Source organism: Microcaecilia unicolor, chromosome 9, assembly GCF_901765095.1.
Source record: "Microcaecilia unicolor chromosome 9, aMicUni1.1, whole genome shotgun sequence".
NCBI lineage: Eukaryota > Metazoa > Chordata > Amphibia > Gymnophiona > Siphonopidae > Microcaecilia > Microcaecilia unicolor.
Window position 1 is genome coordinate 174,204,956 of NC_044039.1, and position 476,706 is coordinate 174,681,661.

At 42.9% G+C, this 476,706-nt stretch overlaps 1 protein-coding gene across 4 annotated transcripts; it reads left to right on the top strand.

The window, feature by feature from the left end:
* Nucleotides 1–103,010: 103,010 nt before the first annotated feature.
* Nucleotides 103,011–451,922, top strand: DAAM1 (dishevelled associated activator of morphogenesis 1). Of its 4 annotated transcripts, none has more exons than XM_030214350.1 (26): nucleotides 103,011–103,208; nucleotides 250,580–250,804; nucleotides 277,069–277,158; nucleotides 317,828–317,899; nucleotides 344,588–344,682; nucleotides 348,204–348,537; nucleotides 352,336–352,446; nucleotides 353,134–353,237; nucleotides 355,593–355,659; nucleotides 357,769–357,886; nucleotides 358,846–358,984; nucleotides 360,681–360,739; nucleotides 364,571–364,758; nucleotides 370,154–370,447; nucleotides 370,848–370,955; nucleotides 374,170–374,199; nucleotides 385,511–385,617; nucleotides 395,084–395,168; nucleotides 408,617–408,723; nucleotides 414,972–415,060; nucleotides 419,706–419,874; nucleotides 421,919–422,026; nucleotides 430,937–430,997; nucleotides 435,332–435,463; nucleotides 446,592–446,762; nucleotides 450,462–451,922. In XM_030214350.1, the coding sequence occupies exons 2-26, from the start codon at nucleotides 250,622–250,624 to the stop codon at nucleotides 450,669–450,671; spliced, it is 3,231 nt and encodes a 1,076-aa protein (XP_030070210.1). In that variant the 5' UTR covers nucleotides 103,011–103,208; nucleotides 250,580–250,621; the 3' UTR covers nucleotides 450,672–451,922. The 4 variants fall into 4 exon arrangements, with proteins under 4 accessions (XP_030070210.1, XP_030070209.1, XP_030070206.1 ...); XM_030214349.1 differs by having other exon boundaries at nucleotides 103,011–103,166; XM_030214346.1 differs by lacking the exon at nucleotides 103,011–103,208 and adding an exon at nucleotides 181,457–181,720.
* Nucleotides 451,923–476,706: the final 24,784 nt, after the last annotated feature.

Sequence of the window (476,706 nt, forward strand, 5' to 3'; positions counted from 1 at the left end):
TAGGAAAATATTCAATATTTTCATTGATACTGCCCTGAAAACGGTATTTACATCTTGGAGAAACTTAAACTCCGTTAATTATGAAACTTGGTGGACTTTATTGTCCTTTATATACAAATATGAGCAATATAGCACTAGGAAATCTAAATCTTTCATTCACGTTAATAAGTGGTCTGCTTTTTCACAGTATATGCATTCTACAAATCACTTTTCTTGAAACATAATTGTGATATAACCTTGTATCTACGGATATTACTCTGCTGTATTGTCCCTCATATGTGTTCATTTTTGCTTTGTTTCATATTTTCCCTTACTTCTACTGTTTGTATTTCTATATGGTAGTTTAAGAAACAAACTCAGACTAAAATAAAATTAAGGAAGACCCATGGGTCAAGTGACTTGCTGTAATCATTGCTCATGGAAAGAACCTTCGGGGTCCTTTTACTAAGCTGAAGTAAAAAAAATGGCCATGTGCTAAGACCCTTTTCACCTTGGCCAGAAAATGGCCGCGTTTCTATTTTTTCTATTAATGGCCATGCACTAGTGTTGCCATTAGGATGTGAATATTGAAAAACATTACCAATCAGGGCCGCCGAGAGACTGAGGCGGGCCCAGGGCAAGGCCGCCCCCAGGGCCCGCCCCTGCTACCCCCCCCCCCCGAGGTCGTCGTCATCGCCGCCCCCCTCCGTCTACCACCGGGCCAGCCCCCCCTGAATTAAAATCATAGCGTCTCACCTCGACCTCGCTCCATGTGAAAGCGCAGCAGTGGCAGTCTGCAGATCGCCTCCCTTCGGGCCTTCCCTCCCCAGAGGGCGGGACATAGGGAGGGAAGGCCCGAAGGGAGGCGATCTGCAGACTGCTGCTGCTGCGCTTCTTTCACACAGAGCGAGGTTGAGGTAAGGCGCTATGATTTTAATTCACAGGGGGCCCAGCCCGGTGGTGGACAGGGGTGGGGGGAGGGGACTGCTGTGCCGGGCCCCCCTTGGAGGCCCAGGCCCGGGGGATTTTGTCTCTTCTGCCCCCCCCCCCTCGGCAGCCCTGTTACCAATGGAGCACTTACCCACACTGAGGCCCTTTTACTAAGCCAAGTAGGCACCTACACATGCCGAATGTGCATCAATTTGGAATTACCGCCTGGCTACTGCTTGGCACAGGTGGTAATTTCATTTTTTACATGCGTCCACTACGCGTGCTGGAAAATCATTTTTATTTTCCCAGAGTGCGGCGCTAAGCAGGCGGTAAAAGGCATTGTATGTGCATAGACCATTACCGCCCAGTTAATGTGTGAGACTTTACTGCTAAGTCAATGGGGGTGGTAAGGGCTCAGACCCAAAATGGACACGCACCAATTTTCATTTTGCCGCACGTCCATTTTCGTCCAAAATTTTAAAAGGCATTTTTTTACAGGTGCGCTGAAAAATGGATCTGTGCATGTCCAAAACACGCGTCTACGCTAGTGCAGGCCATTTTTCAGTGCACCTTAGTAAAAGGACCCCTATTTTGTAAGGGAAAGGGGACTTGATGTACCACCTTTCTGAGGTTTTTGCAACTACATTCAAAGCAGTTTACATTTATTCAGGTACTTATTTTGTACCAGGGGCAATGGAGGGTTAAGTGACTTGCCCACAGTCACAAGGAGCTGCAGTGGGAATCGAACCCAGTTCCCCAGGATCAAAGTCCACTGCACTAACCACTAAGCTACTCCTCCACAAACAACATTCCATGTAGAAACCTGCCCTTGCAGATCACCAATGCGGCCGTGCAGGCTTCTGTTTCTGTGAGTCTGAAGTCCTGCACGTGTCTGACGTCTTGCACATATGTGCAGGACGTCAGACTCACAGAAACAGAAGCCTGCGCGGCCGCGTTGCTGATCTACAAGGGCAGGCTTCTACATGGAATGTTGCTAGAGAATAGCAACAGAATCTCAAATAGTAGCAACATTCCACATAGAATCTGAAATAGGGAAAGGGAAATGGGACTTGATATACCACCTTTCTGAGGTTTTTGCAACTACATTCAAAGCAGTTTACACACACACATATATATATATATTCACGTACTTATTTTGTACCAAGGGCAATGGAGGGTTAAGTAACTTGCCCAGAGTCACAAGGAGCTGCAGTGGGAATCAAACTCAGTTCCCCAGGATCAAAGTCTGCTTCACTAACCACTAGGCTACTCCTCTAAGCAGTAAGAACTCACTTGGTAATCCTGTGCTAACCAGTTAGTGTACAGTAATGTAGATGTGCTGATTAGCACAGGTATGCCTAAACTCCACCCCCAGATGTGCCCCCTCCAACAAAAATGTAAAAAATATTTTTGGCAGGCAATTAATTTGCACTGATTTGGAACTTACCGCTGGATGCCTGAGCATGTCCCGCAATAAGCCTTTTTAAGGTATGCTACAGTGCACACTAGCAGTTAAAGGCAGTGACATAGCCACGGGGTCCTTAGGGGCCTGGGACCCCCATTTGGGTTCAGGTCCCCCAAAATCTGCTGGTTTCCTGCAGTGAAATTCGCCACCGCACTGCCTGCCCTGCTCCCCCCTCCCTCCTAAACTTGTGCCTTCTTTTTGCCCTAACTGTTGAACTGTTCCACTAGCTTCTGTTGACTGTTTTTGTATGGACTCCCGGTCACAGCATATACCAGTTTTGTGTAACTCCCGGGGTGGCCTCAGGCTACGCCTTCCTTGTTTTCGTTATTTGATTAATTGCTTAACATCTTGTACGTCTTCACCCCATTCAAGCTTTCTGGTGATGGTTCTTCTGAACTGTTGCACTTCATGCACTTAATCTACTTTGCTTCACAATCTGCTAAAAGGAACTTTGACCCAACTCTTTGGTTTAACTGAAGCATGGCTAAAAACAGGTGAGGAACCTTATCTTTACCAAAGTCTTTCTACTGGCTTTGGGTGGTGAATTAGCATTTATCCTCCCTTCTACTTTTTCTTCTAGAGATTTCCCTTCCCCTCATTCTCTTACTCTGAGATCCTGATTATTCATATCTCCTGTCCTATTTCTCTCCATCTCCTACTTGTTCTTTGCCCCCCCTACTGCTAACACCGAGCTTTGGGATTCTTTACTCCACACCCTAGTGAATGCACCCATTCACTTTTACAATCTGCTTATTATAGACAATTTCAGTATCCACGTTGACATCCAGTCTAATCCTCCTTCAGCATTCTTTACTTCTTTCCTTCACGATCTAGATTTGGTTCAGCATGTTCGATACTACCGAAAAAAACAGGCCACATGCTGGACTTGATTATTGAAAAAACTTCTCTGGATTTTACTCTCGACAATTTTTCTTTTATGCCATTGTCCTGGTCTGACCACTTTTTTGTATAACATTTCATTACCTCTTAACAAAATTGTCCTGAAACATAAATCTATAAAAACAAAATAAACATTTATTTATTTGTTGCATTTGTATCCCACATTTTCCCACCTTTTTGCAGGCTCAATGTGGCTTACATAATGCCGTAATGGTGATCGCCATTCTGGAATGAGAAATACAAATTTATAAAAACAAAATGAAAAAAACTACAAATGACACAGGAATGTTTTTTACCTGCACACCCCTAACGCATATGTTTTACTGAGTTACCACAACTCAACGCTGTGCATAACAAATTATAGTCCTCACATGTAACCTCAAAATAATATCATAAGTGTAATATCTTCAACCTCATTGGTGACTCTATGAAATTTGCAAACGTGAAGTCATGCTCTCACAGGACCAGCCCTGGAAGCAGCGAAAGCGAAACATGGCCCACCTTGGCTATGTGGTCCTAAGTGTTTGATCAATGAGCTTCAACAAAGATAAGCGTCTTAAATTCATATATCACAAGATTGAAATCATAAAAGAATTTATTATTTGGTGGAAGAATGGGATTACAATACAAATAAAAATACTATAGAAATAATTTAAAAATACTTAAAAGATGTCTGACCTGTGAAGAGAAAGGTGAGTCATGGGCGTATTTTGTTCATGTGAAATGAGTCACTAGCTTTGAATGCTAGTAAAAGTATTTTATATTAAATTCGGTAGGAGACAGGGAACCAATGAAGTTTCCGAAAAAGAGGTGATATGGAGTCATATTTTCTGGCATGGCAAATAATGCATGCAGCGGTATTTTGTAAGTTTTAGAGCTTTTTTAGAGAAATTTGGTGGAGTCCTGCAAAGACAGTATTGCAGTAGTCTATCTTTGAGAGGGAACTAGAGTATGAAACGAATCATGATCCAGAAATTTTCTTACACAACTACCACTGAGGTTGAAAATATTGCACATATGATATTTTCTGGAGGTTACTGAGTTTTACTGCACTGCCTTGGCAGAACCAGGAGTTACCCAGTGAGTAGACTGAAAATCACCACTAAATACACAGCTAAAAGTAGGACAGCAGAAAAGTTGTCCTGACTTTATCCATGTACTTATCCATACATTGGTCTGAATATCACCTGAATATTGAGTGTGGCCCAGCACTGAATAATCATGAGCTAAATATTGACCCCTAAGAAGTTCTCTCAGTCCCAATCACTTGGATGCATATCATGAGTGTTAACTCTGAATATACACATCTAGCTTTTTAACATTAATTTCTTAAAGCAAATGGGTTCATTACTTATACTGAAATTCTCAGTTGCATTCAGAATCAGCTGTTTAAGGATGTCACAGCAGCTGAAAAATTCAGCAAGAGATAAATTTCTTGTTACAGTTTACAGAAATGCTTACACTGGGTGATTACTTCCAGCTCTGTGCTGTAAACAAAAGGAAGTAGAGGTTGTCTTGAATAAGTCAAATGTCCTTTAATACAGAAACATGCTGTTTGGATGTTGGTTCCCTATTCCAAGACATAAGCAAACCTCCCTCCAGGCCATTCTGCTCTCTCTTGCACATTTCTTTTGAGCCAGCAGTTTCCTTCGACCAGTAGCCAGGAGTTTCTTTTCCCTAGTTTTTATTCGCTCCCATCTTACTATACTACAGTCGTTATGATCTGGGCCCTCAGCTGGGGGCCAAGTACCAGGGCTCCTTCTAGTGAGGTGATTAACTTTGCAGATGGAATTCGTTGCGGGAGAACATGGTGAAGGCAGTTAGCTTAGCAGAGTTTTAAAAGGGGTTAGACGGTTTCCTAAAGAACAAGTCCATAAACCACTACTAAATGGACTTGGGAAAAATCCACAATCCATCTATAGTCTGCTAATGAGACAGACATGAGGGAAGCCACTGCTTGCAGGGCGGTGCAAGGCAGGGGGGCGCCTGCCTTCGAGGGGCGCTGCTGCCCTGCGGTCCCTGCCTTCTACTCACTTGCAAAATCTTTTACCTGAAGTTGCGATCACCCCTGCCCTCCTCCTTTTCATAGCAACCTGGAAGTGAAAGCAACAGCAGTATTCACTGAGGCAGGTAGGCTCTTTAAGTTACTTTAAAGAATGCAACCAAATTGCTATATATGCTGTGGTTTGGAGCTAACTCCTCATTCAGGGTGAGCTTCAGAGCTTGACCAGCATTCAAATTAAAGAGAACCTGAAATTTTAAAAGTGCTAAAATAAGTTTTAAAAGTATTTGTATTAAATCTAATTGCAGAATTCAGGTGCTGGGAGTCTGTACTTGGTTGTCATATGCTCAGATTTGTTTAAATCATATGCAAATTAGTCCGTTTTGGGAGGTTCTCATTTGCATATTTATGAATAAAAAATGATGGAAGTGTTTACAGCCTTAATATTAGGGCATGGCTCTGATGAAAAGTGTGAAGTTTGGTCCAAAAACGAAGGGTTTATCTAGTGTTTTTCACTAAAAATTCCCATTACAGTGTCTGTATGTTAATCTGCATTCAAATAGAGCTCTCTGATTGGATGATCAGCTTCTGTTAGCAATCTGCCAGGAAGGGAACAGAGTGAGACAGCAACTGACTGTCGGTTTGGCCAAGAGAGACCTGCAGCTGTGAGTTCCTGTGTGTGTTGACTGAAATTATAAAAGACTGCCAGATTATGTGGTAAATGAGAAAATATGAATGAAAAGAGGTTGGTGGAGATTGAAGTTTGAGGTTTCTCTAGTGAAAAAGGATCTGAATATTTCAGGATTACTTGAAGTTTATGAAGAATAGAAAAGGGTGAATTTCAGTTTAAGAGTGTTTAAATCCTATAAGGTATATAAAGGCTAGGTAGATTTAAGTGATTGTAAGCAAGGAAACCTTAATATTTGATCTGAAATAAATATTTGATCTGAGATAGTTGATCAGAGACAAATGTTTGATCTGAATTATATCCTTTGGTGCAAAGGAGATTATAAAAAGAATCTTTGGAAACTAAGAGGACTTTGCTCACATTTTGAATTAGCATTCCTATTTTGAGTTGGAAATCTTTGAAGTGTTATGAAAATACATTTTGCTTTAATGAAATTGCTAAACTTTAGAGTCACAGACTTATCAATGAGGGATACATACAGTGCTATTTTTTTCCTGAGGTCCGGCTTACTTGCCTGCTCCCTTCTGTTCCTGCTCTGCTAGACGGAGGGGGGGGGGTGCCAACTGATAGTCTGCAGGGGGGCACCAGAGACCCTAGGCACGGCCCTCTGCTTGCCCTGGGATTGGTAGCATGAAATGCTGCTACTATTTCAGTTTCTTCCAGGTACTTGTGACCAAAGCTAAGAAACAGGAAAAGAACTACAATGTAAGATAGGATAGGAGGGGCAAAGAAGACAACACTCACAATCACGCATGTATATCAATAAAGGAAAAAACCAAAAGGGTAATGAAGTGATAGAGAGGGGAGAAGAGGGTAAAAAGGGAAAGTAAAGAAAACTCATGGACTCAGTTTTCACTGTCTAAACGCCTGCTTAAATAACCGGGTTTGTATTGCAGTTTTGAATTTGGGGAGAGATAGCTTTGCACGAATATCCAAAGGAAGATTTTTCCAAGACGCTGGGGCCAGAAAATAGAAAGCGCTGTGATGTGTTTGTTCATACATTGCAGCTTTAGGGCTAGGGAGTATCATGTGGTGGTCATTGATGGAGCAAAGTAAATGCAGAAAGGATCATTAAAGCAGAGAGATAAGGTAGAGATCCCAGACGGAAAGCTTTGAATGCTAGCGAAAGTATTTTATATTGAACTCGGTAGGAGACAGGGAGACAATGAAGTTTTTGAAAAAGAGGTGATATGGAGTCATATTTTCTGGCATGGCAAATAAGGCATGCAGCGGTATTTTGTAAGTTGGGATATTTTAAGAAAAATTTGGGGGAGTCCTTCAAAGACAGTATTGCAAAAGTCTATCTTTGAGATCAATAAAGTGAGAACTAGAGTATGAAATGAATCATGATCCAGGAATTTTCTTACACAACGCAGTTGTCTAAGCACGAGGAAACCAGAATGGACCAGAGAAGAAATATAAGAGGCGAAAGACAGTTGGAAATCTAGGGTTACCCCTAAGTAATGGAATGAGTGAACTGGTGAAATTGAGGTACCTAGGAAGGCGAGATCTTGGGCTAGGGCAGAAGAATAACCAGTGATAAAGCATGCAACAGTTTTTTTTTGGGGGGGGGGGGAAGGGGGATTAAGGACCATCTGATGTGACAGTAGCCAATGGGCCACTGCATCAAGGCAGGATTGAAGTGTAGAAATGCTGGAATTTACTGAATCAGTGTAATACAGAAGAAGAATATCATCTGTTTCTATGTAAGTGGAGATCAAAAAGCTTTGAATGAGGGTCGCTAATGGGCTAAATGGAGACTGGGCTAGATGGACTATTGGTCTGACCCAGTATGGCTATTCTTATGTTCTTAATCCAGCCACTTGGAGGGCAGTTCTACAAAGAGGGCCCTAGGTTTAGATACCTATTAGGAGCCTATTCAATAAAGAAAAGTAGACACATGCAGTTGTTTGCTTTATAAAATACTAGTATAACCAGATATATATACCAGTACGCAGTGGCTGCCAGCACTTACACCAGCCAAAGAGCTGGTATAAACTTTCACAACTAGATTCCAGAGATATGCACGTATCTTATAATATTCTATAAATTATTAGTGCAACAAAGCCCGTTTCATCAAAAATTAAACGGGCCCTAGGAAGGCACTCGTCTAAGTGATTTCTCCTCTCTCCCCTGCCCTCCCCTCCATGTCCCACGATTCTGACCTCCCCTCCATGTGTAGCGATTATCCTCTGCTCTGCCGTCCCCTCCATGTGCCGTGATTCTGGCCTCCCCTCCATGTCCAGCGATTCTTCTCTGCCCTGCCATCCCCTCCATGTCCAGCGATTCTCCTCTTCCCTGCCCTCCCCTCTGTATCCCAGGATTCTGGCCTCCCCTCCATGTCCAGCGATTGTCCTCTGCCTTGCCCTCCCCTCCATTTCCCGGGATTCTGGCCTCCCCTCTATGTCCAGTGATTCTCTTCTGCCCTGCCCTCCCATCGGTGTCCCGCGATTCTCCCCTCGCCTCCCATACCCTCCATGTCCAGTGCAACAAAGCCCGTTTCATCAAAAATGAAGTGGGCCTTAGGAAGGCTCTCATCTAAGCGATTTCTCCTCTCTCCCCTGCCCTCCCCTCCATGTCCCGCGATTCTTCCCTCCCCTCCCTTCCATGTTCCGTTATTCTGACCTCCCCTCCATGTGCAGCGATTCTCCTCTGCCCTGCCGTCCCCTCCGTGTGCCGCGATTCTGGCCTCCCCTTCATTTCCAGCAATTCTCCTCTGCCCTCCATCCCCTCCATGTCCCGCGATTCTGACCTCCCCTCCATGTGCAGCAATTCTCCTCTGCCCTGCCATCCCCTCCGTGTCCCGTGATTCTGCCCCCCCCTCCATGTCCAGCGATTGCCTCTGCCTTGCCCTCCCCTCCGTGTCCCGCGATTCTCCCCTCACCTCCCATCCCCTCCATGTCCAACAATTCTCCTCTGCCTTGCCCTCCCATCCGTGTCCCGCGATTCTCTCCTTTCCTCCTATCCCATCCATGTCCATCGATTCTCCTCTGCCCTGCCCTCCCCTCCCCTCAATGTCCCACAATTCTGTCCTCCCCTCCATGTCCAGCGATTGTCCTGTGCCCTGCCATACCCTCCCATCCGTGTCCTGCAATTCTCGCCTCCCATCCCCTCCAAGTCCAGTGATTCTCCTCTGCCCTGTCCTCCCATCTATGTCCCACAATTCTCTCGTCTCCTCCCATCCCATCCATGTCCATCGGTTCTCCTCTGCCCTGCCTTCCCCTCCCCTTGATGTCCCGCGATTCTGTCCTCCCCTCCATGTCCAGTGATTGTCCTGTGCCCTGCCCTCCCATCTGTGTCCCGTGATTCTCCTCTACGTCACTTCCAGCGTTCCGTTGCCTTCACTTGGGTTTGTAAAATCCTGACGTCAGCTCGCCTCCAGCGTTCCCTTCCCTCTTAGTGTCCTGCCCACTTCTGACATAATTTCATCTTTACGCGAGGGCGGGACAGTGAGAGGGAAGGGAACGCTGGAGGCGAGCTGACGTCAGGATGTTACGAACCTAGCCAGCCAGAGAACCTTGAGGTACAAATTATTATATTTGATGTGCATAAAGTGTGAGTCCCTGCCCACATTCTGCCCAGAGTATTTATGTTATTGTATGGCCATTAAATTGTAACCTACTCTGGGAATCCAGTAAGGATGGGATAAATACCCAAATAAATAAACTAAAATCAGAAGTCCTAAATAATTACGTTTCCACAAAATCTGTGAATACTTTCTCTATAGTATCCTTGCCTCTATGAAAGGAAGAAGACCTGAACAGGGAGTCAGATCTAGGTCCCTCTGAATGAACAGCTTTTTTCACAGTATCAACCTTGTGCCTGTTTATGACTCTTTTAGCTTAGAACAAGAATTCTTAATCCAGTCCTCAGGACACACCAAGCCAGTCTGGTTATCAAGATATCCACAATGAGGGAGCAGAACTTGGAGCCTGAGGGGGTGGAGCATGAAGCCTGATGTGAACAGTTGAATGAAAGCTCCTCAGCCTGATCAATGAGTTTAATTATTGTAGCCAAAATATATCTTCTTACCCCTTGTTACTCTCACTCACCACTTTCTGGATATGGCAGAGAACAAAACTCCAAAATCTGATCAACAATTCTCATTGTCCTCCAGTTTGAAAAGACCAAAGACTAATCCTCCGACTCCAGTCAAGATGGCAGACAGAGACAAATCCAAACCACCGGATCCTATTCATGCATTAAAAGACATGCACAAAATGCTACTGGAACTGACCAAAAATCTTCAACATGAACTGGTTAGTGTAGCTGAATATTGCCACTAATCGGTCACCTCCTAACTGGTGTTTTAAATTTAGGGGTTCAGAGACCCCCAAGAAGGCTGGAGTGACCTTAAATCTGACTCCATCTCTAAATAGCACTAGTACTGGGGTAATCAAGGAGTTGTGAAGTTCTAAAAGGAATTGCCACTGAGAGAGACATCAAGTCTAAGGAAAAGATACCAGCCTTATGACAAACTGGATTTATGTCACAGGTTATACAATGCAGCGAAAGATAGCCTGATACAGCAAAAGCATTTATACTTACAGCCTCTGATCATAAAGTTAAGTCCACAGAACATCATTTGGGATGAGGAGTTTATTTGCCAAGATACAAGTCAAATCAGTGATTGATAACAGGCACGTACAATCAAGTAATTATAGGAATATAATAATCCAGCTGCAAACAGGTGTTAATTAGTTCCTAATTTTTTATAATTTCTTTTACCAATTAAAGGTTTTACAAGGGAAAGCAATTAGGTAATTTGTCAATTCTGCTGGACATATTGGTTTCCCTTGGAGAGAGAGAGTGCCAACCCTTCTCTCTAGCTTAAACCAGGAAATACTCTGAGTTTTATAGGTGCCCTCAGGATATGGATAATATGACAGTAGATATACCTGATTGGATCTATGCTAATGTCATGGTTGTCACTGATTGGCTCATGCTAATGAGTAGCTTTTATCTTGCTAACATGGTTTTGTCTCTAGCTCGCTTGACCATAAATCTTAAGCAAGACCCTGCATCCAGCTACACCTTTCCTTTCTCACACCATGGCTGACCACAATCCTGCTCACAGGAAAGTCTCCCTCCCCTCTTGGACAGCTAGTTCCCTATTTTCTTTGCACCTGGCATGACTCACTCATTTCTCAACTTGTTTTTCTAACTTACATTAGAGAAAATTCCACTTTGTAACAGATACGGCTTCCATTTTGTGCTGAAATCCTCCATTTTGTTTCCATATCTATTGACCTAACTTTTCCTAATTTAGCTTATTTAGGCCTCAATCCGGGCTACAAACTAGGCCATACTTTTCCAGTAAGCTCCCAGTTATGTCAGCCATCAGATTTCTGACTCAGCCAAGGTCTGTAATGGCCTGAGCTCTATGACTGGGCCCACCACCATTCCAGTGGGGGGGGGGGGGGGTCTCTGGCTGTACCATAATTATACATTTCCCACTTGTCACCCCATCTGGGGGGGGGGGGGTGACACAAAGCTCGTCAAGCTTGTCATCATCCATTCCAGAAGGTGGCAAGCTATCAAACGAGAGGGCGAGTTTTGGTCTTACAAATTGCTAGAAGGTATGGTGCAAGATAGGAAATTTCATTCTCAGGTGATATATTTTGGGGCATATGAAATTCCCTTTATCTTACCCAACCCCTTGGGCCTTAATCCTGATGTCACCTTTCTTGAGACTTACTCAAACCTGTAGTGAGAAAGGTTTTATGAATGGGACAGACCTATGGGTTCATCTACAAAATCCATCAGGCTTATCCTATTGATTTTGCAAGCATAGTTCCATGAAATAAGTGTAGGTATCAATGTGAGCAGATTGTTAGCATTGATGAGCCTGTTCAATATTCATTTGTTGATAGTAGCAATCCTAGGTGTATCATACTACTATATAGTTGCAGGTCTTTCTATGGTTTCCATTGTATCTGTTGCATAGTGCATGGGGAGATAATCTAATGTATCTATCTCAGTGGTCTTGGGAAGGAATAGTGATTTTGATTATGGGATCAACAAATACATGATTAGTACTCTGATTGTAGGCTGTCTTAGGTTACAGGTATCCAGAATCCCTAAGCAGGTTGGAATTCTTGGGCCTAACTTTGCCGTCATAGCCATGCAATTATGAGCACTAAGAAGCAAATAGTAGTCATAAGGTTGCATTATACAACAAGGTGGTAGCAACAATTCTATGGGTCAATCCCATGTGTATTTATAATTATGAAACTGTACAGGAGAAGAACTTTGGAAAATTATACTAAGGGCATAACGATGGGGGAGCATGGGGTTTCCCCATCCCAGGGTACGTATATATCCCTTACTATAACCCCACTTGGAGCTTGGTCAAACCTACAGAAAGACATGCAACTGTCTATAAATATCTACTCTGTTATGCCATAGTATTATAGGTTTTGGTGTTATCCTGATTGAAGCAATATCAATTTGAATTACATAAACAGAAATAACGGGGAAACTCTTAGAAAAACAATAAGAAAAATAAAGGAAATAATAGGAAAATAAAAATAAAACCTTTTCAATATATAGACAGGATTACTGCTAAACTGAAAATAAAACAAGATATGAATCTATAATGTCCATAAACAGCAACAGTAAATCTCAAATTAAGTATCAGTTGGTTCTGAATTCTCTTTCATCGATCATGGTTGAGGTGGTGGAAGCACTGAAGAATCTGGATGGAGATCTGGAAGACCTAACAGGGCTGGATTTTCACAGCGACTTGAGCAAGGAATCAGTAGGAGTGACAGTTGCTGCTGACCAGCTGAAGGAAGTGGTTGGTCTTGAGATGGTTGGGCCGGTAACATTATTGCCACAACCTTGGGAGATCTAACATCATCAAAATTTATTGTCTTAATACTAGGAATTGGGATTTGCAGAATATATCCCCACTTCTGGCTTGCATAATGTGCAAGACAGATTGGTAATTACTACTAAGAGATGATCAAATAACAATAGTTAAGTATATGGAACAAAAGAAAAGGGTACCAAAAAAACCAATAAAAATTAAAATTTTGAGATGATGTTGATTGTTCGTTATTGACGTATGGAGGGTCAGGAATATGGTGCACAAAAATAGTCAAAAGGCACGGGCAATGCGTTGCAATCTATCGCCAGTAGGTATGGAATCTTCACCTGCGATGACTACCATTCACCAAGGGTTGGGCCTTCAGCTGCAGGGGGCCAGCAGGACTTACAAGTTAGATGATTCAGAAAGAAGGGTAGCTTAGGAAATAGTCATAGTCAAAGCAGAAGACTAATGTGCAGAAATTTAAAACTCATAACTAGTCCAGGTGATGGAAGTATCTTCTGAAATCATGGTCACTGTCTGTTGTAATAGAGAGCTCAAATGTGAAGCGCCATGCAGGTTCTGGAAAAGATGCGCAGCCTGCAAAAATATTTAATACAATAGAATATTTAAGAGCATAACCAAGAAGGTCTAAATTAATGACATCATTTGGACAAAAAAAATTCTCATTGGAGGAGGTGGCGCTTCTTTTTCTTGCCAGAGGTCAGTGGTAACAGAAGTACCAAACTGGAATGGAGGCGGTAGATCAGGAATTGGATTAGCAGTCTTCACTCAACCTACAGGACTTAATAAATAGAGCTGATATACAAGTAATGCCTAGTAGTTAAATCTTAGCACAGGATCAGTAGAAAGAAAAGTCAAAGAATGCACTGTGAGTTCCTTGGGGCACCAGTAGGTGGAGCACAGTCTCAATATATAAAATCACAAGTTACAAGTAGAAAACAATTTTTTCTCTGTAGATAAGATTTTGCTGGCACAGGAAGTCAGCAGAGTCTGAGGAAACATTGTGGTCAGAGACTGCTCCAGGAAAATACAGCTTTTAATATGATATTTAGAGAGATAGAGAAAAGCCAATATCAGAAATGTAAAACTATATATTTCTATGAGGCCTCCTATACACCGGGGGTGGGGGGCAGGCCGGGGGTGAAGCATGGGTGGAGCACTGAATATCCAGGATCAATTCAGCCCTCAGACACTGCTTACCACCGTGGGCTGAATATCAGATTGAATATTTTTTTTGACATGCTTTCAAAGGCAGAGTCCTCCTCTCCAAGTCAGAAGAGGACTCTGCCTTTGAAAGCTTACCAAAAAATGCATTAAGTTAATCCAGGTATCATCTTATTTTCTTTTGTTTTTTTATTTCTATTTATTACCTTAAAGTGGACTAACAGAGCAACAACAAGTTAAGGAAGCAGGGCAGCTTTTCTTGTTCCTTCTCTTTTCCTAGTTGTACCATTACAATTTGTTAAAAGTGTTAATCTGATCGTGAGCCCTTGTGCCTAGGCCGAGGCTTAGGAAGGACCTTGGGCAAGGCCTAGGGTAGACCAAACAGGCGCTAAGCAATACCATGGGCCACAAAGCCCCGCACACTGAAGACAATCAACAAGCACCACCAGAAAAGGGAGATAGACCACTCAGGCCCGTAAGGCCGATCCAGAACCCACTCGTACAGAGTCCAAGTGTACGGGCCTCATGGCTGAACTGGAACCGAATCATACACTAGGGAAGGGAAAAGAACAACGAGGGGTCCCCGAAGGGACTGGAGCTCAAGCAACACACACAGCGCCAGCCAGTGACACAAAGGGAAGGACGACAGACAAAACTGGCAGATACAGCCTACGACCAGAGGGAGAGAATACAAACAAAGGCTACACAGAAACTTAGCTAGCGGAGGGCAAAAGCCCACAGGGAAAAAGGGAAAGCCGGGGACAGAATGGGACACTATATACACGGAATCTACAAGAGTGAAGCTCCAAAGGAATGGCTAAACAGGGAAAAACAGATTGAAGGAAAAGGCTGCTTTCAAATAAGGACAGGAAAGAAGCAGGCACACAAGAGTACAGAGAAGGATAAGGCAGACACCAGAGAGAGGCTGCCTAACAAAGGCAGCGCTCACAGAAGGCAAACCACCAAGCACTGCACATAAAGGGTTAACACTGAGTAAAGGGAAACTTAAACAAAACAAAGCAGGAACGAGCTTACCACGGACAGAAAGACTGCCTCACAGAAGCAGGGAGAAACGAGGCAGAAGACAGAACCAGCTGCACTGCAGAGAAGCAATCAAGGACACACTGGTTACAACCAGCACACACACACACACACACACACGGAGACCACAAAGAAAAGGAGAGCAAGCAAAACTCCTCAAAATACACACTGTGCCATGAGCACAGACAGAATAAGAGAACCAGAGCTCAGCTGACAGGAATTAACGCTAGAGCATCGGCTGTAGGGAGAGGTACGTTTAAATAGGTTGTTTTTTAAAAAGAAAGGCTGCTTGTATCACCTCCGAAATTAGTACTCACCAACCACCCACAATTTAGAGCGAGATAAAAGACTATGAGGGCCAGCGTATGAGAAAGGCAATTCTTTAATTTCTTAGCAAGATAAAGTTACAAATACAAATGCTAGTTTCTCATGGGAGGATAGAACTGCTGCATATCCATGCTCTCTGTATCTATCACTCCAAAGTACAGAACTGAGACAGCTATTTTTATACACTTGTGTTTCACATTACTTCAGCACTTATTTTTCCTGAGAGATCATTCTGTTTTCTGTTCACACCATATATTTTCCTTAAGTCGCTAAATCACACTCTTCTGTTCATCCATAATTGCACCTTTCCCACGCCAGCTTGCACGTAGGAATGTCTTATCAGATCATAAGTTCTTGGGCCTCAAGATTTATGGCCTTTGCCCTTTGACTCCAGGGCCACTGAGAGGGAGGGACGGGGGGGACAAAATTCCCCAGGCCCGGGCCTCCAGGGGGGCCCGGCACTGCCACCGCAGTCCGGCCCGCCCGCCCTCTGTCGCTCCCCGGCATTGAATTTAAGCACCTCACCTTCAAAGGCGCAGCAAGCAGTGGCAGACCACTCCTTCCTTCCGTGTCCCGCCTTCGCCTGATGTAACTTCTGCGAGGGCAGGACACAGAAGGAAGGAGTGGTCTGCCGCTGCTTGCTGCACTTTCGAAGGTGAGGCACTTAAGGTCAGTGCAGAGGGCCTGGGGGTGGAGAGAGGGCCCTGTAGCGGGTGGAGGGGGGCCCGGTAACCTCGGGTGGGGGGGTGGCCTTGTTCCAGGCCTGGCCCAGTCTCTCGGCGGCCCTGTTTGACTCTGCTCTAGGTTGCACAACTAAGTTTATTATCTACAGTGTTTACTTAGGTCCCAGCAGATTATGAGCTCTGATTCAGTAAAGAGGTCAACTAAGAGACACTCAAGCACTTAGGCCTATCAGAAAGGAAAAGCACAATTCCTAGTAGAGTCTAGGCGGACGGCAGAGACTGATGGAAGAGCAAGACAACAATCGGTTGACGAATGCAAGAAGTATGGAGTAGAAATGGGAAAAAGGAGAGAGGCTAAATACAGTGGGCAACCCTGATATAGAGCATTGTGCACAAAGAAACAAGCTTTAAACTGAACACAATAGGAGAGCTTAAGCCAATGATATTGAATGAGGTGTATGTGTGTGTGTGTGCGTAACGTACAAAAGAGACAGACTAGGAGAGCAGAGAAATGAGGAGAGGCAGTCAGTAATCTAATTTGATCCTTTCATTTTGGTATTGATATCTTGATATAGGACCCAAATGAGTTTTGGTTCATACTTTAATGTGCAAAGATATGGGATTACATAGTTAATAAGTCCATGTCTACCACATTTTGCATGGCTGGTCTATCATGCTGGTTGCAGCGTACACCTCCACATTCTCCTGTGGGCCTGTAAGAACTCGTTTCTCTGATATGGGGCACTCTTTATGTGTGAGTCTGGTGTGTTCAGAGCCTGAGATGTTATTTTAATACCTGGAGACCATGGATCAATCTTAGCAGGCAATAGAGAAGATGCCAGTACTCACTGTACAACTGAGTATACTACAAAAAAAAAAGCTCTGAAATCAATGATCAGTCAAGGAAGGAGAAGACTATGTGATGAATATGATTTGGTATTAGATTAAATCCTGGTGTGAGCAGGGCCCCTGGTGTGCAGAATGAGAGAGAAGACCCAAACTTAGCTCTGGAATTCATCGATGGAGGAAAAGCTGTGTTTAAAAAAGGTTTGGACCAGTGGCGTAGCCAGACTGCCAATTTTGGATGGGCCTGAACCCAAAGTGGGTGGGCACAAAATTTTCTCTCTACCCCCCTCCCCCAGCAAAATTTAGTCACGCTAATCAGATGCATTTGTCACACAGGGTAAAGTGCTGCTTTTCAGTGCATCAGATTTCAGAAAATTTATTTAATAGCCTAACACCCTTTTCAATGAGCTTTCAGAGGCCAAAACCTCCTGCCTCAGGTCAGTATAATGCTGTTACGGTATCCTCGCCTGACCTAAGGAAGGAAGTATTGGTCTCTGAAACTTCATTAACACAGGTACCATATTACTTTATCCTAAATTAAAAATAAAATTATTTTCTTTACCTTTCTTGTATGGCCATTTACTTTTTCTCATTGTGTCGCTCCCAGTCTCTAGATTCTGCTTTCCTTCGTTTTTGCTTAACTCTTCTTCCACGGTTTCCTGGCCATTTCTCATTTTTCTCTCCTTTTTCTTTGCTTTCTTCAATATTTTTCTGCCTCTCTCTCTCTGTCCTGATTTAATTCATTCTTACTATCCATTCTTTAATTTCCTTCATCTACTTATGGCTTTTTCTTCTTTTTCTCACCCTTGTTCTCCCCATGCCCCTTCCTCTTATTCTCCAGTCTTTCACTACTCTCCTTTTCCATCCAGCAGCTCTCTTCTTTCTCTCCCCATCCTTCCAGTCTCCCCTCTCTCTCCCCATCCTTCCAGTAGTCTCCCCTCTTTCTTTCTGCATCTTCCGTCCAGTGTCACCTCTTTCTCCCTACCCTTCCATCCAGCGTCTTCCCTCTTTCTCTCCCCATCCTTCCATCCATCTATCCTCTCTCCTGATCCTTCCATCTAATGTCTCTCTCCCTCTTTCTAACCAGTGTCTCTGTATCACTCTACCCTTTTCTGTTCAGTGTCTCTTCTCTCTCCATATCCTTCCAGTCTCTCACCTTTCTCTGCATCCTTCCAGTTTCTCCCCTTTCTCTCCCCATCCTTCCATCCAGAGTCTCTCTCCCCATCCATCCATTTTCCCTCTTTCTCTCCCCATCCTTCCATCTGTTTTCTATCTTTTCTCCCCATCCTTCCATGTTTTCCCTCTTTCTCCCCATCCTTCCATGTTTTCCCTCATTCTCTGCCATCCTTCCATCTGTTTTCCCTCTTTTCTCCCCATCCTTCCAAGTTTTCCCTCTTTCTCCCCATCCTTCCATGTTTTCCCTCATTCTCTGCCATCCTTCCATCTGTTTTCCCTCTTTTCTCCCCATCCTTCCAAGTTTTCCCTCTTTCTCCCCATCCTTCCATGTTTTCCTTCATTCTCCCCATCCTTCCATGTTTCCCTCTTTCTCCCCATCCTTCCATGTTTTCCCTCATTCTCTGCCATCCTTCCATCTGTTTTCCCTCTTTCCTCCCCATCCTTCCAAGTTTTCCCTCTTTCTCCCCATCCTTCCATGTTTCCCTCTTTCTCCCCATCCTTCCAAGTTTTCCCTCTTTTCTCCCCATCCTTCCATGTTTTCCCTCTTTCTCCCCATCCTTCCATCTGTTTTCCCTCTTTTTCTCCCCATCCTTCCATTTTTTCCCTCTTTTCTTTGACGAGGCCCGCCCTGCATGCCAGCGCCAGCCCCCATTGCCGGCCACTGCTGCTTTTCCTGTTGAGCAGCAGGGCCGGCGCTACAAAAAAGAAGAAGCGCTAACGGCGCTAAGGACCGTAGGACGAGAAATGTTTAAAAAAAAAAAGTGCGGCACCGGCAGGCCCTGTCTCGGCAGCCTTGAGGCATTGGCTGCTGAGGCATTGGCTGCTGGCTCGCAGGCAATGCCTCAGCAGCCAATGCCTCAAGGCTGCCGAGACAGGGCCTGCCGGTGCCGCGCTTTTTTTAAAAAAAACATTTCTCGTCCTACGGTCCTTAGCGCTGTTAGCGCTTCTTCTTTTTTTGTAGCGCCGGCCCTGCTGCTCAACAGGAAAAGCAGCAGTGGCCGGCAATGGGTGCTGACGCTGGCGCTGGGCGGGCCTGGGCTGAAATTGGGTGGGCCTGGGCCCACCCAGGCCCACCCGTAGCTACGCCCCTGGTTTGGACACATTCCATGAAGAAAAGTCCATATACTGTTATTAAGGTAGACTTGGGGGCAAGCAGCATAGAATCTAACTAATTTCTGGGATTCTGCCATATACTTGTGACTTGGATTGGCCACTATTGGAAACAGGATAGTGTGCTTGATGGACCTTCGGTGTGACTCAGTATGGAAATTCTGCCTATATGTAGTTAGCATGGTGGAAAATTGCCGACTGCTCAGTTCGTGATACTAGTGTTTAATCATGAAGGAGTGTAAGCTGCACAGAGTGGGAGGGGTGCAGCTCTAGCCTCCTTGTTGGGCAGACTGGATGGAATATGGGTGCAGGTTTTTATCTGCTTGTTGGGCAGACTGAATAGACTGCATAGGTCTTTATCTGCTGCCATTTACTATAGTACAATGCTATGTTATTCATTTGCAAAGTATATTATTATTATTAGCATTTGTATAGCGCTACCAGACGCACGCAGCGCTGAACACCTAATACAGAGAGACAGTCCCTGCTCAATAGAGCTTATAATCTAAAAAATACAGACAGACAAGACAATTAAGGGCGAGGGAAGTACTGGGTGAGAAGGAACAAGGGGAGGGCAATTGAGTAGTGGCTAGGAGCCAAAAGCAGTATATGAGGATTTGCTCATGGCTAGATTGCTAAAAATATCAACAGAAATTATAACTAGGCATTTTCATCTTGCTTTCAGTTCATTTGCATTCTTCTTCTGAGTTTTGGTTATTTTTCTTTTTCCTATTTATTTCACATCTTTTCAATAATTTCATTTTAACACATTTTGAACTTCTTAATGCATGCTGATCAATTGTGCATGGATTAACAAGTGTAAAATCAATTTTGTGTGCACCAAAATCTTTAGGGTATGTCAATGAACTGAATGTGAGCTAACAATTGCACATCCCTACTGATCAGAGGGTTCTCAGCCCAGTCATCTGGACACAACAGGCCAATCAAGTTTTTAGGATATCCACAATAAATATACAATATTGGGATTTGTAAAGCTGACTTGGCTAATTATAGTAAATATACCCCTTGTAATATTGCAATAAATATGCATGAAATAAATTTACATGCACTACCTTCATTGTATGTAAATATATCTCATGCATATTCATTGTGAGTATCCTGAAACCCTGATTGGCGGAAGAAAAATCAGTAAGCAAGGATGCTGTTCTTCTATAGAACACAAGGTGGCAGTGTTGTTTTAAAGGTATAGCAACATTTGCAATATTATCCAAAGTACCACCATAAATAGAACATAGAAGTGTCTATGTAAATCTAGCATTACAATCTCAGCAGTTAATTAGGTCTGAGTGCAGTAATTAGTGTTTTGCATATCAAAGAGATTCTTTATAGTACTTTCCCTCAGCAGGGAAACATACAAAAAAGATGTAGCTGCTTTAATATAGCTTCTGGAAATTCTTTTTTTTCTTACAGCCCAGGGAGTTTCCTCATTTTTACCAGGGATATGCTTTTACTGGACCTGAAACAGAAAATGTGAACAAATTTTTTTGTTTTGTTTCCTTTTGTTTTAAAAAGAAATGGAAAAAAAGGAAAATAAATGTCCATTTGCTTTCGTTTCATTATAAAATTCCTTCAAAAAGGCGGTAAATAAATCCTAATAAATAAATAAATAAAAATTAAATCCCACCCTCACCACAAAAACAATGAAAAAATCCTACTGAGCCATCTGACAGGGAGGGGAGCTGGGGCATCCATAGTGCTCCATGAAGGCTTCACACAGCAGGATCAATCCATGGTCGCTCCTTCCCCACAGATGCAGTGCTAGAAAATAGCATAGCCAGCCATTGTGTTGTATGGCAAATATTCAAAACTTATGCCAATTTCAGGTTGGACAATGACCTTTTCTGTTATGCATCTGCAGGACAAGAGCAAGTGGGGATCAATCCTATACCCAGGTCACCAAGAAGACATACCATGCCAATGACATGATGAGATTACTGGCAAACATTGAATATAAACTGTGCCCCCCTATGGCTGAAATCAATCATGGAGAGCCCCTTTTACAAAGCTTTGACCATCGCCTTTTCTACCTGTTTGGCCACCTTAAGGTCATCAGACCTAACCTCCCCCTAATCCCGCTCTTCTTTTATACACAGAAGCACTTCACCCCCTATATTGTACCGTTTCCTTGGATTCTTGTAACCCAAGTGCATGACCCTGCATTTCTTAGCATTAAAGGTTGCCAATTATTGAACCATTCTTCAAGCTTCACTAGATCCTTCTTCATGTCACCACACCCTCTGAGGTGTCCACCCTATCACAAAGTTTGGTATCCCCTGCAAAGATTCAAACCTTACCAGACAGCCCTTCCGCAAAGAAGAAAAGATTCTGGCAGGGAAGAGATGACCACTCCTCTTGCCTTCCATCCCTTACCCTCTCCCATTCTCTCCTTCTCATAGAGCCTATGTGGGCCCATCATGGAACTCTGGCCCCTAGGAACTACCTATCACAAGTGCAGCAAACTATGCATGCATTGTGGAGCACAAAGTGGGAAATTCAAAAAATGGTGCTTCCATTTAGGTGTCCTAAAGGCTTATACTGGGATCCTATACTATAAAGGAACCTAGGGGCCTTCATAGAATATTCGCGTGACCTGGTATATACATTTGTAAATGCAGCAGGGACACATGTACCTTACAGTATTCTGTAAGTTATGCACATAAGTGAGAGCCCTATCCCTGTGTATACCCACCTTGCAAAAAACAAGGCAAGCGATCTGCAAAATCCAATATGGAAAAAGAAGCCAGCAGATCAATATAACATCAGAAAGATTTTATTGAAGATACCGCATGTAAACAAATTGCCCGACACAGGTCGTGTTTCGCCCACCAAGGGCTGCGTCAGGGGCTAATTTGAAACCTTCTGAAAGGAGCAACTCTAAAAACGGAAAACTTGTGGTGTATAATAGATTGGAAAAAACCAGCGCATACAGCAGATGCCTAAAATGATGTGACTCTTAACACAACGCAAGCAGATGCACTGCTGTCAAACCTGGTTTTTCCACAAGTTTTCCATTTTTAGAATTGCTCCTTTCAGAAGGTTTCAAATTAGCCCCTGACGCAGCCCTTGGTGGGCGAAACATGACCTGTGTCGGGCAATTTGTTTACATGCGGTATCTTCAATAAAATCTTTCTGATGTTATATTGATCTGCTGGCTTCTTTTTCCATACCCACCTTGCAAATACACAACACATAAATTAAGAAGGTGTTTGAAGAATAGTACTATGTATGTACATGGCTAATGCATTTGATATTACCACCTTCCTGTGATACGACCAAAGCAGTTTACATATTACAGGCAGGTACTTTCTCTGTTCCTAGTGGGCTCACAATGTAAGCATTTTGTACCTGGGGCAAAAGAGGGTTAGGTGATTTGCCCAGGGTCACAAGGAGCCACAGTGAGAATCAAACCCAGTTCCTCCTGCTCTCAATCCAGTGCACTGTCCATTAATCTACTCCTCCATGCTATCATACATTTGCACACATTATCATGTGTAGATGTGAGCACCTAATTTATAGAGCTGTTCTCCATGGGGGTTTTTTTAGCTGCAATTAGGGAGATTAGTTTTCAGATAGCCAATTTACCTATGTAAGTCTGATCTAACTGTATTTTGAAAATTGCACTCAATCAGGGGTGGACTAACAGGGATCTGGGTCCCTGGGCAATAAGGGTCAACCCCCCCCCCTCCCCCAAACCACCCATCTGATAGATTACTGGCTCTGCATCTGTTGTAATATTTCTAACATAGGGCACATCAAAGTTTGTGCTCCAGAGAGTTCAAGCATTCATGTTTTTCCCATCAGAAGCGAGCAACAAGGTATTAGACATCATGTGTATTTTATAGAGGCTAGCTAAGAATCCTATATATCCAATAGAAGACTCCTAAGGAAGGCCTCTTGTGGCCAAAACACGACTCATGTCGAGTCTCGGATGGTGTAATAAAGCTACAATATTTTGTACATCATCTGATGTTCAATCATTTGTCACCCTTACTGTGTTTGACTTATAATATTTCTAAAACACACATTAGACAAAAACCTGATGTAGAAATATACAAAATCATTAAATCCTGCTCATGGTGCATCCAGGGTATACAATTGTAATGATCTGCATGTTGTTTTGCTTTCTAAATGCTGCTGAGGCTCAATCTTTTTTTCATTTGGACACATCTGAAGGACAATGCTCACATATGACACCCAGTGCATGCATGACCATCACAGACCTTTGGTCTGACACAGTATAGCAGTTCTTATGAGTTAAATGTACATATGTTCTGCATCCACAAAAATCCAACCTCTCCCCAACAACAGATACAGATCAGAACTAGGAAATTTCCCAGTGGAAATCACCATACGAAAACCATTCTGATTCTCATTCATCTGAGGAGTAGCAACATAAATTTCTCCACTTCCAGGCACATTGTGAATTATAAAACCTGAAAATATCCTAACTTAACATAAATGTTCCAAACATGTCATATGACAATAGCACTAATTCTATGAGTCAAGTAGCAAGAACCCTACCTATGAATAAGCAGCACTACAACTATTACACTGGGCCCTAAAACACGAATACACCAACTATAGGCAAAACAGAACAAGTGGAACTGCTATTGAGTTCTACACAGAAACTACACACAGAATACCACACCTTAGTCATATCCAAAACACAGACAGACCCTCATCAAATACAGAACAAGGGATCACAAATTACAAATAGAAATATGAAGACAAAAATTGAGCTAGGAACCCCAAGAAGTCAAACTCAGCATGTATCACAACACTGAAGAAATATAAACAAATTAATGAACGTAATACAAAGCTATTTGCAATGCACATTTCCCAAAGCTAACATATTCCAGTTAATAAATTCAAAATAAAACTTATTTTCTACTTTTGTTGTCTGGACATTTTATTTTTTCCATCATGCTGGTCCCAGTTTCTCTTTTCTATTTCCTGCCTTCTGCTCTATCAGTTGTCCATCCGCCATTTCTCCCCTCTCCTCCTGTCTTGTTCCTTTCCTTCACTACACCTTTTTTCTTTTCTGCATCTGTCCACTTAAGCTTCACCCTCATTCTCAACTTCCAGTTCTCCATCTCCTGTTTCCTTTTACCTACCTATCAACTTTCCATCTGCTTCTCTCACCCCATAGCTCTCCCATTTCTGGTCTCATCCCTTAACCACTACTACTACTACTATTTATCATTTCTATAGTGCTACCAGACGTATGCAGCGCTGTACACTTGAACATGAAGAGGCAGTCCCTGCTCGACAGAGCTTACAATCTAATTAGGACAGACAAACAAGAGATAAGGGACTATTAAAGTGAGGATGATACAATAAGGGTTCTGAACAAGTGAATAAGGGTTAGGAGTTAAAAGCAGCATCTTATTCCATTGTATCTTTCATCTGTTCCCAAATACCACATTTCTATCCTCTCTACTCACTATCCTCCTCCTACTCATCATCTTGAAAACCCCCAATAGCCTCTCCCGTATAGTTCTATCATTCCCAGTATTGCCCCTCCCCCTGCAACCTTGTAGTCTGATTGATATCACTTCCACTCCAACACTGTCTCCACCCATGATCCAACACCTCTCTCTTCTGCTCCTAGGTTCAACATCTCTCCCTCTTTTTCGCTCCCTACCTACCTTCCATGAGATCCAGCATCTCTCCCTCCCTCCCTTCCCTCCACCCCACCCCCACATCCAACAACTCTCCTTGTTCCCTCCCTCCCTGTTTCCTCCTTCCTAATGCCTCTGTGTCCATCTCTCCATCTGTTTTCCTTCTCTTACTCCTTATCCTCTGCTCCCCCAGGTCCAAACTATTTCCAGTTCCTTCCCTTCCAACCCCAAGTTCAACATCTCTATTCTGTCCATTCCTCCCTTCGTATAACATCTCTCCCTCTCTGTTCCCTCTTCGCCACTGCTCCCTGGTCCAATGTTTATCCATCTCTCTTCCTTCCTTTACCCCACCCCACATGTAACAGCTATCTCCCTCCTCCACCGGATTAAAAATGTCTCCATCATTCTTCCATCCCTTCTTCCCTCCCTGCATTTAACATCTCTGTTTCATCCTTTCCTACTGCACCTGGGTCCAAAATCATCTGTCTTCCTTCTGTTTTCCCCTTCCCATCCCACTTGTCCATCATTTCTCACTCTACTTCTCCTCTGCCCCTGGGTTCAACAACACTACTCATTTCTCTCAACTCCTCTCCCTCCCACCCACCTGCGGCTGGGTATCTCCTCCTGTATCTTGACCCCCCCTCCTTTAAAACCTGCGTTTCTGTGGCAGAATGGCAGAAGCAGTGATTCCCTTCAGCTGTCTGCCACCAAGCTCGTGAACTGCTGTCTGCTGCATCCCGCTCTTGCATAAATAGGAAGTTGCATCAGAAGAGGGCGGAATGAGTGCAGGCCGTGAGCTCGGCAGAAAACAACTAAATGGAATTGCTGCTGCTACTCTTCTGCCACAAAAATGCAGGCTTTTAAGGGGGGGGGGGGTCAGACACAGGAAGAGATACCAGGCCATGGGCCGGGGAGGGAGAAGTTGAGAGAGAGATGAATAGTGCTGGACCCGGAGGGGGAGCAGAGTGAGAAATGGACATGTGGGGTGGGAAGCGCTGGATTCCCCAACTGCTCTGGGCCCTCAGACACTGCCCGGCTACCCAAATGTTCAGTCCGCCCCTGCTCTCAAAGCTTGAAGGTGAAAGCATGAGTGTCAAAAAATGTAGACATATTACAGTTCTAAATGTATATTTATTTTAAACTGGGGTGTTATACAACAAATTACATACAAGCACATTGAATCTGTATCTTTTGGCTGGAAAATTGAGGCTCAGTCCCTGCCCATGATCAGAGTGAGTATCTGTAACAGAAGCAGAACTTGGCTGTATGTTTATAGCTTCCAGATCATTTCTCTAACCACTAGACCTCTCCTTCTGATGCAAACATTTCTTGATATATATTGGGTTGATGCAAAGCATATGAGTTTTGATGCTTTGATGTTGTGTTGAACCCGCATCCATTCAGTCATAGACTCCCTCCTTTACTCCACCCAAGCTGTCAGCAAGATTTGAATGCTCTGTTTGTCAACCTACTCTGTTATTACTCTGCTGAGGAAAACCACACTGTAGTTGTAATTACATTGACTGAATAATTATGCAGTAGTTTAAAGCATTTCTGATTGTGCTTCAGACCTAGGCTTCTCATCAGGCCACCAGAGGCCTTCACAGCCAGCCAGGTTTTTGGAAAATTCTCAAAGAAAACGCAGAAGATAAATTTGAATATGCTGCACCTTCAGGGTCTGCAAATTCTTTCCTGGATATGCTTTGTACACATACTAAAATCCTGACAGGCTGTGAGGTCACCAGGACAAGTTTGGGAAGTGCTATTGTAGAAGCAGTGTTCACAGACCCCAGCGGGATGTTCAACCACTGCATAACAGCTATACCTATTTATGCAACTGAGGCTGCGCATGTACCAGGTTCCAAAGGGAATCACATCTTGTGGTGACAAGTCACAAATCATCCAGCCAAAGGATGAAGACAGAACAAAGCTGAGAATGAATCTCAAGTCAGGATTAAGCCAACTCATAGAGATGCAGTCAACGTTTCAGGCAACTAAGAAGGGTAGTTACTAAACTGTGATGACATCTGCAACTTTACTGCAGCCAAAATTAGCACATGTCACCAACCTACAGTACCTCAGAATCACAGGTTAGTGGCTCAGGCAGTAGACTCAATTTTGCATTACTGCAGCTGGGCTCCTGGTAACAGTATCACAAGAATACCACTAGCACACTTTGATCACCACTTTGAAACAGGGAGACCCACATTAGGTAACAGGTGGGATCGGGTGGATGGCGGATGGGAAGATTGCTAGATTGGAGGTTTGGGGTGGGGGTGGGGTTCATGGATTATGGACTGGCCCCTTTAACTTGCTTTCAAACAGCATCAGGATGTGTTTTAGCAGCTTGGTATTCCTGGGGAGGAAAGATAACGTGGCATTATCTTTCCATGAACAATGCAACTTGTAAGATCAAATACAAACCATTGCTCCAGGTACAAAATAAGTACTTGTATATAATATGTAAACCACTTTGATTGTAACCACAGAAAGGCGGCATATCATATCCCATCCCTTTTCAGAATAAGCCTGTCATTCTCTTAAAGGTGCAATAGTTTGAGGGCCACAAGCATTTGAATCGTAGCCAGTCTTCAATCTCCAGTTTCGTTAAGGGATTAATCTGAATGGGAAGCACCACTGCCCTTAGGCTACATATGCTATTAACTTTGCATAATAATAAGCTATTTCCATGCATTTGCATACTTTATATCATTATTACTTTGTTGTAGTAAAAAAAATGTGTGTACAGAGACACTCAGTATCTGCTTTCTAAAAATGCACAACAAAATCCCAATGTCTAGACAAAACCAAAAATAAATCATCAAAAACAATAGGTTCTATATAAATACCACCAAAGTAAATTGTAACAAAATATATATATAGTGATATAAGGTACCCTTAAACCCACCCAGCAGCAAAAGGGTGCTAGCCAGTCTTTTACATTGAGTGTCACACGTATGATTATCTCCAAGTTGGCGAGAGGTTGTATGTGTGTGCTCGATGCAAAGAGCTCCAAGCTCTCAGAGAATTACTCTGTTCTGTTGAGGCTAGAGTAGCAGACGGAGACAGAGAAATACATAAAGAAGACCTACAGGGATATTGTAGAGAAGCTTCACCTCCAGTCTGGCAGCCCCTGTGCTGCCTTGGGGGAGGGGGGTCTACTAAAAGAGCATCACCCTGGTGAAGTAGGAAGTAATCCTGTAGCCAGGACCTGCCCACCTGGGGATGCAATATCTTCCAGCACCAAGGATGTGTTTCCAGGAGCTTCTGCCCAGGAAGGAATGGTTAGGACAGCTGTTCTAGTTTGATCACTAGGTATGTAGATAGCTGAGTGGCTGGTGGATGTGAGGAATGCCTGGTCATTTGCTTGCCTGGTGCGAAGGTGGCAGACCACACACATCACCTAGATAGGATTTTAGTTAGTGCTAGGGAAAATCCAGCTGTCTTGGTATATGTGGGTGCCAATGACATAGGAAAATGTGGGAGGGAGGTTATGAAATCCAAATTTAGGCTCTTAGGTAGAAAGCTGAAATCCAAATCCTCATGGATAGCATTTTTGGAAATGTTCCCCATTCCACATGCAGGACCCAAGAGGCAGGTAAAGCTCCGAAGTCTCAATGTGTGGTTGAGACAATGATGCAGGGGTGAGGGATTTAGATTTGTTGGGAACTGGGCAGCATTCTGGGAAAGGGAGAGTATATTCCATATGGATGGACTCCACCTTAACTACTACTACTACTACTATTTAGCATTTCTATAGCGCTACAAGGCGTATGCAGCGCTGCACAAACATAGAAGAAAGACAGTCCCTGCTCAAAGAGCTTACAATCTAATAGACAAAAAAATAAAGTAAGCAAATCAAATCAATTAATGTGTACAGGAAGGAGGAGAGGAGGGTAGGTGGAGGCGAGTGGTTACAAGTGGTTACGAGTCAAAAGCAATGTTAAAGAGGTGGGCTTTCAGTCTAGATTTAAAGGTGGCCAAGGATGGGGCAAGACGTAGGGGCTCAAGAAGTTTATTCCATGCGTAGGGTGCAGCGAGACAGAAGGCGCAAAATCTGGAGTTGTCAGTATTGCAGAAGGGAACAGATAAGAAGGATTTATCCATGGAGCAGAGTGCACGGGAAGGGGTGTAGGGAAGGATGAGTGTGGAGAGATACTGGGGAGCAGCAGAGTGAGTACATTTATAGGTTAGTAGAAGAAGTTTGAACAGGATGCGAAAACGGATAGGGAAACCAGGATGGAACCAGGTTGCTGGCACTAACATTTAAAAAGAGGATAGAGGAGTGTTTAAATTAAATTGGGGGGGGGGGAGGGGAGCCAACACCCAGGAGCACATGGTTTGGTGTGGAGTATCCTTGAAGGATACTATTGAAACAGGACATTTAGGGAATCCCAATAGAGATCATTCAACAATGGTGAAAGAAAGCCAGGAATGTTTAAGGGGAGAGCAGAGTAAAGGATGCAAATTATCCCCCATCATCTTCTAAGCAACTTGTGGATGCAAGGAAAAAAAACACAATTTGCAGTTTCTGTATACAAATGCTAGAAGCCTAAAAATAAGATGGGAGAATTAGAGTATATAGCAATAAATGAAGAGGTAGATATAATAAGCATCTCAGAGACCTGGTGGAAAGAGGACAATCGATGAGGCACTGTGTTAACAGGGCACAAATTATATCACAATAACAGAGTGGATTAAATTTGAGGAGGGGGTTGCGCTATATGTTAAAAAAGAAATTGAGTCAAACAAAATAAACATTCTACGTGTAACAGATGTCTGATAGCAGCGTGGAATCCTTATGAATAGAAATTCCATGTGTGAAGGGAAACAATATACTGGTAGGGTTTGTACTACTCTCCTCCAGGACAGAACAAACAGACAAATGAAGAAATATTTACAGAAATTAGGAAAGCTGGTAAATTATGGGTGATTTCAATTATCCTAATATTGACTGAATAAATGTTATATCAGGAAGCACTAGGGTGGTAAAATTCCTAGATATAATACACGACTGCTTCTTAGAGCAAATGATTCAAGAAGGAGGAGCTATTTTACGTCAAACCATGTGCTCCTGGGTGACTGTCAGCTTCCCCCCACATTTTCATTTAAAATCTGCTCTATCTCCTTTTTTAAAGTTAATGCCAGCAGCCTGGGCCCCCCACCCCCACCCCAAAAGGCTGGCCCTGTGTATATTTTACAGCAAGCTGATCTGCATTCATTCCATCTACTGGTGGTCCAGGAGCATCCACTAGGCTGAAGGAAGTTTGCCATCTAAATCTACAGGTTTCCTGAGGATCCAAGTACACCTCATCCGATCCTGATTTCAATGACCTACATCTGAGCCTCAGAGCTCCTGCATCTCACCGCAGCTAATATAAGAACTATATGTGGAACTGAATTGCTCTTCGACCCATAGTAGTTGCCTTAAATGAGAGAAGAGTTTGGACTTATTTTTAACTCCCAAAGCCCAGAGAACCAAGCACCAGAGACACAGTAAATAATTGTTGTTGCCACTTGCCTTGCATTTGCCTCTGTCACATTGTGTGTGTTTGACTGATGAGACTTGATTTAAGCAAACAGTTGGTTTGGAACAACAGCACTGACAGCCTGAGTCACCGTGAGAATGGAGAAAAAGAGTTTGTATGAGAACTGCTTACAGCCTCTTGGAGGATTCCAGTCCTGGCCCTGGTCCCAATCAAATAAATATTGTTTGTGGACAGGGATTACGGAAGATCCGGGTACACACTAGGCAACCATCTACCAAATATAACAGTCACCCCTACAATTGCCAGGGAACGCCTGTTGCAATACAAATTAAAGAAAGCCTCAATGAGAGTCAGGATACTAAGAGGAAATTTAGAAACCACCCAGGAATGGAAGAACTTTGAAGTTAATATGATACAATATTGACATCAATGAGGTAAGACTTAGATATCTGGGTTTCCTATTACATTATAAACCATAAACTTATACTGCTTTGTCACTTTCTGATCACCCATCCATCCGTGTTTCTCACCCCATCTTACCCCTACCTGTCTCTTAAAAAAAAAGTAACCAATAAACAAATAAAACACAAAAAAGGATGATATGTACAGTATTTATTTATTAATATTTATTAACCAGCATTATGAAGAAATTCACCCAAGGAGGGATATAACAGGTATAGATTGACAACTTATTATACTAATAGCATAACAATATTAAAATAACCAAATGACCGAGTGGTCCTTTTACTAAGGTGCGCTGAAAAATGGCCTGCGGTAGTGTAGGCACAGGTTTTGGGCGTGCGCAGAATCATTTTTCAGCGCACCTACAAAAAATGCCTTTTTTTATTTTTGGGTCTGAGACCTTACCACCAGCCATTGACCTAGCGGTAAAGTCTCACGCAGTAACCAGGTGATAATGAACTACACACGCCAAATGCCACTTGGCGCGCATCCGATACGCACGGCAGAAAATAATCGGACAGGCTGCAAAAATGAAATTACCACAAGAGCCATGCGGTATCTCCATTTTGGCGCACTTTGGGCACGTGTAGACGCTTACGCAGCTTAGTAAAAGGGCCCCCAAATGTTTGTGTAATACACAATTAGAACAGTGAGATAAACTTGGAAATATCAACATTAAATCAAAGTAATAGCAATAATAACAGTTAATGTGTAAGTAATGTACACATGAAAACAGCACAGTAGAACATTCATTTAGTGGAAACAGGTTGCAATGTCAGCAGAATAGAGATGAAACACCTTAATAGGCAGCACAGAAAAACATTTGTATAACATAGATATGATACTTACAGTGTCAGCATAACAGAATGAAACATCTTAATACAGATGAGTAAAACAAAGGCATTTGGATGAATACAAATAGGTGGCTACACTGAAGGAAAATTATATGCAGAGTTGTCTGAGCTCCTTGGGACTGGTGTCAGTTAAAGAGTGTGCAGCAAGATAGCACCGATGCAGTATATAAGTACATAAGTATTGCCACACTGAGAGAGATCAAAGGTCCATCAAGCCCAGCATCCTGTTTCCAACAGTGGCCAATCCAGGTCACAAATACCCGGAAAGATCCCAAAAAAGTTCAATTCATTTTATGCTGCTTATCCCAGAAATAAGCAGTGGATTTTCCCCAAGTTATTTTAATAATGGTCTATGGACTTTTTCTTTAGGAAGTCGTCCAAATCTTTTTAAAACCCTGCTAATCTAACCACAGCCATTAAAGACTTGCTGTACTTCCTGAAGTTGAGTGTCTTGAGATGGGGGGAGGGGGGCTACTGCTGATAAGTCTCACTCTCACATTGTGGGATTTCCTTTGATGAAGGTACAGTTAGAGAGTTAGGGGTATTCCTTGAAAGGATCTTAGAGGCCTGAGTGGTTTGTAGAGTGTTAATTTATTCTTTAGGTACTCTGACTTATTTTTTCTAAGGGTCTTTAAAATCAGAGAGAGTTTTTAATTTGGTCCTGTAGGTGTCACGATGGTGACTATTTTCCTTGGCTGTGCTCACCTCGCCCTCTGGTGGCCAGAACCGGTGGCTGCCATAGACTGTCTTGCTGTCTCCCTACACATTCCAGACTTTCATTCCAGTCCGGTCCAGATATCCTAGCCCTCCAGACTTGGTTGGAAGTTTGGCAGCTAGCCTCACCCTTAGCTGCCTTGAGATTCCTGCAGCTGAGCCTCAGCTGCTGATTGCCTTTATTAGGCACCTGGCCCTTTCAGCAGGGCCTTTGCATTGCCAAGGATCTCGAGGTAACCGGTGTGCAGTTGCACTCTTGCCTTGTTCTGTGCTTATTTCTTGGTGCCTGTGTGTATTTTAGCCTTGTCCTATTCTGTGTTTAGATCTTGGTGCCTGTGTGTACTTTAGCCTTTGTGTTCTCTGTTTGTTTGGCTGCTAGGTTCTGCCTTCAGTCTAGCTTTATTGCTTGTATGCATGTCTTTCTTAGTGGCTGTTTGGCAGCTTTCAGTCATTGCCCTAGTTCTTGTCTGTGTAGCCTAGTTTGGTGTCCTTTCTAGTCTGTCTTGTTTGGTTCCCTGTTCACCTTGGGCTTCTGCCCTACCCTGGTTAGTCAAGCTTGTCTTAAAGTCCTTTACCCTGTATAGTATCCGTTCTTCCTCTGTTTGTGGCTGGTTGTCTTCAGCTTCAGTTCCCCTCCTGCTTGTGTCTGCCCTGCTTGCTTTCAGTTTCCTTCCAGCCAAGCCTGTTTGGAAATCCTGAATCCTGATTCCTATCCTGAACCCTGTTTTGCCAAGCTTGTTTAAAAATCTTTTCTAGTGTGAGTTTCTTGGTGTTCCAGCCTGCTTGCTCCAGTACCAGTTTTCCTCTAAGTCCTGCCGGCTGCCTGCACCCAGGGGCTCAACCCCTGGGGAACTGCAGTCAAGTGTGTTCTGGCTTGCTTATCTGCGTCTGCAGGCCCTGCCTTGCTGGAGTGCTAGCCCAGTGCTGGTTGGGGGGTTTTGCCTGCCGCTGCCACTCCTCGGCAGTAGTCCGAGGGCTCACGAATCCAGGTTTAGCATTGAGAGTCCTGACAGTAAGGTACTACTATCCAGTGCAGGAATATTTTAAATAACAGGGGTGTGCAAGGCCAAAACAATTTTAGTTAGCCTTTGTTTTTCTGAAATATGGGTGTTTTTTTGTGGGTTTCCCCCCACACACTTGTGTGTTTTTGTGCACATTGTGGGGGTAATACTCTACAGGTCACCTAAAGTTAGGTGCCGGGATGATGCACGCTAAGCGTGAATTCTATATCAGCAATGACTTTATGAGTGAGCACTTACGCTAGCTCAATGGCTGCTGTAAATGCTGTTGTGCCTAACTGCTGTCAGGCGTGTAACTGATACTATTCTGCAACCTTGCCTATAAGTGCTGGACACACCCCTGACCTACCCATGCCACTCCCACATCCACGCCCCTTGTAGCTGTGCAATGTGGATACTCATTTTATAGAATACCAACTAAATGCAGTTAAAGTGCATAACTGCAAATTAGTGCCAATTAACAGCAATTCTAGCCAGTTATTGTTTGTTAATGCCAATTAGTAGCCAATTTAACAATCAAGATATCTGTGTAACTGATAGTATTCTATGCAGGGCTGCCGAGAGGGGGGGATAGGGGGGACAAAATTCCCCAGGCCCAGGCCTCCGGGGGGGGGGCCCGGCGCCGCCGCAGTCCGGCCCGCCTACCCTCAGTCACTCCTTGGCATTGAACTTAAGCACCTCACCTTCGAAAGCGCAGCAAGCAGCGGCAGACCACTCCTTCTTTCCGTGTCCCGCCCTCGCCTGACGTAACTTCCACGAGGGCGGGACACGGAAGGAAGGAGTGGTCTGCCGCTGCTTGCTGCGCTTTTGAAGGTGAGGCACTTAAGGTCAGTGCAGAGGGCCCGGGGGTGGAGAAAGGGCCCAGCGACCTCGGGTGGGGGGGCCCCGGGGGCGGCCTTGTCCCGGGCCTGGCCCAGTCTCTCGGCAGCCCTGATTCTATGGCTTGCATGCACCACTTTGCATGCTAAGTATCACATTGCATATGCAAGTTTATAGAATTAGGGGAGATATGTGTGCAAGAACATTTTGCATGCACAAATCAGTGTTGTGTGCACAAATGATTTACACACACTTTAAGTTTGTAGGTCACTATACAAACCACATGTGCACTCACTAAAGCACATCCCTATTAAATAATATCTGTGCTACAGTTGTTTATGTTAATAAAAAATTATTCAGATGTTTAATTGGCAAGACCCATGTTGAATGCACAGGACTAGCAGGTCCACTGAGAGGAGGGCAGGGGCAAGATTCCCCAGGTCCTGGCCTCCAAGGGGGGGTCCATCTGGCGCCAGCATGGCTGAGATTGGTCTCCTGCTCCTGTGTGCTGCAGTGCCAGGTTATCGCGTTAACTCTGCTCAGCTGGCCACAGGTCCTTCTTCCTGCCTTGTCCGGCCTCCTGTGTGAAATACTTCCTGTTTTCACAAACATGGGAGGGGACAAGGCAGGAAGAAAAACCTGTACAACAGAACAGAGTTAACATGGTTCTGGAAACACGGGAGCAGGGGACAAGCAAGTAAACAGGCCTGCGCATGGGGGCATGGGAGGGCAGGGGGTGTTTGCCTCTCGGCAGACCTGTGGACCAGTGATCAACAGACATTGAAAACTATGTAGCCAGAGCATACAAATACAGTAAGGGGCCCCTTTATTAAGCAGCTAGCATGGGTTTTACCCTGCATTATACATTAGTGCACATCTATGTTAACATCTCTAACACATGTTAAAACAGCCAGCATGGCAAAAATCTGTACTAAGTGCTTCCCATGATTAGTGGATGTGGCAGCAGCAGAACAGAGGTGTGGCTGTTAGTGACAGCTGTGCATCAGTTGGTACCACGTGCTATTGTCACAACTGCCAAAAGCATGGCAGCACTTTCTGCCACCTCAAAAGCAGGTAGTAAGTGTATCCACACTACTGGCAGTCCAATAGCACAGCCCAGCCCTTTCAATAATGTCTCCTGACCCCCCCCCCCCCCCCCCCCCCCCCCACCATCCTATTCCCACCCCCCTAACATTCAGTTTCCAACCCCTATGCACTCCTGATCCAATTCCTTGACCCCACCAACCCCTTGATCACATTCCTTAACCACCCTGATGGCATACTCCTCCAATCCTCCTATCTCCCCTCAATAGCAAAATTCGATAGGCCCTCCTTGACCCAAATCCCCACCCACATATATTCACTGAACCTAACCCCACCTTCTCCAGCCTCCCCATCACCTGGAGCCTTATCCAGTGGTGATCATTGGTGATAAAGTGGGCCTGAGTGGGAGTAGTCCCCTTCTGGCTGCACTTCTCAAAATTGCCATCATGACCCCTTGCAGTGGTACTGCAAGATTACTACTAGAGGTCATGGCAGCCATTTTGAGAGGCACAGCTAGAAGAGTGAGAGCAGTGTGGGACCACTCCTGTCCCAGACCACTTTATCACCTCCACGTAAGGTCCAAGGTCGTGGGGGGAGGGGCCAAGGGGAATCAGAGAAGGTAAAATGAGGTATCAGATTGAGGGAATGTGATTATAGGGAGCACCACCACAGCATTTGGCTGTGTTATTATTTAATATTATATGTAGTGCCACATAGCATGGGCTAAGTGGCACTGCATATAGCATGGTGCCATGTGGTATGGCACTGCCCTTTTTCCTGTTTACACATCTGCAAAACCTTACTGCACTTTAGTAAAAGGGCTTTTAACTTTACAAATAATTTAATCACAATGCAAAAGCGGCGTAAGCAGACCCAGTATTTTGGATGGGCCCAGAGTTAACTTGGATGGGCCCTTCCACGCCCCCCCTATCTTCCCAGAGATATTAAAAAATGTACAGGTTGTTTTCACCTACACCACATCCAGCATCTCTCCACTCTCTCCTGACATCTGCCCTCCTGTCTCTGAACCCTGTCCCTCCCCAGTGTACCTTACAGTCTTCCCCGGCACTGGCAGCAATTTACTTTTGCTGCCTGTGCCGGCCCCACAGGCTTCCATCTGCCACGTCCTGCCAGACAGGAAACAGGCAATAATGTCAGCGAAGCAGGACGTGGCAGATGGAAGCCTGTGAGGCCGGCGCAGCATCGAACATGAATCCCTGCAGGCACCGGGGATGCCTGTAAGGTACACCGAGGAAGAACAGGGTTCAGAGGAGGGCAGATGCCAGGATGCCGAAGAGGAGAGAGAGAGGAGAAAGGAATGCGATGCCACCACTGGGTGGGCCTGAGCCAAGAATGGATAGGCCTGTGCCCATCCCGGCCCACCCATAGCTATGCCATGTCAACACAGACAAAACTGACAATAAAAACTTAAACATTAAGAAAAGAATTGTGTGCCTAGATGGGGAAGGAGCAAGGTGGTGGCTGTGCTTCATTGACTTCAATTTGAAATGGATAAGAGGGAAGGACACTCCCAAATTGTGATAGGATCCACTCCTACTTTACCCCTTGTCAACCCACTGGATGAATTTGTCTGCTGTGGTGCTGGCTCAACTTCTCTTCCGGAAGGAAAGCATTACCCCGGGCTTCTGATGTTACTCTGAGCCTAAGAATGTAGACACCCCCACAACCCCTCCCCCCCCTTCCTAGTGCTTTCACAACATAGGTTCAAGGGGTGATGGAGAAGGAGCTCCAGCAGAGTGTTGGCCTGGGTGCCACAGAACAGATTGAAAATTCCCTGGTGGTAGTAGCTGTGAATGCTGGAAGACTGACGCCTTCGGCACTGGGGAATCTCGCCCCTGGTGAACAGGGCTGGCCCTAGGGTTTCTAGCGCCCTCCTGCAGTCTATTAGTCGGCGCCCCTACCCATCCAGAGGCGGAATCACTATGGCTCCGCCCCCCACAGTAGACACACCCCTTTTACCAGCCATGGCATCATTGAAAATATTACACCAGTATAGAAGAAAAATAACTTAGCACACAGACCAGGAATTAGGAGAACAGACAGTCTTGCCAACTCTGAAAAACAATGTGTTATCAAAATTTCAGAATCTAACAAACAGATCCCTATTCAGACACTTGGCCTTGCAGACACACATGTAGAACAGAGATAGCCCCCCTTCAAATTCTTCAAAAATTAACCTGAAATCCTAAGAAGTTAGACTCTGCATGCAGCACAATAGCCTTCCCATCGAGCACAGTTTAGGATCTAGCTAGGACAGACTTAATCAGCATAAACTAACATATTCTACAATCTGAGTTGGACAGACTAACAGGAGTTACTGAAGTGGGAATGAGAGATAGGTGATGGTTAGGAATTGAAAGCAGGCATCTAGCCCTCCTGTCCTGTGAGTTGCTGTATTGGGGATGGGGGTGGAAAAGGGTGGGTCAGGTGCAGCACTAAACAGCAGTCTCTGACAAAACAAGGGTCCAGGCTCTGCTGTGCTGTCTCTGTCTGAGCCCTTTCTGGGCAGAGGACAGAGGTTAGCTGAGCTCCCACAAGTTATTTCAGAGCCAGTGATGACCTCTGACAAACACAAGGAGGGTATTTCTCTGCTTGGGAGGGGGGAGGGGCTGGGACAGAGAGCTGACAGCTTTGGAGCCAGACTGAGATGAGCAGCAGAGATTAGATACTCAGCAGAGGTTGATTGCTTGCAAAGTGACGCCCTTGAAGGCATGCGCCCTCCTGCAGTGCTTACCCTGCTTACTGGGTTTGACCGGCCCTGCTGGTGGAGCAGAATGAAGAAGAACAATTGTTCAATATCGTCATTTCTGTTAGAAAAACTGCAAGTAGTGACTTTGGATTTATTGTGGTTGGCTATTGGTATGTTGGGTAAAGCTTTACCAGAACAGTTTAAAATTTGTGCAACTCAAATGACTAAGCTTTCTACATTAACACAGAGCGTACAAGTGGAAAAACAAGGTAACGTGGAGGGGCATAATCAAACGCAAATGCCTATCTCCATGGGCGTTTATCTCCGACAATGGGTCCGTGAAGGGGCGGGCCAAACCGTATTTTCAAAAAAATGGATGTTTTTGAGCTGGGCGTTTGTTTTTTTTAGCGATAATGGAAACTAAAAACGCCCAGCTCAAAAACGTCCTAATCTGAGCCATTTGGTCGTGGGAGGGGCCAGGATTGGTAGTACACTGGCCCCCCTGATATGCCAGGACACCAACTGGGCACCCTAGAGGTCAGTGCGGTGGACTCCAGAAAAAGCTCCCACATGCATAGCTCCCTTACCACGGGTGCTGAGCTCCCAACCCCCCTCCCCTAAAACCCACTACTCACAAATGTACAACACTACCATAGCTCTTAGGGGTGAAGGGGGCACCTACATGTGTGTACAGTGGGGTTTGGAGGCCTCCCATTTACCAGCACAAGTGTTACAGGTAGGGGGGGATGGGCCTGGGTCCACCTGGCTGAAGTGCACTGCGGTACCCACTAAACGTGCTCCAGGGACCTGCATACACGCAGGCCTCTAGGACTTGTTGCTGCTGTATAACATTGGCACACCAGTTGACACCTGAAGACTAACCCTTCCGAAAACGTCCTTCATTGGAATAAGCACGTTTACTCACAGTTAACTGCAGATCAGAGGTTGTGCCCCACTGGCAACAAGTCTCCCTGGTACTGAGATTAGCAGTAGGTCAGAGCTGGCAGAATGCTGTACAATGCCCTCTTTCAGCCACATTCAAGGTAAGAACTAAATTGTCTAACGTGGCTAACACAGGAAAGGGAACTAAAACTGGCTTACAAAAATGGCCACTACCGCATGGACTACAACAAGAAACACAACAGGGCACACTCTGACCCAGTAGGTAGGGGGAAAAGCACCATGGGTGAAGAGCCTACCAACTACCAACATCGTGAGACTGTAACACAAGCTAATGAAATCATGGAGCCCAATACCCTACACCCACCACAATGCAATGCTGATGTGACCCTGTAGTGCAGCCGCGAGCCACATCTGACCCAGGGAAAGGCTGTGAGAGGATCGAACACATTCTGCTGTCATGGAGGTGGGTATGGCATTTGAGGCTGGCATACAGGCTGGAAAAAACGTTTTTAAAGTGGGGGGTTTTTTGGTGGGAGGGGGTTAGTGACCACTGGGGGAGTCCGGGGACGTCATCCCCGATTCCCTCCAGTGGTCATCTGGGCAGTTGGGGCACTTTCTTGGGACTTGTTCATGAAAAAAAGGGTAAAAAAAAAGTGACCCAAAATTGCGGTAAAAATGCCTTTTTTTTCGATTATCAGCTACAGACGCCCATCTCTCCTCGGCTGATAACCACGCCCCAGTCCCGCCTCCGACACGCCCCCATCAACTTTATTCGTTTCCGCAACGGAGTGCAGTTGGAAACGCCCAAAATTGGCTTTCGATTATACCGATTTGGGCGCCTTTGCGAGAAAAACGCCCATCTCCCGATTTGGGTCAAAATATTGGTGTTTTTCTCTATCGATTAAAAGCTGGATATTAACATAGTAGATGACGGCAGAAAAGACCTGCATGGTCCATCCAGTCTGCCCAACAAGATAAACTCATGTGTGCTACTTTTTGTGTATACCTTACCTTGATTTGTATCTGTCATTTTCAGGGCACAGACCATATAAGTCTGCCCAGCAATATCCTCGCCTCCCAATCACCAGCCCTGCCTCCCACCACCGGCTCTGCCACCTAAAAAATGGAGCACAGTTCTCAGACTTTCTAAGAATAAACAGAACCTGTCTTGATTAAAGATAACTTGATTATAACTTTCTGAGACAGTCCAGTGTTTCTCCAAAGGAAATATTGGTAAATATATCTGACAGGGAGATTAGAGTTACTAAAGATCATTTACTGATGGTTTCAAGGGCATATATTACATACCATCATCCCATTTGCACTTTTGGACAGTTTAATTTATTTTATTTATAAGGATTTATTTACCACCTTTTTGAAAGAATTCACTGAAGGCAGTGCACAGCAAGAATAACTCATAATATAGGTAATTATCGCAACAAAATTTCTGTTACAAGAGAGAAGCTCAGCAACTCACATATTAGTCCTGAGCCTCCAGAGTTCAGGGTTGGCATTGGGTGGGGGGGGGGGGAACAGGACAGCTGCCCTGGGCTCCACAGCTCCAGGGGGACCCACAGTCCTCGCATCTCTTCCCCTTAGGTAAATACTGAGAGGCTGGACTGGATGCCACGAGAGTTGTGTTTAAGTTCAGTTTTCGGTTCTCTATGTCCACCTGCTGGTTGATGGACATATCTATCCCACAGGTTATGGAATAGTGGGAAGGACTAATGGAAAGAAAATGATCAGGTAAGACCTAATTTCTCCTTTTTTCTCTTTGCCCCTTATCCATTTTTTTGGGGCCTTTCCTGTTTTTCTATCCAGGTCCTTCTGCAATGCAGGTCCCACTGTGTACGAAACTTCTTTTAAATCAATTATTCTGTGTTATGCTGCCATCACCTGTTGACTCTGCTTCACTTTCACCACTAAGAGTGCAAAAAAAAAAAAAAAAAAACAGGCTCTCCACTCCTGTTTCTCTGCCGATAGACTAGAATTCTTCTTTTTTTTTTTTGTATCTTAGTAAGGATGTAAAAAAAAAATTGAAGCGGTGCAAAGAAAAGCTATAAAAATGGTATGGGATTTGCATTACAAAATGTATGAGGAGAGACTTGCTGACCTGAACATATATACCCTGGAGGAAAGGAGAAACAGGATGATATGATACAGACATTCAAATATTTGAAAGGTATTAATCTGCAAACGAACCTGTTCCGGAGATGGGAAGGTGGTAGAACCAGAGGACATGAAATAAAGTTGAAGAGGGGCAGACTCAAGAAAAATATTAGGAAGTATTTTTTCACGGAGAGAGTGGTGGATACTTGGAATGCCCTCCCGCGGGAGGTAGTGGAGATGAAAATGGTAACGGAATTCAAACATGCGTGGGATAAACATAAAGGAATCCTGTTCAGAAGGAATGGATCCTAAGGAGCTTAGCGGAGATTGGGTGGCAGCACCGGTGGTTGGGAGGTGGGGCTAGTGGTTGGGAGGCGGGGCTAGTACTGGGCAGACTTCTACGGTCTGTGCCCTGAAAATGGTAGATACAAATCAAGGTCAGGTATATATATAAAGTAGCACATATGAGTTTATCAGGTTGGGGAGGCTGGATGGACCGTACAGGTCTTTTTCTGCCGTCACCTACTATGTATGTTTACTATGTTTCTCCCCAACACAGTCCATGTCCTCCTCCCTTCCCGATCTTCTTTAAAAATGTATTTCCCTTTTCAGAGGGACCCCAGAGCTTTCCCTCTCTGCTGTGATCCACCCCCCTCTGATGCAATTTCCCATTTCCACCTGAGCGGTTTGCAGGAGAGAGGGAAAGCTTCAGGACAGCCCGAGGCAGCTTGTGAGGATGGCTGCCATGCCAGAGGGGGGGGGGGGGCTCTCTGAGAAGGGAAATAAAAATGTTAAAGAACACTGCAAGGTGAGGGGAAGGGAGGGAGATGGACTGTGGTGGGGAGAAGGGAAGAGATTCCCAGACCGTGTAGTAGCAATGCAGGTGGGGAGATCGGGGGCCCCCACCATGTCTAAAACCGGCCTTGCTAGAGTTAGATAGAGATTCTGTATGCGGCCACTCTGCTGCATTTGTGTTCATATCTAATAGCAATTTGAATTTGTTTTTGTAATAGGTATTTCTGGATGTAGGATCAGATGACGGAGGGGCTGAAGGGAATATAGAGAGAGGAGCGGAAAGAGGACACAGAGCAAGAAAAATGAAATAGTAAGATTAAAGGGGGAAAAAAACTAGAAATACCAGTTAAAATTGAAAAGGAGCAACACTATGAAGATAGGAAGGTGAAGGAGAGGAAGGAATTAAGGGAAAAAATAGGAAGAGCTGTAGACTGCAGAAAGGAAGTTAAAGATCTGACAGCTGACAGGGTAAGTTTTGATCACAGGTGGTAGAAAACAATATTTAGGAGAGAATGTGGAAGTGACTGCACAAGTGCTAAAAAGGAAACAAAATCTCCAGCAGGAAAAGATCAGCACCTTGTTTCCTTTTGCCAGTAGTACAGACATTCACCCTGAAGCAGTCAGTCTTCCTAATTTCAGGTGCATCACAGACTAATGGAGACTAACGGAGGAGCCTGGTCTGTATCAAAGCAACAGAATAACTTTATAGCTAGAAGAATATTTAAGCTAAGGCATACAATATATTTGTGACTAACTTATACCCTATTCTGTATGTTAAGATGTTTTGATGTGTATTATGTTGATATTGTTCATATTGTAAGCAGTGAGTTTGCTGCATACTTTGCCAACAAAATTAAAAGTCTCCACCAGGATTTACAGGCAATCCCACCCAGTCCCCAACCAGTCAACCAGGGGTGCACAAACTCGCCCCCTCCTGACAGAGACAGATGGGCCACTTTTGACCCAATGACAGAGGAGAGCCTTAACAAAATCCTAAGAGACCTTTGACCAACCACCTGCCCCCTCGACCCCTGCCCATCAAGGAAAGTGCAGCAGGCACGTATGGTCCTCATAGAAGGTGCCACTAAAATTGTGAACTGCTCTCTTTCTAATGGGCAACCAACAGCATTAAAAAGGGCAGTGGTTTACCCTTTGCTTAAGAAAAACTAACGACCAGAACAAACTTGAAAGTTACTGGCCAGTATCCAACATCCCATATCTAGTAAAACTTATAGAACAGTCTGTGAAATTGTACAGCGCTGCGTAACCCTAGTAGCGCTCTAGAAATGTTAAGTAGTAGTAGTAGTAGTAACTCAATGATTGGCTAGAAGAGAGAAACTGGCTAGATCCATGTCAATCTGGATTCAGACCCAGTTACAGTATGGAACAGAAATGATCCTCATATCCCTACTAGGTGATCTTCACAGAAATCGAGACAGGGGATTCACCTCAGTATTAGTACTGCTAGATTTCTCAGCAGCTTTTGACACTGTGGATCATGATATCATGCTAGCACAACTGACAGAAACAGGTATCAGTGGAACAGTACTTGCTTGGTTCAGATCCTGTCTATCAGACAGGCAACAATCCATAATGTTTGGCAGCAACTCATTGCCACCATGGGCACTGGCCTGTGGGGTACCACAAGGATCGATACTGTCACCTATTCTGTTCAATATCTACCTCAACCCACTAGCCAAGCTGATTAGGTCAATGGACACTCAGTTCTACATCTACACGGATGATGTGCAGCTACTCATATCCATTGAACCTGACTTACTTACAGCCCTATCTAACATCATTTCAAGAATGGGCTAAACACAACAAACTTTGCCTGAACCCAAGTAAAACCAAGCTTCTCTGGGTCCCTAACACAAGTGGTTACACACCAGGGGCGTAGCTGCTGGTGGGCCTGGGTGGGCCTAGGCCCACCCAATCTTGGCTCAGGCCCGCCCAAACAATGACGACTGGAACGGCGACTTTTACCCGAAGTCGCAACGACGAACGGGCAGGCAGCGCTGCGGTAGTAAAAGCAACAAGGAGACTGGTTCGACTCTCCGTCCTTCACTTCCCTCCCTCTTCATCCCGCCCAAAAGGAAATGACGTCAGAGGAAGGCGGGACGCAGAGGGAGGGAAGTGAAGGACGGAGAGTCGAACCAGTCGACTTGTTGCTTTTACTACCGCAGCGCTGCCTGCCCGTTCATCGCTGCGACTTCGGGAGTAGAATGGAACGGAAGTTGGCTGGGAGATGCTATGAAGGGGGAGGGGGGAGACGCTGGATAGAAGGGGGAAGGGGATGGACAGAAACAGGATGGGCAGGGGAGAGAGGAGAATTGCTGGACAACAGGGATGGATGGAGGGGAAAGGGAAGAGAGGAAATTTGCTGGAGATGGATGGAGGAGAGGGCAGGGGAGAATGGAGAGTTGCTGGACGGAGCGGAGGGCAGGGGAAAGAGGAGAATTGCTGGACATGGATGGATGGAAGGCAAAGGGGAGAGAGGAAATTTGCTGGAGATGGATGGATGGAGGAGAGGGCAGGGGAGAATGGAGAGTTGCTGGACATGGAGCGGAGGGCAGGGGAAAGAACAAAATTGATGGACATGAATGGATGGAGCGGAAAGGGGAGAGAGGAAATTTGCTGGAGATGGATGGATGGAGGAGAGGGCAGGGGAGAATGGAGAGTTGCTGGACTTGGAGCGGAGGGCAGGGGAAAGAAGAAAATTGCTGGACATGAATGGATGGAGTGGAAAGGGGAGAGAGGAAATTTGCTGGAGATGGATGGCTGGAGGAGAGGGCAGGGAAGAATGGAGAGTTGCTGGACATGGATGGATGGAGGGGAGGTCAGGGGAGACAGGAGAATTGCTGAACATGGATGGATGAATGGAGGGGGCAGGGGACAGAGGACATTTGCTGGATAGGGGAGAATGGAGAGTTGCTGGACGAATGGATGGAGGGAGGGGAGAGAAGTCAGGAAGGAGGTGCACATGGATAGAGGGGATGGAAGAGAGGAGAAATGGTGGACATGGATGGAGTGGAGGGCAGGGAAGAGAGGAGAAATGTTGGACAAGGATGGAGGTAAGGAAAGACAAAGGAAGGAGATGCACATGGATGGAGGGGAAGGGAGAGAGGAGAAATGCTGGACATGGATGGAGGGGAGGGAAGACAGTGGAAGTAGATGCACATGGATGGAGGGGAGTGAGGAGAAATGCTGGATATGGCTGGAGGGAAAACTGCTGAGTTTAAGGGCTGGTTTGGAACACGTTGAGGGCAGATACTGAAACTCAAGGAAGGATAGGGGCAGGGCTACAGATGGTAGACAGGACGCATAAGGACACAGGAGGATGGTGGACATGGTGAGTGAAAAAATATCAAATGGAAAGAAGACACTGCGTAAAACAGAAGACACTGGGACCAAAGCGAATAGATCAGACAACAAAGGTAGAAAAAAGTATTTTATTCAGAATTTATTAATTTGAATATGTCATCTTTTGGAAATGTGCATCTGTGATATTTTGCATGTAAGTTTAAATTTTTCTGGTATTGCTGCATGCTGAGTCTGGCTTCTTGAGTTAACTTTCCAGTTCAGTATTTTGCCTTCATATTTTTTGATTTCTAGTTCCTTGTGTCATTTCTGTTGTGTCATGTGTTTTTCAAGTGTGATCAAGGTGCAGTATTCTGCTAGCATGTAGTATTCGCAGCCCTTTTTGTTTTGCTTTTTTTCACGAGGTAGTGTATTGGTGTTTTAGAGCCTAGTGTAATTACAGTTCTGCCTTTTCAAGCATAAGGTTGTAGTTCATCCTGTCCTTGGAATTAGTGCTGTTATGGTTTTAAAGATATGAGTGTGTTTTTGCACAAGTTTGTGTATAGCATTTTGCAGTGGAGAGATTGTGGGATAATGTAATTATATTTAAAAATATCAATTTTTCCATTAAGTATGTATGTGGTTATACTGATGCAGGGCAGCTGTTGGCAGACTACTTAGAAATCCATCATCAAGTGAATTCTTAGGCATTATTTTGTAGGATCCCAAGAGACACTACTCATACTTATATAGACAGTGCATGCCCACCCATATTAGCTCTGGGCCCACCCAAAATCTCAGGTCTGGCTATGCCACTGTTACACACCTGTCATCAAAGTCTCTTTTGGGAAGTAGGAACTTCACCTCAAATCACAAGTCAGGAACCTTAGAATACAGTTAGATTCAACACTTACTCAGATTCCCCAAATCCAGGCAACCTACAAGAGCTGCTTCTACTATTTCCAAAAGCTATGCTGCCTCTCTCCTTACATCAAGAAATAAATCTTATCCCAGTTGTGCATGCCATGATAACATCAAGACTGAATTACTGTATTGCACTCTACAACAGTCTGACTACAAAGGGCCTGCACCAGCTCCAACTGATTCAGAATGCTGCAGCAAGACTAATAGAAGGTTCTTCTAATTTTTCCAAAATCTCCATTTTCACTGTATCTAATTCTTTTACTGTCTTGTCTTTTTGTTCAGAAATTGATTTTTTAACCCATGAAAATCTACTGCAAACAAATTTCACAGGTAGTAAAATTAGGTTTTTATTGGCTTTGTTGTCTTCGTGCTGCAAGTTATTTTCTGGATTTCTCGTCATTGCATACATTGGTACATGCCTTCATAATCTCCTGTCTTGTTTATTGTAGCACAATTTACTGTGGTATTTCTTCTTGCCAAACCTGGCGCTTGCAAACCCTTCAAAACTCTAAAGCCCATTTTTTACGTAAGGCTGGAAGACATGATCATGTCTGTCTCTGTTACTTAGGCAGCTTCATTGGCTACTTTTAAAATTCCATAAGTACATAAGTATTGCCACCCTGGGACAGACCAAAGGTCCATCAAGCCCAGCATCCTGTTTCCGGCAGTGGCCAATCAAGGTAACAAATACCTGGCTGGCAAGATCCTAAAAAAATTCAATACATTTTATTCTGCTTATCCCAGAAATAAGCAGTGGATTTTCCCTGTCTATTTCAACAACAGTCTATGGACTTTTCCTTTAGGAAGCCATCCAAACCTTTTTTAAACCCCCACTAAGCTAGCCGCCTTTACCACATTATCTGGCAACGAATTCCAGAGTTTAATTACATGCAAAGTGAAGAAATATTTTCTCCGATTCGTTTTAATACTTTGTAGCTTCATCGCATGCCCCTTAGTCCTAGTATTTTTGGAAAGAGTAAGCAAACAATTCACGTCTACCCGTTCCACTCCATTCATTATTTTGTAGACCTCAATCATATCTCCCCTCAGCTGTCTTTTCTCCAAGCTGAAGAGCCGTGGCTGCTTCAGCCTTTCCTCATAGGGAAGTCGTCCCATCCCCTTTGTCATTTTCGTCACCCTTCTCTGTACCTTTTCTAATTCCACTATATCTTTTTTGAGATACGGTGACCAGAATTGAACACAATATTCAAGGTGCAGTCGCACCATGGAGTGATACAAAGGCATTATAACATCCTCATTTTTGTTTTCTCTTCCTTTCCTAATAATGCCTAATATTCTATTTGCTTTCTTAGCCACCACAGATCACTGTATCAATGACCACGCCTAGATCCATTTCTTGCTTGGTGACTCCTAACGTGGAACCTTGCATTACTTAGCTATAATTTGGGTTCCTCTTTCCCACATGCATCACTTTGCACTTGCTCACATTAAACTTCTGCCCTTGGTTTAAATTTCTATTTATTACACATAAGGGGCCAAGTTCTATTTTTTTATTTTTTGTTACATTTGTACCCCGCGCTTTCCCACTCATGGCAGGCTCAATGCGGCTTACATGGGGCAATGGAGGGTTAAGTGACTTGCCCAGAGTCACAAGGAGCTGCCTGTGCCTGAAGTGGGAATCGAACTCAGTTCCTCAGTTCCCCAGGACCAAAGTCCACCACCCTAACCACTAGGCCACTCCTCCACTCTATAGAAGGTGCCTAAAAAATCCACGCAGTAAACATTTCCGACTAAGCATATTCTATAAGTGGCACCTAGATTTAGGTGTGATATATAGAATACGCTTAGTTGATATCCCGCTGCCTAAAACTAAACACCTCCATTTATACCAACAATTATGTGGCGTAAATCCCTGCACATAAATTTATGCGTACTGAGCCATATTCTATAACTACACACATAAATATTTGAAAGCCCACAAAATGCCCATTTCTCCGCCCTTAACCATGCCCCTTTTGAACTGTGCACCTTAGAATTTAGGGGCAGTTCATTACAGAATACGCTTAGGGCCCTGTTTACTAAGATGCACTAGCGTTTTTAGTGCCTGCTAACCGTGTAGACTCCTAAAAGAATATTATGGGCATCTACACAGTTAGCATGCGCTAATGCTTAGCATGCGCTAAAAATGCTAGGGTGTCTCTAACACGGATTAGTAAACAGGGACCTTAGGTGTCCTTTTACTAAGGTGCATAGGCACCTATGCGGGTCCAATGCACATCAAATTGACACTACTACCGGCTACCACATGCCTCAGGCGGTAATTCTATTTTTGGTATGCACCCAAAATGTGCAAGTGTGTCTTTAGATATCACTCTATAAAATATGTGGTTTTTTGAACCTGTTCACCTTACTACATTCTTGGCTTCCAAACGACCTATAGGCACTCCACAGGAACTGGCTAAGGGTATCTCTGCCAATGAATACATAAGTACATAAGTAATGCCACACTGGGAAAAGACCAAGGGTCCATCGAGCCCAGCATCCTGTCCCCGACAGCGGCCAATCCAGGCCAAGGGCACCTGGCGAGCTTCCCAAATGTACAAACATTCTATAAATGTTATTCCTGGAATTGTGGATTTTTCCCAAGTCCATTTAGTAGTGGTTTATGGACCTGTCCTTTAGGAAACCATCTAACCCTTTTTTAAACTCTGCCAAGCTAACCGCCTTCACCACGTTCTCTGACAACGAATTCCAGAGTTTAATTATGCGTTGGGTGAAGAAAATATTTCTCCGATTTGTTTTAAATTTACTACACTGTAGTTTCATCACATGCCCCCTAGTCCTAGTATTTTTGGAAAGCGTGAACAGACGCTTCACATCCACCTGTTCCACTCCACTCATTATTTTATATGCCTTGTTAAGAAATGAATCCTGTTCTATGTCAGTATTACTGCTTTTTGTTGGATATATATTAATTTTCCTTTAAATTCTCCTTTTGTAATCTTGGTCCTATATTTTGAGGACTTGAGTGATAATTTCTTAATAGCCTATAATGGGATAAATATTTTCCTTATGGATTGATTAAATTTGAATTCACTTTCTGTAAAAGTTCAATTGCTTGGCTATTGTAATGCAAAATTATAAAAAAAAAAAAAAAGAAAGAAATTGACCTAAATTAGTATCCTATTCCGCTCTTGGTAAAAAGCCAGATCTTCAACTTCTTTCTAAAATTCAAGTAGAGAAGAATCCTAGTGGTTTGTGTGTTTGGTCTGTAAGTGCTTTCTGGGAAATTTGGGACCACTGGGAGTGTGGCCTCCAGTAACCTAGAAATTATCATGGGGGATAATTTGAGAGCAGGAGACTCACCCAGAGATAGTTGAGACCCAGTCAGTGGAAGGACAGTGCTAGTGTCGAGCACAGGCAGCAGGTGCAGGTGGACCTGAGCTGTGCTGGGGATAGACCCTCTAAGTGGCCGTGGGGTAACCCCAGGCGGGTGGCTAAGGGTTTCATGACAGCTTAATATTATCTAATAAGTAAAGAGAGGTCTAGATTGTTTGATGTACTTATGGCTATAGCAATTCAGGTCATATTGTCTGAGTGGAAGAATAATATTGCTTTGTCCATTAATGCTTACTGCGATGTTGTATGTTTCAATAGGAAGTATGAGAAGACTGTTGCAGAGCTTCTCAATTTTTAAAAAAGTTTGGGCTCCTTTAGATTTCTATTGTCAAAATGTCTAGGTATGATTCTGAAAGAAATCTCAGCTTACTTGTAATATGGGACAATGTAACCCCAGCTGTTGGGGGATTGTATTGTTTATAATTTCTTTGTTAATAAAGAGAGTGAACTAAAGTTAGGTGCCGGGATGATGCGCACTAAGTGCAATTGCCTATCCAATTGCCATTATAGGAAAAGTCCACAGTTATGCACTCAGGGAGTCTTTTACAAAGGCACGCTAGCGTTTTTAGTGTGCACTAAGTTTTAGCTTGCGCTAAATGCTAGAGACACCCATATATTCATTTGAGTCCCTCTAGCATTTAGCACATGCTTATTTTTAGCATATGCTAAAAATGCTAGCGCATCTTTAAAAAAGGACCCCTTAATTTAAGCACAAACACTGACTTAGGAAAAATGGAATGCAGGAGAGGGGGGAAGGGTGAGGGAGGGGAGGGGGGTAGAGAGGGGGGCAATGTTGATCCTACCACCTGTGGTAGGGAAGGAGTAAAAACAAAGGTGGGAATAATATAGAGTGGAACATGGAAGGTGGGAAAAACAATAAGAGAATGAAGTGAAAATAATAAGATCCTATATAATAAAACGCACCTCCAACATTCTGAAGCTGACTGCATGGCTGAGGCATTCCTGCTCTCTGTATCCATCTCCTGAATTGACATCACGTACTTCCGGGTTCATCACAAGCAGAAGTGACCAACCACATGAGGTTTCTCGGCTTCAGAATGTTGGAGGTGCATTCTATTAAATAGGATTGGTCAGTTCCTTGAAGCACAGCCAGAGCTCAGCGTCCTGCACAGTAACGCTCAGACACCAGAGAGATAGGGGAGGGGGCCTGACACCAGAGAGAGGGGGGGGGAGGTATCTCTGTCACACACACACTCTCTCTCAGTCAATGTCTTTCTTTCTCTCACTCTCACACACTGTGTCTCACACTGTATCACATTCACTCTCTATGTGTCACACAGTCACTCACACACTCTCTTGGTCTCATACACTCAGCCTCAAAGAGAGTCTGTGTCTCATACACACACTCTCTCTCGCACACACTGTATCTGTGTGAAACACACTCTCTCTCACACTGTGTCTCACATACGCACTTGCACACACTCTCATTCTCACACACACTCTCTCTCACAGACACACTCTCACATACACTCTCTCATACATACACACTCCGAGGAAAACCTTGCTAGCGCCCGTTTCATTTGTGTCAGAAACGGGCCTTTTTTACTAGTATGTTAATGTTGGTAAAAGAAGTCATTATGACAGCCAATGTACTGGACAGATGTAAAGAAATGGAACTATATAGTGGCGAATACTAGAGGGACTGTCTACTCAATTATTTCAAAATGTTTTCAAAGGTTGTAAAATATTTCAAACATTCAATAAAAATTTAGTTAAAAAAAATTTAGGCACAAACACCTATGTCAGCTCAATGGCTGGTGTAGATGCTTGTGCATGCAAGTGCTAGGCACGACCCTGACCCCCAGGTCCCCGCCCCTTACAGCTTACGCTAGGGATTTTGAGCACACAATTTGCAGAATCCTGACTATGCACAGTTATACAAATAACTGCTAATTAGTGTAAATTAGCACCAATTATAGCCAACAATTTGTTGTCAATGCCAATTAGCAGCCCAATGTTTACATGAAGTTATATGCATAACTGACAGTATTCTATAACTTGTGCATGCAACTTTGCCCTCTAAGGGTTGAATTCTATATATGATGTCCAAGAAAATCAGTGCTGAAAAAAAGCACTATTCTATAAGCCATGATTAAAGTTAGGCGGTTTATAGAATAGCACTTACGTCTGGGAATCACACCTAACTTTAGGCACAGCCACTGAAACATGGGGCAAATCTTTGCGCCTAAATTAGGCACATATCCCCATTATTCTATAACTACCCATGTAAATTTTAGGAGCACCCCTATTCCGCCCATGACACTCCCATTTCCGCACCCCCTTTTTGAACTCGTGCCTAAATTTACATGCGTATATTTTAATTAAATCTAATTAGTGCCAATAATTGCTTGTTAAAAAGCCAATGGTTGCCATTAATTAGCTCATTATTTAATTAAACTGTGTGTGCAAATTGGGCACATGCCAAATTGATACATGCAATTTTAAGTGATGTTTATAGAATTTGGGGGTAAGCATGAATTTGAGCATGCAAGTTAATAGAACGGGGGGGCGGGGGGACATAGGGAAATGAAATCACCTAACCAATGAAACAAAGTATGAAAATAAAGCCCTGCATATCCCTAGTACTGATTGCCACTTTTCAAGTTTAAACTTACACTGCTTCTGTAACTATTTATGTCTATATTTATGCATTTATATTATGCCTATAAATAAGTGGAGTACAATAAAAACCTAGATAATAAACACAGATATAAACAGTATAAAATTATAATTCATATAATAAACAACAGAAACCAGGCAAGGCAAACAAAGCAGGGATACTACAAACACAACAAAAGCTAATGTGAGAAAACACAAATAGACAATACTTAAAAAGAAAAGGCATCCTGCATACTGGTTTTATAAATTGGCAATCATAGCTAAGTCAAACGCAAATAGGACAGAAATGTCCTAAACTGCTTCATAAATCTTATTGTGTTACGGTAACAATCTCCCGAAGGATCTGTGCGACAACTAAAGTGCAGTCCAGAATAAATTATTCAAAAGCCTTCACAAATGAAAAAGCCTTCAGTTGCTTCTTAAATCCCATCCTGTTGGTCATTAATCTGAGAGGCAGAGGAAGTCTGTTCCACTCCTCTGGCCCCACTGTTGAAAATGACCAGGATCATGTTTCTGAAAAATGGATTTTAGTGAAGGACGGAATAGAGAGAGATGCTAAGTACCCTCAGAATGCAAACATAGGTTTGGTCTATAAATTTTCAAGATGGTTGATAAGTAATGTGGTGCATCATATTGTAAAGCTTGGTGAATAAGGACTAGAAATTTTAAATTTATTTATTTTATTTATTTATTGCATTTGTATCCCACATTTTCCCACCGTATGACAGGTTCAATATGGCTTACATATTGCTTAAAAGGTGGTTACAAAATTTAAATTTGTAGAAGTCTAGTACATAATACAGAAGGACAATAAACACTTAGGTTGATATATTAGCACATTGTGAGAGAGGTTAATATTATTATTTTCCATTTCTGAACTTTTCGTGATGTATGGTGGTGTGGGATTAGGCAGATCCAGGGGGGAAAGACTTCTTGAAAAGATGTGTTTTCAGTTTTTTTCTGAATTGTAGGTAGTTTTCTGTGAGTTTCAGGTCTTTGGGTAGCGAGTTTCAAAGTTGTGTGCCTATAAAGGAGAGGCTGATGGTATGTGAAGATTTGTATTTTATACCTTTGCAATTGGGGTAGTGAAGGTTCAGGTAGGTTCTTGCTTTTCTCGTCACGTTTCTTAATGGTAGATCGATAAGTTTCGTCATGTAATCTGGTACAAGTCCATAGATGATTCTGTGGATTATTGTGCATATTTTGAATATTATACGAGTGTTAATAGAGTATTAATAGGAAGCCAGTGTAAGCTTCTTAGGAGGGGTTTTGCGCTTTCAAAGCGTGTTTTTCCGAAGATGAGTCTGGCAGCCATGTTTTGTGCTGTCTGTAGTTTTCTTATGATTTGATCTTTGCAGCCTACGTAAATACTATTGCAGTAGTCTACATGGGTTAACACCATGGTTTGGATCATGTTGCGGAATGAATCCCTGGGAAAGTAAGGTTTTGTACGTTTGGGCTTCCATGTAGTGTGGAACATTTTCTTGGTCGTGTTCTTAGCTTGGCTTTCTAGTGTCAGATTGCAGGCAATTGTTATGCCTAAGATTTTCAAGTGGTCTGAGATTGGGAGGGATGAACCCTGTGCGTTAATTGCCGATTAATTAATTTAATTATGAAATATATGGGTAGCCAATGCAAAGGCTTCAAAAAGAGTGAGAATGCTGCAAAGCTCTGTCAAAGGGCCTAACGTGGGCCTACTGTGTACTAAAAGGGCACTACCGTGGGGTGGGACACAGTAGTTTCCTGCTCAACATGTGCAAATCCTGCACTGGAAAATATGTTTTTATTTTCCAGCGCAGGAGGTGCACCCGTGCCCGTGGCTGGAGAGTAAGGGCTCCTGCGGTAATAGCCACGCGCCAATGGGGAAATTGATGCATAGCCATTGCAGAAAAATATGGCAAGGTGGCCATTTTACTGCCACATTAAAAATGGCCGCAGCACATGGAAAACCCACATGCTGACACCAGCACTGGACACTTTTTACTGCTGCTTGGTAACAACATTGTCGTTTCAAGCCATTAATAATAATTCAGAAACTGCAAGTCAAATAGTGGAAGAAGATACACACTTGTATGTCTCAACAATAACACACATTCACCAGCTATACGGCAGGAGGAAAAGACCTCAGAAATTGCAAAGAGTTTTATACCACTTGATCAAATATGGTTTAAAATAACTACTTTTAGCGATAAATCAATCACTGGGCAAAACATCGCCCGACGAAGTACTCTGTTTCAGAAAATCCTTCCTAAGGGATGAAATAATCTTGTCAACAACTTCTGGATAAGGCCCCCAAAGTTGTAAACCTAATTCCATTGCTGCGTATGTGCCAATTCCGTAATCTACCCCTGCCCACAGCAACAAATATTACTTGGCAGTGCACATGCAGACAATAACCCACACTCTGGTAGTTGCAGCACACGGAGAGGTAGAGGAAGCTAAACCATGAAGTAAGAAGAAGGTTTCATAAGAGTAGAGGGGGAGGAAGGTGGGGGGAAGGGGGGCATAGCTTTGGAAAGGGCAATAGTCTTCGCATATAGGAGGGACTTGTGTATTATTAGCTAGGAGTGTAATCCTCTGGAAGAAGACATTAAGAGGACTCATCTGCAAATACTGTTGGGATATAGACAGGGCAATATTACACAGAGTAAAGCACGAGACATAATTATTGGAGTTTAATATATAAGTTTATTGTTAATCATTAAGCATTTGACCTGTAATTGTACATGCATACGTTCACAAATATATAAGAAGAAAGGAGGGAAGGGATAGGGGAGAAAAGATTGATAAAAACTTTGATGATAGAAGTTTCAGGTTCATTAGTATAAGATAGCATTGTTTGTTACCAGATCTATACTGTTTGATATGGAAATGTGTAACTTGTGAATTCATCAATAAAAATCGTTGAAATATACTTGGCAGTGCACATAGCAGTCAATAAAAAAGCAGTATAATTCAGTAGGTACGTTTCACAGTAGAAATAACAATAAAGAAAATTATATATATATATATATACATACATACACACATATATATATTTGAATTCTGCTCACACCTTTTTCAGTAGTAGCTCAAGGTGAGTTGTATTCAGGCACATGGGGTATTTCCCTGTCATTGGAGGGCTCACAATCTAATGGGCTCTTTTACTAAGTCGCGTAGGCACCTAAGCACTCCCAAACCGTGCCAAATTGGAGCTATCGCCCGGTTACCGCATGGCCCTTGCGGTAATTTCAATTTTGGCATGCATCCAGTATGCGCATATGAAAAATATTTTTTATTTTCTGGCCCAGTTACCGTGTGAGACCTTACCACTAGGTCAATAGCTTGCGGTAAAGTCTCAGACCCAAAATGGATGCGTGGCAATTTTCATTTTGTCGCACGTCCGTTTTTGGCCAAAAAAAGGGCATTTTATTGTAGGTGCACTAAAAAAAATGATTCTGCGTGAGCCCAAAACACGCGTCTACACTACCGCAGGCCATTTTTCAGCACATCTTAGTAAAAGGACCCCTAAGTTTGTACCTGAGGCAATGGTACAAATGCTCACTGAGGTTTTAAGGCTTTAACCATGTTCACTCCATGCAAGTGACCCCAGTGCCTTCTAGGAAATCGATGCAGCCACAGCACTGCTATTGCGGCCCTAATTTGCTACTTCCTGCAAGTTACACCAATGATTTTTAATCAGCAGAAAAGTCTTCTGTTTCACCCCTCTCCCCTTAGATAGCCTGCAGATAAGAGGAGGAGAATGGTTGAGGATGAGGATGAGGATGGTGCAGACAGAGTACAGAAGAGCTGCTAAATTCATAATCCAATCCCTCATCTCCTATCACACAAGGAACAGGAGAGGAGGAGGAGAGGCTGAGAGTGGAAGAGAAAGAAAAGAAGAATCTTTCTGCTCCCTAATCCAAACTGTTTTCTCATATTTCTTCGGCATCCCACCCCCCTCATCGTTCAGGGAAGAAGAGGAGGAGGCAGTCAAATTGGAGTGGACTGGATGGCGCAGATCAGAGATAAGAAGAGTTACTCTGCTCCATAATCCAGGCCCTTTCATCCAGTGGTTCCACTTGCCCTTCTATCAAGGAAGGGATAGGAGGAGGTAGTGAGATTGGAGTGGACAGAGCAGAAAGGAGATGAGAACACCCATGGCCCCTGAGAGACAAAGCCAGGCCCAGGGCTATCAATCTTGAAGGCCATGTCATATCATCATTCGAAATTAAAGTGATTGGGTGGCAGGCAGCAGTGATAGAGAGAGACTGCTCTACCAGCCATGGGTCCTTCTTCCTACTGTTTCCCGCCTCCTCTGAAGTAACTTCCTGTTTCCTCATAGGTGGGATGCGGCAGAAAGAAGGACCTGTGGCTGGCAGAGGAGTCTTTCTTGATTACTGCTGCCTGCCAGCCAATGATTCCGAGGCAAGTGGAGGACTGTGGGGGGAAGGGTCGGAAGGGAGTGAAAGACTTTGGATCTGACTGAGCGAGGCTGTGAAGCTGGCTGTAGCATCAGTGAAAAAAAGCAGCTTTTGAATGGCTGGCGCCAAGCAGGGCCTTCTTTGGAGGCCAGGCCTAGAGGAATCTTACCCTCCTGCTTTTGGCCCTGAGAATACCTACTCTCTTCCCTAACCCAGCCACTCCCCTCCTATTGTTTCCTCCCTTTCCTGGCTGAGCATGCAAGGAACAGGTGGGAAGGGGTTGGCACCCCCAAATTTCCCAACTATCTCTAGATCAAAAATAAGCTGGAAAGTAGCACATATGAGTTTAAATTGTTGGGCAGACTAGATGGACTGTGCAGGTCTTTTTCTGCCGCCATCTACTATATTACTATGTTACCTGAAGATTCCATTTAAAATCCGAGTCTCTGGGTCAAATCCAAAGACTTCTCAAGTTAAATGTCTGCAACATATCATCCCTTCTCTACTGTTCTCTAGGATATGCATCTCTAAATCCTGGAATCTCATCTCTCAGATTTATTTGAAGATAATTTTAAAAGGATGTGCATGAGTAATTAAGCAATCATTTGAGAAAGCTGGCCCCTCCCCTTCTACACCCCTTGTAAGCAGTTGAAAGTGCACAGAATGCACAATAGATAAGGAATCAAGTTTTGAAGAGCAGGACGAGGACAGAGAGCAGAATCAAGAGGATCCCCATAATAACCAAGGTAAGAGGTAAACCAACTTGTAAACGAGAGTATCTAGTGTCACATGGAATGAAAATATCAATTTAACAATTTTTTTTGCATATTGTACAATTTGTTTTTCCCTAAGTTACCATCTTGAGAAGTTGAGTGAGAAGCAGAGAGCCAGGTTTAAAATAACCAGACTCTTAGCAGAGTCTGAAGACGATAGTGTAATAAATTCCACAGGAGGACAGTGAAGGTGGGAGTTAGGGGAGGAACTTTACCTTAGTTTTGGAAGCATTCAGTAAAAGGAAGTGTGAATGCATCCCAGAAGAATCCCAGGAGAGACAGGAAGACAGATAAGAAGATGATGAAAACATGTATCATGAGCAAAGCAGGGATATGAACATTCGTAAGCAGTAATGAGAGGCTCAGACTGTGAAAGCAGACAGAAAAAAAAACAAGGACCCCAAAACAGTGCCCTGGAGGATACAGATATACAAAGCAAAGGAGCATATGAAGAATGATTTATGTAACTGGTTTCTCAGTAGAGACCAGAGTTATCCTGGTAACAACAATCTTCAGTGCCTCTACCTAGATTACTATCCAATAACTTAGCCCAACAAAAAGGCTGCCCTAAATCTATTCAGACTGGATCAGGGAGAGCACTAGATGCAATGTACTTGGATTTTAACAAAGCCTTTGACACGGTTCCACGTAGACGACTTAGAAATAAACTGAGTGCCCTCGGTATGGGCCCTAAAGTGACTGGGTTAGGAACTGGCTGAGTGGAAGGTGACAGAAGGTAGTGGTAAATGGAGCTCGCTCTGAGGAAAGAGATGTTACAAGTGGTGCACACAAAGATCAGTTCTTTTTAACATTTTTGCAAGCAAATTGTGGAAGGGTGAGTGGTAAGGTTTGCCTCTTTGCAGATGATACCAAAATCAGCAGTAGGGTAGACACCCCTGATAACATGTGGATAATGAGGCAGGACCTAGCAAAGCTTGAAGAATGATTCAGAATTTGGCAGCTAAAGATTTAATGCTAAAAAATTCAGGGCCATTCATATGGGCTACAAAAACCTGAGGGAGCAATACGGTTTAGGGGGTGAAGTACTTTTGTGCATGAAAAAGGAGCAAGACTTCAGTGTGATCATATGTGATGGTCTTAAAGTAACCAAACAGGTAAAAAAAAGGTGACATCTGAAGCTGCCAGTGTGTCTCCCAGACTGAGGTGGTACAATTTGTCTCTTCATTGCAATCTGGAAAATGTGCACCAATTCCATTTTGTGGAATATTAAAAAATAAATAAATAAATAAAATGGTGCACTTGTGCAATAGTAGCCGCCCTTGAGATTGAATTAAATATTAGCCTCAGACAGATGAACCTCAGTGCTTTCCCAACAGCATTCCTGAGAACTGGGAGTGGTGATAGGGTTGGTATGGTGTTAGTAGGCAGTGGGAGAGGTCATGATATACTGAAAGCACTTAGCAGTAAAAGCCCTTTCTAATTCGAGTCTACTGTTCTTCCAAGGAGCAGAGAAGTAGCCTGATGGATTACAGTAGAGGGCTGAGACCCAGGGAAGTCCCGTTTAAATCCCACTGGCTCTCCTTGTGACCTTGGGCAAGTCACTTAACCCTCCATTGCTTCAGGTGCAAATTCAGACTGAGATCTCTCTGTGGACAGAGAAATTCCTGCTGCAATTCACTTCAGCTACAAGAGGCAAAGGTGTGAGCATGTCATATAAATGTAAAATAACATGAAATAAAAGCGACACGGCATGTCAGAAAGAAAGCAGCCGATCACAGGTAGTAAGGAGTGGAGGAGTGGCCTAGTGGTTAGAGCACCGGTCTTGCAATCCAGAGGTGGCCAGTTCAAATCCCACTGCTGCTCCTTATGATCTTGGGCAAGTCACTTAACCCTCCATTGCCTCAGGTACAAACTTAGATTGTGAGCCCTCCTGGAACAGAGAAATATCCAATGTACCTGAATGTAACTCACCTTGAGCTACTACTGAAAAAGGTGTGAGCAAAATCTAAATAAATAAAATAAACTTTGGGACCTGGGACTAATTCCCACTCCCTTACACTCCCCTCTTCCCATCCTTCTTCGTTCCCACCCTGCTGCTTCCTTCAACCCTTACACAATAAAGAGACTTAGGCAAAGTAGTGGTACAAACCATAGATGCAGCTTGTATATTAACAGAACATTTAGTCATAACCAGACTTAAACCCAAGCTACAATACAGTCATAAAGATCATAAACATTTCTTATTCCCCAATTCTACTGCCCCACCATTTCAACTAGGGCAGTACCTGTGGCATGGACCGCCACGCCTACCTGCACCAGGTCTCCTGACCCACCAACCTGTCGGCTCATAGAGCCTCCAGTAAGCTCATCTCCCAATGAGCTGCCGCCCGTAGCTCAGGTACCTACTCACTGCAACTTCCCAGCCACTACCTTCATCAACCCCGGAAGCAACCCATTTTGCACTCCACAGCACTCCTGAGTAGGTGGGTGAGTAAGCCGCCTCCAAGGAGCAGAAAGAAGCCTCTGCACCTCAGAGGCACCAGCTTTTTACACCTTCCCTGCCCTCCCATTCCCCCCCCCCCCCCCCCCGCCTCTTTCCAATCAGGTCATGGAGCCTCGGTGGGAAAGCCAACTTATCCTTAAACTGACCAGTCCCCCCAGAGGCTCCAGCTCCCCACCCCCTTTCCACACCGGTAACTACCAGATCCCTTCCCAGCCCCAGCGGTGCCATGAAGTCTGCTGGAGTGGGATGCTTAGCCCCAAATTAATCTCGCTCCTGCAAGACTGGGCTCTTGGGCTCGCATATCTGCAACAATTGATTCAGACTGGTGATTTGGTACTTTCCAGGGTCATCGAAGGGGGGGGGCAAAATTCCCCAGGCCCGGGCCTCCAGGAGCAGGAGAGAGAAAACTCCAGCACCACAGCCAGGCCCTTCTTGGCGGCTGGGGAGGACCCAGAGGAGCAACTCCAGCGCTGCTGTTCTGCCCAACTGAGCTGCGGCTTTTCCTCTCAGGGTGCATGCTCGGTTTTGAAACCGAGTATTCCCTGAGAGAAAAAGCAGCTGCAGGGGCAGGCAATCAGCAGAAGAGCAGCGCTGGAGCAGTGGCGTTCCTAGGGGGGGGCGGTGGGTGCGGTCCCCCCCCGGGTGCACGCCACCGGGGGGGGTGCCACGTGCGCCTGTCCTCCGTTGTTCCATGCTTCTTCTCTGCCCCGGAACAGGTTACTTCCTGTTCCGGGGCAGAGAAGAAGCATGGAACAATGGAGGACAGGTGCGCACGGCACCCCCCCCGGCGGCGTGCACCCGGCGGGGGGGTTTCCTTCACAGGGGTGTCCTTTCGATGGGAGGGGTCCGCGCTGCATCGGGGGGGGGCAATGCGCCCCGCCCCCCGGGTGCAGCGCCCCCCCCCGATGCAGCGCAGACCCCCCCTGGCGAAAGGACACCCCCGCCACTGCGCTGGAGGAAGATGTCGTCTGCTGGCAGAGCCTTGGGATCCCTGCCAGCCAACAAGGTATTTCAGCAGCAATCTGGGAGGGCAGCAGCGACGATTGTGGGGGGGGGGGGGGGGGCGGCCCTGTTCAGTCTCTCGGTGGCCCTGATACTTTCCATAAATATTCTATGATAGAAAAATGTAATTGGTCTTTTGTATATTAATTCAAAGATAATATATTTATGATACATTATGATTTTAATTTCTATTCAAAGCAAATATCATTTAATCTACCCTTTCCAACAGTGACTGCATGCCTGTAGCTAGAGCATTTCTGTTCTGAAAAGAGGCTTTTGAAAGAGTGTTTTGCAATTTTAAAAGTCTGCCAACAGATCAGTTCCATTAGCTTTCATGCATCACTCTTCTGTAGTCCCAGTTCACTAACCACATGCCAAATTACAATTAATTACCAGCGGCCTGATTCAGTTATGTTTTCCTCCCTTACTAGCCCTCCAAAAACAATCCTTAAGGGTTTGGTATTTCTTAATTTTTTTTTTTTTTTTGCAGCTAATTTAAGTGTACCTTGATTACATTCTATGGGATGGGCCGCCAGAATTTTATCGCATTACTTTGTAAAGAAGCAGTAATAGCTAAATTCCTTCCAAAATCAAGTTATTCCTTTCCAAGCTGTGTCTCTCTTCTCTCTGTATATTATTGTTGTATAATACATTTCCATCAGAAGCACTATGCTGCTGGCAGAGTCTGTAAGTGAAAATGTGTCAGTTCTGTAATAGCTTGTTAGTGCAAATGGGTGTGAAGAAATGTTAATACAGTGCAATCCGCTTAAGTACAAGGGTCTGGGACCAAAGAAATGCATGCAGTTAACCGGAGCGTGCACTTAACCGTTGTGACCCAAAGACGTTTGACATCTGATAAACATATGTACAGTACTGTTTATTATTATACGTACAGTATACAGTCTCCGTTAACTGATGTTAGGCTTACTTGAAGTAATTAGTTATAGTCCTCTTTACACTATTGGGTCTGTGAGTTCCATAGACTATGTCTGCCAGACGGTAAAAACTGTCATAGCACTGACATCCAGTGGCCTCCAGATAGGCCCGCACGGTGTTGAGACTCTCCAGCGCTCTTGCAAAAGTGACAGCAGGAGGTTGTTGAATTTTGTCAGCATGTGCCTCGCTGCTCATTTCTTCATCTGTTTCATTATCAGCCGTTGTTGCCTGCTTGTAGGGGCATATCTCGACATCAGTGCTGTCGTCAGCTGTTTGTAGATCGTAATCAACAGCTATGTAGCGATGAAACTCCTCTTTAGTAACACCGGCTGGGATGTCAATAACCTGTTCATCTGACGCATTTGCAACAGCTGCATCTGTTTCATCCCTCTCCACATCCTTAACAAAGCTTGCCCGCTTGTAGCAGTTCACAATGGTTGCCTGTGTAACATGATTCCAAGCTTCTTTCTGCATATGTAGGGAATCCAACAGTGATAGATTACGAGCCAGTTCAACCGCACGCTTATCCTTGCCAGTCTGGTCATCCATAACGCTCATCAGACGACGTAGCACAAGAGCCCAATAATGTTGTTTGAAATTGGCTATTATGCCCTGACTCGAGAAAACCACCGAAGAAGAGCATCTTCTACCGCCTCAGCTTTTCCCGCCCGTTTTCGTTTCCATTGTAGATTTGTATTGTTTTGCCAGTCTTCCAGAAGCTGGTCTTTCTGCTTCAAGACACGTGAAATTTGACTGGGATTGACACCATATCGTTTAGCAATAGATGCTTGACTTTGTTTGTTTTCTAATTTTTTAAGAACTTCTATTCGTTCAGCCAATGTTAAAGTCTTACAGTTCCGCCGCGACGACAACGACCCCAGTGTACACTCTAACAACATTCTTTCACTTATTCTGTCTGTGGAAGTTAAAGGGGCGGTAAATATGAAATCTCGTTGGTTGTCACGCACCAATCGGCTTTCATATTCCGTGCGCGCACTTATCGGAGTCTTCCCTGCAGAAGAGCGGTCTTAAACTATGCATATAAGCGAATCTTGCACTTATCAGTGGTGCGCTAAACTGAAGTTTGTCCCCATAGAAATTGATGGTACCAAAAACAGGACTGAAGTACAGCATGCAGTTAAACAGAGCATGCGCTTATCCGGCATGCACTTAAATGGAGTGCACTGTATTTCCCTATCACTTATCTCAAAGTTTGCTTTAGAAAGTAACCATTCTGTAGATAAATATCTCTTATCCGTCCCCTTCTCCTCTACTGCTAATTCTAGACTCCGTTCCTTTTGTCTTGCTGCACCTCACACCTGGAATAGACTTCCCGAACCTGTGCATCTAGCCCCGTCTTTGGCCGTTTTCAAGTCCAAACTTAAAGCCCACCTCTTTACCACTGCTTTTGACTCCTAACCATTACTCACTTGCCCTGTCCTTATCCTTACCTATTTATTCCCTTACCCTTATTTGTTCTGTCTGTTTACCTGTCTTATCTAGATTGTAAGCTCTTTGAGCAGGGACTGTCTTTTTGTGTAACGTGGAGGGGCATAATTGAACGGAAACGCCTATCTCCATGGGCGTTTATCTCCGAGAACGGGTCCGTGAAGGGGCGGTCCGAAACGTATTTTCGAAAAAATGGACGTTTTTGAGCTGGGCGTTTGTTTTTTTAGCGATAATGGAAACTAAAAACGCCCAGCTCAAAAACGTCCTAATCCAAGCCATTTGGTTGTGGGAGGGGCCACGATTCATAGTACACTCTCCCCCCTGATATGCCAGGACACCAATTGGGCACCCTAGAGGTCAGTGCGGTGGACTTCAGACAATGCTCCCACATGCATAGCTCCCTTACCACGGGTGCTGAGCACCCAACCCCCTCCCCCAAAACCCACTACCCACAAATGTACAACACTACCATAGCTCTTATGGGTGAAGGGGGCACCTACATGTGGGTACAGTGGGTTTTGGAGGCCTCCCATTTACCAGCACAAGTGTTACAGGTGGGGGGGGGGATGGACCTGGGGCCACCTGGCTGAAGTGCACTGCGGTACCCACTAAAAGTGCTCCAGGGACCTGCATACACGCAGGCCTCTAGGACTTGTTGCTGCTGTATAACATTGGCACACCAGTTGACACCTGAAGACTAATCTCTCCGAAAACGTCCTTTATTGGAATAACCGCGTTTACTCACAGTTAACTGCAGATCAGAGGTTGTGCCCCACTGGCAACAGGTCTCCCTGGTACTGAGATTAGCAGTAGGTCAGAGCTGGCAGAATGCTGTACAATACCCTCTTTCAGCCACATTCAAGGTAAGAACTAAGTTGTCTAACGTGGCTAACACAGGAAAGGGAACTAAAACTGGCTTACAAAAATGGCCACTACCGCATGGACTACAACAGGAAACACAACAGGGTACAATCTGACCCAGTAGGCAGGGGGAAAAGCACCATGGGAGAAAAGCCTACCAACTACCAACATCGTGAGACTGTAACACAAGCTAATGAAATCACGGAGCCCAATACCCTACACCCACCACAATGCAATGCTGATGTGACCCTGTAGTGCACCCGAGAGCCACATCTGACCCAGGGAAAGGCTGTGATAGGATCGAACACATTCTGCTGTCATGGAGGTGGGTACGGCATTTGAGGCTGGCATAGAGGCTGGAAAAAAAGTTTGTAAAGTGGGGTTTTTTTGGTGGGAGGGGGTTAGTGACCACTGGGGAAGTCCAGAGAGGTCATCCCCGATTCCCTCCAGTGGTCATCTGGGCAGTTGGGGCACTTTTTTGGGACTTGTTCGTGAAAAAATGGGTCCAAAAAAAGTGACCCAAAATTGCGGTAAAACGCCTTTTTTTTCGATTATCAGCTAAAGACGCCCATCTCTCCTCGGCCGATAACCATGCCCCAGTTCCGCCTCCACCACGCCTCCGACACACCCCCGTCAACTTTATTCGTTTCCGTGACGGAGTACAGTTGGAAACGCCCAAAATCAGCTTTCGATTATACCGATTTGGGCGCCTTTGCGAGATAAACGTCTATCTCCCGATTTAGGTTGCACTATAGGCGTTTTTCTCTTTTGAAAATAAGCAGGATAGTAACATAGTAACATAGTAGATGACGGCAGAAAAAGACCTGCATGGTCCATTCAGCCTGCCCAACAAGATAAACTCATATGTGTATACCTTACCTTGATTTGTACCTGCCTTTTTCAGGGCACAGACCGTACAAGTCTGCCCAGCAGTATTTCCCGCCTCCCAACCACCAACCTCTCTTCCCCCACCTGCTCCACCACCCAATTTCGGCTAAGCTTCTGAGGATCCATTCCTACTGTATGGTGTACAGTGCTGCGTATGCCTTGTAGCGCCATAGAAATGATAAATAGTAGTAGTAGTAGTAGTAGCAGCAGATTTTCCATTCTGCTTTCTAGTCTAAATTAAACTTAGTACTTTCAGTGTTATAATCTTCAGTTTCATAGTATATCAATATAATTCTATTTATACTATGTATATGTACAAGCCGTTCCCACAATAATGTTTCCACAAAGAATTCCATAACTAACGCTTATGACTGTACTATTACTAACTATAACTACTGCTGTTGAATTGGAACATAATAGTGTCTTAGACCAAAGCTTATCAATCTTTTTTCAGCCGCAACCACATGAATGCGGCTGCAGCGTTTTTGGAGACCCCGCCAAAGTGCGTCAGAATGATACGTCTATGTCCTACCAACCAGGGTCAAGACTCACAGTTTGGGAAGCTGTGTCTTGTCTGACCGATCAAGTCTGGTTGATATTATAGTCAACTGTCTTCACGATGATTGAAATATCTTACGCAAATGTTAGATATCTAACAAATGAGATGAAAGAATGTATAGCACTGAATGAAGAGGTAGATGTAATTGGTATGTCAGAGATGTGGTGGAAAGAGGATAGCTAATGGAGACACAGTGATAATAGGGTACAAATTATATCCCAATGATAATGGTGGAATGAATTGGTAGAAATGTGGTGCTATGTTAAAGGAGGAATTCAGTCAAGTAGGATCAGAGTTCTCCAGAAAAGAACAATACCAACAATTAAAAACATCTATTCAGCTACAAACTTTAAAAAAAAAAAAAAAAAAGCTCAGTGTGGATAGCAATATAAGACAGCTAGCCACTCCTAGTGAAGAACAAATATTTCATACATGACAAGATACACTGTGCAATGTTTGTGGATAGAAATTCCATGTACAATGAAGAGAATAGTAGTGAGGGCGTACTTCATGAAGCAGCTGATCTAGGAACTGACAAGAGGGGAAGCTACTTTGGACCTAGTCCTTAAAGGAATGCAAAATTTGGTGTGAGATGAATCATAACGTGAACAAGTTTGACAATAAGTGGAAGAAAGACGCTAAAGAAAGCTACTGTACTAGTATTTAACTTTCAAACTGTGAGATTGGTTCGGGAAAATAAACAACCTAAAAAGGAAAAGCCAGTTAAAAGTACTATCTTGGAAGCCCAGACTAGATGTATTCCATGCAGTAAAAAAGGTAGGGGCACTCGTGAGCAGTCAAGCAAGACGGCTGCAGAGTCTTGGCCCTCCACTTACCCACCCCCATGTACAGAGTAATCCTAAAGAGTGGGAACTAACACGTACCTGCCAGCTCCATGTGTAAATGTTTAGAATACTAGTGTGTATGCAGATGTCTGAAGACACACACACACATGCCGAATATGAACCTAAGCACTATTTTATAACTATGCACACATGTCCAATAGTGCATAGTTTGTAGGTTGGCATACACATGGACAGAGTTTGTGCAGAGTGTGGACAGGGTGCAAACTTAGACACGTTACTTATAGAACACTATCTGGTCAATATTCAGTGCACTGCTGTCAACGCTTTTATAAACTGACTGCCATGAGCAAAATTAGCCCCAGATGTTCAATGTTGGGCCAAATCCGGGCACTGGCACTGAATATCATGGTTAATTCAAAATGTACTGGCCACCAGAGATTATACGGGAAAGAAAGAAAGCAGATGCCCTTGTGCCTTAAACATACCCTGAGAGAGAGTTAGAGGAAGGGACCTTTGCTCTAGCCTGTCTGGAAGTTTCCCTAAGAAGAGATGGAATGGGAGGAGGTTAGCAGTAGTAAAGGATCTGCATGGAAAAGGTAATTTGACTCTTGAGTCAGGCGGATGTGGCGCCAAAATGCAGGACTGCGTTGTCACTCTTCGCTGTTTTGATGAACAATTAATAAATATCCCTGTGCTGGAACTATATTGGTCTACACCCCTTTTTTGTTTGTTTGTTTGTTGTTACCTAGATATTATTGTCAGATTCCAATAGATTTAGAACAGATAGATATTTAGTTCTTAATTATCCCTGCCCCAGAAAAGTGGTCTACAAATCAGTTTTCACTTCAACATTCCAATATCAAGCAGCTAAGCGTTGGAACTCATTACCTAGTAAGCTTAGGGGCCCTTTTACTAAGCCGCGTAAGTGTCTACGCCCGCCCAACGCATGCCAAAATGGACCTACTGCGTGACCCTTGCAGTAATTTTTGGCATGCATCTGCTATGTGTGCCTGAAAAATATTTTTTATTTTCTGGCGCATGTCAGCTACGTTTCCAAGTGGCATTTGGCGAGCGTAGGTCGTTACCTCCTGGTTACCGCATGAGACTTTACCGCTAGATCAATGGCTGTCAGTATGGTCTCAGACCCAAAATGGACGCATGGCAATTTTCATTTTCTCACGTCCATTTGTGGCAAAAATTTAAAAAGGGGCTTTTTTTACAGGTGCACTGAAAAATGGATTGGCACATGCCCAAAGCCCGCACCTACACTACCACAAGCCATTTTTCAGCGCACCTTAGTAAAAGGACCCCTTAGAGTGCTAGATCAATATGTCCTCTTCCGCAAATCTTTGAAATCATTTTTATTTGAAGAATATGTTTTATTTAGATTATGAGAAATATATTAATGAATGTATTTGTAGTGGATCCTGGATATGCCCAGCTCTTGATTTGTTAAACCACACCGAGCTCCGTTGAGGATATTGGCGATATGTAAGAACTGCAATGTAATGTAATGCAATGTAAAATGATGTCAGTGCACTCTGCGGGTATTGAAGGTACTTGTCTTTAGCCCCCAGGCCTCAGAATTCTAGGGACATCTGTCCAAATCCTTTAGTAAGCACACTCTCGTGTACTGTTCCCTACATAAACCAAGTATCAGAACCCATGCAGTAAAAAGGAAGACTGTGTCTGCATCTGAACCTGTCTTTTCATTAGGCCACACAGCTGTGGAAGGTGGCACCCTGCTACACTGTAAACACACATCTTTGCTTTGAAAATGCTTTAGCTTATTGAGTTATGGATCTGTTTGTATATCAACTTATCACCTTCTATTCATTCTCCTTCAGCCAGCTGCTATTATTTTTTTCTTATTTTGTATACAGGACAAAATTTCACTTTAATCCAGTGCTGAGAGCTGCAACTTGGAGTATTTGAAAAGTTCAGGACCTGTGTTTGACAGCCACAAAGCACAGCAAGTCGTTCTGGTGTCCTGTGAACAAGGAAGGAAGGAAGGAAACTGACTTAGTCCTTTTCAAGGAGGACTGCCAAGATGATTACTGGAAATGAAACCTAAACTCATTGAACAAATGAAGCAGGCAGTTTGGAAATAACAGCTGTTTATGACATAAATGGTCCTTTCCTTATTTTTATGTTTGGGAGGGGGGGTCACGAAGAGTCAGACTAAAGATAACATAAATGTGGAAAAAAAGGTTTATTGTTTGATACCCTGCTCATTGGTGGGACCTTCTAAGCGGCTTACATAAAACTAAAATAGATATAGACAAGTAGAAAGAAAAGTTATCATTAAAGAAGAAAATAGAACATTTTATAGCATTCAACCCTTTCCTTTCACCATCAGGTCTGGGCTGCAAGGCAATTCAGTTGAAAGCTTCATTGTTCTGGTAGGGAGAAGGCATCACGGAACAGATATGCCTTATGTTGGGACTTGAACCTGCCAAATGAAGCTTCCAATCGTAAAGAGATACGGAGCAAATACCAAAGCGTAGGTTCACTAACACTAAAGATAGTACTTATAATGGAATCAAATACAAAGTAGATACAGCAAGCTGATTCTGACATGAAGGTCTTCAGGTATGTGAAGGAGCATAAGGTATCATTTTTTTTTTCATAAATTTTATTGAAAATTTTGCAATTATATCAATATAACAAATATGGAAACAATAAACCATAACAACAAAGAGCATCCAACAAATGTATTAGAATTGCTGATAGGCTGCATACATGGAGGTGTGAAATAAGCATTAATTGCTATATGTGCACATAGGACTGGGATTTCTTGATATTTTTGTTACTATTAGTAGTGCAATAAGAGGCCCTTTTACTAAGCTGTGATAAAAGGGACCTTGTGCTAGCGGCGGCAGCCATTTTTGCCCTGTGCTAGGGCCCCTTTTACGGAAGCGGGTGAAAATAATCAAAATGAAATGGCCATGCGGTAAGTTCGCTCTTGCCGCGCAGCCATTTCGGGGGTGGGGAAGCACTTACCGCCACCCACCGAGGTGGCAGTAAGGGCTCCTGCACTAACCCAGTGATAACCAGACAGCAAGTGACACTGCCCGATTACCGCCAGCGTACTGGGGGTGGAACTACCACCAGCACCAGCATTGGGTTGGTAGTAGTTCCAGATTTGCCATTCGGCAACCCTTTAGTAAAAGGGCCCCTACAGGCTTTCCGGCCTGTAGTTTCCCACTTCTTCCCCGTCTCGGCTTTTGTGAACAGGAACCATATTCGCTCGTCTCCAATCTCGCAGAATCTCTCCTGTCTCTAAAGATCTATTAAATAAATCCTTAAAAGGTCCCGCCAGGACTTCTCTGAGCTCCCTCAGTATCCTGGGATGTATCCCATCCAGCCCCATAGCTTTGTCTACTTCTCAAGCTGTTTATAAATGCTTTCTTCCATGAACGGCACAATATCCACTCCATTCCCATGGCAGCAGACCATGGTCCTTCTCCTGGATTTTCTTTCATGAACACTGTCAGCAGGTCTCCCTTCCGCTCTTTGGCCCAGGTCAACCCTGCTTAGCAGATATGCTTCAATGCTGATCTTTCTCCCTTGCAGCACCGGTTAATTCCAGTTCTCTGCCCCTTCAGCCACAGCTTCCATGAGTGACTGCTCCTTTAGCATGCCATTTAATGATAACCCCAACAAACGGACAGAAACTCCAGCAGTCTTATAATAAAGGGGTTCACTTTTATTTACATCAGTTCAGTTGTAGTGACTTCAGCAACACAGTACAACGATCTCACTTTAAAGTCTTTGACAATTTTCATGTTCACAATGCCAGACAGAGATTTCCTGTTAATTTGCTGAGCATAGTCCAATGACTTCTAACACCATCTTCTTCTTCTTCTCAGTTAGTCACTAATTATCAGGTTAAACATCAGTCCCTTACAACACACAGTTTTTAACTTCTCGTACTCTTAACCTTCTTAATCACTTGCTGCCACAGGTTTCTTCCCAGCTGCATCAATTCTGTCTTCCCCCTTCCAGACAGTTGAGGAAATACCTTAGCCAAGAAACTCCTCACCTTAGCACCAGCAGTCTGTGCAAATGCAGCCACCTCCATACTCTCCTCCTCCTTCTCCTCCCTTTTATCCCATTCCATCTCTTCTACCTCCTCACAGGGCTCCCTCAGCTGCTCTTCATCACCCTGATTAGAGTCCATCTCCCAATCATGCTCCTCCCCCTCCACTTCCTGTGAGTCCTGTATTGGGTCAGGTGCATTGTGGGAATAGTGGTTCCTAGGCTCATCCCTTATTCTAATCGGTCTCTTGACCACCAGAGGGCGCGTTCCTCGTCTATAAGAGATTTGCAAATGTCTTTTAATCTCCCTCCGGGGCTGCTCTCGCTTTCCTTGAGGCCGTCTTCTCAGTAACCCCTTACAACACTGAAGAGAAGTTTTTGTTTAGCATGTTTGCTTTAACCTCATCACTCTCCACATAGCCGTTCTCAGCATGTTTCAGTCTACCAATTCCATTCTTATCTTTTCTCCTTTCCCCAATATATCTGAAAAAGGTCTTGTCACCTCTCTTAACATCTTTAGCCATTTTTCTTTCACCTGCGCTTTCGCAAGTCATATTTCCCTCTTTGCTTCTTTGAGTTTAATTCAATAATCTTTTATAAGATACAATAATAACAGATAAAATAAAGAAAGCAACAGAAATGAAATCCATTATTTAGAATAAGAACAGGCACAGCTGTTTTTATGTGTCCCATTTCTTCAACTGATCCCACCATATCCTGTTGCAGCCATACTGTAATTAGGTCTCAAAGGCATCTCTAAATAGGAAAGCCTTAAGACCTTTCCTGAATGTTTGATAAAATGGTTCCATTCATAAAAATTGTGGCAGATTATTCCAGAGGGAAGGCGCTGCTACACTAAAAATAGAATTACATATGTTATTCAAATGCACATGTTAAAAAGAAAGAACAATATCAGGCTTATTTTTGAAAGAGAAGGGCGCCCATCTTTCAACACAAATCACAAGATGGGTGTCCTTCTCACAGGGTTGCCCAAATCGGCATAATGGAAAGCCGATTTTGGGCGTCCTCAACTGCTTTCCATTGCGGGGATGACCAAAGTTCACGGGGGCGTGTCGGAGGCGTAGCGAAGGTGGGACTGGGGCGTGCCTAACACATGGGCGTCCTCGACTGATAATGGAAAAAAGAAGGGCGTCCCTGACGAACACTCGGACAACTGTACCTGGTTCTTTTTTTCTTACGACCAAGCCACAAAATGTGCCCTAAATGACCAGATGACCACCGGAGGGAATCAGGGATGACCTCCCCTTACTCCCCCAGTGGTCACTAGCCCCCATCCACCCTCAAAACAAATTTAAAAAATATTTTTTCCAGCCTCCATGCCAGTCTCAAATATCATACCCAGCTCCATGCCAGCAGTATGCAGGTCCCTGGAGCAGTTTTAGTGGGTGCAATGCACTTCAGGCAGGTGGACCCAGGCCCATCCCCCCCCACCTGTTACACTTGTGGTGGTAAATGTGAGCCCTTCAAAACCCACCAGAAACCCACTGTACCCACATGTAGGTGCCCCCCTTCACCCCTAAGGGCTATGGTAGTGGTGTACAGTTGTGAGGAGTGGGGTTGGGGGGGTTGGGGGGCTCAGCACACAAGGTAAGGTATTATCGAAACGAAAGATGGATGCCCATCTTGTTTTGATAATATGGGTTTCCACGCCCCTTCGCTGGGACGTCCTCAGGAAAACTTGGGCACCCGTTTCGATTATGCCCCTCTAAGAGATTCTGCTGAGAAGAATGCAAGACTCTTGATGACTATCTTTTTGCACTTTTAATCAATTTCACTGCTGCATTTTGAATAACTTAAAAGGTGCTTAGGCTCAGTCAGCCAAATCCCTTTAAGCAAAGAGTTGTGGTTGTCAATACTGCTCATAATTGTAGAATGAATTAGTATTGTTAACACCTTTTTGGAACATAAAGATTTCACTGAATGGATCATATGCAATTAAAAAAATTCTAAGATATATATCTTAGATTTATGCAATTTAAAAGAATTCTTTATCATCCAGTATAACGCCCAACATTTTTAAAGGTGATATCCAGGTGATTGAAGAACCAGACATAAATATAGGTGAAACTGGGGTACATAATTTTCAAACCAAACTCAGGATCTGCTCAGTTAGTTGAATGCCAACCAATCATTATTATTATTGTTAAAGAAGGAAAAAGACCTCAGAATCAATCATGATATGACTGTTAATACTGTCTTTTCGACACAGGTTCCTCTTTCAATCATCAGTCTTATAAAACCTCTGTAAAACTTTTATGTGATGCTAGGTGCAAAAATCTGAAATTCACAACATTAATATGTTTCCTTCTGGAAAGTGTATACAATAATTACATTAACTGTAAGCTGTTTTCTGGAAGTACTATGAGCAAACAGTCAAATTTAATCAACATTTGTCCTGTAACAATAAGCTATTTTCTTCAAAAACTTTGAGACCAGTAGTATAGCCAGCCCTGCAATTTTGTGTGTGCCCAGGGATAGACTAGGGGAGGGGAAACACATTCCCCCCTCCCCCCTCCCCCCCCCCCCCCCCCCCCCGCATGCTAACCATACCTTTGCTGGTGGGGATGCCAAGGCCCCACCAGCCAATAAATATCAAGTAAGTTTTATGACTGGAGAAGGCATGAACCAATCTAGCCCATTCTGTGGGCTGAAGCCAGTGGGCGGAGCTTGCCATTATATCAAGGAACCCCAAACATTTGCATATGCTATTAAAAACAATAGCAAACTTGTGAGGTTTATGACTGCCTATGGGTGGGTTGTTTTTTTTTTTTTTTAATTTCAAAGCTTCCCATACATAACCCAAGGGGGATGGTGAGCCGCTGTACAGGGGTATGGGCACTCTGGAGCAGCAGACTTGTTTTTGGAGCAACAGAAGGCTCAATTTTGTAGGGGGCAGCTTTAAGAAAGGCCCTGACTCTGGCTGAGCCTCAGGGCCGAGATGTGGGGACCCCCCCCCCCCCCCCCCCAGGAAAAAGAAAACAAACCTCTGGTTACATATGGGAAGCTTTCAAATAAATAAAAAAGCTGCCACATAAAAATACACGTTAACATCCCAAAAATAAATTGGAGCCCTTATATCTTGTATGAGAAGAGAAGTCAGTCGGACTCAAGATTTTTTCTCTTAAGAACGCAGCATGCAACTCAGCTTCCTTAAACACAGGATGCAATTGTACAATGTCCCAAAATTATCATACTGGCCATTACTGATCCTTTGGAAGAAAAATCTCAGCACACAAGTTTGTATGTTCTTCTTTGCTTCTTTCTGGTGATCCATGGATAGCTGACGGTTGTTGTATCTTGCTCTCTTGTAAGCTCCTTTTAACACCTTCTCTGGATAACTCTTCTTTAGCTTCCTTATTCATTTCTTTGTTTGTACTTCGACACCTTCCATATAGGTGCAATTTTTACTCTCAACATCTGGGAAAAAGGTAAACTATCTTTTAATGTTTTGAGATGACAACTATCATATTGAAGAAATGTATTCCTATCAGTAGATTTTTTTTTTTTTTTAATCTTGGTGCAGAAATAACCTACTTCCTGAGAAATTTCAACATCCAAGAAACTAATCTTACTAGAGGACACTTGCACTGTAAGATGAAGATGAGTATTACAGAAATTCAATCAATGAATAAAACTGGATAATTCTTTCAATGTACCTTTCCAAAGCAATAAACCCCTTCATTGTAAGCACCCTTGGTTCCATCATGGACTCTATGTTCTCCATCACCAGGTCCGTAAAGTTGAATGCCTTTGTGTCGTGATCATTACACCAGTCATGAAGAAATTAATAAAGCTAAGAACTCCTCCTATCTCACCCGTTTGATCACTTCCTCCAGATGCCCTTCTAGGAAACTTTCAGATTGTCTTGCACCTGACTCAACTGACCCTGCACCAACTTTTCCCTCTGCTGTTTCTCTTGCCTCTTATTTCTCCACAAACATTTCTCACCTCCAGGATTCTTTTCCCCCTTCTTCGGTTCTATCTACCCCACAACCTTCTTCCAGACAGCCCAATCCTAACCCTACCCATTGTGCTACCCAGGGGCGTAGCCAGACAACAGATTTTGGGTGGGCCTAGGCAAGAAGTGGGTGGGCACCAAGTGTTCTCCCCCCCTCCCCCACCACAAAAAAAATATATCTCAGCTGATGGGATAACACTTCTTTCCACCTTGGCAGTCTGTAGCAAGCATGCGCTAAAAAACTGAGAATGTGCAGGTGCCAGTATCATGGAGAGTAGTGTTTTCGTTACCATCAGGGGGAAGTCATCAGCTGGCAGAGCTTGGGATCCCCACCAGCTACCGCTAAACATGTGCTACTGTTGGGTGGGCCTGAGTCCTAAGTGGGTGGGCCCAGCCCACCTGTGGCTACGCCACTGGTGCTACCTGGGATTCTTTTTCATTTCCTTCCCTGACACAATTTTCTAAAACAGGAGAAAGCATTTCAGATGTAACTCTGGGAAGATGATATTTGTAAAATGATCATTTAAAAGAATACATTAAGGGGCCCTTTTACCAAACTGCGGCAAAATGGGTCCAGTGTTGGCATCAGTGCATGTTTTACACGTGCACCGAGGCCCCTTTTTACCGTAGCTAGTAAAAGGGAAGGTCTAGCTTTCTTGCAGGAAATGGCCGGGCAGCAAGTAAAGCACTTGCCACACGACCATTTTGGGGGGGGGGGGGGAGCCCTTACTGCCACCCATTGAGGTGGCGGTAAGGGCTCCCGCATTAACCTGGCAGTAACCGGGCAACGCACGGCACTGCCCGATTACCACCAGGTGCGTTCTGGCACTACAAAAATAAATATATTTTAGTAGCGCCAGAAATGACAGCGAGGTAGGGGTGGGAATTACTGCTGGGCTGCTGTGGTAGCCTGGCAGTACTTGCATTATAGCAAGCAGTAAGCTTACGTTGGGCTTACCGCGGCTTAGTAAAAGGAGCCCTAAAACCATCTTATGAGAAAATTAATTAGAGGTACTTGTGTGTCAATGAAGCAGCACTATAATACTATGTTATTTCATAAAACATGCTGAATAGCCTTATAAATAAATCCAGCAAGATCTAATTCATTATTGAGACCTGCAATTCATCAAAATATATGAACTCTCTTTTGGAACTCTATCACCAAGAGGCCCTTTTACAAAGCTGCAGCAAAATGTCGCCTGCAGAAGTGTGGGCACGTGAATATTGCCGCGCATGGAAGCCACTTTTATTGCAGCAGGAATTTCCATTATTTTAAATGCAAATCATAAATGGCCATGTGCTAATTAAAATATGCCTGAGCCCTTACTGCCTCCTATTTAGTAGGCGGTAAGGGCTCATGCGCTAACCCGGTGGTAATCAGACAGTGCACGCCAATGGCCGATTATCGCCAGGCACGCCTACTCCCCGCCTCCCACACTAGAAAATAGAAAAATATTTTCTGGCGCTGGAAACACCATATGGCAAACACAGAACTACCGCAGTGCACAGTGGTGCATTGCAAGGTAGTGCTCTTTTGCCACATACTACCCACACGGTAGCCCTACCACATCTTTGTAAAAGGGCCCCCTAGATCACAAAGTATATTTTTAAAATCATTAGAACCCTGAGGTATTAACACTTGTCTATAGTCGCAACATATAAGTACATAAGTATTGCCACATGGGACAGACCAAAGGTCCATCAAACCCAGCATCCAGTTTGCAACAGTGGCCAATCCAGGTCACAAATACCTGGCAAGTTCCCAGAAAAAATTTCAATACATTTCATGCTGCTTATCTTAGAAAAATAAGCAGTGGATTTTTCCCAAGTCATGTTAATAATGGTCTATGGACTTTTCCTTTAGGAAGCCATCCAAACCTTTTTTTAAACCCCGCTAAGTTAAGCGCCTTTACCACATTCTCTGGCAACGAATTCCAGAGTTTAATTACACGTTTTTCTCCGATTCGTTTTAAATTTCCTACTTTGTAGCTTCATCACATGCCCCCTAGTCCTAGTATTTTTGGAAAGAGTAAACAAACGATTCACGTCTACCCGTTCCACTCCACTCATTTATTTTATAGACCTCTATAGATGTTATCTTTATGAGATTTCCCACTGATCTCTTTCCCTTGTCTCTGGATTGATGAAATTTGGGTAATAGACCGTTAGGGATGGGGTGGGGTGGGGTGGGGTGGAGGGATAATTTTGATGAATGTGTTGCTGGCTAGGTAACTCATTGGTAATGTCTGGTGACCATTATTATTTCTGTTAGTATTATTGAAAATGTAATACAAATGTTTTTTTCCATAAAATGTCACTTAATAAATATAAACATAAGAATGCAAAATAGAGACCATAAGCATGAGGAGATACTACATCATCTGATCTCATTTAAAACTGTTGCCGATCCTAAAGCCTTTAATGTTGTAAGGAAAATGTTGCCATGCGTTAGGAGAAAACAGTCTAATATCATCAAGCTAAATCCTGATTTAATTGAGTCAAACATCTATGCATGAAGAATTGATTAGACACATTAAAATATATAAAAAAAGGAAACATCCTAAAATCTACTGTGGAAATCTGTCTTCATTTTTCCAATATTGTACTGTCCTGTAATGCGCTGTTCTGTACTCCTGGAACACTTTGTTGCTTTCTTATTTATAATAAAAATGCAAATACCACACTGTAAATGTCATAACCAGTTCAAAAAGGCAAAGGTAGTAACTAGTACCGGGTGAACTGTTGTAGCTGTTTTGCTTAGTCTGGGGAGAAGTGCAAACCGCTGGAACTCTGGCTCGCTTACAAACCACACCACTCATTTCTGATTTTATGTTTCAGTGCTGACTGCCCATCAGTATCCAATGCACTTTGCAAATCAGAAACATGCCAGAAAACTAGCTGCTCATGAGTTATTTCAGAGAGGAGTTCTAGAAGCTTAAAACGTTTGTTGAGTTTTAGCAAGAGTTCTTTGAGGTCAGCTTTCTTTTTGTTGCTGAGTCCACTGATTATTGACAGCACTAAAGATGTGACGCAAGGCTTCTGAAATGTATTTAGTTTCTGACTTGTTACTGACAGTACTCTCCACATTTTTAAAGCTTTTTCAGGGGACTTTTTACAAAGGCGTGCTGAAAAATGGCTTGCGGTAGTGTAGGCGCGGGTTGTGGGCGTGTGCCGATCCATTTTTTTTAGCATGCCTGTAAAAAAAGGACTTTTTTTGCCAAAAATGGATGTGCGGCAAAATCAAAATTGCCGCACGTCCATTTTGGGTCTGAGACCTTACCGCCAGCCATTGACCTAGTGGTAAAGACTCAAGAGGTAACCGAAAATAAAAAATACTTTTCAGACACACATATCGGACGTGCGCCAAAAATGAAATTATCACAAGAGGCACGCGGTAGTCGGGTGGTAACTCCGTTTTGGCGTGCATTGGGCGTGTGTAGATGCTTACGTGGCTTAGTAAAAGGGCCCCTCAACAAGTTATACTGTAAGGGCTGTTCCAAACCTCGCTCCCATCAATCCACTTAAGGCCCCAATACTCAAAGCTTACTATGCTTGCAACATTTGATTTAGACGGATTGTGGCCGGTCTAGCATGCACGTTATTCAGCGTCTAGCGCACAAAGGGGTTGTTCATCACTTTTACCATTCGTGGTAGCAGCTATCAATAATCCTATGCAAATGTATTACAAATTGCTCATTAGTGTTCAAATGAGCATTTTGTGCAATGCAAAGAAAGGAGCACCTATCTTTAACGTTCAAAATGTTCCAGCAGGTCTGGAGTGCGACTTCTCAGTGGAGCAGTCTGCTTGTATTTTTTAAATAGTGTGTTATGTACCATGTGTGTGTATTATATGCGTGTGTTCCACATATAACAGTAGTATGAAAAAATTGTTGTGGAACATTTGTAATAGAATATTCATATGTGTGTGTAAAATGTGCTATGTGTATGTACTATATGTGTAAGATTGTGTGTCCCGCATGTAAATGAGTGTGTGTGTGTTGGGGGGGGGGTCCTGCATATTGTCACCAGGGAGAGCGCTCCCGGTACAATCAAGAAACAAATGTCCCCCAGCAACTTCACTCTTAAGGCTTTTATTCCATGCAGGTTTCTAGAAGACCTGATACACGGTTCCAACAGCAGCATTCACCTTCAATCTTAATCACATGTAAGCCACCTGAACGTGTGTAGCAAATAGTCCCCTTTAAGCAGTAGGCTGCCAGCACCTACCAGGATTCAATACAGGCTCACAGTCAGCTCCAGTCTGGGCTCTTTATCCAGTGCACAGTAAACAGTAGTTCAATTCCCAAGACAAACAGTTCATTCAGTTCATCATCCCAGTTAAATCACAAAGCAGCCTTTACCTTCAAGAGGTTTCAATACTTTAGGGACTTCTCACACCCAAGGGATTTTCCCTGCAACTGCTTCTCTCTCACTTCTTCTCGCCTTCTGAACTAAACGCCCCTGGGACTCCTTCCCACCTGCCTAATCAATCCCTGGCTTCTGCTCTCACAACCAATCATTCTCCTTCCACTAGCTTCCCCCACACCCCTACCAGCTGAGTTAAGCATTAAACTAATGAGGAGCTCCTGCACACAGGGTTTCCTATCTCTCTTTCCCCCTAGTAGTAGCCTATCTACACATCCTGTCAGTTTACACCCATGTCTTCCCCTATTGCAGCTCGGAGTCCAGTCCGGGTTCCTCATCTCACCCTCTGGCTCCTTGCCTGCAATGCCTTCTGGGACTTGTATTTCAAACTGACACTGCCTTAACCCAACTATCCTGGATGTGACTTTATCACAATATAAATGTGCTATGCACGTTCATTGTATGTGTTTGTGTACATAACAGCAGTGCTACAGTCATGGAACCCTAGGACGCGGTTGTCACCTTTTTACCTGGGCATGTGTATAACATCAACCCTTACCGTGAAACTGTTCTACGCATGAGCTAGGTGCTTTCCTACTGTGCCGCTTGCAGAATTTCCATGCATCTCATTTGCATCTGATTTCCTTTGTGCATCAATCACTGTTTCAAAATCGGTAAGTTCAAACGCGGACATGGATGCACAAGGTATTTAACCGCAACTTTTGAGCAGCAGGCCCTATGTCCTGGTGCTGTTTCTACTTTAGTACATAGAGAAGTGATGGAAAGGGATGGAGGGAGGCTGAGAGCCAGAACAGATTCGATTGCTTCTTAAATGGTGATAATCCTTATCAAAAGCTTTAAACATTTATAGGACATTTGATTTGGAGGAACTAGTTTGGTAACAAACCCAAAATATGCGAACGGATAAAAAAAACGGCCCTCCATTCTACCCCTCCTCATTTCCTCCCCCCAGTAATCAGTTTTCCAGCCACATTTTGTAGAACCTGTGGGCAGGACATGGCACAGGGAACATCCTGGTGCTGACCGGAGGCTGCTGTTTTCCCATTGCTGCTGCTGGCAAGATTGCCTAACCGTTGCATGCATTAAAGGCCTTTTTCCTATGAAGCAAGCAGCTAATGAAAACGGAATGCAAAGGAGAAACTACCATTGAAATGTGGACAATTCAGAATGCACTAACCATACCGATGATTGCAACGAATCATTTACCGTCAGAAATTTTACGTGTGCTCAGACCTGTCGTTAAGGCCCCCTGCACCATAAAAATCCAAACCAGCATGTTTAAAAAGAAAAGTGAGATACAAACACAAACACGTGGCTCTCCGCTTTCCCCTGCATCATTACAAAACAAAACATACTGCTTCTCCCTGCAGCTTAAAAATCCTGTCTCTCCCCTTCTCCAACAGCTTTGAAAATTAACATATCCCCTAAAGCCAATTTTCCCAGTACTGTAAACAAACTGCAAAGAGGTCTTTTGTTACAAAAGGGGATTTACGAGGGAGGGTCGTTCTTTTTAGAGTTATCTTCAACTGCACTCTTCTGCTAGATCAGTCAGCTAAAACGCTTGCAGGTCGGGATCCCCCCTCGCACGCCCCAGTCTGACGTAAGCAACCTACGTAGGTTTAATACGTTTGTGGCTGCTCTGCGCATGCTTAAGGAGCAAATTAACGACGGGGATAATGTACGCTTGATACATTGTACTTTTCAATACCGCACCGAACATTTCTGAGCTGTTTTTTTTGTGCATTCTTCGTTGTTTCAAATTCGTTAAGCACTTTTACGATTTAGATTTTTTAATGTTTGGTTGATGCATCTAGCCCTGACTCCCTATCCATTTCTGCATACAGTTCACACTCCTCTTATTGACTTACAAGTGCATTCACTTTGCAGTTCCTCAGGACCTCTCCACTCTTATCTCTCCCTACACTCCACCCCAGGAACTCTGTTTACTGGGTAAATCTCTCTTATCTGCACCCTTCTCCTCCACTGCTAACTCCAGACTCCGTTCCTTTTATCTTGCTGCACCAAATGCCTGGAGTAGACTTCCTGAGCCAGTACGTCAAGCTCCATCTCTGGCTGTCTTCAAATCTAGGCTAAAAGCCCACCTTTTTGATGCTGCTTTTAACTCCTAACCCTTACTCACTTGCTCAGTACCCATGTTTTATCATTCCCACCTTAGTAATTCCCTTATCTCTTATTTGTCCTGTTTGTTTGTCCTAATTAGATTGCAAGCTCTGTTGAGCAGGGACTGTCTCTTTATGTCCAGTGTATAGTGCTGCATACGTCTAGTAGCGCTATAGAAATGATAAGTAGTAGTAGTAGTAGTAGTACCACGGGAGGGCAGGGAGAAAGAGAGAGCAGTGCAAGGCCTATGGGGGAGAGAGAGATGCCAGATGATGTTGAGGGGTGGGATGGGGGGACAGATACTGAACCATATAGATGGGGCATCAATGTGGGTGGAAGGAGATAGGGCCACCACCAATGTGGGAGTGGGGCACTGATGGCTCAGGATGCCATGATCCCTGCCAAAGACAATGGAGGAGTGGCCTAGTGGTTAGGGTGGTGGACTCTGGTCCTGGGGAACTGAGTTCGATTCCCACTTCAGGCACAGGCAGCTCCTTGTGACTCTGGGCAAGTCACTTAATCCTCCATTGCCCCAGGTACAAATAAGTACCTGTATATGTAAGCCACATTGAGCCTGCCATGAGTGGGAAAGCGCGGGGTACAAATATAACAAAAGAAAAAAAGATGTACTGTGATAGTGACTTTTTTTCAGATGGTGTGTCTAGGATATACAATTTAGAAAAATCTAAGTGTTGTATTGCTCTGAAAATGAGAAAAAATCAGCATAAAATTGTGTTTGTTTTTCTTTGGTGCCTTTGAAAGGGCAGAATGGAGGCAATATGATACATTTTCAAATAAAATTCTCTGGTCTTAAAATTGCCTTCTGCTTAGTGTGCTAAGATATGCCTCTTTTCCGGAGCAGCTTTTCTCAAGTCATTATTTGGCGATCTGTCCTTTTCCTGCCAAAAGAAAGCATTTTATATACGACTCTACTATACTAGTCTGTATACTGGCTTTCATCTCTTGCACACGATTTTCTCCTTTTCATCCAAGACGTCTCTGAGAGATTTTATAGACTCCTGTCGAAACACAGCCGTTTCGAGTCCTTACAGTGACACAATAAACTTGGATTTACCAAGCATTGTCAAGAGACTTATTTTTGAGTCGTCACTGTTTCCAGTGTACTTATGCAGGAAACACACCTTTCTAAATTAAATTAGAACACCAGAAGCTTAAGAGAAGCTGAGTGGGAGAAGTGGTGGCAGCAGCTTATAATGGTCACCAGAGGGGGGTGACTGTGCTATTTAGGAAAGGCTCGGTATTATTCATAAAGCAGTGACCAACCTCCAAGGGCGCCTTGTAATGGTGCTTAGTGTGGTGCGTGGTAAGTGTTTACTGCTCAGTATGATTTATGAGCCTAATGTCTTTGAGCACCCTGTTTTCACGGATCTAATAACTCAAGTTGGTCAATTTGGGGATTATACTCTTATTTTAGGAGGTGACTTTAATATAACATCTAACCTGGACTTGGGTTGCAATCCGCTTGAGCCCATTTCTAAAGGCCATGAAGGGAAAGGTGTAATTTTTTAAATTCAACAGCTGGGTTTGATAGACGCTAGGTGGGTTTTACATCTATTAGCATCAGATTGCACATATTATTCTCATGTTCATGGGGTCCATACACAATTGGATTATGTACACTTAGCTCATTCCCTGTTTCCACAGTTAGGTGATGTAATCCTAGAACCGCAGGCAGGCACCGATCGTGCACTGCTGCTTACAGAACTACGCATGGAGGAAACTCTTAGGCATTTTGTACTGAGACTGAACCCTGTTTTGTGTCAAAATCTCCAGTTTCAGGGCATCTTAAGGAAGATATGGAAGGATTATTTGGAGCATAATGATGATGGTTCTGTGGGGGGGCCATTTCACTGTGGGAAGCAGCTAAGGTAGTCCTGAGGGGCCAAGTAACTGGCTATGTTAGCGGGCAGCGGAAACAGTAGGATGCAGAACTCTTATCGTTAGTAGAGAAACTTAGACACACACGATATAGACATGTGAGGGGCATGTCAGATGTTCAGCGAAAGGAGTTTCCTAACGCCAAGGCTCAACTTAATGAACTTTTAGACTCAAGGGCAAACATGGACATTTTTCTTTATAAGTATAAATTACACAAATGGGGCAATTGTACTGGGCGTTTATTGGCTAATTTGGTTCACCCCCAGAGAGGTTCTAAATATATTAGTAAGCTTAAAACATCAGGGGGGATAATATCCCAGCATGAGGATATCATTCAGGCCTTCACTTCCTATTACGAACGGCTGTACGCTGGACGGGAGAGTGACTTGGATCAGAGAGCTGATTTTTTTCAGGATATTTGCCTCCCCACGCTCACAGATGAATACTTGCATATACATATGTATTCCTGGGGACACAGCTTAGGCAGTGTCTCTAGGTAAAGGTAAAAGTAGTCCCCTGAGTGCAAGATGTGAATAACATGGGGGCTGCCACTTGCCTAATGGTTTCTTGGCAGACCATTAGTGGGGTTTTTTGCCATTGACTTCCTCAGTCATCTTTACCTCTAGGCTAAGGCTGAATATTCACTTACTGAGCAAAGAGTTTAATGGTTGAGCTGGCCAAAGGCCAGCTACCTGACAGAAATCCCAGTGTGGGATCTGAACACAGGTTATGGGTACAGTAGGCAAGTGACCTATCAACTAAACCATGAGATCTTGTAAATTATTTATTATAATTTCTTATATGCTGCCTGCAAGCTATTGAAGTGATATATGTTCAGGTACAGTACTTATTTTGTTCTCCCTGGAGATTTCTAGGATTTGAACCAGGCTCCCCTGGTTCTCAGACCATTATTCTAATCATTAGGCTACTCCTTCTGCTCAATCTTACGATCAATTTACTACTTTCCTTTGGCCTTGCAGCCCCATGTACTACTTGAAAGTGAAGATGAGCAAGCGAATTTAAGCTTTTGATGAAGAAGATAATGATGGCTGCAGAGCAAAACCTTTAAGTGAAACCAGGTATTAAGGAAATTCAACAGGAGGTATCTGTAGTAACTCTGCAAATGAATTCCACTTTGATGAAAGACAACGTCAATTTGTAGCAAAGAACAAAGCCATGATGAATAAAACAAGAGGGAAAATGTAAGGATCTAAGGATTGGCATTGAACAGCAATTTCCTAGTAGCATCAGAGAAAAATACACGGCTCTAGCTGTAATAATTTTAAATGTGAAATTCCCTTAAGGGCGCTTTATTTATTTATTTATTACATTTGTATCCCACATTTTCCCATCTATTTGCAGACTCAATGTGGCTTACATAGTGCCGGAGGTGCGAATGCAGACTCTGGTGTAAACAAATACAGAGTGATATAGAGATAAGATAAGGTTCATGTGGCATAGCCACATAGGGCCGTCGTTCACGGAAGAGCTGTGTTGTGTCCATGCTGTATTTTGGTTCTGTTGTGTCCATACTGTATTATGGTTTTGTTGTGTTGCAGTGGTCAGGCTTTTATGTTGGATTGGTAGGGTATGCCTTTTAGAACAAATACGCTTTTGCGAAGCTGCAGCAAAAGGTGGTCATAGTGTGCCCTTACATGGGTCTTTCATGGGCACTAAGGCCACTTTTTGCCGTTGCCGGAAAATGGCCAATTTTCCATTTTCCAATGTAATGGCCATATGCTAATGTTCAGATAATACCCAAACATAATTTCCACTTAATGAAAATGATTAAATGATTAAAGTCTCAAAAGATAATACCGTTCCATAGGCCTTTTTCCTTCTAAACTATAGAATGGTATTATATTTTGAGACTTTAATCATTTAATCATTTTCATTAAGTGGAAATTATTGTGTTTGGGTATTACCTGACGATTTTGTATTTCCACATCCTAACCAGTACGTACAAGTTTAGTGGATATATGCTAATGTTACCATTAGTGTATGACCATTAACAAAAATTAGCTTGTGAGTCCTTACCACCATCTATTTTGTAGGCAGGGAGGGGTCAAGTGCTCATCACACGCTAATCAGTTAGCATGAGGCAATCTGGCTGCACTAACTGATTAGTACAGACATGCCCACTTGGTAAAAAAATAAATTATAGCGCACCAGTAGCACGTATGTCAAAAGTACTGCAGAACATTTAAGCACATCCCTTAGTATGCCATTTTAAGCTGTGGCAGGCACGCGTTAGTAAAAGGACCCCTTAATTTTGTATGATAGATCAAATATTTAAGATACACCATGTCAGAACAAGATCTTTAGTAGACATTTCTGTAGGTTTGGGTAATACACCTTTTCAACCTATGGATAGTGGAGGAATAGCCTAATGGCGAGAGCTGAGAACCACAGATGTCTGGATCAAATGCCACTGCTACTCCTGATAATCTGGGGCTAGTTATATATTGCCTCAGGTCAAGTTAGATCGTAAGCCCTCCAAGGTCAGGAAAATGCCTACTGTACCTGAATATAAACTTGCCTTGAGCTACTTGTGATAAGGCAGGAGTCAAATCCCCTTCCTTTCCCTAAATCACTCCAGTCTCTGTACAAGTTTACATTTCTTTCTGCATTGAAGAGGATGAAAACATGCTGTCAGTTTTATTAGAGAGAGACTATGTTTGAGAGTTTTTGTATGTATGTTTTCCCATGATATTACACATGTGACCCAGTGAAGAAGCTTTTCATCATTGTGTGAAGACTTTTGTAGAATGAAAGCAGTGGTGGCCATTTTATATCCTGTGATGTTTCATGCTGTGTTGGATGGGATGAGATATCATTTATGATCATGACAATATGAAGTTTCTACCTGATAAATGATTGGCAACGAAAACAATTCTTCATAATAGTTCTGATTTGATGAATGAGTCCATTGAGAAATATCTCTGACTAACACTTCCTAGATTTAATTGCTTCTATGAAGATCATTATAGCTGAATGGTGTTAATTTAATTTGATTAAAGAGTTATACATGTCACTAAGGAGAAGAGAGAGGAAAAAGTTCTGAATTAAATGCTTGGTTCACAATACTCATAGGGACAGATGAATTAAAGGGGTTTTCCTATTTTGGACTAGATTCTATAAATCACGCCTGAAAATTGGAACTAAAACAAAATATGCCTAGGCGTATTCTATAAAATATGCCTATATTTAGGCGTATTTTATAGAATACGCCTAAGTTTCAGTGCGGTTTATAGAATACGCTGAGCACCCATCCACACAACTAAATTTAGTCACAGGTAGTTTACCAAGTAAAACTTGAGTGTACATGCCAATGCCTACATTAGGCATGGATCGGGTGTATTCTATAATGCGCATAGATTTCAGAAATGCCCATGACCCACCCATGTGACCTGTGGCCACACCCCCTTTTCAACTATGGGAATTTAGAATTTATATGCATCGCATTATAGAATGCGCTTAAACAGTTGTGCACGTACATTCTAGTTAATGCCAAATAGTGTCGATAATTGCTTGTTAATTGTCAATGATCAGCACTGATTGACATGTTAACTAAGTTACGCATGACTGGATTTGCATGTGCAACAAGTCATGTTATATAGACTCTAGGGGTTTGTATCTATGTCTATGTTCTCCATCCAGTACCATAACTAATATTTAGAACAGTGCTCTGAAATGATGGAACATCAAGTTATTACTATTGTGAATTTATTTTCCCTTCTGCTGGATAAAACTGCATTCTTTCCTTCCAGGCAAAAATGAAGCGTGGACATTTTTCTCACTTATAAACTGCACTGCTCACCCACCACCATAGACTTGCTCCTCTACTGGATAGACAATGGATTTATCTCACACCTTTTTCCCCCAACAACAATTCAAGGTGAGTAACATTTAGGTACAGTAGATATTTCCCTCTTCTCTGAAGACTTACAATCTAAGGGATCCTTTTACTAAGCTGTGGTAAAAATAGGCCTTAGCGTGCTTTACATGAGTTGCAGTAAGGCCATTTTTACCATGGCACCAAAAACCCCAATATTCTATTCTTTGCATTAATGGCCATGTACTAATGTTGCACAATCAGTACATGGGGTTTTCTTAACTCGAAAAGACAACAATGTTGCAGTATCGACTAGAGTCTAAAGGCTCGTAATGTGATACAAAATATACAGTGACTCTAGGAAGCAAAGCTTCAAATAACGTGCTTAGAGGTGGAGAAAAACCCTCAGAAACCTGGGACAAACAGTCGCAGGTTTAGAGCGAGGTTACTGATAACAGAAGTAACACGCGCCCAGATTCTATCATTGGGTATAAAAACTCCACTGCTTGCTTATTAGAATTTTTTCAAGATTTTTTCAAACATTTGCTCTATCTAGAGATATGATTCTTAGTTGCTGAACTATTAAACTTCCAGCATTACTTCACTTAATAGTGAAAATAAAGCACTCTTATCTTTGTGTTCGACGGGGGCCACCTCCGTTTCACCCCAACGTCAAGGCTTCATCAGGAACAGAGCGCTAGATCATGATGCTGTAGATTTTCAGCATCACGATCTAGCGCCTTTTTTTGCTGCAGTAAGTGTGTGTTAGTGCTTACTACAGTTCTAGTTGGGGTTATTGAAATCAAGCCTGACTTAAAGATTGAAATATTCAAAGCTATTGCAATTTATCCTTAGTGACATCATAATATAAATATGGAACACAAACAAATCCTAAATTCCTTATATTCATTACACCATCTTTTTATTTTCTTTTGGAAAGAAACAATGCTCTGAGAATACCTCCTCAAAATCCAGTTAAAGGATGCATGTTCTGCGTCACATATATAGTAAATGACGGCAGATAAAGACCTGTACAGTCCATCCAGTCTTCCCAACAAGAGAAACTCATTTTACATGGTATGTGATACTATATGTATACCCGAGTTTGATTTGTCCTTGCCTTTCTCAGGGCACAGACCGTAGAAGTCTGCCCGGTACTGTTCTTGTACTAAGTTTATTTATTTATTTATTTATTTATTTGTTACTTATATCCCACATTTTCCCACACATGCAGGCGCAATGTGGCTTACAGAGAATTACATAAGAGTACAAACTTAACAGCTTAGGCAAGCATAAAGAAGTAAACATGGGGGAAGAAACTAACAAAGTGAACTAAGTAGGGTAAGGGACAAGGGATGTTTTAATCAACATGGTAAATTGAGGGATAAGTCTTAGCAAAGAGGAATGTCTTTAACAACTTCTTAAAAAGGGCATGGTCCACTTGAGTTTTAAGGTGGCGAGGTAACGTGTTCCAGTATTTGGGACTCCAGTAACGGAAAGACGAGGCGAAGATTTTCTTATACTTGACTCCCTTACAATTCGGGAAATGGAGGTGAAGATAGGACCGAGCAGCAGGGTTGGCATTTCTGAAGCTAACATCGAAGCCCCTTAAAATTTACACTCCAGACCATCCCTATCTATTCAGTCATGATCAGGGCGTAGACCGTAGAAGTCTGCCCAGCTCCCGTTTTGTTTCCAATTACAGGCGTCACCACCCAATCTCCGTACTTGCAAGTTGGAAGCACCACTATCTGCACACTGGCAGGAAAGCCATCATGACATTTCAGATGTGCGTTATACTGTTCTTTTACAGATTTCATTAATAAGAGGGGGATCCTTGAGTGATTTACTTATTCAGAAGGAACAACGGTTCATCTTTTCCTGGGATACTGTACACCCTCGGGGATTAAATCGTGAGGTGAAGTGGTTGTAACACAAGAAATACAGTTTATATTATCCAATGTCCCTGCAATAAAGTTTATGTAGGGCAAAGTAGTAGACCGGTGAAAGTTCGGTTAACTGAACATAAATCTAAGATCACTACGCAAGCGGATGAAGCACCATTAGTCCAACATTGGTCACAAATGAATCATACCACAGCCGACCTTCGTTGGAGAATTATTGATACAGTCATTAAAAATGCACAGGGAGGTAATGTTGAACAGATTTCGAATAAGGAGCAAAACTGGATCTATAAACTGAATGCAGTTGAGCTATACGGTCTCAATAGAGAAATTGAACGGCAATCCTTAATCTGACGGATCCTGGTATTTGCTGGGATGGTCATGTGATCATACCTTTAAATAGTAATGAATAAATGCTGCGGCCATGTTGTTGGTCGGGGCTTTTGAACAGTGGATACTCGTGTTTTGAGACATAAAGGTAACAGACCAATAAGATATTGTCTAAAGACAGAGGATATTTATTTTCTAAATTAAGACCTGTATGATTTGCTTTTTTATAGGGACATACCTTGAAAAAGCCTTGCTGGCGAAACACGTGTCGGTATGCTGCCCCACCTTGCATCTTTAAAAGCTAAGTAAAAGAAATTGATTCCATTCTCTTGTGGATATATATATATTTAAAGACTTTGAAAGATTGGAAAATATAAAAACTTTTTGAGAAAAAAAAATGAATACTATGAACATATGAATATTTGAGACCTATGACGAAAAAGGTTAGAACTCTGTTACCATAGAAGAATAATGTTATGGTGATTTACAAGTGATTTTGAGTCTACCTCTGATGGTCTGAAAAAAACAATATATAGAAAAAACATTATACAGTAATTATATAAGCTGTGCACTTCATAATTAGCACATGGCCATTATTGCTGCAAAGGAAACATCAACCGTTTCCCAGCCGCACTAAAAGTGGCCTTAGCGCACATTGAGGATAGCGCAGGCCACTTTTTAGCACTGCTTAGTAAAGGGGCCCCAATGTTAGGAGCATAAATCCTTTAAATATTGGTCCCTTTACTCCCTTGCTGTACACATTCAGTTAATTTTCTGTATGCAGTATCTGATACCCCCAGTTTCTCATAATATTTTATCCATTATAAAACCTCATATGTTTTGGAATTCTTTGCAAGTATCCTAATGTAACACCTAGGATCTGTGATTCCTACACAAAGCTGTGGATTACAGTCAGAATCCACATGGTCCATTGATTCCCTCACATTTACTGCACAAGCCTCCCTTTTGTTCTGCCTTCAGAAGGGCTTCTTTCATTCTTGAGCCTTGACAGAAATCTTTAAAACAAACAAGGTCCCTTGTATTTATTTAGAATTTGCAACAGTTCACGGCCCAGTGGCTCAGCCTTAGCACTGCTACTAGGTACAGACGTCTGTGCCAAACATAGATGTCGATATGAATTACAGCAATTTTTGCAGATACTCCTACGGAATCATGCTTTTGTATGGTTGATTTTAAGAAAAGGAGAGCTGAGAGCGACACGCCTTGAAATAACAGCTTCTGTAGACAGCGGGCTAAGACTTAGGCCCAATATATATATATTTTTTTTAAATCTAGTATTTGTCCTTGCTGTTCTAGCTTATCATTTAGCACATGCAGGAGTTTTGTGGTTTAAAAAAAAAAGAAAATGAATAATCTCAGAAGCTCACAAGTACATGACTGTAAGCCTTACAGGGGCAAGGAAATACCTAGTGTACTTCAATGTAACGAACTACATATATTATATACAGATGTAACCTGGCCTATGATGAGCTTCTATATGTATTTAACTGCCAGTTGTTGGTTGTAAATATTAACTGTAAAATTATGCTGCTACATATTGAATTGTCTTGTAGATGAAGTGAGATAATCTTGTAGGTGGCACAACATGACAGCCTTGTGTGAGATCACAGACTTGTATGTTAGTGGACAGTAGCAGAGTCACATCTGCTGCTCTCACTCATCTGCACAAGAGGCTGAGAGGGAGGGGTGGCCCTCAGAGCTCCATTCTGGGAGCAGGTTTCCCCTCACTCAGAATACCAGTCAGGGGGGTTATCCCAAGAAAAGGAACACGCATACTCCCAGGTTGCATAATTTTTAATTGCCAATACAAACCAGGATACCATCTCTGTGGGACAGCAGTTTACAAAACCAGAACACTGTACCAATGATTTTATGGTGAGAATAGTAAAATGGAACTTAAAAACAATACAGGAACGTAAGACCTTTGAAGTCAGAATAATCAAATATTTTGACACCCACCAGACAGGACTTAACAAAGATCTGGGTTTTCTAGCCCATTATAAACCATAAAATTGTACTGCTTTGTCACTCTCTTATCACCATGCATCTCTCCCTGTCCCTCATCCACTCGGCCCTCCCTGTCTCTCACCTAACCCACCCCATCCTCACCCTGTTAGACTGTCACTGAAATGCTTTGATGTTTCACTTATATGTACTGTCATCTGTCAACATTTGCTTATTTCTGATCTGGCGAAGAAGGGCTACCTTTGAAAGCTAATCATAAAATGTATTGTTAGTCCAATAAAAAAGGTATCATCTTATTTTCTTTTCTATAATTTATAAAAAATCGAAGTCTTTGTAATGCTTGTTATACCCATGGAAATTCCAACAGTTCAAATAGCCTTGGAATATAATATAAAAATAAAGACTATAGTACTCTCCCCATCCAGACCCTAGCAAATCCAAACTCTCTCCAGAATCTAGCATGGCATTGTCCTGCCTCTAAGGCTTCCTCCCTGCCAACCCAATCAAGTACCTTAGGACTCTTCCTAGGGGCTGCAGCTGGCTGCCCCCTTTCCCTACTACCATGGGGGTGCAGTTGGCTCCCCTTCCTCTCCTACTGCCACAGGGCTGATGCTGCTCCCCCCCCTTCTCTGTGCTGTGGAACTATAGCTGACTCTCCCTCCTTCTGCTGTGTACAGCAGCCAGCTAACTCTTCTTCTGCCACGTAGCAGCATCTGATCCCTTCATCCTCCGTATTCCAGGGGGCTGTAGCTGACTCCCCTTCTCCTGCATAAGGCAGTGGCTGGCTTTCCTTCCTCTTTCTGCTGCATGGTACATGGCTGGCTCTTCTGCTATGAGTTAGCTTTTGGCTCCTCCTCCTCCCATGTCAGGGGCTGCAGCAGGCTCCCCATCCTCACCTACTTTACAAGGAGGCTGCTAGATCCTCTCTGTTATGCCTGTGGCAACAGCTGTCTCCTTATGCCCCATGGGGAAAACAAGGAAACCATAGCTTGACTGCCATCCCTGTCTTTGATGATGGTATTGATAGAAAACAGCATCAGAGCTACAGGACAGTGAGGTAGTAGCCTTTTTTTTTTTTTTTTCCAAATACATGATTTTAAGTATGAATGGCTGTAGTGTGAGCTGTAGATTGTCCAACCCTGCTATAAGGACTTATGTGAGTATACCAACATGTATGATTGTGTGTGGGTAGATATATTTGCATATGAGTATGCTGGCTATGACCGGTGTATAGGCTTGTGTCAGCCATGTGAGTATACATGATTCTGTAAGGATGAAGATCTTTCTTGATGGCTTCCAAAGAACTACAGAAAACGAAAAAGGCTACCAAAGGGATTGGATTTTGGATATAATGACTCACCTTTCCAAATACAATATGTACATTCAAGGCAAATTACCAGCCATGTGCAGTAGGCAGGTCCTTGCTCCAGGGAGCATGTACAGTCCAAGAGGCCTATTTTTTTAAGCTACAATAATTAATGCTGGAAGCATGGTTTTTATCATGGGCATGGGAATGTTTCCTCACATTGCTGCATCTGGAAAGTTATGCATTCCTGGCTGTGGCAATGGCTCCAGCCCACTATATTTAAAGGGCTATGCAACCCCTGGTGCCCCAGCCCCTGTCACCAAATCTTACAAGACTATATTTTAAGAAACAGTCTCTTTCTGTCTTTCCCCAACCTGAAATATGACATATATCATAACTCCCATTCTCCACCAGTTCCCCTAACATAGCAAGAATTAAAACCCACCTCACCCACTTCCCCCCACAATACCACCTAAATACTACAAGTATTTGAGATAGAAGCAGAAGTATAGCCAGGTTGTGATGCCAGGGGGAGCAGAGAGGCACATAAGCTCACTGCATAGGTGCATGAGTGCACTGCTTAGATGCGTCAGACCACCTGAAAAATAGGCACCGTCGCAGACCAAAGTCCGTTTGGAGGAGCGGTCATTCCCCTGGTGCCCCACCTACCTACACCAATGGGTAGAAGTGATGCCCAATCACTACTGTTCCACTGGTGTCAAAATTCAAAATGGCACCAGCTGACTTACAGCTTGCCTTTGCCCCACATGTTAGCCTACCAATATTCCTGATGAAAAGTCAGCTACACCTCTTGAGATGTAGCTCACTTTCCTATGGCCCTGTTGCACCTTTGCTTGCCAACAATAGTGAGCTTGCTATTCAAAAGCATTATCTGGATAGGTGCAGCCACCATCCAGATAACTGCCCTATCTAGGCCCTACCTATGAATTTTCAGCGGCACTATATGGAAAATAGAAGCCAACCAAATTTTGATTTTGGTTTTGGCACCAAAACCAGCCTGAAATCCAGATTCAGCTATTTCAGTTTTGGCCAAAAATGCCAGTGCATTTTGAGCGGAAACGTAAACTCCTCCCCCCGACCTGAAGTATGACCACTATCTGCCCCCGACTAAATGATCTGCAAGGCTTTGTTCTGTTTCTGTGAGTCTGACGTCCTGCACATACAACGTGCAAGACGTCAGACTCAGAAACAGAACGAAGGAAGAAGAGGACCTCGGCTGGCGGGGGTTGGGGGTCCTCTGCCAGCAAATGTAGGCAACAGCGAGGGTGGGTTGGCAGCAGGAGGGGGGTTCGAGAGGGTCATCAGCAGGGGGGTCCAGGACCAAATCTATGGGGGCCCAGGCCCCCGTGGCCCCACATAGCTACGCCACTGCCATGGACACTGACCTGCGGGGTACCACAAGGATCGATACTCTCACCTATTCTGTTCAATATCTACCTCAAGCCATTAGCTGACTCCGTCAATGGACACTCAGTTCTACATCTATGTGGATGATGTGCAGCTACTCATACCCACTGAACCTGACTTACCTACAGCCTTGAATAAACTGATTACTTGTCTAACATCAATTCAAGAATGGGCTAAACACAACAAACATTGCCTGAACCCAAGTAAAACCAAGCTTCTCTGGGTCCCTAACACAAGTAGATACATACCTGACATCAAAATCCCTTTTGGGAAGTATGAACTCCCCCTCAAATCACAAGTCAGGAACCTTGGAATACAGTTAGATTCAACACTTACTCTGATTCCCCAAATCCAAGCAACCTTCAAGAGCTGCTTCTACTATTTGTGACAACTACGCTGCCTCTCTCCTTACATCAAGAAGGTAAATCTTATCCCAGTTGTGCATGCCATGGTAATATCAAGACTGGATTACTGCAATGCACTATACAATGGTCCGACTACAAAGGGCCTGCACTAGCTCCAGTTGATTCAGAATGCAGCAGCAAGACTCATAGAAGGTTGCAAGCGACGTAATCACATCACACCATTTTTGCAAAAACTTCATTGGCTACCAGTACAATACAGGGCTAAATTTAAAACTCTATGTCTGATCTTCAAGGCCCTGAAAGGAAATGCCCCTGAGTATCTGAGGAATAGGATGATCCTCCACACATTGCCAAGGACACTAAGGTCCTCTCAAGGGACTTTCACTAACTACACCCTCTCCAAAAGACATTACACGATGTGATACCCGCAAGCGAGCCTTCTCTGGAGTAGCCCCCACACTGTGGAATGCATTGCCTGAAAGGCTCTGCTTAACACAAGACTATCTCTACTTCAGGAAGCAGGTGAAAGCTTGGCTCTTCAACCAAGCCTTTAATGGAAGAAGTAACTAACGTTAGTCTCACTTACACACACAAGGATTGACTCGGGCTGAACATACTGCAGCGGGACATTTTTATCCACTCCTAGCCTAACTGAGATAATATTTAACCATCTCTCTGACCTCATGTGCAACTTTCTTCAAATCAGTCACCTTACTTTCAAATTCTTCCTACTTTCTTACTGATCTATATGTTACAACTTTGCCTTACCCTTCACTACCAATTATCTTGTTCTATTACGTATTGTGTGTCATTGCAAGTAGTATACCATGCCATATTTTGACTTGTTACTTGAATATTTTTACTGCTGTAATTGCCTATTGCTCATGTTTGATCTATTACTGTACACTGCCTTGAGTGAATTCCTTCAAAAAGGCGGTAAATAAATCCTAATAAATAAATAAATAAATAAATGGTGCAACCACACCTAGAATATTTTGTGTAATTCTGCTCACCGCATCTCCAAAAAGATATAGCGGAATTAGAAAAAAGTACAGAGGAGGGAGATAAAAATGATAAAGGGAATGAGATGACTTCCCTATGAGGAAAGGCTTGGAGAAGAGATATGATAGAATTCTATAAAGTACTGAGTGGAACGGGTAGACGTGAATTACTTGTTTACTCTTTCCAAAAGTACTAGGACTAGGGGACATGCAATGAACTACTAAGCTGTAAATTTAAAACAAACTATAGAAAATATTTCTTCACTCACAATGTAATTAAACCCTGGAATTCATTGCCAGAGAATTTGGTAAAAGCAGTTAGCTTAGCTGGGTTTAAAAAAGATTTGGATAATTTCCTAAAAGTCCATAATCTATTATTAAGATGGACTTCGAAAAATCCTCTGCTTAGTTATTTCCAGGATAAGCAGCATAAAATCTGTTTTACTCTTTTGGGATCTTGTCAGGTACTTGTGACCTGGATGGCCACTATTGGAAACAGGATACTGGGCTTGATTGACCTTCGGTCTGTCCCAGTATGGCAATGCTTATATTCCTATGTTCTCCCAGCTCACATTTAATCCGGTCACTGAAGTGGCAGACCATATCTGGGGGCCATGCAATAAGGCACCTTCTGGAACTCTGCAATCTTGGGCCCTAAATCTGATCACTAGCTGAGATAATATTTAACCATCTCTCTGACCTCATTCATGTCCACCTTTCTTTAAATTAGTCACCTTACTTTCTAACTCCTCTTACTCTCTTACCTATCTATATGTTCCATCCTTGCTTATACCCTACACTCTCAATTAAAATGGTCTATTACATATTGTGTTGACATTGTAACTAGTATACTATGCCGTACTTTGTATTGTTATTTGAATATTTTTACTGCTGTAATTGTCTATTGCTCATGTTTGGTTTATTCTTACTGTACACTGCCTTGAGTGAATTCCTTCAAAAAGGCAGTAAATAAATCCTAATAAATAATAAATAAATTGTACAATGGGTATTATTCCCTCTCTCCAAAGGCTGTAAATGCTCACTCCAACCCCAACTGACCCAAGAAGCAGAATTAGTTTCTGTGATGCTAGATGACAAGGTACAGCCTCCCTGATCAATTTAAAAAATATTTTATCAGAAAGATTTGAAAAAAATCAAAAGGAGTAGTGTATGAAAACGGTAATGGAATTCAAACATGCGTGGGATAAACATAAAGGAATCCTATTCAGAAGGAATGGATCCTCAAGAGCTTAGCCGAGATTGGGTGGCAGAGCTGGTAGTGGGAGGCGGGGATAGTGCTGGGCAGCTTTATACGGTCTGTGCCAGAGCCAGTGGTGGGAGGCGGGGCTGGTGGTTGGGAGGCGAGGATAGTGCTGGGCAGACTTATACGGTCTGTAACCTGAAGAAGACAGGTACAAATCAAGGTAAGGTATACACAAAAAGTGGCACATATGAGTTTATCTTGTTAAGCAGACTGGATGGACCGTGCAGGTCTTTTTCTGCCGTCATCTACTATGTTACTATAGACGTAAAAGATTCAACACATGCAAGTACACTGTACACTCATGCATGCAACTGGTGCTTAAATGTGGGTGCCCACACACTGGACTGTTTGTCTTTTTCTTCCAGAAGTGCACCACAGTCTTTCTAAAGACTCCTGCACTTTTACCTTATACTGTTTTGCTTACATACCATTTAGCAATATTTATTATGACTCCTGAAGCAGACACTTGGCCGAAACACGGTGCTGTGTCAACTCTTTTACTTCAATAAAATAAAGATTATCTCCTGTTGTGAACAGCCTGACTAAACTGTCGTTCTTCATTACGTGTTCAAGTGTCCTGTTGCATACGCTACTCCTTTTGACTTTTTCCTCACGATCGTAGTGATTTTGTTTTCCCACTTCGGTGGGTGTTTCCCCAGGATCAGAGAGATTTGCACATTTTCTACATGAGAAAAACATTCTCCAGAAAAAAATAAAGACACAATCACCCTCATTCTATAACATGAATGCCTAAATGTATATGCCATTTGCACGCTCAGATTATTGAATACTAGCACATTTGTGTGAATGTTATAGATTTGTGTGTAAGTGCTAGCTGGGCGCTAAGTGCTATCCTGTAATCTTAGAATGCAACTTGCATAGTGTGCAAAAGCAAAAGGGCATTCATGTAGGAGGAACATATCTTCCTTAGGGGAAGGAATGCTGGCTTTGGCCTAAGCCCTGGTAAGCCTTTTCTTGGCTGGGAGGTGCGTGGTGGAGGTACCCAGTGCTCCCACCAGCTGACTTCCAGGTGCTGTGGAGGACTTGCAGCCCATCTGCGTATCCTCACAGCCTTCTCCGGAGTGACTCCCAGGTCCACCCCGATCCTCCCAGGGCTTTTGCTCCAGGTGCTGTGTGCCAAAGCATTTTCTCTATACACTTTGTATTTTCTTCCAGTTACTTCTTATGGCTTCAGTACACTTTCTTTTCTTGGTACTGTCCCTTCCCAATCTCTTTCTCCATCTGAAACCACTGTATACTGCAGGAACACATTGCCCACCTTCATCATCTCACCATCTTTGACTTCTCCCTTCAAAGCTCTCAACCTTCAACATTTCCTTCCTTCCATTCAACTATCTCCATTCTGAGTACAACTCACCTTTGTTGCTGTCATCATAGCTCTCCTACTCTTCTCCATACTCTCTTGCTCCTTCTCTTGCTCTCCGATGGGGATATCAATCCCAGTCCTGGTCCTCCACATCAGCTCTCATCCTATTCATGCAGATCACACCATGATGTCACCGATCTGTTCCTCTCCCCTTCTTCCCTGCCTTTCTCATATGCTCTGTGGAATACCTGCTCTGCTTGCAACAAACTTTCCTACATCCACAACCTCTCTATCTCTCATACTCTCCATCTGCTTGCCCTGAGACTGGGCTTTGCCCTGAAGACTCTGCTTCAGCCGTGGCCCTGTGTCATTCAGGTTACCTTTTCTCCCATACTGGCGATGGAGGTGGTGTCAGGCTTCTACTTTCACCCTCCTGTTGATTTCAGCCTCTTCTTCCACCTCAGTCTCACTGCTTTTCTTCCTTCAAACTCCACTTCTTCTGTCTATTCACTCCTCTGCCTGAGTAGCAGTCATTTATCAACCCCATGATAAGTCCCTTTCTTCCTGACTTTGATGCCTGGCTTTCTTTCTTTCTTGAACCTTCATCTCCCTCCCTCATTCTTGGGGATTTTAACATTCATGCTAATGATCCCTCTGACTCATATGCTTCTCAGTTTCTTGCTTTAACATCCTCTTTCAATCTTTAACTGTGCTCCACTAACCCCACTCACTGGAATAGCCACTGTCTTGATCTTATCTTCTTCTCCAGCTGCTCAATCTCCAGTTTCTGTGCCTCAGCCTCCCCTCTCTGACCATCATCTGATAACTTTCACACTTAAACACCCTCCCCCCACCTAGTCTCCTCCAATCTTAACCAATACATTTAGGAATCTTCAGACTATTGACCCTTCTACTCTGTCCTCCAGTGTTTCAAAAATCTTCTCAACCACTATGTTATCCAATGTCTCTTCCTATAATACTATTCTCTCCTCTGGATACGCTCACTCCTCCCATTCCCTGTTCTGTAAGGCGTACCAAACCCAAACCTTGGTTGACCTCTAGAATCCGCTACCTACGTTCCTATGCCTGTTCTGCTGAATGCCTTTGGCTGAAATCCCATGCCTGTGCTGACTTCATACATTTCAAATTCTTGCTGACCTCCTTCCAGTCTGCTCTTTCATTTGCCAAACAGGACTACTACATCCAGTTGACAAATTCTCTTGGCTCAAACCTTTAACATCTGTTTGCCACACTGAACTCTCTCCTTAAAGTGCTTTCACCTCTAACTCCCCCTTCACTTTCTCCCCAGACTCTGAGTACTTTCATGATAAGGTTCACAAGATTAAACTTGAATTCTCAACCAAATCATGTCCACCTCTCCTTCTCTTAGTCCATTTGCTCAACCTTCCTCCTTTTCTTCCTTTTCTGAAATCACTGAAGAGGAAACTGCACATTTTCTTTCCTCCTTGAAACTAACTACCTGTTCCTCTGATCCTATTCTCACCCATTTACTTAGCACTATCTCTCCTACTGTCATCCGTTTTATCTGTTATATCCTCAGTCTTTCACTTTCCACTGTGACTGTTCCTAATGCCTTCAAACATGCCGTAGTCACACCACTCCTCAAAAAACCTTCATTGGACCTTACCTGTCCTTCCAACTATCACCCCATCTCCCTCCTCCCTTTCCTATCCAAGATACTTGAGCGTGCTGTTCACAGCCATTGTCTTGACTTTCTTTCATCTCAAGCTATTCTTGATCCACTTCAGTCTGGCTTTCACCCTCTTCATTCAACTGAAACAGAGCTTGCTAAAGTCTCCAATTACTTGATCCTGGCTAGATCCAAAGGTCTCTATTCTATCATCATCTTTCTCGATCTATCTGCTGCTTTTGACACTGTTGATCACCGCCTACTCTTTGATACGCTGTCCTCACTTGGATTTCAGGCTCTGTTCTTTCCTGGTTTTCTTCTTATCTCTCCCATCGTACTTTTAGTGTATACTCTGGTGGATCCTCCTCCACTTCTATCCCACTATCAGTTGATGTACCTCAGGGATCTGTCCTGGGACCTCTTCTTTTCTTCATCTATACTTCTTCCTTTGGCAAGGCTGGTCTTAGCAATTGCAGGGCCCTGTGTAGACCAGTTAGGTGGGGCCCCTGCCCCACCTAGCCTCACCCCTTGTTGACAAAATGCATTTAAAACATTTTTTTTTAATTTCAAATAAATCAAATCAAGCAAAACTTGTACAGAAAAACTCATTCAAATATGCACAATGCTATCATAGGCAACCTTTGGGTTTAAAAAGCAAAAGCATGTGCATGTAAGAACTAGATACATTAATTAAAACAAATTCACTTAATATGTAATACTTGGTAGCAATAATGAAACAGTAATTGAATATTCACATGGCTGCCTGAGCCAACAGTCTCGACAGCCATTTTTAAAGAGCAATACGGCAACAAGGCATCAGCGCCGGCAGGAAAGACTGGGGATCTTTCCTGCCCTGAAGACTCCACTACACCACCAGGGCAGCCTCAGGTATGAGCCGGGAGGGCACCCTGCGGCTCGGGGAAGGGGAAGCAAGGAGTCAGATCATGGCAGTGGTGGGGAGCAGGAGGGAGTGCCACTGGGCCCCTGGAGGCGCAGGGTCCTGTGCGACCGCTCCTGTCGCCCATGCCTAAGACTGGCCCTGTCCTTTGGTACTCTGATCTCATCCCATGGTCTTCAGTATCACCTTTATGCTGATGACTCCCAAATCTACCTCTCCACACCACAAATTTCATCACGAATCCAGGCCAAAGTATCATCCTGCCTGCCTGACATTGCTGCTTGGATGTCTCACTGCCATCTGAAACTAAACAAGACCAAGAATGAGCTTCGTATCTTTCCACCTAAACCAGCCTCTCCTCTTCCCCTATTCTCTATCTCTGTGGATAACATTCTCATCCTCCCTGTCTTATCAGCTTGTAATCTTGGGGTCATCTTCAACTCCTCTCTCTCCTTCTCTGCACATATTCAACAGACTGCTAAAACTTGTCGTTTCTTTCTCTATAATATCACCAAAATTCATCTTTTCCTTTCTGAGCACACTACCAGAACCCTTATCCACACTCTTATCACCTCAAGCCTATTGCAACTTGCTTTTCACAGGTCTCCCATTAAGCCATCACTCTCCCCTTCAATCTGTTCAAAATTCTGCTGCACGACTTATATTCTACCAATGTTGCTATGCTCATATTAGTCCTCTCCTCAAGTCACTTCATTGGCTCCCCATCCATTTCCGCATAGAGTTCAAACTCCTCTTATTGACTTCAAAGCGCACTCTGCAGCTCTTCAGTACCTCTCCACTCTTATCTCTCCCTACACTCCTCCTTGGGTAAATCTCTCTGCACCCTTCTTCTCCACAGCTGACTCCGGAGTCTGTTCCTTTTATTTTGCTGCACCATATGCCTGGAATGGACTTCCTGAGCTGGTATGTCAAGCGCCATCTCTAGTCGTCTTCAAATCTAGCCTAAATGCCCACCTTTTTGATGCTGCTTTTAACTCTTAACCCTTAGTCACTTGTTCAGTATCCTTGTTTTTATCATTACCACCTTAGTAATTCCCTTATCCCTTATTTGTCCTGTTTGTCTGTCCTAATTAGATTATAAGCTCTGTCGCGCAGGGACTGTCTCTTCATGTCCAGTGTATAGCGCTGTGTACATCCAGTAGCGCTACAGAAATGATGAATAGTAGTAGTAGTATTTCGACACACACATTTATGCTTACCATAGACATGGCGTATGTGGGTGCGCCTAAATGCTGGTGAATAAAAGCTGACTTTAACAGAATCTGAGTGCACACCTTTTAGGTGCCTGGATGCTATGTGGTGAGAGCCACTGCTATAAAAGCATCCGAGTGCCTGGATTTGATTATAGAATACTAGTGCAACCTGGTATTTGGGGTGCCTACATGGGGCAAGGGCATGTGCAATTTACAGTATTCTGCAAGTTGTGTGTGTGTCAGGAGAAGCACTGCCCATACCCTCCTATGCTCCACCTATATTAACGCCCCCTTGGATGTATGCACTATGCTGCTGAGATGCTCCCTTACAAAACAGTGATTATCTGCTTTACAGCCACTTATGTGCATAAGTGTATGCTTTTCCGGGAAAGTGCAAGTACACTGTACATTCACGCATGCAACTGGTGCTTAAATGTGGGTGCCCAGTTGTAAAATTGCCCCCTATATCTCACTGAAGGGTCCTTTTACTAAGCTGCAGTAAAAGGGGGCCTGTACTAGCATCAGCACGTGTTTTTGATGCGCGCTGAGGCCCCGTTTTATTGCAGCGGGTAAAAGGCTGACATCTTTTTTCAAAATGAAATGGCCATGCAGTAAGTGAACCACTTACCACGCGGTCATTTTTTGAGGGAAGCACTTACCGCCACCCATTGAGGTGGCAGTAAGGGTTCCCATATTAACCCGGCGGTATCCGGACAGCTGTGATTACCGCCAGGTAAGCACCGGTGCTACAAAAGTATAAAATATTTTTGTAGCACTGGGAATGGCAAGCGATGGGGGTGGGAACTACCGCCGGGTGCCTGCAGTAGCCCAGCAGTAGTTCCAGACTGGCGTGCGGCAAGCCTGTTTCCATAAGCCAACCCTTTAGTAAAAGGGCCCCCTAAGTGTTTTGTGGCAAGGTCCGTTGCAGGGAGCTTAGATCAAAAGGTTAAAAAGTCAATTGTATAACGTGCACCTACACTTAAACACCAATAGTGTGCACAAATTTATAGAATATTAGTACTTTTGTGCGCAGACACGCAATTGGCACCAATAATCGGTAGTTACACATGTGCTATTCTATAAACAGTGCATCAAAATCACATAGCATGCAAGCTCATGGGAGTGTTAACATTGAAGGATGGGTGTTTCACCTAGCAATGCACATAACTTACAGAATACTATCAGTTGTGCGTGTTGCATGGTGCATTTAGGTGCACCCACTTATGCCTGCTACTGAGATGCCATATACAGCCTCACTGAAATTTTGGTGCGCCATGTGGCTTTTCACTAATATTCTATAATGGCTTAGTCAAGCCTTTAAGCCGTTATAAAATTGGAACTAAGCACACCCCTTTGTAGTTCCTAAAACTTTTGCAACAATTTATAAAATTGTCCCCCAAAGTTATTAGGCAGCACAAAGGACGATAAATAACGCAATTAAATGTCAACATTTCATTTCACACAGGTATATAGGCCCCCTATGCCAAAGAGCTGACGGCAACTGGGGCTTAAAACACAAAAACACTACAAGTATTTGGCTGTAAAATGAATAAAGGATGGCAATTGGTCAAATTGGAATGAAAGATGCAAAAGACAACCTAAATAGCAATAAAAGTAAAAGGAGGCCTAAGGTGGAAAAAAGCGCTGGCAGACAAATGGAAGACACAATACACATGGCAACGTCAGTTGAAAATCTTAGACAATTTTGTAGTTCTATGTAGATTGGAATGGGAAAGTAGCCAGACCAATGCCAAATGTATTGTTTTTGAGCTTGTCGGGTGACGCAAAAATAATGAAACACAGCCGCTGGAACACACAGGGGGGCAGACACGTCCCATTCCTCAATGCGCGTGCCGAGCTGAACTGACACAGCAGCAGCGCCGCAAAACCCCTCGTGCTTACAACTCCTGACTCCGTCTCCGACCCGGGCTCTGCCTCTGCCCCAGGGAAGGGGAACGAGGAGGAGGGGAGAAGGCAGGAAGTGACGCTCGGCCTCCGCGGGGAGGGGCCGCGATGCGCCTCGCACGATCGGCTTCTTCTGGGGGCTGCGGTAGCAGCGGCAAATTGCTCCCTGGCTCGTGAGAGAGCGGCGTGAGGGAAACCAGCTGCACGGTGACGCAGGCGTGGGACTATGGCGCGCGGCTCAGGCTCAGCAGCAAGGTGCGTTCTCCCTCGCGACCTGTGTCCTGGCCGGTGCTTCAGGTACACGGGGAAAGCAGTGGGAGGGGTGTCGGCGGCTTGCCTTTTGCTTGCCGGTGAGGAACTAGTGAAGGAGACGCGGCTGGGACCGGGTTCTTTCCTTTGCTGTTCAGGCGTGTACATGCAGGTTTGCAGTGTGCTCAGTACGTTTAGGCTTCAGTTCTGCTGAGCTACAGCTGTGGATCAGCAACCAGAGATGCTACCATAACAAAGGGACTCAGGAATCGAGGACGTAATGTAATGGAAAACGATACTTCATAGGTTGACCTTTCACAATGTATTATCATTAAATCATTGAAAACAAATATATTTTTTTTGTTGGGGGGGGGGGGGGGTGAGGAGGATATATTATGATACATCGTGAACAAATGCTTTTTCTTACGTTTAGGAAATAGTTTTATTAATGATTAAGGAAAATACATGTGAAGAAGGTACTTGACAAGTTAGTATTTGAAATAAACATATTGGGACGCCAGAACAGATTATTGGAAGTTCTAAGGGGAACAGATCACTTCTCGAGTACTAGTGTGCTCTGTTGCCCCAGTGCTCATATTTCTTTGGTACACTGCGTAGCGTGTAAGGTGAACATACAAACAATAGCTATGTATGTAGTAGGCGCCTTCTGAGCTTCAGTAGCCTTAAGGTAAACTGTTGGTGAACTTCAGTTTTTTGGCTTATGGTTACATATGTAATACCAATGGAAAAATAGAGATTAAAGTATGGCAATTAAGTTAACATTATTTCTTTCTTAATAATTATATAAGTACTGTGAGTTGCTGAGCTGCTCTTTCATAACAGAAATTTTGTTGCAATAATTACCTATGTTTTGACTTATTTTTTGCTGTACACTGCCTTGAGTGAATTCCTTCAAAAAGTCAGTAAATAAATCCAAATAAATATGTTTACACAACTGGGTATAGACTTCATACATATGCCACATGTATGATCTCTGTGGTACATCAGTGTATAAGGGAGTAGTAGTGTAGATATTCATAAATTGTACCTGTCATGAGGGCATTAATATTCATACCTGCTGTTTATACCAGTCTGATTTTATCCGCAAACGAACCTTTTCCGGAGAGGGGAAGGCGGTAGAACTAGAGGACACGAAATGAGATTGAAGGGGGGCAGACTCAAGAAAAATGTCAGGAAGTATTTCTGCACGGAGAGAGTAGTGGATGCTTGGAATGCCCTCCTGCGGGAGGTGGTGGAAATGAAAACGGTAACGGAATTCAAACATGCGTGGGATAAACATAAAGGAATCTTGTTCAGAAGGAATGGATCCTCAAGAGCTTAGCCGAGATTGGGTGGCAGAGCCGGTGGTGGGAGGTGGGGCTGGTGGTTGGGAGGCGGGGATAGTACTGGGCAGACTTATACGGTCTGTGCCCTGAAGAGGACAGGTACAAATCAAGGTAGGGTATACACAAAAAGTAGCACATATGAGTTATCTTGTTGGGCAGATTGGATGGACCGTGCAGGTCTTTTTTGCCATCATCTACTATGTTACTGTGTTTAGCATAGCTTAAGCAAAGAAAATTGTGGTCTATGCCAGGCATCAGATATGGTGCTACAAAGAGTGCACATGTATATTCATATTACTGGAAGCAAGCAACAACAACAAAAAAAAGCCATGTAGAATTTCCAGATAACCAAGCTGATATTTTCCAGACCCTTGAGACTGAGAGAGAAGTTATCTGTTTCTCAGTCCCTTTTCTTATTCAGCTTGCAGAAGTCTGAGCCACGATTTAGCTCCTGAAATATTTGCCCACAGTAATCTCCAAGATGTGAAAGGGTGGAAGTGATTGAGAGAGAGGCTATGGAAAAAAAAATACAAGGCTTGTAAAACAAACCCTACAAAGAGAGGCTTAAGTCAGGCAAAAGGGAGGATGTGATAGCATCATTCAGACATTTATCAGGCATCAATAAGGTACATGAAGGCACACTTCTCTTTGGAGAGAGAGATTGCAATGAGAAGGGCTGATGAAGCTGGAGAGAGAGAGAGAGGAGATATGAGGACTTCTTTATGCACAGAGTGGTAGTTGCTTGGAATACTCTACCAGCAGAAGAAGTGGAAGTTAAAACTAGAGAGCTGCAAGGGGACCGGGTTAGCGGGAATCCCGCAGGGATCCCCTCCAGGTCTGCAGGAATCCCACGGGGATGGACGCAGTTCCTGCGGGGTTCCCATGGAAGTGTAGTACTAGGCCAGTCTACCTATTCTAACAGGTCCCGGGAGGATTCCTTTCCATGTGCCCCAGCCACCTCCTACTTGCTGATCGTGCACACGCATGGGCCTGCAGGTGCATGCGGGTGGTGACTGGCAACTGGTGAGTGTGACCTCCCAGTCCCACCCCCTGATGCAGCACCATCTTCTGTTCCTTTTCTTGCAGCCATCTTCCATTTCCTCTCCAGTGTCTCCATGTGCACAGTTGGTTATTCAGCAGTACTAATCTTTCTTGGCATGTCTCAAACAGTTGATTCTAAACGCAGCTCCTCAGTCAATACTGATAGATTTTGAATCGGCTGCAATTAATGCAGTGTTCTGTGCTTACCCAAATGCGAATTAGCAAGGTTGCTTCTTTCATTTTGCATTTGTATGTATTGAAACCTTCAGTCGAATGGTCTCCAACAAAGATATTCGAGCGATGCACACTTTGCACTGATAATGCAATATTTACCTGCTGTAACATTTGTTCCACCTGCTGATATAATGAAGGCATTCGGTTTGCTATCTGAGAGTGGCCTATTCCCACCCCTGAGCTACAGTTGGTTCTTGATGATTTTGAGGACACTTGGATCAGTCGACCAATTTGTTGTAATAGACGAAGACTTCCGCGATTCCCACACACAATGTGGAATTGTCATAGATCTGTTATTGATGGGTTGCCTAAAACAAAAACAAAAAAATCATGCGAGAGTTGGCATTGTAGCTTTGCAGAAATGCTAGGAAGTTGCCATTCTTCTATATGGACATTCATAAATGGGCTGAAACGTGAACGGGCAATGAATGATGTAAGCATTGAATATTATTTAACTGGGCGACAAGCTTCTGTTCAAATCATGAAATACCGCAACACAACTTGCCAGTGTTGTTGGTTGTTATGGCAACATCGATGTATTGGACTGTTTACTTGGCGTATTGTACAATTACAATTTCTAATTGACCAAATTCTTGATTGCTTATGGGTAGCCTTGTTTTTCTTATTAGCGCTTTACATATGTATTTAGTATTTTGTATTATGTATGTAGTTAAACATTATATAAACTGCACTGCTACGTAATGTGGCTTAAACATATTTCATTTTGAAGTTGTGTTCGTGATTAATTGACCAGATGAGCAAAAGTCCAGGCAATCAAATGACTGCCGATCAATTGTCTGTAAACCCCGTAATTTAGGCCAAATGCAATGCACAGTCCCCTTTATCCCCCCTAACATGCATTGCATATCAGAGATGCTATTTCTAGGTCAATTTGGGAGTGTGAATGGTTCCATTTTAGACTAAATGAAGGAGTAGTTGAATAGAAGAGGTGATCGGGAAATTATAGACCAGTAATCCTGACTTCAGGGCTGGGGAATATAGTGGAACATACAGACAAACATGGTTTAATGGGACAGTAGTCAGCATGGGTTCAGCCAAGGGAAGTCTTGCCTCACCCATTTGCTTCATCTCTTTGAAGGTGTAAATAAACACGTGGATAAAGGTGATCCAGGGGAAGTCCTGCCTCACCCATTTGCTTCATCTCTTTGAAGGTGTAAATAAACACGTGGATAAAGGTGATCCAGGGGAAGTCCTGCCTCACCCATTTGCTTCATCTCTTTGAAGGTGTAAATAAACACGTCGATAAAGGTGATCCAGGGGAAGTCCTGCCTCACCCATTTGCTTCATCTCTTTGAAGGTGTAAATAAACACGTGGATAAAGGTGATCCAGGGGAAGTCCTGCCTCACCCATTTGCTTCATCTCTTTGAAGGCGTAAATAAACACGTGGATAAAGGTGATCCAGGGGAAGTCCTGCCTCACCCATTTGCTTCATCTCTTTGAAGGCGTAAATAAACACGTGGATAAAGGTGATCCAGGGGAAGTCCTGCCTCACCCATTTGCTTCATCTCTTTGAAGGCGTAAATAAACGTGGATACAGATGAGCCTGTTGATGTAGTTTTATCTAGATTTTCAGAAAGCTTTTGGCAAAGTTCCTCATGAGAGACTCCTGAGAAAATTAAAAAGTCATGGGTTAGGAGGCAATGTCTTTCTGTGGATTAGGAATTGATTATTGGCTAGAAAACAGAGGGTAAGGTTAAATGGCCATTTTCCTCAATGGAGGAGGGTGAACAGTCTAGTGCTGCAGGGATCTGTACTGGAACTGATGCTATTTAACATTTTTATAAATTACCTGGAGAAGGGAACAATGAGTGAGGTAATTAAATTTGCAGATGACACAAAATTAACTATTCAAAGTTGTCAAACATTCGGATTGTGGAAAATTGCAGGAAGACCTTAGGAAACTAAGGCATTCAAATGGCAGATGACATTTAATGTGGACAAATGCAGAGAGATGCACATTATCATTAAATCAGTGAAAACAAATGGGTTTGGGTAGGTAAGGAGGATATATTATGATACGTCGTGAACAAATGCTTTTATTGCGTTTAGGAAATAATTTTATTAATGATTAAGGAAAGTACATGTAAAGGTGCTTGACATAAAGTTAGTATTTGAAATAAACATATTGGAATGTCAGAACAGATGCTAGGGTCCACCTTAGGAGTTAGTACTCAACAAAAAAAATCTATTTGTCACTGTAGTCAGTACGCTGAAATCATCTGACAAGTGTATGTGGCAGTGGCCATAAAAAGCAAACAGGTTGCTAGGAATTATTAGGAAAGGGATGCAAAATAAGACCAAGAATATTATAATGTCCCTGAATTGCTCCATGGTGCAACCACACCTTGAGTACTGTGTTCAATTGTGGTTGCTATATTTTAAAAAAGATGTAATAGAATTGGAAAGAAGAGCGACCGAAATAATAAAAGGGATGGAACTTCTCCCATATGAGGAAAGGCTAAAGAGGTTAGGACTCTTCAGTATGGAAAAGAGATGGCTGAGCGGGGTATATGATTGAGGTCTATATAATCCTGAGTGGTGTAGAAAGGGTAGAAGTGAATTGATTTTTTTTCACTCTTTCAAAAAGTACAAAGACTAGGGGACACTCAATGAAATTACATGGAAATACTTAAAAAAATAGGATGAAATATTTTTTTCACTCAGAAAAGAAGTTCTGGAACTTACTGCCAGAGGGTGTAGTAATAGTGGTTAGCGTATCTGGGTTTAAAAAAGGTTTGGAAAAGTTCATAGTCTGTTATTGAGATGGTCATGGGGGAAGCCACTGCTTGCCTCGGGATTGGTATCATGCAATGTTGCTACTAATTGGGTTTCTGCCAGTTACTTATGACCTGGATTGGCCACTGTTGGAAGCAGGATACTGGGCTAGATGGACCATTGGTCTGACCCAGTATGGCTATTCTTATGTGAAGGAATCAAACAGGAGAGCTTTCAAGAAGAGTGATCTCTTGCATTACAAAGCTCTCAGAAGAGGAACAAGCATACTCCAAGTAATCAGAACAATGGGCAAAGGCATAAGCTTGCACTGGGTCAGGTTAAAAGCTTATCTTCATTCCTCAGTATCTCCAGATGAGCATTATGGGTCTGGAGGCAAAATTATTTTCTTTAGTTGCCTGTTCCATTTGCAGTGTTATGTTTTGTTTCATACAGGTGCTGCCCAAACAACAACAAAACACTTGTGGCAAACCACCTCAACACTTCCTGATGACCGGGGGGGGGGGGGGGGGGGGGGGAGCAGAAGAGGGGGAAATCTACAAAGTTCCAAAATATGTTATATATGTTGTTTACTGAAGAATGTTGTAACACTTTGTTGTTGGTGTTGAGTTTGCAAATTGCAGTGAAAGGCAAGTGATTATTATACCAGTTTAACGGGACACTTAAGCTCAAAGTGGAGGTCAGTCAGTGTTGTTAAAATGAAAAGCTTTGAAACTGTCTTCAGTAACTGTCTCCTGACGAGTGGTCCTGATGGGAACGTGCATGTGGACTGGGTAATGCTGATTGGCCAGATTTACGGTCTCTGCAGCGAGCCTCTACTTCATGCTCTTCCCGGCCTCAAACACCGTGGGGTCCCTACCTGAGCTTGCTGCCAGCCTCCAGAAGCTCCAGGGTTATGTTCAGAAAGTAATGCACGGGAAGCGCTTGCAGCAGTAACCTCGTTAGGAGAGAGAGAGAGTAAGGATTAGGAAGCAGGGGCTGTGCAGTGTGTTGTAGCTGCTACTAGGGCAACTCTAGCTTGAAGACCCATTCCCAGTCCTCCCAAACCAGCCCCGATCCCTCCTTTAGCTACTAAAGACTAATTTGTTCAAAGAGACTTACCTAAAGGATCCTTCATAAATGACCAGACATCAAAACTTTATCTAAACAAGTTAATATTGAACTCTTTTTATTTGTTTACTTTATTACTATTGAATCTTCTACATTTACTTAGAAGATATTTTTTGGAAGTGTTACAAATTCCCCAAGAAAATTTTACCACCTTTAACCAAGTATATTATGTGCCGCAAAAAGAAATTCCTCAGCAAGAACAAAATATCTCATTAAATGTTTCAGCGTTATTAGAGATTTCTGAAAGTGAACAAGGTAGGCCAGCGACTTTGATAGCCACCTTAGCATTATCACCAGATAAAGCTTGGTTATTTAGAATGTTTAAAAAAAAAAAAAAAAAAAAAGGACAAATTATTTCTTGGACTTAAAGTGAATTTGTTCCCAGATGTGTCAAAGGAAACTCAAAAGAGAAGAAAACAATTTCTTTTGTTAAAATCAGCAGTTCTTCAGTTGGGAGCTGTATTTTATTTGAGGTTCCCATGTAAATGTGTGATTCGGTATAATTCGATGAAATATGTATTTACAGAACCCTCACAGTTAACATCCTTCCTAGCCTCTAAGAATACAATAGGAGTGAAATAAGAAATTTTTTCTGTTGTTCTAGGTATTATTTGAAGTTGTTTAATATAATTTTCTTCTAGTTACCTCCTGATATTGAATCTTGGACCTTCACTACGGTGGACTTGAGTTATATATTTCATAACTTTTTTTTTTTTTCCTTTCTATATTTCTGCATGTATAGAGTTCTTGAAATATTTACTTTTCTTATTCAAGGTTTATATCTTGAAATATTTTGTAAAATGAATAAATAATAATAGAATCTTCTACATTTACCCGTGATCTTTAATGCCTGAACTGAACTGTATATCTACTCCTTTAACTTGTACTTTAAATGTAATAATCTACTATAATAAAACTCACCCTCAACGTTCTGAGGACACTGACGTCAGTGAAGCCAAGCCACTGACTTCAGTTCCTTCAGGTTCGAAGGTTGGTGGTGGTGAAGCCACTGGGCCCCGCCCTCGCGTCAAACGTCATGACATCGAGGGCGGAGCAAACATTGAGGGTGAGTTTTATTACTGTACCTGTGCTCCACCCTCGCGTCAAAACACGATGACGTCGAGGGTGGCCCAGGAAAATCGCCACCCACACAGAGCTATGACAACACTAACAACAGCGGCGGCGCATGAACCAGCTACAACGGTGATGAGCCACGGGGCGGCCCAGGGAAATCGCCCCCCCCCACCCAAAAAAAAAAGCTAGCGCCCGTTTCATTGCTCTGAGAAACGGGCCTTCTTTCCTAGTATTCTATATTTCTCATTCCGGAATGGCGATTACCATTACGGCATAATGTAAGCCTCATTGAGCCTGCAAATAGGTGGGAAAATGTGGGATACAAATGCTACAAATTAAATAAATAAATCCACTGCACTTAGTACACTATCCCTTCCCCTTACACAGAAGATCTCAACCCCTCCTTATGTACTGAATGTATGTGCTTCTCTCTCTCTCTCGCGTCTCTCTTTTTATATACACTGAAGATTTGTTCAACTACGATCCCCCCCCCCCCCCATCTCTGTTTATTCAGAAAAAGATTTGCTGCACTTCTGCAACCCCCTTCCTCAACCGGCCACTGTTGTAGATACTGTAATCATATATATTAGTGTGAAATGTATGGCTGTGTTAATCTGCTGGTCTGGTGCAGGACAGAATTACTATAAATTAGACATTGCACTGCTTTAACAGGTTGAATGTCTAAAGAAAATATACTGATGCGTTTGTAAAACTTCGACATTTGTGCGCATATTTTTTTTTTCTGTTCATGATTACAAATACCTGACAACTTGTATACTGTTAAATCTAACAGTTGGTTTCTAGTAGAAAATTCTTGTGTGTAACGTGTATTTAAAAAAACCCACCCCATGCATTTTAAATAAATTCAGATTATTCAGTGTGTTTTATCTGCCAACTGAATTATGTTCCATTTCCCCTCCATGGCCTAGGTAGTTCCATCAATCTAAGTTTTGTAGTAGTGAGAAATACAAATCCCATGATGAACTGCATACTCGGCTGCATTTCTTTTTTTCAAGATGGTGTTTATATATAATCCCCTATTGTGTTATGTGGGACAAGAGAGGGATGATGTCATTTGCAGGCTTCAGTTTACTATAGCTGGCAAGGAAACTGGTAAACTAGATGCTATTGTGGCCAGAAGTCTAGAGCAGATTAAAACCATGCATGATTTACTCAGGTAAGAAAAACAGTTTTGTGTCTGCTGCTGCATCTCTGTGTTTGTATTTGAGAAAGGAGATATCAGTGTTTAATCAGTTGGTAGGCTGCAAGGCTTCAGTGGACTGATGTACAATGGCAATGAGAGAGTAGGTAAACACTAAACCAGTCATTCAGGTTGTGGGTGGGACAGGAACAGGACAGCTCCCACGATCCTGTGTGTAAGGGCATTTAATTTTTAATTACTAGTGAAAAATGTGCAAAGAAATTTTGCTGAAAATCAGAAGTTGTAGCTCCTAATCCTACCCCCCCTTTACATATCCTTAATGCTACATTTTTAGGAAGGGGTGTGCATATTGATTCTCCCATCTGTTCAGCTGCTGGGATCAATGTATTCAAATCCATTTCATAGAACTGCAGCTGCATGGCTGATCTAGTTAGTGTCTGCCTGTTCTTCTGCATAAGCAGCCTGATCCTTTTGCTTAACAAAGAGTCTGCCGGTGCATAGTTTTTCTGATGTGAAAGTTTCACCAGTAAACAATACAATGGAAATACTTATCCTTTCTGAGCATCCTGTTAAGATACCAGATCTAGTTCATTAATGGTGTTTCTGTAATGTCGGTTAATAAGGAGACCATTTTCTTTTACTGAAATAGGTATATGAATAATATGAGGGGACATTTGATATGAAATCCATCATATCTTCACATTAAGAAGTCAGTAGAGATTTTTCCTGGAAGTTGTAGAGACAGTATAGCAGCACCAGTTCACACGGAAATGCCGACTAGTTCTAAATGGTTATGATTTTGGAACACAACATCATTCTTTTGGTCTGGGTGTAGAGTTTGCTGCTGTGTCTTTCCAGTAACTGGTTGAGAGAGGTGATAATCAATTACCAAATATGCAGAATATTTCAGTTACCAAAGTCACTTTGGAAGAGTAGACAGGATATTCCGGTTTTTGCAGTGATCTGTTTTTAGTACATCTGTGTGTGTTGGTCTCCACCTGAGGTTTTGCAGCCTTGGGCTGTTACGATTTGACTAGCTGTGTTGCCTCTTCTGCCTACACCTTCATGCATTTTTACCAGCTTGATTAGTAAATTTACATGAATTATATAACCATGATGATAAATCACTTAGGTAAAAGAGCAGTAACTTCGTTTCATCTGCTGATGAAAGTTTTTTTGTGTGTTTCATTTGTAAATGGACGTTATTTTATGGGCACCTGTTACAGATGCTGTAGTTCATGAGTTTCCAAAGCTTCATAGGCCATTTTTTTAGATACATCTATGCTCTTCTGAACCAATGCAGCTTTAGGAATTCTGTATGTAACACGGGTCTTGCCTGCACAACCAGTAGCTCAGTTCCAACCGGCCCCCAAACCTATAAGGTTTACCTCACACTGTTATACTCTCTCACTCCACACTCCCCATGCTGCAGTCTCTTCTGTTGAAGCTTGGGTGAGGGTCAAGGTCCGGAATAGAGATCTGGTGGCAATGGGAAAGGGGTTCTCTGCCAGTCCAGGGAGCAAGCGTCCTCGCTTCTGTTCCAAAGAACCACACAGCACTGTCTTTTTGTAACTTTCTGCAACCGGCAGATAAACCACTTCATAACTTCATCTGTACAGTCAATTATTTGTTTCAGCAGCTGTCCTGCTCACTCAAGATTGTGGCTTACGACCTCGGTCACTTTCCACTTTCCTTTTGCAAAACCCAAAATATTTACATATATGGGTGAATCTCTAATAAATCCCAATAAATATATACAGCTTCCCCCTGTCCTTTACCCGGCCTTTTGGGCTGGCAATAATCCAAGACTGCTCCAGTTTTTTTTCCTGATTACAGTCTAACTCCTTCAGGCACAGACCCTTTTGGCTGTCCTCCTTCCAGGGGTGCACATCTTGCGCTACATCCTGGCTTTGAACAGGTTTTTCCCTGCTTCTGGGCTGGGCTCCCCTTGCCCACCCAGAGCTCCTCACATCTTTTCAGTTGCCACTCTTAGGAGCAGCAACTCTCCTTAAATCAGCCTTAGTTTATTCTGCAACTCCAGGACCCTCCTCCAAGGGAAGGGGGTTCAGACAACCAGTGTTCCCCTCTGCAATCCCTTTTATTAACTGTAACTCCTCCCCAACTATCAATCACTACTCGGCAGCCCTTTCTGCAGATTATTCCAGAACCTACCCCTTGGGCTGGATCCCCAGTCCTCCCCCCCCCCCCCCTGTGATTCTGGAGAGTTCTACTTGTACACTCTCTCAGTAATCACCAGTATAATGGGGGATTACATGTATTACAATTTTTTTACACCTGTATAACAGAAACTCCTCCTAGGTCAGGGTAAGTGGATGTATTAAATGCGGTTGTTAGGGTTACTCTTGCCGCTGTGTCGTTGGCAGCTCTTGAGGGTGTGTCCGGAGACCACACACTAGATGAAACTGTGCTCGAAATCTTTGATGCCGAGCTGGCTGCCAGGCACTCGGCCAAGCAGTGTCTCCTAAATGATTTACTTTGGCTTCACCTGAACTGACACACAGAAAGCAAGTAATGTCTCACAGATTATATGTAGGCTTTCTTTTGCTGATTCCACTCTCAACTATATATTTTTCATTTTCTGCAGAATAAGTGGAAGAGTTGGATAAGCAATCTGATATTTATGCAGATATTGCATCCCAAAATTATGATACAGATGTTCAAATATTTGGAAGGTATTAATCTGCAAACGAACCTTTTCCGGAGACGGGAAGGCGGTAGAACTAGAGGACATGAATTGAGGTTGAAGGGGGGCAGACTCAGGACTAATGTCAGGAAGCATTTTTTCACGGAGAGGGTGGTGGATATGTGGAATGTCCTCCCGCGGGAGATGGTGGAGATGAAAACGGTAATGGAATTCAAACATGCGTGGGATAAACACAAAGGAATCCTGTTTAGAAGGAACGGTTCTGTGGAATCTTAGCGGAGATTGGGTGGCGACGCCGGTAGTTGGAAACAAAACGGGAGTTAGGCAGACTTCTACGGTCTGCACCCTGATCATGACTGAATAGATAAGGGATGAGCTGGAGTGTAAATTTAAGAGGCTTCGATGTTAGCTTCAGAACTTAGTACAAGAACAGTACTGGGCAGACTTCTACGGTATGTGCCCTGAGAAAGGCAAGGACAAATCGAACTCGGGTATGCATATAAAGTATCACATACCATGTAAAATGAGTTTATCTTGTTGGGCAGACTGGATGGACTGAGCAGGCCTTTATCTGCCGTCATTTACAATGTTACTGTGTTCTTTTTAGCTCCTAGTCTGTGCAACAGTCTGCCTTTTGATATCAGATCTGAATATTCATTAGTCAGATTTAAGATGAAATTCACACCCCATTATTTTCAGATGGCTTTCGGAAATACAGTATTTCTAAGTAAGGGGCCTGTTTACAAAGATGTGGTAGGCTCTACGCATGTGCAGCATGCACCAAAACGAGACTACTGCCAGGCTAGCACACCCCTGGCAATAATTTTAGATTTGGCGCATGCCCATACTGCCGGGACAAATAATTTTTTCATTTCCTACTGCACGCGACATTTCTGGCATTAATCGGCAGTTGGTGCGCGCCGACTGGTCACTGCATGTGTAGTGCGTGAACTCTTACTACTACTAGATCAGTGGGTGGCGTTAAGGGCTCAGGCCGTAAGGTGCGCACTGGTTTCAATTTTACTGCAGGCCCTTTTCCCAGCCCATTGAAAAAAAGCTCTTTTTCCCAGACATGGTAAAAACTGGCCCGGTGCACGCCAAAAACACGCCCACACTACTGCAGGCCACTTTTTGCTGCGGCTTAGTAAGAGGACCCCAAAGTGCAGATCCTGAGAGTGATCATTTGATGTTTTCCTTTGCCCGACTCCCCTAGGACGTTTCCCCTTGCCCGACTCCCCAAGGAATATATGAATGTTACTTTCTTGTTTTAATCTGAGTTCCTTTCTTTTATGTGTTTATGTAAATTTTATATATTGTTAAGCTCTTTGACTTTTTTCAAGCTAAGGTGGTATATCAAGTCAAAAATAAACCTAAACCAATGGTTTGCCAGTTCTTTTTAATGCTTTTGTAAGTAATATTGTGGAAGGGCTGTCTGGTAAGGTTTGCCTGTTTGCGGATGATACCAAAATCTGCAATAGGATAGATGCCCCTGATGGTATAGACAACATGAGAAAGGACCTAATGAAGCTTGAAGAATGGTCCAGAATTTGCCAGCTAAGATTTAATGCTAAAAAATGCAGGATCATACATTTGGGTTGTAAAAACCCTAGGGAACAGTACAGTCTGGGGGGTGGTGTTGGGGGGGGGGGGTGGGTAGAAGAACTTTTGTACACGAAAGAGGAGTGGAACTTGGATGTGATCATACGTGATGATCTTAAGGTGGCCAAAGAGGTAGAGAAGGCAATGGTGAAAGCTAGAAGGATGTTTGGATGCATAGGGAGAGGAATGGCTGGTAGGATAAAGGTGGTGGTGAGACCTCATTTAGAATATTGTGTAGAAGTCTGGAGACTGCACCTTAAAAACATATAAACTGGATGGAGTCGGTCCAGCAGGCAGCCACTAAAATGGTCAGTGGTCTTTGTACGGGGACGTATTTAAAGATCTCAATATACTGTACACTGTGGAAGAAAGGTGGGAGACAGGGGATATGATAGAAACATTTAAATATATCTGTGGCATAAATGCATAGGAAGTGAGCCTTTCAATTGAAAGGAAACTCTCTGGAATGAGGGGGGGTGGGGGTGATTGGATGGAGGTAAAAGAGGACAGACTCTGAAGTAACCTGAGAAAATACCTCTCCATGGAACGGCCTCCCAATGGAGACGAAAACTGAATTCAAGAAAGCTTGGGATGAGTACATAGGATCTCTAAGGGAGAGGACATGGATGGGCAAGTGGGATAGGCGATATGGTCTTTTATCTGCTTTCGTTTTCTATGTTTTCTATAGTTCTATGAATGTATATAAAGCTTTTAATGGTCATTACTGTACTTTGCATTTTTTTTTCATCTTGGATTTTTTTTTTCTTTCTGGATGCACATGTGAAATTCTATTTATTTTTTTTTTTAAATAGTAATAAGGAGCTTTTATATATCATCTAGTGGCTAAAACAAGAGGATTGATAGGATGAAGAGTCTTTTTTTTTTTTTTTTTTTCTCCCCAGGATGTTTAAACCTGCTTAGGCACTGGTTGCCACCCAACCTTATTGTGGGAGTGTTTGCTCCTGTCCTGATTGCACAGGTATTAAATCTCTGACAAAAGACCCAGAAGGAGATCATTGTATTTTACTAGCTCACACCCTGCGCTTGGATCTTGGGTTTAAAAAAAAAAAAAAGACTGAGGATGACAGTCCAGTTTTGCCCTTCTTTTAGTTGAGTTCAGGAAAGGTGTTCTAGAGCAAGTGTTCACATCTAGGTCTCCTTTTTCATTGCTTTTCTGCTATGTTCTGGGGTCCCCCCCCCCACCTAAGCTCTGCAAATTGTATTGGGCTTACAGTACTTGTTAAGAGAGCATCTGGAATGTCAACATTGTTAAATCCTTTGTAAAAGAGCCCTAAATCCATCCAAGGTTAGGAGAATGTTGGTAATTGCCTTAGTAAATTTGTTTCCAATAATTATTCAGAGATAACAAGTTTGTGCAACTTAGATCAGATGTATAGCCGGCACAATAGATGGATCTGTAAGGTATCCTATAGTGGATTTTCCCGACTGCCTCTCTTGCTCTCTCTCTCTTTTCACTTGACTTCTCAATCTCGGTGTTATTTTGGGGTAAATTTGTGGGAACTTCACATTTTAGGGGTTTTCCCTGATCATTTGTGGGGGCACAGCTTGAGTCTACCAACTTCAGCTCATCTGACTCCTCTCAGGAAATGCCCTTTCACTATAAACAGAAAAAGTAATTATTACTAGCTGTCCCCCCCCCCCCCCCCCCCAAAAAAAGCGTAAACAGTTTACAGCGAATCATATGGCAAACATCTGAGCGATTTACAAAGAAATAAGTTAAAAATTAGGGGGTATAACAAACTATAATGGAAAGACAAACGGTATACAAAAGAGAAGTATAAAAGGATGGGTCTTAATTTATAATCTTCAATTAGGGGATGGGGACAAAAATGGCATGGAAGGGCAGGAGGGGAGGATCTATTTGGATTAATGTTGTGGGAATGCCTGGGTAAAAAAAGTGCTTTTTTTTAACTTTGCATGTGAGGATTCTTACCCTAGAGTAAGAGGCAGGCTATTCCAAACGGATGGCGTCACAACGCTAAAGCAGGAATTACAAATTTGTGGTTCTTAAAGCAGAATAATTATAAGGTGTAGATTAAAAATAAATCTCAAAGTATTCTAGGATCAAACTTTGGATAGTGATAAATAGTTTACTATGGGGCTCATTTTTAAAACAGAAAAACTTCCCAAAGTTGGCACCAAGTATCAGATGGATGTTTTTTTTTTTCTGCCAAAATGTCCAAATCTCTATTTTCGAAACCCATTTCCAAGATGATTTTCTATGCAGTTTGTCAAGAGGGCGTGTTGGAGGTGTGTTTTGGGTGGGACTAGGGTGGGCTAATGATTTAGATGTTTATCAGCAATAATGGAACATTGTAAAAAGATCCAGGGCAAAAAAAAAAGATGGTTTAGGTTGGACCTGTTTCAATAATGACTGCCAAAAGGTGCCCAAACTGACCAGATGACGAGGGACAAAGGCATGACCCCCCCCCCCCCCCCCCCCACTCCCCTAAGAGGTGAAAGTGACAGTACATACCAGGCTCTATGACAGCTTCACATTTAATGGCCATTCCTCTTACAGCAGCATGCAGGTCTGTGGAGTAGCCTAGTGGTCAGTGCTCCACATTTTGTCTTTCCTTAGGGAGTGACTTTATAAAACAGTCTTCATATTTGGAATGTGTCAATCTAGAATTCAGCACATTGCTTGCTATTTCTAACCAAGGAATCCTCGGAACTATGGAAATCTACAGGAAGGGAAAAGGGGAATTCCCTCTTCAACTATCAGGTTGGATTAAGTTGCACAGTCTGGTTGTTTCTGTGGACAGATTTTTACTTCTAAGAGCGATGGAGTTACATGATCAATGTGTGTCTATAAAGCCAAGATATGTATTTTCTTTGACTCTTTCATCAGAGTTCATTTGTTTCCAACTTACTAGATTTTAATGGTATCGTAGCCTGCTGTATAGTTGTGATTATTTTCTGGTAGACTTTTCCTTGGCCACAAACACATTTACAAAGTAAAGATGAATAATTATTTCTTGCTCTTTGGTTTGATTTTTGGCTGGAGCTCTTATTTAACAACACTTATTTAGCTTTGGCTTGGTTTACTCACAATCAAAGTTTAGAAAAATGTACATCCAAAGGAATTTTCAGTGAGTTTGGCAAATAAAAATAACTACATCATATGTTTTTAAAAAAAAATTATGCCTCGGAGGTCCACCATATTTTTAACAGCAGCATGCAGTGGTCAATTTTCAAACTGTGTGCATTGGTAAAGTTGGTATTTATCTATTTGAAACATTTCTAAACTGCACTATCCATTAGTCCTAGGCGGTGTACATCAGGAACATACACAACAAAAGACAGAAAAAGCATAGCAGAATACACAGAATCTACAACAGTCACCAAATGGAACTCCCTTTACCAAGATGAGAAACTTGTGGCAGCAAGCCTAATACTCAAGCTAATCTCAAAAAGCTTGGCAAAAAGAAATCATTTAAACTGTTTCCAAAATTGAAGGATCAGTGTTATAATACATATGTTCACAGGCAAAGAATTCCAAAGAGACATGTCCACATGCTGAAGCATTGCTTAAACGATTAGCTTCAAGATCCAATAAAAGTTTATCTGCAGGACGCAAAGTACGAGACGGCTGATACAGTCATAAAGATGAAGGTAATGCCACGAGTGCATCATTGCTTGATGGCTTAAAAATCAAGGGCAGCACCTTAAACCTAATCCCCCAAAGCACAGGAAGCCAGTGCAAATCCTTCAAAGCTGATGTAATATGATCAGATTTTGACAATCCTGTCAGAAGCCTAGCAGCAGAATTTTGCACATTTTGAAGAGAATGAATCATCGATTTAGAGAGGCCCAAGTACAATGAGTTACAGTAATCCAGAACAGATAATACCAAAGTTTGCAAAACTGTCTGGAAATTTACATCGGGTAACAAATTCTTCAAACGTCTTTAATAATCTTAACCTGAAGAAGGCTTTCCGAATAACATTCCTTATTTGAAATTTGCTAGTTAGCTTAGAGTCTAATAGAACTCCAAGGTATTTTTTATGTAGTACCTTTCACCTTAACACTTGCCACAGTTATGAAGTACCCATGGACGTTTACATCTACTTTTCCAGTGGGCAATGTAGTGCTACGAGATGATGAATTATTGATTCATTTGGGCTTTTGAAATCACAACCCTATGAGTTGCAAATAGTGAATTAAAACATAAATGCTATTTTTTTTCAAGTTTATGGATACTCACGTTTTCAAACCCAACCTCATGGTGAGTTACAAATTCAGTTATTATGGTTTGTAAATCCTCTTAGGAAGGCACCTACCATCTTTAAATCTATGTCTAAAGCAAAGGAAGGTTAAATGACTTACCTAAGATCGTAATGAGCATCTGTAGGAGAAGAGAGAGATGAGCCTTGGGCTCTCTGCTTGCTGCTGTAAGCACAGGGTCTGCACCAGATGCTATACGAGACTACATTTAAAGGTTGATATATGTAGTGGAGGAGTAGCCTAGTGGTTAGTGCAGTGGACTTGGATCCTGGGGAACTGAGTTCGATTGCCACTGCAGTTCCTTGTGACTCTGGACAAGTCACTTAACCCTCCATTGCCCCTGGTACAAAATAAGTACCTGAATATGTGTAAACCACTTTGAATGTAGTTGCAAAAACCTCAGAAAGGCAGTATATCAAGTCCCATTTCCCTTTCCCTATATTGTATTTTATTACATTATTCCATGCCTTGAGCAGGTGGTCCATGTTGTACATTAAATTTCTATTGATTTCAGCGATGTATACTGTAAAGTTGAGGAAAGATGGGGATATAATAAAGACATTCAGATACTTCCAAAGTATAAATCAGGTACAGGAAGTAGATAATTTTTGGAAGGATGTTGTAAAATCGGGGTTCCAGATTCCAGCAGGGTACAAAATTTAATGAACCTGTAATCTCATCACCTTGTATACATAGGGTACAGACTGTCATCTGTACCCTATGTCATCTTGATTCATAGCCTCGTTGAATTCTGCCCTATTTTCACATCTTGTTTTATCACTGAAAAGGGGGTAGCCGAATCCAGTCTTCCCAATCGGGCTTAACAATTAGAGTAAGGGTGGGCAACTGGGAGACCTGAGTTCAGATGTTCCTTCTGTCACTCTCTGCATCCCCGTGCAAGTCATTGATCTTCCATTGCCTTATATTCACACTTAGAAAGTAAGCTCTTCAAGAGGGGTTTAAATGTTGTATAGTGTTCAGATTTATGATACCATAGTCATTGTGATTATTCCAAGTACACAAGAATGAAAACTGAAGGCTCATAGAAGCTTGAGAATCTTACTTTAAGCATGGGGTAATATAGTAATGAAACTTTTTTTTTTTTTTTTTTTTCTTCAGAACCAAGTATTGCAAGCACCTCACCACTCACTATTTTTGCTCTTGATTCCCAGCTAGGGCTTTGGCTCTTCCCTCCAGATTGCCCCAGGTCCCAACTCTGCCCCTAGACAAGATCATGTGTTATGTCTGGCACATCTGTTGCTTAATCACTTATCTATTTCATGATCATAGAGCAGACCTGTTTAAATATCTGCAAGAGCCTGAGGCTCATAAAAGCCTCTGAAATCATCTTAGAGGGAGGCACTCGGGATTATTTAAAAATAATACCAAACTCATAAGCAAAACAATCCAGGTACTAAAGGTGAAAAACTGCTAACTCATTTCCAGGAATAAAACCCGTAGTGCAGCAGGATTAAATTATTAAAGGGATATTATCCATAGAACGTTTTAGGTTATTATTACCAGACTTCTGTGGAGAAAGTTGGGTTTTTTGTTTTGCCTAAAAAAAAAACCACTATCCTGGAAGCCCAGGCCAAATATATTCCGCGTATTAAAAAATGAGGACGGAAGCCGGCAAGGTTAAAAAGTGAGGTGAAGGAAGCTATTAGAGCTAAAAGCAAATCCTTCTTCAGAAAATGGAAGAAGGAACCGACTGAAAATAAGAAACAGCATAATGAATGTCAAGTCAAATGCAAAGTGCTGATAAGGAAGGCTAAGAGGAACTTTGAAAAAAAAGATTGCGTTGGAGGCCACAACACATAGTAAATTTTTAAAAAGGTATATTAAAAGCAGGAAGCCAGCAAAAGAATCGGTTGGACCGCTAGATGATCGAGGAGTAAAAGGGGCGATCAGGGAAGACAAAGCCGTAGTGGAGAGATTAAATGAATTCTTTGCTTCGGTCTTCACCGAGGAAGATTTGGGTGGGATACCGGTGCCAGAAATGGTATTCGAAGCTGACGACTTGGAGAAACTTAATGAATTATCCGTAAACCTGGAGGATGTAATGGGGCAGTGCTATAAACTGAAGAGTAGCAAATCTCCTGTACCGGATGGTATTCATCCCAGAGTACTGATAGAACTGAAAAATGAACTTGCGGAACTTTTGTTAGTAATATGTAATTTATCCTTAAAATTGAGCATGGTACCGGAAGATTGGAGGGTGGCCAATGTAACGCCAATTTTTAAAAAAGGTTCCAGAGGAGATCCGGGAAATTATAGACTAGTGAGTCTGATGTCGGTGCTGGGAAAAATGGTAGAGACTATTATTAAGAACAAAATTACAGAGCATATTCAAAAGCATGGATTATTGAGACAAAGTCAACATGGATTTAGTGAAGGGAAATCTTGCCTCATCAATCTACTACATTTCTTTGAAGGGGTGAACAAACATGTGGATGAGCCGGTTGATATTGTGTATCTGGATTTTCAGAAGGTGTTTGACAAAGTACCTCATAAAAGACTCCAGAGGAAATTGGAGAGTCATGGGATAGGACGTAGTGTTCTATTGTGGATTAAAAACTGGTTAAAAGATAGAAAACAGAGAGTAGGATTAAATGGTCAGTATTCTCAATGGAGAAGTGGGGTTCCCCAGGGGTCTGTGCTGGGACTGCTGCTTTTTAACATATTTATAAATGACCTAGAGATGGGTATAACTAGTGAGGTAATTAAATTTGCTGATGACACAAAGTTATTCAAAGTCGTTAAATCGCGGGAGGATTGTGAAAAATTACAAGAGGACCTTACGAGACTGTGAGACTGGGCATTTAAATGGCAGATGACGTTTAATGTGAGCAAGTGCAAAGTGATGCATGTGGGAAAGAGGAACCCGAATTATAGCTACGTCATGCAAGGTTCCACGTTAGGAGTCACGGACCAAGAAAGGGATCTAAGTGTCATCGTTGATGATACGTTGAAACCTTCTGCTCAGTGTGCTGCTGCGGCTAAGAAAGCAAATAGAATGTTAGGTATTATTAGGAAAGGAATGGAAAACAAAAATGAGGATGTTATAATGCCTTTGTATCGCACCATGGTGCGACCGCACCTCGAATATTGTGATCAATTCTGGTCGCCGTATCTCAAAAAAGATATAGTGGAATTAGAAAAGGTGCAGAGAAGGGCGATGAAAATGAAGGGGATGGGACGACTTCCCTATGAGGAAAGGCTAAAGCGGCTAGGGCAGCTTGGAGAAAAGGTGGCTGAGGGGAGATATGATAGAGATCTATAAAATAATGAGTGGAGTGGAATGAGGAGATGTGAAGTGTTTGTTTATGTTTTTCAAAAATACTAAGACTAGGGGGCATGCGATGAAGCTACAATGTAGTAAATTTAAAACTAATCGGAGAAAATATTTCTTCACTCAACGTGTAATTAAACTCTGGAATTCGTTGCCAGAGAATGTGGTAAAAGCAGTTAGCTTAGCAGAGTTTAAAAAATGTTTGGACAGCTTCCTAAAGGAAAAGTCCGTAGACCATTATTAAATGGACTTGGGGAAAATCCACTATTTCTGGGATAAGCAGTATAGAATGTTTTGTACTTTTTTGGGATCTTGTCAGGTATTTGTAACCTGGATTGGCCACTGTTGGAAACAGGATGCTGGGCTTGATGGACCTTTGGTCTTTCCCAGTATGGCAATACTTATGCACGTATGAGTATGTGAAAATGAGATGCAAGTTTAACTACTATTGACTGGAAAGTCTGAAGCAGTTAGCTAGATTTGCTAGGATACATATCTTTATGTTTTGGAGATACATATATTTTGTTTTTTGAGGTAGGGCATGGTGGTGGTAGGGGTTTGTGAATCCTGAAAACTGTTGTCCATCAGAATGCAAGGTGGTAAGTAGGCAGCACTGAGATCTTGCAGTGGAGATAATAAATGAAGTTGAGTAGCCTAGCTATTTAATTCTCCATTGCTTCAGGCGCAAACTTAGACTGCGAGTTCTCCAAGGACAGGGAAATACCTCCTACAATAGAAAAAGATATGAGACAGAACCCAAATAAATAAGAAGTGCCTGACCTTTATCCTCGTTCTTGCCCAGGCTTGGAGATACAGTAGAGGGAGATCAAACAGCAGAGACAGTGTAGGAGCATGAGATGAGTACATGATCGCTATGTCAATGTTAGTAATGACTTATTAATTCGGGCTAGTAAATTAATCAATAATACTGATTCACCAGTATTGATTTGTAATAATTCCATGCACAAGACCATTCAGTTTCTTTCCTAGCCAAAAGAGGTGCATTGAAAAAGTGTATTTTGTTTTGTTGCATTTATACCCCGCTCTTTCCCGCTCGGTAGCAGGCTCAGTGCGGCTTACATAGTATGGAATTACATAGTATCACAGAAAGAACACAGCTGTAGCAATAGTAGAGGTATGATGTGGTTGTTAAGAAATAGGTTGAGATAGGTGAAGTGGGCAGGGGATGTAGGGGTAGGAGTGATATATTTAAACAAATGCTTAATACTGTATTACTAGTAAAAAAGGCCCGTTTCCGTGAGAAATGAAACGGGCGCTAGCAAGGTTTTCCTCGGAGTGTATGTTTCAAAAAGACTGTGTGCGAGAGATGGAGTGTGTGTGTGTGAGAGAGAAAGAGTGTGTCAGTGTGTGTGTAATGAAACAGGTGCTAGCAAGTGTGTGTGTTTGTGACAGAGAGAGAGAGAGAGTGTGTGTGCCAGGTGGCCCCCTTCTCTCCCTCTTGCCTGCGTGCCAGATGCAAGTGTGTATTTGTGACAGACAGAGAGAGAGTTAGTGTGGGTGTGTGTGTGTGTGGCAGCGACTGCGTGCCTGCCTGGCTGCCTGCCAAGGGGCTTCTATCCCTCTGGCTCTCTCCCCACCTCGTAGTTCTCCTGCAGCCCTCCCTGGCACTTGAGGCGTTATTCGGTACTCCTCCCCCTGGCTGCTAGTGTTGACATGTTTTCCAGCGTGCCTGCCTGCCAAGGGGCCTCCCCCCCTCTGCCTCTCTTCCCCACCTCGTACTCCTCCTGCACCCCTGCCTGCCACTTGATCGGCGTTATTCCAAACTCCTCCCCCTGCCTGCTAGCAGTGACAGGTTTTACCTCCTGCTCCTCCGGGCTTCCGTGCCTCTTGATCTGCGATTGTGGTTATTCGTTCCCCTGCCTGCTACACACCCACCTTCTCCTCCTCCGGACCTTCCAGTCTGTTGAGTGTCGAGCCTTGTTACTCCTCCCCCTGCCTGCTACACACTGACGTTTTGCTCCAGGCGGTTCGTTTGTTTTTGGAGGGTGGCAGCTTCGGGATCGCGGCATTGTGGTGAGCTGTTTGCACGGCAGAGTTGGGAGGGCGCAGGAGGGCAGCGTCGGGAGGGTGGAGGTGCCTCGTTTTTTGGAGGGCGTGAGCTTTGGGGTCCCGGCGGATCAGCTTTTCGGATGGCACTCCACCCCCTGCGTTGGTCGCTGTTTGTCACTGTGCGTCGGGGGGGGGGTGGAGGCCCTGCGTAGGTCGCTGTTTGTCATGCGTCGGGGGGGGGGGGGGAGCGTCGGAGGCCGGTGGAACTGGCGATTCGCTGAGTGTCATAGCCCCGCCTGCAACGTCATCACATCGTGACGCGAGGGCGGGGCAGACACTCATGGGATCTTGCAACTACAAATTTACATTTAGAATGTTGGGGTTGTGAATTATGTGTGGATGGGGCGTGGCTGAGGGCGGGTCTAAGAGTGAGAGTGAGTGGTGCTGACAGCCTGGAACACTACAGGGCTTCAGTGTTTCCCTGGCACACAGTGAGCTTCAGAACGTTGGAGGTGAGAATTATTTATATAGATAGTATTTGCTTTAAAATAGACATTTTACTGCTGTGCAAGATTTAACTGAGAAAATACTGTTGATGTATTGATAATAAGCCCAGAGCTTCTCTGTCCCTAACCATTGTGGATTGATCTTTAGTGGCATAGTACAAACATTATCCCTTCCTTTTTTTTTTTAACTGCTTCTAAGTGAAAGCTTTATGACGATGTTAAATCATAGCAAAACTAGCTTCTCTGTCAAACAAGGTTGTAAATAGATAAATATAAAACATTTTTTTCTGTCTGGAGGTAAAGAGGGTCTGTCCAGGGCCCCTCTTCATTAAAGCACCAGAGAGCAGGAGAGACAGGAGCAGAGCTCAGAAGGAAGAAGCAGCATATCATTGACTGGTTAGTCAAGAAAAAGGTCCCAGTATTAGGTCAGCAGCAAGCAAGAGGGTGAAAGCCCGGAGAGCAAAGAGTCAGCAGCCGTACCTGTTTGTAGGAAGAAGCCAGTGAGAGAGCAAGGCTGCTGCAGGGGGAGAGAGAGAGAGGCTGCTAGGTACAAATAGGAGAAACTGCTGCAGCACCAGCAATGAACAGCAACAATAGCACAGACCATGCCTGGAGCCCTGAGCTCAGCAAGATGGACATTATAGGAAGTGACATAGAGGAGTGATTGCCCCCCCCCCCCCAGCAGACGGGGGAAGGAAGGCCAAATAAGAGTAAGCAAAGAAGTTGAGTGACAGGCATACAGAGCAATGTGGTGGTAGGTGCTAAAGGGAAAACATGTGTCTGAAGATCAGAAGCCCATAGAGTTGGGAGGAGCAAGGCAGCAGGGAGATAAAACCCATCACCTACCCTCCTCCAGGGAAGCTGAGATTGAAAGAGAAAGGAGGAGAGCTGATGGCTGTGCTTCCACCCTAGGAAGGTAATAAATAGAAATAAAACATAGAAAAGAAAATAAGAGATCACCGTTTTTATTGGACTAACTTAATACATTTATCAGGGGTGGACCGACTGACCATTAAGACTGCAGGGGGCCCAGATATATCAGTCCACCCCTGATGTTTATTAAGTTAGTCCAATAAAAAGATATCCTCTTATTTTCTTTTCCTTTTCTTTTATTTTAAAAAGTGGATTAACATGGCTACCACACACCACTTTACCCTGAAAAGGGGCAGCCTGAGTCTAGCAGAAAAGGAGAACCCATTGCTGAAGTGCCTGCAAAGTCCAGCTCCCAGATGGTGACAAAAACAGTCTTCTATGAGTGAGAGGCTGTTCTGGAGGACGGTGGCAAGGGCTGCAGGAGACTCCAGGGATAGCCAGGGTATACAGATACGGTGAGAAAGTTGGAGGGTAGGGGAGTTGGAAGAATTACTAGGATCACAGCATATGAGCCAGCCGAGAGGACTCGGAGCAGATGAGAGAGGAACCTAACCAAAGACACTACTGCAGAAGACAGAGAGAGAAAAGGACTGGAGCCAGTCAGTATAGGAAAGGGACACTGTGGAGACAGCTGTAGAAAGCAGCACAGGAAAGAAACTCTGAATAGACTAAAAAGCTTAGTGAAGCTAACTGAGGGACCAATGCTCAAAGCATCACTGTGCCTTTAACCCAGTTTTACTGGTTGAAAATGCTGAAATAGTTTCAGTTCTGTTATGCTGAAAAAAAAAAGTTTCTCTTGCACATTGTGCATATGATACTTTTCACCAGGTCCAGGGCAGCATAGAAAGGTTGGGTGAGAGGAGTGGGTGTCTAGTGGCACCCCTTCTCTCCCTTCAACCCATTTACCCTGCCCCACTTGAATATTAAAAAAAAAAAATTCCTAAGTTGTCTGCTGCCCCCCCCCCCCCGTCCTGCCCCCTCCCTTTTTCCTAATATTAAAAAAAAATGCCCTGGTGGTCTAGTGGCCCCTGGCCCCCTACCTCATACACAAATTCCTTGGTGGTGTAGTAGTCTTTTCACTGCCCCCCCCCCCATATCCTCCCAAAAATCTTGTAGGCCTCCCATCCACCCTGTGACCCCAAGCTGAGGCCCTCAAACCCATACCTTGACCAAAGCAAGGGTAATGCCCACTTGCTTTTGCCTCAGTATCCATCATCTTCAAAATGGCAGTGCCGTGTCCTATGCAGTACATCCTGGGATGCACCAGACAGGGCCAGTTTACCTTCTAGGAGAATTTCTCCATTGTGGCAGTCGAGAGAGTCTGTGTTGCAGACCTGTGCCTGTAGTATACACAGATGGGGATACCGAATGTGGTTTTATATTCCGGTTGGATAATGTTAGAGTGCACCAAGGCTCAAGTGTGAGGTAGGTAACACTTAGACACAGATTATAGTAAGAAATTGAGGGTAATTTAGGGTTTTCTCTCTCGTTTGGTGAAAGGCAAAATGCTTGAACAGCTGCGAGGGAGCCAATAACATGTGAACTCATACTTTTTTTTCCAGGGGACACTTACACACATGGAGGTACCTCAGTACACATTCATTCTAGAAGTAAGGATAGGATAGAGTCCCTGTGTTAGTGCACTCAAGAACATACTCGATGAATTATGACTTTCATAGAAGATAATGTTCACTTAAGATTGCAGTTCTGCACTTTATTGATGATCATGGAGCAAGGGATAGTGCGGTTACAGCTGCAAAGTTTGATCTTACTAAGTTTGTCAAGGTATTGCATTTTTTTTGTGAATGTGTGTTTTATTTCTGTTCTTTAATCTTTCCTTTATTGTATTCTTACCCATTGACTTCTAATAAATCAATACTTTTAAGGGATGAGGAGAGGAAGATAACCAGAAGGGATTGTCATTTAAAAAAAAAATGTATTTTGCTAACATTACAGTACCAACCCCTCTCTCCTCCTTCTGGGGAAAGCATTCATGGAAGCTTCTAGCTATACCACAGAGAGATGGTCTCTTGTGCCCCACCTTAGGGGAGGATTGGTACCCAGAGGTCCTGGCTGAGCACTGGTGATGCACAGGAGGTCTGAGTGACTGACCCTACCTGCAGAGACACGTGGATTACAATGTTAGAACATAAGAGTAGCCAAACAGGGTCAGACCAGTGGTCCATCTAGCCTAGTTTCCTGTTTTCTAAACAGTGGCCAAGCCAGGTCACAAGTACCTAGTAGAAACCCAAATTGTGTCAGCACTCCATACTACAAATCCCAGGGCAAGCAGTTGCTTCCCATGTCTGTCTCAAGAGCAGACTATGGACTTTTTCTCCAGGAATTTGTCCAAACCTTTTTTAAACCTAGACACGCTAACTGCTGAGTTCCAGAGTTCCAGAGCTTAACTATTTGTTGAGTGAAAAAATATTTCCTCCTATTTGTTCTAAAAGTATTTCCATGTAACTTCCTCGAGTGTCCCCTACTCTTCTGTGCCCTAGTCTTTGTTGTTTTGGAACGAGTTTTCTCCCCACATGGCATGATAGGCTCGCACAGCTGCTCCATCCCTGCTCGCTGGTCTGTTGGTTGCAGTGGCACACAGGAGCAGCAGAGGTCCAGCTCAACAACCTAATGCCAGCTCCGAGTTGGCATAAGGTTTACTGCAGTAAGAGCGCCCTTAAGGGGCGTTCTTTGAGCGTCCGGGTGCATCGCAGATTACCTCATTTGCATGCAATTTAAACGGTAACCGCACTAGTCTTTGCCGTACTCGTTGATCCCGTGCTGGGGCTCTCCGATCATCTAGCAATAGGAAATGTTAAACAGAAGGGGCTAGAAAGAGGTGCTGTCTCTTGTCTATACACAGTTCCTTTTCTCTCTTATAGACAACCCAAGGGATCCAGTTGAATAGCATCGTTGACTAGATGAAAAATATGGCTGGCATATTCAGATCAGTTCTGCTTATCCCATTCAGTTGTATCTGAACAATTGAACAACAGAACAGTTCCATTTCTTTCTTTTTTTATGTTTGTTTTTGTGATTATGTAGAGTTTGCTGAGATCTTTGGACTTATGGAAAAAAATTTAAATACTAGCATGTATTGTTGGAGATTTGACATGGAAGGTTTGATTTGGCATAGTCACATGAGCTCTTGTACTCTACTATCTCAAATTTCAAAAATAAAAGCAAACAAGAGAAGTCCTGCTTATACATTTTCAGTGCATTCTGTCTAGTTTGTTCATCTCCCTTGAAAACCACATCAAGGTGCATCCAGCTCTGCATGATGCCTCCTTTGAGGTTGAAATTAACACCATTCGAGTATCCCTCTGCTTTCTTCTGCAGGATCTCTGCTGTGAAGCCACAGCCACCTTTTTTGGTCTGTGATTCTATAGCATGGATAGTACTGGCAGCTGTTTCCCTTTTTAGTCTGCTAGTGGCATAAATATTTGACAAAAATGCTAGAGATTGCACTCTTAAAATCTGCTGACGTAGTATGAAGGGAAGAGGAAGGGATGTTGTATTAAGCTCGCACCTTTTTCAGTTGTAGCTCAAGACAAGTTAACATAGTAACATAGTAGATGACGGCAGAAAAAGACCTGCACGGTCCATCCAGTCTGCCCAAGATAAACTCATGTGTATACCTTACCTTGATTTGTACCTGTCTTTCTCAGGGCACAGACCGTATAAGTCTGCCCAGCAGTATTTCCTGCCTCCCAACCACCTGTCCCGCCTTCCATCACCGGCTCTGGCACAGACTGTATAAAAGTCTGCCCTCCCCTATCCTCGCCTCCCAACCACCAACCCCTCTTCCCCCCACCTGCTCTACATTCAGGTACAGTGTTGTGAAGAGTTAAGTGACTTCCCAAACTCATAAGGAGCCCTGGTTCTCAGCCTACTGTGCTAACCATTATTTATTTGCAATTTCTTGTTATACTTCCTGTAAGCCTGAAGCGATAAAAGCGATTTAAATACTGATACAGTAGATATTTTTTTCTGTCCTTGGAGGGCTTACAGCACAAGTTTTGTGCCCGAGGCAGCGGAAGGTTCAATGACTTGCCCAAGATCGCAAGGAACCAAAGTGCCAGGATTTGAACTGGATTTCTCTAGTTGGCAGCCCAGTGCTCTAACCATTAAGCCATATGGTCTGTGCCCTGAAGAGGACAGGTACAAATCAAGGTAGGGTATACACAAAAAGTAGCACATATGAGTTTATCTTGTTTGGCAGACTGGATGGACCGTGCAGGTCTTTTTCTGCCGTCATCTACTATGTTACTATGTCTCTTCTCCTGAACAGTCTTATTTTTCAATGCCTTTCTTTCCATTTTATCTAAGCATTCACAGTGGTATTCACTTTTTACTATTGGATACTTCCATCTTTAAATTCCGTCGCCATTTGTTATAAGATAATGGTGACATCTGTCTTTGTTGCCTGTTTCTTACCTTGGCCTTTGATATTCAAATGCAAGTTTATTTCATTAATCTGTCAATCCAGAAATTGTGATTTGATGCCAGTCATTATGGTGGTAAAAATAAAAAATTCTGTCTGAAAATGCTGTTTTTGTTTTTTTTTTTAATTTATTTCCCTTATGAGGGAGATTCATATTAAAGGGCTGAGGTATTAAGAGTTTGCCTGGAAAATACAGAGTGAAAATAAACAAAAACTTGTACTGTATTCTATATTTCACTGGCAGCCTGTGCAGCTGTTTCAAGATTGGGGTTATATGAGCAAACTTGGATGCACCCAATCTAGTAATTGCAAATGATTTGAAAAAAAAAGTTCTATCCTCTTATTACATATGGATGCCAGGTACCAGACAGCTTAGTGTATTGCTTCTGAAAACGAGCTGAGAGGTGGCACCTTGGTTTTTCAGGGTTAGTTGAAAAATACCAAGAGAGGCTTCTTTCATTTTCGTCTTCACACTCTGAAGTGAGCCAGCTTACTTGGAAACGGATTTCCTGCATCCAGTAAGAACTACAGTAATCTTCCACACAAAGGGAGTTTCCTTAACCAGATTTGAGGGGAGTTGTTTGCTGGTGCGTAAGAATGAATTTTAGTTTTCTTGTTTTGGATTTTCATCTTGTTTCTGTATCATTGAATTTTTTTTGTATAGTATTTAATTCACACCTCTCTGTGGGATGAATTCATTCCATATTTCCCTTCAATTAGAAGGCACTTTGGCTGATGTATGTTCTTTTAAAGGTGTGGTTTTCATGTAATTATAGCTTCTGTCATGAAAATTCTTGTCTCCAATTAAGCATAATTCTCTGCTTGTGACTGACTGGTTGACTTAACACAGTGCTGCCTTCTAATTTTGTGACTTTGACTGAAGCTGTAAAATTAAGGTCTTGACACTATTTACTAATTTGTTTTTTTATTCTTGTTAGAGTATTTGCTCCTACTTTGTAGTTCTAGTATGCTCTGAAGGAATGTTATAGTTGCAGGTGTATTTTCTAGTCATTGTTTATTCATTATGTAAACAATACAGGCTACCTACTTGATACTACTATTCCACTTTAATTTTAAAGTCCTTTTTAACACTCTATGCTAAATACTTCCCTAGACTTTAAATGTAGTTCCACAGGCATTAAAGACTTCCCCAACTTTACTATTATTGAACAAATCCTTAGTGGACCTAGTGAGACTGGAGACTTACAGACTGGTATTGAATCTCCCATATTTGTCTACTCTTTTAGAAAGTATTTTTATGCACTTATATGAATTTGTGGAGGATTGTGGTATTCTGAATTAAAGGCTGACTGAATTTCTGTTTTGGCTTTGGCCCTGATACTGGCCCAAAGTTGATATTTTCAACCGAAACTTGTGTTGTTCTGCTCCCCCCATCCATCTGCCATTTCGTTGGTAGTATAATGGCTAGCCAGGACAGGAGAATGATTGTTCCTGCCCACACCGGTCCCCAATCGCAAAATGGCTGCTGCGACCTATGGTGGCAGTCTTGCATTTTGACCCAGTGTGGACAGGAGCGACTGGAGATTGCTCTTGCCCCAGCTAGCCACCACACCACCGATGATATAATAGGCCTTAGGGAGCTTACGTGTGGGTCCAGGAAGGGGAGGGCTCCTTCTCTTCCAGGGGGATGGAAGGTAGGCTGCTGCTTCTGTTCAAGGTGGCCCAAGGGGTGAGTCTGAAGGGGGGGGGCGAGGATTGGGGGCTGTTCTCATTCAGGGGCTGCGGCAGGACCAGTTTTGCATTGGGCTGAAACTAGGGCTCCGATTCTGAATGCAGCTTAGTCTGGGTTCAGGCAATGTCACAGGAGCAAATGTGTTTTGTCAGTTTTGTAGGCGACTTACGGAAGTGCTTAGATGGGAAGTGAACTTGCTGCTAGTATTTTTTTTATTTTTATTTTTGTTACATTTGTACCCCGCGCTTTCCCACTTATGGCAGGCTCAATGCGGCTTACATGGGGTAATGGAGGGTTAAGTGACTTGCCCAGAGTCACAAGGAGCTGCCTGCCTGAGCCTGAAGTGGAAATTGAACTCCGTTCCTCAGTTCCCCAGGACCAAAGTCCACCACCCTAACCACTAGGCCACTCCTCCACTCCATTGCTAGATCATGTGATATATGTATATGTATATATATATATATATATATATATATATATATATATATATATATATATATATATAATGTTTTCTCAAGCTGTTCTAGAGTACCCCTTAGCCAGTCTGGTTTTCACAATATCCACAACGAATATTTATTTAATTCCATTTATCAACACCTCTTTCAACCAGACCTAATAAAGTTGGGGGCAGCCTCTGGGGGATGCGGAAGGGTGCAGGGCAGTGTACAGAGAGTTGCTGCTTAAATAGCTTACAGAATACTTGGTTTCAACATAAAACAGCCCTACCAATATGAGAGATTTGTATGCAACAGACAAATATGTGTTTTCTGTTAGAATAATGTACTTTTAAGTCGGCGTGGCTTCACATTGGCCTGGCTTACTACTTTCTTGAGGACAGTTTTTGGAAGTGTGGAATGATACATCTCGAATTGGTGTTGCCATTTGGAGTCTCTAGGAGGTTCTTGTTTTTGCTTAATTTTGGGGTGTCCTACCAGTTTGTTGCAGATGACATCCAATTATACCTCCTTCTAGTTGAATATAGAGAGGAACAGTTAGCTAAAGTTCTTTGGCATCCGTTAAGTGTTTGCAAACATGCTGAATGTGTAGAAGATGGAGATGCTTTGGGTGCATAGTGAGAAAACTCAACTCTTAACAGCCCTTAATAACAAGGGAGAGTGAAGGTATCTGAATAGCAGACCATGTATGGAGTTTGGGTTGTACTTGATGTGAACCTGACTCTGACTGTGGCTTTCAAAAGTGATGAAAGTGACCTGATTAATATTTAAGGCAAGAGAAAAATAACATCCTTTTTTAAATCCCCTGGACTTTGCTAAGGTTGCGTAGGCCACTTGAATGACACATTTGACTTCTTGCAGTCTATGTTGTGGGATTGCCAATCAAAAGCAAAAAATTAGAAAGCTGCATAAAACAGATGCCGAATATTGCAGAAATGTCTGCTAATTCAGGCAAGACCATAAGATATTAAAAAAAAAATTTGTAGCAAGCCTGTAGACGGATTTGGAGGATAAAGTAAACATAATTGAGTGTTTAAATGACTGTACTCAGGATCTTTTATGCCTTAAACATTACCTTCATCATGATACTTCTGTTTGAATTTATATTCTCTTCCCATCAGTGGTGAATTTTATGGACTATTCCTGCCTCTAGGTTATGTTTCATTATACACAGATGAAACAAATGACTGCTACCCTATAACGACAAAGGAGAAAATTATACTTTAGCTTTCTGCTGATGGAGAGCGAGATGGTTAACCCAAGCAACATTACTTGCAGAGCAAAAATGCAAAAGCAGGCAGGCTCCTGAGGTTATTGGCCTTGGTACAGTAGTGGGCAACTGTCAATAGTGTACCTGGTTTGACTGAAGTGCTGTGTGGGTTAGGAACCCTGGAAATGTGGCAGTTGTAGGTATCTAGTTAATATGCTCATGTGATTTTGTGGGTATGTTGTCATTTTACTGTTGTTTTTTTTTTTTTTTTTTTTGCATAATGCTCTCCCCCCCACCAAAAAAATGTTCTGCCTTTGCAGTTAGAGACTGCTTCCAAATGCTCCATCTGGATTGTACACCGAATGTAGCTTAGCTTTGATAGAGTATGTTTATGACACATTTATATCATGACAAGGGCTATATGTCAGATCTTTGCTAGAGGTGATACTGACTTTTTCAGAGGGGTCGCATGTGGTTGTACTTTCATGAATGAGTGTATTTGATATGCTGTCTTTGACGTGGCTTTGGATAGATTTAGCAAACACACCTCGAGAAACCAGCTAAACTGAAGTTTGGGGTTATGGTTTTTATTTTGGGATTGGTTTGCATCCCTGGTCAGGTTTAATTTTCTTATTTTGTATTCTTTATATTTGTCATTTCTTTAATAATTTTCTGTCCACTATATATTTTACTTTTCTTCCCTACTCCCTCCCCCCCCCCGACACTTTGCGACCAACGGAATATATTGAGATCTGTTTATTGAGAAAGCAACAAGACAGAACCAGAAAGTAAAAAGTCAAAAATCGTAGAGCTCAGTGTCTTGTAGCCCTCTGCCAGAAGTACACAAAATGCAACCATGTAACTGAATCCCTCCACCCCCCCCCCCCCACCAAAGATTACAACATTCCGATTAAGTAGAAACAAGAAAGCAACCCCAAAATCTCCTAATCTCTGGTAGGAGAATTGTTGATTCAGAATCAAACTCCTTGCTACCTGTGTGAGAGACTGTAAATAGGGATCCTAAATAGATAGATGATGATTTTTTTTTTTTTTTTTTTTTTAGCAAAAAGGGCTGCATCACTCTCCTCCCACAATGCCAGTCGGTGGACACCTGGGCACCATGTCCAAAAAGATAGAGGGTCTAGATTCACCCAGGAATATAAGATACACTTTTCCCTGACTTTTATAAACTTTCTAAGAGGTGCCTTCTGTGTCTTGCCCAATATGCCAACCCCTCCCCCCCCCATTAGATCATATACATGCTTTTTATCGTCCGCCTTGCACACAGACCTGTAATTTGATTTTTCTCTAACTGCGCTGTATCTGATCCTGTAATACTGAGTGTGAACAGTTGCTTATCTCTTTAGTTCAAGTATTTCAACGTGGAAATAGTTTATGTAACCTTCCATTTTCTATTAATCAATTTCCAAAATATATTTTCTTATTAAGCATCCTTAAAAACATTATACGGTCAGATGGATATGCAGGGAGTGCTCTGGGATGACATGGTAGGACTTGAAAATGGAAAAGCTTATTTGAGGATGGGAACATTCTGGTGTATGCCCTTATTATACATGCTTTCTGTGCCAGATGAGTAGGTGTGTGGTGATTAGAAATGGAAATCATGTACTTGCTGTTTGCCAAGTAAAATTCTTGCTTTGCATTCTGTTCATCTGGTTTCTTGTCTTTTTATTTTTTTCCCTCTTAGATGGCTGGGTCTTTGGGCTCTAATAAGGCCCGTTTCAGAGACAAATGAAACATAGTAACATAGTAGATGATAGCACAAAAAGACCTGCATGGTCCATCCAGTCTGCCCAACAAGATAAACTCATATGTGCTACTTTTTGTGTATACCCTACCTTGATTTGTACCTGTCCTGTTCAGGGCACAGACCGTATAAGTCTGCCCAGCACTATCCCCGCCTCCCAACCACCAGCCCCTCAAACGGGCGCTAGCAAGGTTTTCCTGGGAGTGTGTTTGTTTGAGAGAGTGTGTGTGAGAGTGACTTTGTGAGTGAGTGAGAGAGAGAGAGTGAATGAATGTGCGAATGTGTGTGAGTGACAGAGAGAGAGTGGGTCTGTGAGGTCTGTGTGTGAGAGAGAGTGTGCGAGAGTATGTGTGCAATACATAGCCTCTCTGTGAGTCCAAGAGAGTGTATTTGAGGGAGTGTGTGAGACCGACTGTGTGACACACAGAGAGTGAATGTGATTCAGTGTAAGACATAGTGTGAGAGACTGTGTGAGAGACACTGACTGCGAGTGTGTGTGTGTGTGTGACAGAGATACCTTCCCCCCTCCCTCTGTGGTCTCAGGACCCCCTCCCCCTTCCCCCCCTCCTGTGTTTTCAGGTCTCCCTGCCTCTCCCCCACTCTGCGTGGTTTGCAGCACCATGCGAGTGTGTGTGTGACAGAGAGAGAGAGAGAGTGTGTCTGTGAGACAGAGAGTGTGTGCGATTCGGCTGTCTCCCCCTGCCCCCCTGCAGCTACCCAGCGTTTCTGCTCTCTCTCCTGCCCCCCCCCCCCAGTCACCCAGCGAATCTGTTCTCTTCCCTGCCCCCCCCCCCCCCCCCTACAGCCACCCAGCGATTCTGGTCTGTCCCCTGGTCCCCCCATCTTCCTCCTCTGCATCCATCCATCATTGTGCTCTTTCCCCTGCCCCCCCCCCCTTCAGCCACCTGTCGGTTTTCCTAATCTCTCTTCTCTCTATTTTAAACGCACCTCCAGCGTTCTTTTGAAGCCTCCAAAAGTTCCAACGTTTGTGTAGTGGTGTAGATCGATGTCTGCCCCGCCCTCGCGTCAAACGTGATGTCGAGGGCGTAGCGATGCGATTGGTTGAGTGCCATTGCTCCGCCCTTGATGTCATCACGTTTGACGCGAGAGTGGGGCAAACACTCATGGGCGAATTTTGATCTACACCACCATGGATTTAGAACTTTGGGACTTATGGAGGCTTCATTAGAACGTTGGAGGTGTGTTTTTATATAGAGAGATTTGTCTCTGGTGTTATCTTGGCTATTTAACTCTCATGTCTTTCCACACTCCCTGCTTAAGAACAATGGTTCACATGCAGATGACACTTTACAAGTAATAATAATCAAGCCCACAGGACTGAAGAGCTGGATACTTCACAGCAATAGCTATTTTTGTATTGTAAAGCTAAACATGCAGAAATGGCTGAATGTGTCTTGTTTTCAGTGGATTAAACAAATGTAAATTAGGAGCTTGATCTGACTGCTCTGCAGAGACTCAGCTGCATGTGCAGCTTTGCAGGTTTGTCACTTGCCTAGTGTCAGTTTAAAACCAAGAACAGCTATTGGGTCTAGGCAAAGATTTCATTTTCCACAAGGAAGTCAAAACAAGTTCAAACGTGTTCTGGGTCGATGACCTGACAGAAATTAATCGCTGACCATTACCATACTGGGCTGTTCTAAATAAAAGTGGCCTTTACCATATTGTGCTGGATTGTGTGTTAATTTCTGGGGTGTAAAAAACAGTTGGATAAATCAGTGGCCAAAAAGCTTATCTCCATGACCCTGGCAGCAGGCAGCTGTATTTATTGGGGTGCCCTGCTGATGCTAATTAGTGGTTATCTTCTCTTGATCTGGAGGCCACAGTCAGTTCTAATATGCAAGTTATCCACAGTGAATATTCATCAAATATATTTTGCATATGGTAGAGCTAAGAACCAGCTTAACTAAAATAGTATAATTGACAAACAGACTTTTTTGTGACCCTCTAGAGCAAGAACCCTGGTTATCAAACATGCTGCCTTATTTTAATAGGAGCAGTTCATGATGTTGTCTTCCGAACAAAATTTGTTTACTGGAATTAGGCATATTAATTATTAACCATTTAAATTTTTTTTTTTTTGGTTACATTTGTACCCCGCGCTTTCCCACTCATGGCAGGCTCAATGCGGCTTACATGGGGCAACGGAGGATTAAGTGACTTGCCCAGAGTCACAAGGAGCTGCCTGTGCCTGAAGTGGGAATCGAACTCAGTTCCTCAGTTCCCCAGGACCAGAGTCCACCACCCTAACCACTAGGACACTCCTCCACTCCACTAAATAAGTAAAGGCTTACTGTTTAGTCAATTAAACATTAATATTTCTGTCAGAACTGGGGGACCTGCTTTCTAAGTCTGTGGCTGATTTTCTAGGTTTTTCTGTCTGTGCATGATGTTAGATTCTGCAGAGTACACTGGCATGCTGGGGCATGGGTGAGAAGTGCTCTAATGTTGAGGAAGGGGGGGAGGGAGCATGTGAGAACATCAGCAGTGGTGAGCGGTGCTCAATGGTGCATCAGGTCACACTGTCCCTGTCCCCAACAGGTACAGGCAGGTCTTCTGGCTTGGTATTATTTAACTATTAAACTTTCAGTAGTTTTGAAACGGTTAATTTTTCTAATTATATTTAACACTCTTAACTAGAATACATTATTAGAATCCATTGGTCTACACTATTTTCTCTCTTGCATGGTTTTGAAACAAGTTAACTTTGTGTTATTAGGATAGAAGACCCCCATGAACCGCATATTCACTTCAATATAGCTACTTCTTCTATATTGGCAGTATAAAAAGTACCGTTCATAGTTAAGTACCACACCGGACTTTGAAGACCGTGCAAGATTTTGGATACTGTGCAATGTAGTAAGCCTCTGCAGAAGATGAGGGTGGGATTAACAGATGGAGAAGAACTAGTTTGGAGTGGGTCAGGTGAAGACATGATGGTGAAGGTCTACTTAAGAGAAGCAGGTGGGCCTTGACACTGTCTGGGATGGAACTGCGGTAGAATGTATGGGGAATAAAATAAAGTTGGGGAGAGGAAGAAAGATGGTGTGAAGGAACTGATCTTGTTTGAGTTGATCTGGGGATTCCTGAACAGCCAGGATGAACACAGAGGGGAGCTTCTCTATAGATAGGCTTCGTCTTTGGAGGGAGGCACCCATCTTTTCAAGCCCAACTATATCTGTGTTAATAGAAATACTGTATGGTGCACTTGGGGCCAGGTTAAGGTAAATAGAGAGAAATGGGACTGCTCTCCCTCCCTCTCTTCCTTCACTGATCTAATGTACACAGGGGCTTGTCAGTCAATGAAGTTCACAAGCCCTGCTCTCGCGTCCTGTTCTATACCAAGATTGTTTGTGACTTTAAATGTCAAGCACTGAAGAACTTTATCAGTACTTGGTGATATGGTCAATATTGGTATGTCTTTTTATTGTACAAATTTTTGTCTTTTTTCAATAAAGATAAGTATAAAAAAAAATAAGACAAGGAACCCAAGCAGAGTACTGGGGTCTGTGCCAAGGAGGTTAGATAACAGGAGACGGGATGACAAAGTTGAAGCCAATTAGGTTGGTCTCCCTTTCTCTCTCCTCCACACAGCCAACATCCCCATTCACCCAAAAGAAAGCACGCAAATCTATGAGCTACTGTATCCACGTCGTTCTTTATTGTTGGTGGCATTTTTATTTAATCTAGTTTATATTTTTAAACATGTTGGCTTGTGCAGCATATGGATGTGCACAGAGGAAGTATTGATTTAATCGGTTAGAATAGTAATTAGTTCTGAATTTTAAATCATTGTGTCATTTGGAGGGGATGGTTATACGGACTCCCTGTGTTCGTGCAGAGATGTTTTCACCTAGTAAAAGGCCACCAAAACAGACATCAGAATCAGGTGCTTAACAATCAGATTTACTATTTATAAGTACAATAAAAAAAACCCCCAATTAGGTTGAAACCTGGGAGTATTTAACATCTATTTTTTTTTTCCTTGTGCCTACATCAAAAGAAAAAAGATGATGTGGGAATTAGCTCCTTTTTTGTGGAATGCTTTGATATAAAAATGCACTTGCCTTTTTTATTACTACTGTTTCACACATTGAATAATGAGGAAAGGGCTTCCTTCATACAGAAGTTCTGTCCAGATTCATTCTAAATGTGCCAACATTGTCCAGTTCAGCACACCAATAGCCGCCAAGTTCATATAAAGTTAATTATGTTCAATGGAAAATAAATCTGCTGGCTCAGGCAGCTTTCTATGTGAATATTCCATCTCTGTTTCATTATTGCTACCTAAATCTTACATATTTAAGGGCATTTGCTTTAAACTTTTCATTTTAATTCATGTATCCATTCCTTAAATGCACATGGTTTTGCTTTTTAAACCCAAAGGTGAATCCTAAGGATGGTTGAACAATTAGGTGTAAACTGTGTTTCTGACTTTACTTGTTTTGGACTGTTTTGGGTCCTGCTGATCTGCACATCTTTGAAAATAAAAAATTAAGGGCCCTGTTCACTAAGCTGCATTTTAGGCGCATTAGTATTTTTAACACACGTTAACCATGTAAGCACGTTAACCGTGTATGTGCCTACAATATCCCTGTAGGTGCCTACACAGCGTGCGTGCTAATTGTAGGCTCTTTAAATGCTAACACGCCTTAGTAAACAGGGCCCCAAGTTTTGGGAGTACTCTGTAGAATTTGTTCTCTACTTTTTGTAGTGTGTGTGTAGATGCATGTGATAATATTTGAATAACTCTATACTTACGTCTATGATTTCTGAACATGTGGCATCATTAAAGGACAAACCTTTAAATGCCCAGTTGGGTATGTATGCTAATCTCAACTTTGTTAAATGTTTCAGACATATCCAACTATTTGTTCCCATGATACAACTGAATTCTATTATTCTGTCTTTCTGTATTTTCAAATGTAAGACATTGAACCTGAGTTTGCTTGAAATAATGTGTGATTATAAATGTTAAAAAAAATATATATCCTTTATCCTCTAGCTTTTAAGATACTGTTTATCCAGCTGGATGGTGATAGCACAAGGAAAGCAAGTTTGGACCAGTGAAGACTAACACGAAATAACCTGTTCCTTAGCAGGGCTCTAATATTACCGTATTGAAAATGCAACCATACCATGCCCCTGTGGTTATGTTCCACTAATAAGTTAAATGATTAACTGACTTTCTTGAAAGGATTATTTAACCTTTTGTATGCATGTCTAGGAACAAAAACATATACTTATGTATTCAATATTACAATTCCTCATGTACAGCCACAAAACAACCTTTTAGGGTGAATTGTGTTCTCAATGAGCTCCTTGTATTATCAACCAGTTAGAGATAAGTGTTTTCAGTTTTGGCACAGTATAAGTCATCACAAGAACAAAATATAAGAAAACCAATGGACTGCATTAGGGGCTTATAGCCCATTTAGTTATGTTTAAAAAAAGAGATCTGCATGAAACAAAATATTTAATTTGATTTTGATTTATAAAACCACTTGTCCCTGAAACATGTTCTAAAACAGAACAATCCATTTGTGTATCTAAAATGCACACTTCTACAAAACTGGTGAAGATGTGATTCCATGTGCCCAAATGAAAGGCGAGTTTAATTTTGCTTCCATTTCAATATATTCCACCTTTATAACACCAGGCTTCCCAAGGCAGATTACAACAACAGTTAAGATGACCCCATCGGAAAACAGGATATCTTCACTGAAATTTGGCTGTCTGTATTGTGTAGAAAAATGAGCACAAGATACTGAGTTTATAACTGCTGTTTCTACTAGCTACAATCATTTTTAAGCTGTTTTAGTGATATTCAATTTTTGTTTAATGATGTTTATATATGGGAAGCTTTCAAATAAATTAAAAAGCTATCAAATAAAAAAAAAAAAGAAAGAAAGAAAAAAAAAACCTTTTGCCCTCCACCTGATAAGGCATTGCCTATCCAACTGGAACAGCATTTGACTTTTTACAGATGGACCTCGCATAGGCAGTCCCTTATTTCTAATAATGTTTTGCTTTTCAAATCAATTCTTGTATACCACTAATAGCCCCTTTCTAGGGTTCAGTGTGGTTACATTGTAGGTGAGACAAAAGCAAATAGTGTTAGTGTGAGGTTTGAGAAACATTATAGACTATTGGATTAATGCACGAGACTAAAAACATTAAGGAAAGGATAATGGATGATACTAGGAGGTAGAAGCCAGGATGGATTGTTATGAAGCAGTCTTTGGGAAAAGAGAGGTTTTTAGCCTCTTCCTGAAGTTGAGGTAGCTGTTTTCTTTTCTGATGGGACTAGATAGAGTTCCATATTTTGACTCCAAGAATCTTTTGATTTTCTCATTGTCTTTTGGAATGGTGATGCTAGCATCAGTTGTTGTTTGACTGCTAGACTGGACCAGACATAGCGAAGTGGTCTTAGCAGTTCAGAGGTGAGGCCCTGTAGGATTTGAAAAACTAAACAAGCAGCTTTGAGCCAAGTCTTGCTGCTATGGGAAGCCAGTGCAGTTTGTTTAGATGAGTTGAAACAATAGTATATCTATTCAGTCTGTAAATTAGTCTAGCAGCTGTATTCTGTATGATTTGCATTTTTTTTTCTGATATTGACACTTAATATCAAGGAGTAGAATGTTACAGTAATCCATGTGAGGTAGGACTAATGTTTGGACTAGTAGTGAGAGGGCTTTTTGGTCAAAGGATGATCTGACTATTTATTTATTTATTTATTGCATTTGTATCCCACATTTTCCCACCCATTTGCGGGCTCAGTGTGGCTTACAATAAGATATGAATAGTAGAAATACATTGGTTACAACTAGGTTATGGATTACATTGAACAGGGTTGTGCGAGACATTCGAATATCATTGGGAATATAACAATGGGACATCCACTTAGAAACATTGGAAAGAGACAACGGGAATAAACATTCATTGTTGGACACCAAGACATATGGTGTATATAGTTCCGTGAATAAATATATGATTGGCTGGATAACGGGATGAGGGATAACGTAGCAGTCTCATTTTGAATAGTGTTTTCTTTCATAGCTGGTTAATATGGCAAGCGAAGGTGAGTGAAGAGTCAAGCAAGTCCCCTACTACTCTGGGTTCAGATTTGACTCTAAAGATTTGACCATTGGTCAAGGATATTGATGACCTCAACTCCCTGATTTTGGAACCACAGGACCTTGGTTTTTTATGCATTCAGTTTCAGTTTATTGGTCAGGGTCCAGGTGCCGACAGCAGTCATACCATTTGCTACAGACTGAGTTGGATCTAGGTTTTGATGCTGTCATCCGCATAGGATAATAGTAGTTCATTAAGTCCCAGGTGTATTGAGGCAAGGGATGACATAAAGAGATTGAACAGGATAGGTGAGAGGGGAGATCCCTGTGGAACCCCACAGGTAGGAGACCAGAAGTTGGAAAGTTGGTTGTTTGACAGAATAACTTAGATTTGAAAGGAATTCGCTGAACCATTTGAACACAGTCCCTGTTGTTCTTATCTGAACCAGGCGTGGGAGTAGCAATGTGTGGTCAACCGCATCGAACGCCACCAATATATCGAATTGGAGAAGACTTACTTGGTCGCCTTTGCATAGATGTTGTCATATGTAGTTAGCATGGAGACATTGCCACTAATTCTATGTGACAATCTGAAGCCAATGTAAAGTAGATATCTCTTTATATCTGGAAAAATTGTTTACTAATGTAGGTTTCTAATACTTTACAACTACTACTACTTATCATTTCTATAGTGCTACTAGACGTACACAGCGCTGTACACTTGAACATGAAGAGACAGTTCCTGCTCGACAGAGCTTACAATCTAATTAGGACAGACAAACAGGACAAACAAGAGATAAGGGAATGTTAAAGTGAGGGTGATAAAATAAGGGTTCTGAACCACTTTGGGGTCAGGCCCACCCAAAATCAGTGCTCCTTAGGCATAGCTGTTGGGGATCTGCAAGCTACGCCGGTTGAAGACCTCCTCCCAGAAGAAAGAACACTTGCACCCTGTCCAGCCAGCAGTGTCTGTTCCAGGACACTACCTCCAGCTGCGCACGGTGTAAGGGTTCTTGCTGCCAGGAGGAGTTTTTTTGGCTGGCAGGCCTTGCGGAACCCCTACCAGCTCAGGTATTTCTTTTGGTTCGATTTGAGGATGGGGGAAAGAGCACCAGAGGGGGGGGGCAAGGAGAGTAGGGAGAGCACCGGAGGGGGGCTGAGAAGGGTGGGGAAAAGATGAGTTTTCAGGCCCATCCTCTTTGGGCTTGGGCAGGGGTTGGAAGCTGCCTAAGTTTGTGTGTGTGTGTGGGGGGGGGGGGGTAATGGCTCTGTCCCTGGTCTGACTCTGTGTCTCAGTGGCCGTGGAGGTCACTTGTGTGTATGTGACCACTTATGTACATAAATGACTAGAATACTGGTATTTTATATGTGTTCTTAGCATCGACCCTCATTGCCTGTAAATTTCACTTTTTGAGGCAGGCTAACCTTGCATCTCTGGTTTTGTCAAAGGCAATGGAGGATAAGAACAGTCCTGGTTTAACCATTAAGCAAAATAAGTATGTGCTTAGGGCACCAAGGGAATGAAGATGGGGGGGGGGGGGGGGGGGGCACCAAAAGAGTATTTTTTTTCCCTCCACGTCTTTTTTTTTTTCCCCCTCTTAACTATCATTTACTCAACTCTTTCACTGCTGTCTGCCACACCCATTATCCAACATGAATTTCAGTTTTTAAAATCATAAATATATATGATGTTTTGTTTCATACTATAATGATATTTCTCCTCATTTATTGAGTCTTAATGTCTTGCTAGTTAAGTAATGGAAGGGCCAAGGGGCATCAGTTGGCCTTAACCCAGCCCTGGATGAGAATGATTTGCCCAGCTTCCCTGGTTCTCTAATCCACTGCTCTACTAGGCCACTCTATTCAAAGCCTGTGCTTGCACAGTCCTCGTGCTCACTTGCAGCCTGCTAATGCTGCAACACCTAGCGCTAGGCCCTGTATTTTTTCCCAGGCTTCTTCTGGAAAGGTAAAGTGTGATGGTCTGAAGTAGTTTGGGGAGAGAGAGAGAACAGATAAAAAGAAATAAATAAATGGGGAGCCCACACATATGTGTGTCAGGTTTTCAAGGCAGAAATTAGGTTCGTGAGCCCTTGGGCCACTGCCGTGGAGCAGCAGTGGCAGGCAAAACCACCCCACAACAGAGACAAGGCAGAACTCTGACAGGGACAGCTGACTTCACCTGCACTTGACCGCCGTTCCTCAGGAGTTGAGTCCCTGGGTGCAGGCAGCCGGCAGGACTTACCGGACAGGGCAGGAATGAATACCAGCTAGGCTGAACAGAGACTGAGGGTCAGAGGGGAAAGGAATATACATGGGCAGCAAGGTAGGAAACTGGGTTAGGACTCACAGACAGACAATACTACACAAAGTAGAAAATGGACAAGCTAAAGGACAAGGACTGAAAGCTGCCAAGCAGCCACTGAAACGGTACAAATACTGACAGAAAAGAGTCAGGACTGAAAGCTGCAGAGCAGCCACTAAGCAAGAACACAAACAGAAACTAGACCAGGAAGACAGACCAGAAACAAGACTAGGAAAATAAACAGTAAGCCTAAGCTAACTACACACAGACTAACTAGAACTGGACAAGAAACTCTAACAAGAAACCAGACTAGGCAGAAGTGCCACAAAGCACCAACACACCAGAGACCTTAGACGATGCAAAGCCAAACACAGAAGTTTCCAGCAGGTTAATAAAGCCCATCAGCTGCTGAAGTTCAGCTGCAGGAATCACAAGGCAGTTAAGGGTGCTGTTCAGGCACAAACAAGAGAAGCAAGTCTGGCAGCCTGGAAGATCTGGACTGGGCTGAAGTCTGGAACATGTGACAGTTCATAGCAGCCACTGATTCTGGCCACCAGAGGGTGAGGTGAGCATAGCCAAGGAAACATTCACATACGTGACTATATGTTTGCCTGGGGCTTAATATGGGTTGATCAAGCCCTGGGCATGCTAACCTTCATGGAACAGGCAGTGCAGATGTGATAAGGACTCCTATTGCCAAAGGATGTGGGAGTAAAAGGGGAAAGGAAGTGGGACTTGATATACCGCCTTTCTGTGTTTTGTTTTGGTGTTTTTTTGTTTGTTTTTAACTACATTCAAAGCTGTTTACATAGTATGTACTTATTTGTACCTGAGGCAGTGGAGGGTTAAGTGACTTGCCCAGAGTCGCAAGGAGCTGCAATGGGAATCGAACCCAGTTCCCCAGGATCAAAGTCCGCCGCACTAACTAAAAGAGGCTAGAACTAAGGACTCCAATGAGGTGGTGCTGTGTATAATATGGGTGCCGCATAGGCTGGGGCCCAACCCTTTCTCCTTCCTGTTAATTCTCATACTCCAGTGCTCATGCTGTGTCTATGAAGGAGAGGCATGTGTGATTATGTGAGCTGTCAGAAGGGAGCTCCTGTTGAAGAACCACTACACTTGCTGTTGTGTGGTAGTACAAAATGTTTATGGTTGGGATCTGACCTTTCTACTTCCCACTTGTTAATAGATACCACATCTTTAACATTAGAATCTTCATTGAAAATATTAGTGATTATTATAGATTCTAACATTAGAAATCCAACAAAATAAAACATGGAAAAGAAAATAAGATGATACCTTTTTTATTAGACATAACTTAATACATTTCTTGATTTAGCTTTCGAAGGTTGCCCTTCTTCGTCAGATCGGAAATAAGCAAATGTGTTAGTTGATAGTATATATAAGTGAAGCTTCAAAGCATTTCAATGACTTTGATGTACCCATACATACCTCCTACCCACCCCCACCGTGCTAGACTGTCATTGAAATGCTTTGAAGCTTCACTTATATATACTATCAACTAACACATTTGCTTATTTCCGATCTGACGAAGAAGGGCAACCTTCGAAAGCTAAATCAAGAAATGTATTAAGTTATGTCTAATAAAAAAGGTATCATCTTATTTTCTTTTCCATGTTTTATTTTGTTGGATTTCTATTGATAACCTTTAAGAGTGGACTAACAAGGCTACCACACCTCTCTACTTAACATATCAATGAAAGTCCAGGTTAAAAAGGTTCATTAAGAAGACTTTGATGGAATTTTCTAAGGTTGAACAATTACAGCACTACTTTTCTGTTTGATCACTTTAAAATAGTGGTACAAACAGTCGTAATAACAGAAATAGACTATTGTAATGCCTTCTACCTGGGGCAAACCCTTCAGAATACGGCTGCCCGAGTGATCTGTAGAGCTCGTAAATATGAGAGAGCCATTCCACTTTTGGTTAAACTCCACTAGCTTCCAGTGAAAACCAAATTTGTTTTTAAGCAGTGCACTTTTTATTTTTCGAATACTTCATGGTTTGGTTCCAGTTTATATGCTGGCTTTATTAAATTTCCCACTCTTGAGAAGGAACTTACGAAGCTTAGATCAGCTGTTACTTTCCTCTTACCAAGGGTGTAAGATTAAAAAAAATAAGTAATCAGTCTCTTTCTCCTATCGAGCAACTTTACTACTACTACTTAACATTTCTAGAGCGCTACTGGGGTTACGCAGCGCTGTACAAATTAACAAAGAAGGACGATCCCTGCTCAAAGGACTTTGAGGAGGAATTTCTTGCCTCCGATTATAAGGCAAGAACCTAATTATATGAGATTTTGTGGAAAGCTGAAGTCGTTTTCTTTTTAAGAAGTCTCTCTTAGTTAAAAACTCATTGTTACTGATGTTTCTCCTAGTGTTGTACTAGTTTTTTGAAGTATGCAACCCACATCGAACCAAGCTGCTGGATGGGCATGGTATATAAGATTTGTATTGTATACCAAGAGCAGAGCCCAAGTCCTGGCATGGACCTGAATATCAGGTAATGATGGCTTTTCATGTCCTATCTGATTAGGTGTGAAGTTATACTAGTGTGCCATGGCACATTGGCTACTTTTGTTTGGCAGTTCCCCTGGCTCTCACAACACAGATTCCCCCTCCCCCCCACACACACACACCGAGGTAGAAAGTAGCTCCCACTTGCAAGTGATGTTTGCCCTTTTTCTGGGATGCAAGAGTTCAGGCCTTGAAGGCCATAAATAGGCCAGGATTTCAGGATATCCCTAATGAATATGCATCAATTATCAAGTAACTACCTTATGCTTTATTGAAAATTCCAACAACTACTTTATTAAAAACTTTCAATTATAAAACTATATAAAACCTTATCAAGCACCTAAATAATATTAAAACTATATAAAACCTTATCAAGCACCTAAATAATATTAACCCAACACTGTCTCATTCCCACTAAAATTATTATTAATCATGTGGATTATCAATTATTATCAAACAACCATAGGACTGTTTAAACATCTAATATTCCTGTTCTTCACTACACATAAAATATATCGCCATTCAAATACAAAATATTCACTTTTTTCATAGAAATTCCCCCATACATAATTCCGTAGTAAGTGTCTATCGTTTCTTAGATACTTTAACCTTAATGTCCACTTATCTCTGTTGTTTCTATTTCAATGATTGCAGTTCCCACACTGTCACTTTTTAATTGAGCATTATTTTGGAATGCCTGTTTAGTGTTGGGGTGTATAAGAAAAAATTTATGGAGAAAAGAATACCCATGAAGGGTATAGGTTCTAGTGTTAACACGGTGGGGGGTGGGGAGAGAAGCAAGGAGAGGAACTTTTAGCACAGGGCTTCCCAAACCTGTAGGGACTCCATCTACTTTGCACAGAGAATTCTGTATATGCAGGCTTATGTCATGCTATTCATGGTGGATATCCTGAAATCCTGACTGGCCATGGAGTCCCCTGGAGAGGTGTGGAAAGCTCTGCTTTAGCAGAGCACATAAAAGCATTCCGGAGTCACATGCAAAAACCAAAGAGAGCGTGTAGTGAATTTGCTCTGTGCCAGTGTCAGACGGGTGCAGTAAGGAAGAAATGTAAAGCAGAAGACTGTGCGACTTAGAAAGAAACAAACAAATTTACTAAAACCACTTCTGATACATAAAGTGATCATGCCTGTAAGCCACAGCTAAATTCATAATGCAAAGTTTTTCATGACTTTTTACTCGGCTCCAATTGTACAAGTCTGAATAATGCAGACATTGCTCTGGACAGTTTAATTTTCATAATGTAGCTTTTCTAGTCATTTACTGAATCTCCCACAAAGCATATTACATGAACCAGACATTCAAGCTTTCCATCTTTTATTTTAAAGAGGGCTTGTGTTACAACTAGACCAAAACATGTAGCTAGTCATTCAGCAGCAACAAAAGAAATCTGAGACTAGCATAAAGGAAGACTTTTTTTCATTAAGTTCAGAAAAGACCCTTATATGGTAATGAAGCTAGTGTGGTATCTTGATATTAAACATGATAGGGCTGTGTTGATGCTTATGGTCTGAATTCAGCTTTTAAGATGTAATGCTACAGCAGTCAAAAATTGCATTAAAGCTGAAATTTTAGTGAAACATTTCTCGAACGTAACTGAGCCAGAAGTCCTCTACTATGAACTACTACTACTACGAACCAGTTTTGTTAATCGGTGAAAAAGGTTAGATTTAAAAAGGGAGTACACCTTTATATCTGTATCATTATACCTCGGGTATACTTGTCCCCTCGGTTACCCATTAAAATGTTTTCATTATATTTTATGTTGTTTGAATGTTCTATTGCATAATAAAGTGTTTCATTTGTATTGTGCTGATATGTCGCATGTCAAATTTGTGTTTATATGAATGTTCTTCCATGCTGCCTATAATGGTGTCATTCATATTCTGTTATATGATTGTTTTACAGTGCTGTTAAATGTTTATATGTGTTACTAAATCATGTTAGCTGTATTATTTAGATTCAATTTGACATCTCCAAGTTTACCTCTTGATTGTATTTATGGTTATATTTGATTATTTTACATATTGTTATGCTGTTAACAAAATTGTAAGTTTTTTTTTTTTTTTTTTTGTTTGTTTTTTAATGTCAAGCTGTACCTTCAGTACACTGCCTTGGATGAATCTCTTCATAAAGGTGGTCAATAAATAAATAAATAAATTCTGGGACTAATACGCAGCAATAGGCTTTTCCTACTCCTGCCTGTCCAGAGGCATCAAACTGTTAAAAAACCTGCATGATAAGATTAACACCGAAATTGTAGAGGTGAGAAGTTTTTTAAACGAAGGCATCGCCTGTCTTGGGCATAGAATTAACTAGGAACTAAGAGAACATTCCATAGGATCTCATGTTGCCCCCCTCCTCCTTTTTGTTGTTTTGCATCTGATCCCGAGTGGGGCACAGTTCATGAAGTATCTAGTTGCTGCTCAGGTGTGTGAGGAGAGGGGTGGGGGAGCTGAAATGCCCTTGAAACATTTCCTGGTTTCACATTTAAATTTCAGCCACCTGCCTTTGCAGGGGCTCATCTTTACGTTGGCACAGTCCATCTTTCGACTTGCAACAGATGTTCGTGTTATGAATACTGCTCTAGCACAGAACGCAGCTGGCAGAAAGTAATTTTTGTGCACCGGTGGGTGCATACAATGTTTCACAGCACAGAATGCCCAGTGTGACAGCCAGGGCTGAGGAGTCAGTACACCAGACCTTCAACTCTTAACTCCTCTATTTTTCCAAAAGAGGTAATGGGCCACACTTTGAGTTTAAGTGGCTGTGGTTACATTCTTCGCATATTATGAAGACGGTTTGCATTTCTGTGTCATTACTATGTGCTATTTATTTTTTTAGTTTTTATTTAGTATGTGCATAGAAATGCGCTTCGGTTCATTGGGGACTATCTATTTTTAAAGAAAACAAAAGTTCTTCACAAAAAATGGAGAAGTTGTACATAGTGAACAATCAAGTGTCATCTTTTAGTCTCTGGAAAAATGAATCAATAATCCAATTGGTCAGTATGGGCAAATTCTCCACTTTTGTGGAGAACTTTCTTTCTTTTTCTCCTGTTTTTTATAAATGGACCCTGTCTGTAAGTCTCATTGTTAATTTTTACTTGGGGCCCGATGCACAAAGGCAACTGTAAAATACGGCTGCCTCAGTAAAATTTAGCGACTTGCTAACAGCAAGCGATGCACAAAGGGGATTACATGCAAATGAGCTGCACATTTCCCCCTTTGTGCATTGCTCACTGTTTGCGAGTCCAAGCTATCAAATGCATTTCACAGCTCTGACGCACTGGACTCCTCCATCCCCACACTTTTTAAAAGAACAGTTAAGTTCTGGAACAAAACACACATTTGGGGTCACAATAGGTGTGTTCTTATTCTGCACCTCAGGGGAGGGGGTGTTACACAGTTTTATTTGCGTGCTATTATGGGGGTCACAGCCTAGCACTGCTTTGTCAGCTACCTGATCATGAACCCTCCTCACTTTCATATGAAAGTAGTTGGCTAAGACTGAAGCCTTTGGGCCATCAGAACACCTATTTGAATTATTAAATCTAAATGGGCCACTGATAAATAGATTCTGAGATCCATCCCTTAACTTTACAACCTTCACGTAAAACTCCTTTTTTGCTAGAGAAATCTGTATGTACTGCCTAATATACTCCATCCACGTCCTCTTGTCTTCCAGGTGGCCAAAATGTAGCTATATCCTTTAACCCTTCTATTGAACAGCTATTAAGCATTGAACACCCAACCAAGACATATGAAATCCCCACCCCCACCCCATATCATTCCTAGAAGCCTAAAAAAAACCCCAATACCTTTTAAGAACTTCTAACAGTAAGGAATTTAAGGTTATAGGGAACCTGTACTCACCCTAACCCAGGAAGTACAAATACCTTTTACCAAAAGCACCAATAAAAGTGTTTTCTAAGCCTAGTATAGTGGTGTCTCCAAAGCATTTATTACAAGATACTCTGGAGTGACCTGATGAGGCATTTGAAAATTAAATAAATGATCTCACTCTGTTCCCAAACTGGTGTGGCTCTCAAACTGGTCTGACTTCTATTTACAAGAAAACTTTGAACAGGAAGCAGTGAGTTTAATTAGGTTTTATTTTCTGTTTAATGTAATGAAGTATAGAATACAGTACATTCCAGAGTAGCTGCCTTGGGCTTAGCTGTATTAGTGTAGACTTGCTCCCTTGGAACTGACAATAAACAAATCATACACAAATAATGTGCATGCAAAAATGTGTGCAAACACATGAGAATACACCCATCACAGTGGAAACGTATACATTCTAGTGCTTTGTGTTCAGATTGTACCAGGCCTGGAGAGGTGTTGCACGTGCCTGTTCCACAGTATGTGAATATCAAGTAATGGGGCCCATTTTCCAAAAGAGAAAAATGTCTAAAAAATGACAAAAAGTGGCATCTATCTATCTATCTCTATCTATCTATCTATCTCTCTCTCTCGATCTCTCTCTCTCTCTCTCTCTCGACTTCTTCATTAATCTTTGAATGCTTCAATGGTGTGTATATGTTAAACAGTACTTGAGGAATATCGGCAATGGAGGGCTATATAGTCCGACAAGTCATGTTTCTCCGTCTAGGAGCTGTACCAAGGATCAATCCCCCAATCATATATATATATATATATATATATATATATAATCAGATGCAAGCTTCTTTTGTTTATTAGGAGGTCAATATACCAGTGGAGCATTCCAGATACTGACATTTTAATCTACCTTTCCACCAATGTTGCCTTCTTGTATGGATGATAACTCTTTCCTTTTTTAATCGAGTTATTGTAGTTCTTTTCCGATGTCATTGTAATTTTAAACCGCCTTGGTCTGCTAGTTAGTGAAGACGGTTATAGCAAGTATACAGAAATAAACAAAATAAAAATAGTACACGTGAAAGGGCATTTTCAATAGGACATCTAATCCAATTTTGGACTAAATTCTATATATATGGCGCCAAAATGTATATTCAGAAAAAAGCCTGTTCAGCACTATTGTATAAACCATTCCTAAAGTTAGGCGTGGTTTATAGAATTGCGTTTACATCCTGGCACCGAGTCTACATTTAGGCATGGCCACTTACACAAATGGAAACATGGTACATATGCTCAGGTCTAAATTAGGTACAGATCCCACCCATGACCCTTCCATTTCCACGCCCCTTTTTTTACTCACGCCTAAATTTATGTGCGTACATTTTAATTCTAATTAGTGCCAATAATTGCTTGTTAAGCTAATTTACTGCTAATTAGCTATTCAATTAAACTGCATGTACAAGTCAAGCAAGTGCCCAAATTTGTGCACATTTTTTAGCGCTTTTTATAGAATTAGGCCATTTGAGAAAAATGTCTAAAAATCCAGTAGCAAATATGGCCATTTTAAAACCAGAAAAGCATCCAACTTTTATTTTCAAATCTCTCTCTCTCTCTCTCTCTCTCTCTCTCTCTCTATCTATCTCTCTATCTCTCTATCTATCTATCTATCTATCTATCTATCTATCTATCTATCTATCTATCTATCTATCTATCTATCTATCTATCTATCTATATATCCAGACTTCTCCATTAATCTTTGAATGCTTCAATGGTGTGTGTATATGTTAAACAGTACTTGAGGAATATCGGCAGTGGAGGGCTATATAGTCCGACAAGTCATGTTTCTCCGTCTAGGAGCTGTATCAAGGATCAATCCCCCAATCATATGGCCAAACCAAACATGCCGACTGTATATAGCTTTCTTGAAAGAGCAGACTTTGAAATCACTTTGTGTCAAGGTTGTCCTACCATTTAGTTCTTGCAATTGATGCCCAACATATTTCATCAATAGAACGCCTGCATCAGGGGCACATTTAAATATTGCTGTTGTATCATACCTTTAAAAGAGATCTTGATGACAAGAACACAATCGGCATGTTTGGTTTGGCCTTGTGATTGTGGGGTTGATCCTTGATACAGCCGCTAGACGGCGAAACATGACTCATGTCGGACTACATAGCCCTCCAATGCAGACATGAAGTACTATGAAGAAGTTTGTATGTATATGTGTATATAATATACACAGTGCAATCCGCTTAAGTGCAAGGGTCTGGGACCAAAGAAATAACATGCAGTTAACCAGAGCATGCACTTAACCGTTGTGACCCAAAAAACTACTACTACTAATCACTTCTATAGTGTTACAAGGCATACGCAGCGCTGTACACCATACATGAAAAGACAGTCCTTGCTCAAAGAGCTCACAATCTAAATAGGACAGACAAACAGACAGAACAACTTAGAGGTAAGGGAATTAAAGAGGTGGGGATAAAAGGGGTACAGGGCAAGTGAGTAGTGGTTAGGAGTCAAAAGCAGCGTTAAAGAGGTGGGCTTTTAGCCTGGATTTGAAAACGGCCAAAGACGGGGCTAGACGTACAATCTCGGGAAGTCTATTCCAGGCGTGAGGTGCAGCAAGATAAAAGGAATGGAGTCTGGAATTAGCAGTAGAGGAGAAGGGCACAGAGGAGAGATTTGTCCACAGAACGGAGTACCCGAGGGGGGGGGGCGTAGGGAGAGACAAGAGTGGAGAAGTACTGGGGAGCAGTAGAGTGAATGTACTTATAGGTCAGTAAGAGAAGTTTGAATTGAATGCAGAAATGGATAGGGAGCCAGTGAAGTGACTTAAGGAGAGGGCTAATGTGAGCATAGCGACTCTGGCGGAAATTGAGTCGCGCAGCAGAGTTTTGGACTGATTGAAGAGGAGAGAGATGGCTAAGTGGGAAGCTGGTGAGAAGCAGGTTGCAATACTTTAGGCGAGAGGTGATAAGAGTGTGGATAAGTGTTCTGGTAGAGTGCTCAGAGAGGAAGGGACAGATTTTGCTGATGTTATAGAGAAAGAAACGACAGGTTTTGGCAATCTGCTGAATGTGAGCAGAGAAGGAGAGAGAGAGACAGAGGAGTCGACGATGACCCCAAGGTTACGAGCTGATGAGACAGGGAGAATGAGAGTGCCATCCACAGAAATAGAGAAAGAGGGGAGAGGAGAGGTGGGTTTAGGGGGAAGATGAGAAGCTCAGTTTTGGCCATGTTAAGTTTCAGATGATGTTGAGACATCCAGGCAGCGATATCAGATAAGCAGGCTGATACATTGGTCTGGATGCTGGTTGAGATTTTGGGGGTAGAGAGGTAGATCTGGGAGTCATCAGCATAGAGATGGTATTGAAAGCCATGGGATGATATCAGAGAGCCAAGGGAAGAAGTGTAGATGGAGAACAGGAGAGGACCGAGAACAGAACCCTGAGGTACACCGATTGGTAGTGGGATAGAAGTGGAAGAGGATCCACCAGAGTGAACACTAAAGGTGCGAAGCGAGAGGTAGGAGAAGAACCAGGAAAGAACAGAGCCCTGGAATCCAAGTGAAGACAACGTGTCAAGGAGTAAGCTGTGATCAACAGTGTCAAAAGCGGCGGATAGATCGAGAAGGATGAGGATAGAATAGAGACCTTTGGATTTGGCCAGTAACAGGTCGCTGAAAACGTTTGTAAGTGCAGATTCAGTTGAATGAAGAGGGCGAAAGCCAGATTGGAGTGGGTCAAGAACAGTTTGAGATGAAAGAAAGTCAAGACAGCGGCGGTGAATGGCACGTTCAAGTATCTTGGAGAGGAAGGGGAGGAGGGAGATGGGTCAATAGTTGGAAGGACAGGTAGGGTCAAGTGAAGGCTTCTTTAGGAGTGGTGTGACCACGGCATGTTTGAAGGCATCAGGAACAGTCGCAGTGGAAAGTGAAAGATTGAGGATATGACAGATAAAAGGGGTGAGAGTAGGAGAGATGATGTTAAGAAGGTGGGTAGGAATGGGATCAGAGGAACAGGTAGTTCGTTTTGAGGAGGAGAGAAGATGTGTTGTTACCTCATTTTCAGCACCAAAGTCATCAGCATCTTGTTTCTCACCATGCTGTTTCTTGAATTTTATGCTGTTCCTCTCCTTCCATCTTTCCAACCATCCAACAGTGGCTTTGAATTCAGTTAGTCCAAGGCTTTCAGCTAGCTGGTTAGCTTTCTCCATAAGCAGTGGACCACTGACAGGAAACTGTCTGCTCCGGACTTGAGAAAACCACCGAAGATGAGCATCTTCTACCTCCTCAGCTTTTCCCGCCCATTTTCATTTCCGTTGTGGATTTGTATTGTTTTGAAAGTCTTCCAGAAGCTGGTCTTTCTGCTTCAAGACACGTGAAATTTGACTGGGATTGACACCATAGTCTTTAGCAATAGATGCTTGACTTTGTTTTCTAATTTTTTAAGAACTTCTGTTCGTTCAGCCAGTGTTAGTCTTACAGTTCCGCCATGACTACGACCCCGATGTACGCTCTAACAACATTCTTTCGCTTATTCTGCCTGAGGCAGTAAATCTGCAATCTCGTTGGTTGTCACGTGCCAATCGGCTTCCATATTCCATGTGCGCGCTTATGCAAAGTCTTTCTTGCAGAGGAGTGGTCTTGAACCATTCATATAAGCGAATCTTGCACTTATCAGTGGTGCACTAAACCGAAGTTTATCCCCATAGAAATTGATGGTGCCAAAAATGGGACCGAAGTACGGCATGCAGTTAAATAGGGCATTCGCTTATCCGACGTGCACTTAAATGGAGTGCACTGTGTGTGTGTGTGTGTGTGTGTATATATATATTTTTTTTTTCCAACTATATGGAAATCTATTTCATAGATGTTGATCAGGGACCATTTGCAGTCCCTGAAGACTAAAAGTAAGTATCACTAGCTTAGATGACTGTATGAGGAGTTATTGATAGGCATTCATGGTGTTAATAGACAACACAACCTAAAGAAAATCCAGTTTCATTTTTTAAAAGTGATTTAAATCGAAGGGAAAAAAAAATCTTGTTTAAGTTGTAAATCATTGATTTTTATTCCCCTGCATAGGATAGTTGTATGCATCCACAGGTTTCCTTTGAGTAAGTACAGTACTTGGAAAGCTTGAAGACCACATGATTTCCTAGAACAAGTACCTTTACTAAACTTACTTGGTCTCTGCCCACATCCTTTCTGCCTTTTCCTGGGTCTTTCTGTTGCTGTCTGACTCAGCGATGGAAATTTCTTATTTAGCCTTGGCAGACTAATGTAAGCTCTTTTTCTAAAAGATGTACATACATGGTCACTTTGTATTCAGACCATGCTGACTTTTTCCTTTGCAAAAGGGATGATGTGTGAACCTCAAAATGTTGGGCATGGCTAACAGTAATCTCCATAAGCTTGGTGCTGCTTTTTTGGACCCCCCAACTCACTGTGTTGGCTTTATCCTGATAGAGGCAAAATGGGAACATGGTATGACTAATGAGAGAGCATGAATGAAGGTTTTAAGAGTTTAGTCATTGCCAAAGTTCATGCCATTCTTTCCAAAGAAGTCTGAAAGCAAAACATACAGGCTGATATTTAGAAGCACTTATGAGCTTGGCTTGGCAGCACCAACTGTGTAAGTGATTTTGAGAATGCCTATCTGGGGACAAAATACTTCTACAAAAATATAACAGAATGGGATCAATTTGGCATAGGCAGAAAAGCCATGAAAAGATATATTGAATTTGTAAATGGGCCATAATGGACTGAGATGTCATAGGATGAAGGTGAAAGACTGTAGACAAGTAATCTAAGCAAATATTTCTTTATGGAAAACATTGTGGATCCATGAAACAGCTTCTCGTATAAGCTGACAGTAGAATTCTGACAGTATCAGAATTCAAGAAAGCATGGGACAAGTGGATCTCTGAGGAAAAAGAAGTGATCATGGAGCTTAGTAGTTGGCATAGGTGAGCAGACTGGATGGGCTGTGTGGTCTTGATCTTCCATGATTTTCTCTGTTTCTCTATTGCCTTCCCTCCAGGGAAAAGAATCTCTCTGAGAAGCTGGAAAGAATTCTTCCAGGAATGCTCTGCATGCTTCCCCCACTTGAGTATTCAACAGTTCCAACTAATGATTTGGAACCATCTAAGTTAAAACAGTCTCAAATTATATATTCTCTATACAACTGAATGTCAACCTCAGAATGTGTTAGAGCAAAGTAAAAAGACTCGGTTTAAGAAATAGATGATAATATAATCTCTGTATAGTTATAGGCATCCAGCTCAGTCAGACCATCCTCTATAAGAGACTACTGTTGCATGAGACTTTGTAGCTCTCCCCTCCCCCTTGATAAAACATGCTTGTGTATTCCGCCATTGTACTAACATTTCTATGGCTAGGGGCTGCAGATTCTCTCTCTCTCTCGGCTGCTCTTTTGGAATGTAGTCAGTAGGTATCACTGTTGGCCAATAACTGGGATATTTGTTCCCCTGATGATTATGAATGCTGCCACTGTGGCATCAGCAGCTAACAATAAAATAATAAGCCATTCTATGGTCAGAGATAACTCAATGGTAGTATAAGCAGAGATCTATCAGGGTGACCCTTGAGTGGTATCTTAAGGCAGGGTTTGACAAATCCTGGGTGCCAGGTCACCATGATGCCTAGAAATTACATCCTGGCACCTGGGATTGCATACCCCTGAAAATCTTTTTCCTCTATTCACAGTGCTTCCTTTGAAACTGCTTCCCTGGCCTCTGCACAGTGATCATGCTCTCTATATACTTGAGCCGCACTGTGCAGGAAGTTCGGAAAGTCTCACGGTTTCAAGTCCCACAAGACTTCCCAACCTTCCTGCACAATATGTCTCAAAGTATATGGAGATCACTGTGCAGAGCCAGGAAAGCAGTTTCAGAGGCAGTACTGCAAAAAGGGAGGCAAAAGCTGGTGACCTATGAGAGGGGGAAGGGGGGGCATGAGAGAGTGGCCGAAGGCTGTGGGGGGGAGGTTGAGACATTGGCTGAAGGGGGGCATGAGAGAATGACTGGCTGAAGGCTGTGGAGGGGATTGAGAGATTGGCTGGAGGTGCAGCATGAGAGAGACTGTATCAGGTTCTCAGGTTCAGAGCCCGCGGGGCCGGGCTCTGGAGCAAACCTGAGCCCTTGGGCTGCTGACAAGGAGCGACAGCAGCAGGCAAAACCCACCAACCAACGCTGGGCAAGCACACCAACACCGGCAGGGACTGCAGGCACCACTCAGCAAGCCGGAACACATGGACTGGAACACGGGACTGGAATTCCCCGAACTGGAGGACACAGGACTGGAACCCTGGACTGGAACACTGGACTGGAATCCCCCGGACTGGAACACTGGACTGGAATCCCCCGGACAGGAGGACACAGGACTGGAGCACACCGGACTGGTTCACACAGCTTCACCTGCACTTAGCTACTAAGCCCCCCAGGAGTTGAGCTCCTGGGTTTGAGTAGCCGGCAGGACTTACTGGACGACACAGGGACCAGGACTAGAACAGGCTGTAGCTGAAGTGCGCCTAACTCCTAAACTGACCAAAAGTGTTCCTAAGCCCGGCACCAACCAAAGAGCTCCTAAGCCCTCCACTAACAGCAGTGCTCTTAACAGAAACTAACAGGGGTGCCCCTACGCCCTACTTTAACAGAAGTGCAGGGAAGCCACAAGGGAAAAGGAAGGGAAGACAAACGCCAGACCTAACCCTGGTGCTTCCTAAGCACCAAGCTGCAGCAGCTAAACATGGGTTCTCACCCTGGTGCTTCCTAAGCATCCAGCTACAGCAGCTAAACACAGGTCACGAGGAAAAGCGGGGAAAGCACAAGGAAACAAGCAGGAAAGCCAAATACCCAAACAACAAAAGGTGCTTCCTAAACACTTACTAACAAGGGTGCTCCCAGCACCAAACTCCAGCACTGCACTAACAGCAGTGCTACACACCGTAGCAAAAGGGAAAGCAAGGAAGACAAACACACAAGTCACAAGTGCACACTGCACTAAACTAACCTGGACCTAAAGCAAGTAGCCAGAAGCAAACGCCACTGTTGCAAATGCTCTGAAGGAAACAACACCACTTCCTTATCAAGGCCCTCCCTGATGATGTCACACTCCCTAGACCTAGGCAAAAGCACACTGACCCAGAGAGGCCCAACCCACACCAATGCAACACCGTGAAGCACTTGAAGCCAGTACACCCAAAGACAGGTAGAGCTAACTCAGTCCACCCACACAGCTGTAGTAAAGTAAAACAATTAACCCCATGCTGCTGGAAGCTGCCAGCACAGAGAGACAGAGCCAGCAGCTCAGAAAGGACAGACAAAAGAAACAGAAGCCAGCTAAGCTGACCACCAGGAAAAAGGTAAGTTTGAGAGGGGTTCTGACCCCAATCATAACAGCCTGACTGGGGTAAGGCTGGGGGGGGGGGGCGTGGCCTGAGAGATTGATGGTGGAACTAGGCCATGAAACAGAAAGGCAATTGCCTCTTTTTGCTTCATCTATCAAGGCAATGCTTTCATATAGCTGACAGCATGCTTTGGGAAGGGAGACTGCTGGTGACTTACAAAGGCACCTTGAACTGATCTTCTAAAATTTCTTTGCCCAGGGACACAGAATAGGAAAAGAGCCCTAGTAAATCAGTTTCTGAAAGAGCTACTGCTGATGTAGCACGAGATTCCAGTCTCTCTTCTCTGCCTCTCATAACCCCCAAGAAAAAAAAATTCACTGTTGACAATTTTGGAGGGGTGGGACGGAAAGGCGAGGGAGGTCTCAGCAGCTGGCTCCTAGAATTAACAAAAATTTGTTGAGGCCTGTCTTAAAGAATGCTCTTGGTGTATCTGCTTTCTGACAAATCTCTATATAACTTGCTATGGGCCCTGTTTACTAAGGTGCACTAGCGTTTTTAGCACGTGCTAACGCTAGAGACATTCATATATTCCTTCCTATGGGGGTCTCTAATATTCCTATGGGGGTCTCTAGTGTTAGCGTGCGCTAAAAGCATTAGCATACCTACAGCTTAGTAAACAGGGCCCTATGTTTTTGTGGTGGTATTTCTGTCAAAAAGCATAGCTGGCTGCCTTTTTGGGACATCTAATTATTTTTGCTTCCTTAGATTGTACTTTGTGTTGCACCAAAAATTGTGCATTAGTAACTTTTAAATTAAAGGCAAAATACAATAATGATTTATTTACAGGGTGTAAAAATGGCAGTTTTCTAGATTTGCTGTGGGTGAGCACCTGTCTACATGCATCAAATGCATTTTGGATCATTGTGCTGAAATAGATAGCACATATACACAGATGGAAGAAAGGATACTCAGTGCGCAAGAGAAGGCTGAATTTGCCTGTAGGCATATATACCTTATTTTATTTATGGTTTATAGTATACATTTATTAACTGCTATTACCTTGAAAGTCACAGCATTTTACAGGTGCAATAATTAAAAAAAATCACAACCATTAACATAAATGGAAATTTAAAACATATATATCAACAAAAAATTAAAAATTATTAAAAGCCCAGAAATATTAATAAGCTACTCATTAATAAAGTAAGCCAAAGATAATTAAAAAACCTCCCCATGTCATTTTAAATTGCTCTGTATTTGGAAATTAACTTTAATCCTATTAATGATTCTTCAAGCTTCATATGTCATTGCCAGGGCTTGAAGAACTGTGTAGGGCTTATTGTTTTATGGCACAGTGATGACTATTAATCCTTGATGTGGTACTGGGTTCTATCACAAGATCACACTAGCACCCTGATGTAACTTTTCATCTGTCAATTATAAAGAAAATAAATGTTTTTGGTGATCATCAAAATGATCTTATCATAAGTAATGTTGGTAGTCACCACTCTGGTTTCCCTTATTGTAACTTGAATCTAGGCCCCTGTTTTTAATTATTTTTTTCTCATTTATATACAAACAAGTGGAACCAAGCCCGTTTCCTCAACAATGAAACGGGCCCTAGGAAGGCTGTCTTGTAAGTGATTTTTTTTCTCTTTCCCCTGCCCTCCCCTCCATGTCCAGAGATTCTTCCCTGCCCTCCCATCCATGTGCCACGATTCTCTCCTCTCCTCCCATCCCATCCCATCAGTTCTTCTCTCCTCTGCTCTGCCCTCCCCTCCCCGTCCTCTATGTCCCGCGATTCTGTTCTTCTTTGTACCTGAACGTTCTCTGGCTGGCTGGCTTTGTTCCATCCCCTGACGTCAGCTTGCCTCCAGCGTTCCCTTCCCTCTCACTGTTCCGCCCTCCTCTGACGTCATTACGTTTTGACACGAGGGCGGGACAGTGAGAGGGAAGGGAACGCTGGAGGCTGGCTGACGTCAGGAGATGTTACGAACCCAGCCAGCCAGCCATGGAACGTTGGAGATACAAATTATTATATGGGATAAATAGTGGGTGCTTGTTTCCTCATCTATCCAGGATGGTAGAGAACCAGAGACAAAGATGTCCAAAAACAATTTGGATAAAGAATGATATCCTCAGTCGATAACACCCTCATCCTCCCCGTCTCATCTGCCTGCAACCTCGGAGTCATCTTCGACTCTCTCTCTCCTTCTCTGCCCATATCCAGCAGATAGCCAAGACCTGTCGTTTATTTCTCTTTAACATCAGCAAAATTCGCCCTTTCCTCTCTGAGCACACCACCCGAACTCTCGTCCACTCTCTCATTACCTCTTGTCTTGACTACTGCAACCTACTCCTCACTGGCCTCCCACTTAGCCATCTATCCCCCCTTCAATCCGTTCAGAACTCTGTGGCACGTCTTATATTCCGCCTGGACCGATATGCTCATATCACCCCTCTCCTCAAGACACTTCACTGGCTTCCGATCAGGTACCGCATACAGTTCAAGCTTCTCCTTCTAACCTACAAATGCACTCAGTCTGCAGCCCCTCATTACCTCTCTACCCTCATCTCCCCTTACGTTCCCACCCTTAACCTCGCCTCACAGGACAAATCCCTCCTCTCAGTACCCTTCTCCACCACCGCCAACTCCAGGCTCCGCCCTTTCTGGCTCGCCTCACCCTATGCTTGGAATAAACTTCCTTACGCCAAGCCCCCTCCCTGCCCACCTCTTCAATGTCGCCTTCAGCACCTAACCTATTCAGGAAATCTAGACTGCCCCAATTTGATTGCCCCTATTTGACTGACTGTACATTTGTCCTTTAGATTGTAAGCTCCTTGAGCAGGGACTGTCCTTCTATGTTAAACTGTACAGCGCTGCATAACCCTAGTAGCGCTTTAGAAATGTCAAGTAGTAGTAGTATATCCTACAAGAGGTCAAACTTCTGCATGTAGATTCTTAAGAGGTAGTCCAGACACTTGGGCACATTAAATAGGCCATTTAGCCTTGACTTGCTGTCATCTACTACGCCAGTGCTTCCCAATCTTCTTCTGGAGGCACACCTTGCCAATCAGGTTTTTAGGATTACCACATTGATTTTGCATAAGATAAATATGCAGCATCTATCCAGTATATCTCGTGTATATTCATTGTGAGTAATCCTGAAAACCTGACTAGGTGTGCCTTCGGGAGAGGGTTAAGAAGCACTGCAGTATGTTAACTTGAAAATAAATTTTGTTAGAGGATTGATAAGGGAACACAAATGGCATGAAGGCCAAAAGGAGGTTGTATACATGAAATGCATTAAAGAAGATTCCCTCTTGTTGTAATTAGCTGGTCTCAGCAAATTAGTAGGTATGGGCTGTCATTTGCAATGATACGGGAAATGTCAACAACATACCCCATGCGGTTGTATGTCATTAGCAAATGGAAATGAAAAAACATTTGTGTGTTTTGTTTTTTTCATTGCCAATAATTGCACACACTCTTAACAACATTGCTCCTGTAACATCAAAATGGCCATGGAAACCTGAATAAAATCAAAATTCCCATAAACACACAAAAAAGTTTTTTTTTAGCTGCCTACCCCCTACAAATTAGCAGCAAATGCTTTCATATTTTCTGTTGACTTTTAAAATGGGTATGTTATGTGGAATGTGATGATGAATCCCTTAAACTTAATAGGAAAATATTTCTCTTGGGTTCCAAAGATGCATAATTATGTAACAAATTGACTTAGCTAAGAATCATTCTTTGAGGTTGCTTCCCACTGCAGGGGTGTGTAGCTTCAGAAGGAGGACTGACGGTGATTAAACATGTTACATTGTTTTGTTGCTGTCTGAGCTGCCAGAATATGTTAAAACCTGCCTTTCTGCTGTAAGTCATCCAAGGAATTGACCTTGAAGAGGTGATAATTTACAAAGTTGAGGAGATAGGTTTATTATTAAATCATGTATGTGCTCGGTGTGGAGAATGACAAGAACACAATAGTGCATAATTTTAAGTTTGAAGTGGAGGAGTAGCTTAGAGGAATGGGGTGAGTATTAGAAAAGCCAGGATTCAAATCCCACTTTCCTGCTGATGAGCTTTGGAGCAAGTCACTTCACCCTCCATTTCCTCGAGTATGGCTTAAGTTTGTAAGCCCTCTAGGACAGTGAAGTAACTGTAGTACCTGAACTGTAGCTTGCCTTGAGCTTGGATCTGGAAAGGCGAGTAATGTGTGTATTGTTGTATAAAGACAGAAGACAACCGAAATCAAACCTGCAACTGAATTTTGTCATTCGGTTTCGACTGAAACAGAAACAAAACCGGCCACCTCTAATCAGCGCTGCACCTCCTCGCTTCCTCCCCCCCCCCCCAGGTGCAACAACTTCCATCACTGGCCCCCTCTTCCTGGACCCTTACCACAATTTGACAAGGGAGCTGGTAGAGGAAGGAACAAGCGGAGATTGCTCCTGCCCCAACTGTACTACTGGACCACCCAGTGCTTGTAGGTCTTAGGGGGGGGGGGTCTACAGGTGGTGGTGGGAGTCTGGGGGGCTGATCCTGTTTGGGGGGCCCTGGAGGACAGCTGATACTGTGGGGGGGGGGGGGAATGAGGGAGCGGTGGCTGAAAAACTTTCAGGGATACCGTGCTGTTTCATGTTCAGCTGAAAACACACTTGTATTTTCAGTAGAAACAAGCTCAAATTTGGATTTCAGATAAGTTTAGGCATCGAAACAAATTTGGTCGGTCTGTTAGTGAAAACCCCATTGTTCAGCCCTTTACTCCCAGGGAAGAATGTCAGTTACTTGAGCATTCTGAACAGTTCCTTCTGTAGGAGGAATTGGATTAAGACCTCCAATTGGAACATTCTTATACTACATTCTGGGCTGCATTGAAAACTTATTTCTTTGAAGTAACTTTTGCAGGTTTATAAGTTCCCATCCTGAGAAGGGAGATCACAACAGCGCTCAGTAGTGAGCCCACAGTTAATGAATGAATGTATGTGTTTTACGTATCCCTTGGTTGGTTGGTCTTATAAGATGGAGTAATGCTTTTAATTTTCCTGGTTTTATTGTATACTGCTCTGACTTGTCCTTCAAAAAGGGCGGTATATTAAATTCCAATAAACTATAAATGATGGGTTCAAACATATGGCCCATGGGCTGTTTCCAGTCCGCTGAGCCCCTTCATTCAGCCCACAGCAGATTCACGCATCCATTTTGACTGGTAGCTTGTGCTGGCTAAAGTTCCCATTAAAGAAAGCAGGATGTGACGCAGTCTCCGAGGCAGTTTTTATTTTGTGGCTCTCATCGAGAGAACGACAGAATTGGGACATTTCAGCAGGCCAGAGATCATGTGCTGTACTTACATTTCAGTAAAGCCTTGACATGGCTACTACTACTACTACTACTTAACATTTCTAGAGCACTACTAGGGTTATGCAGCGCTGTACAAATTAATAACTAAGGACAGTCCCTGCTCAGAAGAGCTTACAATCTAAAGGACGAAATGTCAAGTTGGGGTAGTCTAGATTTCCTGAGTAGAAGTGTTGTGATTAGGTGCCGAAAGCGACGTTGAAGAGGCTCCACATAGGTATGGTATAGTCCCTAAAGTAACTGGCTGAGTGAGAGGAAATGAAAGATAGTAGTAAATCTAGCTCACGTTCAGGATAAGGGTGTCACCCAAGAAGTCCCACAGGCATTGGTTCTTGGCCTGCTTATTTTTTAAAAACATTTTGTAAGTGATATTGCAGAAGGGATATTGGATAAGGTTTGCTTCTGTGTAGATAACCAGAATCTGCAATAGGGTAGACACCCTGAAAAGTATAGATAACATCATGAGGGATCTAGGAAAACCTGATGAATGGCCTACAACTTGGCAGCTAACATTTAATGCTAAAAAAAATGCAGGGTCATGCATTTGAGCTGCAAAAACCCAAGGGAATGGTACAGTATAGGGCGTGAAGTATTTCATGTACAAAAGAAGGGCAGGACCTATGGGTGATTTTGTATCTGATGGTCTTATAGTGGCCAAACAGGTAGAAAAGGTGACAGCAAAAGCCAGAAGGATGCCTGGGCGCAAAAGGAGAGGAATGGCCAGCAGGAAAAAAAGGATTTCAATGTCTCTGTATAAGTCTCTGATGACAGCTTATTTGGAGTATTGTGTACAATTCTGGAGACCACACTTTCTAAAAGATATGAAAAGAATGGAGCTGATCCAGAGGATGACTATTAAAATGAGCAGTGGTCTTCATCATAAAGCAGATAGGGGCAAACTTAAAGATCTCCATACATAGTGGTCTAAGGATGGTGAATGGTGACTAGACTCGGGAGTAAACAAAGGAAATAATTATTTAAGGGAAGGGTTTTGAATGCTTGCAACAGACTCCCAGCAGAAGTAGTGGAGATGAAGACTGTAACTGAATTTAAGAAAGCATGGGGCATGTGTAAGTGTATTGTGTTGACATTGTAATGTTTGAATATTTTTACTGTTGTGTCACCTGTGTTTTATTTTTGCTGTACACCACCTTGACTGAATTCCCTTAATAAAGTGGTAAACAAACCCTAAGAAAATAAAGAAAGGATCTGTAAGGATGAGGAAGGGATTGTAGAGCTGCTTGGTTGGTAAGGATGGGTAGACTTGAAGGGCCATATGATCTCTTTCAACCATCATTTGCTGTTTCTATGATAGAGCAGCAGAAGTGGTGGTTTTTTCCCTCTTCCTCCTGCGCCTACCCATCTAAGCATGTTGGTAAGAGGAGGAGGGAGATGTCCAATTCTTCTTTTCAGGCTTGTTCCATGCTTTGAATTGCACAACACTACACTGTCCCAGAGGTCTAAAGCGTGGCACGATGGGTCAAGCGAGTTGGGCTAGGAAAGAGGAAGAGGAGAAGAGCCACCACTTTAGTCCCCAGTGTGCTGCCTGTGCCCTGATTCTGCCATTACTGTTCTCTCCACTGCTGCAATCGGGGCCAGAAATGGGACCATGAGGAGATTTGGTGGATAGGCAAGAGAGTGCTGGAATCAGAGAGGCTGTGGGTTGTGTGGGGGGAAGGGAGCAACAGTGACTCAGGTGAATACAGTAGGGATAGGAGTCTTTGGGGGAGGACTATACAGAGTGGAAAGGCTTTAGGGCAGAGCAAGAGTGATGGAATTTGAGGTGCTGCAGGTAGGTGAGTGAGTGAGTAGGTTGGGAGGGGAATGAAGAACTTGTGAAGGGATCAAAAAGGTGTGAGGGGTGGAGAGAGAGAACTAATGGGATTGATGTACAGTGGGGTGTGACATTTTTTTTCCTTTCCCTGATCCAGGATGCACTTTTTTCCTCTACTCCTTTTTCCATCCCTCTGTTGCCTAATTACCCCTTTGCTCCTCCATCACTTTTCTAGCCCTCCTACCTTGATCCCCTTGTCCTCTATCCCTCCTAAAAAAAAAAAAAAAAAATTTCAAATTAACTGAACACACAATGTTAGAAAATGACTTTTTAAATAAAGTATAATAAATTTAATATGCAAATATATAGAACATAATGCAAATCCTTCTCCCCATAAATGTTGTTCCAGTTCTGCTTGACAATTAAATGACTTTGACACCCCTGCATTAGGGAGCAGAGTAGCTGTTGTGTACTCTGCTCTGGCCACTCCACATCATCCCCTCATCTCCTAATCCTTAGAAGAAACAGGAAGGGAAGGGCTGGATTAAAGAGGAGTAGCTTTGATTTAATTTGCTCTGTGTACTCCAATGTCATCCCCTCCCCTCCTGTTCCCTGCATACCTGGAAGAGTAAGAGCAGGCAACACAAGGGTCTGAAGATAACTCAACCCCCCAACCCCCCAACCCCCCATGGCCAATGTTAACAAAAACAAATTATTACAAGCAGAAACAACTTGTTTTAGCAAAAGAGTAGGTCAAGAGTGATGCTCAAAAATAAAGGACCACGTTTACAATTAGCAGGGAGTTCGGACAGTTTCTACTAGTTGTGAAATGGAGGGGAATCCAATTCATAGTTCTGAAGAAACATTCATCAAGGGGGGAAAAACTACATACGAAGTGATGGGATATACTTAGTGAATAACTGGTCTCCTGTGAGCAGAGGCATATCTGGACATTGGCAGGAGGGGGGACCAGAGCCAGAGTGAGGGGGCACATTTTAGACCCCCCCCCGCCATTGCCGGACCCCCCCCCCCGCCGCCAACCCTCCCCTGCCGCCGTCGCCTACCTTTGCTGGCGGGGGACCCCAACCCCCGCCAGCCGAGGTCCTCTCTTCTGTTGAAAAGCTGGGGGGGGGGGGGACCCCAACCCCCGCCAACCGGTCCTCTCTTCCGTTGCAGCAAAGCTTCCTTCAGTTTCAAATTCTGAGTCTGACGTCCTGCAACGGAAGAAGAGAGGACCTCGGCTGGCAGGGGTTGGGGTCCCCCACCAGCTTTGCAACGGAAGGACCTCGGCTGGCGGGGATTGGGGTCCCCCATCAGCAAAGATAGGTGATGGCGACGGCGGGTTGGCGGCGGGAGGGGGGTGGAGAGGTTTGTCGGCAGGGGGGTCCAGGGCCAAATCTACGGGGGCCCAGTCCCCCGTGGCCCCACGCAGATATGCCCCTGCCTGTGAAAGAGAGAAGTAGGTCAGTTAGGAGAGCAGCACTTGAGGGAGAAGGCTGTAGTTCAGCTAGCTTAGCACTGAGAAACACCAATAACTGCTGTGGTTCAGATAAAAAGTAAAAGCCCTTGCTAGATACAATCAAATAATTGAATGTACAAAAAGAATTTACAAGAGTTATTTGAGAGAGATTACATTGAATATGCAGGCATGTACACATGATTATGAGAAGTTCGCTGGCATTTATAAATATATATCAGAACATACTTTAAGATAACCCTTTTGCAAAACCAACATTGGATTTTTTTTTCAATTTAGTATAAGTAAAAGGTTTAACGCTGCAGGCTGGAGGATCTGCTGAAGTTGGAGCTGTAAGTTTGAGGCCTAGTAGGGTAAACACCTTTGAAAAAGTTATAATAAGCTAACTCTTGTTTAAAAATAAACATTTTACAGTTGAATTCACATTTTTGGCTAGGTCTAAACGAAATGGACCATTTCACATTGAATTTTCTCAAGGAGTAATTGATGCGTTTCTAATTGTTGGGTTCTTTTGACCCTGCAGTTTCCAGCAGTTTCTTTGAGCTGCTAGTTCTGTAAGGACCATGATTAGGAACTGGCATCATGAACTCAGTCACAACTATCTGGGAATTTTTTCCTCTAATGTATATACCCTCCCTCCACCCAAAGTTCCCATTTTGGTTATTGAAGCTATGTCCTGTTATAGAAATGGTGCCTTTCTGAAGTTTTCTGAGGTGTGTGGTCTGGTGTAGAAACAGGTCCATATGTGGTCAAGTGATTTGTTCTTGTAACCTATTGATGTTTTTAATTGCATTTCACTTTGATCATATACTGGAAAGGCAATTTAAGAAATAAACTAACTTGCAATTGCAGCTGTGTGCCAGGGATCTTGTACCAGGAGTCATAGGTCCTGAATCTGGCCATTGGGTAATGTCTATGACACTTTCCCTCTCCCTCTCCCACCCAGATATCAAATTACGACCTTCCATGTCTGTGACCAGTCTGATCAGCTTTTAAGATTTTGTTGGCGTGGCATGCATATATGCTTTGTGTTTTATAAAATGAAATTTAATATAACATTTGTTTGCTGGAACATCTAAGACATTTCAGTAAGCTCAAACGGAAGAGTACTTGTGTAATGTTGGAACATGTTCGCACAGACAGAAAGAAATGGTTTAATTAACCATTATTCAGTATATAGTATATAGCACTTAACCTTTTGACTCGTATCTCTGTATGTAGTAAGTTTCACAATAACGGAGCTTCAGGATTATGTATGTATCCACTTCTGATATGGACAAGTATGCATTCTTGCATGACTGCCTTTAAAGGGAGGAGTCAAGAAAAATCATTAGTGTACAAAAATGATTGGGTGTGCTGAGATGCAATAATTATAGTCATGTGGCATTATACATTCACACATCCACAATTGAGTTAGTGTCCGAGCTGGGAATACACTCCATGAATCAAAGGGATTCTGAGTCCTGCTCCTATTAATCCACCCCCCCCCCCCTTTTTTTTAACAAGGTCTTTATAAGAATAGATTTTATGTATAAACTAGGAAAAAAGGCCCGTTTCTCAGTGCAATGAAACGGGCGCTAGCAAGGTTTTATAATGGTAGGGGCCCCCTCCCTCCGTCCCTCCGAGCTGCTTGCCTGCCTCCGTGTGACCGTCAGACATTGTTCGTGGTTCGCTCTGTGTGGGGAGGGTTGTTTTTTTGTTTTTGTTTTTGCTGCGCCTCTGTGCCTGTGCCGTTTCCGTTTCGGCCCTCGAGTGTCATTGCTCCGCCCTCGACGTCATCACGTTTTGATGCGAGGGCGGTGCAGACACTCAGGGGCACACAGGATATCTTGGGCGCCTCAACTTCCGTGGAGGCTTCATTAGAACTTTGGGGTTGCCTTTTATATAGAGAGATTGGAGATGCATTTGTTTGATACAGGAGAGAGTCTGTAGTATTTTTTTCTATTTTCCAGTTGTATTTTGATTTGTATTATGTGCTCAGTTCTTTGTGGGGCGATGCTCAGAACCTAACACCGGCGCTAATCCGCGCAGAATGTTCAGAGGGCTCTAGCACGGGAAACAATGTGTGTACCAAAGATTAGCTCAAATAGTGTTTAAATGTAGTCAAACAGATGTTAATGAGGTAATTTTCTATTCTCTTCCCAAAGCCGCCCTTACCGCTAGAAACCTAACACTAGCTCAGAGCTGGCATTAGGGTGTTTGAATAGAGGATTTCCCATGATTTTCTTCTTAAAATCTGCTGGTTTTGATTGAATTTGGAAGTGAAGGGAAGCCCCTGGAAGCCGAGGGAGTGATTGGCGTTCCACCTTTCAGATTGACACCACATGGCAGGAGCAGTGCCCCAAATTAAGTTCTCCAGAAGAAGCCACAAATAGAGAAACACAAGTTGTGTTGAGAACAAAGGATGAGGATCTGAAAACAGGACAGAATAAGAGGCGCACAGCCGAACATTGTGGATTATTGAGCCAGGAAGTTTTTACTTTTTTCACATTTTTTTTACTCATAGAGCTCCGGAGGTCTATTGCCAACTACACGACAACTACCAGAAGATCGTATGAAACCAGCCCCAAGCTAAGTACTCATTTAGAAAGGCGTTGTTATGTTGAATGTCTGTGGGTGTTATATCCCCGGAATACATTATATTGATTTAAGGAGAGAGGGAGGGCTGAAGTGCGACGATGTTTTCCATCACATATTATGAGTTGACCAGCCGGAGTGATATGTGTTTTACTGAGCACTTTAAAGATTTAGCCATAATAGATTTTGAGTTATTTACACTATAGCAAATTAAAAATAATAAAAAAATAAGATAACAAACAATAGTTAAAATTTAATGCCAAAAAGTGCAGAGTGATACATTTCGGGTGTAGAAACCCAAAAGAGAGATACTGAATGGGAGGGGAGAGATTAGCAAACTCAACTCAGGAGAGAGACCTTGGGGTGTTGGTGTTGGAGGATATGAAGGTGAAGAAACAATGTGACAAGGCGACGGCCATGGTAGAAGGATGCTAGGCAGCATAGAGAGGGGTATAACCAGCAGAAGAAAGGAGGTGTTGATACCCCTCTACAAGTTGTTGGTGAGGCCCCACTTGGAGTATTATGTTCAGTTTTGGAGGCCGTATCTGGCTAAAGATGTAAAAAGACTGGAAGTGGTGCAAAGAAAAGCTACAAAAATGGTATGGGATTGCGTTGCAAACCGTACGAGGAGAGACTTGCCAACCTGAACCAGGGGTGTAGCCAGAAAACAAATTTTGGGTGGGCCTAGGCAAGAAGTGGGTGGGCACCAAGTGTTCTCCCCCCTCCCAGCCACCACCAAAAAAAATATTTCAGCTGGCGGGGAAAATGCTTCTTTCCACCTTGGCAGTATGCAGCAGGCATGCGCTGAAAACTGAGCGTGTGCAGGTGCCAGCATTGTGGAGAGTAGCATTTTTGTTACCATCAGGGGGATGTCTTCAGCTGGCCGAGCTTGAGATCCCCATCAGCTACCACTAAATGTGTGCTACTGTTGGGTGGGCCTGAGCACTAAATGGGTGGGCCCCGGCCCACCTAGGCCCACCTGTGGCTACGCCACTGACCTGAACATGTATACCTTGGAGGAAAGGAAAAACAGGGGTGGCATGATACAGAAGTTCAAATATTTGAAAGGTATTAATCCGCATACGAACCTTTTCCGGAGACAGGAAGGTGGTAGAACCAGAGGACATGAATTGAGGTTGCGGGGGGGGGCAGACTCAGGACTAATGTCAGGAAGTATTTTTTCACGGAGAGGGTGGTGGATACGTAGAATGCCCTCCTGCGGGAGGTGGTGGAGATGAAAACGGTAATAGAATTCAAACATGTGGTCTAAACACAAAGGAATCCTGTTTAGAAGGAATGGATCTATGGAATCTTAGCGGACATTGAGTGGCGACACCGGTATTTGGAGAATACAACCAGTGCAGGACGGACTTCTACGGTCTGTGCCCTGAGAAAGGCAGGGACAAATCAAACTCTGATATACATATAAAGTATTACATACCATGTAAAATGAGTTTATCTTGTTGGGTAGGCTGGATGGACTGTACAGGTCTTTATCTGCCCTCATTTACTATGTTACTATATTACTATCTAAGGAAAATGATGTTACTAGTGGTGTGCTACAAGGTTTGGCTCTTGGGCTGGTACTTTTTAACATTTTTGTAAGTGATATTGCTGAAGGGCTGTTCGGTAAGGTTTGCCTCTTTGCAGATGATACCAAAATCTGCAATAGGGTAGACTCCCCCTGATGGTGTGGATAACATGAGGAAGGACTTAGCGAAGCTAGATAAATGGTCTGGAATTTGACAGCTTAGATTTAATGCTAAAAAATGTAGGATCATGCATTTGGGCTGCAAAAATCTGAGGGAACAGTACAGTTTAGGGGGTGAAGAACTTTTGTGCACAAAAGAGGTGCGGGATTTGGGGGAGATTGTATGTGATTATCTTAAGGTGACCAAACTGATAGAAATGGTGACAGTGAAAGCCAAAAATGATGCTTGAGTGCATGGGGAGAGGAATGGCCAGTAGGAAAAAGGAGGTGGTGATGCCCCTGTATAAGATTCTGGTGGGACCTCATTTTAAATATTGTGTTCAATTCTGGAGTCCACATCTTCAAAAGATATAAACAAGATGTAGTCTGTCCAGAGGGCGGCTACTAAAATGGTCAGTGTGATCTTCATCTTAGTGTATGGGGTCAGACAGACATACTTTGGAAGAAAGGTAGGAGATATGATAGAGTGTTGAAATACCTCCATGACATAAATGTGCAGGAAGCAAGTCTCATTTGATAGGAAGCTCTGGAATGAGGGGGCATAGGATGAAGATGAAAGGGGACAGACTCAGGAGGAGGAAATACCTGAGGAAATACTTCTTCACAGAAAGGATGGTGAATTCATGGAAGTGGTAGAGATGAAAACAGTATCTGAATTCAAGAGAGCTTGAGACAAGTACATAGGATCTCTAAGAGAGTGATAGGGAGAATAGATAGCATGGATGGGCATACTGGATAGGCCATATGGTTTTAATCTGCCTACATTTTTCTGTGTTCCTATGGAATGGTACCAGTGTGTGCTTCACTTCTGGGTTTGCCTGCCGCTTACCATGAAACTTGTGTGCATGCATGAGGCACATTCCTCCTCTTTACTTTAGTCTCACAGAGCACATATTTGCATGCAATTAGTGTTGATCATTGGGAAACATTTTTTTTTTTTGCACTGTTCCTGTGCTGTTCCAGGGCGCTGTTCACCCATGGTGAGAGAGACTTTGAGAAGTCTTTTTTGTTTGTTTGTTTGTTTTTCTATATTTGAGTTTTATTTACTACTTTCTATTAAGAATCATTATTTTAGAAAAGATATTTGTTTTGATTATGTATTTTAATGATGTATTTGTTTTGCTTTGTTGTAAATTGCTATTGGGTAATTCTTTGCAGAAGAAAGGTAGTTTATAACCTTCAGATTAGATATTAATATTGTAATATTGTTATTTACTTACAGGTGTGCATATCAGTTTTCAGCCTAGCCCACTTTCAGGTGTCTGTTAAAATGCTGCTTTGAATAAGGTCAATTAAGTAAATTGGAGTACCATGTAATAAAACCTTTGTAAGCAAGCGAACAATTGCTCCAATGAGACAGGAGTTTGTAGGCGTCAGAAATACATACATTGTTGCATGGCTAAAATAAATAATGAATGGTTTATCTGGAAGCAAAAGGCTCTGGTTTCTCTTGTGGTTGTATCTACATTGTGCAGATAAATGAACTTTCACAGATGCCCTTTTTCTTTTGGCACCTCCTTCATTTTCAGTTGTTGTTAAGTGAAAGGTTGAAATGCGGAGCATTGATCCCACTCGCAATTTCCTTCTACCATTGCTTTAACACCAATCCCTCTGCAGATCTTCTCTCCCCGTTTCCTCATCATGCAACAAGGTCTCGGTGCCTATGTTCTTTCCTGTGCTTCTGAGAGATCTTTGGATTATATTTCCAGGTCTCCTTTGTTAGTCATTGTGAGGGTAAAGTTATAGTGGGTAGCCTAACGCAGTGGTTCCCAAACCTGGTCCTGAAGACCCCAAAGCCAGTCAGGTTTTCAGGATATCCACAATGAGTATTCATGAGAGAGATTTACATGCAGTGGAGGCAGTGCATGCAAATCTCTCTCATGAATATGTTTTGTGGATTTCCTGAAAGCCTGACTGGCTGGGGTGCCTCCAGGACCAGGTTTGGTAACCACTGGCCTAATGTGTTGCAGGTGGTAGCACTAATTACACCATCAGTTTTCTAAGGAAGAGCATATCCATCCTTTCCCTTTGAAAATTACCCCATGGATAGCGAATAGACATATTTATACCTGTTCTCTGGTATACACAAATATCCTGGCTTATTTTATAAGAATATTTAATAAACTATATAGGCAAGTCCAAACCATAGCCCCAGGAAATGTTTTTGCAGGAAATGCAGGCAGTATTTGAATATGTTTAGATGCTATACTCCGGGCAACTTTTTTTTTATATATATAAAAGACTGTTCTTGAATGTAAAAACTTTTTTTTTTTAACCTACAGAAATGTCATTTTAAAATTGTCATCTCTATCTAGTACTTTGTATTTTTATTATTTTTGTGCTCTTTTTCTGAAATAAAAAGTATACACATCTCCTCAGATTGTGCGTGGCTTTAGGGCCACTGCTGAATAGCTCTGCTTGGTCTAGGGATACTGCTGATGGCAGCATTTGCAGCACACTGGAAGGATAAAGTCCCGCCCACTGCACAATAGTAACACTAACTGGCCTGGCTTAGGATGCACTTGTATCAACTTCTGGAGCAAGTTGTTCTCAGATGTTTCCCTCCGCACCCCCCTCCTCCTAGCCAAGGACTGCTATTGCAAAGCTGGGTTGGAGGAGAGGGGAGCATAGGATTAAAAAAGGGAATATATGCTGTGCAGTAAAGCACGTTGGAACTGGTCCCGAGTGGGCCAGTATTGTTGAGTTGGTGGGCACTATTACTTGTGGCCTTGTTTAGAGGGTGCCCTATGAGAATCCTCCCATTTCAAAAACATAGCACTTAATTTTCCTTGTTTTGCTCCGAAAAACATCTTGTCTATCAGCTCTCTCCTGCCTGCCTCCTAACCTCCTGGTGTTCCCTAAAATACAGGATAGATCACTCCCCATCTTGACAATGAAGGTCTCGCTGGGCAGGGTTTTATCTGAACACTACACCTCCCAGATTAAAAGAGAAAGTGAGCAAATAATGGTCTGCTGTGGGTGTATTGTGGATATTAGGAAGGCAGTCCATGTTAACTAGTCAATTTTCTAATTGAGTCACAACTCCCAGTAAAGGTGTATCAAATCATCCTGTCGGAAATGAGTGCTAAATTTAGGAAATAAAGTTGTTGTAAAAACTCTTGCCTGAACTGAGGTTGCTTTCCATTAGCGTCTTACCGATTTTCCAGGCACTGTCTACAGTTTGTTGCAAATGGTTGGGTTTACAGTTCAGACTTACAGAGAATCACAAAAGAATGTGTCCCCATCAGCTGCTTGTCATAGCAGAAACTTGTGATATTTCTCACATTGCAGTAGGCAGAGAGCTATTTAAGGATCATTTCCCATCTATCAGTTGGTGTGCCTTAGGGCTCTCTCTCTCTCTCTCTAGGTCCTCTTCCTTGGTAATTTGATCTCCTTTCATGGTTTCCAGTATTACAGTATCTTTTTGCAGACTATTCCCAGATCTACCCCTCTGTTTCAAAGCTCTCACCGATTTTCCAATCTCAGCTGCTTGGGTGTTTCAGCATTTCCTAAAATTCAGCATAGCCAAAACAGAGTCCTTATTGTCCCCCTCCAAAAAAAAAAAGTCACTTCCCCCATCTCCCCTTTCTCAATTACTGTGAATGACACTACTGCTACCCTGTTCACTCCGCCCACAATCTTTGGATCTCCTGTGATTCCTCTCTCTCCTATGTGCCCATCCACAACACTGCCAGTGCATGGCTTTCTCTACAACCTCTCCAAAATCCATTTCCTCCTCTCTAAACACAACACAATAAAAACAAACTTTAAACACTGCCTTTCGCATAAGCTAACAATGTGGCATAGAATCTATATAATAATTGGTCACTCTGCTTCCCTGGATGGCTGGCTGGCTGGCTGGCTTTGTAACAGCATGCAAATGAGCTGACGTTAGCTCGCCTCCAGCATTCCCTTCCCTCTGTGTCCCACCCTCGCGGAAAGATGAAATGACATTGGAGGGCGGGACACTGAGAGGGAAGGCTGGAGGCGACGTGAGCCGAGCCTGCCGCCGCTGTGAACTGAGGTAACATGAACGGCTTAAAGGCAGGGTGGCAGGAAGGAGAAGAGGGCAGGGGAGAGGAGGGGAAAATTGCTGGACATGGATGGGATGGCAGGGCAGAGGAGAATAGCTGGACATGGATGGGAGGGGAGAGGAGGGGAGAATCGCTGGACATGGATGGGAGGGGAGGGGAGAATCACAAAACGGATGGGAGGGCAGGGCAGAGGAGAATCACGAAACGGATGGGAGGGCAGGGCAGAGGAGAATCACTGGATTTGGATGGGAGGGGAGAATCGCGGGACACGGATGGGAGGGCAGGGCAGAGGAGAATCGCTGGACATGGATTGAAGGGGAGGGCAGAGAAGAATCGCTGGACATGGATTGAAGGGGAGGGGATGGCAGGGCAGAGGAGAATCACTGGACATGGAGGGAAGGGCAGGGGGAAGAGAGGAGAAATCGCTTACACGAGAGCCTTCCTAGGGCCCGTTTCATTTTTCACAAAACGGGCTTTGTTGCTTCTTTAAAAATCAATAAAAAAGGAAAAACATAAAAGTAACAGATGTGCTTTTCATCACCTTCCACTTGGACTACTGCAACCTGCTCCTCACAGATCTGCTGCTGAATTACCTATTCTTGGGGGAATTCTGTACAGGCAGAGACAGTGGTGGCTCACATGGTTTGCACCTCCCCTCAACCAGTGCACAATATCTGTTCACTATGTCTCACCGGAGAGGCCTTTGCAGGCTCCAGTGTGAACAAATACAGGGTGGTGGTGTGGTAAGATCAAGTTCACATGGCACAGCCACATTAGGGAATCGGAGAACGGAAGAGTTGTGTTATGTCCATTACGTGCTTTAGTTTGGTTGTGTTGCAAAGATTAGGCATTTAAGTTGGATCGGTAGGGTATGCCGTTTTAAACAGGTTGTTTTTTTTAGTGATTTCCGGAAGTTTAGGTGGTTGTATGTCGTTTTCAAGGCTTTTGGTAATGCATTCCACAGTTGTGTGCTTATGTAGGAAAAACTAGATGCGTAAGTTGTTTTGTATTTAAGTCCTTTGCAGCTTGGGTAGTGCAGATTTAGATAAGATCGTGTTGATTCGGATGTGTTTCTAATTGGTAAGTCGATCAAGTCTGTCATGTAACTTGGGGCTTCTCCGTAGATGATTTTGTGAACCAGGGTGTAGATTTTGAAGGCGATGCGTTCTTTGATTGGGAGCCAGTGTAGTTTTTCACGGAGGGGTTTTGCGCTTTCAAATCGTGTTTTACCAAATATAAGCCTAGCTGCCGTGTTTTGAGCGGTCTGAAGTTTCTTTAAGGTTTGTTCTTTACATCCCGCATAAATTCCATTGCAGTAATCTAGTGGCTTAGTACCATTGATTGTATCAGGTTGCGAAATGTTTCCCTCGGGAAGAATTGGTTCACGCGTTTGAGTTTCCACATTGAGTGGTACACATTGAGTGTACCTCTATCCATGAAATCTAGACTGCCCCCAATTTGATTGACTGGACTTTTTTGTCCTTTAGATTGTAAGCTCCTTAGAGCAGGGACTGTCCTTCTTTGTTAAATTGTACAGCGCTGCTTAACCCTGGTAGCACTTTAGAAATGTTAAATAGTAGTAGTAACATTTTCTTTGTTGTGGATGCCACTTGGCTCTCTAGTGTTAAGTTACGGTCCATTGTAACGCTGAGGATTTTCCAGCTGTCTGAGATAGGAAGGGTGTGATCTGGGGTGTTGATACTTGTGGGGATGTCCTCGCTGTGTTGGGATGAGAGGATGAGACAATGAGTTTTTTTCTTTATTGAGTTTTAGTTGAAATGCATTTGCCCATGAATCCATGATGTTTTCTCGTGGGTTCCGTCACCATTTGTCTGAGCAAGGCACTTTGACAGGCATGCACAATCTCCCTACTTCTTTCCGATTCCACAGATGGAACGTTACAATCCACGTCATACAAATTGAAATCTCAACAGTAGCACACCTCCTCTTTCATACCAATCTTTTGAATATCTTCTATCAGATCCTTGTCTAACTTCTCTGTTTGCGCAGGAGGTCTGTAGATATCTCCCGTGTGGATACAGGTTCCGTCTTCTCTTTCCAGGACGATCCATAAAGCTTCTTCTTTTCCCCATGTTCCCTGCATTTCAGCTGCTCTGATATTCTCTGTCACATACAGAGCTACTCCTCTACCTCTTAATTCCTCTCTATCCTTCCTAAAAAGATTATAGCCCGGTACGGCCACATCCCATTCATGAGAATCGTTGAACCACGTCTCCGTAATAGCAACAATATCCAAGTTTTCTTCAAACATCAGGGCTTGCAAGTCTTGAACCGTTTTACTTAGACTACGAGCATTTGTGCACATAGCTTTCCATGTGCTTAGTGAGTTTGGGTGTTTTTTTTTATATTTACATTATCTTTTCCTCTGCCATCATGTTTATTCTGGGGATGACTTTCCGAAATCCCATGTTTCCTTTTGTCACCCCTTTTGTCACAATGTAGTATACATTGGAATCTTGAAAAAAGTGTGTATGTTTACCTTTGGTGTGAGGGAGAGGGGCGGAGGAGGCAGTGTTTGCCTCACAACATTTAAAGGTAATCAGTAGAAAGAAAACAAAAGAAAATAAGATACCTTTTTTTATTGGACATAACTTAATACATTTCTTGATTAGCTTTCGAAGGTTGCTCTTCTTCTTCGTCAGATCAGAAATAAGCAAAAGTTGGTAGATGACAGTATATATGAGTGAAACATCAAAGCATTTCAGTGACAGTCTAACAGGATGGGGTGGATAGGTGAGAATCAGAGAGACAGGAGAGCAATACAATTTACAAGGCAATACAATTTTTTGCTTTGTAATGGGCTATTGTATATATATTGTTTATATTGTATATATATTGTAATAGGCTATTGATTACCTTTAAAAGTGAACTAACACGGCTATCACACTATTGTATGTATATTGTATATTTTTTTTATTTATTGCACTTGTATCCCACATTTTCCCACCTATTTGCAGGCTCAATGTGGCTTACAAAGATCTGTTATGTAATGGGCTATTGATTACCTTTAAAAGTGGACTAATGGCTACCACACCTCTCTTCTCACAACATTTGAAAGAAGATGCTTTCACTGAAAATTAAAGGTTTTAAGATAAAAACCATAAAACACTAGCATTCATTTGAATTATAGTTGCCTTTTTAAAATATATTCCATCACTCCTTTTTATAATGGGTACATTCCCCCCTCCCCCATTTTTTTTAATGCTACAGTTGGCAGTCGAGGATTAAGACTTTACATTTATTTGCATATATACAAACAGATTTTACTTGTTCTCTTCACGGCAGCTATGTAAATGAGAAAATGCGAAGCGTAGTACTTAAAATCTTCCTGCTTTGGTTGCTGTTGGTTCGAAGGTAAAGGTTTTCCCGGTAAATATCGTACCGGCTCTCATTCAACAAACAAATAATGTGGGCCGCCCTCCTCCAGTCAGAGTTTAGCCCTCGCACTTGATCTTGGCCAAAAGGGGGGGCGGGGTCCTGTGCTGGGTTCAAACGCTGCTGGATATCCGCAGTGGCAGCTTTTGCCTGCTGTTCACGGACCTGGTTTTTACAACCGAGGGCGGGTTTAAACGTGACTCCAGCCAATCCAAACTCCAGCTGTTTGAGAAAGGCGGAGAGGACGTGACTGCCCGACACCTAGTATTGAATTTAGCTGCACTCGACTGTGGCAATCCCGTTGGCGGCGGCTAAGTAAAGGATCTGAAAACTGGTTGCGTAATTTTATTACAATATATTATGACAGCTGCAAGACAGGAATCGGTTTTCTGAGTTTTAGAGAATTGGTGCTGTGGGAAGCACCTAGAGATCGAAAGGAGATGGTATCTAGGGAGCTGTCTTTAGGCATATGGTCGGGGTTTCTTTCTGTCACGTGTGTTCATTACTAGATACACTTAAACGATTCCAAGGCAATGCACAACCTAAATCACAGGCTTCGGTAGAGGTACGTAAACAAATGTTTATCTTGCGTTTGTGAAGTGTTTCTTTTCTTTGTAGGAGTTTGATATGGTAGCCACTTGTTTAAATATTTCACATATTCTGAAACGTGTAGAATGGACAATGTTTTCATTTTTTTCTTTGTAGGTTTACTGTTGTCTGATCTGTTTGCGCGAATTTAGTCTGCCCCTTGGGTAACACGATACAGCATATTATCACTACTGAACCGCTCAGATACCGAATATGAGGTTTTATATCTATATCAGTCTCATTTTAATGCATGCTAGGATCACTTGATAGGGAAAGATATGTCGTATTCCAAATATAGCACTAAAAGTGTACCATGATAGGGACATTGGTTTTGAAGGTCAATAAAGAAAATAGCAAATTACCATTTTTTTTTTTTTGCAAATTTGCAAGCTAGCAGGGAGATGGGAGGCTGAGTAGCAATAATTAAACCTGAGGCATATCACTTGAAGAGCACACTCTACCACACAATGTAGCATTACAATTTCTTAGTCTGATTATTTTATGAGTGAGACTAAACCCAAGTGAAGAACCATGAGGCTTGTTGTCATGGTGACCGGTAGTGGCTGGTCCCAGTATACAGTTCCTGTTTGGTATTCCATGATTTTAAAAAAAGGGGAAAAAATACATTCTGCCGTTTTCAGTGAGAGATTAATCAGGCCATACTGGGTAAACTCATTCACACTAGTCTCTTTACAACTGAGCCCATTGTCCCTGTGGATTAACAATAAAAACGGGGAGCACTGAAATGGAAAGCCTAGCAACCAGTGTCCCACATTCAATAAATCAAAGTCAAAAGTGCTAAAATTCATTGAGGGAGGAATAAAGTCCTTTTAGCAAGAGAAAAGAGAATTAAACTAGAGTGTATGGACTAGACTTGTTGAAGAAAAGCTTAATAGGCAATACTGAACTATCATCACTGAGCACAGGTAACATCTTTCCAAGCATTCTTGGAAATCTTTAGAAATATCATTAAATAAAGGTTTAGGAGTGCACTTTCCATCATCAGAAAAAGCTATTCTTGAGGTTCCATTCTTAAGGCTGCATTTTTGAACTGTATTGCATTAGAAAAGAGTGATTTGTTTATACTGCTGAAAAGTACTTGTGTAAGCAGACTGACTAGAAGGAGTTCTTGGCTTTAGTCATCACTTTTTTTTTTTTTTTTTTTAATATAAGAGGAAGCCTGTTAGTACAGTTTCATTTGCAAGTGGATTGGAGCCTGCTCAGTGCTGTGCTGGCATTATTTTTGTTACACTTGTACCCAGCGCTTTCCCACTCATGGCAGGCTCAATGCGGCTTACATGGGGCAATGGAGGGTTAAGTGACTTGCCCAGAGTCACAAGGAGCTGCCTGTGCCTGAAGTGGGAATCGAACTCAGTTCCCCAGGACCAAAGTCCACCACCTTAACCACTAGGCCACTCCTCCACGAATTATTTGGACATTGTATTATATCTCTGATATTTGAATTCCAGTTCTGTTAAATGTGTATATTTTTGATACTGTTTCATGGTAGTTATATTATTAGGTTTCAATTTACTGTTTTCAAGTTTACCTCATTTATTGTATTTATGTTTATTCTTGGTTATTTTACTATTAAAATTGTAAGTTTTATGTTAAACTGTACCTACTGTACACCACCTTAGGTGAATCTCTTCATAAAGGCGGTTCCTAAATCCCAGTAAATAAAATAAATTCTGCCTTGCAATACGGGAGGTCTGAATTGAACTTGTCTTCTGCATCTTGGCTTGCCAGAGGTGGCATTAGAGAATGACTCTGGGACAAAGTTTGTCCCCGCAGGTTTTGTCCCTGCCCCGATGGGCTCTGTCCTCATCTACAGAAGCCTCGAACAGTTATGATTTTATATTTAAATCTTTTTATTAAAGTATGAAAAGGAACAATATTTTGTGTAACTATTGTGTATAAATTACAAATAGAAAACAATAATAACAGCGAGTAGCCACAATAACCCTCCTCACCACCACCCTCTACCCTTCCAGCCCCAACAATAGCTAATTTCTACTACCTCAAGGAATCCTAATTCACCCTGTTACAATGTCCAGGGGTACAAAATACAACCTGTTTTGTATGCCCTAGAGGGTAGCTCTCCTGTCTTCCACAGTCCTTCCTGCAATAGAAGATGTCTTCTTAGAAGATGTGCTGGTAGCAGGATGTACAGGATCCCCCATGTAAATTTTGCTAGTTGTGGCTAGCATGTTTGCTTATTTTTCCAAAAAATCAAAATATCACTGCATCACTCAAACTTAAATAACAGTCCAGTTCATTAACAGGCTTCAAAGTAGAAAACGACACAGGGACAAAGTTTGTCCCAGTCCCCATCCCCACGGTTACTGCGGTTCCCCGCTCCCATGTCATGCTCTAGGAGGCATTCAAAGGCTCAGTTTAGGGAGAAGAGGGAAGGAGGCAGAAGGAATGGGAATCCACAAAATCATTCAGGAGCAACCCCTGTGACTATACTCGGATTCTGCAGATATCAGGTTTTGGAGTGAAACTCAGTCCACGGCTGTAGTGGTAGTTCTGTGTGGAAAGAGTTTTTTAAAATGGAGTAAAAGAAGGCTTATGCTGCAGTAGTCCCAGCAGAAGCCATTTCCAAATGTCTTGAAACAAAGGAGCAGGAAGAAACTGCTCTGTCAAACTAAATGTAAAAATTACCTAGTGAAACTAATTTTAATGGGTATGACTGCATTTATAGAAAGTGACAGGATACAGGGTGTGTGGTGATACCACGTGGACTCGTCTGGTTCCTTTAGGCTCCTTCTTTGATGACAGGGCATAAAGACTTCAGCAAGTGGAGGAGTAGCCTAGTGGTTAGTGCTGTGGAATTTGATCCTGAGGAAATGAGTTTGACTCCCACTCCATGTGTCTCTGGGCAAGTCACCTAACCCTCCAGTGCCCCAGGTACAAATAAGTGCCTGTATATATATTTATTTATTTATTGCATTTGTATCCCACATTCTCCCACCTATTTGCAGGCTCAATGTGTAATATGTAAACTGCTTTGATTGTAACCACAGAGAGGCAGTATATCAAGTTTCATCCCCAGAAGCTAAACAAAAAAAAGTGCTCTACCTTGTTGATTCAAATTTTCCTGAAGAACAGATGGAACAAATAGTTGGACATCATGGGACAGCCGAGCCTTGTAAAAGACCTGGTTAGTAGGCATTTACTTGCCTGCCCATGTCATCTTACCAGGTTGAGTCCAGTCAGAGTGGCGCAGGATGATGGAATGAGCTTGGAGATGCAGGTTTAAGGCTGGAATGAATAGCTTAGTGGAGAATGAAGGCCAGAATATAGGTTTTTTTGCAGGTAATATCTATATATATAAAAGGCAACCCCAACGTTCTGAAGCCTCCACGGAAGTTGAGGCGCCCGAGATATCCGGTGTGCCCTGGAGTGTCTGCACCGCCCTCGCGTCAAAACGTCATGATGTCGAGGGCGGAGCTATTGATACTCGAGGGCCGAAACGGCCCACAGCGAACAAGGCAAGTAGCTTCGAGGGACGGAGGGAGGGGGCCCCTTGCTAGCGCCCGTTTCATTCCACTCAGAAACGGGCATTTTTTCCTAGTATAGAAATAAAACAAAACATGAAGAAAATAAGATGTTAATATGTCTTATAGCCCACCAAACACCTTTTCAGTTCGAGGTGGGTTGCGAACTACAAAGAAACCAGATCAGTATGTCTAAGTATATTTTTTTGATTAGCTTTCAAAGGTAATCTTTCTTCTTCAGATCAGAAATGAGCAAATGTTGACAAATATCAGACTATATAAGTTAAGCATAAAAGCATTCCAATGACCAGTCTCACAGGAAAGAGAGTAGGGATGGGTAAGGTGAGAGATGGATGGGTGATAAGAGAGTGAAAAGGCAGTATAATTTTATGGTTTGTAATGTGATAGAAAACCCAGATGTTTAAGTCCTGTCTGGTGGGTGTCAAAATATTTCATCATTTTGATTTCAAAGGCCTTGCGTTCCTGGATCGTCTTAAAATTTTCTTTTTGTATTCTCACTATAAAATGATTGATGCAGTGTTGTGGTTTTGTGAAGTGCTGTCCCACAGAGGTGACATCCCGGTTGACATTGTAATGTTTAATATATATGTGTAAATTGATTCTTGTCTTTAGCATCTGGCTTGTCTCTTCAATATAGCACCCTTCACACTTTTTGCATTGAATTATATATACCACATTTGAAGATGAACATGTGTAGGATCCCCTTATGCTGAATGTTTTTCCCATGTGAGTGACTGTGAAATATATTGGCAATTTGCAGCTTGGTATATTGGAGGGACCTGTCATTCTCTTCTTTTTGAGCTTCTAGTGGGAGCTTGCGTTTCACTAATTCTTGTTTAAATTAAGTGGTTGTCAGAAGGCCCGGCAGGTGGAGCTGGGAATATTTCTTTCAGTAATTCATCTTTCTGGAGAAGTGGCTGTTGGTCTTTTATGATTGTTCTCAGTTTGTCCAGCACTACAAGGGGGACTCTTCTCTGTGGTTTTCTTTTCTTTGTACTGCAATAAGTTTCTCTGGGTTCCCCCCCCCCCCCCCCCCCCGGGTGTTTTAAGGGACGAGGCAATATTCTTGGAGATTATTTTGGAGTTGTAGCCTTTTTGTTTGAAGGATTCAATCAGGATGTTTAGGTGTTTATCTCTGTTTCATGGGTCAGAGCAGATACGAAGGTATCATGTGACTTGGCTGTGTATAATAGATTTTTTTTTTTTTGTATATATAGGGTTGTGGAGGTAGCTAAGATAACTACGTCTCTCCATAAGCTTCCTTTATGTAGATGTTTGTCTATAGCCATTATTGATGGAAACTGCAGTGTCTAGAAAGTTGACTTTTTCTGAGGAGTAGTCAATTTTGAATTTGATTGTAGGATGGTATGTATTGAAAGAACTGTAGAATTGTTTTGAGAGTTTCTTCTCCCTCTCCAAATCATGGAAATGTCATCAACATACCGGTAGTATTTTAAGGGTTTAGTCTGATAATGTATTCTAAAATGTCTCTTCCAGCTCTGCCATGAAGAGGTTAGCATATTGTGATGCCATCCCAGTGCCCGTGATTTTTAGATATTGATGGTAAAACGGAAATAGTTGTGAGTTAGAATTAATTTGATTAATTTTGTAATAGCTTTCGGGGAGTATTGATGGTCCAGTGTAGATGATTTTAGGAATTTATCACATACACCTATGCTATCTGCATGGGGAATGTTACTATATAGTGCAGAGGGGGAGGGGCAGCAGGATGGGTCAGGGAAGCAGCCCTGAGGGTGAAAAGAAGAGACTACAGGGTTTCTGCTGAGATTAACTTTAGAGGTGATAGATGAAGCCGTCATCTGCTGTTATGTGTTGTGTGGTCTGCTGTGGTTAGTGAGGACCATTCTATATTTGCAGCTTGAGGTGTTTTAGATCATAAGCAGGCACTTGAGGCTATTGTAGCTGCTCTTAAGCTATCTAAGGGGAATATTTCTTTAGAAGGATGGGCACCCAGTTGGAGATATATTGGACATCTCTTACATATCTTGAAGGAGAATGATCCTGTCAGGCTGAATGTTGACTGAGAAGGGAGTAAGGAGATTGATGCTCCTTTGGGCAATTGTAGAGTACTGCCTGCATTGGGAACAGTTGAGCAGTGATGTACAGCCTTAGCACTGCAGTTAGGTAGAGGTGTGTGACCCACTTATTCAGTCCTTAGCTGTGATTCTGCCACAACAGGTGAGGCAGTTGAACTTATGTAGCCCCATTTCAGAGCAGATCTTGTGCTTCCATCTGGCAGGAAACACTGGATATTGATGTCCAGGGGTGTAAGGATTAACTTTTGCCACAAATGCCGGTGGCAGGGGCAGGATACTACAGTAACTGCTGTGGAAGGCCATTCCCATGTCCAAATCCATTGCCTCATACAAACTTAGATTATGAGCCTTCCCAGGGATAGGGAAATACCCTGTGCACCTGAATGTAACTCACCTTGAGCTACAACTGAAAAGGTGTGAGCAAAATCTAAATAAATAAAATAAGTAATAAATCACTGACTGGATTTGAGTAAGGAGCTTGGGAGCTTTTGATTCTGACCCCCCACTGCACTGTCCATACCTGTGTCTTCTATTTTCTCTGCGCTAATGGCCACTTGGTCTCAGTTGACAGACTTCCAACAATGCAACAGTGCTGTCTCCTTGAGCACAATGTTACCAACAACTCTACTGTACAGATACCATCACACCTGATCAAGCTGTCACTCCTACCCTTATGTTTCAAAAAAAACTGATGCCAGAAAGACCTTTCCCTCTTCTCAATTTGGCCTTTTGTTGCACTTTATCTTCTATAGAGTGATATTCTCCACTTGCAGCAGATGACTACATGAAATTGTCACTCTTCTGCCCCAAGGACTGATATTACCAGCTGTCGTCTGCCAGGAAACATTGCCCTCAGTGTGCACAAATCCTGTGTATTGTTCCTCAGTGGTCACATTTCTGGAACATACGTCCTTTGACCTGATTTCCCACATAGCTCGTTAGCAAATTTGGTCCCCCTACTATTTTGTTCTGCACACTGCTCTGTGTTGTGCTTTCCGAGAGCAGCCAATTAAGCCAACTGAACATTTAAGTCATAAGTGAATTCCTTCAAAAAGGCGGTAAATAAATCCTAATAAATAAATAAGTATTGCCATTCTGGGACAGACCAAAGGTCCATCAAGCCCAGCATCCTGTTTCCAACAGAGGCCACAAATACATGGCAAGATCCCAAAAAAGTACAAAACATTTTATGTTGCTTATCCCAGAAATAAGCAGTGGATTTTCCCCAAGTCCATTTTAAGTCTATGGACTTTTCCTTTAGGAAGCCGTCCAAACGTTTTTTAAACCCCACTAAGCTAACCACCTTTACCACGTTCTCTGGCAATGAATTCCAGAGTATAATTACACGTTGAGTGAAGAAACATTTTCTCTGATTTGTTTTAAATTTACTACTTTGTAGCTTCATTCCATGCTCCCTAATCCTAGTATTTTTGGATAGAGTAAACAAACGAGTCACGTCTACCTGTTGCACAATACTAACTGGTAATGAAAACTGCAAATGGCAAGTATTTACAAACACAGAAAGCCTTCATAATATAAGCTTTATGGCACACTGCAAAGGGAGCGCTTAGACAAAAAATTCACCAATTCAAACTGTATATTTTATTTATCACTCTTCTGGCCAATTCCCCTCACCAATTCTTAACATGGGAAACTAGTAAAGCTGAACCAATTGCACATTAAAAGTAAAAAATAACAATAACAAAAACTATCAAAAGAAGTGTAAAAATATAGCAAAAAATAACCTATTTTGGACTAAACAAACGTGGCCAGGCAAAACCCTGAAACCAACCTAAAATCTTTTTAGCATGTAGTTACTGGCCTTTATCTTGGCGCTGATTACATTACAGAGTTGTTTTTTTCCAAATGACGCTGCACACATCCTGCCTGAAAGTGGGGAATAAGGTTTTCAGATCTGGAATAAAACTGTGCAAATGCGAAATTAAATTCTTCAGTGGAACCAAACTTCATTACTTAAGTTTTCTTCCCGGGGACAGTTTGCATTATTTTAGTCCTGTCAGTGAGGGTCAACAACCACATTGATGGTGATTAGATTACGTTTTCTCAAATAAGTGAAAAATCTATAAAAGATTTTCTGAAAGTTCTATTAAACAGAATACTGCTCCCACCCTTACAGAGTCTTAGGCTTGTCCTTGTCCTGCACATTGCATTGTGGCTTTGGTTTGCTCTGCATGTGTGAGGCACACACCAGCAGCCAATCCAAATGGGCTTTTTTTTGCACCCAGCCTCCCCCGCGCCCCCCACTCATTGCGGGGCTTTTTCTGGGATGCTGAATTTCAGAAACATTTCAAACCTTTACCACATTGGATTAATTAAAATTTTAGTTAGGATTTCATTATTTTAAACATTGGCATCTGTACCCCCACCCCCATTTGTGAAAGATGCTATGTGATTTGTTTTTAGACTTTGAAGGGTTCCATTTCCAACCCCACCCAAGACTATGTGTCTGCCTCTACCCCCACGAATATTGCGCTTGGGTAGATCTATATTATTTCCAATACTTCTATGTGTGGTTCGTTATTAGGAGTTTGCTAACAATTTGGCTTTATTGTGGGATCATATTGAGTCCTGCATGTCTAAGAAGCCAAATTAGCTTTTGAAGCTACAATGCGCTTATTTAAAAATTACGCATCTACTTTAACCAGACTGCAAAATTCAAGACACAACCCAGTGCATTACAGCACCTTGGCAAGCCCCCATGCTCAATCTTGAGCTATCCTCTCCACCACCAGCCTATGCCTCCTCCCCCAAGGTACCTTTCAAAATTTGTGTTTCCACCCACAGGTCGCCAGCAGCAATTCATTCACCCTGCTCGTGCCAACCTCACAGTTTTCTGTCTTATTCCCGCCTGAGCAGAAACAGGAAATTGCATCAGACAGAACTCTGTTGAGTCAGCACAAGAAGCAGGGGTGAATCGCTGCTGGCTGCCGGAGACCTGTGGAAGGAAATACAACTTAAAAGATATGTGGGGGGGGGGGGGGAGTTCAGAGATGGTGGATGGATTTCTGGCTGTAGGGCAGGGGGACAGGAAAAGATAGGGATGCCCAGTAATCAGTAGTAAACACTTTTGCTTTGTTTTACCGTGGGGAAAAAGCTTTTTACTATTCCTGCAGGGTGGTAAACAGTTTTTTTTTCTTCTGCATCTGTGGTAATCCCTTCAAAATATTTACTGTGGTTTACCTCAGATTACTGCTTGTCCCCATCTCTGTGTCATTCTCTGATGCTGGATTCCTTGGTTCTTGTTGCTTGTTGAAAACACCCATAGGGTCAATGGGATAGCTAGATACAGAAAACCTTTCCTCTAGAAGATAGAGGCTTCCTTCTGAGCAGTCACCTCTGTGGATGGTGCCAAAAAAAGGGGGGGGGGGGGGTTATGTGACTTGTCCAGGGTCTCCAGGTGCTTCAGTGAGACTTGAACACTGACTTCACAAGCCACTAGCCCAATGCTTAATAGTTGGCTGTCCCAGGAAGCTTGGATAAAATAGTGTTGTAGTTGTGTTAGTCCACTTTAAAGATGGTAACTAGAAATAAAACAAAAGTAAAAAAGAAGATACCTTTTTTTTCTTGGACTCACTACATATTTGGACAAGCTTTGAAAAGCCAAAACCAACTTCCTCAGATCAGGGCGATATGACCGCAGATGACTGTATTGTTTTCTTTTGCTGATATTGTCCGAACCAGGGGAAGAAGGCTCTGGCCTTCAACAGCTAGTCAAAAAATATATTGTTAGTTCAATTTAAAAAAGGTAATCATATGTTTCTTTTTTTGGTTTTTACTTAGATTTATTACTCAGGCAGCTTAAAATACTGTACAAGTTTTTACTTGAAGCAAAGGAGGGTTAAATGTCTTGCCAGAGATCTCATGGAGTACCAGTAGGACTTAAACCCTGGCTTTCTTGGTATGCAGCCACTGCTATAACCATAGGCGGCTCCTCCACCTAATCTCTTGAATAGTCCTCTCTGATGACTGTGAAGCCACCAGGCCTGGTAGGCATAATGGAGAGCCATGCTGCCAGTGTAGGTGTGAACAGCAGCCCCCAAGTGTAGGGCCTGAGTGCATAAGTGAAATCTTAAGAGATTAACAACCATGTGCTACATGAGAGGGGTGGAAGAATATTGCATGAAGGCTACAACACTTCCTTCCAGGGACTGTGACTGTCTCTGCAGCATCCATAGCCCATGTCAACCCAGGAAGCAGAGCAACTGCCATTGAGCCAGCAATCTAACGTCTGAGCACCAGAGAAGTAATGCAGTCATCAGGCCCTATGTGGCACAGCTTCATGGTTCTTGATGCCAGCACTGTTGGGCTTTGTTGAGCGCTGTCTGTGCTGATTCACTCTGGTGAGGGTTGATAGGAAGTATGGGGCATGTTTGATGTGATCACCCCCTAACTAGCATTCCTCTGCGCTTAATAATCCAGCACCAGTGGGAAGGAGAAGTTTCCTACTGGTTGATTTCAGTGCCACAGATGTTAAAGAGCAGACAATCTGGGTACTTCCCAGGAGAGCCAAAGGCAACAAAGTGTGAATCTGAGCTTTTTAACACCAGGAGGTGCTGCTGCTAGACTCTTGAATCAAGCTTCCAGCCAGAGACACTGCAAGGAAACCACACTTCTGTCTCCAGGGCTCTGAACAATTATGAGCCCAACTGATCAGCATTCTGGAGTAGGGCAACATACAGTTCGATACAGTGGTGAGCTCCATTAGTCTTATGATACTGGAGGTTTCCCAGATCAGGGTAGGAGCTGGACTTAGCACTTGAAGGATCATGATTGCACCCAGATAAGATGGCAAGAGGAACAAACGGGGTGCAGATATGGAACATTGCATTACTGCCTAGTGGCATTTTTGAGGCATGCAGGAGATGATGGATGAAAGCTGATTTGTTGCAGGCGCAATGGAGGAGAGATCCCAGGAGGTGTGGGGGAGTCCCTGCCTTCCCTGTGAAGGGAGAGATGGTCTGAGGGAGATTCCTAGTAGGGAACAATGAATCCCTGTTGATTGTCCTGGGGGGGGGGGGGGGGGGATTAAATTTTGGGGGTCTGAACTTCTTGTCTATCAGACCTGGGGAATAAAATTAAAGGAAAGAGAGTATATATTTTAAGAGGGTAAAGAAAATTGAATACAGGAGAGTAGGAAGATCATACACTCAGCAGGGCAGCTAGAATAGACGCATGGGCAGGCACTGTGGTAGGGGATGGCCGGCACATGCTCAGGCCTTTTCCCAGCTTTTCTGTGTGCTTCTACATAGACGTGCGAACCATTAAGAATCTTAGTAAGTTAGACTGAGTACAAAGAATGAACCAAGAAAAACCAAGAATACCAAGAAAAATTATGTGGATTCTGTGGCATGCAGACTCTTTGAAATTCCAAATACTGTAACAGTAAAAAACCCCCAAAACATTAGGATGCATAGAAAAGTGACCTAAGAATAAGGTGACTATATACATTTATTTTTTTCATGCCTCCCACTAACCAAAGGAGGAACTGAAAGAAATCTCGGTGAACCTGGAAGATGTACTGAGCCAAATTGACAATTTAAAGAGTAGTAAATCACCTGGACTGGATGGCATACATCCAAGGGTACTCAAACAACTGGAGTATGAAATTGCTGATCTGCTATTACTAATATGTAACCTGTCCTTAAAATCATCCATAGTACCTGAAGATTGGAGGGTGGCCAGTATGATGCTGATTTTTAAAAGGGTTCCAGGGTGATCTGGGAAATTACAGACCGTTAAGCCTGGTCCGGGCAAAATAGTGGAATCTATTGTAACGAATAAAATTACAGAACACATAGACAGACAAATATGGTTTAATGGGACAGAGTCAGCATGGTTCAGCCAAGAGAAGTCTTTCCTCACCAATTTGCTTCATTTCTTTGAAGGCATGAATTAATAATATGTGGATAAAAGTGAGCCAGTTGATGTAGTATACCTAGATTTTCAGAAAGCTTTTGATAAAGTTCCTCATGAGAGACTTCTAAGAGAATTAGTCTTGCGATTGGAGGCAAGGTTCTGGTGTGGATTAAGAATTGGTTATTGGACAGAAAACAGAGGGTAGGGTTAAATGGAGTGCTGCAGGGATCAGTACTGGGACTGGTGCTATTTAACGTATTTATAAATGATATGGAAATTGGAAGGACGAGTGAATAAATATGCAGATGAGACAAAACTATTCAAGGTTGTTAACACATGCGGATTGTGAAATACTGCAGGAAGACCTTAGGAAATTGGAAGACTGGTCATCCAAATGGCAGATGAAATTTAATGTGGACAAATGCAAGGTGATGCATATTGGAAAGAATAATCCAAATCATAGTTACCTGATGCTAGGGTTCACCTTAGGGGGTCATCACTCAAGAAAAAGATCTAGGTGTCATTGTAGATAATAAGCTGAAATCTTCTGCTCAGTGTGTGGTGGCGGCCAAAAAAGCAAGCAGGATGCTGGGAATTATTAGAAAAGGGATGGTGAATAAGACTTGAAAATACTATAATGCCTCTATCGCTGTATGATGCGACCACACCTTGAGTACTGCATTCAGTTCTGGTCGCCATATCTCAAAAAAGATATAGCGGAATTAGAAAAGGTTCAAAGAAGAGCGACCAAAATGATAAAGCGGATGAACTCCTCTTATATGAGGAAAGGCTAAAGAGGTTAGGGCTCTTCAGCTTGGAAAAGAGACAGCTGAGGGGAGATATGATACAGATCTACAAAATCCTGAGTGGTGTAGAATGAGTAGAAGTAAATTTTTATTTTTGTCATTCCAAAAGTACAAAGACTAGGGGACACTAAAGGAAATTACATGGAAATACTTTTAAAACAAATAGGAGGAAATATTTTTTCACTTAACGAATAGTTCAGCTCTGGAATTCTCTATTGGAGGATGTGGTAACAGCGGTTAGCGTATCTAAGTTTAAAAAAAGGTTTGGACAAGTTCCTGGAGGAAAAGTCCATAGTTTGCTACTGAGACAGACACGGGGAAGCAACTGCTTGCCCTGGGATTTGTAGCATGGAATGCTGCCACGATTTGGGTTTTTGGCAGGTACTTGTGTCCTGGCTTGGCCACTGTTGGAAACAGGATACTGGGTTAGATAGACCATTGATCTGACCCAGTATGGTTACTCTTATGTTCCATAAAATAACCATAGAATTTCCTCATTAAGGTCTTTCAAAGACACCCATTATCAAACTTGGGAAAATAGCTATACTTTAAGGGCCCTGTTTACTAAGTTGTGCTTTCATTTTTAACACCTGCTAACTGTGTAAATGCCCATAGAAATATTATGGGCAACTACATGGTTAGCACACGCTACAAACGCTAACATGCCTGTAGTGCGGCTGAATAAACGGGGGCCTTAAGTTGCAGTAAAAAAAATAAATAAATAAAAACAGGGTCACTCTGAAGGTTTATTCTTAAGGTATAGAATTCCAAAAACTTGCACAAAGAAAAGCCCATTTGCTAGTTGCTATCATGTCAAGTATGACAAGGTGAGCCAATCCTGGTTTTACCCCATTGCATGTAGGGAGATATAGTTCTGTTGTTCTCAGTTGGAAAATGAACTTTCTGGAATAAGCAGTACAGAGTTGACTAGGCTGTAAGCTCTATAGAACAGGAACCTGCTCTTCTATATGTATGTAAAGTACTATGTAACCCTTGTAGCACTATGTAAATATTTAATACTAGTAGTACTGTAGAAAACTGATCTATAGGTTTAGCCCCTCTTTCCATATGAACTGGCAGCAGTTAATTTCTTGTTATATGGGTGAAAAAAGGTGCCAGTTATTGTCTGCTCCTGTTTTTAATGAGGGGGGAAAAAAACCAAAGCTGTGTTTTCAAATCCTGCTTGTATATCTAATACTGCCACTGATGTAAACTGTTAGTGTTTGTTTATTGAGACAAAATCAAAGTGGTTTATAAATGGAAATACAAAGAAGTAAACAAAAAGAACTGCAATTATATGATAGGACAGAAAGAAACTAAGGAGAAGGGTTAGCCAGGAGAGGATAGGCAGCTGTTATTTCCATTGCCAGTACGCAGGTACTTTAGAGAATCTACTACCTAGAACAAAAGCAGGATAAAACATAACCAAAAGAAAATGCCAGTATAACTACCCATACTGCAAAATTCAAATGAAATATTTCCACTAGATCATCCATTTACTAATTTTAAAGCCAAAGCATCAGCCAGAACGCCTCAGAATATAAACATGTACCCTATGTTGGTCCTATTCCCAGGTAAGGTGACCATATAGCTCCATTCCAAGGGACCGGACTGAGCCAGGCCTGAGTTTGCGCCATTGCATGTATGGAGAAGAGCACTATTTTGCTGCTGCTGGTGGGAGTCAGTTTTGTAATTCTCAGAATATTTAATCAGGAGTGTACCATAGTGGAAATCAATAAACTTTATGAGCGTCTTTGAACTCCTGAAAATCAAGGATCTTGTTGAACTATTGATGAATAAATGTCTTGCTGGTTAGCAGCGCTGTTTCTTCTCCCTTACAGTGGTGGAAATAAGTATTTGATCCCTTGCTGATTTTGTAAGTTTGCCCACTGACAAAGACATGAGCAGCCCATAATTGAAGGGTAGGTTATTGGTAACAGTGAGAGATAGCACATCACAAATTAAATCCGGAAAATCACATTGTGGAAAGTATATGAATTTATTTGCATTCTGCAGAGGGAAATAAGTATTTGATCCCCCACCAACCAGTAAGAGATCTGGCCCCTACAGACCAGGTAGATGTTCCAAATCAACTCGTTACCTGCATGACAGACAGCTGTCGGCAATGGTCACCTGTATGAAAGACACCTGTCCACAGACTCAGTGAATCAGTCAGACTCTAACCTCTACAAAATGGCCAAGAGCAAGGAGCTGTCTAAGGATGTCAGGGACAAGATCATACACCTGCACAAGGCTGGAATGGGCTACAAAACCATCAGTAAGACGCTGGGCGAGAAGGAGACAACTGTTGGTGCCATAGTAAGAAAATGGAAGAAGTACAAAATGACTGTCAATCGACAAAGATCTGGGGCTCCACGCAAAATCTCACCTCGTGGGGTATCCTTGATCATGAGGAAGGTTAGAAATCAGCCTACAACTACAAGGGGGGAACTTGTCAATGATCTCAAGGCAGCTGGGACCACTGTCACCACGAAAACCATTGGTAACACATTACGACATAACGGATTGCAATCCTGCAGTGCCTGCAAGGTCCCCCTGCTCCGGAAGGCACATGTGACGGCCCGTCTGAAGTTTGCCATTGAACACCTGGATGATGCCGAGAGTGATTGGGAGAAGGTGCTGTGGTCAGATGAGACAAAAATTGAGCTCTTTGGCATGAACTCAACTCGCCGTGTTTGGAGGAAGAGAAATGCTGCCTATGACCCAAAGAACACCGTCCCCACTGTCAAGCATGGAGGTGGAAATGTTATGTTTTGGGGGTGTTTCTCTGCTAAGGGCACAGGACTACTTCACCGCATCAATGGGAGAATGGATGGGGCCATGTACCGTACAATTCTGAGTGACAACCTCCTTCCCTCCGCCATGGCCTTAAAAATGGGTCGTGGCTGGGTCTTCCAGCACGACAATGACCCAAAACATACAGCCAAGGCAACAAAGGAGTGGCTCAGGAAGAAGCACATTAGGGTCATGGAGTGGCCTAGCCAGTCACCAGACCTTAATCCCATTGAAAACTTATGGAGGGAGCTGAAGCTGCGAGTTGCCAAGCGACAGCCCAGAACTCTTAATGATTTAGAGATGATCTGCAAAGAGGAGTGGACCAAAATTCCTCCTGACATGTGTGCAAACCTCATCATCAACTACAGAAGACGTCTGACCGCTGTGCTTGCCAACAAGGGTTTTGCCACCAAGTATTAGGTCTTGTTTGCCAGAGGGATTAAATACTTATTTCCCTCTGCAGAATGCAAATAAATTCATATACTTTCCACAATGTGATTTTCCGGATTTAATTTGTGATGTGCTATCTCTCACTGTTACCAATAACCTACCCTTCAATTATGGGCTGCTCATGTCTTTGTCAGTGGGCAAACTTACAAAATCAGCAAGGGATCAAATACTTATTTCCACCACTGTATGTGGAACGCATGTGTTCCTCACCTCATTCTGTAAGAAGCAGTAGTACTGCATTTGTACATGTTTTGTCACATTCCTGTGCACACATGGAGAAGTTTCTCCTCCCTAGTGCTTTCCACCATTATAGCACACAAAGTGCTATTTTTTCCCCCATGATTTCTGTGTTTTAATATTTCTTCTACCATGCTTTATCCTATGTTTGGGCAGAAGTTGATAATTTAGAACATAGCTAAAATTATTACTAGATTTTGAGCTCTCCAGGACAGAAAAATACCTACTGTACCTGATTTATGCACCGCTTCACTAGCATTTGGGTTTGCAGGCGGTATATAAGAAATTAAATAAAATATTCAAATGTTAGCAATGCTGCTTTTCAAGTCTCCTGTGCCTTTTTTATCGATGAAGAGAGATGGATCTGTTGGCAAAGAATTTTTAGCAGACGATTTATTTTCAAGCTAGGGCTGTTGGCATTCAAGAACAGGAATAATCATCAAACATATAAACGGCGAGTGACCGAACTCACTCGCAAATGCGCAGTAAAGACCCTCTCTGTCCCGCCCCCGCATCACTACGTGATGACGGGGGTGGGACAGAGAGGGTCTCTACTGCGCAAGGGGAGGGACGAAACCGCCGTCGCTACCACTTCCTCCCCCCCCAGGTCGCCGCTACCACTCCCCCCACCCGGAGTCGCCGCCGCCACCCACCCTCCACCCGGGCCAGGTCCTCGCTCCTCTATAGAAACAGCGCGGGAACGCAGCACACAGCTCAGCTGAGCTGCCGTCGGCCTTCCTTCCCTGCCTGTGTCCCGCCCTCGCCCACGAGGGCGGGACACAGGCAGAGAAGAAGGACGGCAGCTCATCTGAGCTGTGTGCTGCGTTCCTGCGCTGTTTCAGTAGTGAAGCGAGGGCCCGGCCCGGGTGGAGGGGTGGCGGCGACGGGGGGGGGGGCGTAGCGGTGACCTTGGAGGGGCAGCGGCGAGCTTGGCGGCGGGTGGGGGGCCTTGCAGCGGCGAGGAGAAGGGGCCTTTAAACCCCCCGTCCTATACTAGCCCGTTTTTACGGGCTCAACGGCTAGTATGATAATATAAAGCAACAGAATTCTACCCCTACTTTTGTGCTTAGAGGCTCAAACAAACTCCTAGAATTTAAGAACATAAATGTTGCTATACTGCTATTATACTCCATCAAGCCCAGCATCCTGTTTCCAACAGTGGCCAATCCAGGTTACAAGTACCTGGCAAGGTCCCAAAACAGTACAATACATTTTATGCCACTTATCTTAGAAATTAGCAGTGGATTTTCCCCCAAGTCCATCTTAATAATGGCTTATGGACTTTTCTTTTAGGAAGTTATCCAAACCTTTTTTTTTTTTTAACCCTGCTTTTACCACATTCTCTGGCAACAAATTCCAGAGTTTAATTAAATGTTGAATGAAGAAATATTTTCTCTGATTTGTTTTAAATTTACTACTTTGTAGCTTCATTTAGTGCCCCGTAGTCCTATTTTGGAAAGAGTAAACAAGCGATTCACATCTACCTGTTCCACTCCACTAATTATTTTATAGACATCTATCATATCTCCCCTTAGCCGTCTTTTCTCCAAGCTGAAGAGTCTTAGCCAGCTGAAAGTGGCTGACATGCTGCTGTCTTATCTGGGCATGATCATTTGAATTGTTAGTGCCAGAGATTAGTCAAAATGTTTGTACATAATGGGTACAAACTGTTCAGATGCCTCATACTTCTATCTCAAGCACTTAGAGAGCAGTAGTGGCCTATTGGTTTGAACAATGCACTAAGAACCAGGGAAGCCAGGATTCAAATCCTTCTTCTGCCAGTGACATTTCCTGTGATCTTGGGCAAGTCACTTTGGGCCAGATTCAGTAAATGACTCTCAAATTTAAGTGCCGGAAAAAATACGCATTAAGCGCTATCTATAAAGGACACTCCAGGCTGAACACCCTTAATAGAGCTTAGAGCAGGTTCCTGCACCCAGCTTTGGGTGTGAGGACTTACACCAGCTAAAACCAGGTATATATCGTGGCATTCAAATTGGGCACATAGCTCTGCTATTCAGTAACACTGTGCTTAAATATTTGGAATGTGCTTGACCTTCTTGTGGCCATGCCCCCTTTTGGGTTGCACACAGGACACTTTGGGCACGCAGAGTTATAGTACAGCGTTAGGCAAATGTACACATGAACCAATTAATGTCAATAATTGGTTGTTAGCACCCAATTGGCTAATTAGTTTATTCATGCACCTGGGCTTTGCATCCAGCTTTGGGTGACCCATATATAATGGGGGGATTATCTCGCATTGCCTCAGGAATCCACTTACATTTTGAGCACTTTGGGGCAGGGGTATAGTGGATAGTGCTACTATATGAATGCCCTTTGAAACCTGTACGTTCACTAAAGGAGACAGTGAAAGGGTTACCAATAGTACTGCGTTAGGCTTCCAGAAATACGTAAGGCTAAGCTTTCTGTGGATGGCTCGAGACATTGTACATTCAGCTAGAAGCATAGTAAAATATTTTGTATTGTCTCTGTCACATTTTAATTCAGAATTTGAAACTTGGTTTGGTAGGACAAGGGCAGCCATATGTAGTTCAATGTCAAGGGAGACCGGCTGAGCCAGCCTCGGTGTATGCATAGAGATGTGACTCTGATTTCCTAATTGTTGCTTTTTTGGGGGGGGGAGGACCACTCTCCTTGTTCCATCCACAGTCCAGGATTCATCCCTTTCCATGTTCTGATAGTAAAAACCAGGACTAGCTCCATGAAGATGGGTTTTTATTTATTTATTACATTTGTATCCCGCTCTTTCCCACATACAGCAGGTCCAGTGCGGCTTACATAGTAAAAGAAAGCATCTTACATGGTAAAGAATACAGTAAAAACAAGGAAATGTAGGAACAGTATTATAAATTGTGATGATCATAACTACTTAATTATGAAAGGCATTACAAAGGACATGTGAAAAGAAGGTAATGAACTAGAATAGGGAAGGTAGACAAGGATATGATAGGTGAAAGGGAGGGAAATGGTAAAGGATGGAGGGAAGATGAGGGATTGAGTATAACATAGGGGTCAAGAGTAAGCATCAACGTCTTAGCAGGAGTATCGTAGGTGATCTGGTGGAATTAAGCTGGTCCATTAGGGTAAACTTGCTTGAAAAAATGGGACTTTAACATTTTCCTGAAAGGTAAATAGTTATTAATAGCTCGGGTGGGTCTTGGGAGAGCATTCCAAAGTTGACTACCCAGAAAGGAGAAACTGGATGCATAGTATGTTTTGTAATTGACACCTTTGCAGTTTGGGAGGTGTAGATTGAGGTATGTTTGCGATGACATTGTTCTGTTTCTAATTGGGAGGTCAATCAGGTTGTTCATATAACTGGGGGATTCTCCTGATATGATCTTATGGATAATTGTATGGACCTTGAAGTATATTCTCTCTTTGATGGGGAGCCAGAGAAGCCTTTCTCGAAGGGGTGAGGCGCTTTCAAATCTTGACTTTTCCCAATATAAATCTGGCTGCCGTGTTCATCTCAGATGTACCAAATCATCTTTGGTTTGTTTGTGTAAAGGACATTGGGAGTTTAAAAGACAAAGCCCAGATGCAGTTTTTAAATATTTAATATACACGATCGTAATTATTTATGGTGCACATAAATGAAATGAGAAGAAGAAAATGCACTCTGCAGAGTAGTTAAAACACCTGTTAGCATCTGTTGTTTGAGACAGACATGTTTACTCTTCAACCCCTTCCCTCCTGTAAGACAGTAAGAACATAAGTTAAAAGATGTCATGCAGGAAAAATATTCTTTGACTTATGAGAACTAAAATCATTACTGCTGGGGTGTCACTCCTCATGCATTTTAACTTTTATATTTCAACACTTTTATTGATGGTACAGCAGAGTAAACAGCCAGTTAGAACACACCAACAGAATATTAACAAGGTAATTCTCACACCATCAAAGTTTTACCTTTTCTCCCCCCTACCCATCTCTACACCCCCATTCATATCCAAGTACTGAAACATACCCCATCCCCCCCCCAATTAACCAACAACCTTTCGAAAATTAAACTACCCTCCCCCCATAGTGAACACACTTGCCTCGCAGGGTCCTGGTTCTTGTGACCCTCCCGAGGTATAACATGAACAAATATATAATAGCACTCCCCCCCACCCCACCTCCCATACCCATTTTATGTTACAACAATTATTGTTGATGATGCATCATAGATAACGACCCCTAATCACCAAATATCTCTAAGAAGATCTTGCTTTAACATTCCTGCCCTCAAAACCACCCTTAACCCAGCCTCCCCTAACTCCCAGCAACAGTAAAGTACAGGCATCCAGAAACCATACTTCATTAAAAGAAAACAATGTGCTTCACCTCAGATAGCCTTGTACAACATAGTACCCTCCCCAAACCCCAACAATCACATTTATTCACTAACAGAAACCTCCAACCCACCTCCCTCCTAAAACCAAACCTAAGGACCCCCCATCCCACCTTTCTACCCCCTACCTCTTATAAAAGTTAAATCCAGCCCTCACACAGTAATCCAACTCCCCCCCCCCCCCTTCCCTCACTCCCCAAAGAGGCTGAGTGTAATTAATATCGAACGGAGCAGACACAACCCAGATGCTCTATAAATTAACTATGAGACTGCGGCCTCGGGGGTTCATTAAGTTCAAATACGGGTCCCAGACAAGTAAAAAGTGCTTTTTGCGATGGATAGTGCCCTTTGCCTCTCTTGCCTCCCATGTAGCCAAGAGATGCACCTGATTGCTCCAATGCCAAAATTCCGGAGGATCTGGTAACATCCAATATTGTAAAATGGTTTTCTGAGCCACCAAACATACCTTCCTGCTTAACAAGCAAGCATGTCTCAACAGGGGCTGGAACGCTCCAGGAACATTCAGCAGCAGCTGCTCTAGGGACTCCTTTACTTCTTGGTCAAACAAACGTATCAAGAATCTCCTAATCTGTTCCCCCAATTTTTTTAACCTTAGGACACGCCCAGATTGCATGAAAAAAGGTATGTCTGTGATGACCACACTTGGAATAAGTGGAATCTCTGTTGCTTCCCACATGAGCTAATTGCACTTTGGGCATATACGCTCTCAGGATCACTCTATACCCACATTCCCTAAGTCTCACTTCAGTAGTCAGATTGAAGAAACCTCTAAGAGTAGCCAACACATCCCAATTCCCCAAATTGACCCCCGAATTTAACTCCCATCTAGCTTTTAAAGCAGTAAAATTTGACCTGAATGGAGTTTTGCCAGGGCCTTGTAAAGTCTCGATACAGAAAGGCCCTGATCTGAAACTTCCATTAAAAAATTCCGGACTAAGGTACCCACCTTTAACCTCAACTTTGATCTGTCCAGGGACGTCACATAATGCTTAAGTTGTGCGTAAGCAAAATGGACACTCCAGGAATGGCTAGTCTGACCCTCCAGAGACTCTAAGGAAAGCAATTCATCCTCTCTCCCTAACACATGTTCCAAAAGGGAAATCCCCCTCTGTTCCCACAGCTTAAACGGGGTTATCCCAGTCCGGGCTAAATGCTCCATTCCATGGTTAGTTGATCTGAAATATATGGGTTCCCCCCCCCCCCCCCAATTTCCCAACAAGGGCTCTCCACACGTCTCGTAACTGGCATGCCCAAGATGGTGGGGTATTTGAGCCATTGTGCAGTGCAACAACGAAAAAAGATGGTATGGTGCATAATATTCCCTTTCCAGCTCAATTGGCATAAAGATCTGAGAATCCCCAAACCAGTCCCCCAAGTGTCTCAACAAACATGCTTGATAGTACATCTTCATATTGGGAAGACCCAGACCTCCCTGTCTCCATGACCGCCATTTTCACTTTTGGTTTTTTTCCCCGCCCAACAAAAAGCACCCACCAACTTATAGAAGCCTTTCAAATCCCTTTGTGATAAGCGTATAGGTAGAACCTGAAGTACGTACAGCCACCTAGGAAATTGAACCATTTTCACAAGGCTTATTCTATCCATCAAAGATAGAGGAAGATCTTTCCACCCCGCCAGTTTCCGTCGTGTATCTTCCATAAGGCCTCCCACATTCAATCGGTGCAAGACCCCCTACATCCATCGCCAATCTAATGTCATGTTAACTTTTAAAATAGTCTAGTAGTTTATTATATATATATATATATATATATATATATATATATATATATATACACAGAGAGAGAGAGATATGTATAGCTATATAGATACACAGGCTTCAACAATGATTACGTTGTAGTTGGTTTGGGGGAGAGAAGCAAACGCTGAGCCATTGTAATTACAAAGTGCAATCTAGTTTGTATTTTAGTTGTTTACAATTATTCTACATGTTTGATAACCTCCAATAGGGCTGTACCAAATGTTCCTATTCGATTTGGCCCCAAATACATTATTTGTATTCAGCCGAATAGTGACTTAAATTCGAATACAAATAATCTGGGGCTCTACTGTGCTAAATCCTACTGAAATAAACACTTTTTAATCTCTGGTTTCACGTTGCCTCTTTTATTATTTGTTAATTAAAGCTCAGTGCCGAATAGTAAAATATGCTATTTTATACAGCTGTAATCTCTAAACCCTTGGACTGAAATTTTGAAAACATTGGATGGGACGTGTTATCACAATGTCTATTACTGCTCATTGGGTGTTGTTCACTCATCTCCCACACATTGTTTTGGCTGTGCATAACTGAAGAGGAACTTTTCTTAATATGACCAGCTGGATTAAGAAAAATCTGCAATATGCACATTGTATCGAAAATAAGTTAAAAAGATAATGCAACAGCAAACGTAATTAGTGACTTGCGTTTTGTCTGAAAATGAAGAAAAAAACATGATAGGCATGTATTGTACATCTCTAAATGCTTAAAAATAATGGCTAATGCTAGCTGTGGGTGTCCAGAGGGCTTATTCTACATGTCACCACTGCAGTGCTTTTCTCTTGAGAGAAATACCCTTGGCACTAAATGAAAATGCCTTTTAAGAAATGCAATAAAGTAGATAACCTTTAATTTTTAAGTTAATTACGTACTTGAATGGAAGGAGAGTAAGCAGTCAGTCCAGAAATCTTTTCAAGAGGTAAATGATAAAAAAAAATAAACCTAATTATAATCATTTATTTTTTGAAGGCCTTGAATTTTTTTGTGTGTCCAGCCAACCTTAATAGTTTTCCGTACAAGAAATCCAAAGACTTGTTTCCTTTAATTATATTTAGTTTCTGTTTATCAGTACACACCGCTTCATAAGGCTGAATTCCTACAGCTCTAGTGATGAGCAGATGTAACCAGAAATGTCCCTGGAATGCCAGACTTTGATTTCCTACATTCTCTCCCCCCCTCCCAAAAAAATGATTGGGGCACAACTAGGGATTGTTCTGTGCCCTAATTTTACATTCTTCTTTGTAAAAGAAATTAGAGCTAGTCATTCCAGCTTAGAGATTTGTTCACACAGGGACAGAGCAGAACAGCTGAACCTTCATTGACTCTAAAGGGAAATCTGTCTTTTTGTCAGTTGAGCAGTCACAGGGTTGGAAGCAGGCAAGGAAATCTTCACCGCCTTCATTCTGGTGGTGTGCAGTAGACCTTAACAGAATGGCAAAATGCTGATTAAACAGCTAAACCACCACCTGGTGAATACATTCCTACTCAGAGTTTTGTGTCTCATAATTGGAAGCTAGAATAGTAAGAGACGAATGGCAGGTCACATACAAAACATTAGCCGTGGTCTGCTTGCTCAGTTGCGGTATCCCTGGAGTACATCGGCCAAGAGAAATTTTTTTTTTATTTCTGACGTTTGTTATACCGCAAACAAGCCAATCGCTGGCTACTAAGCGGTTAACATATTTTCAGGTATCTCATGGAAAAAGTACTCTGCAGTAGTAGGTTTCACAGTCTTTTCCTTACCCTGCCTGCAACAACTTGGAAGACTGAAGAGTGGAACTTAAGTCAGATACACTCAGGGCCTTTTTTGAGGGGGTACTGAGTACCGGCAGCTTTTTCATTGTCTGCTAAAATTGACTCATGGACCCCAAGTTTTAATGAAAGAGCTCAGGCTCTACACACCAATTCTGCCTTGTCGTAGATTCTGTGACTGGTTGCAGGGGACCTGGCTAATATGGGGTGGGTCCCTCAGTGATCACCCTACTCTTGAAGGGTGGCCAAGCATTTGAGTACCGGCACCTTTTTTGCTTGAAAAAACGCACTGGATAGACTAGTCTTCTTAGTATTACATAGATTTAACATTCAATGCTCAGAGGTCTCTTTACTGAGCTGTGTCAGCTGTTGGTGCAGGATTTATCACACACTAACAGTTAAGGGGTCACAGATTTCATATACTGCCTTTCTGTGGGTACAACCAAAGTAGTTACATGTATTAATTGCAGGTACTTTATATTGTATTTCTACTACTACTTAACATTTCTCCCCTCCTTCCCCTTGCTCTGTTGATGTTTCTCTCTTTTTTTTCTCCCTATCCATCTCCCCCCCCCCCTTATATTGTAAGCCATTCAGACATTCTTTGATGGGTGGGGTATAAGCCTTTAATAAACTTGAAACTTGATATAACATGAAGAACTCTCTTCCCTTCAACAACTGAATGGCAAATTGTTGGGAATGCTTCAGACAGTTGACTTAGAAGCTTTACTGTTACCATAAACCCCGCAATACGTACAAAATCTTACCTCTAGTTAGTAAAGAGCTCCTTAGTGTTCATGAATAATTTGGTGGTGTATTAAGGACCAATTATTGAAACATGATCTTAAGAAGAGGTTTGATGTATACTTACGTCTTCATGTGTCTGTGGAGGAAATGAGCAAATCATTTATGGTGCTTTCTTAACTGTATAGGATAATTCTAGTTCTGAGTGACTGCTAGTGGCTGAAGGGGACAAAATGCCTTCCTTTCCTGCATTATGAAATTTGCTTTCAAAATAATGAGCTGTCCAAAGGGAAAGGACAAGGTGATTTTAATTAGATCAGCTTCGTGATGGGTCATATGGGAAAAGGGTAAGTCAGTTTCTTATGACAGTCATTCAAGAGTAGTCTAAGTGAGAGACTTCGCACTTTTGACTTCCTTTTTATAGAGCCAGAATATCATGCCATTGATAAGAGACCAATGTAGGCCAGATACCGAGTAGGTAGAGAAGCCCTTGCTTAGATGTAGCTGCTCAGATATGACTAAAGATGTGTTCATTTTCAGTGAAATGGTTGAGGTAAGTGACAATATTTATTGGGCCACATTACAACATAAATAAAAATGTATTTGCTGCTTCTCACTGCCGGCCTTGCTTTTCCTCAGATGTATATGTTTTTTTTTGTTCGCCTTCCTCGATTGCCCGGTGCATGTTTCTTCTCTCCAGCCTGCAGTCCTTTGCCATCTTGCTGACTCTTTCTTCTCCAGTGCACGCCTTTCCTGCCTGAGCCTGCTCTGCAACCGGTAACTATAGTAACCTGCTGAGCTTCAGTGCTTGCCTCGAAGGGCAGACAGGAAATCTGATCTAATTTTATACTCCCTCGGTTTTTTCTGTCTCCTTTTTGAGGTATACCTTCCCACCTTGGCATGTGTTTATTGCCATGGCCACTGGATTACACGGTTGGTCGGGTGGGCTGGTGCACCCTTTCTTTTAGTATGGGGAGAATGGGCCACTGCTAAGTCAGCTCTACCTTTTGCATCATGTTAGGTTTTTCCCCTGTTTGAGGTTGTCTGTGAGTTCCATCCTTATTTTCAAAATTGTTATAATAAATAAAGTATGTATTATAATAGTAATTCTTTGTACATAATCTGCCATGAATGCTATATTAATTCTATTACAACTAGGTTCTTACTCTTGATAATCTGGTACTGGAATTGGCATTCATAAATGCGAATTCTTAGGCTAAAGATATTTGCATAAGAGCCAGCAAGTAAACATAAAGCTCAAATAGCTAATCTTCCTGTAAAGTGACTAGGAAAAATAAAAAATTTAGACCCCCTAGGAACAGTGTGCTTGGGCTCTGGACCCTTAATCATCATCATCTAACATTCCTTTTGGTGACATCCCCGAGTCATCAGATTCACCAAAAACTAAACCAAAAGCTGAGATCTGGACTGATTACAGCTGACTGGGGGGCCAGATGCACTAAACTTAATGAGCCAGCAATGTGGTTTTTAAACTAGTTCTAGCCAATTTAGCGCGCAAGTAGTAAACCGGAACATGCACAAAAGGGTTCTCCGAGCCATTTTCCTGTCATGGTAGCAGCTAACGAAAACAGAATGCAAATGAGCTAATTACCATTATAATGTGAATGCGATGCGATGCACTTCCATTTCCGACCCCATGCACAAAAGCAGTCCCTACCTTTACCATGGAAATTTTAACGGGAGGTGAGGACCTGCCGGTTTTTAGGAGAAGGGGAGAAACAAAGCAGGGAAGATGGAGCACAAAAAAAAAGGTATACCAGCTTACAGGCTGCTTCTTTGCGTGTATGAAAGCCGTGCCATATGTTTCTTTTTCAAATTGCATTTTACTGGCAAGAAATTGGGGGGGGGGGGGGCACTACCAAAATGTAAATCATAAAAGTAATGGTGACTTACCAAAAATGCAAGGAAGACAAGGGTCCATCAAACAAACAAGTGTCTGTGGGAAATGGGCTTGGTTCCACCCCCCAGCTGTTCCTGCTGCTTCCTTCTATTGGCTGGCTGACATCCTAGAATGCCCATCTCCCTGAGGATGGTCTCTCATTGGCTGGCTGCTGTCCCAACTCCTCCTCCCTGCAGGGCTTTCCTGATGACATCACTTTAGAGCTGTGAACTGATTGGATCTGAACTTCCTGGTGTCCCCCTCCACAGAGAGGGGCTAAACCAATTGGACAGCATCAGCCTGGGATGTCCCACCCACTCATTACTGGAGGGGGACACCAGGAAGTTCGGATCTAATCATTTCACAGCTCTAAAGTGATGTCATCAGGGAAGTCCTATAGGAAGGAGGAGTTGGGACAGCAGCCAGCCAATGAGAGTCCATCTTCAGGGAGATGGGCGTTCTAGGATGTCAGCCAGCCAATAGAAGGAAGCAGCAGGAACAGCTGGGGGTGGAACCAAGCCCTGATGCTGCTGATTCCTCACAGACGCGCGGAGAGCAGCAGAGAGGTTTTTCTCACTCTTTCCCAGCAGCGGGAGGCAGGTAGCAGCAATACAGGTATGCCCATCCAAAAAAAAAAGTGCTTTTGTGGTTGCCAAAAAAACCCAAAAACAAACGGTAAATCTACTGCTATCATACACACATGTATGAGAGCCGTCTGTAACATGCGCAGAGCAGCCACGCGTACCAATTGACTGTTCTGCGCATGCTCAGCTCACCGACTTGCTTCCCCTATATCGCATGCAAATGAGTTGGGTCGTAAAAGCAATGAGCAGCTCATTTGCTGCAATTTTCTTTGTGAATCTCTGTGTTTCTAAATCTGTAAATTTTTTACCGATTTGGAAATGCAGATGGATCCTTAACGAGACCTTTGTTCATCTGTCTCTGGGTGAGGTCATTCCTCTTCTCCCCTCACCCCCTCCAGGGTCACATGCTCCACCTTCATATTCTCTTTACTCCCAAAGGAAATATGGCTTCTATCCTCTTTGGTGCATTCTCTAAGCTCTATTGAACCACAGACATGACCCAAGACTGGTGCCATATTCAGAGTTTAGTATGGAAGCTGTGTCTCCCCCTTATTTATGTTAACTAGTTTTGGGGAAATGAGTTACCTTTTCTTTATATCTGCATTTGACAGTGAAACAGGTGGGAAATCAGGAGACGAAAGGCAAATTTTGGTTCCAAACAAGGCAACTTTATTGCTAGCAAGTGAACAGCACCGAGTAGCCTCGGGACACTGTGTGTCATAAATCATCTGACGCTTACATTTATACTTCCCTACTGGGCCTGCGCATTTGGCCCCTTACACGTCATACTTGTCATGCGCAGTAAACATTTGTAGTTCTTACAGTACAAAATTGTAGTCCCAGTACGTACACACGTCATAACACTGAAATGATACTGGCAAGAAAAACGAAACTTAGCAGCTTATTCTGTACACACACAATGCTCCTTTCTAGCACAGGAGATAAGGTGCGGCTCAGGAATGCAGGGGGGTGTCAGCACCCTCCAAGGTCGCCTATTCAGATGGCGTTGCTACGTGCAAGCTGGTCGTGTATAGGCCTTGCAAACTACTGTTACAAGCTATATATCTAATAGCCCTGCATTCTGTCTGTACATTAGTAAACAGCAAACTTGTCTTGTTAGTAAACAGTAAAACTGGATAAGGCACAAATGTCCAGTGCAGTAATAAGGTGTGGCCAAATAGCCAAAAGCAGAGGTAGAGTGCATAAGTAAAAGTCCATCAGTAGGCACAAAACATGAGGTTGTCCTGTTGCTCAGTAGCATTCAGGTAGTACCGGCGTTCCACTCCTTCATTCCCCCCTTTTGATACTTGAACATCCATTCTGGTGGAGAGTATCACCTCCATGAACCCTGAAAAGGAAAGAAAGGACAAGGATAGTTAGCGAGGGAGGCAACAAGCGAGCCCTAAGCCCTTGCGCAGCCGGTGGTTGATTCGCCGGGGTTGAGACGGAGGGCCCCTAGTGGAATCCCCCCCCCCTTTGTAGCCGGTCTTTTGCTGGCACAAGGGTGATGGCCCATTGAGTGACTCAGGGGGTTCAAAGTGCACATCAGCCACAAGGTGCTTCATCGTCAGCTTCATCAGACTGGGGAATGGGGGAGTACATCTGGAGAGCCATAAGTTGGGCAGCAGCACGGCGGTCAGCGATGCTTTCCATGGTGGAGCGGAGACACCTGAAAACTAAGGGGAGAGACAAAGGTATTATTAGGCAAGACAGCAAGAACAGGCCACCCATGACGAGGAGGCCTTGCAGGCTCCCGGAGGTTGGGAGCCAGCTGGTGAGGGAGGAAGTCCAATCCCACGCACTGTTCCAGGTCTGGACGGGGACGTGGGCTAGTTTAACCATCCGGTCAGTTATCTCCCTGATGACATGGCTCTGGTCATCAATCTGTAAGCAGCAATTACTGAGGTTAAACTTGCCACACACCCCGCCCTCCTGGGCTAAGAGGTAGTCAAGAGCCAAGCGATTTTGGTAGACGGCGGTAATGAGCTTAGTGTTCTGTCGAGCTAGGATATTGAGGGCCAGGGCAGAATCGTTAGTAAGGATTTCGAGTACGGCCTGTAGGCGAATAATGCGATTCAGCATGTAGATAGGGGTGCGGTACCCGTATGTACCATCTTCAGCCCATGTGGCCGGTCCATAGTAGTGAATGATACGTTCAGGCGGCCACTCGTTGTCCTTCCAGTCTCCAATCTGTACTTTGGGCTTGATGATTGGGAAAGACCGTTTTTGTCGGGTAGGGTTATCAGGCCCCTTTTCCACGTATAGGGGGATTCCCAAAGTTTCGCCGACTTGTATGGGCAGAAGGAAAAAACTAGGTCGGACCGTGCCCAAGAGGCAGGTACCGTACCAGCGGGTCGGGAGTTGTTCATAGGCCCTGCGTCCGCAGATATAGTAGTAGCCCGCCGGGGCTACCCACTTGAGGGAAGCGTTCCCTCCGTATGTCCATGTCGTGTTCAAGGTGGGTTCTGTCCAGATAGGCTCCGGGGCGGGCAGGTTGTCCGTTTGCCACCAGGTCGTCCGGCTGCCATTATTCTGAAGAACCCCCGTACAAGCAGAGTCTCCCACTGGTACAGAGTAACGCTTCGATGGCGCTCGACTAGCGCAGAGGGTACCTATGATATTTGTTCTCAGGGCCATTCGTACGGCTTCGGTCGTTGGGGAAAGGTAATGTTAGTGGTGTTGAGTGCATCCCATGTGTGTTGTCGGATCTCTCTCGCTTCCCAGGGCCATTGTTCACCCATGTCGGTGCCTCCACAGACGAAACAGTTGGCAATTCCGAGGGAGAGGGCGATGTTTTCAGCCAAATTGAGGAACATATTTCGGGCTTCTGGGGAAATGGGGAATTTAGTTTCGGTCTGCTCAGCACGAGCAATTTCATCAAATACGTCTTGGTAGCCGACAACAGTAGTCTGGTAGTGCGTAGGAGGCTTCGTTTCGAGACTCTGATATATGGTAATATATGTCAACGGATCCATTCCTCCGCCGTCAATGCCGAGGCCCCACGTTCCTCTCCAGGGTCTGTCGTGTCCTCGGATGGGCCAGTCTAGGGACACATAGTTACCAGAACCTCGACGAAATTCGCCCAGGCCGGCGCATCCGGCATATCCTCCTCCCGTATAAGCACATACTCGGTCCCAGCCCGAGGCTCGAGTGTCGCCGGCGCATGGGAGCCACACCCACGGGGAGCAGCATCTCATGTCTGGACTGAAGGGGCAGACATATTTGTGGTCCTTAACGTATGCCTCTCGCCAACTCTGGCTACCACACTTGCGAGACCAAGGGTGCTTGTCCATGGCGGCACAGACGTCGAAGGTGAGGGTTGCTACAGTTTGGATGCCTCCGACAAGGATACGAGTAGAATTAATGTAATACAGAATGCCATCTCCCTCGACTCCCGGAGGTCCGGCCACATACGCAGGTAGTCCTACGCTGAGGGTGATATTGTAGTATCTTGGTTTGGTAGGGCTGTGGCAGATAGTGAGATTTCCTTGGAGGCATCTGTGGAACTGTTGGAGGCCATTCGGAGTGATGAGGGCGCAAGTCGGGAGAAACTGGCAATCGCCTTCCGGGGGCTGCGTCTGGTGAATGAGGGTAGTGACCAGGTGATATCCTCCCTCTATACGGTGGCGCACGAGGCGCAAACATTCAGTGCAATTCAGGCTTAGGGTGGCAGGATAATAGCTCGGAGCTGCACACAGGAGAAGGAAGATGGTCAGCATTATATATGTGGTGGGAGGTATCCGAGCCTTTGCAGCAAGAAGATAATGAGGCCCACGATGAAGGCTGCGATAAAGAGAGAGCCAAAAACGCAGTGGGTCCAGAAACTGAGTTCCTGTTGCTGGGCAGGCATGAATCTGGTGGTTCACGTCTTTCTTAGAGTCAGCCGTAATGGAGCGTCAGGATGTTGGTGCGCAGTCCAACGCTTCAGGGTGCTGCTAGTGGGAGCAGCAGGCTTCAATCGGGTCCAATGTATCCACACTGGGCTTCCTGCAATTTTAACAGCGGTGGAGGTCGTTAGGAGAACAAGGGAGGGCCCCTTCCATTTTGGCTTTAGGCAGTCAGATTCATCCCACTCTTTTACCCAGACCTCGTCTCCCACCCTGAACCTGTGCGTAGGATTGGTGAGGACTAAGGGAGCTACTCTTTCAGTGTACTGCTGGATATCTTGCACTACCTGGTGTAAGGCTCTCATCTGTTTCACTAAGGAACTCTCACCCTGTATCTGCAAGGAATCGGGAAAGGAGGGTAGTGGTGGTGGCCTAGCATACATCATCTCGTAGGGAGTAAGGCCGGTAGCCTTGGGGGTACACCTAAGATGCAGCAAGGCCAGTGGAAGCAGGTCGGGCCATTTGGCTTTTGCTTCTTGGCATAGCTTGGCTAGCTGGTTCTTCAGGGATCGGTTAGCCCTCTCCACTACTCCACTGCTTTGGGGTCTCCAGGCACAATGCAACTTCCAGTCGAGGCCCAGTCTGGTACTGAGCTGTTGTGTGACTTCGCTAGCGAAGGCGGGACCGTTGTCAGAGTTTATTTGCTTGGGGAGGCCGTATCTGGGTAGGATTTGATGAAGCAGTAGGGAGGTGACTTCTTTAGCCATTTCCGTTCTAGTAGGCTGGGCTTCAATCCATCCGGTGTAGGTACACACGGCGACGAGGATAGCTTTGTAGCCGCGCGCCGGGGGCATGTGTGTGAATCTGGCACACGTGGAAAGGGCTGGTGCCTCGGAGAACATGTCCTGGCATAGGGCCGGGCCCCGTTCGAGGGTTGTTCCGGGCACAAGTCGCGCATCGGCTGGAAGCGTTTTTGGTCCACAGGGATAGTTTGTTGATGTAGTAGGTCTTCTCAAGTAAGCGCCCCAGAGCGTCCCTTCCCAGGTGTGTGCGGTCGTGAGCCTCCTTGGCCACCGTCCAGGCCAAGGCTTCGGGGATCCATATGCGCCCATCCTGTAGTATCCACCAGCCGTTGCGTGACTGTAGACCCTCTTGTTGGGCCCATTCCGTTTCTTGGGGGGTGTAAATAGGGGTCTCCGTAGGGAGCTGGACGACGAGTACGGGGTCAGGAGGGTGAGAGGAGTAGGGGAGCTGACTTGCCCTTTTTGCAGCGTCGTCTGCCCGCTGATTTCCCCGGGCGATAGGGTCCGTTCTTCCAGTGTGGGCCCTGCAGTGCATCACAGCCACCTTCTTCGGCTTCCATACCGACTCGAGTAATTGGCAGATCTCAGCGGCATTTGCAAGTCCTTTCCCTTCAGCTGTTAGAAATCCCCTCTCCTTGTACAAGGCTCCGTGCACCTGGAGGGTGAGGAAAGCGTATTTGGAGTCGGTGTAAATGTTGACAACTTTTCCTTCGGCCCACAGGAGGGCTCTGGTGAGGGCGATTAGCTCCGCTTTCTGGGCTGATGTTCCGGGTGTCAGAGCCATAGCCTCGATCACATGGTCCTCAGATACCACCGCATAGCCAGCTCTTCGAATTCCCTCTATCACCTGGCTGCTTCCATCGGTAAAAAGGGTGATGCCCCCTTGCCAGGGTTGATCCTTCAGATCAGGTCTGCTCGAGTGCACAGTGGCCATTACCTCTTCACAGTCGTGGAGTGGTGGTTCAGGGGCCGGAAGGAGGGTGGCAGGATTGAGGTTGGTCGTGTCCAGGATCCGCACCTCCGGATTCTCGCACAGGAGGGCTTGGTATTTGACCAATCGGGAGTTGGTCATCCATCTGGGTCCGTGGCTCTCGAGTAGGCCGCGGATGGTGTGGGGTGTGGTCACAAAAAGTGTTTGGCCGAATGTGAGTTTATTGGCCTCGTGTATCAGGAGACAAGCAGCCGCAATGCTTCGTAGGCAGCCCGGCCATCCTCGTGCCACGTTGTCCATGCTCTTGGAGAGGTATGCTACAGGGCGTTGCCAGGTACCGACCAGTTGGGTGAGGACTCCAAGTGCCAATCCCTTCTTTTCGTCGATGAACAAGTGGAACGGCTTAGTCACATCTGGCAGTCCGAGCGCTGGTGGGGCCGCAAGGGCATCCTTAAGGTCCTGAAGGGCTTTCAGTTCGCTTTTCTCCCACCGGAGATCTTGGCCCTCGAGTTCAGGTCCTTTCAGTTTGGCGTACAAGTCTTGGGTCAGGACAGCAAAATTGATAATCCAAATGCGGCAATATCCAGCGGCTCCGAGGAGTGCCCGTAGTTCCTTCTTATTTGCAGGAGTGGGTTGGTTGCGGATAGCTTGGGTTCGGGGGGTACCGAGCCTTCGGGTTCCTTCTCGGAGGCGGAAACCCAGGTATTCGACTTCGATCTCGCATATCTGGGCCTTTTTACGACTGGCCCGGTACCCCTGGGCTTCCAGGGTTTTCAAGAGGTAAAGGGTGGCTTCTGCACAGTCCGTGTACGTCTCACGGGCCACCAACAGGTCATCCACGTATTGGACGACCGGCCCGTACTCGTCTTGGTACGTTTTCAGGTCCTGGGCGAGTTGGTCGCCGAAGAGGGTAGGCGAGTTCTTGAACCCCTGGGGAAGACGGGTCCATGTATATTGCTGCTTGGTTCCTGTCTGCAAGTCTTCCCACGTGAAGGCAAACAACTTTTGGCTGTCGACAGCAAGGGGGATGGAGAAGAAGGCGTCCTTCAAATCAATGACACTGTACCACTTGGTCTGAGATGGCACTTGGGCTAGGATGGAGTATGGATTTGGTACGAGGGCAACTATGTCGGCTACCTGGTTGTTGACTTTCCTCAGGTCCTGGACGGGTCTGTACTCGGATGTTCCTGGTTTCTTAACGGGCAACAATGGGGTGTTCCATGCGGATCTGATTGGTTTAAGGACTCCCTGTTGAAGGAGTTTCTGTAGATGTGTATGCATACTATGCCGGGCTGCATAGGGGATGTGGTATTGTCCTTGGTTGACAACTTGAGCATTTGGTTTGAGCTCAATCCAGATGGGGATAGCGTTAACGGCCAGTCCGCCGGGGTTCAATTCTGCCCATACATCAGGCACTTCATCCATTATGGCTCGCCTCTGCTGGGCGAAAGGGGTGTTCTGGTCGTAACGGCAGTCGCCGGGTCCTACAGTTGGGGGAACGTGTAGTCTCCATTCTTCTCTTACTGGACAGATAAGGGTCACTGGCCGATCTTCAAAGCGAGCTTCCACTTCACCCGTGGTCTTGAACTTCAAGGTGGCCTGGAGCTTACAGAGTAGGTCTCGACCAATCAAGGGGACCGGGCATCCAGGGATGTGTATGAACTGATGGGACACCATCGTCCCTCCGATCTGGACTTGGCGCTCTTTGAGGAGGGGGGCCGCAAGGGATTTCCCGGAGGCTCCCACAATTGGTATAGTTTCTTTCGTGGCTGGGGCTATGGCTGTGGTGATAACAGATCGCTGGGCCCCTGTGTCTAGTAAGGCCTTCATAGATTCTGTCCCCACCCGAATTTCCACCAGAGGGTCAGTGGGGACTCTGCCCTCCCGGTCTCTTCATGCTGTGCCGTCTCGGGTAGAGTCCACAGCCATCTGCCATTCCCTCCGGTCATCCCGTCCTCTCTCTCTTCGGCCCCTTCCACGGCCTCGCCTAGGGGCCCCCGTGCGGTCGCCGGTCTCCTCCTCTCTCTGCCGGTCCCATGATTCCTCTTCTCTCGGGTTGTCCCGTATCTCCTCTGGGCAATCAGCCCACCAGTGTCCTTCTTGTCGGCAATTTGCACACTGGTTACGCCCTATGGGGGACCGCGTTCCTCTTGTTCTCCTGCCCCTCCCCTTTGGTCTAGACCTCATTCGTTCTTCCAGCACCGTGGCCAAGACATCTGCCTTCTCCCGCATCCGTCTGGTCGATTCCTTCCGGGCCTCCACCTTCTCCTCCTGGTCGCGATATCCGAATACGCGATCAGCTATAGCTTTCAGTTGGCTTAGGCTCATCCCTTCGAACCCCTCCGTTCTCTGTAGCTTTCTTCGTATATCCGGTGCTGACTGGCTAACAAAACTCATAACCACGGTTGGGAGGTTCTTAGGGTCTTCGGGATTTATCGGGCTGTGCCTTCTGAATGCTTCCATAAGTCGTTCAAGGAAGTCCCCTGGACTCTCGTCCTTTTGTTGGACTACACTGTGGATTTTTCCCATGTTGGTAACCTTCTGCTTCCCCTTCTTTAAGGCGGCCAGGTACGCCTGTTGGTATCGGCGGATAAAGGTTTGGCCTTCGGCGGTTCGGTAATCCCACGTGGGGGCAGCGATGGGCGCCTCCGTTTCTAGTAGGTTCTGTAAATTGGCATGGGCCGGATTCGCATCCCGGATGGCTTGCTCCATATTTTGTTGTAAAAGGCGGCGTTCTTCAGAGGTCAGGATGTGGGCACTCAACTGCCTAAGGTCGGCCCAAGTTGGATTGTAGCTGTATATAATGCCTTCCACCAGCTCTATCAGCTGCTCGGGTTTCTGGTCGTAGGACGGCCCATGGAACTTCCAGTTATACAAGTCGGCACTTGAGAAGGGAACGTGGCTATAGACTGTCGATTCGATGGGCTGGCCCCCCCCTTCTGCCGGGTTAGGGGTATAGGTGGTGGACTGTCGGACTGGGAATAAGTGAGAGGTTTCCCCCTTTCGGCTGGACGGAAGGGCCTGTTGCGGACTCGATTGGGGAAACCGAGTAATATTCTTCACAACCCGTTTACTCTTCCGTGTGGTTGCGAGGCCAGGTGACTCAGGTGAGGCTGGGCGGGACGTCTCCCCGGCATCCGACTCTGACCCGGAAGTCCCGGCGTCAGCGGGGCCTTCTGCTAGGCCCGTAAGGTCAGGGTACATAGGAGCATAGGGCGGCGGCGCAATGTCGTCTTCGTCTGCTTCCGCCGTAGCAAGTATCGGGGCTTTTGGAGGCTTCTTCTCGGCCGAACCCTGAACTTTCCCTGCGGTTTTCTTTGGGGGTTTCTTCCTAGAAAGTGTGTTGGTAGTACTGGGCGTAGTTCCTGCCTTAACTCTGGTAGCAGGGGGCGTGGCCTCAGTGGCTTCAGTGCTAGGGGCGGTAGGCCGTATGGGGGCGGTCCCTGCGGCCTTCGGGACGGCAGCGGTTGCCGAGCTTTGGAGAGCGAAGGCATGGGTCGGCAGGGTTCTAAGTTTGGTTTTCCGGCCTTTTCTCTGCTTTACCAACATAAGGGCGGCCTTTTCTACCTTCCGTTGGGCCCAAGCCGGCGGATCCCGGACTACATCCAACCACGCTTCTATGTATGGAATGTCCTCGGGGCAGCCTGGGTTTCCCTCAATTATAACAATATTCATGACCGCCGCCACTTTTTCATACTCGAATGACCCTTCCGGGGGCCATCCAGCAATTCCTAGCCCTGGCCACATAAATTGACATCTCTGTATCATCCCGGCCCTGCTACATTTATCTAGGTCGAACACTTCGCTAAAGTGTTCCGTCATTAAATCTAACGGTGAAGACCCACCCCCGCCCATCCTAACCTGAGTGCCAAAGGACAGGTGACGGACAAAGGGGGAAAGGGGAGGTGGAGGAGTAAGGGGTCTCGTTCCACCAGACACAGAAGGGTCAACACTCGGCCTGACCAGGACGCGGTCGCCCGGCCTGGAACTGCAAGCCCACTCACACACTTTCATACGCCACAAGAAACCCCCCCGTTCGTTCGCCGCTCGGTTTCGTCGCCGGAGCCTAGTGAGTTTCGGGACCTAGTCGGATACCAATAGTCCGTATTAGTCACTGGCTGAAAGAGGGTGATCACGCCTCTTCTTCGGTCCTTACTGGGCCGGTCACTACGTAGAGTATACTCGCCTGTCCGCCGGGGTCGCAGGCCGCGCCGTCGTGCGCTTCTCCCTGAAATAGAAAAGGTGCCTTGTCGGAACCACACAGCCCCCTCTACAGTCAGGCAGGGTTGATCGGCCCTCCTCCGGGAGATGGACGCTGAAATCAGCGGTGGCCACTCACCACCTCCTCGGGTGGGAATCGATGACCCGATCCGACTGCAGTGGGGGAGGGGAAGAATATAATCCGATTCCCCTTTCTACTTCTGTCCCATCTGGGTCGCCAATGAAACAGGTGGGAAATCAGGAGACGAAAGGCAAATTTTGGTTCCAAACAAGGCAACTTTATTGCTAGCAAGTGAACAGCACCGAGTAGCCTCGGGACACTGTGTGTCATAAATCATCTGACGCTTACATTTATACTTCCCTACTGGGCCTGCGCATTTGGCCCCTTACACGTCATACTTGTCATGCGCAGTAAACATTTGTAGTTCTTACAGTACAAAATTGTAGTCCCAGTACGTACACACGTCATAACACTGAAATGATACTGGCAAGAAAAACGAAACTTAGCAGCTTATTCTGTACACACACAATGCTCCTTTCTAGCACAGGAGATAAGGTGCGGCTCAGGAATGCAGGGGGGTGTCAGCACCCTCCAAGGTCGCCTATTCAGATGGCGTTGCTACGTGCAAGCTGGTCGTGTATAGGCCTTGCAAACTACTGTTACAAGCTATATATCTAATAGCCCTGCATTCTGTCTGTACATTAGTAAACAGCAAACTTGTCTTGTTAGTAAACAGTAAAACTGGATAAGGCACAAATGTCCAGTGCAGTAATAAGGTGTGGCCAAATAGCCAAAAGCAGAGGTAGAGTGCATAAGTAAAAGTCCATCAGTAGGCACAAAACATGAGGTTGTCCTGTTGCTCAGTAGCATTCAGGTAGTACCGGCGTTCCACTCCTTCAACAGTATTTACAGAACTGTTACAGCTAGCATTCATCCATAAAATATCTGCATTTGCTTTCTGTTTCCCTCTTTTCAGGCAGCATGTTGAGAGGAGGGAGGGAATCCCCCTACCAGCAGTCTTTTTTCATGGCCAGCAAGAGAGATGCTGGGAAATCCCCATGCCAGCAGAATTTTTATTGTAAATAGAGTGTTGAGCAGCCTGATGGTAGTTTTTTATACGTTTTTTTTTTTTTTAATGCGAAAAGAGGGAGGGAAGGGGAGTGTTTTTAAACAATGGGTGGTGGTGAGGGAAGAAGAGGCTTTAGAGGACTATAGAGGGTATATTATATTTGATGACAGGGATGAAAAGAGGGAGGAGGTTGGTTGGTGGTCTCACAGGTATTTTTAAGGATCTTGAGGGAGGGAAGGGGCCCAGTATGGATAATTCTTTCTCTGCAGTCTTAAATAGAGATCTGGAAGAGAGAGCATGCTGTTTCCATTTTAAGTTAGGATCACTAACTTGTGAGGTAGCTTGTAAATGGATAAGGATAACCGCATACTACTTAGTATTGATGCTATCTACTTATCTTTTGTACTTGCCACTGGAATGCCTCCAAGTCCTCCAGTGTATATTTTTAGTATTTTTGTTTTGTTCTGGGAGTTTTTTTGTCTTTGTTTTGTTTTTTTACTTTTTATGTTATCTTCCAGCTTATTTTCGAAAGAGAAAGATGTCCATATTTCGACCCAAATCGGGAGATGGGCGCCTTTCTCCCATGGGCGCCCAAATCGGTATAATCGAAAGCCGATTTTGGGCACCTCCAACTGCAATCTGTTGCAGGAACGGACAAAGTTGACGGGGGCGTGTCAGAGGCGTGGTGAAGGCGGGACTGGGGCGTGTTTATCGGCTGAGGAGAGATGGGCGCGCTCGGCTGATAATGGAAAAAAGAAGGGCGCCAGAAGCGAGAATTTGGGTCACTTTTTCTGGACCCTTTTTTTTTTTTCACGAACAAGTCCCCCAAATGTGGCCCAACTGCCCAGAGGGAATCGGGGATGACCTCCCCTGACTCTCCCAGTGGTCACTAACCCCCTCCCACCCAAAAAAAAGAACTTCAAAACTTTCCAGCCTGTATGCCAGCCTAAAATGTCATATCCAGCTCCAGCACAGCAGTATGCAGGTCCCTGGAGCAGTTGTTAGTGGGTGCATTGGACTTGTGCACTATGAATCCTGGCCCCTCCCATGACCCAATGCCTTGGATTTGTTTGTTTTTGAGCGGGCGCCTTCGGTTTCCATTATCGCTGAAAAACAATACTGCTCAGCTCAAATCTGCACAAATCCGATGCATTTGCCCGGCACATACCGTATTATCGAAAAAAAAGATGAACGCCCATCTTTTTTGAAAATACGGTCTGTCCAGCCCCTTCACATACCCATTCTCGGAGATAGACGCCCATGGAGATGGGCGTTCACGTTCGATTATGCCCCTCGTTATTTACCAAACAGCAAATGTAACATAACATAACTGTGCTCTAACATGCCACGCAATTTGTTCATTTTTAAAGTGAGAACTTTTGGCCATTCACAGAGAAGGTCAGTACGTATTTTTATTTATTTATTTATTTTATTTTTAAATGTAGCAGGGTACTCACCACTTACAGCTATCTAGATAGCTTTAAGCGGATTTTCAGATAGCTTATCTGTTTAAATTGGATGCAGTCCTGATAAGTTCTCTGTTTAAAATTAGGACTGCTATATGTACTGTTAGGACTGAATGTTGCTGTTATCCACATAACTTTTGACACCAACCCCACAATTCTCTGCCTCCCCCCCCCCCCCCCCCCCCCGGCTGCATATCAATTTATGGGGACAATCGGCATCAGATACTGATTGAATAAGTACTTTTGACTATTGACCAAGAGATGTTCGGCCTAAAGTTGCAGTCTGGCCCCCACCTTCAAAAATACTTAGTGAATGGGATTGGGGGTCCTAGAGTGGACTATATTTCTGTTATTGCCATATTATAATCATGTTTAGGCTAATGGGTGCATGTCTTGTTGGAAGTTGTAGCTTTTGTTGGCTTGTTGAATGTTTTATTATGTGATTCAATAAACACATTTAAAAAAACACAAATTTACATGTTGAACTTCAAAGGTATGGTTTTGTATGGAATATTAGCCCTTAAGGGTCCCTGGTCTGTTGTTCACACATACAAATCAATCTTAAATGAAATATTGGTGGTAATACTAATCATACCCCCTTCTCTACTCATGGAAAGGGAAAAATAGGCAACAAAATCCCAATTTTTTTTAACAATATCATTTCACAATACAGTCATAGGAAAGCTACTCAAGAGCAGCATTCTTAAACATTAACACTGTCAATTTGGGGGCATAAATGAACTTGGGAGATAGGATGTGAGAAAGTAAGAGTGTGACTGCAGTGGTACAGATAGCATTCTTGGGCAAGACAATTCTCCCTACTGCATCTGGATTTAAGGGAAACCTTTGTACAATACTGTGAAAAGCCTAATCTGCTAGCCATATATGGTAGAGATTTCTCTGAACTCCAAAAGGTGCCACACTCTGGTTTACAGTGGTGGAAGCTTAGGTATTTGCTTGTTTTTGAATTTGTGAGCACCCATCGTATAAGGTACCAGAAGCATGCCTAAAAAGGGCTATGGATTTAAGTCATTGGTCAGTCATTCCAAAGTTTGATATGCAGCTAGAGCGATAGAGAACTCTTTTGAAACAGGTTTTCTTAATTAATAGATGGTGATTGAAATGATCATTCTTATACTCGTAGCTTTTCGTCAATCCGTTTAGTTCTGGCGACACATTCAAACATGTTTAATGATTTATGTGTGAAAGACATTGAGACCAGTTTGCATTTAGATGTAATATTCATTACCCAATGGACCGAGTATTTCAGCTCCTATTGTTTCAAGACCTTTGTAAGCCGTTTATAATTCTGTGCATGTTTTCTAGTGTATTTCTTCTGGTGCACCATGGTTTATATGAACTGGGAAGTAAAAGTAACCTGCACATGCCATTGAATTATATTTAGGGGCTCTTTTACTAAACTGTGTTAGAGGCTGATGAGGATGTCCTCCCAGGCTGTACAAATATTGATTTACATCTTAGTGTAAAATGACAGCTCTGACAAAAGAACATAAAAATATCTGTACTGAGTCAGACCAATGGTCCATCTAGCCCAGTGTCCTGCTTCCAACAGTGGCCAATCTAAGTCACAAGTACCTGGCAGAAACCCAGATAGTAGCAACATTCCATGCTACCAATCCAGGGCAAGCAGTGGTTTCCCCCATGTCCTTCTCAATAACAGACTATAGGACTTTTCCTCCAGGAACTTGTCCAAACCTTTTTTTAAACCCAGATACGCTAACAGCTGTTACCACATCCTCTGGTAACGAGTTCCAGAGCTTAACTATTCTTTGAGTGAAAAAATATTTCCTCCTATTTGTTTTAAAAGTATTTCCATGTAACTTCACTGAGTTTCCCCCCTGGTCTTTGTACTTTCTAAAAGAGTAAAAAATGGATTCACTTTTACTTGTTCTACACCACTCAGGATTTTGTAGACCTCAATCATATCTTCTCTCAGCCGTCTCTTTTTCCAGGCTGAAGAGCCCTAACGCCTTTAGCCTTTCCTTATATTAAAAGAGTTCCATCCCTTCTATCATTTTGGTCACTCTTTTTGGAACCTTTTCTAATTCCACTATATCTTTTTAGAGATACAGCGACCAGAACTGAATGCAATATTCTAGGTGAGGTCACACCATGGAGTGGCACAGATTCATTATGGTGTTCTTGGTCTTATTTACCATCCCGTTCCTAATCATTACTAGCATCCTGTTAGCTTTTTTGGCTCCCGCCGCCGCACACTTGGCAGATGATTTTAGCATATCTTCTACGACGACACCTGGATCTTTTTCTTGGGTGCTGACCCCCACGGGTGACACTAGCATCGGAAAGCTATGATTTGGATTATTCTTCCCAATGTACATCACTTTGCATTTGTCCACATTAACTTTCATCTGCCATTTGGATGCCCAGCCTGCCAATTTCTTAAGATCTTCCTGCAATTAAAACCACAATTACAACTACTTAATAAAACTATTAACTGTTTATGTACTTAAAAAGGTCTCCTTTTACAAAGCCGCTCTAGCAATTCTGGTGCAGCGAATGCAACAAAGCCCATTCAATTCTTGTGGGCTTCTTCACATTTGCTGCTCCAGAATTGCTAGCTTGGCTTTGTAAAAGGAGCCCAAAGAGTTCCAGTTATGGATATTAAAATCAAAGAGTAACCATACGAAAAGCAGCGCCCTTAAAAGCCCAAACGAAACTGCAAAAAAATACTACATCAGCAGGTCAGTTTAAAAAGAAAATGACAAGAGACTGCACATGTTCTTCCGGACTATGCAGGTATTGATACACATTTAACGTTAACTGGCAGCTCTGACATTTATTTATTTATTTATTTATTGTGAACATTTATATCCCACATAATCCCACTAAGGCAGGCTCTATGTGGCTTACAACATTTGGTGGAAAGAACTACATAATAACTCTACGAAACAAAGAATAATATTACCTTCAAATCATAATTGCATCTACTTAATAAAACTGTTTATTGTTTATATATCTAAATAAAAGATGTTCCAATTGTGGATATTAAATAAGGATCAAAATAAGAAAAAAGCAATATCTCAATAGATAGCAATACCTTAATAGATTTATGTTATTTAAAAGAGAACCATAGGTGGCTAATCAATGGTGATATATGTGTGGAAAGGTCCATAAGTTTAGTGAGCCAGTATTCCAGTGGTCCTCTCAACTATTGTATAATTAAAAACAAAGTATTATTGAGAAACCATAGATAAATTTAAAATATGTAAATCAAGTTAAAAAAATTATATGCAACTAAAGACAGAAAAAAATAAGATGCCCTTTTACTAAAGCAATGAGCTTACTGCTTGCCAATCTGGAACTACTGCCGGGCTACTGCAGGAGCCTGGTGGTAGTTCCCACCCCCCCAGCGTGCATCATTTCTGGTGCTACAGTAATTTTTTAGATTTTTTTTTTTTTGTAGCGCTGGAACTTAACCCACGGTAATCGGGCAGCGCCATTCACTGGGTTAGCATTGGGAGCCCTTACTGCCATCTCAGTGGGTGGCGGTAAGGGCTCCCCACCAAAATGGCCAGCTTTTTATCTGCTGCGGTAAAAGGGGGCCTCGGTGCGCATCAAAAACATGCGCTGATGCTAGCGCAGGCCCCCTTTTTACTGCAGCTTAGTAAAAGGACCTGTAAAAGAAAAACATTAATTACAAAGAGGGTCTATAATCGATTTCCAAATTGAGCTCATGTGGATGCATGGGATCCAACTGGAATATAAAGTGTTGTTCTCATAATAATATAGTGTCAGTTTCTCCTCTCCATTTTTTTTAAAAATCACTTTGATGATCTGTGTTTTGTTTTTTTTTGTAATCAAGTGTCCTGATATATTCAGTATGCTAAGGATACATCTACTTATACAGCTCCTATGTTCTTCTATTCTTGATTTGACCATTTGTTTGGTTTTGCCTGCATAGAGCAAATTGCAAGGACACTGAACAACGTAGATAACGTGGCTAGTGTTGCAATTAGAGAAATGATGGAGTGGGTATTGCTTCTGTATTTATAGATGAATGAAGCTGGATAATGTCATGCAATTTCTATAAACTGAGCATTTACCACACTCATAATGACCCAGGTTGGGACTTATGGTCTCTATTGGCTTCATTTCTGGCACGGTGGAGGATACTAGTATCTCTTTAAGATTCCTTCTTCGGGTGTAGGCCGCTGTGAGATGTTTGTTCTTGAAGCAATCATGGGCTTCTAAGATGTGCCAGTATTTTCGAATGATGTTTTTAATCTTACCAAATGTAAGAATCTCAATGTACACATAATTTCTGGTGCTGATTTCTCATTCTGACGGTGTAAAAGTGTATCTCTATCTGTAAAAAGCATCTTTCTGTAACCCTCTCTGAAGTTGTTAAGATACCTTTGGTCCTGAAGCGCTCACTCATCATTTTTGTCTGTATTTTAAAATCATCAAATTTGTCTAAGGCTAAGAATTGGGAGTATGGAAGATTTCTCTTCAGGCTTTTCTGATGGAAACTGTTGTAGTGCAAATAGGTATCCATTGGTTTTCTGTAGATGTTAGTAATGAACCTATGCCTCTTTTTCTTAATCAGTATGTCCAAATAAGAGATTTCTTTGTGATCAAATTGCAACTTAAACTGTAAATTTGAATGTTCAGTGTTAACCATTAATGGAACTTTTTCAGGTATTACTCCATATTTGTTCATGAGCAGGGCTGGTCTTAGCAACTGCAGGGCCCTGTGCAGACCAGTTCACTGGGCCCCACCCCTTGTTGACAAGATATATTTTAAACATTTTCTAAAATTTCAAATAAAGACAAATCAAGCAAAACTTGTATACAAAAACTAATTCAAACATGAAAAATGCTATACTAGGAAACGTTTGGGTTTAAAAAGCAAAACCATGTGCACGTAAGGACTAGATAATTAAAACGAATCCCTTTAATATGTAATACTTGGTAGAAATAATGAAACAGTGATTGAATATTCAGATAGCAAGCAGCCTAAGCCCTGAGCCAACAGATTTATTTTCCACTGAACATAATTAACTTTGTATGAACTTGGCAGCTAATAGTGTGCTGAACTGGACAATGTTGGCACATTTAGCCACACCCGTTTTCCAGCCATGGCACATATAAACAGTAATCATTGAAAATATTACACCAGTACAGGAGAAGAAAAATAACTTGTTTTTTTTTTTCAATATAAATTCTGTAAGCTGTTACAGCTCCAGTATACCCAAAATGACACAAACCAAATTAGCATACAGATTCTGCATGCAGCACAATACCAGAAAAACAGAACATTGCTATACATTGCAAAATAAGAAAACAGATGTAAATTCTCAAATTGGACATATTCCAAACACTAAAATGAAAATAAAATGATCTTTTCTACCTTTGTTGTCTTGTGACTTTGTTTTTCTGATCATGTTGGTCCCAGTCTCTGACTCTGCTGCTCTCTATCTGATCCCTTAACTCCACTTCCAGGGCTTCCTTTCCATTTATTTCTTTACTTTCCTCCTTTCTTCTTCATTTCTTGCCCTACATCCATAGGTAAAAGCTGGGTCCTTTGCAGACTTGACTGAAGGAGGTATAGAGTGGATCCAGCTTTTGCCTATTTTTTCCAGCCATATGCAGTTTTTCTCCTCTTTTCCCTTTCCCTCATCTCCGTCAGTATGCATCTCCTTCCTCTCTCTTCCCTCTCCTCCCTCTCCTCCATCCATGTCCAGCATTTCTCCTCTCACTTCTCCCCTCCATCCATGTTCATCTCATGTCCTCTCTCTTCCCTCCCCTCCTCTCCATCCATATCCAGCATTTCAACTCTCCCCTCTCCGCCATCCGTATCCAGAATTTCTCCTCCCTCCTCCATCCGTGTGCATCTCCTTCCTGTCTTCCCTCACTTCCATCCATGTCCAGCATTTCTCCTGCCCTCCCCTCCATCCATCCATAGCAGCTCTCCTCTCTCCTCTGCCCTCCCTACCCATCCATGTCCAGCAATTCTTCTCTGTCCTCCCCTCCCATCTATGTCCAGTGATTCTCCTTTGCCCCCTGTCCACTCCTCTTATCCACATCCAGTGATTTTCCTCTGTCCCCTGCCCTCCCTTCCCATCAATGTCCAGCATTTTTCCTCTCTCCCCTCCCCTCCATCCGTGTGTATCTCCTTCCTGTCTTCCCTCACCTCATCCATGTCCAGCATTTCTCCTGCCCTCCCCTCCATCCATCCATGTCCAGCAAATCTTTTCTCTCCCCTGCCCTCCCCACCCATCCATGCTCAGCGATTCTCCTTGGCCCCCTGTCCTCCCCTCTCATCCACATCAAGCGATTCTCCTCTGCCCTCCCCTCCACGTCCAGTGACTCACTCGCCCGCCCCATCTGTGCCCTCAGTTTTCCTCCGCTGCTTTCCTTCCAGCCGCCCTACATTTAAAAAATCGCAGCAGCGGCAGCAAAAAAGCAAGCTCGCCTCTAGCCTTAAACCTTCCCTTCTTTCTCAGCATGCACTGTGCCACCTTCGCGTAAACAGGAAATTGCATCAGTGCATGCTGAGAGAAAAGGGGAAGGCTTAAAGGCTAGAGACGAGCCTGCTTTTTCGTTGCCGCCGCAGCGACTTTTTAAACGCAGGGCGGCTGGAAGGAAAGCAGCTGAGCAACAATATGGTAGGGAGCGACAGGAAGCGCCGCGGGGCCCCTGGAGGCGAAAGGCCCTATGCGACCACTCCTGTCGCCCCTGCCTAAGACCGGCCCTGTTCATGAGAACCGTGACACATAGTTACATAGTAAGTGACGGCAGATAAGGACCTGAATTGTCCATCCAGTCTGCCCAACAGTCACTTTCATTATCAAGTCGAGATTTAAATCAACAATGAGCGTGATATTATTTACTTGATCATGGTATTTCTTTGGTGTTTCTGGGACATAGAACATAGAAGTCCACCCGGCTCTGTCCTTGTGTTCCAACTACTGGGGTTGCTGTCAAAGTCCTCTCCAGCCTATCCAAATTCACCTTGTCATTTGCAGGACAAATACAATAAATAGTCTGCCTGGCATTGTCCTCATGTTCCAAACCACTGGAGTTTACGTCGAAGCTCTCTCTAGCCCAACCTAAACCGGATTGCCGTATGTGGGACTCTGACCCTACAAGCTAGCCCTCCACTGGCCTTAGTTGATGCAACCAGAGTTGCCATCTAATCATCACTTGATATGCAAACACATATGCAACCCTTTAAGTTTTTTTTTGTTTTCTTATATCATTTATTTTCTAATTAGAGATCCTCTGTGTTCGTCCCATGCTTTTGAAATTCCATCACAGTTTTTTTTCCCACCACCTTCCTCCTGAGGTCATTCCAGGCATCCACTACCCTCCCCATGAAAAAGAATTTTCTGACACTACTTCTGAAGTCTACCACCTTGTAACCTCAATTCATGTCCTCTAGGTTTACCACATTCCCTTCTCTGAAAAATATTTGTTTCTGTATTTAAATTTATCTCCCCTGTTCCTCCTCTCCTCTAGGGTATACATATTCAGGTATTCCAGTCTGTTCTCGTATGTCTTTTGGTGCAAGCCCCTTATAATTTTTGTCGCCTTCCTTTGTAAGAAGACTTCAAGTCTTCTTACATCTTTAGCAAGTTATGGCCTCCAAACTGAACACAGTACGCCAGGTGGGGCCTCACCAAGGACTTGTACAGGAGCATCAATACCTCCTTTCTTCTTCTGGTTACACCTCTGTTTATAGCCTAGCATCCTTCTGGCTACGGCCAGTGCCTTGTCACACTTTTTTGTCGCCTTCAGATCCTCAGATACTACCACTCTCCCTCTCCCTATCTATGTATATCAGCCTCTCACCACCTAGTACGTATGTGTCCCTTGGATTTCTACTCCCTAAGTGCATCACATTGCAATTCTTTGCGTTGAATTTTAATTGCCAGACATTAGACCATTCTTCTAACTTCTCCAGATCCTTTTTCATGTTTTCCACTCCCTCCGGAGTGTCTACTCTGTTACAAATCTTGGTATTCTCCACAAAAAGGCAGACCTTACCTTCTAAACATTTGGCAATGTCGCTCACAAATATATTGAACAGAATTGGCCCCAGCACCGATCCTTGAAGCACTCACTACTCACCTTTCTTTCCTCAGAGTGAATTCCATTAACTACCACCCTCTGGCATCTGTCCGTCAACCAGTTCCTAATCCAGTTCACCACTTTGAATCCTAACTTCAGTTTGTTGAGTTTATTCAAGAGCCTCCTATGAGGAACCATTCTCTGGTCACCCAGTCAAAGAATTCAATCGATTCATTTGGCACAATTTACCTTTGGTAAAATCATGTTGTCTCGGATCTTGTAACCTATTGGCTTCCAGGAAATTCACTATCCTTTTCTTTAGCATTACTTTTCTAATAACCAAAGTGAGGCTTACCAGCCTGTAGTTTCCAGCTTTTTCTCTGTCATCACTTTCATGAAGAGGGACCACATCTACTCTTCTGTAATCCCAAGGAACCTCCCCCATCTCCAAGGAATGTGCTTGACAATAGGATAAATGGCTTTTTGTAACTTTTTTAAAATACCATTACACAAACAAATATATCTCTAATTCCTAAACCATTGGGTGTAAAATGTAATTAAAGAATCTATTCATAGAAGAAAGACCGCACCTAGCTTCCTCCAGGTTGTGTGTATACATTAAGTAGATGGAGTAAGAAGGAAGTGGACAGGGAGTGGAATGAGAACCGTGTGAGATCATTGTTTTCTGCAATAAACTGCATCTTGGATTGCCAACTTTTTATTTCATGTGTTTTTGTTTTTCTTGCCTAATTATTCTAGGTGAGGTTAGACAGTAAAAATCACACAGAGTACATTGCTTAAATAGTATTCACAGATTAATAAAATATAGGACTTTACCAATAAAAGTCAAAGGAGCCTTTTTACTAAGCTGTGGTAAAAACTAGCATGTGCTGACCACAGCTTAAAATGGTTTGCTGCAGGATGCGCTCAGGTGTCCTGTGGTAAGTTCTAAACTGGTGTGCTAATCATGTTCTAAAAAGTATTTAAAAATTTTTGTTGGAGGGTGTTACCACACTACTACTACTACTACTTAGCATTTCTATAGCGCTGCCAGGGTTACGCAGCGCTGTACAAGTTTAAACATGGGGAAGGACAGTCCCTGCTCAAGAGAGCTTACAATCTAAAGGTAAAAACTATGTAGTCAGTGTAGGTATCAGGAATGGGAAGGTGGTTAGGCACCAAAAGCAAGGGAGAAGAGATGGGCCTTGAGTAAGGACTTGAAAATGGGCAGCGAGGGCGCATGGTACTGGTTAGCTGAAGATTAGCATGTGAGCCCTTTCTACCGACAAAATGGTGTCAGTAAGTTCACATTTGGTAACTTTTATTTTTTATGACCATATGCTAATGGCAATGTTAGTGCATGGCCATTAATACAAAAATTGAAAATTGGCCATTTTACTGCTGTGGTAAAAATGGCCTTAGTGCTCAGTGGGAAAACCCACACAAAGGTGCATGGAGGACACCTTTTACTGCAGCTTAGTAAAAGTACCCCAAAGTTACTAAAAAAAAAAAAAAAAAATTAAAAATCCTAAAAATTGTTTTGTGTTTAAATTTGTTTATTGATTTGCACGGAAAATTCCATATCATATTCAGAAAAGGCTCTAAACAATTTTCATGTCTAACATAAACAGGTTATTTATAACTTCAACTATCTCTCAATTTTACTAACATCAACTTCTAATCTATCATGACCTAAAACCTTTTCCAAATGTCCTTATTGATATTCCTGTGATATTTCCCGTAGGCACCTTGTTTCCTATCTCCCCCCCTCCCCCCCTTCCCTCCCACGTCCACCCTCCCTTATGCTCTTATGTCCTTAGCCGATCAAAACTTCATGTAGTCTATCATCAAACCACGCCACTGCTGCAAGGTTGGAGTTTTATTTGTAATCCATTCAGTAAGTATAACTTTTTTTGCAATCATTATGGCTCTATGAGTAAATCCCTTAAACCCTGTCGGAATCGGGTGCACCATCATGGGTTTTCCAAATAACATCTGTGGTCCCTTCTTACAGGTAGCACCCCACATCTGTGAGATCGACTGGGTAAGTATTGTCCAAAATTTTTGGATGCTGGGGCATGACCAAAACATGTGTCCAAGTGTCGCCCCGTGCGCCCCACACTTAGGGCATGCACCATCCGGGGATATTCCCATGTGGAAGGCTCTCCTTGGAGGGATATATGCCCTCATTACAAATTTGTATTCCATTTCGCTGTATTGAACCATTTTGGAAGCTTTTTGGACCTTGTTGATATACTCCTGTATTATATTTGGTGGCAAGATCGTGCCTAGGTCCGTGTTCCACTGTTCAGTCAGCAACTGGTAGTCCGGTTCTTCTGTCCTGTCTTTTAGATGACGATGATTCATGGACAATGACACTCTGCCCTGGGACTGCAGGGAGTATGCCGATGAAAGTTCCTCCTGCACATCCTCTGTGAGGCACTCCCAGGGCAAACTTTTTACATAATGAGTCAACTGCCAGTAGTGAAAACGATCCCTTGGTTTGAGGGTAAATTGTGTCTGTAGTTCTTCAAAAGTTCTCATTTGCCCCTCTTCTGTTACCACTTGATGAATATATGCCAGACCGCTTCGCCTCCATATACGGAACCCATCATGCATGATTCCGGGCTGGAACTGCGGGTTTTCACAAATAGATAGATATGGGGTCACTCTCCACGAGAAGTTGTGCTTTTTACATACCCATCTCCATACTGATCTGGCTGTTGGAAGTAGGTATGATTGTTGGAGGAGCCTAGGCTGTTGGCCCATTCCCATATGTAGCCAGCAGCTAAAATGAACTCCTTGAGTTAGTGAAGTTTCTAAGGGTGTGTCTGAAAATTCTGTGGTATTCCTATACCAATCTGTGATATGTCGCATGCCACTGGCAATGGTGAGATAACGCATATTCAATAGGCCCAAGCCTCCATATTCTCGCGGGGTGTGCAATAATTGTATCGGCAGTCTTGCTTTTCGTCCTCTCCATAGAAATCTCTGAATGAGCTTATTTAACTGTTTTTCATCTTCTGTTTTCAGAAACAGAGGGAGAGTCTGGAAAACATATATCCACTTGGGCGCGATCATCATATTATAGACAGTGATGCGCCCCAACAGCGACAGAGGATATGATTCCCACATTCTTAGTTTTAGACGTGTGGTCTCCAGCAGGGGCTCAACATTCTCTTGGTATAGTCTGCCCAGATCTTGTGTTATGTTGGTGCCCAGATATCTAATTTTCCCTTTTACTTTGGTCAGAGGGCAGTCCTCCCGGTCCGGGCCTCCTTTGTCTGGATATGCCTCCATGGCCAGTGATTTTTTTTTGTTCAAAGTAAACCCTGAGATTCGGCCATATTCCTCAGTTTTCTGTATAATCTGGTCTAGCGAGGCTGAAGGATGAGTTGTCACAATCATCAAGTCATCTGCAAACGCTAAGGTTTTGATAATTTTATTCCCCACCTGCACTCCTGAGACTTCTTCTGATTTCTTCAAAGCTCTCAGCAGGGGCTCTAATGACAGGATAAACAATGCTGGGGACAGTGGGCAGCCCTGTCTTGTACCCCTCGCTATCTCGAAAGGCTTGTCTCTAATCCCATTTACTATTACTGCAGCTGACGGGTCTGTATATAGTGCTACGATTGCATTGTAGAACCATCCCCCAATGCCCATGTACCGCAGGACGGCGAACAGATATGTCCAGTTCACTTTATCAAATGCTTTTTCGGCATCTAGTGAGTATAAAGCAGTTGGTGTCTCTGTCAGCTGTCCCGCTGCCATTGCCAGTAAGAGCCTACGTACATTCTTAGTTGCCTGTCTGGTTTTGACGAATCCCACCTGCTCCTCTCCCACCACCCTGGGTAGTATCCCTGATAACCGGTTGGCAAGAATCTTGGCTAGGATTTTTAAGTCCACATTGATAAGTGATATGGGTCTATAGGAGTCGGCCAGGTCATCTGACTTCCCGGGTTTCAAAATTAAAGTTATTAAAGCTAAGTTTGCGTGTTGTGGGAAGTGGCCTGCTTCTATTACTTGCTCATAAAATGCATGTATCACTGGGTAGAAGGAGCTGGGCAATAGCCTGTAAAACTCCCCAGAATATCCATCTGGACCTGGAGCCGAACCTGTAGGCATTGACTTGATGACTTCCTGAATCTCTTTTGCCTCCAGGGGTGCCTCCATTTCGAGTTTTTCTTTTTCTGATAATTTAGGTAGCCCAGCCTTATCTAAAAACTGGTTTATCTGCCCTACTTCTGGTTCGACAGGTGAGCTGTACAGGTTGGCAAAAAATTTTGAGAGAAGCTCAGCTATTTTGTCACTTTTATTATATACCTTCCCTGTCGAATCTCTGAGTGTCACTATTGGCTTGCGGGGTCCCCATGCATTGACTAGGTGTGATAGTAGTGTTCCTGGCCTATTCCCAAATCTTTGAAATTTACATCGCTGAGTCGCTAAAAATCTCTGTCCCCTCTCCTGTAATAAAGCATTCAGTGTTACTTGAATTGCTCGCAATTGTTCTTTAGTCTCTTCGGTCGGGCGTTTAATAAATTGGGACTTAGCTTTCCGTAGACTCTGCTCTAATCGTGTTATTGCTATGGATTGCTTCTTATTTTTGGCATGAACAAAGGCAATGATCTCGCCTCGAAGGACAGCCTTAGCTGCACTCCAGAGTAGTTCTGGTTGATCTATGTGGCCACTATTGTTATAAAGGTAATCTGACCATTTTTTTTTAAGAAAGTCTTGGAATTCACTGTTCTTTGCTAGGTAATTTGGGAAACGCCAGTTACGTGTCTGCTGGTAAAATAATGGCACTTCAATGTCAACCCACACTAGGGAGTGGTCCGAGACCTCTTCTGGGCCTATCTCCGATGCTAGCACCCAGGAAAACGCCGGTTGGGAGATAAATATGTAGTCTAGTCTGGAATAAGTCCCGTGTGCTCTTGATAAGTGGGTGTAATCATGCTCCTCAGGGTGTAAGCAGCGCCATGTGTCTATTAGGCCTAGAGACCGTTGAAAAAATGAGAGCGCATGGGCCCTAGGTCCCCCCCTAGAAGCCGCCCTGGGGTTCGAACAATCTGCTTTAGGATCCACCACTAAGTTGAAATCTCCCATCACCAGCAGCTGTATGGATTTATATGGGAGACAAAGTTGCACAAGGCTGGTATAGAACTTTGCATCATATACATTGGGGCCATACACCCCTAGAATCAGGAGCTCCCTCTGATGGATCCAAAGGCGAACCAAGACATAGCGTCCGTTTGGGTCTGCTCTTATTAGTTCTGATCTTGAGGCAATCCCTTTACGGATCACTACTGCTACCCCCCCTTTACGATCCCCGGAGGATGCTGCATGGACCTCGCCCACCCATTGTCTCTTTAATTTATTGTGTTCCTCCATGGTGAGTTTTGTCTCCTGCAGGCATCCTATATCTACTTTGTGTCTCTTTAAGCACATAAGTATTTTTGCCCGCTTTACTGGTGTAGAGATCCCCCCCACGTTCCATGAGGCAAATCTTGTGGTCTTAATGTGGGGTTATTCTATATGTGTTCATTTGCTGTTTCTGTCTACCTATAACCGTCCCCGGGTGCCCAGCCCCACCCAGGGTTGCAAATACACCTTGTTCTGTAATGTATGACTTCCTATAAAGCTTACTCAATTTGGACTTTGTTTGTGGTCTACCCTCCTGGTTGATTTGCTTGGTTCTCCAGTATCTATCTCTTGCCTTTATACCCTCCCTTACCCACCCCCCTTGTCTCTTCCCATTCCCTTTCCCTTGCATCACTATTTACCCTTCCTCCTATCTAATGTGAAAAATATGGGGATCAATAATGTGAGGCTTTCCCTCCCCCCCCCCTTACTTTGAATGTTCCAGTCTTGCCCAGTACCTCCTTATTTTCAGGATCGCTTTCTTGTTTTACAGTTGCATTCTCCAGATCTGCCTGGCGCCATGTTTCATGTAAAGGAAATCTTATTTTCTTTGACATTGAGATTCGCTGCCAGCCAGTCTTGTGCATCTTTCGGGGTTAAGAATGTTCGCCATGTACCTTGGAAATTGATTCGCAGTGTGGCAGGGTATATTAACATAAATTTTTGATTAGCATCCACCAGTGTTTGGCAAACAGGTCCATAAGCTCGCCGTCGCTCTTGCAACGCAGGAGAGTAATCTTGAAAGATTTTAATTGGCGACCCCTCAAAAGCCAGTGTATTGCGTTTCTCTCGTGCTCCTCTAAGGATTTCTGCTTTGTGGATAAAGTTATGTATTTTTATCATTACCATTCTAGGTCTCTGGTTACTGTCTATCTTGCGGCCCACGCGGTGTGCTCGTTCAAGGCAAAGCGCGCCAATACTATCAGACAAGGCAAATTCCGTTTGGAGCCATTTTTCTAATACAGAGGGCAGGGAACGATCTGAAACTGTTTCTGGTATTCCTATAATTCGAAGGTTTCCCCTTCTCGATCTATTTTCTAGATCATCAAGTTGTTGCGATTGTTTTTTCACCGTTTGTCTTAGATCTTCAAGCTCCGTTGTCATGCCCGCCTGTTCATCCTCAGCAGATGATACTCTCTGTTCTAATTCTCCGGTTCGTCGGGTCGTGTCAGCCAGCAAGCTTTCCACCGCTTTCATTTGCCCAGAGAGCTGTTGTAATTGCGGTTCCAGGGCTTGCTTAACTGCGTCGGTAATTTGTTGCAGCTGTGGCGGAGAGAACATCGAGGTTGGCGCCTCAGGCTGCGGGCTCATCGCCATTTTGGAGTCTGCGGCGTGGGGCCTCTCCGCTTCTTTTTTTGTCGATTTCGGAGGCATTTTTGATTCCAATCGCGTAATAAAAGGGTCCATTCACTTGCGCGACCCCTACCTCAGCGAATGTTGGCTCGAAGGAGTGCTAGGCTGCTATTTTGTCGGCGGGATGGGGGATTCGGCCTAAGAGGTGAGCTTTCCTGCCTCCGCTCTCCTCAGCACATCACGTGATCTCCTCCCCTAAAAATTGTTTAAATTAACCTTTCAAACATAACACTGAATTGCACTGTCAGCAAGATTAAAATTGGTTTTGCTAGTTTAACATGGTACCACTCCACAGGCAGTTAGGATTAGATGCACCAAACTTTTACTCCAATAATAACAACAACAACAAAAACCTACAGTTTTGCATTATTTTATATTTGTTTTTAGGCAACCCTTTTCAATTTATGCTAGAGCTTTGCACATTTTTACATGTATATGTCCCCACCCCAAAGAGCTTACAGTCTGAATATGTACCTGAGATAACTGGAAAGAAAGCCGCTTGCTTAGGTTACAAGGAATATCAGGGTATGAACCTTTGTTTACAGCCCATTGCTTTAACCCAGTGATTCCCAAATCTGCCCTGGGGGAACCCCAGCCAGTCAGTTTTTCAAGATAAACACAATGAATATTCATGAGATTGATTTTCTTTACTTGCACTGCCAACTTGGTATGCAGATCTATCTCATGAATATTCATTATGAGTATCCTGAAAACCTGACTGGTTGTGGTTTCCCCAGGACAGATCTGTGAATCATTGCTCTAACCTCTTTTCTACACTCTCCTCCCCCCCCCCCCCCCAACACACTGTAATATTTTCATAAATTTGGAGCAGGTTTTTTTTGTTGTTTGACCTAAAAAAAAATGATGAAGCACAAGCAGGGCTGAAGAGAGAAATATTCTGCAATAAAATGCCCCTTTGTACTGTGTGCACAGTTTTAAGTGGAAGAACTTAGAGGCACTTTAAAGTGATTTGGATCTTTTTGAAAAGTTATAAAATAATCAAGGTAGATGGGGCAAAGCTAAACATAAGTCTGACTTTTATTTTCTGAGAGATTTCTCCCTCCACCCATCAAATTAAGGCTCTCTTGATATATGTAACCTATGCAATAACAATAAATGGGAGGGCTGCAGCTGTTTGAATCAAGAGAGCTCAGCAGAAGTGGTTTAATATTTTACCAAGTGAATCCCATATGGCCCTATATTTCTCTGATAAATGGATGAAAAGAAATAAAATTTAAAAAGCCCTTCCGTGCATTGCAGATTTGTGTGCCAGGGACTTCTAATTTAGGTTTACCAAATAAGGAGATGATGGTTTACATTACTGAACAGTCTGGCTTACTTTGAAGAGGTTAACGAGGCAGAAACTGTAAGTCTGAGAGGAAGGATGAGCATCTGGACAGGAGAATTATTATGGGACACAGACTGTGACATTGAGCTGATATGCTGACGAGCGATTGGAATGTAGCTGTGCATATTTAAACTTTACCTCATTCAAATTATTGAATTTTTTGTGCAGCATCTTATCAGGAAATGTTTATGGTTAAAAATATTAGATGAACATGTGGCAACACATTCAAATGCTATTGTGAATGTTTAACTGTAAGCCATATAGTATAGTTCATCATTGGTGGATATCAGATGAAATGAATATTCAGCATACCTGACAGAAATGCACTTAACCCTCCATTGCCTCAGGTACAAACCAAGATTGTGAGTCCTCCTGGGACAGAGAAATATCCAGCGTACCTGAATGTAACTCACCTTGAGCTACTACTGAAAAAGGTGTGAGCAAAATGGAAATAAAATAAAAATAAAATACCTTTCTGTACATAATAATGGACTGAATAAAAAAACAATTCTTTGTGATTTTGTTTTCTTCCATTATGGGCTAAATTCAGTAAATGGGGCCGAGAAAAATGAACACTAAGCGTTATTCTGTAAACAGTGTTTCGAGTTGGGAACTGTTTATAGAATAATGCTTAGCTCCAGGTGCGAGAGTTTACACTAGCTGAAACCTGGTGTAAATCCTTGTACCTAAATTAGGTGTGGATTTGCCGTATTCTGTAACACTATGTACAAATTGTAGTTACAACCCTGACCCTCCCATGCCTCTCCCATGGCCATGCCCCCTTTTCGGATCTGCACTTAAAAATATATGTGCGCTCCTGGGTATTTTGGCTAATTGGGAATCGGGGGTGGGGTAGGACGGGAATAATAGGCTGAATTCTATAACTTTTTTTGCATATTTTACATGCTAATTTTTTTTCCCTCCTGGATGGTCACTCAGTACTGTTGGGTCAGTGTTTATGGGATGTTGGTGTCTGGGGGTGAAGGCTGGATACCCTGGGATCTTGTCATACTAGAACAAATTCAGTGGTATCTGGATATTTAGCATATCTGCAGGAGACCAAGTTAAGTAACTCTGAGCATAAGAAACTTGCTCGGGGCTGGGTGGGTGGAGTTTATTACTCAACCTCCCCCCTACATAAGGCTGGGATGGCGGTACTTATTCATAAATCTTTAATGTGTACCATTGATCCTGTGTTAAATGATGAATATGGTCGCTATCTGTTGTTAAAGGTCACCTTGCCCAGCACTAGGTTTCATCTCTTAGTGGTATATGCCCCAATCAATATGAACATGCATTCTTCAAAAGACTGGTTCAAGTAGGGCTTACAGATTTGTTGATGCCTTTAATCTTGAGTGATGGACCCACTTGTGGATCGCTGAACCGGTTCCCGGGGTGTAGTGCTTCATCACAACCGAGGTATATACTTATGCAATGCATTAGGAGGGGTGAATACTTGACGCTTGTAACATCTTACCGATGTTGGCTCCACCATAGTGACTGATCATGCCATGCTCTGGATTGACTTGGAGTTGGGCAAGAGTTGTAGAAATGGTACATCTTGGCGAATTCTGGCCTGTCTTTGTAACGATCACATTTTCAACAATATTTGCGCCAGAAATGGGATGATTATGTGCATTTTAATGCTATCCACATGGATTCCTCAGGCCTTTTCTGGGGAAACTGCTAAAGTGGATTTAAGGGGGTGACATGATTTTCTATGTCATGTATCGTACTCGTAGAATTGCCCAGGGAATTGTTCATTTGGAAGCTTGCAGCAGCAAAACGTGTCTATGCTCAAACTCCCACTCCCCCATTGAAAGATCTCTTTACGGCTATTCAGGTGGCTCTTAATGCCCTTATACATGAGTGTACAAAACAAATGCTTCTATTTAGGAAATTTCAGTTCTACAGGTATGGAAATCAGTCAGGCAAATTATTAGCACAGATCATGAAAACCTGGTAGGGATATTGTTACATCCGTCGCCTTCAGCACTTACAGGGTACCTTTCACCATAATTCTTTGGCAGTCGCGGATATTTTTATACAATATTTTACCGATTTTTGTTGTGGACTACTTAGTACACTCAAGTATTCCTCAATCATCATCAGAGGCCAAGGTGGCATTGAATGCCCCCCTATATTAGCCAAGGAACTTTAGAAAGCGCTTTGTGCCACTAAAAATAATACTGCCCCAGGTCAGACAGATATAATCATGAATTCTACAAACTGTTCAAATCTGAACTTGCTGGCCCTGTTTTTAGCTTACTATAATATAGCAGTAGATGGGCACCTAATGAAGCTTTAATTACTTTTTTCCCTAAACGAGACAAACTGGGGGACCAACCATTTTCTTACCGACCTATATCTCTCTCTTAAATGTTGATCTTAAACTCTTTGCTCATTTCCTGGCGGACCGTCTTGCTGTTTTTCTCCCAACTTTAATTTGTGAGGCCCAAACAGGAAAGTCCTGTTGGCAATTGCTCAAGCCTAATCCACTTGTACACCTTCTATGTTAGTACACCTTCTATGTTAGTGAGTCTTGATGTTGAAAAAGCTTTTGACCAAGTGGATTGGACATATTTGTTTCATACTCCTGAACATGTGGGCATGGAGGGCTGGTACCTCCAGGCTCTTTGAACTTTATATTCGAGTTCCTCAGCTGCGTTGCTTGTAATTGGCATTAAATCTTATTTATTTCCCATAGAGCGTGGCACTACACAGGGATGCTCCTTATCCCCCTCTTCTTTTTTAGTTATATTTAGAACCTTTCTTATGCACAATGCAAGGGGAGCTTCCATATCATCAAGCTGATCAATCCATAGACTGGTGGGTTGTGTCCATCTACCAGCAGGTGGAGATAGAGAGCAAACTTTTGCCTCCCTATATGTGGTCATGTGCTGCCGGAAACTCCTCAGTATGTTCTCTATCTCAGCAGGTGGTGGTCACACACAGCAGCAGCTCTGGCTAGGCCTCCAAGCCTAATTTTTAGGTTTTGTTGAGTGCCTGGGGTTGAGGGCTCTTTTGAGCAAGTGCAAACCTGGTGGTGCCAGGTCCCTCCTTTTCTCCCCCCTCCCGCTGGCTCCGTTAAAAAAAAAAAAAAAAAATTTTGAACGTCCTTAAAGGCGTTTATTTCGACGTTTATTTAAGCGTCTATTGCAGCTACTCACTGGGACACCAGGTCGTTACAACTCGGAGCGGACAGCAGGTAATTTTTACCTTTTTATAGCGGGCTGGGGGTTCCCCGATTCTTCTCCTCGTGGCATATGGCGTCGGAAGGCGAGGGCGCAAAGGGTCGCTCCCCGGGTCGCTTGAGCGCTTCTAGAGGGGATGCGGGGGTCTTAAAGCCTGATTCGCCCTTGTTGGGTGACAGTTTCGTGACCGATGAATGTCCCGGTCCTTCCTCCGGCGTGGCGGTTTTTCCCGCCATAAACGCCCATCCCCCGCTCCTCGCCTCCGCCATCTTGGCCGGCCACGTGGCTCGGACGGCTTCTTCTTGGGCCGCCCTTGAGGTTGGAGACATTAATGCCATGAACGCCCTTAATTTGGGCGACGGCACAGAAGCGGCTAAAGTTAAGAGCCGTTCTTCCTGCACGGCTCCTTCGCGGAGTTTCGCGCCGGACGCCATTTTGGATGCGCAGCATGTCTCTCCCCCGCTATTGCGAGCGCCGGTTGAGGGTGCGTCTAGGGCTGTTGCCCAGGCTGCGGAAGTGCACAGTCTGGGGGGTTTCTCCCCCGAGTTTGTTTTGCGGCTGCATCAGGCCTTCCTCATGCACAACGCTGCCCCTGCTCCCTCGTCTGGTAAAGAGGTTGAGGTTCCCAGAGGTAAACGTCCTCGGGTTGATTCCCAGGCCTTGGAGGAATTTGTCTCCTCCGATGTAGATGAGGGCAGCGTGTCTGAGGTCTCCCAACGGTCCTTTGCGGATTCCTTGGAGGAGACGGATCCCCGCTCGGATGGAGCGGATGACCCCTCTGCAGCGCGGCTTTTTAGCCCAGAGGATTTGCCCAACCTGTTGTTACAGGCCATGGACACTTTGAAGATTTCCTCTCCGGAGGACGTCTCTCCCTCAGCCCCTGTTGGCTCTGCCATTATGCTGGGGACGAAGCGCCCGCCTAGAACCTTCCACGTGCATGATGCCATGCACACCTTAATTTCGGCTCAATGGGATGTCCCAGAAGCGAGCCTTAAAGTGGCTAGGGCTATGTCCCGCCTCTATCCTTTGGCTGTGAGTGAACGTGAGGCCTATCTGTGGCCTACCGTGGATTCTTTAATCACTGCGGTGACTAAGAAAACGGCGTTGCCGGTGGAAGGTGGCACGGCCCTAAAGGACGCCCAAGACAGAAGATTGGAGGCGGCCTTAAGGTCGTCCTTTGAGGCGGCTGCTTTAAGTTTGCAGGCCTCAGTTTGCGGCTCCTATGTGGCCAGGGCGTGCCTGACTATGGTGCAGCGGGCTTCCCCCTCGGATCATTCCTTGAGGGCTGATTGGCCGGCCCTGGAATCGGGCTTAGCCTATTTGGCAGACTTGCTGTATGATGTCTTGAGGGCCTCAGCGAAAGGCATGGCTCAGACAATCTCTGCGCGGCGGTGGCTTTGGCTGAAACATTGGTCTGCTGACCACGCCTCTAAATCCCGCCTGGCTAGGTTGCCTTTTAAAGGCAAGCTGCTCTTTGGGGTCGAGCTGGACAAAATCGTGACCGATCTCGGCACGTCTAAGGGCAAGAAATTACCAGAGGTCAGGGCTCGGGCTAGTACTCGTCCCGGTACCTCCAGAGGATGGTTGCAGGAAGCCTGTCGGTACCGCCCGGGCAAGTCGGGTTCCTCTGCCCCCTCTTCCTTCAAGAGGAATTTCTCCCCCAAGCAGCATTCCTTTCGCAGAGACCGCCGTCCCGGAGGTGCTCCCTCCGGTCCTCCCCCAGGGTCTCGTACCCAATGACGGGGTCTTGGTCCACGCCCCAGTGCAGATTGGAGGACGGCTGTCCTCGTTTCTGGGCGAGTGTACCACAATAACTTCAGACGCGTGGGTGCTGGAAGTCATCAGAGACGGCTACAAACTAGAGTTCTGCCGACCCTTAAAAGACGGGTTTGTACTCTCTCCCTGCAAGTCTCCAGTCAAAGCTGTGGCAGTGCAGCAGACCTTGGACAATCTGATCCGCCTGGGCGCGGTCGTTCCGGTGCCAGAAAGTCAGCTTGGCAAGGGACGTTACTCCATTTACTTTGTGGTACCAAAGAAAGGAGGTTCTGTCCGGCCTATCCTCGATCTCAAAGGGGTCAATCGGGCCTTGAAAGTGCGGCACTTTCGCATGGAGACTCTCCGCTCTGTTATAGCGGCAGTGAAGGCAGGAGAGTTCCTGGCATCCTTGGACATCAAGGAAGCGTACCTGCATATTCCCATCTGGCCTCCTCATCAACGCTTTCTGCGTTTTGCAGTCCTGGGACGACACTTCCAGTTCAGAGCCCTCCCTTTCGGGTTGGCTACTGCTCCGCGGACCTTTTCCAAAGTAATGGTGGTCATCGCGGCCTTCCTACGAAAGGAAGGGGTACAAGTCCATCCTTATCTGGACGACTGGTTGATCCGAGCCCCCTCTTATGCAGAGTGCGGCAAAGCTGTGGACTGGGTAGTTGCTCTTTTGAGCTCCCTGGGATGGATCATCAACTGGGAGAAAAGCCAGCTGTGCCCGACTCAGTCCCTGGAGTACCTGGGAGTTCGATTCGACACCCAAGTGGGCAGAGTGTTCCTGCCAGACAATCGGATTGTCAAACTTCAGGCTCAGGTGGACCAGTTCCTAGTAGCCTCTCCCCTTCGGGCTTGGGACTATGTGCAGCTGTTGGGCTCTATGACGGCCACGATGGAAGTTGTGCCCTGGGCCAGGGCTCATATGAGACCACTTCAACACTCTTTGCTGCAGCGCTGGACTCCGATGTCGGAGGATTATGCTGTGCGCCTTCCCTTGGACCCAGCAGTGCGCAAGGCGCTGAGCTGGTGGATGCAGACAGACAAGTTGTCTGCGGGAATGCCTCTGTTGACCCCAGAGTGGATTGTCGTCACGACGGACGCCTCGTTGTCGGGCTGGGGAGCCCACTGCTTGGGAAGGACAGCGCAGGGGCTCTGGTCTCCTGCAGAGGCAAAGTGGTCTATCAACCTCCTGGAACTCAGAGCCATTCGGTTGGCGCTTTTGGAGTTCATCCCGGTACTGGTGTTGAAGCCTGTACGGGTCCTGTCGGACAATGCCACGGCTGTGGCCTATGTCAACCGCCATGGAGGTACCAAGAGCGCCCCTCTAGCCAAGGAGGCTATGAATCTTTGCCAGTGGGCGGAAGCGAACCTGGAGCAGCTTTCAGCGGCCCACATTGCCGGAGTCATGAATGTCAAGGCGGACTTTCTCAGTCGCCATACCTTGGAGCCCGGAGAGTGGCAGCTATCTGCTCAGGCGTTCTTGGACATCACGAAGCGCTGGGGCCAGCCGAGCCTAGATCTGATGGCGTCATCGGCCAGTTGCCAAGTGCCGCGCTTTTTCAGCAGAGGACGGGACCCTCGATCCCTGGGAGTAGATGCTCTTCTCCAACAGTGGCCGACACAAGAGCTTCTCTATGTGTTCCCGCCCTGGCCCATGTTGGGCAGGGTGCTAGACCGGGTGGCAAAGCATCCCGGCAGGGTAATCCTGGTGGGTCTGGATTGGCCCAGGCGTCCCTGGTATGCGGACTTGATCAGGCTCTCAGTCGACGATCCTCTGCGGCTGCCAGTGGAGCAGGGCCTGTTACATCAGGGTCCCGTGGTGATGGAGGATCCCTCTCCCTTTGGTCTTACAGCCTGGCTATTGAGCGGCAGCGTCTGAGGAAGAAGGGCTTCTCAGACAAGGTCATCGCCACTATGCTGAGAGCGAGGAAGCGCTCTACTTCTACTGCTTACGCCAGGGTTTGGCGTATCTTTGCAGCGTGGTGTGAAGCAGGCTCACTTTCTCCCTTCACTGCTCCAATTTCTTCAGTGTTGGCGTTCCTGCAAGAAGGTCTGGAGAAAGGCCTGTCGCTCAGTTCCCTTAAAGTCCAGGTAGTGGCTCTGGCTTGCTTCAGGGGCCGCCTGAAGGGTGCTTCCCTGGCTTCGCAGCCAGATGTGGTGCGCTTTCTCAAGGGAGTTAATCACCTGCGCCCTCCTCTGCACTCAGTGGTGCCTGCGTGGAATCTCAACCTGGTACTAAGAGCATTGCAGAAGCCACCTTTTGAACCCTTGTCGAGGGCATCTCTGAAAGACCTGCCGTTGAAAGCAGTCTTTTTGGTGGCTATCACTTCAGCCAGAAGAGTTTCCGAGCTCCAGGCGCTCTCATGTCGAGAGCCTTTTCTGCAGTTCACTGAGGCAGGAGTGACTATTCGCACAGTGCCTTCCTTCCTGCCCAAGATTGTTTCTCGCTTCCATGTGAATCAGCAGCTCTGTCTCCCTTCCTTTCGTAGGGAGGACTACCCAGAGGAGTACTCTGCTCTTAAATATCTGGATGTGAGACGAGTCATCATCAGATACTTGGAAGTGACCAATGATTTCCGGAAATCGGATCATCTGTTTGTCCTGTTTGCAGGTCCTCGTAAGGGTCTGCAGGCTGCTAAGCCTACAGTGGCAAGATGGGTCAAGGAAGCCATTGCAGCGGCTTATGTGGCCGCGGGGAAGGTGCCGCCTATCCAGCTGAAGGCTCACTCCACGAGAGCTCAGGCGGCCTCGATGGCAGAGGCCGGATCCGTCTCCTTGGAAGAGATATGCAAGGCGGCAACTTGGGCTTCGGCTCATACATTCTCCAAGCATTACCGTTTGACTGTGGCTGCACGGGCGGAGGCCCGGTTTGGAGCTTCAGTGTTGAGGTCAGGGATTTCAATGTCCCGCCCTGGGTGAGTACTGCTTCGGTACATCCCACCAGTCTATGGATTGATCAGCTTGATGATATGGAAGGTAAAATTATGTATAATCATACCTGATAATTTTCTTTCCATTAATCATAGCTGATCAATCCATAGCCCCTCCCAGATATCTGTACTGTTTTTATTCTGGTTGCATTTCAGGTTCAAGTTTAGTCTTCAGTTACTTCAGAAAGACTTTGTGTTCAAGTTTTTTCACTTGGATTCTTCAAGAGTTAAGACGAGTTTGTGTTACAGTGAGCTGCTGCATTCCTCTCCCCTCCGTTTTACGGGGCTGGATTGAGACTTAAAATTCTGCCGGCACTCCCTCCCGCTTCGTGCGGCTGTAGGGCAGCTTTGTACCCCTCCCGCTTCGGCGGTGTTAGGGTCAGTCAGCTCCTCCCGCGGTTGCGGTTGCAGGATAAGCCAGATCCCCCCGCATCGGCGGGTGTGGTGTCCCTCCCCCGCTCCGCGGGGATGAGCTGGACAGATTCCCCTCCCCCACTTGTGTGGGGATGAGCTGGGTTAATTCCCCTCCCCCGTTTCGGCGGTGGTGAGCTGGGCAGAGTGTCCCTTCGTGGGTGTAATTCTCTAAGTGCTGAGTCCTGCGGATGGAGCTTTGATATCGACATACTGAGGAGTTTCCGGCAGCACATGACCACATATAGGGAGGCAAAAGTTTGCTCTCTATCTCCACCTGCTGGTAGATGGACACAACCCACCAGTCTATGGATTGATCAGCTATGATTAATGGAATGAAAATTATCAGGTATGATTATACATAATTTTACCATTATTTATTGGCATTTCTGTTGGTAGCCATGAGATCAGAGTGTTTGCTTTTGCAGATGATATTCTTCTCGCCTTGTCTCATCTACAAGAGTCCCTGCAGAGCTTACTTAGTGTTGTCGATGAATTTTCGTATTACTCTGGTTTCAAGCGTAACCTCTATAAATGTATTGTGCTGCCCCTTCAGGATACAGTGTGCACAACTTGGGAAGGGGAGTTTCCATTACTGTGGGCAGATGCCTGTATTTAATACTTAGGAGTCAATATTCCCAGAAACCTTTCCGACTTAGTTTCCTCCAATTTACAGCCTTTATTTGCCTCCACCGAGAGCACACTACACACCTGGCAAGCATATCCACTTTCTCTGCTGGGCAAGGTGGCCTTATATAATATGATACTGTTGCCTCGTTGGCTATATGTCTGCCAAATGCTCCCACTTGTTATTACGACAACTCGGGATAAAGCACTGGCAAATTGCTTAACTGTTATTTATGGAATGGGAAATGAACTAGAATGACTATTGCATGTGCCTATTTACCTAGAGACCAGAGTGGTTAGGGGCTCTTGTCTATCCGCTTTTTTTCTATGGCCTGTAACAGGAGACATATCAATAATGGGTATTGAGGCATGTCTCATTAATTGTATTCGCCCCTAGAGACCTTTTCACTTTAGCTTTGTGCTTCATGCTCGTACCTCTCTTAAAATATCCAGTTTTTTTCCTCTTTGAGGGTCACTGGGAAATAGGTATGTAAAATTCTAGGTAGACCATGGGAAGTGTCCCCTTTTTAAACTTTTCATGGTAATGGGAATTTTACACCAGGTATGTTAGTGACTTGCTTCCGCTCTTGGCACTAAAAGGGTATTTGTTACTTATTTCATTTAGTAGATGAAGATGGCACTACATGCTCTTATGCCTCCTTACATTCTGATTATCACCTGGAAGCTGGAGACATGTTCACTTATTTACATATACAGCATTATCTTTTGTACCTTGCCACGTGCAGTGTTGACAGCTGAAGCACATGTTGGTGGAGGCCTTAGTTTGGAAGCACAACTTCAAGTACTTTTGTACTTATGTAAGTTCCTCTGTGCTTTCATCATAAATGCCTGTCGGATCTCTTACCTTCACATAATTTGACCGTTTTGGCACAGAGATGGTCAGCGGACGTAATAATTCCGGTCACAGCCCCTGTTTTGCTCACCAGCCTTCATATTTTTCGTTCTTTGGTGAAAAATGTTCTCCAGTGGGTACAACAATATAAACTAGTGATGAGGTTATATATTTTTCACCATATTGGGCATACAGGGCTCAATTCAGATCCTCTGCAGCATGTTTGAAGTGTGGTAACCCGGTGGCTACCCTTGGACATATGTTTTGGGCTTGCTCGATGACTCATTCTTAGGTAAGCATGTTTCCACAATGTGGGGAGCTTGCTGGATGCCCCGGACTTTCTAGGTTCGCTAAATATGACATAGCCCGCCCTCTCCCGAAGGGACACCTGGCATTTGTGAAACATACCGTTTTGTTTGGGGTAAAGTGCATCTTGCAAAAATGGCTCTGCTGAATCACCCTCACTTCTTTAATGGAGATACCTAATGATTTTGCAAGCTTCTTTGGAGCGTTGTGGTGTGGACAACCTGAATTCTGTGACTGGACGCTATTTTTGTCAAACTTGAGAACCCTTTTGGGCCTCTTTGACACCTATCCTGCTTATTTTCGGACGAGAAGGCCGGCGATCTTCCGACACAAATCGGGAGATGGCCAGCCATCTCCTGAAGCCGGCGAAATCAGTATAATCGAAAGCCGATTTTCGCCGGCTTCAATTGCTTTCCATCGCAGGGCCGGCCAAACTTCAAGGGGGCGTTTCGGCAGGGTATGGAAGGTGGGATGGGGGCATGGTTACGAGATGGCCGGCTTCGGCCGATAATGGAAAAAAGAAGGCTGGCTCTGACGAGCACTTCGCCGGCTTCACTTGGTCCATTTATTTTTAGGACCAAGCCTCAAAAAAGTGCCCCAATTGAGCAGATGACCACCGGAGAGAATAGGGGATCACCTCCCCTTACTCCCCCAGTGGTCACCAACCCCCTCCCACCCCCCAAAAATATTAAAAATAATTTTTTTGCCAGCCTCTATGCCAGCCTCAAATGTCATACCCAGCTCCATGACAGCAGTATGCAGGTCCCTGGAGCAGTTTTAGTGGGTGCAGTGCATTTCAGCCAGGCGGACCCAGGTGCTCCCCTTCACCCCTATGGTACTGGTGTACAGTTGTGGGGAGTGGGTTTTGGGGGGATTTGGGGGCTCAGCACCCAAGGTGTTGATTGATTATCATCATTTCTTTCCAGAGGTTTTATATATATATATATATATATATATATATATATATATAGTATGGGGGGATAGATTGGTCCTTTGTTATGATGTTAATCTGGGATATTCCAGTGCTTGTTATTTTGGTTTCTTTTTTGATGTTACGTACTGTTACTCTTTGAAACTTATACTGAATTTTCAAGAAAAAAAAGTATGCACACATTTTTATAGAATACCGACTAGCAAGATGTGTGTGTAAATGCAAATTGTTGCCAGTTAGCTCCACCAATTGTTCATTAGCTGCAAATTATTGGTGCTAATTGGCTTGTTCAAAAAATACCCAGTGTACCTGAATGTAACTCACCTTGAGCTACTACTGAAAAAAGGTGTGAGCAAAATCCAAATAAATAAATTGCCCACATAATTTTGAGTGCTATTTTTAGAATTTGGGGGTAAGTGTCTGCACACATTTATTTGTAACAGAGTTGGGCGCCATTTATAAAATAACATCTTGTGCCGGCATCCATGCCTAATTCTGGGCACAAGGATCTAGACCACATAAAACCTGATGTAAATTCTCATGCTTAAATTAGGTGCCGATCTCCCTTATTCTATAAAACTGCGTGCAAATTCCAGGAACACCCCTCCCATGGCCATGCCCCATTTTCAGATCAGCGCGTAAAATTTATATGCGAATCCTGTTGCCTAAAACTTTGTATGTAAATATTAATGCCAATTAGCGCTGATAATTAAATTGTGTGTGTCCATATATGTGCATGCAGTTTTAAGCACCATATACAGAATTAGGGTGTTTCTCTTTGTTTGAATTTACAAATCTTAAATGCGGCTTGGGGATGGGGACTAAAACTCTGGGGATGGTGAGGGACAGTACTAATATGATGGGGATTGAGGGGGGAGAATGTTAAAGAATAGACACGGGATGGATAGGGACCAGATGATGTTCCTATGCACACCGCTTGTTTGGATGTATATGTTTATAGCTTGTGGGTGCTAAAAGCACAGCCTAGAAAGTACCACAATATACCATAAATTATTGCTTATATTTGGAATTAATAATACATATGAAAATGATCGTTTAGGGGGTAATTTTGGGGTCCTTTTACTAAGCCGCGATAAAGTGGCCTGCGGTAGTGAAGGCATGTGTTTTGGGCGTGTACCAGGCCAGTTATTACCACATCTGCAAAAAAGGGATTTTTTTTTAATGGGCTGGGAAAAAGGCATGTGGTAAAACTGAAGCCAGTGCGCAACTAAAACCGGCCAGAGCCCTTAACGCAACCCATTGATCTAGTGGTAAGGGCACGCACGGTGACCGGTTAGTGCGCACTGTCAATTACCACCAGAAAAGCCACATGTGGGAGGAAATAAATCATGTGGGCGTTACAGGCACGCAGCAAATCTGAAATTACCGCCAGGGGGGTATGGTAGCCTGATGGTAGTCTCATTTTGGCACTTGCGTAGAGTCTATATGCCTTTGTAAAATGGCCCCTTTGTAAAGCATTTCTGTTTTAAAAGCAGGAGAATGTGTGTAATCATATTGCATGACCAAATACGCACCTATAAGTACATATGCCTAAAAGGTTCCATATAGGCATTTCCAGGGCATAGTTGAGGTGTCTGTTTAAAACATATGGGTTTATGAGCATGGAGTACATGCACACATTTTCCACCTTCGGAGCAACTAAAAATGTGTGTACGGGCTTGAGCACGCTGTTGGAGCTGGTTCTGGATACCTGTTTATAAAGGCATATTGGCACCTATGTTCCTTTTACAAAATGCACCTTTACCAGTCACAAAGCTACAGCTTAAATGTATACTTATTGTACCGTCACTTATGCTACCTAAATCTATCTTTTGCAAAACCTATCAAAAGTTGTATTTATTTATTTTTTGGGTCACGTATGTAGACCTCTTTTCAAATTTAACTACTTTTGTACGGGAACTAGATAGGCTTTTCTTGAGTTTTCATTTCCAGGTTAACCATTCATATCTGGCTCAGTCAGTGGGATGCCAACAGAAATGTAATACTTGCCTTAGCTGCAAACATGGCATGGTGGTTTAAATTTTCACATGTCTGTTATTTGCCACTTGCTGTAGTTTTATGACCTTTCAGATGGAACTGTGTGCCACGTATCCAAAGTGCACTGAAAATTAATTCTAGCTAACAAGCTGAAAGGTAGCAACGAGTGTTTAAAATTAATTTATTCACAACTAAAGTAATATGACTAATCCATATAACCCAATTAGTAGCACTTTGTGTGACACCTGAATATTATTTCTCTTTGGAGCTGCAGCTTCTGGCCGATGGAAGAGCGAAACATCTAGCTAATTGTACTAGGGTTGAGTTAAACCGAATGTGTTTGGTAATCTTTTTAATAAGCTACTTTAGTAGAATTTTGCATCTTCATTTTAACTTAATTACTAAACTTGCTCAAGGAATTAAATATGTGCTGGTCTCTTTGCCGTAGGGTTTACTAGCAAGAAGGAAGATCAAGGACTTTTTTTTAAACATGGCTCCAAGAAAGAGGAGTAGTCGGGGGCTTTCCTTCATCTTCTGTTGTTTCCGGAATAATGACCATCCCGAGATCACATACAGACTACGAAATGACAGCAGCTTCGCTCTTCAGATTATGGAGCCATCACTACCCGTGCCCCCTGTGGAAGAACTGGATCCCATGTTCACAGAACTTGTGGTGAGTGCCATATAAAAAATTAATAGTGTGATAATTTGGATTTGACATCTTTCCTTTCAGACAGGATTCCAGGGCAGTTTGCTGTGTAACACTTCAAAAATGTTCATGGAGCCAGCTGGCAGCATGTATCTGGTCCCTGGAAAATAATGGTGTTATTCCTCTTCCTGTAGATAAATAGCAGCTGAGAGAGACAAATGGGCCCTTTTAATAAGTTGCATTAAGCATCTAATGTGGGTTTTACCGCACAGTAGACATTACCGTGGGCTTGCGCTAATGTCTCATGCGCTAAAGAGGCACCTTTCAGGGTGAAAATCCCATGTTAGCTGCTTAAGGTAGGGAAAGGCAGGAGATGGTCATGGCATGGGCAGGAGTGGTGTGGCTGGCTGTGACAGCTAGTGTACAGGTCATTACCATGCACTAGATGTCAGGACTACCAATAGCAATGGAAGGATGCCCCCTAGCACTAGTACCATAAGACTACCACTAGGTATCAGAGCTGCCATCTTGGGTAACAGTGCCAACCTGGCCAGCAGCGGAGGGTGACGCAGATACCTGGGACCCTGCGCTATAGGGGGGGAAGAGTAGGAGTCTGGAGGGTGGGTCTTGATGTTGGGGAGGGGATCAGGGTGGATTTGGGGGGGGGGATGCACTGCTACAGTAGCCCTGTTCTGTTTGTTTATTGGCAGTTAGCTCACACAGCATTACACGCAGTGCCTGGTAATAACGCAGGTGCTCCCTGCTATCTGGCAATGCTGTGCTGCGGTAATTGACTGTCCTGTTCAGTAAACGCAGGGCAGATTCAGGGTAAGCCCTCTGCATTTATCATAAAGGTTTTGCACTTACCATATGTTAATTTTTGCAGTAAATTTGTGGTAAGTGCTGCAGTTTAGTAAACAAAAGTCCCAAAGTGACTTGCCCAAGGTCTCACAAAGTGTTGATATCGAAAGGAAGACTTGAACCTAAGTCTAAGGATTTCTCCTGACCCATATTTCTGTGCTTTAATTCTTAGATCGGTGATGGCAAAATTCAGGTCCTTTAGTTCTGGAGAAAGGTCTGATCTTTCCAGATAACCAAAAGGTGCAAATTAAGCATAAACTATATCCATGACAGATATAAATGCAAATTAATCACATGAATATTCACTATGGTTGTTTGAATCACCTCAAGACCATAATCCGCTTTCTTTGATTCATTGAAGTGTTACTTTTTTTTTTTAAACCGATTTATAAGTGACCTCCTGTTTAAAGCTTAGCAACACAGTCCAAATCAGTGTTGAGTTCTGAGTGGCTAGAAATGGTGGTTCAGTTTACCCAGATGCGACCTCAGTACGCTGCATTGCTCTGTGGAAGACTCCTATCTTCAGCCTGGGTTTTGCTTCTGAGGCTGACTGAGGAACCAATGCAGAAAGCTACCTTGAGATGTACATGCAGGTTAAAGGGTGCATCATGCAAAAGGAGGTTTAGCTTTAGAGTTAACTTGAGTGGTACACATGAGTGCACAGTACGTTAAAATGCATGGTAGTGTACATAAGTACATAAGTACATAAGTAGTGCCATACTGGGAAAGACCAAAGGTCCATCTAGCCCAGCATCCTGTCACCGACAGTGGCCAATCCAGGTCAAGGGCACCTGGCACGCTCCCCAAACGTAAAAACATTCCAGACAAGTTATACCTAAAAATGCGGAATTTTTCCAAGTCCATTTAATAGCGGTCTATGGACTTGTCCTTTAGGAATCTATCTAACCCCTTTTTAAACTCCGTCAAGCTAACCGCCCGTACCACGTTCTCCGGCAATTAGGTATTCTCCACAATGCACAAAAGTTAATAAGGACTTCTAATGTGCACACAATGCAAGAAAATCACAGCCAGGTTCATGGCAATGTAGAAGGGTTGGTCGAGAGGATTTACTGCCATTTTTTTTTCTGCACACAATAAAAACCTGTAACTTTAAAAGACAAAATGGAAGTAATAGCTGTGTATGGAGGCAACAGCAGCTTCATATGTGCATGTTCGAACAAAATGAAAGTACTAACATACATGTGCGCTTGTTGTTCTACGCATAAATATTAGCCTCGTGTAGGTATATGCTAGCACTTTTGTTTTCTTCGGACATGTGCACAATAAGGCACTCTTAACGCAGAACCTTTGTGCGCATGTGTCCAGCAGGCTTCTCCTGATTAGTGCACAAGTTTGATATGCTTTAAATTTATATTTCATTTGTTTACTGCATTGCCAGGGAATATATTTTTGTTAGTCTTGCTGTAGAAGCCAAGTGGCTTTCTGCATTGATCCCTGAGGATGAGGGATGCTGTGGAGGGCTTAAAACTTAAGTAACAGTTTATACTTTAACAGTTTCTTTTATCCCAAAAGCACAACAGTTCAGCAGAGATTAGGTATTGTGGTTTCCCTGAACTGTTGCTTTAAATGAAGGTGGTCATTACAGTATCACTAATGGGGTCTTCGTATTCCTAGATGCAGGTGTTTACCTGTTAGTTTGTTGCTGACTAAAACCAGAGGATAGGATGATGGGGGGGGGGGGGGACCTCAGAGGATTATTTGGTCTTGATGACCTAGCAGATGAAACCAAAGTTGATAGGAGGTGCTCCAGGCTGCACTTCCTAAATGTATCGTGGTAACCCCACAGCTGGTTGTATTTTTGAAAAATGCCTTCATGAATACGCATGAAATTACATTTTATATATACTGTCTCAGTTCTATGCAACTATATTATTTATTCATAACCTTTCAAAACCGCTTTCCCAATCTATAAAAATTCTGTTCAAGGTGGTGTACAAAAAAAACATAAAACAAATAGCAGAACAAACAAAAACATACCCACACTTAAAAACTAAACTACAAGACAAAAACTGGCAGAAAGAGAGCATTTCAACTTTTTACTTCAGTACCTCATGCAGTGGCGTAGCTAAGGGTGGGCCTTGGTGGGCCCAAGCCCACCCAGTAGCACCTCACCTATGATGTGGCTGGCAGGGATCCCCAAGCCCCACCAGACGAAAACTCCCGAAAAATCCTCCTGCATACCTTGTAAATAGCAGATCTTTGCCTGCAGTGAGCAACAACTGATACATACTGTTTGCACCGGCCCCACAGCCTTCCCTCTGATATATTCCCACCTATGCGAAAACATGAAGTTGCATCAGAGGGAAGGCTGTGGGGCCAATATTAGCAGTGTGTATTAGTTGCTGCTCGCTGCCAGTGAAAATCTGCTATTTAAAAGACATGCAGGGGAGGGGGGATGTTTGAGAGACCATATGGCATGCAGGCGAGAGAGGGAGAGACCAAATCACTTGTGGAGAAGGGCAGAGGATTTCTGCCCTCCCATCTTGGGCCCAGGCCCACCCAAAATTGGGTGTCTGGCTATGCCCCTGACCTCATGGGGAGAGCCAAGGTTTCTTCAATTTGCAAATGTTAGTTAACGTCCTTCCTTGTCTCTAAAGGTAGCTTATTGCACCACTACTGAACCCTTTCTGGGATATCCTGACCAACTAATCTAAAAATATGACTCACTGGAAATGAGGTATTATTCTAAAGGAAGTAAAAGGCCTCAGAGAGCTCCAAATCAAAAGATTTATAGAGCTTAGGTGATTTCACGGATCTACTCTTCATCATCGGCTTAGAAAACCTTCCCAGTCCAATTTTTGCCAGACAGGGGGAAAGATGCCCCAATATTTCAGACCCTGAAGCAGCTGAGTGGGATGGAACTAAGCAAAATGCTGGCCATCGTTGGGTCTTGAGGAATGGTTCAGTTTACGCATGCAGAGATGAGTACTGCTTTTCAATACATTAACATGGGACTTATATGCATTGTGCAATGTTTATTTTGAAACTGAACATAATAATGATCTAATTGGAACACGCATTGATGTGTATTACACTGAAGCTTGAAGCTATTTGGCACTAGTGTTGAAGAACAAGGGAAAACTTATGAATTAACCAATAGAGGTCTATTAATTGAATGAAAAATTTTGTAAAAAAAACTAAAAGAAATCCTGGACTGAATTGGACCGGCAAGGTTTTTTTTTTTTTTTTTAAGCCAATGATGAAGAGTAGATCTGTGAGATCAACTAAGCTCTATAAATCTTTTGATTTGGAGCTCTTTGAGGCTTTTTCCTTCCTTTAGAATAATATCTCTAATTTCTAGTGAGTCATATATTTTGGTTTGTTTTCATTTCTAATGATTTATGACTTCACGCCCATTTTGTTAATTTAGTGGATTCTATATCCTAATTGACTTACAGGAGGTGTCTTAAAGAAGCCCTTCTGACTACATTGTATTTGTTGGCGTGGAGTGTACCAGTCCAGTTTTTGCATAAAGTACTTGTGCATATTCATAGTGGAGTTCCTGAAAACCTAAGCGTCCAGGGTACCAAAGGATGGTTTTTGGAACCTCTATTCTTTTATAGTTCATTTTATGGGCCAGTCTTAGAAGTGCATTGTGATTTGACTTGGTGGTATGTTATAGATTAATCGACTAAATGATGAATTGGTAGCAAAACACATGTATGAAATCATTGACTATACACTTCATTAACTATATATTTTTTAAAAAGCTCCTAGGAACTGATTGTTTTGTGTACAGTGGTGAAAAAATTGTAGAGCAAAACTTTATGAACCTTAGTCAATGAGGACTTTTTCTCACCCTATCCCTACAGAAAAGATCGTTAAATAAAGGCTTATGTCTGCCGTGAATTTTTTTCAGCGATATCAACATTTACTGTCTTTCAGTTTAAATATTTGCAAGGCTGGCCAGTAAATCTTGGTGATTAGCCTCATGAAGGCAACACTACCTGTTTGATGCTGGTGTTGCAGATGGAACTGCATGCTGGGCAGAATGAGGAAATTCTAAATAAACAAGTTAAAACTTTTTCAGATAACTTTACCTTTCCACTCCCCTCCCCCCCCCCCCCCCCCCCCCCAATACCACTGTCTCTTCTTAAATATGTTTAAGATCTTTCTTTCATCAAAAACCAAACCATTCTCCTCTCGGAAATATTTCCAGAAGTGCCAATGAAATCTTGAAAAGTGCCCTTTTTGGATACAAGATATAAACAATCAGGAGAATCTCAGTTTTGAGTCAGTCCTGAGCACCTAATACCACCATCCCTAATCAGCCAGAGCAAGCTGTTTTGGTTGTCAAATGCCAGCAGCTTCCCTGAATTCAAATTAATGAAGTAATTATATTTTTGATTTGCCTTCTGAGTAGCAAATGAAGAGCTATTTATAGTTATTTTTTTTCCTCTGCTTCTGATGAACTTAACCCAATTCCAGACAAAAGTAAAACTATGCGCATGTCAGCCATGAGCCATCTAGTCTGAAAATTAGTTTCCATATTCCTTTCTTCACTTGCTTATTTTTATTTGTCAGAAACCCAGTTGCATTATCTTCACACTGGCTCCTTTCAGCTCCTCAGCTTGCAGTGATTTGAAACTCTGCTTCCAGATGGCAGCAATTTCTGCCCAGTAAACAAAGTAAAATAAATCCATCCTATGAAGGTACCTCTATATTTAAAAGCTGCCAATTTTTTGGGGGGGGGCGTTGCTGGCATGCTTGCTTATTGCTTCATGGCCAGTGGTGCGCCAGAGTAGAACTCTGCAAGGAATGGATCCACAGAAGCTTAGCTGAAATTGGGTGGCGGGGGGAAGAGGGGTTGGTGGTTGAGAGGCTAGGATAGGGGAGGGCAGACTTATACGGGGACTGTGCCAGAGCCGGTGATGGGAGGCGGGACTGGTGGTTGGGAGGCGGGAAATACTGCTGGACAGACTTATACGGTCTGTGCCCTGAAAAAGACAGGTACAAATCAAGGTAAGGTATACACATATGAGTTTATCGTGGGCAGACTAGATGGACTGTGCAGGTCTTTTTCTGCCGTCATCTACTATGTTACTATGTTTGCATTATCCGCTATTAGTGGCATGTGAGAGTTCAGTTCATTGTTGTGTCATCTCCTTGTGCCTGGAAGCACCTCAAAGAGGCACCAATATTTAAAAGCAGATGTTTTGTGTCATGCAGCAAAAGGGAGTACTGAATGTGAATCATTATGCTGCCTGTCACTGTGTATGTGGTGTTTCTGTTGTATCTAATTGTAGTTGTAATTATTTGCTGAGTAGGCCAGCTGTAGGGCATGTGGCCCCCGGGGCTTTCATTTTTGTAGTATATGTATTTGACCGCTATTGGTGAACACAATCCAATTCAGAAACATCCATGTGATCCCTCTGTTCTTCATGTAATTGACCGTGTTACATTTAATGGTGTTAAAGAGCAGCTGAGGTGCACCAGCAACCTAAAACATTCCATATTTTAAAAAGTATTTTTAATTAATGCTCGTTGGTACAATCTAAAGGTCCAGTGATTTTTGACTTGCTGTATGATTCACAGCCTGGCATTCTGTATATTATGGAATCCTGGTTCCAACCTAGTGATTCAGTGTTATTAAATCAATTTGTGGGGCTGGGTTGTGAAAGTGAGGAGATGGTTTATTCATTTAGCAAAGAAAGGGTTGGGTTTTAAGACGGAAGGGTTAGAACCTATTTTTAAGAACGTTGCGACAGAACAAATTTGGAAGTATAGTACATGGATTTCCTTGATAAAGCCTAATGTCTTGGATGGGCGAAACAGGACCCTGTCAGATTTAGAAGATATGTGCTATATAACCCTGTGAATATTAAAGGAAAAATTACAAATTTAGAAAACTAACATTAATGAGGAAAGCAAAGAAATATAAACATTGGAGATTTTTTAGCCAATGGAGGTTCTGTGGGTCATGCAGCAAGATTAAACTCAAACCGCAGACATACAGAGGCTTTTTCCTCCGAAGCACTTTACTTCCTCTGAGTGATTGAGATGGCTGTATGAAGATAATGTATTCTGTTTACTACCACAGTATTTTGTAACCACATAATTTAGAAAATAGCTTTCACTTATTGGTGATTGAGTTCTTTGTGTTTAGAAGTGAACATTTAGGTCATACATAACAAAACAAATAGAGATTCTTTATAGATAGGTAAGCAATGAAAATCCTAAAAATGATGAAAAGGTAGGAAGAAGCTTCCAGCTATCGGCTGGTAAAGCAAGACTTCATCATTGGCAAAAAAAACCTCCCAGCAAAACTTTGAAATTTTAATTGAATAGCCAAATATCAGCTTAAAATACATAGCTGCTTAGCTGTATAGACTCTTTCTCCCAGCTGAACCAAAAACTGGACCGTGACCCACGGTGGCCAGTGTTTCGTAAAACTGCGTTGGGGTCAGTCGGTCAAAAATTTAAATTAAACTCTGGTCAACACTGATGGAACTGCAGAAACCATTAATTAGTGCATAACCATTAATTAAGAAAATAGAAAATCACCTATTCTCCAGCTGCGGGAAAAATGACTTTTAGCACATGAGAAAGACGCATGTAAGGGCATGCTAAGGCGAACTTTTCCTGCAGCTTGGTAAAAGGACCCCTAAATATTTTGTTGAATTCACCTATTTTGATCAAGACCGAGCTCCTTGTCCTTCCTCCTAAACCCACTTCTCCTCTTCCTCCACTCTCTATCTCTGTTGATAACACCCTCATCCTCCCCGTCCCATCTGCCCGCAACCTCGGAGTCACCTTCGACTCCTCCCTCTCCTTCTCTGCGCATATCCAACAGACTGCCAAGACCTGTCGCTTCTTCCTCCTCAATATCAGCAAAATTCGCCCTTTCCTCTCTGAGCATACCACCAGAACTCTCGTCCATGCTCTCATTACCTCTCGCCTCGATTACTGCAACTTACTCCTCACCGGCCTCCCACTCGGCCATCTATCCCCCCTTCAATCTGTTCAGAACGCTGCTGCACGTCTTATATTCCGCCAAAACCGATATACTCATATCACCCCTCTCCTTAAATCACTTCATTGGCTTCCGATCAGATATCGCATACAATTCAAGCTCCTCCTCCTTACCTACAAATGCACTGTCTGTGGCTCCTCACTACCTCTCCACCCTCATCTCCCCCTATGTTCCCGCCCGCAACCTCCGCTCACAGGACAAAGCCCTTCTCTCAGTACCCTTCTCCACTACTGCCAACTCCAGGCTCCGCTCATTCTGCCTTGCCTCACCCTATGCCTGGAATAATCTTCCTTTACCCATACGCCATGCCCCCTCCCTACCCATCTTCAAATCTCTGCTTAAAACTCACCTCTTCAATGCTGCCTTCGGCGCCTAACCGCTAGAAATATAAAATACCCCAATCTATCCACCCTATCAGATTAACTGTTCACTCGTCCTCTAGATTGTTCACTTGTCTTTTAGATTGTAAGCTCTTTGAGCAGGGACTGTCCTTCTATGTTTGAATTGTATAGCGCTGCGTAACCCTAGTAGCACTTTAGAAATGGTTGTTGTTGTTGTTGTTGTTATTTTAAGGTAATACATAGATATCTTTTTTTTTTTTTTTTTTTTTAGTGGCTTTCGAAGGTAACCCATTTTTTGATTAGCTTTCGATTAGCTTCAGATCAGAAATTCAGAAATAATTTCTGATCTGAAGAAGAAAAGTTACCTTCGAAAGCTACTCAAAAATATAACATAAGTGTTGACATACTGGGGCACACAGAAAAGTTAGTCCAATGAAAAAAAGTATCATCTTTCTTTTCTTTATTTTATTTCTGTTTATTACCTTAAAAAGTGGACTAACAAACCACTTTACCCAGCAAACATTTTCTAGAAATTAATCTTCCGCATTCGGTGAAGAAATTGAACCTAAAAAGAGGACGGCTATTTCAGCAAAACAATCTAAAATATGTAAAGAAACCCAAGATTTCTGAACTTAAGAAAAGCTCTGCAACAAAAAAAATTGTGTGTGAGGAGGGGAGATAGGAATAATCCCAAAAGTAAGAGCAGAAAGACTCGATTGGTTACAGGAAATGTTTGGTGGCTGATTTTTCTGCTAAAAGAAACTTTTACAAAGTACTGACTGAAAGTGTATCCAACTTCTTTATCTGCCATAGTTACTGTGTGAATCGATAAGAACTTGCTATCAAATAGTAAGTTTGTATTAAAATTTGCAGAAAGATGTGTTTAGGTTTCTACCATGTAAAGGTTTTGCCAGCTTCTGTTCACCTAAGAATTCCTTGAAACATACAGTTTAGCAGGGGTGCCTCAATGTTTGCACATACCAGAGCTCTTTCTGGAACCCTGCAATTATTGACCAAAATTGTGTGTTATTTTGCCATAATACACATTAGTACAATTCAAAGCACATTATTATTATGCAAATCTAATAACAGCTTACATTGAAGATCAAGAGTATCACACCCCTAACATAGGCAGCCTGATGCTCTAGGAAGCTTTCTTAAAAGGATCATTGGAAAGCTAATTGCCCGTGGATCCTCATTGAGACCCCAACTTTCTGAAGTCATCATCCATCCCCCTGAAGACCCCTAGGACTTATGAGGAGGATCCCTGGTGTCTAGGGGCTAAAAGCAGTCTTTTGTACCCTCTCTGGCACCAGGTTCAAAATTGTGTTGGTTGACCCTTTGTGGTAATCTCACCATACTACTGCTAGTAGTGTAGCCGCCAAATAAGGAACAAACCAGTACTGTTCTGAATCCAGTGCTAGAGAGGGCAGGAGCAAATAGGGATCACTCCTGTCATTAATCCCTTGACACCAGCTTGTCTGGTTTCTGAGGGATGAGGTTGATGCCTTTGTTGGGTGGAAAACTTGACATGGGTGGTGTGAGTAAGAGCGATTAACTTTCCAGCAGCCCCTTCAATAAGGCTCTCTTGGGCACTGGGCTATATGTTAATGGCCTGATGCTCCAGGGAGAAAGGAATATTACAGCTTGCGAGGTTGATCACTGGCGGAATTATTCATCTACGGCAGGAGCTAGTAACTTGTGGTACTGAGTTGACTGCAGGTTAGCAACTCCTGTGGTAAATTCTAAAGCAAAGTATGGTGTTTTATCGCAGCTTAGCAGCCAGCCCCTTAATTAGACACTAGTTGTGGCTATATTGCTCGACGACTGAAATTCTCTCCTACCCCATGTGTTGTGAACGCTGATTGTTAGCAAAGCCAGGTTTGCTGTATGGCAACATGTAGCCCTGCCACTGGGCCATCAGACCGGCTGTCATTCATGCACTTGAAGCATATTACGGATTGTGGTGTTTGGCTTTGCTTAGTGTGTTGTCTGTGATGAATTGTATAGGAATAAACTGAGTTATGAGAGTGCACTGTAGAGCGCTCTGTGTTGTATTAGTAATGTTCCTCCAAATTGTGTTATAACTTTTCTCACCATTCATGTTCAGTCTGATTCAGAACGATGACTGGCTTTGTTTTGTTAACTTTATCACTATTTTCCTGTCACATCTCTGTCTGTAGATGCACTTGTCACATTAGCCACACATTTTTCTTCATCCACTCTTTTCTGAAATCCTCTTGTACTTTTTTCCACTTAAAATTACACTGAGTTTGTTTCTGTGTTCCTCTATTTAAATTGGGAGCAGTTTACTTTAGGCCTTGCAGCTGCAGATCCACAAATATCTTCTACCCACAGCCCATTGCAGCTAATTTTCAAACGGAAAGTAAATAGGTAGCTTCCTTTTGAATATTATCTTCAAAAGCCAGACATTTAAAACGTTCTTGTGGACTTTCACCAAAGCAGCATGATTAAAATTGAAAATGAAACCTAGATTTCTGCCATGTTCTTCTCCCACCCCTGAAAACATCATTCCTCAGTGAGGATGTTAGTACCTTCTAGGGTCCTTTCACAAAGGTGCAGTAGCGTTTTTAACGTGTGTTAAATATGCGTTCGCTAAACAGTAGAGATGCCTACATATTCCTATGGGCGTCTCTAGCTAAAAATGCTAGCATGCCTTTGTAAAAGACCCCCTCAGTGAGAGAGCCCTCCATACATTTAGCTGAATAGAAGAGCTAACTTTGATAAGTGGCTTTGTAAATTGCCCTTATTAACTAGCAATGATGCCTTTATGCTTTTATGGTACCATAGCTCTGCATAATGTCTGCAAATGGTCATCTCATTAAACTAAATGAATGTGTGCTAATGGAGTTTTATGTATTTCATTTAAACTCAGCTACAATTACTTTTGCTTGCCCTCGGCTTCAGTTACATTTGCTTCTTCATAAAATTGGGGAGAAGGCATATAACTAAGGCCCCTAGTTTTTTGTGGTAACTGAGATAGATGTAACATAATATAACATTTTAATTTATGTTCCGCTAAAGCCATGATAAGTTCTAACTAGTACAATACTAGCAAATAACAGGCATAGAGGGGCATTTTCGATATGACGTCTAAATCACACTTTGGACGTTTTGCAGGAAACATCTAAAAATCTAGTGAAAATGGCCATTTTCAAACCAGAGAAACATCTGTCTTTTTTCTTTGCAAATGACCATTTCCTAAATGATGATGTGCTTAGTATGTCTGTCATTTTGGACCACTTTTCTAGTGAAAAATGCACAAAATCAAGCCATTGGGACATAGGAGGAGCCAGCATTCCTAATAGACTAGCCACACAGACATCCCAGCAGAGCAATGGGGCACCCTGGGGGCACTGCAGTGGACTTCTCATAAAAGGCCCCAGATATATATATATCTCATAGTTACCACCTTATATTGTATGGTGAGCCTTCCAAAACCCACGAAAAACCTGTTGTACCCAACTATACACACCACTACAACAGCCCTTATGGCTGCAGGTATCACTTATATGTGGGTACAGTAGGTTTTGAGGTGTTTTTTGGAGGGTTGACACTTTCCACTACAACTGTAATAGTGGATTATGGTCCTGGGTCACCTTCTCTACAGTGCACTGCACATATCACTGGGCTATTCCAGGAACCTGCTTGCTGCTCTAATAGGACTGGCCACTTTTGAAAGGCTGGTATGTATTGTTTCATTTACATCTTTGTGGGGTGGGAGGGGGTCAGTGACCATTGAAGGAGTAAGAGGGTGTCATTCCTTTATTCCTGCAGTGGTCATCTGGTCATTTAGGGCACAGGTCAAGATCAAAATGTCCAACTTATAGCCCTGGATGTCTTTGTTTTGTTCCGTTATTGTAGAAAAACGTCCACGTGTTAGGAATGCCTAGATCTCGCCCTAACACACCTCCCTGTGATTTGAACACACTTCTGACAGACTTCATAGAAAAAGTCTAAAAATTGTTTTTGAAAATACCAATTTGGATGTTTTTGTGAGAAAAATGTTCAAATGCAGATTTATGCCACCTTTTGGACATTTTTCTCTTTTGAAAATGAGCCCTGTAGTATTAGAACATCATAAAATACTCAATAAATGTAGAGGTCATTGCTAAAATATATTTAAGAAACATAAAAGTTTTAAAATTTTTCGAAAAGTATAATAGTGGGTTAAAATTCGTAAATCATTTGGTAGATTGTTCCATACTTTCATTGCCTGATGGTAAGTGAAAGAGATGCAAAATAACTTCAAAGATTTTTTCCCATAGGAGTAGGCAATGAAATGATAGAACAGTGTCTATGATTTTGTCCCGCTGATACAAATTGAAAATGAACATACACATAAAACGACAATGATCCATATAGAACCTTATGAAGTATACATATAAATTTAAAAAGAATCCTCCCCTTAATTGGAAGCCAATGCAGTTTCTGATAGAACATAGTTATTCTGGCTGTCTTATGTAAAGAAAAAAATCAATCTAATGGCAGCATTTTGTATAGTTTGGAGTTTTCTTATGGTTGTTCTAGAACACCCCAAAAAGGTTAAATTGCAATAGTCTATTTACGAGAAAATTAAAGCTTGAACAAGCAATCTAAATTGCTCCATTTTACAATATTTAAGAATTCTATGTAATTTACGCATTAATACAAATGATTTTTTGATTAACTGATTAATGTGGGTTCTAATGATAATGTTATATCAAAAGAACTCCTAAAATTTTGATTGTTGACAGCATAATGTACTCGTTATTTATCCTGATCAAAGTTGGATGGCTACTGTTTGAATTTCCTGTTGCAAATAAAAATTTAGGACACTGAGGAAAAGCTCATGATTCTCCAAGTCAAATGCACTGGATAAATCAAATTGTAAAAGCAATATTTTTATTTACAAATATTTTCTACCCTTTTATTATGTTTGAACAACTTTTTGTTCATTATTTCTTTCCTTTTGTTTACTTTTTAGTCTCTTCTGTTTCCTCTTACCTGTGTTTTCTCACCTGTTCCTCTTTCACTGATTTATTTCTCCTTCCTTCCATTGTGCTCATACTGTCCTTCACTCTACCCACCTACAATGTCTTCCATTTCCCACCCTTCATATTTTTCCCCGCCTCTCTGACTCCTTGTGTCTCTTCTTTCCATGTTCCTGCCACTATCTCTTTACTGTGTATCTCCTCTTTCTTCCAGTTTTCATCCACGAGTCTTTGCTTGCCTTTCTAGACTGCAGTCTCCCCTCACCCTGCTGCTATGCATGACTTGCAACCACTTGCTAATTTAGAGCCATGTGGAAGGAGAATACTTCAGGAATACTGAGGGGTACTAGTGGATTGGACAGCTTCAGGTCGACAAGTTAGTGTGACTTGATCAGCAGCTATGGGATGACTAGTAGAATAGAAGTAGCCGCAGGAGTAGGAAGAAACGCAAGCAATAATGGCAGTAGTGAAAGAGAGAGGAGGAGGAGAAATGTTTCAGAAGGATGATGGCAGATGGTTGCTTCAGTTCACAGCAAAAGATGAGCTGGAGTGTGTGATTATAGTATAAACTTTGCTAAGTACTAGTGTCTAAAGCACCTGGTGGAGAGACAAACAGAGAGGGGGAGGAGGAGAAACAGGTCAGGGGCTTCAGGTCCTCTCAATCTCCCACCTCATCCTCACCAGTCAGTCTCTCTCCGTCCATTACCCCTGCCCTCTCTAGTCCCTCTTTCTCACTGGTTCCATTCTGCCCAGTCTGCCTTTCTGTTCATACCCAGCCTCTCCCTTCACCCCCATTCAGCAGTTTCCCCAACCATCTAGTGGGCTGCTACTTACTCCCATGCCAACTCTTTCAGTTCTTGGTGTCTGGGTTCCACCCTATGCCTTCTCCACTTTGGTGCCTGAAAGATGACTTTGGTTGTCCTAGGCTACCTCTTCTAGGCTTTGGTGGATGGCAGGTAGGCTCTGGCAGCCTCTCTGTACAGAATCAGCTTTATTTGTTTTTTAACAAATATTCTTCAGTAGGTGAAATATCAAAATCGCACAGCATGTAGATTTCCCTTAAATATGTTGCTGCACATACCTATTGTTTATACACAATGCTGTATTCACAGATTTAATACATAAGATGTTCCATTTTGGTACATTTTATTGAACAGAGTTGGGTACAGTATGTATGCCCCATTTTACGAGCCGACACATTGCAAATGCTGCCAGTTACTGAGTGAGGCACAATTTTAATATGGTTTCCTTTCGAAGGCAGAAATAAACAATGGTGGCTTAAAAAGAATGACTCCCTTAATCCCTTGGGCAAAACAAGCACTTTTTAAAGAAACCTGTTTATGCCTTTGAGGTGGTGTAAAACCAGACCCGAGAAATCTTTCCCTATACATGTGTATTTCCTTTGTAAAATTATCCCGCCCAAGCCCTACTCAAACTATGCCCCTTGAAATATCTGCATGGTGAGCCTCTCTCTATATAAATAGTAGGTTTCTGAAATTGCCACTTACACGTGGGTGCAATCTGCTTGTGTAAATGCTTCTATGCACCCATGGATATGCTTCTAAAGTCAGGGCTTATGTATGGGTATGGACCATGATGCCCCTTGCCAAAACATGCTGGTTTGATGAATAATATTTTTACTTCTAATTTGTGTCAAATTTCCATTATTTAAAAGAGGAATCAGTGGAGATTTTAGTTCTCTCTAACTTTTTGAGCTAGTGTTGCCTGTGTCCCCTTTGCTCTTTATTTAATTTACCTATTTGTGGGAATTTTGCTCTTTTTATTCTGCTTCCTTCTAGAAGTCAGTATCAAGGGCTTTAAATGTAATCACTAGGTGTCGCCCTTGCATAATGACCAGGACTCCTCTTTTTCCTCAAGGACTTGTGAATGCCGCCTCTGCAGCCCTCCATAGCTCTGGCCAGCCAAGAGAGTGGAAGATCCAGATCCTCAGCCCAACACTGTTGCTGATCTGTCGGGCTGCTTCCTGTTCTATGGGTTCTTATACATTACATTATTGCTGTCAGGTCCTTTGGGGCGTGGTATAATTCACTGAGATCACACACTTTAGGTGTTATAGTATTTCAACCACCAGCCTGTGTCTAAATAATAAATATAGACTCATGAAGAGAGTGCATTAAGTGACTAACAGAAGGTGTGTGATGTCTCATCTCTCTTTATATCTGGTTATCACAGTACTAATGGGATTAGGTGGTGTCGTCTTTGGCAGGTTTTGATGAGAAGGACGTGAAAGTTCAGTCAAACTATTCTTCTTGACCAAAAATGTAAAGCAAGCAGTTTTATGCTATAAAACCATTTCAGGAAAAATCCCAGCAAACAATTGTTCTGTACAGAGAGGAAATAATAATCTACAATTTAGACTCAGTATATAACTACTAAACGCTTAGGGCCCCTTTTACCAAGCTGTGGCAAAAGGGGGCCAGCGCTGGCATCTGAGCGTGTTTTAAACACGCGCTGAGGCACCCTTTTACCGCAGCTGGTAAAAGGGAAGTCTCACTTTCTGATAGGAAATGGCCAGGCAGCAAGTTAAGCACTTGCTGCGTGGCCATTTGGGGGGGGGGGGGGCCTTACCGCCACCCACTGAGGTGGCGGTAAGGGCTCCTGCATTAACCCGGCGGTAACCGGGACAGCAAGTGGCACTGCCTGATTGCCCACAGCTCACTAGGAGTGGGAAGTACCGCCAGGCTGCTGCGGTAACCCGGTGGTACTTGTATAGCGAGCGGAAAGCCCGTGTTGGACTTACCACCACTTAGTAAAAAAGAGCCCTTAATAAACACCACAACCTGTTACTATACCATGAAACTTCATAACAAACAAAAAAAGCTTTTTTTAATATGTTCATTTCACCTGCATGTCACCAAGAAGATAAGTCTGGGGCCACATTTATGGTGGACTAAGAGGCTCATTTTCAAAAGAGAAAAAAACATAAAAAAAAAAACGACACAAAACGGCAGACGGGCATTTTTCTTGCAAAAAGTCCAAATCGCTATTTTAAAAACACATTTTAAACGTTTTTCTATGCAGTTTATCTTCAGTGCATCCAAATCACAAGAGGGTGTGACAGGGTGTGTTGAAGATGGGATTTGTGTGGCCCTAACACTTGGATGTTTTTCTGCTATTATGGAGCAAAGCAAGGCCTAAAGCCTGGATGTTTTGGGCTAAACCTGCTTAAATAACAACTAAAGGTCACAAAAAGGTGTCCCAAATGATCACTGGAAGGATTAAGGAATGACCCCCGCCCCTTACTCCCCCAGTGATCATTGACCCCCCCCCCCCCTCCTATCCCCCAAAGATGTAAAAACAGTACATTCCAGCCTCTATAACAGCTTCAGATGTTATGGCCAGTCCTATTAGAGCAGCAAGTGGGTCCCTGGAGTAGCCTAGTGGTCGGTACATTGCCCTGTAGAGAAGGGGACCCAAGCCCATAACCCACTCTGTTACACTTGTGGTGGAAAGTGTGAGCTCTCCAAACCCACCAAAAACCTACTGTACCTACATGTATAGGGCCTACATATAACTTGAGACTACCTGTACTTCAGGAAGCAGGTGAAAGTCTGGCTCTTCTCCCAAGCCTTTACTACATAGAGTGACTGACTATACTCTCATTCTATACCTGGACTAGCTTGCCACACACACACACACTTTAGCTTAGATCAGTTCCTTATCTCTTGCTTAACTATACAAAGAACTTGCCTTGAGTTTAGCTAACCATCTAATTATCCCAACTGACTCTGTGCCACACATCTTGTTCCCATCAGATATTTGCACTTGGTCCTTCAGCTATATGGTAAGCTGTATCGTAGAAAATCGTTGGCATCATATCTGTGTTAGTTGAATGTTCTGATGCATGCTTATTAGGTGTATCATTAGTATTATGCTAACATTATATTTTATCTCTGATATTTGAATTCCGGTGCTGTTAAATGTGTATATTTTTGATACTGTTTCACAGTAGTTCTGTTTATTAGGTTTTAATTTACTGTTTTCAAGTTTACCTCATTAACCCCCCTGTTTACTAAGCCACACTAATGCTGACACAGCCCATTCACTTTGAATGAGCTGTGTCGGCGTTGCCGTGTGGCAGTCGCTAGTGCGGCTTAGTAAACAGGTGGGTTATTGTATTTATGTTTATACTTGGTTATTTTTTATACTTGGTTATTTTACTATTGTTATGCTTTTAACAAAATTGTATGTTTTTTATGTTAAACTGTACCTTCTGTACACTGTCTTGGGTGAATCTCTTCATAAAGGCAGTTAATAAAGCCCAATAACGTAACATAGGTAATACTTGCAGCCATAAGGGCTATTGTAGTGGTGCACAGTTGGGTACAGTAGAGTTTTGGAGGGCTCTTCATACATTATTAGGGGGGTAATGGTGAGATGTGTACCTGCAACCTTTTATGTAAAGTCCAAGTGCCCACTAGGGTGACCCATTACTCTGCTGGGATGTTTGTGTGGCCAGTCTACTAAGAGTACTGGCTCCTCCTACATCCCGATACTCCTCCTTAATGCTGTCACCGCCAAGCCCCTCTCACTTGCAGCTACTGCACTGGGGGAAGTAGAGCTTGTCTGAAAGAAAAACGGGGCTGAAGTCAGCCTGCTCATCTGCAGCAGAGTCCTGCACAGGTACTAGTATTGCTGACATCCTTTTTTCTTCGGCCGAGGAGGAACAGAACAGGCACTAATAGCTGCATGCATGCATCCTTGGAGGGGTGGGGGGCAAGTGGGAGAGCAGTTCTCTTACCTGGTCTGGAAAATCTGCAAAAGAATCACTGGAAAGCAGCTACAGCTCAGCAACCTCATCAATGCCACCTTTCACCATCGCAACAAGGAAGCAGAGCAAAGTCCGCCACCCCCAAGGAGCAGGAAATGAATCCTGAACCTCAGAGGGCCACCCCTCTGTAAACCTCCCTGCCCTATACCCACCTGACTGCCTAGAAGAAGGCTCCAGTTGGAGGAACCTTCCCACTGCAGCCTTTAAACTTTAACTACCCAACAGGGCTGAAGCATAGCAGAGGGGTGCCTGGAATGCATGCACCTTCTGGCGCACTGAACCCCCCTCCCATTCCCACCAAGGAACCTTCAGTGAACGAGGCCCATCCAGGCCAGCTACGGCCAGCACACCTCTCCCCACCATTAATTGTGAGCTCTGTACTGTTGCCTTCGTGCTCTTCTGTCTTTTCCCATTTGTGGGACAGACACCATAGAAGTCTGTCTTGCTTTGGCCTTCCAGCTACTCTTGCCCAACATAACACCTCAACAGAATTTAAATTCAAAATCAAAATAATTCAATAAACATACTGATTTATCAAAGAAAAGACTTATCTTCCTAATCATAAATAATTTGAAAAAGAGGACAATTCATCTTGACTAAAAGCTCATTTCAGATTCTAATCGTTGGTCCAGCATTGTGCCAAATTGTTATTTGTTTATATTCATCCTTTTTCAAGGCAGAGACCAATAGCACATTCATAATACTGCATGCACTGCGAAAAGGGTACAAACAATCTGAAAATGTCCATACAGTGGCATCCAAAAAAAATCTCAGAACTATAAAGAGTATAAATAAATAGTTCCAGCTATTAATTCCAAATAGCCAAACAGGTTGGTTGTGTCAGTTTTTTGTGACCTGATCATGTATCGAGCATTAAAGCTCTGCATAAGGAAAATGTAGTAAAGTTGCCAACCAGACTTTGGCCATCAAAAATTCCACTTTTTACAGATTTTGGCCCTCTAATAAATTGCTGATTTTTTTTTTCACCATCGCTTCACTATCTTGTATTCACAGACTGTTGGGAAAGAGTGTGCCCCATGTACAGACAGTGTGCACTGTTACTGGTAAATGACATTCATTTCAAACGACAGCCTATCCCTAATATTTAACATGTCTTTGTATTACAATGCAATCCCGTACTAACTACTACATAATTACATAAGTGTTGCCATACTGGGACAGACCGAAGGTCCATCAAGCCCAGCATCCTGTTTCCAACAGTGACCAACCCAGGTCACACGTACCTGGCAAGATCCCAAAAAATACAATACATTTTATGCTGCTTATCCTAGAAATAAGCAGTAGATTTTCCTCAAGTCCATTTTAATAATGGTCTATGGACTTCTCCTTTAGGAAGCCAGCCAAACCTTTTTTTAAACCCCACTAAGCTAACTGCTTTTACTACATTCTCTGGCAACGAATTCCAGAGAATCCTCTCTGTAATACACGTATCTATTAGGTACATGTATACATTCTAATTAGGGATTTTGCAAAAAGTTGAAATGTTGAGCCAAGATGTTTTTGTACAGTATGGCCCTTAAGTTAAAAACATCCCTACGCATAAATACCAATTTTTACACATGTATATTGGCATGCATGTGGGCTATATACATGTGAGGAACTTCACCATGACTAAATATAAATGGGGCATGGTGAGGACACGATAAACATACTAAGGAATATTTCCTAGTTTACAAAGGAAATATACATGGGTTTGAAAAATATCAACATTAGCATTTACATCTGCCACCCAAGCATGATTAAGTATTTTCTGGAAGGGCAGGTGCAAAGACTGGAGGGCAGCCCCCCCCCCCCCCCCCCCCCCAACAAGGTCCATACCTTCCCTCTCTCCATTCCTCTCCCAGCCTCTGGTGGGGAGCAGAAGCAAGCCCCAGCACCTGCAACCCCTGGTGGGATTTACTCTTGGGATCCTGTTTGGGTACTTTTGATTTGGATTGGCTACTGCTGGACACAGGTTGCTGAGCTTCATGGACCTTTTGGTCTGACCTAGCATTGCATTTTTTTAATAGTTTGTTTATATTTTTCAAAACAAACAAAAGTGCAGCATCAGCAAGTACAATATTCGCTGAGGTGCTCATGAACCAAGCATATAACATCCCAACATTGCATTTCTTATATTCTTTTAAGATACAAAGATAGCTACTAAGGATTTTTTTTTAAGCATTTCATGCTAACAGTGTTCCATTTGTTGTGAGAATTAAGTCACTAAAGACTTTACACTATATATTGAAGAAAACAAGTTATCTGAGAAGAAAGCTAAACAGAAAGCCCTACTGTGAAGTATACAATAATTATGGAAGTTAATTACATCTATTACAGTATGACTTTTTAAGCAAAATTAGAGGGCCTCATTAAGTTATAGAATACATGTGGCAGATATCTGAAAAATGAGGTCCGCTTCTTCTGTTTTCAGTCAGAGCACTTCAGAGATCTACACCGATATATTTGACAATTCACTTTGCGGATAGTTTTAAAAAAATTTAAGCAAATGCATTTACCTGCTCTATATGAAACACACCATATAATTATGTTTGTTATACCGCCTTTCAAAGTAATATCAACTGCAATCAAAAGGTGTGGTATCTGGTTGGTACAAGTTTCCCCAGAAGATAAGATTCCACAAGCTTTTGGGAGTGGGATGAGTATGGGAGAAGGATCTAAACTGCGAGTTAAATCCAGAGCAGTGGGAGGCATTATGGACTAGATCAGTAGTAGGGCCAATGCATACTGCTGGTGATTATATATTTTTTTTGTCACCCTTCCTTTTGGTGCCTGAGCCGTTCACCACTCATTTTGGAATGATCTGTAGATTACAACCATGTTTTTAATGCAACAGTAATTTGCATGCTTATTGCTTATAGTATACTGGTGGAATTTGTTTTCATTAAGCACCATCGCCAGTTGGGTTTTCAGGATTCCTACAATGAACATGCATATGAGAGATTTGTGTACAGTGGGACTCAAATATATGTTAAATTATCTCATGCATATTCACTATTGGAATCCTGAAAACATGAATACCTATGTGTGCCTCCAGGATAGGGTTGAGAACCATCTATTCCACCCCACATATGGTTTTATAGACCTCTATCATATCTCCATTCAGTCATCTCTTCTCCAATCTGAAGAGCTCTAATTTCTTTAGCATTTCTCCATAAGGAAGCTGTTCCATCCCATTTATCATATTCATTGCCCTTCTCTGAAATGCTGTTTGGGTCTTATGAAAATCCATAATGAATGTCATTGGTAGGGGACTCAGCCTAGATTATGCAGGGTATCTAAATTGTATTGTAATGTAAACTGACAAAATCATTATGTATATAAGCATTTACAGTAATTTTGTTATGAGTAGTGATGAGAAAACTAGCAATGACATTGCATTAAAGAAAGATGACTAGCTGAGGTGCAGAAATGGAAATGCAGATGGAGGAATTTCCCTTTACAGTACATTGTACTTAGATATAGTAATTGAGGAGCTCTTTACAAAGTGGGGGGAAAACCCCATATCAGAAGGTCAAGAAAGGAAACAGATATTTATACATATACCATCTGTAGTGCTTCTTCAGAGTATTAAGCAGGCCTGAGTTGCTTTCTGTATCGGCACAGGCCATGAGGTGGGCAGTGCTTGGGGTGGATCGACCAAACAGCACATGCCCATGTAGGAATTCGGGTGTGGAAAAGGCAGTACAGCACTGAGAGGTATTTGCAGATTGTTTTCTTGGGAGCAAGCATTGATGTGTGGTAGGGTTGACTGCAGATTGTGCTTTTAGAAATCAGCATTCAGCATGTTAAGCTGAACACAGACTGCACCATTAAGGGACAGCATACTGGTGTTGTGATGTTAGTACTTCAAAATATAATAATAGGAAAGACACTTGGAAAAGCTTCTTAAAATTCTCAAAAATACCATAATAGAAACAAATTATTGTGATTTTGGTGCAAGCTGCCACTTTGGCATGGTGATTTTGGTGGAAGCGGCGTGTACAGAAGGGTCAGGGGTCCACAATAGAGGGCAACTGAGTTTGTTTTGGCTGTGGCATCAAAACTGGCCTGAAATTCTGATTCGGCCATGTTTCGGTTTTGGTTGAAAATGGCAGTGCATTTTCAGCAGAAACCAAAGCTCCCCACCAAAAGCACCAGCCTGTCTCTGCCTCCCTCCCCAACCAAAAGCACAGCCACCCGTAGGCCATCCCCGAACCTACCTTAGAAGCCATGGTGATATAGTGGCCTAATCAGGGCAGGAGCAATACCCAGACGCTCCTGCCTCTGCTGTTTCTGGCTTCAAAATGGTCTTGGCAGTCATTTTGAATGTGGAGACTGCAAAGGCAGGAGCAACTGGGTATTGCTCCTGCCCTGATTAGGCCACTAGATCAACAGGATTTAAGATAGGCCTGATGGGGGGGGGCATGGGCTCACAGATGGGTCCAGGAAGGGGGGGTTTCTATTTGGTCGTGGGGAGAGAGGGTCTGTCAGCTTGTGGGAGGAGGGCGTGGGTGCTGTTCAGGAGGCAGTACTGGCTTCAGTTTGGCCAAAATCAAGCGACAAATTTCAGATGCAGGTTTGGTTTCAGCCGAAACAAACCTGGTTTCAGTCAAACTCTCCACCATAGAAGCTCAAACCCCAGGAAAATAAAGCTGTGGAGGAAGAGAAAAAAAAAAGGAGAAAGCAAAGAAGAACTAATAGTCAAGGCAAAAAGAAAGGGAAGACATTAAGGAGAGCAAGAGGATCCATCTGTCTGGCTGGGCAGATAAAACAGACTGAGGGAGAAAGTGGCCTGGTTCAAGGATGGGTCTTCTGAGCTCTAGGAAAGCGATTCCATCACCCATGTGTGGCTGACTCATCATACTTGTTCAAGGAAGACGCAAATCACACATTGGCTTATTAAGGGGTTCTTTTACAAAGGTGTGCTAACGTTTTTAGCACGTGCTAAAAATATGCTTGTGCTAAAAATAAGCACGCGCTAAACGCTAGAGACATCCATAGGAATATATAGGTGTCTCTAGTGTTTAGCGCACGCTAAAAACACTAGTGTACCTTTGTGTAAAAGACCCCCTAATTAATTTACTTGTGCAAATTGGCAATCTGTGCCAATAATTGGCTGCTAGTAACCAATTATTGGCCTTAATCCATAGTCGATGACCTAAAGTATGTTACAATCCAATGTATTACTCAGGAACCTTCTTGCATTATCACAATGTATTCTTCCTTACATGTATATGCACATGATATATATCTATACCATGACTTGTACCATGTATGTTATCATGTATGTATGCAACTTCACGCAATACCATTTGTAATTCTGTAACCCGGAAATGGCAACCGCCATTATGGCAAATGTAAGCCTCATTGAGCCTGCAAATTGGTGGGAAAAAGTGGGATACAAATGCTACAAATAAATAAAATAAATTTACATGAGCATCATATTCTATGTTGATGGGCATAAATTCAAGGGGGCATGGCTGGGGACGTTCTGGGGGTGTTTCCAGAATTCACATGCATTGTTACAGAATAGACCTGATCGGTGCCTAACTTAGGCACTGGCATTTATATCTGCTTTCAGCAGTTATAATTACTGGCGCTTTAATTTAAGCACCTTTTATGCACTTAATCACTATTCTGTAAAAGGTGTACGGATTCTTTATAGAGTAGTGCTCAGCACTTAACTTTTTCGGTGATGATTTCTTGGTTCTGTTTTATAGAATCTAATCCTATATCTTTTTTGAAATGAACTTCACACGTTACTTAAGATGTGATCACATCATAGATCTGTACAGTGGCATAATGTTTTTTTTATTTTGGGGGGGGGGGGGGGGGTCTCTTTCCTTTCCAAATTTTTCCTAACGTTTTTGTTTTGTTTTTTTAAAGCCTTTGTTGCATATTGAATTGAGGATTTCTATGCATTGACCTCAGTATTCTTTTCCTGACTTCTGCTGTTTTAATTCTTATCTTCAGTTGTTTGCTTCCACTGTTCTAACTGTATAATTGGATTGTCTTCTTATGATGAGCTGGCCAGGTTTTTGCAAAAATTGGTTATTACAGTTTAGTGAGTTTTGTATTAATTTTAGTGTCTTTATCTGTTTGTGTGAGGATGTTTCTTTAATTTAATATCTAAAAGTAATAAATCATTTAAAAAGTCAGCCTCACTTGGTGTGTCAGCAAAATTTGTTTACATGGTGGAAATAACTTTATTTTTACGTTACTAACAGAAATGTAAGATCCTTCCTGTGTGTGCGTTCCTCACTATCCAGGGATAGACATGCTGTTATAAATAAGGCCCTACATTCTAAGAGAGCTCTTCTACTTGGCAGTAATCCTTTGAGAAACCTTTGAAAGATAAGGGGCTTCAGAACACACTGTGTTTAAAGAAAGGGTAGAATGCACAGGCATGAGCACTCAAATCAAGCCAATTGTTTTCCACCAGGAAAAAACTGAAACAAGTCTGTGAAAGCCGTACTTTACTGTTTTCTCAAGGTTGGCGTCTTGCAATTGGTTACAGGTTGCTCAGCCATATAATGCAACAAGTCACCCATAATGCTTCAATTATATAAAGGAAGACCTTGCACATGATCAAGGCCATCCACAAAAATGTCCATTTTGTTAATCTGGTTTATTAGATAAGGGTGTTGCGATGGCATGTGCCTATTAAATGTGCCTACACTTGTGTTCAGGGATTGAGAAGTACATTTTAATCCTTGTACACTGCTTTGCAGATATTGTATGATTCTGAAAGGCTTCGCTTCCACCCCCTTGTCTTGTACTTGATTCTGAAAGGCAGTCTGTAAGTTGTTCTTTTAAATTTACAGATGAATGTTCAGCCTCCATGGTCAGGGTGTTTTTTCATTTTTTTTTTTTTTTTTTTTTTTTTAAATTCTGGCACTTGAGACAAGCTTTGAAGGCTGTTTCTCTGAAGGATTGTGAACCAGACTGTGTTGATCTTTGCTGACATCTAACTGCAATCAAAAGGTGTGGTATCTGGTTGGTACAAGTTTCCCCAGAAGATAAGATTCCACAAGCTTTTGGGAGTGGAAAGAGTATGGGAGAAGGATCTAAACTGCGAGTTAAATCCAGAGCAGTGGGAGGCAGTATGGACTAGGTCAGTGATAGGCAACCACGGTCCTCGAGGGCCATAACCCAGATGGGTTTTCTAGATCCCCACAAAGAATATGCGTGAGATCGATTTGCATACAATGGAAACAGTACATACAAATCAATCTCACAGATATTCATTGTGAAAATCTTGAAAACCCTCCTGGGTTATGTTCCTCAATGTCTGTGGCCGCCCACCCTTGGACTAGGGTGACCAAGGTATCCATATTGGCCCTGTTCACTCATCACCCATAGAGCAGTTGATCCACAGGGATCCAAGTTATGCTGGTCTTGTGAGACTGAAACTGGTACATTATCATATATGTTGTATCAGCGTGTCCTCTTGTAAGGTATTGGGAGAGAGAGTGGCATACTGTAAGTGAGTTGCTGTCTGTTTCTGAGCTATTATCGTACCATCATCTTATATAGAAATCTTTAGGGCTCCAGGTAGAGATAAATGAATATAATAAGAAAGTGTTTAATATTTTATTAACCTTTAGAGCCAATGTTATCTTGGTGCATTGTAAAAAGATCTTACAAATTGATTATAATGCATGGTGAAATCTAGTATATCTTATGGCCAAATACGAGAGTGTTGCAGATGAAAAATATAACCCTACAGAGAAGTATGAGAAAGTATGGGTTCCTTTACAAACGTATTGTGGATTTATTTTGTGCAGTGTTGTAAGTAATATGATAAAGTTTGCACCATGGTTCTGTATTGAGTTCTTTCGCTTTATTTTGTATGTTTGAAAAACAATAAAAGCAGTTAAACTAAAACGGGAAAAAAATGTCAGCTGTGGCAGCCAAAAAAAAAAAAAAAATCCAGATATTTAGTGATCTGCACCAGAACTTATTCAGGTAGTGGTAAGATTTCAGTCTGTTATCTGGATAACTTAAAATAGCTTTCTGTCTGCCCTAAGTTATCCAGATAATGGCACTATTCAGTCTAAGTTCTGTGACTGCCCTGGCATTATCTGCATAACGCAGAGGTGCTGAATAAGGATATTCATGGCCACTGTCTGGATAGTAGTGCCTCCTGAATATCCTGGTCAGCAGCAATTATCCGGAGAGCAGGTCCTGTTATCCGGATAAGTGCTTTTGAATATTTACGCAAGTTTTATCTGTTGAGCTACAAAACTGCATATTATTTTACTGACTTTGACATATAATTTTTTGGTTTTTTTGTTATCTAGGATGAACTTGATCTCTCAGACAAACACAGGGAAGCCATGTTTGCACTTCCTGCAGAGAAAAAATGGCAGATCTACTGCAGCAAGAAAAAAGTAAGACTCCTTTGTCTGTTGTGCAGTTTCTACCCAGTAGGTTTTACACTGTAACTTAATTTGTTTGGACCACTGTCTTCCATTTATCTAGCATATTTTGTTTTACTGTTTCCTTTAGAATCCAGTAACATTTGATCACTTTCACCAAACTCTGAAGATGCTAAAATTAAGGATGCTAATGTGCAGAAATGTTTCCTTCTCCTCAGGGTCAGCGATCTGTAATGTAATCACCAGAAAGCCTTCAAGGGACCCGATATTTCATCCTAGTCTGACTATTCTAAACTTGGCTGTGTTGAAGTAGTGGTTTTGTTTGATGAACTCATTAGTGATATAGGAAGACAATATCCTGAGTAATGTACAGTCCAAGTTAAGCAGTTGAAGTTTAGTTAATTTTACAGTGACTTTTCGCTCGAGTCAGTAGGAACAAACAGATCTTGCCCTGAATTCAGAATGAGTCAGCCAGTGAAATTTGATACTTAACTTCCCATATTAGGCAAAATAAAAACTAATGAGGAAAGAAATTAATTTGAGCATAAATTAAAATCCAGAATTGAGCAAGCACAACACTAAAGAAGGCAAGATTGTTAGGATGTGTAGGGGTTGTGAAAACATCTAATTTTCACATTGTGGAGGGTAGGTATTAAGATTAGGCATTTACTGCAGTTTATGAATAACGCAACTTGTAATAAACCTTGCAAGCTGTGCTAGTCATAAATCTGTGACCTCGTGCTCTGGGTTGGGCATTTGTCTCCTCCCTCACCCCCCCCAACAATGCCAATCCCTGGCAAGCACGTAACCCCCCCCCCCCCCTTGAAAACACCCCCCTGTTATAGCGTGGCTAGTGGACAGGCTGGGAGCCCTCACAGACACAGAGAATGAAGTGTAAAGTCAAGGAAAAGCTTTATTGGTGCGCAAGTAATCAAAGCAGTATACTCTGTTCCTGTTACAGACTTGGTTGCAATCTGTGCAACAATCACATTAATATATTCACAGTTCTATCCTGTTAGGCTTCTTCAGCACAATTCCAGTTATTCATGTGTAAATCCAGGTCTGGTTCCACCTAAGACACTCAGGACCCGGGTCTTCACATACAAAGGCGCTCTTTTACCTTTGCATCTTCAGTTTCTTTTCATGCAATCCCTGGGCATCTACTTCTTAACAGAGGGTGCAAACTTCTGAGCTAAGGCCACCTCTCGCTTCCCTGGGTTTCACCATAGGTAGTGCAGCTCAGCCAACTCTTTGGGAGGTTTCCTTTGCTTGGCGCCTCCTACAGGAGACGTTTTACACTCAAGATCTCCCTCCTGGAGGCCTCTTGCTTCAGGGCCTCACTGATCCCACCCTTCTTCAGGTTATTTTACCACCTCCTGGCCTGAGCCCCACCGCTCTGACTCAGTCTCTGACATGGCAGGTTGGTGCCCCCTGTCCTAAAGTGGCTAAACTGCAACCTTAGTGAGGGAGTGTTGTTAGAGACACCTGCCACTATAACACTCCCTCCCTCACCCCCCATTTCCATTATAATGACGACCCCCCACCCCCACCCCTTGGAAGGTCCCTGGGCTTACCTGTAGAAATCAGTGGAGTCTACTGAGGGCAGGAGTGATCCCCAGTTCTCTCCTGTTCCTGCTGGTGTTGGGTTTAAACTGGTGCCAACAGATCCCTAAGGAGGTCAAGCTGCCAGGTTCAAAATGGCAGTAGCAACTACTGCTAGAAATCAAACTGCTGAAAAAGGTCCCGTAGTGTTCACCACAAGCTGTGTTATTCAGTTTACATCTCATTTCTATGTATCATGCAGTGAGTAATACTAATGCGTTACAGTAATATGCAGTAATATACGTTATTGCCATATAATGTGTGTTAAGAGGCAAATAACACAAGTTATGGTTGTAACTACTCCTCTATATAATAAACTAGAATAATTGTTAGATCATGAAGGAGAAAAAGGGGCACTCGGGGAGGACAAGGCCATAGCAGAGAATCTGAATGAATGAATTCTTTGCTTCGGTCTTTATGGAAGAAGATGTAAGAGATCTTCCTGTACCGGAAATGGTAATGGTTTTCAAGTGTGATGATGCAGAGGAACTGAAAGAAATCTTGGCAAACCTGGAAGATGTACTGAGCCAAATCAATAAATTAAAGAGTAGTAAATCACTTGGACCGGATGGCATATATCCAAGGGTACTCAAAGAACTTGAGCATGCAATTGCTGATCTGCTGCTTAGTAATATGTATCCTGTCATTAAAATTGTCCATAGTACCTGAAGATTGGAGGGCAGCCAATGTGACGCTGATTTTTAAAAAGGGTTCCAGGAGTGATCTGGCGGTAAGCCTGATGTCAGTGCCAGGCAAAATAGTGGAAACTATTATAAAGAATAAAATTACGGAACACATAGACAAAACATGGTTTAATGGGACAGAGTCAGCATGGATTCAGCCAAGGGAAGTCTTGCCTAACCAATTTACTTCATTTCTTTGAAGGTGTGAATAAACATGTGGATAAAGGCGAGCCGGTTGATGTAGTGTATCTAGATTTTCAGAAAACATTTGATAAAGTTTTCATGAGAGACTCCTGAGAAAATTATAGAGTCATGGGATAGGAGGCAATGTTCTGGTATGGATTAGGAATTGATTATTGGACAGAAAACAGAGGTTAGGGTGGAATGGTCATTTCTCTTAATGGAGGAGGGTGAATAGTGGAGTGCCGCAGGGATCAGCACTGGGACCGGTTCTATTTAACATATTTATAGATGATATGGAAATCGGAATGACAGGTGAGGTGATTTAAATTTTGCAGATGACACAAAACTATTCAAGATTGTTAAAACATGAGAAGACTGTGAAATATTGCAGGAAGACCTTAAGAATTTGGAAGACTGGGCATCAAAATGGCAGATGAAATTTAATGTGGACAAATGCAAAGTGATGCACATTGGAAAGAATAATCTGAATCATGGTTACCTGATACTAGGTTCCAACTTGGGAGCTGGCAACCAAGAAAAAGATCTAGGTATCATCATAGATAATACGCTGAAATCTTCTGCTCAGTGTTTGGCAGTGCCCAAAAAAAGCAAACAGGATGCTAGGAATTATTAGAAAAGGGATGGTGAATAAGACCAAAAATACTGTAATGCCTCTGTATCGCCTTGAGTGTTGCATTCAGTTCTGGTCACCGTATCTCTAAAAAGATATAGCGGAATTAGAAAAGGTTCAAAGAAGAGCTGCCAAAAAGATAAAGGCGATGGAACTCCTCTCATAAGAGGAAAGGCTAAAGAGGTTAGGTCTCTTTAGCTTTGAAAAGAGATGGATGAGGGGAGATACGAGTGAGGTCTACAAAATCCAAGCAAGTTAAATGGAAATAATTTTAAAACAAATAGAAGGAACAACGAGTAGCTCTGGAACTCTTTGCTGGAGGATGTAGTAACAGAGGTTAGCGTATCTGGGTTTAAAAAAAGGTTTGGACAAGTTCCCGGAGGAAAAGTCCATAATCTTCTATGGAGACAGACATGGGGAAGCAACTGCTTGCCCTGGGATTGGTAGCATGGAATGTTGCCCTGATTTGTTTTTTGTTTTTTTTAGTCACTGTTGAAATCGGGGTACTGGGCTAGATGAATCATTAGTCTGACCCAGTATGGCTACACTTATGTTCTTATATTGTTTTTATCTGCTTGTGATTGTGTGATACTCTAGCCATTCGCTATCTTGCCCTGTTAGCTCAGATGCTATAATCTTTTTGTTTATTTAATAATATCTCTAGCCTGCTAATTGCTATCTGTTCTAGGTGGGTTCTGAAAAGCTTGAAATAATGTACAAAATGACAGTAACATATAAAACGTAAACATATGAATTTATAACACTTGATTCACTTCTCTAGACTTACGTTGTAAACCCAGCTTTGTTTCAATGCTCTTATTTATCAAAAGAGAGCTACATTTTATTATTTGCTTGGGCATCTAGTAACCTCTTTCTTTAAAGGCGAGGCTAAAATATAAATGTTTTTTACTCTTTTAATGAAATCTAGCGTGTCCAACTCTAGCCAGGTTTCCTGTAATAAAATTACCCATAAAGAATGGAGTTTAAAAGGCCTTGCTTTTTCTAAGAAAGGTAAAACTTGATATCAGTCAATAATTGTTTCAGGATCAAGATGACTATCTTTAATACAGGACGAACTGTAGCTTTATCAAGCAAAGAAGGCAGGATTCCTTCCATTAATGGCAGATGATAGCAGATAGTCCTGCATGATCCACCTAGTCTGCCCACCAAGATAAGCTCATACCATACGATATAGTTTGATATAACATATGCATACTTGATCCTGACCTATCGGTGTCATTTTCAGAGCACAGATTTTAGAAGTCTGCCTAGCACTGGATTTAATTTTCAACTACTGGTGTTGCTGTCATAGCCTACTCCAGCCCAACTAAATGTGTCTAGCTATAATCGGGACATAGACTGTAAAAGCCTGCCCAGCACTAACCTTACTTCCCAATTACTGGAGTTGCCATATAAGCACAGCTAAGTGTTTTTCATTCCATTCTCTCAATATAGGAATCGTTTGTGTTTATTCCACATATTTTTGAATTCCATCACCATTTTCATCTTCACCACCTCCCCTGGGATGGCATTCCAGGGATCCACCACATTCTCTGTGGAAAAAGTACTTCCTGACTGTGAAGAAAGTGTGTGTTAAGCCCATAAAATGTATTGGATATTTTCCTGCATTATGTTCTGAAATGTATTTTTCCTATTTGGCCAGCAGATGGTGCATGTTTATGCTTAAAGCTGTTAACAGAGGACGGGCTTCTCTTTCTTTTAGTTGGCACACAGATAATAGTAAGTGCCTGTAGTGATGTAACCAGTTTTTATTTGAAACTTGACTGTCCTGGGCTCTGATTGGCCTGGAGTTTTAAATTATCCAGCAGATGCTGGCTGTTGCTTCAGTTTCAGTCTGGGAAAGAGAGAGAGAGCTCTTCGCTGAAGTAGAACAAGAGGACATGAATTGAGGTTGTAGGAGGGTAGACTTAAGAGTAACGTCAGTTTCACGAAATGCCTAGCCACCCACCTGGGGTTACCCAGCAGCCACTTAAGAGAGTCTATCCCTAGCACAGCTCAGTCCACCTGCACCTGCCATTTGTGCTCTATACTAGCACTCTCCTCCTATCGACTGGGTCACAACCACCTCTGGGCAAGTCTCCCGCTCTCCAACTATCCCCATTGATTTCTAGGTTACTGGAGCCACACTCCCAGATCCCACAGTTCTCAGAAAGCACTCACAGACCCAATACACAAACTATCAGGATTCTTTATCGGTCCAGACAGGCAGAATGAACAAACAAATGTGTTTATTCTCAGAACTTGGAACAGTGGACAAAAAAAAGAAAAAAAATGTGCAAATAGCAAACAGTAACTGAAAAATAGATCAATTAGAAAACTAACTAAACATTTGCGTACTTCCTAGAAAGCCAGTCAGGTTTCAGGATATCCACAATGCCAGCCATTGACCTAGCGTTAAAGACTTGTGCGGTAACCGGGCGGTAATGACCTTCGCGCGCCAAATGCCACTTGGCGTGCGTCTGTTACGCACGCCCGAAAATAAAAAAATATTTTTCAGGTGCATGTATCGAACGCGTGCCAAAAATGAAATTACCGCAAGAGCCACGTGGTAGTCGAGCAGTAACTCCATTTTGGTGTGTGTTGGGCACGCATAGATGCTTATGTGGCTTAGTAAAAAGGCCCCTAAATATATAGTAACATAGTAGATGATGGCAGAAAAAGACCTGCACGGTTCACCCAGTCTGCCCAACAAGATACTCACATGTGCCATTTTTTGTGTATACCTTACCTTGATTTGTACCTGTCTTTTTCAGGGCACAGACCGTATAAGTCTGCCCAGCACTATCCCCACCTCCCAATCACCAGCCCCGCCTCCCACCACCGGCTCTGGCACAGACCGTATAAGTCTGCCCTGCCTCCCACCACCGGCTAAGCTTCTGGGGATCCATTCCTTCTGAGCAGGATTCCTTTATGTTTATCCCATGCATGTTTGAATTCCGTTACCGTTTTCCTCTCCACCACCTCCCGCGGGAGGGCATTCCAAGCATCCACCACTCTCTCCGTGAAAAATACTTCCTGACATTTTTCTTGAGTCTGCCCATTAATTCTACATTACCATCAGGCCAATTTATGCTCTTTTCCTGAGAAAGCTGCTGAAATTCATTAGCATCTAACTTTACTACAAAACTTCTTTTCATGTCTCCTCATAATGCCATCTCCCATTCACATGAGTGGTGACAAAAAACTGTTATATAATGGTCAGACTAGGCAACCATTTATGCTGTAAGATTAGGTATATGAGTTTCTAATAATGTCTCAGGAAGAAAAAGTGTGACTGTGCCTCCCTTTTCTTTAGCAGAAAAGGAAATAATTTCCATGAAACTTTTGTTCAATCCCTTGTGCTGATAATATGCCTGCAATGATTTTATAGAAATGATTTATAGTAGTAGTAGTAAATCCCCCATTATTGTATATTTCAAAATTTCTGTATTCTTTGATTCAAATGCTTTCCATCAAGGTCAGAGGATCAATAATAAATGTACCACATCGACAAGGTGGTAGTAAAAGTACTTTACGTTCCTCCACTATTTTACATTATAAATGAATCCCCCAATATTCAGCTGTGGCAGTTGGCATTTGATTTATGTTTATTTGTATGTTTGATATACTGCCATTTCTGGTGCAAAAGATCACGGTGGTTTACAATAAAATATAAATTTAAACACCCAGCTGCTGTTTTTTGTATACCCAGATATTCTGCTCCGGAATAACTTGGCCGCCAGCGGTTATCCAGGTATCGGTAATATTCAGACCAGTATTTGGATAACTATAACCTGATAGTCTTTTTTGCTGTCCTCGCTTTATTGTGGCAGCTACCTGGTTAATGGAATGAATGTTGCCCCTAACCAGGTCAGTAGAAACTCTGCTCAGGCTCAGTTGCTGGGCTGGCCCACACTAGCTAGATAGTACTGAAGTAGTATGTCTGGATTTTCAGCTGCATTATCTAGATAATGCCATTGAAATCGGGGTATGGACCTGGTGAGCGAGAGCAGTCCCAAAAAGTTTAGCTTACTGTTAATGGTGATTAATACTTCACTGTGCATCTCCAGGAGCCAATATTCTTAAAAATAAGATTGAAATTTTGCTGTGGCAGGTTTTCAGAGTTGAGCAAAACAGTGAAGGTCTCTGGACCTTTTGCTTGTAGGTATATACCCGATTATGAGATGGATGTAAGCACAGGCTAAATGATGAATATTGTGAGATCAGTTCAGTAAAATGATTGTATCCATTGTGTCTGATACCCTACCATATCACTTCTATTTAATGTATGCACTGCGCTGGAGATGGTATTCAAATTCATTAGTGACTTATTTTACTACACTGATGCTAAAGTTCTTTTGTTCTTTTTTTTTTTTTGTATTCAAGGTAGTATAGTAAATGCCGACAGGGCCGTGCCAACACGGTATGCGAGGTAAGCACGGCAGGAGGGCGCCCTGCCGTGCCATGCTTACCTCGCCCTCCCGCTCCCGCATCCCAACTGCCCGCCCTCTTCTCCCCCCAACAGGATCCCTTTGAAATTTACCTCCATCTGGCAGCAAAGGCGCAGCATCAGTGAAGGAGGCGGCGCTCCCGACGTCTCTACTAGTCTTCCCTTCGCTCAGTGTTCCGCCTTCTTCTGACGTCAAGGAGATGACGTCAGAAGAAGGCGGGACATTGAGCGAAGGGAAGACTAGTAGAGACGTCGGGAGCGCCGCCTCCTTTACTGACGCTGCGCCTTCGCTGCTGGACGGAGGGTAAATTTAAAAGGGATCTTGGGGGGGAGAAGAGGGTGGACAGTTGGGACATGGGAGCGGGAGGGTAGGGGAGAGAGGAGCATGGATGGGGAGGGCAGCGATCATTTTCACGAGGGGGAGGGGGCACGCGCGCGCCAACTGATCTCCTGCAGGGGGGCGCCACAGACCCTTGGCACGGCCCTGAATGCCGATAAATAAAAATAACTTTTATTAATGTATAGTAAATTATTTTGCATTAATTTGGAAGTTTTGTGTGTGTTAGGTCAATTTAATGTACCATTTATGCCTATATAATTTTGTAAATGAAAATAAGAAACTAAATTCATATCCTTGTTTTGTTCTTATGTGCGTAACTCCTGCTGCAGATACTCAGAAATATTAAGTTTATTCTTTCAGTTGTCTGTGATGGAAATAATTTTGAGTTGGACCAGGAACAAAGGGAATAATCTCCCTGTTTGAAAACTTTCTTTTTTTTCCTCTCCATCTGCCTTTATGATTTCCCAAAACATCCCTTTTGAAATCAGCTTCTCTAACTCTTTCCAAGGTCGGGATCTTTCAATGAATTCAATCTTGCCAGAATGGCAAAGAGCAAAACATGAGCGGTTCTGTTTGTTTTACCCTTCCTATTGCTGAGGACCTTTTTTTCTCTGCCACTTCCTTACAGAACAAAATGGGCTTCCACTTACTATAGTGATGCTTGATCCAGACTTGATGTTTGTCCTTTGATTCAGCAAAACACAGGAAGCATACTGAGCCTCTCAACTTCCCACACCTGTACCATAAGCAACTTCTCTGCCAACAGCTTGTAGTAGTGAGAGACAAGAGAAGAATTAAGAGCATAGTTACCCCCATGTCTAATTTGATTCTGTTTTTGGTGATGCTCAGTTAAAAAAAAAATCTGATGACTATGAAATGTTATATCCACATATTTAGGTAGCAATGACTGCCATTTTTTATTTTATTATTATTATTATTATTATTTTTTTTTTTTTTTAACAGTGCCATGATCAGCAGAGCTGCAAACCCTCCTTTCTCTTCCCACACTGCCCCCGTAAAAAAATTTCAGGTCACTAATGAATGTATGAAATTTCAGTTCCATTAATAAACAAAAATTTTGTGAACTCATTTTCAGAAAAGGTTTATTAAAGTGGTTATTCTTGCCTCTTGCTTTATGTTCTTAGATTTCCACTTGTAAGGAAGTCAGGAAAGCCTGCATTAGTTTGAATCACAGAATCAATCAGGCAGTATGTGGTTCAAGATCTTAAAATGCATTCCAATAAATAGGATGAAGAAGGTGATGTCTTAGGGTGATCAGAAGGTAACAGAAAACAAATTTATAGCTCATAGTGTGTATATGTGTGTGTATGTATGTGTGTGTGTGTGTGTATGTGTAGAAAGCTCAAATTCAGATCCTCAAGGGTAGCATTTTCTCAAATGCTACCCGTTCCACGCGCAGGGCCCAAGAGACAGGCAGAGCTCCGGAGTCTCAATGTGTGGATGAGACGATGGTGCAGGGAGGAGGGTTTTAGTTTTGTTAGGAACTGGGCAACATTATGGGGAAGGGGGAGCCTATTCCAAAAGGATGGGCTCCTCCTTAACCAGGGTGGGACCAGGCTGCTGGCATCGGCATTTAAAAAGGAGATAGAGCAGCTTTTAAACTAGAAATGGGGGGAAGGCTGACAGTCACTCAAAAGCGCATGGTTCGGGATAAAGTATCTTGCAAGAATACCTCACAAACAGGGAAGATAGAGTTTCTGGATAGTGAGGTTGCACAACAGACCGTGGTAGGCCAGGTGCCCTTAAATACAACTAAAGATCAGACAAAAGATAGCAAATCAATAGTGTCAAGTACTAAGCATCATTCAAATAGGAACAACAAACATACTCTGAAATGTCTATATGCAAATGCTAGGAGTCTAAGAAATAAGATGGGAGAGTTGGAATATATTGCACTAAATGAAAAATTGGATATAATAGGCATTACTGAGACCTGGTGGAAGGAGGATAACCAGTGGGACACTGTCATACCGGGGTACAAAGTTTATCGTAGTGATAGGGTGGACCGGACTGGTGGAGGGGGTAGCACTGTATATTAACGAGAGCCTTGACTCGGATAGATTACAAATTCAGCAGGACACAAATCACACCTTTGAATCATTGTGGGTTGAAATTCCATGTATAAAAGGGAAAAGGACGGTGATAGGAGTGTACTACCGTCCACCTTGCCAGGATGAGCAGGTAGACACAGAAATGCTAAAAGAAATCAGAGACACAAACAAAATGGGCAATGTGATAATAATGGGTGACTTCAATTATCCAAATGTAGACTGGGTAAATGTAACATCGGGATACACTAGAGAGGTACAATTCCTTGATGAAATCAAGGACAGCTTTATGGAGCAGCTGGTGCAGGAGCTGACGAGAGAAGGAAAAATTCTAGACTTGGTACTTAGTGGAGCACATGATCTGGTGAGGGACGTTATGGTACTGGGGCCGCTTGATAACAGTGATCATAATATGATCAGTTTTGATATCAACCTTGAAGTAACTGTACACAGGAAGTCAAATACATTAGCGTTTAACTTTAAAAAAGGAGACTATGATAAAATGAAAGGAACGGTTTAAAAAAACTTAAGGGGGCCACTGAGAGGGTAAAAACTGTACAACAGGCATGGACGCTGTTCAAAAATACCATCCTGGAGGCCCAGGCCAAACATATTCCACGAATTAGAAAAGAAAGATGGAAGTCCAAAAGACAGCCAGCATGGTTGAAAAGTGAGGTAAAGGAAGCTATTAGGGCTAAAAGAAATGCCATCAAAAAATGGAAAAAGGAACTGTCTGAAAATAACAAGAAGCAGCATAAGGAGTGTCAAAGCAAATGCAAGGCACAGATAAAGAAGGCCAAGAGGGATTATGAAAAAAAGATAGCATTAGAGGCAAAAAAACATAGCAAAATTTTTTTCGGTATATTAAAAGCAGGAAGCCGGCAAAAGAATCGGTTGGGCCGCTGGATGACTGAGGGGTAAAAGGGGCGATCAAGGAAGATAAAGACGTAGCAGAGAGATTGAATGAATTCTTTGCTTCGGTCTTCACCGAGGAAGATTTGGGTGGGATACCGGTGTCGGAAATGGTATTTCAAGCGGACGAGTCGGAGAAACTTACTAACTTCACGGTAAACCTGGAGGAGGTAATGGGGCAGTTCAGCAAACTGAAGAGTAGCAAATTTCCTGGACCGGATGGTATTCATCCTAGAGTACTGATAGAACTGAAAAATGAGCTTGCGGAGCTACTGTTAGTGATATGCAACTTATCCTTAAAATCGAGCGTGATACCGGAAGATTGGAGGGTGGCCAATATAACACCGATTTTTAAAAAATGTTCCAGGGGAGATCTGGGAAATTGTAGACCAGTGAGTCTGACATCGGTGCTGGGGAAAATGGGTAGAGGCTATTATCAAAAACAAAATTACAGAGCACATCCAAGGCCATGGATTACTGGGACCAAGTCAGCACGGCTTTTATGTGGGGAAATCTTGCCTGACCAATTTACTTTGATTCTTTGAAGGAGTAAGCAAACATGTGGACAAAGGGGAGCTGGTTGATATCGGTTGATATTGTGTATCTGGATTTTCAAAAGGCGTTTGACAAGGTACCTCATGAAAGGCTACAGAGGAAATTGGAGGGTCATGGCATAGGAGGAAATGTCCTATTGTGGATTAAAAACTAGTTGAAGGATAGGAAACAGAGAGTGGGGTTAAATGGGCAGTATTCACAATGGAGAAGGGTAGTTAGTGGGGTTCCTCAGGGGTCTGTGCTAGGACCGCTGCTTTTTAATATATTTATAAATGGTTTAGAGATGGGAATAACTAGGGAGGTAATTAAATTTGCTGATGACACAAAGTTATTCAAAGTCGTTAACGCGCGACAAGATTGTGAAAAATTACAGAAGGACCTTACAAGACTGGGAGACTGGGCGGCTAAATGGCAGATGACGTTTAATGTGAGCAAGTGCAAGGTGATGCATGTGGGAAAAAAGAACCCGAATTACAGCTACATCTTGCAAGGTTCAATGTTAGGAGTTATGGACCAAGAAAGGGATCTGGGTGTCGTCGTCGTCGATAATACACTGAAATCTTCTGCTCAGTGTGCTGCTGCGGCTAGGAAAGCGAATAGAATATTGGGTATTATTAGGAAAAGTATGGAAAACAGGTGTGAGGATGTTATAATGCTGTTGTATCGCTCCATGGTGCGACCGCACCTTGAGTATTGTGTTCAATTCTGGTCGTCGCATCTCAAGAAAGATATAGTAGAATTGGAAAAGGTGCAGCGAAGGGCGACTAAAATGGTAGCGGGGATGGGACTACTTCCCTATGAAAAAAGACTAAGGAAGCTAGGGCTTTTCAGCTTGGAGAAGAGACGGCTGAGGGGAGACATGATAGAGGTATATAAAATAATGAGTGGAGTGGAACAGGTGGATGTGAAGCGTCTGTTCACGCTTTCCAAAAATACTAGGACTAGGGAGCATGCGATGAAATTACAGTGTAGTAAATTTAAAACAAATTGGAGAAAAATTTTCTTCACCCAACGCATAATTAAACTCTGGAATTCGTTGCCGGAGAACGTGGGGAAGGCGATTAGCTTGGCAGAGTTTAAACAGGGGTTAGACGGTTTCCTAAAGGGCAAGTCCATAAACCACTACTAAATTGACTTGGGAAAAATCCACAATTTCAGGAATAACATGTATAGAATGTTTATACGTTTGGGAAGCTTGCCAGGGGCCCTTGACCTGGATTGGCCGCTGTCGTGGACAGGATGCTGGGCTCGATGGACCCTTGGTCTTTTCCCAGTGTGGCATTACTTATGTACTTACGTACTTATGTGTGTGTGTATCTTGTTTGCATGCCCAAACATCGGCTTTCTCCTTAAGTTGAACTTAGGCAAGAGAAATGTGACAGAGGAAATCAAAAGCTGCATTTGTAAATAAACTTGAAAAAAAGCAAGTATCAGTATGGCGCTGGGAAGGTGTTGCTAGAGAGATGTACTATCTGCTTTCTTTTATGGTTAATGTTTCATGTTGGATCACAAAGCGAAAAATTGTGAATTTTCTGTGTACTTTTTAACTATTCTGGGAAATAATCTAATAATACTTTCAGTAATCTGTAATATGCCAAACTTGTAAAATCCAGCAATGGCTGCTTTCTGCCTGTATTCCACCTCTTCCATGGTACTGCCTTGGCTCATAAAATCAAGGGGAATAGAATCCCTTTGCTAAACAGTAGATGTTAAATTTCCTAATAGTTCTGAAAATTCTCTCCTCCCTTTCCCATGATAACTTATTTAATCAGCCAATCTGGCCTTGGGTAGAGAACTCACTTGAAGGGCGCTTTTCAAAGCCTTTTATCTAGGTACACTTAAGACAGTCCTTGCTTTATAGAGCCTTACAGTCTTACCGAGATAAGATATTTAAGGAGAATGTATTTATTGTAGATAAGTGATTAAGGTTTAGAAGCAACCTCGAAAAGGTGAGTTTTTAGGCTACATTTGAATGAGGCCAGAGAGGAGGCATGACACACTAACTTAGCAAGTCTGTTAGAATCTGGATTTAGCAATTAAAGAGAGCACAAAGGAGAAAATTTTACATAGAATCAATCTTGTGCATATTCATTGTGGGCAGGGGCGTAGCCAGACAACAGATTTTAGGTGGGCCTAGGCAAGAAGTGGGTGGGCCCCAAGTGTTATCCCCTTTACCTACCACCCCAAAAAAATATCAGCTGGTGGGAAAACACTTCTTTCCACCTTGGCAGTCTGCAGCAGGCATGCGCTGAAAACTGAACATGCGCAGGTGCCAGTATCGTGGAGAATAGCGTTTTCATTACCATCGGGGGAAGTCTTCAGCTGGCGGAGCATGAGATCCCCACCAGCTACCGCTAAACATGTGCTACTGTTGGGTGGGCCTGAGTACTAATTGGGTGGGCCCCAGCCCACCCAAGCCCACCTGTGGCTACGCCACTGATTGTGGGTATCTTGAAAACATGACTGGCTAGTTGCAACCCAAGGAATGGGTTGAAAACTGATCTAGAGCGGGGCTTCCCTAATCAGTCCTGGAGTGCCCCTTTGCCAGTCAGGTTTTCAGGATATTCACAGTGAATATGATGAAAGAGATTTGCATATAATGGAGGCAGTGTATGTAAATTGATGTCATGCATATTCATTGTGGATATCCTGAAAACCCGACTGGCAAGGGGGTGCTCCAGGGCTTACTTGGGGAGCACTGATCTAGAGTTACACAGAATCAATCGCTGGCAAAGAAAGCAAGTGAAGTCTAAGTACATGTATATACCAAGACAGGAAACCGACTCAAGAAATATGGCCCCATAAGGAGGTCATAGAGCAGGCAGGCATGATCAAACCAACTTGAAAAGCATCCTAACATCTGCTGGTAGAAGAGCAGAAGTTCACTCTAGTGTGAAGTCCTTTAAAAAAAAAAAAAAAAAAAGCCACCCACAGACTAGTGGCAGATCCTCACATGGAGCTGTGGGAAGAGAGAAAATAGAGAAGTCGCAGAATAAATGCATTTGTAAGTGAGAAAAACTTGAAATCTATGCCGAAACAGATAGTTGACTGTCCTGCTTATAATCGAACGAGAATAACGCCCAAGTTCCGACCTAAATCGGGAGATGGGCGTTCTTCTCACAAAAACAAATAAAGCGGCATAATCGAAAGCCGAACTTTGGACGCTTTCAACTGCACTCCGTCGCGGATGCGGACAAAGTTGACGGGGGAGTGTCGGAGGCGTGGTGAAGGCGGAACTGGGGCGTGGTTATCACCCGAACAGAGATGGGCGCCCTTCGCCGATAATGGATGCGTTTGTAGCTAGAATTTAGGGCACTTTTCCTGGACCCTGTTTTTTGACGAATAAGGCCCCAAAAAGTGCCCTAAATGACCAGATGACCCCCAGAGGGAGTCGGGGATGACCTCCCCTGACTCCCCCAGTGGTCACTAACCCCCTCCCACCACAACAAATGATGTTTCACAACTTTTTACTTTCACCCTCAAATGTCATACCCTCCTCCCAAGCAGCAGTATGCAGGTCCCTGGAACAGTTGTTAGGGGGTGCAGTGGACGTCAGGCAGGTGGACCCAGGCCCATCCCCCCCCTACCTGTTACAATTGTGCTGCTTAATGCTACTAGTCGTCCAACCCCCCCCCAAACCCCCTGTACCCACATGTAGGTGCCCCCCTTCACCGCTTAGGGCTATAGTACTGGTGTAGACTTGTGGGCAGTGGGTTTTGAGGGGGATTTGGGGGGCTCAACACCCAAGGGAAGGGTGCTATGCACCTGGGAGCTCTTTTACCTTTTTTTTTGTTTTTGTAAAAGTGCCCCCTAGGGTGCCCGGTTGGTGTCCTGGCATGTGAGGGGGACCAGTGCACTATGAATCCTGGCCCCTCCCACGAACAAATGCCTTGCATTTATTCGTTTTTGAGCTGGGCGATTTCATTTTCCATTATCGGTGAAAAGCAAAAACGCCCAGCTCACACCTTGGCGAATAAAGCATGGGCGTCTATTTTTTTTAAAAAATACGGTTCACTCCGCCCCTTCACGGACCCGTTCTCGGAGATTAACGCCCATGGAGATAGGCGTTTCTGGTCGATTATGCCCCTCAATAGGAGTTATATGTTTGTAATGACATTTTTATTTTTTTATTTTTTGTTACATTTGTACCCTGCACTTTCCCACTCATGGCAGGCTCAATGCGGCTTACATGTACATAAGGGGGCAATGGAGGGTTAAGTGACTTGCCCAGAGTCACAAGGAGCTGCCTGTGCCTGAAGTGGGAATTGAACTCAGTTCCCCAGGACCAAAGTCCACCACCCTAACCACTAGGCCACTCCTCCATGTTTTGCAGAAAACATCTAAAAATTTAGTGAAAATGGCCACCACACTAACCACTAGGCCACTCCTCCACTGTTGCTACTATTTGAGATTCTACATGGAATGTTGCTATTCCACTAGCAACATTCCATGTAGAAGTCAGCCCTTGCAGATCACCAATGTGGCCGCGCAGGCTTCTGCTTCTGTGAGTCTGACGTCCTGCACGTACGTACAGGACGTCAGACTCACAGAAACAGAAGCCTGTTTCTAGTGGAATAGCAACATTCCATGTAGAATCTCCAATAGTATCTATTTTATTTGTGTTACATTTGTACCCCACGCTTTCCCACTCATGGCAGGCTCAATGCGGCTTACATGGGGCAATGGAGGGTTAAGTAACTTGCCCAGAGTCACAAGGAGCTGTCTGTGCCTGAAATGGGAATCAAACTCAGTTCCTCAGTTCCCCAGGACCAAAGTCCACCACCCTAACCACTAGGCCACTCCTCCACTCACATTGAAGGAAGATTAAGTCATGCAGTTTAATTTTGAATAGATTATAGGGAAGGGAGCATGGGGAGAGAAGCAAGTTGCTGTAGTTCAAGCAGGAGATGGTAGAGAGTAGATGAGCATTTTGGAAATCTGCTCAGGATGTATTTTAGCAGTGGTGTCAAAGAAGAAAGGGTATGCTTCAGCAGTGGTATGGATGTGTATAGGAAAAGAGAAGGGGGGCATCAAAAATGACTTAGTTATGAGTCAAGGGAGCTAGAAGAATGAAATTGACATCCACAAAAATAGAAAGAGGGAAAGGGGACTTTGGGAGAAAGATAAGGCGTTCTGACTTGACCATGTTAGTTGAATATCAAGGCAGCAGTGTCAGTCAAGCAGGCTGATATTTGGAAGTAGACATTTGGTGACATTTCTGATGTAATTTCAATTTCTCTTAGAAAATTAACTGCAAGTAAATACAGTAAAGGTATATGTATATTTTATAACTATGTAGGCTGTTTTGAAAATTGTCCCTGAATGTAATAGTCGCAAACATGGACAGAATCATAATCTGGCTTGGCAGCAGTGTAGACAGCTTTTATTAAATACTAGTAAAAAAGGCCCGTTTCCGAAACCAATGAAACGGGCGCTAGCATGTGTTTTTTTTTTTTTGTGTGTATGAGTCACGGAGTTATTTTGTGTGTGTGTGAGGGTGCGGTGTGTGTGCAGGTTGTTGTGTGTCTTTTTTTTGTTTTATTTTGTTTTTTGCTTGGGGGTTGGGGGATGTGCTGTGCTGACAAAGTGGGTTGGATTGGTGTGTGGCTTTGAGGATGTGTTTCTGTTGTGTGTGTGTGGTTTTGTCTGTCAAGGAGGTTTGTGAGGGGGGTTTTTCTGTTGGTGAAATGTAAATGTGGTTGTAGGGGGGTCAGCCTTTGTTGAGTGTTGTTTTTTTTTCCATGTTTTTTTTTTGTGTTGTGCTGAGGCAGCAGTGTTGTTTTAGATGGGCGGAAGGTAGAGGAGCACGTTCTTTGTCTGTCGGTATTTTTTGGCCGTTTCAGGGCTGCTGTAGGGGAATGCTGGAAGAGAAATGTGCTGTTGGAAGCAGCGCCATCTTTTTCCATTGGGCTGGGGTTCTGGGCATCCTGGAGGTGGGTGACGGCTTGCCTGAGGACGGGGATGGTTGTTTTAAGTTGGCGGAAGGGAGAAGAGCACGGTCTCGGGCCGTCGGGGGGTGATCCGATATGTTTGGTCCATTTCAGGTCAGCTGCAGGGGAATGCTGGAACATTTATGCGCTGCAGGAATCAGCGCCGTCTTTTTCCGGGTGCTCGGGGAATCCCCGAGGTGGGAGACAGCTTGCCTGAGGCTGGGGATGGTTGGGCATGTCCTTGGCCGCTTCGGCAAAAGGGGAAGAGGAAGGGGGTGGGGAGTTACTTGCAGCCGCCTGAGAAACCATGTATTCTTTGTTTGTTTTGTATTATTATTTTGCATTTCTGTTGAAGAAAGAGTGGATGCCTTTCGAATGATGGAGGTGGTGCGTCGGTGTGCGGTTGTTTCGTTAGTTTGGCAGCCAGTCTCCAGCGATTCCTGGGCAGGGAAGGAGTAGGGAAACACTTACTCCTCCCCCTTCCTTGGTCACTGTTTGCTGCTGGCTGGGTCGTGGGTAATCCTTCCAGCTGGGCCGCAGCTTGTCCTGTTCGCCCACGTCCCAGATGGTGACAGGCACGTTGTTTTCCGGCTCCTCTGACTCCATGTCAAGCGATCCCAAATATAGTCTGTGCTATAGGCCCTCTGGCACTCTTCAGTACTGGCATTAGGCATTTAAAATTCCCCCCCCCCCTCCCCCGGTCTATTTTTGCACATACCCACAGCAGGAATATTCTTCTCTCGTTCCAGCGGTGGTTCTGTGCTCTCCGTGCTGCACAGATAATGAGCCATTCTGCTGGGGAATGCTCCTCCCTTATTGTCACGTAGTTTCCTCTGATTGGTCTGTCTTACGTTGCCTAGTGTTGCCTGGGAACGGTGTTGTGATGGTCCTTTGTGTTTCAGAATGTTGAGTGTGTTTTTTCTGATTGGTCCGTCATGCGAGGGCGGGGCAGAGAGACATGGTCAGTGTTCTGGCTTCACCACCATGAATCCATGAACCCTTCAGTGAGTGACTGAGTGACTTCAGAACGTTGTCTTCAGAACGTTGAGGGTGAGTTTTATTATAGTAGATGACCACTTCCACACAGCCAGTACTACATGAATGGTTAAGAAGCGAATTTAAACTCAAGGATGAGAGACTGATAGTTGCAACCCAGTACAATGGGATTGTGGACAGGATGGTTCACAACAAGCGTAACAAAACCTGTAGACATATGTAGATTCTGTAAGGATGAGCTGGTAATGGTCACTCATTTCACAGCTGCCTGCAGAGTTCTGGTGGTAGAAAATTTCTATACAGAAAGGCACAATAAGGTGACACATCTCATTCATTGGCAGTCAAACACAGGAAAATGTGGCAGAAGGATGCAGCAATATTGCCTGTTGTGTTGAGTTCTGTAGGCTTGATTAAAAGCATAGTATGCAATATGTAAGGCAAACTATCAAGGTGTGCTTGGAAATTAAACTCCAGAAGTAAGCTCTCTGTGGCTCAATGCAAGCACTATGGTGAGTGTTAGCAGTTAATTTGAGAGATTGAGATCATATTCCATGTACCCTGGCTTAGGAGTAAGGCTCATTATTATGTTATATGCAAAAAGACAACTATTTGGAGACATTACCATGAGAGAAAGACTCCTTGCTTAGAGATTGATTTGTTAATTCAGCCTCCAAACTTTTGTCAAAGCCCCCCCCCCGTCAAACCTCCTACAGTGTCATGGGATCTCAATGTCGTTCTCACCCAGCTGATGAAACCTCCTTTTGAGCCACTGAATTCCTGCCATCTGAAGTACTTGACCTGGAAGGTCATTTTCTTGGTGGCAGTTACTTCAGCTCGTAGAGTCAGTGAGCTTCAAGCCCTAGTAGCTCATGCTCCTTATACCAAATTTCATCATAATAGAGTAGTCCTCTACACTCACCCTAAGTTCTTGCCAAAGGTGGTGTCGGAGTTCCATCTGAACCAGTCAATTGTCTTGCCAACATTCTTTCCCCGTCCTCATTCCTGCCCTGCTGAACGTCAGCTGCACACATTGGACTGCAAAAGAGCATTGGCCTTCTATCTGGAGCGGACACAGCCCAACAGACAGTCCGCCCAATTGTTTGTTTCTTTTGATCCCAACAGGAGGGGAGTGGCTGTGGGGAAACGCACCATATCCACTTGGCTAGCAGATTGCATTTCCTTCACTTATGCCCAGGCTGGGCTGGCTCTTGAGGGTCATGTCACGGCTCACAATGTCAGAGCCATGGCTGCGTCAGTGGCCCACTTGAAGTCAGCCACTATTGAAGAGATCTGCAAAGCTGCGACGTGGTCATCTGTCCACACATTCACATCTCATTACTGCCTGCAACAGGATACCCGACGCGACAGTCGGTTCGGGCAGTCAGTGCTTCAGAATCTGTTCGGGGTTTAGAATCCAACTCCACCCCCCTAGGCCCATGTTTATTCTATTCCAGGCTACACTCTCAGTTAGTTGGATAAATTGTTAGGTCAATCTCAGTTATGTCCTCGCCGTTGCGAGGCCCAATTGACCATGTTTGTTGATTTGAGTGAGCCTGGGGGCTATGGATATCCCATCAGTGAGAACAAGCAGCCTGCTTGTCCTCGGAGAAAGCGAATGCTACATACCTGTAGAAGGTATTCTACGAGGACAGCAGGCTGATTGTTCTGACAAACCCGCCCGCCTCCCCTTTGGAGTTGTGTCTTCCCTTGTCTTTGTCTTGCTACATACGGGACTGGCGGGCGCGAGCCGGTTCGGGCGGGAACACGGCCACGCATGCGCGGTGCGCATGGGCACGCGAGGACTGGCGGGGGCCTTTGCTGGTGAGGTTTCCGATTGGGGGGGCTGCCGTGGACGTCGCCCATCAGTGAGAACAATCAGCCTGCTGTCCTCGGAGAATACCTTCTACAGGTATGTAGCATTCGCTTTGTGGAATTCAAACATGCGTAGGATAAACATAAAGGAATCCTGTTCAGAAAGAATGGATCCTCAGGAGCTTATCCAAGATTGGGTGGCAGAGCTGGTGGTGGGAGGCGGAGCTGGTGGTTGGGAGGCGGGGACACTGCTGGGCAGACTTATACGGTCTGTGCCAGAGCCAGTGGTGGGAGGCGGGACTGGTGGTTGGGAGGCGGGGATAGTGCTGGGCAGACTTATACGGTCTGTGCCAGAGCCAGTGGTGGGAGAAGGGGCTGGTGGTTGGGAGGCGGGGATAGTGCTGGGCAGACTTATACAGTCTGTGCCAGAGCCGGTGGTGGGAGGCGGGACTGGTGGTTGGGAGGTGGGGATAGTGCTGGGCAGACTTATACGGTCTGTGCTAGAGCCGGTGGTGGGAGGCGGGGCTGGTGTTTGGGAGGTGGGCATAGTGCTGGGCAGACTTATACGGTCTGTGCCCTGAAGAGGACAGGTACAAATCAAGGTAGGGTGTACACAAAAAGTAGCACATATGAGTTTATCTTGTTGGACAGACTGGATGGACCGTGCAGGTCTTTTTCTGCTGTCATCTACTATGTTACTATGATAGAATAACTAGATAGTTATAATAATAAGTAATATGAATAGCCATGCAGGGTCAGACCAGTGGTCCATCTAGCACAGTATCCTGCTTCCAATAGTTGCCAATCCAGGTCACAAGTACCTGGTAGAAACCCATATAGTAGCAACATTCCATGCCACCAATCCCAGGGCAAGAAGTGGCTTCCCCCATGTCCATCTCAATAACAAGACTAAGGGCGTTTCCTCCAGGAACTTGTCCAAACCTTTTTTAAACCCAGGTACGCTAACTGCTCTTACCACATTCACTGGTAGCAAATTCCAGAGCTCAACTATTCTTTGACTGCAAAATATTTCCTTCTATTTGTTTTTAAAGTATTTCCATGTAATTTCATTGAGTCTCCTCTAGTCTTTGTACTTTTTAAAAGAGTGAAAAACTGATTTACTTTTATCCGTTCTACACCACTGTCATATCCCCCCTCACTCGTCTCTCTTCCAAGGTGAAGAACCCTAACCTCTTTAGGCTTTCCTTAATGGGAGGAGTTCCATCCCCTTTATTATTTTGGTCACTCTTCTTAGAACATTTTCTAATTCCACTATATCTTTTTTTTCAGATATGAGTAGAATTGAATACAGTACTCAAGGTGAGATCGCACCACGGAGCAATACAGAGCATTGTAATATTCTTGATCTTATTTTGCATCCCTTTTCTAATAATTCCTAGTATCCTGTTTGCTTTATTGTCCACTGCCACACAGTGGGCAGAAGATTTTCTCCCTCTGGTGCAACTTTATTTCTGCATAGGCAGGACCAGATCAGAAGGAAGGCTTACGGCTGGCATATGCAGTGGGTATGAATCACTGCTCGCTGCTGGTAAAGAAATTGAAGGTTTAAAAGATGTGCAGTGGGGAGAGTTGAGAGACGCTGGAGAGGGAGTGATGCCAGTCAGGAGGGTTAGGATTCTTGTGCCTACCCCCTTTGGGCTCAGACCAACCCAAAATTGGGTGTCTGGCTGCGCTCCTGGTATCAAAGTTTGAACCCTGGAATCATGGACCCTACATTTTGGCCACCATGTATCGCCATTGCTTGATGACTGACTCCCTTCCTAGGGGCTATGAACTCTGCCTTTAGAACATCTACAGCTCCTTTGGACTTGAGGAGTGAAAACTTGAGCCAAGAATTAAATCCAAGTCCCTTGCATGGCAGTTTACAAGACTGCCACTGAGCCATCAAATTGACCTATAGTATGCAATGCTAAAAGCTAGAGTCTTCAATGTTGTATTTATGAACACAGTTTATTTTATTTACTTACTAGGATAAAAGGCCCGTTTCGGAAAGGAATGAAACGGGAGCTAGCAAGGTTTTTCCTTGGAGTGTGTGTGTTTTACAGAGTGTGTGTGAGAGTGAGTGTGTGATAGAGAGAGTGAGACTGTGTGCGAGAGTGTGTGTGTATGAGAATGAGAGTGTGTGCGAGGGCCTCCCCCCTCTCCTTCCATCCCTCCCTCCCTCTATCCCTGCCACTTCCAGGGTCCTCCCTCCCTCCCTCCCAGTTCCAGGGTTTTGCCTCCTCCTCCCTCCCTTCCTCCCTCAGATGAGGTGTGCTCAGGACCAATGTGACGTGTACCCAATGGAACCTAGGCTCTGCTGCCAGATGCTGAATAGCTGCAGGTGGAGACAGCAGACTCCAGCTCTCAGGGCTGGCAGAGTAGGCGAGGGGTGGCTGTGGCTCAGCTCCATGAACTGTCTGGGAAGGGAGGATCGTTCAGCCCCAGCTGACTGACTGTGTCAGCGCTCCAGTCAGTGAGACCTCAGAGAGGCAGATTGAAAGCTACCTGTCGGCCCGGGGTAGCAGGAGTGGGGGTTGCTCTTTGATTCAGCTCCTGCCTGGAGTTTTGGCTCTGTCTTGTGCCCTCTGTCATCTGAAAATCTTAACCACCTACCCTCTAACAGAGGATCTGAGCATGGAGCAGACGGGACCATCAGGACCAGGACTTCAACTGCTGATTCTCCTCGTGTCTCTGTGGCCGGAGACATCAGCCCGGCAGGAACTGCAAGGTAGGGCTACCAGGAGCCTCTTTTGTCTTCAAATTCAATTCACTGAATATGAACGGGAAGGCACGTTATAAGCGTTTGGTTAAAGTAAACCTGAAACTGTCCTCCTTCCACATCAGGGAGAAAAGGTTTTGTGTTAGAAGCAGTTCTCTAAATCTTCCACGCAGGTCAAACAGAACATTTCCTTGGCTCCATTCTTCCGAAGCTTGCTCCTTAAATGTTTGGAGGGGGGCGCGCGGTGGCATTGCGGAGCGAACTAACTCGTCTTTATTTTTTGTTTTTTCATTACCCGCCCTCGACGTCATGACGGTTTGACTCAAGTGCGGGGCGGGTGAGCGATGCGATTGTGTGAGTGTCAGTGCTCCGCCCTCGACGTCATCACGTTGTGACGTGAAGGCGGGGCAGACACTCATGTGGGAACAGTGATCTACACAACTACGGAAGTTGGAGACTTGCAGGTTTCCGGCTTCATTACAACGTTGGAGTTGTGTTTTATGTACAGATGGGGCGTGGCTGAGGGCGGGTATATGAGTGAGGGTGAGTAGTGCTGAGAGCCTAGCCTACGGACAGTACAGGGCTTCAGTGCTTCACTGCCATGGAGTGAGCTTCAGAACGTTGGAGGTGGGAATTATTTATATAGATTTTCATGGCCTATATATGTGCTGTGCAAAACACCATGGGTCAAAGGAGGTTACAATCAAACATTCACTGCAATATCATACAAATAATAACATAGTAGATGATGGCAGAGAAAGACCTGTATGGTCCATCCAGGCTGCCCAACAAGATAAACTCATATGTGCTGCTTCATGTGTATACCTGACTTTGATTTGTATCTTACATTATCTGCCATTTTCAGGGCACAGACTGTAGAAGTCTGCCCAGCAATAGCCCCGCCTCCCACCACCGGCTCTGCCACCCAATCTCCGCTAAGCTTCTGTGGATCCATTGCTTCCACAGAAGCAATAACAAAATCATATAATATACTATACCTAAAATTCAATAACAGAATAACACTAGTACATACATTAAGGAAAAGCATAAGGTCAATGGAAACATCACTGGCTAAATAAGGGGGCTTCAATGCTCTACAGAAGCATCCCACAGACTGTGCAGTTTAACAGGCTAGGTATTCTACGAAAGCAGGACATAACAGGATAATGCTTGTGCATGAGTTAATTCTTCCATTAGCTAATGGGACTTATATACCGCCTTTTTGTGGTTTTTCCAACTACATTCAAAGCGGTTTACATATTATAAACAGGTACTTATTTGTACCTGGGACAATGGAGGGTTAAGTGACTTGCCTAGAATCACAAGGAGCTGCAGTGGTAATCGAACCCAGTTCCCCAGGATCAGAGTCTGCTTCACTAACCACTAGGCTACTCCAATGAGGCCAATACATAAATAGACTGTGAGCATGAATGCAGCGAATAACTTGCAGTATGTGAAGATAAAAGCAGATGTAAACAGTCAGTTGAAGGAAGGCGGTGTGACTTAAATAGCAACATAACATGCACATTTGATGAACGGTCTCTTGGTGTTACCCATATAAAGCAGCCCACTTGGAGGCACAGTGGTTTAGGCAAACACTGAGTTCTGTTTGATCAAATAGTGTAACCACGAAGCCTCCCCTGTGGATGGAATATTAAATTGTTCTAATCTGGGAACTTGTTTATATATAAAGCAACTACCACAACCATAAATAAAGTATCCCCTCGAGGTAGAAGTAAGATATGACTTGACCATAGCAGAGCAGAGGAAACCACTTTCCCTCAGATTAGGGAAGTTATGAGATCTGCTTTCTTTAAATTATACCTGTTAACACAGATTGAAGCAGTTTTTCCTCATCTGATGACTTTAGAACAGTGCTGCAGTTTTTAATACTCTCTCTGTTTCTCTCTCTCAGTAATTACTGTAAATCTCTGTACCTAGGTTCACCAGGAAATATGCTCAGAGTGTTGCAGGGTGTTCAGGCTCAGTTGCAAGACTATTTGTGTGTGGTGCTCTGAGTATAGTACTCCATGTTTCTTTATTTTCTAGTACTTAATTACGTACCTCTACATTTAGCCCCAAGCATGCTACAGATTATTATAATTATAAAATACAAACTCTCCCACCCTCTCTTATCCCCCATTTCCAATAAAACCCATTACATATTCCCGTTCATTCCTACATTAGCTTCTTATTGCATGGACAGTCGAGTTTATAATTTTTGACTGATTCACAATATGTTGGGTGGATGGGGACGGGAGGGGGAGTACCATTGTACATTAATACAGTACTAAAAGTCTATAATGCTGCTTGATCTTTGAGGCCTGAAGGCACATGCTTGCTACAGATACCTTCAGTTCAGTAGATGCATCTTATGGAAATTTGCGTCCATTCTTTTGCAGTGACTGGTCCTATTGCATGGAGTAAATTACTGACTGGGCTAAGAATAGAAGTAAAAATGGCAAATGTTTAGGAAACAATTTAAAGTTTTGTTGTAACAGACAGCTTTCCCCACATGAGACATTGCTCTGTTTTTAGCATCAGAGGTTAAAACAGCAAAGCTCAGTCTGTGATTTAAATATTTTTGTGTTAATAAACTTGGCCTACATGTCAGTTTTAATCTGGTTCTTGTGCCTTTGTTTTCCTATATAAGTTTATATGTGAGTGAAAGCGTATATATTTTAACTATGCATTTGTTGTACTCCACCCAGAACCATGGCTGGTGTGGGTTATAAATGTTTTAAAATAAAAATCTTGGATATTGTAACCTTTTCACAAAGCAATCAACAAGGCAATGAAAACATACGAAGTTTCAAAACCTGCCAGTGTTTCCTAATAATCTGACAGGTGAATATCACATAATACGTATGGCACACAAAATTAGTTTTGTGCTTTATTTTTCTTTCATACTGTAATGGAAATTCACAATCTGAAAGCAAAGGTTTTAAAGGCTTCACAGACCCAGTTGTATAAACTGACTCTGAGGAAAACAAGTGTAGGTGGAGGATTGACCAAGATGGCGGCCTGAGCTGACAGCATTTCTGCCTCGGAGTGGGAGTCTGCTGAAGTTTCTTACCTTTGCGTCTTTTCCTCGACATTATGCCACATACTAAATGGAAGGGTTAAGACTACTCCTCCAGTGGTCAGGACCTTGTCCCTTCGTTCAACAGACAATCTAGAGGTATGCTGCCGGGATCCAAGTGTAAGAGCCGAAAAGGGAGTACCCTATGGTGGTTCTAAGTGAAGGCGACCCGGTGTTTTGGGGCTTGATATTTCCCTGTCTCCCCCAGCATGCAACCCGCCACTGTAACTGTCGGCACCAGCAACACCGAAGAAACTCTCGCAATGGAAGGCGCAAGTCAAGAAGTTCTCGGGGGGGGGGGGGGGGGGGGGCAGGCGAAGAAGCTGGAAGCAAAGGCGAGGGGAAGAATGATGGAGGTTCACACTCTACTTTGGAATCTTATTTTTATAATACTTTCAATCTATAGGGTAGCTATTAGGAATATTTGGGTTAATTCATGTTACGGCCTTTCTTGCTCTTAAGTGGGCCCTTTTACTAAAGAGTTGGCATGTGGCAACAGACTTGCTACATACCAATCTGTATCTACCGCCAGCCCAACATGGGTGTCAGCAGTAGCTCCTCCCCAGAGTGTGCTATTTCCAGCGCTAGTGGATTTTCTATAAAATAATACCGCTGGGGATTACCGCTAGGTTAGCATGGGAGTCCTTACCGCCACCTCAATGGGTGGACAGTAAGGGCTTCCTCAGAAATGGCCACATAGCGCAAGTGTGAACTTACTGCATGGCCATTTCTTTTTTTTTTTTTTTTTTTTCAAGCTTTTTACCCGCTGCAGCAAAAGGTGCCCTGGCATGGGCAAAAATGGCCACCACTTCTTAATAAAAGGGCTCCAAGGTTTCCTTATGGACTTCCCTCCTTATCTTTACTGGAATTCTCCCCACTAGTTGTGATCTAAGAAGGATTGTTATATTTTTCTTGTATTGAATTGTTGCCTCTGGTTGAATTTTTTCCACGTTACTTGTTCGAATGTAATGCTTGTGAAATATTTTTGAAAGTTATAAAGATTTTTAAAAAAAGACTGAGATCTACACTTCAACATACGTATTCCTAACTGAAAAGAACTGCTTAGTAGGAACTTTTAAGTCTTCCAGGATGAAAGCTTTAAAAGTGGATGAATGTGCTGCTGCTGTTGGAAAATTATGTGATATGAATTTCAACTTGATCTTGTCATATACTGATATCCAAAATGGATCTCTCCCCTGCTTCTGTAGAGTGAACTTAAGATTAGTGTCACACCCATTCACACATGGGACTCTTACATTTCACATATTTTGACATGCCAGATATTTAAAAGATTGTCAATATTAATTTTTCCATAAAAAGGATTTCTGATGAAAACAATTGACTATAGTCAATTGTCTTCAAATTCTGCTGCATAAAAATTGGTTATTGTTTATTAAGATCTTATTATACTGCCTTTAGTGTTACCACAACGAAGCAGTTTACAGACTAAGGGCCCTGTTTACTAAGCTGCGCTGTATGCGTGCAAACCTTTTAGCGTGCGCTAAATATTAGCACACACTAATGCTAGAGACACCCATAGGAATATAGTGGGGGTCTCTATGGGTAGCATGCACTAAGTTTTAGCGCGCACTAAAAAGTTAGCGCAACAGGGCCCTAAAATAGAAATGGGAAAGGAACACCGTAATCAATAGAAAACACGTATAGAGAAGAAAATTAGAGCATAGAGTTTTTCAGCAGAGAACCAGAGAAGGAACACAACTAGGTGAGCAATCTGGTTTGCCCCAGTAATAAATGATCTTTAAGGCCAGCCTTAATCTTTGCTTGAAAGAGTTTGGCTTGCAGTGCAAATGGCAGTGAATTCCATAGATTTGAGGTCAAGTAGAAAAGTGCCGATTGGTGCATTGAATCTAAACCCAATCAGGATGCCCTTCATCTTGTGATATCCCCCTTTTCACTCAGGGTGACCTGGTTCTCAATATGCAGATCATATGCAAATTAGTGTGCTACCCCTTCTCGCTCAGGGTTACCTGGTTCCCACTAAGCAAATTAAACAGGTCTCACCAACTGCATATTTCTCAGGCAACTCTTTATTCCAGCCCCTGGGCACACTTCTAGCTTAATACTTTATGCTTTCATAGGTCTTCACACTGAGCCGCCCCACAAAGATACATGGGCTCAGTACTAGCTTCAATACTTTGGGGACTTCCAACCCCAGGCTTTGCAGCCTGCTTCTCTCAGTACTGGGACACACAGTCCTTCCTTCTTTGGACACACAGTCCTTCTTTGAACACACAGTTCTGGACACACACTCCTTTCTTCTTTGGACACACAGTCCTGGACACATAGTCCTTTCTTTGGACACACAGTTCCTATAAGTACTGAGGACACACAGTCAAACACTAATGCTTTAGGGACTTCTTACCCCAGGATTTTCAGCCTGCTGATCTCCTTTGGACACCCAGTCCACCACAAGTCCATAGGGTTAGCCAGTATCTTCCAGGGGCTCTCCCTTCTTCTGCTGCCAGCTCACTTCTCCTGTTTTCACAACTCAGGTGGGGTATAAAGTAGTTAATTCGCTACACAGGACCCAGCCCATAACCACCTGCACCTGTGGACATCCCAGGGCTCTCCCCGGTCCTAGCGACCTCCCCCTATTCTCCTACTAGCGCCCTCTAGTGGCCTACTCTGGATAGGACACCCCCTTACTTATCACAATCTATAAGTAAAAATGCAGTTCAAAAGAAAAACAAAATCTGTAAAAGGCTATTTATGCCAAAATCACATATAAAAATAAGTTTGAATGTGCCGTGGCTGAAGCCAATCAAACCTAAACTAAACAAACAAGCAAAAACCCAACAACAAAAAACCTAGAGGTCTCCCAGAATGCTCAACATATGAATGAAGTCCCAAATATATATGCGGTCATTTTAGAAACCCTGTTTGTGTTTTGGACTTACATAGCATCTAAATCCCAATTTTAGAAAGCCAATATATAAATGTCCAAAATGTAAATACGGGCATATGGCACCGGTGCATAGTAACATAGTAGATGATGGCAGAAAAAGACCTGCACGGTCCATCCAGTCTGCCCAAGAAGATAAATTCATATGTGCTACTTTTTTATTTGTACTGTCCTCTTCAGTGCACAGACCGTATAAGTCTAGCCAGCCCTATCCCCACCTCCCAACCACCAACCCCGCCTCCCAACCACCAGCTCTGGCACAGACCCTATAAGTCTGCCCAGCACTATCCCTGCCTCCCACCACCGGCTGTAGCACAGACCGTATAAGTCTGCCCAGCACTATCCCCGCTGCCCAACCACCAGCCCCGGCACAAACCGTATATGTCTGCCCAGCACTAGCCCCGCCTCCCAACCACCAGCTCTGCCACCCATTCTAGGCTAAGCTCCTGAGGATCCCTTCCTTCTGCACAGGATTCCTTTATGTTTATCCCACGCATGTTTGAATTCCGTTACCGTTTTCATAGTTTGGGTGTATGTTTTGGCAAGAATACAGTCTAAGCTTCTGACTGTTTTCATAAATCAGCATGAGCACATGGGATGTAAACAAATGTGGTAGAGGTCTCTTCCAACTAAAACATATGTCCAGAGAAAGCACCGAGTGATGCATGTTTTTGTGCAAGATGTAAAGATACACATCCATTTCTCATTTTAGAAGGTGAACGCAAATGTGTCTGCAGACATTGCTGGGACTTGCACCTGCTCCCAGGAACATCTAGATCAGAGAAAGTTGCTCATTTGGTTAGTGCAGCACTCCACTAGATGGTTTTTGCCCCTTAATTTCCCCTAGTGTTTTTTTTTTTGTACCTTCTGAAAGTGATAGTGGCAGAGGATATCTGGCATTGTGACACGTACTGAAATACCAACATACACGTGTATGTGCAACCACATACGTGTTTTTTTTCCATGTTGCTCTGTTGATAGCTTGGACGTTGATCGCATAAAATGGAGGCTGCTGTTGAAAGCATTATTATACAGTAAACTTCTTAACATTGCTAGTAACTGTTAATCGTCTGGTAAATCTGATATTTCAAAATGTGTCATTTTACTGCAATGCTGTTAATACATGATATTATTGCTTTGTCTACCATTAGTATTAATTGTAAAACGTTTTTATAATTGTTTGCCAACCATATTGAACCCGAACTTATTTGGGGAAAATGCGGGATATAAATGTCATAAATATAAATGCGGGATAAAGGATGTCGCACATCCTTTCCTATATGCGCTTTAGACCAGATACTAGTGGAATATGACATGTCCTGACCTGGAAGTCTCCATTCTTATTGGATGTTCTATCTAAAATATGTCTGATAATAGTATTAGATGGAACAAAGAACTTCAAGGATATAAAACCAGACCCTTTAGTTGACCTAGTTAGACATGCAGGAGGATTCTAAAAATTTTTGTGAACCTTAAGGTGTGTATATTTGAATAGAATCCTAGGGTAGATAACATACAATTCCCCCTCTTCCTCCCCCCCCCCCCCCCCACCCCAGTGCTTTTATCTGTGCTCAACCAAGAACTTATTTCATTCTGAAATTTTTTAGCCTATCATAAGGGATCCATTTGGAATAAACTTTATCAAAGAGTACTACCTAGGCAATTAGAACCTGACTGAAAGCAGGATCTTTGGATTCTGCTGGAACCAAATCTGTGACCGAAATTAGCTGCTCAGTTTCAGCAGAAACTGAAGTTAAAAAATGAAACTGGCCCCACACCCTGAACATTCTCCGACCAAAATGAGCCCCCTCCTGGGCCTTCCATGACAATGGGTAGTGGGGTCTGGGACTTCAGCAGCAGTCTCGTAAGACTGCTGCCCGAGGTCATGACAGTCATTTTGAGATTGGAACCAGCACGGACAGGAGCCGACTGAGGATCGTTCCAGGCCATGCTGGTTCCAATCTCAAAATGGCTACCCTGACCTCCAGCAGCAGTCTTATAAGCCATTTTGAGGCAGAGCAGGCATGGGCAGAATCAAGTGGGGATTGCTCCTGCACCCGCTACATACCACCAACATGGTAGGCCCAGAAGGGCGCTGCCACCAGCAGGTGGGTCTGGGAGGGAGGCTTCTTTTGGTCAGGAAGGAGCAAGTGGGGGCTGCACAGCATAGTTTCAGTTCTAGTTGATAAGGCACAGGCATTTTTGGCCAAAACCAAAACAAGGCAAACCACGGATTGACCAAAACCCATATTTGATTGGCTTCCAATGCAACCATACAAAGTGGGGGAGAAAAAAATGGAGGCCTTCTTCCCCCCCCCCCCCCCCCCCCCCCCCCCAACACAAAAAAAAGTAAAATACATACATAATTTGAATCTACAGTTACTTGGGTACCGTGTACAAATGTATAGTGTTGCAGATTGTAACAAAGAACTGCAAATTTCACAAGTAAGGGTTTTATAGCAAACTGGTTAGGCCATTTTGGTCTTTATCTTCCTTCATCTATTGTGTTAGTATATATAGACAAATCCTTTATTTATTTTAATGCATGAATAAAAATTGAATCAAACTGCTTGTTAGAGACATGAAGTCTATGCTGTGCCAGTGTGTAATAGTGCAAATTGTAGACTCTGCCTTGTCTAACCTTGGTTTAGGCTTGTTAGCAGAAATCATGCCTGCAGCAGTGAGTGATGTCATTGATTGTGGCTTCCTGAGGAGGCTGTGGTGAGATTTTATGTTAAGTAAAAATACGCTCTGTTTATATTTTGCTGATGAAATGATATAGCTGTAGAGCTGGTAAACAGACATGTTTTGTCTTTCTCTTTAGAGTGAATGTTGCGTTTTCAGACGCATCATGAACATGTTATTGCCAGCCCCGAAGGGGGAAAAACATGTTGCTAGGGATGACTTTCAGCAGACGTTGAATCACATGAGCACCGTCATCTTTTTCTTGGTAGCCTATTTTTGACTTGTTTTGTCCCTTACCAGCTGCAAACTAAAACATATATTTACGTGTTCATATCTCTAATAGATTGCCGTACAGGAAGTAAGTTCATCGTAGAACCTGCTTGTGGGCATTAATGTGCTGAAATCAGTAATGAAATTACAATCGCCTTGATTTTGGATCCTTAAGAAAAAGCTGTATTCAGGATATTTTTCCAAGAAAAAACAAGCCAGACAGTAATCATCAAAATGGTTTTTTCTTTTCTGTATTTATTTATTGATCTGGAGCTTGCTCATGGCCTTTTCAGCTGTACATTCAGGTATATTAGGTCTTTCCCTGTTCCTGAGTCAATGCAAGGTTTAAGTGACATGCCCAAGGCCACAAGGAGCCGCAGTGGGATTTGAACTAGGCTTCCCTGGTTCTGAGCCCGCTGCTCTAACCATTAGGCTTCTCTTCCACAACATCTTCAAACAAAGCCATGTATATTTCATATTTGGAAGCCTGATTTTATTGTAAACTAGTAAAAAAGGCCCGTTTTCGACACAAATGAAACGGGCACTAGCAAGGTTTTCCTCGGCTCCCCTGCAGCCACCCATGTCCAGCGACCCTCCTCTCCCCCTGCAGCCACCCATGTCCAGTGACCCCCTGCAGCCACCCATGTCCAACAACCCTCCTCTCTTCTCTGCCCCACTTCCAGCCACCCATGTCCAGCGACCCTCCTCTCTCCCCTGCCCCCCCCCTCCAGCCACCCTCTGGACATGGATCAGCTGTGAGGCATGTTTCCCACCCCCCACCCCGGGTTCTGAAGTTGACATCATAATGGCTTCGGTGATGTCAGCCTGATCTACGGAGCCTAGCAGACCAACTCGGAATGAGCCACGGTCCCAGGCAAGTCAGAACGTTGGAGGTGAGAATTATTATATTAGATGACAGTGGTTTTTCTAGCCACGAGGCCTGTACTGCACATGATTTATTTATTTGTTACATTTATATCCCACATTTTCCCACCTATTTGTAGGCTCAATGTGGCTTACATAGTACCGGAGAGGCGTTACAGACTCCGGTGTAAACAAATACAAACTGATGTCATATGGTGGAAATAGGGCTGGGGTTAGAGGGGGCAACCAGATCAATTGCTCTGCGTCCACCTGTCATAGGAGGCCACAAACCAGCCAGATTCTAAAGGATGCACAGCTTGTAGGCAAGCTTTAGGCCCTCACCCATTTCTACCCTGGGTCTTAGCATGTCTAAAGCCATACCCACCCCATACTGCAAGAACAACACAGAAGAATAGCCCTCCAATTCTCAAAGCTAATGTTGTTCAAATTATATACACTGTGAGACCAAAAGTAAGGGGGAGGAACGTGCCTGGCGCATACGCACAAGAATTTCTCAGTAAGCGCAACTCTTGTGCACATGCCCCCAGGCCAAACCCTGAAGTGAAGCACGCATCGGCGCTGTTCTTCCATCTTTAAATGCAAGCTTTTTCAGATTTTTTTCCACTTGAATGACTTACATTTAAGTGCAGAAAACAAGCACCTATGTGTGCTTTCATTTTCAGGTTTGCTTGTACTCACAAACATTTGTTTCTCTGTACCTGCGTTTAAAGGCTTGCATGGGCTTCCTTCCAGTTCTGAAACAAATCAAAACCAGAAGATATTGAACAGAAAATCATAAGAAATCCTCTCTTCAAAATCTCCAGTGCCATCTCTGAGCTGGCATTAGGTTTCCAGTTTTAAGAGCAGGGTTGGTTTGTGCGCTGTTCTCTGAGCATTGGGAGGGCATAGCAAATGACCTCATTAACATCCATTTGACTACATTTTTTTAGATAAATTTTTATAGTAATCACCTTAAAAAATTACAACAACAAAACTGAAGCAAGTCCAGCAAAATATACAGAAATAAGCAAGGTACAAATGAACTAAATTTAATGTAACTTTAAAAAAAAAAACCCACAAATCTATTCTAGTATAAGAATTATGCAATGCAGAGGAAAAAGAATAATCCCAAACACCCGGGTTATGTAACCTCCAAACATCTTTGAGGCCAGCCCTTCTCAACACCCGCAGAAATTGAGCCCAATCCCGACGAGCATATTGGATCACTGAATTAGAGTTATCCAAACGGGGGTTATAAGTAAGATTGCAATCACCACACAAAAGCAGAACCCGAAAAGAAAGCAGGTGCTGCTCTAAGTGCTCAAAAAAGGTACCCTGATCTGCATTTGGAGCATAAATATTAACCAACATAAACAATTGACCCCCACCCCCCAGGGTCTACCTTTAACAAAATATAGCGGCCCTCTGGGTCCTTAACTATTTTCTTAAGGTTACACAGAATTGATTTGTGTATCAAAATCCCAACCCCATTAGTTTTCTTTGCCTGACCTAGTTGCCATAAAATCATTCAGATGCATTCTGTGACATAATAGGTGCTCGTGTTTCGCAAGAAAATGAGTCTCTTTCACAAAACCGATATCCATTTTCATGTGGATCGCCTCTTTCAAAAAGAGCTACCGCTTTTGGGGAGAATTTAAGCCCTTGACATTGTAAGAGAGAGAGATTAGCCATAGCAGCAAATCAATAAAAGCAATTATACAAAGAATCCCCACTTCCCAGAAAGCCCAAGCATTCCACTAACTCACACATAAATGCCCCACCCACACCCATCGCGAATACACACACTCCTCACTCTCTCATCCCTCCCATCCACACCCCTCACAAATACACACCCTCCCCATTCTCCAACCAAGTTCCTTACCATCCCGCAACCCATCCTAAATCTTCTTCTACACATGCCCACCCAAAATCCCCCCACCCACAGATCCCAATAATCAAACATATCGCTGCCCATTTAGTAGGCAGCATTGGGAGCAAGCGATAGTCACCAGAATAGGGATGGGCTGGAGTGTAAATTTTAAGGGGCTTTGACGTAAGCTTCAGAACTTAGTGTAAGAACAGTGCTGGGTAGACTTCTACAGTCTGTGCCCTGAGAAAGTCAAGAACAAATCAAACTCGGGTATACATTTAAAGTATCACATACTATGTAAATGAGTTTATCTTGTTGGGCAGACTGGATGGACCATACAGGTTTATCTGCCATCATTTACTATGTTATGAATAGGGCTCTGAGTCACCGAGCAGTGACCAGCACAAAACAGCAAAGCAAAATATACTGCTCAAGCAGAGTCGATGTAGTATACACCAAAACACAAACAGGGAGTTGAGGCCTGCAGGCCGTGCAACCCTGCCCTGGACTTCGATGCTCCCAGCAAGGTGTTCTAGGTGGCCTGGACCTCAGTGATGTGTCCTGCACCTCCAAGCCAGAGCCAGTGACCATGGCCATCTGCACCTTCTCCACAGTGTAACCGCTATATTGTCTGCCACCCAGCATAAAAGCAAGGCCAGTCGGGTAGAGCCAACGGTAGTGGACACATTTCTCATGAAGGGCATCTGTCAATGCTTTATAATCCCTGCGGTGGCACAAAGTGCCCAGTGCTATATCTGCAAAAATTTCAATAGACATGGAGTCCCAAGTGGACTGACCTCCCTGTCTGTAGGCTGAGCGCAGTATCTTTTCTCTCAAAGCAAATTTATGGAAACAAGCAATTACACCACATGGATGATTAGTATCTCGATGCACCCGCTCCAAGACAACTTCAGGGATAGCATCAAAAATGGCATCTGGCTGGAGCAATTCTTGACATATACTGTGCACAGTCCCTTTATACCAGGCGTCCATTATTGTTTCTGACAACCCCCGAAAATGGAGATTGCTCCGTCACGATCTATTTTTTTTAAGTCCTCCAATTTAAGAGAGAATTCATCTTGCTGAAGTTGTAATTGGCCAGCCAAGCCTTGCTGCTTAACAAAGTCCTCTCCACTTTGTTCAAGATGTGCCTCCACAATGGACATCCGCAAGCTCTTTTTTAAGTTCTTCCATTGTGCGCTGTAAATCAGAACACACCAACTAGCATCGGCCCCAGAGAATCTAGCCACCAGCTGGCAGCAAGTAAGCAGGAGGAGCAGTACCCAAAGGGAAGGGAGGCAATGAGGAAGAAAGATGTGAAAATTAACCTTGGGCCAAACTGAAACCTAGAGGGAGCGTTTTTTGCAAATTAATCATGAGAAATATATTGACAACGTCTTCGCCCCAGACCTAGAGAAGAATATTTGAAATGTCCAATTTTACATTATTTCTAAGGTAATCAATAGAAATAAAACAAAATAAAACATGGAAAAGAAAACAAGATGATACCTTTTTTATTGGAAATAACTTAATATTTATTTTATTGCACTTGTATCCCACATTTTCCCACCTATTTGCAGGCTCAATGTGGCTTACAAAGACCTGCTATCTAATCACCATTTCAGGGTACAAAAGATACACTTGGTGTTACAAAGATATCGAGGCTAACAAGTTGATCTAATCAGCAATTATGGAGATAAGACAATCAGAATATGAGAGGATGTAGTGATGTATTGTGGATTAGTTATGGATTCTCGTGGTAGACTTTGTTGAAGAAATAGGTTTTCAACGATTTGTGAAAGTTAGTTATTACGTTAATCGTTTTCAAGTGAGTTGGTAGTGCATTCCACAACTGTGTGCTCATGTAGGAAAAGCTGGACGCATGTGTTAGTCTGTATTTTAATCCTTTGCAATTGGGGAAATGTAGATTAAGAAAGGTGTGGGAAGATCTTTTAGCATTTCTGAGTGGAAGGTCCACAAGGTCAAGCATGTATGACAGGGCTTCTCCGTAAATAATTTTATGAACAATCATGCATATCTTGAACGCGATACGTTCTTTAACTGGGAGCCAGTGTAATTTCTCTCTTAGGGGTTTTGCACTTTCATATTTTGTTTTTCCAGATATAAGTCTGGCTGCGGTATTTTGGGCAGTTTGAAGTTTCTTGATGATCTGTTCTTTACAGCCAGCGTAAAGTGCATTGCAGTCGTCCAGGTGACTTAGTACCATTGACTGTACCAAATTTCGAAAAATAACACTTGGGAAGAAAGGTTTTACTCTTTTGAGTTTCCACATGGACTGGAACATTTTCTTGGTTGTATTCTTCACGTGGTTTTCAAGTGTGAGATTTTGATCAATGGTAACTCCAAGAATTTTCAGAGTGTTTGAGACGGGGAGGGAAAAGTTTGGGGTGGTTATGGTGGAAAATTTACTTGTGTTATGTTGAGAGGTGAGTATAAGACATTGTGTTTTTTCTGCATTGAGTTTTAACTGAAATGCGTCTGATTAGCTTTCGAAGGTTGCTCTTCTTCATCAGATCGGAAATAAGCAAATGTTGGTAGATGGCAGCAAATATAAGTGAAACATCAAAGCATTTCAGTGACAGTCTAACAGGATGGGGGTGGGTAGGTGAGAGATATGCATGGAAACATCAAAGTATTTCAGTGACAGTCTAACAGGAAGGGGGTGGATGGGTGAGAGACAGGTAGATATGCATGGAGACAAACAGACAACTTTATGGTTTATAATGGACTAGACAACTTTATGGTTTATAATGGACTAGAAAACCCAGATCTTTAAGTCCTGTCTGGTGGGTGTCAAAATATTTGATCATTCTGACTTCAAAGGTCTTAGGTTCCTGTATTGTTTTAAAGTTACCTTTCAGGATTCTTACTATGAAGTCACTGGTACAGTGATTTGGTTTTGTAAATTGCAAGTGGTCATAGGAATTTCACTATTTCATTTCTGCATTTACCCTTCTAGTCATAAAAAGTTTTCACAATACGTAACTGTATTGGCCTTTGTGAAAATATTTTGGAAAATCCCTTATCCTGTGCACTGGGAAAACATGAGCAGACAGTGAAGAAGTGCAGTAGGACTTTAGCCAGACTGGATATCTGGGAATCTGAATGGAAAATAAAATTTAATGTGGACAATTGCAGTGATGTACATGAGTTAAAAATAATCCCAATTACAGATATACCATGCTAGGTTTTATATTGGGGGTCGCAAGGAACCTGGGGTCTTTGTGGAAAATATTTTAAAATCTTCAACTCCGGTTGCAACAGAGGTTTAAAAAAAAAGCAGTCAAGCAAATAAGCTATGAATTATATGGAATAAAATGGAGAATAACATAAGATTTTCGTATTGATCCATGGATTGATCCATGGTGTCATAGCACCTCGAGTCCTATCCTATGTACAGTTCCAGTTGCCCAGTCTTAAAAAAAAAAGTGAGAGCGGAATAAAAAAAAAAAGTACAGGGAACGATAGCCAAAATGATACATGGCACAACTCTTTTCTAAAACTGCTAAACAGGTTCTGTAGCTTGAAGATAGCTGAGCGGGATATGATAGAGGTTTATGAGGTCATGAGTGGAGTGGAACAGGTAAAGAATGGTTATTTACCCTTTCTGGCACTACCATGGCTAGGAAACCCTTCATGAAACCAGCAGGTTTAAAACAAATTGGAGAAAGTGTGCTCACTCAACAATCAATCAAGCTGTGAAATTTCCTACCGGAGAAAATATAGTCAAGATATCTAACATAGGGGTCTTTTTACAAAGATGCACTGAAAAAATGGCTTGTCGTAGTGTAGGCGCGGGTTTTGGACACACGCCGATCCATTTTTCAGCACGCCTGTAAAAAAGGCCTCTTTTTTTGGGGGAGGGGGGCCAAAAATGGACGTGCGACAAAAATGAAAATTGCCACGCGTCCATTTTGGGTCTGAGACCTTACCACCAGCCATAGACCTGGTGGTAATGACCTGCGCATGTCCGTTATGCACGTCTGAAACAAAAAAATATTTTTCAGACGCGTGTATCGGATGCATGCCAAAAATGAAAGTACCGCAAGAACCACACAGTAGTCAGCCGGTAACTCCATTTTGGGACACATTGGGCGCACGTAGACGCTTACACAGCATAGTAAAAGGACCCCATAGTTGGGTGTAAAAGTGATTTTGACAAGTTCCTGGAGAAAAAAATCCCTTCACAGTTTTTAGTTGAATTGATTTTGGGAAAGCCACTGACAAGGAATGTATGAGCTGGGTACTTGCTAATGATATGGACTAGCCACTAGTGTGATTGACCTTTGGCCTGACTTGCAAGGGGCTCAGCTTCTGCTCTTATTACTCACAGGGGGTGGGCCTGGGAATGGAAAAGGAAAGTTAGGTCAGTCCTCATGCTTATTTTCTGGCGTGTACTTTCGTCTATGTATTTACAAAGTCTTGGCTACTTTTGTTTCTGCAATGTGTTTGCTGGTGGATTTTCAGAGTGAAAGTCCCTAGGGAGCCTACTTTTGAAATCCAGCTTTCAGACCTGAAAGTTGCATGGGAAGGCTTTAAATTGCCCACTGTTTTAGTAGGCTTTTAACTTTTTATGAAATCTTTCATGAGATTTTGACTCCACTAAATATTTACAAGTAAATCTTGTAGCAAACATTTGATCATAGCAGGGAGCAGTATCAGAACCCTTGATGTGAAATGTAATTGCTAAATTCTATTGAACAATGGTAAGACTAAAGAGGAAATGACAGCTTCTGAGAAACAGAGACGGTCATTTGAGACTAGTTTTGAAAGCTGTTGCTGCATGTAAAGCAGTGTTTCATATGTGGGAATGAGTACATATAAAAATGCATGTTCAATATACATGTATTGTTACATGCACACAACCCATGCCTTTGTAACTTTACCCAAACTGAGTACAGCGCTTCCTGTGGCAGGGGTGGGGGAAGGGATTTACATTTATGCACATGCATATAAATTAACCCATAAAATTTGTATGCGCCAAAGAGTTATAAATGTATAAATTCTCTGGGGTAGTTTTCAAAATGGAAGCATACATAGTCTTATATTGAAAATTTGGCAGTACCTGTGTGGGGGGGGGGGGGGGGGAATGTATGTCCTATTTATATGTACACTCATTTGTAAAATTAACCCCTTAGGGCTAGATTCTATATATGGCACCTGAAAAATCCACGTGGGAAAAAGTACACCTAGGCGTATTCTCTGTGCCTAAATTTTATAGAATAGGCTTAAATTTCCGCTTGGTATATAGAATACACCGAGCGCCTCTCTACGTGACCAGATTTGGTCATGTTCATTTAGGCCATGTTTTCCTTTGCATAAATTTCAACACCTATATTAGGCACAGAGCTGGTGTATTCTATCATAATGCGCATAGATTTTAGAAACCCCCATGAACTGCCCATTCTATGCCCATAACCACACCCCCTTTTCAACTATTCGACTTGGAATTTATGCGCATCACATTAAGGAACACGCTTAGCAAGTTGTACGTGTAAATTGTAATTAATGCTAGTAAGTAGTGATAATTATTAACATCCAATTGACAGCTCTGATTAGCTAGTTTATTAAGTTATGCGCATTGTTATAGAATACATTTCGATTTCCGTGTGGAAATTAAGGCGCGATGTATAGAATTTCGGGGTTTGTATTTAGAATGGATGGCTGCTTTTTTGGATAGATTTCATTGTTTAAAGCAGGGGTTGGCAACCACAGTCCTCGAAGGCCACAACCCAGTTGGGTTTTCAAGATATCCACAATAAATACTCACGAAATTGTTGTGGAAATCTTGAAAACTCAACTGGACCCTTGAGGACCATGGTTGCCCCACCCCTGGACACACGGTGCCTTTAACAACATTTTCTGTATTAGCCAGGGAGGAGATTCAAGCACATGATAGACACTGTTTTTACATGTGAATCCCTGCATCTATGAGGTACAATTCAAAATCTAAGAGAGATGATCCTAGGGAATTATTTAGCCATCATTTTTATGGGTGGATGGTCTGATGAAGGCTGGATGAATGGAAAATCAACCCCTGTTTAAATTTTTTTTAAATCCTACATCTATCTTGTTTTACAGGATCAAGAAGAAAACAAAGGTGCTACTAGCTGGCCGGAGTTTTACATTGATCAGTTGAATTCAATGGCTGCTGTGAGTATTTTTGTTTTTTTAACTTCCACAAATATCTAACTGAAATAAGAAGCATCTGCATTGTACTGGCAGCAAACTGTTAATATGATCACCACAGTGACATTTGTTCTGTTACCTTCTGATAATAACAATATTTCAGAAAAGAGTTGTTTTCTGGTTGGCCAAATGGTTCTCTATAGTCATGAAGAATTTATGGGCTGCATTACTCAAGGGTTGACATATCTTCCTGCACCACTTCCATTGCTGGTGACATAAGATATATCCCCTCTATTTACTTTTTTTTAGTTAATTTTACCCCTGGGCATCCAGTGAAACAAAATCTGTGGTCTTTATTTAGTTTCATTTTATTTTTTATCATCTAAGTTAGGAGGTGTACTTTTTGTGTTATCGTACCTTCCAGAATGTATCCATCTGTATTCAAATCCGTGCACTACCAAGAAATCTTTTTTGTCTTTGGTCATTCTAGTAAAGATAAAATGCACCTCCACTGTCAGTTCTCATTGTTCCTTTCGCACACCGGCTTCTTTTCTGTCTCTCAGCTTATTTTCTTTTCTAAACCTTGCTTCTTGTTGGCCTTTACCCATGGAATTAGCAGGGCCAGCAGAATGTAGTAAACAGGGTATGCACGGCAGGGGGGCACCAGAAACTGCTAATGCTCACCCATTGCGCTTCACTGGTTTTAACTCTCTCCAGCTACACTGTGCTTTAGAATACTTAGCAGAGCTGGAGCATCTTTTTCACTCCCGCAGGAATCCTACATGTGCGTCTCCCCCAGACCTGCCAAGTCTTCCGCATTCAGCGGGAGACTCCTGCTTTGGCGGGTCATCTCCCGTCAAAGCAGGAAAGTCTCCCACTGAGACACCGTCGGCAGCTCCCCCTTCCACCCGGTGCGGTATTCATTTCCTGGCCACTGCTGCTTCTCCTGTTCAACAGCAGCAGCAGCAGTCGCGACCACAAAAACATTTTTAAAAAGCAAGCGCAGGGCCGCAGCAGCCTTCAGTCATGGGCTGTCTGCCCTGCAGCTGCTCCTGTCTCCCCTCTCTGCCCCTGGAGGAGCAGGAAGTTGACATCGACTTCCTGCTATGCTCCGGGGACAGAGAGAGGAGCGGCTGCAGAGCCAACAGTCCATGCCTGAAGGCTGCTGTGGCCCCGTGCTTGCTTTTTAAAAAATTTTTGTTAGCTCTTTTTTTTTTTTTTTTCTTGCGGCTGCTGCTGCTCAACAGGAGAAGCAGCAGTGGCCAGGAAACGAATATCGGGTGGAAGGCGGAGTGGGAGACAGGAGGTAGAAAGCCATGGAGAGAGTGGGAAGATAGGGAGAGAAGGAGAGGACATGGAGAAGGACTGGAGAAAGAGAGAAGCTGCTGACGATAAGGATGGGGAAAAAGGGGGGGATCCTGGCTGAGAGCAGAAAGAGGGAAGACACTGGAAGGAAGGGTAGGGAAAGAAACAGGAGAGACATTGAAGGTTGGGGAGAGAAGGGGGAACATGATGAAGGGGATAGAGAGACACTGGATGGAAGGATCGGGAGAGGGGTAGACGGATGGAAGGATAAGGAGAGAAAGAGAGAAGACGGATGGAAGGATGGGAAGAGAAAGACGCTGGATGTTGGTACAGATAAATTACAGAAATGAATCTGTGATTGCACTGATCAGTAAATCATTTTAATTGGATTATTATTTTCTTTTCTCAAAAGACTTAAGAGTTTGTGGTTTTGAAATACTAATGTTAATTCAGACCACTTCAAATCATCGAGTGTGTAATAAATAATCCCCTTGTATCCAGATGTGGTCTTTTGGGGAGGAGAGGAAGGGATAAGGGCATTTCTTTGTTCCATGAGACGTGGGTGCGTGCATACTATACTTCCCATAATTTAATGCAGTGGATTCATGCTATGGTAGAATTGTCGGTTAGGACTTACTTACATCCATCCTGAGGATTGACTAAACAAGGGGAGAAGTCGTTTATGGACTTTTGAAGTGTGCTGTCTGTTCAGCTGTCAAGCAACTGTTGGAACTATGCCATGAGCATTCTCCAAATACAAAGAATTTTTTCCTAATACCTTTAGAGAACTTCAGCAGGGCAGTGTGGAGACTTGATAAATCCAACAGATGAAAAGCTTAATCTTTTTTATGTGTGCGAAGATGATGAATTCAGCCAGTTCAGAATCACCATTTGGAACTTGATAGGACAGCTGCTGTTCAGTCAGTATAAGCATAAATTTAATAATTATACAATTATACAAGCTTTGTAATTATAGAACTTAAAAGCATATTGAATTAAGAAGCACTGTGCTTCTAAGCATACACACGTCACAAGATTTTGATCTAGCAATTAACTGCAGTGTATACTATAGGTACAGTAAATATTTCTCCACTGATTATATCTTGTTCAGGTTTAATAATATACTGATATATTCCAGCCTCCATATTACTGCCAACATGTTATTGGAAAACAAGTAATGTATTGTTGGCAGTATTGAAATATTGCCATACTATGTGGAAGAGAGACTGGAAGAGGATATTCTATTTGTGTAAAGAACATTACTGAAAAATAGCCTTAGTTTTGTAGAGCATTTCCTTCATGCTGTAAGGACAGGATAGTTCTTCTACTTGCACGGCATGTCTTAATTTATGGCTAGATTTCTGTTCTGATTTTAGCTGTTTATCAAAGTGCACTAATGTGTTCAATGTTAACTAAATCAATATGATTACGATTTTGTCACCATTAAGAGAGTACAACGTTTGGTGTATCTTTAATAATGATTAATCGTAATTACAAATTTTAATGCAGACCTCCAAAAATTAAAGAATAAAAAGTAATGAAAAGATAAGAAATAGAAATTGAAAAATTATAAATTTAAAGAATCTAAAACAGCATACAGAATAGCTGTAAACAGCCTTACAGTTTTCATAGCCTACTTTAGAAAGGCAAACCTAGTTTTAATGTGCATTGATGAATATATCTCTTATTATCTAAACTTCTTCAGTGTAATAATGCCGGACTTATGGTAGAGAGGAAAAAAGGGATGCCTTGCATACCGGTTCTTATAATAAGATCATACACCGTAAACAGATGTGCTCATCTGTGCTATGTATGACAAACAGATGTACTGTCCTGAAGTCACTATCATAATTCATATATCTGCATAACTGGAATCTGCAACAGGACTCTTCAGACCTCTGAATATTGAAGACATTGATAGATGAGGATTGAGTTATACAATAAAAGTCACAGCTGTATCGCTAAATCAAACACACAGGGCCTATCCCATTCTGTACCTGTAGAGAAAATCCTTTGAAAAGGTCCTCCAAAATCTTGCCAAAAACATTTTTGCACTTATGTTTGCATGTATTTGTATTGTACTTTTTATTTTGTTACATTTGTACCCCACGCTTTCCCACTCATGGCAGGCTCAATGCGGCTTACATATACAGGTACTTATTTGTACCTGGGGCACTGGAGGGTTAAGTGACTTGCCCAGAGTCACAAGGAGCTGCCCGTGCCTGAAGTGGGAATCGAACTCAGTTCCCCAGGACCAGAGTCCACCACCTTAACCAATAAAGTCCAAAAGTGCAGAAAGTATTAATTATAAATATTAAATATTTTGTCAAAGAACAAAAAGATTAATATTTGAAATCTGCACCGAAAATGTTGTAATGTTTTCTTAATGTTTGACCGTCAAAACATAGGGATTAGTTTTCATTCAGCACATAAGTACTCCTTGTGAGATTTTCCTCAGCTACAACTATGATCACCTTAACACTACCAATAACAAAATAGTCTTTGATAGCCCTTTAAGATTCATTATGCCAGAGAACCACCCTATCTTTCCAGGTTCCTTACTCCCTATTACCCTCCTAGAGCATTCAGATCTTCTCGGCAAAACAGGCTTACCATATCTTCATTCAGAAAGAGAATTCTTGATACCTTGCGGAATGCAATATTTTCAGCATAAGGACCCACACTTTGGAATATGCTTCCACACCACCTTAGACTCCAGACATCCCTTCTCAAATTCAAATTGGATCTTAAAGCATTCTTATTTATAGATGTGTATACCTAATTCAACTACACCAGTTGGAGGCGAAACTGAAACACTGGGCTAAATCCTATTGTGCTACACCCCCCTTTCCATCAAATTATGTAATTCCACCCCCTACCCTGATAGATGTTGTCTATGCACTTTGTTCTATATTCTTTCTACTTTTAAGACTAGAATATAAGCCTCTCAGTCATCCCTTGATGGACAGGCTAGCAAATTCTTTAATAAACTTGGTAAAGATTGATTTGAGATGTGAGCACAAATTTGGGTATGTGTCCAGATTACATGCGCATCTTAATTGAATAATTAGCCAATTAATACCAATAATTAGCTTTTTAACAAGCTGCTATTGGCGATAATTAGAATCAGTTAAAGATGTACACGTGTAAATTTAGGCACATGATCCACTCCTAAATATTGCATACATCCCGAAAAAGGGGGAGCAGAAATGGGAGGGTCATGGGAGGTTCAGAGTGGATCATGGGCGTGGTTTCTGGTTAAACATGCAATTATAGGGAGCTCCATGTCTAACTTTAGGCATGGCTTATAGAATAGCACTCAGTTGGGGGGGGGGGGGGGCAGGGGTTGGCACCATTTATAGAATCTATTCCTTAGACCATGGTCAACAAAATATAATGATGAATCCAATCAGTGAAAAAATATTTCTGAGCCTTTATTTTAGAAACCCTATTTATGTTTTGGATGTCTGAAAACCATGGATGTCCAAATCTTGATTTAACTAGGATATGTAGGTCTAAACCTACAATGTATTCTTGTGGCAAGGGTACGTGATCTGGGTGTGTTTTGGGTTGGACTAGGTAGGGGCCAAAATAGAGACATCCAACTTTTGATTTCAGAAGGGGAAGGGATATTTATGCCCAAAAAGATGGATGTTGGTGTTTAGACCTTTCCCCCCCTCCCCCGGGGCATCCAGGTTACAGACAGGTGATCCAGTTTGAACAGTTTCACAATAGGTATTTTTCTGTCCTTGGAGGGCTCATAAAACAGAAAAACAAAACAAAGAGCTTCAGTTGTATTTGAACCAGGGTCCTCTGATCCTCAACCCACTTTTCTAACCAGTAGGCTACTCTACATGGATGCCTATGGGGCTCATTTTCAAAGCATTTAGCCTTGCAAAGTTCCACAGTAAGCTATGGAACTTTGTAAGGCTAAGTGCTTTGAAAATACGCCTCCATGTGGCCATTTTATAACATGGATTTTTCCTATGCTGCCACAATGACATGCATGTCACTTGTTTTGCCCCATTCATGGTTTGGAAATTTCAGTTTGTAAAATGAATGTTCATGCTGGACATTACCAGCACATAAATATCCATTTGTTCTGTGTTTCAGAGCAGGCTATACATTGCTCTAAGATACTAACACCATCCCCGACATCCTTATTCTGTGTTGGACGTCTTTTCAAAAATCCCATTAAAAACGATACTTCCATTTCGTGGAAGCATTTTATATTGTTTCCTCCATTAACCCTTTAGTGTCCAACGTTCCCGTAATAAGCCATATGGGAACAGATTCATGGGAGCATTGGACACTAAATTAACCACTGTTTAACCAACTTAAATAACATATTTTTACTATGGCATGTTTTTTTTTTTCCTTTGTCCATATCATAACTAAAGTACTGTTACAATAACATTGCTAAGTACCGCATTTAATTTGATCTATGAGTATTTCACCACCATTTCTTATTTGTGCGGTTGTAAAGGAAGACAAGTACATGATCTCAAAGCCAGCATCACTGCCAGATGTGAATTTGTCCTGTTTAAATGCATGCCACATCTTAATGCTTGTCTGGCCAGATGTAGCAAAGAATAACTTCAAAACCAGCTGAACTTGCCACAAAATTATGTAGAATACTCTCAAAAAAACAAATCGTGGACCACTACATGCTCTGTTGCAAACAATATAAACAATATAGAGGTTGTTTGGAGGAAAAAGACCTAAAAAAACCTGTGGTGCTTACACTTTTGCTGAAATAAAAGCATCCACGTTGGCTTAAACTCATCATTGGCCAAAAAACCTCCAAAACCTCCAAATTTTATAGAATTCTTTAATATATATATTAAGTCCAGTAGCGTTCAAAATTAGTCAGCACACTTATTTTATTTCTTTAAACCCAACCAACCGGGTCCCGTTTTGCTAATGCTTTCTCAAGGGAAAATGTGCTTTCATCATATATCATTCATTCAGCTTCCTGATATCGTTTTCTGTCTTCTGACTGTGCCTTCTCACTACCTACACAATTATATTACACAGTCACACACACACACACACAAGCCACCCACCCATTCAGTGAAACATACCTTTGTGCAATGCTTAGAACATATATTTTTCAATGTCTTCCTTTTTCTTTTTTTAATGTGCTTTATGGCTTTATGGTTTCAGGAGGACTTGAGATGTGCTTTAGTAAAGTTTCAGAGTCATGCTCTAAAAACTTGTCCTGGTCTTAGCATTTAAGATTCAGTGTACACAAGTGCAGAATGATGCACTTGGCATATAAAAATGTCTTCTTATTGATTTATTTGAAGCTATTTTTATATCATTTTATATCCCTTTCCTAATCAGATTAGTCAATGCAGCTAACAGATGTGCAGAACCAACTGCGCTATTCCGACCAGTGGCATAGCCACAGGGGGCCTAGGCCCCCCTCTAGAACTGTATCTCTTCTCTACCTTTGCTGATGGGAATGCTGACGTCCTGCCAGCTAAATAAATACAGTGCCTCCGCTCCCCTTCTCAGCTGCTTCCTTCCTGCAGACATCGGCAGCAAGCCTTCAGCCTCCAGCGCTGCCGCTGTGTACAGGAAGGAAGCATCCGAGAAGGAGGAGAGCAAAGATATTGTATTTGGCTGGTAGGGCCTTGGCAACCCTGCCAGCAAAGGTATGGTTTGCGTTGGGGGGGGGGGGGGGCACTCCTGGGCACTGCCAAAATTGGAGGTCTGGCTACTCTTCTGATTTCAACAATATATGTTTCTGCTTTATGGCATTTTTTTGGTCATACTGCTAAAGAGGTGATTGATAAATTGTAAAATGAAATGTAATTCAAGGGAGCAGTACACAATGGGGAATGAGCAACTGTGTTCTCTAAACATAAGAGAAACCTCTGGATAATCTTGTCTTGTGATCTCCAGGTAGCAAAACAGTGTGATGAGATGGTAGCAAGAGTCAGGGGAATGATGGGAAGAGGTAGAACAAGCACTAAAGAGAGGTGATAATGACTTAGAGGTGAGCAATTATTAAAAATTTTAACTGAAATCACAAGATTAAAAAACTTAATCACACGAATAATCACAATTAATTATTCATGTATGCATTTATGGCATATAAACATTATAAAAAAATAAAGTTTCAAGCAAAATCAGGATTGCTTTTAAACAGCTGTGAGTGGTTGGGAATAAGATGATTTTGTTTGAAACTTTTCCCCTCTGTTTACTAAGCTGCGCTGCCTGCTTCCGTGTGCTAGTGCCGATACAACCCATTCACTTTGAATGGGCTGTGTTGGCATTGCCGTACAGCTTAGTAAACAGGATTTGTTTTTTTATATCATTTTTTTAAATTAATCCTAAACTAAACTACCTAGTCTATACTTAAAGCAACTGTTGTGTCATTTGAATGCTAGCTTATCTTACCCGACTGTGAAATTTGGCATACCCAGTGGTTGGCTTGGAAGGCTCTTCTTTACTTTCCTTTATCTAGTACTTTTTTGGTTAAGCTTTGTACCCTTGAAGTAAAAAGACAGGATAGGCTTCCCTGAATTACAGCTGCAGATCAGTCCTTTGCTACGATGTTCAGGTTTATTCCTCAGTGTAGTGGAGCTATATCCCTGCTCATTCCCACCCGTGCAGGCTTCAGCTCCCCAAGACTGGCCCAGTCAATGGAGATGAATTGATGGCAGGTGGATCCACTAGGACAGGCCTTCTCAATCTAGCTCTCAGAGCATACTCAGGGGGGTTTCAGGATATCCACAATGAATATGCATGAGACAGATAGATTTGTGTGCACTTTCTCCTTGGTATGTAAATCTGTCTCATGCATATTCATTGTGGATATCTGGAAGATCCGGTGGAACTTGGTGTGCCCCAAGGACTGGGTTGAGAAGCCCTGCACTAGGACTTTGGAGGATGTTTGGGCAACTGGCTTGCTGATCTTTGGTGGCTGATTGGTCCTTTGTAGGACTCTAGTAGGTATCCGTGTGGAGTAGGTGGGAATTGTTAGGTGTTGTGTTAAGTAAAGGAAGGTTTTTAATGCTCATCTGCCAAATGTGCAAAAGAAGCATTGGGGTAACCTACACAGAGCAGTGGTGACAACTCAAAAACAGCAGTGGGTATGGATGCTAGGTTTCCAAGAAGACACTGAGACAACCTGCACAAAGCATTCATTACAACCCCAAAAAAGCAGTGGTATGTCTGCATCAGATTTCCAAGAAGGTATTAGGTAACCTCTACATAGCAATGGTTACAGGAATAGAGGTTCCAAGAAGGCTTGAGGTAGCCTGCATGAAGGAACAATGCTGAAATGCAAACTTTAATGAGCATGGGAATACCAGATATTTTTGGCAACAACCTAAGTAATTTTGGTAACAAGACAAAGAAGGGGATGGAGAGTATTCAATTAAGTATTGATTTTGCAAGAGTTCAAGTTGAAGATGGCAAGGCCTGAATAAGAGGTGAGAAAGGGTACTGCTTTTAAAATAATTTGGGCATCATTGGAACAAATATGGAGGACAGCGGTAGGAAAAGGGTTGAGGTGTTGGGTAAAAGTCCATACCAGACAAAAGTCAGTTAATTTGCTTTAAAGAAAATATAAATGATCCAAGGATTTTTGTGAGTTTTTTTTTTTTTTTTAATTAAAGGAATTTTTTTTAAAATTCACTTTGCAGAACTCCCGAAAGCCTTATATACACAAACCTTATTGAGTTTGATAGTGATCAGCTATGCATACCAGACAGTTCATCCCAAGGGTAGGTTACTCCATCATCATCCTAGCAGACCACTTTGATCAATCAAAATATCTGTGTCATGAATACTGGTGAAGTTATCCTAAGAAGTATTATTTACAGTTTCAATTTAGAATTAAGAGAATCAAGATTTGGACTCATAAAATGACTTGGAAAACATGCCCATATTAAAATTTGTTGACTTGAAATCTAAAGTTATGCAGCTGTGCAAGAGAGTATCAAATATATTTCAGTCGAATTTTACAGTGGATTGTTCCCTTACTACATTGACGACACCAGATGAGTATTCCTGCAGGGCAGCTGGTTGCTTTGTATGTCCAAGGCGACAGCTGTCCAGTCACATCACTATACACCATACAATAGCTCTAGTAGAGCAGAATAGTCTTGTATTCTTTACCGTTGTTTTTAGTTTCATTAATTATTTTGAGATGAAATGTAGCCATGAGAGAGACTGGCTTTTCAGTCATGTGTGCTGTCTTTTGCAATTCCACAATCAAAAGTGATATATACTTGAATCCTTTATCAACAGTGCATAGATGGAAAGTTATGCCTTGGGCCTGCAAAAAGGTGGGATAATGTGGGGTACAAATGCAATAAATAATGAGTACTAAATGAACCTGAAGAACGAACCATACTTATTTATGAATGGATTTGCTTGTATATGCCAGGCGTTCTTTGTTTTGACAGTACAGCATGTTGATAAACCATTGCTGAAAGCCAGCTAGGTTGGTAACAATCCTCTTGAATATAGCATTCCAGAAAATCACTTCCAAAAATATTGTTTAGCATAAGTTTTATTGGTGATTTTATAGGGAATATCTGGTTCCATATTTCTGACTGCCTATCAGCTCCTTACTTGGGTTTGTGAGTAGCATAAAATAGTGACAGACAACCTGTAAAGACCAGGGATGGTCCATCTGATCTGCCCAGTGAGGTGGCCAAAGTCTTGCCTGCTGCTCCGTGAAGAAATTTCTTCTGAAACAGAAATCCCTTTCTAGAATGTAGTAGTTAAACAAGCCTCAGCTTAAAAGAGACCAGTACATCTCTCATGTGTACAGTCTTGAAAATTTAAAATAAAATTTCTTTTGAATAGGATATGTTGTATTTTGTTGCCCTGTGTCACAATATAGCAAAATAGGATCATTTTAGTACAGCAGAGATACTACTGATGGTTTTGAAATTATTCTTTTTCCACTAGTCCAAAGAATTTGCTTTTGAATCTTTCACTGGTGTGCAGTGACATTCCTAGTAGAAGCTTCAGAAAGCACCCATCCCTTCCTGTCTGTCACGTCCATTGATCCAACTCCCAGTCCTTCCACCTTAGCATTGGTAGGGCTCTGCTTGCACCTACTTCCTGTTCTTTGGCTTCCTTCTATCAACACATCCTCTCCGTCTCTGGTTGTCTTTACCCCTTTCCTATTATGCTTATGTTGAGTTCAATTCATAATATACCACCATAAAACAGCTAAGGAAAAAAGAAAGGTTGAAGATAAAGTTTAAAACATCTAACCAGGGGCAAAGTCCAGACGCAAAATCAGGATGCCATCACCCTACCCCCTCCACATAGGCCAGGGAGAAATAATGAGCATTAAGATCTTTAAATCAAGGTAACGGCAGTGTGAAGTAGAGAATGACACGAGGACAAGGTTTGTCTCCATCCTTTCAAGCTCTGTCCTTGTCCCCATCCCTGCGAGCTCTGCCTCTTACTCCATCTGTAGCACACCACCAGAGACATAGATAGAAATGTGTTTACTCCTGTACTGTGCAAAATATAAAGATGGCACATGCCAGGGATAGTGTTAGGAGAGTGCAACTATGGCAACTGCCTTTGGCCCCTGACCAGGGAGAGCCCCATGCTTGCTGGAAACTGAAGAAAGTGCAGCCTGGTAATGGGCTTTGAGGTTCCCCCCCCCCCCCCCCCCCCCCCAAGATTTCTGCTCTGGGTCCTAACAATACACTAGCCCTGGCAAGATGTACATTTCAAATCTGACATACTCCAAATAGAAAATAGTTATTTTTTTCTACCTTTGGTCTTATGGTCATTTTATCTACTATAATAAAACTCACCCTCAACGTTCTGAAGACAACATTCTGAAGTCACTCAGTCACTCCCTGAAGGGTTCATCAGTTCATGGTGGTGAAGCCACAACACTGACCATGTCTCTCTGTTCCGCCCTCGCATGACGGACCAATCAGAAAAAACACCCTCAACGTTCTGAAACACAAAGGACCATCACAAAACCGTTACCAGGCAACACTAGGTGACGTAAGACGGACCTAACAGAGGAAACTACGTGGCAATAAGGGAGGAGCATTCACCAGCAGAACGGCTCATTATCTGTGCAGCACGGAGAGCACAGAACCACCGCTTGAACGAGAGAAGAATATTCCTGCTGTGGGTATGTGCAAAAATAGACCGGGGGGGGGGGGGATTTTTAAATGCCTAATGCCGGTACTGAAGACTGCCGGAGGGGCCTATAGCACAGACTATATTTGGGTTCGCTTGACGTGGAGTCGGTGGAGCCAGAGAACAGCGTGCCCCTCACCATCTGGGACGTGGGCGAACAGGACAAGCTGCGGCCCAGCTGGAAGGATTACCCGCGACCCAGCCAGCAGCAAACAGCAACCAAGGAAGGGGGAGGAGTAGGGAAACACCCAGAGCGTGTTTCCCTACTCCTTCCCTGCCTAGGAATCGCAGGAGACTGGCTGCCAAACTAACGAAACAACCGCACACCGACGCACCATCTCCATCATTCGAAAGGCAAACTAATAATACAAAACAAAGAATACCTGGTTTCACACGCAGCTGCAAGTAACTCCCCACCCTCTTCCTCTTCCCCTTTTGCCGAAGCGGCCAAGGACGTGCCCAACCATCCCCAGCCTCAGGCAAGCCGTCTCCCACCTCAGGGATTCCCCGAGCACCCGGAAAAAGACGGCGCTGCTTCCCGCAGTGCATAAATGTTCCAGCATTCCCCTGCAGCCAGCCTGAAATGGACCAAACATACCGGATCACCCCCCGACGGCCCGAGACCGTGCTACTCTCCCTTCCGCCAACTTAAAACAACCATCCCCATCCTCAGGCAAGCCGTCTCCCTCCTCCAGGATGCCCAGAACCCCAGCCCAAAGGAAAAAGACGGCGCTGCTTCCCACAGCACATTTCTCTTCCAGCGTTCCCCTACAGCAGCCCTGAAACGGCTAAAAAATACCAAAAGACCAAGAACGTGCTCCTCTACCTTCCGCCCATCTAAAGCACTGCTGCCTCAGCACAACACAAAAAAAAACCCGGAAAAAACAATCCACCACTCAGCAAAGGCTGACCCCCGCCCCCCTACAACCACATTTACATTTCACCAACAGAAAGACCCCCCTCCACAAACCTCCTTGACAGACAAAACCACACACATACAATACAACAGAAACACACCCTCAAAGCCACACACCAATCCATCCCACTTTGCCAGCACAGCACATCCCCCAACCCCCCAAGCAAAAAACAAACAAACAAACAAAAAAGACACACATCAACAACCTGCACACACACCCCACCCTCACACACACACACACACAAAATAACTCTGTGACACATACACACACACACACAAAAAAAGCCACATGCTAGCGCCCGTTTCATTGGTTTCAGAAACGGGCCTTTTTTTTTACTAGTTTTAAATATCATACAGGTCTCAGGCTCTGGTTTCTGCTTCCCTCTGTCTTCTCTTAACTCACTCATCTGTTCATTTGATCTCTCTTCTCTCTCCATGTCCACCATCCATCTTCCATTTCTTTGTCCCATGTTCAGCATCTTCCTTCTGTGTCCCCTGTGTTTCCCTGTCCATTATCTCTCTCCTGTGTTCCTATCCCCACATCCATCATCACCTCCAGCACACATCCTCATAGGTCTCTCGCTCTGACAACCACTCCACACTTCCTCCTATGGCATACACCCCCCCCCCCCCTCCTCAGCCATAGTCATCTCCCAATAACCTTAAAATCATTTGCACTCAGGTATCTAACAGTTCCCTGACCGCTGTGAAGGCTACGAAGCTAAAACACAAAGAAGAGAACAGAAAATAAGCCCATGCAAAAAGCAGGACCGCGAATGATATGTACAGTAGGTTCTCTGGTGTCAGAGAGGTGTACATATATATTTAAAAAAAACAAAAACACATATACTCTCCTTGTCATCAAAAACAGGTCTTTTGGAGGAAGTGTTCACTCCCATCCTTTTCTGCTACTCATTCCAGTGAAATATTTGTGCAGGGACCGTGAAGTGATAGCATTCCCTATGTGACGGAAACCTGAGAGAATCTGGGTGCTAGCGATCAGATCACTTACAAGATGGATCTCTTTCTCTCTCTTTGCTCTCGCCTGCCTCCTGCCAGGCTGCACATGGCCAATAGCTCCTACAGACAGAGTGCCAGGAGCTGTGGGATTGGGAAGGACGGCTGCTCTTCCACTGCACAACCAGTTCTGCACAACCCACAGGCCAACTCCATGGCCTTCCTTCTGCTGCATCCTGCTCTCTGTACTGCAACTTCCTGTTTTGATGATAAACAGGAAATTGCAGTACAGAGAGTGGGACGCAGCAGGAGGAAGGACACTGAAGCCAGCCTGCAACTGTGAATTGCTGCCGGCTGCAAGAAAATGTAAGTGACTCCTGCGGGGAGGAGGACTGGAACGGAAGAAATGATTTTATACCATGGGAACAAGGCTTTTTACCATTCCCAGGGGGCGGTAAAACTTTTTTTTTTCCTGCATCCGCGGTGCTTCTGGTTAAGGTGTGGCCCTTACTGCAGATTTACTGCAGTATATCTGCAGTAACGGTATTTGTGTCATTCTCTAATGTGAAGATGCAATTGGACTCATGTCGTGCCCTTGAAGGAGATAGAATAAATAATATCATCATTTCTACCCTTGCTCTTACTGTTTCCCCTCCCATCCCCAATTATGCCTACTTTGATTTTTACTCTTCCCTCCCCCATCATTCCATCTAGAAGAGGATAGATTGAGAACAGGAGACAGTACGAGGCTATCTAGCCCATTATATGGATTGAAGCCAGTAGGCAGAGTGACAAGTACACCCAAAACAATAACAAATGCTATTGAAAGCAATAGTAAAATATTATTAGAAATAATGGATTGCCTTTACATGGTCCATCTGTAAAAATCAAAAACTGATTCAGTTGGCCAGGCAGTGCCTTAAAAGGTGGAGGACAAAAGATTTTTTTATTTTTATTTATTTGACAACTTTTTAATTTATTTGAAAGTGTTCCATATGTAGATATAAATATCATGAAATCAAAACTGACTATCACTAAAACAGCTTCAAAAATTATTGTAGCTGGTGGAAACAGCACTAATAAAGGTTGTATTTTGTGCTCATTTTTCTACATTGTCCTATACAATACAGTAATAATACCTGGCCAAATTTCAGTGAGGATATCCTGTTTGCTGATGGGTTTATCTTAACTATTGTAATCTGCCTTGGGAAGCCTGGTGTTATAAAGATTGGAAGTAAAATTAAACTCTCCTTTCATTGGGGCACATGGAATCACATCTTCAACTCATCTCTTTGTACAAATGGATTATTTTGTGCATGTTTCAGGGAGAAGTAGTTTTCATAAGTCAAAATAATAAAAATAAATACTTTCTTTCATGCAGATCTCTCATTTGTTTAACTAAATGGGCTATAAGCCCCTAATGCAATCAATTGGTTTTCTTATATGTTGTCCTTGTGATGACTTATACTGTGCCAAAACTGTAAATACAGTGAGACAGAATAATAGAATGCAATAACATCCAAAACGTATTAATTAGCATTATAATTGTGTTCGCATTTGGGTAATAACTGAGAAAATGCTATTGAAAACTGACTTGAAGAAATAAATATATATCACAGAAATGGGGAAATGTTGGCAAATTTAGACTGACTCTGGACTTCTGCATGAAGGTATCTCTGCCCTCATTATTTAATACTAGTAAAAAAGGCCCGTTTCTGACACAAATGAAACGGGCGCTAGCAAGGTTTTCCTCGGAGTGTGTGTGTTTGGGAGAGTGTATGCGAGAGTGAGTGTTTGAGAGTCAGAGTGAAAGTGTGAGTCCAATCCATGCTCCTCTGTCACCTGGCCCCTCCATTCATCCCTATCCAGCAATTCCGCTGTCTCCCTGAGGCCTGCCCTGCAATCCATATGCATCCATGGCCATCTGTCCCCTCCATTCATCCCTATCCAGCAATTCCCCTCTCCATGACTCCTGCCCTTCCAATCCATGGCCATCCATGCTCCTTTGTCACCTGGCCCCTGCATTTTTCCCTATCCAGCATTTCCCCTCTCTGCCTGAGGCCTGCCCTGCAATCCATATCCATCCATGGCCATCTGTCCCCTCCATTCATCCCTATCCAGCAATTCCCCTCTCCCTGAGTCCTGCCCTTCCAATCCATGCTCCTCTTTCACCTGGCCCCTCCATTCATCCCTATCCAGCATTTCCCCTCTCTGCCTGAGGCCTGCCCTGCAATCCATATCCATCCATGGCCATCTGTCCCCTCCATTCATCCCTATCCAGCAATTCCCCTCTCCCTGAGTCCTGCCCTTCCAATCCATGCTCCTCTTTCACCTGGCCCCTCCATTCATCCCTATCCAGCATTTCCCCTCTCTGCCTGAGGCCTGCCCTGCAATCCATATCCATCCATGGCCATCTGTCCCCTCCATTCATCCCTATTCAGCAATTGCCGTCTCCCTGAGTCCTGCCCTTCCAATCCATGCCCATCCATGCTCATCTGTCACCTGGCCCCTCCATTTTTCCCTATCCAGCAATTGCCCTGTCTCCCTGAGGCCTGCCCTGCAATCCATATCCATCCATGCCCATCTGTCCCCTCTATTCATCCCTATCCAGCAATTTCCCTCTCTCCCTGAGTCCTGCCCTCCCAATCCATGCCCATCCATGCTCCTCTGTCCCCTGCCGCCTCCATTCATCCTTTTCCAGCAAGTCCCCTGTCTCCCTTCCATGACCCCCCCTTGCATCCATGCTCCTCTCTCTCCCATGTCCCAGCCTGGGCCGCCCTCTTCTTCCCCCCCCCCCCTTCGCATCCATGGTGTCGTTTCTCCCCTGCCCTCCCGCTCCCATTGTTTTTCTTTTGTGGCCACCCTCTTCGCTCCCCCCAACATGGTTTTTATTTTTTTTTCTTGTTTTTAAATGTACCTCCGTGGCGGTTCCGGCAGCGAAGCGTCAGGGAAGGAGGCGGTGCTCCCGACGTCTAGGTTTCCCTTCGCTGTGTTCCGCCTTCTTTTGACGTCATCCTTGACGTCAGAAGAAGGCGGAACACAGCGAAGGGAAGGCTAGACGTTGAGAGCGCCGCCTCCTTCCCTGACGCTTCGCTGGCGAGCGTTGCGATTGGATGAGTGTCATTGCTCCGCCCTCGACGTCATCACGTTTGACGCGTGGGCGGGGCAGACACAATGTGATCTCACCCCCTTCACTTTTGGCTAACAGAGGCTTCATTCGAACGTTGGAGGTGCGTTTTATATAGAGAGATCTTTTTTTTAAATAGTAGTAATAAACAATATTAAGTGCATTTTTATAATATACCACTGCATTACACAAAACAAAATGTGCAAGTTCCCACAAACCATCTTTCTCTTTTGATCTAGGCACAGGAAAACAAATAAAAAGATTTTAAATGCTCCCAGGTTTCAACCTAATTCATGTTTAATGTGGGATATAACTGCCATAAATAAATAAATAGAAACTCTGAATGTTGAGCACCTGATTATATCATACATGATGTCTGTTTTAATGGCCCTTAACCAGGAGAAAAAATTCTCTGCATGAATATAACACATGATACACTGTGGAGGAGTAGTCTAGTGGTTAGTGCAGCGGACCTTGATCCTGGGGAACTGGGTTTGATTCCTACTGCAGTTCCTTGTGACCTTAGACAAGTCACTTAATCCTCCATTGCCCCATGCACCAAAACTTAGATTGTGAGCCCTCTAGGGGCAGAGAAAGTACCTGCATATAATATGTATAGGGCTGCGTACAGGGCCGTGCCTAGGGTCTCCGGCGCCCCCCTGCAGTTGGCCCCGGCGGCGCCCCCCCCCCCCCCCCCCCGAAAACGATCGCTACACTACCTGCCCTCTTCTCCCCAGATCCTTTTTTTTTTTGTTTAAATTTACCTCTCCGGCGCGTGGCAGCGTAGCGTTAGTGAGGAGGCGGCGCTCCCCCGCCCCAACGTGTCTTCTTCCCTTCGCTCAGTGTCCTGCCTTCTTTTGACGTCATTTCTGACGTCAGAAGAAGGCGGAACCGAGCGAAGGGAAGAGACTGACACGTCGGGGCGGGGGAGCGCCGCCTCCTCACTAACGCTACGCTGCCACGTGCCGGAGAGGTAAATTTAAACAAAAAAAAAAAGGACAAGGATCTGGGGAGAAGAGGGCGAGTTAAGCATGGTGCGGCGGGGCGCCCCCCAGAGGATGGCGCCCTTTTGCCATGCTTACCTCGCTTACCGTGTCGGCACGGCCCTGGCTGTGTAAGTCTAGTATCGCTATAGAAATGATTAGTAGTAGTACAAACTGATTACGATTTATAACAAATTACTACTCTACCAATGAAGAGTTATCCCGTTATTATACTTCCTCAGTGTACATCTATATGCTGCACAAGCTGGCATGTTTTTTTAAATTATTATTATTACATTTGTACCCTGCACTTTCCCACATAATGCAGGCTCAATGCGACTTACATAGTAATTTGAAATACAAAGTTAATAGAATTTTAATAAAACAGTAGTAAAACAATGTAAAGTTGGGCTTAGTAGTGTATGATAAGTTGAGCTAGATAAAATATGACTAGGATAAAAGAGGGTAGACAGGATAGGATAGTGTAATTTGGGAGAAAGGGTAAGGAAGGATAAAATTAAGGAGTGATGGAAAGAGAAGGATGGGAGGTTGGTATTTAAGTCAGAACAGAATTGGGGGTGGAAGTTGGCGAGATTAGGTTGGGGCATTTGGGTAGGCTTGCTTAAAGAGATGAACTTTCAGTATTTTTGAAAATGTAAGTGAGATAACCCTTTAGTGTCCAATGTTCCCGTAATAAGCCATATGGGAACAGAATGATGGGAACAATGGACACTTTTAAATAAAAATGCTACCAACAAAGAATGACGACGAGGATGCAGCAGCTTATAGGTTTGTTTGCTTTGTTTGCTTTGTTTTGAGTGTAAGCAGAACAGCTGCTGTGCGGGGAAAGGGAAATGTAGACTAACCTAAGTGGATTCAACTTTTTGATGTCATGTTATCTCCTGTTCTCAATCAGACTTTCTTGTTCTATCTCATTCTCTCTTATCCTCAGGCTTCCTCTTTGGTGGTCTCTTGCCCTCCCCTTCATTTTCTCGTTGGTGCCCTATTCCCCCTCACAAATTTCCACACTGCATTTATCAATCTGCTTAAATTTTTCTTTCCTGTCTGTTCCTGTGGAAGTCAGTCTTCTCTCCAGCACTTTTGTATTTTATTTAAAATCATCTATAATCCACCAATCCACATTGAATCCAGTGCTAGGCAGACTTCTACAGTCTGTGCCCTGATTGTGGCTGGATAGATTCAGCTCCTGTAACTGGAGAACAAGACCAGTGCCAGGCAAACGTCTATGGTCTGTGCCCTGAAAATGGCAAGGACAAATCAAGACCAAGTATACCTATCATACTATGAGCTTATCTTGTTGGGCAGACTGGATGGACCGTACAGGTCTTTATCTGCCGTAATCTACTATGTTACTATATGTAAGCAGATAAGAAAAGCAAACAAAAGGAAGAAAATTATAATTCAAAATGTTATAGCACTGACTGCCTTTTGGTATCTATATCTGGCATCATTCGACAGAAACTGGACAGAGGTCATGCTATCTCTTCATTAGACATATCCTGTGAAACATTAAAATGTAACGAATAAAACTGTAGTCTCTGCATTGAGCTATATAAAGCTAACAACATGTATAGCCCTGGATAACTCATTAATACTTAATACTGTATCTCACTTCAAAAGTTTGTAAAGGTTCCTAAAAATAATGAATAGACTCACTCCTCCCACCCACCCCCCATTAAAAAAAAACACAAAGGTAATTCTCCTCTTGGCAAATATATAGCAGTAGCTAATTCCAACAAACCGGAGCTGCTACAGGAAATGCTTCGTTTCTTGTCTCAATTAATGTGGCTTTTATGGATGGAACAGCTAATGAAATCTCTGCAGCTGAACAAAAAGGGTATGTGCATGTACTTCATCAGGCGTAGCAGACCTAAACTTTTGGCATGGTCTCTTTCGGTGTCTTAAGACAAACTTGAATACTTCAAATTCCACTCTCCATAGAGCAGGCAGCCAGTGGAGACTATATAACTCAGGCGTAATGTGCTCTCAGTAATGACTACAAGCCACAAGATGGGCAGCAGAGATTTGAATAAGCTATAATTCTCTTCTGAGAGATAATGAAAGGCTGAGATAAATAGACTTACAATAATCTATTGATGTGAACACCAGTGACTGTGCAACAGTTCTAAACTTGTGAAGTGGAAAAGGCTTTAGTCTAAGTAATAGGCGCAGCTTGTAGAAAGCCACCTGATCAACCAATTTAACTTGAGTCTCTACAAATAAATCTCCGCATTTCCTGGTTTGGGGACAATTTCCATATGTCCAAGGGGGTACGCACAAAACTAAGTTCATTTTCCCAATCTGCCCTCATCTGCAGTTAGTAATGCATGACCTGTTGCCTCCGGGGTACATTCTTTAACAGAGGGAAATGATTTCTATTCATGACCAAGGTGTAAACATGGTCTTTCATTAAATCCACTCCACTCCAGAAACTCTACTAATAAAACTTTGGCTTAAATAGTTAATATTTTCTGGCTATACCAGTCCTTTCAGAATCCAGTTCCAAAAACAAAACAAGATCTGTTTCTGTTATTTCTTTGCTCCATTTGCATCTTGGGTATATCTTATGGTCCCTCTTAATTTCTGGGCAACCTTGAGCCCCCTGATCTGTGGTCTCTTTGTGCAAGTCTCTCCTCTTTGTACTCTTCAGTGATTCCTGAGACCTGGGCAACCTGGACTCTTGTGGAATGAAGAAATCCCTCTCCATGTCTGATATCCTTTACTTTCTTAAAATACAGCTCATCGCCTCTCAGCAGAGTCTGTGAAGACTTCCTTCAGTCTTCTGGTCTCCTTGATAAACTCCAGCTTGGTGTCCTCTACTTCAGCTACCTGGGAAGTGTCCTTTTATATATATTTTTTTAGATCTCTCTTCAGGCTTCCTGAGCACTGGACATTCACTCAGAAATTTGTTTGCAAAAATAGATTGCAGAGCAAGGAGGCAAGAGTTCAAATTCATGTTCATATATTTCTTGCTATACTGCAAATGGGATAACCTACTCAGTGGTTTATGATTCTATTATAATAGCATAGCTCGGTGACTCAGCTGTTTGGGGAGGCTAAAGTAGATGGGGCTGGGGCCTATAAATATATATATATCAAATGCCAAAGAATAAAATGGCAAAAAAAGTAAAGTTTAGATATGTATAGTCAATTAGGCAATTGAATTAAAGTGGATTGAAAAAAAGTGTTTGTGGATGATGCCTACCCGTAGAGGTCTGCAGCCAGTCTGCCTTTCTTCTCTCACATATCCCACTTGCCCTCAGCAAAAACACACTCAGAACCTTATCATACCATAATAGCACTAACCGAACACAAGAAGTTACAACCTCATGCGTAAATATTTCACAAGGCCCTAAAACACCAATATACTATCTAGTGGAAAAAAAACCCAAAATAAACATGACTTCAGTGAGATCTCTACACAGATACTACATGCTAGTAGAATATTGCAGATTGTTTACATATTGAAAACACACGACACAACAAATATGACACAATAACGGGCTCATTTTCAAAAGAGATGGACGTCCATCTTTCGACATAAATTGGAACATGGACGTCCATCTCCCAGGGACGTCCAAATCAGTATAATCGAAACACAGTTTTGGACGTCTCCAACTGCAGTCTCTCAGAAGGACGTCCAAATCTCAAGGGGGCGTGCCAGGGGTGTGTTCAAGGCGGGACTTGGGCGTTCCTAAGACATGGACGTCTTTCAGCGATAATGAAACAAAGCAAAGACGTCCAAGACTAAAACTTAGACATTTTGAGCTAGACCTGTTTTTATAATGAATAGCTGCAGTGGGACTTGAACCCACTTCCCCACTAACCACTAGGGTACTCCTCTACTCCACACAAGAAGTGCCCCAAATGACCAGATGACCACTGGAGGGACACAGGGGATCACTTCCTCTTACTCCCCCAAATCACAAAACATTTTCCCAAAAAGCACTTTCAAAAGGAAAAGATAGACTTTTTTTTTTTTTTTTTGTAGAAAATGACCTTTCCTGTTCTGATTTTGGACATTTTACAAAAAACGTCCAAATTCAGACTTAGATGTGATATCCAAAAATTCCCCTTGTGCATTTTTGACTTGCCCAAAGTCACAAGGAGCAGCTGTGGGAATTGTTGCCAGGATCAAAGCCCGCTGCACTAACCATTAAACCACTCCTCCTCTGTTTTGGACGTCTTTGCATTCGAAAATGGCTGAAAGTCAAAGATGTTCAGATCCAAGGACGTCCATGGTATTTTCAAAAACAAAGATGGACGTCCATCTTTTTTCGAAAATGACCTTTTCCCCCACTTCCGAATTTGAACGTTTTACAAAGACGTCCAAATTCCAACTTAGATGTTTCTTTCAAAAATGCCCCTCTAAGAGATATGAAGGCAAAACAACTGAACTGGAAACCTCAAGAAGTCATACGTTGCTTACAGCAATACTAGAGAAATTGAAACTGAAATGCAAACTATCAGAAATTTTCATTTCCAAAAGCTGTTTTTCTCCCTCTCGCCTTAAGGCCCAGCTCTTTTCTCCTTCCCTCCCTGTGGTTTCAGCATTTCTCCCTCCCTTACTCCTGCTCCCTGTGGCTCATTGGTGCTGCTAACCTGCCTTATAAGTACATAAGTGTTGCCATGCTGGGATAGACCAAAAGTCCATCAAGCCCAGTATCCTGTTTCCAACAGTGGCCAATCCAGGTCACAAGTACCTGGTAAGATCCCAAAACAGTACAATACATTTTATGCTCTTATCCCAGAAATAAGCAATGGATTTTCCCAAATCCATTTTAATAATGGCTTATGGACTTTTCTTTTAGGAAGCTATCCAAACCTTTTTTAAAACCCCACTAAGCTAATTGCTTTTACTACTTTCTCTGGCAACGAATTCCACAGTTTAATTACATGTTGAATGAAGAAATATTTTCTCCGATTTGTTTTAAAATTTCTACTTTGTAGCTTCATTGAGTGCCCCCTAGTCCTAGTATTTTTGGAAAGAGTAAACAAGCAATTCACGTCTACCTGTTCCACTCCACTCAGTATTTTATATACTTCTATCGTATCTCCCCTCAGCCATCTTTTCTCCAAGCTGAGCAGCCCAAGCCATTTCAGCCTTTCCTCATAGGGAAGTCGTCCTATCCCCTTTATCATTTTCGTTGACATTCTCTGCACCTTTTCTAATTCCAATATATCATTTTTAAGATGCGGTGACCAGAATTGAACACAATATTCGAGGTGTGGATGCACCATGGAGCGATGAAAGGGCGTTATAACGTCCTTGTTTTTGTTTTCCCTTTCTTTCCTATTAATCCCTAACATTCTATTTGCTTTCTTAGCCACCACCGCACACTGAGCAGAGGGTTTCAACGTATCATCAACAGTGACACCTAGATCCCTTTTCTGGTTAGTGACTTCTAATGTGGAACCTTGCATCACGTAGCTATAGTTCGGGTTCCTCTTCCCACATGCATCACTTTGCACCACTTTGCACTTGCTCACATTAAACATAATCTGCCATTTAGATATCCAGTCTCGTAAGGTCATCTTGCAATTTTTCACAAATCTCTTGTGATTTAACAACTTTTTAATTACCTCACTAGTTATTCCAGTATCTAGATAATCTATAAATATGTTAAAAAGTTGTGGTCTCAACACAGACCCCTGGAGAACCCTACTATCTACCCTTCTCCATTGAGAATACTGACCATTTAACCCTACTCTCTGTTTTTAACCAGTTTTTAATCCACAATAATACAGTACCTCCTATCCCATGACTTTCTCATTTCCTATGGAGACTTATGAGGTACTTTGTCAAATGCCGTTTGAAAATCCAGATACAGAATATTGTCTGACTATCCATATGTTTGTTCACCCCTTCAAAGAAATGTAGTAGATTGGTGAGGCAAGATTTACCTTCTCTAAATCCATGTTGGCTTTGTTTCATTAATCCATGCTTTTGCATATGCTCTGTAATTTTGTTCTTTATAATAGTCTCTACAATAGGCTCGCCGGTCTGTAATTTCCCAGATCACCTCTGGAACCCTTTTAAAAATTCGTTATTACATTGGCCACCCTCCAGTCTTCTGGTACCATGCTTGATTTTAAAGATAAATTACATATTACTAAAAATAGTTGTGTAAGTTCATTTTTCAATTCTTTCAATACTCTGGGATGTATACCATTCGATCCTGGCGATTTGCTACTCTTCAGTTTGTCAAATTGCCCTGTTACATCTTCCAGGTTTACAGAGATTCGATTCAGTTTCTCTGACTCATCAGCATTGAATACCCTTTCTGGTACTGGTATCTCTCCCACATCTTCCTCTGTGAAGACCAAAGCAAAGAATTCATTTAACCTCTCTGCTATGGCCTTGTCTTCACTGAGTGCCCCTTTTACCCCTCAGTCATCTAGCGGTCCAACCAATTATTTTGCCGGCTTCTTGCTTTTAATATACCTAAAAACGTTTTGCCTTCCTTATAAGTTCTTTGCATTTGATTTGCCATTCTTTATGTAGTTTCCTATTATTTTCAGTTGGATCCTTCTTCATGTTATGAAGGATTTTCTTTTAGCTCCAGTAGTTTCCTTCATCTCACTTTCTAACCATGCCAGCTGTCGTTTGGTCTTCCTTCCTCCGTTTTTTAATAAGCGGAATATATTTGTCCTGGGCTTCCAAGATGGTATTTTGGAACTCCTGATGTAAATTTTTGACCTTTGTAGCTGCTCCTCTGTTTTCTTTTTTTACCATTCTTCTCCGCTCTTCTCATTTTATCATAGTCTCCTTTTTGAAAGTTAAATTCTAACATATTGGATTTCCTGTGTGTACTTACTCCGTACTCCGTGTGCTGCTTTTTGCAACTAATGATTAGTAAGTGCAGAAACTTACTGCACTTTAGCAAAAGGGCCCCATAAACACCTGCATGCTTTCTCAAAATGGCTAAAGTTAAGCACCTTCTTGATCTTCCAACATAGGCAACTTCTTCTAAAATTATCCTCCACTTGTTTACTTTTTCTGATCACCTAAGTAGAAATGATACATAAAGACGCTATTCACCTGTGTGCCTTAATAAATTTCCCCAGATAAAGTAAACACGCATGTTTATACCTGCTCTGAGGCATTTTGATTGTGTATATCTGTACCTGTAAGAATAAGAGCATATGCAGCTGTTTTAGAAACCACACAAGTGCCAGTCCCAGCTCTGTTCCACCTGTTCTTACTACTACAACTTATCATTTCTATAGCACTACTAGACGTACGCAGCACTGTACACTTGAACATGAAGAGGCAGTCCCTGCTCGACAGAGCTTACAATCTAATTAGGACAGACAAACATAAGGGACTATTAAAGTGAGGATGATAAAATAAGGGTTCTGAACAAGTGAATAAGGGTTAGGAGTTAAAAGCAGCATCAAAAAGGTGGGCTTTTAGTTTAGATTTGAAGACGGCCAGAGATGGGGCTTGACGTACCGGCTCAGGAAGTTTATTCCAGGCATATGGTGCAGCAAGATAAAAGGAACGGAGTCTGGAGTTAGCGGTGGAGGAGAAGGGTGCAGATAAGAGAGATTTACCCAGTGAACAAAGTTCCCAGGGAGGAATGTAGGGAGAGGTGAGAGTGGAGAGGTACTGAAGAGCTGCAGAGTGAATGCACTTACAAGTCAATAAGAGGAGTTTGAACTGTATGCGGAAATGGATAGGAAGCCAGTGAAGTGACTTGAGGAGAGGGCTAATATGAGCATAACGTCACTGGCAGAATATTAGTCGTGCAGCAAAATTTTGAACAGATTGAAGAGGAGAGAGATGGCTAAGTGGGAGACCTGTGAGAAGCAAATTGCAGTAGTCTAAGCGACAGGTGATGAGTGTGGAAGAGGGTTCTGGTAGTGTGCTCAGAAAGGAAAGGGCGAATTTTGGTGATAGAAAAAGAAACGACAGGTTTTAGCAGTCTGCGGAATATGTGCAGAGAAGGAGAGGGAGGAGTCGAAGATGACCTCAAGGTTATGAGCTGATGAGACAGGAAGGATGAGTGTTATCCACAGAAATAGAGAATGGGGGAAGAGAGGAGAGGTTGGTTTAGGGGGAAAGATGAGAAGCTCAGTCTTTGTCATGTTTAGTTTCAGATGGCGCTGAGACATCCAGACAGCAATGTCAGACAGGCAGGCTGATACTTTGGCCTGGATTTCGGCTGAGATTTCTGGTGGGGAGAGGTAGATCTGGGTGCCATCAGCGTAAAGATGATACCGAAAGGATGTTCTTCATCCTCTGCCTCTCAGGAGCACCTATCCATATGTTATGTGAAATTATATGTATGCGTTTGTGTGCATTCTTTTTACTTGCATATACTAGTAAGATACTACAGCAAATTAGATGGTTTGGACACCTAAGGAAAAAAAAAACAGTTAAAAAGGACCCCACTGAGCTGGATATCAATTAGAAGCAGTTGATGAAACACAAGACCAACAAGTGTAGAAGATGTCTGTCTACCTTATGCACCAGTTGGCTTAAGACATAATAATAGTAGTTGTTGTAGTAGTAGTAATAGTAGTAATACTCTTGTCCAATTTTATAAGAGTCTATCTGAGTGTATACTGTTCTATACACTTAAATCTCTTATAAAATAATTCTCTATGTAGTTATACATTTACTACTTTTCAAATTAACTGTTTGAACGTCATTTGATCTTCATTTGTGCACCAGTCCCTTATGGCAGGTCTACAGATATCATATAATGCGTACATTGCAGTTCACATATGAAGTTTTAGAAAAGAACGTGTAGAGTGTAATGATCCTTCTATGTGCTGTTCTGATATTTAATTTCGTACGTACACGCACTACTAGATATATTGATGTTGTATCACTACAAGGTATACACAACAGTGTATGACCCACATAGAAGAAAGTCCCCTGCTTTATACACTTAGACAAAAATGTTATCTTCAGTTTACATTCAAATTCTAATTCTTCTTGATCTAATGAATGCAGTAGAGCACTGGAAAACTAGTCAGATTTGTATTGGACTCCACACTATGGTCTTCAGTTTAGTGATGATACACGACCCAGATTTAGATTTGGAGGTGCTACGCTGAAGCAGAAACAGTTACCATATGTTATACCAATTTATGCAGTCTTTAAATTGTACACTTTTGATTATGGCTGGTTTGCATTTTGCTGGTACTACAATATCCCAGGGTAAACTGGAAGACTGGAAATGTTGTATTACTTGATATATATTGCTCTGCTCTTCATTTTGGGTCACTCCTCCTGTTTCTGTTTACAGAGAAAGACACTGCTCGCTCTGGAGAAAGAAGATGAAGAAGAGAGAAACAAAACCATAGAAAGTCTGAAGACTGCACTAAGGACGAAACCTATGAGGCAATTATCTTACTATTTACCACTTTCTGATGGCTTGACTTTCCTTTCGGAGCACACACTAACTGCAGTGTTTGCACCTGTTCATTGTGAGGGTAGTTTTAAAAGGAACTGCCTAGTTTTCGGCATTAGCCCACATCAATGGCTACTTAACACAAGTAAATGACCTCTTATAAAATTCCAACTAGCATGAAAGTATATGTGTAAGTTTCTTGGCACGTGCTTTCACTGTGGGTGTGCACAGAGACAGAAATTGGCAGAGTCTGAACTTAGGTCGAAAATTCATCTGCATATGTTCAGAAAATGCTGTACAGTTGGAGTAAGTGCTCGCACTCTAGTATTTTACAAAGCCGAGTAGCAATTTAATTGAGGCAAGTGATAATGCACATTATCTAGGCATGACTTCTACCCTGTGTTTGTCTGCTTGACTGCTGTGAAAACGTTCCCCCCCTTTTTTCATTTGATTTATAAAATGACTCTCATGCCATTTAATAAGCTATTGTATTTTGTCCCAGTTTTAATGAGCTGAATATAATGTAAACACAAACTTCTCTGTGTTTCCTATAAAGTCATTGGATCTAAATTGTTCCTAAGCCCAAAGTGAGCAGTTACAAATATCATCTTTGATACAAACATCTCCAATGTGTTTTTTTTCCTTTATGACATGCGATATAATTTATGAGTGTTTATTTGTTATGACATTCTTCTACTTCTTCATCTTTGGAATAATAATTTGGAGTGACATCTTTTCTACTTATATTAGGAGAGCAGTTTTCAAAGCTTTTTCCTTACCTGTATACACAGTACCACAGAAAACTCATACCACTCTGCAGGTAAAAGTCCCTATACCATTAGACACCACAGGTACTTTTATCAGCAGAAAAAAGGACCATGTCCCTTCTGAAAAGTAGGTGCAAATTCCTTAGATACACAACAGCAACATCACAGTTAATCCCCCGACAGCAGGACACACAAAGCCAAGGCACAGCTAGTCCCCCAGCAACCACAGACACACACAGCCACAGCACAGCTATTCCCCAGCAGCCATGTACACCCAGCCACGGCACAGCTAGTTTCCCCCCCCCCCCCCCCCCCCAGCAGCAATGTACACCCAGCCACGGCACACCTAGTCCCCCTGGCAGTCAGGTACACCCAGCTATGGCACAGATAGTCCCCCGGCAGCTAGGTTTAACTTTCCACGGCACACCAGTCTGGCAGCCATGTATACATAGAATTCCTTTTGAAAGTAAACTTGCTGTCCCATAGAGACAGTGTGTCCATGGGACTGTGGAATTTCTAGCTTACTGCCGGGTTTTAAAATTGCCCTGATAAACCCCAGATTGACCTAATTGATGCGCTGTGTATTCCCGTTACGGATCTCCCTCTTCCCCCCCCCCCCCCCCCCAATGCAGCTTGAAATCAGGAATCAAAATATTAAACGGTTGACTTATAAATATAAACTTACTATTTAATATCTTAGCTTTCTTAAAACAGCAGGAGCCAGCCACTGGAGCCCCCAGGGGTGAGTGTGGTAAAGGTGACACTACCTACTGTTTGTTTCGGGGGGGGGGGGGGGGGGGGGGGGAGGGGAAGACAGACAAAATCTAGTGTTTCCAAACTGCAACCCGAGCATGAGGGCTATCTTAAGACTAACGCAGTTCTGCTGAGTTTATTGTCACTCATTAAAATTTACACGTGCATCTGGCTGCGTGCTATTCTATTAGGCAGGGCGCCTAACTCTACTAGTGCACAACTCAAAAGGGGGCGTTTCAGGGGTTGTTTTGAAAAGTCATGTGCATAGTTATGGAATGTGGCTTCAGCGTGTCTAACTTGGATGCCAGCATTTACACCAGGTTTTAGCAGGCATAAGTCTGGCACCTAAAGTTAGGTGCAAGATTCGGTGCTAAACCCCGTGCCCTTTATAGAATAGCACCTATAGTTTTCAGCCCCCAATTTTAAGCTCCACTTACTGAATCTAGTCCTTAACCCATTATCATTTCAGCAGATATTTTATAAGATGATTTGTACATCCCTGCTTCAAATTTGTGAATGAGTAAAGTCTCTTGTAACCTTTTATTTCAAGATACACTATGCAAAAATAAACTCTGCATTTGGTATCCCAGATGGTGTTCTTGAGAATTCCTGTCGGGTCTGAGAACAAAATTATTTTTTTGTTCTCAAAGTAAAATAAAAAAATGAGAACATTATGTTAAAGCAGGACTTAATTTGTAGAATGTGCAGCTGAAGGAGGTGCAGTCATGCCAGGGCAGAATCAACAGAAAGAGGTTAGGGAGGTGGATTAGGAGCTAGAGTTTAGGGATGGGCTATTGTTTGAAACGAATGCCGTCCACTTGTAATAGTGTGTCGTTGTCTTAGAGTGCAACCGAGTGGTAAATTCCATAAGTAGCACCTAAAAATTGGCACCGATGATGTGACTCGTTCAGTGCAATTCTATAACTAGTATACTTCCTTTATAGATTCACGCTTAGCACTAAGGTGCACCTAACTGTAGGCAGCTACAATTGGTGCTTATGTTAGGCGCACTTAGGCATGATTCTGTATCAATGTGCATAAAGTTTGGGCATGCCCCCTAACCACACCCCCAAATTATGCACGATAAGATTTAGGTGCAGTTCCTTATAGAATTGGATATGTACTTAAATCCTAATTATTGCCAATTAGTGCTGATAATTGATATCTTCCAATATTCAGTTCTGATTAGATTGTTGTTCAGTTAAGTTGTGCGCACGCTAAGCATGTCTTTAATCAGTGCTGATCTTCAGGCAGAATATATAGAATTTGGCCTTATGCACTTACAGTGAATCAGATTCGGTACATGGCATTCAAAATTAGGTAATGGGGAAAAATCCCTGCTCCTTATCTTAATATGCATCCACATTTCAGTAGAGAGCATCAGGCAGTGGCACGTTTCAGTAGAGAGTGGTAGACAGCGACAGCGATTTTCATATTCCGTCAGCTGCCGAGCCCAGAGCCTCCTTTTGATTTCACTTCCTGCTTCCGCAAGGGCGAGATGCAGCAGCGAGGAGGCGGGATGAGGTGGGGTTCCGAGAGCTGTAAACCTCCTCTTAAACTCTGATAAATTGTGGCTTATGATGGCAGGGTCCCACTGAACAGGTCTGCACAGGGCCCTGCAATTGCTAAGACTAGCCCTGGGCTTCGGCACTGAATTGTCAAGTTTGCAGAGTTGGCTAAAGCATAGCCAGTTAAGAACGATATTCAGCACTTAACCAACTACGCAGCACTGCACAAAGATAGAACTGACCTATATACAGTCCTGTTTATGTGGTGACCTTGGGCAGTTAAATGCTGGCTACCAGCACTTAAACAACCACATGCGGACTCTGCCTGCTGTGGAACTCCCCCAGAATAGCCAGTTTTGAGTTCAACACTGGGTAAATCGCTTTGAATATCTTGAATAGATGTGTGTGTGTTTTTTTTAAATAGTTACTCTATAGAGATTGACTGTGTCCATCACACTTACAATGAAATTTTCTCTACGCCAGATTTGTGACCAGATTTATCGACTTAGATGGACTGACATGTATTTTAAACTTTTTGAAAAGCATGGACTATGAGATGTCGGAGTCTCAGATACATACCTCTCTCATCGGGTGCATAAAAGCACTGATGAACAACTCTCAGGGACGGTCTCACGTGTTGGCCCATTCGGAGAGTATTAACGTAATTGCTCAGAGTCTGAGCACAGAAAACATTAAGACAAAGGTGGCAGTGCTGGAAATCATGGGCGCTGTGTGCCTGGTTCCTGGAGGTCACAAAAAGGTACTGGAGGGCATGCTGCATTACCAGAAGTATGCCAGTGAGCGGACTCGCTTCCAGGTACTGTGTCAGAGTATTTGTTCATCTTTTTCTATGTGTTCTCTTGTAAACTATAGTTAATGCTCCTTGCTGATGCTGTGATTGTTACCTCTGAAGAAATGCACAGTATATTGCGATAAATCCATTCCCCCCCTCCCCCCCCCCCCCCCCCCCCCCGATATTCAAAAGCATTTTACCAGCAGGGGTCGGCACCTGGCCGCTTAAATACCACATAACCAACTATCCGTGAATTTTCAGCGGGTCTTGGCCAGCCACGACCCACTGAAAAATTGAAGCTAACCAGTTATATCTCGGGATATAACCGGCTATTTGCCGATTTTCAGTATGAGTTTGGCGGCCTCTGGGCAAGTCACTTAACCCTCCATTGCCCCAGGTACAAATAAGTACCTGTATACAATATGTAAGCCGCATTGAGCCTGCCATGAAAACCTGGAATATCTTTGGCTGGTTCAAGTTTAACCGGCCAGCGCTGAATATTGGCTTGGCTAGTTAAGTTTGAACCGACTAAAAATAGACCAGATATTCAATGCTGGTCACCAAGAACAGATCAGCATTGAATATCCGGGCTCAGCTCCAACCGGAGTTAGCAGGGTTAATTCCCGCAGTCTCATCGGACCCATTGTGCTTAGCTAAGGTAGTTTTATTCCCCCCCCCCCCCCCCCCCGTGTCTTTGCATTGTAATGTTAATTGTTATCAATCCATACAGAGGTTGCTCAAATTAACCGACCAATGGAACAATTTTCAAAGAATACCCACCCCCTTCTCTCCCTACCTGAAGCGGTGAAGTGTCTGTGCTGGGGCAGGACCATGGTTGGTTTACAGAAGTACCCAAGGCAAATTCATGTTTGAAATTCCCATGAGTTGTTTGGCTGCCACAGGATTTTCAAAGGGAAACTCCACGGGGTGTTTCCTTCTGAAAATCAGCCAGAAGATACAAGGGTACAAAATACCCCCAGGCCTACCGTCCCTGCAGGAGCTCCTTTTGTTGCCCTCTTGCAGGATTTCTGTTGGCATAGGCTTGAAGTGAGACAATTTGCCCCAGTTATGCAAATGATATTGTCCACGTAGAAGGTTTAAATTAGTTACCTCTTGCACAGAATCATAGCATTGTAAACCAATGAGAAATGCTATTGGCATCTTCAGCGGTATAACAAGAAATCAAAATAAATAAATATTATTTTCGGCCTGCAGGCAGAGGGCTGAGCTAGCAATAATGATACTAACTCTGATCAAAGAGAGTTTTTCTAAAACTACATCATGTCCTCAGTTGCAGAAAGTTTTGTACCAGACTTGATTTAGATGTGAGAGCAGATAGGAAGGAGTCTGCTCTGTGTCTTCCTGCTGAGCCACACTGGAAAGAAATAAGGGGAGAAACCTTGAGGGAAAGCAGATTATAACAAACTAACCAAAAAGTGTGCACTGCTTAATATTTTGATATCAGGGATCACTATCCAGAATCATGAGGTGTTTTCTGGGTGTATATTCTGGGGTTTTAGCCTCCCCCCCCCCCCCCCCCCCAAAAAAAAAAAAAAAAACTTAGTCCCTAGCTGGATTTTTTTTATATAACAGATTTTCCTGCTGGATCTTTATAAACCAAACATTATCCGTCCCTAATTTATATACTCAGACAATACTCTGCGTGTTATTTATCTATCTGCCATTGCATGAAATGGCATAACTCTGCAGTTGGTAGGGTGACCAATTTGAGGGATGTTTTCTTTTTTTAAATGTTACTTTTAATTTTGAATTTCATAATGAAATATAATAGAAATAGCTAAAAAAAACAAGAAATAGGTAGCAGTGACCCAACTTTAGTTACAAGTGAAACATTGGTATAGAAAGCCATACATCAACTGACTGTATTATTCAACTACGGGTTGATTTTCAAAAGGTTTGACACAGATTGCATTTATTGCAAAGCTAAATGGTTTTTAAATGAGCACCATGCTTGAATAAAAATAGTGGTAGTGCCCTAATTTCTCGGCTCTTGCGGCTTTGTATTTGTATAAAAGACTGACTTCCACCAGAAGTTTTCATTCGGCTGAACAGAATCTTTCCAGTTTTGTAAAGTACGTTGTATGGCTTACAGCGATTCAGATATTTAATAAACGTTGGATCCTGTCCTTAAACTGAAGTGATCTAAGTATTATCTGGGGATAGGTGGGGGAGGATGATATAGGAAACCAGAACATTTGTGTGTGTTTGCAATTTTTTTAAAAAGCGATTCATTGTGTCCCACTGCTCATTGGAACGAGTCGTGCCTTGGCAGGTGTTGTACAGTGGAGCAAAAAGTAGAGGAACCATGTCAGACAACTGCTGTGCTATTTTTGATTACTGGTATTTGCTGAGGAAGAGGAATTTTAAAAAGTACCTCTCCTCTCTGCTGTTCACCTGCCAAGACCTTACAGTCCCAGAGTTGCTTCTGAACCCAGGCCTCTAACACATATTGCTGCAAAGCACAGAGACCCTGGGATTGCATTTAACCATGTTTCCTCTTCTACTAAATGAATATGCCTTTGAATACTTGTTTTACTTTCAGTGTTATGCAATACTAGTGTCGACCGTCCACCGAACTCAACAGAAAATTTTATAATATTGCACGGTATTCAGTCGCCTCCACCTGGCTACTCCTTCATGCCATCCTTTTCTAGGGCGAACACAGAGTAATGTAAAATATTGTGCATCCATTAGTATACAAGGTTTATTTACCAAACTGTGATAAACAGAGACGTAGCCAGCCCTCCGTTTTTGGAGGGGCTGAGGGGTGAGCTCAGGGGGAGGGGCGCAATACATTCAGATATCAGAGATCAGTATACAGAAACAACACCCCCCCCCCCCCCAAGTTAAAAATATTGCCTTTGCTAAATTTGTGATATTTAAGTCTTTTTCCACATATCTATTAAATGAAGACAATGCATTATTTAACTTCTTGATTTCAGTTGCTTTAAAGTTAATTGTACATCATTGGAAGGACTGCTTTCATTTGCCCATATACATGTGGTGGAATTGGGTATTGCTTTTCAGAAAATACAAAAAGAGTCTTGCGTTACTGCAATTCTATTTGTAAATGTCAGTGGAAATCATTAGACAACTTTCTCTTATAGCTTGAGGGCCATATTCTTTTGTTATATTTATTTAAGGTAGCACAACCATGCTCTCTTTATGGTTGATATTAATTTTTTTCTCTGTTTAATATGCTGAAAACATATAACCTTTGCTGGTGGGATGCTGAAGTCCTACCAGTCAAAAAAAAATTTTCACTTCCCAAGCCACTCCCCTCCTTCTCATGCTGCTGCAGTAAAGAGAAAGTTGGTAGCATGCCTGCAGTTGCCAATGCTGGTACTCCTCGTGCATGCTCAGTTTGCGTAAGAACTGAGCATGGATGAGGAGTCCAGATGTCAATAGTTGGAGGCAAGCCGCCAACATTTTCTTCACTGTAGCAACATGAGGAGGTGGGAAATGGCTTAGGTTACAAATTTCTTTGGCCATCCTTCCATCCATTTAACAGGTGCTGTAGGTTTGGAGGGGGCATGAGCTCAGAGGGGGCATGAGCTCAAAGTGAAGTGGCCCAGGCCCCCAAGGCCCCCTGTGGCTATGCCAGCGGTACTAAAAACACAGTGCATTTTGATAACTAAAGCCCTGTGTTTGATATGACTTCTGAGTTGGCTGCCTCTGTAAAAATGATTCCTACAAAAGCTAAATATGAATGTCGGTGGACAAGCAGAGCAGAAGTACTAATAAAGGTGGTTTTTGTTACATTTGTTAATGCCTTTATGCTCTCTGCCTTGCCTTTGCCAGACACTGATTAATGATTTGGACAGGAACACAGGAAGGTACAGGGATGAAGTGAACCTCAAGACCGCCATCATGTCATTCATTAATGCAGTGCTAAGCCAAGGAGCAGGCGTGGTGAGTGTGTGTTGGTTTTTATTAAATTTTTACAGAAACTACTGTTCGTTAATTACTATAGTTCAGGGTTTCTCAACCCAGTCCTCGGACACAGCCAGCCAGTCAGGTTTTCAAAATACCCACAATGAATATGAATGAAGTAAATTTTCAGCACTCCCTCTGTTGAATGCAAATCTTATCTTGTGCATATTATTTTGGGTATCCTGAAAACCTGACTGGCTAGGTTGTCCTGATGACTGGGTTGAAGCTATAGTGCTACTACATTATGCTGTGCTATACAGGTTCATTTAAGAGAGTCTTTTCTTCATGGAGCTTACAGTCTAGACAAGACATCATACCGATCAGGTAATAAATTCTTCAAGCACACAAATTGCTATGAAGACTTGTCAGAAACAAGTCAGAGGAGACCTGTAAGAAAGCTTCACTCCTGATTTTAATAAATTAACTTATTCTGTTTTTCTGTTCTTTGATTTGATTATTCACTACCCAGTTTGAATAAAATCACAAAGTAAAGTACAATAAAACAGTTAGGTGAAAAAGCCCTGAAGCATCTTGATGTGTAATCTTAGAAATCGGCAGTGTCTAAGAAATTTGTACGCTGAGACCAGCTTTGGGTAACGCTTCCCTCCCCCAACAAAGTATTTAAAAAATACCCCACAGTGATCACACTTTTATGCCTATTTCCAGGAAAGTCTAGACTTCAGACTTCATCTTCGATATGAGTTTCTGATGTTAGGAATTCAGCCCGTTATTGATAAATTAAGAGAACATGAAAATTCAACTTTAGACAGGTGAGTTGAATCTGTTTCCTCTCTTGCTGTGTAGTTTTGGCATTCATTCTAACTTGCATATATGATTCTTCCGAAAAGACACATAAGTGGCTATAATTCTAAGGGTTATAGGTAAAGAATACCACAATTTGACTGCTTGAGAAGGAAAAGACAATTGCAGATGGTTTTTTTTTTTTATCGCACCCAATGGCGAAGGAAAATAAAGACGAGAGTTCCCTGACCTAGAAGAAAAAGGTGATAAAGGGAAAGCAAACAACTTCACTAAATACTCTGGGCAAGAGCCTTCAAACATTTTATAAGTATAACAGGCCAACTGAAAAAAAAAATCAGCAGTAATAGGGAGCCAATGCAGATTTGAGACATGGAGTTGCATGATCAAACCTCTTTTTACAAAACCAGTTTAGCTGTGGTATGTTGTAAAACCTGCAGTCTAGAAAGTGAACCAGCCAACAAAAAAAACAGTATAAGCTATTGCAATAATCAAAATGAATCAAAATTGAAAAGTTTTTCTCTGACAAAAAAGGACGAATGTTTCTAAGCTGGTGCAGTTTTAACCCCCCCCCCCCCCCAAAAAAAAAACAAAACCTCCTTAAATAATCTGTGGGACCAATGATAATGAAGTGTCCAAATATATACCCAGAACTTAATTGCAGGTCCCATTATATGAACTGCAGCTTTTCCAGGTCATATTCAGCCAACAGCACTCAGCAATTTTAAAGCTGCTGACATTCGCAGGCTGAAATAGACCTGGATGTTCAGTGCTAGGAATGCATTGAATAGCCGGTTGTTCAGTGGACCTGGACGTTATGCAGGCACTGGCCAGTATTGCGTGCCGGTACCCACATACCTAATTGGGTATGCCTGCATAACTTCTGGGTTGTGGAAATAAAAAAGAGTAGATCAATAATAGGTACACACAAACTTTATTCGTTGAGTAACAAACCTAGTGTATTGCCCGACACAGGCCATGTTTTTCCCAAACTCCTGAGTTGTTCTGGGTAGTCGGAGCCCAATATTCAGCCGTACTACCCAGTTAAGGGCTGCTGAATATTGGCCTGATGGCCCCACTCAGCATGGTTTAAGCAGGCACGAGCCTCTCTTGTCTGGTTAGAATATATTGAATGATGACCACTTTTTTCCTTCCTGATAAATACATGTTAACGGCAATAATGAGTTTTTTTCTATCAGAACTGAATTAAAGGGAAGCTCACACACAAGCCATTGGCTTTTCCAGTTAAGCAAGGCAGTCCTGCCCTCTTTAATTTGTTCTGATAGTCCATAGAAAAAGGAAAACATAGAGTAGGAAGCTGCCTTGTACTGTTACAGACAAAAGCTGCAGCAAAATCAGCTTTTCAAGCCAGCCTGCATTTGGACACCAATTTTCAAAGCAGTTTCTGAGGATTTAAAAGCATTTTACCTACGTTAATCAACTGGTGGAAAATTGCCTGTTCTGGGGTAATTTTATAAAGCATGTTTTGCGTATTTTACACATGGAAATGGGTTCTTCAAAATGACATGTGCGCCAGCAAGATGGTTTATATGTATTCCTAGGGGAATAGTTAGGGTGAAGGAGAGGTTGAAGTTGTAACATATACATTTTATAAAACACGTGAGTACATGCGTACACTAAATGCATACATTTGCACCTTTGTCAGACAGTGTATTTCATAAAAGCATTTGTGTGCTAATTGGGGGTCATAGTAGGAACCTGTGTTGCCTTTACAAAATATGCAGCTGATATAAAATTACCCCATTTGTAAGCGTCTGAAAAGACACGTTGCAGAACACATTCACTTTCAGCTGCATTTACAGGAGGTTCTTCTAGTGTGTGCAACAAGGTTTTGGAGTGGGGGGGGGGGGGGGGGGGTTAGATAGCAAAAGCACACATAGCTTGCATTTTCCTATCTGCCCACATACTTCAAAGGAAAATCTACCCACAGGGTCCATGTCTGCTTTGTAAGAATACATTTACTTTTGTTTTGAAAGTCCACAGGCAAATAATATACACAATGGGCCTCTTTTACTAAGGCATGCTAGCATTTTTAGCGCACCCTAAATATTAGCTCATACTAAAAATGCTAGCACGCCTTAGTAAAAGAGGCCCAATATTTGTCATAATACATAGAAAGTTGGAAAATTGTTCCCTTGATACACAGTGTTTGATAAACTGCTTAACTAATTATGCAATAAAATATAAAATTTTGGGATTTTTTTTACCTTTTTATTTGGGGGGGGAATTAAAAAAAAAAGAAAAACAAATTAAGGGTACGGCAGAGATGTGAGTAGGGAAGAAGGGGGCAGGGCACGTTAGGTTAAATTCATTTTTAAACAGTGTCTTCTTTTCCCCCTCCCCAGACATTTAGATTTTTTTGAAATGCTCAGAAATGAAGATGAATTGGAGTTTGCAAAAAGGTTTGACCTGGTGCGTATGCTAAGAAATTTGTCTGTACTGTATGCTGCTTGTTGTCAGTAGGCCTTCAGCTCATGAGCGTCCCAAATACACACAGCTAAAAGCTGCTGGTCTCCATGCCTTATATGGTAGAGTAAACCAGTTACGTTCATGTACAGCCTGCTTCACCACAGACATTCAGTGATGGTAGATTCTTGGCCTCATCCATTCTCCCTGCTTTCCTCTGCACAAGAGTGGCACAGCGGTGTCCTTGCTGCCAGACGGAATCTAAGGTGCTGCTACTTCTCTTAGCCTTTGAATGTACATACCCTTCCCCCCTTGCATTTGAAGAATGACATAGTCTTCTCCAAATTGAGTATTTGTGAGCCCAGACCTCCAGTGCAGGCCCAGCATTTGAAAAATCCCTGCCCCTCCCCCAAATCAGAGCAGAAAATTGTGATTTCCAAGTTAGTTTGCTTTCAAGTATGGATTGATAAAAGCTGTAGCTGATACCCTTTCAAGAGTTATCCTCTTTGTCAGGTCAAGAGAAGAAAAATACAGTTACACTAGGTTCAAATAGTACAGGTTCTTATGTGCGCTTCTTTTTGAATGTATTCAGTGCAAAAATTGTGAAGAGGGGACCCTACATTGGTGAAACAAGCCCAAAATTGAGAGAGATATCTTTATAGACGTACATAAACTATTAGAGGAAAAACAGAATGACAGCTCAGTAGGTGAACACTTCTTCTTAAGGGAAAATCACTCCCTTAACAACCTTACTATGAAAGCAGTTAATGAAAACTTCAGAAATGCACAGAATTGGAAATCTTTTGAAATCAGAATGATCAAACTCTTTGAAACACAAAAGGATTCAATAAAGATGTTGGCTTTCTCACCCATTATTAGATAAAGAGCATTTCAACTATAAAATGTCACTCTCCATCACTTCTTTCTGTCATCTCTCCCCCTCCCTCTCCCCAATTTCCTTAATATACAGACACCCTAAGACCAAGATGAGTTTGCGCTATTTAAACCCAGTGTAACTGTATTTTTTCCCCCTTGACTTGACAAAGGATAACTCTTGAAAGCTTGTCAAAGATATAAAAGGGGCCCTTTTACTAAAGCTTGGCATGCAGTAATGTACCACGTGGCTCATAGGTATAAAATAAGAAGCTCAGTATTTAGCATGCCCTAATGTCCGTTACAGCATGCTACATTTTAGTAAAAGGGTCCCATAGTGTGGTCCAATAAGAAAAGTATCACATATAGCTTTTGTTGATCCTTATTTTCACATTCCCCCATTAATAAACTAAAGAGTAAACCCACCAGGCCACAAGACCTGATCATAAAGCATTACAGCTATCCAAAATCGAATAATGATGCTGATCTTTAGGTTTAAAGTGGCATTAAATGGTGCTAACTACCTTGGACAAAAACAGCCTCTGAAACAAATCATGTTTTCCATAAGTTTGGCCAAGATCCAACTGACTTCTGTCTCTACCTTGGACCCTGCATAGCAGTGGCGTAGCCAAGGGTGGGCCTGGGTGGGCCCAGGCTCACCAACTTTGGGCTCAGGCCCACCCAGTAGCAGCACACCTATGATGTGACTGACAGGGATCCTGAAGCCCCACAAGTTGAAAACTCCGAATAATTGACCCTTCTGCATACCTTGTAAATAGCAGATCTTCGCCTGGAGTGAGCAGCAACTGATACATACTGCTTGCACCGGCCCCACAGCCTTACCTCTAACGTATTCCCACCTATGCGGAAACAGGAAGTTCATCAGTGGAAAGGCTGTGGGGCCAGCATGAGCACTGTGTATTAGTTGCTGCACGCTGCCAGTGAAACTCTATTTTAAAAGGTATGTGGGAGAGGGGGGATGTTTGAGAGACCATATGGCATGCAGGTGAGAGAAGGAGAGACCAAATCACCTGTGGGGTGGGGTTCTTCTGCCCACCCATCTTGGGCACAGGCCCACCCAAAGTTGGGTGTCTGGCTACGCCCCTGCTGCATAGAGGACAGCTATATTCATTGCATCTAGTAGAAGATCCATGCTTTGTATTATGTGGTGGTGGTGATGGTGGGGGGAGGGTGTCTGGGGGGAGGTTGCTTCCCACTAATGGCTGGATTTTTGTGGAACAGGTTCACATAGACACAAAAAGTGCAACGCAGATGTTTGAGCTAATAAGAAAGACGTTAACTCACACAGAAGCCTACCCACACTTTATGTCCATCCTCCACCATTGTCTTCAAATGCCTTGTGAGTACACAAAACCACAGCCTTTTCACTGTGTGCACTGTGTGTAGCTTGTTGCTGTAGACAGGGCTGTTCTGGAAAGGTACAAACCAGTCAAGTTTAGAGGATATGGTTAATGAATAAGTATGAGATATCGCTGCCTACAGTGGAGGCAGAGCGTGCAGATACTTCATGAATATCATTAGGGATGGAATACACAATAGAGGCAGATTCCAACAGAGGGTGCAGAGTCATAAAGAAGAGTCGGAGAACAAAACACAATCCAAAACGGTATAGAAATGGTCTCCCTTGTTCAAAACAAGCCTGACGAGGCTACATTTCAGCATTGCACCTGCATCAGGAATACAAATTAATATCTAAAAACAAATATAAGCTACAGATTACAATCAATTGAATAAAAAATATAAACAAACGTGGAGATACTCTACTACTCATAGAATTATACATTTTTTATAGTTATTTATAAATTAAAACTTGAGAATATGAATTGAATAGCAACGATTCCACAAATTTTAGATATTAATTTGTTCCCCTGATGCAGGCATAATGCCAAAACGTGGCCACATTACTCTTTTCAGGTAAGAGGCCATTACCATACTGCTTTGGATTATGTTTTGTTATCTAACTCTTTATGTGTCTGTCCATTAGGGATATCCTGAAAACCAGACTAAGATCGTAGTTTGACACGTCTGCTGTAGACCAATCAAAAAGAAGCTTGATTATGAAGTGAAGTTAAGCCATTATACTCATCATATGCCTAGGAAGTACCTAGTTTTTTGTTTTTTTGTGATCTCTTGACTGTGGCAGACTTTTAAATGAAGCAGGTGGTAATGTGTGAATTTATTTTACATATTCTTAAGATGTATCCATGTGATAGTTGATTTTGGCACAGTTTAAAATGAAAATGATATGTACTGCATTCTTATAGATAATGAACTTTTTCTCCTCGTTCCGTTTTCCAGATAAAAGAAATGGCAACACTGTCCATTACTGGCTGCTATTGGACAGAATTGTACAGCAGATAGTTTTACAGAATGATAAAGGGCAGGATCCCGACCTCTCTCCCTTGGAGAATTTTAATGTGAAAAATGTTGTTCGGATGTAAGTGATGAAATTCAACTTAGGTTTTCCTAAAGAATGCTGATTTCTGTTGTGGTCACAGAGGGATGATGAGAGGATTATTCTGATGATATGCATTAGAAGAGGCTGGTTTTATTAACTCCTACTTCACCAAAATATAGATTTTCACTTTTAACACAGGACATGTCTGCAGATTAAGGCCCATCCAGTCTACCCATCTCCCTTTCACCTCCCTCAGTCAAAATTGATCTGTAGTATTTCAGTTCTTTTCCCCAGCCTGAAATAACCTTGAGCTTCTGCTGTGCTTTCATGGAATCCTAGGCTTTTTAAAAATAACCTGTGTAGTACCAGGCTTTTCACCTTCCTTAACTTTTACAAACATTTTGGTCAGATGGTCGTGCTAGGCTTCAAGCCATCTGCCGTGGAGCTCAAAAACAAAGGGTTTGATATTTATTTCCAGCCCTTGATATACTGCAAGTGATCCCTGAGGCGACTATAGAGGCATATTTTCAAAGCACTTAGCCTTCCAAAGTTCCATAGAAACCTATGGAACTTTGGAAGGCTAAGTGCTTTGAAAATATGCCTCCAAGCGGTTTACAATTTCTACTACAGGTACTTTGCACTGTCCCTAATGGGCTCACAATCTAAGTTATATATTGTATCCAGGGCAATGGAGGGCTAAGTGATTTGCCCAGGGTTACACGGAACTGCAGAGGGAATTGAACCTGGTTTCCCAGGATCTCAACCCACTGCTGACCGTCAGTAAGGAGTGAGAATCAAACCCACTTCCCCAGGTCTGCAACCCGCTGCACTAACCATTAGGCCACTCCTCCACTCCAATTTTACTACTACTAATACTAATCATTTCTATAGCATTATATGATATTCAGCTTGATTTAAGCGGGCAGGAGATTCTTCCACCTTTTCAAACAATGCTGAACTGGCCGGCTGCTGATATTCAGCGAGACTTAACCACGTGGTGCCCCTGACTACTGGCTCTGACTACCACAGCGGCCTGAAAAGTTATTCAGGCATTGGTGTTATTCATTGTCAATGCCCATGTACTTAAGCAAGCAGGGTTTAAAAAAGGTTTGGATAGCTTCCTAAAAGAAAAGTCCATAAGCCATTATTAAGATGGACTTTGGGAAAATCCACTGCTTATTTCTAGGATAAGCAGCATAAAATGTATTGTATTGTTTTGGGAACTGTTGGAAACAGGATACTGGACTTGATGGACCTTTGGGCTGTCCCAATATGGCAACACTTATGCACTTGTGTACTTATGAGCAAGTTGAGATACACAAAATTCAGTCCTAACTTTGCCCAGTTAAGTATGTAGGTACAGCTCTGAATAATGTCCTCTGAACCCATATAACTTCTGGGTATTTTTGCAGGTCCAGATATTCAAAGCCAGTGCTGGGCATGACCTAGCATTGAATGTCCAGGTCTTTTTAGCCAGCGGTGGTCAGCACTTTAAAAAACCATTCTGACCATTCTGAATATTGACCTGACAGATTTTACCAGTTAGCTAGAAAGACAAATAAAAGAACAGATTTTTTGCATCTGTAATTCAAGAAGACCCGTCAGCTCCCACCCCTTGCATCCGGATAGGCATGACCGATGTGTATGGTTGCATTTGTGCCCCTAGAGCTGTGTTTTGCTTATCATTGAGGCTAAAACGTATGTATGTGGATATATATATATTTTTATTTTGCAGGTTAGTTAATGAAAATGAGGTCAAACAATGGAAAGAGCAAGCGGAAAAAATGAGAAAAGGTAAATAGTAAATTTTTGGAAATGTAAACTTTAATAAAACTGTAAGGTCTTATGTATATGTACTCACACACTGTAGGAATTCAAGGCAACAATAAACTAATTTTATAAAATATATTAGTTCATACATACAATCAGACCAGAACGTGGGTCGCTACCACTTGGCGCAAGGTGATAGACATTGGGTTTCGCCAAACACTAGTTTGAATAAGTGGGTCTTAAGAGCAACCTTGAACTTAGAGAATGTAAGCTGAAGGAGGATTGTTGTTGGGAGTGAATTTCATAAAGTCAGAGCTACACAGTAAAAAGCTGTTGTCTGGGGAGAGGATAGTAAACATCGGTCATTCAAGGACCTAAGAAATCTAGGGGGTGTGTATTGGGTTATTGCAGAAGACAAGTATGGGGACATCCCAGAGGACAGAATTTTGTGGGTAAGGGTCAAGATTTTATGCTGGTCATGGAAACTGTCTGGGGAGCCAGTGGTGCTGAATGAAAAGGGGAATGATGTGACCAAATTTCTTGGTACGAGCAAAAGAGCCTTAGGGCTGTGTTTTAAATAGTTTGTAATCTTCAGAGATAAGGCTGGGGTAAATGGTATTACAATAGTCTAAGCACGTATTCTGGGGGCAGTTCTATAAATGAGTGTATCCATTTAGGTGCCTCTCGGCAGGGGTCTATTCTGTAATGGCACCTGAGTGCTTAGATTCTATGATAGAATACTAGAGTAATTCGATATGTGCCCACAGTTATACTAGCCGTAGACCTGGGGTGACTGTAAGTGTGACAGGGAGGCCTGAAATTTACAGTGTTCTGTAGGCTACAGGCGGAAGGGGGAGGAGCTTAGCACTGATTTTCAGCGCCAGACATCTAAATCTAGGACAAATGAATGGCAGGCCCAAATTGAAGAGGAAAACTTTCAGTGTTCATAGATTAGATTAATTTTCAACTGTAAAATTAGGCTCCCAAGAGTAAGAATGTACATTTATAAACCTAACTTAGTTGTCTAAGAGCTCAGAATTTTGGGAATATGTTTTATGGTTTATTAAAATTTTATATACAACTTTTCTTTATGGTTTACAATCAAAATTTAAAAAACAAGGAGAATAATCTGAAAAGGAGACCAATAAATCTGTTAGGACAAAGAAGAAAAATCGGGGAACATAGGGGTAGAAAGAGTTTAATGTGTGCCAATGGACCATCTTATACCCCACTTCTGTATGCCAAGTTGAAATCGAATATTGAAATATAGGTCTCACTGTTTTTGATAACACCGTACCCTGCAGGTATGCATTGTATTGTGGCAACAGCTACAGCAATGATGATGGAGATAATTAAAACCTTTCATGAAGAGTAAACTGCAGTAACCATATCGGCCATAAGCTATTCTTCTCAAACACTTGTATTGGTTTCTTTCCTTATCACCTTCTTCCCCCAGCTAGGAATGCTTTTATATTTCACATACATATTCAGATATATGGTATCATTTGCTCATTTTTGATCTGAAAAATGAGATATTGCCTTCAAAAGCTAATCAAAAAAACGTATTAAATTAGTCCAATAAAATAAGGTAACATCTTATTTTTTTTTATTCTATTTCTATTTATTACCTTTAAAATGGACTAACATGGCTACCCGTACCACTTATCACCTTTGTTGAATTCTGTTCCTTAAGGATGGGAAACCATGCCATTAGGGCAGGATTAAGCCATAGTTAAACTAGACACTTGCCTAGGGCCCAGATATTTACAAGGGACCTCTCAAATGTGTTAATTCAGTGGCTCCCACAGCAGCTTTAGCCCTGGTAAGTCAGCCACTGGCCGAAAAAAGAGTAGGGAAGGGGGGTACCAGCACCACTATTGCCCACAGTTCTCACCACCCCCTTGTGCATTGTCATCCTGTTAGCAGGAGAAATTGGTGAGCAGCGTTTTCTACCTGTGTTTCCTCATCTGCCAGTTTTTCCCTGCACTCAGAACCACAGAGGAAACAACCCCTTTTGTGGGAGTTTTAAACTATATTTCTGTTCCAGTGGACAGCATTCACACTTGTGTGCCTGTAGCTCACTTAAGGGTTAATCCTTCTCTGTTTGCACAAAATCTATGAAATAGAGAGCTGCAAGGGAGTGGCAATGGCGGGATTCCCACAGGTAAGGCAGAAATCCCCTCCAGGTCTGCGGGGTATCCGCAGAAATGCACAGCAATCTGAGCTTTGCCTCTCCATCCCCAAGCTGCGGGGTGCCCTCCCAGCACATACCTCAAGCCACCCTGGTGGTCTAATGGAGTCTTCAGGGCAGGAAAGATCCTTGGTCTTTCCTGCCCACTGCTGCTGACCCTCTTGCTGCCGCATCGCTTTTTTAAAATGGCTGCTGAGACTTCCTCACCGGATCCCTGTGCACTCAAAACAAAGCAAGCAAACCTATGAGCTGCTGCATCAACGTTATTGTTCTTTATTGTTGGTAGAATTTTTATTTAATCTCACTTAGATTTTCCAACATGCCGGCTTGTGCATATGGATGTACATGGAAGTATAATAATGGAATAACATTTTATAGGTAGAGTAGTAATTTGTTATAAATTGTAATCAGTGTGTCATTTGGAAGGGCTGGTTAAAGGTACTGGTAAAGGGCCACTACAACAGACATCATGTTATGAGAATCAGGTGCTCAACATTCAGAGTTTCTATCTGTTTATTTACTTATTTATGGCATTTATATTCCACATTAAACATGAATTGGGAGCATTTAAAATCTTTTTTTTTTTTTTTCCTGTGCCTACATCAAAAGAAAAAAAGATGGCATGTGGGATCTTGCTCCTTTTGTTTTGTGGATTGCAGTGGTATATTATAAAAATGCACTTTCGTTTTTTTTAATGCCCAGTTGGGTATATATGCTAATCTCAACTTTGTTAAATGTTTCAGACATATCCATCTACTTGCTTCCAAGATATAACTGAATTCTATTACTCTGTCTTACTGTAATGTAAGCTACATTGAATCAGAATTTGCTTGGGATAATGTGTGATATAAATGGGGAAATAAAGGTTCCTTATTTCTAATACTATTTTTGTTTTCAATAGCATTTGCTATTGTTTTGGGTGAACCAGCGTGGAGTCTATTTTCGCCTACTGGCTTCAGCCCATATAACGGGCTAAATAGGCTCACCCTGTCTTCTGTTTTATCTAACCTCCTTGGTAAAAAGTGTGGAGGGAGTGTGGGTGGGTGCATGGAAGAGGGAAAAAAAGATTGGTAAGGGGGACATACATGGAGGATTGGGGAAGGGAAAAGTGGAAATAGAGCACATGGGATAGAATGGGATGGAGAGGAGAAGGGGACATGCTGCTCGTATTTAGCAGAGTACATAAGAAAATTATTTGTTACTTTTACTAGTATACTTACTGCTCATGGAATCTGGCTTTCTTGGGAGGGGGTCAAGGGGACTGTGGCAAGGCAAGGGCAGGGTAGTCCGGGGGTTGGGATAGAGGAAAGTACTTGAGGCAAGGACGGGTTAGCTTTCCCGCGGGGACGGGTTACATTTCTCTCCCCGTGCAACTCTGTACTCTGAAATGCAAAGAGAACATTGTGGCAAAGTAAATAAAAAGAAATTTGTACCTATATGGTATGATTCCTTTCCATATGTTTCAAAGTTATCTGAAATCAGAATATTCTATGCATGTTGATTATAACCTGAAAAAAACTCTCTCTGCCCTTGCTGCTGATTTTGCTTCCCACTAAAGTAGAATTGCTCATGATTTACAAGCCTGTTAGTTTTGTAGGTGCTGTACTGTTTACCTTCTGAAGGTTTGTCTGCATACTGAGAAATTATTTTGTATGCCTTCACAGAGCATCATGAATTACAGCAGAAATTTGAAAAAAAAGAGAGAGAGTGTGATGCCAAGACACAGGAGAAAGAGGAGATGATGCAAACACTGAATAAAATGAAAGAAAAACTTGAAAAGGAGGTTACGGAACATAAACAAGTCAAGCAGCAGGTGGCAGAGCTTGCAGCTCAAGTTCAAGAGCTGAGTAGGGTGAGTGACTTTGTGCAGGCTTCCCTTTTATGGTTAAACGTTTGATTCAGTATCTATAGAAGGTCTGTAGTTCAGATGTAGAGTTTCTTGGTGTTCCCGAGGGAGGGCAATTTTCAAAGCCATTTACAATGCATTCTCACTATTCGCGCGATCAATATTCGCCATTTTGCACATCTGCGATGGTGCTAATAGTGTTCGCAATTCAACATTCACACCACTTTTTTCACATATTTGCACACATGCACATTTCAAAACAGCCTTCTTTTGTTTTCACGTTTTTGGCGTTTTCTTCTGGATATGACCACTAAGCCTTCAGGGAGTGAGTTCAAGTACCAGTCCTAAGAGAAAGAAACATGTAATTCCTCTGGATTCTATAGCACGACCGAAATTGTGTACATATCCTGTCATATTCTGGATTTGTGCATGCAATTTAACTACTTAACAAGCCAGTCAGCGCCGATAATTTCACTTAAGCAATTATTGATACTAATTGGCACTAATTAGAATTTGCACGTACAACATGCTAGGCATATTCTGTAAAGTGGTGTGTGTAAATTCTAACGCATGCTGCCAAAAGGGCGGTGTGGGCGTAGAATAGGCCGACCATGGATGTTCCAAAAATCTATGCACATTGTTTTAGAATACACCTGCTCCGCCAGTTTCGTGGATACATAGGTGTAGCTGGAGCCTAACCCCTATTTTCTCATATAGACATTGTTTCTGTGTATCTGTATTGTGGTGTTCCACTTTGTCTCTAACCTAGAATAAAAAATCTCTCCCTCTGCCTAGCTCTGATAGAGAGGGATAGGCATTTCAAAATGTCTCTGGTCTATTACTTTACTCACACTTGCTGAAGTTTTCTAACTTTGGCTATTGAACTGTAGACAGGCTCTGCAAGGTTTGTTTTCCATTGCTAGTCCTAGGTAAATAGAGTAGCTTTAGTCTTAAACTGGTTTAAATTACAGCTAGAGATTATATTAAGGAAGCTGTAATATTTATTGGGGTTCTGCACATTGGCATTAAAGACACCAATATTTATTGGGAATATTTTCTTTTAAAGGAAAAAAAGTTAGATTCTAGCAAAATCTGGGTTTTGTTTCAAATTGTCTCATTGCTTGCCCCTCCTGAAGAACATTTTTAATTATGGTACTTGGCTAAATCACTGTGAGACTTAGTTTCACCCACCCTCCCCTGGGTTTTCTACTCGTATATAGACAACTCAGTAATCATTAATAGTACTCCTCAATTACAAGTATTAATCCTATCATAGTACACCTGTTCATACCATTTCCAACCAATCAAGATCAACTTTTATTCAGTGTAATAATTGTGCTGCTTTAGTTCCAAGGCACACCATCTGGCAGCTTAGGTCTTGCACCATCTATCTTCAACTTGCCAGCATAAAAGAAGAGCGCAACAAACTTAACAGTTTGGTTTGATATAACTGCTAAAGCAGAGAGCAGCCACTGAAAACTCAAAAGACCTGAATATCAAACATTCAGACTTTAGTAAAATGAGGGCGTCCTTGAAGAAAGAGCTGATGGGATGGGAAGATATACAAGAAGTGGAAAGGCTGTGGTTCAGTCTGAAAGGAGCTATAAAAATGGCTACTGACCTTTATGTGAGGAGAGTAAATAAAAGCAAGAAAAAAAAAAGGAAACTGATATAGTTCTCCAAACAAGTGGCTAAGAAAATAATGGCAAAAAAGCTGGCGTTCAGGAAATACAGAAAAAAAATCAAGAGGAACACAGAAAAGAATACCAGATGAAACTGAAAGAGCCAAGAGAGATATACGTCTGGCTAAAGCAGAGGAGGAAGAACAAATGGCTAGAAATGTAAGGAGGGGAGGTGAGAATTTTTTTCAGGTATATTTGTGAAAGGAGGAAAGCTAAAAATGGAATTGTGAGACTGAAAGATGTTGTGGACCGCTATGTGGAAAACAATGAGAAAAAGCAAACGTGCTAAACGAATACTTCAATGAAGAAAATCCCGGAGAATGACTGTGGTCTGCAGGGCTAGATAAATATGAGAATGGAGTGGATATTGTATCGTTCACAGAAGAAAGTGTTTATATAATGGAGTGGACACCCCGGAGGAAGTGGAAAATATAAAAAAGGATCTGCAAAAGTTAGAAGAATGGTCCAATGTTTGGCAGTTAAAATGTAATGGAAAGAAGTGCAGAGTGATGCATTTTGGGGACCAGAAATCCAAAGGAGAACCATATGTCCTAGGAGGTGAGAGTCCGATAAGCACAGACAGGGAGAGGGACCTTGGGGTGATCGTTTCTGAGGATGTTAAAGCAACAAAACCGTGTGACAAGGCAGTGGCCATAGCTAGAAGGATGGTAGGCTGCACCAAGAAAGGTGTAACTAGCAGAAGAAAGGAGGTGTTGATGCCCTTGTTTAAGTCACTGGTGAGGCCCCAGTATTGTGTTCGGTTGTGGAGGCTGTATCTTACTAAGGATGTAAGAAGACTAGAAGTGGTCCAGAGGAAGGTGACAAAAATGGATTTGCGTCAATAGACTTTTGAGAAGAGACTGGAAGACCTGAATATATATACCCTAGAGGAAAGAAGGGACAGGGAGATATGATACAGACATTTAAATATGTGAGAGGTATTAATATAGAAATAAATTAATATAGAAACAAGGGGAAACAGTAAAACGTAGAGGACATGAATTAAGGTTGCGGGGTGGTAGACTTAGGAGTAATTCTTTTTCTCGGAGAGGGTGGTTGAAGCCTGGAATGCCATCTGGAGGAAGGTGGTAGAGACAAAAACAGTGATGGAATTGAAAAAAGTGTGGGATGAACACAGAGGATCTCTAATTAGAAAATGGAAGGTATTTAAAAAAAAAAACCCTAACCTTAAATGGCTGCATGTGTGTGGATGTGTGGAGCGATGCTTAGAATGGCAACTCTGACTGTGATGAAGTAGGGCCGATACCAGGCAGACTTGTATGGTCTGTGTGCCATATATGACAATCTGGTTTAGGATGGGCTGGAAAGGACTTAGACAGCAACTCCAGTGGCTGGAACGTGAGGATGGTGCTGGACAGACTTTTACAGTCTTTGTCCTGCAAATTTCAAGATGAATAGGCTGGAGTGGGCTTCGACGGCTACTCCAGCAGTTGGAACATAAGGACAGGGCTGGCTGGGCTGACTTCTATGGTCTATGTCCCAGAAATGCCAAAGACAGACCATAATCAAGTATATAATATCACATTAGTTGTCGATTTAATCATGAATTGATGAGTGTGACTATTGGGCAGACTGGATGGACCGTTCAGGTCTTTATCTGCCATATGTTACTATGTTCGATATTTGCGTTTCGTGATATTTTTTATGAACCATACCATCGTGAATAGCGAAAACACACTGTACGTGATGTGTAAACTGGCTGTTTAGACTGACTGTCCTCTATATGACTAAAAACACTATAAGGGTAAGTCTATAACAAATCAGCCAACAATGTGCCTAAATTTGCTAAATACTGACATTTAGGTGTCTAAGTATACTCAACAGAAATACTGGGCACCTAAGTGGTATTCTGCAAATGGTATAGCACTTATTTGTAAGAAGGCATTGGTATGGGCAGAGCATGGGTAGGCCATAGGCAAGGTCAGGCACTACTGTAAGTTGTCAACATGGCTTCCCAAGTGTCCATGTAGGATTAGGGTTACCATATTTTGTCCCCCAAAAAGGAGGACACATGCCCCCCCCCACCACCACACACCCCGCCCCCTGTCACATTTTCCCCTCCCCCGTCACATAAGTTGAAGTCTCGCGGGGTCACTTCAACTGTCAGCGGCCATTTTGAATCGGCTCCGAGGATCCGCAACAGGAAGGATGAGTGCAGGGCAGCGCTCCGGGCAGGAAAGAGGGGGCTCTTTCCTGTCCCGAAGGCGGAAGAGGTCACTAGACCACCAGGGCACTAGTAAGTAAGAGGAGGGGAGGCTAGCAATCTGCCCAGCCTGCCCGTTTGTCCAGAAATCCGGACAAACGGGCAGGTTGGCAAAACCTGTCTGGTTGTCCGGACATGCCCTCAAAAAGAGGATATGTCCGGGTAAATCTGGACATATGGTAACCCTATGCAGGGTAGACTCTCACCACATTACTGGGATGCCTAAATGGGGGCATTAATTTGGTGGGGGAGGGGGGCATGTTTTGGGCAGGATGAAAAGAGCTTTGCATTTTCCCTGCAAAATGTACCTGCGTAAAAACTAGGTAGAAAAGTCTACATGTCCTTTGTACCCAGGGAAGGTTTCAGAAGGAAGGTACTTGGTGCAGTGTCCATGGATAAAATAATACCCACAGACTGTCCTGAAACAGAAAGTCTGAAAACTTCCCCTTAAATGTTTTGAATGTAAAGAGACACCCCAGATGTCTGCCGAAAATCCAAATGGTACAGCGTGTGCCAAACAAAGCTCCGAACTCACTGTGGAAACTGCTTTATTAGACTTTACAAAGGCCCTGCTCATTCCCGTCTGCTTTTCATGTGGTAGAGGTTAGAAGTCCATTGTGTATGCAAGCACTTAAACAGCAGCACTGAACCTATAAGTTTCTTGCATAATTACTGGATATGCCTCAGATTTCATATTTCCACTTTTCTACTCTGATTGCATGAGAATTGCTCTAGCAGTGGTGGTAAATCCTTTTGGCTTAAGTGCCACTTCTATAAGGAAGATAAAAGAGCCGTTGAGAGCAGCTTTCATGTCTGCTTGTTCTGTCTATTTATAGGGTTTCCTCTGTTCATTTTTATTTAAATAACTAAGGGCCTTTTGTGTTAATTTTTTACAGATACCATGCACTAATGGGAACATTAATGTATGAACTGTAGAAAAGAAAAAATACCATGCTAAGCCCAGATTTTACCGCACCTTAGTTAAAAAAAAAAAAAAAAACTCCTTAATGTTCTGCTGAGAAGTTTGACCTGTACCAGATATACCAAACTGGTCAGAATGCAAATCAGGAATTCTTTAGATGTCCAAAAAATAAGTGTGACTGGCAGGTAAAATCTTCCAAATGCTTCAGACAGATGTATTAGTGTGTGTTATGTTTTTGTCCCCAACCCCCCCTGCCCCTAACTGAAAAGGGGAGAGTTTTTGTGGTACTTTGCTCTTTCATTGCACGAGGCAAAATGTCTTGGCAGAAAAGAGATTGTAGAATGTTCTGCCAGGCAGGTCTTCCTTATTGATTTTCAGTGGAACTATCAAGTTGCTTTTGCAAATCTCTAACATACATCTCAGCCTGACCCTATTCTATAATGTTTTTTTATTCTACTTTATATCCTTCATAGCCATGAACCTGAACAGTAAAAGTTAGTATTACATTTTCTATGTCTTCCAACCTACCAAATAAGTCCTTTTTAAAATAAACTTCTTTATTATATCTTACAGAGAGGTTCAGTTCACAGTGGTCCTCCACCCGGAGCACCTGGTGGCCCTCTACCTTCTGCATCTCTGGGTGGTCTGTTCCCTCCTCCACCTCCTCAACCTATCTTTGGAGGAATGCCACCACCGCCACCACCTCCTCCTCCACCTCCAGGTGGGCCACCCCCTCCCCCTGGACCTCCCCCACTTGGAGGAATAGCTGCACCTCCAGGAGCACCTCTGGGTTCATCTCTTAAAAAGAAAAACATTCCACAGTCCACAAACCCTCTCAAGTCCTTCAACTGGTCCAAGCTTCCAGAGGTAAGCTGTTTTGTCCAATTTACTTTGTAAACCATATCAATAATATATTGCAGTGGTTCCCAAACCTGGTCCTGGATGCACCACAGCCAGTCGGGTTTTCAGAATACCCACAGTGGAAGTAGTGCATGCAAATCTCTCTTGTGAATATTCATTGTGGTATCCTGAAAACCTGACCAGGACCAGGTTTGAGAACCACTGATAATATTGCATTCTTCAAGGGACAAACACTGATTTATATGGTTAAGTCACATTTCTCTGCAATAAGATTTAGTGTTTGGTTATCTTGTAGAGTGGACTGACATGATTTGGCATGTGGTTGATCCGACTAATAGCCACATGCCTGTGTAATTAGTGAAATTAACTGGTCATTAATTTCTGCTTTTCCTGTCCATGTCTTCAGAATAAATTGAGCGGCACAATTTGGACAGACATCGATGATGCAAAAGTGTTTAAGGTTCTAGATCTTGAAGACATTGAAAGAACCTTCTCTGCTTACCAAAGACAGCAGGTAAGAATGTGGTCTGATAGTACAGTTTTTGGTTACAGATTCTGAGTGTCTGTGCTACAGCTGAAACAAGCTCTGTCAGTCAGTTTAGACAACGTCATTGTTCTTATTGAAATATACTTAACTGGTACAATCAAGAAAATCTATTTTTACCAAGATATATACGTATCTGTTTTTCTTTTTTTTTTTTTTTTTTAATCACCAGCTTACCAAAGGCACTTTGAGCAGTGTACAACAATAACACTGTCACATATCCTAGAGATCAATGACCGTGTTCAGTCTGTGCATGAGAGGTAATCCTTGATACTTTGTGTGAGCAGCACATCTCAGCTGACCTCAGAATTCTCATCTGACAGGAGCCAGGGTCTGCATCTTTCAGCTGAGAACTATTGTTACAATGGCTAAGGTTAGGTGAGGGTTAAAACAGATCAGGCAAAGGCTATGTATGAAGGCTCATGACATCTTAGGACAGTCCTCCCAGACTGTGGTTTGCAGCATTAAGTAGAGTCACAGAATCATCCAGTCAGGTAGTGAGTGGGTCCTGATGAAACTTTTAACTCAGTCATACAACCATTTCTGCAGTGCCAGTTTTTGGGGTGTGCAGCCTGGTGTGAGGGGAAAATAGATCATACTAACCATTGAAACAGCTGGCCCTGAGCATAACAAAGCAGTGACCAATGAGTAGCTTTCTGACTGGATAGGCAAGTTCAGAATTCTGCGAAAAGAGATTGACTGACTGAAGGTTGGGATGAGAGACAGAGCCAGGCCCTGACTCAGTCCACCGCTGCGGCCTCCCTTCCACTTGGGTCACTGCTGCCGCCCCTGCTTATCTCCCTCCACCCCATACTCAGGCTGCTGCCACTCTCTGCTCCCCTTACCTTCCTGTGTCTTCTCCTCCCTTGGTCTGTCACTTTCCTGCACCTGTGTGCCAGGACCCAGGTTATTGAGTTAACACAATTACTCAGGTCTCGACAAACAGGAGCAGGAGAGAGGCAGAACCTTCTGGTGCCAGACCACCTTGGAGGCCGGGCCTGGGGACTCGCCCCCATCCCCCCCAGCCCTAGTGAGAGGGATGCTGAGAGGGTTTAGATGGAGATGGAGAAGGGAGTTGAGAAAGGAGATCAACTGCAGGGGGAGAAATGATGAGAAGAGATCAGCTGTAGGAGTGGCTGGTTGAAAGGGGAATATCGGAGATAACTGAATATAAATTTACTTCTGTGTTATACAATGAGGATAATTTTATAGTTGTAAACCTTTTTTATAAGGACAATTAAGTGCCTATGAGTCTTTATAAAATACCAATACAAATCACAGCTAAAATGTGGCTAAGTACATTTTACACCAGTTCAGGAGAGGAAGTGAGTGCAGCCAAATAGATACAGCAAATAGATGAAAAGAAAGTTGAAATGGCACAGAGGGAGGCCAGAGGAGCTGGATGTTGTCACCATAGCAGTGGTGAGAGCAGCCACAGGATATGAAGGAGAATAAATGAATACCTAAGGCAGAGCCCTGAGAATCACTGAAAGATCCCCAAGGAGGATTCAGAAAACACTACAAAATCCAGATTGAAAAGAACCAAGGATACTGGCAGGCGAAAGATGGCCAAGGCTCAGTTCATGAGAGAAAAACTGGACTTCTTGGAAACCAGTATGACAGCAAGTATGAATCTACCATATGCAAGATTCTTCTGCATTGGACAGATGACTGCAGGTGTAAAGCCATCTGAATATATGTAAACCGCTTTGAATGTAGTTTCAAAAACCTCAGAAAGGCGGTATATCAAGTCCCATTTCCCTTTCCTTTTACTGGCAGCTTGTGAGTCTTAGTTTTAAAAAGGGCCCTTATTGCAAGAGTCAAGAGAAACCCAACCAGGTGTCATCAAATAATCATGCAAACAACCATGGCATGAAAAACCTCAAGCATAATTTTTAATGCTTCCATGTCCACTGTCAACAAATACATCAAATCTGTAACTTGGGGAAGTGAACTCAGGATTTTGTTACACATGAGAAAAATTCCCCAAATAAACCAGAATGATCACGAAATCAGTTGACACAAAAACAGAAAGCTGTTGTGAAAGAAAGATCAATAGCTGGCATGATTAGCCATCCCAAGAGTATGTGAAAGATTTATAAGTCCTTCTCATTAATTCTTTCACATACTGCTGGGATGGCCAGTCGTGTCAGCTATTGATTTCTCTTTCACAACAGCTTTCTTGTTTTTGTGTCAACTGATTTCGTGATCATTCTGGTTTATTTGGGGAATTTTTCTGATGTAATACAAATCCTGAGTTCACTTTCCAGGTTGCAGAATTGATGCATTGGTGACGGTGGACATGGAAGCATGTTGTACCAGTGTCCCTTGGTGCTGGGCACTGGATATTGTTTTCTCTGTTTTTTAATCAGTGACCTGTGCGGAGCTGACCCTAGGAGGATGGTGTGGCCCAGGAACAGGGTCTTCTGAGACATTAATACTGAAGAGCAGGGGTCCAGTCTATGTGGAGGTGAGGGTGAAGGCGCTAGGGAGAAGCCAAGAAGGGAGGAAGACAAAGAGCTCAGGACAATGACAGTATTGTTCATCGCACCGTTTACCTTTTAATATCAGCATTTATACCTGCTCTGAGGCATGTGTAAGTGTTAGCTAAATACTTGTTTGGACCTGGGGAGGAATAATGGGAGGTCAATTGTTAATTGTTGTTCAGAAGTTTTATGAAATTCAGCATTCGCATAGTCTAACTCTGAATGATTGAATGATGCTGGGGGGGGTGGGGAGTTCTCTGTAAGTTCCTTTGTAAAATGGATGTTCTCACTGGACATGGTCCAAACAGCATACAGTTATTTTATGACCGTGAGATATTTTACAAAAGGTTCTCCGTTCAGCTTTTGACTTGGTTTTACTTTATAATGTCCCTAGCTCATTATTTTGTTTTAGGTTGTGCAGTGACATGGTTTATTCATGAAAGAACTTTACAAATGACTGACTAGCATCACTTATTTATTCACCTGCTTTCTCCACTGAGTGCATTTTCACTTACAGCCCGAAATGAAATTTCCTGTCTTACCTTCTCCGAGTGCTTCTTTGGCAGCGAATTGCTCTTTTGTTATAAGCTTGCTGACTGCTTTGCCTCTTTCTCTCTTTTTCCCTTTCATTCTTTTGGCTTTCGCTCGCTGAACTGCACGTTTTGATTGTCCTTTCCGTGCTTTTGATATGGCCGTAGGACTTCTTGGTCAACAATAACACCAAACAGGTAAGTGAGCTGCTGCCCCCTGCTTTCTGTATGATGTCCACATTTTCCCCAATCACTGTTTCAGTAATATGTGCAAAGTTACTTCGCAACCCAGAAATCTGACTCTTTCCCCCCTCCCCCCTCCTTTTCAAATCAATGCCTCAAGCTATCTTACTGAAATAAATATGAAATATTTCTTCATGGATAGGCAGTAAAATATAGTTTTATGTGCCTTTAAAGAAAAAAAACCATAAGATTTAAAAGCTGCTTATCTCCATATTTTGAGGGTACTGTGGGTCAGTTTTTTTCCCCAGTGGCGCGTGGTCTTCATTGTATAGAGAGCATAGAACATAGTATATGACTATATTGCCTATAATTTATTTAATTTGGCTATCAATAGAAATCAAACAAAATAAAACATGGAAAAGAAAATAAGATGATACCTTTTTTATTGGACATAACTTAATACATTTCTTGATTAGCTTTCGAAGGTTGCCCTTCTTCGTCAGATCGGAAATAAGCAAATGTGCTAGCTGACAGTGTATATAAGTGAAAACATTCAAGCATTACTATGACAGTCTGACAGGGTGGGAGGATGGGGGTAGGTCGGAGGTATGCATGGGGACATCAAAGCATATCATTGATATTCTAATATAGCTTCCATCACAGACTGAAAAAGGAACAGAAGGGCACACGTCCCTGTAATTTATCCAGTTGCAAACTATGCCAAAATATTTCACAGGACCCCACAGTTATCCACAAAGGAAAGATATTCAACATAAAGGGATCTTTCACTTGCTCATCTTCCAATGTGGTATATATCATTCAGTGTAAAAAATGTAACGAAGGATGCTATATTGGAGAAACAGGCCAGATGCTTAAGACAAGATTCAATTTACATAGACATCACATGAACAATACAGCCAGTAGGGCCCCCACCCCGGTGGGACAGCACTTCACAGAACCAGAACACTGTACCAGTGATTTCACAGTGAGAATACTGAAAGGTAACTTTAAAACCATACAAGAAAATAAGACCTTTGAAGTCAGAATGATTGAATATTTTAACACCCAACAGAAAGGACTTAACAAGGATCTGGGGTTCCTAGCCCATTGTAAACCATAAAGCTGTATGTCTCTGTTGATCACCCCACCCTTCACCTATCCACACCCATCCTGTTAGAATATCAATGATATGCTTTGATGTCCCCATGCATACCTCCAACCCACCCCCATCCTCCCACCCTGTTAGACTGTCATAGTAATGCTTGAATGTTTTCACTTATATACACTGTCAGCTAGCACATTTGCTTATTTCCGATCTGACGAAGAAGGGCAACCTTCGAAAGCTAATCAAGAAATGTATTAAGTTATGTCCAATAAAAAAGGTATCATCTTATTTTCTTTTCCATGTTTTATTTTGTTTGATTTCTATTGATAACCTTAAGAGTGGACTAAAACGGCTACCACACTCCTCTACTTTAATTTGGCTAAAATAAGTGTGGTTCTTATTGTTATATAGGAAGTGCTTTTGGTCTTATTCCATCTTTCATCAATAGCTTGTGGGTAATGTACTTCATTTATTTATTTATTTTGACATTTGTACCCCCCCCCCCCCCCCACATTATCCTGAACATACTCGAGTTCAGTGTAGCTTACAATAAATAAAGCAGCAGGCAAGGTTTACAATACCATAAATAAAACATCAATTAAGAGCAGAGTAGCACAGATAAGAACTAAATAACAATCGATGACTAGTTACAGTCTAACACACTCCATCAATGAGTAGAAACCTCTCATAGAGGAAAATTTTCAGTCTTTTATGAAATACAAAGTAATCAGGCTGGCCCTTGATTGACTTTGAGTTCCACTACTTGGCACCTTGGTATCTAAAGTCTTCGGAATGAACTGATTTATAGCGCACTCTTTCAATCTGGAAGGTGAAGTCTAAGGTAGTCCCTAAAACTAGAGGTTATATTATGTACGGGAATAGTTATTAAGTTCTGCATGTAATCCGTTGTCATGCCATAGAATATTTGAAAGACAAAAACACATAATTTAAAAATAATCTTGGCTTTAATAGGCAGCCAGTGCAGCTTGCATAATAATGGAGTGACTCCATCAAAATGCAATACCTTGAGGACAAGCCTAGCTGCTGTAATTTGGGCCATTTGCAGCCATTTTAGGACACCCTGCTTACTTCCCCAACATAGTTAGAATTGCAGTAATCAAACTGAGTTAAAACCAAGGATTGAACTAGCAGTGTAAAAATGTCAGGCAAGAAATTTGATCTGATTTTCCTCGGCTTCCAAAGAGACCTGAAGGAGTTTTCACTACTGAGGAAACCTGAGGCTCAAATGTGAGGTGACTGTCAATTAATACACCCAGTACTCTAAGCGTAGTGTCTAGAGGTAGGACACATTGTCAATAATAAAATTATATACAGTATGGTTGGAGTTGGTTCCCATAAGAAATTTAGTCTTATCTTTATTTAATTTAAATTCAAAAGCCCATGATTCCAACAAATCAAAACCAAGCCTAATCTTAGGGACATTTTCTCAAAGACCAGTTTTTAAAAGGGATATAGATTGTGACATCTTCTGCATAAGTGAAAGTGCAGAACCCTGCTGCCTCCAGTCTTTCACCTAACGGAGCCATCATAACATTGAACAAGATTGGCGATAGCGGCGAGCCCTGTGGCACCCAGTAGTCAGGAGACCAGGATGATGAGAGACAACCTGACAACTTCACCTGATATGATCTAGATTTTAGGAAGCCACGGAACCATTGGTGAACCTTCCCACACAATCTGAATTGGTTCAACAGGTGTAAAATCAACTCATGATCAATGAGGTCAAAGGCACATGACATATCGAATTGCATCACTAAAAACTTAAAGCCTACTCTAATTGCTTTCCTAAAATCGGATACTAAGGTGGTCAAGACTGTCTCGGTAATATAACAAGGCCTAAAGCCTGGCTAGGATTTATGCAAGAGGGAGAAAGATGAAAAGTGATTCATAAGCTGAGTACCAACTATATTCTCTCCATTACCTTAGTCAATAATGGGATAGAAGCGACAGGCCTGTAATTATTAACCTCTCCCAATGAAACCGAGGTGCTCTTATGGATTAGATAAGTATTATGGAACCTTTCTGCTGAGGAAAAGCACTCTGTCAGCATAAATGAGATATGAGCGTGAAAGAAGTCAATGAATCCTCTCAGTGCAGTTTTTGATAAATAACTCGGACAAGCAGTTGGTCAACTGCAATACCAGCATTCAGACTAGGCTTCTTGATGCAAGATTGAATGCTAGTGGCTTAAGTTGCAGTACAGCCCCCCTAATTTAATTACTTTTTTGTTTGAAGTACGTGGCTAATTGATTAGCAAAGGGAGTGGCTAAAGTTACTGATGTTAAGCTTTTGGTCGTCAGAAGCTTATTAAGAAGGCTAAAGAGCTTATGGGTATTTAAGCGGTTGCAACCAATTTGCTCTTTATAGTAGAGGGTTTTAGCTTCTATAGTGTTTTTCTTATAATCCATGATAGTCTTCCTCCAAAGCATATTGTTCTCATCAGATTTATGTCTACACCACTTACTCTCTAATTTTCTACACTGCCTCTTCAGGAGGGGAATATCTTGGTTATACCAGGGTGACCCCCTATGCGTGACTGGGCAAAACTTTAATGGGATCCAAACTATCCAGGATAGAACTACATAACTCCTCCCATTTACACAAGAAATCCTCACTGTCTGTGTCTGGAAGCTGCGGATTATCAAAGATTCCAGACCAGAATTTTACAGGATCAATTATGCCTCTTGATTTAAAAGGAGGAGAGTTGACAGAGGACTGAAAAGATCTAGTAGCTTCCCTCCAGTAAAGAATGAACTCCAGAGGCTTATGGTTTGACCAGGGGACATGGCATCAGGATGGGACACCATATGTACAGTTCTATAAGCCAGCAGATGACCCCCTATTGTGGGAGGCGAGAAAAACAGTGAGCTGTTTGTCATAACATCCCTAGGGTATTCAAGATACAAATTAATATCACCTACTGCTAAAACATTAGCAGACGTAAGACAAATATTTGAGAAGAATTCAGTAAACAGCTTTCCGAAGAAGACCAGCTTCCTGGAGGGTACATAAGTATTGCCATACTGGGAAAGACCAAAGGTCCATCGAGCCCAGCATCCTGTTTCCAACAGTGGCCAATCCAGGTCACAAATACCCAGCAAGATCCCAAAAATGTACAATACATTTTATACTGCTTATCCCAGAAATAGTGGATTTTCCCCAAGTCCATTTAATAACGGTCTATGGACTTTTCCTTTAAGAAACCGTCCAAACCTTTTTTAAGCTCCGCTAAGCTAACCGCTTTTACCACATTCTCTGGCAACGTTTTCCAGAGTTTAATTACACGTTGAGTGAAGAAACATTTTCTCTGATTTGTTTTAAATTTACTACATTGTAGCTTCATCGCATGCTCCCTAGTCCTAGTATTTTTGGAAAGCGTGAACAGACACTTCACATCTACCCGTTCAACTGCACTCATTATTTTATAGATCTCTATCATATCTCCCCTCAGCCGCCTTTTCTCCACATGGACAGAGCATATCTCCAACTTATAAATACTGTAAGTTGCATGCTCTCCTTGCTGCATTTGGAGGTCCTTTTACTAAGCAGCGGTAAGCCCACCGTGGGCTTACTGCACACCAATCCGGAACTACCGCCAGGCTATCACAGGAGCCCGGCTTTAATTCCCACCTCTAGTGCACGATTTCCAACACTTCAAAAATAGAAGAGAACAAGGCATATGGGCTCCAATAACGCAGGATCACCTAATTTGCAATCAATCTCGAGATCAGAAGAATTCAGTTGGGGCAATAGTTCTACATTGAAGAAGGCCTTATAAATGATGGCGATTCCACCCCCTCTGTTTGGCTCTAGTTTGATGAAGGACCTTGTAACCCGGTGGACATAAAGCATTGAGTAAAGGATCCTTTGTTGAACAAAGCCATGTTTCAGAGACCAGCAACAACCCAAATGGTTTCTCCACCAACCAATCCCCAATAATATCAGTTTTATTGACCACCGACCTAGCATTTACATACCCAATTGAAATAGGAAGGTAGGAGGTGGAGCCCGAAATAATTGAAGGTAAAGTGGTTAAATGGCATCTGGAGAAGGAGGTTCCTTGCCTCGCATGAGCAAGAGAGAAGCTTTACCGGAACAAGGTTGTATAGGCAATGACTGACTGATTAATCCTATGAGAGATTATAATAGGGATCGAACTTGGAACCTCCAGCGCAGCAGCGTGAGAGCAGAGCAACAGCATACAAATCAATAAGCAGCAGTCAAGGAACAAAGTTCAGTCGACACAACATGGTAAAAGTCACACTTAGATTATCCAGGGCAGACAGTGGAGCTGCCATACTCTTGAGGAGCTGCTCCTGTTGCCCCCAGAAGTTCTGCATCAAGGGATGGACAAAAGGACATGCCCCTTGGAGCAAGGTCTTCCTGTGTTTGAAAGCGCTGACATCAGCGCTAGCAGCATGATTCAAATTAAAACAGTCTGTATGCTGGCAAGAGAGAAGCTTGTCCAGACAGTAAGGACTCACAACTGATAAGTGTCTTGTGGCTCAGAGCTGAACTAGACACCTTGGAGCAATGTCTCCCTGTGTTGTTAAAAAGTGTTGATGTCAGCACTAGCAGTGCATTTCAGGTTACAACAGTCTGTAAGCTGGCAGGAAAGAAGCTTGTTCAGGCAGTAAGGACTTACATCTGGTAAGTGTGAACTTGACTTACTAACTCCATTAAGGCATGAAGTACAAGTTGTTTCCACATTCAGCACCTGACATCTAGGTATGTTACCTTATCCCCTGTAGTTTTAATCCCACAAGGAGCATATGATTGCTGGTTTTTCAACAATTAGCTTTAATTATATTTATCACTGCAATATTGAAGGTACAGTTAGTTTTGCTTAACTTCAGGTAAATATCTCACTTGACTTGTTGAGCAGGAGGAAAGAGAATTTTGCTGAATTACATTTGTAATGGATTAATAGCCCCCGATGAACAAAATGTTAGATAACACTACTACATGGTCTGTTCTGTCCACAGCGAGCTCCCAGAAATCTGTTCGAGTCCCTTTGAGTATTCATGATATGTGTGGCCATGAGCAAATAGACCGTGCAATGATCTGTTGCACAGTGATGACTGTAGCCCTGAAATGGAGTTCATTCCTTGCTGATGTGTGAACTTAAGCATTCAAAGACAAGGCATCCAGAAGGTCTTTTCTGCAAAGTAAATGTGCATCAGTGTTCAAGCATTTATACAGCCTGCACCTTTTTCGATTTTTTTTTTTTTAAATATTACCCAGTGTACCTGTTACAGGGTTATTTTATTTTATTTATTTACAGATATTTGATATACCACTGCTCGCAGTGTTGCATCGAAGCAGTTTACAAATTAAAAGCCTAGGAGGGGCAACATAGAAAAGAAAGGTTAAGAGAAAGAAGGAAAAGAAATAAAAGAAAATTAAAAAACAGAAATACATAAGTATATAAGCACCGCCATACTAGGAAAAGACCAAGGGTCCATCAAGCCCAGCATCCTGTCTCCGACAGCGGCCAAGCCAGGCTTCAAGAACCCGGCAAACCACCCCCCCCCCCCCCCCCCCCCCAAAAAAAAAAAAAAAAAATTTTTTTTTAATAATGTTCAATGGACTTTTCCCTCAAGAACCTGTCCAAACCCCCTTTAAATTCCATAAGGCCAGCTGCTGTCACTACATTCTCCGGCAACGAGTTCCAGAGTCAAAGTACACGCTGAGTAAAGAAAAACTTTCTCCTATTTGTTTTAAATCTACCATATTCTAGCTTCATCTTGTGTTCCCTGGTTTTGTTGTTGTTTGAAAGTGTAAACAAACGCTTCACATCTGTCCGCTCTAATCCGCTCATTATCTTGTAGACTTCTATCATATCACCCCTCAGCCGCCTTTTCTCCAAGCTGAAGAGCCCTAATCTTCTCAGCCTTTCCTCATAGGGAAGTCGTTCCATTCCCTTTATCATTTTCATCGCCCTTCTCTGCACCTTCTCTAATTCCTTTATATCTTTTTTGAGATGCCGCGACCAGAACTGGACACAATACTCAAGGTGCGGTCGCACCATGGAGCGATACAATGGCATTATAACATCCTCGTGTTTGTTTTCCATCCCTTTCCTAATAATAGTCAACATTCTGTGCGCTTTCTTAGCCGCCGCAGCACACTGAAATATTTAAGGGAAAACGTTTGTCCAAATAGCCAGGTTTTAAGAGTTTTTTTTAAAACAGATAAAAAGGAGGATTCAGACTTGATGTTAATAGGCAAAGTGTTCCATAATTTAGGGGCAGCATATGAGAAAGAGGTTTCACATGTGATGTCCATCTGAATATTGGAAAGAGAAGAGAGCTGTAAAAGGTGATGTTCTGAAGACCATAGGTTTACGGGTTGGTTGGTATGAAATAAGGTTAGAAATATAATCTGGGACACCAGGTTATAATCCTTTTATAGACTTGGGAGAGAAATTTAATACGTGCAGCCAGTATTCTTTCTTAAGTAGTGGTGTGACATGGTCAGACTAGAGGGTTCCATGAAGGAGTTTAACTGCAGTTGAGTGTATGAGTTGGAGGCACTTGAGTGAGGAAGGGGGAAGACCAGCAAAGAGAGAATTGCAAAAATCTAGGTAAGGTATGACTAAAGAAAGTAGTAAGAGGTGTTTGCAAGAAAAAGGTAGATAAGATTTGGCCAAACAAATCCGATGAAGGGCAGAAAAGGAGGAATGTAATACTTTATGTGAATTTTAAAGGTTAGCTTGTGGTCAAATATAACTCCTAGAATCCCTAGTTTGTCTGAGTATGGTATGGGTTGTGCATTGATGACAGGTGGAATTAGGTAAGGAGCAGTAAAGATTGGAGAAATGGATTCACTTTTTGAGATATTTAAGGACAGTTTATGGTTTTGTAACCAGGAAGAAACTTTGTTTAAACAGGAATTGAGTGTTCAGAGATCAGGGATGTTGGAAGTATAGGTATAGACAATCTGTATATCATGGGCATAACAGTACAGGCTTGTGGCGAAACGGGGTTTTCAAGCCTGTGAACTGTAATAATATTTTCATGCAGTATATTTCTCTTATTTGGCCAGCATGTGGTGTTTGTTCTGTGTTTTAAGGCTGTTGCAGAGAAAGCTGTTTTCTTTTCACTTTAGCCCTGTGGAAAGGCAACCTGCAGTGCCATTGGCCAGATACTTTCAAAGTTGGTGCTCTGATTGGCCCTGGAGTTCAAATCCAACCAGGAGATACTAGATTTTCCCCAGTCTCAGATTGAGCTCTGATGCCTTGGACTGACTAAGAATCCTGGTGGTTTGGGTCTGTGAGTGCTTCCTAGGAAGAGTGTGACCCCTTGGGGTGTGGCCCCATTGTGAGACTAGCCCAGAGGCAAGCGGGACCCAGTCGGTGGGAGGCGGGTGCAGTGTAGAGCACACGCCCAGGTGTAGACAGGCCTGAGCAGTGCTGGGGACAGACCCTCCAGGTAGCTGCAGGGTTAACCCCAGGTGGGTGCTAGGCATTTCATGATAGGGCTGCAGCCAAAAGATTGGATTAATTTTACACTTTTTATTTTGTAAACCGCCTAGTGTTTTTTTTAAGTACTATAGAAATTTGAAAATAAATAAAATAATGTGATTAAGGGTGCTAGGAAAAGGTTGAACAATAAGGGAACAAGAACAGAGTCTTGAGGAACACCACAGTGATTGATAACTGTTTTTGAAAGGGTTTTATGAGCGGAGATTTGATAGGAGTATTTAGATCGAAACAATTTAAACCAAGAGAAAATAGTAGATGTGAGGTCCATGGAAGATAAGTGATATAGAAGATCATAGTTGATTAAGTCAAAGGCAGAAGAAAGATCCAAAGAAATGATAACCACAAGTGCGTTGTGATCTAGAGTAATTCAAATCTTATTGTAAAAGGAGCTGAGTAGAGTTTTGGTACTCTGAGCTGTTCAAAAAGTAACTTTTTGGATGTAGAGCAAAGGTTTTATTATAAAGTGATGATGTTAGTTGGCTCAATACTATGTTTTCTAATAATTTAGAGAAAACAGGTAGATTGGATATGGGGCAATAGTTCAAAGGATCACTACGGTCTGAAACCATTTTTTTAAAAAATTGGTATGATTGAGTGTTCCAAATTTCTGGTACCATTCCAAGTTTCAGACTGAGTTGAATATAGGGTAGGAGAATTGACATAATTGGTGAAGAGAAATGCTTAGACGGGGAGACCATAGGTCCAGGGGAGAAGATGAGAGGTGAAGAGTGTGAAATGTATCTATCAAATCAGAGTATAGGAATGTTGAAAGAACCCCATTGAGTTTCCACCACTTGCACTCTGCGCTGCATAATTGAGACTTAAGTAGTCGTAGTCCAGAATGATACCAAGGAAAGGATTGTAGCTTTGGGGAGGAGAGGGGGAGCAGAAGAATGCTTGAGAGGGGCTATGGTGGTAAGAGTATTGGCAAGTGAAGTACGGAATAAATTGACTTGTTCGGAAAGAGGTAAAGAGTCTGGTGGAGGGTAGGAGATGTAAAGCCACACACATTTTAGATATTTCTTTTTCAGTTATTCTAAATGCAATAGGAGTTACAACAGAACAAAGAGGATGAAGTCGAAGAGGGATTTGGAATTTTACAAGAAAGTGATCAACCAGAGAAGGGGATAGGAGGAGAAATTGAATGGGATAAATGGAGAGGAATCAAAGGCAAAGATGAGATCCAATGTGTTACCATGATTGTGAATAGGAAAATTAACATGTTGAGTACCTAGTGTTTTTGTTTAAAGAAAAAAAAAGTTAGAATAAGGCTCGAGGGATGTAGATTAAAGTCACCAAGATGTAAAATTGGAGAATAATGATATAGAGCTCTGAAATAAAGGCTGATAATTCTTTGAAGGAGAGAACGAAGAAGGGATGGGGGGGAGGGGGTGATAAATCAGTGCAATATGCAAGTGAGAGTAGAAGTGGAAAACCACCGATATCTGAGAGACAAAAGGATTTGACCGCACATTTAAAAATGTAAATGTTTCAAAAAGAAAAACGCCACATCCCTCTAATTACAGTTTCATTCACTTCTCCTGCCATACTGAGAAGGGTGGGGGAAGTGAATGAACCTTATCAGAGGGGTAGGCCTCAAGCATGGAGGTTGTATCACCAGGTCTGAGCCAAGATTCAGTAATACACAGGATAGACAGTTTGTGGTGAACAAGTAAGCTTGATATTAAGGGCTCTTTGAGTTTGAGGGAGTGTGCATTGACTAAACCGACACTAGGGGAGAGACACTGAGTGTGTGTGGATAACGAAGGAGGTGTCGGGTTGTTAACGGTTTGATGACATGAATGATGTCAAACTTACCCCAGGCAAAAAGCAGGAGAGGGACTGCAGTCCCACCAGGATGGAATGTTGTTATAAGACATGAGTGAATATCGAGGAAAGCTACAAAAGAAAAAACAAGTAAAATGATTTGAGTATGGACAGCAATAGAATGAGGGACATCAGGAGGCGTCCCAAGGAGCACACAAGGAACAGGATCTGCTCCAACGGCGTTTTACCTTTGTACAATAACATTCATTAGAATTGTGTACCTGAAGCAACAACAACAACAACAAAAAAAACCTTCTGTCATCATGAAAAGGACACACTAGTAAGGGAGGTTGCTTTAACCTGTTTAATCCAATCTTAAACATGGCTGGTATAAGTATTCATGCCTAACTGCATATGTATGAATATACCCGACTGCACCAGTATTCTATAAAGGAAAGTAAGTGCCTGAATATAGGTGCACTGTCATAGAATTACCCCTTGTTTCTGAGTGCTTATGTTATGCACATATGCATTGGGGCAAATTTATGGGCATATTCTTGAGCATGTAAAACATGGTTTTGCATGCTCAGGTTTCTCAGAAAATATTTACCATTACAAATAGCCTTAAATGGCTTGTGGCACTGCTATACATTGCAGTGCAGGGGGTCTGGGTTCAGTCTCCAGATCCCGCTGTTGCTTTAGACTGGGTATACAGCAGAACCTGTATTCACTAAAGCATTGGTTCTAGTTCAGCAGGAGGAATCTCCCACATGCTTCCCCCCTCTCCCTGCCCTTCTGAAAAAAAAATATCCATTCTGCAAACAGCAGTTGTTACATGTTGATTGTCTCTGTCACCACTTAGGACTGAATTCATTATATTTGGTGATTTGGGTAAGAATTCAATACAAGATGGCTCTGGAATTAGGATTTTCTTCTGGTGTTTGCAGAAAGAAACAGATGCCAACGATGACACACTGAGTTCCAGACATAAAGTTAAGGAGCTGTCAGTGATCGATGGGAGGAGAGCTCAGAACTGCAATATTCTTCTTTCAAGGTATTTTTCATCACTTATTTTTTTTTTAATGCTCTGTAAAGCTTGAATCTTTGTCCTTTGAATGAACTGATGCAATGTTTCTTCCTGTCTATTTTGCTGAATGGAATTACGGTGTCTGAAAAGCCTCCCCTGAGTGTAAGACTGTGATAATAGCTTTTATTAGCTTGTAATAATGAATTTACTCAAGAGCTTAAAACAGAAACTCAGGATCACTAGAAAGTGATTATGTCTAGCATTAAGGGAAAGGGAATAGGACTTGATATTCTGCCTTTCTGTGGTTTTTGCAACTACATTCAAAGCGATTACATAGTATATACAGGTACTTATTTGTACCTTGGGCAGTGGAGGGTTAAGTGATTTGCCCAGAGTCACAATGAGCTGCAGTGGGAATCGAACCCAGTTCCCTAGGATCAAAGTCCACTGCACTAACCACCAGACAATACTCCTCCACTGGGTATTGTCTGCCTTTTTCCTGGGTACAGTGCCTAGGAGAAAAATTCAAGAGACATCTAATTTATAAAGTCAACATTGGCAACTCTGTGTCTTTATAAAATCAGCTTGTTCAGTGATCCGCAGTAGAGTTCACATTCTCCAAGGCAAATTGACACCTGAGTGCGTGGTCACCATAATTTTTATAAAATATGCATATATATCACATCTCCACCCAAACTGTGCCCCCAGGAGAGCCTTCATGCAAATTGTATAAAAAACAGGTGCACAATTTTATAAGGGCCTGGTTCCACCTACAAAGTACACACGCAGAAAATGCTCCATACAATTATCCCAATATACATTGTCCCTCTTAATTCTATAAACCCTCATGCACAATTTTTATGCTTTGTGTGCAAAGTTGAGTGCAAACATTATAGAATACGGTCAGTTATGTGAGTAAGTTAATATAATAATGAGTTGCTAATTGGTGTTAACCAGTTATTGGAACTAATTTAGTGTTATGCACATAACTGTCCTAAGTCAATATTCTATAAACTGCATGCATAAAATACAAAGTGTGCAACTGCAAGAGGGGTGTGAACCTGGGAGGGGCATGGGTGAGTCAGGAGCGTTATAGCGTTATAGAATACTAGCAGTTAAGCGCCTAGGGCCAGATACTATATAAAGCACCTAAAAATTCTGAGCGGAAAACATTTCCACCTAAGCGTATTTTGTAAACCGCCTAGATTTAGGCGCGGTATATAGAAACAGAGAAACATGATGGCAGATAAAGGCCAAAAGGCCCATCCAGTCTGCCCTTCCTCAGCAACCACTAACGCCTCCTTTTCCTAAGGGATCCCGCCTGCCTGTCCCACACTTTCTTAAATTCTGCCACAGCCTCCATCGGGAGGCTATTCCACGCTTCCACCACCCTTTCCGTGAAATTTCCTTAGATTCCTCCTAAGCCTATTATTTCCTCTTAACTTCAGCTTATGCCCTCTCATTCCAGAGTTTTCCTTCATTTGAAAAAGGCCCACTTCCTGTACATTAACGCCACTGAGGTATTTAAAAGTCTCTGTGATAGTCCTTCTCTCTCGTCTCTCGTATATAGAATACGCTTAGTTGATTTCCCAGTGCCCAAAAATACACGCATCAATTTACACCAACAAAAACATGGCGTAAATCCGTGCACTTAGATTAACGCATACTGGGCCATATTCTGTAACTACGTGTGCAAATTTTAGAATGCTCATGAAATGCCCATAGCCACGGCCCTTTTCAACTGCGTATATTAGAATTTAGGTGTAGTTCATTACAGAATACAGTTAGCAAGTTGTGTGCATAAATTCTAATTTTCAGTTAGTGCTCATTTCTTAAGTGCTGTTATCAACGCTGATTAGCTTGTTAAGCCAATTAAGTTGTGCACATTGTGATAGAATACACCCATATTTCTGTGCGGATCTCTAGGCACACTAAGTACAATCCAGCAGCTAATGGCCAGCAGTTAAGCACAAGCATTTACACCGGTTATTAAACTAGTGTAAGTGCTCACACTTAAGGTTAGGCCTCTAACTGCAGATTATGCTAATATTCTCTAGAGAAGTACACCCCCCCCCCCCCCCACTTATGTGTACAAAATATTTTTCCTACCAAAGGCTAGATGTACATGTGAGGGGCAATTTAATAATCTAGGCAGAAGCGTAGCCAGGTTGATGGCGCAGGGGGAACAAGAGCGGACTTGGTGCCCGCACACATTTTCAATGCTGCACAACGAAAACAAAATAGGCGCCAGCAGAACTCCGTTTGGGGAAGTGGCCGCTCCCCTGGTGCCCTACCTAGCTACACCACTGAAACTAGGCACCCACATTTGCATTCCCCTTGCATGTGTAAATGTGTACAGTACTAGCTCTCACACATATAAGTGTACACTGTAGCAACAGGGCACCTAACTGCTATTCTTTAAACGGCACACCTAACTTACATAGCGCAGAAATACAAAGGAGGTGGAGCCTGGTTGAGACTCCTAGTTCCACACACACGTTATCTGCATCCCAGCTGCATTTACGTGCCTTCAGTTCAGCTAGATCTGTGTAAATGTTAGGCACTCCAGTAGTGTGTTACACTAGTATTCTATAATGGAATCTGTGCACTCAGGTTCTGTTATAGAATGGACTTCTATCGCACATCCTTGAGGAACCTAAATGGAGGCACCCAGTTGTACAATTGACCCCTTAGGGGGTAATTTTGTAACAGGATAGCTATAAAAATTCTTTTACAAAAAACTACAATTATTTTATAAAGGCAATAGGAGGCACCTATGGGTCTTCCTAAAATAATCTCCCACAATGGTGGAGAAAACAGGCCATTTTAGAAGTTGGGCAGCGTTTATGTGTGTAAAAATCTAAGGGTCGATTATTCAACTGAAAGTGCTCTGAGTTTTACCCAAGTCCAGGCTCTGACATTGAATTTCCGCGTATACAGAGAAAACATAGCCAGTTAAGTGTGATATACAGCACTTAACTGGTCACGGTGAATCACATAAAGATAGGACTGACTTTTATGCGGTCCTATTTATATGATTGCCTCGGCTGGTTAAGTGCTGAATATAGGTACTTAACCAGCCAATTGCCGACTCCGCCCCGGAACACCCTTAAAATAGCCGGGTTTGCTTTACGCACTAAGGGCCAGAGTCCGTAAATGGCATCTAAAGTGTAGGTGTGTCAGAATAACACACATAGCGCTATTCTAGAAACCGCATCTAAAGTAAGATGTGGTTTATAGAATAGCACATAAGCCGAGGGAAAGACGTACATTTAGACTAGCCATTTACGCCACTGAAAACCTGGTGTAAATATCTGTGCCTAAAGGTATGCGCGTTTCCCCCAAATTCTATAACAACTCATGTAAATTTGACACCCCCGACATGCCTACACTCCTCCCTTGGCTGTACCCCCTTTTCAACTTTGCACGTTGGAATTTACACATGCCTTTTTCTAGAATACGCCTAAAAAGAAGCACTCGTAAATTCTAATTATTGCCCATTAGTAGTGATGATTGGTTATCAGCCAGTCATCACTAATTGGCTCGTTACTCAATTGAGTAATGTGCATAGATTGGCTTTGCATACAATTTAACGTGCGCTACTCGCATCTTATATAGAATCCAGCCCTACTCGCCGTGCCTTATTTAGAATCTGGCCCTAACTGCTCATTTTCAGCCCGCCAGGGATAGTACTGACATTCATGCAGCCCTCTGTGTAAAGTTTGTCCACCCCTTTTGCTGGTTGGTATTTTATAAGAGGTTATCCCCTAATTTTATTAAAGTCGCCAAAAATTGCTTGCGCCCAATTTGCATGTGTAATTTAATTGAATAATGAGCTAATTAGCACCAATAACTGGTTAACAATAAATTATTGGCACTAATTAGATTTAATTGGAATTTACGCACGGAAATTTAGGAGCGGAAAGGGAATGTTCTTAGCATTTACATGCGTTGTTATTAGAACAAGGAGAGATATGCGCCCAATTTAGGCACATACATTTGCACCACGTTTGTTAGTGCAAATGGCCATGCCTAAAGTTAGGCAGAATTCCCGAGGGTAAGCACTAGTCTAAAACCGCGCTTAGGCGTGGCTTATAGAATAGCAATTTTTTTTTTTGGTGCCAAAAATAGGATTCCACCCCTATGTGTAGAAATGACTAAGATACCGGCATTTGCCAGTATTCTTGGTCCATAAAACTTGGCAGCGTCTTACTTTTTATGCACATACTAGCCGTTGAGCCCGTTAAAACGGGCTATTGGGTCGCCGCTGGCCCCTCCTCCCCACGTTCGCCGCTGCCTTCCCCCCCCCGCATCGCCGCCCCGTTTCTTCGCTATTCAGCTGAGCTCCCGTCGGCCTTCCTTCTCTGCCTGTGTCCCGCCCTCGTGTGACGTAACGTCGGCGAGGGTGGGACACAGGCAGGGAAGGAAGGCCAACGGCAGCTCAGCTGATCTGCCTGCCCTGGAGATGTAAGTTGAATAGCGAAGAGACGGGCCGGGTGGAGGGGTGGCGGCGGCGACTCCGGTGGGGGGTGTGCCAGTGGTGGCGACCTCGGGGGGGGGGGAGGGGGAGTGGTGGCGACCTTGGCGGTTCCCTCCCCCTTGCGCAGTTTCCCTCTCTGTCCCGCCCCCCCCCCCCCCGTCATCACGTATTGACGCAGGGGCGGGACAGAGAGGGAAGTCTACTGCGCATTTGCGAGTGAGTACGGTCACTTGCCGTTTATATGCACATATACCCCTGCACAGTTTTATAGAAGTCATTTTTCACATGTAAAACACAATAAGCTTACCTCCAAAATGTCTCTTTCCTGCCCCAAACTGTATGATGCATGTTCATTTGAAGGTAGGAAGGCTGAGATGCTTCCTCTCCCTTTTGGCTTCATTTATTTGTTTGAAACAGTTAAGGGTAGCCAGAAAATATGAGACTTTTAAAAATGTTTAGGGAGGCTTTATCATCATTTAAGAATGTAATCACTAATTTTTTGAAGAGCAGGGAGATAGGGTAAGAAGCATGTAATATACTGTAGCGGCTTTTTTCAGTTTTGCCAAAAAATTTAAGCCTAAATGAACTGCTGCTTTTAATGAAAAATGTGTGTGTGATGATAAAGGACATTTTACTGATAAGACAGGCAAGACTTCAACTTGTATTTTTGCAAGAGAAAACATGTATATTCTTTGGCATAGACTCCGTCTGCTTAACTGAATCAGTGCACTCATAATCATAATAGCGAATGCTTTAAAGACGTTTCCTGTAAGGTTCATTTTCTAGATAGTGTGTGATTGCACTTGGGCCAAGAATCACTTTGACTTATCTTGTGCAGTTTGCTTAGGCACAGCTTTTAATGAGTTTTGCGGTCATTTCTGTAATATATTGTCATAGTTATCCAAACTGTTAGAATCAGTATTCTGTGAAAGGGACAGGGTTCATTCTTGTAATAAAAACATGCAGGCAAATTGACTCATAAATCTTGATTGGCATCTGTCTTCAGTCTCTATCTTTGCCACTCATTTGAGGTAAATGTTTTTCAAACATCCATTCCGTTCTCTGAGCCTATTGAAATACTACTTAATGCAGGTAAAACCCAAAAGATGAAATAAACTAAATGACTCGGATTATGCTTGTCAAGGATATTAATCCAAGATGTGTAAACTCCACCTCTCACAGGAGTATATTATGAAACTAGAGGGTGACCGAAACAGAATATTCTTAGTTTCGTTCAAAAACGGCCCAGCATCCAAACGGGAATGGCCCCACTCCATCCCTTTGCCCTCAGCCACTGCCACTGTCCATCCCCTCAAACCGAAAGAACTCCCACTTCTCTCACTCCCACCCATAGTCCCTGCCCCCTAGGCCTACCATACCACCTTGGTGGTCTAGTGGCAAGTCGGGGCAAGAGAGATCCCCACGCCTGCCCGTTCTATCTCGGCAGTCAAAATGACTGCCAGCATCATTCATTTTGAGCGCCAGATTGCTCCTGCCCGTGCCGGCTACACTCTCGAAATGGCTACCACAACCTCTAGCAGCAATCTCACAAGACTGCTGCTGGAAGTCACGGCGGCCATTTTTACTGTAGAAACAGCTTTGGCAGGAGCAAGTGGGGATCTCCTGCTCTGACCCACACTAGACAACCAAGATAGTATGATAGGCCCGGTGGGGAGGAGGGGGCTTCTGTTTGGGTGGGGAGGCAGGAAATGGGAGCTCTTTTGGATTAGGGGGAAGGAGGAGGAGAGCCATAGGATATATCAAATAGTTTTGGTTTCAGCTGAAAATGCGCCGGCATTTTCAGCCAAAACTGAAACAAGGCCAAATGCAAATTTCAGGTCTGTTCCAGTGCCAAAACCAAAATTCAGTCAATCTCTATATGAAATAAATGATCTCATATGAATCAAATAATCTGCAGTTCATCTGTGCCAAAAATGGCATCAAGTATAACATCCCCAATAGCAGCATAAAACTGTAGGGACTATTCAAGCACATCACATCACAGATGAAATGAAATGAAAAATACTTCAATTTCTGTCTCTGGTTTCACACATATCATGTAAATGCCACCAATTATAAAGACATAAAGGTGAACTTATCTGTATAACCAAGCATTCCCGACTCTTGTCAGTGAGAGTGGCACTAAATTGCTCTGCTGCTGTGGTATAAATTATAAAGTATTTGTATATACAGTCTGTTCTCTATATTTGCGGTGGTTCAGTTTCCCCAAAAAACACTTCAGCTGTACCACAGACAGGTGCTAGATCAAGAATCTCATAAACATAAACATACCAGTGCTCATTTTCAAAGCACATAGACTTGGAAAGTTACATAGAGGGGCATTTTCAATGTGACGTCTAAGTCTGACTTTGGACGTTTTGCAAAAAACATCCAAAGTCTGAATAGGAAAGGTCATTTTCAAAAAAGAAAAATGTGTATCTTTTGTTTTTGAAAATACTGTTTTCAAGAAGATTTTGTAATTGGAACGTTTTGTTTTTTGGTCCATTTTCACACAAAAAACGTCCAAGTGCAAAACGCACAAAATCAAGCCATTGAGATGTAGGAGGAGCCAACATTGTTAGTAGACTTGGTCCCCCAGACATCCCAGGAAAGCAATAGAGCACCCAAGGGGGCACTGCAGTAGACTTCATAAAATGCACCCAGGTACACATCTTACCATTGCTCCCTTATCTTGTCTGCTGAGCCCCCCCAAAACCCACTACCCCCAACTGTACACCACTACCATAGCCCTTACGGGTGAGGGAGGCACCTATATATGGATACAGTTGGTTTCTACTACTACTACTTATCATTTCTATAGCGCTACAAGACATACACAGCGCTGTACATTTGAACATGAAGAGAGAGTCCCTGCTTGAAAGAGCTTATAATCTAATTAGGACAAACAGGACAAATAAGAGATAAGGGAATTACTAAGGTGGGGATGAAAAGTATGTGTACTGAACAAGTGAGTAAGGGTTAGGAGTTAAAAGTTTTGGAGGACTCACAGTTTCCTCCACAAGTGTCAGGTAGGGAGAGGTATGGGCCTAGGTGCACATGTCTGCAGTGCACTGTACCCACCACTAGACTATTCCAGGGTCCTGCATGCTGTTCTAATGTACCTCAGTTTAACATCTGAGGTTGGCATAAAGGCTGGCAAGTAATGTTTTTAATCACATTTTTGAGGGATGGGAGGGAGTTAGTGACCACTGGGGGAGTGCGGGGAACTCACCCCTGATTCCCTCCAGTGGTCATCTGGTCATTTAGGGCACCTCTTTGTGCCTTATTCGGTATAAAAACAGTTCTAGCTCAAAACATCTTAGTGTTAGTCTTGGACAGTTTTGTTTTGTTCCATTATGGCAGAAAAACGTCCAAGTGTTAGGACTGGCCAGATCCCCTCCCCTGACACGCCCCCTGGTGATTTGAATGCACTTCTGACGGATTTCATAGAAAAATGTCTAAAAATTGGTCTATGTGCTTTGAAAATGAGCCTCATTGCTTCAAACGCCACTCAGTCCAACATTGTCATGTTTTGACATACTTTTAATTTCTAATGATCTAGTTTGTTTCTAACTGGTAATAACCCACCCGAGAAACGGTGAACTGAAAAATGCACAATAAAAGTAACAAAATTTAAAAAATCAAAATAATTGAAATAGTGAAAATTCACCTGAGCCCAAGAGCTTAACATGAAATTACCAGATACAAGGCCGTTCAATGTGCTCTCCTCACATCACAGAAATTTCCACGTTCTCAAAGTGTCTCTGAAATTTGTCCATAAATCAAAAACAGTCCACAATGTAATATCAAAAATACTGTACATATCAAAATGACGGCCATCACGCTCAAAGTTTCATAAAGTAAGGTTCTCAGTATATATGTACAAAACAAGGAGACTGCTCTTATTTTTTTAATAATAGTTTTTTTTATAGTATCCTCTTATGAGTTGGAGTTTATGCATTTTGGATGATTGATGTTTTACACCTCATCAGATATATATTTCTTTGGAATTTTGCTTAGGGGCAGTCAAAACCCTTTAGTGTCCAATGTTGCCGTAATAAGCCATATGGGAACAGATTGATGGGAACATTGGACACTAAAGGGTTATTAATATATATTTTTCTAGATATAGTTTGGGTGGATTAATGCACTGTATGTTAATCTGTCTCTTTAATGTACAGTTTGTCAAACAAGGAGGATATAGTTTTATTTGTACTGCATTGTATAATTCACTTTAGCTGGGTGTGTTTTCAGAAGCCCAAATGAAAACTGAAGATTTATGTTTTCTCTTCAGGCCAGAGTATGGGCCATGTATGCTACCACTGTCTCTTGCCAATTAAACCTCCTTGGGTTCTGAAATGACGTCAAAGGCAGGGGTGGAAGACTAAGGGTTTACATGAGATTCCTAGCATCCTTGTTACAATCCTGCGGAAAGAGAACTAAAAATGCTGACTTGCATTAAAATTAGCTCACATTCCAACGTGGCTTAGTTTTTGAATCAGTTAAGTTAAGCGCTTGTATAAATAGGCTTTACTTTTATTAGAAATACTGCATTTCTTATAAAATATTTATCGTTGCTGTATGCTAAGCTCATATTAAGCAGAATAAATGCATTTCAGTTCATTTGAAGCCTGGATGTAAATAGTGATTAGTACATAGGAGTGTGCTGCAGTTTTTACTTACAGAAATAGAAGTGAAGTAAAATAAGCATCTGCTCCTCTAATCAGAACTTTTGCTGACCCTTTACATGCCCAAAACCTGTCTTTGGGGCCTGATTTTAGTATTATCTATGGAACTCAAATTCCACATTAGATGTCTTCAGGCAGCTCATAACCACAAAAAGATATTTTATTTATAGCCTTATCAGGAAGCAGGTTTATAGACCAGTGAATGTCAGCTGCATTTCCATAGTTTTGGTCCCCCATCCCCCTTTCAGTCTTCAGGGGGTTAAAACAAAAAAACACCTGCAAACGTTACCTGCAACATGTTCTGAAATATCATTTATACTTTCAGGTTAAAATTGTCCAACGAAGAAATCAAACGTGCAATTTTGACAATGGATGAACAGGAGGATTTGCCAAAGGATATGCTGGAACAGGTGAGCCCTTCATCCCCCTTCAGGTTTACCATCTGTCTCACTAAAATAAGAGCATCAGTCCTTCCGTAATAGGTTGGGTCCATAAACATGATTTCTATTTTTAGTGATGTTTCTGTATTTGGAATTAGCTCATGCCTTTCCAAGAGTGGATCAGGTAGAGAAGGTATTTGCCTGTCCCCAGTGGGTTATCATGCTTTATTTACCTTATGTCCCATGTTATTCAATGGACCTATTTAATAATAGTAATAATAATAATAATATTTATTCTTATATTCCACATATTCCAAAGAAAATTAGTTCAATGCAGATCATGTAACTGGTACAGCCCAGGAGTACAATAATAACAATTGTACATAAAAATAACAAAGTAAAATATCATAGAGACACTTTGTTATAAAACAATTATATACAACTATTTGTCCTAACTTAGCAACACATTATGGATGTAGAACAAATCTTTCAAATAAAAATGTTATTTGTCCTAACTTAGTAACAAATTATTGCCTATGTTTACTAAGGTGTGCTATGGGCGTGTTAGCATTTTTATCACGTATAAATGGTTTATGCACGTTAAACGCTAACGTGCCCATAGAAATGTATAGGCGCGTTAGCGTTTAACATGTCATAAATGTAAAGGTGCATTAGAAACGCTAATGCACCTTAGTAAACATACCCCTATGGGTGTAGAACAAATCTTTCAAATAAAAATGTTTATAAAACTTTTAGGAAATTTTCTAAAATCAGTAACAGACCATAGATCATTTGGAATAAACTCAGCTAGGAAAGACAAAAGGATTAGATCATTCTAATGGCCAGGATCTAGAAGCAGCTACAAAAGTGAACATGGGATACATATACTGCGGTGGTGAACCATTTCATATTTTAAACAGACTGCAATAAAATTTAAAAATCAGTCTTGCTTCCATTGGGTGCCATAATATTGAGAAATGTGATCAAATTTCGAAAGTGAAAAACATCGGCTTAACTGATGTATTTTGGATCATTTGGAGCTTAAGGATATTCTTGGATAAATCAAATTACAATATTTATTTATTTAGATTTTGCTCACACCTTTTTCAGTAGTAGCTCAAGGTGAGTTACATTCAGGTACACTGGATATTTCTCTGTCCAAGGAGGGCTCACAATCTAAGTTTGTACCTGAGGCAATGGAGGGTTAAGTGATTTGCCCAAGATCACAAGGAGCAGCAGCGGGATTTGAACCGGCCACCTCTGGATTGCAAGACCAGTGCTCTAACCACTAGGCCACTCCACTCAATAGTCAAGTGGCTGGACTAAAAGTCTAAAATAAAAAGTGTCAAAATATTTATGGATCCTACAGTTTTCTCATCAACAGGAAGGACCTTTTAATAATAGAATTGATTTGTATATCTAGGGATAAAGACTGATCAATCATTACTCCTAGGATCCTAATTGATCACGTTATCACATGCTAATGTAATATTGCACTTTAGTAAAACTAACACCTGGAGTCACGTGATGCGGTGGAAGCAGTAACAGCGTTTCTGTGCTGCTCCGAGTGCCCTGCTCGCCCCCGACCTAAATCGCCGTAGAAAAACCCCAAAAAAACCGATCAGACTGTGAAAACGAACGGAGGAAAGTGCATGGAACAATATCTCGTTCCTATGCCGCCCGGAAGCACCAGGAAAAGCTCGAAAAACGAAAAAGAAAAGCCGCTCGCGGCAAACAGCGATTCCAAGATGGCGACCGCATCTCCGCGAGGCGAGGCCGAATTTACCGCCCGACAGCTGGCGCAGTTGGTAACAGCGGTAGGAACCGCACTGGAACCCCGTTTCACAGCATTGGAGAGCCGATTGGGGAAAATAGACGGCACATTGGCGGAAATAAGCAAAACGGCAGAGGTTGAAAAACGAGTATCAGACCTGGAGGACACATGGCAGCAACGCGAGCCGGATATAGCCAACTTAAAGCAGCAGCTAACAATCCAAGCAGAGAAGCTAGACGAACTAGAGAACAGAACTAGGCGATGCAACCTCAGACTGGTGGGCCTGCCTGAAACCATACCAGACAAAAACCTAAGCACAGTGCTGGAAACATGGCTCTCTAAGGAATTTGCCATATCAGACAGCAGAGGCCACCTCTGCATTGAACGGGCCCACAGACTGGGGAGACCGGGTCAACCGGGGTCTAGACCCAGAGTGGTCATAATAAAAGTTCTCAATTATCTTCATAAAGAAGAGATTCTATAGGGGTACCGACAGAAAAGAGACACTCTAAGATACGCGGACAGCCAAATAAGAATATTCCAGGACTATTCAGCTAGTGTACAGGAGAGGAGACGAAAATTCCATCCGATTTGCTCTTCGCTTATTGATAAAAATACCCGGTTTATGCTCCTGTACCCAGCGACGTTGAAAATCATGAAAGATGGAAAATGGATATCCTTCACCTCAGAGCAATCAGCGGCACAATTTATCAACCAGGAGCTACACGCAACTGCAACACCAACGTGAACTTGCTCCAAAAAGAACTGTGGTGAGCAGACTTTGTACTTAAATAAGACCATTCTGCCGGATCTGATGACACTTTTTGAGAATTCAATTGCTAAAGATTAAAGGTAAAACTGACATATCTGGGGGGGAGTGGGGCACTCAGCACATTGTGACTAGGCCTTGATGGGAAATGCCCTTTCAAGGCATTCTTTGGGAGAAGGGGAGTGGGTAGAAGGGGTAGACCGGAAGATAAGGGGAGGGATAGGGGTGGGGGAAGAAACCCTAAAGGGAGTAATTGGAAAGCTAATTAGTGGGGCAAAGGGGGAGGATAATACTGGTACCTATGATTACATGAGAGCTAATTTGAATCTTGGTCTCCAAATACAGCATGCATACTCCTGGGGAGAGGCTGGGCCCCCGGGGGTAAATCAGGAAATATTACTGATAGTATCCCCAAGACTGGAGAGTCATTAGTCACTCTGGAGTAAAGATCTTGTCGTGGAATGTTTCAGGCATCACATCGCCAGTAAAGAGATATAAGATCCTAACTCAGATAAGGCGACATAACATAGATTTTGCATGTTTGCAAGAAACAAAATTATCAGATAATGAGCATGGAAAACTTTGTCAACAGTGGGTGGGTGAGAGCCATTTCTCCTCCTCGGGCAATAGGAAGAGTGGAGTTGTAATACTAGTACGTAAGGGGCTACCTTGCACCACCACCTTAATACACAAAGACTCGGAGGGACGTATAGTGCTAATTCGGGTTAACTATCAAGGTCAGAGATTTTATTTGTGTGCGATATATGCTCCAAACTCCTATGACCCAAGATTCTTTCAGTCTTTAATAGCACTAGGGCTGCAATACACTGATGCTCCCTGGGTGTGGGCGGGAGATTTTAACCAGGTGCAAGACCCGTCCCTGGATAGGTCTTCATCCGGGGCTGTCCCAGGAGTAAGCAAGGGGAGGGGGATATCCGCACTCTGTAAACATTTGCACTTAACTGATCCGTGGCGCTCCCTCCACCCTACCACAAAAGATTATACCCATCAGTCAAAAGCCCACCAGTCTTGGTCTAGAATCGACTATATTCTCATATCGCAATCTTGGTTCTTTAAAGTTCAGCAAGCAGTTATTGGCCCTATGGAAATCTCAGACCATAGTATGATATGGGTAGAACTTGACCTAAGGGAGAGAGGGAGAACAACTAACCACTGGAGATTCCCTGCTTATCTATACAGAGACAAACAATTTTTAGACCACTTATTAGAAAAATGGAAACTGTACGAGGACACGAATTACCCCGCATGTGACTCACCTATACTATTCTGGGAAGCATCCAAAGCGGTTATGAGAGGGGAAGTAATAGCGTTTCAAAGTGCTAGGAAAAAGCGGTTAGCAGCGGGCATTTTGCACCTAGAAGCAGACTATAGGAAAGCAAAGAGGAAATACATAGCACAACCCACTCCAGATAACAGGGATTCCATGTCAGCAGCCCTGGTAGCGCTAAACTCTCTTATTCATGAGCAAGCCACGAAGCAATTAATAGCTCGACGGCTAAACTTCCAACGCTTTGGGAATAAATCAGGAAAACTACTAGCTAGAGTGGCTAAAACACAAACCTCCCAAAGATTTATCTCAGTGATCACGAATTCCAAGGGGGACAAACTAACTAAATTACCAGAGATAGTTAATGCATTCCAGGAATACTTTAAGGAAATGTATAGCGCCAAAGATAGGGTTCGGGGTCCCCCGACCCGGGACTACCTAGAAGATGCAAGAATGCCCCAACTAACAGAAGTAGCCCGCCAAGCACTGCTAGCCCCTCTGGAAGCACAAGAGGTTTTTAAAGTATTAAAAACCCTACATCCGGGCTCAGCCCCAGGTCTCGATGGTTTCTCTAATGAGTATTATAGGATGCTAGCCCCTCAATTGTGTGGAACCTTGGTAGATTATTTTGAGGCAGTGGTGACTAGGGGATCCTTTTCACCAAGGGAAAATGAAGCCTTAATAACATTAATCCCCAAACCGGGTAAACCAAAAGATCAAGTAGAATCCTATAGACCCATTTCCCTCATCAATGTAGATATTAAGATCTTATCTAGAGTGCTAACAAACAGACTGACGGCTCACATTCCATATCTAATAGGAGAACATCAAGTGGGATTTGTCAAAGGCCGGCAAGCGGTAAGACAAGTTCGGAAAGCACTACTCACAGTGGCTTATGGTCAAGTTACGGGCGACCCCTTATTATTAGTTAGCCTAGACGCGGCCAAAGCTTTTGATAAAGTTAATGGAGAATACCTGTTTCAAGTACTTGAGTATATTGGGCTGAGTGGCTGGTTTCTGAAAGCAATACAGACGCTCTATAATAACACCACGGCACAAATATTGATTAATGGCACTAGATCTATGCCATTCCGAGTAGAACGGGGCACAAGGCAGGGATGCCCATTATCCCCCACACTGTTTCTTCTCTACCTGGAACCACTCCTACGTACGATTCTGCTAGACCAGGACATACGGGGAGTAACGCTGCATGGGCAACTGATAAAAGTGCTAGCTTTTGCAGACGATATGTTTCTTACACTTACACAACCGAAAACCTCAGTTTCACGATTACTTGAAGTCATAGAGGAGTTTGGGTTCTATTCAGGGTTACAATTAAACTTACATAAATCATTAGCCCTCCCGATACAAGCGGCGGTGAAGGAGGGGTGGGATGGTTCTTTCCCCTTTCAGTGGGCCGAAGACAACCTTAAGTATCTGGGGGTTTTAATACCAAAAGATTTAGCGAACTTGTATAAAGAGAACATAGGCCCATTGAAAAATAGAACAAAGGACACACTACATGGTTGGCAGGGTTTACCCTTATCCCTGAAAGGGAGAATCGCAATGTATAATATGTTCATCTTCCCGAAGTGGATGTACATCTTCCAGATGATCCCTGCCATACTGGGATATAAAGAGGAGAGATGGCTCAATAAAACCCTCACGGTATTCCTGTGGCAGGGTAAACGGGCACGCACAGGTTTGAAAAATCTTATGAAACCCTGTTCGGGAGGGGGGTTAGGACTGCTCGATTTAAAACACATAACGATAGCATGTGGCCTGCGGCATCTATCAGATTGGTTTCGAGCAAAAGAGTTTTTCTCCTGTACAAGTGTGGAAACCACATTGATAGCCCCAATGGATTTTGCTTATTGGCTCCATGCTCCAACAAAGGAACTCCCACCGTTGGGCCAGTACGGGTACATTTTAAATCCCCTACGTAAAACATGGAAATGGCTGGGTAGGATGTACAAATGGAACAAAGCAGTAACTCCACTGCTCCCTATTAAAGGTAATTTAGCTTTCCCAGAGGGGGGAGGCTCCGCTTTGTTTAAAAAATGGGAGAATTGTGGTATTAAATATTTGTTTCAGGTGGTGTCTGAGAATGGGAATGTTAAACCCTTTAGAGTTCTGTGTGAAGAATTTGGACTGGGACAGAAAGACCACTTTCCGTACCTACAGCTTAAACACTATGTTAGGTCATTACCTGCAACAGACCTTACACAGCAAATATGGGACTCCATGAATGACCTACTTGGCCTAGAGGCCCAATTAAAAGTACCACTTCGTTACTTTCACCGACACCTTCGAGACTTGCAGGGGACTTCAGACTACACAAGTGTTTCACAGCAGTGGCATCAAGAACTGAGATGGAAACCCAACTCGGAGCAAATAAAACTGTGTCTGACAGGCGTATACCAGACGACAGAAAATGCAGTATGGCAGGAAATGCAATACAAATTTATTTTACGGCTTTACATCTCACCACATAGAGCCTTTAAAGCGACCATCAGAGCTACAGATGATTGCCCAAAGTGTGGACAATTGGGAGCCTCTTTGGGACATATGTTTTGGTTCTGTGCACTGGTGCTTCAATTCTGGAAAACGATGGGGCACCATGTGTCTCAGATGTGGAAAGTACAATGGCACCCATCACCAGGCCAACTCTTTGAGGTTTACAATATCCGAGGAAAGTCACCTGAAGGACTAAAAGCTTTTTTGAAAAGGGCGACCTTGATGGGCAAACGAACAATCACACAATTATGGTTACAACCAGAACCCCCTGGAGTCCCGCAATGGAGAGGAGCTATGATGCAATGTTGCATGCTGGAAAAGAAAAGAGTGGGAGACTTGGCTTCAAAAAGGGGAGACCAATTTTGTAAAACATGGTCCCCGTTTTGGGATACCCTTACACCAGTTGGGAGGAGCAGGATTTTGAACTGTTAATAGGTCCAGTAGGGGAGGGTGGAGGGAGGGAGGATAGGAGGGGGAGTGGGAATACGAAGGAAAAGCATATGTTCACTGTATGATATTTAATATAAAGAGTTTACTATGTATAGCTGTAAGTTTGACCACTGTAATGGGGTCCCTTTTCTTCTGTGTCAAATTGTTATAAAGGGAGCAGTGGAAAGTCTAGACACTATGAAGTAAGTAATAGTTTAATGTGATGACGTTAAGGGGGGGGGGGGGGGGGGAGAAAAAGGGTGTTAGAAAATATTGATGATGCAGTGATACTGTATACATGCAACTGTGACCTGTTCTTATGTTTACGAAATGTTTGATTATGTTCACAATGGCGATTATCATCAATAAAAACTGTTGATATATAAAAAACTAACACCTGAGACACTGCAGGTGGGGGGGGGGGGGGGAGTTATCAACATGGATTCTGTTTTACCACAATTTAGCACAGGGTACAATAACCCATCTTAAACAGAGTAGCCCATGTTAACTCCCTCCCCCCCCCCACACCCCCTCAAATTGGTTTCCCAAGATCACAAGAACCATTGGTGACGTTCAATCCCTGGTTTCCATAGCTCTTATCCCACTGTTTTAACCATTAGGCTGTTTTCTCCACTTGCGTGCAAGATCATCTTATACGTTACCTAGAGGAAAATTGTGTGTGCATGCCAATACTGCAATTAAATGGCAGGTTGAAGAATTTGGAAAAACTTGAGCACTTTATTTATTTTTAACAGCAGTTTGTGAAACTCCAATAAACCCTGGGAAGATGGAGGCAGGGTGTATCATGATTAATAGCAGATATGTGGTAGACTTAGACTAAGAGACTGCTAAAGTAAGCAGCTTCTACCCAAAGTGAAGTGTAGCCCTGTAGAGGTGGTAAGACATGAGACACTGCTGTTAAAGCGTGTCTTTGTGGAAACAGTAAGGAAAGGGGCACGGACATAGGAATGTGTGTCTCTGGAAATGTTAAGGAGCCAGGCACTAGGGTCAAGCTATGGTACCTGCATAGTTTTGATTACTGATTGTACGTGCAGCTGTGCCTTCTACATGATATTTTCTGTAATAGATATTGTTAAACAACAAAAAAGGAAAAAATACTCTACATACAACAGATGAATAAAAGCAGTAGGGACAAACGGTCTTCCAATTTGCACCAACTATGAAAAAATACAGTGTACATTGTAGTTTCTCATGCTGATCTCTTTCAGATACCTGTGTGTGTTGATGAAATGCTCTCCTTCTCTGGTCTCTAACAGTTTGATTGACATGTTTTATATGATAATCAAGTTGGTATGATATTCGCCTTTTTCCAAGTCCCCGTAGTTATGTATCCATAATGGGAAGGGTTCAAGCAGGATTGTATGATTCCTGATACAGGCATTGACACACAAAAATACAGCTCCGTGTCCAGTCTTTCGATACTTCAAACCTTCTGATACTACAATGAACACTGTATTTTTTCATAGTTGGTGCTTTAATAAATATTCAGTATTTTTTTATTTCTTAACCTGAAGCCTTTTTGGGTTCAAATTGGAAGACTATTTGTTCATCCCTACAACTTTTTATTTTGTACATATTGGCAAAACAGTGGCATAAAGTCCAATCTAGGCATCCTGGAGATGGCTTTGAGATGGAGGAGGGAGGAATCCTCCTCCTAAGTTTCAAAGGACAATCAGTGCAGAGTTTGGAAATTAGTGCACTCTTACAAACCCTGCAACATCTCCACTCCCCACACATGCTTCCTTAGTAAAAGGAAATCCATGAGGAAAGAAGAACTAGAGCTAATGCAGGTCCTGCCCTGATTTCCTCTCTTTGCTTCCGCTGCCACTACCACCTGAACATTACTGCTGTCTCTGGTATGTATTATGCTTGCACTCAGTAATAAAGGAGGCAGTTTTCAAAAGCATTTCCTTGGGTAAAATGGGCTTTTACAAAGTTGCTTGGCTGATAGGTTCCAATATTTCAAAATGATTGGCGATGCTAAACTCAGTACAGGTTACCCCTTCCTGGACACAGTGAAGGAGCTTGCTCAATATTACGGGGTACTGAGCATCCACTGGCACTGTCTAAGCTGGCTCCTGTCTCATAGCTACATGCCACAATTCAGGCACGACTCTATAAGGAGGAGCGACTCGTTCACAGCCCCAAAATGCAGCATAAACATAGAAACCAGGTATGCCCCCTCAAGGAGAAGTAAAACAATTTAGAAACAGAGCATTTGCAAATACAATAGTGCCCAACCGTGTGTGAATTATGTACATAGACTTGATTAATCAAGACAGAGATTAATGTCTCTTATCCAAAATGAATAACACTTTACCCCCCCCCCCCCATTTTAAATCAAGTAGCGGCAGTGCTAGGTAATTGCACATCCAAAGTTTGCCTTGACAGGCAGCCCCTACTACAAGAGACTTTGCAACTTAGGTTGAGCCGAAATGCGCTGTAGTGATAAGCCCCCAGTTTTCGAAGAAGCAGGTGGAGCAGATGGAGTCACTTGGCATTGCTTTTCTAGTTTCCTCCAATGTTCTTAACTTACTGGAGCTTCCCTTCCAAATAGAATAACAAAGCAAAGAGATGACTCCATTTGTATTTAATTCCTTTATCTCTCAGATATTGGGTGGAGGATTGTAGCGCATTTCTTCTAAGAAGTGTTGTTGCTGCCAGGTCCTGGTAAATTTCTATAACATAAGTGTCCGAAGAAATTCCTCCATTGCACTAACTTTTAGTCATAATAGCTTCCTTTATTTTAGTCTGAGAAACAAGCTATAATGTCCAATGGTGAATTAGCTCTGGCTCATCCTGCCACACACAATGTGCTCTCTCTCTGTTCTGATGGTATCAAGGGTCACTGATTTCTCAGTCAGAAGACAGTATGCTTATAATTTTCTGCACTACCGTTTTACAGTTTACGTAGTCCGCAGTGTCTGGCACTCCCTTTAAGTTCAGGTTGTTTTGTCTGCTGCGATTCTCCAAATCTTCAGCTTTATCAAGTAGATATAGTTCAGTAGTGTTACACTCTTGTAGGGAGGTATCCGTGGTAGTAATAGATTCTAGTTGTTGTTCCAGTCGATTTTCCATATCGACCAGTCCGTGTCCCAATTCTGCTATTTCTCCTCAGAGAGTCATTGCCAATGTTCTCAGCTCAGCTTGAACTGCTTTTAAATCTGACTTAATTCCCTGAAGGAGTATGCAAAATTCAGTGAGTGGATCTCCATCCTCTGTTAGATCCTGTGATAACTCTGATTCAGTGGGCTGCTGAATTACTAGCCTCCACCATCTTAGTTGTCTCGTGGCTTGCAGATCCGGTTGCATGGCAAGCAAATTCATTCAAAATTAGACGAGAGGAATGTAAAATACATATCCCCCGCACACCTACTTGTTAAGCAACTTTATAGATTCCATGTACTCATTAAGCAATGTCATAGATTGCTAAGCTGCTAAATGAGGGGGATGAGCGCTGAAATTGAATCTGACTGTGCAGAGCAGAAAGCTAAACCAACCATCTTGGTCTGTGATGTCACTTCCAGCTTGTCAATTTTTTTTTTTTATAGAAACAGGAAGTATGATTGGTAATAGGAATTATCTTCTCCTTGCTGCAAGGAGGTCAGCTTGGTTAAACTCATAATTTCTAATGCCACAGTGAGGCCACATGGTGCATGTGCTGATTGTAGCAAAATTAAACTATTAATACAGGCATGTACCACATCCTATGCATTATACTGTAATTGGCAAAGCTAATTATAACAGTAAATGGACAACGGTGATATTCTAACCACATCACAGACTACAAGTTGAAGCTGGAGTGAGATTTATTACAGCAATAATGAAAATAAGGGTATGGCACTCTTCCATTGTTTTGCAAACAAAATGTAATTAATCAGCTTTTTCTTTTGAAAGAATATCTTGTGCAGGGACAGAGAAAAGTGTCAGCCAGTGCTTAGTGATTAAAAGTCCCTGCACTTTGTATCACAAAAATAACTTGAAAGTAGCCATTAAAAAATAAAACAAAAAAGCATTCTTATCAAGTTGATCTCCAGTGAGGCCTGTGAACTAAGTAGGGCAAAGGATTTTTCACAAAATTGTGAATAAGGAGCACCCAAGCTGCCTTTGTTCATCTGAGCTGCTCAGTTCCCAGTCCTAGCTCACCTCTGACACTGGAGCTGCTCCTGACTGGATCCATGATTCTGAGAAACAATGAGCAAAAATGCCTTAAATAATTTGTTACCCATTATTCACTGGTGTGAGGTATAGTCCATAGTAGTAGTTGGTGTACATTGGGGATGTCATGAGGACATCAGTGATACTTGCTGTATAGTTTTGTTTCCCATCTGAAATGACCGCAAAACTCTGTAAAATAGACTCCCAAATCTAGCCCTGATTTCACACACATGCCAGTGCTTCGATTTTCACCCACTACATGTGTGTGCTCTACACATGTACCTGTGTATTTTATAAAAATACATGTCTGTTGCAGCTTTGCCTCCATTCTGCCCAAACAGTCGTGCCCCCCCCCCCCCCAGGAACACCTACATGTAGGTTGAGTAAAAGTAGGCAAACACAGCCTGTCACACTACTACTACTACTATCTAACATTTCTAAAGTGCTACCAGAGTTACGCAATGCTGTACAATCTAACAAAGAAGGACAGTCCCTGCTCAAAGGAGCTTACAATCTAAAGGACAAAAAAGTGCAGTCAGTCAAATTGGGGGCAGTCTAGATTTCCTGGATAGAGGTACAATGGTTAGGTGCTGAAAGCGACATTGAAGAGGTGGGCTTTGAGCAAGGATTTGAAGATGGGCAGAGAGGGGGCTTGGCGTATGGGCTCAGGGAGTTTATTCCAAGCATAGGGTGAGGCGAGGCAGAAAGGGCGGAGCCTGGAGTTGGCAGTGGTGGAGAAGGGTACTGAGAGGAGGGATTTGTCCTGTGAGCGGAGGTTACGGGTAGGAGCGTAAGGGGAGATGAGGGTAGAGAGGTAATGAGGGGCTGCAGATTGAGTGCATTTGTAGGTCAGTAGGAGATGCTTGAACTGTATGCGGTACCTGATCGGAAGCCAGTGAAGTGACTTGAGGAGAGGGGTGATATGAGCATATCGGTGTAGGCGGAAGATAAGACGTGCAGCAGAGTTCTGAACGGATTGAAGGAGGGATAGATGGTTAAGTGGGAGGCCAGTGATGAGTAAGTTGCAGTAGTCAAGGCAAGAGGTGATGAGAGAGTGGATGAGAGTTCAGGTGGTGTGCTCGGAGAGGAAGGGGTGAATTTTGATGATTATAGAGAAAGAAGCGACAGGTCTTAGCTGTCTGCTGGATATGGGTTGAGAAGGAGAGGGAGGAGTCGAAGATGACTCCGAGGTTGAGGGCAGATGAGACGGAGAGGATGATGTTATAAAAGCCCTTTTCTGCATGTGAATTGGACTTTACACACCAAAAAGCTTTATAAATTTAGATTTATTTATTTGAGCATTTGTTATACTACCTAATGATCCAAAGATATCAAGATGGTGTACAAATAAAAATAAATAGAACATAAAGATAAAATATCCACCCAACAGTTGAAGGCAAACATGAAAAACAAATAGAGACAGTGAAGGGAAGGGTGAGCTTAGCACAATATAGTTAAAACCTGTAACATAATCGCTAGTTGAAATACAAGTAACTGAACTCACAAAGATAGAAAAGAGAGAGAGAGAGAGCTATGAGTTGGAGAGGAACAGTGACACGAGTAAGGCCCTTGGAGTTCACTCTCAAATAAGAAATGATGCTCAAAGGCCTACTTAAAGAGCCAAATTCTTGACACAGTTTTAAATTTAGTCTGAGAAGTAATGGATCTGAAAGATTGTTCCATAATGAAGGAAAACAGCAGCAAAAGGCTGTCTCGCACGAAGTGATGAGTCGCACACGAGCAGCAGGCAGGGCTCTTTTTTGAGGGGGTACTTGGGGGGGTACTGAGTACCGGCACCTTTTCCATTGTCTGCTAAAATTGAATCGTGATCCCCAAGTTTTAATGAAAGAGCTCAGACTCTACACAAATTCTGCCTTGTCATAGATTCTGTGACTGGTTGCAGGGGGGCCTGGCTGTTGTGGGGTAGGTCCCTCAGTGGTCACCCCAACCCTGAAGGGTGGCCTGGCATTTGAGTACCGGCACCTTTTTTGCGAGAAAAACTGGTAACAGGAATGACCAAATGGTTGGTGCCATAGGATCTAAGTGAATGGCATGGCTGATGTGGGTTCAAAAGAAAGGTCAGGCATGGTGGTATCATAGTAACATAGTAACATAACATAGTAGATGACGGCAGAAAAAGACCTGCACGGTCCATCTAGTCTGCCCAACAAGATAATTGAATCCTCCTGCACTACGGGTTTTATCATATAATAATATCTTATAGCAGATTCTAAAATTAACAGGGAGCCAATGCTGTTCAAACACTTGATCTCTACCTTTGTCTAGCGATCCTTTGTGCTTATTCCACTCTATTATGGGGCTTATTTTCAAAGCACAGATTTACAAAGGTGCACAGCTTATTATGTAACTTTTGTAAGTCTAAGTGCTTTAAAAATACGCCTCCCCCTCTAGTAGGTGGCCATTCCCCACTTCCACTACCTCTGTTTTCCTGAACAGTAAAATACAAAGATGTAAAAACAATGTTAACCTTATGATAACTTTTTGTTTTCTTTCCCCTTTAGCTGCTAAAATTTGTCCCTGAGAAAAGTGACATTGACCTACTTGGGGAACACCAGCATGAACTGGATCGCATGGCCAAAGCTGACAGATTCCTGTATGAGATGAGCAGGTTTGTATTAAAATACAAATAAGCAATGACTATTGGGATTGCTGGTGAGGGGTTCAAGCACTAACCGGTTGCAAGTGCTGCAAAACTTACTTGTGCAATACTAGAAGGAACCTCACTTGGGAGAGTTAAACTGTGAGAACTAAAAACAAGAAAGGAACCAATCCCAGAACTATTTTAAATAGAGCTTCCAGCAGTGGCATTCCTAGGGCAGCTGACACCCAGGGCGAATCGCCGATGCACCCCCCCCCCCCCCCCCCCAGCGAAACCACACCTCTCCCCGGCAAAACGACCCCCCCCCCCCCGGGTGCATTTTTACTTACTGGGAGGGGGGTGCCGCGCACTTGTCGGCTTCGCTCGTTCCATGCTCCCTCTGCCCCGGAACAGGAAGTAACCTGTTCCGGGGCAGAGGGAGCACGGAACGAGCAGCGCCGACAGGCACGTGGCACCCCCCCCCAATGGCGTGCACCCGGGGCGGACCACACCCCCCCCCCCCTAGGAACGCCACTGACTTCCAGTACTCTCAATTAATTGTAAAAGAATTCAGTAATAAGCTGCACCTGCAGCAGAGCTTTGTTATCAATGAACCATGCCAAAAACTGGCTCACGTGACTGGCTCTATACATCATGATTCTCCCTAAAAGTACACCTATTCCTCTGCCAATTTTTACCCCTTTTTTAACACAAAAAAATGTGAATTTAAGCAAATAGTATTAGAGTAAGAAATTTTTTTACTGGAAGACACTTTCATACTAATGTCAACTAATGCAATGGAAAAGTATATACTCAGTGTATGCACAGCACCACAATTTTAATAAAGGCAGGAAGACTACTTATCTGGATTTAATGCTGCACAATAACGTCCTTCAGGGATGTGGGGCTCTAGAAGAAATCAAAGCTGCAAGCTGATTATCCAGTGCCACCTTCCCAACTGCAATCCAATGGGGAAACTGGTCATAAATATGACTGTGATCTGATTTGTGTATTTTATTATTTATGTAGGGATCAACCAACTTAGTGCTCACAAACATTTGTCTATAATAGGAACATTTTTTAAAAGTATATGGGTTGCTTGCAGGTTAAAAAACAAATGTTTTAAGCAGGCACTCCCTGTTCCCCATCCAAAATTCAAAGGCCAGCTGGAATACCTGTGGATTTTGCACCTGTTGTAAAATTGTTAGAAAATGGTCCTTCATGGATTGGCAGTTTTATAAAAGATTAATCCAATTATCCTATTCTTAGGGTCAACTTTTCTTTGGTATTAGTTTTATATTTGACAGCCAAACTTATTTAGGATTAAGGTAATGCTCGTTGCTGGCTACTGCTGTGTCACACCTGTGTCTCAAACCACAACCAGAAGAATCTGGTTTCTAATAATTATGCAGACAACTTGTTTTAGAATGATTCATTAAGACTAGGAAGTGAAAGCCTATAGTCTGTATAAAGACAGATTGCATTTTATTATGTTGAACAATATGCACTGTGTTTAAAAAAAAAAAAAAAACTATTCAAAGCTTCTTTTCTGCATGACTGTCAAAAAGTGACCAGTTTCAATAAGGATATATCATCCTGAATAAATTTGCAGTAAGCCTACACTCATGCTGGTCACCTCACCTAAAGAACATCACTTCACTACCTGGTTCTTCAACTGTCATGATGTATTCTTCAGTGCGAACTGATCGGGCCCTGCTGCTTTCTGACTGATGATCAGTTGAACCCATTTCTCACCATTTCTTCAAAACATATTCTACGCTTGCCCTCTTCCACCTCTTTTCTGGAAACTCTTTTGCCATTTATAAGAACCATAACCTTTCTCCAGATACAAATTTTTAATAAGGATCAGACCCCTCCTGACTGAAAACCATTGTAACAGTGGCGTAGCCAGACCTAGTATTCTGGATGGGCCCAGAGCTAACTTAGATTGGCCTTTCCACGGCACACACAACACAGAACTCCACAGCCTCCCCCCCCCCCCCCCCCCCCCCCCCGAGATATTTAAAAAATATAGATAGATTTTTTTTCACCTACCCCACATCAACGTCCCTTCTCCTCTGTGGCATTCCTGAATCTGCCCACCGGTCGCTGAACCCCATCCCTCCCTGGTGTACCTTACATGCATCCCAGCGATTTAATTATTGCTGCCTTCGCCGGCTCCGGCAGGAACCGACTGATGGGAGCTTGCAGAGCCGGCGCAGGGCAAGCAATGTGGCGGAGAACAGCACTGGAGGAATGCTTATTTTTGTTATCTGGCTATGTGGCAGTCATGAGGGGGGGGCGGCAGCCCTACCCTGGGCCCAGCTCAGTCTCTCGGTGGCCCTGAATCTTGTCAGGCAGTTACATGTGCAGCGGGTTCTAGAATACTAGCATTTACGCACCTAACTATATACAGTTAGGCGTGAGCATTTACATTAGTCATTGAACTGGCGTAAGTGCTTGTGTCTAAAGTTAGATGTGTAAACGCAGACTTACAATAGTGTTCTATAATGGCTGCCATTACAGAATTTGTGCTTAGTTTGCAACATTCCAGTGCCTAAATTTCTGCAACCTTTTGTAGAGGAGTGTGGTAGCCGTGTTAGTCCACTCTTAAGGTTATCAATAGAAATCAAACAAAATAAAACATGGAAAAGAAAATAAGATGATACCTTTTTTATTGGACATAACTTAATACATTTCTTGATTAGCTTTCGAAGGTTGCCCTTCTTCCTCAGATCGGAAATAAGCAACCTTTTGCAAATTTACCCCACAGTGGGGCCAGTTTTCAAAGGCTTGAGGCACCTAGATTGTTTCAGTTTAAAATTTGTTTTCTCTGAACGCTTAAGGTTGAATTCACATGACACTTAAATTAAGGAAACTGAAAGAGGGGAAGAAACGGGTCAGGGGACTGTTGTTAGGGTGCTTATGCTGATATCCAGTGAGGAACATCTAACCTAAGCAGTTAAAGTTAGGTGCCTGAATTTTAAGGTGCATTACATTAAATTTAGATACCTATCTTCAGCCCAAAAGTTAGGGATCTAAAACTGACTAAAGACCGGACAGTTTACTAACGCTCTTAAACTGAGACTGTTAAGTAGCTGCTGACTGTTGGCCTCATATTAATTCTTAAAATATTTTTATGCTGTCTGGCCAATAGAGGTAAGAGATGTGTTGTATAATTTTAGTGTCATCCTACCAAGCAAAAGCTTTTAGCATTTCTTAGTTTGAGAGATTTTCTTATAACATAGATTTTTATAACATATCTCCCCCCCCCCCCCCAAAAGAAAAACATTTTCCAGACTTTAAAACACATTTAACTTCTGCAGCAATTCAGTGACTTGACTTAAGTCTATACAGAAGCAGAAAAGAGGCAGTCGCTAGAAAGACATACTTCAACACTTCATCTGTGAACAGCTAAAATCATGACCGTGCTGAAATCTAAGGCTACGCTTCAGGTTTATACTGCTTTTACTCCTGAAATGACTAATGCATTATTCATCTGTGGATTAGTTCTCTGTTATGCACAGGGATTATGCCAGAATTAAAGGTGGAATAGTTTCTATTTATGTTCATACTTGGATCCTGCAGTTGACTTTGAAAGTGAACTCACCTATATTTAATACAGCGTTAGTCATTTCTGTGATCACTAATCCTGGAATAAAATTCTCTCCCTGGGTAGGATTAATTACTCTCTGATGCCACCTTCCACTGTGATTTCGAGCATCAGCAAGTCTAGGACAAACGTGTGCAAAATGCTATACTATATGTCATCATCTCGAGGTCTTGAAGTTTCTCTGAACATGTAACGCCTAGTCCAGGCACACTGTCACCTTTAGTTAGCTTTAAAGGATGTTGTTCACCCATGTCTACTTTTGCAAAATCATCTCTCTTTAGTTTAGTTTAGCAAACAACCTGCTCTTGCATATCACTAATTTTAAAGTCACCTGTGCTGAATACAACACTTTCTCCATGCTAAAGGAAAAATGCACATTCTCTCTGTAATTGGGCAGCCAAATGAAGATCGTGTTCCTGCCCTCTGTCTGTGACCCCCTTCTGGAGCTTCCAAGAGAACCGTATATATTTTTTCCTAGACTCAGCAGGAGATTGGACCGCCACTGCAGGGGAAACAGCTGACACCCCTTCCCTCGATACATAATCAGAGGTGTAGCAGTGGTGTACTTAGCTTGTTTGCTACCCAGGGTCGCTGCTGTGCATCACCCCTCCCCCCCCCTCCAAAAAAAAGTGCATCACAGGCGGGGTGCACAGAGCAGGTGCACGGCTGTCGGCTCTGCCAGTCCCCGGAACAAGAAGTAACGTCAGAGGAGGCAAAGGACCGGCAGAGCCGACAGCAGCATGGCCTGCTCTACGCACCCCCTTGCTGCCTGCACCCGGTGTGGACTTCCCCCACTGCCCCTCCCTTGGTACGCTGCTGGTTTGTAGCACTATATTTTAGTGAACTGTGCAAATGAGGAAAATGTTTCAACACACTCACCTTTAAAATCCTTTTTTTTTTTTTTTTTTTTTTTAATATGCAGTTTCAAATATTTTCCTGTTAAGCTTCAGTGTTTTGGGCTCATTCTTGTGCTGCTTTGTTTTTACATAGCTGTCACCTGAAAGACAGAGAGGTGTGGTAGCCATGTTAGTCCACTCTTAAAGGTTATCAATAGAAATCAAACAAAATAAAACATGGAAAAGAAAATAAGATGATCCCTTTTTTATTGGACATAACTTAGTACATTTCTTGATTAGCTTTCGAAGGTTGCCCTTCTTCCTCAGATCGGAAATAAGCAAATGAGGTAGCAGATAGTAAATATGAGAGAAACATCAAAGCATTACTTTGACTGTCTGACAGAGTGGGAGGGTGGGGGTATGCATGGACATCAAAGCATTTCATTGATATTCTAACAGGATGGGTGTTGGTAGGTGAGAGGAGGGTAATAAACAGAGAAATAAACAGAGAAATACAACTTTATGGTTTATAATGGGTTAGAAAACCCAGATCCTTATTAAGTCCTGTTTGTTGGGTGTCAAAATATTCAATCATTCTTATTTCAAAGGTCTTACGTTCCTGTATTGTTTTAAAATTATCTTTCAGTATTCTTATTGTGAAATCACTGGTGCAGTGTTCTGGTTTAGTGAAGTGTTGGCCCACAGGGGTGGGGGCCTGACTGGCACCTGCTATTTTCATGTGATGTCTGTGCAGATTGAATCTTGTCTTAAGCATCGGGCCTGTTTCTCCAATATAGCATCCTTCGTTACATTTCTTACACTGAATGAAATATACCACATTGGAAGATGAGCATGTAAAATAGTCCTTTATGTTGAATATTTTTCCTTTGTGAATGACTGTGGGGTCTTGTGAAATGTTTTGGCATAGTTTGCAGCTGGCTGTGTTTGCTTATTTCCGATCTGACGAAGAAGGGCAACCTTCGGAAGCTAATCAAGAAATGTATTAAGTTATGTCCAATAAAAAAGGTATCATCTTATTTTCTTTTCCATGTTTTATTTTGTTTGATTTCTATTGATAACCTGAAAGACAGAACTCATGTGATTTTTTTTTTCCTTTCTGTAGCAAAAGATATCAATAAAGGAAAGTGTAAGCCCCAGTCCAGCCACAAAGGGAGGAAAAAGGAAGTGCAGCATGGCAAAAAAAACAAACAAACAAACAAACACTGCAGTGGTCTGCCTTGCTTTTCTAAATAGCAATTCATCAAGCCCAAATTATTTGGATTTATTTACTGCCATTCTGAAGAAATTCACCCAAGGTGGTGTATGACATAACCTGGACATAGGCATTAAGCAATTACAGCAGTAAAAAAATTCAAATAACAATACATGCTATAGCAGGGGTGGGCAGTCATGCTCCTTGACAGCCACAGCCCTGTCAGATTTTCAAGATTTCCAAAAGATATACATGAGATTGATTGCATATTCATTGTGGAAATCTTGAAAAACTGACTGGGTGTGGCCCTCGAGGACTGCAGTTGACCCACCCCTGTGCTACATCATAATTAAAGCAAGGATGTTGGAGATTTATTTTCAAATTCCTACCCATGAACATATTGCTATTCCCAAATAATGTTATAAGTAAAGTCAAGGGGCATAGGCACTGTGCTACCATAAATTCCACATATTTCCTTGAAAGCAATCTTTTATTTCTTGAAATATTCGATTGTTCTTTCATATATTATAGTAAATGCAGGTTTTCCTATGACCTTTCTATGACACAGCATCTATTTCTAGTGCCAAACCCTCCAGACACTGTTTTGTTATTCCAGAATAAATCATTACCAGCAAAGACTGCAATCCCTCTACTTCAAGAAGAAGTTTGCTGAGAGACTTGCCGAAGTTAAGCCCAAGGTTGAAGGTAAATGATTGATGTTTGCACTAGTATTGGGTCTGGTTAATGCTTTTTGATATCCATAGGGTTTCCCAGTTCTGTGAGTGAGGAGAGGGGAGGGTATTGGGTACACAGTTAGTGTGGTTCAGTGGCGTAGCCAGACAGCCAGTTTTGGGTGGGTCTGAGCCCAAAGTGGGTGGGCACATTTTCTCTGCCCCACCCTACCCCCACCTCAAAATATAAATTACACTTTCTCTGAAGGAGGCTAGAATTCCCTTTTACCAAGCTTGGCGGGCAACAGTGTTGTCCCTAAGATACTGATGGCAGCACCCCAAGCACGTTTAGTTGTCAGGATGCTGTTGTCGACTGCAGAGCTTGGGAGACGGGAGTTCTGGCCGTCTTTGGATCAATTCCACAGTTGGGGATGCTTGGGGATCTCCACCAGCTATACAGCAAGGATCAGGACCGCTGTTAGCCGTGCTAGTGCCCTGGTCAGAAAATAGAGGAGAGCCCCCCCCCCCCCCCCCACGAACCCCTCTTCTCTCTGCCTCCCCTCCAATTTCCCCACCTGCCATTACTATCACACCACAAAGAGTACAGGAGTGCACTCTGTGTGCAACGATATTAAAATGCATACTAACCAAACACACTATGAATCAATTTATCGCATCAACATATATAATTTTTGTTTATTTTTTAAAGACAACAAGTCATCATATATGGCCCTAAAATAAACTACTGGATCTCCTATAGCATATAGGTATTCTAAATCTGAAGCTCTCCAATTTGTCTTAATCATTTGCATCTAATGTCTTATTTTATCTTTTACATAAAAATGCACTTCTGCAACAAACTTTAAAAAAAAAAAAGACAACAAAACAGTAACCAGTTATCTGAGAATGCAGATTACAGTATTGTAGAGACTTGATCACCAAATACAGAAAAAGGAATCACAAATTAGAAATAAAAGTATTTAGACAAAAATTGAGCTGGGAACCCCAAGAAGTTAAACTTAGCATGTACTACAACATTGGAGAAAGAAAACCAGAAATGCATTTCCTTTTCTACTAAACATAATGCAAAGACATTTACTATGCACATTTCCCAAAGCTAACATATTACATTTAAAGCATTCAAAATAAAATTATTTTTTCTATCTTTGTGGTCTGGGCATTTTATTTTTCCATCATGTTGGTTCTGGTTTCTCTTTTCTGCTTTCCTGTCTGCCATCTGCTAATTCACCTTCAAGTCTATTCTCCTCTCTTCTGTCTATTCCCTCTCTACACCTTCCTCTGACATATTGATAGTTTCTTTTAGCTCTATCCTCTTGTTTCTTTTTTCTTTTCTGCTATTTCAACTCAGATTTCACCCTCTATCACCCTTTTCTCCTCCTTTTTACTTTTCAGCCATCTATCAAATTTCCATCTTCTCTCACCCAGTAACTCTTCCATTACCCAACTCAAACCTTTCCCAGCCCTCTATTCTCTTTCATCTTTAATCCCCATTTTCATATTTCTACTCTCTCTAATCACTGTCCTCTCATTTCCTTGCCACCCTCTCCTGATCTCTCCCACATGATTCCATCATCCCTTCTAGTCCAACAGCTGCTCCCGCTTTCTCCCTGTCTCCACTCTCGTAGCCTGACATCTCCCTTTCCTTTCTCTTTTCTCTCCTGCTCACTACTCCATTTCTCCAGCATTTCCCTCTCTCTTCGCTCATTCCCACTGTCCAGCATCCCTCCATCCCTTCTGCTTCTGTGTCCAACATCTCCCTCTATCCTCTCCCTCCCTCACATCTACCCCCATGTCCAAAATCTCTCCCTCTCTCCTGTTGTCCACCATGTCTCTTTCCTTGTACCCAAAAATCTCTCTTCCCCCTCCCTCATGCAGCATTTTCTCTCTTCCTCCTGTCCACTACCTTGTCCAACATTTCTGCCTCTCTCCTCGGTCCAACATTTCTGCCTCTCTCCCCTGTGCACCGTCTATTCCTCCCCTTCACCCCTGTGTTCAATATTTCTCCCTCTCGCACCCTCCATGCAGCATCTCACCCTCCCTCTCACCTTTATGACCAACATTCCTCCCTCTCTCACCCCTCTCATTCTCCATGCAGCCTCTCTTTCACTCCTCCATCCCTATGTCCATTTCTCCCTCCCCTCCACCCTTATGTCCAACAATTCTTCCACTCTCATCCCACTCACCTTCCATGCAGCATCTCTCCCACCCCTGTCACCCTTATGTCCAATATTTCTTCCTCTCCACCCCCCCCCATGCAGCCATTCTCCCTCCTTTCCACCCCTATGTCCAACATTTCTCCCCCTCTCACTCCTCACACCCTCCATGCAGCATCTCTCCCTCTCTCATCCCTTATGTCCTACATTTCTCCCTCTATCACACCCCCAACCCCATGCAGCATCTTTCCTTCCCTACTCCAGCTCACAACTTTCCTACTATGAAAGTTTTAGCCACATTCAAAGGAAATATTTTTTCACTGAAAAATAGTTAAGATCTGGAACTCACTGCCATACAATGTGATACAGGCAGTTAGCGTATCTGAGTTTAAAAAAGATTTGAAAAAGTTCCTGGAGGAAAAGTTCATAGTCTGTTATTGAGACAGACTTGGGGAAGCCCTTGCTTGCCCTGGGATTGGTAGCATGGAATGTTGCTACTAATTGGGCTTCTGCCAGGTACTTGTGACCTGGATTGGCCACTGCTGGAAGCAGAATACTGGGCTAGATGGACCATTGGTCTGACCCAGTATGGCTATTCTTATGAGAAGTCCACCTGTTTTAGGAAGGTAACAGAGGTGCCTATGGAACAGTTCTATAACTGGGTGTGTGTGATAGAAGCTGTTCAATAAAAGAGCTTAGTCACCTAGATTCCATTATAGAATTCTAGTGGAACTGGCTATGAATGCACCTAAGGTGTTTGCACTTACGCCAGCCATAGAGCCGACGTGAGCTTGACAGATAGCAGCATAATGTATGATATTGTATGAGTAATGCACGTAAGTGGGGCCTCCCCTGTGTACAGCCCCTTGCACATACATGTGGATAAGTGAAGCAGGTATTTGCACAATAGTGTTTATATTTACACGTGTGTATACAGACACATGCAAATCCTAGTATTGAAAACAGTTATGTGCATAACGAGTGTGTAAATGTGAGCACCTAGGTCACAGAATTGCCCTGCATGTGTGTTCTTTGTAAAGTAGGCATGCTCTTTTTGTATTCCAACTTTTTTCATAAATGTGTAATGGTGCAATTTTGTGAAAGGGAAGGGGGAAGGGAAATGGGACTTGATATATTGCCTTTCTGAGGTTTTTGCAACTACATTCAAAGCGGTTTACATATATTGAGGTACTTATTTTTGTACCAGGGGCAATGGAGGGTTAAGTGACTTGCCCAGAGTCACAAGGAGCTGCAGTGGGAATCAAACTCAGTTCCCCAGTATCAAAGTCCACTGCACTAACCTCTAGGCCTACTCCTCCACTCCTAAGCTCTTTGATGCTTGAACAAGTTACCTAAATTAGTCACCTGTTGCACTAGCATTTAATGTGCTTAAATGGCGGTAGTGCGCACAACTGCTGTTCTATAATTATATGCTAAAATGGCTTAACATGTAATCGTAAGGGGTTACTCATAGGGGAGAGGCTTGGGCGGGGCAGAGGTATGGGCAACATTACGTGCTTAACCTAGAGAACACTAGAAGTTATGTGAGTAACTGTTATCATTTACCCCAGCCATGAATCAGGCATAAATGTACAGGCGCACTGGTGCTGACTTACCCACGTAATTGTCATTATAGAATAGTAGTGTAAGTGCCTTTACAGATGAGGTCTACAGCCCACAAAAAGTGAGCACCTACATCGAGGCACCTAGTTAGAGAACGGTCCTCTTTATGTGCATCTGTTGATCTGTGTTTGTAAGAGTGAATGAAATAATTGTGATTTCAAAATAAATCTAAATATAATGTCAAATATTCTCATATATCGTAAAACTTTTATGCAGAAAAATTCTGCTGCATAAGCCAAAATCTTAACAAAAGCGAGAGCAGTTTTCAGAGCTGCCTTGAAAGTCTGCTGAGGAAGCAGAACAGTAGCTCCAGGATGCTCGAACAGAGAAGTAGACTCTGGAAGCTCTCTTGGACAGTAGATGCTAACATTTGCACGCCAGTTGCAGGCATAAATGTTTAGCATACTTGCATATGTGTGTATGTGTGCGTGTACATGCCGGATATGCACCTAAACACTGTTCTGTAACTGCGCATATCTCCAATAGTGTGTAGTTTGCAGGCAGGTACTTGTAGGCGGGGTCTGGTTGGAGCATGGGTGCCGTGCAGAGTTATGTGCATACCTTACAGAATGCTATAAGTTATGCACGTATCTCTGGAATATAGCTGCAAACACACCAGCCCTCTGGCTGCCAAAAGCGCTCATGCCTAAGCACATACGAACGTATCTATCCTGGTACACTAGTAATCTGTAATGGAAAGTAGGGTCCCTACTTTCCTTTATGGAATATGCATCAATCAGGTACCCTCAGGATGCCTATATGTAGCAGCTGCATGGTTATAGAATTATAGAAGTGATGCTTTGGTACATATGCACTCTTGCATCCCATCATGCTCCCCCCACCCCGAGTCCTCTTGTAGTAATTTTTTTCCTTCTCTTACAGCAATCCGTTCAGCTTCAGAGGAGGCCCTACAGAGCAGAAGCCTGAAGCAGCTGCTGGAGGTGGTTCTGGCATTTGGAAATTACATGAATAAAGGCCAGCGAGGCAATGCTTACGGGTTCAAGATTGGCAGCCTTAACAAGATTGCAGACACGAAATCCAGCATTGACAAGTGAGCTTGTAGAGAAATGTGTGCACAGAATTCGGTGCTATCGGCACTGAATGTTATATAGTAAATGCCAATTAACCGAATGTCCAATTATCCAGACCGGCATTCAATAGAGTACAGTACATATGGGTGGGCCAGAGTGGGAGCATTAGCAGCACGTCATCTCCCTGTCTCCATTTCTCCAGTAAAAAATATACAGTGTTCTCTTGTGTGCTCTATATATGTCCAGTCATCCGGAATTATGATTATCCGGACCACCACCCCCTTCCGGATAATCGGAATCATACTATACATGAAAGCAGCAAGTTTTATCCAGGGATACAGGTCTATAGGTCCTGAAATGTAACACAGTCCATGTACATATGTCATATAATCTGATAAATCACAGTGCAGTAGTCTCCTTTTAACTGCTGTAATAGAGTACCATTAGCCACTCCTCTCCTGCGCAGTCGCATGTTGTACTACTGCTGCTCTATGTAGTAGTGAGCAATGGCCCTCCCCCACTTGAAAAACTTCTCTTGGGCTCAGGACAGGAGAGGCTTAAGTCTCTGATCCCCATTATGTTCACTCTTACAACAGGAAGTCCCTTCTGGCTAGAATAGCTCTGAGCAGTCCACAAAGCAATACCACATAAAACCTGGAAACTTTTCGTTGTACCTGGGGTATAACCGCAGATTACCGCGGCTACCCGCTCCCATGCCATTCGTTTAAGTTTCCACAACGAGAAGAACATTTTCTTTGTAGTGGAATTTATTTGGCTTTCAAGTGATAGATTGCGATCAATTGTTACACCCAAGTATTTTTAGGCTTTCTGAAATTGGAAGGGTAAGATCTGGGGTGATTAGAGTTGAAGGTTTGGACTTATTGTGTTGAGATGAAAGGATAAGGCAGTGCGTTTTCTCAGTATTCAGTTTCAGTTGAAAAGAGTCTGCCCATAAGTTCATGGTGTTCAGACCAAGATTAATTCCATTGGTGATTTCAGACAGGTCATGTCTGAAGGGAATATAAATTGTGACATCATCAGCCAGGGGCGTATCTGGACTCCGGCGGTAGGGGGGGCCAGAGCCAGAGGGAAGGGGCACATTTTAGCCCCCCCGCCGCCGCCGCCGAGCCCCCACCGCCACCAATGACTCTCTCCACCCCCCTCCCGCCGCCAACCCTCCCCCGCTGCCGTTCTTACTTTTGCTGGCGGGGGACCCCAACCCCCGCCAGCCGAGGTCTGCTTCCACCTGCCGCAAAACTTCTTCTTCAGCCGGCGGGGGACCCCAAACCCCCGCCAGCCGCCCCGCGGTGTTTAAAATTCATCTTCGGCCTCCGTGGCCGTGCTGCTGTGATAGGCGCTGTTGAAATCCACTTCGGAGTCTGACGTCGTTGTACGTGCTGCGACGTCAGACTCCGAAGTGGATTTCAACAGCGCCTATCACAGCAGCACGGCCATGGAGGCCGAAGATGAATTTTAAACACCGCGGGGCGGCTGGCGGGGGTTTGGGGTCCCCCGCCGGCTGAAGAAGAAGTTTTTGCGGCAGGTGGAAGCAGACCTCGGCTGGCGGGGGTTGGGGTCCCCCGCCAGCAAAAGTAAGAACGGCAGCGGGGGAGGGTTGATGGCGGTAGGGGGGTCCAGGGCAAAATCTGCGGGGGCCCAGGCCCCTGAGGCCCCACGCAGATACGCCCCTGTCATCAGCATAAATGAATGGGTTAAGGCCTAGATTGGATAAGAACTTGGCCAAAGGAATCAGCATTATGTTGAAGAGTGTTGGGGATAGTGGTGAGCCTTGAGGGACTCCACAGTCTGATTTCCACAATGGTGATAAGGTTGAATTAGATTTTACTTGATAAATTGTGGAGGTTAGAAAACCCTTACTCCATCTAAGTAAGTTGATTATGCAACTGTTTTATCTTTTTAGATTTATTAAGATTTGATTGTCATTCACTCGAGATTGGCTGGTTTTTTTTATAAGATGTGGTCCGCATAGAACTTGTAAAGTAATTGCAGAATAAAAGAACATTTGTAATGTAATATGTGGAAATAATGTTGTTTTCATTGTAGGAATATCACCTTGTTGCATTATCTGATAACCATTCTTGAAAAGAAATACCCCAAAGTTATAAACCTCCATGAAGAGCTCAAGAGCACCCCCGAGGCAGCAAAAGTGAAGTAAGTGATTACAGATGTGAAGAGGTTTTTAGGGTTAGCAGCTTGAGTTTTTCTGTTTTCGAATAACTTTCCTGATTATTACCTTATGGCTGGCATATTTTCTCTGTTTATGATTTATGGGCTTTATTTTAGGTAGTATTTAAAAAAAAAATTTTGTTTTGCACATTTTGCATCTGCCAACAAGGTAATTACCATTTTTATGAGGCAGATTAAACTTAGTTAAGTTGACTAATGCAGGGATGTTAAAGATAAAGCTTTTGTAGTTTGTATCTGAAGGATGGCATGATGTGTAAAACTGAAGAATGTATGTAAATTGTGTTTGTAAATTTGATTGTAAACCGTCTTGAGCAAGTGGCATAAAAGTTCTGCCGTGAACCAAGCGCAGCAAATTTGCTGTGGGGTGTTCAAAATAATGAACATGCAAATTAATACCACGTTAAAATCACAGCATTAATTAGCTGCTCACTAATCTGCGCTAATTTTCCTGTCAGTGCCTGAGGACTAATTGGCTCAGGCACCAATAGGAAAGTTGATGTTTAAAAAAAGAAAAGAAAAATCCCTGGTGGACCCCTCACAGAAAATTAGCTTGTGGTCCAGTGGACCTACCCACCCAACCCTCTGAACCACCTGCTCTGGCCCAGGCTCGATTCACTAGTCACCATTGGTCCTGGTGGTCTAGTAGATCTCTCCCCGCCCCCTCACAAAAAAATAGCCTATTGGTCCTTTGGGCCCAGTCCGACCTGACCCCAAGCCAGGTTATACAGATCCCAACCCCCTAGTCACCACTAACCCTGGTGGTCTAGTAGAATCCCACCCCTCCGTCCCCTCCACATATCTCATTTTAAGAGGCAGGAGGGATGCTTAATCTCCTCTTACCTCTGGGCCTGCCCTCTTCAAAATGGCGGCGCCTTGCCCTGCCCAGGAAATCCTGAGATGCACTGGGTGGGATCTAAGTAACATATAAGGAAGGGGTTTTTTTTTTCCTTAAAGGGCAGGCCCAGGGGTATGAAGGAGGAGGCATACAAGTGAAGGGATCTGGGGGGGGGGGGGGGGGGGGGGGAATCTACTAGACCACCAGAAAGTGGTGACTAGGGGGTTGGGCTCAGACTGGCTGGGGGTCCACCGGGTCAGGTAAGGGGTCCACTGGACCACTGGGGATATTTTTTAGATGAGAGGGGTAGACTCAGGTACGCCTTTGGTGAAGCCTGTCTGGGGCAGGGTGGTTGGGTTGGTGGAAGAGAAGGGGTGTCTTTAGACACATCTCTCAACCAACCCTCAATGCTGCACCAGACCAGGCGTTAGGTTTCTGGCACTAAACGCACCAGAGAGCTTTTTTTAGCACCACTACGGGCTTTCTAACAACCACATTTAAATACAGTCTGCACCAGGGGCGTATCTGGACTCTGGCGGTAGAGGGGCCAGAGCCAGAGGGAGGGGGCACATTTTACCCCCCCTCCCCGGAGCCACCGATCCCCCCCCCCCCCGCCATTTCCGGACCCCCCCCCCCCCCGCCACTGCTAGACCCCCCCTCGCCACCAATGACACTCTCCACCCCCTCCCGCCGCCGCCAACCCTCCCCCGCTGCTGTCACTTACCTTTGCTGGCGGGGGACCCCAACCCCCCGCCAGACGAGATCCTCTCTTCCATGCAGGCTGCGCCGCTGCAAGTTGCAATGCTTCCTGTTCTTCTGAGTCTGACGTCCTGCACGTACAACGCGCAGGACGTCAGACTGAATTCCAAATTCTGAGTCTGACGTTCTGCACGTTGTACGTGCAGGACGTCAGACTCAGAAGAACAGGAAGCGTTGCAACTTGCATCCTGCACGGAAGAGAGGACTTCGGCTGGCGGGGGCTTGGGGTCCCCCGCCAGCAAAGATCGGCGATGGGTTGGTGGCGGGAGGGAGGGGGAGGTGGAGAGGGTCTGTGGTAGGGGGTCCAGGGCGAAATCTGCGGGGGCCCAGGCCCCTGTGGCCCCACGCAGATACGCCCCTGGTCTGCACTAATGGTTTCAGCACTGATTCTGAAACCATTAGAGTATTGGGAGTACACTAATGTTGGTGCTAGTCTGGCGCTAATTGCCTCTAGCAGCGTTATATTTTGAGAATCAACCTATCAGAGTCATATTCAGTGGAACCCCGTTAATGAAACCCCTCCTGCTTGTCAGAAATCAGCCCATTATATCGGGGGCATATCTGTGGGAATTGATGCAGGTTTATCCATTAATTTAAATAAATACCTCTGGGATCTCTGCTGAAAAGAATTCAACACATGCACAGGTCTCTTGAGTAATATAGTACACTAGCCGCTGAGCCCGTGAAAACAGACTACTTTTGGAATGGGGGGGGGGGGTTCCGAGCCCCCCCCCCCCTGGAGTCGCTGCCGCCGCCCCTCCACCCGGCCCGAGCAGCACTGTAAACTTACATCAGCACGCAGCAGCAGGCACATCAGCAAAGGTGCCATCGGGGCGGGCTTCCTTCTCTGCCTGTGTCCCACCCTCGTGTGACGTAACGTCGGCGAGGGCGGGACAAAGGCAGAGAAGGAAGCCCGCCCCGACGGCAGCTTTGCTGATGTGCCTGCTGCTGCGTGCTGATGTAAGTTCACAGTGCTCGGGCCAGATGGAGGGGCGGCGGCGACTCCGGGGGAGGGGGAGCGGTTCCGACGTCTGCATCATGCCAGTAGAGACTTCCCTCTCTGTCCCGCCCCCATCATCATGTATTGAAGCGGGGGCGGGGCAGAGAGGGAAGTCTCTACTGCGCATTTGCGAGTGAGTACGGTCACTTGCCGTTTATATGTTTGATGGCAGAAAAAGACTGAGGAGGAGGAGGAGTAGTTATTACTGTGGGCTACCATTAAATGTGTGTTTGGTTTGGGTTTTTTTTTAAATGTTAGTAGCTACGTTTCCTTTTATAAATAGGACCTGAGCTAAACTAACATGAGTGAGTAGTAAAATTACACATTTTAACAATAGCATATGTTTGTTTATTTCATATTTGTATCCTGCCTTATCCCAAAGCAGGTATCAATTAAAACATACATAAAATCTGTTAACAAACAGCAAAACAAATAACAGAGCAAATTTCTTTATCATAAAAAAATTCTGACTCTGTTCTAACCTGGTTTACCAATTACCTGTCTGGTCGTACTTTCTAACTTAGGCATTTAAATACTCGTTCAGACGTTCTACCTGTCACCTCTGCGGTTCCCCAAAGCTCGGTTCTTTCCCCCACCCTGTTTAACAAATTTCGTGCTCCATTGCTCACTGTCATTCAAGGTTTCCTGCCTTTTTGCTATGCTGACGATATCCAAATTCTCTACCGCACCGCTGATATCATCTCTCCTCCTGACACTTTGAATTCTTGCCTTTGTCGCTGTCTCTTCATGGCTGAAAAAACAACTGTCTTTTTCTTAATCTGACTTAATGTGAATCAGTTGTTTTCACGGCTCCCAACTCTCCCTTGCCTCCTGCACCAGTTCTGGATAACACTCAGCTTGCCTATAAAGATTCCGTCAAAATGTTAGGTGTAATTTTCAACTTGAAATTCACCTTCAAGCAGCAAATAGATAATGTAGTCAAATCATCTTTGTTTGCCTTACATCAAATTTGCTCTGTTCACCCTTTTCTTTCACCACAATCCATCCAGTCCCTTATCCTGTCTCTGGCCATTACTCAGATAGATTACTATAGTTCTCTATAAGCTGGACTTCCACTCTCCTTTCTAAAACATTTCCAACTATTGCAGTCCATGGCTATTGAACTTGTACATCGGGCTTACTGTTTTGACCATGTAAGTCCTCTTCTCCTTTAAGAGCACTGGTTACCTGTTTTATATCGCATGTTATAAAGTTCTTATGCTTACTTTCAAGGTTTGCTTTTCCTAACGCTCCTGATTATCTGCATAGACATCTTGTCCCCTACTCTCCTGCCAGATCTTTTTGGTCTGTGGTCAGATCTTCTCTGTGTTCCATCTCCTGCAGCTCTGTCTTACACTTTCTCACCATATGGCATTCAGTTACCTAGGGCCCAGACTGTGAAATGGTCTTCCCTCCTCTCTTGGAGCTTCATTATCTCTTCCATTTTTCAAGGTCCTTTTAAAAACCCTTTTTATTCTTTTCAGCTTTTCCTACTGTCAATTAAGTTGTTCTCACCCTCTCCTTCCATACCTCTTCCCTTCCCCCACCCACAGGGTAGACTTATGATTACTGTGTTGTAAACCGCATAGCTTGCTTGTCAAAGATCAATTTGCAGCATATCAAATGGCTAGAAATAAATATTGATAATTACACCCCTAATTGACTCATCCACTTTGCTTAGTATTTGTCCTTGATGCCATGGATAAATTTCAGCTGCAGCCAAGCAGCCTGATTGCGTGTAAGATATCATTGCCTTATCTAAGACAGTTTCTTCTACTTTTCCTCATTGCATTCTACCCCTTAGTCCAGATCTAGCAGCCCTCCCACAAGGCCCCAGAATAATCCAAACAGCCACAAGAACCAGCATGGCCGTTACTTGAGCATATCATTCCTTAGGTCCCCATACCTCGATAGTTGGCACCCCATCACCACAAATAACCCAGGCAGCACAAGGAGTTCACAGCCTGCCTGACAGGCCAGGCTATATGAATGAATATACTCCTGCAAACACCTCCATCTTATTTTGTTATCCAGTTAAGATTTATTGCACCATGAATTGTGGAAATCTGTTGTGAAATTTTTAATTTGCAGGAGTATATCTGTAAAAACTCCTCTCTCACCCGGAATCAGTATAAAAGGATGTTCTGCTTTGTAATACAGTGAATTTTCCATTCCAGTGTGTCAGAGAATTCACCATAAGTGTTATAGTATGGCATGGATGGTCCCTGGTGTGGACCATGGACATCTCTAAACTGTATCTGTGTGGGTTATTGTATATGTGAATGCCTCATGCAAAAGTGGAAATTAAGATCTTCACCAGAATGTGATTGTGGCTATCAAGAACAGTCCCTGAAACGTTTAATAGCTTCATGGGAGATTCATAAGTATACAGAATCACTTGAGGCGGGAACTAATGTAGCAGAATCTCAAAATCAAAATTGTTTCCGTATAAAAGCTGAGCAGGAGCAGTGTAAATGACTCAACACCAAAAAAGTACAAATTAGCATGAAAGTGGAGAAAAAAAGACCTCTGAAATGACCCAAGCTCAACAGCATTCATCGTCTTGGAAGATTAGTGATGGCTGTACAACAGGATTATTTCCCCTGAAGCAGCTGTGTGAAACAGGGTTGCCCTGTCAGGAATGATTTACCTGCTATGGTGAAATTCTGGAGTGGCAAAGCTGGAAAAGAGAGAGATGCATTTATTGAAATTCCATAGCCTTTTTTTGTATGTGCGATTCCTGTTATGAGCTGGCAGTTTACACTTTAAGTGGAGTTTTTTTTCTTGACCCGTGATGACGGTGCACCCTTAGCTCTTATTCAGAAATGTGTGGGACAAACACAGGACCAGGGCCGGTCAAACCTGGTAAGCGCCACAGGGGGGCGCCTGCCTTCAAGGGCGGCGCTGCGCCGCCATACCGCGCCACCCTTGGTGCTTTAAATCTTTAATTTACCTCCGTTCTAGCAGCCGCGTCATTTGAAAGCCTTGCCCCGTCTCTAGCCTTCCCTTCCTTTGTGAGTTCGTTCCGCAGTCCCGCCTTCTGAAATAATTTCCTCGAGGGCGGGACTGCAGAACGAACTCACGAAGGGAGGGAAGGCTAGAGACGGGGCAAGGCTTTCAAATGACGCGGCTGCTGGAACGGAGGTAAATTAAAGATTTAAAGTACCAAGGGCGGCGGGGGATGGGGGCGAAGGAGAATCGCTGGACAGGGGCAGGGTGGGAGAAGAGAGAAAGGAGATGCTGGGGGGCGCACGGGTGCCGGAGGGGGGGCGCGCGGGCGCCAACTCATAGTCTGCAGGGGGGCGCCAGAGACCCTAGGACCGGCCCTGCACAGGACTCCTGTTTAGAAGAAATGGATCCATAGAAACTTAAGAGCAGACTTCTAAGGTCTGTGCCCTGATCAAGGCTGAATAGATTTGGATGGGCTAGAGTGGAACTGTTCCGGAGCTTTGACAAGGCCAGAGTCGGGCAGACTTCTACAGTCTATGCCCTAAAAATGGCAAAGATAAATCAAAATCAGGTATACTTATGACGTATCACATCATACCCTATGTAATGAGTTTATCTTGTGGGCAGACTGGATGGGACGATATGTGTCTTTATCTGCCGTCATCTACTATGTTATTGTTGTTGAGCTTGGGTTGTTTCTGAGGTCTCTTTTTTACTTTTATGCTAATTTGTACTTTTTGGTGTTTGAGTCATTCACAGTGTTCCTGTTCAGCTATTATGAGCTTCATTCAGCTACTCTTGAGACAGTCATAGGCTTCAGTGTCTCAGTGTAAAATTATAGTTACCGCAGTGCTGATGCATCAACCTCACACAAGAAGAGGAGGAGGAGGACAGGGTTCCACTGTATTCCAGAAATAGTCTTCCTATGTAAATTATTCTATGAAAAGCTGCTTAGGACCTGTCTCATTTTAAGAATTTGTATTTTCACTTGGAGTAATGCTTTTAATATATATCATTTATTCTGTATTCTGGCATCTTAAATATGTGGCAATATTTATTTTATTTTTGTTACATTTGTACCCCGCGCTTTCCCACTCATGGCAGGCTCAATGCGGCTTACATATTGTTTACAGGTACTTATTTGTACCTGGGGCAATGGAGTGTTTTACTGCTATATGTTATTTATTGGTGTGTGTTATATCTGTTGTTTATGTACGTACTAGCCGTTAAGCCCGTTAAAACGGGCGCGTACTGGAATGTTTTTTTTTTCCCAAGGCCCCCCTCCCGTTGCAGCTGCAAGGCCCCCTGCCATCCTCCTTCCCTGCCAGCTCAAAGGCCCCCTCTGTCCCTCCCTCCCAGCTCCAAGGCTCCAGTCCTCCCCCCTTCCCAGCTGCAAGGCCCCCTGCCCGCCCTCCCTCCCTCCCAGTTCCAAGGCCCCAGGCCCTCCCCCCCCCAGCTCCCAAGGCCCCCTTCCCTCCCTCCCAGTTCCAAGGCCCCCTGCTCTCCCTCACAACTGTAAGGGCCCCATTCCCTCACGACTGTAAGGGCCCCCCTGCCCTCCCTCCCAGTTCCAAGGCCCCCCCCCCGTGCCTTCTTCCCAGCCAGCTGGAAGGCCCCCTTCAGTCCAGCCCTCCCAGCTCCAAGGCCCCCTCTCCTTCTGAGACCTCCCATGTCTCCTCCCCCCCCCCCCCCCCCAAGGTAGCCGCTACCGCCCCCCCACCCCGGAGTCGCCCCCGCCCCCCTTCACCCGGCCCGGGCCCTCTCTTCGTTATTCAACTTACAGCAGCGCCAAAACAGCAGCGCGCAAGCAGCAGCTCCCGTTGGCCTTCCTTCACTGCCTGTGCCTCGCCCTCGTGTAACGACACGTCGGCGAGGGCGGGGCACAGGCAGGGAAGGAAGGCCGACGGGAGCTGAAGCTGAACTGCTTGCTGCTGTTTCGGCACTGCTGTAAGTTGAATAACGAAGAGAGGGCCCGGGCCGGGTGAAGGGGGGGTGGCGACTCCGGGGGTGGGGCGGTAGCGGCTACCTTGGGGGGGAGCTGTAGCGACGTCAGCGGTTCCCTCCCTCCCCTTCCGCGCAGTTTCCCTCTCTGTCCCGCCCCCTCCCCCCGTCATCACGTCTTGGCGCGGGGGCGGGACAGAGAGGGAAGTCTCTACTGCGCATTTGCAGGTGAGTCGGTCACTTGCCATTTATAGGTTTGATTGCTTATGGAGATGGTATATTATGTTTCTGGAAGGCTACTATAGATATATTCTGTTATCCCATCTCACCACCAAAAAAATATGACCTATTCTAACTCACAATTGTTTTTTTTTTTTAATTGTAAACTCCTCTGATACTACTACTTAACACTTCTAAAGCGCTACTAGGGTTATGTAGCGCTGTACAGTTTAACAAAGAGGACAGTCCCTGCTCAAAGGAGCTTACAATTTAATGGACAATGTGTGCAGACAATCAAATTGGGGCAGTCTAGAGTTTTCCTGAATAGGGGTAGAATGGTTAGGTGCCGAAGGCGACATTGAAGAGGTGGGCTTTGAGCAAGGATTTGAAGATGGGCAGGGAGGGTGCTTGGCTTATGGGCTCAGGAAGTTTATTCCAAGCACAGGGAGAGGCGAGGCAGAAAGGGCAGAGCCTGGAATGGAAGCACTTTGAAGAAGTGGAAATTAGTGCAGTTTTGGGAAGGGAAGAAGTCACTGCCTAGCCTGTGTGGGGCAAAAGAATATTCAGCTTATCCAGAAAATTTCTAGGAAAAGCTTTGTGGCATTGAGCCCCCTTCCCAGTACAGAATGAGAGGGACCTCCTTGGTAGCTCAGGCTCACAAACTCAGTAGTCCATGAGTTGTATAGTTGCTACTCTTCTTTTAAGACCTTCAAATGAGTCATTTTAAACTTTTCCCCAAATCAAATCTATGTTAAAACTGAAAAGAGGATACATTTGGGCAGGGCTTTTTTGAGAGTGTACTTGGGTGTACTGAGTACCGGCACCTTTTCCATTGTCTGCTGAAATTGACCCATGGTCCCTAAGTTTTAATGAAAGAGCTCAGGCTCTGCACACCAATTCTACCTTGTCATAGATTCTGTGGCTAATTACAGGGGGCCTGGCTATTGTGGGGTGGGTCCCTCAGTGATCACCCCACCCCTGAAGAGTAGCTTAGCATTTGAGTACCGGCTCCTTTTTTGCTACAAAAAAACGCACTACATTTGGGGGAAAAGTTTTATACAACAATGGTGACAATATCTTGGTAATATATTTGAGAACATGAATGCTGGCTAGGAAGATGTATTATCTGTTGCATACCTCATTATCTCACATAAAGTTTTGTTATTTGCAGCATGACAGAACTGGATAAGGAAATGAGCACCTTGAGAAGTGGCCTGAAGGCTGTGGAGACTGTAAGTCATAATCCTTGTTCTTCTGAGGTTGTCGCGCTACTCCAGTGCTTTTCAACCCTGTCCTCAGGGCACACCCAGCCAGTCAGGTTTTCAGGATACCCACAGTGAATATGCATGAGATAGATTTGCATGCACTACCTCCTTGGTATGTAAATCTATCTCATGCATATTCATTGTTGATATACTTGAAAGCCCGACTGGCTGAATGTGCCCCGAGGTTTGGGTTGAGAAGCACTGCTCTACACCAATGCTATACAAGATAATGTGTATCGGCCTCAGTTCCTTCTGTGCGTAAAAAAAAAAAATTTTCAACTCTGTCCCACTGTTGCATCATTTTTTGATCACCTCTGAAATTCAGATGATTGAATTCACAACAGTGATGCTGTATCCCTTCCCCAAAAAACTTGCAGTGTGCATGTGAACAAAGGAAGATTAAGCTGCTCATTTTCAAAGCACATAAATTCACAAAGTTACATAATATACGTAACTTTGTAAGTCTGTGAGATTTGAAAATGAGTCTCTAAATGTCCTAGGGTCAAAGGAAGCGGATTTCTGCTAGCAGTGCATTCCTATTTCACACTACAGTTGCTTGGCAGCACTGTCACTTTAATTGATTAGCAAGCAGGACAAGGAGCTCTGCTCATGGCTACTTTTATCTTGCTTCCTGTAGATAAATGTGTTTTTTCCTTCCTGCTTGCATGCTTGGCTCTTCCCTCCTCCAGCATATACAAGGAAACATCTGATGGGCTGATGCAGAAAGCTAACCCAGATGGATGCATGTGATTGGCATAACATCTGTGCGCAAGTTTCTGGGTGTTGGATGCAGAAAAGGGATGTGCACAGATGTTAACCCTGCAGAAAACCCCGTATTAAATCACTGGTGACCAGCATATTAAAATGAATAGTAATGAGGCAGTTAGCTATTTGGCCCCAGCACAGAGATGTGTGCAGAAAGCTATAAGGTGAGCACAATGCAAGAACTTGAACGCCAGGTCTGAGGTAGTGTAGAAAGGTTTAGTTCATTCTTCTGCAGTAAGGTCTTGAGGAGGATTTAATGCTAGTTTCTTTCCTTTTTTTTTTTTTTCGCTGCAAGAATAACAGTACCTGCGACTCTAGACAGAAGGGGAGGTAACAGTTCCAAGCCAAAAAAATACTGTATCTGCACATGAACCAGAATAGTGTGTAAATATTTACATCACAGGAAGTTATATGCAAGAAATTTGTGATGGCACTGTTTAATCCCAGAGTAACATTCCAGCACACACTGAGATGTAGCTGACACATTTTGCTCGGAAATGCGCACAGTACTAGCTGTTCTTGGCACATGCTTGTGCATCTGGTACGCTTGCCCTGATTAGCACACAAGTTCTGTGTGCTTCAAATTTATGAATGACTAGCTTACTGCATCAGTGAGCAAAATTTCAGCGTTACATTTGCACTAGAAACCGTGCACTCAGCCATCAGCACACGGCTCTACTGCACAGCTTTCTGTATTGACTCCTGAATGTCCAGCTTCCAAGAGTCTCGGTCTACCTTGTCGGTTGTTTCCTTTCACTAAGTTATAAAAAGAAATCCAAAACCACGGTATGTAGCGTTAGGTTGTATTGTTTCCACCCAAAACTACTGTTATCTTTCATATTGGTGTATAATTATTGATATATATAACATGGGAAGTGCCAGGGCCCTCCAAAAGATTGTCTGCAATTTATTTGTTTTCTGGCTGGCTTCCTTTTTGCCATTTTACCATGTTTCAGTGGTGGCAAAACAGGTATTCCAAGACTTTGTTTATTTTTTCCATTCATCCAGAGATGTTTCATCTAATAGATACTTCTTTGACCTAACAAGCTGCTGATGTAGCTAGGTGACTAAATCGAGCATTTCTTTGTCCTGTGATAAAGTCACCTTCAGGATAGTTGGGTTAAGGCAGTTTCAGTCTGAAATACAAGTCCCAGAAGGCATTGCAGGCAAGGAGCCAGAGGGTGAGATGAACGACCCGGACTGGACTCCTAGCTGCAATCGGGGAAGACATGGGTGTAAGCTGGCAGGTTGTGTAGAGTGGCTGCCACTAGGTGGAAAGAGAATTGGGAAACCCTGTGTGCAGGAGCTCATCATTGGTCTCATTAGTCTAATGTTTAACTCAGCTGGTTTGGGTGTGAGGAAGCTAATGGAAGGAGAATGATTGGTTGTGGTAGCTGAAGCCAGGTATTGATTAGGCAGGTGGGAAGGAGGCCCAGCAGTGGAGTTCAGTTCAGGAGAGAGAAGCAGTTGCAGGCTGAAAACCCTTGGGCAAGGAGGTCCCTAAAGTACTGGTAGTTACAGGCTGAAAATCCTTGGGCAGGGAGGTCCCTAAAGTACTGAAGCAGGCTGAGATTCCTTGGGTGAGAGGAAGTCCCAAAAGTATTGAATTCACTGTGAAGCTGATGCAGGGGAAAACCCTTGGTTAGAAGGAGTCCCTAAAATATTGAACTCTCCTGAAGGTAAAGATGGATAGAAGGTAGAAACTGCTACTGGGTGACTGAACTGTGATGATGAACGGAAAGAACTGTTTGTCTTGGGAATTGAATTACTGGTTATTGTGCACTGGATAAAGAGCCCTGACTGGAGCCTGTAAGCCTGTATTGAATCCTGGTATGTGCTATGCTGCTGTTGGAACTGTGTACTAGAAACCTGCATGGAATAAAAGTCCTTAAGATTGAAGTTACTGGTGGACATCTAGTTCTTCATTGTACCGGGAGCCTGTGGCTGGAGGAGATTGTTCTATCCTTGGCTGCACAAGAGAGGTACCTGGTTACAGTCCCCATGTATTTTGAAGGCTTGGGAGGAAAGAGGAACAGGAACATAAAAATAAATGGTGTTCTAAAACCATTTATAAAGGGTGGTTGTTTTTTTAAAATAATAGATAAACAGTAAAATAATTGCCCGGTAAATAAAATTTTTATGTGGTTAATTGTATTTTTGAAACTCTAAGGAAATCATTTTATAAGCTTTTTCCTGTGTAGATGGACTAGAAATGTAAATGGCAGTTTCAGAAAACTGCTATTTACACATGGAGATGTTTGGGATGCCTAGAAATTGAGGGTGCATGTTAGGGCATGTTCTGGGCAGGCTGAAAATTTGTACACACCTTTCCCATCTTACAATGGGATTACATTTTCATGTAAACCAATTTCCCCATCCGGTTCTGCACCAGCTCAGAGGCATGCATAGAATTTTAAAAAGTGCTCACTTCAGCCAGAGCTTTGCTATAAGGCGTTAAGAGAGTTAATCACTTTGATTCCCTGGCATTTCTGTTCTGCCTCAGAGTTAAAAAATAAATAAATAAAAATAACTGGCAACTTAATTGCTGCCACCTAGACATACAGTTCTCTTAGATCAGAGAATAATGCATATAAACACTGGCATGTATATATGGCGGCTGCAAAATAGCCACTTCCATGTATAAGTGCCGGCACTTATTTTAGTCTGCTCTTTGTTTCCAAGTATAAGCTTTGAAAAGTGCTGCTTGCCTTATCCTCATGGTTCCGCGTGTAAATGTAGGTGTATTCTATAACTATGTGCGTAAATTGTTTTAACAAGCTGTTAAGCGTTAACAGATCTTAAGCAATAATGAGCACTGATTGACAAAAATTAGAATTTACGCGCGTACATTGCTAAGCAAATTCTGTAATGTACTGCGCCTAAATTCTAACATGCGCAGGCAAAAAGGGGCATGCTTAGGAGTGTGGAAATGGGTGTTTTGTGGGCATTCCAAAATCTGCACGCATTGTTATAAAATATGGGGCCAGTGCGCTTAACTCTATGCCAGCTTTTCATTGGTGTAAAGGGACGCGTGTAGATTTAGTCGCATGAACTACTCCTAAACATATTCTAAATATGCATGGTATTTAGAATACGCTTAGGCGTAATTGCCTGACGCCTGTTAATTTTAGGCACCATATATAGAATTGGGCCCTATATGTGCCAAAAAATAGACATGTATTTGCCATTGTCCTTCTACATATTTTATAAAAGGTTCAACTTTGGGCAGAGCCTTTTGTAAAACACAGAGCATTGAACCTGGACATTCCAATTCCTCCTTTGATAATGTAAGCCGTACATACAGGCAAAATCCTTTTGCTACAGGAAGAATATATAGGGCCTCCCACTTCAGAGCAGAAACCGTTCCTAATTTGGCTCATTCTGCTGAGGAGGAAAAATGTACCTGTGAAAACGACAGAGTAGTTCATCTTCCTGAGGAGACTTAGCAAAGCATATAGCATGATCCTTTTTTGATGGACAGCTATGGAAATGTGGTGCTGGCAGATGTTGTTAAATGTCTCTTAATTTCTCATCAGGAGCTGGAATACCAGAGATCTCAGCCACCACAAACTGGGGATAAATTTGTATCCGTTGTCAGCCAGTTCATCACAGTCGCCAGCTTTAGTTTCTGTGATCTTGAGGATCATCTAACAGAAGCCAAAGAGCTGGTGAGCAACCTGTTTTCCTGGGCTTTGTGGGATATTTCTCCATGTACCCTGTGAAACTCATCAAGACCAGCGGAGGAAGGAAACAGGATTTGTTACAAGTGGTGGTATCTTTATACTGAGTTAACATAAGACTGTCCAAAGATGTGGGTGTGCTTGCTGATCCTTATTTATATGAATTTGATTTCTTGCTCTTTCAGTCAAGCCCAGAGTGAGTTAGAATAGGAGAAGAAAAAAAAAAACTGGGTGTCTCTGACATCTAGGTTCAATAGCCTCTGCAGGTCTCCATTCTTGATATACAGATGTCAGTGTGCTTTACTGATGTTGGATGGTAGTGTAGCTCCTGTAATCGCTTCAGTTCTCCCACCCCCCAAAAATCTCACCTCCCCAGTCGTAGACACAAGGCCTTAACCATTGCTAAGAAGTAAGGCAAACACAACAGACACAGATGTCAACATAGAACAGACAGAGATGTCAACATAGTCTAATAAGCCTCTCAGTTCTATTGAAACAAGACTAATAAAAAAAAACCCCAGAAAAACACAGCATAGTCCTAAATATATACATTCTTTAGAACATACATATACATGGTTTTCATATATAAATAAAAACCAGAATGTAAAAGCCTACAGGGACACAGTAGAGAGGTCCCAACTCCAGTCTGGCAAGCTCTGTACTGCTATAAGGTCACCTAAAGGGAGAGCATCACCGTGGAGAGGCAGGAAGTGGTCCTGTACCAGGCCCTGCCCTCCAGGGGATGCAGTATCCTCTTGCACTGAGGTTGTCTCTCATGGGCTTCTGCCCTTGAGGGAAGGGTTAGGACGGCAATTTTAGTTGGCGATTCAATTATTAGCATGTAGATAGTTGAGAGGCTGGTGGACATGAAGATCACCTGGTCATTTGCCTGCCTGTTGAGAAGGTGGTAGACCTCACATATCACCTAGATAAGATTTTAGATAGTGCTGGAGAGGAGCCTGCTCTCTTCATACATGTGGGTACCAGTGACATAAGAAAATGTGGGAGGGAAGTTCTGGAAGCCAAATTTAGGCTCTTAGGTAGAAAGCTGAAATCCAGAACATCCAGTGTAGCATTTTTCAAAACTGCTTTCCCATTCCACACGCTGGACCCAGAAGACAAGCAGACCTCCGGAGTCTCAATGCATGCAATGCATGGCTGAGATGATATTGCAGGGAGGAAAGTTTTAGATTTGTTAGGAACTGGGCAACATTCTGGGGAAGGGCGGGGGAAGCTATTCCGGAAAGATGGGTGCCACCTTAACCAGGGCACAACCAGGCTGTTGGCATCAACATTTTAAAATGAGGATAGAGCAGCTTTTAAAGTAGAAACCAGAGGAAGGCCGACAGTCGCTCAAAACCGCATGGGTCGGAACAAGGTATCTTTAAATGATATCACCAAAACAGGGGAAGATAGGGCATCCTGATAGAGAGGTTGCAATAAAGACTATAGGAGATCAGGTGTCTTTAAATAAAGAGCAGACAGATTTTAAAGATTGCAAATTATCACTGTCAACTGCTGAGCAAGTTATAAATAGGAACAACAAACATTGTTCAAAATGTCTATCTGCAAATTCCAAAAGCCTAAAAATTAAAATGGGAAAGTTAGAATATATTGCACTAAATGAAAAGAAGATAAAATGGACATTTCTGAAACCTGCTGAAGGAAGATAACCAATGGGACACTGTCATACTAGGATACAAATTATATCACAGTGATAGGATGGACAGAATTGGTAGAGGGGTAGCATTATACGTTAGAGGGCCTTGAATCAAATAGACTAAAAATTCTGCAGGACACAAAGCACAGCTTGGAATCCCTATGGATATAAATTCCATGTTTGAAGAGGAAAGGATAGTATTCTGCTGGCCAAGATAAACAGACAGATTCAGAAATATTATCCATAGGCATCCCATGTAAGAGAGCGGCTAACAAACTGGGTAAGACAATAGTAATGGATGATTTCAATAACCCCGATATTGACTGGATAAATAAATCAGGGCGGGCCAGGGAAGTAAAGTTCCTAAATGAAATCAAGGTCTGCTTAATGGAGCATGTGGTTGAGGAACCAATGAAAGGGGGAACAATTATAGATCTAGTCCTTAGTGGAGCACATGATCTGATGCAGAAGGTAATGGTGCTGGGGCCATTTGATAACTGATCATAATGTGATCAGATTTGATATAATCTCTGGAGTAAATACACACAGAATCCAATACATTAGCATTTAACTTTCAAAAAGGAGTCTATGATAAAATGAGAACTGGTTAAAAGAAAAGAAAACAAAATCTTAAGATGAGCAGCTGCAGGGTCATAAATTTGCATCAGGCATGGAAGTTGTTCAAAAATACCATCCTGAAAGCCCAGACCAGTTATATTCCATGTATTGAGAAAGATGGAAGGAAGGCAAAATTATAGCTGGCATGGTTAAAAAGCAAAGTGAAGGAAGCTATTAGAGTTAAAAGTACATCCTTCAGAAAATGGAAGAAGGATCCAATAAAGATAATAGAAAACAGCATAAGGAATAGCAAGTCAAATGCAAAGTGCTGATACAGAAAACAGACTTTGAAAGGAAAATTGCATTGGAGGCAAAAACATAATAAAAACTTTTTTAAAGGTATATTAGAAACAAGAAGCTGGTAAGGGCACTCAGGGAAGACCAAGGCCATTTCGAAGAGACTGAATGAATTCTTTGCTTCGGTCTTCAACAAGGAAAATGTGAGGGAGATACCAGTGCCAGAAATGGTATTTGTATTCTGATGAGTCAGAGAAATTGAAACAAATTTCTGTAAACAAGAATGTCACAAAATGCCTAGCCCACCCACCTGTGGTTACACCGTGGCCACTTAGAGGGTCTATCCCTATTACAGCTCAGGTCCACCTGCACTTGCTGCTTGTGCTGTACACTAACACAGTTCTCCCACTGACTGGGTCACAACCGCCTCTGGGCGAGTCTCCCACTCTCAAATTATCCCCAGTGATTTCTAGGTTACTGGGGCCACACTCCCAGTGGTCCCACAATTCCTAGAACGTACTCACAGGCCCAACACACAAAAACCAGGATTCTTTATCAGTCCAGACAGCAGTGTCAACAAACTAAACAGATTTATTGTCACACTGGAACATTGAACAAAAAAATGTGCAATCAGTAAACAATAACAGGTAACTGAAATAGGGATCAATTATAACACTAACTAAACATCTATATACTATCTAAATAGTACCTGGTAAGGTCAGGACAAATAATTCACCGAGCCTCAGCAAAGAGATCTGTCTCTCTTTCCTCCCGGGCTAAGACTGAAGCAACAGCCAGCATCTGCTGGGTAATTTCAAACTCCAGGCCAATCAAAGCCCAGAACAGTCAAGTTTCAAATAAAAAAAAACTGGTTACATCACTACAGGCATTTCCTATTATCTGTGCTAACAAAAAGAAAGAGAAGTCAGTCTTCTGTAACAGTTTTAAGCATAAACATGCACCATCTGCTGGCCAAACTAGAGAAACACTCTTCAGAATTAATTTAGGCAGGAAAATATCCAATACATTTTTACAGGCTTAAAACATAATGTTTCTTCACAAAGAAGATGTAATGTGGCAATTTGCTAAAGAGTAGCAAATCACCTAGACCGGATGGTATACATCTCAGAGTACTGGTAGAACTGAAAAATGAACTTGCAGAGCTATTGTTAGTAGTACATAATTTATCTTTATAATCAAGCATGGTACCAAAAGATTGGAGGGTGGCCAATGTAACGTCACTTTTTAAAAAAAGAGTTCCAGAGGTGATCCAGGAAATTATAGGTGAGCCTGACGTCGGTGCCAGGGTAAATGGTACAGACTATTATAAAGAACAAAACTACTTAGCATTTACATAGGCATGAATTAATGAGACAAAGCCAACATGGATTAGGGAAATCTTGCCTTACCAATCCACTACATTTCTTTGAAGGGGTGAAGAAATGTGGGTAATAGAGAGCCAGTCAGTATTGTGTATCTGGATATTCAAAAGGCATTTGACAATGTTCGACTCCTAAGGAAATTAGGATGTCATGAGATAAGAAGTAATGTCCTATTGTGGGTTAAGAACAGGTTAAAAGATAGAAAACAGAGAGTAGGGTTAAATGGTCAGTATTCTCAATAGAAAATTGTAGATATTCGGTTCCCCAGGGGTCTGTGCTGGGTCTGCTGCTTTTTAACATATAGCTAGCTATAGCATTGACAGCTGGAGGCACTTCACTGACATCCTTGCTCCTGAGACAGCACAAGAAGAAGGGGGCCAATGTGGCAATGAATTTTTTTGACTAGCAGGGCTTCTGCATCCCCACCAGTAAAAGTATGATATCTAATGTGGGGTGGATGGGGAGGGAAAGGAGATGCATGCCCCCCCCCCCCCCGCCCCCCCCGGTGGACTGCTGGCTATGCCCCACCTTTAATCGCAGTATTAATCGTGTGATAAAAAAAATTTTAATTGAAATGCAGCCTTATTAAAAATATGATGTTTTGGGAGGAGAGGAACAGATTAGGGGCCTGTAATTTAATTGAGTGGGGGAGGGCATAAAGTGCCTAATACCCTTGCACCAGCCCTGAGCATATAATATTTTCATAAGTGAAGTGACACAATTATTTTATGGGGTTCAAGTTCTATATACCACTTTCACTTAGCAAAAATGTTCAGAGTAAGATGGGTGAATGAGCTCAGCAGTTTCAGTCCTACATCCAGCTCACAAAACACAGGCAAGAAGGCAGCAATGACCTTCTACTTTTACGAGATGGTATGCAGTTGCAGCCTCATTTCACCAGATAATGGTGATCAGAAAGATATTTTGTGTTTGTTTGCATTTACAGTTACAAGCTCGTGCCCTGAAAGTGGTCTCTGCTTCATTCCCAAGGCTGTAATTTGTGCCAGTGCATTCCAAGCCATATTACAATTTTTTTTTCAGCTTTTGGGGCGGATGTGTATTTAATTAACTTTACTCCCTAGCAGGAAGAAATTACAGAACAGCATCTGGTCCCTTGACCCTTCTATTAAATGTTGCAAAACTTGAAATTCGGGTTACCAAAGCCTGTAATTGAAAGCTATAGGGGTACATTCCCTTTGTATTATTAGCACCTTTCAGCAATGGGCAGGTCCCCTGATGGTAACTCCGCTATCAGGTCCTTAATGCGTATGCAAGATTCTTGTTCTGGCTCAACAGGACCAAACTCTCCTAGAAATGATACCAGTGGTACTGGATCTGGCCAGTATATTTAAAAGATCTCTGTGTTACTTGCTGGACCATTTTGCTGAATGACATTGCAGAAGAAAACTGGATGCAATCATTGGGTTTCAGTACTAAACCAGAGTGAGTGTTTATGAAGTGTGAGGTTCATGAGAACATAAGAATAGCCATACAGGGTCAGACCAATGGTCCATCTAGCCCAGTATCCTGCTTCCAACCGTAGCCAATCCAGGTCACAAGTACCTGGTAGAAACCCAAATAGTAATGAAAAGGATACCGGAGTGCACAATACGTGACAACATATAATACTTGCTCAGTAAACACTATAGTTGCGTTAATCGCTGAGGGCCCTGTTTACGAAGGTGCGCTAGCGTATTTAGCACGCGCTAATGCTAGACACACCCATAGGAATATATGGGTGTCTCTAGCATTAGCGCACACTAGTTTTTAGCACGTGCTAAAAAAACATTAGCGCACCTACAGGACAGCTTAGTAAGCAGGGCCCTGAAAGACTTATGTATCTGTGTATAATTTTTATATGTAATTTTTAGGCAAAGAGGCATTATACATATGAAAGGCTATTGGATCTCCTATAGCACACAGATCCAGACCTCACCAGCTTGAATTAATCATCTGCCTTAAATATCAGAAAAATGTTTATTCTGCACAAAACTTTAGAAAGCAAAACAGCAACCAATTTACTTATCTGAACATGTGATTCCCATGCCCCTCCTGACCCCCCCCCCCCCCCCCCCAATTTACTCTTCCGTAGGTTTTAACAAAATTGGCATGATTGTTTCCTCATTCCTGTCTAAATTTTGTAGTTCCTTTTCCAGACTTTGACATATGTATTGTTTTTGTTTTGTAAACCAGTTAGGTATGGCAGTGTATCAAGCACTAATAAACCATAAACTATGATTGTGCAGAGTAAAAAATCATGCAGACTGTGACTATAATAACCTAATGCCTAATGGACTTTGGAAACCTTGCACAGTGTGTTCTGCATGTTCCTGTCAATTCCGTTACAGTGTTTCATGGATATGACAGATTTAAATTATAACTCTAATTTCAGGGTCAGTACTGAATTGTTTGGTTGAGAATCTGCTGACGTCTGAGTATCTGATAGCATGGTGCATAGGGCTTGGAGCCTCAGAGAATGTCTTGCTTTCCAAACACACACATTTGAATTGTTCAAGACCCCTGATCCGTTACAGTTTCAAAGAAAAATCCTTACGTACTCAAAATTCTAGCTTCTGTTAATACTGGGGACATTTTAAATACTGTAAATCAACTAAGGCACAGCCTAATTGGCTGAGTAGATAGTTTATCAAAACTACTGCTACTACTTATCATTTCTATAGCGCTACTAGACGTACGCAGCGCTGTACACTTGAACATGAAGAGACAGTCCCTGCTCGACAGAGCTTACAATCTAATTAGGACAGACAAACAGGACAAACAAGAGATAAGGAAATATTAAAGTCAGGATGATAAAATAAGGGTTCTGAACAAGAGTTAGGAGTTAAAAGTAGCATCAAAAAGGTGGGCATATTGTGGTCTAAGCACTGGTAGTACAAGCAGGTAATAACCTTTGGTGTGTACAGTCTTCCAGGACTTTGTCTTCCATACAGGTCATTTACAGCTGGAAATTCAGTTTCTTCTCAGGGATTATTACATATCCTTTGGAAGAGCATTACCCAGCCCCATCATGAAGGCCACCGGTCTGATCAGGCTATTGGTAATGAATATGCCTGAGAAAAGTTTGATTATATTGGAGACCTCAGTGTATGCACATTTGTCTCATGCATGTTCACTGTGGCAAGCTTCATAACCCAGCTGGCTAAGTGTGCCCCAGGAGAGAGCTGGAAAACACTGCTTTGGAACATAAGCATTGCTGATAATTTCCTAGTGATAGAATTTAGGTATTAAAGAATGAAATATTTTGTGCAATAAATGTTTATTGAAAACAAACAAGTATCGTTAACAGTAATACAACTATACAAATCAAAACAGTTTGAACCCCCCTAGAACCTTCCATCCCCGCATTTTTTATGAACGTTGTATTTATTTAGGAATACACTAAAGTATTGAAGTTATTGTAGGGTGTGGAAATACAAAATCTACACTATCACATAGAATTTCCACTGGATGGAAATGGCTTGTATATAAATGTAGTTCTGCATAGAGTCAAAAACAACATAATGTAAGATCCTGTTCAATTCTGGAAGGAAAACGGCCTCACAGATCTCCTAGATTGAAACCATCCAATAGAGCTAAACCAGATCATAACAATCTTCTATTCATCACTGGCCTGAAAAAACCTTCCGAAATAGATGATTCCTACTATATCAGTATACTTGTTTAGAGTATTGTATGTTATGTACTTAGTGCTTTTTCTGCTTGTTGTGCTATTTTCACATATTTTATAGGCAATTTCTAATAGAAAAAACAAATAATCACAGTCAGAACTACATTAGTGACATAAACTTAGGAGATATAGTGCTAAAAGAACACTTATCTTTTCAGCACTGACTGCTACCGGCACTTTGGGAGTCATCTGCTGGAACTAAGTTTCTTCACCCCAAGCCGATGATGGCCAGCGTTTCGTACTGCTGCTTCAGGGTCTTGGTGGCGGGGCTGCTTCTGAAGGTGAAAGCAAAAACAACAATTACAGTTTTCACTCCAATGTTACTTAATTCTAAAGTCTCCATAACTACAGTACTTGAAACTGTCACAGGTTCGCTCCTCAGTGCCTCTGTCAGCAATGGAATGAGTCAAAATGGCTCCCGTGTTATATGCTGTATGACGTCAGACGCGACTGAATTTTCGTCCAGTCAAGAAGAATGTTTGCAAAATCAGGTCAAAGTCTTAATGCCATTTTGACTCAGTCCATTGCTGACAGAGGCACTGAGGAGCGAACCTGTGACAGTTTCAAGTACTGTAGTTATGGAGACTTTAGAATTAAGCAACACCGGAGTGAAAACTGTGAGTAATTGTTTTTGCTTTCACCTTCAGAAGCTGCCCCACCACCAAGACCCTGAAGCAGCAGTACGAAACGCTGGCCATCGTCTGCTTGGGGTGAGGGGGTGAAGAAACTTAGTTCCAGCAGATGACTCCCAAAGTGCCGGTAGCAGTCAGCACTAATGTAGTTCTGACTGTGATTATTTGGCTTTTCTGTTAGAAATGGCCTATAAAATATGTGAAAATAGCACAACAAGCAGAAAAAGCACTAAGTACATAACATACAATACTCTAAACAAGTATACTGATATAGTAGGAATCATCTATTTCGGAAGGTTTTTTCAGGCCAGTGATGAACAGAAGATTGTTATGATCTGGTTTAGCTCTATTGGATGGTTTCAATCTAGGAGCTATGTCAGGCCTTTTTCCTTACAGAATTGAACAAGACCTTACATTGTTTTGTTTTTGACTCTATGCAGAACTACATTTATATATAAGCCATTTCCATCCAGTGGGAATTTTATTTAGGAATATGCATAAGATAGGCTTATCTTCAGTAGCCTCTTAAATTGTTGAGGATTATCACATAATCTCAGGTGGCCTGGAAGGCTATCCCACAGGACCAGTCCAACAATCGAGAAAGTATGTGCTCTAGTATCGACATAATGACAATCCATAGGGAACGGTAGACACAGTTGCTGTGATCTCTTAGAACGCAAAGAACAATTAGGACGATACAGTTTCAGAACAGAAGTAAAATTAGCAGGAACTGTTGCATAAACCCACTGATGAATTAATACAGCAGCCTTAAACATAACAGTGCATAACAGGCAACCAATGCAGACATTTTAAAACAGGAGAAATGTGTGCTTATTGCGATACTCTGGTAATTAACTGCGCTGCCGCATTTTGGATGACCTGCAGAGCCTGGAATCTAGCAGATGACATCCCTAAATACAAAGCCTTACAATAATCAATTTTCACTAGAACCAGACTCTGCACGACCGTCCAAAAATCCAATGGTGGAATCATCCCCTTCAATTTACTCAGTACCCACAATTGGGGGGAAAAAAGGCAGATGAAATGGCATATCAACTTGGTTTACAGAAGGCAAAAGTAGAGACTAATAGACGATTCACCACTGGAGACGTGAGTCCAACAGTCTTTATTATATCAGAGATAACGACCCGACACAGGCCGTGTTTCGACGCTAAATGAGCAAATGATAGTTTGTATCCAGCATATTCTGTTTGGTGCTACGTGATCAGTGAGTTGACAACACATATACAAGTAGGACTCTTCGTTTTGCATTCATTACTTGGTGTATTTATTGACCCCTGATGCAGACGCTTTTTAGCGTCGAAACACGGCCTGTGTCGGGTCGTTATCTCTGATATAATAAAGACTGTTGGACTCACGTCTCCAGTGGTGAATCGTCTATTAGTCTCTACTTTTGCCTTCTGTGATTCGTCATCGTAGAGAACTTTTCCTGTTCTATATTTTGGATATCAACTTGGTTTTGCATAGAAAGAATTTCATCTAGGAACACTCTTAGACTTCGAGTAGACATCTTAACGGTCAATTTGACCCCATGATATTCTACCATTGTAGGCAAACGCAGATCCAAAGTTTGACCAACATACATGATCTCTGTTTTTAAGAAATTTAGGCCCCTGCTTACAAAGCTGCACTAGCGGCTGCTGATGCGGTAATGCTGACACAGCACATTCACAGCTTTGTAAACAGGGTGGTTAGAGACGATCTATGTTGAGACATCGAAATCAAAATTTTGTCAAAACATTCCATCAACCTTAAAAGTTGGATCATTATTTTCAAAAGAAAAATTGGATATTATCAGTGTCCATTCTATATGACATACGCAGTTCCTACAATACTTTTTCCAAAGATACCATAAAGAAATTAAAGAGCAAAGCTGACAAGGCAGACCCTGTGGCATACTCCTATTAATGGGAAAATCTTCAGAATAACAATCAATCCAGACATAAAAAGAGCACTCCTGCAGTTCCTAGGGGTGCTGACACCCGGGGCGGATCGCCAATGCGCCCCCCCCCCCCGGGTGCACGCCACTGGGGGGGGGGGGGGGGGGAGCCGCGCGTCTGTCGGCTCTTTGTTTCGATGCTCCCTCTGCCCCGGAACAGGAAGTAATCTGTTCCGGGGCAGAGGGAGCATGAAAACGAAGAGCCGACAGGCGCGGCACCCCCCCCCCAGCAGCATGCACCCGGGGCGGACCCCCCCCCCCTTGGTACGCCACTGCACTCCTGTAAATAAGATGAAACCCGTGCCCAACACCTTGTCTCATACACCAAATTCAAAAAGAACATTAATCAAAAGTCTATCATCAAAAGTGTTGTAGGCTGAGGCAGTATCTAATGTAACAATTAAAAAAAGTATGATTACAATCTATACCAACCCTCAGGTCATCCATCATCAATAACAGCAAAAACTCTACATTGTGATGTTTCTTTAATCCAGATTTGACTGTCCAATAAACAGTTTGCCTCAACAAAATCAATAAGTTGATTTAACAGTTCTTTCTCAATAACTTTTTCTAAGAAAGACAAAACAGAAATCGGTCTATAATTATAAGTAAAGGCCTAACAATAGGCTGTTTCAGACATCTAAATAGCAAACCATCTTGTAAAAACATATTATTAATTTTTACTAAAGGTAGCTCTATTATCAACTGTGGCATAAAACGAAACAATGCAGAAGAACTGATGTGCACTGTCTCCCTTTATGCAGGTCTATCCCATATGTATTTGTTTTGGATATCCTGAAAACCTGACTGGCAAGCTATATCGCACCTACCTGTGTTATATGTAGCATTAATATACGAGCATCTAAATGTTTTCTATTTTAAAAAGCCATGTCTGTATGTGCAGATAATAAAATAAACATGATTTTCATTGTTCCCCAGTTTACGAAATCCGTGAAGCACTTTAGTGAAGATGCTGGTAAAATGCAGCCAGATGAGTTTTTTGGCATTTTTGACCAATTCCTTCAGGCTTTTTCAGAAGCCAAACAGGAAAACGAAAACATGAGGAAAAGGAAGGAGGAGGAGGAACGCCGAGCGCGCATGGAGGCCCAGGTGAGAGAGTGCTATTTGGTTTCTACAATATTTTAAGCAGACCAGAGGGAGACAGCAACACATACAAACGTGAAGCAAATAGCAATGTAGTGGACCACCAGTTGAACAACAAGGTGGAGCCAAAGGTCAGAGGAAGTAGATTTTGTTGAAGGATCCGACAAGGCCTGCGTTTTGGCAAGTGCCTACGTCGGGGATCAGGAAGGTGTTAAGCAATGCAAAGCTTCCTATAAGAATTCCACAATCACAATGGCAAAGTATCAAACAAACCCACTTCTTCATCCTCTTAACACAGTCCTCTGCTACACAGTTTTAAGTCCTGTTCAAGGGCTTTCCTCACGTGAGCTTCTCAGGCTATTCTTTCTTCTCAGAGTACAGGGCTGTAGGTCTTCCTCCCCTGTGTTTTGAGAAAAAAAGAATGGCCTGAGAAGATCACATGAGGAAAACCCTTGAACAGGTCTTGCACAGCACAGGACTGTGTTAAGAGGATGAACAAGTGTGTTTGATACTTTGCCATTGTGATTGTGGGAATTTTTACAGGAAGCTTTGCATTACTGTAACACCTTTCTGACCCCTGACGAAGGCACTTGCCAAAACACGGCCATGTCGGGTCCTTCAATAAAATCTGCTTCCTCTGACCTTTTGGCTCTGCCTTGTCGTTACATCAGTGGCCCCACTGCTCTGCAATTTGCTTCGCTTGTTGTAGAATATTTCCCATCACCTTTCATAGGTCATATTTCCCTTGATTCACAAATTACTTGCTGTTTGTAACAAAAATCATGCAGTAAAAAATGTACAAGGACCAGAGCTTAGGCATGTTTGATCCTGACATTTAATTAGCATGCTTTTGGGAGATCATCCTATCGTGGTTTTCTCTGTATATGATCATACGCGGCTAGAAAATGTTGTAAGATATTGCCTGAATGTAGGTGAGAAATATGCAGCTGCAGGATCCCAGCACAGAAGGGCATCCCCATTTCTACATGCACACTGGGGGAGTGGGGGTAAGTTTATAATGTGTTTTCTGGGTGTAAAGTACGTTTTACATGCAGAAAATGTCTCTTATAAACACGCATAAAGATATACGTGCTGACAAGATCACAAATGTATTTGTATGTGGACCATGCATGGGTGTCCCAAGTGGCATAGTTTGAATGTAGTTATGGGATATAAGTGTATTTTATAGAATACAAATTAATACTCAGAATATATATACTCTGTAGTCCTTCGGAGCAAATGTAAGTTTATGTAGGAGCATTTGTGCAGAGCGGTGTATGTGCTTATTTTCTAATGACACATGGAGGCGTATTTTCAAACCCTATAGAACTTTGTAAGTCTAAGTGCTTTGAAAATGAGCTTCATAGGCACTTATGTTGCCTTAATAAATTAAAACCATTCCAAACAATCTCTTAACCCTTAAATGCATATGTAACAGACCATGAAAAAAACAGAACATTTCATCTCTGTACATTTCATCACAGGTCCTTTTTATCTCTCTCCCCTCCCCCTCCTCAAAAGAAAAATAAAGGAAATTGAGGGGTGTAACCTGTATGAAGCAGCAGGTAAAGGGTCGTGGATTTGATATATCACCTTTCTGAGGTGCAATCAAAGCATCAATTTACATATTGTATGCAGGTACTTTTTGTCCATAGCGGGCTCACAATCTAAGTTTTTTACCTGGGTCAATAGAGGATTAAGTGACTTGCCCAGGGTCACATGGAGCTGCAGTGGGAATCAAACCCGGTTCCCCAGGGTCTCAGCCCACTGCACTAACCATTAGGGGTGTACCTACACGGAGCAGTAGATGCAACCCTAATCAAAGACGGAGTTGGGGTAACCTGCACGGAGCAGCAGGTACAACTCTAGCCACCTTATGAACCATGTTGATCTTTGTCTGACATCATTTGTTACTATTTTCTCAAAAGAATTCATAAATTGTATATTGTGTAATCTACTTCATAAATATCTATTGTGTATCACCCAGTGCTGGTTAGAACCTCTTGAATATGTGTAAAAAAATAAATACATGAAAAAACACAATTATCTGCCTCAAAATGTCAGTCCATCAAGTCTATCTGACAGGATATCATGTTTAAAACCTCAAATGAGGTCTGCATCGAGGGTGTATTTTTCTGCATTCACGATTACACAAGCCATGATCCAATATTGTTAAAATGAATTTCTTTTGCCTTTCAATCCTATGACACACTGGATATTTATGAAACAGATGAGGCAATATGCAATTTATGAACCTTTTTGTGAAAATCTACTCAAACAAGGAACTATATAGAGGGAAAAAAGGACTTATGATTAAATTTATGGAGATGTTCAATGATGTGGAGTGTTCCGTTTGAAATGTTCTCCCCCCCCCCCCTTTTTTTTTGTAAGGTTCATTATATATGCATTTAAGGGTTGAGAGATTGTTTGATATGTCTTAATGAAATAGGTGCTATTTTTATTTTTAGGCATTTGGGCATATTTTCAAATCATAAAACCCTTGCTTTGCAGAAAATACTATCCAATTTTCTACAGAAAGAAAAAGACTCAGTGTCGTGCAGTTTCTTTTTTTTTTTTTCTTGTGATGGCACCAGGCCCCGTGCTAGGCAGTTTCTTATCTAAGGAGCTGTCACCAGCAACCTGTAGTCAGCTGTGGGATATGTGTATACCAGCTTCTGGAAGGAGCCACAGTCTCTGACACCTGACCATGGACTGCTACTGCAGTGGCTGGGCTAGATAGATGAGCTGGAGGATGTTATAAAATGCAGGAGTGGCCTAGTGGTTAGGGTGGTGGACTTTGGTCCTGAGGAACTGATTCCCACTTCAGGCACAGGCAGCTCCTTGTGACTCTGGGCAAGTCACTTAACCCTCCATTGCCCCATGTAAGCCGCATTGAGCCTGCCATGAGTGGGAAAGCGCAGGGTACAAATGTAACACAAATAAAATAGATACTATTGGAGATTCTACATGGAATGTTGCTACTATTGGAGATTCTACATGGAATGTTGCTATTCCACTAGCAACATTCCATGTAGAAGGCTGCGCAGGCTTCTGTTTCTGTGAGTCTGACGTCCTGTACGTACATGCAGGACGTCAGACTCACAGAAGCAGAAGCCTGCGCGGCCACATTGGTGATCTGCAAGGGCCGACTTCTACATGGAATGTTGCTAGTGGAATCTCAAATAGTAGCAACAGTGGAGGAGTGGCCTAGTGGTTAGGGTGGTGGACTTTGGTCCTGGGGAACTGAGGAACTGAGTTCGATTCCCACTTCAGGCACAGGCAGCTCCTTGTGACTCTGGGCAAGTCACTTAACCCTCCATTGCCCCATGTAAGCCGCATTGAGCCTGCCATGAGTGGGAAAGCGTGGGGTACAAATGTAACAAACAAAAAAAGAAAACGCAACAAATTGATATCCAAAGGAGTAGGGCGAAATGACTAGGCCATAGTAGAAAACAGTGTCCTTGCCAGCTGTGCTCCACTTGGTGAAACTTTTTATTTTCATAAAATGATTTAGCAAGAGGGTTCTCTGGGCTTCTGATTCCCTTCTCCATCATGTCAGTACTCGAGACTTTAGTGCTTTCAAGAAGACAGACTACACATGTAACCTAGGTGCTCTGAACGGTCTCATATATATAAAGTTAAAAAAACAAACAAAAAACCCAGTAATAGCTAACTATTCACAATTCTGTGCTGACTTTTTCCCAGCTGAGGGAGCAGCGTGACAGAGAACGTAAGGCCAGAAAAGCGAAGGAGAACAGTGAAGAAGGAGGGGAGTTTGATGACCTGGTCTCAGCTTTGCGCTCAGGAGAAGTCTTTGACAAGGACCTTTCCAAGTTAAAACGGAATCGCAAACGCATCAACAACCAGATGACGGACAGCAGTCGGGAAAGACCAGTGACAAAACTCAACTTTTAAAGTCCTTGATCTTACTACTACAACTACTACTACTATTGTTATTACTTTTATAATATAAATTTTTAGAAAATTCAATAGCTGTATTTTGGAGTGACTAAAATTCATTTGGTTGTCATTATACTGCCATACACTCCACACTGTAGCCGTCCCGTCCTCCCTTTTATATGTCTGGCTATGTCAGTAGCATTCATGTCCAGTCCTTTAAGTCTGCAGGCAAGTTTTTTTCTTAGGATATTGCTATTGATAATGCATGAGAGAGATTTGTATACAGTAGAGGTAGTATGCATGAGAATCCTGAAAACATGACCTGGTTGCAGCCCTGAAGGATTGTCCGTGAATGCTATTGGGTTGTGTGAGAGTATATGAGAGGATGTCTGTGTGTGCACACATAGAGTGTATCTGTACATACAGAATTTGAGCATAAATGTATATGGAAGTGTGTATGTAAAACAGTATTATGTATATATGTGTATAGAAGGTGGACATGTGTGTATACCAACTTTGTTTAATTTCCTTTCTTTTGAACCTTAAAAATAGTGTGGGGGAGAATATTTCCTGGTGCAGAAGCACATTTTGTCTGTCAAACAAGGTGGTAGAAAAATGCCTTGCAGTTTATAAAACCAGTCTCTAGTCAGATCTGGTGTACTTTGGAATTCCTTGGATAAGTGTAGCTGGTGTTGCTAAAGAGTAGTGTGGACTTTTTTGATAGCTGGCTTGGGAGTACTAGCAGTGGTTCATGGGATCAACATCATGCGTTCAGGTCTGGCATCAGCAGGAGCATTCGCTTGTATTCTAAAATGCACAAAAGAGTACAGTGGGAAAGTTGGACAGCTCCTCTTCCCAAGCCATTATGATTGGTTTGGAGAAGGGTAGCAACCTTGTTGGGTGGACTTGTCCCTTTTTAACATAGATTGTCTGAGAATGCTTTCACGAAAGTCACTTGTATACATTTTGTGGCGATTCCCTGCCTGGCAGAAAATTAGAGGTTCTCTTGAAAGAAAACAGACATAAACATTTAGGGCTAGATTCTACATATGGTGCCTGAAAATTCCACACAGAAAAAAAAATAAGGCCTAGGCATATTCTGTAAAGTACGCCTAAATTTTATAGAATAGGCTTAAATTTCCACGCAGTGTATAGAGCGCCTCTTGAGGCGACCATGCCATGTTTTACTCGGCGTAAATCCCAATGCCTAAATTACGTGCAGAGCAGATGTATTCTATAACGCGTATAGGTTTTAGAAATGCCCACACCCCGCCCATGGCCATGCCCCTATGTGAGTTAGAATTTAGGTGCACCATGTTACAGAATACGTTTAACGAGTTGTGCACATAAATCTTAATGCCAATTAGTGCTGATAATTGCTAGTTAACTTACAGTTAACAGTTCTGATTAACTAGTTAACCAATTAAGTTATGCGCATTGTTATAGAATACGCTCCACTTCCGCACAGAAATTAAGGCACCGTATATAGAATCCCGGGGTTAGAGTGTCTCTGTTTATCTTTTATTTTTCATTTTTATTATTTTATCTAGTGATAGAAGCTTCATCAGGATGGTAGGTCTAAACCAAAGACCTCGAAGCGTAATGCACAAAATTTGTATTGGGTATTAAACAAAAAACAAACCAAAAGGCCAGTAATCCTTTGTCTGTAGTAATGTAGCTTTCAAAGAGTTTACTGTTCATGTTTTCAATAATTTATGTGAGTAAAACAGAATGCAAAATTTCAACCCAATTAAGAAAGCTCTCAGGGAAAAAAAAACTTTGCAAGAAAAAGATTGGTAAAGAAAACGCAAATGATTTTATCAAATGTAGCATCTGTTAGTACTCTTCAATTGTAAAATACCTAAGGACTGTTATATCATTTTAACTGTTATTTATTATGAGTTTTTAATGCCATTAATAGGTGGTGTTTTCCCCAGGGAAAGAGTGTAATGTGTCCTGTTGCACTTGAACTCAACAGTTACTGGGTTATCAGCTTTCATTTTATGTTAGTATTAGAAAAATTGGTTTGCTGGTGTGACTAACTGTACAGCAAATATACTGTCAAGCATTAGTACTGTGGGTGAAATGAGCAGAGCTAAGAAGCAATTCTGCGCTGTCTTAAAAGCTGTGAATATTACTCCCAAGAGTTCTCAAGAATGATGGTTTCATATAATTCTTGGACAGCTTCCTATACACTGTAAGTTGACTGTTTGTCACCATACTAAGTGGTAATAAATCTATTAAAAGGGCCATCCCAGCAGTACACCAAGGATCCAAGTATCTGCAAAAAAACAAAAAGGCATGGTTCTTGAAATAACACAAAGGTTTCATTGTTCTGTTCCTTATCTTAAGTGCCTCTATTTATGTTGTGTTTTATTATTTTTTGTTGTTTGGTTTTGTTTTTTGTTTTTTTTAATTTATGACGGATTAAAATCTGGGATAAAAGTATTTGGAGTTAACTTTTAGAACTATTTGGGGTTCTGCTGTTTAAATTATGGTTGTTTATTTTGGGCAGAATCGTTCAGATTAATGTATGTATGTGTCAGGGTGGTAGATTCACCTTACCCTTCCAGAGACAGTCTGTCTGGCCGTCTTCTCTTTTTCTCAGAAATGCCCACATGCAGGTAATGTCCTATACCATTGCTGAAAATGCTTTTAGACTGGTGCTAGTGTAAGTAGCTGCTCTTTTCTCCTCAATGTGTGTGTGTATTAAATATTTTTTAATAATGCCAAAAACAGAAACAGGAAAACGAGAATACTTTGTAAACTGATTTACATAATATGCCATGGACCTTCTTAACTTGTTAGTTTAGCATTGTAGAAAGTAGGTGCAGGAATGCCATTAGTCTAGCTAACAGGAAGTGCTGTAGATTATGAGATTGTACATTTTTTTTTTTTCAAATGGCAATATGCAATAAAGAAAACAGGTTTTTTCTGGCAGAACAAGTCTGTGTTGTGTGAATTATTTGAAAGATTTGCAGATGACATGACCATGCAGCGCTTAGCTGGAAATCCATCTTTTCAAACCTCCACCATCACCATTTGGTGCATGACCTTGAGTACAGGCCCTGTTTACTAAGGTGTGCTCGTGTTTTTAGCGTTCGCTAAACATTAGCATGTACTAACGCTAGAGACACCCATAGCAATATATGAGTGTCTGTAGCGTTGGTGCATGCTAATGTTTAGCGTGCACTAGAAACACTAGCGTGTCTACAGCTCGGCTTAGTCAACAGGGCCCTATCAGGCTCATTTTCGAAAGCGAAGGACGCCCATCTTTCGATACAAATCAGAAGATGAGTGTTCTTCTTACAGGATCCCCAATTCGGTATAATCGAAAGCCAATTTTGGGCGTCCCCAACTGCTTTCCGTTGCGGGGATGACCAAAGTTCACAAGGGGCGTGTTGGAGGCATAGCGAAGGCGGGACTTGGGCGTGCCTAACACATGGACGTCCTCGACCCATAATAGAAAAAAAAGGGCGTCCCTGGTCCTGTTTATTTTACGATGAAGGCACAAAAAGGTGCCCAAACTGACCAGATGACCACCGGAGAGAATCGAGGATGACCTCCCCTTACTCCCCCAGTGGTCACTAACCCCCTCCCACCCTAAAAAAACATCTTTAAAAATATTTTTTGCCAGCCTCAAATGTCATACTCAGGTCCATCACAGCAGTATGCAGGTCCCTGGAGCAGTTTTAGTGGGTGCAGTGTACTTCAGGCAGGCGGACCCAGGCCCATCCCGCCCCTACCTGTTACACTTGTGGTGGTAAATGTGAGCCCTCCAAAACCCACCAAAAACCCACTGTACCCACATCTAGGTGCCCCCCTTCACCTGTAAGGGCTATGGTAGAGGTGTACAGTTGTGGGTAGTGGGTTTTGAGGGGCTCAGCACACAAGGTAAGGGAGCTATGTACCTGGGAGCAATTTCTGAAGTCCACTGCAGTGCCCCCTAGGGTGCCCGGTTGGTGTCCTGGCATGTCAGGGGGACCAGTGCACTACGAATGCTGGCTCCTCCCACGACCAAAGGGATTGCGTTTGGTCATTTCTGAGATGGGCGTCCTTGGTTTCCATTATGGCCGAAAACCGGGGACGACCATCTCTAAGGACGACCTAAATTTCAGGATTTGGGCGTCCCCGACCGTATTATCGAAACGAAAGATGGATGTCCCTCTTGTTTTGATTAATACGGGTTTCCCCGCCCCTCCACCGAGACATTTTGCGAGGATGTCGTCAGCAAAACTTGGGCATCAATTTCGATTATGCCCCTCTTTAAGTGTCTTAACCTTTGAAGGGCAATTTATTTTTTTCAAAATATTAAGCAATACAAAGAACATGTGTCACTCTGTGGTCTATGGCTTTTTCGTGCAGTGCAACAAAAATCAGCAACTTATAAACATCAGTGTAAAACAGTATTACGTATATATGTGTATAGAAAGTGTACATATGTGTATATACCAACTGTGTATAATTTCCTTACTGAACAGAGAGGCCCTTTTACTAAGCCGAGTGTCCACACGTGCCAAAATGGAGTTACCACACAGCTACTGCGGTAATTTCATTTTTGGCGCACGGCTGAAAAATCATTTTTATTTTCTGCCGCGCGTACTGGACACGTACCAAGTGGCATTTGGCACGCATAGGGCATTACCACCCAGTTACCACATGAGACTTAACCGCTAGGTCAGTGGTTGGCGGTAAAGTCTCAGACCCAAAATGGAAGTGCAGCATTTTTGATTTTGTCACACGTCCATTTTCAGCAAAAATTTTAAAAAGACCTTTTTTACAGGTGCGCTGAAAAAGATTCTGTGCGTGCCCAAAACCCGCGCCTACACTACCGCAGGCCATTTTTCAGCGTACCTTAATAAAAGGAGCCCATAACCAGATGGTTGTCAGGGTCAATTATTATTTCAATTCTACGCTCTCCATCTGTGTCTTCATTTGTGTATCACCAGCCAGCTGATTTTTTTTTTTCAATGCTGCCAATTTAAACATCCACAGCTAAGGAACTGGAGTGAAAAGGATCCTATCCAATATATATTCCCATGTACACTCCATTGTAACCTTGTCACATTTTGATTCAACATTCTAAAACTCAATATTGGACATAAATTTATTCAAGATAAGTAACTCCTCAGGAAGAAAAAAGCATCAGATAGCTGAACGGTTTCTGATCACTCTTCAGTATCAACCATTGTCAAAAAAAACCCTTCCTTACACTAACTTCTCCAAAAATGGTAACTTTGTGCTTGTACTTGAAAATTATTCAGTCTAATTTTCACATAATTCAAAAATACCACCAAAGTTAAAAATGCACTTAACTTACAATTTTCAATCCTTCTCCAAAGGTGGTCAGCTTTTCATGGCTTTTTGAAATTTATTACCATTGCTTCACGGAGTCACCTGAATCAGTAGAAATTCTGGAAAAAAAAACCCAAAATCAAGCCACAGAACACATTTCTCAAAAGTCCGTTGCCAAAAACTTTTCATGCTTACCACTTTTCTAGCGAACTTTAACATACTGTGACAAGAAGACCATGGCTTTGAAAGTAAAAGTAAGGATTTGACTAGCTGTTTCGGACTCAGCGTTTTTAAAGCGAAGCCAGCATTTTGTTTTCTTGTCACAGTATTTTTAAACGTTCACTGGAAAAATATGGGAAAGGGAATGGGATTTGATATACCACCTTTCTGTGGTTACAAAGTAGTTTAAATATTATATACAGGTACTTATTTGCTACCTAGGGCAATGAAGGTTTAATGACTTGCTCAGAGATACAAGGAGCTGCAATGGTAATCAAACCCAGTTCCCCTACTTCACAGACCACTGAACTAACCATTAGGCTCTTCACCCCAACCACTGTAGAAATGCTTGCTTTTAATGAGGCAAAGCAAAACAGAGGGGTCCTTTTATTAAGGTGCGCTGAAAAATGGCCTGCGGTAGTGTAGGTGTGGGTTTTGAGTACGTGCTGATCCATTTTTCAGCACACCTGTGAAAAAAGGCCTTTTTTTAAATTTTTGCTGAAAATAGATGTGTGGCAAAATCAGTGCTGTTAAATGGTAGTCCTATTATTAGGTCCCAGTTTACTGCTTTCAAGTTTTCCTCTTTCATTCTGTCTTTGTCTATACTTGTTCATTTTACTATTGTTATGCTGTTAACAGAATTGTAAGTTTGATAAACTGTACCTACTGTATACTGCCTTGGATAAATCTATTCATAAAGTCGGTTAATAAATCCCAATGAATATTAATGATGCTGGTCTCCTGAAGGATGTTACGTGGGCTTGCCTAAGCGTAGGTACCACTGGCTTTGGCACTGGGGAAAAAAAAAAAAAACGAAAACCAAGGTAAGATAGATTTTCTGCTCTGAATGAAAAAATGGGAAAAGGGAAAATAATTCTATTCATCAGTGTAACACAATTGTCTTCAATGGTAGAACCAGTGCTTTTTTTGTAGAAAAAAAGGTGCCGGTACTCATTATGGGCGGGGTCACCACATATGGCTCCACCCCTATGATAGCCACACCCACATTAACCACACCCCCTATACCAGCCATGGCGCATATAAACAGACATCATTGAAAATATTATAGTACTATAGGAGAAAAAAATAACGTGATTTTTTTCATGATAAATAATCTCTGTAAGCTCTTACAGCTCCAGTATACCCAGTGCAAAATAAGACAGCCAATGTAAATTCTCAAATTGGACATATTACAAACACTAAAATGAAAATAAAATGATTTTTTTCTACCTTTGTTGTCTGGTGACTGTTTTTCTTTCCATATTGGTCCTAGTCTGTGATTCTGCTTTCCTTTGTTTTCGCTTAACTCTTCTGTGCCATTTGTCATTTTTGTCTCCTTTTTCTTTGCTTTCTTCAATATTTTTCAGGCTCTCTCTCTGTCCAGATTTAATTCATTCTTACTATCCATTCTTTAATTTCCTTCATCTACCTGTGGCTTTTCATCTTTTCCTCACCCTTGTTCTCCCCATGCCCCTTCCTCTTATTCTCCAGTCTTTCTCTATTCCTCTTTTCCATCCAGCAGCTCTGCTTTCTCTCCCCATCCTTCCAGTGTCTCCCCTATTTCTTTCTGCATTCTTCCATCCAGCGTCTTCCCTCTTTCTCTCCCCATCCTTCCGTTTTCCCTCTCTCTCCCCCCATCCTTCCATCTGTTTTTCCCCTCTCTCTCCCCATCCTTCCATCTGTTTTTCCCCCTCTCTCCCCATCCTTCCATCTGTTTTTCCCCCTCTCTCCCCATCCTTCCGTTTTCCCTCTCTCTCCCCATCCTTCCATCTGTTTTTCCCTCTCTCTCCCCATCCTTCCATCTGTGTTTTCCCTCTCTCTCCCCAATCCTTCCATCTGTGTTTTCCCTCTCTCTCCCCAATCCTTCCATCTGTGTTTTTCCCTCTCTCTCCCCAATCCTTCCATCTGTGTTTTTCCCTCTCTCTCCCCAATCCTTCCATCTGTGTTTTTCTCTCTCTCTCCCCAATCCTTCCCGCTGTTGGTTTCCCTCTTTCTATCTCTCCCCAATCCTTCCCTCTGTTGGTTTCCCTCTTTCCCTCTCTCCCCAATCCTTCGAGTCCTGCACTTTCAGGTTTTTTTTTTTAAGACTCAGAACGTGCGAACGATGCAGCCGGCAGCGATTGAAAGAGGCTGTCTGGGCTGGCGTCTGCGTCGGAGCTTCCCTCACCCTCTGCGAGTCCCGCCTTCGTTGTTACGACTTCCTGTTTCGCGGGACTCGCAGAGGGTGAGGGAAGCTCCGACGCAGACGCCAGCCCAGACAGCCTCTTTCAATCGCTGCCGGCTGCATCGTTCACACGTTCTGAGTCTTAAAAAAAAAAAAAAAACTAAGTGCAGGACTCGCCCGGAGTGTCGCGGGGGGGGGGGCGGGCAAAAAAGGTGCCGGTACGCCGTACCGTTGCGTACCGGCACAAAAAAAGCACTGGGTAGAACTAACCAATAGGCAATTTACAGAAACTTAAGGAAGAGAGAAAAATCCTAAAGTGCTCATAATTAATAGGCTCTATGCCGACTGCCCCAGCTGTACAACAGTGACCCAGACGCAGCATAAAGTCAAAGTTAACACTCCTAACTACTAACAGTAATTTAATAAATTGATACCCCTCCCCCCCCCATCTGCAACATTTTCTGTTTTCAAGGAACATTCATTAGTGTGAAATTTACACTAATCTGCACCCTCTTAAGTTACAGTATCCCAATAAAATATACATCAGCAGACCCATAGCATGTGCATACCCTATATATGACAGCATCTCGTCATACATTTGGTCTAAGAAGACATTGAATGAATCTGCATAGTCTGGCTTCCCAGATGACCAGACTTAAATATGAGACCATAATGACTAGAGCTAAACATCATAATACTTAGATGATTGAAGGTATAACCGCTGATACATGGAATCTCCCTTCGTATGTGGAGGAGTGGCCTAGTGGTTAGAGCACCCGTCTTGCAATCCAGAGGTGGCCAGTTCAAATCCCACTGCTGCTCCTTGTGATCTTGGGCAAGTCACTTAACCCTCCCTTGCCTCAGGTACAAACTTAGATTGTGAGCCCTCCTGGGACAAAGAAATATCCAGTGTACCTGCCAATGTGGCTGCGCAGGCTTCTGTTTCTGTGAGTCTGACGTCCTGCACGTACGTGCAGGACGTCAGACTCACAGAACCAGAAGCCTGTGCTTGCAGCTCAGCAACGATTCTGGAATCCTAAAGAGTGACAAGATTCCATGCAGAATCTCAAAGAGTAGCAACATTCCATGTAGAAGCCTAAAGAATAACAAGTGGAGGAGTGGCCTAGTGGTTAGAGCACAAGTCTTGCAATCCAGAGGTGGCCAGTTCAAATCCCACTGCTGCTCCTTGTGATCTTGGGCAAGTCACTTAACCCTCCCTTACCTCAGGTACAAACTTAGATTGTGAGCCCTCCTGGGACAGAGAAATATCCAGAGTACCTGAATGGAACTCACCTTGAGCTACTACTGAAGAAGGTGTGAGCAAAATCTACATAAATAAAGATTCTAGAATTCTAAAGAATAACAAGATTCCATGAAGCATTTCAAGGTGTAGCAACATTCCATGTAGAACCCCAAGCTTCTTCAGGGTGGAAGTGTGGCCTAGTGGTTAGACCACCAGTCTTGCAATCCAGAGGTGGCCGGGTCAAATCCCACTGCTGCTCCTTGTGATCTTGGGCAAGTCAATTGCCTCAGGTACAAACTTAGATTGTGAGCCCTGGACAGAGAAATATCCAGTGTACCTGAATGTAACTCACCTTAAACTACTACTGAAAAAGGCGTGAGCAAAATCTAAATAAATAAAATAAATATGTACAAAGGGATTGGGGAGCTGCTGTTAACCTTACTTTCTAGTACCCCCACGTTAATTTTTAACTTTGACTTTATAGATTTTCTCTATACTTCCCCACGTTATACAGGCCCTACTGAACCAACATGATGTTTTCTATTGTTTGTAGTACATAAAGATTTGATGAACTGCAATGACGGCTTTTTGCTAGATGTCTTTTATTTACCAAGTTGGACTTTGCCTATTGAAGATTTTTCCATTTACAAACATTGGAGTGTGTTTGGAAGGTAATAGGTGGTTGGCTCAGTACTTATACTATATCTGTTCTTATCTTTTCTCTGCCTATTAACATCTCTCAGTAGCCAGGTAAATTATGAAATATAAAGACAAAATCCTAAACCACTGAGCCCTGCATTCTGACGCACAAACGTCTGATCTTTACAAGTGCAGTACAAGTGTCATAACAGCAAGTGATTTCATCCTTTTAATAAGGTCCCTTCCTTCCAAGGAGTGCACAATCTGCAAAAAATTTACAGCTTCAGGTAATAAATCAGCATTAGATTTTGAATACAGCTTTTTTTCCCTTAACTTCTGAGTTGAATTTGTACTTTCCTTCCTATGTAATAAGTTAATTATATGAAAAGCAGCAAAGTAAAACTTCACACTAAAACAGAAGTCCATTTTTAAAAAAATAGTGCTAAAAGCCAGAAGTAATGCATTAAAAGAAAAGTAACATTAACTTTTCCTCTAACTACGAAAGTCCTCTGCTCCAGGGACCCACTACTTCAAGATAGGGACCCCTGCCCCATTGCATCCCAGCCTAGGGCTCACAGCACACGGATGACCTTGACCAGAAAGCCCCAAGCCTCCAGAATCTCCCAGTAATACGTAACCGCTCTTAGGGACGCATCAGCCATTCTCATCCTTAAACCAACACCATTTGGATGAAGGCAGTGGTTCAGCAAACCTCAGTGAGAACAGCTGAAGTTAATTCATAGCACAGCTCGCTCTATCAGTAGTAATTCTGTATGCAGTTCCTGATTATGTATTTCCATGCTAATTACAAGGTGTAATTAGCATGGAAATACATCATAATGAATTGCATACAGAATGTATCAGAAGTTTACTTCTAGTTTTGTGCACTATTACCATCCTTGCTGCATCAAATGTAATTGTAACACACCAAAAATCTACCACACTGAGATTAACAAGGTTTATTGCATGAGCCCCATGTGATTAACTCAGGGTCATACACAATGTTCAACTGTGTATAAAGTAGCATGGTTGTCCTGCTAACCAATTTACAAGTTAATAAAAAAAAAAAAAAAAAAGGTGATCCCTTTATATTGGACTAAATACATTCTTTTGACCAGCTTTTGGAGTATACAGGTGCTAACCTGTGAAAACTAGTCAACAGAATGTATTAACACCTCCTTCCTCAGGTCAGGATAGTATACGCCAAAATTTAGTCAAGAGACTGTATTAAATTAGCCCAGTAAAATAGAATCACTTTGTATTAAGTCCAACTGTATTCTCTGGGTTCTCCCCACGCCACTGTTGTTTCTGAAAAATGAATTTCCTGCGTTGGAAAGTATTTACCAACACGCACAAGAAGTACTTAATCTGTATTAATAACTAGTTTATTTTCCATTTCCAGCAGACTCCCCACAGCGACGGCATCTGAGATTGGCTTTGGAAGAGAACTAGGAATTTGTGCTTGCTTTGTAATAAAGAGAGGATTTCCTGCATGAAGAAACCCTCTGCAGGATATTACTGAGCCTGTAGTGTGCACGCAAGAGGACTCGCTCTGTTAGAACATTTTCATCAGAAATTAAAGTAATCTTAATGTTACTTTTGAACTTGCTAATATTAGTAATCCTTTGCATCACATACAGATTTGGAATCTTGGAAAGCCAAAGACATATGATCTGTACCTTCTCTAGCACTGAACTCTGATACCACATTTATTTCAAGCCACTACCTGAGGCTGTGTGTGATCAACAAAATTCTTCAAGCCAAGAAACTATAGGGTTTGCAACTTCAGTTATAGATAAGGGGAACCTTTCTTCCCAGTCCCTTCAGTAATTTTCTATATTATATGTGCTGCTTACTATCTCACTGGTTCTCTAGAGCAGGTTTCTCTAACTTTTTCTATCGGGGACCACAATTTATATTTTGCAATATTTGGAGGGCCAAAACACACACCATTGTATTTTGCTGCAAGTTTCGTCAGAGTGGCAAAATATGATGGTGCATCATCCCCTCCCCAGCTTTCACCCAATCTTGCTCTCACTCATGTAACCTCCCCCCCCCCCCCCCCAACAGCCTTCCCCCAGTTTCTTCTCCCTCACCTGGCTTCGGCTGCAGACGAAATTGTCGGGATTCCTGCTTCCCTACCATGACTTGGCTCTCCATAAGCTTAAGCCACAGAGAGCTGAGTCAAGGTGGGGAAGCAGGAATCCTGCTGTACGCATCACAAGAATTAGCAAGCTTCTGAGAGCCAGAGAAAAGCACTTGGTGGGCCGGGTTCTGGCCCGCAGGCCGTAGGTTGGACAAACCTGCTCTAGAGGCTGATTTGCCTGTTTGTTAACCTACAATGTATTGTTTATGTTATGATTAGGTTTGTCTTTGTATTGCTATACCCAGAGCTGATGTAAGGGTGGTGGACGCAAACTTTCAGCCTCACCCCTGCTCCCACAAGACTCTAGCCTGAATTAAAATCAACAACTGTGATCTTCATACAAACATCCTATAAAAAGTTAATTAAATATATGCTGAGGGTGTTTTAAAGTTTTTTGGTTGTCAGGCCCTATTGTTTTGCTGCCACCAATCAGCTTCTACTCTGGGCATCTGCCTAGTCTTACCTAATGGTTGGGTCAGCCCTTGGCTATACCTTGCTTAGAGTGTATACATGAATCGTGAGGAGCTGAGTTATATAAACATAAATAAATGTCAACATTAGACAAAAGAATAAAAGCAAGGGATCCTTGAAACTAGCTCTAGGCATGTGTGGCTGTACAAGGGACCCAAGCTCGCATCCTTTGTCTCACAAGAGGGTCAACAGGCTCCAGAAGAAAGGCGATAATAAGAAACTGCTAGGGGGTGTTCACTGTCTGCAAATAGACTTGAAGGCTTGAACTGCAGTCTCTGCTCCCTTTCCAAGGTCTTTTATTTTGGTAATACATTTAATAAGATCATCCAAACCAAGTGAAAAGGAAAGGGAGTAGAGGGAGACAAAACATGTAAGTCCTTATTATGTCAGGATGTCATCAATCTAACATGGATGTGTGCAGAGCTGCAATGAGGAAGGGGGACTGTTTCCTTCCAGGAACTATTCTCATTACATTAGGACATTTTATAAATACAATAAGGACTTGTGTCCTTTCTCATTCACCCTATGAATGACTATAATCGCTAGTTTCTCTAATAGGAAATTTGCTTTTCTTTCAACATATGAAATAATTGTGATTTTGAATTTCATTGCATCTCACTTCTAAAGCTAGATTCCTGAGCTAGTGTTTTCAATATTGTCTTTTATAATTGAACTAGTAAAAAAAAGCCCCTTTTCTGACACAAATGAAACGGGCGCTAGCAAGGTTTTCCTCGGAGTGTGTATGTTTGAGAGTGTGTGTGAGAGAGAGAGAGAGAGAGAGAGAGTGAATGTGCGAGTGTGTGTGACAGAGAGTGAGACTGGGTGTGAGTGTGTCTGTGAGAGAGAGAGTGTGTGCCATGGGCCCCCCCTCCCTCTCAGTTCCAGAGTCGTCCCCCTCCCTCCCTCCGAGTTCCAGGGTCGTCTCCCTCACTACCTCCCTCTGAGTTCCAGGGTTGTCCCCCCTCCCTCCATAGGACCACCAGACCCCAACTATCCCTGCCCCAAGCCAAGCGAGATAGGGGCTGGAGGTCAGGCAGACCTCCGGTCCCCCCAACCGCCCCTACACAGATTCAGTGGGGGCTGGAGATCCGGCGGGTCTCCAGCCTCCTAACCCCTCCCCAGCATCCCTCTGATGTCCCTAGTGGCCCAGAGGACCGCGAGTCAATCCCTCCCCAACTTTGGTGGTCTAGTGGCCCTTCCCCACCCCTCTACCTTCAGTTGGAGGTGGCCTCCCTCCTCTTCCATCAGCGCCGTCTGGAAAATCGTACGCAGTGTGTCATTTGGAGTGACTGGTTCTAGGGACACCCTAACATGTGTTATATTCATGCAGAGATTTTTTTTCTCCTGGTAAAGGGCCACTAAAACAGACATCATGTTATAATAATCAGGTGATCAACATTTAGTATGTCTATTTATTTATTTACTTATATATGACATTTATATCCCACATCAAACATGAATAAGGTTGAAACCTGGGAGCATTTAAAATCTTTTATTCCTATGCCTAGATCAAAAGACAAAGATGGTTTGTGGGAACTTGCTCCTTTTGTTTTGTGGAATGCAGTGGTATATTATAAAAATGCACTTAATATTGTTTATTACCACTGTTTATAAGAGAGAGGTTGAATAACGTATATAGATGTGTTCTGGGATTAATGATGGCTAAAGGAAAGCAGCAGTAAAAGAGTTGGAACTGAATGACAGGAACAAATCTGGTGGAGAGGAAATGAGTCAGCATGAGTTCAGTCAAAGATTTTATTGTACCATGTTGGAGAGTTCACTGTTTTTTAATTGTTCTATATGAAGCTTATCAGCCAACCCGTTGTGCTTTGAATAAAGATGATTAAAACAAAAACTAAGTTTTGGATGTTACTGAATTCTATTATTCTGTCTCACTGTATTTCCAGTTTTGGCACAGTATAAGCCATCACAAGGACAAAATATAAGAAACCCAATGGACTGCATTAGGGGCTTAAAGCCCCATTTAGTTATATTTAAACAAATGAGAGATCTGCATGAAAGAAAATATTTTTCTTTAATTATTTTGACTCATGAAAACCACTTGTCCTGAAACATGCTCAAAACAGAATAATCCGTTTGTACAAAAGAGATGAGGTGAAGATATGATTTCATGTGTCCCGATGAAAGGAGAATTTAATTTTACTTCCATTTTTTATAACAGCAGACTTCCCAAGGCAGATTACAAAAACAGATGAACCCATCAGGAAACTTAAATCCTCACTTAAATTTAGCCATGTATTACTGTATTGCATAGAACAGTGTAGAAAAATGAGCACAAAATACAGACTTTATTAGTGCTGTTTCCACCAGCTACAATAATTTTTGAAGCTGTTTTAGTGATATTCAGTTTTGATTTCATGATATTTATATCTACATATAGGAAGTTTTAATTAAAAAGCTGTCAAATAAATAAAATCTTTTGTCCTCCACCTTTTAAGGCACCTGCCTATCCAGCAGGAACAGCTTTTGACTTTTTACAGATGGACCACGCATAGGCAGTCCGTTATATCTAGTAATCTTTTACTATCGTTTTCAATAGCATTTGCTATTCTTTTGGGTGAAGCAGTGACTCCGCCTATTGCCAGCAAGCTCCACCTACTGCCTCATACCATCTCCTGTTCTGAATCTATCCTTCTTGGTTCACACATGGAAGTAGACATGTTTGTGATGTCCCTTCTTGTCAAACCGCACATGCTCTTTATCATAGATCTTGCTTTTCTTAGTGAATACAATGGGGAAATCAGAACTAGAAGTCCCTGCATGCAATCAGGTAAACCCATGACTGAATCAATCCTGTTGGTTGAATCTGGTTCTAATTGGCAACCTTAGAGTTTAGGGTGGAGATCAGAACCACATGTGTACTTTCCCATGGGAAAATTATGCATGTGCAGAAAAAGCAGATGCAATCTTGATGTGCAATTTTTCAGAGGGCAGTAATCAAAGCAAAATCCAGTGCAGGCTTTTGCTTATTGCTTCCTATATATATACCTGATGATGTAGTCTAAATGAAAGATTTTTTTTAAGGCAAACTAAAAAGAAAAAAATATACGTGGGCAAAGGAGTAGATACATAAGGGCCAAATCCTGAAACCAAGAAAGAAAACAGTTAAAATGGAACAGGCTATGCCTTGCAAGATAGAAGTAGATAGACCTTTGGGGAGGGGGGGGGTGTGAAAGCCAATCAGCTTGGGAGTTAAAAAAGGTCAAGGGAATAGGTTGAGCTGTTAGATGTTTGTGGTTAATCATAAATTCTGCAACAAAATTGTTGCACTAAATGATGTATGTGTTTATTGGAGCTTGAAATAAAGTATTTTTTAAATCCTTCTTTTTTTTAGTAACATAAACATGATCTCTTCTTAAATTTATAATTCACAAAGGGGCCCTTTTACAGAGCAGCGATAAGCCCAACGCGGGCTTAACGCTTGCTCTTCTGGGACTACTGCCAGCCCAACGCAGCCACTGGCGATAGTCCCGCCCCGAGCGCGAGCCATTTCCGGAGGAAAAAGAAAAACCTAGAAAATAGCTTGTGTGGCGGTAACCCAGCAGTAATTGGGCACTGCCGGGTTAGCGTGGGAGCCCTTATCACCACCTCAATGTGTGCTGTTAAAGACTCTCTGTCGTATGGCCATGCGGTAAGCCTCTCCTCAAGTCACTTCATTGGCTCTATATCCATTTTCGCATACAGTTCAAACTCCTCTTATTGACTTACAAGTGCATTCACTCTGCAGCTCCTCAGTACCTCTCCATTCTTATCTCTCCCTACATTCCTACCCAGGAACTCCATTCACTGGGTAAATCTCTCATCTGCACCCTTCTCCTCCACCATTAACTCCAAACTCTGATCCTTTTATCTTGCTGCACCAGGGGCGTAGCCAGCAGTGGCGTACCAAGGGGGGGCGGTGGGGGCGGTCCGCCACGGGCGCACACCGCTGGGGGGTGCCGTGGCGCGCGCCTGCTGCGAGAGTTCGCTAACTTCTCTCGTTCGCTGCAGCTCCCTCTGCCCCAGAACAGGTTACTTCCTGTTCCGGGGCAGAGGGAGCTGCAGCGAACAAGCAAAGTTAGTAAACTCGCAGGAGGCGCGCGCTGCGGCACCCCCCCACCCCCACAGCGGCATGCACCCGGGGGGGGTCTTTCGCCGGGGGGGGGGTCCACGCTGCATCGGGGGGCACTGCACCCGGGGGGCGGGGCGCCGCCCCGGGTGTCCGCCCCCCTAGGAACGCCACTGGTAGCCAGACACCCAAGTTTGGGTGGGCCTGGACCCAAGGTGGCTGGGCAGAACTCCGCCTTGTCCTACAAGTGATTTGGTTTCTCCCTCTCTTGCCTGCATGCCATATGGTCCTTCAAACATCCCTTCTCTCCCGTATACCTTTTAAATAACAGATTGTCACTGGCAGCAAACAGTTGTTGGGAGTTTTTGGCTGGTGGGGCTTGGGGTCCCTGCCAGCCACATTATAGGTGTGCTGCTACGTGATGGACCTGAATCTAAAGTGGGTGGGCCTGGGCCCACCCCAGCCCATCCTTGGCTACGCCACTGTGCTGCACCATATGCCTGGAATAGACTTCCTGAGCCGGTATGTCAAGCTCCATCTCTAGCCCACCTTTTTGATGCTGCTTTTAACTCCTAACTCTTACTCACTTGTTCATTACCCATTTTAACACTCCCACCTTAGTAATTCACTTATTTTTTATTTGTCCTATTTGTCTGTCAAACAGGGACTGTCTCTTTATGCCCAGTGTACAGCACTGCGTATGTCTAGCAGCGCTATAGAAATGATAAGTAGTAGTAGTAATAGCATAGCCATGTGTGCCTGGGGTCTTTTTACCCACTGCGGTAAAAAGGGCCCTGGTGCACAGGAAAAGCTGCCCCTGCTGCTAGTGCAGGACCCTTCTTCCCCGCAGCTTGGTAAAAGGACCCCAAAATAAGCTATGCAAACAGAAAAGAAACATATGAAGGCTGAAAATGGCCACAAAACCCAAATGAAATCATACACAATCAGCATTGCCATGCCATCTTGAAGAAGTAAGTTGTTTATTGAAACAGTGGTATAACTGTAAATAGCACAGTATCAAGTGTGGGCTTACTCTAGAATTCTGAACTCTGCTCTACAGCAGTGTTAAGCAAGATTTGAGAGCCAATATTAAGAGACATAAAATGAATGGCTCTAAAACTGATTTTGTATCAATATGTGTAAGACTTAGGGACTCTTTTACTAAGCTGCATAAGGCTCTACATGCTCCCAACGCATGCCAAAATGGAGCTACCACGTGGCTCTTGCGGTAATTTCATTTTTGGTGCATATCCGATACGTGCGGCAGAAAAATAATTTTTATTTTCGGATGTGTGTATCGGACACGCACCGAGTGGCATTTGGCACGCATACAGTGGTGGAAATAAGTATTTGATCCCTTGCTGATTTTGTAAGTTTGCCCACTGACAAAGACATGAGCAGCCCATAATTGAAGGGTAGGTTATTGGTAACAGTGAGAGATAGCACATCACAAATTAAATCCGGAAAATCACATTGTGGAAAGTATATGAATTTATTTGCATTCTGCAGAGGGAAATAAGTATTTAATCCCTCTGGCAAACAAGACCTAATACTTGGTGGCAAAACCCTTGTTGGCAAGCACAGCGGTCAGACGTCTTCTGTAGTTGATGATGAGGTTTGCACACATGTCAGGAGGAATTTTGGTCCACTCCTCTTTGCAGATCATCTCTAAATCATTAAGAGTTCTGGGCTGTCGCTTGGCAACTCGCAGCTTCAGCTCCCTCCATAAGTTTTCAATGGGATTAAGGTCTGGTGACTGGCTAGGCCACTCCATGACCCTAATGTGCTTCTTCCTGAGCCACTCCTTTGTTGCCTTGGCTGTATGCTTTGGGTCATTGTCGTGCTGGAAGACCCAGCCACGACCCATTTTTAAGGCCCTGGCGGAGGGAAGGAGGTTGTCACTCAGAATTGTACGGTACATGGCCCCATCCATTCTCCCATTGATGCGGTGAAGTAGTCCTGTGCCCTTAGCAGAGAAACACCCCCAAAACATAACATTTCCACCTCCATGCTTGACAGTGGGGACGGTGTTCTTTGGGTCATAGGCAGCATTTCTCTTCCTCCAAACACGGCGAGTTGAGTTCATGCCAAAGAGCTCAATTTTTGTCTCATCTGACCACAGCACCTTCTCCCAATCACTCTCGGCATCATCCAGGTGTTCACTGGCAAACTTCAGACGGGCCGTCACATGTGCCTTCCGGAGCAGGGGGACCTTGCGGGCACTGCAGGATTGCAATCCGTTATGTCGTAATGTGTTACCAATGGTTTTCGTGGTGACAGTGGTCCCAGCTGCCTTGAGATCATTGACAAGTTCCTCCCTTGTAGTTGTAGGCTGATTTCTAACCTTCCTCATGATCAAGGATACCCCACGAGGTGAGATTTTGCGTGGAGCCCCAGATCTTTGTCGATTGACAGTCATTTTGTACTTCTTCCATTTTCTTACTATGGCACCAACAGTTGTCTCCTTCTCGCCCAGCGTCTTACTGATGGTTTTGTAGCCCATTCCAGCCTTGTGCAGGTGTATGATCTTGTCCCTGACATCCTTAGACAGCTCCTTGCTCTTGGCCATTTTGTAGAGGTTAGAGTCTGACTGATTCACTGAGTCTGTGGACAGGTGTCTTTCATACAGGTGACCATTGCCGACAGCTGTCTGTCATGCAGGTAACGAGTTGATTTGGAGCATCTACCTGGTCTGTAGGGGCCAGATCTCTTACTGGTTGGTGGGGGATCAAATACTTATTTCCCTCTGCAGAATGCAAATAAATTCATATACTTTCCACAATGTGATTTTCCGGATTTAATTTGTGATGTGCTATCTCTCACTGTTACCAATAACCTACCCTTCAATTATGGGCTGCTCATGTCTTTGTCAGTGGGCAAACTTACAAAATCAGCAAGGGATCAAATACTTATTTCCACCACTGTATTATGTCATAACCGCCCGGTTACCAAGTGAGACTTTACTGCTAGGTCAATGGCTGGTGGTAAGGTCGCAGATCCAAAATAGATGCTCGGCAATTTTCATTTTTTTCGGCAAACATTTTAAAAGGGCTTTTTTGCAGGCGCGCTGAAAAATGGATCAGTGGGCACCCAAAACCCTTGCCTACACTACCGTAAGCTATTTTTCAGCACACCTTAGTAAAAGGACCCCTAGTTCAGTCAAACAGGGTATTTCCCTAGTGTCATCACTGAAAGTAGACTATTGAGCAGACACTTTCTCTACAGTGAGCTCCATGTTATGGAATTCTTTACCAACAGTAATATACCTGAAACAATGCTAACGTTATTTTTTCCAAGTGCTCAGTTTCCTCTTATTACCCCTTCCCCCAGCCGACTATTATGCACGATTCAGTGATCACCTAGGTGGTGGTGGTGGTGGTAGGTGGGGGGGGGGGGGGGGGGGTTGGCAAAGCGTAGTTGCAGGCAAAGCAAAACTATGCACAGATTGCAATTAGTTTCAAGGGGGGCTGTTATTATGTTTTATTTTCTGGACAATTTGTTTTATGCTGCGTGTTTTAGACAAGCTTGTTTTGCCTAGGAAGTGGTATATAAATGTTTGCTACTTATTTTTTAAATGTTGAATTTTAATTTGTGTTCTTAATTACATGTGTCTTATGATGATGGCCTTGTCTATCTTTGAGAGAATGTTACTGTTTTTTGCAAAGGAATATTTCACAAGTTTGTTTTGTAGTCCTCAGAGGACAATTGGATTAGCAGACAAGAGATGTTTATAAATAAATGATGTGTGCAAAGGGCAGAGAAGAGAGGGTTTGGGCTGTGTTGGTGGTAGCATCGTTAATTGAAAGACACAAGGCTCATCTAGTCTGTCTGTTTCCCCTTTGTGTTCCCTACAGACTCAGCATTTTCCTGGCTCACTGAATTTGATTCAGGTCCCCTGAATCATCACTATTAAATACCATTTTCTATCATGGGCATCTCTTTTACATCCTCCTCAGTAAAGACAGAAGGAAATAATTAAATTAGTCTCTCAGCTATGGCCCTTTTATCCCCTCAATCATTTAGTGGTCCAACTGACTTCCTCTTAGGCTTCTAATGTACCTGAAAAAAATTTTTATTATGAGTTTTTGCCTCTAAAGCAAGATTCTTTTCAAATTCTCTTTTTGTGTGCCTTATCAAATTGCTGAATTACAAAGAACAACGTTGGATCTACACACTAAATACACTGACTCCTGAAGTTCTAAAAAATGAATTAGATTGGGAATCTTTGGTTTGAAAGGGTGACACTTCCTGTTCTCTGTTGATTGGATAGGGATCATGTGATTAAGACATTTAAATTCACCTTAGGTGCTGCCATTTTTTTAATTGAATTGATCTGGTGTGCAAAGATTGGTGAGTACTGTGTATAATTTATTTGTGAGCAGCATAATGTTAGGACTAAAATGATTGTTGTTATTCTTCAGAGGACCAGACCCTAACGCAGCTTATGTGAAACATGCCACATGTCGCCAGTGGTCTCTCAATTGAATATGATAAGTTAAGTACTATGAATATTTATATTTTTTAAAGAAACGTTTTTATACAAAAATCATATATAAAAAAGTATGAAGTAAAGTTAAGTCAAGTAAGATAAATGAGTTAAGTCTATACAGACCAGTGAGGAGAAAGACGAACCAAGAGTGTGTCTGGCTCTTGTGAAACGAATCACTGCTGAGGTCTGTGACTTATAATTCTGCTCTGCACAGTCTATAAAAGTTTGCAAAATATAGAGACGCTGGGTTGAATGAAGACTGTTCCTTAGTGGATTACCCCCGTCTGTTTAGAAGACTATAAGTGAGTGGACTTATTAATTGAATAACTCTATGGATAGTCATTAATATTCAGCTGCCATCAATATAGCAATGTAGTTTAATTTAAACCAGCAAAAAAAAGGCTGTCCTGGATTAAACTGCATAGCTTTACGAAGAGCAGCTAAAAATTGCAGCTATCCATAGAGCTGGTGCCGGTCAGCAGTTTATATGTATATTCACTGTTCGATATACAAATAGTGACACTGAATATATGTAATACATTAAAATGGTTTGGCTGGCATTTAAAAAGAAACTGACTGCAGGGCTTAAATACTGACCTGATTACAGGGCTGCTGAGAAGGGGGATGTGGAGGGGGGGGCGCAAGATTCCCCGGGTCTGGCCTCCAAGGAGGGCCCAGTGCCGACGATCAAAAAAGACTACTCTGCTGGCTACAGGTTGTCCTTCTTGCTGCATTCTGCCTATATGGAAACAGGAAGTTACTTCACAGGAGGCGGGAGGCAGCAGGAAGAAGAACCTATAGCTGGAAGAGCAATCTCTCTCGTTCGCTGCTGCAGGAGGGAGGGCAGCAGCGGTGGTAGCAGAGGGGGGAGCAGAGGTGGGAGGCAGCGGCCAGGCCTTGAAGATTGTTTGCCCTGAGCCCTGCTTTGTCTCTCAGTGGCCCTGCCTGACTATTGCCTACTGGTCTTAACAACATTACCTCTTGTACCAAATTCTGCATTCCACTAAGGACCAGCTGTAAAATAGCTTCCCCTCTTGTCCATTCCTGAATCCATTGTTCCATGAAGTAATTTATTTCATCTAGGATCTTTGCCTACCTAGCATTTCCTGGCATGACATTTATCCAGTCAGTATTCGGGTAATTGAAATCAACCAAAACAAAAGAGAGAGTACAGGAAATCACTACAATCAATGTAGGAACTGCTCTAATCATAATTATTTGACTCTCCCCACCCTTCCAAAGATGGGGGGGGGGGGGGGGGGGGAAGACCTCAGTAGAAACACCAACTTAACCCTGAGGGTGACCCATTCTGGATTGGTGTTTTTCAATCACTGTTTAAACAAAAATAACTCTATCACTGAACATAATTCAAAAGGAATATATTTTAACAGCATAAGCTGCCTACTACTACTTAACAGAGCGGGCATTCCACAGAGCACACAAGAAAGGCAGATAAGGAGGGGAGAGGAGAGGAAAGGAACGGAACTTAGATTGGAGCTATCACTGTGTGACCTGCATGAATAGGATGAGAGCTGATGTGGAAGACCAGGATTGGGATTGAAATCCCCAGCAGAGAGCAGAAGAAGGAGCAAGAGAGCACGGAGAAGAGTAGGAGAGACATGATGACAGTAACAAAGATGAGATGTACTCAGACAGAATGAAGATGGCTGAAGGAAAAGAAGGAAATGTTGAAGGTTGAGAGCTGAGAAAAAGGGAGAAGGCAAAAGAGATGACGAGATGATGAAAGCAGAAGATGGGCAATGTGTCCCTGCAGAATAAAATGGTTTCAGTTGGAGAAAGAGATTGGGAAGGGACAATACCAAGAAGAGCAACTGTACTGGAGCCATAAGAAATAGCAGAGACAAAATACAAACAGCTTAGAGAAGATGTCACCCTGGAGCAGTGGCGTAGCCACAGGTGGGCCTGGGTGGGCCAGGGCCCACCTACTTAGGGCTCAGGCCCACCCAACAGTAGCACATATTTAGTGGTAGCTGGTGGAGAGCCCAAGCTTTGCCAGCTGAAGACATTCCCCTGATAGTAACAAAATTCTACTCTCCACAATACTGGCACCTGTGCATGCTCAGTTTTCAGTGCATGCCTGCTGCAGACTGCCAAGGTGGAAAGAAGCATTTTCCTGCCAGATTAAATATTTTTTTTGTGGTGGTGGGAGAACATTTGGTGCCCACCCACTTCTTACCTAGGGCCACCCAAAATCTGTTGTCTGGCTACGCCCCTGCCCTGGAGAAGGCTGTGAGGATATGCAGATGGGGCTGCAAGTCCTCCACAGCACCTGGAAGGCAGCTGATGGAAGTGCTAGGCACCTGGAGCAGAGGCCCTGGATGGATCAGGGTGGACCTGGGAGTCACCTCAGAGAAGGCTGTGAAGATATGCAGATGGACTGCTAGTCCTCCACAGCAACATCATAGCAGTTCCCCTGAAACAGCAAGTTGGTAAAATAGGGGCCCCTGTCAAGTTATTTTTGAAACAATGTTACTGAAAGAGATTAAATATCTATCTATACAATTTGTACCTCCAACGTTCTCTGGCTGGCTGGCTGACTGGCTGGCTGGGTTCGTAACATCCTGACGTCAGCAAGCCTCTTCCCTCTCACTGTCCCGCCCTCGCGTAAAGACATAATGACGTCAAAGGGCGAAACAGTGAGAGGGAAAGAAACGCTGGAGGCAAGTTGACGTCAGGATGTTCCGAACGAAAGCAACTGAAGGCAAGTAGGCAACAGAACACTGCCTGGAGGAGAGGACAGAATTGTGGGACATCAAGGGAAGGGCAGGGCAGAGGAGAATTGATGCACATGGATGGGAGGAGAGGAGAGATTCGCGGGACACGGATGGGAGTGCAGGGCAGAGGAGAATTGCTGGGGAGGACAGAATCGCGGGACATCGAGGGGAGGGGAGGGCAGGGCAGAGGAGAATCGATGGACATGGATGGGAGGAGAGGAGAGGAGAGAATCGCGGGATATGGATGGGAGGGCAGGGAGGAGGAGAATCGCTGCACATGGAGGGGAGGGCAGAATCGCGGGAATGGAGGGGATGGGAGGGGAGGGAAGAATCGCTGGACATGGAGGGGAGGGCAGGGGAGAGGAAAAATCACTTAGACGAGAGTCTTCCTAGGGCCGGTTTCATTTTGGACGAAACGGGCTTGGTTCCACTAGTATGTGAATAAAAGGAAGGACTTTCAGTCAAACCGACCTTTCTTGTTTCCATGCCTATAAGTTAAGTTTGGGTTTTTTTTTTCAATTTGATCATTGATGTTTTGCACAAGAATTTAAATATTTTAAAACACACAGGAAGGTTTTCTATGCCAATGACTCAATGTGAACCAGGAGATCAAACCCATTGAGTTCTCTGAGGTTTTTTCCTTCCTGTATCCTCTTTACAAGACCCACATTAATTAGTAGAGCAGTTTGTGATTATACCTTTTATTCACAACTAGTAGAAAAGGCCCGTTTCAGACACAAATGAAATGGGCGCTAGCAAGGTTTTCCTTGGAGTGTGTATGTTTGAGAGAGTGTGTGTGAGAGTAACCGTGTGAGAAAAAGAGAGTGAATTTGCGTGTGTATGTGCATGACAGAGTGAGTGAGATTGTGTGCGAGTGTGTGTCTGTGAGAGAGAGAGTGTGTGTGCCTGAGACCCCTCCCTCCCACCAAGTTCCAGTGTCCCCCCTTCCTCTGTGTTCCAGGGTCGTCGTCCCTCCCTCCCTCCCTCCGTTCCTCCGAGTTCCAGGGTTGTCCCCCCCCCATTTTTTTTTTTTAGTTTTTGTACAGGTGTTGCATTTCTCCCCTCTCATCCCCTCCTCCGAATTCCAGACCCCTGTGCCCCCCAGTTCCAGACCCCATTCCGAGTTCCACACCCCTCCCTCCCACTGTCTGAGTTCCAGACCCCACCTCCCTGCCTCCCTCGCTCTGATTTGCAGACCCCCTCCCTCTCTCTGAGTTCCAGACCCCACCTCCCTGCCTTCCTCCCTTCAATTTGCAGACCCCCCTCCCTCCGATTTACAGACCCCCTCGGAGTTCCTGACCCCTGGACCCCCCTTCCGCGACCCTCTTGAGCCCCCCTTCCCGACGCCAACCCTCCCCCTCCGCCATCGTGTACCTGTGCTGGCGGGGGACCCCAACCCCCAGCAGCCGAAGTCCTCTTCTCGGATGCACAGCATGGACAAATGATGTGATTAAGTTTGAATCAGTTTGTGTTCGTGTGTCTGACGTTAGACGCATGCACACAAACAGATTCCAACTTAATCACGTCATTCGTCCACGCCACGCAGACGAGAAGAGGACTTCAGCTGGCGGGGGTTGGGGTCCCCCGCCAGCACAGGTACGCTACGGCGGCGGGGGAGTGTTGGCGGCGGGAAGGGGGGCTCGAGATGGTCACGGCAGGGGGGTCCAGGGGTCAGGAACTGCGAGGAGGGATCTGGAAATCGGAGGGAGGGGGTCTTTGCAAATCGGAGGGAGGGAGGGAGTTGGGATCTTGAACTGGCAGCTGTGGTGTTGATGTGTTTGGGGGGAGAGGCTTGGGTGATGCCCGAGGAGGGGGTGTTGATGCACCGAGGGGGGTTGTCTGCGGTGCTGCGCTTGTCGTGTTGCAGGGAGCGGCGCACTCACAGCAGATTCCCAGGCAGGGGGAGGAGTAGGGAAACATGCGGAGCGTGTTTCCCTACTCATTCCCCTGCCTGGGAATCAGCTGTGAGTGACGTCAGCCTGGCTACGGAGCCTTGCTCAGGAGTCACGGACACAGGCAGCTACTTTAGAACGTTGATGGTGAGAATTATTATATAGGACTTGCCTAGCAGTTGACAGAGGTAGCATGGAATCTTTCAACTCTGTTTTAAATAAAGATCAAACAGAGTTGAAAGATTCTGCATTATCCCTGTTAGCAAGTTATGAATACAAACAAAAAACATATTTTAAAATGTCGTATGGTCCATCTAGTCCAGTATCCTGTTTCCAACAGTGGCCAATCCAGGTCATAAGTACCTGGTAGAATCCCAAATAGTAGTAACATTCCATGCTACCAATCCCAGGGCAAGCAGTGGCTTCCCCCATGTGTATCTGAATAGGCTATGAACTTTCCTCCTGGAACTTGTCCAAACCTTTTTAAAACCCAGATACTCTAACTGCTCTGGCAACAAGTTCCAGAGCTCAACTATTCATTGAGTGAAAAAAATATTTCCTCCTATTCATTTTAAAAGTATTTTCATGTAACTTTATTGAGCATCCCCTAGTCTTTGTACTGTCTTTAAAGGGTAAACAAATAGATTCACATTTACCCATTCTACACCACTCAGTATTTTGTAGACCT

Excerpts from the sequence above, each read along its gene's own strand:
- DAAM1 (XM_030214346.1), top strand. The coding sequence starts at position 181,625 with ATGGTCGGGGTTTCTTTCTGTCACGTGTGTTCATTACTAGATACACTT. Across the intron at positions 357,887-358,845 it reads CCATTGTCTTCAAATGCCTT|ATAAAAGAAATGGCAACACT; the intron begins GTGAGTACACAA and ends TCCGTTTTCCAG. Across the intron at positions 435,464-446,591 it reads TAACAGAAGCCAAAGAGCTG|TTTACGAAATCCGTGAAGCA; the intron begins GTGAGCAACCTG and ends ATTGTTCCCCAG.